General features: G+C 39.6%; 3 protein-coding genes, 3 long non-coding RNA genes and 2 pseudogenes across 36 annotated transcripts; 4 read left to right on the forward strand and 4 right to left on the reverse strand.

Annotated features, from left to right (window-relative positions):
- Positions 1 to 902: 902 nt before the first annotated feature.
- AKAP7 (A-kinase anchoring protein 7) lies at positions 903 to 141,304 on the reverse strand. Of its 5 annotated transcripts, XR_007470722.1 has the most exons (10): positions 141,049 to 141,304; positions 134,216 to 134,347; positions 125,833 to 125,972; positions 117,768 to 117,904; positions 105,500 to 105,660; positions 79,864 to 79,976; positions 61,725 to 61,872; positions 39,911 to 39,979; positions 2,624 to 3,135; positions 2,119 to 2,255 (listed from the first exon to the last, which is right to left on the reverse strand). XR_007470722.1 is itself a non-coding variant. In XM_049695678.1 (9 exons), exons 1-9 carry the CDS (start codon positions 141,302 to 141,304, stop codon positions 2,939 to 2,941), a joined length of 1,353 nt encoding a protein of 450 aa, XP_049551635.1. In that variant the 3' UTR covers positions 2,113 to 2,938. The 5 variants fall into 5 exon arrangements, 4 of the variants coding, with proteins under 4 accessions (XP_033263092.1, XP_049551635.1, XP_004263875.2 ...); XM_049695678.1 differs by having other exon boundaries at positions 2,113 to 3,135; XM_033407201.2 differs by lacking the exons at positions 2,624 to 3,135; positions 39,911 to 39,979 and having other exon boundaries at positions 903 to 2,255.
- On the forward strand, positions 100,994 to 102,549 carry LOC101288449 (ubiquitin-like domain-containing CTD phosphatase 1; annotated as a pseudogene).
- Positions 141,305 to 141,377: 73 nt separating the features above from the next.
- Positions 141,378 to 154,757, forward strand: LOC125960738 (uncharacterized). The gene is made up of 3 exons (XR_007470724.1): positions 141,378 to 141,514; positions 143,915 to 144,064; positions 153,299 to 154,757. It is a non-coding gene; the product is annotated as an uncharacterized LOC125960738 (long non-coding RNA).
- A 5,616-nt stretch (positions 154,758 to 160,373) lies between these two features.
- On the forward strand, positions 160,374 to 172,451 carry LOC117196929 (40S ribosomal protein S27-like; annotated as a pseudogene).
- A 15,035-nt stretch (positions 172,452 to 187,486) lies between these two features.
- EPB41L2 (erythrocyte membrane protein band 4.1 like 2) lies at positions 187,487 to 453,491 on the forward strand. Of its 27 annotated transcripts, XM_033407235.2 has the most exons (27): positions 187,487 to 187,588; positions 194,586 to 194,675; positions 246,697 to 246,820; positions 268,737 to 268,839; positions 288,290 to 288,750; positions 289,452 to 289,664; positions 321,884 to 321,988; positions 333,324 to 333,366; positions 337,325 to 337,400; positions 341,055 to 341,273; positions 342,846 to 342,933; positions 347,439 to 347,591; positions 348,087 to 348,184; positions 352,539 to 352,711; positions 356,689 to 356,861; positions 361,080 to 361,115; positions 361,367 to 361,429; positions 363,358 to 363,504; positions 364,850 to 364,951; positions 368,502 to 368,669; positions 370,891 to 370,944; positions 371,152 to 371,715; positions 373,638 to 373,760; positions 375,554 to 375,652; positions 377,357 to 377,437; positions 383,967 to 384,072; positions 398,361 to 399,617. In XM_033407235.2, exons 5-26 carry the CDS (start codon positions 288,304 to 288,306, stop codon positions 384,069 to 384,071), a joined length of 3,330 nt encoding a protein of 1,109 aa, XP_033263126.1. In that variant the 5' UTR covers positions 187,487 to 187,588; positions 194,586 to 194,675; positions 246,697 to 246,820; positions 268,737 to 268,839; positions 288,290 to 288,303; the 3' UTR covers position 384,072; positions 398,361 to 399,617. The 27 variants fall into 27 exon arrangements, 26 of the variants coding, with proteins under 26 accessions (XP_033263126.1, XP_033263186.1, XP_033263112.1 ...); XM_033407295.2 differs by lacking the exons at positions 268,737 to 268,839; positions 398,361 to 399,617 and adding an exon at positions 452,588 to 453,491; XM_033407221.2 differs by lacking the exon at positions 268,737 to 268,839.
- On the reverse strand, positions 193,477 to 337,619 carry LOC125960740 (uncharacterized). The gene is made up of 2 exons (XR_007470726.1): positions 337,563 to 337,619; positions 193,477 to 193,637 (listed from the first exon to the last, which is right to left on the reverse strand). It is a non-coding gene; the product is annotated as an uncharacterized LOC125960740 (long non-coding RNA).
- On the reverse strand, positions 403,309 to 413,383 carry SMLR1 (small leucine rich protein 1). The gene is made up of 3 exons (XM_049695268.1): positions 413,329 to 413,383; positions 410,284 to 410,535; positions 403,309 to 405,540 (listed from the first exon to the last, which is right to left on the reverse strand). The coding sequence occupies exons 1-3, from the start codon at positions 413,381 to 413,383 to the stop codon at positions 405,455 to 405,457; spliced, it is 393 nt and encodes a 130-aa protein (XP_049551225.1). The 3' UTR covers positions 403,309 to 405,454.
- Positions 421,343 to 459,973, reverse strand: LOC125960739 (uncharacterized). The gene is made up of 3 exons (XR_007470725.1): positions 459,933 to 459,973; positions 459,496 to 459,591; positions 421,343 to 421,352 (listed from the first exon to the last, which is right to left on the reverse strand). It is a non-coding gene; the product is annotated as an uncharacterized LOC125960739 (long non-coding RNA).
- Between the last annotated feature and the right edge of the window lie 116,743 nt (positions 459,974 to 576,716).

A 576,716-nucleotide genomic window follows, 5' to 3' on the forward strand; every position in this document is an offset into this window, starting at 1 on the left:
AAGTTTAAATTTAGCCCTACCTTTTATTAGCTTTATAAATACCCATTTAACCATTTAGAGCCCCAGTTTCCTAGTTTCCTAATCTGTAAAAGAGAACCAGTAACTTCCTAACAAGTTCACAGAAGGGAAGAAATGTAATAATGTGCCAAAATCAGCTCGCTCACAGCCAGGTACTTCACAAATGGGAGGTATGATTCTTAAATAAAAGAACAGGAGGGCATGTAACCTCAGATTGCTAAAAGGATACTTTTTTAAGCCTTTCAAATTGTTGGGAAGGGTTGGAGTAGCTCCTTGAGGATAAAGAGGTTTATAGGTGTATGTTAAGAAGTGCTATTTTTCCTGAAATACTATTAACTTAGGTTCTGGGAGGAGCCCTGGGTTGCAGTTCAGGTCCTGTGCCCTAGCAGCAGAATGGCCTTGGATACGGCACTTGATCTCCTTATGACTGTTTCCTCACTTAAAAGACAAGGCAAGCCCCCAAATATCTTTGCTTCCCACTTCGAGGGTTGACTTAAGGAAGCCATCTACAAACAGTAAAGCCCTCCGCCCCCAGGAGGGACTCCTGGTAAGCAGCTCCCAGGTCTTTGCATCTGGATGGACCCTCTCTCTTCATCTCTGCTACTGATATCACTTCAGTGACCCACTGTTAGCAGTTTATGAGATGCTACTGAGATTTTCTTTGCCTTCAATGTTCTGTTAATTCTCTGTGAAGCTGACTGATTTGAAGAGCTTTAAAAGTCTCAGGTTAAAGGTGCTCTCCCAGCTGTGCTATCTTAGCATGAAGGACAAAAACGTAAAAGTTAAGAAACACTAAGCTATCAGAGCGCCTGTTTCTGACTTCACTATATTCACAAAGATCCAACAGCTTCTAAGAGTGAGGAAAAAAAAAATGAAGAAAGGCAACAAGGGAAAACAATACATTTATTAACGGGCATGAAAATGCATAAACTCACTTATAAATAAATGTAGTATAATTTACCCAGTGAAAAAATAGCTAAAATCCATGAGTAAACTGGATTTTATCTTTAAAATGATTACATATTTGATCTCTAATAATTCCCCCTCCATCATAATCTCTTAGTAGCAGCAATTTTACACTGACTACAGAAAAAGCTGTTACTAGTGATTATCGTATGGGAGGGAAACTTTTCAAGAATTTTCTTTAAAAATGAACCAGTGCAAACAAATTCAGATTATGAGGGATACAGTAAGACCGGGGGCTTATCTTCAGAAAAGTAGAAAATAAAAATCCCAAACATTCGTTAAGAAATGAAAAAGCAGGGCTTCCCTGGTGGCGCAGTGGTTGAGAGTCCGCCTGCTGATGTAGGGGACATGGGTTCGTGCCCCGGTCTGGGAAGATCCCACATGCCACGGAGCAGCTAGGCTCGTGAGCCATGGCCGCTGAGCCTGCGCATCTGGAGCCTGTGCTCCGCAATGGGAGAGGCCACAACAGTGAGAGGCCCGCGTACCGCAAAAAAAAAAAAAAAAAAAAGCAAATTACATTTTGATCACTGAAAAGTAATACATACGGACATTATAAAACATTCTTAACCAGTGACTGCAATAATTACATTTATAAATGTTCATTCAAGTACTAGTGATCAATAAACATTCAAAGTCTCATTAAAAGTAACAATAGGCATAGATACATGTGAACAATGCTTCTTTTGATTTAACAACAAAAATCATGTCAACAGGAGACAACTTACCCTTAAAATACTGTTTTTTCTTTTTGTCTGTAAATGATTTTCCACAGTCTGTATATTTTATTTGTGAGGACCCAACGAACATCTCACAATGGCTAATTAAGAAGTCCTTTCTATAAAATGAACCTCGGTATCATAGAGATAAACATTCTAAAACACAAGTCTAGCTTAAAAATAACAGTGCAGAATCAGTTTTCTTTGGTAAGAAACTGTTAACTCCTTACCAATGTTGGTTTGCTATTGTGCAGACTCTATCAGAACACTTCTGTGGTATTTACCAAAGAGCTATTTAATGAGCTGAAAAGATTTCATAAACTCTGGTACCATGATAGCAACGTAGAGCTTACGTCAAAATTGCGCTGAAATCAACATCATTTCCTTCATTACTGTTGTTAATGAATCTTCCTTCAAAAAGCTCCCTCCTAATTTTGGCCTGAGTCTCAGGCTTTAATAAAAGTTCCTTTATCTGTTTCACTTTGGACTGCAGACCCATCCTCTCTCGACGCAAAGCTTCATTAATTAAGTCCCGGATTCCAATAGGTTTCTGGCCTATGGAAAAAAAATTATATGATACATTTTACATACAAATGCCAATGAAAAACATTAAACATGGTACACTGACTTATCAAAAGAGAGTTAAAAAGAAACCTTTAAAATGCTGCCCACATTTTATAGAAAAGGTTGCATTTCACCAAAAATATATCATTTACGTGAAACAAACTTACTGTAAATAAAGATCACTGCATAGCGACAGCACACATAGGACAAACATGGAACATTATGGACTAGCTACATGGATAATAATTTCAACAGTGATCATTTTAATCATAGCACTTGCTAGCTCTGTGTGTGTTCTGGCCTCAGATAAAGTAGTCAGATGCCCTGCTAAGCAATATAAATGGTGGTATTCCGTTTACGGCAAGGCCCCTTCCATGGCCTTTGAGTCCACGAGGCATCACGCAAAATACTCTCTCCCAGAGCCTCGGCTGAGGGCACGTAAAACCTGGGCCATTCTTCCTTCATGAATTAATTTCCTCTGATAGTCCCAGCACTCCATTTCTCTTCTGCTGTGTTTCAGGAATGCAAACACATCGATCATGAAAGTATTAGGCAATCTCCACAGATTGGACAAGAGACACTTAAATAGCACAATGCAAATTAGTCCATTGACCCGGCAGAGGGGAGCAGGGATGCTTCTCACGGAGCGGCGGGGGCCTGCCTGCCTTCGGGTCTCATTTCCTGTTGTTGTCACTGTCAGTGCCATTCCTATCAGCCTCTTCAGTTTTCACAGAGCTCCCATCCCCTGGCTTGTTTTTGTTCTGTGTTTCTTCCAGATACTGCTGGACAGCCTTGAGCACCGCATTCTCCACCAGCCTCTTACTGAGCCTTACCAGTTCAGCATCATCGGGCTCACCTCCATTCTTATCACCTACATTCCACAATAGAGAAGACAGGTCACTGAGATCATATTGCCACAGAAACTCAGCATGCAGGGGCCGGCTAGTTCAGTTAGTTACAAAGAGCAAGTGTCCTTCAGTCTGGTAAACTGGATCTATAAATCCAAGAATACTGGTTTGGCTTTTCATTTGGTATTTGCAGAAGCAGGAGACTGCCTGTTCCTGAAGACTTCAGGTTGAAAAGCAGTTCATTAGCCCCAATCTTAAAATATTCTACCTAGCAATGCTGGAAGTTCCCCATTTCTACATGAGATTTTTGTTTTTCTCTCGTCCAAAAGTGATTACTACTACTAAAGTCCACATACCCACCACCTGGAGCCTCAGACATGTGAAATCACCAACAAGATGTATTTGCTTCTACTTCACCACTACCAAACGTCAGGTAATTGAGATTTCCTAATCAACTAGCCACATAGATCAGCAATTTTATAACCCTTGGCCTGGATCGTTGTTAAAGTCTCAGCCCTCCCATGAAGACAAAAGCAATTACTACTGCTAGGAAATGGTTAAAATAAGCTTCTAAAACTAATATTCCTTTTAATTTCAGAGCTATCACTGCAATTTAAGAAATAGGAAACTCTTCGAGGAAGAGTTAGGATTATGACAGTAAATTCCTAGATATTAGTATTTTATGGCCATTTTGCTTCCCTGCTAGTGATGATCAAGGTTAAATTATCCTTTCATTTTTCTGTAAAAGGGGTGGTTGCCATCTGTTCATATGCTGCACATTTCCCACTCATTCTCTTTCTTGTCTCCCTTAACTGAGGGAAAAAAACTAAGGGGCTCATCTCTCATGCCCAGTCAGTCCTTCATCTCCTTCCACTGAGCTACGGATCCAGGAAGGCAGATGACTGGAAGCAAAGACATCTGGGCACCTAAATATATTAAGTAAATGCTAACAGATCTCAAGGGAGTGATAGCATTACAGTAATAGTAGGGGATTTTAATACTCTACTTTCAACAATGGATAGATCATCCAGACAGAAGATCAATAAGAAAACATTGGATTTGAACTATATTTGAGGCCAAATGGACCTAAGAGACATATAAAGAACATTCCATCCAACAGCACCAGAATACACATTCTTCTCAAGCACGTATGGAACATTTTCCAGGATAGATTATATATTAGGTCACAAAACAAGTCTTAGCAAATTTTTAAAAATTGAAATCATACCAAGTATCTTTTTCTGACCACAATGGTATGAAACCAGACATCAATAACAAGAGGAAAACCGGAAAATTCACAAACATATAGAAATTAAACAAACACTCATGAACAACCAATGAGTCAAAGATGAAATCAAAAGGGAAATTAAAAACATATATCTTGAAACAAACAAAAATGGGAACACAACATACCAAAGCTTATGATCCAGCAAAAGTAGTGCTAAAAGGGAAGTTTATAGCAATAAATGCCTGCACTAAGAGAAAAGGATGAGCTCAAGTAAACAACCCGGACTTGGGACTTCCCTGGTGGCCCAGTGGTAAAGAATCTGCCTTTCAATGCAGGGGACGTGGGTTAGATCCCTGGTCAGGGAACTAAGATCCCACATGCCACGGGGCAACTAGCCCACGCGCCACACTGCTGAGCTTGCGTGCCTCAACTAGAGAGCCTGTGTGCTGCACACTACAGAGCCCAAGCATTCTGGAACACACACGCCACAACTACAGAGCCCACGCACCCTGGAGCCTGTGTGCCACAACTAGAGAAGAGAAAACCTGCACACCACAACTAAAGAGAAGGCCACAGGCCACAGCGAAGAGCCCACGTGCCACAACGAAAGATCCTGCATGCCTCAACAAAGATCCCGCGTGCCACAACTAAGACCCAACACAGCCAAAAATAAATTAATAATAAATAACTCTTAAAAAAAAACCTAATTTGACATCTCAAGAAACTAAAATATAAGAACTAAGCCCAAAGTTAGCAGACGGAAGGACATAAAAATCAGAGCAGAAATAAATGAAATAGAAAAACAGTAGAAAAGATCAATGAAAATAAGGGTTGTGTTTTTGAAAAGATAAAACAAAAACAACAGACGTTTAGCTAGACTTCCAAGATAAAGAGAGAACTCAAACAAAATTATAAAGAAAGAGGAGACATTACAACTGATACCACAGAAATAAATATCATAAGAGACTACTGTGAACAATTACAGGTCATTAATCAGACAACCCAGAAGAAATGGATAAATTCCTAGAAACGTACAACCTTCACGTATGAATCATGAAGAAACAGACAATCTGAACAGACCAATGACAAATTTAAGATTAAATCAGTAATCAAAAACCTCCAACAAATAAAAGCTCAGGACAGTATGGCTTTATGGGTGAATTTGACCAACTGCTGATGTGCAATAAATCTTACTGTGCTGAGACTGCACACAACATCTCCTCCAAGAACCGCAAAGCCACTGTGGAGAGAGCAGTCCAGCTGGCCATCAGAGTCACCAAGCCCAACGCCAGGCTGCGCAGCGAAGAAAATGAATAGACAGCTCGTGTGCACGTTTTGTGTTAATAAAACCGTAAAATGGCAAAAAATAATAATAATAAATGAAGAATTAATGCCAATTCTTCTCAAGCTCTGCCAAAAAAAAAAAGAAAAACAAAACACCAAAACAACAACAAAAACAAAAACATGGTAACACTCCCACACTCATTTTATGAGGTCAGAATTACCCTGATATCAAAGCCAGGTAAGGATACTATAAGAAAAAAAAAAAACAAAAAAACAAAAAAAAACCCAGGCCAATACCCTCATAAATTTAGATGCAAAAACCTCAACAGAATACTAGCAAACCAAATTCAACAGCACATTAAAAGGATCATACACCACAATCAAGGGATATTTATCCCTGGGATATAAAAATGGTTCAACATATGCAAATAAATCAATGTGATACACCATATTAACAAAATAAAGGATAAAAATCATATGATCATTTCAATATATGTAGAAAAGACATTTGACACAATTCAGCATCCCTTCGTAATAAAAACTCTCAACAAATTGGGTATGGAAGGAACATATCTCAACATAATAAAGGCCGTATATGACACACCCACAGCTAACACACTCAAAGGTGAAAGGCTGAAAGCTTTCCCTCTAAAATCAGAAACAAGGCAAGGGTACCCACCCTCACCACTCTTATTCCACATAGTAATGGAAGCCCTGGCAAGAGCAATCAGGCAAGAATAAGAAAAAAAAGGCACCCAAATCAGAAAGGAAGAAGTACAATTGTCTCTGTTTGCTGATAACATGATCTTGTGTACAGAAAATCCTAAAGACTCCACCCAAAAAAACTGTTAAGACCTAATAAATGAATTCAGTAAAGTTTCAAGATACAAAATCAACATACAAAACTCAGTTGCATTTCTATACAGTAACAATGAACCATCTGAAAAAGAAATTTTAAAAATAATTCCATTTAAAATAGTATCAGAAACAATAAAATACTTAGGAATAAATTTAACCAAGGAAGTGAAATATCTATATACTGAAAACTATAAGATTCTGATGAAAGAAACTGAAGACACAAATAAATGGAAAAACACCCCATGTTCATGGACTGGAAGAGTTAGTATCATTAAAATGTCCATACTATTGAAAGCCATCTGTAGATTCAGTGCAATCCCTATCAAAATTACAATGGCATTTATTCACAGAAATAGACAAAAAACCCTAAAATTCATGTGGAACCACAAAAGACCCGCAAAAGCCAAAGCAATGATGAGAAAGAACAAAGCTGGAAGCATCACACTTCCTGATTTCAAAACAATATGGTACTGGTATAAAAAAAGACATATAACAGGCCATGGAGCAGAATCACGAGCACAGAAATAAACTCACACGTGTATGGTCAACTAATATTTGGCAGTGGAGCCAAGAATACATAATGGGGAAAGGACAGTCTTTTCAATAAGTAGTGCTGGGAAAACTGCATATCCACATTCAAAAGGATGAAATTTGACCCTTATCTTACACCACTCACAAACGTTACCTTGAAATGAATTAAGGACTTAAAGCCTGAAACTATAACATTCCTAGAAGAAAACACAGGAGAGGAGAAAAGTTCCTTGACTTTGGTCTTGGCAATGCCTTTTTTGGATATGACACCAAAACAACAAGCAAAAGAAGTAAAAATCAACAAGTGGGGGCTTCCCTGGTGGCGCAGTGGTTGAGAGTCCGCCTGCCAATGCAGGGGACACGGGTTCGTGCCCCAGTCTGGGAAGATCCCACATGCCGTGGAGTGGCTGGACCCGTGAGCCATGGCCGCTGAGCCTGCGCGTCCGGAGCCTGTGCTCCGCAATGGGAGAGGCCACAACAGTGAGAGGTCCGCGTACCGCAAAAAAAAAAAAAAAAAAAAAAAAATCAACAAGTGGGACTACATCAAACTAAAAAGCTTCTGCACAGCAAAAGAAGCAATCGACGAAATGAAAAGGCAACCTACAGAATAGGAAAAAATATTTGCAAATCACATATCCGATAAAGGGTTCATATTCAAAATATATAAGGAACTCATACAACTCAATAGCAAAAACACAAAAAATCCTATTTAAAAATGGGCAGAGAACTTGAATAAACATTTTCCAAAGAAGACATGCAAATGGCCAACAAGTACATGGAAAGGTGTTCAAATCACTCATCATCAGCGAATGCAAATCAAAACCACAATGCAAATCAAAACCACACATTCACACGTTAGAATGGCTATTATGGAAAAAAAACAAGAAATAACAAATGCTGGTGAGGATGCAGAGAAAAGGGAACCCTTGTGCACTATTGGTAGGAATGTAAATTGGTGCAGTCACTATGGAAAACAGTATGACGATTCCTCAAAAAAATTAAAAATACAATTACCATGCGATCCAGCAATCCCACTTCCGGGCATATATCTGAAGAAGATGAAACCACTATCTCAAAGAGATATCTGTGCTCCCATGTTCACTACAACATATTTCACAATAGCCAAGACATGGAAACAACCTAAGTGTCCATCAATGGTTGAATGGATAAAGAAAATGTGGTGTATATATATACAATGAAATATTATTCAGCCATTAAAAAGAAAGAAATCCTGCCATTTGTGACATGGATAAACCTTGAGGGCATTATGCTAAGTGAAATAAGTCAGAAAAAGACAGGTACTGTATGATGTCACTTACGTGTGGAAGCTAAAAACACAACTTACAGAAAAAGGAGAATGGAGGTTGCTAGGAACTGAGGGGGATAGGCTTGGAAAATATGTTGGTCAAAGGGAACACACGTTCAGATATAAGGTGAATAAGTTCTGGGGCTCTAATGTACAGCATGGTGACTAGTTAACAATACTGGATCCTATACTTGAAAGTTGCTATGAGAGTGAAGCTTTAAAGTTCTCAGCATAGCAACAAAATTATAATTATGTGAAGTGAAGGGTATGTTAACTAATCTTAATGTAGCAAACAGTTCACAATATATAAATGTATCAAATCATCACCACTGTACACCTTAAGTTTATATAATGTTATATGTCAATTATATCTCAATAAAGCTGACAAAAAAGAAGTAATTAGAACGCTCACACATTAAACCTCAGCTCAGTTTTGGAATATCACCCATGACCTCCAGAAGCCAAAAGCCCAATGCCACACTTACGACCTCAGGTCTGGGACAGGCAGACACAAAGGGTGTGAACTGGAAGATGGACATTATTTTCTAACGTCCCATGTAACAGGGATTGGAATACAAAAGCATATACGCCAAGGGTGAGAACTGGCTCCTAACCCTCCTTCTGAGTCCCACCACTGCTCCTTAACACATGTCCGAGGCCAATTATGCTTATAACCATCATTCCTAGCAACATCCAAGCAGAAGAGGGATGGTTTAAAGGCCCATCTGGACACGCTACAGTGGGAGGCCTTAGCAACTGCTCTCCCCTCAAAAGTGACAGTATGGTACTCCAGACCCATGATCAAAAGTCCTGGATAGTAAGCTTCAACTCAGTGATCTCTATACAGAATTTACTAAACTAAATATGTTAAGATATTGTTAAAAGAAAGATAAAGAAATTCATTACTAATACCACACTTGGGAGCAAGTTAAAACTATTTTTATTAGTAAGAATGAATGCGTATATTGCCTAGTATTTAAAGAATTCTATTAATCTTACAACACAGTGTTTATACTGTATAGATGTACCTCCAGATGTGTTACCTGGAACTATTTTTTAGTGGCTCTTCAAACTTAAGAGGGAAAATCAAACTTCACATGAAGAAATACTTCTCAAGTACCCTTCAATACACTGGAAACGACTCTCTACATCTGCCACCCTATTTGTGCTCTGCATCTAGGCCAGAGATTGCATTCTTGCAACTCTTCCTGACCCCAGTCAGCTTTAAGATAACATCACTCGTCACATTACTGATACATCACCAGTAAGGTAATAGGGTTGGATTTGAGTCTAAACATCACTCAGTCTCCAAGAAACATCTCAGGTCAGAAAGTGTGTGCTTCAGTGATTTCTCTCAGTACACAATAAAGTGTCCCATTACTTCAAACATTAAGAAATTTAAAACACAAAAATCCTCCCACAAAAAGTTAACTTTCCCTTCTGACTTCCATATGTTTATGCTTTTACTATTAACCAAGACAACCAAGCTCAAAACAAGATTATTACCATCTTTAACTCTATCCAGCCTATGGGTCAAATATTAACTAGCTACAATAACAAACCAATTAACCAATCAACAAAAAATAAATTTATAAATGAATCTTCCAGATCTGTCCTGTATTCTTGCCCCACCTATGATTTCCACAAAGGCATCCTCAGACTATCAACGTTGGCCCAGGGAAAAGCCTATTAGAAGGCTCGTCACAGAGGCCTGCTAGAACGCAGCAATTCAAGAAATGTATATCTTCGTTCCAGTGAGATTTTTTTGTGTTCCCACTTTCAGTAGACTTAATTCAGCTTACTTGAAAGAGGCATTTTAAGATTAAAGTATTTTTCTTTTGACCACTACTTGAATAAAGGCATCTGTCTCCCACAGTGACCTCTAAGATAAACAACTGCATTCATTTTACCTGAAGCCTAGTTAACAATGGCAGTTCAATGTGTCACCGCAAGGTACATGATTTATCGTTCGATATTCCAACAAAAGTACACACAAAAAATATTCCCAGTGGGCGGAATATAAAACGAAATGATACAAATGAACTCACTTACAAAACAGAAATAGACACTTAGAGAAGGAACTTGGGGTTACCAGGGAGGAAGGGTTGGGGGAAGGGATAGTTAGGGAGTTTGGGATTGACAAGTACACACTGCTATATTTAAGATGCATAACCAGCAAGGACCTACTGTACAGCACAGGGAACTCTGCTCAATGTTATGTGGCAGCCTAGATGGGAGGGGAGTTTGGGGGAGAATGGATACATGTATATGTATGGCTGAGTTGCTTTGCTGTGCGCTTGAAACTATCACAACATTGATAATCGGCTATACCCCAGTACAAAATAAAAAGTTAAAAAAAATAAAATAAAATGTCTGCATTTTTTATGTTAAAAAATATTCCCAGTGTATGCAGCACCCTCTCGACAAAAATATTCTTTCTTGCTCTACCAAGGTTACTTACTATCATACCTATTTGAAATGACAGATTAATCTTTCTCTTTGACACTGTTTTTTTAGAAATCCCCCCCCCCAGAAAATTTTTAATCAATTTCTTAGGAGAATACTAAAAATATAAAAGAAAGGGAATGAGAAATGCTATCAAGTCCACCAAACATAGTAGTGTCCCTAAAAGAACAGACTTAAGAAACTTTTCAACAAATTTGAAGGAAGCAATTCCACTCTCTGTAAGAGTTGTAACATAATTAATCCACGGTATGTACCCAAGATTCAGCTTTTATTTATATTACCTGAGATCGCTGATACCAAGCCAGCACATAGATAAAATTTATATCTGTGATTATAAAAAAGAAAATAAGTGACCTTCTTTGTGGTAGCAAGAATATGTGCTACCTACTGTGATAATTTAAGGTCAATATTAATGTGGGTCAGCTGTTTTTATGTGTGAGCTGACCCAATAATTGCTTAACTGATATCACATGAAGGGCTCCAGAAACCATTACCACCCTCCACCCAATGCCAATATCTAGGTGCCTATTTGTCCTGACAAGAATAAATCATATTAATAGTTTTTAAAAGAGAACCAAAAAAATCTTCATAACAATGCCATGTAAGCTCTGAGAGAAAGAGTGCAAACACATTAAAAGTTCTCATTTGTCCCAATCAAAATCCCAGCAAATTATTTTGTGAATATCAACAAACTGATTCTGAAGCTTACAGGGAAAGGCAAAAATAAACATTATAACCAACACAATATTGCAGGAGAACAACAAAGGCAGAGGACTCACACTACCCAACTTCAAGACTAACTATAAAGCTACAGTAATCAAGACAGTGTGGTATTGGCAAAAGAACAGACAAAAACATCAGTGAAAGAGAACAGAGAGCCCAGAAATAGACCCAGACAAGTGTAATCAATGTGATCTTTGAAAAATGAGCAGAAGCAATACAATGGAGCAAAGACAATCTCTTCAACAAATGGTGCTGGAACAACTGGACATCCACATGCAAAAAAATAAATCTAGACACAGACCTGAAACTCTTCACAAAAATTAACTCACAATGGATCACAGATCTAAATGTAAAAAGCAAAATTATAAAACCTCTAGAAGAAAACACAAGAGAAAAGCTAGATGACCTTGGGGGTGGCAGTGACTTTTTAGATACAACACCAAAGGCATGATCCATGAAAGAAATAATTGATAATTTGAACTTCACTAAAATTAAAACCTTCTCCTCTGTGAAAGACAATGCCAAGAGAATAAGAAGACAAGCCAGAGTCTCAGAGAAAACATTTGCAAAAGACACATCTGATAAAGGACTGTTATCCAAAATGTACAAAGAACTCTAAAAGCTCAACAGCAAGAAGACAGGCAATCTGGTTAAAAATGGGCCAAACAGGTACATGAACACATGCTCAACATCACTAATCACCAGGGAACTACAAATCAACACCACAATAAGATATCACCTCACACCTGACAGAATGGCTATTATCAAAAAAAACAAGAGATAACAAGTGTTGGAAAGGAAGTGGATAAAAGGGAATCCTTGGGGCTTCCCTGGTGGAGCAGTGGTTGAGAGTCCACCTGCCGATGCAGGGGACACGGGTTCGTGCCCCGGTCCGGGAGGATCCCGCGTGCCGTGGAGCGGCTGGGCCCGTGAGCCATGGCCACTGGGCCTGCGCGTCCGGGGCCTGTGCTCCATGGTGGGAGAGGCCACAATGGTGAGAGGCCCGCGGACCGCAAAAAAAAAAAAAAAAAAAAAAAGGGAATCCTTGTTGTTGGGAATGTGCATAGGTGCAGCCACTATGGAAAACAGTATGGAGCTTCTGCAAAAAATTAAAAACTGAACTACTGATCCAACAATTCCACTTCTGGGTATTTATCCAAAAGAAAAAAACCCACTAACTCAAAGAGATTATATGCTCCCCCATATTCAAAGCAGCATTATTTACAATAGCCAAGATAAGGAAACAACCCAAGTGTCCATCAATGGATGAATGAAGAAAGAAACTGTGGTACATACATACAGTGGAATATTATTCAGCAGTAAAAAAAGAATGAAATCTTGCCACTTGTGACAACACGGATGGACCTAGAGGGCATTATGCTAAGTAAAATAAGTCAGACAGATAAAGACAAATACTGTACAATATTACTTATATGTGGAATTTTAAAAAAACAAAACCCATAGATACAGAAAACAGATTAGCAGTTGCCAGAGGCGGGGGGCTGGGCATAGGTGAAATGGGTTAAGGGAGTCAAAAGGCATAAGCTTCCAGCTATAAATAAGTCATGGGCATGTAATGTACTGCCTGGCAATTATAGTTAACAACACTATACTGCACATTTGAAAGTTGCTGAGACAGTAAATCATAAAAGTTCTCATCATGAGAAAAACGATCCTGTAACCATGTGTGGTGATGTACATTAACTAGACTTATTGTGGCGATCATTTTGCAATATATACAAATATCAAATCATTATGCTGCCTAACTGAAACTAATATAATGTTATATGTCAATTATACCTCAATTTATAGAAATGGGCTGAGGACCTTCATAAACACCTCATCAAAGACATACAGATGGCAAATAAGCATATGAAGAAAGGCTCCATATCATATGCCATCAGGAAAATGTAAATTAAAACAATATATCAGGGCTTCCCTGGTGGCGCAGTGGTTGAGAGTCCGCCTGCCGATGCAGGGGACACGGGTTCGTGCCCCGGTCCGGGAAGATCCCACATGCCGCGGAGCGGCTGGGCCCGTGAGCCATGGCCGCTGAGCCTGCGCGTCCGGAGCCTGTGCTCCGCAACGGGAGAGGCCACAAAAGTGAGAGGCCCGAGTACGGCCAAAAAAAAAAAAAAAAACCCAATATATCATTATACAACTATTAGAATGGCAAAAACTGGAGCACTGACAACACCAAATGTTGGTGAGAATGTGGAGCAACAGGAACTCCCATTCACTGCTGATGGGAAGACGAAACAGTATGGCCACTTTGGAAGACAGTTTGGCAGTCTTACAAAGCTAAACATATTCTTACCATATGATCCAGCAATCATGTTCCTTGGTATTTACCCCAAAGAGCTGAAAACTTATGTCCACACAGAAACCTGCAGAGGGATGTTATAGCACTCTTATTCATAATTGCCAAAACTTGGAAACAACCCAGACGTCCTTCATTAGGTGAAGAGATAAACTGTGGTACATCCAGATTATGGAATATTATTCAGGGCTAAAATAAAATGAGTTATCAAGCCATGAAAAGACATGAAAGTGCCTTAGATGCATATTACTAAATGAAAGAAGACAATCTGAAATGGCTACCTACTGTATGATTCTAACTATGTCACATTCTAGAAAAGGCAAAACTATGGAGACAATAAAAACATCAGTGGTTGTCAGGGGTTGGGAGAGGGGAGAAAGGGATGAATAGGTAGAGCACAGAGTGCTTTTAGGGCAGTGAAAATACTCTGTATGATACCACAGGGATGGGTATGTGTCACTACACATTTGTCCAAACCCACAGAATGTACAGCACCAAGAGTGAACTGTAATGTAAACTACGGACTTTGGGTGATTACAGTGTGTCCACATAGGTTCATCAATTGTTAACAAATGTACTGCTCTGGTGAGGGAGGCTGATAATGGGGATGTTATGCATGTGTAAGGGTAGAGGGTACATGGGAGATCTCTGTACCTTCCTCTCAATTTTGCTGTGTGAACCTGAAACAGATCTAAAAATAATAAAGTCTTAATTAGAAAAAAAATATTCTCACTTGCTGACATCCCAAGTATCAAAAAACTTGAGTTGGTATCTGAACCAAGGCTTCTTAAGCACCTTCCCATCACCTGCACAATCTTGCCCTTCTCATTCCTGCAGCATAATGTATCCTCCTTAGAAGCAAAATTCTTTTTAGCTGAGCTTACCTTTTCTTTCACCTACATAGACTAAAAGAAACACTAAATATAGATCTATAGGCTATTCAGAAAGTTGAGGTGGCACGCTCAGCTTCCTTGCACACCACCTACAACTCACTGGAGATGAGGGACAGGTCAAGAATTGCCCCCAAGTACACATTTAAACTGACACCGTCCTCGGACACTTGTCTGCCAACACTGCGGATAACAGAGTTGCTGTGAAGAAAGCTCCCCTCTTCTTGTCAAATACCAGAACTCTCCCCCACCCCCAACACAAACACACCAGAAAATGTTAGAATTAAAACAACAAAACCATACTTTAAATATTTTCTAGAATATAAAGTCCAAAGAGGAAAGAATCCTGCCTTTGTAAGTTTTATTCTTGATTTACTAGCACAGCATAGATTTTTTTAAAATGATGATGCTTTATGCACAAAAGGACAACCCCCAGGGGTTCTGGAGAGCACTATACTCCAACACTCCACCCTCACTATTTTTAAATCGGAGGGGTAGGAGTTGATTGCAATTAGACTGAATATCAATAGTAGCCTTGAGGGAAACCAAAGAAGAGATAAGGTCCAAAAGGCAGTGACCTGCAACCTCAGTGGGCAGAGGCATGATGTGGGTGGCCCCAGGCAAAGCTGTCATGATGACTAAGGGTTCTGAGCCCCTTGAGTCTTTTGCTAACACAGCTGGTACCTCCAGAGTCTTCCCTTTCCTCCACTGTTCCCCGAGTCACCGCCTGAAGCCAGACCCCTCACACATCCCTGTAGGAACCTCCAAATCACATGGCTGAGGATGATTTCTATGACTTGTACCCTCAAGATTGCCCTTCATATGGTCATATCAGAGGTGGGACACAACATATGGCCTGGATGTTTGTAGGCCAAAAACAGTCTACCAGAGAACTCTTTCCAGACATACACAATAGCCTTTTAGAGAGACTTCTCCATTTCGCTCTGTAACATCAGTTTTCTGAGTTCACACTATGATCCACATTGTTCTTTACACAATTTCTGCTGTCATGCTGTCATTTCTCATTAGAAACCTTGATGATGTGATAGAACTATCAGTGGTGATGTGGCAGAACTCCTAATATGTGTGCAAGGAGGGGAAAATATGATATACATATGACTTTGAAATACAATTCTGCCATTTTCTATCTGCACAGGCTTGTTCACAATCTCTCCAAATTTAAATTTCCCATCAATGGGCCAGGAACTTGATGATCAAATTGCTGAAAACCAATAACAAAAGAAAATCATAAAAGCAGCCAAAGGAAAAAGGATGCATTAGAGGAACAAAGACAAGAATGACAGCAGACTTATGCATGAGAAACAATGCAAGCCAAAATACACTAGTACAACATCTTTACTAAAAGAAAAAGAAAAGGCAACTTAGAATTCTTCATCTGGACACATTACATTTTAAGTGAGGATGACTGAGGGCTTCCCTGGTGGTTCAGTGGTTGAGAGTCCACCTGCCGACGCAGGGGACGCGGGTTCGTGCCCCGGTCCGGGAGGATCCCACATGCCGCGGAGCGGCTGGGCCTGTGAGCCGTGGCCGCTAAGCCTGCGCGTCCGGAGCCTGTGCTCCGCAACAGGAGAGGCCGCAACAGTGACAGGCCCGCGTACCGCAAAAAAAAAAAAAAAAAGTGAGGATGACAGAAATATTTTTTTCAGACATACAAATGCTGAATTAATCCATCATCAGCCAAAGAGCACCAGAAGATATGTTAAAGGAAAAAGTTAAGGCAGCAGGAAAATGAGACTAGATGGAAATTTGGATCTATTCAAAGATGAGAAGAGAACTAAAAACTGTACACATATAGATGAAAATAAAAGACTTTCCCTCATTCTTAATCTCCTTAAAAGACAAATAACTGTTTTAAATGGGGTTTATAAAATTCGTAGAAATAAAGTATATGGTAGCAACAGCACAAAGACTAAGGGAAAATGGAAATAATTGTCATAAGCTTCTTATGTTAAATGTGAAGTGACATAATATTATTTGAAGGCACACAATTGTAAGTTAAGGATGTATATTTTGAAAAACTAGAGCAAGCACTAAAGTAAAAATAAAAAAGAGGCATAACTAAATAAACTAATAATGAACCTAAGATGAAATCCTAAAACTTCTTAATATAAAATAGTGCAATAAAAGAGGAGAAAAGGGAAAAAAGAGCAGATGAGACAACTAGAAAACAACAAGCAAACTGGGTGATTTAAACTCACCCATATTGGGAGACTGGTTCAAGATGGCAGAGTAGAAGGACGTACGCTAACTCCCTCTTGCAAGAGCACCAGAACCACAGCTAACTGCTGAACAATCAGACAGGAAGACACTGGAACTCACCAAAAAAGATACCCCACATCCAAAGACAAAGGAGAAGCCACAATGAGATGGTAGGAGGGGCGCAATCACAGTAAAATCAAATCCCATAACCTCTGGGTGGGTGACTCACAAACTAGAGAACACTTATACCACAGAAGTCCACCCACTGGAGTGAAGGTTCTGAGTCCCACATCAGGCTTCCCAACCTGGGGGTCCAGCAACGGGAGGAGGAATTCCCAGAGAATCAGACTTTGAAGCCTAGTGGGATTTGACTGCAGGACTTTGACAGAACTGGGGAAACAGAGACTCCACTCTTGGAGGGCACGCACAAAGTAGTGTGCGCATCAGGACCCAGGGGGAAGGAGCAGTAACCCTATTGGAGATTGAACCAGACCTACCTGCTAGTATTGGAGGGTCTCCTGCAGAGGCAGGGGGCGGCTGTGGTTCACTGTGGGGACAAAGACACTGGCAGCAGAAGTTCTGGGAAGTACTCCTTGCTGTGAGCCCTCCCGTAGTCCACCATTAGCCCCACCAAGGACCCTGTGGGCTCCAGTGCTGGGTCACCTTAGGCCAAAAAACCAACAGGGAGGGAACTCAGCCCCACCCATCAGCAGGCAAGCAGATTAAAATTTTACTGAGCTCTGCCCACCAGAGCAACACCCAGCTATACCCACCACCAGTCCCTCCCATCAGGAAGCTTGCACAAGCCTCTTAGACAGCCTCATCCACCAGACGGCAGACAGCAGAAGCAAGAAGAACTACAATCCTGCAGCCTGTGGAACGAAAACCACATTCACAGAAAGATAGACAAAATGAAAAGGCAGAGGACTATGTACCAGATGAAGGAACAAGATAAAACCCCCAGAAAACAACTAAATGAAGTGGAGACAGGCAACCTTCCAGAAAAAAGAATTCAGAATAATGATAGTGAAGATGATCCAGGACCTTGGAAAAAGAATGGAGGCAAAGATCAAGAAGATGCAAAAAATGGGCTTCCCTGGTGGCGCAGTGGTTGAGAGTCCGCCTGCTGATGCAGGGGACGTGGGTTCACGCCCCGGTCCGGGAAGATCCCACATGCCGCGGAGCAGCTGTGCCCGTGAGCCATGGCCGCTGAGCCTGCGTGTCCGGAGCCTGTGCTCCGCAACGGGAGAGGCCACAAAAAAAAAAAAGAAAAAAAAAGAAGATGCAAAAAATGTTTAACAAAGACATAGAAGAATTAAAGAACAAACACCTAGAAGAATTAAAGAACAAACAAACAGAGATGAACAATACAATAACTGAAATGAAAAATACACTAGAAGGAACAGCAGAATAACTGAGGCAGAAAAACGTATTAGCAGAATAACTGAGGCAGAAGAATGGATAAGTCACCTGGAAAACAGAATGGTAGAATTCACTGCCACAGAACAGAATAAACAAAAAAGAATGAAAAGTAATGAAGACAGCCTAAGAGACCTCTGGGACAACATTAAACACACTAACATTCACATTATAGGGGTCCCAGAAGGAGAAGAGAAAGAGAAAGGACTCAAGAAAATATTTGAAGAGATGATAGTTGAAAACTTCCCTAACATAGGAAAGGAAACAGCCAGCCAAGTCCAGGAAGCACGGAGTCCCATACAGGATAAACCCAAGGAGAAACATGCCAAGACACACAGTAATCAAATTGGCAAAAATTAAAGAAAAGAAAAATTATTAAAAGGAAAAACGACAAATAACATACAAGGGAACTCCCATAAGGTCAACAGCTGATTTCTCAGCAGAAACTATACAAGCCAGAAGGGAGTGGCACAATATATTTAAAGTGATGAAAGGAAAGAACCTACAACCAAGATTACTCTACCCTGCAAGGATCTCATTCAGATTCAGTGGAGAAATCAAAAGCTTTACAGACAAGCAAAAGCTAAGAGAATTCAGCACCACCAAACCAGCTCTACAATAAATGCTAAAGGTACTTCTCTAAGTGGGAAACACAAGAGAAGAAAAGGACCTACAAAAACAAACCCAAAACAATTAAGAAAATGGTAATAGGAGCATACATATCGACAATTACCTTAAATGTCAATGGATTAAATGCTCCAACCAAAAGACACAGGCTTGCTGAATGGATACAAAAAAAAGACCCATATATATGCTGTCCACAAGAGACCCACTTCACACCTAGGCACACATACAGACTGAAAGTGAGGGGACGGAAAAAGATATTCCATTCAAATGGAAATCAAAAGAAAGCTGGAGTGGCAATACTCAGATCAGATAAAACAGACTTTAAAATAAAGAACATTACAAGAGACAAGGAAGGACACTATATAATAATAAAGGGATCAATCTAAGAAGAAGATATAACAATTATAAATATATACGCAGCCAACATAGGAGCACCTCAATACACAAGGCAAATGCTAACAGCCATAAAAGGGGAAATCGACAGTAACACAATAATATTGGGGGACTTTTAACATCTCACATACACCAATGGACAGATCATCCAGACAGAAAATTACTAAGGAAACACAAGCTTTAAATGACACAACAGACCACACAGATTAAATTGATATTTATAGGACATTCCATCCAAAAACAGCACATTACACTTTCTTCTCAAATGCACATGGAACATTCTCCAGGATAGATCACATCTTAGGTCACAAATCAAGCTTCGGTAAATTTAAGAAAACTGAAATCATATCAAGCATCTTTTCCAATCACAGGGCTATGAGATTAGAAATAAATTACAGGGAAAAAATGTAAAAAACACAAACATATGGAGGCTAAACCATAAGTTACTAAATAACCAAGAAATTACTGAAGAAATCAAAGAGGAAATCAAAAAATACCTAGAAGGGCTTCCCTGGTGGCGCAGTGGTTAAGAGTCCGCCTGCCGATGCAGGGGACACGGGTTTGTGCCCTGGTCCAGGAAGATCCCGCATGCCGCGGAGCGGCTGGGCCCATGAGCCATGGCTGCTAAGCCTGCGCGTCCAGAGCCTGTGCTCCGCAACGGGACAGGCCACAACAGTGAGAGGCCCACATACCGCAAGAAAAAAAAAAAACCTAGAAACAAATGACAATGAAAACACAATGATCCAAAACCTGTGGGATGCAGCAAAAGCAGTTCTAAGAGGGAAGTTTACAGCAATACAATCCTACCTCAAGAAACAAGAAAAATCTCAAATAAACAACCTAACCTTACACCTAAAGGAACCAGAGAAAGAAGAAAAAGCAAAAAAGTTAGTAGAAGGAAAGAAATCATAAATATCAGAGCAGAAATAAATGAAATAGAAACAAAGAAAACAATAGCAAAGAGCAATAAAACTAAAAGCTGGTTCTTTGAGAAGGTCAACAAAATTGAGAAACCTTTAGCCAGACTCATCAAGAAAAAGAGGGAGAGGACTCAAATCAATAAAATTTTTTAAAAAAAGGAGAAGTTACAACAGACACCACAGAAATACAAAGCATCCTAAGAGACTACTACAAGTAACTCTATCCAATCAAATGGACAACCTGGAAGAAATGGACAAATTCTTAAAAAGATATAACCTTCCAAGACTGAACCAGGAAGAAACAGAAAATATGAATAGACCAATTACAAGTAATGAAATTGAAACTGTGACTAAAAATGTTCCAACAAACAAAAGTCCAGGACTTGATGGTTTCACAGGTGAATTCTATCACACATTTAGAGAAGAACTAACACCCATCCTTCTCAAACTCTTCCAAAAAACTGCGGAGGAAGGAACACTCCCAAACTCATTCTATGAGGCCACTATCACCATGATAGCAAAACCAGACAAAGACACTACAAAACACGAAAATTACAGACCAATATCAGTGATGAACACAGATGCAAAAATCCTCAACAAAATACTAGCAAACAGAATCCAACAACACATTAAAAGGATCATACGCTATGATCAAGTGGGATTTATCCCAGGGCTGTAAGGATTCTTCAACATATGCAAATCAATCAATGTGATACACATTAACAAACTGAAGAATAAAAACTGAATGATCATCTCAATAGATGCAGAAAACGCTTCTGACAAAATTCGACACCCATTTATGATAAAAATTCTCCAGAAAGTGGACATAGAGGGAACCTACATCAACATCCTAAAGGCCATATATGACAAACCCACAGCAAACATCATTCGCAATGGTGAAAAACTGAAAGCATTTCCTCTAAGATCAGGAACAAGACAAGGATGTCCACTCTCGCCACTACTATTCAACATAGTTTTGAAAGTCCTAGCCATGGCAATCAGAGAAGAAAATGAAATAAAAGGAATACAAATTGGAAAAGAAGTAAAACTGTCACTGTTCGCAGATGACATGATACTATACATAGAGAATCCTAAAGATGCTACCAGAAAACTACTAGAGCTAATCAGTGAATTTGGTAACGTTTCAGGGTACAAAATTAATGCACAGAAATCTCTTGCATTCCTATACACTAACAACGAAAGATCAGAAAGAGAAATTAAGGCAACAATCCCATTCACCACTGCAACAAAATGAATAAAATAACTAGGAATAAACCTACCTAAGGAGGTAAAAGACCTGTACTCAAAAAACTATAAGACACTGATGAAAGAAATTAAAGATAATACAAACAGATGGAGAGATATACCAGGTCCTTGGATTAGAAGAATCGATATTGTGAAAATGACTATACTACCCAAAGCAATCTACAGATTCAGTGCAATCCCCATCAAATTACCAATGGCACTCTTTACAGAACTAGAAGAAAAAATCTTAAAATTTGTATGGAGACACAAAAGACCCCGAATAGCCAAAGCAGTCTTGAGGGAAAAAAATGGAGCTGGAGGAATCAGACTCCCTGACTTCACACTATACTACAAAGCTACAGTAATCAAGACAATATGGTACTGGCACAAAAACAGAAATACAGATCAATGGAACAGGATAGAAAGCCCAGAGATAAACGCACACACCTATGGTCAACTAATCTATGACAAAGGAGGCAAGGATATACAATAGAGAAAAGACAGCCTCTTCAATAAGTGGTGCTAGCAAAACTGGACAGCTACATGTAAAAGAATGAAATTAGGACACTCCCTAACACCATACACGAAAATAATCTCAAAATGGATTAGAGGCCTAAATGTAAGACCGGACACTATAAAACTCCTAGAGGAAAACATAGGACACTCTGACATAAATCACAGCACAATTTTTTTTCACCCACCTCCTAGAGTAATGGAAATAAAAACAAAAATAAACAAATCAGACCTAATGAAACTTAAAAGCTTTTACACAGCAAATAAAACCATAAACAAGATGGAAAGACAGCCCTCAGAATGGGAGAAAATATTTGCAAATGAATCAACAGACAAAGGATTAATCTCCAAAATATATAAACAGCTCATGCAGCTCAATATTAAAAAAACAAACAACCCAATTAAAAAATGGGCATCAGACCTAAATAGACCTTTCTCCAAAGAAGACATACAGATGGCCAAGCGGCACATGGAAAGCTGCTCAACATCACTAATTATTAGAGAAATGTAAATCAAAACTACAATGAGGTATCACCTCACACCGATTAGAATGGGCATCAGCAGAAAATCTACAAACAGCAAATGCTGGAAAGAGTGTGGTGGAAAGGGAACCCTCTTGCACTGTTGGTGGGAATGTAAATTGATACAGTCCTATAGAGAACAGTATAGAGGTTCCTTAAAAAACTAAAAATAGAATTACCATATGATCCAGCAATCCCACTACTGGGTATATACCCAGAGAAAACCATAATTCAAAAAGATACATGCACCCCCATGTTCACTGCAGCACTATTTACAATAGCCATGTCATGGAAGCAACCTAAATGTCCATCAACAGAGGAATGGATAAAGAAGATGTGGTACATATGTACAATGGAGTATTACTCAGCTATAGAAAGGAACAAAATTGGGTCATTTGTAGAGACGTGGACAGACCTAGAGACTGTCATACAGAGTGAAGCAAGTCAGAAAGAGAAAAACAAATATCGTATGCTAATGCACATATGTGGAATCTAGAAAAATGGTACAGATGAACCACTTTGCAAGGCAGAAATAGACACAGATTTAGAGAACAAACGTATGGACACCAAAGGTGGAAACTAGGGGGGTGAGGGGGGTGTTGATGGTGGTGGGATGAATTGGGAAATTAGGATTGACATATATACACTAATATGTATAAAATAGATAACTAATAAGAACCTGTTGTTTAAAAAATAAATAAAAAGAAAAAAATAAACTCACCCATATTTATCATCATATAAAACATAAGATGCTCTAAATACTCCAATAAAAAGTCAGAGATTGTTAATTTGGATAAAAAACATGAATCAACAGTGATGTCAACAAAAAAATCCTTCAAATATAAAGACTTAGAAAGGTTAAAGGTAAAAGGATGGAAGAGGATGTATCATGCTAACACTAATCAAAAGAAAACTAGAGAATCAATACCAGACAAAGCAGGTTTCAGGAAAAAAAAAATATTACCTGCCATAAAGAGGGATATTTTACAATTATAAGTGAGTCAGTTCATCAAGAGGCAGGATATAAAAATCCTAAATGTGCATGCACGTAATAATAAGAGCTTCAAAGTATCTGAAGCAAAAACCAATAAAACTGAAAGTATAAAAGATAATCCACAATTACAGTTTGAGGTTGCAAGGCCACTTTTATAGTTGACAGAACAAGGAGAGAAAAATTCAATAAGAACATGTAAGATGTCAACACTAGTAACCAAAACCACCTAACTGATAATTATGGAACGCTCCACCCAACAACAGAAACACACACATTCTTTTTAGTGTACAGAAAACCTTTACAAAAAGAGATCATATTCTGAGCCATAAAACAAGTCTCGGTAAATTTTAAATTATTACATTCATCCAGAGCATTGACTGAAGCACAACGGAGTCAAATAAGAAATCAATAACAGAAAGATATCTTTCAAAGTTAATCATTTTAACAGCATAACATGTGAAACAGTTAGGTACAATTCAACAAAATGTATGCAACACCTAAACACTAATAACTGCAAAATTTCCTAAAAGAAATTAAATAAGACCTGAATAGAGATAATAAGCTACACTCATTGATCGAGAGACTCAATATTGTTCAGACGTCAATTCTCCATCAATTGCTCTATAAATGCAAAACTACAGAGTTTTGCAATCCAAACCTCACCAGGCCTTTTCATAGAAATTGTCAAGTTAATTCTAAAAGGCATATGAACATGTGAAGGAATTAAGACAGCTGAAACAATTTTTTAAAAAAGAACAAAGTTGGAAAACTTATACTACCTGATTTTTAAGACTCACATAAAGCCACAGAAATAGAGACAGTGTGGTATACGTATAAAGACAGACATATAGATCAATGAAACAAAACAAAATCCAGAAACAGACTTACAAACATATGGCCAACTGATTTTCAACAAAGGTACCAAGACAATTCAACAGAGAGAATAATCTTTTCAAGAAATGGTGCTTAGGACAATGGTATATATAAAAAAGAACCTCAACCCTTATCTCATACCATATATAAAAATGAACTCAAAGTGGATCACAGACCTGTTATAAGAACTAAAATTATAAAGTCTTTAAGAAGAAAATATAGAACTTCTCAGTAACCTTGGATTAGGCAAAGATTCTTAAATAGGACATGAAAAGCACAATATATTCCCTAAAAAGGATAAATTGGACTTCATCAAAATGTAAAACTTTTGCTCTTCTTAAGATACTGTTAAGGCAAAAAAAGCAAACTACAGTCTGGGAGAAAATATTTGCAAAAATATATACATAATACATATAAAGAAAGTGTATCCAGAATTCAAAAATAACTCCAACAATAAAGACAAAATAAAATAAAATTAAAAACAGCCAAAAAGAATTGAAGCATTACTTCACAAATGATATACAGATGGCCAATAGACATGTGAAAAGATACTCAATATTATTAGCCATCAGGGAAATGCAAATTAAAGTCACAATGAGATACTACTACTCATCCACTAAAATTAAAATTTAAAAGATAAACAGTATCAAGTGCCGGTGAGGATGTGAAGCAAGTGGAACTCCCGTTGCTGGTGGGAATGCAAAAATGGCATAGCTGGTTTGTAAAAAGTTTGGACACCTCTACTAAAAGTTTTTCTTATGAAAGTTGGCTATATTCTTACCATGCAACCCTGCAATCTCATTCCTAGCTAGAATTGAAAACAAGTGAAATGAAAGCGTATGCTCACACGAAAACCTACACATGAATGTTTGTAGCTGCTTTATTCATAAATGCCCCAAACTAGAAACAACTGAAATACCTTCAATTGGTGAATGGCTCAATAAGCTGTGGTAAACCCACCCAATGGAATCGTACTCAGCAATACAGAGGAATGAATACTGATACGTGCAACAACACAGATGAATCTAAGGTGTGTTATGTTAAGTCAGAGCAGCCAGAGTCCAAAGGCTGCACACCGCATGATCTCATCTTTCTGACATTCCGGGAAAGGCAAAACCATCAGCACTGAAACAGACCAGCGGTTACCAGGGGCTGAGGATGAGAACAGGAGTTATAAAGGGGCATGAGAGCATATGAAGGATGATGGAACTGTTCCCAATTTTGACTGTGGTGGTGGTTATACGACTCTATGTGTTGACTGAAACTCACAGAACTGTACACACACAAAAAGAGTGAATTTTCCGTTATGTAAATTATACCTCAATTATAAAAATACTAATGAGAACAATTTCTTCCCCGTGATGAGGAGCTATGGAGAGGTTTATTCAACATGTGGACTCGCTGAATGGACTGGCACCCTATCACTCTTTGCAATTAGCATGGTAGCTAGTAATAAGGATGACTTTCTCAGCTCCTCTCTCTGTTCTAAGATACACATCTCAACTGTGATATCTGCAATCTCTCCCAGCTGCAGGCCTCAGATTCTCAGGTGCTTTCCTTCTGAATCATATTTTTTCTCTTGTGCTCAACATCAAAATTTGAAAATAATTTCCAGTGAAAGAGACTGGGGTAGTTTCTGAGCATGAATAAAGCCAAATCATTTTAATTTTCCTCCTCAGCGTATCAGACACGTATCACTTGCTCCAATCTGCTCAAAGACTGCAAACTAAATTGGTACCCAGTACTTGACTGACAAGTGATTACCGTCACTCTGTTGTTGAAATCTATTTCCAAGGGGCACTGTACTCACTGTGGTTTGTTTTGTTCACTTGTTTTGCCTTGTATTGTTTGTAGTTGTCTATCTGCTGTTCTATATCATAAATTGCTCTCTATTCAATGGAAACCGTGGTTGTTTCCTCCCTAAATTTTGATTCCTGTATTTGTTCAGGTAGGAATATAAGGAGTTCTCAATATCCCTGACTGTTTGCTCAGGACCACTATATGTCATTTTATGCAAAGATGATTGAGGAGTGCAATTTGAGCAGTGATAAAAGAAGCAGATGTTCCAAACACAAGTCCTGGTGCAAAGAAGTATCAACAGAAGTACAGCTATCACTGGAAAATTATTCTTACGACAAAGAAGAAATAAATAAGTTTCAAACATGTCAAAAGCATAGATTTTCAAATAATCATGCTCTTGTCTGGCAGAAAAACAAGGAGGCTAGGAAATGAGCCTTAAAATGAGCCTTGAATCTTAAAATTATTATGGTCATGTAATTTATTATCTTCTATTTAAGAGAGTTTTACATAAAACTTAAAAGTACGACTAACTAGAATTAATTTTCACTTGTTTGACGAACACACCTTCTCATGATAATATATACTTTTGTTTCTAGGCTGACGTTCCAGGTTGGGAGCTGATTCAAGCAGAAATAAAGGTCACTTTCCTGTTTTGAAGGCAATGTTCACCAACGTAGATCAGCAGCATAAATGCTGCCATTAATCTAACTGGTGAAATAAATCATAATTGTAGATATCACTTTACCTCTTTTATAAGCAATAAAGACACACCCTGATCAGAAGGTTCCAAAGGCTGAGAAAAACCCCACGGTATCAGGTCACTACATAGCAATAGCAGGAATGCATCCCTCCATCTGTTTAGGTAACACTTCATACTTTCCAAAGTGCTTTCAGAAACATTCTCTCATTTGGTCCTCAAAGAAATCTTACGAGGTAAAATAAGTATTATTCTTCCATATTACAAGTAAGAACAATGAGATACAAAAGGCTACATAAATTGCCTAACAATACCACACAAAAGTCATGGGAATCCATAGCTCCCACTCGAAATCAGGAAGATGAATTCATCCAGGGCACCCACACCCCGGCAGATACTCCACAGCTCCCTGGTGCACCCTCATCCTGGGGAAATGAAGGTATACATGTGAGAAACACCACATCATCTAATGATTGGTTGACTGGAAAAGAGAAAGATTCAGAAGCTTTCACTAGCAGATTGAAATTTTTATTTTTATTTTTTTGAAAATTTTAGACTAAATAATGGATGTTGATGAATGTAGTACAATCCCTTCCTTCCTTCCGTCTTCCTTCTCCCTTGCTCTCCTCCTTCCTTCCTTCCTTCCATCTTTCCATCCACACAGTCCCTGAGCACCCTCTATTTGTGATAAGCATTGTTGCTGTGAATACAGAAATGGGCCCTGCCTTCAGGGAACCTGCAACTGAGTAGAGGTACAAGTGTGTGTTCATAAATAAGGGCTCATGAATGCTCTGAAGGACAGATGTACAATACAGAGTGGATCCATAAAGAAAAGAGGGATCAGTTCTACTGAGGAGAAAATATCAAAAGAAAGTTTCATGCTGGAGGTGATGCTTGAGCTGGATCTTGTGAAATGAGTGTTTCTCAGGCATGACAGGGAAGGAAGACCAGGCTGGCCTGTCTGGGAAACTGCAGAACTCGGCCTAGTATAAGGTGACTGAGGAGGTGGCAAGGAGGGAGAATGATGAGGCTGGGAATGTACACAGGAGAGACCACGAAGGCTCCTGTAGGACACGCTGTGGAGTTTGTACATGTCTTGTTTCTAGAGCATCTAGTATCATCAAATGACACTTCTAGATTCTGAGATATACACAAATTACTAAGGCTTGTCTTCAAGGAATTGCTTATTTCGACTCATGAGGTATAATGTTAAAGAAAATTGGATTTTCACAACCCTGCTAATGCTTCCAAGTCCTCAAACTTAGTGACAGGGACGAAATCTAAGCATAACTACAATGTGATCAAGAACATCACAAATACTTGAAATATCACACACCGGCTGAAAGAAATCCCATTTTTTTCAAGTATTCAAAATGTAGCTCACTTTAACGCAGCTAGCTGCCCAATCCAAAGGCAAACGCTTTTGGGATGAGCGTGCAGAGTACGTTTTATGTTATAAAATTTACCATCTGGTTATTCAACTGGCGAACACATAAAGTAGGTTAAACTGCCTCTCTTCATTTCCCTTCATGGCTTCCAAGACCTAAATTTTAAAGTCTGGCCATGAAAATCCAGGTGCACAGGACGATGTGGCCAATGTATTTGGCTTGTGAGTACTGAGAAAACTGTGGACCCCGTCAAGTGGGTATCACACCAGCAACGATGGTGGGTCAAATAAAGAGTGTTCTGTGCTAAAGAAAACTTGAAGATGAGATGATTAAGAGTTAAAATAAAATCAGGAGAAACCTGATCATTTACAGTCATCCTTGGCTATTCTGCCGGGCATATAATAAAAACGCATAAAGAAACCGAGCACGCGTTCAAGCACTGAGTTCCGAGCACTGGAACTGTTTCCCCAACTGTAAAATGCGGCAAGTCATCTGCTCTGCTGTCCCCACAGAACTTTTGAGAGGCTCTGAGGGGGATGGTGTGAGTCCGCAGAGAGGGGAGAGGCGCTGCTCCACCACCCTGGCCACTACAGTCCTCATAAACACCCCGTCGCCTGAGCCCCCACGGCCCTTTGCCTGTGCTGCCCACTGTGTTCAGTACACACGGTCTCGTTACATTAAAAAAAAAAATGAAGCTTGGTGAACTCCTAAATTTATTGCTTTCGCCTCAGGAAGAATGACTGAGAAAAGTAATTGTTTAGGATATCCTTTCCTTTTCTCGACCTAAGACTATCAATTTACTAGAGGCTTCCACAAAGCATTCAGACAAAACTCAAATGATGTTTTAAGTTCTCTTTGGTGGTATCCCCTGTTCATTCAAGTTCTCTGAATATGTGAATTCCTCCTAGAGGAGATTGAACGAGCATTTGAACTTGTTGAGTAATTAACTGCTGGTGGTCTGTAAGTGTAAATTCATTTCTTCCAGCAGTGGGTGTTTGCTTCTTAAGCTCTTGATGTCTAAATAGGGAAGAATTGCTCCCAGTCAAAGGAATTTCAAGAATCGGGTAGAAACACACACATGTGGTACGGGGTGGACAAACGACAATCACTACTGCACTGGGCTTCCTCTCCAGGTCCCCTGAAGGCAAGATTGATGTCCCTGGGGAAAGCAGGGCACCAAAAAGATGGTTAGAAGGAGATGGGAGATGATCTCCACGGTGTCCACTGTTCCTCTCTGAGGATGAAACCAGAGCTGCCCCCATCACCGCTGCTTAGAGACTCTTCCCAGGAGCTTAGAGGCTGAAGAGCCACGTTCCTTCATCACCAACTTCTTCTAAGACCCAGTTAAGTCCTGCATATCAAGTCCCAAGACTCTGCAATACTTATGTTTCCATGACACGTAGCACATAACTTTAGTTGTAACAGTTGTATTTATGGATCCTTTTAATAATAATAAACCTACGATTAACTACCTATTATGTGCCTTTTTTCTTTACACATTTAAATCAAAAGCTTATTATTATTATTGCTATTTTACCTACGAGAAAACCAACAGTTAGAAAAGCCATGAGACTTGCCCACGTCTACACAACTGAAGAATGGCCAAGTTGAGACTCAAAACACACTTCTGCCATTATACCACCATGCTTCTTTACGTCTAGCAACTGGAAATTATTTTTATGTTCTATGATATTTTTAGCTCTAAAATGAGACTTCCAACCAGAAAATATTTATAATGCTTCCTGTTTAGTTATAGAGTCAGAATACCTGGACTAGAATCCTAGCTCCCCCATTCACTAGCTCTGTGAAATCTGCTTAACCATTTCTAAGGGTCACTTTTTTTATTTGTAAACCAGGGATAACAGTAGTGCTATACTAAAGGGCTGTTGTGAAAATTAAGTAAGATAATAACACAAAGCACTTAGCCCAGTGCTCCCCTTACAGTAAATATTCAACAAAATTAGCTACTATTACTACTGTTTTGATTTAAATGAAAGGGATACTATGACCCTCTTTTAATTTATAAGGCTACAAGGCTATTTGTTTATGAGGTCCCTGCTATAGGGCTCTGTAAGCAAACATGATATGGGCAACCTATTCACGTTATACAATTGGAATAACTGCAAACAAGAAATGTATGCATTGTTCTATATAGTTTACATTTACATTCTTCTGCAACTAAATGATGTTCCTTCTTAGGTAAAGAGAAGAGCTACTGCTAATTAATCTTGTAAAAGGCCTCCAAGCAGACATATGAACAGACAGTACTCAAAACAGTGAGATACAGATGGTTTTAGGTTTCTAGATGCACCAAACTGAAAGGTGAAGCATTGAAAATAGTGATTTTTCTGTACTTGAAAATCACAATAGATAAAAACAATCATATCAAGTTTAGTATATATGCAACCTCCCAGGAACATATCAACTTTAGAACGTGTGTTATGCACATGTGGTAAATGTCACAATCCTTCGTAGCCTCAGGTTTGCTCTTGTCTTCCTAGTAGAGCCATTACATACTTTCAGTCACAGTGCTTCTTTCCATCCATTCATCCATTCATTGTCAAATACTCACAAGACTTGAGATAATTAATGGCAAGAAAAAAAAATACAGTAAAAGGTACACTACAAATGAAAAGTAAAAATCAGGATGAAGAAAAAACATAAATTACAGTAACAAGTAAAGAACAGAGGGAAATATGGATCACAGAAATGCAGGTCATGAGAGCCATGAAATGGAGTTGAGCTTCCTGATACTCGGAGTGAAAAGGGAAACATGGTGGTTCCTCTTGTCAAGAGTAGAAAGAGCAGGGACTTCCCTGGTGGTCCACTGGGTGAGACTCCACGCTCCCAAAGCAGGGGGCCTGGGTTCGTTCCCTGCTCGGGAACTAGATCCTACATGCTGCAACTAAAGATCCCACATGCCGCAACTAAGACCCAGTGCAGCCTAAATAAATAAATAATTAAAAAAAAAAAAAAGTAGGAAGAGCAAATCATGGTTCCTTTAGGATCAGAGTGACTGCTCCACTGCTGACACTCCCACAGGGCTCCAGGCCACATCCACTTCCCCAAACCCCTTCCTCACGTACCCTCCAGCCTTTCTGGTAAAAACAACCATTTCACTTCTCCCCTTCAGGTAACTGCCCATCTCATATTCTATATGGCTCCAGGGGGGCTGCTGATCTGCCAGAGCTACACTGGTTCACATGATACAGGTATAATTTTTTTTAAAGTGCCTCTTCCTCAAGATACTTCATTTCTATCTCTTGGAAATTTTTCATAATATACTTCTGTTAGTATACAAAAGTACTTTATGCCATAATATATAAATTACAATGTCTCTGATATGTACAGTGCCCTCCAGGGTTGTGTAGTTTACAACCTGTACCTTCCCTCAGATTTTACATATGCGAATTAGAAGAGAAGAACTCATTCTACTTGAACGTTGAACAGTAAAAATACTCCCCAGAGCTGCTGGAAGTCATAGCCCCACCACTGAGTAAAACCTGAGAAGGTGAGGACACAGAGGATGCCGGAAGCCACAGCCACCACCAGCAAGCAAAGCCTCAAGTGTGTTAAACTGATCTGGGTGAGGGGTTTCCCTAGAAACATCAACAATTAATTTGAATTACTGTAGCATGTAATTTAAAAAAAGTTCCTCCAAAACTTAATGAATTCCCTGTGTTAAATTCTCTCTGTTAAAATAACTGGTATCACTCTGACTTTCTTGACTGGATCCTAACTGACACAAACTATTTCTGTATTTTTCCCCTCACAATGCTGCATTTACAGAGGACTAACATATAAATGACAAAGGCAAAGGGTACAAAGTTAAGAGCAGCTATGAGGCTAATTTTTTAAAAAATATTGCTAAAAATTGCATACTTCATGAACTTGCTTCCCTACAAAACAATTTGTTGGGCTTCCCTGGTGGCGCAGTGGTTGAGAATCTGCCTGCTAATGCAGGGGACACGGGTTCGAGCCCTGGTCTGGGAAGATCCCACATGCCGTGGAGCAACTAGGCCCATGAGCCACAACTACTGAGCCTGCGAGTCTGGAGCCTGTGCTCCGCAACAAGAGACCGCGATAGTGAGAGGCCCGCGCACCGCGATGAAGAGTGGCCCCCGCTTGCAACAACTAGAGAAAGAAAGCCCTCACACAGAAAGGAAGACCCAAGACAGCCAAAAAAATAAATAAACAAACAAATGTGGGATTAAAAAAAAAAAAAAGATTTAAAAAAATAAATAATTTGTTTACTATCTTTTAATTTAATATTCAAATTTCATATAGTTTTACATATACTTTTTAGGTTTTATAAAATCTAAAAATCTGTATACCTAACTTTACATTGAAGATTAAGTAAAGGATAGTGTCTATTATACAGTAGTGGGTATACAATAGCATCACAATGAATTTTTATCTTAAATTTACTATACCCATATTATGGAAATTAATTTAAAATAGATGTAAATTTGGACAAAATGTTTTCATAAAAATTTCATTCACAAAGACAATCATACAACAGGCCATATACCTTAGCTTGTTATCTCGAGGACTTATTGATACCAACTGCCTGCTGTTACTACAGAGTTCAGTAATCAACATTTTATGTGCTGCTTAGGTGATACAACAGTGTACCTAGACCCGAACCCAAAGTTGTATGTTACATTTCTATTTTAAGCAACGTTTGTTGATCCTAAAGGTACTCACTTAAAATAGGCATTAACAGTCATTATAAAATATGAAATAATAATGAGGCATACATTTTTTTCATTAAAATTTTGCTTTTCCACTTAAAGAAAGAGTTTGATGGCTTACAACAGTTGAAAACGCTACCTTAAAATATCTTCTTTCAGGCAGTGTATTAAGAAGTATTAAGGTAAAATCTGACTGTGATAACTTCTTTCTCTTTTAGGGCTCCATTTCAGTATTTTCGTTATTTAAAACGAGAGTTATGCAAACATAATTAGAATACTACTGGATAAATATATCTTTACCATTTGGCTCCTAAAATCACCAAAAGAAATGTGTTAAAATGAACACTCACTGTCCTAATTCTGCCACCCGGGAGCCATAGAGAATAATTTCTTTCCCTTCCACATTAAAGAATCCTACAAATATTTTAAGACAATTAATTTATCATCCTAGCTAAGCAACTGCAGTCCTTCAGCCGCCTTCTTACGATGTGGTTTCCAGCCTCTTCACCATCCTGGCCTCCCTCCTCAGGACATACTCCTGATTGCCAGAATTCTAAATAAGGTCTGACTGCTATAGATCTAGATAGAAAGTTTTAGATTAACAGATCAACTGCTTGCCAGTTTATTAGTTATCATAAACATCAATCAAAACTCAAAAAGCTGAGTTTCACAGCTAACTTTAGCTGGATATTTTAAATGCTTAGAAAGTGTGAATTTTATTTTTGCTCTAACGGTCAGATGTGAGGTATCAAACTGAAACTTGGTGTAATTCACATGGCAAATGCCAACACCAACTATCTAACCACAAAGTTGGGGGGGATGGGGGAGCAGAGACATGTTTAAAAAAAAAAAGTGAATCACCCTTTCCCATCAGATTCTTACCAACTGGGTGAGTTCTCGCCATGTACTCCAAGCAACCTGTTTTTACATCACTTTCTCCCGGCACTATAATTTTTCTGTATATATATCTGAGGTTTACAAATGACCTTGACTAAAGACCTAAGTTTCTGGGGGGGGGGTGTGTGTAAAAACAGAAAATTATAAGCCTCAAATATCTTTGACTCAGCCTTTAGTAAAATTAACATCACTTATATCCTAGTTAGCATAGACTATACTTACTCTTTATATTTTCGTTATATAGTTAAAACTATACTCATTCTTTATATTTTCATCATATAGTTCAGTTTTTGCCTACGACTATTTGTTAAGGGCAAAGAACGTTACTATACAACAGAAAGGTTGGTGTTAATAGTTCTAAGTTCCGTTAACTTGTACCTTTGACATTATAAATGTTTGTTAAGGGAAACTTTATTTGCTAAAATGTTTGTTGTAGAAACTGTGGTTGCCTGCGTCAAGCTGTAACTGCTGCCTGTGATAGGAGCTTGAGGTAACTTCCACTCTGAGTGGTAATTAACTCACTTTCACTGGACTTGGCTGACTCAGCTCTAACTTTCCTGGAATGAAGGGGTGTGGCTCTGCTTGTTAGGCTGAGAGCATCAAGATCTTTCATCCCGGCTTTCTCCTTTCAGAGCATGATAAATACTGGGACCCAAAACATCTCTTTTTAAAAAGTCATGTAAATTAAAAAGAAATCCTCCAACAATAGGGACCATGTATCATCACTGTATCTTCCTAACACTTGGCCCAGGGCTTTCCAAATGCGACATGCTCAACAATATTTATAAGTTGAAGTGAAGTGAATTACTCTTCATAACAGCTCTCACTTAAGGCTAAATTTCATTGCCTAAAATGAAACATGAAAGTTGAGAAGAAATCAAAGACTTTTTACCTCTTCACTAGGTTTAGAAATATTGGCTCCAGAATGGATGTACCCTTAGACACACTGAGTGTCTTCTAGAATATATCCGAAGCCTTTTGGTTGCAGGTGACAAAAATTTAACCCAAGCAAGTTAAACAAAGAAAAGGAGGATTTATTGCTTCATAATATAAGGTCTCAGTCAAAGCTGAACTCAGAGGCTCAAACAATATCAACAGGACTATCTCTTTCTCTCTCCTTCTCTGGCCTCCTTCTGTGCTTCATTCTCAGGAAGACTCCCCCTCACTCCCTACCACTAGCAATCTTACGCTTACATCCTTTCCACTCACAACCCGAAAGGAAGACAGATCCTCCATCAAATCTTAGGGAAGGCTATGGTTAACTCCACATGGACCACATGTCTCTCCCAGGGCAGGGAAGCATGGCATCATGATGGACAGAACCCCAAGGAGAAGAGGAGGGAAGCTACAAAGATAAATGTTGTAAGGCTGCTAAACAATTCAAGGTCTGAAATTCTAAGTCCCTTTTTTCCCCTCCTGGGCATGATGGAAATAAAACCATAGTTTGCCAGGTTGCCTTCTAAGGTGACTTTGGTTGTACAGTACATTCTTATTCATTACAGAGATATTTACTGGGTCTATTATTAGCCAGTCACTGTGTCAGGCATTTTATAGACATTTGCTTATGATAAGTAGACATTTAAAATGAGGGTACAGAGGCTTTGAGAAGTTACTTAGAATAATAAACACTAGAGTCAAGGATGCAAACCGAGTCCATTTGCCTCCAAAATCCTCTGCTTTCAGCACTGAGAGTTCAGGGGCTCTTTTGAGTTTCTTTACTGTGGGCATCAGAAGTTGGTGGATGAAAGCTCAAAGATCTACATATTAGGCAGGGTCAACTTAGTTAAACAGAAGGCAACTATCTATAGGAAGTGACTTATCAGATGCCCTGAAAGAGTTTACTAGTTGCCTGAAACTCCTTCATTAGAGGTTACTTTGTGCTAAGTCAATATGGAAGCTTAATTTATTAGTTTACTACAAATACTTCCCAAGATCACTTGGAATAATTCAGTCTTGTTAAATGCATATGTCCCAGGAAGGGGTAACATGCGAGGCTTTCTTCTGTTTACTGAGACCTTTATGTACATCAGATTCCCCACCTTTTTTCACATGGCCCCCAAGAAAGAAGATACAGGGACAGGTAGCATCACATTGTTTGACAGGGCATCTAGGCAGAGCTCACAACAGCCAAGGACTGCACTAGGGGCTGGGAAAAATTCTACAACCTTTGTACTCCCAATGAAAATTACTCAGCATTTGATCATAGAAACAGCAACAAAAAATTCAGTTACCATATAGCCTATGAATGAACAAGGGGAACCAGGCATAGTAACTATTAGCATTTGCTCTAATGTTCCAATACTTAATTTTGGAAACATAAACCTCTTGGGTATACATTACTTAATAAAGGAAAAATCTAATTTTTAGTGACTAGGGTTAAATGTTTGATATTGCACATTACTGTTGCTACCACAATGTTACCCACAGAAACCTTAGGCACAATGTCGTCTCAGGTTACACGGAGCACCACTGGCTTTGCTGTGCTTCACTGCTTCAGAAAGGAGGTAGCAGATAATGGGCTGCCTGGCGTCCCAGCCTCCTACCAGCTCTTGACCCCACAGCACCCCTGGAGGACCGTAACTGAGAAGTCCCTCAAACTACTAGTTTTCAGCCACTTCCCCTCTTAAATGGGACAGATGGGAAGCATTTTTTTCTAACAGTTTCACTTTATAAGCAGTTTTCCAAATGGCCCTGGCAGAGTACCTAGCACACAGTAAGCATTCAATAAATTAAAAAGAAGAGAATGAGGATGAGGTGGAGAGAAAGACCAGGAGGAAGAAGAACTGCATCTATAATATTTATTTCCTAGACTCTTAGCTCTAAGGGACAATGAAGAAACTTTCAAGATCATGGTAGTTCAACCCCCACTTCTTAAATATGAGGAACTGAGGCCCAGAGATATTAGCAACTTGCCCAGTGTCAGACTGGATGTTAGGAGCAGAGCTGGGCTTATCACCCAAGTCTCCTTTCTCCTAGTCCTGTACTCTTTCTATAGTAAAAGCTGCATGCCAAGGGGTGGGCCATCTGTATTCAACAGGCAGCAAGAGACTGGAGTCATGCTGTTTCCCCTGCAGAAACACATTTCTAAGGAAGGAAAATGAATGTTGTTGTCCACTGATGTGGGGTTCCCTATCACACATGTCCTGGGGCCCATGCTGCAGTGTCTAAGGGAGAACCTGCTGGGATCTGATGCTATGAAGAGAGGTATACGACCTGGGTCCTGCTTGAAATCTATGAGATGAAACAGAGCACATGTATGAAACATAACACTAAAGTCAGTGTATCTAAGTGCAAGTGAGAAGAGCACAGTATATGGCTGTAGGATTTATAGGAAGCCTTCTGGAAAACTGGAAAATCTAAATGCTTCTCTGAGTATAACTGAACAATAACCACCAGTTCAAAAAATGAAAGCATTCATCAGGCATGAAGTTAACAAACTGCTTACCTCAATTTATATATTAATGTTATATCATCAAATTCCAAATCATCAGAAACAAACCACCTTGAGATTTGACTCATATTTTTAAAATACTACAAACGGTCCATTTAACTCATCCCACACAAAAAGACTATAATGAACCTCCTAGAGTAATGAAAATAAAAACAAAAATAAACAAATAGGATCTAAATAAACTTAAAAGTTTTGCACAGCAAACCATAAACAAAACAAAAAGACAACCTTCAGAATGGGAGAAAATATTTGCAAATGAAGCAACCGATAAGGGATTAATCTCCAAAATATACAAAGAGCTCATGCAGCTCAGTATCAAAAACACAAATAACCCAATCAAAAATGGGTGCAAAATCTAAACAAGACATTTCTCCAAAGAAGACATACAGATGGCCAAGAAGCACATGAAAAGATGCTCAACATCACTAATTATTAGAGAAATTCAAATCAAAACTACAATGAGGTATCACCTCACACCAGTTAGAATGGGCATCATCAGAAAATCTACAAACAACAAATGCTGGAGAGGGTGTGGAGAAAAGGGAACCCTCTTGCACTGTTGGTGGGAAAGTAAATTGGTACAGCTACTATGGAGAACAGTATGGAGGTTCCTTAAAAAACTAAAAGTAGAACTACCATATGACCCAGTAATCCCACTACTGGGCATATACCCAGAGAAAACCATAACTCAAAAAGATACATGCACCCCAATGTTCACTGCAGCACTACTTACAATAGCTAAGACATGGAAGCAACCTACATGTCCATCAACAGAGGAATGGATAAAGAAGATGTGGTACATATATATAATGGAATATTACTCGGCCATAAAAAAGAACGACATAATGCCATTTGCAGCTACACAGATAGACCTAGAGATTGTCATACTGAGTGAAATAAGTCAGACTGACAAATATCATATGATATCACTTCTATGTGGAATCTTTAAAGAAAAGGATACAACTGAACTTATTTACAAAACAGAAGTAGAGTCATGGATGTAGAAAACAAACTTATGGTTACAGGAGGGGTAGGGGGGATAAATCGGGAGATTGAGATTGTCATATACGCACCACTATATATAAAATAGATAATGAATAAGAATCTGCTGAATAGCACAGGGAACTCTACTTAATACTCTGTAATGGCTTACATGGAAAAAAGTCAAAAAAAAGAAAAAAGAGTGGGTATATGTATATGCATAACTGATTCACTTTGCTGTACATCTGAAACTAACACAACATTTTAAATCAACTATACTCCAATAAAAAATTTTTTAAATAAAAAAAAAAAGACTATATTGAAACATATTTCATATATAAAAGTAAAATGTCTGTGTATTGTTTAAACACATACTTATAAAATTAAGATATGTTTCTTGTTAAAATACATACTAATACTCTTTCATTTTCAGCATCACAGAAGATCAGGGCTAGAAAGTAACTGAGTTGTCAGTGCATCCATTCCTTAGCTGTCCCATTCTCCCCTATGACACATCCCTTTGACAAACTACCATGGGAGGAGGCTTGGTTCATCTCTGGACATTCACCTGTTTCATTCTACATAAAACAAATGTACTTCAAAATGGGAAAATCTGGGGCTTCCCTGGTGGCGCAGTGGTTGGGGGTCCACCTGCCGATGCAGGGGACACGGGTTCGTGCCCCGGTCCGGGAAGATCCCACATGCCGCGGAGCGGCTGGGCCCGTGAGCCATGGCCGCTGAGCCTGCGCGTCCGGAGCCTGTGCTCCGCAACGGGAGAGGCCATAACAGTGAGAGGCCCGCATACCACAAAAAAAAAAAAAAAAAAAAAAGAAAATTTGCACTAGGAAAGGAGCAAGTAAAATGTCTTCTAAATTAGTTATAGGGATATCTCTTTAGTGATTAAGTTTCCTTTTCAGGTTTATTTAGTGAGTCTGATAAACTGCAGGGGCCAGTAAGCCTGTGCAACAACATTCTTACTCATGAACATTCCCTTCAGGAAGCTCACTATGAGACATGCGGTAATTCAAAGGACACGAGCGCTATAGAAGAATTCAGCAAAAACTATATTGGAGACTATCTACAACATTTGTTAATCCTACAATATCTACGGGAATATTTCAGGTTAAATATGGTCCTGTGTAGCAATAGAAAGTACTTAATCTACCAAGAAATATGCATTTATTGTCAGTCTATTCTACCTTTTGTGGCCAAAAAGTATACAGTTTGAGAAAATGTTCAACTGCTGGGATTTAAACAAAAAGGGTCTAGCTGCTTTGTGCTGCATTAACTGAGAAATAAACCATGACGAGTTCTACTGTATTTGACTATTCACCCCATTACCAAGATTTCTGGCTGTGCATACAGTTAACTTCCCACACAAACATAGCCCTTACACAACTAGTTGATTTTTTAAAAATCACTTTGTTTGCTCTTAATAGATTAAAATGGTAGCACTAATAAATCAGTGAAACGAGAATACTTTCTATCTACCACCACCACCAAGGACAAAAGCAGGATAAAACAACAGCAGGAGGGGAGAGGGACCACTTGACTCTTACCACTTGGCCAGCTGGGTACCTCCTTTCTGTATCTCTGCAGGGCTACAGAGGATGGGCTTCCCAACTCACCTGTGTTTTGAGAATGACAACCATAAATTTCAACTTTCACCAAAAACTTGTTTAATTCTCCACTTGAGCTGCTCTCAGAAGATACATTCTACGGCCATCACCCTTTACAGCAGAATCAGAAGGGTGTGGGCATAAGCACTTTTGCGCTCTGCGGCTAGGAGGTCCTCACTGAGCATGTGGCCCAGAGCAGGCTAACAAGGCTACGAGGTGGGGTCACGAAGATGCATAAGACCCAGAAGGTTACTGTACAATCCACTAGCAAGATCGGGCCCTCCCAAATGTCTACTATGGGTTCTTTTACATGCAATCAACACAGCTTATGAACTGGATATTTACAGTCAGTGCTAATTTACATGTTTCTTGAAGCATGCTGGCTAAGGAATTCTCTGCCTTTTTTTCCAAGTTCCCTTTGTAAGTACTGGTAGGCATGTATTACCAGCAGCACAGCAGTGCCTGGCGGAGAACCTTCTCTTTAGACCATCCTGTAGCAGAGAAATTAAACACAGCACCAGAAAACAGCTGATGTGGTATGTGAACAGAGCGTGGAGCAGATTAGGAGAAAAACAGTGAAGTAACGACAAAATCAAAGACATGAAAGAATAATGAGGAGAGAACGGGGAAGATGTGGGGCCAGTAGGGGTGAAGAAGAGGAAACGGGGCACAAATGCATTGATTCTAACCATAATTTGCACTTGCAGATTTGAACTTTGCTTCAGACACAGTGTCTTATCTTCATTTTCTTTTTAAAATTTTGTAACTTGAGAAGGTAAACCCCCAAGAGCACTTCCTGTCGATCAATACTGAGAAGGGCTGTATGTAAAACAGAAGACTTTGCACTCCAAGGATCCCAGATGAGAAAGACAGAAAAGAGCAAATTCCTCATTGAGGTGAAACTTGATTTCTTCAGTTACAGACAGGGGACAAAGAGAAAGAGAACACAAGGAAAGCAGGAACTCCAAGAAAACCTGGAGCAGTGGAATAGGAAGTGGAAAAAGGTAAGGAAAGAATCCACTCTCCCTACATCTGTCCAGACCAAGGTTTTTCAGATCGAGATCTTCCTCAAGGAATCAATCAACCAAAACCCTCAGAAACTACAAATGGATCATTCTGACAAATATCTGAAAAGTTTCACGCTGCCAAATGAATACCAATGCTCATTGTTAGAAAATGAACAATTCTGTTGTGAAGTCACCTCAGGTTTTAAGCACAGGACCATCGCCTACTGTACAGTATCATTTTCACAAGTAAAATTTAGAGCACAGCTATGGGCTCTTGTTAATAAGCAAACGCTCCAAAGCCTCCCAACATTTATTCCACAGCATTCTCAGAAGATTTCTTGTAAAAAAAAAAAAAAACCTGGCTTATTTTCCCAAGTGAATATGTATAAGATATGTATTAATTATTTTTAAACCTGTCCCTGGCTAGTTTCCTGAGGAATGAGCAGCAGGAAATACAAGCCAGATGTGTATCTTTGAGTATCTGAATCAGATATCAAGAGATTCTGTTGACCTATTTAAATTTATTTAAATAAAGCACTGATGTGACATAAATGTGGCTGCAAATTTTCATTAGTATGTCTGTAAACATTTTACTGAAAAAGAAGTAAAAATTCAGTATTTGGGGGCAACTGCCCTTAAGGCAAATTCTATTCAGCAAACTAACTGCAATGCCAGTACTGTTTTTAACAAAGTTGAAATGTAAGTGCACACACATAAGCCAGTGAGTAAGAAATTTCAGTGCAACGTCATCAATTTAAGTTCTGTTTTCAGCCATAAGCAGATGTGGAACCTGCCTGATATTAGTTTAAAAATATTCAGTGAAGTTTTTGCAGAAATTAAAGTGGCATCACTTGTTTGGAGGGATCTTACAGTTACACCCGAATTCCCTCCATGGAGAACAAAGCAGAGGACACATGAAAATATCTGCAAATGTATATATATGTCATTTTCGAGCCAGCTTTACTTCTCTATATGTTATTATTGAGCATTGCTCTGAAAACATCCCAATTTCAGATAAGAAAAATGAAGTCTGGCATGTACAATTTATCAAATTGTATGCAGTGATATAAAGAAACTCAAAACTAAATTCTGACTCTAGATAGTGTGATAAAAACGAGCTGTAAAATACCAACAGAAGAAAATGAAAAATGACTTCGGTATTCTGTATCTTTAACATAGCTCTATTCATTGAGTTGCTGTACTTCGACAGTTAATTATTAACTACACATCTACCAATCCTTTCAGTAAATGCACAAGAAAAATCACAGCTCATTAGTCTGCTATGTTTCCCATAAGAAAAAAACAAAACTATCCCTAGAAGACAGCCACATAAAATAGCCAGCCACTTAGGATGTGGCACAGAACAAATCACACTTACTGATTTTTTCCTCATCTCTTGAGAAAGGAAAGCAGCAGAGCTGGCCCATGGCACTAGCGCGCTCTCTCTCCTTCCTGGTGTTCTCCCAGGGCTCCCCAAAGAGCGACTGCGGTTTATCCCACGGTCCGCGGAGCAGCACAGGAGCACGACGAGTGGCTGCACAGGATACCCGGCCAGCCGGCAGGCAGGCAGGCAGGGAGGCAGGCAGAGGAGGGGGCACTCGCCGCCGGGAGCAAAAAGGCTCCGCCTCCCCGGGCTCCAGACCCACGCAACTGCTCTGGGACTGGCTCTCGGGGAAAGAGGTGGCCCTCCGCTCGCCTAATTCTCGCAAAACTGGGAGCTCTCTCGCCCTGAGGTGAGTGCCACGTGCGCTGCGTGGCTCTGCGGATGTGTCTTTAAGAAAGGTAATCGAGAACAAACCACAACCGGTCCTTTCTCCTGCAGACAAATGCGGTAATTGCACAGGGAAATTCAAAGGGGGAAAAAACCCCAGATTTTCTGTCTGCATTTAAAGAGGAAGAGCTTTCTTTCATCCCCAGGAGATTTTTCTTTCTTTGTTTTAGGAATAGGGAACCTGACTTTGCAGAACACAGAAAACACAACTTGAATGAAGTACCACGAACTTCAAGCTGCAATAAGGGTAGAAATGCGGGGGCGGTGGGGGGGTGGGGTGGGGTGTAGGGGGGTAAAAGAACATCAGTTGTCATCTGCACTTTACATCTTATCTTTTAAAGTTAAATACCTGCTTTCTGAAACACTGCTTTCTTCCTCTATTAAAGCATTAAACCAATACTATGAATTTTAAAATTAGAGCATCAAGTATGTCAGTAGCCCAGAAAATGCCCCATATCTAGAAGCATCGCTGAGAAAAAGATCAGCGATAATAGCATCTTTCTTAATGAAAACACAAGGTGGTTAGGCAGATTCAGGGACAACAAAGCAACTGATTTCCAGACATGATGATATATTTTGAACTTCATAAGATTTCATGAAATCGTTCCAAATCTGTTATCTTATCTAGGGAAGAGCCTTATTTTATGACACCATGAGAAGGAAAGACTGCTCATAGCGTCAGGGTTACCACCCAAATTCTTAACTTTACTCCTCGGCTTCCCAGCTAAGCACTCACACCCATTCACCAGGCACTGAAAGGAGAGGGCAGTGGATGATAATGAAAACTGCCCGCAATTCTGGGGGCAGTGTGTCTACCTCCCTATTCATCTGAACAAAAAGAGTGTGCAGCCTGGAAGAATAAAACCTGTCAATTTTTAAAATCCTAAGCATTACTTTTTGTGTTAAAGAAAGAAATATTTGCAGTGAACACTCTTCATTGAGGAAAATGAGCAACTCCTGGCAACCCCCGATCCCGGCATTGGTGTAGTGATAGAACCTTTAGAAATAAAAAGCCAGAGGTTTGAATCTCAGATATAACCCTAGCCCTAACCCTAATACCTGACAGCAGGTAATAACAGTTCTGAAACACTGACCTCTTTGTCTGAGTTTTGATTTCTTCATCTGTAAATCTGGTAAGTTCAATATAAAGTGTTTTTTTGGTTTGTTTTTTTGCGGTAGGTGGGCCTCTCACTGTTGTGGCCTCTCCCGTTGCGGAGCACAGGCTCCAGACGCGCAGGCTCAGCGGCCATGGCTCACGGGCCCAGCCGCTCCGCGGCATGTGGGATCCTCCTGGACCGGGGCACGAACCCGTGTCCCCTGCATCGGCAGGCGGACTTTCAACCACTGCGCCACCAGGGAAGCCCCAATATAAAGTTTTAATTTGTTGTTGCAAAGTAGGTAGTGTTTGGGAGGAGGGAAAGGAGAAGAGAACAGACTGTGGAAGCAGTGTATCTACATGCACCTCAGTCTTTCCAGCACCAGCTAGCAATCTCACCTCCTCCTCTACAAATTTCTGGCCCCCCCTAGCTGCCATCTTGAGTTACTGCTTATCCATGGAAACTCCAAACAAGAAGACCCCTCACTCCAGTGCAGCATCCAGGGGATAACATTCTGTGATGAACCCTACCAACTTCACTTTATTAATTAGACCCTGTTGGCACTACTACTGAAAACATACAATTAAGAATGAAAGATATAAATTGTATCATTAGCTAAGTAACAGTGTGTATCTCAGGATATCCTGCGATCCAAGGTGGGGTGGGCAGGTGGCGTGGCTATGTTAGAGGCTTTTTTTTTTCATAAGCGTTAAAAGTGAATTAACCATGATAAAAGATTAGAAAACAACTGAGAAATTGAAGACAGGAGTTTTAAAACTGCTTTTAATTGTGCAAATAATTAGCACACCGTTTAACCTCAAAGAGGGGATGGAGTCTGAGTTCAAGGTCACTAAGGTTTTTCTCAGTTCTGAAAGGCTGTAATTTCACCCTGTAGGTTTATGACTACTCCTAGCTCAGGATTTCCAAGAATGGTTTTCACACTGCATAGTTTTGGATTTTTTTCAATAAAGATGATTCCTTCAACATACAATTAAATGTGATTTTCCTTCTACAGATTTCATAAGTTTTCATATACACAAATTTTCAACTCAAAAATAACTAAGAAATTCATGTGTCTGTATGTTTTCATTTAGGAAACAAGCTATATATATGGAATTCTGGTGAAAAAAATAGATCCGTTTCCCTGCCATTCCATGCGCCCTCCCCCCGCAAATCTGAGTAGCTATCATTCAGAAGGACCTAGAAAGTAGCCATCTTTTACCCAATTATTTAGAAATACAACAGTATGTCAGTATGTAACTAACTTGAATAGTTTAGATGTAAGCCCCTCCTCACCCATCCCTATCTCACAAAACAATCAAGTGGTAAGTTAAAATTAAAAATAATCGCTAACATTTCCTGGACACCTACTATATACCAGGCACTTGCTAAGGGCTTTACATTTAATCATTCATTTAATCCCTACCACGGCTCTGAGGCAGGTACAATTACTATCCCCACTGCACAGGCGAAAAACTTAACCTCAGGAAAGTAACTTGGCCAAAATCTCTCAGAGAACTGGAACAATAATGGGATTTGAATTCAATCTGTCTGGCTGCATAAGCCCTGAGCATCTCATTGCTGAGTTCCTTATTATTAAACACAATTTGTGTGTGGTATCAGGTATATACTTTATGAAACCTCTTCCAATTTCAGAATAATGTTCAGAAAAATAGTTATGTAATCAAGCTCTATGGTAATATGTTGTAAATGCCTTGGTTTCTCATGTTTTGTCACCAGATCCTTTTATTAATGGTGCTAGAGTATTTAAAATCCTATTTTAAAACAAAGACCTAAAGACAGGTCCTTTATTGGAGCCGGAGCCTGGCCCTGCTGCCTGCTATGCCTTGGGGAAATGACTCAAGGGAGAACACGGGCACCAGAACAACCCTGGGAAGCATTCACCTTCCACGAAAAGGAGCAACTTGGACCATTCACAAGTAATCCTAGAAAATATTAGTAGGGTTTTATTAGGGGGTTAACAGACTCCTTTCAGTAATATATAGAGATCTACCATAACTAGAAGATTAGAAAAAGAAGTAAGGTTAACATCAATGAGAAAAAATATCTGATATCATGTTCATAAATTTAAAACCATAACCTTTTCATGTTTTCTTTTCTCACAGGCCTTGCTACAAAAAAATCATGGTTAAAACAGTTGCCCATATCTGCTATAGCTGTTTGAATTTTTATCAGAATGGTTGAAATGGCAGGAATAAAACTAAAAAGTATGAGGGGGCAGCAGCTGCCTCTTCTTCATGTACTCTGAAATATCAGCTCTGATTACTATCTCCAATGGGAAAATATAATTCTTAACTATGACCAAAGACTCTATTCTCTTTGTCACTGTTTGGCTTTATTTTCTATCTATAACTGAAAACATGTATATTTGGATTTCTGGCCAACCTTGCTATAAAAGTCTGACTCTAAGGGAAAAAATCTCACTGTAATATTCTGACTCTGTAAAACTGTACAGATTACCAATTCTTCTGAGATCTCCCATTCATTAAGAAAGGAAATCTGAGTTTGACAACTTACAGAAGCAAATGAGAAAGAAAAGAAAAAGTAAATGTTCCTGTATTCAAAAGAGTGGAGAGAAAGAGGACATCAAATCATGAAGTGTAAAAAGAGGAGGAAAACGCTTTATCCCTCCAAATTCTGGAACCAAGCCTTAGGAGACATGCCTTTAAGCACAGAAGGCACACTTCAGGAAGATTTCCTTATAAAGCAGGTAGCACTCTTAACAGAAACTGTTACACCAAGAAATGTCACAGTTTCAGTGAAAAGTTACATAACTTCAAGAAATGCTTGGCGCTTCCCTGGTGGCTCAGTGGTTAAGAATCCGCCTGCCAATGCAGGGGACACAGGTTCAAGCCCTGGTCTGGGAAGATCCCACATGCCGCGGAGCAACTAAGCCCGTGAGCCACAACTACTGAGCCTGTACTCTAGAGCCCGCAAGCCACAACTACTGAGCCCACGTGCCACAACTACTGAAGCCAGCATGCCTAGAGCCTGTGCTCCGCAACAAGAGAAGCCACCGCAATGAGAAGCCCGCACACCACAATGAAGAGTAGCCCCTGCTCGCCGCAACTAGAGAAAAGCCCACACGTAGCAACGAAGACCCAACGCAGCCAAAAATAAATAAATAAATAAAATAAATTAAAAAAAAAAAATGCTTGACAATTTATGGAAACACAACTCATGAAAACTGGGATGTTCTGGAATATATCCCAATTTTTTTATGTTGACATCAGAGTACCAAAAACCAAGCAGTTACTCTGGGCTTGAAGAAGTTTAGATGGACTTAATATTGTATTCTGTTTCTCTATGTTCCTGTAAAACTAAATTTTAATTCTCAATAATCAATCCACAGTAAGCATATACCTACCACATAGATGCTACTCCATTCTGACTCATGCTACATCTACGTAGCCATTTTGTACCCAAAGGGCAAGGTTCTGAAACTACATCATTAAATATTGATATTTGAAAGCTGTTCTTATGAGTGTCTGTCTGCAAAGGAAAGAGACTGAAAAATTATAACTGAAAAACTTTAAGGATAATCTGTAAATCTCACCAGTAAAGTCCTTTTTAATTACCAGCTAAAAGAATCTTGACCAACCAGAAATTTGGGAGCCAAGGTTTTTTAACATTATTCCTACTTTAGTCATATTTTCAACAAAGACTTTTTAACTTCTCTCTGCAGTGCTTTAGCCGTTTTTCTCAAAAACTGAAAGTTATAGTTATCTGTATTTGAAACTGCCATATGCTGTACAATTTCAGTATGTAATTGGAAAGACAATGTGTTTTTTCCTATATATGAAACACAAGGAGAAAAACATAATATACCATGTGCACTTAGGAAAGGAGAGGAAACAAGCAGATAACCAGAGGTACAAAGGAAGTCCTTCCTTACCAATCCATAATGACCTTCCCAATCTCCACTGACACATGCCAGCTTAGTGCCAAGCTTCAAATGCCTCCACCCTGCTTATTATTCAGTCAGTTCTTTTCTATGTATGTGGCCAAACCTTAAACAATGTATGTAATTGAAGCCCTCTCCTTAATGGTGAGAAATCAATTAGGGCAGAGAATCTATTTCCCTGCTCAGAGAACAGACAGCAGCAGGGCTGGGAGAAGGGCTGAGAAGTTACAGTGTGTACCTGGACACCTTGAATTTGTATTATACCATTTTATCAATTCAATTTGATTCCAGGTGCTATTTATTACACACTGAGTATGTGCTAATGTGATAAGCACGTCGGCTCTTGGGGTGAAGTTAACTCTTGAGTCGAGGGGTGCTGCCAGAGGAGGTGAGAGAGAAAGTCTGGGTCAAAGGAAGGTGGGGGGCCCACATTTGCAGGCACGCGTGAAAGGAGCAGAAGGAAGCCCAGCATTTGCATTGTGGTAAATCCCATTTGACAGTTTTAGGAAGGCAGTGTAGTACCGGAGGACAAAGGCCGGTGACAGTCATCTACCCTGGACAGATACTGTTCAGGCCTGCTTTTTTACGGTCTGTCCTTCTTTGCAGGCATTAACAATGAATTCACAAAAACTGACATGAGTTACCTACTCATGGACAAGTGAAATGTTTGCATGTTAAAACCTACTTAAAAAAAGAGAGAAAGAAAAGCAGAGAATACACTTAATCTGCTGGCCAGTATTCGTATTATCCGCTATGGCTGCTTTCTTATTCAAGTGTCTTTAATCCTTTAATGCCCTGAACCTTTCAGAGAGAAAGAAACATCCTTCATAGGAAGAAAACATGTATTTCAAAAAGCCAAAAAGGACCCAATAAGTAGATTCTATTTGTAGTTTAACAATGTAAACAACACAAAATTTGGTTCTACAGTTCCCAACTTATTGGGGGGTTTTCACAGGTCCTAATTCTTTATGTAGAATATCCTCAATACGTGTAGTTCTGAAAGTGGTTCACTGTTTGTCTTGGGCAAGACAACAGTCACATTTCCTGCTATGTAAAGCATTTGAAGACTTCAAATAAAAGGTGCTTTAATAACTCAGTATATAATTATTGAAGTTTTTTTCCTCTAATAACATTTAAAGTGATACAGAAGAATGAAAGTGAATCCCCAAGATAATGAAAAGAAAATTCTCTTATACTAGATGAAATGCAGTTAAATCAAGATTGGTTTCAGCAGGTCTCAGGATCTGTCTATGATCCACCATGGTCTAGGCTGACACTCTTCTGATACACTATGTCAGTATTCATTCTGTTTACGGATTCATCTAACAAGTTTTAGTAACTACCAGAACTGTGCTTAAAAACCCAAAACACTGAGTCTCTTTTCTGTTAATACATTTTGCAATTTACATTCAAAATGTGTATCTGTTAGGATGCATTCAGCTGCAAGTAACAAAAAACTCCTGATTCAAGAGGTTACGAATTTTTCAAAATGTCATTACCTCCTATGACATTTGGGTTGGTTATTTCTGTGGCTTAAGATCATCAAGATTCACCTACTAGTCTCCCATACTCAGCACACGGGCTTGAAGTCACCTAGTGTCCCCGTCGTTAAGATGCTGCTAAGTCCAGGGATCGCATGTATACTCAACAATTTCCAGCTAAAAAATGACGTTCTCTTCCCAATAAATTATGCATCATCAAGAAAACTGTTCTCTGAGGTCCCAAGCAGACTTCCCCTCACTTATCAGAACTGGGTCACGTGCCACTTCCTAAACTAATCACTGGCAAGAAGAATGGAACCAATCAGGGCAAAAGTGGAGCCCACGTGCCCTAAAGCCCACCGCCTCACAGGGAAGGGACAGCTCTGCCAATCAGCAATCAGGGCGGGAAAAGAATGGACTCAGAAGAGGCAAAACTCAGACGAGTTTTATATTTAACTTTTAATAAAAATGTGGTATCTACTGTTTGGTCAATTCAACTTAGAAAAGTTCTTGAAAAGGTCTATAAATAATTTTGTATAGCAAAAAACGATAAAAGCCCTAAAAAGTGAATTGATAAAGGGTGGCACAGTAATTTTTATTTTTATTTTTTTTGAGGTACGCGGGCCTCTCACTGTTGTGGCCTCTCCCGTTGCAGAGCACAGGCTCCAGACGTGCACGCTCAGCGGCCATGGCTCACGGGCCCAGCCGCTCCATGGCATGTGGCATCTTCCCGGACCGGGGCACGAACCCATGTCCCCTGCATCGGCAGGTGGACTCTCAACCACTGCACCACGAGGGAAGCCCAGATTTTTTAAAAAATCTATCATATATAGATAAATGTATGCCACACTTATCAACTAAATTCTTGCTAAAAATGCATAGTTGGAGCAAAACTGTGAACTCCCTTTCTCTAAACCATATTAGGCCAAGATTGACTTCTTAAGTAAAAGCTTCTGCTTTGATCAGAGCTGTTAGCAATGAAAATATATTTAGCAGCTATGGTTCCCTGGTAGGAAAAATAAAACATGATAATCAAATGTAGTTTCCTGTACTCACAGCCAGAACCAAAACAGAATATTCCCCTGAATACCCTAGTCAATAGAAGATCAAATAGAGCCACAATTCATGAATAGGCAAAATGTTGTTCTTCCTGTTAGCTACAGTTAGTGCTTTAGGTATTTTATACAAAACATAGGTAACGCTTTATTGTGTTTTTCCCATAGCTCCCCAAAAAAGTCAGTTTTCCATCTTCACCACTGTATTTTTATACATAAATTATATATAAATATGTGTATGCAATATAAAATATTACATAAATACATAAAAGGCACTTGATAGATATATTATATTTGTGTATATGTGCATTTTTATTTTTGAAATGCACCAATTAATCCATGCCGATTTAAGGACAGCATTAGGAATGAGGCAAATTTATAAAAATCTGACTGGGTGTTCTGATGTTAGGAAAGTAAGAATACTGTTGCAATAAGTATTCTAGTATAACTAGTAGTGCCATTAATCTTAATAACTAACACTTTTATAACTTTATATGTCAGGCACTGTGTTAAGTACTTTTAAAACATTAAGAAGCATTAATTAGTTTGGTGAAAAAACACGTTCAGAGGCAATTAGGCAATGTGATGGGCCAGTTAGCCATAACTTTTGGCAACTTAGGTAGGCTCTCCTAAGACTAATTCCCTATATCTTAATGGCTTCTTTTGACTGCAGAATCTGCCCTCCATTTCATTCATTTATTTTTCTTTTTATTTGGAATTCAATATTTTCTTTCACATTTTCTAAAATACACTTAAAATCAGAGGCTGTACACATAAATCATAAAATAACACAAATTATCATTGCATCATTCTAGCAGTGATGCTTAATTTGTCACATAGTTAAATTTACCACATAGCACTACCCCTTTAATAGGTAAGGTTCTCAAGGCATCTAATATAAATCATAAGGTTTGAAACCAGGCCAATGGATGGCTGGATTTTCAAAATAGCCTGAGCCACAGGTGTCACTCTGTGTTAGCATCAGATTAATAGCTGATATACCAGTTAAAATACAGTGAGCCATCATTACGGTTAATTTGCTCAGTTACTTACCCTGCAACTTTCTCTAACTCAAGCAGATGGAAAGAAACAAGCTGAGAGTTCCAACTATCAGTTGCTTTTCAATTTTATTAGGGGCATAAATAATGAAACTTCACTTTCTTTTTAGAAGACAGGTTTCATCAAGGAAACATTGTAAGAAGAGGACAATTAGATTACAAAAAGGAACAAGACTGGCATTTGAAATATAATATTTTACCACGTCAAAGGTTCCACTTTTCAAGAACACTATGCTTTCTAGGTAGGATGATGTAAGTCCCATTTAAAGCAGGATACTCTTGGTTTTCTTCTTTTAACCCAGCGTAGTACACTTACAAGTATCCATCTGGGTAATAAATTCCATGGCCATTCAATTTGTGTGTCATAGAGTAAATAATTAAATACCTTGCACTCAGCTCTTATTAAATTACTTGATAATTAAGTTTTCAAGTAAAAAAAAAAAATGTACAGTTCCCTTAGGTGATAAATTGTCTTTTCACTTTTCCCTCTTCTAACATGCTTGAGGTAGATTCATCTTACTCAGTCTAACTAGAGATGAAATTTTCTTAATCATCTCCCTGTCAGCCTGTGCAAAAGAAAACAAGACAAAATGTTTTGGTCCTGCCTACCACAAAAGAGGCATTCCTATATTATAGAATATAAATTTCACATAATAATGATTTTTTTAATGCATCGTTTCATATAGCTATGCTATTGTCAGTCTTGGGTATTTTTCTACTTGTCACATTCTTACCACAGAATGCTTAAATGGAAACTTAAAAGGGATAAACAAAAACATTAAGGAGAGAGGAATCAACCTAGTTTATATTTTATAGAGAGATAACTGAGTAGCCATCAAAATTAATTTGTTCAAAGAAAGAGTAGGAAATATTGATCAAAATTAAGTTTGGAATGTTGTCTGAGGATTAAATTTTTTCATAGTTTTCTTGGACACATGAACTAAATCGGGAGTTCTTAAATGTTTTGGCCTCAGGACCCCTTAACACTCTTAAAACTTATCTACAATCTCTCCCTACCAAGAGCTTTTGTTTATTTGGATTATGTTGTCAATATTTACTACATTAGAAATTAAAACAGAATTTTTAAAATTTTATTTATTCATTCCTTTCAAAATATCAATAATAAATCCACTATATAATAATGTTTTGTGAAAATACCTATATTTTTTTAATTAAAAATTTTTCTAGTGAAATGAATGGCATTATTTTTCATTCTCATAATTTTCTTTAATGTCTGGCTTAATCAGACAGTTTTATCCTCATATCTGATTCTGCATTCAATCTGTTGCAATATGTTGTTTCATTTGAAGTATAAGAAAAATCCAGCCTCACATAGAAGTATATTTAGAAGAAGGAAGAGAATAATAGCCTTTTCAGATAACTGCAGATATTCTTCTTTGATATTACATCAAAACTTGACAAGTTGTAGTTTCTTAAAGTTTAGTTGCAATGTGGAATCTTAAAAGCATAACAATGAACTTTTCATACTCTTTACAGTCAAATCTTGTGGTCTATATTGACCTTTTAATGGGCCTTTTATCCATGCATGTCTTTGTAACAACACACATCAGTCATTTTAAAAATATTGATTCACTGAGTTATGCAGATTCTCCATATTTTGACATCTATCATTATATAACATCAAAAAATTCATTAACATCACACCACCTCATTAGGTAAGTCTTTATGGATTACCAAGGGGAGCAAGTAAATGTTTGGGGGTGAAGGAAATTTTCAGTATCTTGATGATGATAACGGTTTCACAAGTGCATACATATGTTAAAAACTCATCAAGTTATACACTTCAAACAGGTACAAGTCTCGTGGATAAGTTATACCTCAATAAAGTAAAGACAGATAGTGTGATAGATAAACTGGAAAAATGGAGTTCCTTATTCTACTCTGTGTTCTCTACTTTTGTGTATAAAATTTTCCATTAAAAAAAAGTGGGGGGGCTTCCCTGGTGGCGCAGTGGATAAGAATCCACCTGCCAATGCAGGGGACACGGGTTTGAGCCCTGGTCCAGGAAGATCCCACATGCTGCGGAGCAACTAAGCCCATGTGCCACAACTACTGAGACAGCGTTCTAGAACCCACGAGCCACAACTACTGAGCCCACGTGCCACAACTACTGAGGCCCACGTGCCTAGAGCCCATGCTCCACAACAAAAGAAGCCGCCGCAATGAGAAGCCCATGCGCCACAACGAAGAGTAACCCCGCTCGCCGCAACTAGAGAAAGCCCATGCACAGCAACAAAGACCCAACACAGCCAAAAATAAATAAATAAAATAAATTTTTTTTAAAAGTGGGAGAAAGTCTTTAAATTTAAGAATCTGTCAACTCAAGGTAATAGATTACAGTTTTCTAAAATTCTTATTATTGCCTGAAAGCTTGAATTTTATCATTAGCAGTAAATCATGTCAGTTGTCCTTGATGTGACAGGTTTATTTATTTTCAAGATGTCTGCCGAACACCCAAGTGTGAAAATGAAAAATGTCCATGGGTCAATTTTCAAGAAAAAATGGTGTTCCATGAAGGAAAGTGGCTATTTTAGCTCGCAACTTAAACAACCACACAGTGCTCTTCCCTGAGTTAATCTCCCACTTCAATATGCAGAGGTGCTTTATGAACACCTCCCATTTTTGTCACACAAATATTAAAAAGACACATTCTCAAAGATTGAGATTAAATACAATTAATAATTCTTACTACTCAGCAAGACCATTCTTAGGTGAAATTGGCTTTTTTTTTTTTTTGCAACTGCCTTGATTCACACTGGTAACCCACAGTTTTACCCACCACTGCTTTTGCATCATCAGTGCAAATGATAATCCAGAGGAAAAAGCAAATAATATCTTAGTATTATTATAAAAATAGTTTTGCCCTCACAGATAAAGTATCTCAGGGACTGCCAGGGATACATGGACCAAACTTTGAGAAATAGTGATTAAAGCCATAAGAGTTTAAAGCCCAACAAAAGTGTAGCCTTAGACTATTAAATCATTCATAAGATAAGCACAATGAAGCACATTTTTACTGGTCATACAGAGTGAAGTAAGGCAGAAAGAGAAAAACAAATACCGTATGCTAACGCATATATATGGAATCTTAAAAAAAATGGTTCTGATGAACCTAGTGGCAGGACAGGAATAAAGATGCAGACGTAGAGAATGGACTTGAGGACACAGGGTCCGGGAAGGGGAAACTGGGACGAAGTGACAGAGTAGCATTGACCTATATACACTACCAAATATAAAAGAGATAGCTAGTGGGAAACAGATGCATAGCACAGGGAGATCAGCTCGGTGCTTTGTGACCACCTAGAGGGGTGGGATAGGGAGGGTGGGAAGAGATGCAAGAGGGAGGAGATATGGGGATATATGTATGGCTGATTCACTTTGTTATACAGCAGATACTAACACAACATTGTAAAGCAATTATACTCCAATAAAGATGTAAAACAAAAAAAAAGTAAATGATTCATGTCAGCAAAAACAGACGTTTAAGCACATATCTAATGCCAACACCCCTACCTACTAAGTAAACCTTTAAGTGATGTATGACATTTTAGCAACATAAACATTTTCAAATTAAACATTTTAGAAATGTATTACTTATCACTGATATGACAAAGGCTCAGATTTATGGATTCTAGAAAGCTGAAAGATATTTGTCCTAGCTACGCCTTTCACCCAAGGAAAAAAAACTGTTGACTTCCTTTTCCCTGCACCCCTTCCTACCCTATCAACCAATGGGTCAATTACACTGACATCATTATCTTCCATAAAGAAGACCCCCACGCTTACATACCAAACTGGGCAAGATTCAGAGCTTTTGGAGCTCTGCCCTGACCCCTAATGGTAAAGAAGCATGGAAGGTTAGAACACCACAGTCAAATCTCAGGGTCTCCTTAGAAGTAACCCCAAAAAGTACTTTCCTTTTGGCTGAACCACTACCTACACAGGACCACCGGGAATCGCTGGATGGACCATGACAAGGCTTTTAAGACTGACAGGACTGGTCTAAGCTGTCCAGGTCTAAGAGTGATTCTAAAAAAGCAGGGACACCTGGATAGAATAAAGTCATTGACTCAACTCACTTGGAATTCTCCATAGTCATTTCAGCCCATAAAGTCTGAGTCTGGTGTATTGTTGGTCTGACCTATCTGACATTGGCTACAAGACTGCTGACTACAGCTCTGATGACGCTAACTTACTGCCTATGACCCCTGTCCTCTTCTATCACCATATCTGCATAGGCCTGTTTGTTTCTATTTCAGCTGATGGTCAGCCCACCCCTAACCCTCTCACTGCCTCTGTTCTACAGTTAGAACTAATTGAAGGTCTTATCTTTAGGATCCAATCCTAAGTCATTCTTGAGTATTAAACTTCACCCTCTTTTTATCTCACATCTATCTACTCAGTTTCCTTTATCACTTACTCACTGACTTAGTATATTCAACTGTGCCCATCTCCTTTCCCACCTCCCTCACCAACTCCTCAAACACACAAACCTCCCCTCTGTAGCTTCCTCAGCTAACTAGACTGTAGACTCAGTCACGGTGCCTCCTATCTCTAATATTACTATTATTCCTATCACTTAATATTATCACTAATATTACCCCAACCCTGCCTCCCAATCTATTGCTTCTCTCCCCCCTGTAAACTGTACCTATTGTTCCTGGACAGTGTCCTTTCTCTTCTATCCACCTCATCCTATTTATCCAAGCTCTGCCGCGCCCCATCCCCACTTTCCTAGAAGCTAAAGCTTCTTCCACTGTGTCCTATCAAAGCCCATTATTGTCAGGGATGAAGCCCTATTTCTCTACTCCTCCTCCCTCTCCATTTCTCAGATATAGTCTTAGCTCCCCAGTGACGCTATATCACTTTTTTTTTTTATCTTTATTGGAGTATAATTGCTTTACAATGGTGTGCCAGTTTCTGCTTCACAACAAAGTGAATCAGTTATACATAAACATATGTTCCCATATCTCTTCCCTCTTGCATCTCCCTCCCCCCCCCCAACGCTATATCACTCTTAAGGGCTATGTCTTATACTTCTCTGTATCTCATTATACCTGAGAGAAGTGCACACACTGTACACTTTCAATAACATTCATTAAATTAATGGTGAATAATTATTATTAAACCAAAAAACAGCTGGGGTTCTCAGAAAATCATGTTTCTACCTCTGCTTGCAGAAGCTATAAAGAAGTACATTGGCCAGCAAAAAATATATATATATATAAATATATATATATATATATATATATATATATCTCTTCTCGACCTTTCCAAATTCCCCACTGCCTCCTCTAAGAGGTGTCTGACAGCTGAAAGTAAACTAGTCTTTGCAAGCACTAAACTGCTCATCAATCTTACAAAGGGTGTCATTTAGTCAATTACCTTCCCTAAGGAAATATAAATGGAACAGAGCTGCAAGAGAAAAATTAATTCACCCAACTCCAGTAAGTAGCTCACAGACAACAGCTTTCACCACTCTAGGATATCTGAACTATAGTTCATTCCTGGATTCACCAGGAAGAACTGGTTTTTCACTTTTTTCTTTTTTGAATTTTAGCTGATTAATGCAGTTAGGTTTGAAGGAGTTATATCTCAATATTAGGTAAGCATAATATCAACCACATTTCTTATTATGAGAGAATTAGAATGTAGTACCCTTCTCTTGCATCTGAACATGTGACTGTTGCCTCCATATCCTACCAAACTCCCCTAACACTCCATATAAAGATGCATGATGGCAGAAGCTGGAGAGGAAAATGCTCAGCATGGAAATGAAAAGTAGACCCAGGGAACAGCAGCAGCTGCCGGGGGATCCAAACTCAGATGTCTTCAGGAACCAATCAAGTAGTGCAAGTGAGTTAGGCAAACTGTAGAAGAACAAGAGTCAGGGGTTGATGAAAGGCAGCTACTTTCAAGGTGTGCCTACTACCCCACCCAGGAAATCACTGCATGCAAGAATGTAGAGCACGTGTGGCCACATTTCTGGATTATTCAAAGGCATCAGAAACCCAGATTTTTTACATAAAATCACCCCCAGATTGGCAAGTAATTAAAATTGTAAAAACAAATTTAAAAACTCTGTATTAGTTGAGTACAACATGAAAGGCTGCTAATTTGTGATCTTTGGAACACAAAGTAAGGTTGGTGGGGTGTAAAAAAAACATTCTAAAAAAATTTCCTAAAACTAAATCTCTATTTCACAACCACTTTTAGTAACTGGATTTCTATGTTAATCCTCTATGTCTGACTACTTAATTAATGATCCCAACAGATAGATGAAAAGCTCAAATGCAAAAATAATAACAAAGAAATCAGAAGAAAATATAAACGAAAATGTATCAAATCTTTGGTTTGGAGATGACGCTATCATGATAATTAAAGAAATCACAGAATTTTTTTATCTATAGTTTTACAAAAATTAAAAACATTTAATATGAAAAATATCTTGTGACCAAAACTAAATGCAAAATAAAACCTGGAAAAATATTTGAAGTCAATATGGCAAAAGGCAAATTATCTTTACTCTTAAGAAAACCTCGCAAGTTGGTAAGAGACACAAGAAGAATGCACTCCAACTCCTTATGGACAAAGATGGTTGCTGTTGCCAGTTCCTAACCTCATACAAAGTAGTGTACCCTGTGGGACTAGAACTGAGACATCTGCAAAACCACACATGGGGTTATGAGGGGGAAACATGCACAATTAAATGAGCTCTCAAAAAAAACTTTAAAAGCACCAGAGGAAATCAAGTGCCACAAAAGACCCAACAAATAGTAGAATTCACACCCAAGGAATCAGATTTTCAAAACATGAATTTTCAAAATTAATTATATTAACATCATCAAAGAAATAAATGAAGGAATAGCATCTATAAAGCAAAGATCAGAACAGGAAAGGATGAAAAAGAATCAACTGGAGATCTTGGAAATGAAGCACAGTCATTAGTTTTTTTGTTTTTTTTGCGGTACATGGGCCTCTCACGGTTGTGGCCTCTCCCGTTGCGGAGCACAGGCTCCGGACGCGCAGGCTCAGCGGCCATGGCTCACGGGCCCAGCCGCTCCCCGGCACGTGGGATCTTCCCGGACCGGGGAACGAACCCGTGTCCCCTGCATCGGCAGGCGGACTCTCAACCACTGCGCCACCAGGGAAGCCCCCGTTTTCTTTTTAATGTCCTAAATGATATAATTGAGACAGCTGAAAAGAAAATCAGTGATTTGGAATCCAGTGCTCTCCAAGAATGCACCATTAACAAATTAAGAGATAGGAAATATGTAAATCTAATAAATTCTCTCCTCAGAAAAATCCACATATGTACCTACATACAAAGTTTTATAAACAATTTCAGAAGGTTCCCAGAGTCCCTGAAGCCTAACTTCCACTCTAGAATTCTGAATACAAAATATCTTAAGATCTGAAATCTGTCTCACTCTTTAATGCAAACAACACAATACTGATTCAAAGTTCAGGAAACAGACATTAAATTTGAGTTAGTATCAAATTCAAGAGAAGCCATACCAATGGAAGCCAGTTAAATCTGAACAAGAGGGCAGAAGATCTAAATAGACATTTCTCCAAAGAAGGCATACAGATAGCTAAAAAGCACGTGGAAAGATGCTCAACATCACTAATTATTAGAGAAATGCAAATCAAAACTATAATGAGGTATCACCTCACACCGGTCAGAATGGCCATCGTCAAAAAATCTACAAACAGTAAATTCTGGAGAGGGTGTGAAGAAAGGGAGTGCTCATGCACTGTTGGTGGGAATGTAAACTGGTACAGCCACTTTGGAGAACAGTACGGAGGTTTCTCAAAAAACTAAAAATAGAGCTACCATATGATCCAGCAATCCCACTCCTAGACATATATCTGGAGAAAACCATAATTCGAAAGGATACATGCACCCCAATGTTCATTGCAGCACTATTTACAATAGCCAGGACATGGAAGCAACCTAAATGTCTATCAACAGAGGAATGGATAAAGAAGATGTGGTACATATATACAATGGAATATTACTCAGCCATAAAAAAGGACAAAATAATGTCACTTGCAGCTACATGGATAGACCTAGAGTTTGTCATACTTAGTGAGGTAAGTCAGACAGAGAAAGACAAATATCATATGATATCATTTATATGTGGAATCTAAAAAAAGGGTACAAATGAACTTATCTACAAACAGAAATAGAGTTACAGATATAGAAAACAAACTTATGGTTACCAGGGGGTAAGGGAGGGGAGGGATAAATTGGGAGATTGGGATTGACATATACACATTACTATATATAAAACAGATAACTAATAAGAACCTGCTTTATAGCACAGGGAACTCTACTCAGTACTCTGTAATGGCCTATATGGGAAAAGAATCTAAAAAAGAGTGGATATATGTAATGTATAACTGATTCACTTTGCTGTACAACTGAAACTAGCACAACATTGAAAATCAACTATACTCCAATAAAATTTTTTTTAAAAAAAGATAATACAAAAAAAAAAATCTGAACAAGAAATGAAACTCACAAAGATAGAGTCCTGCCCAGTATATTCTCTGTTGCAAAACTCAGGTAAGATCAAGAAAATCAGTCATTATCCATTGCAAATACAAGACTCTAGTGTGTATTAAAATTGGCTAATTATTAAATAATAATTATCATTTTAGATGCAGATATTGCTTTAATGTTCATAAAGGCAGGAGAATATAGAGTATGTGTAACAGGCAAAAACCATTTTTTAAATAATGTTAAATGATTGATATGGGGATATAAGATGGGTGAAGTTTGAAAGAAACTAAATTGCTCTGAAGTAGAAAAGCGTGAGAGAGAAAGAAGCCTGAGAGAAAAATCTAGAGAAATTGTCATAATAAGGGGAATTTTAGAAACCAAGCTGGTAAAGAGCAATAAAAGAAAACTCAGTGAATGGAACACAGTAATCTGGGATGACCTGAACAGAGCCGTGCAATGGCAATATAGGAGATCCATGCTGTGAGCTATATAATGCAGCCCCACAATACCTTCAGTAAAATCTACATTCTGTTCTTTTTTTAGAAAATGGGAGTGGGAAAGGCAATGAAGCACTGAGTTCTCCTTCAAGGTTGGTTTAAAGTAATTACAGAGAAGATATGGAAAGCCAGCCAAAATCTATATTATGCAAGAAGCATTTAAATTTGCCTTTTACAATGAACCTAAACAGCAATGTTTGGTCTTCATCAAAACTTTGATGGAAGGCAGCTCTCTTACAGAGATTCTGAAAACACAAAAATCTTCCTTAAAGCACACTTGAAATGTTCCAGAACATAAAATTCAAATGACATATTATCTTCTGTTTAAGATAGCTGCTAAGATCTTTGGAAGGTAAAATAATGACTTCTCTGAAGATCTCTAGTGAGAATTTAAAAACAAAATTGTGTCTCTTGAACATTTTTAACATACTTTAAACTTCAGTATAAAGATTCTTTCAGGATGTATATTTCCATAGGTTTTCTTCAAGCTGACGTGGAGAGAAATTACCTTGGTTGAAGACCTTGAAATATTTAGATATTGGTATTTATCTTCTCTGAGTATTTTCATGTTACTTCAAAAGTATACAAATCAGGTTGTCTTGAAGTTCACAATTTTGTAAGAAGACTGCCCAGTTTGAAATTGTATATTTTAATCACAACAGATCAGGCTCCTTTAAAAGACATTCACATTGCAAACAATGAGAAATACCCCTGTTCTGGTTTTTCAGATTCTTCATTTGGTGTACACACTTTGCACTCGGAAACATAATTGTGTATGAACCTGTCTCATCACATGCCATCTCCCTGATATGATGACAGAGCATTTATGTATGAATCTTTGTGTCCCCTTAAAACACGTTTTTCTTAGGGAAGAAATTAAAGGACAAGTTTTCAATCTTTGCAGGCCACCTATGCTTTCCCTTCCCAGAGTGAAACTTTCTGACCTGGCACATTCTCTTCCTAATTAGAAGCAGTGAACACAAAAATGCCTGGTATAGAATGCTGTGGTCACGTAGGCCTTCACTGGAGAAAATGCTTTCTTCATATTCACGAAATAAAATTAAACTGAAATGAATTATGAATCAACATTTGAAGACTTCATGATGATTGTGTTTAAAGCACAAAAGTATAAAAACCATAGGTACTAAAATCTTGATTAATAAACATGAATACTAAATATGTTCCACAAAATGTTTAATGTATTACTGTCAAAACGTAATATTTAGGAAAATACGTCGTTGAGAAAAACATACAACATAAACATTTGCCAAAACAAAATTATGCTAAAGAAATCAAAATCAAAGATAATGAGTAATTTTTAAATGGCACTCACCAATCACAACTGAAGACTCACAATGATAATAACCATTACTTTGCTTTTTCTTCAGCATGGAGCAAAGATCTATGCGATGTACCATTTCTTCTCCAAATCTGTGACTGATAAATTTTTCATAGAATTTGGGGTCTATTTTTTTCACTCCCTTGAAATAACAAAACAAAATCACATCAATCAATCATTTCACCTAAGCAACCAGTTCACATCTATACCACTTTCTTAGAACCTGATATTACATTTTGACTGCCTACTGGCATCTTAAAATGGATACCACAAAATTGTTGTAAAGTTGTTTTTAAAGTCCCTCTGCCTAGAATGAGTTGTATTTTTTTTAAAAAAATCATTAAAGAGCGTTGAGTTTCAAATTCAAATCTTCATATACTTTAAGCTTCAGAAATAATAAAGTATATCAAGTTGAAATTTGATATACCATGGGAAGAGTAATCATCTCCAACAACAATGGAGCAATGGGTGAATTTTTTAAAGTGATATGGATCTTAACACTTTACAGTGTGTAAAATGTTTTAATAAATGGATGCAATTTTTAAACTTATGTAAAAAATCATCTGAAAGACAAAGGTTATTTGAATTAGAGTAGAGCGGTCAATGGATCTTCCAAGTTCTTCTTTACCTGCCCCTCCTGATTCTCAGTGTACTTTCACAGCAGGAATAGGGCTGGTTGTTGAAAAATTACAGTGGGATGCCCTTGGTAACTTGGTAGTTCCTCCAAATATGGGAAAGAATGTCTTCCCCTCCCCTTACTATACATGGTCTTATACCCATCTCACAGTCCAAAAACACAGTCCATAAGATGAAGATACAGTACTTTACAGGGCAAGTTTACCAGCTGACCGTGCGCAAACTTTTTCTTTAAATTTATATATATTTTTACATTGCCCTGGAAATACCTGTTATTTGTTAAAACTTAGAAAATATAAAGAATCTAGAAAAAAAGAAAAGAAAAATCACTCTGTTATTTATATAAAATACATTAACCCTGTGGTGCATATCCTTCAAGTATCCTTTTTATGCATATGTATTATTATCAAATTATATTTATATAAATCTTACTCAAGTGCAATTAGAATATACTCTCCCTTTTTACTCACAAGTTACAAAAAAATTTTAAACAGAGATATAAAAACAAAAATACTAAATCACCCCAAATTACTACTACTAAAATTTTACTATGTATTTTATTTTTCCTATGCACAACATGAGTTATACCATGAGTACTAACTGACACCAGTGCTTTTTTTCCAGTTAATATGTCCTATCAATAAATAATATATTGATGTGCAAAATATTTTTACATCTCCATAGTACTCCATTGTATGGAGATATAATTTATTCATTCCATTCTTTATTGTTGAACATTTAGGTTGGTCTTAACTTTTAATATTATATTTAACATGTTTTGTTGATACATGTTTTTGTTCTATGTCTGAACTGAGCTCCCCATCTTTCCTAACCCCTTCACTCACAGACTTTCTTTCCCACCTCAGTTCGAGTTGATCAGACTGGAAGCCTTGGGGTCATCCTTGATTCTCCTCTTTCCCTCAACGCTACCTCCAATCAAATCCTGTTGGCTCTACCTTCAAAACACACCCAACTCTCACCACTCTCCTGCTACCTTTGTCTGAGCCACCTCTGCTTTTGTCTTTCACCTGGATTATCCCAACAGCCTCCTGTTTTCCCACCGTTGCCTCTTCTAAAGCCAGAGTGATTTTATAAAAACATACATCCAGATCAGGTCATCCTCTAGTCAAAATTCTCCAAAAGGTCTCCATTTCTCTCAAAGGAGGAGTCAAATTACCAGACCGGTCTGCAGGCTCCTGTTCTGCTCTCCCCCTACTTCCTGGGCCTCATGCCCACCACTCTCCCCTTTGACCCCCTCCAGCCTCCCCGACCTCCTTGCTCTTCCGTGAACATGCCAGGCATATGCACCTCACAGCCCCTGTGCTGCCTGTTCCCTCTTCCTGGAATGCTCTTCCCCCAGATATCCTCCTCATTGCCCATCCCCATCTCCTTTAATTCCTTGCTCAAATATTACTTTCTTAATAGGGCCTCACTTAACCATGCCATTTAATTTGTACTCCCCCCACCCAGGAGGTACTCCCAAATCCTCTCTATCCTTCTCCCTTTATACATACTTATGTATATTTTTAATAGCACTTACCATCTTCTAACATACTCTGTAATTTATGTTTATTTTCATTGTCTGTCATTAGCTGTCTCTCTCCATTAGAATGTGAGCTCCACACAAGGATTTTCATCTGACTGTTATTCTCTGAAATATCCCCAGTGCCTAGAACAGTGCTTGACACGGAGCAGTGCTTGATAAATAATTGTCACAATGCAAAGGAGGATAAAGTTTCAAGAAGAGGATAGTTGACAATATCAAATGCTGTTCATTCAAAGTTCAACAAGAATGAAACTGAATGGATTTCTTTTGATTTGGTGAGTTGAATGCCTTGAGAGACAGCAGAGCCTAATACTGAGGGCCAGTCAGTGCATGAGTTCAAGTCCTGGCTCAGCCGCTTTTCAGCCATGTGACCTCAGTTTCCTCATCTGTAAAATGAGATTAACAATACTACCTACCTGTAAGTGTCACATGCACTAAACAAGTAAATTTATAGAAGTGAAATATGGTAAATGCTGTAATATATTGATATATATAATTACCATTAGTGAAAATAATAGGTAAGATTTCAGGGGGAAAAGGTTCCGAGTAAATGGAAACTGACCATTCTTATTTCTCTTTCAAATGCTTTTTCATTCGTGTGTGTTTATTGAGTGGGGGTGGGGTGAAGGAAGGGTGTCATTCCCTTTGACCAGACAGATCAGTGATAAGTCAGCAGAAAAATCAGGACCTTCAGTTTTCAAGATACCATTGCCAGCACTGTCTAGCCACTATAATCTCCATTTCAGTTCTGTAAGATGTCATTGTTTAAAAAATAAGAAATAAGGGAAACATAAGAGCTACTCTAATCTGTTAGGCTAATTAATTTAATTTTAGCAAAAAGTAAGCACCAACTATTTTGCAAGAATTCTCCATAGATGACTTCCGACATGAATCTTAAGGAGTTATTTTTTACCAAAGAGTGAAATGGAATTAATTCTTTAACCCATAATTTATAGAGAGAGCTGTGGTTCAAAGAGGCATGAGGCCTTAGAAGGCACTGAAGTTATATGCCCTGATCAGAAAACATCTTCAATAATAAAGATCTAGAAGATCTTGAAGATTCTATGAGAATCTGCTTTGTCTGATATATAATATTAGCATGATCTTTGTTCTCTGGGGAATTTTTTGTTTGACAATATATTTTGCAGGATTTTTTTAGGCTCTTGTGTCCCATGGCAATATATCTCTTTTCTAGTAAAATCTATGAATTAGTCTCACCATCCAGCTGCAGCAGGTGGTGTTCTTCCTTCATAATAAAGAAATGACTATCATTCAAAGAAAATAACAAGTACATCAAAATTGCCTGTCTTTAGAGTAAGACTAGGCAGCCTCCTATTTTCTGAATGGATCCACTGGGTTGCCAAACTAGTCCCAGAGACATCACCCTGGCAAGGTTATATTTTAAAGCTTACAAGGCTGGTTTTCAAGTTTTGGACCACAAATTTCTCTTTGCTTCCCTTTTTCACAGCCCAGACACTTTCCAAGGTACCCTGTCATTTAAAGAAAGATGGAGGTATAATATGTTAGGAAAGCTCAAAGAAAAACCACAGAAAAATGGTTAAAGCCAGGAAAATTTGACCTGTAAAGGCTGAGAGTTGGGATTATTTCCAACAATATGTAGGGTATCTTCAACAAAACCACGCTAAGGGTGTTGCATTTCTGGAATTCTGAATATGCCTTGTGATTGTCTAGTACTATGTTTGAAAATTACGTTTGCCTTGGACCTAACAGAAACAGGGTATATTTTTTAAGGCTTCACATTGATAATTGTACCCAATATAACTGACATATCAATTATGCATCATAACACTGAAGGAGAAAATAGGAAGTTAAAGACAGAACAGCACACTTTGAAACAATAAATTAGTGGCAAGAAACATCAAACAGAAAAACTTTTCAAGACTATCCTAATTAATCCTCAGAAATGACTGAAGTTTTACTTCCCTTTGGCCTAGTTTCAAGTATTGTTTAGGGAGAATTATCAGTGCTGTTCAAAGCCACTTGGTAACTTCTGATACAATGGACCATGAAACCCTGAGGAACTTCATTCTTGATTGTAACTTGGCATGCAAAGAGCCAATACAGGAAAAATGCCATCGAGAGTGTGATGTGTAGTTTTAGAATCGTCTCATGGCTGCATCTGGTAATGGAAATTATTTACTCGGGAAGCACTCACCATATCATTTATATTTAGTTAAATGATGTGTATAATTTAATAGGCACCAAAGAGGGCTCAATCTTATATTACTATGCATCCAACTCTATTTTCAATATAGGAAGGAAACAGAGCCACAAAATATGAAAAATCACATTAATGTGTGAAAATCATTCAGTTAAGGTTCTGAAAGATGAAATACTTATTATTCATCTTTAGTTTCTACAACAAAGTTATTGAGATCAGAAAAACAATGGAATGAGAGTTTTGTTAAGAAGGTTAACTTTTTTTGTAATAGAAGATAATTTCATATTGTTACTTATCTTTTTTTTTTTTTTTGCGGTACGCGGGCCTCTCACTGTTGTGGCCTCTCCCGTTGCGGAGCACAGGCTCTGGACGCGCAGGCTCAGCGGCCATGGCTCACGGGCCCAGCCGCTCCGCGGCATGTGGGATCTTCCTGGACCGGGGCACGAACCCGTGTCCCCTGCATCGGCAGGCGGACTCTCAACCACTGCGCCACCAGGGAAGCCCACTTGTTATCTTATTATAATAATCGCAACTTCCATGATGAAAAAATAAATAGCCTGCATATCAATCAAAAAAATTGTGTCCTTCTGAGGTTAAGCTTGATATTCCTGGAGCTCTGTTGTTTTCCAATAGTTTATTCCTGTCACCCAACAGCTATGAAAGAAAAGTATGTTTCCTGTGATAATGGCATGAAACCAAAATTCAGGATGCAAACTAAGAGCCAAAGCAAATTGGCCTGTCATTTGGGGCATCAGCTGATTAAAGAGGAATATGGTAATCTTTTACACTCATTTTCATAAGTGGAAAACAGGTACATATCTTTAGTGATACGATATTGGTTAAAAGACTAAAATTATTTTTAATGATGACTAGTCATCCTAGTGAAAAGTTACATACTGGTGATTCAAAGTTATAAAAAGATTATATATTGACAAGGGGTTTCCCTGAAGCAAATCTTACTTTACGATTCTTAATGACTCCATCTCTCAGCAAAACTACATTTTTCACTCTTACTTGTACTCTTTTATTGCCATCTTGCTCCTGATACAGACACTTGATGATCTCCTTGTTGGCTGCAGTCCTCCCTCAGCCCCTCTCAGTGGGGAAAATGGAGACACTTCCCATTCAGGCTCAGTTCCACCCAAGCCTGTTCTTGACAGGGATGGAAAGAGACTAAGAGTCTTTACCACACAGCTAATGTTCTCTAGAACAGCATGGTGGTTTGAGAGCCAATGCCCAGCACCCCCGAGTGAGAACTGCCTTGAAGCCTTCCCATCTCCTCCTGCAGCTCTCGGCCAGCCTGTGGGCCTGGGCTCTGCCTCAACCCTCTGTCCAGCAATGCCCATTTCCTACCTGCCTGGGGCCCCGACACCCTCCCTCGTGCCTGTCAGTAACTTCAGAGATGAAAAAGTAACAAGTGACGGAAAACAGAAAAAACAGTTGTACTTTGCTCATTGTTTTGTACCAATCTGAAAAAAATGATGCTTCCTACCATCAGTTTAACAATAATAGAAAATACTTACATAGTATTTACTATGTTCAAGCACTGCTCTAAGAACTTATTAACTTGTTTAATAATTGCAATAACCCTGTAAGATTAGTACCATTATTATCCCCAGACAAGGAAACAGTCACAGAGAAATCAGGTCACTTACCGAAGGACACACAGCTAGTAAGAAGTAGAGCTTGGATTCAGATTCAGGATAAGTGGAGAACACAGATAAATTGAAAACAACAGAATGATAATATTCAAGCTCTTTCATTATTTAAAATACTAAAATTCTAAGAATATTCATCATTCTTAAGATATAATCATATATACTATCATATTTCTAAAACCAATGTGAAAATTACTTTGAGAATCTCGAGCATCTAAAAGACCTGCATTTAATATGTGCATTAGTATTAATAAAGTGATAATTATATGTCCATAGTAAATGAATTTCGTAAAGGGAGATAAGAATTCATAGATGCTACTTCCACATAGTAAAAATTACCCAAATAATCCAGCCTATAAAAAGAACTCTTCTTATACTGCAAATATGCAAATAATCAACTAAAATACTGGCAGAGATTACCTGCGTTTTTTAAACCAACTCTTTGAGTATCCAGTATTTCTCAATTCTTCATTTTACCTTACGCTGGAGCATCTATGCATCTCATTTTATGAGGCTTTTCAAAAGCCTCATAAGGCTTTTGAAAGAGGTCATCCTCTTAATCCCTCTATTTATATACTTGCTTTTAGCACTACTGTTTTGTTTAATCTGGAGGCTTCAGAGAAAGAAAAAGTAGGAACTTTTTACCCTAGCGCTATATCGAACATTTGCAATATTGCACCTTTCAGCAAATAATAAGTAGAAACAAAGCTGCTAGAGCTAAATGTTTAACCTATTGTTGACACCCCCTTCTCCCTGTCCTAACACTGAGAAGAGTCGGATGCTTCTTGGGGTTATCAAGTGACAAGCAAAGCTGTCACAGAGGGCAGGTGACAAGACAACTCCTGGCAGCAGAAGCCACTTCACAAAAAGCACCAAGAGAATATACTGTATTGTTTCCTGGGCCTGGAGTTCCCTTCCATGAGGTGCTGGCCTCAAATAGAACAGAGGAAGAAACATGAATTTGGTCCACAAACATGTAGCTCATTTATACTGACTAACGACACGTTAACTGGGAAAGAACAGGTTGACGGCAACCAGGAAGTTCTCAAGGCCGCAGATTCAGTGCAACAAGCACAGGGATGTCTCAATACCTTTATTTACAACACAGACTGTTCCCATATAAGCTCATTCTTTGTCTACTTAGCAAACCGCAATTCCTCCTCAAGCTTTCTCCAAGTATAGCGTAAGAAATCAGATGCTGTTTGGACATATAACTGTTTATATTTGTGTGTGGCTTTTCTCATTCCAGTGAAACAAAGAGCCTCATAACTCAGGCATCCAAGGATGCTTCCTTGATAGCCCAATCTCAGCTGGACCCTCAGCTCCCCTTGATCAAACTCCAGCTGAGTTCCTGGCTCGACGCAGCCTGTGGTCACTCAGGTGTAAACAAACTACAACCTGCTCCTCCCACCACCTCTGTTTTCTTAATATTTTGCTTTTTGGAGCAAATAAGGACATGTTCTCCTGAATTCACCCACTTAACCATTTATTTCTATCAACTAAAGATAAAACATGAAATATCCCCCACCTCCCCAAATCTCTCCCCAGATACGAGCTATACACATAACTTAATCTGTTTCCCTCCTTCCTTGCAACAGCTTTGCCTTCTAATCAACAGTTCTCTCCACATTAAGTAATGCCAGCAAGCTACTGATGCAAAAAACTCTCAGGATCTCAACAACGGAAGAGGACAGTGAAGCGTTCTGCAGAAGCACATTCAGAAATCAGTTCATAGAAAAATCCTAACGAACAATTTTAACTTGGCCTATAACATTGGCCTATATACCTCAACATATATTGTGGTTGAATCCGTTCTGCTTTTATAGCCTAGAGGTCAGAAGCATGGAACCATTCCTGTAAACTGGTTGGATTATCCACAGACAGAATTTCAGACCAAACTATAGCCTCAGATTCAACCTAAATGAGAACTGAGTACCTAGACAGTGTAGCAGGGACTGTACATTGACAAAATATTTTAAATGCATCCATAGACATCACTAAGCACAGCACTTAATGTTAAGCAAGAAACACCTAGAGCGTTTTTGTAGCTCATTCGGCTCCTATGCATCTAGTACTTTCTTCTTTTCCCACTTTCTTATGAATTAATCAATTTCCTTGACTCCCCTCCCATCAACATTCTTCCTTCCTCCCTCCCTTCATTCTCAGAGGACACCTTACTTCCCCTAACTCATCCTCTTTCAATTGCCTGGGCATATTCCCTGCACACCACTTAGGACAAAGCTCCTTCCTAACAGAAAGGCAACCCAACAAGAACTAAGCTAAGGAATGGGAAAGAAATAATGACACCAAGGTTCACGCTGAGTGTGCTATAGGGTAGGAAATGGGGCAAGAAAGCAAGGTGCTCACCAATACAAGCCTTTTCACTTACTTGGTTGGAAACATTCCCTGGATATCATATTAGATAAAAGGAGAGTTAGGGGGAAAAACCCCACAATAATTGGATATAGAACAGTCATTAAACATGTATCCTGGGAATCACGTGTAGCCCTTAAACCAATTTCAAAATGAATATTTCTCTCCAGGTAGAGCAAGAAATGTATTCATAGATTTTCTTTTTCAACGTGACACAGATTGCTATGTAAAATAATTTTATATATAATATTCAATAGGAATCTTTCTTTCGACCACATTTCAAACAATCTAACATTCAATTGTGAAATCACCCTTTGGTGTACTCTTGAAATACAAAATTAAAAGGATTACATAGTTTCTCTACTGGACTCATAGCATAATATATGAGTATTCAATTACATACTGTTTCCCAAAAAGTATAGTGAAAAAAAACATAACACACCAGCCAGTAATTTTTAGAGATTTTAAAAATTAAGAATCTCTTCAAAATTTCAGAAGCACTTCCAGACTAATAAAATAAGCAGCGGGTTTAGTAGGGAAAAAATAAATAAAAATAGAAGAGTTAACAAGAAGCAAGGAATCTTAGGATGATCGTATTCCAAAGATCATATACACTGGCATACTCCATTTGCTCTTCTGCTCTACCCAGTACATTCCTCACCCAGGAAAGCTAGACCAGCCAAACCTGACACCATCCCCTGCACGTCTACCTCATCCCTACTTTGTACAATTTAGGCACATGCCAGTAGGGATACATGTGATAGAAAGTTACAATCTGTTGGGAGGTATGTTTGACATGATTTCCCTATCCATTCAGCTAATTCCCAGGTGGTTACTGCCCCCACTTGATTCCTTTGAATTAAGTTCTAGAAATATTTGCACTGGAAGTTCAAGAGCACTAAGTCCTCTGTTTACCGTTCTCTGATTATCAGGATAGGCCAGGGAGGGTGAGGAGCAAGATGGAACCCAAAGGGACCAAGTCATGAAAAACAGAATGGGTACGAATAGGAAGAGGACACTGCTAAAGGTGCAGGGCCACTAGAGGAAGTCACAGAACATTCTCCCAGGTAATGGCTGATTAAGATCCCACAGTAGTGGGCTTCCCTGGTGGCGTAGTGGTTGGGAATCCACCTGCCAATGCAGGGGACACGGGTTCGAGCCCTGGTCCGGGAAGATCCCGCACGCCACGGAGCGACTAGGCCCGTGCACCACAACTACTGAGCCTGTGCTCTGGAGCCTGCGTGCCACAACTGCTGAGCCCGTGAGCCACAACTGCTGAGCCCATGTGCCACAACTACTGAGGCCCGCACGCCTGGAGCCTGTGCTCCGCAATGGGAGAGGCCACTACAATGAGAAGCCCGCACACCACAATGAAGAGTAGCCCCCTGCTCACCGCAACTAGAGAGGGCCCGCACGCAGCAACGAAGACCCAACTCGGTCAAAAATAAATAAATCAATTAATTAGAAAAGAAAAAAAAAGATCCCACAGTAGTGCTGAAGACAAATGTGAAATCACTCTGAAAGAAATGTTCTGGTCTAAATAATGTTATGCAACAAATTGTTGTAGTCAAAGTCAGCTGTGGGGAAGGCCGTAGCCAAGGAAGGAAGAAAAGTACTTTCACACTCTGGCCATCAGCTTGAGGGCAGTGTAAAGACACAGTTGTACTTAGAAGGCCTTAAAGATGGGTTTCCAAAATGGTGTCACAATGTTTACTAACAATTAAAAATGTTGCTATCAGGTAGGTTATAGAGAAAGAACACTTACTGCAGGAACCAAGCTGGAGTTCCTCTAGTCAAGGGTGGCTAATCCCTCAGGCAATATGAGCTAGATTTGTTAGGTCTTAACTACAGTTAATGTGAAGTTTTGCCCTGGCAAAGAGACCAATAACATTTTTTTCTTTAATTTACAGGAATAATCAATTAGAAGAATTGAGCAATTTAGTATATTCTATTTTTAAGGTACCTCTCCTCGGGAGAATAAGATTCGAATGAATGGTCAAAATAAATCAGCTCATACTTAGGAATGGAAATATAATTCCAATGTAAACTAGTTATAGTTTTGGATTGCAACCTTACCTTCCCCTCAAATCTAAATGGGGCTCGCAAGAAAAATACAGCTTTACCTTCTTTTATTTTGCAGTTAATTATAGTTAACAAGAGGTGACTGGCCAGTGAGCTTGGGCACTCTTTGCAGTGGTACAGAAAATCTCATTGCCATTCAAATAATTTTAGCTGGTTTGCTTCTATGTGACTATTCACGTGGGTTGGAAATTAGCTGTCACCTATTAAACAAGCTAATTTTACAGCAACACCATTTTGGAATAAAGTTTACATTTTCTTGATCATATGTTCCCTTTTGCCTTTATCCATAATCAACCCACTACGGGGCTTGCCAGTTTCGTACAAGATCATTATGCTCCATTCTGTCCTTGACTAGAAAAATGAAATCTAGAGAGATCTCAAAATGTCTAAAAATGACTTGAGAAAAAAATTTTGCCATCACTAACGGTAATGGTTGAGACAGAGAGAACATTTATATTTGAATACAGTTAAGGCAAACCCATGCAATTCTAATTACCCTGAATACTTCATCATTGCATCTTTTAATGCAAGCTCTAAAACTGTTTCTTAAATTACACTTAAATCAGAATTTTGCCTGTGGATACAAGTGCTAGAAATAAGTAAAAATGCCCAAAGAATCTGTATGTTTGAAGCAAAAGTAACATTTAAGCCTGAGTTATCACAATCAGCATTTCCTAAACCACGTGCTGCCGAACACCAGTGCTACAACACGATGGATGAAAAAAGGCCACGCTGATCAACTACATCTGGAAAACGATGCTGAAGTAGAATGTGTAACTGTTCAAAATATTCACTGCCCTTCTGGTGGGTCCTTTTCTGCACACGGGTTACACCTCCTGCTCTGCTGAACTCAGAAGGGACCACATGACCTGCTTTGGCCAATAAGATGTGAACAGGAATGACGTGTGTCACTTAGCAGAAGCTTTCAGTTTGTGAATCACCAACTCTTTTCCTTCTGCCAAAGACCAGCAAAGTCCTAAACGGAAGCTGCTTGGCCGAAACCCTGAATAAAGACAACAAAGACCAGAGCCACAGATGACCCGTGTCCAGAGGCAAAAACTAAACCTTTGTTGCTGTAAGCTCTTAAGATTCACACAAACATTCACATTTCAGAGATCCTAAGAAGTCCTGAAATAAAGACCCAGATTAACTTTATTTAACCCATCACTGCTAGCACGCATTTGATCACAGAATCGTTACCTCACATAAAATCCTGAGAAATGTTCTGAGAGAACATTTTCAGGAAATGTCAATGAAGATACTTACTTCAAATCTCCATTCTATTTTGCACAGACTTACTATTAGGTTGACTGTGTCATTTCTTCTAGGGTTTTCAAATTTTTCAAAATCTCTAACAGAATAAGGGTCAATCGGGAGCCATTTTGGTATTCTGACATTAATCAATTCCCAGAATTCTTCCTTAAAACTAATTTCACTTTCTGCTTATTATTTTCTATATTTTTCACTATTCAAAGACGTATAAATTACTGAAAGGTTACAAATGAACATTTAGTCTACCTTTGTAGATATCATTCCAATTTTTAAACAATTATAAGCATACTTATTTAGTTTTTTTCAATATATGGAAACAGAACAGCATGAAGTTGAAAAATGCATTCAAAACAAAACTGAAGGGCTTCCCTGGTGCCGCAGTGGTTGAGAGTCCGCCTGCTGTTGCAGGGGACGCGGGTTCGTGCCCCGGTCCGGGAGGATCCCACATGCCGCGGAGCGGCTGGGCCCGTGAGCCATGGCCGCTGAACCTGCGCGTCCGGAGCCTGTGCTCCGCAACGGGAGAGGCCACAACAGTGAGAGGACCGTGTATCGCAAAAAAAAAAAAAAAAAAAGTCAGTTGCTATAGATAGTGCTCGGACACACAACAGATGACACAGTTGACTAATAGCACCTAGAATCTCGGAAGAAATTACAACTCCATCTCACAGCAGATTTCACTGAATTTTTAGTTTAAAAAAAACACATTAAAACAAAATGTGTGATTTTTAACTAAGAAAAATCCAAAGAGAATTCCATACTATGGCCTTAAATCTAAGTGCACCTGATAGTATGAAAAGAGACTCAAAAACAACTAAAAATGGTGATTAAGTCATTTGGCATTGGGAGATTCGGGAATAGGTTACTGAAACAATCTGCTTTATCTTGTACCAAGCGTATTTCTAAGGCCAGCTTTTGTCTGGAATAATAAAGGTTCGCTGATACTAAGGGCACCTAGAGTGCCTTCTTTCAGGGAAGGAGAGAAGACAGTGGCAGTGCAGTCTGGCAGGGCCTCTTCTGCTGCAGCGATGGGCTATTCTTCACAATAAGGGTCCCTGTGAAAGTGACCTGCTCAGCCTCTCTAATACCCGCCCTGAAGACACTCCCTTCCCTTTCTGAAGGTGGTACCTGCCAAGGCTCAACCCCTCTGGTCCCCTTTTGACGTTTTCCGTGCCTCCTTACAGTGGAGCGCTCACCCACTGGGAGTGAAAATCTGTGGGTGATTTCTGAGCTCTCTCACCAACAGGCCTGCTCCTCCCTGCACAGCTTTCCCCACCCGGAAGCAGCTTCTCGCGCAAGTCCTGCTGGTCCCAGCTGCTTGCTGGCCACACCTGCACGTGATGTGGCATTTATAGATTTCTCTATCTCCCAGTTTCACTAAAAATGTAGTCTGTCATATGTTCCCAATTGTCTTTACTGTTCTGTAGGTTTTCCAGGAGGAGAGGTAGCAAGATTGCCACCATACTCCTACCACTACTTAAAGACCTTTCCCCTGTTTGTCATTTTCCTTCCATGCATACAAGAAAGCTAATCTACAATCTAAAAAAAATTCTCGGGGACACAGGTTCGTGCCCCGGTCCGGGAGGATCCCGCATGCCGTGGAGCGGCTGGGCCCGTGAGCCATAGCCGCTGGGCCTGCCGTCCGGAGCCTGTGCTCCGTGGCGGGAGAGGCCACAGCAGTGAGAGGCCCACGTACCGAAAAAAAAAAAAAAAAAAAATTCTCCACGTCAAGCCAAATTAGCCTATTTGGTCATAATGCTTACCTCATAAGACATGTCAGAAGAGCCCAGGAGTCAAGTCATTAAGACCAAGCTCCTCCTTTCACTATGAGTACAGAAGTCAAGAAAGGTAATGAGATTTTGTCCAGGGCTAACCAACAGAGATAAAACAGGAAAACTCAAGCTCCTTCCAATGTATTACAGAGACTCCTATGAGAAGGAATAGTCAGTACTCCTGAGTTTTCAAATGGTTTATAAAGGCCCATTATCATGCAGACCCAGGAACAGGCGTGGCAGCCAAATTACACCAGGCCAGTTATCAAAATCCCGAGAAAACATGCGACCTGATAAATAAACGAGTAAATAATAATTGGTTGTACGTAAGGAAAGATGACAGCAGAGAGTCCTAGCTGGGGAAGGACGTAGAAGAAAGTTGGAATTTGGCCAATTTTTAAATACAGTCTTGGTCCTGTATATCCAATCACCAAATAACTCAGGGACTGGGTTTTCCTTTTAGTTGTACCGTCAGAACAGAATTTTCAAGCACACACTCTTCTTTTCCACTACCCATTTCCACTCCCACTGATGCCTGCCATATATCTTCACCCCTAATTCTCCTAACCTCATCATCATTTGGTCCAATAACCACCACCCTGCCCTTGCTATGTGCATATCGAATTCTGCACTCAAAACAAACTAGTCTAAGTGACAAGGGGAGCGGACAATTTCAAAGATCATTTCTTTCATTCTAAAGTTCTCTCACTGACTCTGTGAAAGCTTCTATACGGAAGTGCCGATTAATAACCTACAGCTTTGATTTTAAGTGCTACATTAGTAATTTGAAAGAGTCATAACTCAGGAAAGATATCTAAGAAACCCAGAAAAGAATTCATGCTTAAAAACAACTGATCTATCCATGAAAAGACTGCATTTATTTCTTGAGGAATCTGGATCTGCATTAAGATGCATGTTTGATTTGAAACTGGTCTTCTTCCGCCACCAAGTGTTAGCACACACTTCTAACCAACCAGTTTCTGCAATGTTCAAATCACAGAAATACGTCACTCAATGTGAAAAATAAATCCAAAAGAATGCACTGTAAAAAAAGCACTGACCTAAACAAGTAGTAGTCTAACCATGTGAAACAAATATACTCTAAAGAAATTACACAAATAAATAAATTTTAGCTACTCTTTCAGAGACAAAGCAATTTAATAAGATTTTCTGAGGCTTCATTCATTTGATTTGAAAAACTACAACTTTGAAAACACAGTGATAATCAAAATAGCTTTACGATACACAAAACTACTTTCAAGGGAATTCCCTGGTGGTCCAGTGGTTAGGACTCCATGCTTTCACAGCCGAGGGCGTGGGTTGAATCCCTGGTCAAGGAACTAAGATCCCGTAAGCCACATGGCACAGCCAAAAAAATAAATAAAATACTTTTAATACTCTCTTAGGTGATATATTCCACTAGAATTCTATGAAACTAAGAAGATGTAAAATTAACACATTGACTAAATGCCTCCTGGTGTTAGAAAAATATATAATTATCCAAAAAAGTCTTATGTTTCCCAGAATCTGTTAGAGAACTTAGTTCTCTAGCTTGGGAACCAGAATACCATGCTGTAGCAGAGGAAGTTCGAGAAATTTGAAGGAGAGTTTCTATATATGTTGGTAGTGTACAGGAAAAGGTCAGGAGGATATACTAGTAGCGGTACCTAAGAGAGAGAAATTATATTGGAAGCAAGGGAGTGGGAGATTGGTGATGAGGGAAAAAAATGTATCTTTCAATCTGTAGGTTTGTATGTATCAGTATTTGGATTTTTTACAGTGAGAATATATTCATCTAGCACTTCTGTAATTAAAATAACTTTTAAAATAACAAGTACCTGAAATGAGACAAACTTCCTAATATGAGTGAAAAAAAGTATTCCACACCCTTCTCTCTCTCTCCCCCCTCTTTTATTTCATTATCAATCTTAAGTAAACTGAATGCTGGTAATACATTCCACTACTGACTTTACCAATGGTCTGTCTCACCCTTGTAAATGAGTGGACCCAGAATGAAAACCTAGAAGAGAATTAGTGCTGAGAGAGGAAAACAGACAGCTGGAAATGTAAAAAACAAGTTAGGAAACGAAGAGTCACATATTTTAAAATAATCTACATTCCAAACCACAAAGCATAATAAAAATCTACCGATGTGTATGCCACCTTTTCATATTGGTTTTAACTTCTGCAGTGGACCCACTGATTTGCTGCATAAAGAAAATACTAGCTCTGCATAGCATAGGGAGATCAGCTCGATGCTTTGTGACGACCTAGAGGGGTGGGATAGGGAGGGTGGGAGGGAGGCTAAAGACGGAGGGGATATGGGGATATATGTATACATATAGCTGATTCACTTTGTTGTACATCAGAAACTAACACAACATTGTAAAGCAATTATACTCCAAAAAAGATGAAAAACAAAAAAAGAGAAAATACTGGCTATTTTAAGCCTGTATATCTCAAAGTATACTACTCTTCAGACCATCTGGATCAAAAGCCCTGTCACACTTACTGAATGAAAGCCAAGGTGTTAGGTCCAATTCCAGATCTGAACTTAGAGAATGGAAATCTGCAGCTTCAACAAGTACACCAGGTGACTCATGAATCCCAAAGTTTAAGACATATTTTCTTAAGCATTCAGAAACACTAACCATCGTAATAGTAAATAGGAACAGACAGATTCCACAAATTAAAGGCAAATATTCTTATTTGGCTTTCTGAAAGACAGTAAGATCTTAGTTTATTTTCCAAAGATTAACATTCTAATCAAAACAAAACACAACCTGATTTAGATTTTATACAGTCTTCAAGCAGGGGCTGTTTCTATTTTGATCATCACTCTATGCCCAGCACCCAATGTCTGACACACAGTAGGCACTTGATAAATAGTTGTTGAATTAGTAGGATTCGGACCAAGGAGCTCCCCACATAGAGAAATGAAACTGGATGGACAGGACTTGGCAAGTGGGAGGGAAGAAGATGAGACTGAGAATGAGGTAAGAGGGATTCTGGACGGGGCTCTGCAACTGAGGACGATGTGATCTCATTTCAGTCACTTAACTTCTAAGTCTCAGATCCCTTTTCTACAATGTAAAGGAGCAGATTCTGTGAAATCAACTGCCAAGAAATCATTTAAAATGCACGCAGTCTGAAACACAAATTCTAGAGTTAATTTAAACATCCCTTTGATAAATGTCCTTGGGTGCTCTCATTTCAAAGTTAATATTATAAAGACAGAAACATTTTGAAATGTGGGTATTACCTTCACCACTGATTTGTCATTCTGTGATTAAGTTTGATACCACTGGGAAGAGGACAATCCATTTGAAAGCAAAACAAGAAAGATAATGAGTAAAAAAAGTAAACTGAAAAAAAAAAGTAAACTGTCAGTCTACAGGTTTTGTCAGTTGTTATCATTCCTAATTCCCAAATCTATGATTTATACAAATGATTTTACCTAAATATTCTGGAATATAGTTATTATTTAATTTGGGCATAGCTATTAAAAAAAAACATGCAAGATATTAGGGGGGGGATTTTTTACAGTAGTCTGTAGAAAACTCATAACCACAGGATGGTCAACCACCCAAACACATGTTTTTACAGGACCAAAAAGATTTTCTGAGCACAGAGACATTAAATACAAACTGTTGAATTCAGAAAAAAGGTCTACTTACTAATAAACATGACCTTCATTTATAGAGCTGCAAATCAGTCTTAACTGCAGCAAAGAGTCATGGAGAGCAGGAACGAATACTAATCTGCAAGCCCATCTCCAAAACTCTGGTACATCAGAGCAGGTCAGCAGATGTCTTAATTTGCATGAGAACCTCCCTAGGCTGAAATGGGAAAAAAAAAAGGAAGGGTGCCCTTAGGATTCCAAGCGAACTGCTCGTGACTCCAGAGAAAAGTCCAAAGTCACTCCAACCTCTGAGAGAGGAGGCAGTGGCCTAGGAAGGCAGAAAGTCACCCTGAGATAGGGGAAGTCAAAAGACATGTCCCCTGGCTGTGGCACTGCTGACCGTTCTCAGGGAGAAGTACTTGTAAGTACTGAGCTGGGGAGTGGGGAGCCCTTCTGTTACCCTCTTACCCAGTTCCTGGAACACTTGTTCCACACCCTCAGTGGAGACAACTGCTGAAAGAGCAAGGTGGCTTTTTGGAAACCTTGAAAGAGCTATGTAAAAGGGGGGCGGGGCGGAGCTTGTCCCACCTTGAAGAACCCAGCCTCAGGAAGCAGCCCCAGTGTATACAGGCCAGTGGAGAAAGCTCTGAGCGCAGCAGGCTGCAAACAACCAGAAGCAAAGAACGCAGCGAAATACAACTCTGGCACCGCCCCCAAGGCTTTTCAAGGGATGAAGCAGATGTGGCAACAGATGAAGCAACGGTAAGTGATAGAGTGTGAGGCTAATAGGCATGGTGGCAAAGGAGGGGACAGCTGCCACGGCCTCCATGGAGGCTCTTGAGACAACTCAGCATCCTTGGGAATTGGAACCAGACTGACTTGGAATTCCAGGAGCAATAGTGGCAGGGGTGCCGAAAAGCACTACAAATGCCCCTCATGCTCAGGGCTGGTGTGGCTAACAAAACAGGGCTTATAGGGAAAATGTCCACTGACCTTCTTCCGGAGCCATGGTGCTTTGGACAATTTCATGAAGGTCAAATGAGGCTTAAAAGTTCTGCTTTCTCCTGCCAAGATACCTTTTTCTTGAAATGTCCTTTTTGCAGCATCTGAAGAAAATAAAAAGAAGCACAAAAATGTTACCATATGATAACCATATGAGACAAGAATCTAAAAAAGTGGATATATGTATATGTATAACTGAATCACTTTGCTGTACACCTGAAACTAACACAACATTGTAAATCAACTATTCTCCAATAAAGTTAAAATTCAAAAAAAATGCTACTATAACACATGGCAGTCTTTAATCATAAAAATGGCATTTCAAAAGATAACAAATTAGCTTATAAGGAAGATTATAAACCGGTTTGAGACTTTTTTTAAGAGAGGAAAAAACACAACATGTATGATAACAAACACATCATGACAGTTAAATCCGCAGGGATGTCAAACTTTCGGTAAAGCACACAAAAGCCACAATTTGACAAGGAAACATTTAATGAATAAATAGCTCTTGGCTGGTATGATGCAGATTTCACACAATATCCCAGTGGTGTCCATATGTGTAAAAAAGGACTAGCTTATCTGTAAACCCTCATATCTAAAACTTCTGCTTCTAACCAAGATAGAATAACAGGAATCGGATTTACCCTCCCATCTAAAACAACCCAAAAAAAGGACAAAGTATATGAAACAATGGTTTGCAAGACACTGTACACCAGGCAATGAAGGTCGGTGATCCCTCAGAGATGAGAAACAGACAAGGTAAGCCCTACAATTGTCCAGCTTATGTCCCTGGTTGTCTAGGTCTCTGCTCAAGGAAGAGAAACCCAGATGGAGCCCAGTCATCACACTAGGTTCAGAAAAAAGAGCAGAGGGTAGAAAAGACCAAGGCATCTGGAGCTCATGGGACAGAGTGCCAGAGAAATGAGTCCTGCAGAGAGAAAACTGCAGAGATCCGCAAAGGGTCCCCCTAGTGGATTCAGCTAAGCCACTGACCAGCATGTGTGTGTGAGCAAACTACCAGAGGCTGGAAAACACACTCCAAAGGATTAGCGAGAACATGCCCAGCTGTCACCCAGGGTTAGGAATTCTTTTCCCATCAGCCAGACTGGAAAACCTCAAGATTCATGGGACACTGGGCAGAGTAATCTAAGGGTCTTGCCTCAGTGGAGAGGAAAAATTAGCTCTGGCCTGGTACTGCTCTAGTCCCACCTAACAAATCTTAGAAGCAAGACGCCAAAGGAAAAACCTATTTCCAAGTAATTTAATTATGTCCCAGAACCAAGTCCAAGAATAATTAGAGTAAAACAAATTATCCAACACCCAACAAGGTAAAATTTATAATGCCTGATATCTAATCAGAAATGACCAGGGGGCTTCCCTGGTGGCTCAGTGGTTGAGAGTCCGCCTGTCGATGCAGGGGACGCGGGTTCGTGCCCCGGTCCGGGAGGATCCCACATGCCTTGGAGCGGCTGGGCCCGTGAGCCATGGCCGCTGAGCCTGCGCGTCCGGAGCCTGTGCTCCGCAACGGGAGAGGCCACAACAGTGAGAGGCCCGCGTACCGCAAAAAAAAAAGACCAGGCATATAAACAGGAAAATATGAGCCACAATGAGAAGATAACTTAATTCATCAAAAGTGACCCAGAACTAACACAGATGTTAGAATTAGCAGGTAAGGGCTTCAAAGTAGTTATTATAACTGTATTCTCTCTGTTCAGAAAGTTAAGTTCAGACATGCAAACTATAAAAAAAAGACCCAAATTAAATTTATAGAGATTAAAACTGCAAGGTCTGAGAAAAATAAACTGGATGGAATTAAGAACAGATTAGACACTACAGAACAAAAAATTAGTGAACTTGAAGACGTAACAATAAAAACCACCCAAAATAAAACAGAGAAGAAAAATAAGAAAAAAAGAAAAAGGAACAGAACATCAGTAAGCTGTGAGGCAACTTAGGTTGCCAAATATATGTATAAGTGGAGTCCCTGAAAAAGAGGCAAGAGAGAAAGAGATAAGAGAAGATACTTGAAGAACTAATGGCTGTTAGGGAATGAGAGCTACACCACAACCACAATGGAAAATAATCTGGGCAGTTAACTATTGAAATTTAAGCTACACAAGCATTTTGAACCAGTAATTCCAATATTAAGAAAATACACAAAAATAAATAAAAGTACCAATACATAAGATTCTATATAGAAGATACTTAGCATTGTTTGAATTATCACAAACTGGAAATAACCTTCATCAATAAAGAAATGGTTGTTAAATTACCATAGGCCCATACTAAAAACTATCATAATGAAAAGAATGAATTAGAGCTACATATATTGACCTGAAAAGACATCCATGATATCTATTAAGCAAAAACAGGCAAGTTGCATGGTTACTATATCCATAACATAATTTCATGGTTTAAAAGAGAGAGAAAGAAAGAAAATAAATGCTAAATATTTATGTTTTTATTAGCATAGAAAAATAGTATAGAATACCTTAGAATGGAGGTAGAGATTGAATAGAGGCAGAAGAGAACAGTAATATTTTCTTTATACATATTTGTACTGTTTGAATGATTACAATGAGCATGTATTACTTTTGAATAAAAGGTTTAAAAATAAGAAGCACAATAACAACCTGACAATATGTTAGCAATATAACATTGCTACGAGTGCACAAGCATCATAGCAGAATGCACAAATAGGAGAGAGTCCTTTGCCACACATGTGAAGAATCCATCCCTTTCAAAGACCTTTGGTAAACAACTTTTCATTTGGTCTTTTTCCCTTAAAATCAGGGCTAATACATAAGTCAGTTTTAAAGATAAGAAAACTGAAACATAAGATGTTCAAGGTCACACTCCTTGTTAGCAGTTAAGAAGGAACTGTGATCCACGTGCCCTAACTTCTACCCTTGTCATCTTCAAGCTGGCTGAAACCCCAGCTTGAACCCTGGGAGTAAGGAAGGGCACAGAAGCTGCCTCAACAACTCAATGAGGAAGAGGAAGGCAGGGGATTCTGCCGCCTTCCACCATGCCCACACACATTGGTTTCAGTCCGAGAAGTTTCCCTGTTTTACACACTGAGCTTCTGAGTACCATTTCATTTTTTTAAAGGATTCCAATCCTTACCAAAAAGAAAGTTTGAAAAGCAATGATCAAAAAACTTATATAGGGTCACTTCAGTGGCAATAATCCCACCAATAATGTCCAAAAAAAAACCAAAATAGAAACTGGTAAAATATAGGACACAGAATACATCTTTGAATCTCAAATAAGACTATATTCAATCTATTTTTTAAATTTATTTATTTATTTATTTGGCTGTGCTGGGTCTTAGTTGTGGCATTAAGGATCTTTAGTTGCAGCATGTGGGATCGAACCCAGGCCCCCTGCATTGGGAGCGCAGAGTTCTAACAGCTGGACCACCAGGGAAGTCCCCACATTCAATCTAAATGTTCAGTGACGAATCATTAGAGAAATACAAGTCAAAACCACCATGAGGTATCACCTCACACTGGTCAGAATGGCCATAATCAAAAAATCTACAAACAATAAACGCTGGAGAGAGTGTGGAGAAAAGGGAACCCTCCTGCACTGTTGGTGGGAATGTAAATTGATACAGCCACTATGGAGAACGGTATGGAGGTTCCTTAATAAACTAAAAATAGAATTACCATATGACCCAGCAATCCCACTACTGGGGATATACCCTGAGAAAACCATAATTCAAAAAGAGACATGTACCACAATGGTCACTATTTACAGCAGCACTATTTACAATTGCCAGGACATGGAAGCAACCTAAATGTCCATCAAAAGATGAATAGATAAAGAAGAGGTGGCACATATATACAATGGAATATTATTCAGCCATAAAAAGGAATGAAACTGAGTTATTTGTAATGAGGTGGATGGACCTAGAGTCTGTCATACAGAGTGAAGTAAGTCAGAAAGAGAAAAACAAATACCGTATGCTAACGCACATATATAGAATCTAAAAAAACGGCACTGATGAACCTAGTGGCAGGGCAGGAATAAAGACGCAGACGTGGAGAAGGGACTTGAGAACACAAACGGGGAACGGTAAGCTGGGACAAAGTGAGAGAGTGACATGGACATATGTACACTACCAAATGTAAAACAGATAGCTAGTGGGAAGCTGCTGCATAGCACAAGGAGATCAGCTCGGTGTTTTGTGACCACCTGGAGGGGTGGAATAGGGAGGGTGGGAGGGAGGCTCAAGAGGGAGGCGATGTGGGGATATATATATAAATGTATACTTATAGCTGATTCACTTTGTTGTACAACAGAAACTAACACAACACTGTGAAGCAATTATACTCCAATAAAGATATAAAAATAAATAAATAAATAAATATTCAGTGAGAAACTGTCCCTTTTAAGTTCAGCTAATTCTCGTTAAGTATGTCCTAATTTTTCTAACAATTAAAACCATGAGCTTAGTGAAAGATTACCTAATGTTTCAAGGAAATGTGTCCTTAAAAATAAAAGATACACCAGGTACTGTTCTGGGTGCCGGGGACACAATAGACAAAATAAATCCCCAGCCCTCAGGGAGCATCCAACTATACTGGGTGCCACAAACAAATACACAATACGGGGTATCAACAAGTGACACAAAGAAAAATAAAGCAGTAGGGGCATACAAAGTGATGTGGAAGAAAAGGGGTTGTTATTTCAGAGAAGGTGGTCTGGGAATCCTGTTCCGAAGATGAGACATTTGAGAAGCCACCTGGATGAGGTCTAGAAGAGAATCACGTGTGGATCTGGAGCGAGGGTGCTCATGGCAGAAGGAACAGCTTCCATGGTGAAAAGTGGTTAGCAGGTCCAAAAGCAGTAAAAAGGGTAGGATAACCGGAACAGGATGAGCGGGGGATCGGGGAAGAGGTAGGAAAGGGGTTTAGAGAAGTGGGCAGGGGCCCTTACGAGGCACTGCAAAAGCTTTGGATTGTATTCTAAGGTTGGTGGGAAATTCTGAGGGTTTTAAGCAAGGGAAATTTATGTATGATAGTAACTTTCTTTACTCATCTATATTTCAACTGAAATATACATGTCTTCCTGGTGAAAGCAATTGAGTCTCAGGAGATTGAAAGTGTTCTTCTCTTTCCCTGGAAATGTATTACTTGAAGGAAAAACAGCTAAATGGAGTGTCACAGTGCTTAAGATGGGGGAGGGGGGCACTGGGGTCTTGGGTCACCATCTGGCATCTCCTGAGACATGTACCAGACTTGGCTTTTGAAGTTGTATCCTCCCTTGTTCCCCTATACAATGACTCTCTGTAATTTCTGTGCCCTCGCAGGTACACAAGATTTCATTCTATTGCTCACAAACTCATAAACTCAATGGAGCTGAGGCCCCTTACCACCCTTCCACTACTCCTTTTTTTTTTTTTTTTAATTTATTATTTATTGGCTGTGTTTGGTCTTCCTTGCTGCGTGCGGGCTCTCTCTAGTTGCGGCGAGCGGGGGCTACTCTTCATTGTGGTGTGTGGGCTTCTCATTGCGGTGGCTTCTCTTGTTGCAGAGCACAGGCTCTAGGCGTGCAGGCTCCAGTAGTTGCGGCACACGGGCTCAGTAGTTGTGGCTCACGGGCTCTAGCGCGCAGGCTCAGTAGTTGTGGCACACAGGTTTAGTTGCTCTGCAGCATGTGGGATCTTCCCAGACCAGGGCTTGGACCCCTGTCCTCTGCATTAGCAGGCAGGTTCTTAACCACTGCGCCACCAGGGAAGCCCCCTTCCACTACTCTTGAGCACACAGAAAAAGCAGAGCTCCTTAGGGCAAAGGTGGAACTGGTGAGAATACTGTACAGCCATCCATCACACAAGACCATCCTCTCTTCACTTCCACTGCCACTCTGGCTTTGCTACCTCTACGGACACGTCTCAGAAACAGAGCACAGGTCACTTCTGCTCTCAGACTTAGGGTGTTTCTGTTGCTTCATTCAGGGGATGACGGAGGGGCAAGAATTCACACTCTAGGGCTTCCCTGGTGGCGCAGTGGTTGAGACTCCGCCTACCGATGCAGGGGACACAGGTTCGTGCCCCGGTCCGGGAAGATCCCACATGCCGCGGAGCGGCTGGGCCCGTGAGCCATGGCCACTGAGCCTGCACATCTGGAGCCTGTGCTCCACAACGGGAGAGGCCACATCAGTGAAAGGCCTGCGTACCGTCAAAAAAAAAAAAAAAAAGAATTCACACTCTAGCTTAGCTCTGACTGTCTCCTTCACCCAAACTAGGGAATCTTCCCTAGCATCAGGGCAGGAAAAACACCATTATCCTTTGTTGTTGAAACCCCAAAGCGCTTTCTCTATTTTTTCTGCTGTATTCTCTCTCTTCTGAGCACGAGGTGCCACTGCTTGGATGGGGGGCTAGGCATTAAAGAAGGAATACAAGAAACACACAGATAAAAACTTGGTATCTCAAAATATTATCCCACCACATTTTCAAAAATCTCCCTTTGTTATTTTAATTCTGTAATATCTACCAAGTGCTAGTATGTGCTAAATGTGATGTTTTGATCGGTTTGTAAATTTGGGGCATGTCCTAAAACCATTCACTGTGAGTCACTGCCACCATGATTTTTCCTCTCTCTTCTATGGTAATAAAAAAGGTTAAGCAATAGACCATTAAAATACCAAAAAAACACTAGTTCTTAGTTGTAAGCAACAGATGACCACTTTGGTTGAGTTAAGCAGGAAAGGAATTTATATAACAACACTGAGAGGACTAGAGTTGCAGCCTGGAAGGCTAGGAAGCCAAGATGCCCAACATTGGATCCAACAGTGGATAACAGGTCTGGGGATGCCACCACCTCTCCCAGCCGGCACTACTGAAGCCATGCACACACACAAAGGGCAAGAACTGTCACCTGCTTTAGACACTGATGACACAACCTATCCCCACAATGGATTCTGCACAGTCCTTTTATGCTCAGGTTGCTAGCTTCTGACTCAAAGTCTGGGCCAAAGCAAGATCACGTAACACCAAAAAGAGAAGTCTGTGAAAGCACATATCTGACATGAGAGATAGTGCGGAAGAGTTTACATACTAGGCAACCTAAACAAAAAGACAACAATCCAGCATATGCGTGTTTAAAGAAGACTGTACTCGTGCCAATTACGGTCATGCCTCCGAGATTCGGAGGGTTCAGCTCCAGACCACCACAATAAAGCAGAATATCACAATAAAGCAAGGCACACAAATTTGGGGGGGACATAAAAAAGTCATATTTACACTGTACTGTAGTCTATTCAATGTGCAATAATAGCATTACACCTAAAAAACCATGTACTTTATTGCTAAAAAATTCTAACCATCATCTGAGCCTTCAGTGAATACTGATTTTTTTGGCTGGTGGAGGGTCTTGCCTCAATGTCAACGGCGGCTGACTGATCAGGGTGGTGGCTGCTGAGGGCTGGGAAGGCTGCGGCGGTTCCTTAAAATAAGACACCAGTGAAGTCTGCCGCATTGATGAACTCTTCCTTTCACTTGAACACTTAGAGGCCATTGTAGGGTTACTAACTGGCCTAATTTCAGTATTATTGTGTCTCAAGGAATAGAGAGGCCCAAAGAGTGGGCGAGAAATGGGGAAACGGACAGTCAGTGGAGCAGTCGGAAGACACACATTTATTAAGTTGGCCGTCTTATATGCGCACGGTTCATGGCACCCCGAAGATCACTGACCACAGATCACCATAACAAATATAATAATCACAGAAAAGTTTGAAATATTGCAAGAATTACCAAAATGTGACATAGAGACACTAAGTGAGCAAATGTTAGAAAAATGTCACTGATAGACTTGCTCTATATAGGGTTACCTTCAATTTGTTAAAAAAAAAAAAAAAGCAATTATCTGTCAAACACAATAAAGCAAAGAGCAATAAAATGAAGTCTGCCTGTACTGTTACAATTAACTTATCACCTTTTAGTTCACATAATCACAAACAGGTATATCTTTTCTCAACTACCCTATCATAACCCAGCTTTAAACTTCTTTATTTCGGCATATTCTCAACTGTTTTAAACACACCTAATATCAAAACATTAAGCTGAATATTATAAAACTGTCATTTTTATTGCTCAAAAACAGTCAAATATTGGCAACGTCTGATGGTTTAACATATACCATAATGGACTAACTTACTAAATCCCTAAAATTTGACTAAAGAGATTAGGGCTTATCTTCTAAGTGTTCAAGTATTTGAAGAATTATCACATAGAAGAGCTTCGGATGGCAATTTAGCAACGTGTTCACACCAACCCTCAAAACAGAAATGGCTAGAAAGTGTCAAAGGTAAAATTCATTTGTTAAGTTATTTACTGAGCAGTTCTCCTATGTGCCAGGTACAATATGTCCTGAAGACAGCAAACAGTCCCTGCTTTTATAGAGTTTATAGTCTCATGGGACAGATTTTACCCCAAGAAGGAGAAAGACAAAGTTTAGAATTATCAGAAAATACCAGAGATATAAGGAAAGGAGCTTTGTTAACAGAAATCAAAATAGTAGGTATTTGTAATGTTCACTACTATCTACATTTTTTACATATTATTTTATTTGCTATATCAATATTGTTATAAATTGATTCTAAAGAAACAACATTTTCTGATTTACTGGCTTCAGTTACATCAAATTTTGATCCAAGAGTTCTCATTATTCACTGGGCCTGAACTCTTTGATGATGGATATCTATCCACAATACCGGTTTAAATAATTTGTCACAAAGCACATTTCATTTTTATTACTGTGTTTTTCCAGCAGAGTATATTCTCTAGCTACATAGAAATATGGGGAACAAATGTCACCTTCATTTGGGAAAGTTATTACTTAGGACTGACTCTATATTCCTAATATAATCTATAAGTATAATCTATTGCTTAGCCAGAATACTGGGTAATGGTTATAGAAATATTCTTGAGATCAGAAAAATTCTTGCTAGTGTAAAAACCACATGTCATTTTTCATCTATGTTAACTCATGTTCTGGAAGAGAAACTTATGAATATTTTAATAAATTGTTCAATTCCTCCTAGTACCAAAGACATTCTTTCAAGCGCTAAATAGAAAAGCACATAGCAAATACATCAGATATCCTTCAAAAGTCATCTACGAATGCTCCCTAAATAATATAATTCACCTCATATTTAAAGAAGCAAATTGTCTGAAGAACAATTTCTTAATGTATATTTTAAACACAAGAAGACTTGGCTGTATAAAAGAACATCAAAATGAATAATAAAGAGACAATACTTTTATAATCCTAAATAATACAATTTTATCTATTTTTAACTTTTTATTTTTTGTATTTATTCAATTCCCTCCCATACCTGAAGACAAGCAGTGTAACTGGAGCATACTGAGGGAGAAGAGAGAAGCAGGGTAAGACAGGAGACCTCAGCAGGAGACCAGAACACAAGGATACCGCGGGCCATAGCAAGGAGTCTGGAAAGTTGTGATAGACAGCTATACTCAGCTATACTCAGAGTCATTCTGGCAGATGAAGAGTCAAAGATTTCACTATGCTTACAAACTGCTGGAGCGGAGTATAGGAGGCTACTGTCAAAGAAGTCAAGGGATTTCAAGAAAAGGAACAGTTGTAATGGTAGTAGTCGGTGGGGGGGTAATTATTATTATTATTATTATTAATGATAATAGCTATCATCTATTTAACACTGTACATGTGCCAAACACTATCCCAAAGCACTTCATGTATATTATCTCATTTTGTTTTGAGAATAGTTTCTATTATGTTTGTTTTACAAATAAGGAAATTAAGTAAGGAATTAGATAGATTGCTTAAAGTCACTCAGCTGGTCACAGGCTGTGTTGTGGGTCAGGGAGCAGGCCGGCAATCAGCTCTGACTGACCCCACAGCTCACTGTGAGCCAGGATGGTTGGATGGCTGTGCTCACAGTGCTGCAGCAAGAGAGCGAACAAAGCCCTCAATGCCCAAGAGGAAACATTCAGACAACAGCAGAAAGGAGAGGTAGAGGGTAACAAAACCTGACACCATGAACCACCAATAAAAAAACGCTTTTGTGTGAGAGCAAAACAGGGCCAAAGCAAGAAAGAACTAAGAGAAAGTGGGTGACATTTCTGGGTCCCATGGTGTGAGGCATTTGGTACAGCGAGGAAGCTATGATCTCGGACTGGAGCCGGGCTTCAGCTTAGGCTGGAGGGTAGAGGGGGTGCTCCCGGACACTGGTTAGGAGTCCCGTTGTTCATTTACAGTGTAACAGACCAGCATAGTGATTATGAACACAGGATCTGGTGGGAGTGGCAAGATGGGTGAAGGAGGTCAAAAGATGCAAACAGCCACTTATTAAAAAAATAAGTCCTGGGGATGTAATGTACACCACGCTGCCCATACTTAATAATACTGTCTTGCATATCTGAAGGCTGTTAAAAGAGTAAATCTTAAACATTCTCATCACAAGAAAAAAAATTTTATAACTATGTGTGCTGACGGATGTTAACTAGATTTATCGTGGTGATCATTTTGCAGTATATACAAATATCAAATCATTATGTTGAACACCAGAAACAAATATAATGTTATAACTCAATTATAGCTCAATTAAAAAAAAATCTAACAAGAGGGGAAGAGTAAAATAAATTATAATGCAACAGAATATTATACAACCAGTAAAAGTAATGCTTTCGGAGACTGTTTCATGACAATGATAATGGTAGCTAACATTTCTTAACTGGGCATTTATTCTGTACCAAATATTCTTCTTTATGTAGACTGTATATCACACATACGTTATAATAAATAATACTGTTAAAAAAAGAACACAGGTTTGTCACTTCACGCCTCGCGATAGTGCAGTGCTTATGTTCAAGTGACCCTGATATTACTTAATAATGGCCTCAAAGTGCGAGAGGAGTGACACTGGCAATTCAGATTCGCCAAAGAGAAGGCGTAAAGTGCTTCCCTGAAGTGAAAAGATGAAATTTCTCTGCCAAGTAAAGTAAGAAAATCATGTGTTGAGGTTGCTGAGATCTGCGTAGATCCATGTGTCTTCTCTTCAACATCCCTGGTGGAAAGTCCAGGTTATTTGTAAGAAGACAGTAGAGAAGGAGGGAGAAGCAGAGTGCAGATCAAAAGGCTTCCAAAAGAAAGGAGCTGCAAGGAATATTCTTTACAACCTCAGCATGTTCTAGCTTTTCTGGGTGGCTGACAGAGTCTTGGTACTCCAGCAGAGGGTTAGGCCTGAGTCTCCGAGGTGGGAGAGAAGAGTTCAGGACACTGGTCCACCAGAGACCTCCTGGCCCCATGTAATATCAAACAGCGAAAGCTCTCCCAGAGATCTCCATCTCAATGCTAAGACCCAGCTCCACTCAACGACCAGCAAGCTACAGTGCTGGACATTCTATGCCAAACAACTAGCAAGACAGGAACACAACCCCACCCATTAGCAAAGAGGCTGCCTAAAATCATAATAAGTTCACAGACACCCCAAAACACAACACCGGACATGGTCCTGCCCTCCAGAAAGACAAGATCCAGCCTCATCCACCAGAACACAGGCACCAGTCCCCTCCAACAGGAAGCCTACACAACCCACTGAAACAAACTTACCCACTGGGGACAGACACCAAAAACAAAGGGAACTACGAACCTGCAACCTGCAGAAAGGAGACACCAAACACAGTAAGCTAAGCAAAATGAGAAGACAGAGAAATACACAGCAGATGAAGGAGCAAGGTAAATCTCACCAGACCAAACAAATGAAGAGGAAATAGTCTACCTGAAAAAGAATTCAGAGTAATGATAGCAAAGATGATCCAAAATCTTAAAAATAGAATGGAGGAAATACATGAAACGTTTAACAAGGACCTAGAAGAAGAGCAAACAAACAATGATGAACAACACAATAAATGAAATTTAAAACTCTCTAGAAGGAATCAATAGCAGAATAACTGAGGCAGAAGAATGGATAAGTGACCTGGAGGATAAAATACTGGAAATAACCACTGCACAGCAGAATAAAGAAAAAAAAAATGAAAAGAATTGACGACAGTTTCAGAGACCTCAGGGACAACATTAAACGCACCAACATTCGAATAATAGGGGTCCCAGAAGAAGAGAAAGAAAAGGGACTTAGAAAATATTTAAAGAGACTGTAGTTGAAAACTTCCCTAATATGGGAAAGAAAATAGTCAATCAAGTCCAGGAAGCACAGAGAGTCCCATACAGGATAAATTCAAGGAGAAACATGCCAAGACACATATTAATCAACTATCAAAAATTAAATACAAAGAAAAAATATTAAAAGCAGCAAAGGAAAAGCAACAAATGACGTACAAGGGAATCCCCATAAGGTTAATAGCTGATCTTTCAGCAGAAACTCTGCAAGCCAGAAGGGACTGGCAGGACAAATTTAAAGTGATGAAAGGGAAAAACCTACAACCAAGGTTACTCTGCTCAGCAAGGATCTCATTCAGATTCGATGGAGAAATTAAAACCTTTACAGATAAGCAAAAGCTAAGAGAATTCAGCACCACCAAATCAACTTTACAACAACTCCTAAAGGAACTTCTCTAGGCAGGAAACACAAGAGAAGGAAAAGACCTACAATAACAAACCCAAAACAATTAAGAAAATGGTAATAGGAACACACATATCAATAACTACCTTAAATGTAAATGGATTAAATGCTCCAACCAAAAGACATAGACTGGTTGAATGGATACTAAAACAAGACCCGTATATATGCTGTCTACAGGAGGCCGACGTCAAACCTAGGGCCACATACAGACTGAAAGTGAGGGTATGGAAAAAGATATTCCATGCCAATGGAAATCAAAAGAAAGCTGAAGTGACAAAACAGACTTTAAAATAAACACTATCACAACAGACAAAAAGGACACTACATAATGATCAAGGGATCAATCCAAGAAAAAGATATAACAATTATAAATATTTATGCACCCAAAATAGGAGCACCTCAATACTTAAGGCAACTGCTAACAGCCATAAAGGGGGAAATGGACAGTAACACAGTCATAGTAGGGGACTTTAAGACCCCACTTTCACCAATGGACAGATCATCCAAAATGAAAATAAATAAGGAAACACAAGCTTTAAATGACATATTAAACAAGATGGACTTAACTGATATTTATAGGACATTCCATCCAAAAGCAACAGAATATACTTTCTTCTCAAGTGCTCATGGAACCTTCTCCAGGACAGATAATATCTTGGGTGACAAATCAAGCCTTGGTTAATTTAAGAAAACTGAAATCATATCAAGTACCTTTTCTGACCACGAGGCTATGAGACTAGACATCAATTACAGGAAAAAATCTGTAAAAAATACAAACACATGGAGGCTAAAAACTACAGTACTAAACAACCAACAGATCACTGAAGAAATCAAAGAGGAATTCAAAAAATACCTAGAAACAAATGACAATGAAAACACGACGACCCAAAACCTATGGGATACAGCAAAAGCAGTTCTAAGAAGGAACTGTACAGCAATATAATCCTACCTCAAGAAACAAGTAACATCTCAAATAAACAACCTAACCTTACATCTAAAGCAATTAGAGAAAGAAGAACAAAAAAACCCCAAAGTTAGCAGAAGGAAAGAAATCATACAGATCAGGTCAGAAATAAATGAAAAAGAAATGAAGGAGGGACTTCCCTGGTGGTGCAGTGGTTAAGAATCCACATGCCAATGCAGGGGACATGGGTTCGAGCCCTGGTCCAGGAAGATCCCACATGCCGCAGAGCAACTAAGCCCATGCGCCATAATTACTGAGCCTGTGAGCAACAACTACTGAGCCCAGGAGCCACAACTACTGGAGCCCACGTGCCTAGAGCCGATGCTCCACAACAAGAGAAGCCATTGCCATGAGAAGCCCATGCACCGCAACAAGGAGTGGATCCCACTCACCACAACTAGAGAAATCCTGCACACAGCAACGAAGACCCCATGCAGCCAAAAATAAATAAGTTAAATTAAAAACAGAAATGAAGTAAACAATAGCAAAGATCAATAAAACTAAAAGCTGGCTCTTTGAGAAGATAAACAAAATTGATAAACCTTTAGCCAGACTCATCAAGAAAAAAGGGAGAAGACTCAAATCAACAGAATTAGAAATGAAAAAAGAGAAGTAACAACTGACACTGCAGAAATACAAAGGATCATGAGAGATTACAACAAGCAACTCTATGCCAATAAAATGGACAACCTGGAAGAAATGGACAAATTCTTAGTAAAGCACAACCTCCCAAGACTGAACCAGGAAGAAATAGAAAATATAAACAGGCCAATCACAAGCACTGAAGTTGAAACTGTGATTAAAAATCTTCCAACAAACAAAAGCCCAGGACCCAGGCTTCACAGGTGAATTCTACCAAACATTTAGAGAAGAGCTAACACCTATCCTTCTCAAACTCTTCCAAAACACAGCAAAGGGAGGAACACTCCCAAACTCACTCTACAAGGCCACCATCACCCTGATACCAAAAATGGACAAAGATGCCTCAGAAAAAGAAAACTACAGACCAATATCACTGATGAACATAGATGCAAAAATCCTCAACAAAATACTAGCAAACAGAATCCACAGCTCATTAAAAGGATCATACACCATGAGCAAGTGGGGTTTATCCCAGGAATGCAAGGATTCTTCAGTATATGCAAATCAATAAATGTGATAAACCATATTAACAAATTGAAGGAGAAAAACCATATGATAAACTCAATAGATGCAGAAAAAGCTTTCAACAAAATTCAACACCTATTTATGATAAAAACTTTCCAGAAAGTAGGCATAGAGGGAACTTACCTCAACATAATAAAGGCCATATATGACAAACCCACAGCCAACATCGTTCTCAATGGTGAAAAACTGAAACCACTTCCACTAAGATCAGGAACAAGCCAAGGCTGCCCACTCTCACCACTATTATTCAACATAGTTTTGGAAGTTTTAGCCACAGCAATCAGAGAAGAAAAAGAAATAAAAGGAATCCAAATTGGAAAAGAAGTAAAACTGTCACTGTTTGCAGATGACATGATACTATACATAGAGAATCCCAAAGATACTACCAGAAAACTACTAGAGCTAATCAATGAATTTGGTAAAGTAGTGGGATATAAAATTAATGCACAGAAATCTCTTGCATACACTAATGATGAAAAATCTGAAAGAGAAATTAAGGAAACACTCCCATTTACCTCTGCAATAAAAAGAATAAAATACCTAGGAATAAACCTACCTAAGGAGACAAAAGACCTGTATTCAGAAAACTGTAAGACACTGATGAAAGAAATTAAAGATGATACAAACAGATGGAGAGATATACCATGTTCTTGGACTGGAAGAATCAACACTGTGAAAATGAATATACTACCCAAAGCAATCTACAGATTCAATGCAATTCCTATCAAACTACCAATGGCATTTTTTACAGAAAGAGAAAAAAACATTTCACAACTTGTATGGAAACACAAAGGACCACAAATAGCCAAAGCAATCTTGAGAAAGAAAAACGGAGCTGGAGGAATCAGGCTCCCTGACTTCAGACTATACTACGAAGCTACAGTAATCAAGACAGTATGGTACTGGCACAAAAACAGAAATATAGATCAATGCAACAGGATAGAAAGCCCAGAGATAAACCCACACACATATGGTCACCTTATCTTTGATAAAGGAGGCAAGAATATACAATGGAGAAAAGACAGCCTCTTCAATAAGTGGTGCTCGGAAAACTGGACAGCTACATATAAAAGAATGAAATTAGAACACTCCCTAACACCATACACAAAAATAAACTCAAAATGGATTAGAGACCTAAATGTAAGGCCAGACACTATAAAACTCTTTTCTGTTGTTGTTTTTTGTTCTTGTTTTTTTGCGGTACGCAGGCCTCTCACTGTCGTGGCCTCTCCCATTGTGGAGCACAGGCTCTGGATGCACAGGCTCAGCGGCCATGGCTCATGGGCCCACCTGCTCCGCGACATGTGGTATCTTCCCGGACCGGGGCATGAACCCGCGTCCCCTGCATCGGCAGGCAGACTCTCAACCACTGCACCACCAGGGAAGCCCACTATAAAACTCGTAATGGAAAACATAGGCAGAACACTCTATGACATAAATCACAGCAAGATCCTTTTAGACCCACCTCCTAGAGAAATGGAAATAAAAACAAAAATAAACAAATGGGACCTAATGAAACTTCAAAGCTTTTGCACAGCACAGGAAACCATAAACAAGATAAAAAGACAACCCTCAGAATGGGAAAAAATATTTGCAAGTGAAGCAGCTGACAAAGGATTAATCTCCAAAATATACAGGCAGCTCATGCAGCTCAATATCAAAAAAACAAAGAACCCAATCCAAAAATGGGCAGAAGATCTAAATAGACATTTCTCCAAAGAAGATTTACAGATTGCCAACAAACACATGAAAGGATGCTCAACGTCACTAATCATTAGAGAAATGCAAATCAAAACTACAATGAGGAATTTCCTGGTGGCGCAGTGGTTAAGAATCCGCCTGCCAATGCAGAGGTCATGGGTTCAAGCCCTGGTCCAGGAAGATCCCACATGCCGTGGAGCAACTAAGCCTGTGAGCCACAGTTACTGAGCCTGCGCTCTAGAACCCGTGAGCCACAGCTACTGAGCCCGCATGCCACAACTACCGAAGCCCGCGCGCCACGCCTGGAGCCCGTGTTCCACAATAAGAGAAGCTGCCACAATGAGAAGCCCGCACACCGCAGCGAAGAGTAGCCCCCGCTCACTGCAACTAGAAAAAGCCCGTGTGCAGCAATAAAGACCCAATGCAGCCAAAAATTAATTAATTAATTAAAAAAACAAAACTACAATGAGGTATCACCTCACACCGGTCAGAATGGCCATCATCAAAAAATTTACAACCAATAAATGCTGGAGAGGGTATGGAGAAAAGGGAACCCTGTTGCGCTGTTAGTGGGAATGTAAATTGATACAGCTACTATGGAGAACAGTATGGAGGTTGCTCAAGAAACTAAAAATAGAACTACCATAAGACCCAGCAATCCCACTACTGGGCATATACCCTGAGAAAACCATAATTCAAAGAGTCTTTTACCACAATGTTCATTGCAGCTCTATTTACAATAGCCAGGACATGGAAGCAACCTAAGTTTCCACTGACAGATGAATGAATAAAGAAGATGTGGCACACATATACAATGGAATATTGCTCAGCCATAAGGAGGAACGAAACTGAGTTATTTGTAGTGAGGTGGATGGACCTCAAGTCTCTCATACAGAGTGAATTAAGTCAGAAAGGGAAAAACAAATACTGTATGCTAACACATATATATGGAATCTAAAAAAAAAAAAAAAAAAGGTTCTGAAGAACTTAGGGGCAGGACAGGAAAAAAGACACAGACATAGAGAATGGACCTGAGGACACGGGAAAGGGAGAAGGGTAAGCTGGGATGAAGTGACAGAGTGGCATGGACATATATACACTACCAAATGTAAAACAGATAGCTAGTGGGAAGCAGCCTCACAGCACAGGGAGATCAGCTCGGTGCTTTGTGACCACCTAGAGGGGTGGGATAGGGAGGGTGGGAGGGAGATGCAAGAGGGTGGAGATATGGGGATATATGTATATGTATAGCTGATTCACTTTTTTATACAGCAAAAACTAGCACACCATTTTAAAGCAATTATACTCCAACAAAGATGTTAAAAAAAAAAAAAAGGAACACAGAATATGGAGCCAGACTGCCTGGATTTGCATCCTGGCTCTACCACTTACTAACAAATTATTTAGCCTCTTTTGCCTCAGATTCCCAACTGTAAAACGGTGGTGATGACAATCATCCCTGTCTCACACAGTTGTTAAGATTGAAAGGGTTAACATTTGTAAGATGATCAGAATAATATCCAGCATAAAGTAAATCCATTTAAGTGTTTGATTGAAAATCAAGTAAAATAAAAGATATAGGGAATATGCCACCCCAAAATGTGCCGCTTGGGCATAAGACATATTTTGAGCTAGAGACAAAGAGAATCAATAGATGCAAAAAGAAACTTTCCCAGAGCTTCCCTTGTCTGACCAAAAGCAGACACTTGTGAAAAATGAGGACTGCCAAAAGTCCCCTCTCCTGGGGAATTTGTATGGCCAAGGTGGACCTATACACACAAACCTTACTCCATTAGAGGCCCCCCCCCACCCAGTCTGCCCGCCCTGAAAGCTTAAAACCCTTTTCCTTTGTCTTGTCACTTCTCTACAAATTTATTATTCTTCTGTTAAGATGCTACATGAGCCCACATTCTAGCCACCCCCGTGAGTTACTCTTCATTGAGGTTTCACCCATGTGATGTGTACTGGACACATTACTAAACTCTTTGCTTTCCCCTTGTTAATCTGTTGTCAGTCTAAGTCTACAGGGTCCCTGGGGGAGAATCTAGGAGGGTAGAAGGAAAAACAATTTGTCCCTATACGGGACAATGGAAAGGGTAAAAAGAGAGGTGAGAGGGGAGAAGTAGTATGAGGATTTGTGCCTGAGGGCCTGCACAGAGGCAGGGCGTGCAGCAAGAGGCTCAGAGGGCCCTCTAGGGAGCGGGGCTGTGATTCACATTCTGGCTGGGGAGAAAAGTTTGTCTTTGCTTAGTTCTAAATGATGTGTGGCTAAGGTGTGCTGATGTCTCTGAAGACAGCTTAGTCCAGCCAGTAAGGGGAAGGGTCAGCAGGCTGCTGGGATGCCCATCTGCCTGTGGTGGTTAGAAGTGCAAGAGCAGAACAGCTTAGAAAAAGGCCCGAAGATACCAGCAACTGAACAGAATCCCCACAAGGAGCAGAAACACAGGGCATATACTCTCCATCTTTTGGGGAACATGACGGTCATAATAAGAGAAAGAGTAATGTTCAAATGAACACCCTGAAAACCTTTCATTTTTCCTTTTATGAGATAAATGCACTTGGAATCTTTTATCATGCTAAACAAGCACATTTTTCTCATTTAAAAAAAAAGATGTGCCAGGACTATTATAATCCCAGCAGGCTAAATTTTTAGCAATCTCTCAATCTAATACACTTCTTAACAAAATTACATTTCACACAAAAAAATGAATGAAATCACATTCATTTCTATGCAAAAAGCTTCCAGTGCAATTTCATCACTGTAAAATGTGGAGAAATGACATGTAAATGCCTAATTTTCAATACCTTCTTAGCTCTATGAGCTGTTGTGTACTGCTTGGCAAGCAGAAGGTGCTTTTTATTCTGGAAAAACAGGATCACTCAAGGTCAAGGTAGTAAGCTGAGACACAGTCTTGGCTGCTGTATACCAGCTCCCTCAAGCGGCTACCACCATAAACCTACATGTACACAGTGCACAAAAATGGGCGTGGTCTCTTTTTGTTTCTATTTTCATTACACTAGGAGGTGGATCGAAAAAGATCTTGCTGTGATTTATGTCAGAGAGTGTTCTTCCTATGTTTTCCTCTAAGAGTTTCATAGTGTCCAGTCTTACATTTAGGTCTCTAATCCGTTTTGAGTTTATTTTTGTGTATGGTGTTAGGGAGTGTTCTAATTTCATTCTTTTATATGTAGCTGTCCAGTTTTCCCAGCAGCACTTATTGAAGAGACTGTCTTTTCTCCATTGTATATTCTTGCCTCCTTTATCAAAGATAAGGTGACCATATGTGTGTGGGTTTATCTCTGGGCTTTCAATCCTGTTCCATTGATCTATATTTCTGTTTTTGTGCCAGTACCATACTGTCTTGATTACTGTAGCTCTGTAGCATAGTCTGAAGTCAGGGAGCCTGATTCCTCCAGCTCCTTTTTTCCTTCTCAAGATTGCTTTGGCTATTCGTGGTCTTTTGTGTTTCCGTACAATAGCCAGGAAACGGAAGCAACCTAAATGTCCACTGACAGAGGAATGAATAAAGAAGATGTGGGGGCTTCCCTGGTGGCACAGTGGTTGAGAGTCCACCTGCTGATGCAGGGGACACGGATTCGTGCTCCAGTCCAGGAAGATACCACATGCCACGAAGCGGCTGGGCCCATGAGCCACGGCCGCTAAGCCTGCACGTCCGGAGCCTGTGCTCCGCAACGGGAGAGGCCACAACAGTGAGAGGCCCACGTACCGCAAGAAAAAAAAGAAGATGTGGTACATTTATACAATGGAATATTATTCAGTCATAAAAAAGGATGAAATAATTCCATTTACAGCAACATGCATGGACCTAGAGATTGTCATACTGAGTGAAGTCAGACAGAGACACAAATACCATATGATATCACCTATATGTGGAATCTAAAAAAATGGTACAAATGAACTTACTTACAAAACAGAAATGGAGTCACAGATTTAGAAAACAAACTTATTGTTACCAAGTGGGAAAGAGGTGGGGAGGGATAAATTGGGAGATTGGGATTGACATATACACACTACTATATATAAAATAGATAACTAATCTTTACAAAGGCTGCAAATGAACTTATCTACAAAACAGAAATAGAGTTACAGATGTAGAAAATAAACTTACAGTTACGGGGTGGGGGAAGGATAAACTGGAAGACTAGGATTGACACATACACACTACTATGTATAAAACAGATAACTAATACCTACTGTATAGCACAGACTCTACTCAATACTCTGTAATGGCCTATATGGGAAACGAACCTAAAAAAGAGTGGATATATGTATATGTATATCAGATTCATTTTGCTGTACACCTAAAACTAACACAACATTGTAAATCAACTATATCCCAATAAAAATTATTAAAGAAAAAAAAGATGGGCGTGGTCTCTTCAGCCCACAGGCATCTACCAAAAATAACAGTTACTAACTCATCAATTCAGACTTTATTAGTTCAAAATGCATAATAATTTTCTTCAATATTACACATTAATTCTAAATTACTCTTTACCCTGTAAATTTTCAATAATGAGTTCAAATATTACTATCTAAAATTCAGTCCTTTTTTCGTAACAACTGTGAAATATTTTAAGAATTTGTTTAACTTGAAAATTGAAAAACTCTATGAAAATTAGGTAAATCAGACTATTCATGAACTATAATTTTCAACTATTTTTCAAGTTAGTTTCACTTCATAACATATACTTAAACTTAACTTCTTTATCAACACTTTAATAATTAAAGTTATGTTCTTTAAAAATTTTTCCTGGGCTGCTGCCGGTTCCGCCGCGCTCCAGGTATCTTTTTCTGAATGCAAGCTGCCTCATCGTATGTTTCAAGGATGGCTCTTCCTATCATTGTAAAATGGGGCAGACAGGAATATTCAGTGACCGCACTTTCAGAAGATGATACTGTGCTAGATCTCTATTTCTCAAGACCCTTACGGGAGTGTTACCAAAACGTCAGAAGTTACCTGGACTCAAAGTTAAAGGCAAACCTGCAGAAAATTATGTTAAGCTTGGAGCTCTCAAACTGAAACCAAATACTAAAATCATGATGATGGGAACTCATGAGGAGAGCTTGGAAGATGCCTTAGGTCCACCTCTTGACAATGATGATGTTGTTAACGACTCTGATATTGAAGATGAAGTAGCTGAAGCAGAAAATAGGGAGGAAAACCTACTGAAAATTTCCCACAGAGTAAAAGAGTACAAAGTGGAAATTTTGAATCCTCCCAGGAAAGGGAAAAAACCTTTGGTACTAGGTGTTGATTATATATTATTTGACCATAGTCTCTTGTGCAGATACTGGGATAGAATTAATGTGGCCATATCTTCATGAATTCCTAACATCTGCATATGAGGATTATGACATTGTTATCTGATCTGAAGTGGATTGAAGCTAAAATGAAAGAGCTGGGAGTGAGTACAAATGCAAATTACAAGATTATCTTCATGTTGGACAGTGCTGCTATGATAACAGTGCATACTCCAAGGAGAGGATTAATAGATGTAAAGCCTCTTGGTGTTATATGGGGAAAGTTTTCAGAGTTTTACAGCAAAAAAACCCATCATGTTTGATGACATAGGAAGAAATTTTCTAATGAACCCACAGAATGGACTAAAGCTAAGACCTTTTATGAAAGCACACTTAAATCGAGATAAAGACAAAGAACTTTTAAAATTAACCCAGTACCTCAAGGAAATAGCAAAGTTAGATGACTTTTTGGACCTAAATCACAAATATTGGGAAAGGTATCTCTCAAAGAAGCAAGGACAGTAGTTACAAGCTATACTGGTAGTTACTGAAGATGCTTGAGATCCATGAATTTCTTTTCGCTTTTATGCTAAAGATCATTATGATAGTGCTGGACATTGCAGTAAATACCAGACTGCTTATACTTGGTCTTCCAGTTTTTTGTAAATTTAATTTTATATTTTTTGAAGATCATAGCGATATGCAAAAAAAAAAAAAAAAAAACCTTTTTCCCCCTGTATGAATATACTGTAACTCCTGAAAAACATTTCCTCCAGCATAGAGTACTGAGTTTTCTTCCACACACACACACACACAAAAAGTGGACATAAACGTATACTTAACAATGTCATTTTGTGACTTTGGAAACAAGTATGTCTTGTGTTTTTGTCTCACTGTGTTTTTATCTAAGCCCAAACCCAATCTGAAAATACTATTTTTAAAACCAAAATAAGAAAAGTTTTTAGTAAGAAACCTAGTTTGGTATGCTTAAAACCACTGAGAGTTTTTCTTATTCCTTCCCACTAGCTATTCCTTTGTCATAAACACAATTTCTCTTATTACTTCACTACTTAACATCTCTAAATTCTGAGCAGTTTGGTGTGTATGTGTGTCAGTGTTCTTTAAACAAAACTGGAAAATGTCTGCTCTGATAGGTATGTCATAGTGTGACAAACAGAAAACATGAGAATGAGGAATGAAACTAAGGAACAAGAGTGTGTTTCTTTGTGCTAGCCAAGTAGAAGCACTCCTGCCTAAAACCACTGTCCTAAAAGCAGTTAAAGGCAGTACATTTTGAAATGGGACGTATCACTGGTTCGGCCCTAAAAAGCATGAACAAAAAGTTTTTGTCCTGTTCCAGCTCTGTCTTCTCTAAGTGCAAACACTGTGTTGCAGTGAAAATATCTAGCCATAAGATTAAAAAGAAAAATTTATTTGCAATGCTTATACCTGTAGATATGTAATATGACCACTGTTTTGTGTTGACAGTATTGCTTTATACAGTTTTCTATCTGAAAGGAATATGATTCTTTCAAATAAATACGGTATGTATTGTTCTTACGGGGGACTATTTCAGTGATGTAAACAATAAATTCCTTTTCTTAAAAAAAAAAATTTCCTTCTTTCGATTAAGTCAACTAGCTCTGCCTCCTTTATGTTGAACAAATAAGAGTTTAATATTCTTGTATAAGCATACACATATACATAGTTTATAACAATGATCTAAGAAATGTATTACCCTGGTCAATGGAATATATTCTTCTGGAAGTTGTAATGTATTTGAAAAAGTTTATAAAATATGACACAAAAACAAATGACATTATTTTACTGATCCTGTTGGACTAAAGCAATACTAATCCTGAGGCATTCTTTTAAAAATAAATCTAATGAAGTAAAATATTAACAAAAATTCCATGTATTGAACATCTGGACCATCTGAACTCTACACAAATTGAGGCTCAACTAAACTTCACTGAAATTTTCCATATACATACTCAAATATTTAGATTTCTTATAAAATTGCATAAAAACTATAATCCAGGGAATTCCCTGGCGGTCCAGTGGTTAGGACTCCGTGCTTCCACTGCAGGGGGCACGGGTTCGATCCCTGGTGGGGAACTAAGACCCCGCATGCTGCAGGACGCAGCTAAAAAAAATTAAAAAATAAAAAACATAATCCAAAACAACAATATACACACAAAATTAAAAGCAAGTGATTATATGAGTAGACAGAGTGCCATTCTATTTTCCGTTTCTTGTAATGTTTTGTTTAAACATTTAGAAAAGTATATGTATTTTTAAGAAACAGTCTCTGGCATCTAGAAAGTAATTACAGGGGCAGTGGCCTTTTCTAAAATGACAAACCAACACCCTTGAGCTCAGAGTCACGCTAAAGCTGGTGAGATTTCACATTCCTCACCACACAATGGCTCTTTCATCAATACTGGAAACTGCCTTTGTGAGAATATTGCTAAGAATGGATGGAATTCTCAATGTTGCAAGCACCCATTGAATTATTTAAAAGAACAATGAATGAATGACTAATTAGAAATGTTTCTTGAGCTCAGACATATTTATATTACAAAAGGAAAGACCTGAATCTAGCATTCTCTCCAGAGCAGTTCAGGATGAACAGATTAAGTCTGTTAACTGAAGGCATGGGTTCCCAAATGCTTTGCCATCAAAACTGTTGGAGTTGCCTTCTCCTTGGCCAACTAATGATTTTAAATCCTACCTGACTCATGACTATTGTTTAATTGCTTGCTTGTTTGTTGTTTATACACACTTTGCTCCACAAAAGAAAAACTTAACCAACAATGAAATGAAATCTGATCCTCATGCCTCCCTCACCCCTAAAGAGGTGCACTTTTGAATGGGCAACTAAAAACTGCATAAAGACAATATATTAAGTTTTTTAAAAAGTATGTCTCAAAAGATCTCATACAATATGATATCCTTTTTATAAGATTAAAACCAATTAAAACTACATATACTTGGGAAGAATACAAGGAAATAAACCCTGACCTCAGGATGATGGTTAGCTTAAATGAAGGAAGGCCAAAGGATAGATTAATGAAAAGGACAACATGGTTAGTTTACTACCAAGGTCCTAGCTTTTGTTTTGGGTGGTGGATTCCCAGATGATTATGATATTATTTTAAGACAGATAAACAGATAGATAAAAATAAACCCAGCATGGAGCAATGATGAGAGTGTGTTATGAATCAAGGATTATTGAATCTGAAAGGAGATGACATGAAATGACCTGGCACAATAGGAGAGGAAATGAAAATAAAAATTGTTTCATTAACAATTGTTTTACTGACACCCAAATTATGATCTCTGGATCATCTTTAAAAAGCACTCAACCAGGTTTTATAATTTCCTGCTTCTATTTCCCTGACATTTTCAATTGTGCTGCACAAAGCAATGTGTTCTCCAATGGATGCGAGACCTTCTACCACCACCAATGGACTTTCTGCTCATAGAGCAGTACCTAAACAGGAAGGTAAAAAGGTAGCATGGAGAAAAATGCTGCTGATTCATCTACTGATTCTCCGGAATGGAGCTGACAATGCCCACAAGCCTCCAAATAGGCAACTGGTGATTCTTATTAATTCACTCAATACTTACTAAATGCCAACTACACGTCAAATGTCATGATAAGCGTTGGATCCTTCACACTTATGATTAGGACAGTCCTAACAAATACCTGATCCAGTCCATCATCTTCCAGAATCAACATATTCCTCAGGTCAAAGAATCAAGATAACTTTTCCCACCCTTTATTTGGCTACTTCCCTATACAAACAAATGCTGAAGCAGCTCACTTATAAAGTGAGGTTACACTGGCTCCCCAAAATTATAAGATGTCAAATCTCTATTATAAGAATTGGGAGAAAAAAATTGCTTCTTCAACAGATGAGATTTCATGTAAGTATATCACTTTGTTTTACCTGCTATCTCCAAAAGTGGGTTTATGTGATCTCCTTCTGCCAGCTTCACAAATCCAACCTGATTTCCAAAAGTGTCAACCCCTTCAAAGGGCAAAGTCAAAGTTTTTCCTTGGAGGATTTCTTCCACAAATGGTTTTAATTCCAAAAGAGCATCAATACCACTGGTAAGAAATAAAATATTTTTCAGTAACATATTAAGTAATAAAATATACAAAACCAAATGAGAAACAGTTTTAGAAAGATAACTTTTTATACTTGTACTAATTACTTTAATGCTCAAAATACCTTCAAAATCTAATCAATATGATCAAAATAAAACTAATATTAATTTTTAACAAAATCTGTAGAAGTGAATTAATCTTTACCTAATTATAATTTATTTTATATTAAAGACACAAAAGAAGATATAGTTCACCAAAAGGTTTTTAACCAAGGAAATACTGCATGGACAACTAAAAAAGAATATTACTGACCGTATATTGCAGAAAAACCTAATACCTCCAAAACATTATATTAGATTATGTGAAAGTTCTAGATTCTTGTTAAAAGTACTAATACTTATATAGTATTTACTATTTGTGAGGCACTCTACTAAAATTTAAAATACGTTATCTCTTTAAAATATAATAGTCTCCACAATAAGATAATTTATTATACTTGGGTTCAACCAAAGTGCAATTTATATTCACCAACTACAGCTACATAAGTTTGCTGTATCTGTTTAGCCTCTATGGGCTAAATAGCCTCTAAGGGCTATTCTGTGTTTCAAATGCATTATTTTTCTTTCTAAAAATAAATGCTTACTATATTAGTGAATTAGACATTATAAAGTTTGGAATATTTTGAAAATTAAGATCAATTATTTCCATAGTAAGAGGAGTTTGGTATAGGTACTTTATTATGAGAAAAAAAATAAAATCTCACTAGAGGGCAGCAATTACTCAAAAAAGAAATAAGGACATCATTACATTATGGAGAGGGGTTTAAAACACCCTTCTGGTGAACCACCATTAATTTAAATTATCTTGATCAGCAATTTGTTCGCCAGTAGTAATTATGTCAAATGTGTGAAAAGAAATTTAGGAATTTTTCTAGATCGTTCATATTTCTAAATTAGTATTCGTATAAAAGTTTTAACTGATTTTCATCCATAGCTCCCATGCTGAGTATTGTTTCTCTGTCAAAACAGTACATAATACTTCAAAATAGCTTTAGAAATGTCAGCATTTCTCGTTGTACCTCCAAATCCACATCCAAAATCCAATCTTGCCTACCTGTATTTATGTTCATCCAAAAAGACACACTTCTGCTATAATACTGTCCTTCACCACACACTGACTTAAAGCATGTGAAAACAGATCAGCCACTTCCGGCTCATCTACCGTAAATGAGGGGAATTCAATACACTCATTTTAAATGTAACTCTACATGAAAGTAGGCCACCCTAAAGGTCAGGATTTTTCAGAGACAGTGAATTCTATACCCCATTTTTCTTTGAAGAAATATAGACGATCTAAATTCAGTCCAGTTCTTCAGTTCTTCAGTATCATAAATCCATAAATTTGTCCTAATGAGATTTCATTGGTCACAGAGTGAAAGGAGTCATAGTGCCTATTGATAAATAGCACTAACTTTCAAATTCTTTTAAATAGAGTATCTTTTCAAGAACGGTTTATGGAAAGACTTCTTTATGGTAAAATGAATAGAGTACAGGAACGTAGGAAACAATTCTGAAACTAGAGTTCAGGCCCAAAGGTTGTACTTAAAACTAAAATAGGGCAGCGTCTTTGCAAATCAGCATCTGGGCTAACATATTTCTATTCTTTCTTCTGCACTGTGAGGACACAAAGGGCGATACCTACCTGAAGAAATTCATTATTAAAAAAAGTTTCTGCACACTCCATATCCAATCCATTGATCAATACTTTATTAAACACCTAAAATATGATACTAGACTTCGAAAAGTAAGAATACAGAACAAGAAACCAACAATATGTGTCTCTAGCATATTATACTGTACAGGATGAAAGGTAAAATTTAAAAATTAGGGACTTAGAAAATCCTTCATATAAACAATGTCTTACCAGGAAATCCAATCAGTTTCACTCTCACTATACAGCTACCCAAAATGAAGCCACACCTTGAATCTCATCATCACCTAAAAGTCAATACTTCTGCCACAAACACCCCTGGTTCCCCAAACCAGAAGCAAATCTTCTCTCCTTTGCAATTCCATTAATACTTTACACCAACTGAAACATACCACTTTTTACATTTATCTATTATAGCTACTTGGGTCCGTATGACCTAGTCAACTACCTGGTATAATCCATGAGTACAAGATCCATTCATGGTTCATCTTTATTTTCGCCAAAGCACTTAGCTCAGTACCTAACACATGGTTGGAAATTAATGTCGGTCGAACTGTAAAATACTATCTTGTCTATACAGCAAACTTCAACTATTACTTAGATCTTTCATTACAACTTAGTCAAGAATAATTGCTAAATTGCAAATATCTGGTCATCATTTTCCAGTAGAGCTGTGACTCCCAGTAGAGCTGTGACTCCCAGTATCATATAGTAGCATAAGAATGTCCCTTTAATCCTTCAAACACAAAGTAGACTTGCTAAATATTTAATTTTTTACACAAAACTGAAATTTGCAAACAGACATTGTAAAACATGGGGCTGAATGACTCAGACTGTCACTATGCTCTGTACTGTAACTCTTTAACAAGCGATGCCACAATTAAGGGCAACACAATGCTTCCTAGTTCAGGACTGTCCCATGTACTGCAGGTGATTTAGTAACACTGAGACCTGCCCATAAATGCCCACGGCACTCCTCAGTAATTGTGACAACCAAAAATACCCCCCAAAATATTTCTAAAAGTCTCCTAGAGGAACCTTCAAGATGGCAGAGGAGTAAGACGTGGAGATCACCTTCCTCCCCACAAATACACCAGAAATACATCTACATGTGGAACAACTCCTACAGAACACCTACTGAACTCTGGCAGAAGACCTCAGACCTCCCAAAAGGCAAGAAAATCCCCACGTACCTGGGTAGGGCAAAAGAAAAAACAGAGACAAAAGAATAGGGACAGGACCTGCACCTCTGGGAGGGAGCCGTGAAGGAGGAAAAGTTTCCACACACTAGGAAGCCCCTTCGCGGGCGGAGACTGCGGGTGGCAGAGGGGGGAAGCTTCAGAGCCACAGAGGAGAGCGCAGCAACAGGGGTGTGGAGGGCAAAGCGGAGAGATTCCTGCACAGAGGATTGGTGCCGACCAGCACTCACCAGCCTGAGAGGCTTGTCTGCTCACCTGCCGGGGCGGGCGGGGGCTGGGAGCTGAGGCTCGGGCTTCGGAGGTCGGATCCCAGGGAGAGGACTGGGGTTGGCTGCGTGAACACAGCCTGAAGGGGGCTAGTGCGCCACAGCTACCCGGGAGGGAGTCTGGGAAAGTCTGGAGCTGCCAAAGAGGCAAGAGAACATTGTTTCGGGCTGCGTGAGGAGAGGGGATTCCTTCCCCATCTGCCCACAGAAGGCAGAGCACCACCTAAACGAGGTCCAGAGACAAGCACAAGCCGGACACCAGAGACGGGCATGAAACGTTAATGCTGCTGCTGCAGCCACCAAAAATCCTGTGTGCAAGCACAGGTCACTCTCCACTCCCCACTGGGAGCCTGTGCGGCCCGCCACTGCCAGGGTCCCGTAGACCAGGGACAACTTCCCCGGGAGAACAAATGGTGTGCCTCAGGCTGTTGCAACGTCACGATGGCCTCTACTGCCACAGGCTCGCCCCGCATTCCAATTATAAATACTGTACCCCTCCCTCCCCCTGGCCTGAATGAGCTAGAGCCCCAGTCAGCCACTGCTTTAACCCCATGCTGTATGGGTGGGAACAGATACCTGAGGGCTACCTACATGCAGAGGCAGGTCCAAATCCAAAGCTGAACCCCAGAAGCTGTGCGAACAAAGAAGAGAAAGGGAAAGCTCTCCCAGCAGCCTCAGGAGCAGTGGATTAAATCTCCACAAACAATTTGATGTATCCTGTATCTGTGGAATACCTGAGTAGACAATGAATCATCCCAAAACTGAGGAGTTGGATGTTGGGAGCAACTGTAGACATGGCGTTGTCTGTCTGCGACAGTTTTATTTCTAATTTTTATGTTTATCTTAGTTTAGTGTTTAGCGCTTGTTATCATTGGTGGATTTCTTTACTGGATTGGTTGCTCTCTTTTTCTTTTTACTATTATTATTATTTTTTTTAATAATCTTTCTTTCTTTCCTCCCTTCCTCCCTTCCTTCCTTCCTCCCTCCCTCCCTCTATCTCTCTCTCTCTCTTTCATTCTCACTTTTCTTCTGAGCCATGTGGCTGACAGGGTCTTGGTACTCCGGGCTGGTGTCAGGCCCGAGCCTCCGAGGTGGAAGAGCCGAGTTCAGGACATTGGTCCACCAGAGACCTCCCGGCTCCATGTAATATCACTCAGCGAGAGCTCTCCCAGAGATCTCCATCTCAACACTAAGACCCAGCTCCACCCAACAGCCAGCAAACTCCAGTGCCGGACACCCCAGGCCAAACAACCAGCAAGACAGGAACCCAACCCCACCCATTAGCAGAGAGGCTGCCTACAATCATACTAACTTTACAGATACCCCCAAACACACCACCAGATGTGGCCACGCCCACCAGAAAGACAATATCCAGCCCCACCCACTATAACACAGGCACCAGTCCCCTCCAACAGGAAGCCTACACAAGCCACTAAACAAGCCTCACCCACTGGGGGCAGACACCAAAAACAACAGGAACTACGAACCTGCAGCCTGCGAAAAGGAGACCCCAAACACAGTAAGTTAAGCAAAATGGGAAGACAGAGAAATATGCAGCAGGTGAAGGAGCAAGGTAAAAACCCACCAGACCAAACAAATGAAGAGGAAATAGGCAGTCTACCTGAAAAAGAATTCAGAATAACGATAGTAAAGATGATACAAAATCTTGGAAATAGAATGGAGAAAATACAGGAAACGTTTAACAAGGATCTAGAAAACTAAAGAGCAAACAAACAATGATGAACAACACAATAAATGAAATTAAAAGTTCTCTAAAAGGAATCAATAGCAGAATAACTGAAGCAGAAGAACAGATAAGTGACCTGGAAGATAAAATAGTGGAAATAGCTACTGCAGAGCAGAATAAAGAAAACTGAATGAAAAGAATTGAGGACAATCTCAGACACCTCGGGGACAATATTAAATGCACCAACATTTGAATTATAGGGGTCTCGAAAAAGAGAAAAAGAAAGGGTCTGAGAAAATATATGAAGAGATTACAGTTGCAAACTTCCCTAACATGGGAAAGGAAATAGTCAATCAAGTCCAGGAAGCACAGAGAGTCCCATACAGGATAAATCCAAGAAGAAACATGCCAAGACACATAATAATCAAACTATCAAAAATTAAATACAAAGAAAAAATATTAAGGGCTTCCCTGGTGGCACAGTGGTTGAGAGTCTGCCTGCTGATGCAAGGGACACGGGTTCGTGCCCCGGTCTGGGAAGATCCCACATGCCACGGAGTGGCTGGGCCCGTGAGCCATGGCTGCTGAGCCTGCGCGTCCGGAGCCTGTGCTCCACAACAAGAGAGGCCACAACAGTGAGAGGCCCACGTACAGCAAAAAAAAAAAAAAAAAATTAAAAGCGGCAAGGGAAAAGCAACAAATAACATACAAGGGAATCCCCATAAGTTTAACAGCTGATCTTTCAGCAGAAACACTGCAAGCCAGAAGGGAGTGGCAGGACATATTTAAAGTGATGAAAGGGAAAAACCTACAACCAAGATTACTCTACTCAGCAAGGATCTCATTGAGATTCAATGGAGAAATCAAAAGCTTTACAGACAAGCAAAAGCTAAGAGAATTCAGCACCACCAAACCAGCTTTACAACAAATGGTAAAGGAACTTCTCTAGGCACGAAACACAAGAGAAGGAAAGACCTACAAAAACAAACCCAAAACAATTAGAAAATGGTAATAGGAACATACATATTGATAACTACCTTAAATGTAAATGGATTAAATGTTCCAACCAAAAGACACAGATTGGCTGAATGGATACAAAAACAAGACCTGTATATATGCTGTCCCCAAGAGACCCACTTCAGACCTAGGGACACATACAGAGTGAAAATGAGGGGATGGAAAAAGATATTCCATGCCAATGGAAATCAAAAGAAAGCTGGAGTAGCAATTCGCATATCAGACAAAACAGACTTTAAAATAAACACTATTACAAGAGACAGAGAAGGACACTACATAATGATCAAGGAATCAATCCAAGAAGAAGATACAACAACTGTAAATATTTATGCACCCAACATAGGAGCACCTAAATACATAAGGCAAATGCTAATACCCATAAAAGGGGAAATTGACAGTAACACAATAAAAGTAGGGGACTTTAACACCCCACCTTCACCAACAGACAGATCATCCAAAATGAAAAATAAATTAGGAAACAAAAGCTTTAAATGGCACATTAAACAAGATGGACTTAAATGATATTTATAGGACATTCCATCCCAAAACAACAGAATACACTTTATTCTTAAGTGCTCATGGAACCTTCTCCAGCATAGATCGTATCTTGGGTCACAAATCAAGCCTTGGTAAATTTAAGAAAACTGAAATCTTATCAAGTATCTTTTCCGACCACGAGGCTATGAGACTAGGTATCAATTACAGGAAAAAGTCTATAAAAAATACAAACACATGGAGGCTAAACAATACACTACTAAATAACCAAGAGATCACAGAAGAAATCAAAAAATTCCTATAAACAAATGACAGTGAAAACACAATGATCCAAAACCTATGGGATGCAGCAAAAGCAGTTCTAAGAGGGAAGTTTATAGCAATACAATCCTACCTCAAGAACAAGAAAAATCTCAAATAAACAACCTAACCTTACACCTAAAACAATTACAGAAAGAAGAACAACAACAAAAAAAGAAACCCAAAGTTAGCAGAAGGAAAGAAATCACAAAAATCAGATCAGATATAAATGAAAAAGAAATGAAGGAAACAATAGCAAAGATAAATAAAACTAAATGCTGGTTCTTTGAGAGGATAAACAAAATTGATAAACCATCAGCCAGACTCATCAAGGAAAAAGGGAGAAGACTCAAATCACAGAATAGGAAATGAAAAAGGAGAAGTAACAACTGACACTGCAAAACTACAAAGGATCATGAGAGATTACTACAAGCAACTATATGCCAATAAAATGGAGCTGGAGGAATTAGGCTCCGTGACTTCAGACCATACTACAAAGCTACACTAATCAAGATAGTATGGTACTGGCACAGAAACAGAATTATAGATCAATGGAACAGGACAGAAAGCCCAGAGATAAACCCATGCACATATGGTCACCTTATCTTTGATAAAGGAGGCAAGAATATACAATGGAGAAAAGACAGCCTCTTCAATAAGTGGTGCTGGGAAAACTGGACAGCTACAGGTCAAAGAATGAAATTAGAACACTTCCTAACACAATACACAAAAATAAACTCAAAATGGATTAAAGACATAAATGTAAGGCCAGACACTACCAAACTCTTAAAGGAAAACATAGGCAGAACACTCTATGACATACATCACAGCAAGATCCCTTCTGACCCACCTCCTAGAGAAATGGAAATAAAAACAAAAATAAACAAATGGGACCTAATGAAACAAAAGCTTTTGTGCAGCAAAGGAAACCATAAACAAGATGAAAAGACAACCCTCAGAATGGGAGAAAATATTTGCAAACAAAGCAACTGACAAAGGATTAATCTCCAAAATATGCAAGCAGTTCATGCAGCTCAATATCAAAAAATCAAACAACCCAATCCAAAAATGGGCAGAAGACCTAAACAGACATTTCTCCAAAGAAGATATACAGATTGCCAACAAACACACGAAAGGATGTTCAACATCATTAATCATTAGAGAAATGCAAATCAAAAACCACAATGAGGTATCACCTCACACCGGTCAGAATGGCCATCATCAAAAAATCTACTAACAATAAATGCTGGAGAGGGTGTGGAGAAAAGGGAACCCTCTTGCACTGTTGGTGGGAATGTAAATTGATACAGCCACTATAGAGAACAGTATGGGGGTTCCTTTAAAAACTAAAAATAGAACTACCATATAACCCAGCAATCCCACTACTGAGCATATACCCTGAGAAAACCATAATTCAAAAAGAAGCGTGCACCACAATGTTCACTGCAGCACTATTTACAATAGCCAGGACATGGAAGCAATCTACGTGCCCATCAACAGATGAATGGATAAAGAACATGTGGCACACATAGGCAATGGAATATTGCTCAGCCATAAAAAAGAAATGAAATTGAGTTATTTGTAGTGAGGTGGATGGACCTAGAGACTGTCATACAGAGTGAAGTCAGAAAGAGCAAAACAATTACCGTATACTAACATATATATGTGGAACCTAAAAAAAAAATGGTTCTGATGAACCTAGGGGCAGGACAGGAATAAAGACACAGACATACAGAATGAACTTGAGGACACGGGGAAGGGGAAGGGTAAGCTGGGACAAAGTGAGAGAGTAGCATGGACATATATACACTACCAAATGTAAAATAGATAACCAGTCGGAAGCAGCTGCATCGCACAGGGAGATCAGCTCAGTGCTTTGTGACCACCTAGAGGGGTGGGATAGGGAGGGTGGGAGGGAGGTGCATGAGGGAGGGGATATGGGGATATATGTATACATATAGCTGATTCACTTTGTTATACAGCAGAAACACACACAACATTGTAAAGCAATTATACTCCAAAAAAGACGTTAAAAAAAAAAGTCTCCTAGAGAAGGGAGTCCCACCTCCACTGAGAAATGTAAACATTATAATACATTGAGAACATACCCACCCCCTCACCCCAACCCGACTGCACACCACTTAACAGTATTTCTAGTCAGTTACGTGTCCATCAGTAGAGGCTACTGAGACACAGGAGGCCGTCTGTACTTCCAGCAGACTAATCTCTCCCGCCCTTCATGCACTTGTGCTCGTCTTCTCCCTCCTGTCCCCGTCCCACTCCTCTCCCTCTACCTCTGCATCTTTCACAATCACACTCTATGGAATAATAATAGAAAACTGATTAGTTCTGGCTTGTCTACTGACCCGCATTCGCTTAATTCCTAGGACTGCCAGTTTCCTCCAATGTATAAAAAAGGTGACATTTCTGTGCTGCCCGACTCAGAACACTTAAGGAAATAAAACAAAATAACATTTGTTTGGGGAATCGTGGCTGAGGAGCAGAGACTGCAATATATATACATGTCATAGCCAAGACCCATTTCCGATAAGAGAGACAAACCCTAAACTTACCAATCAATGGGAACAGTCTTCTCTGGTTTAAAAAGGTCTCTTTGGGGTACAATTATTCAGTTAATTCAAACGTCCTTTCAGGATTGTTTTTCCCTTCCCTCTCCCCTTCCCCTTTCCAGGGAATCCAGCATACTCTTATAAGAGGACTGAAAAAGCTCTTTGATCTGCTTGCTGTTTGGGTCCTAAGAGATTCCTATTTCAGGGCGACTGGTCTGGTCATATCCCTGGGTGCCCTACACTCGTGTCCGTGAAAGCCCACCTGTCCTTTCTGGGCATTGCACTGGCATGTGCTGCTGGAGCACAAGATCCCTGCTGGGGTCTCTGATCAAGAAACATGGATAGGGCTTCCCTGGTGCTGCAGTGGTTGAGAGTCCACCTGCCGATGCAGGGGACACAGGCTCGTGCCCCGGTCCGGGAGGATCCCACATGCCGCAGAGCGGCTGGGCCCGTGAGCCATGGCCGCTGAGCCTGCGCGTCCGGAGCCTGTGCTCCGCAACGGGAGAGGCCACAGCAGTGAGAGTCCCACGTACTGTCCAAAAAAAAAAAAAAGAAAGAAACACGGATGTTCAGCAGTGTCACTGTCCCCCATCCTGTGCCTTCTGATCCACCAATTCTCTCTGACCTTCCAAGTCTACCCACCAGGGCACAAAGAAATTTCTGGATCCATCTATATACCTTGATAGGCAATGGGGAATTGAAGGAACCACCTCAGGTGCAGGTGTTAGAAATCTCCCTCGACTCGGCAGCACATTCTTTCAGCATTACTCAACAGGAACTTCTCTAAGGAGCTGAGCTTTTCCGAGCTACACCCTGAGAACCCCAAACCAAGGTGAGTGTCTCTATCACTCCCAGTTCTCTGCTCCAACACTGGCTGGAACAGTCAACCCCAAAAGGGGAGCCAGGATGTGTCTGGCTTCGTGCCTCTTCCTCTGATTTGCTCACTCCGCTCGGCACCAGAAGGCCTCTAGATTCCCTTCCCATCCTGGACGACAACCCTCCTCCCAGCTGGCTGTGGTTTCACTGACCACATGCAGTTCTTCTGAATTAATCACTGGTTCAGCATCTCTTACTTGCCATCCGTGAGACCAGCTCAGTATTTGCTCCTGCTCCTGCCCATTTGTGTTGGTTAATTTTGTTCGTCAAGTGAGGCCATGATACCTAGTGTTTGGTCAAATGCCAGTCTAGATGTTGTTGTGAAGGAGTTCTTTTAGATGTGATGAACATTTAAATCAGTAGACCCTGAGTAAAGCAGATCATCTCCCAGAATGTGGATGGGCTTCATCCAGTCAGTTGCAGGCCTTACGAGAAAAGACTGAGGCCCCCCAAGGAAGAAGGAATTCTTCCTCCAGGCCGCCTTTGGGCTCGAGCCTATACTGTCAACCCTCGCCTGGGTCTGCCGCTTGCCAGGCTGCCTTGCAGAGTGTGGACTTTAGCCCCCACGGTCATGTGAGCTAATTCCTTAAAAGAAATCTCTCTATATATAGCTACAGCTGTAGATACAGATATATCCATATATCTGGATATCCAAATGGATATCCATCCTATTGGTTCTGTTTCTCTGGGGAACCCTGACTAGTCCACCATTCTAACACACAGGGGACCACTCATTTTCTCTCAGGCTTTCATCTTGTGTCACATCTTCTCTGGCTTTTCTTTTAAGAGCATCAGAGTATTTCTTTTTTCTTCTGATTGGCAAAGTGAACAGTGAAAATGAGTTAAGTAAAATCTTCTGGTCCTCTCTGTCACTGCAGCGTGCTCAAGACCTGCTCTTGGGTAGATCATGTTGAGAGAGATCAGAAGACTGATCCTTAAAGACATGCAGTTCTAACTATTTAAAAAGACATCACTACCCGAATCATAATTTGACTGTATATTTTGAGTTACTAATTTATTGTTTTCTCCCTTCTATTTTTCCTTTTCGTCGCCCCCTTCCCAATCCAAGCCTTGCTCTTCATTCCCTCAGGAGACTATGTCAGGGGAGAAAACAGAAGTAACCTGTAATTCTGGTTTTGACTTTCCAAAGAGCTTATGCTTAAGCTTAATCCAGAGGGCTAAACAGGGCAAGGGGTGCTCATACCGACAGACAGAGTATCCCAGAGAATTTGAGGAAGAGCAAGGTTTCTCCACTCCAGGCTGGAAAGCAGCAATCAATGACTAATACTCAACTTTTATGGTACAGCTCTGGGTTTGGAGGTTCAGGGTGTACAGGTACTCTAAGAATGAAGGAAGTAAAACTGAAATTGTCCGTTACTCTAGGAAATGACAGCTCTAATAGCTAATAATATTAAGTGCCTGCTATGTGCCAGGCCCTATACTAAGAGTTCTTACATGTATTAGTACTATCATTTTCTCCATTTATTTAAAAAGTAAATGATTTGCCCAAAATCGGGCAGCTGTTAAGACATGGTTGGGCCACGGTTCCAGAACCGTTACCTGGAATCCTAACCTAAATGGTCAGACTCCAGAGTGCTTGCATAGTTAACACAGATAAAATAACTGCATAACCAATGCGTCTGATAACAGTAACAGTTTAAAAGTAGATTAAGGGGAATTCCCTGGTGGCCCAGTGGTTAGGGCTCTGCTCTTCCACGCAGGGGGCACAGGTTCGATCCCCGTCAGGGAGCTAGGATCTTGTACACCACGCAGCAGCACAGCCCCCCAAGAAAGTGTAGATCGGGAAGGATATTTATATGGCTAATTCCGTACATTGGCTTATTAACTGGGACAAATTATAAAAGAATACTTCTAAAAAAAAAAGAATCCTTCTTTAGAATTTCAATGCCTCTTTTGGTTCTGCTATGACTACTCACATTACAGTAATAACTTGGAAAACAATATTCCAGAAAGATGTATTACTCACATGTTTATTTCATCTTCATTTAATAACTGCATCACTAGCAGGGTAATATGAAAGGAACCATCTCTGTTCATTGCTTTGGCCAGTCGCTGATCTTGTTGCATTATTGCATTTTGCAGGATCTTAATTTCTTTTGTAATCTAATCACACACAGACAAAACAGAGATTAGGTAAGCAAAATTTCCTTATGGTAACACTGAAATCGAGAAGAAAAATAAGCAACATATGAAATGAGAATGATGTCAAGATCCTTCAGCCAAACAATGCTTAATTGTCTAACTATTCTCAAATATCCTGGAGAAATGACTTGGAAAGTTTAATAGGACGTTTAAGTTAAAAAAAAAAAAATCACACAATGCTTGTCCATTTAAAAAGCATCAAGCCCAACACCCTTCTTTTACAGACTGCGCCACTGGTTGCGTGGAAAAATTCTTAATGGCCATGTATCTTTTCAGAAATGTATCCTTGGAATATATAGTATGACTCACTATAATTATGATCTTTCCTAAAAATAAAAGTTTTATTCTTGCCACAGAAAGGTCAAACTGGCAGACAACATTCCATTTCTGTTGGCAGTAATATTTATTTGTCCCCAAGTGAATGTGTCTGAGAACCCATTCTTCATGGCCTTTAAGATTTTTTAGGACAGCAATAATTTCAACAGGAATGACAACTGTCATTTCCCCAGACATGTGAGGAGGGGCATCACCATGGAGAGAGAGCTGCAAACAAGTCTAAATGCGTATGTTAGAAAAACTGTACAGTCCGCACCTAAGCAAAATCCCTGGTCCCTCATCAGCCTTCCCCTCTCAACCTAATGAGAACAAAGAAGAGGAATGGTGGCTTTTCCCTCCTCCATTTCCAGTTGGAGACAACTCTAGTCAACTTCTAAATGTGAGTGCACTGGAAAATAGTTTGAATATGGACTAGCAAACCAAGCAATCCCCAGAGAAAAGGGCCCACGTAGAAGCCCAGAGGCAGCAGAATTAGAGAGAAAAGGAAGAGAGAGGGGGCTGGCAACAGAAGCAGAGCCCTAAAGAGACAGCAGAGATAAGAAACAACTGAGTCATGAGCACAGCAGGCTGTTCTGATACTAAAGAAGCTGTTTCATCCTGAACAATGTTCCCATTATCTGCAGAATGCAATTGGGCAAATCATGAGATACTATCCTGGGATCTGACTTCTCATGTATCTTTACAATAAATCCACATCACCCAAAATAACCTCAGCGTTTCTCTATTCCTTGCAACCTGGAGGACAGTAAAATGAGAAACAGTGTTTTCCTGGTAGGAAGTTATGCAGTAACACCTAACACAAGACTTCCCAAGGGAAGATGTCACTTCCACAACACCCAACAAAAGAATACTGACAGCCTGATAATTAAAATGCTCCTAAAGCAATAGTACACAAAGATCTTACAGAGTCAGCGTTTCCTCTACCTCTATATTGATAAAACTAAATTGTAAACTCCCCGAGGGCAACATCTATTTCTTCCACCCCTCCATCTCGCCACAGTGCCTGATAATAAAAATAAACACAACACTGAGACCACAACAGTAACTACCCTTTCTTGTGTGGTCACTAGGCTCTAGGCACTAGAGTGAGCATTTTACATATATTAGTTCACGGAAGCCTCCCGCCGATCCTGTGAGGTAAGATGTTGGTACTGTCTCCATTAAAATAAATTGAAACACAGAAGATTAAAAAAATCTTTTCAAGATCATATACCCAAAATAGCAAAGGAATTTGAGAAAAGGATAAATTACAATACATGAGAAAAGATGAGGGAAGTACCTGGAGGAAAAGATCCAGGAGTGAGGAGAAGCGGCCAGAGAGCCGTGCAGGAAGAGGTACAGGTAATGTGTTTTCAAGAGGAGACAAGGAGAGGGGCAGACATGTGGGTAGTGACTCAAGACATGAAACATCAAGGGAAAAAAGGGCATTTAAAGGAGATTCTGAGGAAGTTTACTGGATCCTGTGTAATAGAGCACACAGGCCCTCTCATAAAAGCCTTTAGTATAAGTCTACACCACTCTGCGAGGATTTTACACATGAATTTTTGAGAGATTTTTCCAGGTGCAATGAAGTGCTGAGATCAGCTTTCAGGAATGATGAAGCAGCTCAAGACGGTCCAGGTTCACGTCGGAAGGGCCTAGCCAGTGCCGAGTAAATCACGCGAGATCAAGAATATCAGACCTCAAAACAGTATAACTACATCTTCAAATCTTAGCTGGTACAAATGGTAATTCTGGCTTAACTGATCGTGAAAAAGTGGTTTAGGATGATAACTTTTTAATACAGAGTGATGCAAATTAAAGGTACTGGACTTGTATCAGAAATCCTGGATTTTTACCCCAGGTCTGCCGCGGGTGGAACCCCATAGAGGTCACCTAGTCTCAGTGAGTCTTGGTTTCTTCAATTGTAAAGCACTGCCAAACTTACAGGGATGTGTTAAAGGTCACGCAGACAAGCTACAGGAAAGCACTTTGCAAGCTCTGCACCATTTGCCTAATATAAGGTCTGCAACACCGCCACTATTATTAAAATCAGTGGTTCTCTACCCCAGGGGACATTTGTCAATGCCTGAAGACATTTTCATTGTCACACCTGGGGTTTGCCACTTGCACTTAGTGGTAGAGTATCTGCATTTTCATAAAAACTGAGTCTTCATTCTAAGCTCAAATACTAATTATATGTAAATTCAGGACAATGCTCAAAAATTTCCATCCATTTGTATATTCCGCATTTTAGTGCAATGTCCTACTATTTAGTGAAAAAGTTTTAGACCATTCATATCTTTGAATTATCCAGTAGCTTGTAAAACTGCAAATTAAAATTTGTAAAACACTTTGAAGACTATTGCTCTGAAGTCATACAGTACTTATAATGCAAAATTAACCTTAATCTATGAAAATTCTAAAGATAATCTAATCAAGTAATGTATTTCTAACTATGCTTTGATGCTCCAGCTCAATTTACATATTCCTTGATATCATCTTTAAAAAAAATTTTAATGCATTTTATTACTAATTATATTCTTAAAAGATAAAAAGAAAAAACGAAACTACTTCAGAGTCTTCTCTGTATGCCATTTTAAAAGGTACCAGTGTCGGGCTTCCCTGGTGGCACAGTGGTTAAGAATCTGCCTGCCACTGCAGAGGACGTGGGTTCAAGCCCTGGTCCGTGACGATCCCACATGCCGTGGAACAACTAAGCCCATCTGCCACAACTACTGAGCCCGACTGCCACAACTACTGAAGCCCGCGCGCCTAGAGCCCATGCTCTGCAACAAGAGAAGCCACCCAATGAGAAGCCCGTACACCACAATGAAGAGTAGCCCTCGCTCACCGCAACTAGAGAAAAGCCCCTGCACAGCAACAAAGACCCAACGCAGTCAAAAATAAATATAATTTTTTTTTAAAGTACCAATGTCATTAAAGGCCAAAGGAAACTAATTTTTACAGTCCCTGTTTAAAATTCTACAAAGCCTTTAAAGCGTATCTGTCATCATAATCCCCAGCCACTGGCAGTATTGCACAATGCACATTTTTTATACCTAATATTGTAGAGCCATATTTAACTAGAATATTAAAAGAAACTTTAAAAAATAAAAGCTTATTAAAATCTTAAATATTTCATTCATTGAGTAGTTTCTTTGTATTTAGAGAATAAAAACAGACACGAATCTGCTAAACCTCACCACTAAGCCATGTTTCACATGCCTAAAAATGACACAAGAAGAAATTTCATTTTTCTATCTTTTAAGCTTTCTAGTTGATTCAAACCATACATGAGCTCAAAGAAAAAGCCTTCAAGTTAGTTCGTGAGGGAGAGCAGTTATAGTCTAGCACACAGAAGGAGAATGTCCTTGACCTCATCTTTTGACATTATTTTTGGATTTTTTCTAAGCTGTTAACATAAATTATTCCTAAATTTGCTGCCTCATTAAGATTTAACAGAATTATCCCAACAATTTGCTACCTAACTTTTCTTCAAAACTGAATATAGTCGTTTTTCTTGATTGTTTACACAAAGGAAAAAACTTGAAAATTTAATGATACAGCAATAAGTAAAACTTTTAAAAACATCCTAAAATAGGAGAATTTTCTGTATTTTAACATACATGATGATATCAAGTATTTTCACAACTACATTTCCCAGAAAGGAACAGAATGCACAAATCATTTTCATCTTTTCGTAAGACCAATAATTTTCACATTACAAAATGATGAAATACAGAATTAAATGTAGTAAATGCCTTTTAAAACCCCTAAAGAGCATCATATTTTTCCATTAGTATAAAACAATTATCTTACCAAAAAAATTAATACACTCCTAATTTCAATCAGCTTCTGATTGTTCCCTTGCATTTTTCCGTGTTGACTTACCTTAAATTATTACCTCTCGTAAGAAAGCATACAAAACCAACATATGGGCAAATCCACCCAGAACTAATAATTAAGCAATTCTAGCCAGTTAAGAAATATTTAGGATTTATTATAATGCCATTAAATTTCTCATCTTTTTATTTTTAAACTAATGTGTAATTGCAGGTAGTGGAGAAACATACTTTCACATGCATGCAATTAGGATATTTTTATGCAGTCATTCTAATTCATTTTCCAATTCTATTTTTTAAAAATATGAAAATCATGATTTTCCAAAACTAAAGCATTCCAAATGTCTAATAACGTGTTTAAAAATCAAAGACCCTTATAAGTCTGAATACTTTTTTCTTTAAAACTAGGTGCCAACAAGTAGAGGCCAAAAGTAGAGCAGCTCATTGTCAATGTGCTGGCTTCCAAAAGCTTGTTTGCAGGTCACTTAATTGGAACTTGGAATACAGTCTCCCATTGAAATAATGTTATAAATGCTGCTCCTTTTCCCAGGCCTTCCCACAAAAGCCCATAAGTAGTTTCAACAGAAAATTAACATTCGATACTTTCAAACAAACAAACAAAAAAGGTGCTCATACGAAAGATATGAAAAGTATCTCCTGGGCTTCCCTGGTGGCGCAGTGGTTGAGAGTCCACCTGCCGATGCAGGAGACACGGGTTTGTGCCCCGGTCGGCGAAGATCCCACATGCAGCGGAGCGGCTGGGCCCGTGAGCCATGGCTGCTGAGCCTGCGCGTCCGAAGCCTGTGCTCCGCAACGGGAGAGGCCACAGCAGTGAGAGGCCCGCATACCGCAAAAAAAAAAAAAGTATCTCCTAATCTTGTCCTATTCCTAGCCCTCCTCCCCATATTTGCATTAAGCTTTCTGTTACCCACAAATAAGTCTCTTGAGAGGGAAATATTAAATTCTTTGGTTTCCAGGTTACTTGAAGCTTGTGTGCCCCACTATTACAAGTCACCCTACCCCCTGGAAAACAAAGTGCCATTGAACCTATATTATAAAACCAGCATTTGTAACACTGTACTTATTATTTATAAACGTTCTGGTTGGAATTTGGTATGCCAGAAACACACCTTCCACCCCGAAATGACAATATTTTGTGTGTGTGCACCTACTCTTGCCAAACTCCGTTCTAGGTACTGGGAACGACCTGAAAAACTTTGTGAGGAAGATTAACAAGTGTCAAATTTCAAGGATGACAAATGACAAAAGGAAAGCCATGAAAGTGTTGTGTTTTGTTGGGGTTTTTTTGGTTTTTTTTGCGGGGGGAAGGGGTTGCCCTAGTCAGGGTGGTCACGGGTGGGAGAGGTTTGAGCTGAGATTTTGGCATTAACAAAATCAAAAGGAGAGGAAAGTAAACTCCCAGCCAGAGAAGGCTTTCCAGAGGGCAGAGGGAAACTGGCAAGTTCAAGCAAGGCCAGAGGGGCTCAAGCAGAAGGAACGAGGGCTGAGGTGGAAAAGGCCAAGCCATGTAGAACCTTCTAGAATATGGTAAAGCCTCTGTCTTCATCCTAACAACAATGGGAAAATACTGAAGTGATAAGCATGTAGGGGATGTGTCCAGATTTGGATTTAGAAAATAATCATTATCACCTCCATTTAACAACTGAAGACACCGAAACTACAGCAATTAAGTAACCTGACCTACATCCACAGTGCAGTTTGTAATCCAGCTGGTATCCGAACAAGGTCTGTCAGGTTCCAAAGCCTGTACTCTCCTCACTTTCTACAGAACCTCCAAGAAGTTGAGAAGCAGAAACAAAGGTTACAGGGTGAAACAAAGCAGCTTGCGGGGTGAGAACTAAGGGTTGCAAACAGTTCTCTCATCCCCTCCTCTCATCTTTGCAGCCTGAATCCTGAAATAAGTAGCAGAAGAAAAGAATCTCTCCACCCTCTTTCCCCTTGGTCCCCTTCCCTGCCAGCCCTATCCCAGCACATCACCCCACCAGTCTTCAATGGAGGAGGCGGGAAGCCGGCACAGGGCTGGAAGCGGCTGGGGCAGGCTCAGAGGGGTTGCAGAGCTGCTGCTCTGACCAGCAGGGCCAAGAACAGAGGCAGGCAGGGAGCAAGAGGAAAGGAAGGACCTCAGCAAAGCAACTTAGAGAAGGGCTCACCCAACTTCTACACTCACAGACGCTGGAGTGAAACAATCTCTAAGCAAGAAATCAAAAGAAGGAACCTGGCGTCTCTTCCAATCAGAAATCATGTGCCCTTGGGGACATCACATGGCCTGTTTCACAGGCAGTTTCCTTAGGACCTGGCCTCCGTCTGACTGCTTGCTTAAATAGCACCACCTGTGGCTTCCTGCTCTCTTCTCATTCCCATAGGTACACGTGATCCTAAATCTCAGAGAAAACCTGTCCAAATAACTCACAAGTATTTTAATACATAATTTCTGATTGCATTAAACTTTGCATCAGCTAAACACTTTTAAGGGCTATTTTACTGTTAACCCGCCACTACGTACCAGTAAAACCAAAGTCTGATTCTTTACTGTATCAAATTCTAAAATCCTGTATTGCTAGGTAATACCATTTCTCTTTTTATGTGTTTCTCTCCCCAACTAAACTGTATCTCACAGACTAGATACTTCCTAGAGTGTCCTAAAAGAATTTATTTTTTTCTTTGATATTTATTTCTTTGATTTCAATTTCATTTGCTTTGATCTTTAAAAATTCACTAGCATTGTGTAGAAACATTTTAGTTAAATAAAGGGAAAAGCAACCTGAAAACATGCCCAGTTAAGAGATCAGAGCCCACAATCAAACAGAAATTCAGATCTAGCTCTTAAGATATATGAAATTGGGCCAAGATATAAAAACAGTCAGTCATCCGAATAAGGTGTTCTTTCCTAAGGCATTTTTAATTCCTAACTCACTGCTCTAGAGGTCTTAGATACTGCAGTTTTCTCTCTCAGTCACATGTAAGGGTTTCTTAGTGTGGGCCAGTTGGCTGGTCCCATTTCCTATTACCGATGCCACATTAATTTTTCAGACTTTTAATAGATTTCTACCGAGTTTATCATGCACTATTAAGTTGGTACAACAATGAGTAATTTTTAAAGAAACTACGTTGCAATAATCATTACCATGAACTGGACTAAGCAGCAGGAAATCCCAGTTTACTTTTCCCACAGAGATTTCAGAATCTTTTTTTACCAGCTCTCTGCTTCTGAAAGATTCCTCCACTATGATGAACAAACACTTAGAAAGGAGCTTGACATGCTACCTGGAAACACTTTTTCAAGTGGCTTTTGCAAAATTATTGTTTAAATATGATTGTTTAAATAGTATTTGTTTGTTTTTGTTTGCGGTACGCAGGCCTCTCACTGTTGTGGCCTCTCCCATTGCGGAGCACAGGCTCCGGACGCGCAGGCTCAGCGGCCATGGCTCACGGGCCCAGCTGCTCCATGGCATCTTCCCGGACCGGGGCACGAACCCGTGTCCCCTGCATCGGCAGGTGGACTCTCAACCACTGCGCCTCCAGGGAAGCCCTAAATAGTGTTTTTTAAAATTACTGTTTATACATATTCTATATTCCCTGTGTGGCCCAGCTAAAAATGCCACCAAAGACTCTTAAAAGCTGAGAGCAAATGGGCTTATGAGCATTTAGTGTACCTTAAATATAATTTAGAATAAACTTAGTAAAAATAATTTTTTAAAAAAATAGCACCTCTTTGTTGGTGATCGGAATGGATAGGAAATAGTTGGGTTGACCATCTTTTTGCTTTTTTTTCCTCTTCTTTATTTTATCTTTATTGTTCCATTCCTTTTCTTTACTTCTCTCCAAATTTATCTGAGGTACATCAGTGACTAGAGAAAAAAAGTCAAACAACATGTCTAATGCATTTAAACAAAGATAATATAATCAGAAAAAAAACAAGCACTATACAAGTAGCAATCATTCTTAACTGTCATTTTCAAATCTAAAATAGGAATTGGCAAACTCTTCTGCCAAAGACCTCATAATAAATATTTTAGGCTTTGCAGATCGTATGGTCTTAGTCAAAACTACCCAAGTCTGCTATAGACAAAACACAGATGAATGGGTACAACTGTTTTCTAATAAAAATTTATTTACAAAGCAGATAGATGTGGCCCATGGGCCATGGGTTCACTGACCTCTGATCTAAAGCATAACTAACCACCATTCTCTTCCCCTTGCCACAATTTTCATGATGCTAGGAAAAATCACTTTTTCATCCATCCTGTATATGTATATTTGTAACTTTTACAACAAAAGCACTTGCAGCAGTGCCATTCAAAGTTTGGTTCATGGCCAGTGTCACACTACAAACCATTTGTTCCAGAAACTGAGAGAATGCTTTATAAACTTTCAGAGCAATTAGGCAAAGTAATTTTGTCTGTCAAAGTCTGGCTTCTATTTTATAGATCTTTTTCTTTAACACCTTTTTGCTAATAATTCATGTTTTATTATATTTTACAAAAGTATCAGCCAGCAACAAGTAAGAAATTAAAGAAAAAAAATGGTCCTTGACCATAGATAACTTGAGAAACACTTAGCATGCTTTTTAAGGTCATCTTCAAAAGACATTTCCAACACCCAACAACTCTTATTATGAAGCTATACCCCCAGAAGTAATTTCCAAATCAGCGTGAAATGCCATTGTCTCTTTTACAAATTCTATGAGGGGCTTCCCTACTCGTGCAAAACTACCATTAATTTTTTTTTCAGGTGTGCCTTCTTGAACAGTAGCTTACTGTTCAAAATACAGTACATCAGAGAGACTTTGAAAAATTCAAATATAATTGTATATTCTGAGGTATGATTTTGGAAAGAGGGAGATGAGGGAGGAAGCACCTTGCCTTACATTCAGTCCTATGAAGTTGGTTTCATCTTTGGGATCAACTCTAACAGACCATAGTGACCAAGAGCACAAGGCCCATGTGCATCTAACTAAACTCCTTATTTTACATACGATGAAAGAGAAGAGAAGAGAAGAAAACCTTTTTAAAGCAGCTCAATGTCACAGAGTCAAGCCTGGTGTCTAGACCTTTTAAAGGTCTCCTTCTAGTGTACTTTCTACTGGAGCAAACTGCTTCCCTCTCGCAGTTCTAGATGAGTAGTTACTACTGCACACAAAACCAAAGAGCGGAAGGAAATGTCCTTATTCTGTTGTTCTTTGAAATATTAATAGTAAACAATTTTTAAATGAATGCTGCAAATAATACTTTAATGCTAACTTCTAAGAAAAATAGTAGAAAACGTTTAAAATTTAAAAATTAAGAGTCTGTGGGAATAGACATGCTTTCTTTCTAGGATTAACATATCTGTGAGCCCTAGAAAAAGACTTAAGACAGGGGTAAATTAAGAGCAAGGTGATCTGGGTAATAAGTCTGACTGTATCATAATGAGTTAAGGCAAAATTACCCAGTCTGTTTGTGCAACCATTTCTCTACTACATTTCTCAACAATATGCATAATGATTAACATGGTTAAAATGATATATCTTCACAGAGAACACATATTTGAAATATAAATTATTAGCTTCTTTTGTACCTGTGAGCTTGTCAGAACTTTTAAAAAGTTCGTAGCATTCTCTGTATTACGAGCATTATCTGAATTGCTTCATAAGATGCCACTGGGTTTTATTTCCCATGCAGCTTTTTTCATATGGAAAATCAAATCAATACACTGAGCTGCTTGTAATTTCAGATATATAAGAAATAGTCCTACCATTGATTGTAGTAACATGAATTAAATGTACTAATTTTAAACAAAAGCCACAAAATATGCTAATGAAGTACCACATATTTTAAATCCACTTCTAAAATACATTCCTAGCCCACCTCCATCTGCTGTTAGTAAACTGGCACTCTGGAAAAGGAAACCATTTTTAACATAATCTGGGCTGGAATCCTGGCTCCACACACTAGCTGTGTGACCTTAGATAAGTCACATAAGTTCTCCTGACCTAAGTTTCCTCCTCTCTAACGTGAGGATAATAATAATAGCTACCTCATAGGAACATTTAAACATTGACTTAGGGACTTTCCCTGGTGGTCCAGTGGTTAAGACTCTGTGCTTCCACTGCAGGGGTATCTGACAGTTATCAGCCTATGCCTTTGCATAAAAGTAATCTACAAAAGGAAAAGGGGGAGTGGAAATGGCTGCTGGGAAGACAACCAGCAATGCAGCAGAGGCAGCACTAGATAGTGAAAGGGCACTGACCCAAAGACTAGTCTTCCAACAAGCATCTTTCCATCAATTTACTTCATTTCTTTATCTGAGAACTTAAAAATCTGGCCAATCCATGGAGAAATAGCTAATTCTAGGTTTGGGGGATAAAATGTACAAGAGAAGGCTAGAAATTCAAAGACTCCTGGGATCATGTCAGAAGGTCTCCAGAGCCAGTTTGAAAGTTCCCCCACAGGCCAAAGATGGGACAATTTGAACATCAAATGACCATAACAGTAAACTTCTACACAACTTGATTTCTTCAATGATAAACGTGCACATGTGCATGCACACACACACACACACACACACACACACACAAATGAAAACAAAAGGAGGAGGAGATCTAGAGATCTCCTAGAAAAGAGACTGAAGAGATGTATCAAATATAATGCATAGGCTTTGGTTCCTAAATCAAACCAACTTTTTAAAAATTACAATACAGGGACTTCCCTGGTGGTGCAGTGGTTAAGAATCCGCCTGCCAATGCAGGGGACATGGGTTCAAGCCCTGGTCTGGGAAGATCCCACATGCCGTGGAGCAACTATGCCTGTGCGCCACAACTACTAAGCCTGCATGCCACAACTACTGAGCCTGCACACCTAGAGCCTGTGCTCCGCAACAAGAGAAGCCACCGCAGTGAGGAGCCCGAACACCAAAACGAAGAGTAGCCCCCACTCGCTGCAACTAGACCGCGCGCAGCAACGAAGACCCAACGCAGTCAAAGATAAATAAATAAATAATTACAATACAATCAGAGAAATGTGAATATGACAAGGTATTTGATGACATTAGGAATTACCATTATTTTTCTCATGTAGTAAGGATATTTCAAGTACGCTTACTATTATATGCTTAATAAGATTCCTCATCTTTTAAGGATATGCATTATTTACAGAAAAAATGAGCTCTCTGCGATTTACCTCAAAATAATCCAGTGAAGAAGAGGTAATGAATACATGAGGCTCATTTATACTATTCTACTTTTGAATATGCTTAAAAGTTTCTATAATCAAATTTAAAAAAAAAAAAAACCCAGGGGCATGGGAGGAACAAAAGCTGCATAATCTAGTAACTAGGGGTCTCTTCTGGTTCTAGTTTTCTGTGATTTGGAATAAAGGTACCAACTGTTACTACCTGTACTAATTAGGACATTTTATGGTGAAATTAAACAAAGAATGGTGTCCAAACTAATAATCCAGCTGATTTTATAACCTTTAGTTTATCTCAAAATTAACATAGTAGAAATAGAATCCTAAGTCTATAGTCTAGTTTTTCTTTTTTCAAACTGCAAGTATCAATCCACTAGTGGGTTATGAAATCACCTTAGAAGACAAAAAAAAAAAAAAAGCACTTTTTAATAACTAGAATGGAATGGATTGGAATGAAAGGAAAGCAAAGCAAAAGGACAGAATGGTAAACAGTACACTGCTTACGATACATGTATTACTTAATGAAATTTCAGTTTTTTACATATATATGTATATTGGGTGGCAATGTAAAATCTATTTCTTACTTTGAACATAAGACACACTTTTGCTGTATTTTACTCAATATAACAGTACTAAGAAGAGGAATAGACTTAATAAAACAGTATTTAAAAGACCACTGGAGTGTTCAGTATTTTGTTTTACACATTACCTGTTTAAAACTAAAGTGTCCTCCTGTCTGTAGCTACTCATTTTTGCCATTTCAAATGTTTCATAAGTCCATTTTGCAGATATCCAGAGAAGGAAAATCATAATCTCTGAAGGTAATAGTTATAATGTGAAATAGGTCTAATAATTCTGGTATTGTGAGAATGACACAGAGTAAAGCCCCCAACTCAGAATGCAACCTCCTGGTAAAAATAAAGAAGTACAGGGTTTTTCTAAATTCCCTTAGCTTTCTCTTATCAATAACTATTAAACTTCCCTCTGAACTGGATTATCTACATTTTTCTTTTGTTAGGCATCACAGACAGGGTAAAGTTTAAAATTATCTGATGTGAGTTGGGCAAAAAAGGGGGAAAGAATTCTGTGAGTATTTACTGTTATAGTACAGTTTAATATACCATTATAAGTAGTTTGTCTTTCTATTTCTGTGAGTCCTGATGATTTATGGTCAACTTGCTAGACACTTGTTTGCATAGCTTCTTTGCCTTTCATTTGCAGGTTTATTTGTATGGTTTATTTGCAAGTTTATTTGTATGGCCAGAGTATAAAATCCCTCTTTTCCTTACTGAACTTCATTTTATTTCTAGCTTTTAAATCATAGTCTAAGTTCTAAAATACAATTTACTGTTATACTTTTTATTTAGTGCGTATGAAAATACAATGAGCAAAGTATTCAAGTAATATCAAGTTTACAATAAAAACATTAAAGATCAATGACCATAGAAGCAAAATGTAGAAAGCTTTTGGCAATATGCCCTGGATCTTTCACTGGATTATTGAGTAACTTTATTGTTTAGCCAAAAAAAAAAAAAAAAGTATCAGTTGTAGTAGAGCCTGTAAACGCATCCCATAAATTTATTACATTTGTTAATTTTCATAATGATTTCAGTAGCCATTTTAATGTGCTCTAATGAATCTGGTCTTGTTGACAAAGGCTGTAACTCTCTCATCCATGAGTTGGCTTTTTTTTACCTAAAGCACCACATATGTCATTTTATGTAAATTAACTAATTTTCCTAAAGTTTGTTTAATTCCCTCGAAAAACTACAAGGGAATGAATTATGGGAGAAATTAATGTAATGAGGTAGTCCATCTGTTATTGTTGGTGGATTGTTTTCATACTTGCTGTTAGCCAAAAGGCTGAGAATGAATTCGATTTTGCTTTTATATTCTTTTCCTTTTTTCTTGTTACTTAAGCAGTCAAAATCTTTGAAGTAACCATTCTTAAAACTTAAGTGTACAGCTTAGAATATTACCTTCTATATTTCATAGAATTACTCTGAATAATCTTTGGCAAGTTACTAAAACTTTCTAAAAAAATAATTTACCCCTCTCATTCACTGTGAGGATTAAGAAATAATAAATCATTTACTGATGTGCTAGAAGCACTCAATGGTATTATTATAAAATACTGCTCTCAAAGGGCAAGTATTTTAATACTTAATTCAACAAATATATTTGGGCAAAAAATTTTGGTAAGATTAAATTAATAAAAATTTACGGAGGCAAGTTTGTGCCACACACTGCTGTAAGGACAGCATTAACAAACTGAATCTTCCCAACAACCCTATGAGATAACTACCATTATTAAACCAATTTTAGAGATAATGAAAGTAAGCCCAGACACTTGTTCAAAGTACACAATAGGAAAGTGTAGAAGCAAATTTTGTCCCTTGACAGTCTGACTCCACAGCCCTCACTTTTAACCACCTAACTTTAACACTATTAGTGATATCTTAGTAGATAGTATCAAAAAAAAAACTGAGTTTCTCTAGTTCTCTGTTTACTGAATTGATGAAGCTTACATCTTTAAAAGCAAGTTTCTAACCACAACTAAAAGCTTTAATCATATTTTTTCATGAAAAGTATCAAGAGCATTCAGGGACTTCCCTGGTGACACAGTGGTTAAGAACCGCCTGCCAATGCAGGGGACACGGGTTCGAGCCCTGGTCCGGGAGGATCTCACATGCTGCAGAGCAACTAAGCCTGTGCGCCACAACCACTGAGCCTGCACTCTAGAGCCCACGAGCCACAACTACTGAGCCCGAGTGCCACAACTACTGAAGCCCGTGCGCCTAGAGCCCGCGCTCCACAACAAGAGAAGCCACCACAATGAGAAGCCCGCGCACCACAACCACAAGTAGCCCCCGTTCGCCACAACTAGAGAAAGCCTGCGTGCAGCAACGAAGACCCAATGCAGCCAAAAATGAATAAATAAAAATAAATTTACAAAAAAAAAAAAAAGCATCAAGAGCACTTATAAAATTTGAAGATTAGAAAAAGGAAAAAAGAAATTGCTCAGACACCTCCCATCTTAACACAACCACTGTGAATTTTGGTGACAAATCACCTAAAGTATTTACACAATTGTAAACAAACAGCACATATATTTTCCCCCTACTTTTTCACTTTGCATTTTATATAGGAAATGTTCACTATTACACAGTCTTCAGAAATATTTTTATAATATATAATTCCATACTATGTAGTCTAAAGGCACTAGTATAGCTTATTCAACCACACTCTAAAGGACACTTGGGTTTTCCCCAATATTTTTACTATTTAAAAACACTGTGACACACATATTTATAAATAAAACTTCTTCCCACAAGACTATGTCCTTATAGTAGGAATTCCATGAGTGACTCTACCCCATGTATGAACATTGCTCAAGATCCCAACAAACTCCATTCTAAAAGGGCTATAACAGTACATTGTCAGAAGCCATGTAGATATAACATTAAAATCAGAGTATTATTTTTAAGAGATATTGCCAATCTGATAAGTTACAATTGTATTTTGACGTGCATCCTTTGATACTTACGAAGTTGAATAATTTTCCATACATTTGTTTACTGAGTTTTATCTTTTACACCCTTTGCCAGATACCAATTATTTTTTATTATTTGGGACAAATACTTGCCTTAAGTCCTTTCACAATAAAATTTGAAATATGCATTACAGGCTTCCCCAATAAATTACAGAAAGGTACAGGATATAATTTACCCTTTTTTAAAAATTGACTCAGGACAATCACTTACTATACCAAGTACGGAGTTTCAATCTTTATTTGATACACATTTTTCTGTTACAAAATTTTTTTCCAGGTAAAGGGAGGTTTCAATTGATACTTTAAAATACTTAAGATTCAAAGTATTTTTTAATATACTACTTAATAGTATTAGCTAATGAATAAGGAATAAAATGATAATTTCCCATATCTCTAAAATCTTCAATAATTATAAGGTTAGACCTAGAATTCTGTGAGCTAAAATAAGGATTACAGTAATTTCAGTGAGGAGAACTGAATGCCACATTTAGGAAAGACATGCGACAAAAAAAAAAAAAAAATCACTGAACTACTCCGTTTTGAACCTTGATTTAAGTGTGGCTTCATAGTTAAGGGCTGTGATTATCTTAAGAGAGTAGAGTCAATTAAACTAAAGCTCTCCACAAATTTTTACACTCTGGGAAGCATTCTAAGTTATTCCTATCAGCAGTAGAATGAAAGACTCTCCATTGCACGCTCCCACTCAACCTTCAGAGGCAGGATTCACAGCAATCTCAAACCTCTGGATGGTTTACTGGGTTTCTAACCAATTGACCAACGACCCTTCCGCTTGTAAAGAGAACAGACTCATCCAGGTCCAGGTCAGCAACTCACTAATGCTGGATTCTCTCCCAGAAAACACTCAACCTACAGGGCCAAAGGTGTGGTTCAGGTTGTACTGCTTCCTCAACATTTCTGAAAGATTTTCTTTTTACATACATTTGTATATTTTATTTCATATATATATTTATTTATTTTACTTACCTTTACTTATATTTTTATGTATTTATTTATATTCCAATACATATCATTTTGGCCAGTAAACATCTGTTAGATGAATGGGTACTGCTGAATTAGCAGTAGGTCCAGAATAACTGAGGTGGTTATAAACCATGGAATGTTGTGGCCCATTGTTTTCTGAAGTAGCTTATAAACTCCAGAATGATCTGGCCCCAAATTCTGTGAGAATGCCTTAATATTATCTGTGATAGTTTTATCAATAGACTACCAACTGACAATTATTAATTAACAACCCAAACTCAAAAACATGACAAGTACTTAAGGTGAAGTAATTATTAAGAAAAAAATATATGTATCACTAAATTTACTATTCATTGCTTCTAAACACATATTTATTTAATAAAGTACTTACTTCCACAATCATCTATAATATCGATAGTAGCAAATGGCAAATCTACCAGAGAATCCACTGTGTTGGCTTCAGATTCTTCTGACATTTCCCTTTTTCTTGACACATTTTCACACTCATTGGAATTTATTCCTCCTTTAACATCACAAAAAGAAAAGTATATTATTTTATTTATTTTAACTCATATCCTAAGCTACAATAACTCAACTAACTGAACTCAATATAAATTAACATCTGTTAAGAAATGCTAAAACTGGTATTCAAATATATTGTACAGCTATTTATATAAATATTTATACCATATTCTCCATTTTTATAAATGCATTTTTATGTTAAACAGCTTTAATAATTTTCTGAAGCACAGTACTCAACTCAGGGTTAAATGAAGTTGAGTTAATCAGCAAGCCTCAAGATCCTTTATAGCTGCATTTTCTTAATTCTAAAACTACAGTTTTTCACATACCTTTTGAAAACAAGCCAACAAGGTTTTAGCAGTCTTTTTCATGTGTATTTTTTAACAATATCACTTATCTGTTCTCATCTGTACAAGCTATGACTTTTACTTTTTTCTTCATAAAGACTTAAATTTTTTTCTCTCCATTATTATATTAACATTGGAAATTCAAACGTTAAAAACACATAGCTCTAAATACGTTTTTCTAGAAATTCAATGGTTAAAAAGCAAAAAGATCTTACAGTTTCCCGACAGCTCTCCCATGGATACATATTAATATTAGAGCCACATTTCACATCTGGTCCTTGTTTTGTTTTGTTTTTATGGGTGGAACAATCATATTCGTTGGGAGGAGGTTAAGGGAAAGAGGGTGTCTGTTCAAACTGATAGTCAATTGCTAAGTTTATCAGTAGGTGGTCTCCCCAGTACTATTATTCTCCATGCTTTTATTGACAGACACAAATGTTGTTTGAACTAGAACTGAACAAAATCCTGGGATACTTATATAATTTCTACTCTATATATTGAGTAAAGATTAATTTACCACTAACAATATTAAAGAAGTCATTTATTTCATTCTGCTGTAATCCTCTATTTTCATATATCAGGCCTTAAAAAAACACACTCCATTAAGAATATGGCTTCAATATACAAGATAATAAATATCCTGATAGGTCATAGCTAACATAAACAAAAAAAAACTAAATTTTTATTGCAATTTGGGTAATCTCTAATATTAGTTACACACACACACCCCTATTTTCTAGATAAAAGCAAAAAATGACAATAAAACCTTTTTGTTGTTGCTTTTTGTATATCAGCTAATCATGTTCAATACCAAAATCAAAAAAATTAATAGTACATTCTTAATAATGCTATTTATTTATATTACAGTTCAAACCTTATTGAGTATGAGTGCCTGGCACGCAGGTGTTCAACAAATGTTAGTTTACTTTAAATCTAATCAAACTCACAACTATTTGAAACGTGAGAACAAGTAAATGTTTCCTTTCTATGTTTACACTTGCATTGAAAAATACAAATGCAGCTTATATTTAAACAACAGTTTTAATAGATCAACACATATCTTTATATTTTGGGGCACATGCAGCTATGCAGAAAATATCATCACTGACCATGTTGCTTACACTTAAAAGCTAGCAACAAAGAGTATTTGTGCAGTTACAAGTGCACAAAGCTGAATGAAAATCTGGACAAAATGAAATAAACCCAACTTTCGTTTTTCTATTTTACTCTTAATCTAAGAACTTAGTAATAAATTCTAAGGATCTAATGTACAGCATGGTGACTAGAGTTAATAAATACTGTACTGTATACTTGAAATTTGCTAAGAGAGATCTTAAGCATTTTCACCAAAAAAAAAAAAAGTGAAGTGTGGATGCGTTAATTAACTTGATTGTGGCAATCATCTCACAATGTGTACTTCTATCAAATCATCACACTGTACACTTTAAATATATACAGTCTTATTTGCCAATTGTACCTCAATAAAGCTGAGGAGGGGAGAAATTAGTGATATTAAATTGGCCCATTTAACAGTGACATCTCAATACTAGCTCCAAAGTGCCACTTGGAAATATACTGGATTCTTGGCAATATGTGGAATGGGGAAGGAAGGCTGAATTCTATGCTCATGTTTTGAAGGCAAGATGAAGAATTAAATAACATGATGAATTAAATTTAGTCATTTTTAAATGAAAAATGTTGTTGAAACAATTAAATGTTCACCTTATCTTAACCAATTAATCAACAACAATTAGAGAACAAGTGCTATGTGGATCACTCTGGCTATACCAAAAGGACAATCGAGCAGTGACAACGGTGATAATAGTGGTGTTTGGGTAACATGCAAGGCAAGCTGGCTACTATAAAAGAAAGGGTTTGGGACTAGAAATCAGGAGACAGGGACTTCCCTGGTGGCCTACTGGTTAAGACTCTGTGCTCCCAATGCAGGGGGCCCAGGTTCAATCCCTGGTCAGGGAGCTAGGTCCCATATGCCACAACTAAAGATCCCGCATACCTCAACTAAAGATCCCGCATGCGGCAACGAAGATCTCCCGTGCCGCAAGTAAGACCCAGCACAGCCAAATAAATAAGTAAATATTTTTTTAAAAAATCAGGAGACAGATATTCTAGTATTGGACCTGCCACTCACTTGTGATCCTGGGCAAGTCGTGTGAATTCTCTAGGCCCTAGTAGTTATCTCATCTATTAGATGACAAGGTTGTCCTAGTTGAAAAATTCTAAAGCTTGGTTGCACGTTAGAATCACCTGAAGAGCTTTTTTAAATGATCAACATCTGGGTCTCACCCCAGGCCACCTAAATCAGAATCTCTGGAAATGAGGCCAGCCTCTTGTACTTGTATAAAGCCTCGCAGGGTGACTCTAACGTGCAATGAAGTTTGAAAACCACTGCTCCCCTTTCACTTATTCCATACCTTGATTCTGTGCCAGACTAAGAAATTATGTTAACAGTTGAGAACAATCAACTTAAAAGTAAAAACTCTGATTAATCGTCTATTGGCAGGGAAATCTTTCCTGATGACCAGCTCAGGGCTGAGTGAGGTAATCCAATCTCCTTCCACATACAATCACAGCATGAATACATCATGTTATAGATGTCCACTTACATGTCTTCTCCATTAGACTCTAAGCTAAAGTGACCAGATAATTTACAGCCCAAACCAGGGCTCCTTTGAAAAGTGAAACGGGGAACTTTTCCAATTACACCCCTATCTGTCTGTATGGTCGCCCTACTCTAAGTTCCTTAAGTGCTACGTCTTATCCTCCTTTGATTCCTCAATGCCTAGCACAGTGTCCAACTCACAGGAGGTGCTCAATACACTTGTACTGAACAACAAAGGTAAGTACCCATTTGGGAGTGGTTAATAAATTACTCAAGCTCCATGGCCACACAGCTATCTCAGTGCTCCTAAAAATAATTCCTGGTGTTTAATGGCATCCTTAGCACATCACAGATTCATTTTCACAGAATAAATGATATTCTATTTGACATAAAAATAAAAATTGAAGTATAACATGACTTGCTCAACATCATTCCCCATCTTGTTAAATAAAGTACATGTAAACTCTTGAAGCTTGGGATTAACATACACAGACTACTATATATAAAATAGATAACCAACAAGGACCTACTGTATAGCACAAGGAACTCTACTCAATATTCTGTAATAACCTATAAGGGTGAAGAATCTGAAAAAGAATGAAGATATGTATATGTATAACTGAATCATTTTGCTGCACACCTGAAACTAACACAACACTGTAAATCAACTATATGCCAATAAAATCTTTTTTAAAAGATTTTTAATTTTTAAAATAAATAAACTCTTGAGTACAATGGTATGTCAAAATCAACAAGCATCTAGAACTTGAAATACAAATTTTGTTCTATTAAATTACAGAATAGTTGAAAACCTTTTTGTAGATATGAATTATTAACTCAGAAAAAAGAATACCACTTTCAAGTAACTCTTGAAAGAACTGCTGGCCATTCTATAGAACAATGTTTCTCAGCAGGACTCATATCTGGAAGACTTCCTCCAGTTCTCTAAGCTCTAGTGTTTGGGCAAAGGCTGGCAGACCTGAATTCAACACAGCCATCATAACTACACTTTCTTTTACAGAAGTGCAAATATGTTGCTTTGGGAAAACTGCCTTAAAATAACCAACCTTTAAATAAAGCATTTAAACTATAAATTCACCATTTTAAGTACTTAAAATCTGGTCTAACTATAGTTAAAATAAAATTCTATCTTTTGTACAAATCCAAATAAAAGTACTGCTAAGTGCATTAATACTATAAAGACAGGTGAAACTGGTTAACTACTACTAGTAGTAACAACAACAGCTAACATTTGAGCTCGTTCCTATGCCAGGCACAGCTGGAAGCACTTTACAGACAGTAACTCATTTAACCATGCTATCAGGCAGTACTCTTATTATACTCATTTTCACCCTAGCCGATTAAGTAACCTGCCTCAGGTTACAGCTAGTAGGTCTTGGGGCTAGAATTTGAATTCAGTTACTCAATGGCCAAAACCCACCCTTTCCAGCAACATGCCCTGCTGGAAAGTTCACATACGTAGTTTATAGCACTGTAAACTGAGGCAATCCTTTCAGAAAGCAATCAGGAGCCATAGAATTTTCTTCTTACCCCAACAGATACCAGATAGATATCTGGGAGTCTATCATACTTGTTAAAATAGATTCACCTCAGCTCTGTTTAAACAAAAAAGAAAAAGTTTAACAACTTAAATGCCTAATAATAGGGAAATGGTTAAACAAAGGATACTCACTATAATGACAACTAAGAATAATGGCTAGGAAGACTACAACAGCTGAAAAAAGTTCGTAACAAATACAGGATTCCCTGCTATCTGAAAGCAGAGCCTTCCTACAAAAAATTTGCTAAGCCAAAATGACGTCAAGTGAAGAAGCAATTATCTTTGGTTGAAAAATCCTGTTAGGATTTCTTTTGATTAGTGAAAACAGGTGCTAATGCAGGTCTTTCATAAATGTAAAAGCAAAGTGACATAACGTGAACTTCTGAAAAGCAGGGGATACCTGTACTGACCTTTTGAAAAGCAGATATAAGACTACTTATGCACTTGCGCTATGTTTACAATTATATATGAAAAGGCTGACAGAGCTGCACTCAATATATTTCTGCTATTCAAGTGTTTTAAACAGAATTAATATTACTTTTATAAGGAAACAATGCACACATTTAAAATATATTATAAAACCATACATGAAGTATACACTAATATTCAAATATATGTGCACTTCAGCAAATGCCTTCATCAAAGACCAATAGAAGAGAAAAAGGATAGTCTGCCCTTTGTCACACAAAATGTAGTTTCCTATTTGGATAACCAAGTACAACTTTACTGAGAAAGATTCTCTTTTATTCACTCTACTAGGTATATAGTAGGTATATTCCCCAAGAACTAGTAGAAAGAGTCAATCCCATCATCCATGTCAGTCCTGGCCTGGCTACTAAAAATAGAAACATCTTACAGCTGGAGAAATGTTGAGAGCTGTCAACAAGTCACCTGACCTCCATGCTTTGGTTTCCACATCGTTAAAACAGAAACTAAAGTATAACCCAAATTACTAGAGAGTAATGGATTAAAGTTAATAATATCTGAAAAGGAATGTAAGAAGACAGTAAACTCCACAAACATCTTAAAGTACGCCGTCAGCATCCTCAGTTGCAAGGCCAGACACTAAAGGAGCTGGGGTGTGAATCCTTTCTCTTTGACGCTGACAATCCCCTACAGGTCCCCCTTTATAAATGCATCTCAAAAACTCCCGCCCTTGGAGATTCCCTGGTGGCGCAGTGGTTGAGAGTCCCCCTGCCAATGCAGGAGACGCGGGTTCGTGCCCCGGTCCGGGAGGGTCCCGCGTGCCTCGGAGCGGCTGGGCCCGTGAGCCATGCCCGCTGGGCCTGCGCGTCCGGGACCTGTGCTCCGCAGCTAGAAAGGCTCCAGCGGTGAGAGGCCCGCGTACGGCAAAAAAAAAAAAAAAAAAACTCCCGCCCTCAGCATACACCTACAAGGTCTTCATCATTTCATTCCCTCAACAACTGTAAACATATTCACACTAGTTAACGGCTACTGCATAACATTTTAAGATTTTCATGCTTTTCATATCTTTTTATGCGTTTATATTACAAAAATCTCACAGAAGAGCACCTTTTCTCTAATTGGCTTGTTGGTCCCTTTCACTAAAAGTCCAACCCGTAACTCGCTCTACCCACAAAGTTCAGTCCACAGCAAATGCCGACCTGAACTGGAAATCAATTCTGAGCCCTACTTTAGATCTAGCGCCAGTTTAAAGAGGTCATTTCTACACCTAGAATAAAATCCTAGAAGGAAACCCCAAGTGTAGTGGTTCAGGTCTTTGATTGTTTGTGATAAAGTATAAAAACTGAGCTTTTTCTAAGTTTGCCGACCACACAATAACACCGTCGGAGGGTGTGTGAAGGCATGAACTTTCTAAAAGGTCATAAGACCTTCGGGAAAGCAAAGTGAAACTTAGCGTGGGTTCACACCCCCGGCCTCCGGTCGCACCAGCAGTGCGTGCACTAACGAAAACGCTTGCTTACAAGCAGCACTGATCACACCCCGGTTGCACTGGGCTCCCAGCGGCTACAGAGTCCCGCGCTGAGCGGGGAGAGGAGGCCCCGAGCTGGGCAGGCGTGGGGTCGCACTCCAAGCGCTGGGGGCGCAGGGGGGCGGCGAGGCCGGGCCCTCCCTGAGGCCGAGCGCCGAGCGGGGCCCACGCCCCCGGGCTCCGGTCACCCCACCCGGCCCGCTCGGCTACCCGGGCTCACCGGCTCCGGCGCGCTCCATAGCGCTGGCGTTGGCTGGCGGCAGGTCTCTGCAGGCGGCTGCGGCCTGGCGCTGCAACCTGGGGCCAGCCGGGAGGTGGGTGCGGAGGCGGAAGCCGGGGCGGGGCCGGGGGTCAGCGGGCGAGGCGCGGAGGCGGGGCGGGGAGCGGGGGGCGGTGGGGGCTCGGGCCGCGGCGACCAGGCCTGCGGAGGCGCCGAGCCCCCAGAGCCGCAGTCCCCGCAGAAGCTGCATGCCCATGCCGGGAGCCCGGAACGAGCGGAAGGGGCCGACCCGCAGCGGCTGCGGTACCGGATTCCGGCGAGCGACGCGGGCCCGGCGCGGGGAGGGCCGGGGGCTCTTCTCTGCGCTGCGACGCTCCGCCCCCGCTCCCGGCCGGGGCCCCGTGCAGCCTTTGGCGGCGCTCAGCAATCTCCAGTGGCGCGGCCTTTACCATCCAAGTTTGGAGGGGTGAGATTGGGCCTGGGCTGAAAGCGTTCCCCGATCCTGGGTTTCTTGAGGATCCATGTGTTTAGTTTTAAAAAGGGCTTTCAAAACACAGAGTTGTGATTAAAAAATATTTGGGAAGAGCGAGATGTATAGGAACGAGACCTTGTCCATCTGTATAATTAGATAATTTACTTTGCTTTAAAGGAAAAAAAACCCCAGATTGTGGCGATATCTCAAAGTTTTAACAATGGTTTCACGCCTAGAAATTAAATGGAAAGCAGCTACTGGTGTTTGTAGGGTAAAGCACTAATATGAGTAAAAACAATTTAGTTAATTAATAAAATTAATTAATAAAAATAAACTTTTGAGTTTGGGTCAGAATTGTACTGTAGTTTTCTTTTAAGTGCAAAGAAACCATGCAGTAAGAAAATGAGGTACATCGCTCAACAAATCAATGTACCCTATTTTGCAAATGATAACACTTATCTTTTTTTATTTATTTTTTTGTTTTTGGCTGTGTTGGGTCTTCGTTGCTGCGCGGGCTTTCTCTAGTTGCGGTGAGCGGGGGCTACACTTCATTGCAGTGCGCGGGCTTCTCACTGCGGTGGCTTCTCTTGTGGAGCACGGGCTCTAGGCGCGCGGGCTTCAGTAGTTGTGGCACGTGGGCTTCAGTAGTTGTGGCTTGCGGGCTCTAGAGCACAGGCTCAGTAGTTGTGGCGCGGCAACCACAGGCTTAGTTGCTCCGCGGCATGTGGGATCTTCCCGGTGCAGGGATTGAACTCGTGTCCCCTGCGTTGGCAGGCGGATTCTTAACCACTGCGCCACCAGGAAGTCCCAGATAACACTTATCTTGAATACATCCTAGAATGGAAATGGAAGCAAGGAACTCACTCAGCCACAATAGTTGACATCAAAACTATACACAAGAAGTCATAAAGCTTGTTACCCTAAAATAATTCTAGCACGTTGGGTATCTGGTTTGCACACCCATAGCAATTATGGGCTGATTGGAGAGGGACAACAGATTCCTCTAAAATCTACTCTGTCCTGAGGGTGTGCAGGTGAATCAGACAAGTCTTTTCCTTAAGGAGCCGGTCACCTAATAGCAGAGAAAGAAACATGAGTAAATTGCAATAGGTAATACACTAAAAGAAAAAAAAGAATCCACAGTCAACATTGAAGGGGATCAAAATATGCCACTTTAGCATTAAGATAATTTTTGGAGGCAACTGAGAAACGGCAGATACTGAAGAACTCTCTGCCCTCCCCTTTCTGCCTAATAGCGGGGCATCAGTTTTACTTTGTGAAGGTGACGTAAATTTCCACTTGTAAAGGCAGTGTAGGTACAGGTTCCTAACCACTGGACCGCTAGGGAATTCCCGTGAAGGCACAGACTCTTTTAAAAGTGTTTGTTTTCCCAAGTGCATAGAGCTTGTTCAATGAACAGTTGTTGAATGAATGAATAAAAGTTTTATAACCATCAGACCTGTACTGGTATTTGTTAAAAAAAGAAAGCAACACACCCAAATAAATTTCAAAAAAAGAAACAATGTCATGGGTAATCTTAATGTCCTAAAGCTTCACCAGCTTGAGGCTAAAAATCGGTTGATATTAACACTAATACCTAAATCTGGATAGCTAAATTGACCTATTTGCTCCAGCCAGAACTCCAGCCCCTAGTGTAATCCCTCCAAAATACATCTAGGGTTCTATACTGTGCCTGACATCACTAATGAATCTTCCAGGCTGCCACCATGGCCCAGTCCTTGTCTCACTGGTCCAGTTTCCTTTCCAGAAAGTCCTCTGTCCACACCAGACATCAGCTGATTGGTGGTTCACTTGGTCATGATGGATCTTCTCAGTCCTCAGGGTGACAACCTCTTGCAAATGAATAGACCAATTTCTCCACCACATGTTACACTGCTTAGTGGACAGGGCACAGTGACTGATGCCAGGAAAATTATTTGGACCTCTGAGAGATATAGAATTCATGGAGATAGCATGTTCCTTTTGTTAAAAATGAAACAACAGGCCCAAAATGGAGTCGCTTATGCTAAGCCCCACGTCACCAGAGACTTACAGTTTCTATTCTCCCAGAAATGGAATCTAAAACCAGTCAATTAGGAATCGTCTGATCAGCACTAGTTAGGTAATCTGCCTGATAGACCCCTGCCATCCCCCAAAGGGAAGTAACCTTGCAGTAACGGACCCAATCTTTTGCCTAGTATAATTTCCTTGTTCCCACTCCCTTCTGCCTATAAAAATCTTTCATTTGGTACCTCTCCTTGGAACTCCTTTCTGTCTGCTAGATTGGATGTTGCCAGTTTTGAATTGAGTTTTTGCTCAAAAAATTCTTGAAATTTGTAATATGCCTCTGTTTATCTTTAAACAATTCACACATACAGCCCTTTTTCTCCCCAGATGACAGTGTACACTGCCAAGATAACTGGATTGGAAGGGTTCCAGTTCAAGCTAGCACACTTTTCCTATTCCTCCACCCACCTCTGACCTCCGACCTCCAGGGCCTGCTGCTGAATTGGCATATTTGTTCTGCCAGGCTCCTTCTGTGTGGTAAGATCTCTCTTTAGTTCCCTAATTCTCTTTTGTGGTGTGGTCCTGTCCCCATAACCAAAATAGTTGTTGTTTTCATTCTGGTCCTAGGAGTTTCTTCAGTCCTCCCCATCAACTACAGCTGTAAATGTTCATCAAGTAGTGAAATGGAGCAGGACCCTGTGGGGCCCTCCTGGTACAAATCCTTTCCGTGTCCCCCGTTTCCTGTTTGTAGGAAATAGGCTTCATTCAGCCTCCTTGACCCTCCCTGAGTTCCAAAGGCAGATTCAAACAGTTGCTAATCAGGGAAGAGAGGGAATTCAGAAAAAAGGGAGGAACAGTCAAGAAACCATCGTGCAGCCTTGGGGCAGGGTCCTGGTTCCTCTCAAGGAATCTACATAACAGTATCTTTGAGTTCTTCTGCAGAAGATTCCCCCGGTGGAGGGTGGTAACTTCAGACTGAGGGAAAGATTCCTGGAGCACTGCCCTGTTACCTCACCACCGACCAATCAGAAGAAAGTCACACACCCTGTAGCCCTCACCCCAAATTTTGCCTATAAAAACTTCTGCAAAACAAACCATCAGGGGCTTCACGGTTTTTTGAGCACGAGCCACCATTCTCCTTGCTTGACCCTGCTCCGAACGCTGACATTGACCCTGCAATAAACCTTTCTCTTCTTCGAACTCTGACACTGACCCTGCAATAAACCTTTCTCTGCTCCAAACTCTGACATTGACCCTGCAATAAACCTTTCTCTGCTCCAAACTCTGACATTTTGGTTTGTTTGGCCCCACTGTACATCAGGCACAGGAATTTGCATTCAGTAACAGGACATGGTCAAATACCAGTAGAAAGTCAACTGAGACCTTTGGTGACCCAAGGTGACTCAGGATGACATTTCATTTTGTTGGAAGAGGGACATGTGTTTAACAGTAAAATGTGCATGCTTTTCAATTAATGTTTGAGTATAGTATTTGTTTAAGAAATCATTTTTATTACATTAAAAAATAATAATAAAGGGGCAAAGGGAGGCCATGTTTATTACATTAAAAAAAAAAGAAATCACTACACCTATTTCATAATAGATTTATTTCAGTAGCCAGACACAGTTAAAGAGCCTGATAATATTAAATATCAGGGTGAACATTTTAAATTATTTTAAATATTTCTGACTTCAAATTTCAAATTTATGTACATAAATTGTACTGTTTTATACAATTTTTAAATTCAGAAAAACTCATGGAATAACATTAAAATGATCTATAATACATCAACCAGAAGTCTCTCTCTCTAGATATACATATGCATACACACACCATTATAGTATATTTTTATAAAAATAGAATCATCTTGCATATGGCTTTTAGCCTGCTTTTTTCCTTGCAACATATTGTGACAAATTTCTCATGTCATTAAAAATTATTTTTTCAATGACTGCATATTAAATCTTTACATAAATGTATCACAGTGTATTTGATCAATTGCCTATTGATTATCGTTGTTCAGTCTCATTTAAATACATCTCAGTTTTTTCATTATTAAAAATATCTCTATGATAAAACTGTATTCTATAAATCTTTGTATATATTTTTTATCATTTCCTTAAAACAAATTCCCAGAAAGAAGCTTGATAGGTTAAAGATTATGAATCATTGTAAGGCTTTTGAAATATATGGCCAAATTATCTACCAATTTACATGCTTGTAAGTAGTTTATGAAATTCTAAGTTCTTTGCTCATTTTTCATTTGAAAGATAAAAATGCTTGTTATTTTACCTTGAATTTCTTTAACTGTTAATGAATCTGAATATTGCTGAACGTGTTTAAGAGCCATTTGCATGTCTCTATAAAAAACTTTTGCTTATTTTTCTTCTAGGTTGTTTATCTGTTTCTATTGCTTCATAAAATCTGTCTATTTATTAACGATTCTTTTATTTTTGCTGCACCGCACGGCTTGCATCATCTTAATTCCCCAACCAGGGATCAAGCCCAGGCCCTAGCAGTGAAAGTGCTGAGTCCTAACTGCTGGACCACCAGGGAATTCCCTATTTATCAATATTAATGATTTTAAAACCTTTGTCTTATATATTGAAAACATTTTCCCTAATTTGTTATTTGCATTTTAAGTTGTGTGCAGTAGTTTTTGGCATGCAGAATTTGAAAATTTGTATATAGTCTTATGTATTAAGTTTCCTTAATGATTATATTTCTTTGCTGTAACAGTTAAAAATATTTTCCTTTCACAGGACTATTTATAGAGCCTTCTACATCCTTATTAAAATTCCTTTACTTGGAATGTATCTTTTTATCCCCCCTTCTTTTTCTTAATTTCTTAAGCAAAAAAAGAGAGCTAAAATGAGGGAAAATGCAAAAGTGGGATCCCTTTAGCTATGTATTTATCTGAAGATCTCAGCCCCAGTTGGCCTATCCTTAGCTCCAAAAAGTGTCCTCACCCCCTTCCTTTTCTCTCCCTGGAGTTTTCTGTGGCCAGCCCTGACATCTAAATTTCCACAGTAGGCATGCACAAAAAACATGGCCTTCCTTTCCTGCCCCAGGACCCTTGCCACATATATTACAGCTGCCACACATATTACAGGTAGAGTGACCAATTGTCCCAGTTTGCCCAGGGCTGTTCATTTTTAGCACTGCAGGTCCCATGTCCCGGGAAACCTCTCAGTCTCTGGTGAAACAGATACAATTCTGATCCTCATACAGATGGAGAGAAATTAGATCATGTGTCCAAAGATTTCTCTGGGCTTAGAGAACCAGGAAAGGCTTGAAAGAAGAGGTAGTATTTGAGACCAGCTCTGAAAATGAGTGGATTAAGAGAGCTGGAGTGAGAACGGGTGGGGTGGGGCACACACTGAAGACTTGGGAGGCGAGACGGTACAAGTAGATGCAAAGGAGAGCCGTTCTCCCAGTTTGACTGGTTCAGGCGGCAGAGGACTGGGAGATAAGGCCAGAAAGTTAGTTTAGGACCAGCTTATAGGAGGTCTTAAATGCCAGACTAAGCAATTGGGACTCTATTACATAAGAATTAGGATTTGTTAAAGAACTTCCCTTGGGACATCGTTGAGGTCTGTGCAGGATTTATTGGAGAGGGCTGAGTCAAAACCACACATCTAGTCAGTTCACTGTGGGACTCCAGTAATCGACATGGGAGTGTCAAAAACCCAAGCTAAGGTGGTGTGCTAGAAATAAAATCAAAAGTGATAGATTTAAGAGATTGCAAGACAATAGTTGGTGAAACTTTGCAATCAACAATGTGGAGAAAGAGAAAATTGGTTGGCTGGCACAAAGAGGTAGAAGTGGGGTGAAACCAGTGCTCCCAGAGCAACCAGGAATGAAAAGGATGAAGAGTGAGAGGATGGAGAGAGGGGTGGGTGCATGAGCAAGATGGCAGAAAATGTGTGCTGGATGATGGACCCTGTCCTCCATCTCTCAGAGGTCTTCAGTAAAGTCAATAATTCAATCCACTGATCTTAAGTGTGAGTGAGTTTCTTGTAGAAACCAAAGAGAAAGCTGAGGAACAGAGGGCACACAAGAATTCCTGGGCTTGGAGGCTGGAAGGGTCCTATGGTTGTAAGCACCTAATTTGAACTTGAACTTTCACATGCCATCAGAGTTTGAGGCAGTTTCACGGGATCTTGAGGGGCAGGAGTGACATTCAGCTGGGTTCCATTTAAATCCCCACGGAAAGACAGAGATACAATAAAGTAGGAAAATTGATTGAGGAATATTGGGAGTATAAAGTCAGAGCCAGATGAAGCATTGATCTTAGATAGGAGAGATGGGTGGGAAGTAAGCTGGGCTAGATGGATCTTGGTAAGTATTCTGATTGGATGGGGCTGTGGTTAAGGGAGCGGCTTTCTAAAGGTGTCAGTTTCCCTAATGAAAATAGGTGAAGACATTTGCTGGAAGGAGAAGGCGGTACTGCAGGGAGAATCTTGCGATTTGGAAGTTTTATAGATGTACAAATCGTCCTTGAAACTGTGGGTTTGGATGAGGTCACCCAGGGAGAGTGTATGGAGTTAAGGGACTGTGGATGGAACACTTTCACCATCTTTGTGATAACAATCGAAATTAAAAAAAACAAAAAACATTTCATCAGCTGCCTGGATTATTACATGCTTACCACATGTCTTTCTTTCTGGCTAAGAATAAGACAGAATCGCTGTAAGAACATATTCATCAAGAACATGATTCTTCTTCAGTCAAGTGAAAAGGGAACATTTACATATTGTAACGAACATGCTAGTTTGTATCATTACTCAGAGATAATGATGTTCTTAAATCATCATTTGGTTTAGTTTTTATAAAAACAGATCATGTCGGTTTTTCTGCCCTAAAGTAGTTAGTGCACCTGACCACATTTTGGACACGTGCCAAATTGGGAGATTAGCTGTAACAGCTCTAATTCTGCTTCCTGAATTTGATTAGTGCTGGGGATTAGTTTCTCATTTGATAGTCTATAGGATTTCTTACCTTGAAACTCTATGTTTTCTTGGCTATTTTTTATATCATACACATCATGTAAACCTTCATTATACTTTGCAGTAGAGCATTCTGCATTAATGATTTGCTGTTGTTACTCTCTAGTCAGATCTCCTGAATACTAAAAGGAAAGTGTTAAGAGGTATGTTAAATTCCAATTTCTGGGGTCATCAAGGCTGTATATTATTATTTGTTGGTTTCATCTTCCTCTTCACATGCTAGAAAGTATTAATGCAGTTTATGTTTAAATTTGTTATTTTTCACTTCAGTTATTTTCAGGGAGATATTAACATGGATTATATTAATAGGATATTAATATCTGGCTTAGTAGATTTCACATCTTTCTAAATTTAGTCATCTCATGGCTTACTTGGCATAAGTGTTCCTCGTTTTTTACCTGTGTAATTGATATTTAAATCATTACACAAGACTTCACTGGCAAGACTAATCTTATTTGCATGCCAATCAGAGTATAATTGACAATTATATTACGAGATTTTCTTTGAATAATGTAAGAAGTAGATGATATAAGAAATAGAAAAAAAAATAGAGTTTAAAAGTCCCAGAAGGAAATAGAATCAGAGTTCGAGGAAACTTGAGTCTATTCTCCCTTGTACAGTAAAGGATTTTCTTACTGATAGCCACCTATTTGAATACATTCACTACCTAACAGCTTTTGGCCTAGGTAGTATGTGGTTTCAATTCAAAGAATATCTTTCATTGTCTATTGACACATATCTATATAATGAAAGAAAGCCAAAATAATTATAATCAACAAAACTGGAAAAATCCCCTCTCTATAATGTATCAGCTGCCCAAGATCTGACTCTTTCAACCTTTATCACTTTGTAGTAACATAGTACAGTTTATAGACATAATTTGTACATGTAGACAAATAATGTATAATAGTTTACACCACTTTTATTTAATATTTTTCTAATAGCTATTTCAAATGCATATTTTTATATATAGCATAATTTGCACTATATCATAATGTTTTACTGTATTATACCATCATCTGTTTAACCAGTCACTAAAGCTTAGTCATTTTGACAATGTTGGCTTTCCAGTAGAAGGCACTTACAAATATCCTTGGATTTTTTTTCCTTTCTTTTGTATTATTTTCTTGACGCATATATCAAAAGTAAATTTACCAAGTTAAGAGAAACTTATTTGCTTTTTTGACTTTTGTTTAGTAGTATATCAGATTGCTCTACAGGTTAAAAAAACCAAAAAGCTAGTGTAAAAGACATCTGCTCCCCAAAAGCCCTCACTACATTGGGCTTATTATTTATTTGGTACTTCCTAATTCTTTACAGTTGCACTTCTTAAATCATCAGCAATGCTAAAATTTTCCAAAGGTCAAATATTTATCAAGTACCTAATATTTGCCAAAAATTCACTGGATCTTATAAATAGGCATCATTGTCCATAGGCAGCATAGGAGTGGTTAAGAGCATAGACTCTGAAAGCCAGATTGCTGTCTGTGATGAGCTTTGGAAGCAAGCCTCCCATACAATCAGGGTTGCCTACCCAATAAAGTATGAGTTCTTCAGCTCTGCATTCAAGGCCTGCCATGGCTCATCTCTACACACTTCTTTATTGGGGTAGGGAGGTTGTTATTATTGTTTAACACCTTTCAAATACATCAAGCAAACTAATAAATTAGCTATTTCCTAAGCATCCGTGAACAACTATATTCTAGTGTATGATGTAAACTTCATCTAAAATATCTTCTTCATTACCTGTAGAAAAAATTTCAGTTCTTCCTTAAATCTCCATCTCATATGTCTCCTTCATCTGATCTTTCCAGCCAAATGGGAATATTCTCTACTCTAAAAATCCCCTGAGCTTTATTTTCTTTGGCAGTAGAAAATTTCTTTTGCATTCTACCTTTCATGATAGGTAATCCTCTTATTGGATAGTTAGCACCTTAAGGGAGCCTAGCACTTTGCTTAATACTTAAGACAGACTTGATTTTCTTTTTTTTCTGAAACAAATCAAAATTGATTGATCTGCACTTACACTCCAAAGCCTTATCTCATCCATGCTATAAAAGTGAAGTGGAAAATCTAGGCAATTTCCAGGTGATTTTAAACAATATATATTTTTAAATTTTTATTAATTAATTATTTATTGGCTGCATCAAGTCTTAGTTGCAGTGTGCAGGCCACCCTTTATTTGTGGCATGTCAGCTTCTCTCTAGTTATGGCATGTGGGCTCCAGAGCGCATGGGCTCATTAGTTGCGGTGCATGGACTCTCTAGCTATGGTGTGCGGGCTCAGTAGTTGCGGTGTGCAGGCTTAGCTGCCCCACGGCATGTGGGATCTTAGTTCCCCGACCAGGGTTGGAACTGGCGTCTCCTGCATTATAAGATGGATTCTCAACCACTGGGCCACCAGGGAAGTCCCTAAACAATATTTTTGAGTTGATGATGCAGCAATTTCCTCACCAAAACCTTTGAGTGGCTACACTTTTTTTCAATTTTTGCCTCGTTTCCACTATAGAGATTTGACTTCCATAATTCCCATGGTTGAATCTCAAAGTAATTGACCCCAAGACCTTGAGCTAATCTTGACAGAAGCAAGAAATTTGCCAGCAGTTTTGTTTACCAATATGGAAGGACTTAGAGCTTCAGACTCCTCAATTATGTGCTATTATTATTGCCTAATAATCTCTCTTCTCTCCAACAATTTTTAAAAACCATCTTTTTGTCTTTGGAGCACTGTAGTTTTACTTTTCTGGATCTAGACATGAATTTATTTTCCTTACCTGCTGGGAAACATGGGGCTTCCTGAATCTGAGAATTGGTATCTCTCAACAATTCAGGAAAATATACAACCATTGTTTCTTGTATCATTGCCTCATCCTCATAATCTCTTTCCTTCTTCTAGAATTCTAATTAAATTGTGTTAGAAATCCTCTTTGTCTTCAATTCGTTTTAACCTCTCTGTATTATTCTCCATCTCTTAGTCTTTCTGAGCTTCATTTTGGATAAGTTCTTCAAATGTTTTCTCCAGTTCACTAATCCTTCCTACAACTTTGTCTAATAGGTTATTTACCCAACCACTGAGTTTTGAATTTCAGGCATTATATTTTTCATTCATTCATAGGCCTCTATTTGTTTCTTTTTCAGGTCTCCTTGTATTTTTTTTTAAATCTGTTGCTCATGTTTCCAGGTCTCTCCTTTTAAGTTTTTAAACATGTTAATCACATTATTTTGTATTCTAAATGTGATAATTCGAATTTCTGAAGTCTTTGTGGATTTGACTATACTTCCTGGATTTTCTTCCTGATTCATACTTATACTTCCTTTTTCTTCTTATATATTTTGTGAGTTTTTATTGTGAGTTTATGTTGGATTTTAATCTGAGGAAATTCTTAGAAACCTGGTTTGAAGTTACATTCCTCCAAAAAGATACAGGTTTGTTTCTATGTCACCAGGGGGCACTATTAACCAGGAACAGTTTAAATTTGCTCTTTGATGTTTCATACCACATAGGTAGGGTTGCCAAATAAAATACAGGACACCTAGTTAAATTTAGATTTCAGATAAACAACAAACACTTTTTAGTGCAATATTTGGAACATATACTAAAAAATTGTTCTTTATCTGAAATTTACTGGGCATCCTCTATTTTTATTTGCTAAATCTGGCAACCATACACATAAGTAGCTTGAAATTGGCTTCAAACTCATGTAAGGGCTTGCTTAAGTTTATGAATTCTCAGGGAATTTTTTTTTCCATTCTCCCAGGGCAAAGGTTGAGACAGGTTAATTTTCAGTGTCTTCTTCTTTAAGGTGGATTTATTTCTTGCTCATTCTTATAATGATAGCATTGTTCATTAGAATCTCAGATCTATGCAGTGATCTCCCATAGATCCATCTGCTATCCTCTGCACTCCATGTAATTATCAAAATGTAAATACAGGGTCCCTTAGGTTGACCCTTAGTGTGAAAATCAGCTTTACAGATCACTTACCTTTTAGGAGTATTTTCTTTTTCTTCTTTTTTTTTTTTTTTTTTTTTTTTGTTTCTATAGATTCATTACTGTCTTGCCAGCTCCATGAAACATTAAAAAATATTTATAGGTAGTTTATCCAGTATTTCTAGTTGTTTTTGGCAGCAAGGGATTAAGGAGATGATGTTGTGAGGGGGAGTCATCCAGAGTATCTCAAGTGATATTCTATCAGAACCATATGTCCTTCAGTCCTTTTTACTTGCTGGCTCTGATATCTGGTATCCTTGGTATCTCCTCCAATTTTTCATATTCCTTGCCAGTCAGTAGGTGTAATCCAGAATAGTTAGTATCATTTGACTTTGCTTTCATACTCTGCAAAGGCTGGTGATCTGTCCAGTGACAAACTGGCTCTGAGCTCCATGTAATGACTTGGGCTCACTGCCACATCTATTTGCTACCAGTCAGTGCTTTTTCTCTGAGGTTAGAACCTACTTCCCTGTGCCCTAATCTCTTGAGGAATTTTATAAAATATAGGTCGATCTAATGCTGCCACCACCACCACCCCAACTTGTTTTCCCAGTTAGTCCAAAGGAATCCTATTCTTTTTGGTGTTTCTGGAACCACACCTAAGACTTCTCATGGGATTAGCCTTAGATTATTTTTCTAGTTGCCGTTAGGAAGATCTGTTTTCAGAGCAGGGTTAGATTCCCCTGGGCACCCCTGCCTTCATGGGTGAATGACCAGCAGCATCTTTCTCCTATTAGTCTCGACATCAGAGTTTTAATTTGTCTTTTTTCTAGGACCACTCAGCAAGGTATATTCCTAGTACCAATGGTGTGCTGGAGCTGACTCATACCAAATTACAATTGCAATAGCCAATTGTTGAACTTCAGGAATTTTGAAAGCTGGTGATAATGCCCAGCTACTATTAAAAATTAAATTATATCTTTGACATAAATCACAGCAAGATCCTTTTTCACCCACCTCCTAGAGAAATGGAAATAAAAACGAAAATAAACAAATGGGACCTAATGAAACTTAAAAGCTTTTGCACAGCAAAGGAAACCATAAACAAGACGAAAAGACAACTCTCAGAATGGGAGAAAATATTTGCAAATGAAGCAACTGACAAAGGATTAATCTCCAAAATTTACAAGCAGCTCATGCAGCTCAATATCAAAAAAACAAACAACCCAGTCCAAAAATGGGCAGAAGACCTAAATAGACATTTCTCCAAAGAGGATATACAGATTGCCAACAAACACATGAAAGAATGCTCAACATCATTAATCATTAGAGAAATGCAAATCAAAACTACAATGATACAATGAGGTATCACCTCACACCAGTCAGAATGGCCATCATCAAAAAATCTACAAACAATAAATGCTGGAGAGGTTGTGGAGAAAAGGGAACCCTCTTGCACTGTTGGTGGGAATGTAAATTGATACAGCCACTATGGAGAACAGTATGGAGGTTCCTTAAAAAACTAAAAGTAGAACTACCATATGACCCAGCAATCCCACTACTGGGCATATACCCTGAGAAAACCATAATTCAAAAAGAGTCATGTACCAAAATGTTCATTGCAGGGCTTCCCTGGTGGCACAGTGGTTGAGAGTTCACCTGCCAACGCAGGGGATACAGGTTCGTGCCCTGGTCCAGGAGGATCCCACATGCCGCGGAGCGGCTGGGCCCGTGAACCATGGCCGCTGAGCCTGCGCGTCCGGAGCCTGTGCTCCACAACGGGAGAGGCCACAACAGTGAGAGGCCCGCGTACCACCAAAAAAAAAAAAAAAAAAAATGTTCATTGCAGCTCTATTTACAATAGCCAGGACATGGAAGCAACCTAAGTGTCCATCAACAGATGAATGGATAAAGAAGATGTGGCACATATCTGCAATGGAATATTACTCAGCCATGAAAAGGAACAAAACTGAGTTATTTGTAGTGAGGTGGATGGACCTAGAGACTGTCATTCAGAGTGAAGTCAGAAAGAGAAGAACAAATACCAAATGCTAACACAGATATATGGAATCTAAAGAAAAAAAAAAAGAAAGTGGTCATGAAGAACCTAGGGGCAAGACTGGACTAAAGATGCAGACCTACTAGAGAATGGACTTGAGGACATGGGGAGGGGGAAGGGTAAGCTGGGACAAAGTGAGAGAGTGGCATGGACATATATACACTACCAAACGTAAAATAGATAGCTAGTGGGAAGCAGCCGCATAGCACAGGGAGATCAGTTCGGTGCTTTGTGACCACATAGAGGGGTGGGATAGGGAGGGTGGGAGGGAGGGAGGTGCAAGAGGGAAGACATATGGGGACATATGTATATGTATAACTGATTCACTTTGTTATAAAGCAGAAACTAACACACCATTGTAAAGCAATTATACTCCAATAAAGATGTTAAAATAAATAGATAAGTAAAAGAAAAAAATTAAATTATAGTTAGATAAATTTTAAAAGATGGTAAGTATAAAACTCTTAGAAAAAAAATATAAGGATCAATCTTTGTGCCTTAGGCAATGATTTCTTAAATATGACACGAAAAGTAAAAATGACAAAAGAAAGAAAGATAAATCAGACTGCATCAAAATTTAAAAGTTTAATGCTTCAAAGGACACTTCTAAGAAAGTGAAAATGCAACCCATACAATGGGACAAAATATTTGCAAATCATAAATCTGGTTAGGGACTTGTATCCAGAATATGTTTTTTAAAATTCTTGTAACTCGATAATAATAAAAACAAAAAACCAATTAAAAGATAAATGATTTGAATAGACATTTCACCAAAATAGATATACAAATGGCCAATAAGCACATGAAAAGGTCTTCAACATCATTAATCATTGAGGAAATGCAAATCAAAACCCCAATGAGGTACTTACCCACTAGGGTGTCTATAATCAAAATACAAACAATAACAGATACTGGTGAGCATGTGGAGAAATTAGGAATGTTCAGAACAGGCATATCCATAGAAACAGAAAGTAGATTTGTGGCTGCCTATAGCTGGGAGGCGGGAAGGGTTGATGACTGCTAATGGTAATAGGGTTTCTTTTTGGAATGTTGAAAATATTCTAAAATTAGATTGTGGTGATGGCTGCACAACTCTAAAAATATACTAAAAATCATTGAATTTTATCCTTTAAATGGATGAATTGTATGGTATATGAGTTATATCTCAGTAAGATTTTATTTGAAAAAAAGATAATAAATATTTAAAACACACCATTTTCTAATTATTTTACATTACCTATGCTCTTGAGGTTATTTACTAAGCGATGGTACCCAAGTGCCCCTAGAACATAGGATCAAATTGTACATGATGTTAAACCAGCAAGGACTGTTTATCTCAACTAAGATCTTGTTTATTTCTTTATATCAGACAGCCAGATGGCAGTGAGTGATAATACTCTGTACTAATCCCTTGGGAAGACTCATTAGCTTGAGCTTTAGACGCAAACAATAATGATCTGTACCGTTAGGAGAAATATAACAATGCCAGAAAGGGCTTCATGACAAATAAAATGATTGGAATGTGGTTATATATACAAAAGATCTCGTCAGTCATCCTGCTGCACTCCATCAACAAATATTTGTTGAGAATTATAGAAAATGCAAAAATGAATTAGATCCTGTTTCTGTACACAGTCAAGGCTCAGTCAAGAAAATAGAAAGCAATTTAAATATTTAAAGCTAAAGGCATTTAATACCAAGAAATAGGTACTTATAAACTTTTGAAAGGATTTAAGGGGTGAAAGTCAGAGGAGATACCACCAGCTTTCAGATTCACTAAAACTGAATCTGAAACTTCTTGCTTACATACGGAAGTCAGGAAGATGAAAGGGACCGAAATCAATAATCCTCGTTGCCCTGCCGCCCTGGGGTGACAGGCTGGACAGGAAATATGGAAGTTGCTGCAAAAAGTCCCATCTTAAATTCACACGTCCATGGCCACTGCCACGAAAGAGAATGGCTTCTATCTCTCTTGAATCTAAACAGTATTTGTAAACCTTCTGGCAAGGAACTACTTGGAAAATGTAGTTCTCATTCATCCAGTCCCTGCAATGAATGAAAGGGAGAGAATCAAAGGGATTGGAAATGGTGCTAAGTACCAACAAATAAGATATGACTCATTACCCTAAGGGTAGTCAGATAATGTTCTGAGACTAAATGTAGTATGCATTAGAGATTGTTTCTTTGTGGCTGCAGATGCAAATTGCAGAAATCTAATCTTTCCCTTGGGTAACTGGACACGCCTGGAACCACTGGACTCCTAGGCACTTTACCAAGTTAGCACGCCCTGATTTCTTAGGAGTTTATCTCCCACCCTCTGGCAGAGGTCTTAAGAAACGTAAAGGTACCTGTGAATTCTTCTCACTTGTTCCAATCATCATTACATCACTAATATACAGTGGACCAGTGTGAAGTCCTGTGGTGTGACAAGACTATCAAATTCCCTGTGGACTAGATTATGACAGAGAGCTGGAGATCTGATATAGCCTTGGGACAGGACTCTTGTGTACTGCTGGGTAAAAGTAAGCTGTTTCCGGTCTTCACTTATTAGCAAAGAATAAGAGTCAGAGAAAACTAGAGCTTGTAGGCTGACCATTTTTTGTTTTGTAAACAAAGTTGAATGGGATCCTAGCCGGTTCCCATTCATTTATGCATCATCTATGACTGCTTTCACCTTACGACACCAAACTGAAAAATTGGGACAGAGACCTTACTGATCAGCCAAAATATCACCCTCAAATAAAGATAAATGGCAATAAAACAAAGTTTTAAGTTTACTTCTAAAAGTAAATACTAAAACGTATTTATAAGCGTTAAAGCCAGATACTTTTTCCTGAGACTTGAAATAATAACTATTTAAGTGGACTTTTCCCCCTCAGTCTTCACATTATAGTATAAAATAGCCAGAGCTGTGCTGCTTTCAATCTCTGATAAAAAAATAATAATAAAATTAAAAACTGTTTACAAAAATCTGTGTATTCTTTACATGATTGGACAAAGTTATTTCCCATATTTGATTGACAATTTGTTGTTACTTCTAATGATGCACATTTAAAAATTTTGTTTGTTTGTTTGTTTGCCTGTTCTGAAACAACTCCAATGCAAATTTCAGCACAAGTCAGGACCCTCATTTGCAATTCGCTGGGCGTCACTGCTGAAATGCCTTATTGACCTGAATGAAGAGAGGCTGGTCTACAGTATAGACCCAGAGTTCTCTGTTTGTTGAGTAAACACACTCACTTCAAAATCTAGATGTGGGTGGAGAAAAGACAATGGCAAATGTTGGCTCTCTGATCTTTTAATTAGTAGTGCCATTTGTAGACGTTTTTCTTATATTTTTGAATTCTCATTTCCCTATCATAATTTATAATTATATAATGTTTCATAGGGTTAGAGTCTTCAATATCTGTATCATCCCAGAAAGTGTTTTCTTCTCACATTTCATAGTTAAGCAAACTGAGGCTCAGAGTCAGTAAATCACCCAGCTTCACAGAGAAAAAGACCGAAGAGAACAAATATTCACCAAACACCCACTATATTATAGGAACCATCTTAAGCCGGAACACATCTTGATTTTTAGACTCCAAGTCCATTATTCTTACCAGACAATTTATTAATTCCAATCATTATGAGCATTGGGGATGGTTACATAGCGGTGGTGATAACTTTTAAACACAAAAAAATATACCAAGCACTGCACCCAAACTGAGAATAAGATGACTAGGAAGATGGGAGACACAACTATAAAACTTTATGGCAAAATAATATGTTTATATTGCTACATGAAGAATAAAACTGAAGAAAAGGAAGTACTTTATAACAGTTTATTTGTGACGTTCTGAAATACCTAACCACAGGAAGTTGTAAAGTGTCTATGGATTATTATTATGATTATTACAGATCAAACATCTTTTGGAAATGATTCAAATACAGTCCTGCTTATATTCAGAAGCTGTATGAAATGTTTCCCTCCTCCATTCTGTAAGCAGATGGCTTAGGAGGTCCCCAGAGAAAGAAAACCAGGAATGGCTTTCTTGACATAAGAGAAGCCATCTTTGCCCTAAGTCATTTTGTGATCTAAGCCTGGCTACAGTGCTTTCCCTTGAATAGGTCTCAGTAATCAGTGATCTTAAGGGAAGTAAGGGCATTCAAACGCAAAGGAAAAGCAGTTAAGAAACAGTTCAGCAATAAAAGAGTCCTAGTTCCTCTTCAAGGCATATGCATAACAATTTGATACAGTCTTAGACTTCTGCAGGAACTAAAGTCCCCACCCAGGTGGGGGATGGAATGAAGATGTTGACCTTCCAGACTTCAGTCTACTAAGGCTTGGACTCTGTTGACCTTTGCCCCAATTCTATGCTGCATTCTCCTCTGCTCAGGCCTCTTCATGAATATGCATACACCCTTAGCTTAAAGCTTCCTCAGTTTTCCTGTTTGGGGAGACGCTGCTTTAAGAAAGATCCCAGGTGTTTTCCTTGATTGCTGCAAGTGATAAATCCTTCCTTCTCCCACTCTTTGGCGTGGTTGTATCTTCTGGCTCGACACCAACAAAGAGACTGTTTTCGGGTACCAGTTCTATTATTCTATGATACTGTCTCTAGTAACAGGGTGTTTGTTTCCCCGACTTTAACATCCTACAAATCTGTTGGGAAAGAGTTGTAATCTCGGATATGGATGTGCTTCTTGAATTATCCATCATCAGGCTGTGTGCAAATATGCAGAAGGAATAAGTATGCCTTTCTTTAGCTTCCTGCTGAGGCTGCATGCTTCCAAATTCATCGGAGTTACTAATTTACTAATTTGTCTGATGAACCTTTATTATACACACCCTATGTGCTAGATTTGTGAAGACTATTAAACAACTTATTAAATCCTTTCCTACATAATAGATTTTGAGTGGCCTAGTCAAAACCAATGCTAGTGGCCCATAACCTTCATTAGAAAGGTTAGATAATATACAAAAGAAACTAAACAGGCATCCTTTTGCCATCTAGGACAGGGGTCAGCAGACTTCTGGAAACCGCTGGACTAAATATTTTAGGCTCTGCAGGGCCTTTATGGTTTTTGTTGCAACTACTTAACTCTCCATGACAGTGCAAAAGCGGCCATGGGTAGTACATAAGTGAATGAATGTGGCTGTGTTCCAATAAACTTTTATTTATGGACATTGAAACTTGAATTTCAGATAATTTTCATGTGCCACAAAATACTATTCTTTTTATTTGTTAAAAACCATTTGAAATGTAAAAACCCTTCTTAGCTTGCACACCATGCAAAACAGGCTATGGACCATAAATTGTCAATCCCTGATCAATGAAATGACTATCTATGAAAGAAAATACAGTTGTAGATGAACATGAAGGATGCGGGTAATATAATATTAAAATAAGTATAAAACTCAATGTTAAATATTTAAAATATTTTCATACCAAGAGTTAGAAAGATGAGACAGTATTATGTGGGTTCCATATCCCGATGGAGTAGACCTACCTCTCCTTAGATGAGTAATTTCAGCAATCCGTAGGGGAAGGATCTGAATGCCTGCATACAAAAAAATGAAAAATAAAGACATGATCCCTTCAGATTCATCATAGTTCTTAGCCTTATGTTGTCTGGAAGTTGAATTTCTTCCCATACAACTCTCTATACTTGGATTCTATTTTTTGTTGTGGTTGTTGTTGTTTTTTAAATAACTGACCTGTGTATTAATCAGGGCTTTCTGGAGAAACAGAACCAACGGAAATATATATATATATATATATATACACACACACATGTATATAATATGTGTATATATGAGTTTTTAATAAGAAATTGGTACATGCAATTATGGAGGCTGAGACGTCCCATGCCCTGAAGTCAGCAAACTGGAGACCCAGGAGAGCCAGTGGTATAGTTCCAGTCCGAGTCTGAAAACCTAAGATCCAGAAGTGCCAGTGGTGGAAGTCCCAGTCCTAGAGCAGAAAAAGACCAATGTTCCAGCTCAAGCAGTAAGGCAGGGAAAGCATATCCTTTCTTCCTTCACCTTTTCATTCTATTCAGGCCCTTAATAGGACTGAATGTTAGCTACCTACTTAGGGGAGGTGTGATATTGTGATTTATAATAAGAAATATAGTTTCCTGTGGTGATGACCTCCCCCACAAGAACATGCCTCTTGCAAACGACCTCCTTCATTCCTCTCCAGAAGAGGAGAAGAGGAAGCACAAGAAGAAGCACCTGGTACAGAGCCCCAGTTCCTACTTCATGGGTATGGAATGACCAGGACGCTATAAAATCACCACCATCTTCAGCCATGCGCAAATGGTGGTTGTGTGTGTTGCCTGTTCCACTGTCCTCTGCCAGCCTACAGGGAAAAAAGTAAGGTCTACGGAAGAATGCTCCTGTAGACAGAAGCAGCCCTGAAAGCACCCTGAACTAAGGTGAGTGGGAAACCATTCCAATGAACACATTTTGGATTTAAAAATTGTGTGTGTGTGTGTGTGTGTGTGTGTGTGTGTGTGTGTGTGGAAGAGGGGGGCAGCTTTGTCCCCATTTCTGGCGCAGAGCTCCCAAAACCCTTGGAATTTCCTGAGTGATAAGAGAAAAGGAAGGATCTTTTGTTTAATATTTGATCTATTGTCCTCAGTTCCTGAAGTTGCTTCAGAGCCATGAAGGTGAAATGGGTGTCCTGTTATTCATAACCACAACTGAATTTATGTTAATGATGTGACTTTTGGAAATCCACTAAAGATGGTGGGGAAGGTAAGGCTGGTAGCCAGGGGAGTCAACCATGTGATTAGAGGTTTGGAACTTTCAGTCCCACCCCCTGGTCTCCTGGGAGAGGAGAGAGGCTGGAGATTTGACTTTAGTCACCAATGGCCAATGATTTAATTAATCATGTCTATGTAATGAAGCCTCTATAAAAACCCCCAAAGAAGAGGGTTCAGAGAGCTTCCTGGTTGGTGAACACCAGGCTGGAGATGCAGGGAGAGTGGTGTGCCTGGAGAGGGCAGAGAAGCTCAGCCCCATTTCCCTCATTTCCCTTGCCTTCTGTATCTCTTCATCTGGCTGTTGGTTCACATCCTTTAATATCCTTTGTAACAAGTTGGTAATCTAGTAAGTAAAATGTCTCTCTGAGTTCTGTGAGCTGCTCTAACAAATTAATCAAACCTGAGGAAGAGGTTGTGGGAACCTCCAATCTGTGGTCAATTGGTCAGCAGCATAGGTGATAATCTGGGTTTGTGATTGGCATCCAGAGGGGGAGGGGCAGCTTGCAAGACTGAACCCTTAACCACTGGGATCGGATGCTATCTCTGAGTAGACAGTGTCAGAATCGAGTTGAATTTAGGACATCAAGGTGGTGTAGGAGCTCCTGGATGATAGCTACCTACTTAGGTAGGTAGCTATCATTCCACTGCCACGTCGGAATTGGTACCCTTTCCGGAGGGGAATCTGCTCCAGGAACACACTCACAGAGACACCCAGAAATAATGCTTAACTATAGATCTTGGCACCCCATGGCCCAGGCAAGTTGACACAAACTTAACCATTACACCTGTATTTCCAAAATTATGGAAATACACTTGTAGATAGTATGATAGAAGGTAGATAAATGGTGTATGGTAAGAAAATCTATCAGCTCTCTTACTAAAATCAGACACTAGTCATCCAAGCTTTGGAATGGAGGGAGGACCTTCAAGTGAAGGCTGTGACTGGAGTTTGGAGTGGGCACTGGAATCCCCAGGCCTGAATAGAGTCTCCAGAAATTCCCTGCACTGAACATCCCTTGTTCCCTGCCTCAAGTGATTTTGCACATTTTTTACTCCACTGCTGTAGCAAACAGCTTCATGCAGTTAGCACCTGCAGTTAGCACCTTGCCTCAGTTGCTCTTATTTTTAAAACGTTTATTTATTTATTTGGCTGCGTTGGGTCTTCGTTGCGGCATGCGGGATCTTCGTTGCGGCATGTGGGATCTTAGTTGTGGTGTGCAGGCTCTTCGCGGGCTTCTTTCTAGTTGTGGCATGCAGGTTTTCTCTTCTCTAGTTGTGGCACTCAGGGTCCAGGGCAAGTGGGCTCTGTAATTTGCGACATGTGGGCTCTCTAGTTGAGGCACACGAGCTCAGTAGTTGTGGCGTGTGGGCTTAGTTGCCCCGCGGCACGTGGGATCTTAATTCCCCCCCTCCCCCCGACCAGGGATCGAACCCGTGTCCCCTGCATTGGAAGACTGTTTCTTTACCACTGGACCACCAGGGAAGTCCCCTCAGTTACTTTAACTCCCATTTTTACCTTGGGGCTTCCCTGATAGCATAGGGTGAAATGTCTACAAAGACCTATCTGGCATTCAAGGAAATGCAGACTGGAAGTGTGAGAGTTTTATGCTTCGGGGGACAGCCCTTGGCTGGTGTGGGACAGGAGCCAGTAGGTCCTAGGCTCCTCTTCCTTCCCTTAATGGACAATTCTGAGGCTCTTTGAAAGGTCCTGGCAAGATAGCATCTTTTATTGGCTTTCTCTTCTTTTTTACTCAGGCTCTGCTTTGAAGGGTGAGTAGGATACCCACAGGGTCTGCTTGGGTTATCATAACAAAATACCATCGATTAGGCGGTTTAAACAACAGAAATTAATTTTGTCATAGTTCTAGAAGCTGGAAGTCCCAGATCAAAGTCTGGGAGGGTTGGTTCCTACTGAGAACTCTCTTCCTGGCTTGTAGATAGTCGTCTTCTTGCTATGTCCTCACGTGGCCTTTCCTCGGTGTGTGTGCAGAGAGGGAGCGTAAGCTCTCTGGTGCCTCTTTTGTACGGGCACTAATCCCATTGGCCCAGGCCTGACTCTGTTGACCTCATTTAAACCTAGTTACCTCCCAAAGACCCCATCTCCAAAAACCATCACGTTAGGGGTTGGAGATTCAATATACGAATTTGGGAAGGACACAAACATTCAGTCCATAACACAGGATAAGACATTCACCTTTCCCTTGGGGAATCACTGTCTTATTTTTACTGGCACAGTTATCCTGGCTCCAGAGGCCACCACTCATTCCTTTTTTAAAAAATTAGTTAGTTAATTAATTAATTTTTGGCTGTGTTGGGTCTTCCCTTCTGCGCACAGGCTTTCTCTAGTTGCGTGGAGCCAGGGCTACTCTTCATTGTGGTGCGTGGGCTTCTCACTGTGGTGGCTTCTCTTGTTGCGGAACACAGGCTCTAGGAGCGTGGGCTTCAGTGGTTGTGGCACGTGGGCTCAGTAGTTGTGGCTCACGGGCTCTAGAGCACAGGCTCGGTAGTTGTGGTGCACAGGCTTAGTTGCTCCGCAGCATGTGAGATCTTCCCGGACCAGGGGTTGAACCTGTGTTCCAGGCACTGGCAGGCAGATTCTTAACCACTGCTCCACCAAGGAAATCCACCATTCGTTCTTTTTTTTTTTTTTTTTGCGGTACGCGGGCCTCTCACTGTTGTAGCCTCTCCCATTGCGGAGCACAGGCTCCGGACGCTCAGGCTCAGCAGCCATGGCTCACGGGCCCAGTCACTCCGCGGCATGTGGGATCTTCCCGGACCGGGGCACGAACCCGTGTCCCCTGCATCGGCAGGCGGACTCTCAACCACTGCGCCACCAGGGAAGCCCCACCACTCGTTCTTTAATGCTCTGATCCAAGCCTTATTTGGTAGCCATAATTAGTGAAATGAATTAATTTCTCGTAGGAGCTGAGTGATATTATTGTGATTAATTATAGAGAACATGGGCTATAAAATAAGGTTTCCTCTTAGTTCTCTGAGGGCTCCAGTGGGAGCCTAGCTTAGACTTGCCGCTCTGATGACTGATATCAGATTACCCTAGATTAGGTGTTCTCAGCCCTGTCTGCACAATAGAATGATGGGGGAGAAGGGTGAAAAATACCAATGCCTTAGCTCATCTCCAGCTTCTAATTTGGTTGCTCTGGTTCAAGGATTGAAGCTTCAGTATTTTTAAATTGTAATGTGCAGCCTCAGAGGTGCAGGCTACAGTCCAACCATCCTACACTGGCCTATACAAAATTGTCCACTACCTGCTGTGAATTTTAAGGTTTAATGTGGGGCTATATTTAACAAGAGGCCAAGCAACACTTAATTTAAAAAGCTCTTTGAGGGACTTCCCTGGTGGTCCACTGGGTAAGACTCCGAGCTCCCAATGCAGGGGGCCTGGGTTCAATCCCTGGTCGGAGAACTAGATCCCACATACATGCCATAACTGAATCCGCATGCCTCAGCTAAACATGCCACAGCGAAGATCCTGACTGCTGCAGCTAAGACCTGGCACAGCCAAAATAAATAAATAAATATTTTTAAAAAACTCTTTGAATCTCTAGAGAAAATAAACACTATCATATTTAAAAACAAAACAATGTACACCAATGTGCATAGCAGCATTTTTCACAACAGTCAAAGGGTGGAAACAACCCAAAGGTCCATCAACAGATGAATGGATAAACAAACTGTGGTTTATACACACAATGGAATATTATTGAGCCTTAAAAAAGAATGGAATTCTGTTACGTGCTACAACATGAATGAACCTTGAAAACATTATGCTAAGTGAAATAAGCCAGATACAAAAGGACAAATATTGTATAATTCCACTTATATGAGATTCCTAGAATAGGCAAATTCATAGAGACAAAATAGATTAGAAGTTGCTAGGAATTGGTGGTCATGGGGGATGGCTAGTTGGTATTTAATGAGTACAGTTTCTGTTAGGGATGATGGAAAAGTTCTGGAAATGGATTGTGGTGATGGTTGCACAACATAGTAAATATACTTAATGCCACTGATTTGGTCACTTAAAAATGATTTAAATGGTAAATTTTATATTTTGTATATTTATCACGATACAAGAAGACAAAATGAAACCTCCTCTTTGTACGTGTGGTGCTTCTGAATGAAAATTGAAGCTGCTCCTTAGTTATGAGGGCTACCGTACCACTAATAGTAAGAAGATGAATTGGCAACAGTGAAAGAGAAATCACATTTAACAGGGGTTCTTAGAATGTTATCAACAGCCTGAAGTCACTAGAAAGTGATATCTTTGCATGACATTTTTCAATTTTTTAAATATCAGTATGTATGTTCAAGCCGTTTAAAAAACTAATGTTTTCTCTGTTTAGAATTTATTTTTCTGAAAAATTTGAAATCAAAATTAATGTTTGAAAATAAAAGTAATGACAATCTCATCAACTTAATCTGGTATCGTAACTATACATTTTTAGATACAACAGTAGGAAGTATCTTTAAGTATCAGCCTTAAAGGCTATCAACCAATGATTAGCATAATGTTGGAGCAGGTGCTACGAAGGATGAAGATTATCATGCTTTTGGAATTTCTGACTCATGCTATATAGCCTGCCATAAAGAGCAGTATATAAAAGGATTTGTTCAGACCAAGGAAAATCGCATATATAGTTCTTTTAGTGACATTAAGAAGTGCTTGGGGCTTCCCTGGTGGCGCAGTGGTTGAGAGTCCGCCTGCCGATGCAGGGGACACGGGTTCGTGCCCCGGTCCGGGAGGATCCCACATGCCGCAGAGCGGCTGGGCCCGTGAACCATGGCCGCTGAGTCTGTGCGTCCGGAGCCTGTGCTCCGCAACGGGAGAGGCCACAAGAGTGAGAGGCCCGCGTACCACAAAAAAAAAAAAAAAAAAGTGCTTGTAGTAAGATAATTCTAGAGCAAATGTCCTTCCTGTACATTAACTGTCACCAACTCCCTTTTTCTTCCGTGACAATTTATGCAAATTTTACTCCTTTCAAATTCGGATAACGCCTCTTTTTCTTTGCTTGTTATTAACTTGATTAATCTCTTTCTCACACCTCCATCTCTCTCTCTCTCTTACTTCTCTGCCTCTCTCCCACATGAAATCTTTTCTCATGGTAACATATTCCCAGAAATTATAGTGAATGTAATGAGAAAAAAAATAACTCATGATTTCAACATTTTCTTTTGCAAACAACTCTTCGGTTACAGATCAGCAGTACGCGGCTATGAAACGCAGGTAAACAGGGCACTGGAAAGACCTTCTTCAAGCTGTTTACCAAACTCCTCCTGCAGTTGAGAGTTTAGAGTTGAATGAGTGAATTAGGAGAAGAAACAGAAATAGTCTAAAACATTCAGGTTTATAAGACTTTTATAGAATGTCTTGGAGTCCTGCCTTCCTGTGATGAAATTCCCTTCCGCATCTCTCTCCCACATCAAGGTAACTTGTCTCAGAGCTAAGAGGCTTTTGTGAGTGACATTCTGTCTTTATTCCCAAAGGAATTTCCTTACTCCAAAATGCTTGGTTGGTCTAAATCAGGGGTCTCCCCTTCCTCAATTTACTACCCTTCCTTAGCTAGTGGCTCCACTGTTCGTGCGTATAAAGGGGAGGGTTTGCACCCTGTGTTTCCTCCTCTCTTCTAACTTGACTAAGGACTTTTAGAAGCTTCCCTTTCCTTCCCTGCTTCCTTTGGACCTTGGAGAATCTTCACCCCAGTAGCTGGGGCTACATTTGGCGGGGGGTGGGGAGGTATTTTCCTCTTGGTCAGAGTTGAACATCAGAATGAGTTTTCACTTGGTAGCCATGTCATCCAAGGAGCTGTATCCTATTGGTATAAGTATAGATACATGGTTGAGCCACATTGTAGCCACATGACCCAATCATTCATTTGTTGGTTCAACGTGTATTTATATGTTTATTTACCGAGTGGCTGCTATATGCCAGGCACTGTCTTACAGGCTAGGTATAAACTAGATAAGAATCGTTGCTCTTGTGGAACTCATATTCTGGTAGAATCAGGTAAAAAATAAACAAGTAAAACATATAGGGTGTTAGATGGTGATAAAAGCCAAGAGAAAATAATAACAAAGCAGAGTAGAGAGAGAGAGAGAGAGATTGCACAGTGTTACATAAAGCAGCGAGAGAAGATGTCTCTGAGGAGGTAGCATCTGAATAAAGATCTGAATGAAGAGAAAAAGCAAGTCATGCCTATATCTGAGGGAAGAACATTCCAGGCAGAGAGTTCAACAAATGCAAAGTATCTGTGTGAGGTAGTTGTGAAGATGTGTTCCAGGATGAGTGGAAGGACCAGTGAGGCTGGAGTGGAATAAGAAAATGGGAGGGCATCAGGGGATGGGGACAGAGAAGTTGGCCAAGTCCTATGAGTCCTTGGAGAACATGGTGAGGGCTTTGGTTCTTCTCTGAGTAACATGGAAAACTATCGGGAGGGAGGGGGTTTGGGCAGATAGTTGACATGAGCTGACTTTTATTTGAAAAGGCTGATCCTGGGTACAATGTTGAGAAAAGTCTGAAGGGGGCAAGAGCAGAAATATCGAAACCAGTTAGGAGGTTACTGCAATGATCCAAGTGAAAGATGATGGAGTTTAGACCAAGACAAGAGCAGTGGTGATGAAAGGAAATCTAGTGGAAATATTGTGAAGATAATGTCGATAAGCCAATGCTTATGGATCCAATAAGGGGTGAGCAAAAAAGGGACGAGTTGTGATGATTCAGTCTGATTGAAGTGTTCTGTGACAGGGGTCTGCAACCCCTGGGCCAAGGACCAGTACCAGTCTGTGGCCTGTTAGGAGGTGAGCAGCGGGGGAGCGAGGGAAGCTTCATCTGCCGCTCCCCACCGCTCGCATTACTGCCTGAACCTCCCCTCCGCCACATCCATGGAAAAACTGTCTTCCACAAAACCAGTCCCTGGTGCCAAAAAGGTTGAGGACCGTTGTTCTAGGAGATACTGACATCTCAGTTTGCTCCTCTCCAATTGAAATAGATACTCTCAATAATGCCCATATTTACAGATGAAGAAATGAAGTTTAGAGAGGTTAGGTAATTTGCTTAAAGTCACACAGTGTGTAAGGGAAAGAACCAAGGCTTAAACTCAGATCCATCTGATCAGAACCTATAATTCTAATCATCACTATTTAGTAACACACTTTTTAGGTAAACATAAGAACAATATTTTAATTTAACAGCTATCTACCCTAAAAATTTTTGTTAAGTAGGAGGTGTCATTGTAAAGGTATATGCAAGAGAAAGAAACCTATACACACTGAGTTATAAAATCTGTTCCTTCTATGTTTCGTATCATCATTCGTCAAACAAATATATAATAAAGTTTGACCAGCTGATAGGCATAGCTTCCAAGAGTAGGAACACTCCTTGCAGAAAATGGACCTGGCCGGGAGCTGACTGTTAAGTAGGAGAGTGTCTTCCTTTTAGCTTAATTTGTCCAGCCTGATCAATGGTCTTTTTTAAAAAAATATTTATTTATTTATTTGGTTGTAGTGGGTCTTAGTTGCAGCAGGTAGGCTCCTTAGTTGCGGCTTGCCGACTCCTTAGTTGCGGCATGTGAACTCTTCAGTTGCAGCATGCTTGTGGGATCTAGTTCCCTGACCAGGGATCGAACCCGAGCCCCCTGCACTGGGAGCGCGGAGTCTTATCCACTATGCCACAAGCCAAGTCCCTGATCGATGGTCTTTAAGGAGCTGTCCCCAATCTGGGGAGCTTCCACTGTATTCTGAGGGTTTGAATCATGAGTCACCAGGCTTGATCCACCCCGCACCCTGTTCTTTGATGTATTTTTGACCTCTTTTCAAGACAGTCTCCACGTACAGCTCAGCCTAAGCTGATCCAGTTTGCCCTGTGTTTTGGTACGTCCCGGCCTCAGGCCTTACTCTGATTCTCAGCTATTGTTTTCGTCTCTTTTCTATAGTTCAGGGAATCAGCAAACAGTTTCTCAGGTAACACTGCTCTTGATTTATTTATATGCCTTGTGTAGTCCCCTGTTTGGTTCTTTTTTTGGGGGGGTGGGCATGCTGCGTGGCTTGTGGGATCTTAGTTCCCCGACCAGCGATTGAACCCAGGCCCTCGGCAGTGAGAGCTCAGAGTCCTAACCACTGGACTGCCAGGGAATTCCCTTTGTTTTTGATTTTAAGTAGCCCCCCACCCAGATCTGTCCTGACCCTCTACATCTGTTTGCAAGTCAGTGGTTTAAAACTCAACATGCATTTTCTATTAACACTGTACAGATTATTTGTCCCTCAGGCACATCTATAAAATCAGGTGGCAGCATTTTTGAGCAAAAAAAACATGACCTTTAGAGGCAGGCAGACCTGATTAGTATGAGGATAAAAATGAGCAAATATTATAAAATGTAATGTATTGTATGGCTCAGAATAGGGCTCAATAGATTCGAGTTTTCTTCTTTTATTTGTGACTCACTGCCAGACAAAATACATACTCACAGCTTTCCCCCTGCACTCCTGTCCCTGAAATAAACACGTAATCCTCCCGAGGAGTTCTAGTGTTTTAAACTGTTGATAACAGTGGAAAAGCATGAAGTATGTGGAAGTTTTAAAAAACTTTTATGCAACATCCCCTTAGGCCCTAAAGTGGAAAGCCAGTGTTACATCCTAGCAACAGTGGTGAAAGAGGAGGAAGCAAGATGGAAGAGACAGGAAAAAAAGGCAGGAAACATTTACTGAGCATGAACTCAGTGTGGGGGGCTGTGCTAGGCTCTTCCAGGCGTTACGTTACTTAATCATCTTGCATTTTAAAAAGAATGAAATAATGCCCTTTGCAGCAATATGGATGGACCTAGAGATTATCATACTAAGTGAAGTAAGCCAGAGAAAGACAAGCATCGTAAGATATCACTTATATGTGGAATCTAAAAAAAAAAAAAAGATACAAATGAACGTATATACAAAACAGAAACAGATTCACAGACATAGAAAACAAACTTATGGTTACCAAAGTGTAAAGGAGGGGAGAGGGATAAATTAGGAGTTTGGGATTCACATATACACAGTACTGTATGTAAAATAGATAAATAACAAGGACCTATTGTATAGCCCAGGGAACTCTACTCAGTATTTTGTAGTAACCTATAAGGGAAAAGAATCTGAAAAAGAATATATGTATACAGATATATATGTATAACTGAACACTTTGCTGTACACCTTAAACTAACACAACATTGTAAATCAATTACACTTCAATTAAAAAAAGATGTCTGTTCTATATAGAGAAAAACACCAGGGCTCCTGAGTTGACGAATCTTGCCTAAATTCATGCAACTAACATGTGGTGGAGCTGGAACTTAAAGCTAACTCTGTCTGAATTCTAAGTCCATAATATTTCAATATGTTTAATACACATCAAAATGTATATAAATAGTATGTTAACATTATTATTAAAATCAGCATTTATACACCTATGATAAGATAAGCACTGTCATTGCTCTCCCAAAGGGTAATTTTATATTTCAATCACAATATTTTTAAATGTCTAGGCCTAATTAATATGAGAAATTTGGGTCAAATGGTAATGGTAATTTAGTTTTGTTTTTGATAGACTTACTTTATAAGGAATTTGCAGTAAAAATACCTTCCTAAATGTAGCTGTGGCATAACTTCCTCAGTTCTTTAATAGCTTCCAGATGTTTAGATAACTTTGTTTAGAAACTTTGTAAATTATCAAAGTTCTTCGCTGATTAAATAAGACTTATAATAAAGCAAGCCTTCTCTGCCCTGTTAGACCTCATGATGTTGAAAAGCTTTTTGAAATCGTAACTTCAAAGTTGTTTACGTGGTTATAGTCTCATAATAAATACAGGATTATAGACATTTCTGTAAGATTATAAAGGAAATGAAATAGAAATAATGACAAAATGACTTCCCATGTTCATATCTCTTTCTTTAAATGTTTACCAATTGGCCAGCAAACTTGATATGTTGAAAAGTCTTATTGACATCAAAGGATACTTTCTGTGGTACAAAGGGTCAAGTACAGTGCCTGTCAACCCACAGACTACTCTGTAACAGAGTTAAACAGTTTACTTGAGATAATGTCAAAGCAAATGACAATTTGTACAGTGGGGATTAAAAAGTCTAGATTTGTAGGTTGGAGACGTGAATACTAAAGAGTTAGTAAAAGGTGAAGAGTCATTTGGGAAAAAGGGTGGAGAAACATTAATAAGATGCTCAACTACTATGGTTACACCCCAAATCTCAAGGAGTCTGAAAGTTACAGAAAGGGATCTGATTTTAAAAACAAAAACAAAAAAACAAAAAAAAAAACAAAAAAAAAACAAAAAAAAACAAAAACAAAAAAAGGCTTGTGACTGACAGTGAGAGAGAAATTTTTTAAAATTTGATTTATTTGTTTTAAAGATAGACAATATTTTGGGACTTCCCTGGTGGCCCAGTGGTCAAGAATCTGCCTGCCAGTGCAGGGGACACGGGTTCGAGCCCTGGTCTGGGAAGATCCCACATGCTGCAGAGCAACTAAGCCCATGTGCCACAACTACTGAGCCCATGTGCCACAACTACTGAAGCCTGCACACCTAGATCCCGTGCTCCGCAACAAGAGAAGCCACTGCAATGAGAAGCCCGTGCACCGCAACGAAGAGTAGCCCCCGCTCGATGCGACTAGAGAAAGCCTGTGCACAGCAAGGAAGACCCAACACAGCCAAAAATAAATAAATAAAGATAGCTAATATATTTTTTCCTGTTACAGTGTGGTTTTTTTTTTTAACATCTTTGTGGAGTATAATTGCTTTACAATGGTGTGTTAGTTTCTGCTGTATAACAAAGTGAATCAGCTGTACGTATACACATATCCCCCATATCTCCTCCCTCTTGAGTCTCCCTCCCACACTCCCTATCCCATCCCTCTAGGTGGACACAAAGCACCGAGCTGATCTCCCTGTGCTATGCAGCTGCTTCCCACTAGCTATCTATTTTACATTTGGTAGTGTATGTATGTCCATGCCACTCTCTCACTTCATCCCAGCTTACTCTTCTCCTTCCCTGTGTCCTTAAGTCCATTCTCTACATCTGCATCTTTATTCCTGTCCTGCCCCTAGGTTCTTCAGAACCTTTTTTTTTTTTTAGAATCCATATATATGTGTTAGCATAAGGTATTTGTTTTTCTCTTTCTGACTTATTCACTCTGTATGACAGTCTCTAGGTCCATCCACCTCACTACAAATAACTCAATTTTGTTTCTTTTTTATGGCTGAGTAATATACCATTGTATATATGTGCCACATCTTCTTTATCCATTCATCTGTGGATGGACACTTAGGTTGCTTCCATGTCCTGGCTATTGTAAATAGAGCTGCAATGAACATTGTGGTACATGCCTCTTTTTGAATTATGGTTTTCTCAGGGTATATGCCCAGTAGTGGGATTGCTGGGTCATATGGTAGTTCTATTTTTAGTGTTTTAAGGAACCTCCATACTGTTCTCCATAGTGGCTGTATCAATTTACATTCCCACCAACAGTGCAAGAGGGTTCCCTTTTCTCCACACCCTCTCCAGCATTTATTGTTTGTAGATTTTTTGATGATGGCCATTCTGACTGGTGTGAGATGATACCTCATTGTAGTTTTGACTTGCATTTCTCTAATGATTAGTGCTGTTGAGCATCCTTTCATATGTTTGTTGGCAATCTGTATAAGACAGATAATATTTTTTTGTTTGTTTTTTTTGTTTGTTTTTGTTTTTTGATTTTTTTTTGCGGTACGCGGGCCTCTCACTGTTGTGGCCTCTCCCGTTGCGGAGCACAGGCTCCGGACGTGCAGGCTCAGCGGCCATGGCTCACGGGCCCAGCCGCTCCGTGGCATGTGGGATCCTCCCGGACCGGGGCACGAACCCGTGTCCCCTGCATCGGCAGGCGGACTCCCAACCACTGCGCCACCAGGGAAGCCCAAGACAGATAATATTTTAAGGCTACAGAAAATAACAACAAGAAGGAAGACTTGAAATTTAAATGTGATGACACAGCAGAGATGTCACATGTAGCCATTGTCATTTCGTGTGAGGTGAACTTTCACTATTATCACGCTTCTGGATGGAGCTCTGTCACACAGCTTGCTTTCTCTCTACTGATCATCACCATCCTTTCCATCTGTATTGGTGTGAGTACGAAAACCACAGTTTTTTTACAGAAGGATTTACAAGATAGCTCTAAACTCCTTATAGTAAACTGGCTTTTAGAGTGTAGCTTAAAGAACTTTAAAGGAGGCACATACTGTAAATATTATTGTAGTGGAAAGGTCCACCTGCTTAGAATTAACCCCATTCAGTCCCAAACAATTGGTGAAATACTTATTTAGAAGTGGCTTTCAGTTGCTTTTATTACATTGTTTTCTGGGTCTTCTTTCACATCCTTTCCCCTGGGAATTCTCTTTACTAAAATTGTTCTGTGATCCAACAAAGGGACCATGCTGCCAAACTGGAAAAAAATAAACCGTTTACTTTCTTTGCCTATTATTTTTTGTCTCGATTTGTCTTCTAATCCTTTTTTGTTTTTAGTGTTTCTTTTTTTTTTTTTTTTTTGATGGATAACAAGGAGATAACAAGGCTTCCCTTGCCTAGATAAGTTCTCCCACAAGCTATGTGTCCTATATTCTGTGATTTAAAAAAAACTACTTCTCGCTTTGGAACCTATATGTGATGAGGGATGTATTTCTTCAGATGAGCACATGTACACAAACATAATTATGGTATTGTCCTAGTTTCCTAACAAGATCAATCATATCTAATTCACATTGTTATGTTGTTCGAAAAAATGAATACATACCTTGGGAATCAAGGTCATATAGATAGAAATACATTTCTACCATGTATTTATCTTAAAGTCAGTAATTGATATTCCTGAATACAAAGCAAAACTGCTGTTAAGAATTAAATGTTAAGTATATTTATTTAAATAAGAGACCTAAAATTATAATTTTGAGGGACAAAAGCGTATTTAATTTTGACAATCATGCTACTTTATTTTTATTTATTTATTTATTATTATTATTTTTGGCTGCATTGGGTCTTTGTTGCTGTGCGCAGGCTTTCTCTAGTTGCAGCGAGCAGGGGCTACTCCTCATTGCAGTAGCTTCTCTTGTTGTGGAGCATGGGCTCTAGGCATGTGGGCTTCAGTAGTTGTGGCGCACGGGCTTAGTTGCTCCACGGCATGTGGGATCTTCCTGGACCAGGGATCAAACCTGTGTCCCCTGCATTGGCAGGCGGATTCTTAACCACTGTGCCACCAGGGAAGTCCCCATGTTTCTTTAAAAATTTTTTTCAGAAATAAAAATAAAAGCTGGTAATTACTTAGCAGTAACAGGTTGGTGTTAAGGAGACAAATCAATCCTATTAAACCAAATGTTAAGGGTAGTATCTATGCTATTTTAAAACTGGTTTTAATATATTAAAAATTTTTTTTTGGCGTAGTATAGTCGATTTATAATGTTGTGTTAGTTTTGGGTGTACAACAAAGTGAATCAGTTATACATACACATATATCCACTTTTTTTTTTTTAGATTCTTTTCCCATATAGGTCATTACAGAATATTGAGTAGAGTTCCCTATGCTATATAGCAGGTTCTTATTAGTTATCTATGTTATATATATGGTAGTGTGTATATGTCAGTCCAATCTCCCAATTTATCCCTCCCCCCCATCCCCTGGTTTTAATATTTTTAAGACAATTTGAAATACATTCACAGAGTGAGGAGTTGTTTAATTCTTTCTGCTGTGGAGGCCTACGATAAAAGCAGAGAGACACCACCACTTAGAGACCATATAGATATACATATTTTTCTCAGAATTTTTTAAAATTAAACTTTTCGGGACTTCCCTGGCTGTCCAGTGTTTAAGACTCCACTCTTCCGGTGCAGTGGGCACGGGTTGAATCCCTGGTCAGGGAACTAAGATCCTGAATGCCGCACGGTGCAGCCAAAAAAATAAAAAAATAAACTTTTAAAATTGAAGTGTAACATTCATACAGAAAAGTGGACCACTCATAAGTTTATTGTTCAATGAATTTTTGCAAGGTTAACACACCTGTGTAACCACTATCTGGATCAGGAAATAAGTCTTTGCCAGTGTACCCCAGAACCCCATCTCTGTCGTTACTCCACCAGCAAAATTAAATCATCCTTAATTTCTATCTCCATAGACTTATTGCTTGTTTTTGAACAGTACATAAATAGAATTGCACTGTATATATTCTTTTGTGTGTGGCTTTTTTCATTCAGCATTATACTTTTGAGGTACATCCATGTTTGCTTGTATTTGCTGTAATTCATTTGTTTTTTTTTGTTTTTTTTGTTGTTTTTTTTGCTGTACGCGGGCCTCTCACCGTTGTGGCCTCTCCCGTTGCGGAGCACAGGCTCCGGACATGGCTCACGGACCCAGCCGCTCCGCGGCATGTGGGATCCTCCCGGACCGGGGCACGAACCCATGGCCCCTGCATTGGCAGGCGGACTCTCAACCACTGCACCACCAGGGAAGCCCCCATTTGTTTTAATTGTTGTATAATAACTGATTATATGAATATACCATAATTGTATTGTTTGTGGATATTCTGTTATTTGGGCTGTTACAAGACAACGCTGCTATGCACAGCTGCATACATATCTTGGTATATTTATGTCCATATTTCTTTAGAATATATTTCTTGGAGTAAAATTTTGAAGGCATAATATATGCATATGTCCAGTTTTACTATATACTGCCAAATAGTCTTCCAAAATGGTTTTACCAATTTGTACTCTCACCATCCTTAACTTTCGGTATTATCACTTTTTTAATTTTAGCCACTCTGATGGGTACATAGTGGCATAACACTGTGATTTATTTATTTTTATTTTCAAAAAATTTTTATTTTATTTATTTATTTTATTTTTGGCTGTGTTGGGTCTTCGTTGCTGTGCACGGCCTTTCTCTAGTTGCGGCGAGCGGGGGCTACTCTTCGTTGTGGTGCGCGGGCTTCTCATTGCAGTGGCTTCTCTTGTTGCAGAGCACAGGCTCTGGGTGAGCAGACTTCAGTAGTTGTGGCACGTGGGCTCAGTAGCTGTGGCTTGCGGGCTCTAGAGCTCAAGCTCAGTAGTTGTGGTGCACGGGCTTAGTTGCTCCGCGGCATATGGGACCTTCCTGGGCCAGGGCTCAAACCCGTGTCCCCTGCATTGGCAGGCGGATTCTTAACCACTGCGCCAACAGGGAAGCCCAATGCTGTGATTTAAATTTGCGTTCCCCATGTGACTAATAATGTTGAGCACCTTTTCATATATTTGTTGACTGTTTGAGTACCCTGCTTTTATGAAGTTCCCATGCCTTTTGTCCATTTTCACTGAGTTTTCTGGCTTATTTTATTGATTTGTAGGTGTTCTTTTTATATTCTAGATGAGGATACTTTGTGAGATATATGAATTCTAATACTCCCACTTTGCAGCTTGCCTTTCACTCTCATCATGTTGTCTTCTGATGAGCAAACGTTCTTAATTTCTTTTTTTTTTTGGCCACGCAGCACGCAGGTGGGATCTCAGTTCCTCAACCAGGGATCAAACCTGTGCCCACTGCAGGGGGAGCATGGAGTCTTAACCACTGGACCACCAGGGAAGTCCCCCCAAATTCTTAATATTAGTGAAGTGTAGTTGATCAATCTGCTTCTTTATGGTTAGTGTTGTGTGTGTGCATGTGCGTGTGGGTGTGTGTGCTAATCGTGAGACATTGTTTCCTATTCCAATATGATGAAGACATTATTTTATATTATCTCGTAGATAGAAGATTTATTGTTTTTACCATTTACACATGTCTGCAATCCTGCTACAACTGGTTTTTATGTATGGAGGGTAGTTTGGGTCAAGATTCATTTCTTTTCCTATGTGGTTATTTGAAGGACTCGATATCATTTATTTAATTTAATTAATTAATTTATTTAATAAATGTATTGATTTATTTTTGGCTGCGTTGGGTCTTTGTTGCTGCGTGCGGGCTTTCTCTAGTTGTGGCGAGCGGGGGCTACTCTTCGATGCGGTGCCTGGGCTTCTCATTGCAGGGGCTTCTCTTTGTTGTGGAGCATGGGCTCTAGGCACACAAGCTTCAGTAGTTGTGGCACGTGGGCTCAGTAGTTGTGGCTCGTGGGCTCTAGAGCGCAGGCTCAATAGTTGTGGCACACGGGCTTAGTTGCTCCACGGCATGCGGGATCTTCCTGGACCAGGGCTCGAACCCGTGTCCCCTGCATTGGCAGGAGGATTCTTAACCACTGCGCCACCAGGGAAGTCCCTGTTAAGCCAATTTTGCATTTGGTTTAACATTTGAAAATCAATTAATGTAATTCACATCATAATCAGATAAAGGAAAGAAATTATTTATGATCATATTAACAGATTCAGAAACAAAATCATTTGATTAGATTCAGTACCTGTTCATGATTTTAAAAAAGAAAAAGTAAAGTCTTGGCAGTTTAAGATTAGAAAGTATTTTTAATTAGATAAAGGATATTTACCAAAAAAGCTCATACATGTACTCATAGACATATGTACAAGAATATTAGTTTTACTGTAGGTATTGCTTATAGAAGCAACAAATTTTAAGTACATACATGTCCATTGGTAAGGGACAAGTTACATACATCATAACCTAAAAATCTAGCTGTCACAATGACACAGATTAATAGGTTTCTTTTACTCTGTCTTATTTGCGTGCATATTATAGATGACTCTTTCCCTTGGGGAAGTTTTATTTTTTTCACTAGGTTTTGTCTCCTGCCCTTGCCCCCCAGGGTTAACTTCTGGACAACCTTGTTAGTTTTCTTTGTGGCATAAGGTTTAGAGACTACTCTTATCTTTGAAAGTCTATCCTTGTCTGTTAGCCTTTTCCAAGACATACCAAAACACTTTTTTTTAATATTAAAGCTATAACTGAAATCAACTGGGCAAGCTGTTTTCTGAGGTCAGAGTTTCTGGAGATCTGAACAGATATCAGTGCGGGAGCAAAGGAAGCTGCTTGACCAGGTTGATAAGATTTATCAAGGCTTGTGGTTAATTTAGCTGATAGGTGTCCACTCAGGCTATTCTCACATCGTAAATTTTAGTTCTCTGAAAAACCTCCATGTGTCTGGAATTCTCCCCATGTGTTCCTACTCCAGTCAGTGGAATGCCCAGTTTAACTTGGCAAGACAGCTTTGATTGATATCACTGAGCTCAGATGAATAGTAAGATCTTACTTATCTCAAAGTCTCATGTCCATCCACCTTTGGAGGATTTTACTTAGTCATACTTTTTTAGTTCATCTCAATTTTTCTTACGGGAGCAGACATTTTAGAATATTAAATACTTGGCATGTGTAACCCATTAGGGTGAATATTATTCTCTTACAAAGGGCACAGGAGGCTCTCATATGAAAAGTGCATTGTTTTTTGTAATAATTTCATTAAGCCACTACTTATTTAGGTGTCATTGATCAATGGATTAAACAGTTATAAGCCAAGTGCTACTCTTTTTTGGAAGGTGGCTTGCCTGTCTACTTAGCACATGGTACATCACAATGAAAATATTTGCTCAATTTACTGAGTTTAAATTTAAGTGAATTGAATTATCATGCTTTGAGGTTTTTGCTTAGCTAAGACTTTCCGGGAAAGTTATATTTAAAATAATAAATGGCTAAAACACTTAAAAATCTAACACTCTTATGAAAACCTTCAGTGAATCCTAACCCAAGCTCCTCTTTAAAGCCTTAATGCCTTTGCTCATGTGTTTTCTCTTAAAAGCTACCCATCCACTCTAATTTCCGTGATACCCTTAATCAGAATTTATCATTCTTTTCTTTACATTACTAGTATCTTCAATTAGGACTTGAACTGTTCTGCCTGTTTTTGAGATTTACTTCAAGATCTTCCCTATTGTACTAGTCTCCTTGAGTTTTGGTATTATACAATGACTTGGAGCATGTTACTTCTTGTTTTCTGGAAGAATTAGTCTAGCATTGCTATAATTTCAAAATAGGCTAATTGCTATTATTAAGAAAAAAAACTCACCTCAAAATCTCAGTGGTGCAACATAATAAAAGTTTATTCCTCACTTATTTCTTGCTCATTATCCAGTATGGGTTTTGCATGGGGATAAGGAGGGACTCTGCTCCATACATTCAGGGACCTAGGCTCTTTACATTCTAGAGGATCTATCATCTCCTAAGGCCTTGAACTTCTCCTCTGGGTCCTCTGCGTCTAGCAAATAAAGGAAGAGAGATAAACAGTGTGAAGGGTCATGCGGGAGATTTTTTAATAGGAACTATGCCTGAAGACAGTTTACATCAACTCTACCCACCTTCCATTGGCCAGAATCCACTCACATGGCCACACTTAACTGCAAAGGAGGCTCGGAGATGTGGACAGTTTTGTGCCCCAGAGGAAAAGAAAATATGCCTTGTCACATAGCCTTATCTCTGCCATCATCTATTCTTCTGTCAGCAAATACCTGTTTTATCCTTCTTTCCACACAAAGAACATGCACCTTCCCTCTACAAGGGAAACAACGCAAAGTCTCGTCCTGTCATGGAACCCAGCACAATGTACAGGATCTCTGGGAAATGTGCAGTCTTCTCCATCAGTATCAAATGTGGCTCCTTGTAATCTAGCAAACTATTAACTAAAAAGCCATGGTACCGGGCTTCCCTGGTGGTGCAGTGGTTGAGAGTCCGCCTGCCAATGCAGGGGACACGGGTTCGTGCCCCGGTCTGGGAGGATACCACATGCCGCAGAGCGGCTGGGCCCGTGAGCCATGGCCACTGAGCCTGCGCGTCCGGAGCCTGTGCTCCGCAACGGGAGAAGCCACAGCGGTGAGAGACCCGCGTAGCGCAAAACAAACAAACAAACAAAACAAAACAAACAACAACAACAAAAGCCATGGTATCTGTAGCCCTTACACCCAGTACTGTAGCAGCAGAGCAAAGACAATTTGTAATCTCTTGTTCCTTGAATATTTGGTAGCTTTTATCTATAAACCACTTCACTCTAGTGCTTCCTTTTTGTGAGTTTTATTTATTATTATTTTATTATAAATTTTTTTCTTTTTTGGAGTTTTAAAACTTCTGATTCAATTTCAGTGGTGCCCATGGAAATTTCCTTTTCTTTTTCTTTTTGAGTTGGGTTTAGCAACTCACAATTTTTCTAAGAATTTTTCCATTTCCCCTGAACTTTTAAAATTTGTCTTAAAGTTAATAGTATTTTTCTGTTATCTTTTAAATTCCTTTATCTGCTTTCCTTTTCTTATTGTTATAATTGTTCACTTGTGTCATCTCACTTTTTTTCTAGATTGGTCTTGCCAGAGGTGACTTATTTTATAAATATTTTCATAGAACCAAATTTTGACTGTAATGATTCTTTCTTCTGAATATTTCTTAGATCATTAATTTCCAATTTTATATGTATTACTTTCATATGGAATATTTTCTTTTTTAAAAAATTAATTCTGTAAGTTGGATGTTTATTAATTTTCAGCCTTCCTCTTTTTCAGTACATATATTTAAGGCCATGAATTCTTTCTGAGCACCATTTTAGCTGAATTCCATGCTTGTTCTCATGATTTTGTAATTATTTTAAGCATTCATAATTTTTATTATGTTTACTCCTTTCCCCATGAGTTATTAAGAAGTACCTTCCCCCAAATATATGGAGTTTTAAAAGTTAATTACTATTCTTTTCTTACCTAATTGCTGTGAATTATGACATATGGTACATGATATCAGTTGTATGAAACTTGAGACTTGAGTTTGAATTTGAAATCTGAGATTCATTTTATGGCCTGATATGTAATTTTCATAAGTGGTCTTTGTATGCTTGAGAAGAATGCATATTCTGCAGTTGTTGAAATTTCTGCAAATTTCTACATATATTCATTATGTCAAGATTGTTCATTGTATTTTCAAAACCATATAATCTTACTGAGTTCTGTCTGCTTGGTCTGTCAAATATTGATAAAGCTGTCATACTCTCCCTTTATGATAGTAGTTCATTAACTTTTACCGGGAATTCCATTTATATTTTCTTTATATATTTTGAAGCTATGTTATAAGATGCATGTTACAAACTATGTTAGAAGCTATGTTACAAGTTTAACATTTTTATACCTTCCTGGTGAATTAAATTATTTTTCCATAATATTGATCCATCTTATCTGTAGTAGTGCTTTTCACCTTAAAATCTATTTTATCTATTATTAATAGAGCAACATTAGCTTTCTTTTAGTAAGTATTTGCCTGGTTTACCTCTTTCAATCCTACTATAATCTTTCTCTGTCCTTAGATTTTAGGTGTTCAGATTATAGTTGGATTTTTGAAACGGTAGTCAGTTTCAGATTGAATTTAAATGGTATAAAATGGAACTCAATGGTGTTTGTATATTGATATCAAAAAATTCTTTTACCCTTGTAGTGCATGTATACTCTAAAGTGGTAGAGACTAAGTGTAGTCTGTGTCAAGTAGTGAGGACACTTTGAGGGCAGAGATAGGAACCAATATTCCCTTTACTGGGAATTTACCAGTTTGAAACTATACTCTCCAGGAGGATATTCCTCTGGAAGTGGGGTCATAGGACACACTAGCATATACATAACCTTAAAATCCTGATCCTTCTAAGTGTTTTCCAATAAGTAGAACACAGATGTGTAGCTCGGGGGGAACCACACAAAACCGAACTGAAGGTTTGCTAATACCAACCTCCTACCTCACATCTGTTTTGCATAAACTAAGGACCACTCCCTAAGATGGTCAGTTTTCCAAACGGAGGAATTTGGTTAGAAACTGCAACATTCCAGCTCCAATCCCACTGTCTTTACTATTTCCAGTGGCTATTTTATAAACTAGCCAATCAGGTCTGGGCTATGTAACTATCACCAGCAAAACCCTTCTAATCCAGGGGACTGCTCTTCTAATTTTTCTTCTGGTGCTTTTATTCAACAGTCTCTTCTGCTGCTGCTGTTGTAGCTGTTGATGGGTTTCACCAGTACTTGCTGAGGCCACTGAGAAATTATGCTCCACACGTGGTGCCCCTCACTGCGTGCCCAAAGAATTGAGCTCTCGCTGCCATGAACCATGAACTTCAGAAGCGTGCTGCAGTATTGGGGGGGCAGTTTTGCCTGTCCAGTGAAGTCCAGTGATGCTGCTTCAAGGTCATTTTGCCTCCCTAATCCCCACATCTAATTAAGTGTGCACTGGAAGTGCAGTGTTTCCTTTCACCTGACCAAGCCCTCCCTCCACTCACCGTTTGCGAAAGAGCTTAGTGACTTCGGGTCTGCTGCCCCCAGTCCTGTGAGGGGAGGTCACATGGCAATCCATTTTCATCAAAGCTTGGTGTTCTGTCTCAGTCATTTCCCATCCTAGGACATCGGCCTGCTCCCGGCAAAATGAGGATCCAGGCCTCTAAGCCTCTTTCCACGGCCTCCTCTTTCCCTTAGACTCTAGGTTTATGTCTGTGAATGGGCCTGGAGCCTTCTCTTTGGACTTCTCTAAGCCCTTCTGTCCTGAAGATCAGGCACACACGAAGGCTCTATACTCTTTCTTTATTTATCACTGAGAATCAAAGTAAAATATAAACTTTCATAAACTTGTTCTGTGTTACTGTCCGAATGTAACTGGTATAAAATGAGACTCAATGATGTTTGTATATTGACAGCAAAAAACACTGTTTTGGGCTTTGCTGGTGGCGCAGTGGTTAAGAATCTGCCTGCCAATGCAGGGGACACGGGTTCGAGCCCTGGTCTGGGAAGATCCCACATGCCGGGGAGCAACTAAGCCCATGCATCACAACTACTGAGCCCACGAGCTGCAACTACTGATGCCCGTGTGCCTAGAGCCCGTGCTCCGCAACAAGAAAAGCCACCGCAATGAGGAGCCCTCACATGGCAACGAAGAGTAGCCCCCGCTCGCCGCAACTAGAGAGAGCCCGCGCGCAGCAACGAAGACCCGAGGCAGCCGAAAATAAACAAACAAACGAATAAATAAATAAAATTATAAAAACAACAACAACAAAACATTGTTTTATTCTCCAAGTTCATATAACCTCTAACTAAAGAGGCAGAGACTAAGTGTAGTCTGTGTCAGGTGGTGAGGACAATTTGAGGGCAGAGATAAGAACCAGAATTCCTGACCCCCTTTACCAGATTTGTTGTCTACCAGACTGTGAACTCCACCATAGCAGGGATGATGTATTATTCATTTCTGAATGTTCAGAGCGTGGCATGAGTCCTGGTACATGATGACACTCAGATTGTTAAACTGAAATAATACATCTTTGTTTCACCCTTTCCAAATGTAACTTTTGGGGGGGGTTTTTACTGGGCCTGTTCTATATCTGCTTTCAGTGCTAGGGACCAATTGACCATGAGATCCCATAGCAAGCAACTGGAAGACTCACAGACGGAGAGAACAGACGTGTGGTTGCCAAGGGGGAGGGGGAGAGGGAGAGGGATGGACTGGGAGTTTGGGGTGAGTAGATGCAAACTATTACATTTAGAATGGATAAACTACAAGGTCCTACTGTAGAGCACAGGGAACTATATCCAATCTCCTGGCATAAACCATAATGGAAAATAATATTAAAAAAAGAATGTATATATGTGTATAACTGAGTCACCTTGCTGTACAGCAGACATTAGCACAACATTGTAAGTCAGCTATACTCCGATTAAAGAGAAAAAGGGGATTCTGTTCCAGTTTCAGCATATCCAGGCCTCTTTCTGTGTCACTGAGCCAGAGGAAGCAAGGGCGTGTGGGGCACAGCTCCAACTACGATTGAAGGACTACTTCAGTTCGGCAGGCTTGAGATGCTCACGTGCAGCATTAGCAATAGTTGGGAGTGGCCTTTCAAAAGGAGATTATCATCACTCAGTGTGACTCAGATGGAAAAGGGGCCTTGTGATACTTTCGAGGAAAAACCAGTGGAAGATTTTACTGTAGATGGAAAGGAGAAGGGTTGCTTGAGGGCAGACTCAAATACTAGACTAGAAAAACCCAGCTTCCATGGTAAATTGTTTACCAAGATGGCTGCCAACAATTCTTTCTATCACTGCACACACATTCCACTCCTCCTATCAAGAGGTGAAGTCTATGATCCTTCTCCTTGAATTGGGGCTGGTTCTCTGACTTGCTTTGACCAACAGAATGGGGCATATGTGATGCTGTAGGACTTGTGGGCCTAGGCCTGAAAGGCCTTGCAGCTTTTGTTTATACCTTCTCAGAGGCCAGAGGCCATGTAAAGAAGACTGGGTTATCCAGCTAAGACGCCGCATGGAAAGAGAGAGGCCCTGGAAGATGAGAGTCCATGTAGAGGAGAAATCAGGCTCCCCAGGTGACAGGCAGCACATGGGAGTCAGCCCATCTTGGATCCTTAATTCACGGTTGAGCCTCCCAAGCTGACACCACATGGAGCAGAGACGAGCCATCCTGCTGAGCCCTGCTTGAATGCCTGCCCCACAGAATCGGAAGCAATAAAATTGTTGTCGTTAAATTTTGGAGTTATGCAGCCACAGGTAACTGAAACTGCTCCAGTGAGTGGCCAGGTGATGGAGTGACTCCTCTTGGTATTTGCATGGTGTCTTTGTTGCTTCTGACAGTGGAACTGGGATGCGTGCATTCACAGGGAAGATTGAGATTGCCTCCATCAGACAGCATGCGAGGGCATTGCCAGGTCTTCTTGCCTGTTCTCAGGCAAGAACCTGTGAGCAGGTTCTCAATCTAGAGCCACCCAGATACTTCCACCTGGTTGGCCTTGGCACCCAGAAGTCACAAAGATAAAAGAATGAATCACTGGTATAGTGAGATAAAGATTCCTTAGGAGCATGCCTGTGTGAGTGAGTTGGTAAGTAACACCACTAGGTAAGTTGGTAACACCACTAGGAAGTCCTGGGTGAATTTACAATCCAAATTGCCAGGCTGGCTTTGCTTGCAGATGGTGCCCAGGATTAAGGCTGTGATGCTAACCTTGGATGTGGTGAATCTCAGGTCTGGTATCTATTCCTGTCTTGTTCTCAGTGTCAGTCTTGCCTGTGAGTCCAGTCTGTCTAATGGGAAGACCCAGACTTGCTCTTATCAGTTTTTATCCCTAGGGATTAATGTTCTGGCCTTGTCCAGGCAGCCCGTGTTCCAGCCTGCCTACGTCTCTGGATGTCACCTGTTCAGGACTTTGTCCTGCTGTCTGTCCAGTCCCCTCTTCTTGCCCTGTTAAGACTTGCTTGCCTGGACTACCACCTGTTGTTTACTGACATCTGTATGGTACCATGTTCCATCTGTTTTCTTCACTTCCTTATAGGTCCTAGTATTTGATTTTCCTACCTTCAGTTCCTGGTAGGTCTTCACTGAATCTGCTCCATTCCATTGAAATGTTGGGGCCAAGTAAGACTGTGTCCAACACAGAGTATAATTCTTCCATATGATAGCCTTTAGATATTTGATAACAACATTTCCATCACTTTTAATCATCTATCTCTTTAGGCTAAGTCTTGCTGGCTCCCACATTATCAAGGTCACCCATCTACGAGTATAATTTAGCTTGTCGATACCTCCTAAAAGGTGGTGTACAGAAGTGATTTGCAGACTTCAACAGAGAATATAGTAGGGATATAATTTCCTATGATAAGGACATTAGGTTTTATAAATTATGCCTACATTTATGTTATTATATTGCATTAACATTTTAAAGGGGTTTCATCACAGGTAGATCAAGGTTCTGTAGGCCCTAAACCTTATATAACTTTAGGGATTCTTTAAAAAAAGTAATAAAATCATGCATATAGTTTCAAGGCCTGTGTAGTTTCAAGGCCTGTGTAGTTTCAAGGACTAATTTCATTGTAAATCTGCCTTTAACTTTGTAATAGTATTGTCTTGTAATATTCCCAGGTCTTCTTTACCAGAACTGCTTTCTAGTCAGACTTCCCCTCTACAGTAGTTAACACACCTCTATAGTTAACATACCTCTATAGTAGTTAACACACCTTATTAAGTTTTACTTGACTGCTTAGCATTGGGGGCATTAAGTAAGTTAACTCATGTGTGGGACTGGCAACAATGCCTGGCACTATAAAGGACATAGTAAATGTTAGCTTTTATTATTTTTATTATTCCCTGGCAGGACCTTAGCGAGTAACTTATCTTCCTCTAACTTTTCTCTTTGATGTAATGAAGATAATACTTGCCCTGCCTTTTTCATAAAGTTCCTGTGAGGATCAAATGATAAAATACGTTAATGTGCTTTGTTAACTGAAAATATCATACGCACGGAAGGCATTGTAACTGAGGTTTGATTTGACATTGTGAATTTTAGAAAAGGCTCTGTTTAGGAAAGAAAAGAAGACTTTGGCCGAGGTGCAGTCTCTAAAGACCTCCGTCGAGGTGCGAGGGGGCAAAGGACAGGAGGTACATGTGTGCCAGATGCTAGAGGCAATGACTTGGACAGCCTGTTTGACATGCCAAGGTTCAGAAAAGAAGAAATAAGTAGAATCTGAAAGAAGGCAATCTAATTATACAAAAGAACGGGGAGGTATCTTTTGTGTGTGTATGTGTCTTTCCACAATCGGCCTGAACCTAGGTTTCCAGCCTTCAGCCACATCCTGCGCTGCAATCCTCCCAGGCCCCCGCCTGGAGATCCTACCCACACTTTGGGTTCAGCATAAAAGCCCCTCCTCCAGTGGGCTTCCCCAATCCCTTCTGTCCCTCCCACAGGAAGAATAAACGGTTCCCTGCCACTGCCCTCTCTGTGAAAGCACTTCTTCCACTCTAGACTGAGGAGAATCTAGTTTTCCTTATTTCTGTATCAACAGGGCCTAGCCTGGGGTAAAGGTTTAGTCAATGGATTCACTTTGAAGAAATAACTTTTGAAAGTTGATAAAAGGGCATTTAAGATCGGGATTCGCGGGTAACAAAGGCTTGCACACAGGCATCAGCACTCATTATCCAGGGCAGCTCCGAGGGCGAGACGAGTCCTTCCAGCGCAGGGTACCCGGCCCGGGCGCGCGGCGAATCCCGAGGGAAGGGTCGCCCAGGCTGGCGCGGGGGCGTGGCCTGGGCACAGGGGGCGTGCCGCAGCCCGCGGGGGTTTCCGCACCCGGTGCGCGTCCGGCGGGGGCGCGGGCGGGGCTTCCGCCGCGAGGGGGCGGGGCTGGCGCGCGGAGTCCTCTGACGGCCTCAGCCAGGGAATTTCAATTTGAAACCTACGGGAGGGAGGGGGCGGGTGTTGCGGCCGGCGGCTGGCGCTGAAGCTGGACGGGTCCCTGCGGCGAGCGAGCTCCTGAGTGCGGCGTCCGGGTAAGGAGGTGTGCGGAGCTGCGGAATGGCGGGCCCGGGGTGGGGTATCCCGGGCAGAGCGTCTGGTCCCTGCGGAGCTGCAGGGGCGTCTCGGATTTTTCCTGAGACTGCAGCTGGGAAGCTGATCCTGGGCAGGAAGCGGTGGCGGGACGGTTCCACCAGGAGGGGGAGGGCTGCCGGCTTTGGGGTTTTCTGCGACTCCCTGTCTTCTCTCCTACTCGTTCCCGCCCCGGGGACCGGGTCCTGTTGTTGCTCCAGGCCGGATCCCTGCTTCCCCGCTCCACTGCGGTCCCCCACTTCTCCCTTCTCGGGAGCCAGGGCCGCGTCTCGTCGGCGCCGGGAGAGGTGGGGGCCTGGTGAGGACTGCACCGGCCCCGCGGGGGTGCGGTGGGCTCAGGGTCACGCGTCCCGGGCCCCGCGGAGCGGCTGCAGGAGGGATCCGGCTCCATCCTGGGCGCGGGCCGCGGCGCGCGAGCCTGTCCCAGTTCGGAGCGGCCGTCTTCCTTCGACTCTTGGAGATGAGCGCGGGGGCTTGAGGTACGCGGCGGCGGCGTCGCCTTTCTGGCGGATGATTTTGGGAGAGGAAACGCAGGCGAGGACGCCGTGCGTCCCTCGGCCGGCCGCGCGCGTGGGCGCTGCGTGGAGCCGGGCGAGGGTCGCGTCAGCCCCAAGCACGGTGCGCGTCCCCCGCCGCCGCTCGCTCTGTCCCGCAGGACGGGTGCGACCTGGCCGATTCGGAGAGAAGCGCACTTTTTGCTCTCTGATCCGTGCAGTCCCGGCACTCAGGCCATCTCACCACCCATGGCTTCTTTTTCTCCTCTAGATTTGAGGGCAGAGAGTTGGGAGGGTTGTTAGTTGAGCTGCAGGGGAAGGACCAGGAGAACAGAACAGAAAAAGCAGGGTTGGAATCGGAGTCTAAATCCCCAGCCCCAGACGCTGCCTGCGGCAGCCGGGATGTCTGCTGGAAGCCGTCGGTCATCATGCTTCCCGAGATCGCTCATCTCCCTTGAGGTCAGGGTTTTTTGGTGAAGTGAGAAGAGCTCTCGCCTAGAGTCTATTATTTTTTTTGGGGGGGTGTCTCTGTGGAGCCCTCCCTATTGACCTAGGACGCTTTAAATTGCATTCCTTATTACCACCACCGCTGCCTGTTTTTAAGAGCCCTGTTGGGGTGCGAGGGAAGGTAGAACCTAGAGGACCTGTGGATATATTTTCTCTTTTCTGAATCACATCTTTTCCTCAGTTTTTTGAACTTCTTGCATCTGAAATGGCACGTGTATGCTAGATGTCTTGTTCTTGTTACTGTTATTTAACCTTTTTTAAAAAAATGAATCTTAACAGTTTTTCCTTTATTCTTCCATTTTATTCAGTGACCTTTTAATTTTTTCCATTGTTTTTTTCTTCTCGCCGGAATCTATTATTTCTGTATCCTCTATTTATAGTACTGTATTGAGAATTAGAATTTTGGCCCCTGTCCTATCACATTTCCCACTGGATTTAGGACTAGAGGGAAACTGAGTCAATTTCTTGGCCACAGGAGCTGGGATTTAGAATTCCCGGTCTTTGAACAGGTTTTACTGGGAAACGAATAGCACTTAATCCTATTCGGTTTCTGTTTGGAGGACTCTTTGCTGTGAGAAATCACTGGATTGCTGTTGCAGCCACTGATGGGGCTGCATTGCAATGCAATCTTGAATTGTGATAAGGGCCAACTCAATACATCCATCAGGCTGACACAACTTTTAAAGAGTTAGGCTGTGTCACCTGTCAGAGTTCCAGGGATCAATCCTAAAATTCAATTTGAGAATCACCATCAAACCTCAGATATCTACTTTATAGAGGTTATTGGAGAACTGTACAAGTGGTAATGGCTTGGAACAATGGCGTGGATTTAGGGCTAATTTAATCTTATCCTGTCTTCCTCACTTCTTGGGCAGAATTCCCACTGAAGTCAGTAGTGGTCTTGTGTGCAGAAGGACTGCTGAGAACAAGAGGCTGCTCATTTAGATTAACGGGAGGGGACAGTTTCTTTCCTTTTGAAACATCCCTCTTTAAGAAAGACCTAGTCATAACAGTGCTTTAATCTTTTATCTCTAGTCAAAGTAGTTAGACCTTCCAGAGAAAATATGTGGATGAGTTGAGCCCCCAACTTCAGATTCTTGATACCTAAATTGAATGGGGATTGCCTAAAACGGTTAAAAGTGATAAAAAAATATCATTTAACGAATTTCAGTAAAATTATTACTAACTTCAGTAAAAAATCTAAATTGTTGTAGAATATTCTCAGCTGGGTCCGTATATTAAACTGGGTAAATATACAGCTGGTTATGTATATTAAAATCTGAAACTTAATTCCAAGTAGAAAGAAGCAGATTTGCAGATTTAGGGGACAAATCTGCAGATTTTGGGGACAAATCCCCAAAATAACTATGGACATATAAAACAAGAGAGTTCAGATAGCCCTTGCTGTATCTGGAGAGGTAGCTTTTAGTACAGTTTGTGTATGTGTAGGCTTTAGTGACCGTTTGGGCTCATCATTAGATTTGGAGGTTTCTGAGTTAGTTTTGTGCTGATCTGAGTTGGTGAGCTTGTTAGGTCCTTTGCTTCTTAACTAACCGTCTTGTGGTTTACCCTTTCCAAATTACCAGTTTGAAAGGATTGAGTTTAGAAAACCTATCCAGTCACCAGATCTTAAAAATAGATTTTTAAAAATCTGAACTGTGTGCACGTGGACTTCCCAACCACTTGCTTTCAACTAAAAATACTTGCAAAGATGACAAAGCAGTCTTCAACCAGAATATTTATTGGTAAAATTACTCTGTAATTTAGTAATATTGTATAGTTATGTTTAAGGTCGGGTTTTGCCCTGAATCACCACTCTCATATAACTGACTAGAGAACTACAAAGGTTCTATCTTTGCCACTTTATTTAGGAATGTGGGGTTTATATTTTATACAGCAGAAAGCTAAATATTTTTGAAGATTTGCTTTTGTTTCTGTTTCCACAGGGAAGTATGGGCCTTTTTCTTTGTTTTTTGAACTGAAGTAGCCTGTTTAAAAGCTGTGTGTAGACATTTTGGAAAAGTATGAATTGCTAGTATTTTTATAAGGCAATAAAATAGTTTATAGGGATAAATACTGATGAGAATCAAATTTTGCATTTCTAAAAGTCTGTATTGTTTACTTGGGGAAAACAAAGGAAATATGGGGGAAATACCTCCCTACCCCACCTTTATTTAGAAATATATCCAGCGGCCTTGTTTGTCTTTTTCGGATTCAGAATTACTGTACCTAACCACTGGGTACCCTTACACGTTTAAAAGCCTCAAGTAAATGTTTGTGCTGGCTTCAGTAGTCAGCAAATACTAGCCAAACACTAATTTACTGCCCTTTTATAGAATCTTGGAATCTCAGGGCTGGACCTTTAGGAGTCAGCAAATCCACTCTCAGCCCTTTCGCCCTCCCCCCAACACACAAACATTTCCAGCCTCTTTGGAAGGTCTGAGTTAATAGAAGATTTGTATATGATTCCCCCACAGATTCCAGACAGAGCATTCTTTGGGAATGCCATTTTTTGGCACAAACCAGCAACCTAATAGTCATAAGATTTCTATCATTACTCTGGCTGAGCAGTGCCCCAAACTAAAATCTAAAATGGAGTTAATGCCTGCTATCATTAACTGGAGGGGAATGGCCTCCAAGTGTAAATACTGCAGTTATTTAGATGTTACAGGTAAGCCAAAAAGAAAGAAAGAAATCATTAAAAAAAAATAAATTTATTTATTTTATTTTTGGCTGCGTTGGGTCTTTGTTGCTGCGCACGAGCTTCCTCTAGTTGCGGCAAGCAGGGGCTACTCTTCATTGCGGTGCGCGGGCTTCTCATTGCAGTGGCTTCTCTCGTTGTGGAGCACGGGCTCTAGGCGCGCGGGCTTCAGTAGTTGTGGCACGTGGGCTCAGTAGTTGTGGCGCATGGGCTTAGATGCTCCATGGCATGTGGGATCTTCCTGGACCAGAGCTCAAACCCGTGTCCCCTGCATTGGCAGGTAGATTCTTAACTACTGCACCACCAGGGAAGTCCCAGAAATCATTTTTAATATCAGATAGAAATAACTGAGATAGTGATAACTAATGTTTTTTTTTAGTTTTTTCTATAAAGTACGTGACTTTTGTATGAGGGAGGGAATACATATGTAGAGTTATGTGAAGTACCTATACCATTATGTGTACTTAATAAATTTGATGAATCAATTTGTTGAAACTTTGTATGATGTAGTGGAGGCGCTTTTAATTAGGATTCATTGAAAATTGGAGTTAACTTTGTAGAACCTGGTACTGTTTCATGTAGAAATGTCATGTAGGTTATACTTCATATAGGTGATTTGCTTTTCTTACTCTTGGCTATTGTTTCCCCTTGTTTTGTGGTTGTCTTGATATATGTGGGTTTATTAGATGCATGTTTTTCATGTCTAGAAGGGTAGATCATCTATATTTCCCTAAATATCTCGTTTTGGGGATAACATTTATTTTAATGAGAATTTTAGTGGTTTTCTCATTTTTTAAAGTGATGGCGCTTTCCCTTTAGTATAGGGTAGACCTCAGGTGGCTTATGGGTGCATTCATACTGCTTCTGCTTTTTTTCAAAGATTGCATTTGGACTAATTTCCTATTCTTAGTTACTTTTAAAGTAGAAATATATTTTCATATCACACATACTTCTTTGCATTTTTTTTTTTTTTACTTTAGTGTATTAGAACCGTAAAGGTCTAAATTCATTATAGATTGCCTCACAAATAATCTTTATGGTAATATGGAATTTATTTGAGGAATAAGAATTATCTTTTCATTTGCTCTGAGAACTATCATAAGTAAGGTTTGCTTTAGGTAGCCAAGCTGACACTTCACATATGTGACTAAATTGAACGTCATGGGGATGGTTTCAGTTCTCTCCAGGTTAAGAACCAGAGGGCATGGAAAGAGTTCTAAAGTGATTTTGTCACTTGTTCATCTGTAGGACCTTGTTGTCTGGGTCAGGTAGGAAGTTCATTGTCTTTAAATCATTCATGCTTTTACCAGGAAGCCAGTTTCCTCTTGCTTTTCTCTTTTTATGGCCTATTTATCTACCTCCATGAAAGAATTTTCAAATACTTAAAAGACTTATGTTACCCTCTAATTGCCTTTTTCCAAGAAAATCGTGATTTTAAAAACTTTTCACATAAGTCTGGTTGCCGAGTCTCTAATCATTTTTTCCAAGCCCTGAATTCAGGTTTCCAGACCTGCTGATGAGATTTGCAGCTGGACCTACCACCATGATAACAGCAGTGCTGAATTTAATCATATTTTTGAGTTTCCTATATTCTATCAATATATGTACACATCCCAGTATCCTGAAGATACTAAATGAATATGTAGTTTAAACTTTGCCATAATTCTTAGGTCTTTTCTTTTTTCTAAATAGTCTACTCGTTTTTCACCCTTGATTCATCCACCTAGGGTACCAGAAGGGAGGGTGAAAATCATTTAGTTTAGATTTTTGACCTTGAGGTGGGAAGTGTGGGGTTAGTGGGAAAGGTGTTGCCCAGGGTGGCCTCAGGGGCTCATGAACTGACTGAGACTGTTAAGTAAAGTGGGCTGTGTGTGTGTGTGTGTGAGAGAGAGAGAGAGAGAGAGAGAGAGAGATTTGGGGGAGCAATTTTGAAAAACAGAAAACGTTGAAAACTGCTGATGTAATTCTATTCTTAGTTTTTGAGATTAGAGGATCGAAGTCTTACGAGACTTTCTGTTTTTTATTTTTTTCATGTTACCCCATTGCACTTTCATGCCCCCACTGTTGTGCTTATCTCCTTTCAATTCTTTTGGTTGTCCGATTTTAGCCAGTTGTCAAGGTTAAACTGAATTCTTTTTTTTTTTTTTTTTTTTGCGGTACGCGGGCCTCTCACTGCTGTGGCCTCTCCCGTTGTGGAGCACAGGCTCCGGACGCGCAGGCTCAGCGGCCATGGCTCACGGGCCCAGCCGCTCCGCGGCATGTGGGATCCTCCCGGACCGGGGCACGAACCTGTGTCCCCTGCATCGGCAGGTGGACTCTCAACCACTGCGCCACCAGGGAAGCCCTAAACTGAATTCTGATATAATATTGGCTTCGTATTTTCTTACCTTGAACTTAATGTGTCTTTATTTCCTCACAAATTTCTTGGATGGAAATACTAATTAGAAGGGAATCAGTAACAGGTCCACATTGTGGTGCTGGTTAGAATGCTACTTATGCCAGTGGAACCTTGGGTAAATTATTTCTCAAGGCCTCAGTTTCCTTATCTTCACTATGGGGGTGAACAATCATAACCTACCTCAGAAATTTAGATGAGGATTAAATGAGCTAGTGCTTATAAAATGCTTCACGCAGTGCCTGGCTTCTGTGAAAATTGTTAGGTTAAGAAAAGACTTAGTGGGTTGCTTGTGAAAATGTGGTAAGCAGTTTTTTTTTTGCAGTGGTCAGGAATAATTATCTGTGGAAGTAGAGTCTTTGATATGAAACTGTAATTTACTATGGTGATCACAAGTTAAAACCACTTTTTAACAATTTCAGTATGGTATCTCTAGAATTTTTTTAACTATCCACTGCTTTTGGCAGTACTCAAAAAAGCATATAGATGGCAAAACTGTCTGGATCTAATTTCAGCATCACAGAGAGGTGGTAGTCTTTTTTGTTATGTTGCCTGAGGTAGCTGATTCGGAGTGTAAAACTTGTATGCATATGCTATATTATAACTTCCTCTCTCTACAGCTTCAGTGAACTTGCTGCAAGAAGGCTGTTAGTGGAATTTTTATTGATAGTGTTTAAGTCTCTGCATGTGACATTAAAATGTGACCTTTTCACATCCAGCACATCTTTTCGTACCTGAAATAGATCTGCGGACGTATTTTTCCCCTAACAGAGTGTTTTAATTTTAAATTAGTTGACAACATTAAGAAATCAGGAGGTTTCACAGAAATATGTTTCCTTTAGGTTTCTCTGGGAAAATTGGAGGACCTTGGCCACACTGGGCCCACGCTCCTTTGTTGCAGCGCTGAGGAGTTCCTGCCCCATCTCACACAGGTCATCTTCCTACTTTGCCGAAGTCCCACCCATTGCCTTTTGGCTTAGTGCTGGACCTTCCCATTCATTCGTATTAGATATATGGCTCCTCTAGACTATCCAGTTTGCATCTCTTTTACTAAATACCAATTTGGAAGATGCAAAAAGGACTCAATCTATATGACCTTCAATAAGGTGTTCCTGGCAGTGGGGCTTTTCTACCTCTAGGGCCAGCAGTCATTTCCCACCTCTCCCTTTGTGAAGGCTGACCTCTGGGTCACTGTCAGTCATGGTTTCTGGAGCCCAGCATGCAGTAGGCCCTCGGTCACACTTGGAAAGAATGCTCTTTCTAGTTTCCTCCCAGACTTTGTGACTCCTTCTCAAAGCAGATTGCCTGGTTCTCTGAAGCCTAGTGTTACACTACTGCAGCCCATAGCTGTACCTTATTTGTATGTTATTTGGATTTTTTAGAGGACTTTTTTTTCATTTCATCATTTAATATTTTAGTATGTATCTCTAGAAGGTAACTCTTTTGTAAACATGATTGGAATACCACCATCACACTAAAAATTCCTTAATATCATCAAATATTCAGCTGTTGATATTCAAATCTCCAATTATCTCAAGTATCAATTTTTGAAAAAGTTTGTTTGAATCCAGATCCAGTTAAGATTTGCATGTTATAATTGGTTGGTGTATCTTTTGACTTTTTATTTAATATTGGAGTATAGTTGGTTAACAATGTTGTGTTAGTTTCAGGTGTACAGCAAAGTGATTCAGTTATACATATATATGTAACTATTCTTTTTCTTTCTTTTTTTTTTTTTTTTGCGGTACGCGGGCCTCTCACTGCTGTGGCCTCTCCCGTTGCGGAGCAGAGGCTCCGGACGCGCAGGCTCAGCGGCCATGGTTCACGGGCCCAGCCGCTCTGCGGCATGTGGGATCTTCCCGGACCGGGGCACGAACCCGCGTCCCCTGCATCGGCAGGCGGACTCTCAACCACTGCGCCACCAGGGAAGCCCCATGTAACTGTTCTTTTTCAAATTCTTTTGCCGTTTAGGTTGTTTGGTTGGTGTTTCTTTAAAGACTGATATGCTCTAATTTCCCCTTCATCTCTTATCTTTCCTTGCAGTAGTTTGTATGTTGAAGAAACTTGATTAGTTGTTCTGTTTGGTTTCTCACAGTCTGAATTTTGCTGATTTCAATCCTCTAGTGTAGTTAACCTGTTCTTCTGTCCTCTGTATTAGTAGTTGGAGCTAGAAAATTGGTCTAATTCAATTTATTTTCTTTCTGTTTTTCTTTTCTTTCTTTTTTTTTCTTTTGTAATGTTCCTCCATGGTTTAGGCTTCTATATGACTCTTCTTGCTTGCTTTCCATCCATGAAGCCAGGCTTCATCCTGGCTTCAGGTGCTGTACCGTTAGCTTCTTTGTCTTCTTTTTAACCTGTGCTGGACAGGTGGATTTTACGCTAGTGGCTCAGCTTTGTTCTAGGTTCCATTGTATATAATCTGATAAGGCCAGAAGCATTGTTAATAAACAGGTGAAAAAGGAAGAAAAATAACTTTTGGAGCACAGATGATAAGTCAGCTACTGTAGTTGGTGCTTTATGTATTATATGTTAATATCCGCAATCCTTCTTACAGCAACACCTTGAAGTAGCCGGTATGCTCATTTTACAGATGAAAAACTGAGACTTAAAATCAGAATAATTTGCTCAAGGGCACCCAGCTTGTGTGCTGCTAAAACTTCTGTTTCTTCTGCAGGGGAGGGTGAATTATTGCTTTTAATTGTTTGATGCTGTGACTCTGTAGAACTTGAAGATTTTAGGAATTTGTTGGCATCTACAGTATCTAACTTAACAAAAGATAAGCTTGCTTTCCTAACTGGTTTCTGCCTCCTAGTTTCTTTTGTAAAGGTGTGATTGTGAAGCAGAGTACTACTGTTAGTTGTGTGATTCTTGAATCAAGCTGGAGTGGCGAGTGCCCTTCATCTTGTTTTTCACATTAGTGTAGTGTTTCCAGGCTGATGTTTCAATGTAAGAAAAATGTCCCAGGGTATAAAACACGTCAAAATAAAATGTGTGACTTCTTCCTTTTCAGTTTTTATCTTTCAAGCAGTTTTATACTTTTTGCTACTTCATTTACAGTGCAGATAGTATTCCCCAGGGTGCTAGTATATGATTTAGAAAGTCAGGTAATAGTGTAGGGATTATAAGGAAAAGCAGCAGACCCCTGCCTTTCATGTCCCTTCATGACAGATTTCTCCTCCTCAGAGGCAACCGCTTTCAGTTCTTTTGGTTTTATTATCCATGTGTTTTGTTTAAAACCACAATATTCTTGCTTTTTTGCTTTTTCTATTCTAGACAATAATAGCTGTTGACTTTCTACCTTGGTTGGGGTTAGCCTCCTTTACAGACTCCCTCTTCCTGTGCACAGATGCACACTCTTCTCTCCTTCCACAGCACATATAGGCAACAGCTGAGCTGTGTATAGTTCTTTGATTGCATATACTTTCTTTTACAACTTTTTGTTTTATCCTGAAGTTAATTGCCTATTTTTTTACTCATTTGTATAGTTTTCTTAGTACCTACCCTTAATTTAGCTCTAAACTTTGTTGAAAACTATATGGGAAACCATTTTCTTTTTTTTATTAATGACATCCTTCCTGGACTGGTTATTCCTAGAACTGCTGTGCAGCTGTATTCTGGAAATTGCCCTTTTCCTCTCTTCCTGGGCTCCCGGGTGCCTGGGCTTCGTGTCTCTTTCTTATCTCTTACTTTACATGAGTGCATCCTCCAGTAGTTTCCCAAGAAAGTGCAAATGGAAGGCGAATTTCTTGAGACCTTGCATGTCTGAAAGCACCTTTTCCCACTCTTAAAATGCCTCTTTGTACTCTCAGTTTGATTGCATTTATAGTTTGGCTGGGTATAGAATTCTAAGTTAATGGTTACTGTCCTACCGAATTTTGAAGGTGTTGCTCCATTGTATTTTCACATCCCACTGTTCTGTTGAGAAGACTGACTCGATTCCCATTTCTGATTCTGTGTATGTAGCTAGTTTGTTTTCTTCAGAGGTTTTCAGGATTTTATCTTTGAACTTGTTGTTTTGAATATCATGATGGTGTGCCATGGTATGGGAGTCTTTCATTCATTGTGCTGAGCACTCAGTGGGCCCTTTTAGCTTGGAAACTCTTGTCTTTCAGAAATATTCCACTATGATAATGACTCCCTCTATGTTCTCTGTTCTTTCTGGAACTTCTGTTAATTTGGATGTTGAATTTCCTGCCATGACTTAAGGTTTGTTACTTTTTTCTCTCTGATGTCATCCCTTTGTCCTTTTGTTCCCTCTTTTCGGGAAATTTCTTCAATTGGTTTTCTTCTAATCTCTCTACTGAACTTTTTTGCTTTCCTATTTTTGAAGCTACTCCTAGGCTAATGAATTTTCTTTTTGATAATGTCCTTTTCTTGTTTCATGTATATAGTTTCTCCTGTCCTGCCCATCTTGATGTACCCCTGCGCTTGTTTTCTCTCTGTCTGGAATGCTCTTCCCTCAGATACCTACATAGCTTACTCCCTTAACTCCTTCAGATCTTTGCTTCCTAGATCATTTATTTGAAAGTACAACCCTGCTCCCACCCCTACCCCCGGGTGCCCTAAATCCCTTCCTTGTCTCTTCTTACTTCTGCACTGTGTATTGCTGAAATCTGATATCCTTATATTTTACTTTTTGTTTATTGACTCTCCCTTCGCTGGAATGTAAGCTGCATGAAGGCAAATCTTTTTGTGTATTTTGTTCAGTATTTCCAGTACCTAGAACAGTGCCTGGTGCAGAGTAGGCATTTGGTAAATATTTGTTGACTGAGTGACCGGACCTCCCTGTTTTCTGTATAGAACCTCACCTTTGCCCTCTGAGCACAGAGCCTTTCTTTTTCAAGTGTTATAGAGTGGACTTCCTGTCTTCTGGCTGCCAAGTTTTGTTGAGGGTGTGCGTGTGGTTTAAACGTGTCCTTATTTCCAACAGGTCCCTGTCTTCAACTTGCTCTCCCATCTCAACCCTCAGAGGTTTCTGGAACTTCCAATTCCTAAGGCTCTCAAGCCTTCTCCAACTATCACATCGTTTTTGGTAGGTCCCCACCAAGATAGCAATGCAAGTTTAGGCTTCCTCTGCTCTGCTAAGTCAGTTACTTTATACATCTGTTCTCCATCTTCTAAAATTCTGTTGATATATCTCATCTGCTGGCCTGTCCCCTCCCCTTTTTTTTTTTTTTTTGGTGAGTTAGTACCTTTTTTTCTTTAATTTTCTTTCTGTCATTTTAGTGTGGTTTTGGGAGTGAGCAGAGATTAACTCATGTTCAACCCACTGGATTTAGGGTTTTAAACTGATAAAAATAAATTTCCAAGATTATTGTGGTACTCACATTTGGTAAAAACTGCAGCCATAATAAAATTGTCCTTTTTCTCATGCCAAGTGCTGAGTCAAACTTCAGCAGTATATATAGAGAGACAGAAAAGTCAGGCGGTTGAGTTAACATCTAGGGTGGATGGGAGTGGTTGACTGATATGTGACTGAATAAGAAAGTGCTTCTTAGGAAGAGCTCAGAAAATGTATTATATTTTTTTCTTGTGATAGTTCAAGGATTAGTTCAGTATACACACTTACAAATTTTATATACTTGAACTAGATTTAAAAATACACAATAAAAACAAATTTGGTGAATGTGTATCAGAAATGGCAACCTTATTTTAGAGTTTACTGAGTATCTTAGTTTGTCTGTCTTTAGACTGACTTACGATTGGCATACATAAATTTGAATATTCTTTGACTATTTGAATATCTTTTGGTTATTAGAGGAACCTTTGAACTCATGTGGATTCTGCTAATACTTTAAGGGTGAAAAATTTCATTACTAGAGCATAAATAGAGAGTGGGATTTACACTAATGTAAAGATACACACATTAGCAATTTTTGTGTATGAGTTTCGGGGAAAGTGAAACAAAAACGGAGGGTCTGAATAAGGCAGTGGCTGTGAGGTCTGAGAAGCTCTAGGAAGATCCCAGGGCTCCTGAGGGCATGTGGTTAGTGTCAGTTAAGTTACCGAGTGGGCTTTAGGGATTTATTAATTCAAATACTCTATTCATTAATGTAGAAGATGTTATAGACAAATAGATCAGTACAATAGTATCTCCCCAAAATGTGGTGGTATGTTAAAATGATTTGAGGTGGTGCACAGATGAATCTTTTTCTTTTAATGGTTAAATACGTGTGCATCAGAAAAATATCCAAGTACTTCAAAACTATGATTACATTGATATTACTTAGTATAAGGCTAAAGTAGGTAAGTTTTTTTTTTTTTTTTTTTTTTTTGCCGTACGCGGGCCTCTCACTGTTGTGGCCTCTCCCGTTGTGGAGCACAGGCTCCGGGCGCGCAGGCTCAGCGGCCATGGCTCACGGGCCCAGCCACTCCGCGGCATGTGGGATCCTCCCGGACCGGGGCACGAGCCCGTGTCCCCTGCATCGGCAGGCGGACTCTCAACCACTGCGCCACCAGGGAAGACCGAAGTAGGTATTTTAAAGTGACTTGATTTAAGGGTAAGTATTACATAAATAATAATACAGTAGCTGTTTGGATTTGGCAAAATTATAAAGTATGTCTGATTACTAAATTCTGAGAAACTTTGGGCAGGTTTAAAATAAGATTTCTCCTAATAGATAACAACAGAAAACTGTATATGCTGACTGTGGCATAGACTTCTAAGTTTTCTTTTTTTAGAAATTAACACTGTTTTTATTTTTCAAGTTTATTTTTTGGTATTCTTTTCAAAATAAGTCCTCAGAACATCTTATCATTCGATTCTTAAACCAATTTTGTACCAGAGTTCTGACAGGTAAGCAAAGTGAGTTAGGAAGGGGTTAAACTTACTCAAAGCCATTGAGCAATTTAGTAATGGAGCTTCAGGCACGGCCAGGGTCTCCCTGTGTCCAGAGTTGTTCCCTTTACTGTGTCCTCTTTTGATGTTAATGGACTTGCCAATTGAAGTTTTCTTGGAGAACTTAGGAAGCCTGCCAAGTTCTATAGCTGGGAGGGCTGTCCTGTAGCTTTTATATATTTGTATCTTGAACCCTGAAGGTAGACAGAGCTAGGTCTTCCAAAAATAGTTCAATAAATGTGTCAACATTTTCAAATACTATTGAAAAAACAAGGAAGTGGAAAAGTCCTATGGGATTATTGGAAAACGGTGCCAAATGCTTTCACAAGTATTTGAAAAGCAAATGTGGCACTGTGGTCATATGCTAGACAATGGTGCATACTTAGCCTTCATTTTGGAGCCCATTTTTATATGATAATCTTTTACTTTTCCCGAGTACTCTCTGTTTAATTGCAGACTCTGGGAGAAAAGCTGCTAAATGAACATTTTTCTTGAAAAGTTTTCTTTAATTCACTTCTCTTACGGAGAAAAAGGCACACTTCTGTTTTCTTAATAAAATGAATACAAATTGTATATGGGAAAGATTAGAGTGACAAGTAATGAGTGGGGTCTGTCCACTGACAAAGGAATCAAGAGTTTATCCACGAGCTTGTAACAAGAACTGTTTTTGGATCTTGGCCATTAAAATCAACATCAATAAAGACTGCGTCTTAATTTCATTAATGCTAAGATTGTCTGTTTTAAATTATGCACATAAGGGAACGTGAATACATTCTTCTTTCCGAGATCTCTCACCACCCCAAACAGAAAAATAAAGGTGCAGGGAAGATATTCTTCACTCGTGCAGTTCTTCAGTGAAGGGCTGTCGCTGTGGGCAGCATGTGTAGTGCATATGTGGCTCCAACTTTTCTCCTAATTGAGGCCAGTTCACTTTCATCCTCAGTGCTACCAGCTTAAATGGAAAGACTCGAGGGTGGAATCTAGAGCATTCTATAGATCTGTGATCTGTGTGTTACTTGCTCTGTGCAGCACACATGTAGCAATGAAGGATAATATGGCTCTTTTTTTTTTTTCTCTCCTCCCCATTATGGCTCTTTTTTAAAGGACCTTTTTTGTTGTTCTTGTTAGGTTTTTTAAGCCATGTTTTTACTGTATCTGATTATCTACTGAAGTGTTTTTTTGTAGAAAGACTGTACCATTGTCAGCTATAGAAAAGTATTTTTCTTTTTTAAACTTTTTATTATGGAAACAATTAAAAATATTCAGAAGTAGAGAGAATAGTAGTGTAATGGACCTCGTGTAGCCTCACTCAGCTTTGCCAATTACTAGGACACGGCCAATCTTATTGATACACCCCACCCCCATGATTTTGAAGCAAATTCCAGATAATTTCATTTCATATAATTTCATTTGTAAGTAGGTAAGATTCTCCCCCTGCATTGGCATGTGATCACCAAAATAAAGTCCATGTTCATTACTGATTTTGTAGAATTACAGAAATTAGTTCATTTATGGCATATTCAGTTGTGTTTTTGGGATAAATATCTGAATATTGTTTTGATCAGTGAGAGCAATTTCATCTAAGTTTTAATCCGTGAAAGCAGTTTCATCTAAATGCAGCACTGTGGACATAAAGGAAATGCTTTAGCCAGTTCTCAAAGACCCAATTTCTAAACCAAATCTGAACTGACTTTCAAATTCTAGTATATTCTCAAGGTAATGTTGATGTTCTATAAATTGTTTTTCCATGGCTCCTGCTTATGTTAATACTAGATTTTAATGTTCTTTTTTTTATTTTTACATTTTATTTATTTATTTACTTGCAATATAGCTGAATTACAATGTTGTGTTTTAGGTGTACAGCAAAGTGATCCAGTGATTTTAATGTTTTTAGATTTTTCTTTTTTCTTTCCGTCTCTCACTTCTCTCCTTCTCTGTCTCTTTCATTCTTTTGCTTAGCATAGTTTAGTGGCAATATGTTGGAACCAGACCAAGTGAAACATTTTTTTTTAGCTGACTGAAATTTAATGGAACTATGCAGTTATGAAATCACAGCAACCTGCCATGTGTATAGTTCTGTGTGGCTGTACAGAGGGGAAAGTATATGCTTTAAACATTCGTCATTGAACTTCCCTGGTGGCGCAGTGGTTAAAAGAATCCACCTGCCAATGAAGGGGACACGGGTTTGAGCCCTGGTCTGGTTAGATCCCACATGCCGCGGAGCAACTAAGCCCATGAGCCACAACTACTGAAGCCCACGCGCCTAGAGCCCGTGCTCCGCAACAAGAGAAGCCACTGCAATGAGAAGCCCGCACACTGCAACGAAGAGTAGCCCCAGCTCACCGCAACTAAAGAAAGCCTGCATGCAGCAATGAAGACCCAACACAGCCAAAAATAAATAAATAAAATAGTTAAAAAAAAAAAACTTAAAAAATAATTCGCCATATACTATTGAGAAATCATACTAGAACGTTGGCATAATAGACAAAGCTGACACTTAATAGTTGAAATGCTTTTCCTGATTAACAGGCATGCTTTTTATGTTAGAGATAGTTTACTTTATATTTTAATTTGATTTTTTAATAAAAACGTAGTTTAATGTATTTTTTGTAAAGACATCACATATTGAATTAGAAAATATTGATAACAATAGAAAACATTTCCTGAATACTTAATATGTGTCAGACACTATTCTATAGGCACTTTTACATATATTTTCATTTAATCCTCACAGTAACCCTGGGTAGTAGGTACTGTTATTCTAGGTTTGCCTCATAAGAAAACTGAGGCACCACAAGATTAAGTAAATTGCTCAATGTCACTCAAGTAGTTAATGGCAAAGCAAGGATTTGAACCCAGGCCATTTGAGCCTATAGGCATAACTACTTTCCTATATTATACCTGAGAATATGTAAATTCCTCTTCGTACCCTGTTTGTACTTGCATTTCCCTCCCCAGAGGAACCATTTTGAACCAGAGCCAATGCTACACTATTGTATGAGGGTATAATTTGATCACTGGGTGGGTATTTTTCATTGAGAAACTTGAAAGCTGTGTTAATGAGATTCTACTCATGTTCCTTTACTGGCTTTAGTTGTGAAGGAGAAGAGGGGAAAAGTGGAAGCAAGTGGAAAGTAAAGCGGTAACCGCTGAAGTGTCTTCCTCCCGCCCACCCTCCAAGGAACATTGAGCCCATCTGTATTGTTGACAGGTCACAAAGGAGCTTCTGAAGCCAGTACTTTAGAGTACCACTGAATCTTCAGTTGAGTACCTTGAAGTACCAGGTATATTGTTGGAACATTGGTCATCGTTGGGCTGTCCTAAAATGTGTAGACTTTAGTGGGAGTTTGTCCTGGGTCTACAGTGAGTGGAATTTTAACAAACCAGATACCTGATACTCTCCTCCACTTTTTTTTTCTCAAAGGAGTGGAGGGTAGAAAGAAAATTGTTTTAGCCCCAAGTTTCAGTCCCAGTTCACCAATTACTAAGCGTGACATTGAGCGAGTGATGTTGCCTCTTGTGTCTGTTTTTCTCTTAAGTGGTTCAGTTGCCCTGACATAAGTCCAAATCCATTTAAGATGTCGTCTGTGGCTCATTCATTTGTCTCTGTTTGTGGAGAAGGTAATTGCCTTTCCTTATAGGAAAAACATAGACAAAGAACTTTGGCAAAACATTTGATAACGTTTTCATGGTGTCTTTATGGCAGCATTGGGAAAAAACTGTGTAGTGGAGGGAATCTGTGGTGGTATTTGTTACTGAAATTTTAACCTTTCTCATCTTCTATCCAAAATATTTTTGCCAGCAATTTTTATGATGACAGACAAGGACTGCTGATCAGATTTACAGATTTCATGGACGTTTGTAGGGAAACCGAATAAGGCTTGTACAGATTGTCTTGTTAGCTACAAAATGGGTTGAAATAAGATGAAAGTTGGTGGAAATAAAAGTAAAGTCTATTTAATTGTAAGGTCTTTGAAAGAGTTCTGAAACAGGGTAGTCTTGGCCCTTCTTTTCAATGTGAAGTTTTATTAAAAAGTAGTAGATGCCTTTTTATTCCTTTTATTGACTTCTGGTCTCACAACTCCAGTGGAATTGTTCTTTTCCAGGTAATAGATGTCTCTATTGTCAAGTCTATTGAACACATTTTCCCCTATATTATTATTATTTATTATTATTATTATTAATTTTTGCGGTACGCGGGCCTCTCACCGCCATGGCCTCTCCCGTTCCGGAGCACAGGCTCTGGACGCGCAGGCTCAGTGACCATGGCTCACGGCCCAGCCGCTCCGCGGCATGTGGGATCCTCCTGGACCGGGGCACGAACCCGTGTCCCCTGCATCGGCAGGCGGACTCTAAACCACTGCGCCACCAGGGAAGCCCGAGAAGAACTTTTTAACGGTTGGAGCAGGCAGAGAATGGAATGGGCTACCACGGGACGGAGTGACTTTTCCATGGTTTGAAAGACCCAGGGCAGAGGCTGATAGTCACCTCTTGGAAGGTGGGAGAAAGATTCATTGGGTGGGGGATGGGACTTTGTGACCACCAAGGTGTCTTACGAGCCTAAGATTTTATGATTCTCATTTTGATAAAATTTTTAATTTTATTAGCTAACTTTATTCCATATTTTTAAACAAAAGAGCTTCATTTGGGAAGTTTTAAATATATACAAAAGTAAACTGAATAGTATAATGACACCCCTACCCCTCATGCATTCTTATCACCCAGCTTTAACAGTTACCAACTCATGGCCAGCCTCGTTTGATCTATATTTCTGTTCTCTTTGCACATATTTCTGTATGTATCTCTAAAAAATAAGACTTCTGAAAAAAACCCACAATACCATTATTGCACCTAAGAGATTAACAGCAAATCTTTAATATCAAATATTCACTGTTCAAATTTCCATTTGTTTTTGTTTTCTTTCGTAGTTTTTTGCTAGAATTAGGATCCAAATTAGGATCCACATATTGCGATTAGTGATTCTTTTTTTTTCTTTTTAGTGATTCTTTTTAATCTATAGGTTTTGTCTCTTTTATATTTCCTTGTAATCTAGTTTTTTGAAGAAACTGGATTGTTTGTCCTCTGTCATTCACACAATTTTTCATTTTTCCGATTCTATCCCTGTGGTTTACTTTAACTTGTTCCTCTGTCCCATAAATTGGCAGTTACATACATAGGCTTTTATCAGCTTCAGGTTCAAATTTAAAAATTTTTTTTGGCATGAATATGTTATCGGTTCTGTTCTTTCTTAAGACCACTCATGGAGTACAGCAAAGCTAATTGTAAAGACGATTGGATTGCTTACTTAGTTCTTCATTTTCTGAAGTCATCCTAAGCCAAATTCCCCATAAAAACAGATGGAACCACTTAGAAGTTTGGGAAGATAATAATCCTCTGCAAACACCACATCCAGATACAAATTACAAGAGTTTCTTGTCTAGCTTCATTTCCAAAAAAGAAAGGGAGAAAGCAGATGCCTTAGTAATTTCCTCAGACCACAAACCAGGTTTTCAGTTAAAGTGAGACATTTTACAGTAAAGTCAGTCTTGATTTTTCTAGCACAATATGGAAACATTGCAGTTTTGCTAGTTAAATTTCCCACCCAGTAAGCAAGTATTGTCAGTGACTACACCCCGATGCCCTTCTTCCTTGGCAGTTGGAAGTAAAAGAGTAAAAATGGGAAGATGGCAAGTCAGAAAGGAGTATATGTGGGGAATCAAGTAATTGTGTTCTGTGGTGATCCTTTTGAAGGATATTTGTAATCTTCTTCGTACTTTTTATTACGGAAAATTTCAAATGTACAAATAAATAGAGAAGATAGTCTAGTGAATATCCATATCCCCACCACATAGTTTTTTCTAGTTTTTTCCCTCTCATGTGTAGTATATTTTCTAAAATTGGGTATGGGGTCACACCGCTGTTCACCAGAATCTTATCATTTGTTTCATTTGTGAGGCTTGTGGCATAGCCCTTACATCTTTTTTTCTTTGTTTTGTCAGTGTTGGTAAATCTTTTGCTAGGTTTTATTTTATTTTATTTTCATCCATGTTTATTATATTAGGTGGTAGGTGAAGAAGATTCTATTATTCAGTGAAGATGATTCTATTATTCAGTGAAGATAGGCTGTGATTAGGCTTCATTCTCTGCCTTCTGTTTTAAAAACTTTATATAATGGAAGCATACGTAAATGAAGAGAGATGGAGAGAGTAGAATAATGAATTCCCATGTGCCCATCTTCTAGGTAATTATCAACATATGGTCAACTTTGTCTCATTTATGTACCCACAAATCCCTCTGTTCCCACCCTGTTTCATGCTGGATTGTTTTAAAGCAGGTCCCAGACATTATATCACTTCATCATAAATACTTTTTTGTATGTCTGGTAAGCATTCAAAAAACAAAATAAACACAATTCCATTGTTACATCTAAAAATTTAATATTTCCTTAATATCAAATATTCAGTGACTGTTCATATTTTTCCATTTGTTTCATAAATGTTTGTATAGTTGGTTTGTTTAAGTTAGGACCCAAATAGGTTGTACATTACATTTGGTTGATATGTCTCTTATTAGATATCTTAATATGTAGTTTCTTTCTCCTCTTTTTCAGTTTACTTGTTGAAGAAACTGTTGTTTCTTTAGAATTTCCCACCTTCTGGAGTTTGTTGATTGCATTTCTGTGATAGTGTTTAATATGTTTCTCTTGTCTGAATTTCCTTTTAATTGGTAGGTAGATCTGAGTCTTAATAAGATTCAAAGTTGGTTTTTGGTGGTGGTCGTAGTGGTTTGGAGAATCCTTCATAGTTGTTGGTGTTTATTTCTTATTGCACAGCTTCAAGAGACGCAATGTATGGTTAGCTTCTAACCATATTTTTTTCTCTGAATTACTTAAATTATGGAACTCATGACATTTTGCCCCAATTTCTTCATTATATATTTGTAAAAAACATGAATATTTTCGTATTAACCAGAACACTACCATTATATATAACAGTCAATTGCCAGTAGTTCTCTAATATTATCTGGTATTGAGTTTATATGAAAATCTCTCCAGTCATCCCCATGACTTCCTTTATAGCTCATTTATCAAACCAGGACCCTATGAAGGAGCACATATATGGATATGTCACTTAAGTCTCTTGTGACCTAAAATAGTCCTCCTCTTTTCTCTTTTCACTGTCTTCTTATGACAGTGACCTGTTGGAGAGATGCAAGATGGCTGCCTAAAGTCTGGTAGAATCTTTATTTTTCTGGGTTTGTCTGGTTGTTTCCATGTGGTGGTATTTAACTCAGTGTTCTATCCTCTTAATTTTTTGCAAAGTAGAATTTAAATCTAAAAGCATGATTAGATTCAGAATAAACATTTTTGGTAAGAGTGCTTAGTAGCCAAGTTGTATACTTCTTATTGTATCAGATCAGGATCCACATAATATAGCTATCCCACTATTAGTGAAACTAAGATTGATTAAGATGATGACTGAACTCCTCATTTAAAGTTATAGTTTCCCTTTTGAGATGGGCAAGTAATCTTGGGGGAGTGAGACTTGAGCACCATACAGATATTTAGTTCTTTATCAGTCTTTCACCTAATAATGTTCGTATCTATTGATGCTCCTTATCTGAATCAGTTATCTCATTGGGAGTGGCAAAACGGTGATAAAATGGGATTTAAAAAAAATTACGGTAAAGTACATAGCAAAAATATACTATCTTAATCATTTTTAAGTGTATATAGTTAAGTAGTATTAATACGTTGACATTGTTGCACAACTAATCTCCAGAGCCTTTTTCATCTCACAAAACTGGAACTCTGTACCCTAAGAGTTTTATCATTCCTTCAACTTCATAAGCTTGCAACTTTCTGTGCAAAATAGCTTTTTCTCGTCAATGTGGGCTATTTGATTACCATGAAATAGTTTTTAATTTCAAGTACAGGATTAAACAATTAAACCATTGAACAATTACAAACTTAATTTTTCCCTTTACCAAATTTCAGAATAAGCCATTAATATATAATAGTTGTCTCAAGTTTGTTTGATTGGCTTGCAGATTTTTATATATTAAGTGCATTTCAATCAAGTACAGTCATTCTTTTTGATGTTCAAATTGTCCCAACTTTGGCCAGGGGCAGACCCTTCAAGTTGGCTTTTAAGTCCTTTTGACATGACCCTATCAGGTTTTGAAAGTAAGGACTATGTTTGTTTAAAGGCAGTAAAATTTTCTTTGGAGAATAGGGTCAAATCTCTCTCAGCCATAGCACAAAAAGCATCCATATTGTAGAAGAGTGCCAAAGAGCAGAGTAAAATCTGATACTAATTTGTCAAGGAGAAACAGGGTGAAGTTAGATGACCTCTTAAGGCCTCTTCTCATTTTATATTTTGTTATCTTTTACCATATATAAAATTGTTTTATTATTTTGTTATTATTGGAACGAAATATTTCAAGAGTTTGAATGTTGTCAGATTTTGCCTTAAACAACGTCTTTATTACTTTCTTCTTATTCTGATAGTCAGCTTCCTGGGCCAGGACTGGATTAAAGGACTGTAAATTGGGAAATGTGAGGGTTTCAGCATGTTTTCACAGTTATAGAGTCCATCCTCAGAGGAAATAAGAAGGGGTTTGCATCCTAACCTTTGCCTTTTATCCCAATAAAATGTGGCTAAACATTCCACATAAAGAAGGTCAACCTTTAATGCTCGATCAATAAGCTGCTGCCTCGTTTCCTGCAGACAGCTTTATTTCCTCTGATTTGAGTAAACAGATGAGGTTTCATCAGGAGTTTAACTGTATAACTGAATTTGTGCAGACCTGTTTTGTAGTGGGGTAACATCACAATGCTTACGTTTCCAAACCTCTGGAAGTTACCATGTGACATTTAAAAAAACGTGTTGGTTTTGAAATTTGACTTTTCCCAGTGTAGCCTAATGTGGATAATGGTCATCCCATAAGCAATAGTTCTTTTCCATTTAGTAGGTTTTCCTTTCCAGAATAAGTGTGGCTCAGTTTTACCCTTATGCCCCCAAGAGTCACTATGATGACTTTTTGGTTACAAATTAGATATGAATGGTCAGTTTTTTTTGAATGCTTTGAATAGTTACTGAATGTTGGGCAGAAGTACAAACAATACAGCTACATACCATACTAATAAAAACAAAATGTTTTGCCTTGAAAAATGATTTCTTCTCCAAGAATAGAATTATTATGGAATTCTGTATTTATTCATCAATGAGTTAAGTTTTTGAGTAAATAAAAGACTATACTGTATTTTAGTTATAGAAGTATTTCTTTTCAGTGTTAGACGTGGTTGGTTTGTAATGATCATTTTTATATGTATGAAAAGATCATTAACTTTTTTTTTTTTTTTTTGTGGTACGCGGGCCTCTCACTGTTGTGGCCTCTCCCGTTGTGGAGCACAGGCTCCGGACGTGCAGGCTCAGCGGCCATGGCTCACGGGCCCAGCCGCTCCGCGGCATGTGGGATCTTCCCGGACCGGGGCATGAACCCGTGTCCCCTGCATCGACAGGCAGACTCTAAACCACTGCGCCACCAGGGAAGCCCCATTAACTTTTTTAATGAAAGCCAACCCTTTAAAAATGTGTCAAGTTTCTTTAACTGCAGATACTGTGAATATTGTTATATCTAGTAAATAAAGCTCGTTCTGTGAATTTTCCAGATGGGGACAGCAACTGGAAGAATTTGATTCATTTCTTCCCATTCGTAATATTAATGAATTGTGAATTAGTGCAATTGAAGTCTGTACTGGATTGTCTATTTAAGACCATAGAGACTTCGTGTCTCTTGCATGAGAAATACCAGTGTATGTATTTAGAGAGGTAGTTATTTTCTCCATCATTGTAGCAGGATTTGAGATACAGGGAATATATATGATAAAATTGCTTAAGTAAAAACAAATTGAAGTCAGGTAAATTTAGAAATAAAAAGAAAATAGCAAAAGATCTGCCCTCCACACACCTTCTATTCCTGAGCATATTTAAGCTGTAGCTATAGCCTAACATACATTTTTATTGATGTTTTGTGTCTATATTTGTATATGTTTTTACATAAGTATTTTTATTTATTTATTTATTATAAAATAAATTTATTTATTTATTTTTGGCTGCGTTGGGTCTTTGTTGCTGCACGTGGGTTTCCTCTAGTTGCGGCAAGCGGGGGCTACTCTTCGTTGTGGTGTGCAGGCTTCTCATTGCAGTGGCTTCTCTTGTTGCGGAGCACAGGCTCTAGATGTGTGGGCTTCAGTAGTTGTGGTGCGTGGGCTCAGTAGTTGTGGCACACGGGCTTAGTTGCTCCATGGCATGTGGGATCTTCCTAGACCAGGGCTCGAACCCATGTCTCCTGCATTGGCAGGTGGATTCTTAACCACTGCGCCACCAGGGAAGTCCCTAGAAGAAGTATTTTTAAAGAATATAATGACTGATAAACTCATTACTCTTCTCTGAAATGTCTGCTGGAAATTATTGAAGATTCTTTTCCATGAATACGATTCTTAAATGTTTTGGCACTTCAGAGTATAAAGATGAATAACATTTTTGAAAAAAGGAAATCGTGATAATTAATAGTTGAGCCTGATTTTTTTTTCAGTTTTAAAAAATGACAGGCATTTATATTCTTAAGAGCCAGTTCTTTTAAACCCTGGTCCCTGTGAAAGTGAGTCATTTCATCCAAGGTACAGCTTGTATGTCAGATTTTCTGTGAAGTCTTTTCTAATTTCCACAAGTACAGTTAATAATATCTGTATTTTCTGTGTCTCCCAAGAAATCTAGTGGAAGTTACCAGGTTGGATTTCAAAATCCTAAACAGGCCAGTTTTTTCCACTATATAAATTTTTCCAGGGCAGCAACCCTGTATTACTTGTGTATTCCCAGTGACCAACATAGAGGAAAGCATTATATAGATGTTTGTGGATTGAATGAAGACCAGTAAGTGAGGTTAAAGTTTTTTTTTTTTTTTAACATCTTTATTGGGGTATAATTGCTTTACAATGGTGTGTTAGTTTCTGCTTTATAACAAAGTGAATCAGTTATACATATACATATGTTCCCATATGTCTTCCCTCTTGCGTCTCCCTCCCTCCCACCCTCCCTATCCCACCCCTCCAGGCTGTCACAAAGCACCGAGCCAATATCCCTGTGCCATGCGGCTGCTTCCCACTAGCTATCTACCTTACTACGTTTGTTAGTGTGTATATGTCCATGACTCTCTCTCGCCCTGTCACAGCTCACCCTTCCCCCTCCCCATATCCTCAAGTCCGTTCTCCAGTAGGTCTGCGTCTTTATTCCTGTCTTACCCCTAGGTTCTTCATGACATTCTTTTTCTTAAATTCCATATATATGTGTTAGCATACGGTATTTGTCTTTTTCTTTCTGACTTACTTCACTCTGTATGACAGACTCTAGGTCTATCCACCTCAGAGCTTAAAGTTTTAATAAAGTTTAGACTATTAAATATTTTGCTTGTTTTGGAATAAGTGAATATACTTATTGATTTCGATAATCTTTTTATGGTTCAGAAACCTCTGAAGTGACAATAGTAATGTGAATTGACTTATAGTTAGAATTTGAAACAGATTCTTTTATGGAGAAGATGCAGATGATCAGCTGATAACAACTGCTTTTCTACCCAACACTGACTCACCCATCCTTTCCTCTTTCCTGCCCCTCAGTGGAAAAGCTAGCCTCCTTTCATCCTGTGGATAAGTAAGCTCCTACCCTTCACGCCCTAGAATCCTGTCCTCATCACTTTGGGCTGACTCAGAGATGTCCTTCTATTAATTAACTGCTCAACTGTTCTGTGTCTTTTTTCCCTTCTTCTAGGCAATGGTTCTCAACCTTGGTTACACATTAATGTCATCTAGGGACCTTTAGAAAAAAAACCCTGGGCTCCAATAGAGATCGATTGTATTCGAATCTTAGAATCATAGAATTGTAGAGTTGGAAGAAATGAAAGTTTTGTTTTGTTTTGTTTTACTTTATTTTAATTAATTAATCCAGTACTTCTAATTAAAGACTTGAGGAAGAACTCAGGGATTTGTAAATCTTCTCCATGGCTGCCATTTTCCATCTCTCCACCCCAGAATCATTGGATTCCATCTACTCAGTCTTCTAAATGATTTTCACCCCCTTAATCTGCATTTCCCAGGTTATTCTGTCTTCTTTGCTGTTATTTTATCATGTCCTTTTCCTGTTCTTAAGATGCTGTTCTTATGCCACTCTCCTGCTCAGTCACCTCTAGTAGCTCCCTTTTGCTGTAAGGAAAGTTGAAATAAGTTTATTCACCCCACTGCCCTCCTTTGGTTCCTATGCTCTAGCCAGAGGATTCTTCCCTGTCTTTTGTACAGTCATATGTCTTTCTGAGTTTTCTTAAGAAAATTCCATAAACTGTGCCTAGACTTAACTTTCTTTCACTTTGCCCATTGGTTCCTACACCAAATCATAGAATGTTAGCTCAAGAATATTTTAGCAGGGGGCTTCCCTGGTGGCACAGTGGTTGAGAGTCCACCTGCCGATGCAGGGGACACAGGTTCGTGCCCCGGTCTGGGAAGATTGCACATGCCGCAGAGCGGCTGGGCCTGTGAGCCATGGCCGCTGAGCCTGCACGTCCGGAGCCTGTGCTCCGCAACGGGAGAGGCCACAACAGTGAGAGGCCCACGTACTGCAAAAAAAAAAAAGAATATTTTAGCAGTCATTTAATTCAGACTTTTTAGTTTATAGATGAAGAAACTGAGACTCTGAAATGTTAAATTACCCCTATTGCCCAGGCCACACAACAAATCAGCCTCAGACCCAGGTTATCACTCAGGTCTCTTTGTTCACTTTTCACACAACCTTTTTCTTTTAAGATGCAACTCATTCTAGCATTTCTCTCAGACTTTCTCTGATTACCTCAGAGAGTCTATTCTGGCCTCCAATCTTCGGTGCTATTTATTGTCTCGTGCCAGCATTTGTGCTTCTGTCTTCATAATAATTAACAATGACGTTACTGACCTTTGAGGGCTTATTTACTAGTGCTTACTAGTTGAAGAACTGCGAACACTAGTCAGCTAGTTAACTCATTGCTTATTTCATTTTTACCTCACAACCACATGACAGGGTAGGTATTGTTATCCACATTATAGAAATAAAGAAGCTGAAGTATAAAGAGGTAAAGTCTGAAAAGATCAATGCTTAGGTTTGAACTCAGGTCGGTCTTATCCCAAAGGAAAGCTCATCTGTGCTGTTTGTAGTCTTTTACTGGGAAACATCTTTTATTTTCCACTGGACTATAAATCTCTTGATAACAAGGAACAGGTCTTTGTATGTCTTTACAAATGTCTTTGTATTTCCTGTAACATCTATCATAGAAGAGTTCAGTAAATACTTGTTGATTTCAGTTGGAAGGATCATAACTCGGTGACCACACTTTGAGGATCAAGGTATTAGTGTGCAGTGGGGAAGGAAGCAGGTGACCTGTGAAGCTTTTCTCAAATTTAGGCATTAGATCTAGGAAGGGGATGTAGGTATGGGGTTGACTGAAGTTTCCATGGAATGATGAGGGCAGGAGAGTTCTATAACTTTCCGTGTTTAGTGGTTGTAATGAGATATTATACCTTTATCTACCTGTGAGAGTTTGCAAAAGCATCTTAGTGGCACATTGTCTTTTCTGGCTTTGTTTGTTGTATTGGGTGTTGCCTTCTTGAAGGAGTCCTGAATTTCTCTCTCAACCAGAGTATTAGCAAATACCTTTCCATATATGATTGGTCTTTTTAACCAAGAGAGGTCTTGGACACTTTTCTCAAATAAATTCTTGAATTTTGTCTTTTGAACTGAGTGCTTCTGAGCTTGTGGATCCTGAAGCTGCGCAGGTACATTTTGATTATGGATGTGGGTTATGTGAATGATTGTCCTTTTGTAGTCAGGCAGTTAGGTGTGAAGAATCTTTTGTTCCTTCTTCCTGTTAGCAAAGTGACACCCTTAAGCTTTTAGGCATATTGGTTTCCCATTTTTCTAGGGTTTGAGGTTATTAGTCTTCTTTGTTCTTTTGAAATAACGTCCCACAGAATAATGCGCCAGCTTAATTTTGTAGCGATCAGGAGTATGGGAACGAGCCCCTTCCAGTTAAGGGAGGTAGATTTAAGGGTTGTAGGGTGATCTTTGAAGTATAATTCCCAGGACATTTGAATAACCTTTTGTAAAATGAATGTTTATGCATATCTTGAGAGGGAGAATAAGTAAAATAAATGGTCAAGCTAAACTGCGTGTAGAAAGAGCACTAGTTTAGGAGACTGGAGACCTGAGTTGTTCTAGTCTTTGTCATTAACAAGTTGTATGGTTTTAGAAAAGTAACTCTGAGCTTCATTTTCTTCACTTCTCATTTTTTTTTTTTTTTTGCGGTACGCGGGCCTCTCACTGTTGTGGCCTCTCCCGTTGTGGAGCACAGGCTCCGGACGCGCAGGCTCAGTGGCCATGGCTCATGGGCCCAGCCGCTCTGCGGCATGTGGGATCTTCCTGGACCAGGGCATGAACCCGTGTTCCCTGCATCGGCAGGCGGACTCTCAACCACTGCGCCACCAGGGAAGCCCCTTCACTTCTCATTTTTAATGAGTTGGATTATATTACCAGCCCTCCCCCCACCCCATGTTGGTTGGTCTCGGATATCAAATTCACAGTTTCTGGTAGATATGAAACCATAAGTAATATTCTTATTTATTTGGGAAAACACAACTGTAGTATCAATTTGCAACAGTATTAATCTTGTATTCAGAAGCCGGAATGCTGGCTTTATGGTTCCCCATATTCAATAGGGGATGTTTTAATGGTCATAAGTCCTTTCTGTGCTTATGTCTTCAAGTAATGGTTGCTGACTATAAATTTAGCCCCTGAGTTTAATTTTTATTGTGATAAAATACACATAAAAATACATAAAAATGTACATAAATTTACCATTTTGACCACTTTTTAGTGTACAATTCAGTAGCATTGAGTGTATTTACAGTGTTGTGCAACATCACTACTATTTCCAGAACTCTCTGATCTTCCCAAACATAGCCTCCATATCCATTAAACAGTAACTCCTCCTCTCTTTTTCCCAGCAGCCCCAGGAAACTTTTATTCTACTTTGTCTCTGAATTTGCCTATTCTGGGTATCTCATATATGTGGAATCATATAATATTTGTCCTTTTGTGTCTGGCTTATTTCACTTAGCATAATGTTTTCAGAATTCATCCATGTCATAGCATGTGACAGAATTTCATTTCTTTTTAAGGCTGAATAATGTTCCATTCTATAAATTATGCCATATTTTGCTTATCCATTTATTCATGGACATTAGTGTTGTTTCTACCTTTTGGCTATTGTGAATAATAGTGCTTTGAATATTGGTATACAGATATTTGAGTCCCTGCTTTCAGTTGTTTTGGGTATATACTTCAGACTGGAATTGCTGGGTCATGTGGTAATTCTTAAATTTTTGAGGAACTGTCAAAATGTTTTCCACAGCGGCTATACTGTTTTACATGCCCACCAGCAGTTCTCAAAGGGTCCAGTTTCTCTACATCCTTGCCTGCACTTGTTTTTTCCATTAAAGAATTTATAATAGCCATTCTAATGGGTATAAATAAAGTGGTATCTCAATATAGTTTTAACTTGCATTTCCCTAATGATTTAATGATGTCAAGCATCTTTTCATGTACTTACTGGCACATGAATTTCTTCTTTGGAGAAATGTCTTTTCAATACCTATGCCTGTTTTTGAATTGTTTTGTTGTTGTTAGCCTTTGATTTTTAAATGTAGTATGAGTAAGGAAGGTACCATTATGAGGTAAGTATACTTACCTCAATGTTGGTATATATGTTAGGTTGTTACCTTACTGTTATTATTTTGGCTGGGCTAGTAGATAAGACGTCCTCTTTCATACAGTTTCTCACCAATACAAATTCTCTGTACCTTGGGATATTAAGTGATATTAAGTAAATGGAACTTGGATTTTAAAGTTCAGGACCTGAGTCCTTGCCTTGGGCCAGTTAATCTGGCAAGAGGACATGTAATGTGCTGAGTTGAGGGTTGCCCTGCCTCACTACTGGTTCTTGGCGATTAAAGTATGAATCTGAATGTACTTTGTAAAGTGGATGCTGCCGTCGATGATTTTTTACTTTTGGCCCATTGAGTTATTGTAACCTGTGTAAGCCACTTTTTGAATTGTGAGACAAAAAAGGAAGGTAGATAAGCAACTTTCTTTAGAGGATCCAAAATTATTTCCTTTATTCCTCTGACATTCTCAGGAGCTGAAAGGAGATGAATGTTAGCGTATTTTATGGGTAAAAGAAATTGAGGGAAGGATAAAGCGCTTGTACTGTTCCACAGCTTTCTAAACTTCTTGTGCTAACTCTCTTTAAGCAAGACTTCACTGTGCTGTCTCAAGGCTGTACCTTCTCTGTGGTTCCTAATATCATGTATAGGAAACTATTTGATACATAAATTTGGTCAAGGGTTTATCTGGTCAGCATTTCTTTGAGTGGTTGTCTTTTCAGATGTGTTTTTAGGGACATCTTTCTCAGAATCAAAGCCGTTTTGAGATTTGCTGTATAGTTTAAACAGATGCCTGTTTCCTCTTCTCCTTTACACATTATTCCCTCGGAGTCAACGACTTTGTCATTTGTGGTTACACCCTCATTTTCCTCAAGAAATCATTTCATGGCATTTAAAGAGGGAAATGTGTCTTCTACTAACGTGAATATTAAAATAGAAATTTTTTTCTATTTCTCTTTGGTATCTTTTATTAAATGCTCCCTTTAGAATTGGAGGAAGGTTGAGGTAGACGATGTATTGTTAGAACTTCATAGTCACAATTCTGGAAAACACATCCATAATTTCCATGGTTCATTTTAGAGTGAATGTAATTAATAACTCATGGGTTGGATTATTTACTTATTCTTTTGGTTATAAATATTTATAATTCTACTGAATTTTTAGTATGTTTATAAATTATTTTCTTTTTTTGTTGTAATTCATATCATGGAAGAATCGAATGAAGAAATCTGGAAGTTTTGAACTGTAATATTGGCCAAGAGTTGGATTTAATTTGTAGCTAGTAAAATTTCCAGTGAATTAAATCAGATGATTCTAATGCTTCGAGTTTAGCGTTGTTTTCTTTCAACCTCCTTATTAGCACAACCTGTTGAATTTGCTGCCTGTATTTTGGAGCCATTTTGGTTACCTAGTCAGCCCTTTCTATGGCATTATTTTATTTTATTTTATTTTCGTTCATTGTTATTAGTTAAGTGGCTTACTTGGTTATGCCTTCTTTGTTTAATCTTTGTACATTCTCTCATTCTTACTTGTTTGCTTACTTTTCTACCCATTAGTTTAAGTGGGCATTTAGATAAATCTGCTCTTTAAGTACTTAAACCAACAATTCAATCATTTTGCCTTTTTTTTGGAGGCGTCTAGAAGGTATTTAGCACTGTGCTACATTTCAGTATTCTCTATCACTCTTTATAAACTTTTGAATCAGTTAGAGCCTTTGGTGCCTCTAGGCGAAGGATGTCATTTAATTTATTAGCAGCTGTTGCTATATACATGTAATTAGATTTGACTGCAAGTGCATTTTTACAAGATGAGTCTGGTGGAGGCATTATATAAATGGTTCAGATTAAGGAAATTATTGACCACTGAGGTAAGTGCTTGAGAAACTGCCTATTTAGAAATGACTACTGCGGATCTAAAATATGCAGGGAAGGCTGCATATTTTACTCTGACCTTATTACCATACAAAGGAAAGCTTATGTAAAAATAACTTGTCACTAACATTCTGCTTTCTGAAGATATAACAGCCTGTTATGCAACTAAGTGCTGACGATTTAGTCAAGGGAGAAATAGTTTCAGTAGAAGCCTGCTGGTGTATTGGTTTGGCCAGAAAGTTTGTTCGGGGTTTCCCCGTGTTACTGATAGTTGCGGCAATTTATGGAGCATCTGTTCCAACAGTTGGTTTTAAATACTTCACAAACGGGTAGGAGAGGCAGGGGTGAGAGCAGGAGGTTCAGGCAGCAGGGAGGGGGGCTGAGAGCTGCCGTTGCGTGAATGGCTGTGCTGCCTGGCAGTTAGGGAAGGGGTCCAGCCGTGCCATCAGTCAGCACCGGAATCTGCCTCTGCCTCTTGCTGGCTTTGCTCTGGAGCTTGTCACTTCTGTGAGCCTCTGGTTTCTCATAGGGTTGCTGAAAGCACATAGCATAGGTCCCAGAATGGAGCAGCTAATAATTGAGTCCATACTCTTCTTAGTGGACCCCTGACCTTTTGTTAAGGTAGTTGAAGAACTGGAAACAGGGGTTCTGAATAGTTGTGTAACTAGCTGTGTTGTTATAGTTGTGTGAGTGTGTGTGCGTGACTGTGAGTCTACATGTGTTTGTGGATGGCTGCAATCCACGTGTTAAGCTCATTGGGTTGAGGATGCTGTGTGGGAAAAACAAAACAAAGCAAAAATCCTCCCCTGAGGATTTCAGTGTTGGATAAAGGGCTCAGAACAGTCAAATCTTGGTTCAGACTTTGAGGTAGTATGGCCACCAACAGCTGTGGATGATTAAAGGTCAACTTTCAGCAGTTTGGTAGCAGTTAAATGTCACTGGAATGTTTATGCACTTGCTTTGTAATTTGACAGGCATCTCAGAGTTTCCAAAGTAAATGTATAAAATCTAAGTCATTCTTTGGCATATGAATCATAGTCAGGATTCCATGGAGGGACATATCCTTTTAATTTTTGGAATTAACTTTGCAATTTAAAAATAGAACTGTGAATAGATGTAATCCTTTCTGCATGTTTTAAAAAAATATTTGCATAGAATGAAATTATAGAATGTAAATTTAACTTTTGAAAGAACAGTGATGAATGTACTTATTTACCCAGGTGATTCTTTAGAATTTTGACTGGTAGAACTTACTAAAAATGCTTTCACAAATGCTCAAGTGAGGAATGGAGTGAGGTGATATTTTCAGGTTTTGGTAAACACTAAACTTTTAAGCTTTTTCAGTCCTAAACGATAGCACTCAGCATTCACTTGATGCTTTTCCCAAGTGTAGCCCTCTAAAGGGGAAAGTAAGTCATCAGGAGATAAAGTCTTGTATTTCCTTCCCAGAATTTTGGAAAGGAGAGCTTCTAGGGAGGAAAATTCCCATGTAAATATGGAATGTTTTAGATTTTCTTTTTCCCTTTAGTATTCTCTCTTGAGTGTTATCACTGAGTTATACTGACTGGAAGACTGGAAGGTTGAAACGTTTGCTCTATGATAAAAGCAACTGATCATCAAAACTCGCAGGGAGAATTGCTCTACCTTACAAGTAGATCCCTTTCTACTTTGCAGCCCTCTGCATTTGAGTTGAGCAGTCATTATGGTGTCCCCTCAGTAATTTGGGCGTTCACAAATGAGGACTTTTATCAGATGTATGGAGAAGTGGGGACGTGAGGAATAAGGACCTGACAAGTTCAGATTATTTCAGAGTGAGAAACATTGCGTTCAATAATTATTATTTATAACATTTGAGTCATCTGATTACTCAAGCATGATTGGAGAGCAATAATGAAAAGAAAAATATATATGTAAGTATGTATTTATCTGTAGTAGGTAATGTACCCTGAAGGCCTTTCCATGAAATTGGTATAATTTAGTATGTGACTTAGTTAATTTGGTGTATGAGTTAGAGATGGCATGATCTTTTCTTTTTTTCCGATTACGGAGACATTGAAAATTCAGTTGTCCGAGGGCTGCTTTGGTAAGGGACGTGTACTTTAGACAATACAGTGTTTTAATGTTCAATGTACTGGATCAGATTTAATGGTTCCATAATCATTTACAGTTAACATTTTCCCTTTTAAAATCATAAACCAGTTAAGAGTCAACTTCTTGTGTAGTCTAGTATGTCCTGAGTATCAGACAGTGGGACATTTTTACTTCATTGCTTTATTCCCTAGAGAGCAAAATCGTCACACTGAGGGATGACCCAATCCATTCGTGACAAATAGCATATGACTAGGTAGTCTCAGAAGGGGAAAATGAGTTCTGTACACAGAACAGAAAAGTGCTTTGTGCCCATGCCACTTATACTTTAGGCTTATACTTTTCTAAGGGGCCTAATAATTGCTTTGTCTTCTCTTTTAAAACAGGTATTAATTCTGGGAAGGTGTCAATAATTCTGATGTTGCTCTAGAGTGACTGGTTATGTGAATTGGTTATTTAATATCATCTCTGTTCATAGTAGTAATGAAGGACAAATCTACTTCGTGAATAAGAGCTTTTAAACTCAAACACCTAATTTATAACAACATGTTGGAATGCTGGCTTTCTGTTTATTGTTAGCAGTTTTTTGTCCGATCTTTTGAAATGATCTTGGCAGCCAACAAATAAATATACAACATGGTGGATGTTTGTATTTAACTTAGGCACTTATGACATAAATTATGATTTAGAAGTTTTACTTTGCCTTTCTAGGAAATATTTCAAATCCTGACAGTTTTGAATAAACTGTTTAAAATTGAGCAGAAAGTTGAATTTACCTTGAAATATTTTGAGACTCTTAGAAACATACTTTTTAGGTAATTCTTCTTTAAATTTTAAGGAACTCAGGTTCATGGTCATCATTAAATCTCTAATTCCTAGTTTAGGAACTCAGTACATTTTTGTTGAATGAATGTTTTTTTTGTTGGGGGGCTTAATAAGTTGAAGTTTTCCCAGTTTGGGGACTATCTAAAGGCAATGCTGATTTTAAATGCACATTTACCCAGGAAATTGCATGTACAACAGTTTTTGTAAACTGTTATTATGAGAAATCATCACGGTTGCATTACATGTTTTCCTGATGTGGTGGAGAAATGGTTGGTCACTCACTATAGGGCATGGAAACTTAATAAGGATTAATGGTCCCCAGAGATTATACTTCATTTATTTAAAAAATATGAACAATCTGCTGTCCTTTAGAAGTGTTATCTTGAGATAAACATTGGAACAAGAACTTACGGCACACCACAGTATTTCATTTTTGCTGATGTAATAATGTCCGTAAAATCTTTCCAGAGTGATGCCAGTTCTACTGCTGTAACGCTTGGCTTGTGGAGCCACTATTAATCATTGGCTGCATTCACCATTGGCCTGTATCTTTTTGGCAAACATTTGCATCTCTGCAAGTTTGTGAGGTAATGGGTAATAATTGTTTGACTTCTAGTCAACAGCAGCCCACCGAGACGCAGTCTGCCGTGTTCCAGAGGGAGCTATGATGGTTATAGCCTGGCCCTGTGGAAAGGAAGCTGATTTGCCTTATTGTCAACTTTTGTTGTATTACAATACGTACTTGAATGTGAGTGATACACACTTAGATAGGAGTCTGAATTGTAGCCCTTACTGTTAAGACCAAGTGTATTTTAGATTTAAAGAATTCAATTACATCTAATGGTTCTGGCTTGCAGAGGGAAGAAAAAAATGTCAAACCCAACTCTGATATAGACAAGAAATTTAACTTTTTAAAATTTGGTTATTATCAAGTATTTTAATTCATTAGGAAAACATGTATTTTTCCTATGTATTTCGTCCCATACATGCTTGGAATAATGGATATAAAAGCGGTAAGAATTCTTGTACTTGAGCTTATGTAATGAGCATCAAAAATGAGCTAATTAGATAAAATAAGACAGTGATTTAAAGACCAGATTATGTGTTATTGAGGTACCTAAAGGAATTGATAGTACAGGAAGAGGTTTGGGAAGAGTTTATAAATCAGATTAGAAAATGGGGGAGCAGAAGAATGGAGGTGAAAGGGGTACAATCTGTGCCGAGACTGGGATGAACGCAGAGGGTCTGGGCTATGGCCAGAGGACGGGGAGAGGCCTTCCATGCAACCAGAGGAGACAATAGGGATCTGCTGTAGCTGCTAAGTTGTGGCCAGCTGAAAATGACATTTAAAAAAGACGAATAAGACTTGGCAGGGGTGTGCAGGGTGGTTGGTGTGAAAGACCTGCACTGGTGTTGAACGCCAGGAGAGACAGGTTTATTGATGCCTGGTGGCTTCCCTCATGGCATGACGTTTATGTTGTTCAGTGTTCAGTTCACTTTAGCTCAGAGTTTGAGCCTTTACCTTAGAGAGACAAATTTGATCTCGTCCGTCAGTATCTTGTTAATAATGGGGCTTGGGAAACAGGAATCAGGCCCTTCCTCCTCTTGCCAAGCAAGAAAAGCAAGAACCCAAAACCCAACACCTACAAACAAACAGTGAAATTTTATAAGAGATAGAAGGTTCTCGATTATTAGAATGCCAGTTTATTATATGGGCAAGAGGAATAAATTCGCATCGTCCTGTCTAGTACGAGTTCTGCTTGTTGCTCACGTGGCACACTGCCAGGTAGGGAGTGGTGAGTGTGGAATCAGAACTGGAAGGTTGGTTATAATGATAAGAGAGGGCTTATGGGGCTTCCCTGGTGGCGCAGTGGTTGAGGGTCCGCCTGCCGATGCAGGGGGCGCGGGTTCGTGCCCCGGTCTGGGAGGATCCCGCGTGCCGCGGAGCGGCTGGGCCCGTGAGCCGTGGCCGCTGGGCCTGCGCGTCCGGGGCCTGTGCTTCGCGGCGGGAGAGGCCACAGCAGTGAGAGGCCCGCGTAATGCAAAAAAAAAAAAAAAAAAAAAAAAGAGAGAGGGCTTATGAGTAATTCATTAATATTTTCTGTATCTGTTACATGCCTGTTGCAGGGCTAGGTGCTGTGTCTTGTTCATATACCATCAACAAAATGGATCCCGTTCCCTGCCCTCATCCATCCTCACAATAAAGCTGTTCTTGCTAGAAGGGACTAAGTATGTGGGTCTGTCTGACCACATACTCTCTTTGAATTTCTTTTCTCTGTCTTCTCATTGCTGGCCACTCTTAAGGTTGACAAACTTTTCTTAAGTCATTTAAATACCTTCAGTCATAGTGCTGTAAATCTTAGTGACCTGGGGGTTGTTTGGTATCTTTTAGGTGATTTTGCACAGCTTTTGCTTTGATTCATTTTCTGATTTTTCTGTGCTATTAAGGGATAATCTTTTTTTTTCTTTTTTGCGGTACGCGGGCCTCTCACTGTTGTGGCCTCTCCCATTGTGGAGCACAGGCTCCGGACGTGCAGGCTCAGCGGCCATGGCTCACGGGCCCAGCCGCTCCGCGGCATGTGGGATCCTCCCGGACTGGGGCACGAACCCATGTCCCCTGCATCGGCAGGCGGACTCTCAACCACTGCGCCACCAGGGAAGCCCAAGGGCCACCAGGGAAGCCCGGGATAATCTTATATTTCGGTTTCCTTTGGCCCCCATAAACTGCATACAATATGAAACAGGACAGGACTGCTGGCAGGGAAGTCAACCAGGAAGTCAGCTCGGGGTCAACTTCTACCCACATGATATTCTGGCTCTGAGCTGCCTTTCTGCTTGTACAGTATTTCCATACTTTAGGGGGCTTGGAGGAGTGGGGGTTTGCTGTGGGAATGAAGACAAAGGGATGAGTCTACCAACCTTTGCAAACAACAGGTGACAGGTGCTAGTGATGACAAACTTGAGTGAAGGAGAAGATGGAGTTAGAAGCAACTCGGAAGTGAAAGCCTAAGAGGAAGTTGATTTTGTGGGAAAATGATTAATTTCTAAAAAAATTTATTTATTTGTTTATTTTTGGCCGTGTTGGGTCTTTGTTGCTGCGCGCGGGCTTTCTTTAGTAGTGGTGTGCGGTGGCTTCTTTTGTGGAGCATGGGCTCTAGGCACGTGGGCTTCAGTAGTTGTGGCATGTGGGCTCAGTAGCTGTGGCTCATGGGTTCTAGAGCGCAGACTTAGTAGTTGTGGCGCACGGGCTTAGTTGTTCCACGGCATGTGGGATCTTCTGGGACCAGGGCTCGAACTCTTGTCCCCTGTATTGGCAGGTGGATTCTTAACCACTGCACCACCAGGGAAGCCTGATGATTGATTTTTGACAAAGCCACCATAGATCATCCAAGTGGAGATGAATATGGGCCAGTAGTTTGATATTGTGACTTTGGTGATTAAGGCCAGAAATGTACATTTGGGCCGTCTCCATTAGAAATAATGGCTGTCTGATCTTGGACACATCTGTTTAAAAGCTCCTTAAGTTCCTTAGGATGTTGGCTTGAATGATTAATAATAAAATAGCTAACTGTGGTGTAATGCTGATTACTATGTGCAGTGTCTTATTTAATCTTCAAAACAAGTAGGAATTGGATATACTTATCCCTCTTATATGGGAGGGGAAACAGGCATAAAGAGGCAACCACGATCACATTTTTACCAAGGGTAGATTTGGGACTTGTAGGTGTGTTTGACTACTGAGCTTACACTCTTAACCACTACACTGTATTGCCTCTCAATTAGATAATGTATATGAAAGCAATCAAAAAAGCAAATGGCTTTAAAAACAAAACAAAACAAACTTGAAATAAGCAGAGTAGAATGAGGCCTCTGGAGAAGGAAATGAGCTGTACTGAGTTTTGGAAGATGCTCAGAGAATGAGGAATATAGAGGAAGTGGACCAAGAAACCGGGGAATTCAGAGAAGGATGACTGAATACAAGTAGAAGCATATTAAGGAGGAGGTTATTTGTTGTTAAACGTTATCTGAGGATGTAAGTAGAGGATAGGAATTGAAAATCCTGTAGGCTGACCTTTTCTCATTCTCTGGTATCACCTGAAATATCACTTCCTCAGAGAGCTCCTGTGATTAGTTGGGATGAGATAGTATAAGATCCATGAGTGTCCAGTGCTAATTATAATTTCTAGTGCATTGCAGGCTCTTGACATCTGTTAAGTAAAGGAATTGCGGCAGTAGATGTTTGCGATATAAACTGTAATAAGACATCAGAGACCTCTCAGTCTAGTCTGGGAACTTGATTGTTAGAGCATAAATAAGTTGTCATGTGCTCGTAGTTGACATGAATGCTTTGGCTAGTGGTCCTGCTTATTCGCCATCTGTCACATGTGATTCTAGGACAGAAATGGGAACCTCTTGAGCCGGGGAGACTTAATAGTGCCTTAGCCTCTTCCTCGGCCTGGATATAAGACCCTTTTTGGTGAGCACCCCTTCTTCCTGGCAGCTCTGCTCCCTCATTTCCCAAAAATCTCAACCGTAAGCCCTATGGTATAGTGATACCAAAATACAAATTACTCATTCTCCTCACGGACATGCCATGTTGTTCCATGACTTGGGCTTTTGTATCTGTTACTCCCTCTGCCTGTGTTCCCTTGTCATCACCTGTTAAACTTCTACTGACCTTCAAAGTTCAGTTAAAAGGGTGCTCATCCTAGTGAAGTTTTCTTGCACTGCCCTCGCCCCCCGCAGCAGATGGCTTCTCCTTCCTCTGTGATCCTGCCCGTTGTATACCTTTCATATTGCTTTATAATTATGCCTTTATGTCTGTCTCCATCAGTGACGGGGAGTGCTTGGAGAACATGGGTTGTGTCGTACCTTCTACCTTTCTTAGAGTTTAGCCCGGTGCCTGAGTCACAGGGAGTGTTCAATAAATAGATCCTGAATGAGTGAAATAATAATGGCCGCCTGCCACTTATAAGCTGGAAGATTTCTCTAATATTTTGTTTTTAAAAAGGTTCATTTATTTGATATGAAAAGAAAGTTAAATAATCCTGTGGACATAGAGTTCTTTTCAAGAAAGGGAAGTTTGCATTTGATTCACTGAAATCTTTGGCTCCCTGAGGATTAGATGGAATTTTGGAGGGAAGATGAAGGACAGCAGGAAAAGAAATACATAGGAAAGCTGTTTACATCCTTCAGATGATTTTTAGGTCATCGTGGGTGTATTAACTTTTAGGGTAGATGAAATAATAAAATCTTTTAAGCGTTTGATTTACTACTTAGTAATTACATATATATTAAAATAGCAGTATATCATTCATCAATATGGAAAGATTGCTTTTGCCATTCTTTCATTTCATGAAACTTTTCGTGGAAAAGTTTTCATCTAACATAGTTTTCCAGGACGTAACATCTTCATTTCCTTCTAAATTGCTTGAGATTAAGCACTTTTTTACTCATTTATTCTACAAACACATATTGGTGCCAAGCAGTGTTGTAAGTGATGGAAATAGAATGATTTACAAAACAGACACAAATTCCTGTTTTCATGGAAATCATGCTCTAGAGTTGAATCTGGTATGATGATATCACAAGAATTTTATTCAGAGACATATTTGATTACTTAATATATGTAATATCCACAGTGTCTTATAGAATTTGATTTTTAAAAGATTTTTAAAAGGCTTACATATGATGACTTTTTATAATTGGAAGGAAATACCCCCTAGGAACAATGGATTAATGGTGATTACACTATTCTTATAATGGTTCTGACTCAGATTGCTTGCCGTGTACCAGGTTCTGTAATATAAATAGAATGTTTTAAGTCATTTAAAGTCTCAATTTATGAGATAGGTGCTATCAATATTCATTTTGCAGGGCTTCCCTGTGGCACAGTGGTTGAGAATCCGCCTGCCAATGCAGGGGACACGGGTTCGATCCCTGGTCCGGGAAGATCCCACATGCCGCGGAGCAGCTAAGCCCTTGCGCCACAACTACTGAGCCTGTGCTCTAAAGCCCGTGAGCCACAACTACTGAGCCTACGTGCCGCAACTACTGAAGCCTGCGTGCCTAGACCCCACGCTCCACAATGAGAGAAGCCACCGCAATGAGAAGCCCGTGCACCGCAACAAAGAATAGCCCCCGCTCACTGCAACTAGAGAAAGCCCGCACACAGCAACAAAGACCCAACACAGCCAAAAATAAATAAATAAAATAAATTTATTAAAAAAAAAAGTTAAAAAAAATTCATTTTGCAGATGAGGAAACTGAGGAGAGTCAATCATTTGTATAGCAGCTGATTGGTTGAGCCAGGTTTTGAACTCAAGCATGTTAGTAATTTATTATTTAAAATAAAGCAATTAAGAGATTGTTCCCTTTGATGAGAGACTTTATGAAGGTTTGACTATAGAGCTGATAGACAGTTATCCATGGGAGCTGGTATTGAGCATGTGGTGTATAGTGTAGTAATTAGGATCGCTACTGGAACTAGAATGCTTGGGTTTGTCACCTAGCCAGCTGTGTGCTTTAGTTTCATCATCTATGAAAGGGGAACAAGAATGGAACTGACTTCATAGGGTCTTAGTAAGGATTAGATCAGTTAATATATGCAAAAACTCTCAGCAGAATGCCTGGTACATGGGAAGTGTTAGGGAAGTATTAGCTGATGCTCTTATTATTACCATTTTTAAAGGGGATTCCCTCTTTCCTTAGGGTTCGTTGGTTGGTTGGTTTGTTATTTTTTTAGAAAAAAAAGTTGCTATGTATTTGGGTGTATATCTTCCATATTTCCTGATTTTTTTGTTTGTTTGTTTTGTTTTGTATTAGTTTGGTGATTTTCACCAGGGTTTTGCTCAGGAGCGTATTGGAATGCAGTTCTTTGAGCCTATGTAGGATTTTTAGTGTTTTTCATTTACTCTTGCTTGCTATAGCTTCTAACAGATAGTTTGAACCACCAGCATATAACATAGGAAGTCCTCCAGTCTTGAGATGATGCTTGCTGAAATGTTATTCCTCCAGGTGAGCTTCACTAATGACATGGTATTCTTCTGGGTGAGCTTCACTAAACCACGTTAAGTGGGTGAGAGAGGGTGGGGTCAAGGTGAGCTCAAGAATTGTTTCAAGAGTGTGAGCAGCACAGTGAGAGCGGAAGGGCGAGGGGCTCATGGGAAATCCTATCAGTAAACTGAACAACTTTGATTATAATCATCAGCGATGGGCTAGTTGATGCCATATAGAGAGTGAGCCTAAATTGTTGATTGGCATCTCTCACCAAATATGGAGAGAGATGCATGGAAAATCAATTCACTGGTCTTTTTGTTGTCATTTCATTCAACTGTGGATAAATCCAGTGTTTGTAACATCTTGGAATACGTGTAAGCAATAGAGGAAGAGGAAACCACTTTGGGTCAAGAAGAATATAAAAACTAGAATTATAAATTACTTAGAACATAGTAACAAGGAAAACACTACATAGCAAAACCTAGGCCACAAAAGCTGAAACCAGACTTCCATAGCTTTAAATTACTGTCATATTAAATGAAAAAAAAAAACTGAAGTGAACTGAGCATTACATTTAAGACAATAGAAAGAGAACCAAGAATAAGTCCTGATAAATAAGGAAGAGGGAATTAATGACAAGAACAAAAGTTAGAAGAGGAAAAAAAATGAAGTTGGTACCTAAGAGCTAATTCTGTGAGTGGGGGAGAGATGGGAAGTTGCCCAATAAAGGATAAACATTTAGCTATTATAGCTGGAAAAAAATGAGAAAAAAATTTTACACCCTTAGACCTAATAGAAGATATTTTGAAGATATACTTCTGGTAATAATTTAAAAAATAACCAACAAAATAGAAATAATCCTAGAAAAATATAAATTTTTCCTCCAGAAGATATAGAAAATCTTGAAAATAATAATCATAGAAAAGATTGAAAAATATAAATTGCTGGGCCTAACTATAGCGAAGTGTTTTCATATTACCATGGAACAGAAAACTCCCTGTTCTAGAACTATATCAAAGCATTGTTCTTAAAATATTAAGACCAACATAACTCTGATAACAAATACTGACCAGAATAATGGGGAAAAAAAAAGAAAGAAAACTAGGCTAATGTCACTCATAAATATAAGTAAGGACCCAGTAAAAAAAAGGAAAAAAGTCTGTTATAACCAAGTAGAATTCAAAAATGTAAGAATAATATGCCATTTCATATTCCTTTAATAGATTTTATCATATTGCTAACTGAAAGGGAAACATATAATTGTTTTGCTAGATAAGGCATTTTATGAAATGCCAACATTCTTGAAAATACTAACTAAATTTGGAATGCAGTATAATTTTCTAATATGCTAAATAATATTTTTCAAATAATATTTAACTTTATACTTAACAATATAATAATATTCTTAAGTTGAAAGTAAAAAATTACTTTTATTTATGTGGTTCTTGAAACTTGTCAATACAAGAAAGAAATGAGCATAAGTTAGGAAAGGAAGAATCATTATTTTTCATGGTTTATATAATATTTGTGTGCAAAACTCAGTTGAATCATGGATTGCCAAACTTAAAAATGCTATGTAAAGAAGATCTTATTTCTAGTTCTAATAATGCAGAGTATCTATGAACAAATCTAACAAGATGTGTAAAACCTTTATGGATAAATTATGGAACATTGAAGGATGTAAAACAATGGCTGCTGAGTAAATGGAGAGCTGTTCATTGTCCATAGATGGGAATGCTTGTTATTATACGCATACCAGTTTTCCCTGAATACATCAATAATTTCAGTGAAAGTCCACTCAAAATCCACGCAGGGTTTTTATGGAACAGTTGATCTTAAAATTCATGTGGGGCTTCCCTGGTGGCGCAGTGGTTGAGAGTCCACCTGCCAATGCAGGGGACACGGGTTTGTGCCCCGGTCTGGGAAGATCCCACATGCCGCGGAGAGGCTGGGCCTGTGAGCCATGGCCGCTGAGCCTGCGCGTCCGGAGCCTGTGCTCCGCAACGGAAGAGGCCACAACAGTGAGAGGCCCGCGTACCGCAAAAAAAAAAAAAACAACCAAAAAAACCCCCCAAAAATTCATGTGGAAATGAGCAAGTGTTCAAAAATGGTCAAAGTAATTTTGAAGAACAAGTTGGGAAGACTTGCCCTACCACACATATCAAAGCTATTAAAACTGTTGGGGTGGGACTTCCCTGGTGGCGCAGTGGTTGAGAATCTGCCTGCCAGTGCAGGGGACATGGGTTCCAGCCCTGGTCCGAGAGGATCCCACATGCCGCGGAGCAGCTGGGCCCGTGCGCCACAGCTACTGAGCCTGCACTCTAGAGCCCGCAGGCCACAACTACTGAGCCCGCGTGCCACAGCTGCTGGGGCCCGCACGCCTAGAGCCTGTGCTCCACAATGATTGAGGCCACTGCAATGAGAGGCCCGCACACCAAAACGAAGAGTGGCCCCTGCTTGCTGCAACTGGAAAAAGCCCATGCGCAGCAACCAAGACCCAACACAGCCAAAAGTAAATAAATAAATTTATAAAAAAACAAAACAAACCAAAAAACTGTTGGGCAAGCATAATTAGACCAGTGAACCTGCTATAAGCTAGAAACTTCATATAAACTAATAGAAGGAAATTTGTTATATTATAGAGGTGGTCTAAATCAGTATGGAAAGGTGAAAGCAACAGGGCTGGTATGTCCACTTATTTGCTTATACAGGAAAAAGATGAAATTTAATTCCTTACTTCATATCCCCAAATTCATTATAGATAGGCTTAAAGGCAGAAAGCCAATCTTTAAAATTCTTAGAAGAAAATGTAAGCATTGTTTGGGAGTAGGAAGCAGAAAGCCCAAATGATAAAGGAAAAGATTGAGGAATTTTACTCTATTAAAATAAACTTCCATACATGAAAATATACTGCAGTGGAACGACAGGGCTACGAATATGTTTGTAAAGCATGTTTGAAAGACATTACTAGTAGCCTACCTTGCTTTTTCATCTTTCTTTACTAACTCTACTAATTTTATGCCCATTTAAAAATGGATGTCTTGGGCTTCCCTGGTGGTGCAGTGGTTAAGAGTCCGCCTGCCGATCCAGGGGACGCGGGTTCATGCCCCGATCTGGGGGGATCCCACATGCCGCGGAGCGCCTGGGCCCGTGAGCCATGGCCGCTGAGCCTGCGGGTCCGGAGCCTGTGCTCTGCAACGGGAGGGGCCGCGGCAGTGGGAGGCCCGCGTACCGCAAAAAAAATAAAATAAAGTAAAAAATAAAAATGGCTGTCTTCTTTGAGGTCCTTCAAAAGTCATCAGCTGTGAGCAATGAGATGTAAGCTAAGAATTTCTGAGAAAGCTTTGCTTCCTGAATATGGGGTCTGGTTTTTCTCTTTCCTTTTTTCCCCTCCTGCCTGGAATATGGATATAATGTCTAGAGCTGCAGCAGCTGTCTTGCAATGAAGAAGCTGAAGGTACTGGTTAAAGATGGCAGAACAGGAGGATAAAAGGACAGTTCCGGGCTTCCCTGGTGGCGCAGTGGTTGAGAGTCCGTCTGCTGTTGCAGGAGACATGGGTTCGTGCCCCGGTCCGGGAGGGTCCCGCGTGCCGCAGCGCAGCTGGGCCCGTGAGCCATGGCCGCTGAGCCTGCGTGTCCGGAGCCTGTGCTCTGCAACGGGAGAGGCCGCAGCAGTGAGAGGCCCGCGTACCAAAAAAAAAAAAAGGCCAGTTCCTTGGTGGCGTTCTTGGCTAGGCATGTCAGCCATGAATCACTTACTCCCATACTTGTAGTAATATGAGAAAAATGGTCTGTTCTAGCCTGTATCCTATAAGGATTAAAAGCTAGCTTATGTGAACAATTCCTATAAATTAATAAGAAAGACAACCTAATAGAAAAATTGAGGATGACTGGAGGCAATTCACAGAACTGGAAACCAAATGGCCAGTAAGCACTAATAGCTAGGAAATCCAAGTTAAAACAGAGACTTAACCATAACCATAAGTCTAAAAATATCAAGCGGTGGGGAACATGTAGAGAAATTGTTATCATTCACTGTTCGTGAGAATATAAATTGGGACAACCATCCTGGGAGAACATTTTGGCAATATCAAGTAAAATTGACCATATCACACTAGCCCGCATTCCACTAGGTAGGAACCCTAGAGATTCCTGTACCTTTGCACGGAGACATCGAAGAAGGGGTCATTGACATGTTGTGACTTAAATATATGAACTACATGAAGTTACATAGATGAGCACAGATAAATCTGAAAAACAGTCTTGAACTAAAAATGCAGGCTATGAATGTGATAATATTTATGTTAAGTATGAAAGCAGTATTGAAGCTATGTCAGAAAATGTCACCACCTGGCTACTGAGAGATGCAAACCTGGGCAGATTTTTTTTACTCATCAGTAAAGGTTCAAGCCAAAAATAGATTTTTAAAATCCAACCAGTGTTAGTTCATTGCCTCTTTTATTCCTGACAGGGTCTTCTTTACTGTGGATATGATAAACAGAGCTGCTCCTTGACCAATAATAAGCTAAGCTTTTAAAGCACTTTGCAAAACATTTTCATGTATATTTTCACTTAATTATTCTAATTGCTTTCTGAGATAATAGGCAGGATTTTAATTCTTATTCAAATTAAGTGGCATTAGTTGGACTTAACCTGAGTTTTAGTTTAGTTCTTTTTATCATAGTTTTATATTTTTCCAATACACAATTTAATGTCTAGGTGTACTTAATTTATGCAGCATAAGGAGTGATATTTTAAATATAGCTATAGTGACTGTCTAATTGGAGTGATCTAGTGTTGAGTCTTTTTTTTGGTTTGTTTTTTTAAGTGAATAATGACTTACTAATTTATTGCCTTTTGGGGGCAGGGGTGAATACAGTTCTCAAACCTTAAATCTTAGTTCTTAAACATTAAACCTTAGTTCTTAAACCTTAGTATGCACAAGAACCATCCAGTAAATTTACAGAAAACAGATTCTCTGACACCTCCCCCGCCTCCAGACTCAGAGTTCTGCCCTTTCTCTTTCTCTGCATTACTAGATTAGTTTCTTAAGGGCTGTGAGCTTTTCTCATTCATTTTGGTATTCTCCACAGTGCATAAACAGCCTGGTGGTGTATGTGTGTGTTTCCTTACTGAGTGCTTACTAAATGTTTGCCGGATGCATTCAGGAAGAACTTCCCAGAAGTGAATACCTGGACAAAGTTAGTACTGTATTAATATTATGGATGGAGAAGACTAGAAAGACTTTTAATGCTCAAATGTTAGGTGTGTGCTGAAATTGGTTTTCAGTTAACCTGTTAAGCGTTATTTTCAAACACTCTTTTCCTAGGCAAGATCATTTAAAACCATGAGTATAAAATGCCAGGGAAGGGTTTTACTGGAAAAGGTGTAACAAAATAAGAGTAAATGGAGAAAAAGCATGTTATTTTGCACAAGTATAGCGAGCCAGCTTGAAGGTCTTCTTCTGTAACACAAGCTACTGCGAATTGTTCAGCCCATTGGCAGCAACACAGAAAACTGCCCTTTTCACCCTTTCCAGCACACAAATGTGGACAATTCATGGCTGAACCTATCTTCAAGAGACTGCTGGCTTTATTGAAACCAAATGTGTATAGAGTTTTTTATTTAGACACATGAAGGGTCTTCAGTGCTGTTGCCATATAGAAAGTAAACCACACAGAGATACTTAAGAAAACAAAAACACACAAAACACCCTCAACTTACTATGTGTAAAGACAGATGCAGGGCTTCCCTGGTGGCGCAGTGGTTGAGAGTCCGCCTGCCGATGCAGGGGACGCGGGTTCGTGCCCCGGTCCGGGAGGATCCCGCGTGCCGCGGAGCGGCTGGGCCCGTAAGCCATGGCCGCTGAGCCTGCGCGTCCGGAGCCTGTGCTCCGCAACGGGAGAGGCCAAAACAGTGAGAGGCCCGCGTACTGTTAAAAAAAAAAAAACAGATGCAGACATCACCTATTTGGTAGTAAATACATCTCTGTCTTGTGCAGTCTTTACCCCTCTCAGTGTTAGCTGTGCTTTTTAATGTAGTAACTGCACAACAAATACTAATTGAATATAGGTGAAAGCAGGATGAGAACTGACAGAAATTAGTGACCGATTCTACATTTTTCATCTCTTTTGCTGTTTAAAAGAGCCCAATTTTATTTTAGGATGAGTTTTCTAGTGGTGTGAGAAATTTAAAAATGTAACAGTAGTAAAGAGATTCTTTAATTGCCCGTTTAGCTCAAATCTGAATTAAACAGTTCGCAGGCTGAACTTTTCTGACATGGGCCAGAAAACCCATGTGTTTGAATAGTGAACTTGAGTGCTTTGACTTCTTATGCCAGGCCTCTGGATAACCTTGGGGCAGCTGTTCTTCTGTTGTTGTTTACTTATTCGAAAGTAAGTCTTGTGAAGATGTAGGCAGTTAACTCAAGGAATGATTCTTTTTTCTTTCTTTGGTGATTGTCTTACAGCCTGTTTTATGCTTGTGTTGACTACCTCAGACCCCCCCCAGGGTAAAGAAATCTCTAAGAAGGAGGCCATTTCTTCCTACTCCTTCAATAGACACTGTCTCAGAAACGTTAACAATTAGATGTACTTTGAATATGCTGTTAAGCTGATAAACAGTAGTGCAAAAATCTCTTTGGTATTCTGTTTTGTGGAAGGAGATGAAAGATGGTCTGGCTTATTACTGGTTAAGGCAAGTAGGGAATGAAAGCATGTTCTCAATTAGTGCTTGTTTTACACCTGCAATTTATCTATTTAAATTGGAAAGATAACCTACAGGGTGTGCCTCCTGTACTTACTAGCTTCAGGCAAGCCAGGTCTCTTTACCTACTAGACATGTAAGATGTTGCCTTTGAATTTTCAATTTGGATTCCTTGGTTTGCCTTCTAGTTTTCTTCCCAGTATAGTCTGTAGGATTTATTTGCTGGAAAAATTTAGTGTACCTTTGAAAAGGACTTCTGAACTTGAACATATTTTAAATTACTGTTAATATTGGACTCTGAAAAATATGGTTGTCTTTGATTAAATGAAAGCAATGGGTGTGTGTAATTGAATCGAGTTTCCTTTGCTTATCATTTTTGTCTGTGTGGTTTCTGGACAGTTTCTGACATTGTACCCTTTTGGAGAAGTTACCTTTGCATCATGATTGGAACTTGTTTGAGGTTGTAAGTCATTCTGGGGAGACAGGAAATGTTCCCTGGAAAATACTGGTCTGATTTTCTTTTTCAGTTTGTGAATTATGAGCTGGGTTCACCAGATTGCATTTTGGCATTTGACTCTCCCAGGGCAGAGTAGCGTCCAGCTTTATTTTGTGAGTAACTGCAGATGCCTTTTTGCCATTTGGGTCAGTTTGTTTATTTTGGATTTGTTTATTTATAAATGATCTGTGAAATTTTAAGCCAAATGGGATACAAAGGAATTCCTGGTTTTCAAAGGTTCTTCTTTTATTTTGCATTCAAAAGGCAATTTTGCCTTTATTTTTAGAAGTTAAATATGTTACAGCTGTTGAGTAATTTACCACCTCCTGCCCTCACCTCCGCTGAAATAATTGAAGAAGAAAAATATAGATTGATTTTGTATGCCTGAATATTAAGCTGAGACAAACTTCATCTTTGTGGCTTTATGTGATCCTTAAGACTGTAGAAAAATCCTAGATTCAAAGAGAAGATATGAGGTTTTTTTTTAATCAAAAGGCAGATGTACCTACTTTGACTACTTATTTGAAACATGACAAGTTGAGAATAGTGAGAAGCCAAGGCCAATTAAGCTCAGGAAATGGCTTCACATGTTGCCTATTGCATCCCGGACGATTTGGATAAAACAGAAACAGCTGTGATGCCAAATGCCCTGTAAATTTCAAATGCTGCGTAAAGTGTGGGGTTAGCAGTTCATGAGCTGACTTAATACAGAGCTTTGCCCACAGGTCTTCTGGTGACTTTCAGCTTTCTTCACAAAAGTGCAAGATATTTGGGGCCATTTCATATGGCTAAATGAAAAACGGTGTGTATTTGGCTCCGTTTAAAGCAAGTAGCCTTGAGAGATGGGCCTGCCTAGAAATTGACTACATTTTTGTGGGAGAACGGGTGAAAAGGGCAGTTTCCTGTGTTGCTGCCAAAAGGTCTGAACAATTTGTAGTAGCTTGTGGCTGGAAAACAACTTCTGTGAGGCAAAAACAGCAACTGCAAACTGGTTCTGGGTATGTGTGAGAAAATGCTCTTCTTTCCTACTTGATTGTTGGGCTTTATAGAAATTTTATATAGTGAATTTTAAAACTCAACTGCTTAAAGTGGTGTTTTGGTTGACTTGGATAAAAACCTGGGGAAATATATTTGGAGGTAGCCCAAGTGGTGCATAGTGTAGTACTTTAAAAAGGGCAGCATTTATACTTTGCTTTTACTGTAGCCATGGGCTTGGAGGGTAATCTGTTTTTCTCCTGCCTTAAAAAGTGCAGGTAGGGCTTCCCTGGTGGCGCAGTGGTTGGGAGTCCGCCTGCCGATGCAGGGGGCGCGGGTTCGTGCCCCGGTCCGGGAGGATCCCGTGTGCCGCGGAGCGGCTGGGCCCGTGGGCCATGGCCGCTGGGCCTGTGCGTCCGGAGCCTGTGCTCCGCGGCGGGAGAGGCCGCGGCAGTGAGAGGCCCACGAACCGCAAAAAAAAAAAAAAAAAAAATGCAGGTAAATCTTGGCATCTAAGGCGTGTGTTGTTTTTACAGGAATGGATTTTTAAAGTTAACTTATTAGGCGTGTGTTTTCTTAGTTCACTTGGGCGGCGTGTTCCATTTTGTATTAGAAGTATGTTTATGAAACATATGTGAAACTACTGGCAATTACCACTTGACGGTACTGACAGTGTGCCGGGCACCATGCTCATGTCCTTATATTGGCCACGTCGTTTACTTCTCTGGAGAGGGAAAAAGCTTAGGGTAAGTGTCAGGTAACTAGAAAATGGTTGAAAGGGGCCAGGATTTGGAGTCTGGTCTGTGCGTTACTAATTGTATCAGAATAGTTACTATTTCAGATGATCACTTTGTAGAATTAAAATCTCTTAAAGATTTTTTTTTTGGTAGAATGGGCTTGGATATGTGGAATAAAGATAGACTTGTTTTGATTTAGTTTTGATGTTTTCACTAAGCTCTTTTTCAGTTGCAGCTTTCACCAGACCTGAGCATCTGTATACTTATTGTTGCCTAAATGCTCCAGACTTTACTTTTTTGGCCTTAATTTTGACCTCCCTCTTCTGTTGGGGATCTCTATTAGCTTTTCGTTAAACTGCAATAGCTGATTAAGGCATCACCCTTTTAATATTTTGCCCTGTTCATGAACATCAGTGTCTTCTTTATTTAGTAAATAATCTAGCACAGTGATTCTCATCTGGGATGGGGATGGGTAGGTGATTTTTGTTCTGTAGGGAACATTTGGCAATGTCTGGAGACATTTTTTTTTTTTTTTGAGGTACATGGGCCTCACTGCTGTGGCCTCTCCCATTGCGGAGCACAGGCTCCGGATGCGCAGGCCCAGCGGCCATGGCTCGTGGGCCCAGCCGCTCTGCGGCATGTGGGATCCTCCCGGACTGGGCCCGAACCCACGTCCCCTGCATCGGCAGGCGGACTCCCAACCACTGTGCTACCAGGGTAGCCCTGGAGACATTTTTGATTGCCATGACTTGAGGATGCACTACTAGCATCTCTGTGTAGAGGCCAGGAATGCTGCTAAACATCCTATGATGCACAGGACAGCTTTTCAGACAACGAAGAATTATCTGGCCAAAATGTCAAGAGTGCAGAGGTTGAAATACCCTGACCTAGGTAACATAGGGCACAGACCAAATCTTATTAGAAACTGTTTCTGTGAGATTTATTTTTTTAAATTTATTTAATTAATTTATTTATTTTTGGCTGTGTTGGGTCTTCTTTGCTGTGCATGGGCTTCTTATTGCGGTAGCTTCTCTTGTTGCAGAGCACGAGTTTCAGTAGTTGTGGCTCGCGGGGTCTAGAGTGCAGGCTCAGTAGCTGTGGCGCCTGGGCTTAGTTGCTCCGCGGCATGTGGGATCTTCCCGGACCAGGGCTCGAACCGCGTTCCCTGCCTTGGCAGGTGGCTTCTTAACCACTGTGCACCCAGGGAAGTCCTGTGAGATTTTTTTTTAAATAAAAAAACAACTCTGTTAATTTGGCCAGTTTTTATTCTCTTTTCTAGAGTTGGCGGAAGAGGCTATCCATCTGTCTGCTCACCTAGCCCTAAGCCAAATGACACAAGTTGACCTTGCGCTGGATTCTGTCTTCTAGGTGCTCCTTATCTTCATCCCCTATGCTGACCTAGACGAGGTCACACCGTCAACTAATATCTGCCATTATCTTAGCCAGGATTAGTTGACTACCTATTAAGAATGGTACATGAAATACCTTAGCTTGGGGTGGGAGAAAAGCAAAAGAATGGAAGGAATACCCACCAAAGTTTTGACTGGGTTGAAGATCGTAGTGTGCCTCTCACCGTTATATTGAGTTCAGAGGTTACAATTGTGAGTGATCTTCATAGGCCCACACATACCTACAGTGCCAACTGTTGACTAGCTTTTGTAAACTGAAAACAAATAGAATGGATGAATGGAATTTTCAGATAATCTGAAAAAGAAGAAATCACTAGGTCCAATAGCTATCGCATAGCTGTCATATTGGTAGGGAAATTGACTGACTTTTGCATTTTGTCTTGTGAATTCTTGGGCCTAACCTTTGTGATTTTGATTAAATGTAACAAGTTGCAAGGAGCAACCTGTACCGTATCTTGATGTCTTTGCAAGTACTTGGGATGCTGTACCTCCTTTCTTTGCATCTTCATCCTTCAGAGATGGATTTTACCATCATTCTCTGCTCGTCTGCTTTTTTGCAGGTTGCTTTAAGCAGGTATTTCTCAGAGTGAATTGTAATCATTGGCTTCCTCTCCTGCGGCCCTTACTAGGTTATGTGTCCCAGCACAGTGCTCGGTATATAGTGGCCATTCCCTACCCATGGAGTGGATGAATGGAGGAGGAGGGGGAGGGAGGAGGAAGAAACACCTTAGGAATCTTAAAACTCAGTAACAGAAGACAGTTGGTAGAGCTTTGGAAACTCGGGCTGGGAAAGGAGCCTAAGTAAGTGAAGGGTGGGAATTGTTATGTTAACATGACCTTATTGGTGTTGCTTGTGCTGTGCACATTGTTTGTTTTTTTTTTTTTAAACGTTAGCAGTCTGGGTGACTGAGGCGGGAAGGCTAGCCCGTGGCCTCGGCCATATCTGCAGGTCTAAGTGGTGTTCATGTCTTTGACCTGAAGTTCCTCTAAGCTAAATTACCCTCTTGCTCTGAAGGGCATATAGCCTTTGCATGTTCTCAAATCTGCCTATTTTCTGGCATATGTGATTTCAGTCTAGATTTCTCAACTGAGTAGTCAGGTCGTGTACGGCCCCCCTCCAGCAAGAACTGAAATAGGTAGGTAGGTAGATAGATAGATAGATAGATAGATAGATATTGGCTGCGTTGGGTCTTCATTGCTGTGTGCGGGCTTTCTCTAGTTGCGGTGAGCAAGGGCTACTCTTCGTTACAGTGCACGGGCTTCTTATTGCAGTGGCTTCTCTTGGCGTGGATCACGGGCTCTAGGTGCGTGGGTTTCAGTAGTTACGGCACACGGGTTCAGTAGTTGTGGCTCGTGGGCTCTAGAGTGCAGGCTCAGTAGTTGTGGCGCACGGGCTTAGTTGCTCCGCGGCACGTGGGATCTTCCCGGAGCACGGATCGAACCTGTGTCCCCTGCATTGGCAGGCAGATTCTTATCCACTGTGCCACCAAGGAAGTTGCAGGAACTGAGTTTTAAAGTGATAGAAATAACCCTTGAAACCCTGCAGTGATTTCCCTGTGGCAGCTCTCTTACAGCACATTGAGTTCTGGTCTTGACCTTTTATTGCTTCCTTGGGCAAATTTGCTTCCTTAGCTTTCGCTTCTCCTGGCCCTTGAATTTCAAGAGACACAGCTTTATTTTACTCTGGGGTTTATTATGTGCCTGAGTGCCACTGTTAGTGGCCTGGGTTAGAATAAACAGCAACTCTGTAATGCACCTGTTTTGTCTTTCTGTTGAATTACATAAAAACATTTATTAGACATTTTGATTCAAAATAGAGATAATTATGGGAAAAGCTGTTTCTTTCAGCAAAAGGCCCACTAGCCAGGCACCAGTGCTTATCACTGTGGCCACGCCGTTGGACTTGTCCCTTGCAAATTGAACATGCCTGATTGCACAGGTGTTTGCATGGCTGAACAAATTATATTTGGACAATGAACTGTTATGCCTGACAGTGATTAGAGAGGCAGGGCAGAGTTGTACATGGACTGCTTTGGTAAGAGAATTGAGGAGAGAATATTACCAAACATTTTTGTAAGATAAGAGAAAACCAAGACTTATTCTTTTCTTCTCTAATGGTTAAATGCCCTTAAACTTGTTAAAATTGGAAGTCAGCCTTGTACTGGGCAGATTTTTTAAGAAAAAGAATGGCTAGTAACTTTTTTATTTCTTATAACATTGACTTTGTTGAACAGTCTCTGGTTTTTCTTATTGGAGGACAGCTGTAGTAAGATTGTGGCTGAGATCATAGGAAGATCCAATATCCAGTGTCATATATTTTTTGTCTGTCATGTTTTTGGCTTTATGTGTAAGTGTGAAATCTATGTCCAGGTGAGTGGCGGTGTGGGTTGACTAGGAAACTGTCGTAGAATATATCTGGAGATCTCTAAGAGTCCTGTTAAAGTTCGTGGCCGTGAATTTGAATGGAGAAAAGTTATCATCATCACATGTTTTTTGTTTGGCGGCATGGGTGCAAGGCTGAAGTAGGGCCAGAGTTAGGTGGAGCCACAGAGCACACAGATGTGCTGGAGGACAGCAGGGCTGGGAGCTGAGGGTCTAGTGGTGGCCCGTGGAATCCAAGCTGCGGAAGGAGGGTAGTGAAGACAGGGCAGCGGGAAGGTGGTGGAGGCACAGGCTGCTCAGGGCCAAAGTAGTTGGGGGTGGTGGTTCAAGAAGCAGGGCGGAAGGGGATCAGAGGTTGGGACGAACGAAAATGAGATAATGGTAGAATCATATATAGGTCTGGGGCAGGATTTTCCAAGAAATCATTTTAGAAGGTCATGGCTGGCATTTAGAAAATGAATAAACAACATGAGAGTTGGGGCCTTATCTAGCCTACACAGAATTTTACCTGAAGTGAAAAAAGAAGGCTTCCCCTTTGGGAGAAGTTTTCCATCAGCAGTTATCGTACCTTGGATCCACCTCCCTGGCTGGAGCGGAGCTCTGCCACTGCAGGAATCTTCCCCTTGGGAGAAGAAAGAAAGGGGAGTGGAAGGAAAGAGGTGCCCCCTTTTCCGCTGAGGCAGCCCGCTGGCAGGGAGAAGGCTCACTGCGGAGAGGGGCTGGGGCTGGATTTGGCACAGACTGCCTAGGCTTAGGCCTGGTCAGAGCGACCATTTGAAAACTGTTTCCATTAAAACTGGGTGTGTTTTACTGTGTATTTGTGAACTGGGTTGGGATGTGAATGTTTTACTCTGGGTCACAAAAAAATTGAAAGCTAGTGTTTGGGAAGCGTGGGAATGGGTAACTGAGGGTGCGGAGGGCAGGATCATGGGGTTCACTTTTAAAGTAGGAACCAACGTGTACGCGTGTGCGCACACCCATGCGCACGCGCACACACACACACACACACACACACACACACACACACACCCCCCCTCTGCTCTTCTGCTCTGTGCCTTAGAGAAAGGAGTAGGTAGGAGTATGGGTAATAAAAACGATTTCGATTTGGAATGCATTCCAGGTTTGGGATTCAGCCCCCCTCTCCCCTAGTAGAGGCTACACGTGGTCGGGTGGTAGAGAAGAGTATGACCCAGGTATCGGTTGACCTTCTGGCTCAGCACTGGGTCTGTGGAGCTTCCCTGTCAGACTGAGGGAAATAGATTGGAAAAAAGTCGGCGTGTGGGTCATCGCCAAGATCCTGTAATTCTGGAAAAGCTGCGGGGTGAGGAGAGGGGGCTTTTGATGTGCTCTGGGTCATAGGGAGAGAGCTTTCTGCAACTTAGAGTTACGGTGACCACATAACACGTAATCAGCCGTAGAAAATTGAAAATTAATTTTTAGAGGGTTGTGAGGGGACAAAACTCAGTAAAAGATCAAGCAGACAGTTGTGGGAATCGTGAGATATAAGTTCCGGCTTCTTTCTCCTTCTGCTGTCTTGATGATTTTTAAAAAAACATTAGCATTAGCATCCCAGTGTGATCTTGGCTTTGCCTTTAGAAACGTGAAGCAGACAAACACATCTGGATGTTCCTGGTCCATCTCCCATTGCTGTGAGTAGTAAAATCTTGACAGTAAATTGTAAGGCCTTGTGTGGCTTTCTAGACTGAACTCTGGGAGGTGGAGAGTTTCGTTTCCCTTCGTATTGGACCATGTTGGTCAGGCGTTGGCAGTGGGAAGCAGGTGGCCACAGTTCCGTGGCTCTTAAAAAAGGGATCAGGGCACTGTGGAGTGGGGAGTTAGGTGGTTTGGGCAGAGGCCCAGTTTCCCGCGGATCTTTATTCCCAGTTTCCAAGAGTTGCCATGCCAACCCCTGGTCAGGTACCCGATCTCTGGTGGGCCCCTGGCTGGAGCAGTGGTGGGGTCAGGATTCTTCATCGGGCTGTCTAGTATGAATGAAGGAGGGCAGAAAGGGTCATCCCTCACTCATTCTTCTGGGGAGCAAATGTGTTTTAGTTGAAACTCCTTATGTGTGTTTTCCTTAGAAGTGTTAAAATTTGCAGTTAAGTTTTCAAGTACTGTCAGGTGTGTTATAGATTAATTGGACCTTCTTAAGCAGGCTTGGGGAGTTAATATTCCCTTTAATGACTGTTTCTGCGGGGGAAAAATAATAATAGCTAACATTTACTTAGAGTTTACTTTATGTCAGAAACCGTCATTCTATATTATCTTATCTGTACAGATAGCCAGGAATTAGATTTTTCTTAGCTTCATTTTACAGAATAAGGATTGAGGCTCTCATCTCCAGCTTCACTTTTGTCATCCTCATCTCATTCCCCCAGTGTGCTCACTCTGTCCCCAACCAAGTCCTCACTTCATCTTGGGTTGGCGTGCATGTATGGTTTTTTTTTCCCTCCAAGGCAGTGACTCAAAATCTGGCCGATCATGAGTCAGGGATTGCCTATAGACAGGCGTGCAGAATTAGTCCTTCTCAGGCCTGCTGGATGTTAAAGAACGGTTTAGAGCTGCTCAAGTTTGACCTTCAAGGATGGTGCTGATTGTATCTGCTGTGCTCTACGAAATGTTTAAAGCTAAAAAGTTGTAAATGCTGGATTCCTAAGCGGGGTACAGTCAAGTGTGACTGTGAGGCTTCTTGGGCCAGGAAAGACTGTGTTTTATGTTAAATAGCATTGGGTGGCCTAAGCTGCATTCCAGAGACAGTTCAGAGCCATGGCTGGTAATGACATCACCTCCACAGGTGCCAAATCATTCTTTTTTTTTTTTTTTCCAATATAGGCTGCCCATGCCTTTTTTTTTCTTTTCTTTTTTTTTTTTTAAGGACGTTTAAGTACTGCTGTGAGGTTTTGTTGCAAAATAAGTATGAAATCCAATTCTGGGTGTGTGTGTGGAAGTAGGGAGATGAAAATACAGTGCTTTGGGAAAACCACGCACTTCAGAAATTCCAGTTTTAGGTTACTCGCGTTCAGTCACTCCCAAGAGATTTTTATGGGGAAGGGTAGGGACAGAGGAGGGGATTCAGACTAGATGAGAAAAGTAGTTGTGGAAAAACAAAGTTGAGGGGCTTTCCCCCTCTACTTCCCCCCTAATCCAAGACGGAGCTGTCATGTTTCCAAGAGAACTCTGATTTCCAGTGTATTTCGTAGAGGCTGAAGAGCTCTGATTCCAAATGTCAAGCTTGGATTCAAGGGATTGAATCTTTTTCATGATAAATGTATGTGTTTGTTGAATAGAACTTGGAATACAGAGAAACAAATAATAAAAGCCAGCCTCATTCCTATTTTCAGACATAATCACTTAATATTATATTGTTTTTATTATTTATAACCGTACGTTCAGTGGTTTAAATACTTCAGTAAATGCACATTTGTATACATTTCACAAAGTAGGGCTCATACTATATGTTTGGTTGTGCCATGCCAAGTAGTTTCTTTAGAATGTAGAACTTTAGAACTATGAGGTACTTTAAGAGGTAATGAATCCTCCCTGTCTTTATTTTATAGATGAGAAAATTTAGTAAAATGAAGTTAAATGACTTGCTCTTAATTCCCATGACTTTCAGAGCTGGAATCAGAACTGGTTCCACCTAGCCCAGTATACTTTTAACTATCCCATTCTGCCTATTTTACTGGTGAAAATTTGTGAAGTATTATCCTCTAGGATAAATTAGGAAGCATTGCCCCAGAGAATTTATTTAATCCATCTCATATAACTTTGAGTCTGAAAAAAAGTGAAACATTGAGACTACACAAACACACCTGTGTACTTAAATTAATTTGCCCCAAGTGATTTGGAGAAGTTTAGAAACCATTATGAGATGGCTGGATTGCCGCTCCTTTAGGATTATTTGATGTGAACCTGAAAGGAGTGAAGCTGAAAGATGTATGTTTTACACTAAGCATAAGTGTCTCTGAAGTGTTTCTTTTCTGCCATGTTAAAACAATAAATGTCTTCAAACTTTTTAGTGGTTTTGCCAAACTGTTAGTTATCATCTCCTATGCCAGATTTCTTCTACTCTGGAATTATATTTGCCTTATTTTGCTGAATTCCTGTAGTTCTTAGCTGTATAATTCCTTTGGCAATTTCTCACACAAGTCTTAACGGCATTTCTTCAACTGTTATCTTGAAATGTGAGCACATTATGAATGTTAACTTTCCACGGGGTTGTGTGAATGAGCAGTCTGGACTCTCAGCTCCTCAAGGACAAGGATGTTGTCTTGTTACTTTCCTTCTTTCCTTCTACCTCTCTCCCCTCTGCTTTGTCTCATCTCCATAGTACTAGCAGAGCACCTTGTAGGCTCACCCTATTATTACTAAAACTTGGTAAAAGAGTTCTGAACGCAGTTAAGGCAAATTAGGGAACATGGCCTCCTCTCTCCTCTCTGTGAGTTGATAGTCCTGCGGGTAATGCGGATTTCAGGAATATCTCTGCAGAAAAAGCAAGTCTAGCATGATTTGCACATTGCTTTGGTCAGTGGGTATTTAGATGTCCTTTTTAAGGCAGTTGTTATGGATTCAGACAATATACTGGCACACACAGCCTCAGACTCACCGTCACCTCTGTTTGACCTTAGTTAATCTAGAAGAAACCATATAAAACAGCTGACGGGAGGGCTCCTGGAGGGCTGTCTGAAAAGTAGGTGATGGAGAATCCTGTTTTTGTTTTTCTTGGAAAAATTTCTCTACAAGAAGTCTTCAGCGTATTAAATTCTGCATCTTGAAGACTTACGATTTTGTACCTTTCTTGACTTTTTGTATTGAGAGAATTGAAGGTGGGACGAGGGGAATGAAGAAACTTAGTGTTGAAAATCTCAGGAGTAGGGAGTGGGGAAGAAAGGAAATAATTGCTGGGATATATTTGTAGTTGGGGGAAGAAGGAAAGGGAGTAAGAATGGAAAGAGATCGAGAAATAAGGATGAATAGCCAAATATTAGGGTGGGGACAAAATCTGAATGTCATTTGGCAAAGTTGATTATACTTTTGGTTTTTTTCCAGAGGTTTTTCAAATGATTGGGGTGGGTGGGGAAATTCCACTAGAGATGACAGCTTAAGTGTTGGAGGAATATAATGGAAATAGTCTGAGTGACTAAAGTAGGAAGAAACAGAATTAAGAAAAGTCTGTTTCTTTCTTTTTTTTCTGGCAGTGCTCTGCGTTTCTTATGATGCTGTGCTTAATTTATTCCAAAAAGTTTGTTCAGTGTAGTGTGAAGAATCTCCTTTTTGATCAACTCCTTTTTTTCCTGTCTCTAAGCTGCTTGCCTTAGAATAGGTGTGGAGGCCTCCCCATCACCCAACTTGCTCACTGTGGAGAAGTGTTAGGACGTAGAACGTGGGATGCAAAAGGAGACCAATTCTAGGAGCTGGCAGCACCCGCGTCACTCAGGGACCAAGTACACTTGTATGATGTGTGTGCGCACACAAGTGTGTTCTTTTCCCTTAAAGAAGTCTCGTGTTGCTAGAGTGTGATCTTATTTGTCTTGCGAAGTCTTTTTAAATTCATTATATTTAAGTAATAATGGCTCTGCATACTTTCCAGCTGTTTGGAGTTATTTTCCACCTGTTTCTGTTTGGTTCAGTGAAAAGAGGAAAATAATTTGGGAATTAATTTTACAATTGGAAAAGGAACACTACCTCCTAAAGATATTTATGTTTACCAGTGGGTTCTAATATCAGTCGTATTATTTCCTGACCTGGGGCTTGGCCGCTTCTGACATAAGCGTTAGGAACTGAATTGTGTCAGCACTGCTACTTAAGGCGTTTATCTTAATCCAGGCGTCCTTGGATCGTGCCAGCGAGCAGGTGGGAGCAAGGTGGTAGCAGTGATCGCGGAGCTGGGCTTCACGTGTGAGTTCCGAGGAGTTCGGGTGGTTACCCAGTGAATCCATTCCTGGTAAATGTGAGTCGGTGTTTTTCTTTAGATGCTCTGTTTTGACCACATGAGAGGCAGTGGTATTTAAGTTATTTACAGTGTCATTCTCCTAAGACGGAATGAATATCCCTGAATTCTATCTCACAAGGCCCTGTTATGCAGCAAAGTTAGGTAAAGGATGACTACCAGTGAGGTACCAGCCGCAGAGCTGGTTGAGACACGGTCCAGATTTTGGTATTTGGGTTGGTTGGCTTTTCTGGAAGATAAACTTATATTGTGTTTATATAGGTATATCCTAAAAGTTCTTTGTGACTGTTACACAATATATTTAAGTGTTCCAGAAGAATAAAACAGTGTGTTTCTTGTCTTACGGCTTCGGTCTGATAGGCACGGCTGCTGCTTTCTTGCGCGGGTACCTCTTCACTTTTTCCTTGTTCCTGCTTTCCGCCCTCATTTTCTGTGCCACCTTGAGCGGGGAAAGGAAGATCTTGCACACTTCCATCTGATAAATGCTTTGCATGAAGGAGAGATTATGACAATGCTTGTAGTTTAAAAAAAAAAAAAAGGTAGCCACTAGTCTACATTTTTTTTTTTTTTTTTTTTTACTGTTTTTAAGCCTGAGGTGCATTGGGAAAGGAAAAACCAAGAGGAAAGCATGTTTTGGGAAAATGAGCTGCATTTGAGAAAATGCTGAGGGGCAAATTCACTCAGAAACGTGAGCTCATCACCTGGTTGATGTAATAAGTTCATGCAAATGAGAAATACCTGGCCAGGAGGTTAGGTTGCTGCCTTTTCTTACAATATTCTTTAAAAAAAAAAAAAAAATCCCTCAGTCACTTAGCTCAGTTTAGAATTTCTTAGATTCTTTGGTGTTTGTTATACAAAGGATTGGCTACATTATTTTTTCAGGCACCTCCCAGACCTAAACTTACATGATTCAGGAGGACTGTATATCCCAAAACATATTATCATAGGACTTATTTCAGAGCCATTTCTATTTTCTTCTTGCTTCTCTTAGAATTCAGTACCTTTTTGAAGATAACAACCTTTTAGGTCAGTCTTAACCCCTGAGAACCAATCATGCAGGTGAAGATAGTAAGTCCTACACTCCTCACATTTTCCTCGTATGAATCTTAAAAGATGGCATGAGATTTCTCATTATAAATGTGCCAAAATAGTGTTTATTCCATCAGAGTGTCGTTTAGTTTAATATTAGGCTTACTTTATTCAATCATTAAGGTGATTATCTTGGATAAGAGAAAAATAAGATGATGATGCCTGGAATTGTTTGGAAAAATAGGTGCCCTCGGTTTCTGTTTTTAGAGGTGTTTTCTTATGCCCTCATTTTTTTCTACCCAAATGGACTAAGCATAACTTTGTACAAAGTGGTGTGTGTTTTGCTCTGGGGGATACAGAGATGATGAGTAAGACAGACTTGTTAAGTATGGTGGGTAAGATGTAGGCATAGGGCCAGTACTGTAGAAAAGTGCTGAGCTCTGGAAGCGGGGAAGGGAGTGCTGTGGGCATCTGGAGGAGGGAAGGATGGCAGGGAAGTCTTTGGCAAGGCCATAGCCTGGTAACTGGATTTTGCCCGATGGTGGTGGTGATGGGCATGCTTCTCAGTTTGCTCACTTCTCAGAAGAGTCTGGAGGAGTGAGCCTGGAGTCTCTTGGCTTTTCCCTCCTCAACAGTAGAAATCATCATGGATAGTATCAGGGCCTGCATGTCAGGTGGAAGACTTTGGGTTTTTTTCCTGCAGTTACTGAGGTTTTCCAAACAGGTGAATTATGTGATCAGAACTGGAGTTTAGGAAGATGAGGTGGGTAGCCCTGTTCAAAGTAGGGCTAACAAATTTATGAGAAACTATTAGTTATGAGAAAAAATTTACCTGTTGGTAGTTTATTTATTGGTTTTACTTACTTTAATCAGAGTCTACTGTTTGTAATTATAACTGCGTTTTTTTCCTACAATACAAAACTCATCAAACTTTTTTAGGGCATTCTCCACTGAAGGTAACTAAGTACATACACTTTAGGTAAACGTGAGGAACCTTCTCCACCAAATATATTTAGATATTTATTTTGTAATTAATCCTGGCTCTTGGCATTCTCTTGCTGATTTATTTTTCTGAAGGCATTTCTTAAGCCCTTCTCATAACAGTGTTTTGAAGACATTGCTTGATGGAGTGGGTGTATCCCGATTTCCTCTCTACCTCCAATTTATTAAGCATTTAGTTCCATTTCAGTATGCTACTTTAGGACATTTCTTGTCCCATTTTTGACAGTAGTTTGTCTTTAATCCTTGTGAACATTATTTGATGTTGTTAGTCTTGAAATTCAAAGTAAGGTGTCTTGGAAAGAAAGTCAGAATTTCATAGCTAATAAGTGAAAGAGTTGGAATCAAAACTTACATCTGCCCATTACTGAATCATTTTATACTGAGTCATTTTACATCTACAAGTCTCAGTTTCCTTATCTGTAAAATGGAGGCATTGACAGTACATTTTTAATACAATGTCTTTGGGAAGTTAAGCGAAATGGTAAGTGTGCTGGCATACCTTATTTATAAGCCATCTTTTAAACAAAATGAATTATAGATGCACAGTGTTTATGAATCTAACATCGTTAATTCAACTGATATGTAATTTTATATTTCTAATTTTAAAGTTATTTTTCTTTTCAGATTTACAATTTGAAATTACCCAACTTTTAAAACTTTAAGCTATAATGAGTGAAACTTGTATTCTCAATAGTTTCTTTTAATTCTTCTCCACAGACTGTCATTCTACACGTTCAGCTCTGTTTTGTGTTAATTTTTACTGCCTTCCCCCCCTGAAATAAAATAGTCCTGTAATGTCCTAGTGGAAACATTGTTCTCTTTGTTTGGGCTAAAGAAGTGCCTTTGTCATTCCTTTGAGACATTCTGCAGATGCCATTTTGCAGTTCTGAAAAATATGTCGCTGTCCTCCTTGCTGCTGTGTTAAATTGTGTGTGTGTATGGCTTGGTATTTTAATGAAGTTGCAGTGAAAACTTGACAGTGATACTTGTCATATGATGATAAAATAAAGAAAGGTTCTTTCCTGATTCAATGTAGATACGTGTTCCCTGTCTATAGTGCTGTGTGGTCTGAAAGTAGACCCCTCCTGCACTCAGATGTTTGATGCTTTTTGACTAACTTCATAGGAAACTGTTAAAACAACTTCTTCTGACATGTACTGCTTTTTAAAGATCTCTTAATATATATGTTCTGAATAGCATTTTAAGTGGCAAGTACACAGTCTAATTTGCTAAGTGGCTTTAATCCTTGTAGTAAGAAGTGGGGCAAAAATCTTTTGGGAAATTACCCTGATAAAATCCAGGAAATTCCTTTCATTCTTTTAAATCCAGTTAAAATCTAACTTTAAAAAAAGGCCTCTGATGTAACAGTGTCTGAAAGCATGTGCTTCTTAGAGTAATTTCTTGTAGACAGTGCCAAGCTCAAGGAAGAATGGCATGAATGTACCTCTGTGTTTTAGGTAAATCTATACCACATGGCACATGACCAGTTTATTATAACTTTGCTGGGACTTAGTCATCCTGTTTTGTACTGCTTTAAAAGTGCTAAAGCAGGAGTATAGAAATAAAGGGAGAAAGCTTCATATTTTTTATTTTAATGGACTTAATCTATTAAGATATTTCTTAATTATAATAATATATGTTCAGTGGCGAAAACTTGGTGATATAGAAAAATACAAATAAAGCAAAATTTCCCATTGCCCACATTCAGAAACAACCATTGTTACCATTTTGGTTGAGCCTTTCCAGTGTTTTATCTGTGAACACACGGGTTAAAATCAGAGCATTATCCTTTTTTTTTAAATGATTCTTTAAAAAATTTTAAATTTTATTTATTTATTTTTGGCTGCGTTGGGTCTTTGTTGCTGCACGCGGGCTTTCTCTAGTTGTGGTGAGCGGGGGCTACTCTTCGTTGCAGTGCGCAGGCTTCTCATTGTGGTAACTTCTCTTGTTGTGGAACACAGTTGCAGACCACAGGCTCTAGACGCATGGGCTTCAGTAGTTGTGGCTTGTGGGCTCTAGAGCGCAGGCTCAGTAGTTGTGGCACACGGGCTTAGTTGCTCCGTGGCATGTGGGATCTTCCCCGACCAGGGCTCGAACCCACGTCCCCTGCATTGGCAGGCAGATTTTTTAATCACTGTGCCACCAGGGAAGCCCCAGCATTATCTTTTTAAACCTGCTTATTTTTCCTTGGCAAAAATACAGTGAATGTATCTAAACTTTTTTTTAAAATTGTGAAGTATAGTTGATGTACAGTATTGTTAATTGCAAGTGTACAGCAAAGTAATTCGGTTATACATATGTATATATCTATATTCTTTTAAAAATTCTTTTCCATTATAGTTTATTACAGGATATAGAATATTGTTTTCTGCACTATACAGTAAATCCTTGTTGTTTTTCTATTTTATATATGATAGTGTGCATCTGTTAATCCCATACTCCCAGTTATTCCTCCCTGCCTTCCCCATTGGTAACTGTAAGTTTGTTTTCTGTGTCTGTAAATTCTTTTTTTTTAATATAAATTTATTTATTGCTGCGTTGGGTCTTCATTGTTGCATGTGGGCTTTCTCTAGTTGCGGTGAACAGGGGTTACTCTTCGTTGAGTTGCGCAGGCTTCTCATTGCGGTGGCTTCTCTTGTCATGGAACACAGGTTCTAGGTGCGCGGGCTCAGTAGTTGTGGCTCGCCGGTTATAGAGCATAGGCTTAGTAGTTGTGGCGCAGGGGCTTAGTTGCTCTGCAGCATATGGAATCTTCCCGGACCAGGGATCGAACCCCTGTCCCCTGCATTGGCAGGTGGATTCTTTTTTTTTTTTTTTAACATCTTTATTGGAGTATAATTGCTCTACAATGGTGTGTTAGTTTCTGCTTTATAACAAAGTGAATCAGCCATACATATACATATATCCCTATATCTCCTCCCTCTTGTGTTTCCCTCCCACCCTCCCTATCCCATCCCTCTAGGTGGTCAGAAAGCACCGAGCTGATCTCCCTATACTATGCGGCTGCTTCCCGCTAGCTATCTATTTTATGTTTGGTAGTGTATATATGTCCATGCCACTCTTTCACTTTGTTCCAGCTTACCCTTCCCCCTCCCCGTGTCTTCAAGTCCATTCTCTACGTTGGCAGGCGGATTCTTAACCATTGCACCACCAGGGAAGTCCTGTAAATCCTTAAGACAGTAGTACTTAATTTTGGAAATGTTACTCCATAGGGCATTCATGCATTAGATGGACTCACTTGAAAGTTCTCAGTTAGTAGAAAGTCCGTGCATTTATTGCCTAAAGATACACGAGTCAGAAAAGGATAGGCTAATCATTTTGGATGTTTTCCAGGATCATAAAAGCATAATAAGTCTATATTAGAACTGTTAAGAAGCCTTTGAAACAAGTAAAGATCTGATCACATAAGCCCTGGCTTGTCCTGGACAGCTGGCTCACTGATTTCCAACAAGAGCTGATTCTGCTGTGGCCCGACTCCTGTCGTCTGGGGCAGAGGTACACAGGGATTACAGTGTGTGTATATGTCTAGCCATCAGCTGGGCTTGTTTTGGACAGTGATACCAAGCCCTGTGTCATCCCATTCCATCTGTTTCTTTTAAAAATAAATATACAATTGGTACAGGACAGATCCTGTTATAATAAACTCCATGGCAGAAATAAACTTTCTTTACATGGGTATTCCTATATAATTAAAGGTTCAGGTGGGAGGAAACCTTCCCCCTGTGATTGGTGGATACTCAGACCAGTCCTTCTCCAGAAGACAAGAAGAACCTCGAGCCTGGTTCTTATTACTCTAGGATCCAATGGGAAGAATATTACTTTTGATATTAAGATGATAAGAGAGCAGAAACAAATTTCCTTATCTTGTTATAACTGTGCCGTTTTGTTTGTTCATTCAACATTTATTGAATTAGATGTTCTGATATATATAGTTAACATGGAAATTACAGGGGATAATGGGAAGAGATAAAAAGGGATTAAGGAGGAGGATATGAGATACCTGAATTATGGCTGAACCCAAATGGCTTGAATAGAACTAGCCAAATTCTTTATAGAGCGTGGCTGACTATGGTGGGAGGGAAAGATCAGGGAGATGGTGACGAAGGGGGAAGTTAGGTATGGCAGCTAAGTTGATTATTTAGGAGTGCTACATTTTACCCTTTTTGACTAATATATATGTATGTACACACACATTTCTATACATTTAAGTATAATGTATATTTGTGTGTATATCACCTTACATAGGTCAGCTGCAGGTACAGTCCTTCCCTCCCGAAGCACAGACCATACAAAGTCCTGTTGACCTACTTCATCTAGCTGCAATGACTTGTCTCATAGAACACGGTGTACTGGTGATGTTTATTCCTCTAGCTTCATTTCCATCCAGATCATTTGTCAGTGATCAGCTGCATTGTTCAGATTTCCCCCCTGGACAGTGCTCGCCCTGCCCTGTCGCATAGCCATAAATATTGCTCTGGGCATAGCTCATCCTTGAAGTGTGATTCCTGATCAGATCTTACTGCCCCTTGTTCTGTCCCCTGGGAAGAGTGCCTTCATCAGTCACATAGACCTCAGGGCCGTCTTGGGGGAGGGGCTGCATTACTCTTAGCCCATTTGAGTTTGACTTGGCCATTCTTGGCATCCTGCTTTCTCTGCCAGTGGGTATGGCTGGAGAGGTAGCCACTCTCTGCTGGGCTGGTTTGCCATGTACCAGACTTCTCTTTCAGAGCCTTGTGATTTGTGAGAGAGTGTGTGTACCATAAATTCACAAATAACTTGATCCCCATCCACACCCCCAAAGTTTTATTCTGAGTGTTCTGTGGTTTAAAAATCAGCAACAGAGCTATTGTTAGGTTTGGTCACAAACTGCCTGTTTTTAACCTTATACCTGGAAGCTTGGGTTGGATTTTTTTTTTTTTCTTTTTTTCTTCAAGTGTAGACAGGGGAAGTGGACAGTCTAGACAGAGGAGAGTCAGCATTAATGAGGACACGGAAGCATTTCGTGTTGAGGAGGCTGGTATAGCTGGAGTTCAGGGTGTGTGTGAGAGGGCATGGGAAGCAGAAGACGAGCTGCAGATCTGGATTGGAGCCAGTCGGTGCTGAACCCAGGAAGTTATACTGAGGAGTTTGGTCTCCGTACTCCCTGCAGAGCCACTGGAAGCCTTTCAGAAATTTTCATTGCTATTATTTTTTTGAAGTAAGAGGCATAATTACAAATATCTGTGTTTTAGAAACATTACACACCAGGTTTTCTGAAGAATTACCAGATTTCCCTGGGTATTTGTGCTGGTGATTTTTACCCTCAGTTAAAGGTGTCTGCCCGAGGAAGCCTCCTTTCATATTTCTTTTATTTATGGCTTCTAGGTGACACTTCCAACTCCAGTAGGCACTTGTGTATTTCTGTTCAGTAAAATCTGGTGCTATGATTTGGGTGGTATTTATTGAACAAGTGACTAGGATCAAACATTTATTTAACTTAATTTTAATAGTAAATCTCATTGTTACTAGTTCAGTACATTGTTTTTACTACACAATAATAATCTGAAACTTGGCAATACTGATTTAAGGAGGTGTCTTTGGTATTTGTTGCTCTTTATTATGAGGCAAATTTGTGCCCAGTCTTACTGTGCACCAGGCTGGGCGTTCAAAGATGAGGAAGAAGACTGCGTTGCCGATAAGTTCACAGTAAGGCAAACTGATACCAGGAATTCAAAAATGGTCATTTCAGCAGTAGAAATACCTATAGAGAAAAGGACAACAAAGTGAGCCTGGATGAAGAGAGAGGAAAGGATCAGGAGTGACGCCTGTACTGAGTTTATTTTCTGCTTTTACTGGGATTTTTGTTTGTACTACTTAATGAATATGATTCATCCATCCATCCATTCATTCATTCATTCAAGTGTTCCTTTGGCTACCTTACTGTATGCCAAGTATTGTATTGGGCTCTGAGGGATATGGTTGTAAGATTGCAGTCTTTGCCCCTAGGAATCTGACTGTTCACATGGAGAGGCAGCCAGTCAGTAGCAGAGAGAAGCATTCTGGGGACTGGGAATTGCCCCGCAAAACTGGATAAATAAAATTTTCGTAATCATTTTGCTTAATAATTAATAAAATCATACCACGTATCAAGTATGTGAGAGGGAGAATCCATTTGTAAATTACCTTCTTAATAGTTGTTCAAGAAATATTTGTTGAATGAATGAATGTATCTTTTTTTTTTTTTTTCGGTACGCGGGCCTCTCACCGCTGTGGCCTCTCCCGTTGCGGAGCACAGGCTCTGGATGCACAGGCTCAGCGGCCATGGCTCACGGGCCCAGCCGCTCCGCAGCATGTGGGATCTTCCCGGACCGGGGCACAAACCCATGTGCCCTGCATCGGCAGGCAGGCTCTCAAACACTGTGCCACCAGGGGAGCCCAAATGAATGTATCTTGTGTAAGAATAGGTTTTTACAAATTGGTATTAATACAAAAGAACATTTGCATCATTTGCTACTGGCTATCCCTTCAGGGAAGGGATACTTTTTTTTTTTTCCCCAGTTGAAATTTCCAGGAAGTATAACTGTCTTCGGGTTTCTTTCCAAGCATTTTTCTGAAGCCAATGGGTGGGTGTATGTTTAGATCCAAGAGAAACAAATTATAACCATGATGTGAACTTTTCACAGTCGTAGAATAAAAGCTTGAAAAAATATTTTTTATGCTTCTCTCTTGCAAATGCTAAATATCCTTTTCTAAAGAGGAGTAAAACAAAGATAACAAGTTAAGCATATTAGGTCTTCATATTGTTCCCACCTCCCCTAGTAATTAGCACAACCCCTCAAAATGTTCATTGATAATTTTTGGCCATAATTTCAAATCTTAAAATTTGGTAGAAAGAAGTACATACGTGGTGAAGTTCAAATAACATTGGACATTGCTGTTTTAAAGAATATAGGCATTTTGGGAGTCAAAGAACAAAAATATTACTATAGCATTAGATTTATGAAGACAAGCAAAATAAAATGTGGGTACCCAATAACAAGAGCTTTCTATTATACAAAAGATAAATAAGACACGTCAAAAGTCTCTTAGCTTAAATTTATTAAATATGAATGTAATTGGGAAGAGGTGAAGGCTTTGTAAACTTTAAAGCCCCTGTAAATGCGTATTTGGTGTAACAGATTAAATTGCTGTCTCCTACCCCCCATATGACTACCAGCATGGTTTGTGTAGGTGTGGAAGAAGACAGCCATGGAAGTGCCCGTTCTACTAGGTTAGCTAATAGAAAGGGAAAGTGGAAATAAGGTAGGAAAGGAGTACCACAGCCTTAAAATGGACATATTTTAGGTTCAAAGCTGCTGGTGTTTCCACGTCATGGACTTTGAGCCAAGATTATCCAGTTTAGTAACAAAAATTTACATGTATAATTAGGTTTTAAGCACCTTCAGGACGTTTACTTATACCCTAACATAGTATATGGACCACAGTTATTTATAGTGTTATGAATTCTTTTTCTAGACTTTTTTCCCCCTTAATCTTGTAGTAAACAGAGCACCTCATTTCTGCTGTCTAGGGCCATCTCTTTGATTTGCCATCACAATTCATTCTGTACAAATCGCACTTTGCTTCTTCACGCCATTTCTCTTGTTCCCAGTCCTTGTACTTAAAGTAGATTTTTTTGTACACAGCGTAGAACTGGGTCTTACTTTTACCCACTCTGACAATCTGTCTTTTAATTGGTGCATTTAGGCCGTTTACATTTCATCTAATTGCTGGTGGTGTTGTCCAGTACCATGTTGCTCTTTGTTTTCTGTTTGTCCCATCTGTTCTTTTTCTCTTCCTGCTTTCCTCTGGATTGAGTATTTTTCTTCGAGTCCATTTTATCTTCACTATTGACTTATTCCTTTATACCTCTTTGTTTGTTAACTAATTTAAATTAACTCATTAATTTGTCTCCAAACCCTCTGTTCCTCCTTTGTTAACTATTTCAGTGAATGACATTGCTGCCTAATTAATTGCTCTTTCTTTATCTCTTTCTTGACTCCCGTGTTGCCAAATTCTTATTCTACCAATTGAATATTTCTTGAATTTATCCATTCCTTCCACCAACACCTTCTCTATTCAGATACTATAACGTGCACAAAGCTAAGCTCTCTCATGGTCCAGTTTTTTTTTTTTTTAAAATAAATTTATTTATTTATTTTTGGCTGTGTTGGGTCTTTGTTGCTGTGCGCAGGCTTTCTCTAGTTGTGGAGAGCGGGGGCTACTCTTTTTTTTTTTTTGCGGTACGCAGGCCTCTCACTGTTGTGGCCTCTCCCGTTGCAGATCACAGGCTCCGGACGTGCAGGCTCAGCGGCCATGGCTCACGGGCCCAGCCGCTCCGCGGCATATGGGATCTTCCTGGACTGGGGCACGAACCCGTGTCCCCTGCATCGGCAGGCGGACTCTCAACCACTGCACCACCAGGGAAGCCTGGGGGCTACTCTTCATTGCAGTGTACGGGCTTCTCATTGCGGTGTCTTCTCCTGTTGCACAGCATAGGCTTTAGGCACGCGGGCTTCAGTAGTTGTGGCACACGGGCTCAGTAGTTGTGGCTTGCAGGCTCTAGAGTGCAGGCTCAGTAGTTGTGTTGCACGGCTTAGTTGCTCTGCAGCACTCCTGCACCAGGGCTCGAACCCGTGTTCCCTGCATTGGCAGGTGGATTCTTAACCACTGCGCCACCAGGGAAGCCCTCATGGTCCAGTTTTAACTTTGGTAGCCAAAGAAACACAGGTCTCAACATTGACAAAGAATTGACAAACCACTTACGTTTTTACTCTGGTCTCTTGAAAAACCAAAAGGTGGTTCCATTATAACAGCAAAACTTAAAAATTCTTTTCATCACTTTATGAATTTTTCTGATTCTTCCTCATCACAGTTTAAAAACAGCCCTCATACTCCCTCCCTTCAGCCAGTCTCCCCCCAAACAATAAACACCAACTCTCAGTTACAGTTTGAGTCTCTCCTGTGTTCTTTGTAGATCTATTCTTTTCTCTAGTAATTGAGCCCATCCCACAGTATATCAGTCAAGTTGCTTTCAGAATTGAAATTACAATGGCAGAATTCTCTTTGGGGGAGAGGGAGCAGAGACTGTGGCTACCCATTTGTTAATATTTTATTTTTTAAACATTAATACAGCTATTATTTCTTGTCTGGACAAATATGTAATGTTCTGTCTGGTCTTCGTGGGTTTTTTTTTTCCCCTCTAGTTTAAGAAAATTTTTGTTCTTCATGTTGTAGTCAGAATAGTAGTTTTAAAGTCGTTTTAGTTTTCTGCTTAAAATCCTTTCATGGTACCACTTTGCTTTTCAGAACAGGCTCAAACTTTGTGACGTAGCTTTTACCTTATGAGGTTCTTGCTGTTCTAGACTTTAACTTACTAATTGGGTTTCCCTGCTCATATGTCAGGACTTATGTGCATGTTGCCAGCAATATTCTACTCTCAAGTCTTCATTTAGATATAGCTTCCTCTGGGTATCTTTCCTTCTATGGTTCTTCCTTCCACTGGGCCCTCTCCTCCCTGTTTAGATATACCTCACCCCTCTCCGACTGACTTTGCTTTGCCTTTCTCCCTCATCAGGTTATAAGCTCCACAAAGGCAGTTATCACGTCTGTGTTCACAATTGTTTGACAATCAATGGGCTCTTAATTATTTGCTGAATGAATGAATAATTCCTGAATAATCTGATACGGGGTTTCCTATCTTTTCTTTCTTAGCACTTATCTTGCCCTGTTGAGCGTTTGTAGCCAGTGTTCCTTAGGTAGATTAACCTAATATACTGAGACTTCCTTCTGAATATTTCCTCATAGAACACATGTAGGTGACGCTGTATCTGCTTGAGTAGGTAGATTCCATCTGCCAGCCATGTTTGGTTGTTATAGTACCTTTAACTCCATTCTTGTTATGCAGACTTTTATTTAGTTCTAGCCCTTTTGGATGCTCTGCCAGTCAAAAAGTATTTTTTTTTTTTTTAAGGAAATCCTAGCTCTTAAGATGCTTTTTTCTCTATTACTGTATTACCCAAACTTTCAAGAATAGTCACTTGTTTGGAACTAAGGTAAAAGATTAATAATAGTAACAAATGCTAGAAGTAGGGTTATTCTCTCCCAAATCATCATCTCTTTCTTTGATTTTTGGAATCCTCTCCAGGAACTTAGATGTCACATCATCACTTCAAACTCAGTGTCCCTAAAAGTTCCAAAATCTTGAACCTTCCAGTCTTTTGAGCTGGAAAGCTTGGCATTATTTTTCAGTTGTGCATCTTCTTTATCTACTGTCTATTTAGACATCAATGCCTATGGATTTTTTTCTCTGAAACTTTTAAAGTATCAGTCCTTTATTCATCATTGCTACTGCTGCTTCCACACAAGTCTGTTTTTCTCTTAGCTTTATTGAGGTATAATTGACAAAATTGTAATATATTGAAAGTGTACAACATGATGATTTGATGTATGTATACATTGAAATGATTCCTAAAATCAAAGTAACACATCCATCACTTCACAGTTACGTTTTTTTGGCGAGAGAATACTTAAGACCCACTTTCACTGTCTTAGCAAATTTCATGTATACAGTACACTGTTATTAACTGTAGTCACCATGGTGTACACTAGCTTCTCAGAACTTATTCTAAGTGAAAGTTTGTACCCTGTGACCAACTTCTCCCTGTTTCCCTCACCTTCATGAACCTTTTTATGTAGCCTTCCATTTAGACTGTCCCTGCTTCTACTATCTCTCCTTTCCAATTCAGGGCCCCCAAATTTATCTTCAAGCAACATTTAGTGGTTATCCTGCTTGGCCGCAGCCAAACATTCGGGGGATTGGAACCCGTGTACACTGCAAGTGGGAATGTCAGATAGTGCAGCCATTTTGGAAGCCAGTCTGGTAGTTCCTCAAAAACCTTAACACAGAGCTATCATTTAACCTTGCTATTCTACTCCTAGGTATATGCCCAAGAGAAGTGAAATCATATGTCCACACAAAAAGTTGTACCATGGGGGCTTCCCTGGTGGCGCAGTGGTTGAGAGTCCGCCTGCTGATGCAGGGAACACGGGTTCGTGCCCCGGTCCGGGAAGATCCCGTGTGCTGCGGAGTGGCTGGGCCCGTGAGCCATGGCCGCTGAGCCAGCGCGTCTGGGAGCCTGTGCTCCGCAACGGGAGAGGCCACGGCAGTGAGAGGCCCGCGTACCGCAAAAAAAAAAAAAAAAAAAAAGTTGTACCATGAATGTTCACAACAGCATTATTCATAATAATCCAAAATCAGAAACAATACAAGTGCCCATCAATTAATGAATGAATAAACAAAAATGTGCTATAGCCATAAAATGTAATATTATTTGGGCATACAAAGGAATGAAGTACTGATACATACCACAACTTGGATGAACCTTGAAAATAGTATGCTAAGAGAAAGAAGCCAGATACCAAAGGCTGTATATGATATGATTCCATTTATGTGAAATGTCTAGAATAGTGAAGTCTATAGAGACAGAAAATAGATAGTGGTTGCCTGGGGCTGAGAGTACAAGGTTTCTTTATTTCTAAAGAGTACAAGGTTTCTTTCTTTGCTTTTCTTTTTTTAAAAAAAGTGATTAAATTGATATAACAAATTCACCATTTTAAAGTATACAGTGCAGTGGTTTTTATTATATTCAAAATGTTGTGCAACCATCACTACTATCTCAGAATATTTTCATCCCCCCAAAAGAGACCTTGTATCCCTTAAAGCAATCACACCTCATTCCCCCCTCCTCTTCTGAAACTGCTGTACCATTTTAGATTCCCGCTAGCAGCAGTTAATGAGGGTTCTGATTTCTTCAGATCCTCACCAACACTTGTTATTTTCTTTCTTTTGTTTTTTTCAATAGCCATTTTAGTGGATTTGAGGAGATAATCTCATGTGGTCTTAGTTACTTTTTCTTTTTTTAAAAAAAATTTATTTTATTGAAGTATAGTTGATTTACAATGTATTTATTTCTGCTATACAGCAGACTGATTCAGTTATATATACTTTTTCATATTCTTTTCCATTATGGTTTATTATAAGATCGAATATAGTTCCTTGTGTTATACAGTAGGACCTTGTTCTTAGTTCCATTTTCTAATGACTGATGATGTTAAACGTCTTTTCCTACAGTGATTGGCCATTTGTATATGTTCTTTGGAGAAATGTCCTTTGGAGTAATGTTTATTCAAGTCCATTGCCCATTTTTTAGTTGGGTTGTTTGTCATTTTGTTGTTGAGGTGTAAGAGTGCTTTATATATTCTGCATACTAGATACCCTAGTTGAACAGATGGTTTACATTTATTTTCTCCCATTCTGTGGATTGTCTTTTCATTTTCTTGATAGTGTCCTCTGACTCACAAATGTTTTTAATTTTGATGAAGTCCAATTCATCTGTTTTTTTCTTTTGTTGCTTTTTAGGCATCATGTTTAAGAATGTGTTGCCAAATTCAAAGTCATGAAGATGTACACCTCTTTTTCTTTAAAGAGTTTTATAATTTTAGCTCCTACATTTTAAGTCTTCGGTTCATTTTGAGTTAAATTTTGTATATGGTGTGGGGTAGGGGTTCAGAGTCATTCTTTTACATTTGGATATCCAGTTGTCCTAGTACCATTTGTTGGAAAGACTGTTCTTTCCCCACTGAATGGGCTTGGCATCCTTGTCAAAATCAGTTGGCTATAGATATGTGGGTTTATTTCTGGACTCTCAATTCTGTTCAATGACTGGTATCTAGCCTTATGCCCGTACCATACTGTTTTGATTACTCTAGCTTTGTAGTAAGTTTTGAAATCAGGAAGTGTGAATCCTCTCACTTTGTTCTTCTGTTTCAGGATTAGTTTGGCTATCTGGACTCTTGCAATTCCATATGAATTTTTGGATTAGCCTGTTCATTTCTGTAAAAAAAAGGGCAGTTGGAATTTTGATAGGGATTACATTGAATCTGTCAGTCAATTTGGGGATTATTACCAACTTAACAATATTAAATCTTTGAATCCATAAACATGGATTTATTTACGTCTTTGATTTCTTTTCGTTTTCAGTGTACAAGTTTTATGCTTCCTTGGCTAAATTTACCCCTATGTGTTTTATTCTTTTTGATGCTAAGTGGAGTTATTATTTTTGGATTTTATTGCTTATGTATAGAAATGTGACTTGAGTTTTTGCATATTGATCTTATATCCTGAAACTTTTCTGAACTACTCTGTTAGCTTTTTAAAATAGATTCTTTAGGATTTTTTATTTATACAGTCATGTCATCTGCAAATAGAGATAGTTTATGGCTCCCTTTCCTATTTGGATGCTTTTTATTTTTCTTGCCTATTTGCCCTGGCTTGAACTTTTTTTTTTTTTGGAACCTGGCTTGAACTTTAAAGTACAAAATTGTATAGAATGATGAAAGGTGATGAGAGGGGACATCTTGTCTTGTTCCTGATCTTAGGGGGAAAGCTTTCAGTCTTCACCATTTACTATTATGTTAGCTGTGGGGTTTTTTAAGATAACCTTTGTCATGTTGAGGAAGTTTCCTTCAATTTTTATTATTTCTATTTGTTTTTACTTTAATTTTTTTAGTTTGAGTGTTTTTTTTATCATGAAAGGATGTTGGATTTTGTCAAATACTTTTTCTCTCTATTGAGATGATCATGTCTTTCTTTCTTCCTTCTATTAATATGATTTACTACATTGATTGAATTTCACATGTTGAATCACCCTTGTATTCCTAGAGTAAATTCCACTTGCTCATGGTGTGAGATCCTTTTAATATCTTGCTGGATTTGGTTTGCTAATATTTTGTTGAGGACTTTTGCCTCTATATTCATTAGGAATATTGGTTTATAGTTTCCTTTTTTGTGTGTGACATCTTTGTTTGGCTTTGGTATCAGGCCTCATAGAATGAGTTGGGATGTTTGGGGTTTCTTTTTGGGTTGATGAAATGTTCTAAAATTGTTCGTTGTAATGTTTGCACAACTGAGTATCCTAAAAAACATTGAATTGTAAGCTTAAAGTGGGTAACTTGTATGGTATTTCAATAAAACTATTACCATCCCCCCCCCCCAAAAAAAAACACCACCAAAACAAAACTTTAGGTGAGGTGACCTATCTTTTTTAGCCTAGAGTCCTTATACTGGTCTTCAAAGCCCTCAACAATCTTCCCAGCTATCATATTTCAGCATTACCTCTGACTTATCTTTGTATGTGACTGATCCAGTGATAGTAGTCAACCCACTGCCCTGCTCACTGCCTCCCCAGACCTCCAGAATATCTTGTGCATCTTGCTGCTTCACTTGCCCAAGTACTGTTCTCGCCTATTTTGAATGTCCCTGTCCCTCTTTCCCATCGAGGACAATCTATCCTTTCTTGCAAAGTTCTGTTCAAATTTTTTCTATTTACCATTCTAGCCTGCAGTTATCTTAGTCCCAAATCCCTACATTAGATGGTCATGTTATCTCACTTAAAAAGTTGTTATGCGTGATCTGGAATGTGTAAGTTTCCTTAGAAGAATGGGACGGAATATTTGAAATCAGAACTGCTTTGGGAAATCTGATATATGTGTTTGTAGTGCCCACAGGCATATACTTTATGTATTTACAATTAACTCACAAGTTTATAGGGATGGCTTTTCATTTGCACTTCTCTGGTCTTCCCAAATAGTTCTCAGAGCTTTGAAGAAAGGCATGATATGGTATGCCTAGCCATTAACATTATGTGCCAGGTAAGTATCTGTTGAGTTATATGTATGTGTTTGGAAGAAAGATCCAGAATTTTCACTTGTGCTTTACAGTTTTCCTTATGTAGTTCTAAAAAATATTTTTTAAGAGAGTGTATTGTATTAGAGTAGAAACAGTTGAGTAAAGTCCTGTGTGAAGCCCACGTGCAAATGTGAGGCATAGGTAGTGAGGCTGTTCATGTAAAGGCTGCATTTTGGTATTTAGTGAAGTATAGCTGGGAATTTGCATGAGCATTGTGTTGTAATGTAAAGAATGTATAATGTGTTGGAGTTGTACCTAATTGATTTAAGATAAAATAGAATTGGCTTCAAACCTGAGGCATCTGTCTCCTACATAGTAATTGGAGGTTAAGCCAGTATCCAGGTTCAGGTTTGTCTACCTCCAGGATTGACAATCCAGGTTCAGGTTTGTCTAACTCCAGGACTGACGATTAACTACTGTAGTATTTTGCATTCCATGCTTATTAAGGGAAGTTATTTCATTTCTCTGAGCCTCACTTTATTGACGTATAAAATGAACTTGATAATAATTACTGTGCAGAGATGTTTTGAGGCATAAATAAGGGTGTTTGTAAATAACTCAGCAGAGAGCTTGCTCACAAAATAGGCAGGCCTGTTAATCCCAGTAAAATATTTTGTTTACTTCAAAACAATTCCAACAAAAGAGATTTTGAAAGCATATCTGAAACTTACACAGAGAAACTTGCTTATCTCTTGGCTTTAGCATATTGACTTCTTTGCTTTACATTTTGGCACAGTTTTCAGTGTTCTATTTCTCTAGAATTTAGATAATTTTCCAAGTAAGTCATTTGTTAGTAATTTCTTCCACTCTCATCTCTGTTGTTGTTCCTAATGAGTTATTGTCAGAAAAGTAATAAAATTATACCTTCTGTCATTAACCTCCCTTCTGAAGAATTTGAGAATATCTCACAGTTGTGGTTAACTGCAACTGTTACATACTTAAGCCTTAGGTTTTGAAGTTTCTGGAATGAAGTTTAGGAAGGCTGATTTTTTTTTTTTTTTTTCCTTAATTTTTTTTGGTTGGAAGCCAGTAAGAATGAACTAGAGAAGTGGTTAGTGGTTTTCATCTTGGGTGCAGACATATTTGTATAAGAGTATTTTGTTGATGTTGCTATAGAAACGTAGTCAAAACTCCAGCTTGGAAAGCATCACAAATAAAGTATTGATTTGGTTACTTGAATTGTTTTTCTTATGTTGGGGTTATACCTAATTGATTTCAAAAGGTCTTTGACTTTTTTATTCTTAGCTGTCACAAATATCCAGATATCAAAAGTTCAAGTCAGTATTGAGAATATTAACACTAATCATCTAAATTTTTTTGGTCACTGCTACTCCTTAGAGATTTGGGGAAAAAATTCTGTTAAGGCAAATCCAGATTTCCTGTTTGTGATGGTGATGGGTTGTAATTTAAAAAATGTGTATATCCTTGTATTATAGGATAGTTTTGGTTCAGTTGGAGATTTTTCTTAATGGAAACCATATATAGATACTTTTTTCAACCTTTATTTATATTTTCTTTTATAAATTTATTATGAAGTTGTACTTGCATGTTGTCTATTTTAGCTTTTTAATAAAGCTACAATTTTGGATCAGGAGAAAGTGATTCTACTATGCAGTTTGTAGGGGAAAATAGCTCCGCTTCTGGCTTTCATAGACTCTCTTGCTCAAAGGAAGGACTGCTATTGAGTCAGTTATAACTGCAGTGGAAGATGTCTTGCAGCTGTGCCTTTTTGGTTTTGTTCCAGAGATAGTATTTGTGTGTACTGTCAGAATGTCTTAAAGACCCACCCTGGAAAGGATTCAACTCTATAAAAGGAGTTTTGTTTTATAAGCTTTCACATATTCTTATGGGGTTCTGGTGGTGACCGTGGTCTTTATTGTCTTGTCTTTTAAACTGACATCTTATTGAGACATAGGCTTCACAGTTTGAGAATAGGAATTACAGTTATAGTTATTGTATCTTGTAAAATAGATTTAGCCAAGCCCTTGGCACATGCTATAATTAAAGCAAAACAAAATACCCCTCTCCAAACCTTGTGATTTCAGTGACTTCTTTTTTAGCTTCTTTTTCTGCCTCTATACAGAAGATATGAAGATAGCACTCATTTTATTATATTCTTGGTAATTTAATAGATGTTGATTTACAAATCAGTTTATATATTAGAAGATAGCAGATTATGTGGGGCACGCCAAGGTTTGAAATGTTTACAATGCCAATAACTTGTCTTGTTGAAAATTGTTCAGTTTAACCCATCTTGAATCGTATGTTGACATGAATGCTAAGAGAATTATTAATGAATGTATTTTAGGAGATTGACTATATTTTCTCTTGTCTTGTTTTATTTTCCCCCTCTTTTAAATGCTCCAAAGTTATCAAAGTTATTTGGGAAGGAGAATAGGACTCCAGGTGCACTGCTGTCTTTCTAGCTTTCTTAAACCTCTTCCTCTTCCAGCCCATGTATATTTCCAGTTACCTTCTCTTTGGTCTCCAGGCTAGAGGTGTCCCTCCTGCTGTCCAAGACTAAACTCTTCTCTCGAGGTTTTGATCGTTTTTCTTTCTCTTCTAAACTACCTGATGTTCATTTTCCTTTTTCTCCTTTGTATCTTAAACCTCTCCCTACTTTGTCTTTCTTACCAAAAGCCTGCACCAAACAAAACAACCAGAACATCTCTGGTACATATATATCTTCCCGCAACCTGAACAACTTCTTCTTCTTTTTTTTTTTTAAAATTATCTACACAGTAGTCTATTTTTAAAAATAATTCTTTATTTATTTTTGGCTGTGTTGGGTCTTCATTTCTGTGCGAGGGCTTTCTCTAGTTGCAGCAAGCGGGAGCCGCTCTTCATCGCGGTGCGCGGGCCTCTCACTATCGTGGCCTCTCTTGTTGTGGAGCACAGGCTCCAGACGCGCAGGCTCAGTAGTTGTGGCTCACGGGCCTAGTTGCTCCACGGCATGTGGGATCTTCCCAGACCAGGGCTCGAACCCGTGTCCCCTGCATCGGCAGGCAGACTCTCAACCACTGCGCCACCAGGGAAACCCTGCAGTGCTTTTATCTTTCATGATTCCGTGCCCTTCACTTAGTGTTCCAATGGTGAGGGGTGTGCTTCTACCGGCTTACAATCGGCCCAGTAAGCTCCCCCTTCTCCTTCAAGGTCAGCTCAAATGTCACCTCGGGATGCTTCCCTTGTCAAGTCAGTTGTACTGTTGAAATGTTTATGCCTATATTTTAGCTCTTATTCTCTTTGGGATATAGTTATTTATTTAAATACTCTTCTCTTGCGCTGCTGGAGCCAAGTTTTACACAGGTGTGTATTGTCAGCAGCTATCAGTAGGCAAAGAGCAGTTCCTCATTGGATGAACAGATCTTAGCAAAACCTAAAAGTACAGAATTCAAGATCTCATAGGCACAGGTAATGGTGAATACTCTAGCTTAATGTTGTCTATTGTTTATGTTGTAAATATAAATGTTGTATCTTGGTTTATTGTTTTGGATGGGCAGGGGCTGTGGCTTGAGAATGTATTAGCACTTGTGCTTAGGGTTTTCTTTCATAATCCAAGTTCGGAGGGGTAAGTTTTAAAGATGAAGCTACGGAAAGAAAGGAGTGGAGCTACGGTTTCAAATTATGGAGCTAATAAAGGTGTGGAGGGTTGGAAGTACACTGGATTCTCAGACAAGTGCCCAAACCATGTAGATGGCAGATATCAGGCTGAAGGTTGGCTATGATGCAGGTGAAGTGAGGAGGAGACCCCTAGATGGGGTTGTACCTCCCTAGGGCATGACGTGTAGCTGTGCACTGCATGTTGCATACACCTTAACATTTCCCCGGCTTGTCTCAAGTGTTCAACTTTCTACAACATGTTTTTGAAAAGAACTTGTGTTGACAGGTTTGATGTTTATGTGGTTCTAGTAGGGAGTCTTGGAAATCGTAGTGGCCATTTTAAAGGGAAAGAAAGAAAAAGAAGGGAAATGATGGAGGGTAGATTAGGGTGGGGGAACAGTTTTCCTTCTACAAGTTGAGTAAAAAACCTAAATAAATGGTCGAAGATTACTATAGGTTAATATTTGACTTGTAAGAATAAATGTAATGATATATTCAACCATTTTGAGGAGAAAGCCTAGATGAATGTTTTTGATGATTGAAATTCTGTGTTTAATAGTAATTTGCATTCATTTAGCATTTTGCACTTTACCGGTAGCTGTTGTGGTGGCTATCCTGTGATGCTCACAAGAATCCCATTATATAGGCAGGTTATCTCCTGGTACCTTCATTCTACAGACTTCGTTAGCTAAGTGACAACATGGAGATGTGTCCAGACTGTTGGAGCATGAATTTAACGTTGCTGCAGATTGGGAAGAGTAAATAATTTCTCGGCAATGACCTCTTTATTTCGGAAACATAATTTTGGGGGGAGTGGGAAGGTGTAGGATTTTTCTTGGGTCTAGAGGGTGGGGCAGAGTTGGGGAGCTTTTGGGGTCTGCTGGATGTCTAGCATCAGGGCTCTCTGTTTCTTCTGGGCCTTGGACAGCCATAAAGGGTCTCTATTGCTGGTTGTCTCCTCAACAGTGTCTCGTCCCTTTCCTTCACATCTGGGCAGGGCAGTCTGCAATAGGGAAAGGCAATGGAATTATTAGGCAGAATCTGACATCTAGTCTGGGTTCTGCTCCTGACTTACTGTGTAACCTGGACAAGTAACCTAACTTCTGGGTTTCAGGTTCCCCGTGTATGAAAGGCAAGAACTAGAGGTACATAAATGCTGAGATCTCTTTTGGTTCTATATTTCTTTATTCTATAAGAACCCCATTTTGCTCAGTCATATGTAGGGTGTTGCACAGGTGCTAGTATGATCTTTGTTTCTGCTTTGCATGTGACGGGCTTTGTGATAAGTACTTTTATTTTTTAATCTGTAAGGCAAGGAGGGTCATTACCACGTTATTAGCCGTAGCATTTGTTCATCTTAAATGTGAGACGAATGAGCCTAAACATTGTAATCCCGTAATGCCTTCTTTGTCCTCCCCAAGGGAATTGTCCACTTTGCTGTGTCTTTCCTATACCTCTGTTATAGCCCTTATCACATGTGGTATAATTATTTGTTTATATATCTGTCTTCCCTGCTAGACTGTGAATTCCCTGAGGGCTGGTGTGGGGAAGAACTTTCCAGTCCTAAGGGCTTAGACCAGTGTCTGGAGTGAAGGAGGAACTCAGCAAATGTTTCTTAGACGTAAGTGGAATGAAAATAATACATTTTAAAGTAAATGCTGGATTACTGTACTGGTCTGAATGTGTAATTCTAATAGTGATGCTTTTGAGTTTTGAAGTTAAAAAAAAAAGGGGGGTGGATTAGTTATTGCTTTGTCCTAACACTTTTTAGATGGTTTCAAAACATTAACTTTTTGTTTAGAGATTCCCAACCGCCATCCCTTTATTCTTTTTCTTCCCTCCTGTACCTGTTCCTGCTCTCCAAACCCCCTGTAAAAATCTGGGGTCATACAGAACTTTTCTTTCCCAGAGTCTCATAAATCTGTAATACTTTCTAATGTTACATTTTACAAAATGTGGTAGGAAAGAGACTTTGTGAATGGCTTATGTGCAGTTGTGCAAATTATTCTGGGTTTAGAGCCTGAGAGAAGTTAAACCGCGCTGGTGTGTGGTCAAAAGATAACTTCGGCATAGCCGTGGAAGTAGTGTAGTGGTTGTTTTGTTTTTTTGTTTTTTGTTTGGTTTGTTTTTTTCTCTTTTGTTGACACCAGATAGCAATGATCCTACGAAACGTGGACTGTTAGAAAATTCCGTAGACCAGCTGAAGTTCATCCAGATTGAGAGAGTCGTAAAACTTTTCTCCATGTTTATTCAGGAAGGATAGTCTTGCATGATGATTGGTATATAGGAAGGTTGGATTCTCTGTAAAATCAGTAGAGTCAAAAACGGAGGGGTGGTTTTTTATTTTTTGCAGTACTTTTTAGGTTATTTTAAGGTTATGCCAGAAAGTTGTGTTTGCTTTTTTTCTGGTTTGACAGATGATGATTGCTTCTCAAATGGAGGCTGGATGAATAAAGGTGGGAGACTGAAAGGAACCATCTTCCTCATTGTCTTTCTGTGACACTGAGAACTTTATTTTCTGCACAGAGTTTGTGTCCCTTATGGTTTTGGAGCTTTGAGTGACCATCAGGTTATTCCATCCTCCACATCTTATTCAGTTCCATTCCTTTTCCTCCAAGGCAGGAAGTAGGACATATATATTTATTTATTTACTTACTTATTTACTTATTTATTTGGCTGCGCTGGGTCTTAGTTGTGGCATGTGGGATCTTCATTGCCGTGTGAGGGCTCTTTTAGTTGCCGCATGCTGGATCTAGTTCCCTGACCAGGGATCGAACCCAGGCCCCCTACCTTGGGAGCGCAGAGTCTTAACCACTGGACCACCAGGGAAGTCCCAGGACACTTTTAAAAAGTCAAGAAATTATGATACTGGGTTTGATTCTGTTTACACATCAAACTCACATATACAAGTATAGGAAACCCCTCCTCCCCCCCTGCTCCCAGCCAACTCCCTTGAATACTTAAAATATAATATTCTGAGGATAAACGTCTAATTTCCCTTTTTAATGGAGCAACAAAACAGTGTCAAAACGAGGCTATTTAGGATCTTTCTAAGACAGGTGTAATGGATACACGTTCATATGAACAATTTTTTTATATTTAGACATTTGTGGATGTTTCAGCATAAGTATTTTATGTACTTTAACGTGTTTAAAATCTTATTGGAAATAATTTAAATGACACTGGACCTCGTTTGTATTCAGTAACTTCTCTGCCAGTAACCCACTGAGTAACCTTATTTGTAAGTTATTTCACTTCTTTGAGTTTAATTTACTCATTTGGAAAGCAAGGGTGTTGAAATTGAGGTAATGCAGCATTGGTGGAAAAGTGCATTGGCTTTGGAAGGTAACTATGCTCCCCACTATACCACCAGCGCCACTAGTAGGCTTTGAGGCAGACCAAATTGGTGTAAATTCTGGCTCTACCACTTACTGGGTGTATGAGTTTGGAAACTCATTTAAATTCTCTGGGTTCTCTTTTATCCACTGTATTAATGGTTTGTTCTTTTTCCAAAACATAGTGCCACAGAACTCACCTTCTGTCTTAATACTCTTAACCTTTGTTCGAACAATGAGATTCTGATGTCTTATGGGCAGGATTGAAGCCAGCAGAAGACCTTGAGCAGTAGCATTGGGTTCTATAATTAAGAAAGTAGCTGCCTTAGTCAGCTTGGGCTTCCATAACAAAAGGCCATATACTCTCTTGCTTAAACAGCAAGTCTGTTTCTCATGCTTCTGGCGGCTGGAGGTCCAAGATCAAAGTACCAGCTTGGTCAGTTTCTGGTGAGGACCCCCTTCTTGGCTTGTAGGTGGTTGCCTGATCTGTGTGTCCTCACATGACGAGATGAGAGAGAGCGAGAGAGAGCGAGAGAGAACGAGCAAGCTGTCTGGTGTCCCTTCTTAGGCGACTAATTCCATCACGATGACCCTACCCTTATGGCCTCATCTAAATCTAATTATCTCTCAAAGGTCCCATCTCCAGCTACTATCACTTTGAGGGTTAGTGCTTCAATACATGAATTTTGGGGGGATGCAGTTCAGTCGATGGAAGTAGGGGAGTTAGGAAGGCAGGAGGCACAGAGGTGATGAGAGATGCCTGGGACAGATTGTAGAGACCTACCGATGTCAGCTTCACTGGATCCAGTGCTCATGTCAGTAGTTCTGAGACTTCTGCATTCTGTGGAGCAATACATTTTAGAAAAAGGTTTGGAGCCGGTATTTTTCCAAGTAAGCATATTGAAGTAAATCTGCCATTCTACTGCGGTTTTTATTGAAAAAATACAGCATTTAAACAATGTAGGAGGAATACAGTCTGAATAAAAGATGCTTTGAATTGAATAAAATTGGCTCTACTAAAAAACTCACCAAATTGCCCTTTTGTGAACCAGTGAAAACTTTGTGGTGGGTGGATAGTGAAGTTTACTTCCATTATATAGAATGTCTTTTTTTTAAAATTTAAGTTTTATGTTTGTTCATTTTGACAGAGGTTAATCTCTTCAGAGCTGCTACTGAAACATATTTTCATTAAGTTCCTGTAAAGCAAACCTTACCTTTTCTCTAGGAGCGATATCTTGTTTATTTAAGTATCTAATGTGTTTTGTTGGTAATAAAAAACATCTTTCTTTTTTTTTTTTTAAGACTATGGTAGGTTAATGTGAACATATAATACTCATTGACTTAAGAATTGCTTGTTAGGGGAGCAGTGTGGTACAGTCGCAGGGTCAAGTTATACAAATGCATACGTGGATCCAGCCATAAAGGGTCTGACTATCTTGGTCCTGATTTGTTAATGTAAATACCTATTCTGGGGGAAAAAACAAGCAGAATTTAAATTGCGGAAATGTAAAGGGGGGGGTGTGTTGGTATTGTAGAATAAAGGAAGATAGGTTGTTTTTCAGATCTCTCTGACCTGAATCTTAAAATATTTTCCTTTAGTGACTTTAAGTTTTTGCTTCCATATGTAGTTGTATTATGACAAATGGATGTAGGATTACCTTTTGTATCCATCATTGCTCAGTTTAGGATGACAGTATAATAATAAAACAGGGCTTTATCAACTTTGTAACTATATGATGATACCTATAAATCTAGATTAAAATGAGCCTCCATTTAAATACTGTGTGAGTGAATAAGCAAATTCTTTTACAAATGAATCAAAATCCAGTTTTCAATATTTAAAAATGAAATATCTATATATTTGAGTGGTTTTTCAATACCAAAATGTATATATCAGTTTATAAATAAAGCTGATTAGACTATATGTGGTACACATGTATCAGTACTTTTGGTGTCTATTTATGGGTGGATTAAAATGACACGAAATAAAAACAAAGTTGAGGGGTGCAAACCCAAAGCAATGTAAACACGATACAAAAAAATGAGGAAAGAATTCCTAGCAGTAGTAGAATAGTAAGCAATTATAATCATAGGATTACAATTGTACCATTAAAACTATTCTTTATGTAAAATGTTCTTCCTTTAGTGGGTAGAACCGGCAGCAGGAGGATGACTGTTTCTTTGACCCATGTGGATTTTCTAGCTGAGGAATGAAGTAACTTGGAACCTAGCTGGGCTTTTCTACTGAGCATGCCCTTTTCCAGCAGGGTCTGGCCTGGGTGGGGCCGGTCTTGCTCATTAAGCTGTTGGAAGCTGGATTTCCATCAGCTTTCGAGTCTTCTAATGACAGGGAACAGCAGACAACGGGCTCGATGTACTTTTTTAAAAGCTGAGTATGTATTTGAAGGGGGAGATTTTTAGGAAATTTCTGTTGTAGCAGTTAGATTTGGTGATACATGCTTGTTTGTTTTTGCTTTTGAAGAAAGTTTGCCTTTGGGACTATCAGTATCTAGGAGACTGAAAATTTGGATAATACTAATGTACAGAGTAGATGGAATCTGATTATGTGTACTATCTGGCAAGGGAATATATTCAGTTATATTTGAACCAAGCACTGTGAAACGTACGTATGTACTTTTAGACCATTTATTTGCAAAATTCAAATGTTGAATTTTGTTAGGTTATCTTTAACATAATTGCTTTTTTAGGTTTGACCTATGAGAATAATGAAGCCAGCTGGTTTTATATATTTGCCCTGCTGTTTCACAATTGATTTGTTCAGTGGTACAGTACACTATACGAAAGTTAATTATTCCTAAAGCACAGTGAGGACTATATGTAAGGTTAATAGTGTACAGTTATTTTTTTTAACATGTTAAAGGATGATAGATATTAATTTAATTAGCACGAAGATGAAGCATTTTATAAATTAACTCATTTGATTAAAAAAATGTATTGTGGCTAGCAGAGATTTGAATTTGTTTTTAGAATCTGCAGATGAGTGGCCATTAAGAACTATCAAGAATTGTATATTGTTTTAATGCTGTCACAGCCTAAGTAAATATTAATTGAATAATAGGTATCAACATCTTTTACTGAATATTTAATCTGTTGTCACATTGAAGAAATGTGAAAACTCACCGTGTTGCCCAGATTCAAGCATCCAGACTTAGAAAAAATCGTCTTCATGCTTTTTCTTGATATGCTTTACCAGTCTAACAACCTTCCTTCAAAAAGAACCTTGCTTTGATGCTACTTTCTAACAAAGTGAAAAGCAGTACTACTGTGATGGCCAGATGACCTCTGTAAGTTCCTTCTTTATTGTTGACACTGCAGGGAATGTTTTTATAAGACTGAGGTAATTACCTAGTTTTTTTTTGGGGGGGTGCATGTATCCTTGTGAAGTTTAAGTTTTCTATTTTTAGGTTCAACAAAGAATTGTCTTTTCAAATTATTGGCAACTCGGGTGAGGGAATAGATGACTGTGGAGTTGATGCTGATGATCTGGACAGCCATTCATAGGACCCGCACCTCCCCTGTGGACCATCTCCTTTGGAGTGTTCCATTGCACGTTGTATGGTATATTGATGACCTATAGTTTAACGTCATAGCTGGATCACAAAGTTGGAAAGGGAAATTTTAAACTTTGACATTTTGTTGGCTTGAAATTTTTGGTGGATTCCAAGGGTTGAATGCCTGGCATATTCTCCAGCAGACTCCTCCACCACATCACGTTTACAGATGTTGAATTTTGAGAATCTTACCTCCAAAGAAACAAATATATTTAGCCAAAGTAAAAACTTGTCCTGGCTAGCCCCACCTAAAAAGTAGTTATTTGAAGCTTTTGCTGAGTAGTTTTGAACTAAACCAATGCTCACAGTAGAACTGCTTGGGGGAAAAAAGTTTTTAAGCATTCCAAATGGCATGTCTGTAATTCCATTGTAGTTACAGCTTTTCCCGCCTGGTGAAAGTTGCTTTTATCATACCAGGCTTGTAGGGTCCACATGCTAACAGTCTACGGCACCTTCTGCTGACCAACTGGAAGACTGGCGTCAACACTGGGATCTGCTTACCTAAGCGAGAAAAATCGTTCAGTTTATAGTCTCATATTTTAAAAATACATGCTATGCGTTGACATAACTCTTTGGCAGTGCTGTAAATACTGTAAAATGGCAGAAGAGCTAATGACCAAAACTTAAAAAGTGAATTCTATATTTGACAAGGTTTAGATATTTACGCCTGTCAACTGCAGCATTCCAAAGCTTATGGAGAAGAGGATTTGAAAGCGCGAGATCAGTGTAGGCTCCAGCCTGGTGGCCTTGTCATAGAGTGGGGAGTTGATTGAGTCTGACAGGCTTTTGTCTTATGACCTATTAAAGTGCAGCGTCTGCAGCCTGTGCATTTATCCTGTGCAGTTAACCTTGGTGGATTTGTCGTTAGCTTATTTGGGAAAAGCCTGCCGAACCGCTGTCATTTTTTTAGCTAAAGAATTTAGAGTTCCATTCATAGAAAAATAGTATTAGACTGGTTGTAGATTACCACTTAATACTAAGTGAGTTTACCGATGGGGCTGAGTAGGAATCCCATGCAGAAGGTAGTTGTGGGATGAGCTCAGACAAAGTATACTCCCTGGTATCTGTAACCACCAGGATGGAATTTTGGTGGTGTTTTTGCTCTGTTTTGAGCCTGGTTATGACATTATCAGAAGAAACTGCACATAAGTGTATTTTTCTTCTCTCTAGAATGTTCTATTTAATGATGGTGGTCCAAAGAAATGCTCACTGAACACTAGAAACATCACAAAAGACATCGAGAAGCCACCGGATGCATAACAACAGTGCACTGGGAACATGCAGTTACTCATCTGCACAGAAGATTCCCCCCTTCATGGGCGCAGAGGAGCAGATGGTGGCCAGGGGAGGGGTGTAGACAGGAAACATGACATCCTTGCGCTGGTCAAGCCAATTTTATTCCTGCCTTTCCCTATAAGTGAGGAAACTGCTGACCAAGATTGGAGATGTTTGTGTGTGACCAGCTTAGGAATTTAGTAAGAATCTTCCCATTCTGTTTTACTTTCCTTTGAAAACATTTCCTCAACTTGCAGAGATACCTGTTTCCAAGTTCCCTGTTCCAACTCCTCCAGCAGAGAATTTAGGAATAATCTTTTTGGCCTACCTGCATAGGCACCAGTATTGTTCGCAAAAGACAGCTTTTTGTTTTAACTCCACGCTGAGGAGAAGGATAAAAAGCTAGCAAGGTTTCCTAAGGAGCTATTAGGAAAAACTATAAGTTGTATTTTTAATAGATACTTGATATACTTCTTAAAAGGTGTCTGGCTGCTCTAAAAGCTTAGGTTTTGAGCTTGTCCCACTTTGGAGAGCAGTCTGTACAGGGTAAGAGGTGGGTTTGTGAAGTATGCTGAATCGGAGGTTAGCAGAAATCGGTTTCTTTGAGGATATAGAGATAATCTTAAACATCATATGCCAGGAAATGAGTTTCATTTTAGGTTATCTTAATGCTGCTGCTAAGCTGGAATAGACTGGAAGGCTTTTGCACCCAGACTGTTCTGAGGCCAGAACTATGTGACAGGGCAAGGTGACACCGTCACTTGTGGCAGTGTGGCATTCGGGTTGTCTCCAAGGAAGCCGACCACTTGTGCTGGGTTCACTTAATGCGTAAGATATTTTAATGCGTAAGTATTGCCTTCCTACTAAAGTGTTTATGGGCTTCAGTTTGTGCAGACTTCTGCTCAGTGAAAACTTTGTCTCCATATCTGCTCCTTTGTACCTCATCTACCCAGGGTCAACCGCCATTCCCCATAATCCCTGCTATTTTCTGTATGCATGTACAGGCAAACATGTGCATGTGGGCTCACGTATTTACACCTCCCACACACTTTGCTTTCAGCCCACAAGGTGTAGCATATCATATGTGCCATCTGAACCTTGCTTTCTATGCTTAACATGGTAACTTGGAGATACTTCTGTAACAGGAGTGGAAACCTTCCTCTTTTTAATTCTTTATAGCTGCACAGTATTCTGTCGTATGAATTTAGCATAATGTCACCTATTGATGGACATTGATCTTTTGCTGTTACAGGCAGTGTTAGAGTGAATCATCTGTACATAATTTTACTCTTCTACTGGTAGCTCTCTGAGAATGCCTCTGTTGCCATAGTCTTGATCAATGATTACATAACCGAGCTTTTGGATTTTTCCATTCTGAATTTTTAGCTTGTATTTATTTTACTATGGGTGTGGTAAGCATCTTCTCATGGGTTCATGTGTCCCTTGTATTTCTTTTCTTCCTGTTAACTCTGTACTCATCCAGTAGCCACTTTTTTCCCTATTGCGGGGGGTTGGTCAGCCTAGCCGACTTAATTTGTTTTGGAGTTTTTGATGTTGAGGGAATTTATAATCAGTACTATTTTATTTGGCTTTTTATTCAAATTACTTAAGTTTTGCTAGAGAGCAAACATGTTTCTAGCAAATACAATTGAGAGTGAGAATTAAGTGCTCCTTAAAAATTATGATGCCTGTTTGTATTTTATGAGTGTTTAACCAAGCTTTCCCATGTGTGACTTCCTGAAGAGATGACAGTGGTAGTTTTAAAGAAAACCATGTCAGCTTTTCAAAACTAATTTCGAAATCTGAATTACCAAAATTTCTGAGTTAGTGACGAGTGGTTTAAATGTATGTTAATGCTAATATTGGTACCTCTGTCCCCCACTAGGCTGGGAGTGGGCTTCTTTCATTTGTATTGCTGATATCTGGTACATAGGCTATGAAAGTCCTCAGACAACATTTGTTTTGAAAGAAGGGGCTTAGATAGTGATATAACCCACATCCTGAAAGTGGATAAAACTTATCAGGGGCTCAATTAGAACATGTTGCTTAGGATTGTAAACTACCAGATGGTAGTAATAGCTTATTGATTTTTGTTTTTCAGCAAGTAATGAACTGTAAGGCATTATGCTAGGTGCTGGTTGTAGAACAGTGAGGTTGTTTGGGATTGGTGGCAGGATTGCCTAAAGTCTCTGGGGCTGGCTGGCCTGGGTCTGGGTCCTGCCGCTTCCATTTATCGGTTGTGTAGCTCTGCTCATGTTATTTATCCTCCTTTTACCTTCTTCATCTGCAACGTGGGAGTAATTTTAGTTCCTACCTCAGAGGGCTGTGAATTAAAGGAATTGCGACACGCAGAGTCTCTGGAATACTGCTCAACCGATAGCTCATATTATCATTATTTATTGTTATTTCTGTCCTTACTGTTGATTCTGTCACTACCATTAGTGAAGAAACAGATACAGTCCCTTCTTTTATAGAATCCCTATATGATGACAGTGGCCGGCCATTTATTATGAATTTATTATGTGCCGGGCACTTTATTGTATAGCATCTCATTTAATCCTTAGGGTCACCGGGCAGGTATGTATTAATATCCCTGTTTCGCTTATGAGGAAGATGAGACTCAGTGACGCTAAATAACTTGTCCGTGGTTACGTGGCTAGTATGAAACAGAGCTGGAATTCTAATCCTGGTCTGTTTAGTTCCCAGACTTCATCTCCAAATCATCATGTTATTTTATCCAAAGATTAGTTCGTTTCGCACACAAAGAATGTAGCTCCAGCTCTGGCCTTTACAAAAATCAGGGCCCCATCTGAGAGAAGGAATTTGAGCAAATGCAGTTCATCAGTAATTCTGACCATACAACTCAACGTGCATAGTTGATTAATGAAGAGCCAGCAGTGTTCTGGATGTCTCTGTCACTTGGTGAGGGTACGCTGTCAGAGTGCCCAATATGACAAGGTTTATATGCATTTTGGTTATGAGAATGATGTGCAGTATTGTGACCCTTGACGATTTATGCACAGCCTCTGGTATACTGAGCTCCAGGGAAGGGCAGCTCTTCCTAGGATGACCTAGTTGCTTGTGGAGGAGACTGCCTGGCACAGATTTCTTTCTTGACTTGATGAGAACAGCAGGGGCTTGCTATTAACAAATAATATTGTTAGCAATTATCTTGGGTGTTATTTGACTTGGACATTGTAGAGAATAATGCCTTGGTTTTCTTTTTTTTAAAATTTTTATTTATTTTTGGCTGTGTTGGGTCTTCGTTGCTGCGCGTGGGCTTTCTCTAGCTGTGGTGAGCGGGGGCTACTCTTCATTGCGGTGCGAGGGTTCTCGGGTGTGCGGGCTTCAGTAGTTGTGGCACACTGGCTCAGTAGTTGTGGCTTGTGGGCTCTAGAGCACAGGTTCAGTAGTTGTGGCGCATGGGCTTAGTTGCTCTGCGGCATGTGGGATCTTCCCAGACCAGGGCTTGAACCCACGTCCTCCTGAATTGGCAGGCAGATTCTTAACCACTGTGCCACCAGTGAAGCCCTGCCTTGGTTTTCATATACCCTCCTCTCCAATATATGAAGGAGGGGAGCTTTACACTTTGAACTCTAAGATAGTTTAATTTGTTTCATTTTTATTTAGAGTTGTTAGGATGAAGAATTAATGGTTTATCTCACTAACATTAACTCAAATACTAGGTTTTTAAAAATTGAGCATCTGAAAAAAGTGGAACATTTCGACAACCATAGCTCTTAGGCGTGAGGGCCATAAAACGCAGTGGGGAGTAATAATTAACTGAGATGGTTCTGCATGTGCTCCCAGTTTCTTAGGGCTTATTTTCTAATGCTTACTCAGGTTACACAGAGGCTAATAGTGGCTGCAAGTAACCACACCCCCGGCTTAATCGTTTAAACCGTAGGGGAGTATGTTATCTCACATAACAGGAAGCTCAAATGCTGGACCTGGCCACGTGTAGCACTCGCAGTGGGCTGGTCCTCTTCTCTGTGACCCTCTCGCCAATGCCCTCTACTATATGTTACTTTGTCTTTAGACCTTCGCGTCTCATGGATTATTCAAGATGGTGACAGCCTTTCTAGGAATCATGTATACAGTCTTCAGAAGAAGAAGAGAGGCCGTCTCATGGCTCTTTTTAGAAGGAGGAATCTTTCCCCAGGAGCCCCCACCAGCAGACCTTTTACATGTCTTTTTGGCAAAGGGAAGGGGAACTACCATGATTGCCCTAGACCAGCAGACCATTACCTTGTGGCCTGACCTGGAGCCAGCCTCCACTGGCACGCAGCGGGAAAAGCGAGAAAAGCTGAACAAAATTTGAGTTCTGTTAAAAAATAGAAAGGTTGGAGGAAAATTCATGCTCCGAATGTAACCCGATCCTGCCTAGACTTGAATTAGTAAAGGGCTACAGTTTCGTATCTTTTGTATATGTGGTTTTAATTTAAACCAGATGTTTGCTTATATCTTTATAGAAATAGTTCTGTCTCTCTTATAGGTCCTTTACCCTTTAAAGAAACCAAACAAGCGATATAATGTGTTATTAAGGTAACTAGGGTGGGCAGCATTGAATTATGTAAAAAGTAACTCTTGTTTATCCTCACCATATAGATAATTTAAACTAACATAACAGTCCCTTTGGAATGTAGTTGTACTTATTTGGATATGGGATATAGTATTTTGTAGACCTTTTGACACTTAAGAAAAATAAACCTACAAGGGAGAGGAATTACTTGCAGTCAGCTCTCAGCCTGCCTGTTTTTGTTATTCCTTCTCCCTCTCCAGATATTTCTTTTTCCTGTTTCCTCCCTTTCCTCCTCCTCCTTTTCCCTCCTTCGCTTTTTTTTTTTTTTTTTTTTTTTGCGGTACGCGGGCCTCTCACTGTTGTGGCCTCTCCCGTAGCGGAGCACAGGCTCCGGACGCGCAGGCTCAGCGGCCATGGCTCACGGGCCCAGCCGCTCCGCGGCATGTGGGATCCTCCCGGACCGGGGCACGAACCCGTGTCCCCTGCATCGGCAGGTGGACTCTCAACCACTGCGCCACCAGGGAAGCCCCCCTCCTTCCCTTTTTAAAAACATGTTGGCTGTTATTTGAGAAGCATCACTCTTATTACTTCCTAAGCAGAGTTAGGTGGTTGCTGAATCATTCCTTTCTTGGGGTTGCTGTTTTGTTTCTCTCACAGTCAGCGCTTTAAGGGAAGGTCGTGGGGCTATTAAAAGCCCTTTTCTTGGGTTACAGTCTGTTTGGGGAGATGAACATAAGCAAGTGATCGTAGGTATCAGAAAGTGGCTCACCATATCCTCTGCCCGGTCACACGACGGATAAAAACAGGATTTGTCAGAGTGGAAAATGACCGAATTGGAACTGTGTACACGTTGCCAGTATTTTTTAAGTTTAATTGTTATTTGTCACACAATTTTGTTCCTGCCTCAAAACTCAAAGGAAAGCCTCTCTCCATACCTGCATTTTCAAGTTTAGAAATGCGTATTTCCCCCTTTTGTAAATCTTCAGTCCCCTAACGAATGGATTGAGCTCTGTTGATAGAAATCAAAGACCTCCTGTTGCTTGTGATCTCAGCAGAGGATGGGAGCCGCTCAGCTGGCAGCAGCACCTACCCTGTTCAGGGATTTTATTCACAGTGAGGTCTCTTAGAGTAGCACTGGTTCTCTCAAGGTTTTAAGGAAACATCTGGACCCAATAATTAGCATGAACTTCTTACTTGAAGTTCTTTGTATGAGTGTGTAGAGTTGTGCATGTATCTTCTTGCTTGGCTTTGCTTGCTGTTGTGCTCTGATTAAGGGCTAGCGCTTTCCAGCAGCATAATGTTACAGGGTAGGTGGTTTAAGCTAGTGGTAGTGACAGCACCTTGGAACTTACCTCCTTTTTTAAGCATCAGAAAAAAGAATAGTTTCTTATAACACAGCTCCGTACCTAAACAGTGCTGATTCTCTACTGATGATGGTTTTCTGCTTGGTTGTGTGTTAAATGATGCATGCTTTTTTCTCACGGAGCTGTTACAATAATGAACACTTTTGTCAATCCGGATGGAGCATGCCAACATGGTAATTGTGTTAAAAACCACATGACTGTCTAATGGGCTGGCTGTTCACAGCAGTGTTCTTTTTGGTTGCTGATAAGTAGAGAGGTCTTTACTTAGTATGTTATATAACGATACTAACGATGAATTTCAGATATTTGTAATTAAAGCTTAGTGGAATGAGCATGAGCATTGCTTGAGTTTGGGAAACTGTAGTTCTTTATGTTTTTGGCTTTGCCCACCTGGCTTTGTGATCTCAGGCAAATCTCTTAGTCTTTCTGAGTCTCAGTTTCCTTGTTGTTAAGATAAAATGAGGGTATTAGGCCAGATGCTCTCACAACACTCATTCAGTAAATATCTTTCTGGTGCCCCTTATGTGCCAGTCTAGATGCTGGGAACATAGCAGTGAAAAAAAGAGAAAGATCCTGAGATCCCAGCCCTCAGGGGGCTTTCATTTTAGTAGAGGGCTTGTGTTCCACTGCAGGAGTTTCCATTTTAGTGGGCAGTGGTATTTAAAGGCTTATCCGCATTGGAAACTCTGAGCGCTACAGGCATGATAATTATGGTAAACTGATGTGCTATAATCATGTTTTCTTGATGGTGGTAATTTGTTCAAGAAACCATTTTGTCAACAAAGAAGATGGTGTTTAGGTTTGATTTAAACACTGTTGATCTCTTGAAACTATTTTAAGAATGTACTTATTTACATAAATTGTATCTACCCTTATTGTTGAATATTTACAATCCAATTAGCCATTGTATTTTATCTTGTAATTTCCCTTTGCATGGACAGCACTGCTCAGCTCTAAAGTTCATACTTAAAAGTCTTGCAAGTACAGTTGTGGTTGAGGAGGACTGCCTTGTGAGACTCAGTGGTGTGGTGTGGTTTACCTGTGCTCTTTGTGTCTGTAGTAGCACCTTGTCTTTTTTTTTTTTAAATTTTATTTATTTATTTTTCGCTGTGTTGGGTCTTCGTTGCTGCGCGCGGGGGCTACTCTTCCTTGCGGTGCGTGGGCTTCTCATTGCGGTGGCTTCTCTTGTTGCGGAGCACGGGCTCTAGGCACGTGGGCTTCAGTAGTTGTGGCACGTGGGCTTCAGTAGTTGTGGCACGTGGGCTTCAGTAGTTGTGGCACGCGAGCTCAGTAGTTGTGGCTCATGGGCTCTAGAGTGCAGGCTCAGTAGTTGTGGCTCACGGGCTTAGTTGCTCCGCGGCATGTGGGATCTTCCCAGACCAGGGCTCGAACCTGTGTCCCCTGCATTGGCAGGCAGATTCTTAACCACTGTGCCACCAGGGAAGCCCTCGTTCTTGGTTTTGATCCATCAGCTCAGTTGTGATTACATGGCCAGGTAATAACCTTTAAATATGATTTTCTTGGTGGTGGGAACTCATTGGTGTATTTCTTATTTGGGGGAGGGGCAGGGCTAATTATAGCAAATCACGGAATAGATTCATGTTGTTCTGTAGTCGTTTTGACAGACTGGCATGAATCTTCTTTGAGGACTAAGCCAAGGGCTCTGGTTGATTCCTTGTTTCATACACAGTGGAGTTGTGACTGCGTTACAAAGTACAGGTGTGCACAGCTGTGTGGTCCTCCATTCAGTGGCCTTGGGCAAATCACTTAACTTCTACTCTTTCATTTATTACCGCAAAGTGGGACTAATACCTACCCTGTAGGATGTTGTGAGGAGCAGAAATCCTAAGCGTGATGTCTGACCCAGTAAGCAGTGAGTGATAGAGCTTAGGATGAAAATGCAGATATTAATGCTTTTAACATAATAGTGGGAACTTTAGTTTTATATTTCATGGCTTCTGAAATGTTTTGACCCAAAATCAGCTTTAGTTGATCAGTCTCCAGATTGTTTCTCACAGCCAAAGTAATTAGAGAGCTGCCAGTTATCTTGGTTAGCTCAGACAAGTGTGAGGCATTTTTGCTTTAATTTTACCAGGGTATTGATTCAGCTCTCAAAATGCAATTAGAGAATATGTGCTGAAAGTCAACTTTGGTCATTTCATGATCAATGTAAATAATATTTTCCACTTAATTGGTACCTGTAAAATGGTACCTTAAAGAAGGAAAAAAGATTTTCTGTGCAATATGGAGCCGGTTCAAGTACTCTTGAGGGTCTTACTGGAAGACATGATTTTGAACTTCAAGTGCATAAGAATAAGATGTAAGATTGGACATGTGTATGTTATAGTTACGTAACTGTTTACTCTTCTGTAGCATTGCCCTCAAGGACATTACTGTCCCCTGATCTCCCTGTCTCACTGTGTATTTCTTCTCACCCTTATGCCTTTTCCCTCTGCCTGGCCCTTAAATGTTGGTGGTTATAAGGGTTCTCTTCAGGGCCCTCTAAGCTCGAACTATACTTTTTTTCTAGGTGGCGTCAATGTCACTTGTGCTTTTAGCTATCACTCATGTGATGACAGCTCCCAAATCTGTATCTCTAGTGCGTATTTGGTCTCCTTTTAAGACCTGTGTGTCAAGTGGCCACAGACTCCTCAGTCGCAGTGAACTAAAGATCAAGTTTAATTGTGTCAACCAGACCTTCTTTTCCTCGGGTTCCCTATTTCTATGATGGTTCTACCATCACCCAGGCTCTCATAACCTGGGACTTTTCCTGGACTCTTTCTTCTCTTTGACTTGCTATTTTCAGTTAGACACCACGTCATGTCCAGTCTTTGTCTTTACCATTTGATTCATTTCTTATCCTATACCTCACTGCTTCCTCCAGAGTACAGACCATTATCTTATCATGCCTGGATTATAGCACCAGCCTCCTGGATGCCTTTCTGTTTCATTCTTTTCTCTCATCCTGTACTTTACAGCAAGGTTGGGCTATCCCAAATGTGAATTGGATTACTTTACTCCTCTACTTAAAGTGCTTATATGACTTCTCATTGCCTTTAAATCAACCTCCAGACCTTCCTTAGCGTGACATGTAAAACCTTTTATGTTCTGGCTCCTGTCTACTTCTCCTACTTCATCATCAGCAATTCACTGTCCTCCTTCCCTCACATCCCCACTCACAAGCCCCCACTTCGCTTGTACAGTGTTTTGTTGTTCAGTACTTGTAGTTTCCTACAGGAGGAATATCCTCGTGTTTCTACACCCTTGCCTATGCCTGGCACGTGCTTCCCATTTTGATTCTCTTGCCTGAATAATGAATACTTATTATTTTAAAGCAACTCAGATGTCAGCTTTTGCAGAAAGGCTTGCCTAATGACTCTCTTCTCCTAATCCACGTTAAGGGTTTGTGCTGTGCTTTTTAAGCAGCATGCTCTTCATTTATCTATACCCCGACTCTGCCAGCTCCTTAAGGTAGTCTTTTATTCATGTGCCTAGGACTTGGCATATTGTAGGGGCCCATTAAATATAGGCTGACTGACGGAATGAATGTTTTTATGCTTGCCTATTACAAGTATGTAACAATTGAAAAGTTATTATTTTTTAATTGAGATATCACCCCTTTAAAGTTTACAGTTCAGTGGTTTTGAGTATATTCACAAGGCTGTTCAACCATCACCGCTGTCAAATTCCAGAATATTTTCATCACCCCCAAAAGAAACCCTGTACCCATTAACAGTTGCTCCCATTCTCGCCTCCTTCCAGCCCTTTGCAACCACTAATCTATTTCTTGTCTCTGTGGATTTGCCTTTTCTGGAAATTTTATACAAATGGCCTTTTGTATCTGGCTTTTCCTTAGCATAATGTTTTCAAGGTTCAGTAGTCTCCCTTTTCAAGACTACTTAATTTTCTGTTGTATGGATGTATCACATTTTGTTTATCCATCCTTTAGTTGGTGGGCATTTTAGATTGTTTACATTTTTTGACTCTTATGAATAATGCTGTTAGAAATGTTCATTTACAAGTTTTGTGGTAAACATAAGTTTTCATTTCTCTTGGGTATATACCTAGGAGTGGAATTGCTGGGTCATACAGTAACTTTATGTTTAATTATTTTATGAACTGCCAAACTGCTTTTCAGAGTGGCTGTACCATTTTACATTCTTGCCAGCAATGTTCCAAAATTTCCAATAACCTCACCAGTACTTGTCACTGTCTGCCTTTGATTATAGCCATACTAGCGGATGTGAAGTGGTATCTCATAGTGGTTTTGATTTACATTTCCCTAATGACTAATAATGTTCAGCATCATTTCAGGTTCTTATTGGTCACTTTTTCTTTGGAGAAATTCTACTCAAATCCTTTGCCCATCAAGAAAATTTCTTTTTTTGGTCTTTATTGTTGAGTTGTAAGAGTTCTTTTTATATTCTGGATATGGGACTCCTCAGATATATGATTTGCAAAAGATGGTGAATAATATTTTAAGAAACAAGTATAGTACTGATACATGCTACAACATGGATGAACCTTGAAAATGTTATGCTAAGAGAAAATGCCACAAGTTGTATGATTCCATTTATTTGAAATGTCAAATAGGCAAATCTATACAGACTGAAAGTAGTTTAGTGATTTCCATGGGCTGCAGGAAGGAGAGGCTGGAGAGTAACTATTAATGGTACAGTGTTTCTTTTGGGGATGATGAAAGTGTTCTAGGATTAAACAGTGGTGATGGTTGCACAACCTTTTGAATATGCTTAGAGTCACTAACTGTACAGTTTAAAAGGGTGAAATTTATGGAATGTGAATTATATGTCAAATCTTTAAAAAGAGAAATCAAGTGTATTTTATTTTTTGAACTTTTCAAGTTTGTACCACTTTTGAAGATAGCTGTGAAATTTCCCATTAGTCAGGGTGCCAGGCCTTTGAGTATTTTTATCCTTGGCAAGAGAGGAGACAGTGTGCTGTGTCTGCTGTCCCTGCCTATTGTTTTTTTTTTTTTGCGGCACGCAGGCCTCTCACTGTTGCGGCCTCTCCCACTGCAGAGCACAGGCTCCGGACGCGCAGGCCCAGCGGCCATGGCTCACGGGCCTAGCCGCTCCGTGGCACGTGGGATCCTCCTGGACCGGGGCACGAACCCGTGTCCCCTGCATCGGCAGGTGGACTCTCAACCACAGCGCCACCAGGGAAGCCCTATTGTTTTTTATTAAAATTTTTTTTTCATTTTTTAATTGAAGTATAGTTGATGTACAATATTATGTAAGTTACAGGTGTACAACATAGTGAGTCACAATTTTTAAAGGTTATATTCCATTAATAATTATTATAAAATACTGGCGATATTCCCTGTGTTGTACAGTATATCCTTGTAGTTTATTTATTTTATGCATAGTAGTTTGTACTTCTTAATCCCTTACCCCTATCCTGCCCCTCCTCCTTTCCTTGTCCCCACTGGTAACCACTAGTTTGTTTGCTGTATCTATGAGTCTCTTACTATTTTGTTACATTCACTGATCTGTTTTGTTTTTTAGATTCCACATACAAGTGACATCACACAGTATTTATCTTTCTCTGTCTGACTTATTTCACTCAATAACCTCCAAATCCATCCATGTTGTTGCACATGACAAAATTTCATTCGTTTTTATGGCTGAGGAGTATTCCACTGTAGATATACACTGCATCTTCTGTATCCATTCTTCTGTTGATGGACACTTAGGTTGCTTCCACATCTTGGCAATTGTAAATAATGCTGCAATGAACATTGGGGTGCATGTATCTTTTCAAATTGGTGTTTTGCTTTTTGGGGATATATGCCCAGGAGTGGAATTGCTGGATCGTATGGTAGTTCTACTTTTAGATTTTTGAGAAACCTCTCTACTGTTTTCCACAGTGGCTGCACCAATTTCCATTCCCACCAGCAGTGTACAAGGGTTCCCTTTTCTCCACATCCTCGTCAGCATTCGTTATTTGTGTTCTTTTTGAAAATAGCCATTCTCACGGGTGTGAGGTGATATCTTATTGTGTTTCTAATTTTATTTCTCCGATTAATGATGTTGAGCATCTTTTCAAGTGCCTGCCTGTTGTTTTTTTATGTCAGTGGTGCTACTGTTCTTCTAAACTCCCTCTTTGCTTGTGTAAAATTTAGACAGCCAGATACTTTGAGATTTAATTTCAATTTTGTTTTCATTAGTTATGATAGGATTGATTATTAGATGCATTTACCCCCCACCCCTATGATGTCTTCATTTGGTTCAGTTTGGGACCCTTAGATACTTTTCTTATAATCACATATACTAGGAAAACTGTCTATGAGGTTGGGTGGGATGGAGGTTTGGAGTTTTGATTATAGTTTTAGTGCCTTTCTTAGAAGACTAATTTTTGCATTAGAATAGTGATGGTGAATTATGGGATTTAATATTGGAACAAAAAAGAAGATATTTTTGTTCCAGATTTAGTTATCTCGCAATTAAGCCCCCAACGCTTAAAATTCATTTTTATAATAACTAACATTTTAAAAAGTTTTGGTTTTAATGTGTGAAATTGCAGTGAAATGTGTCTCAGAATTTTCTAGCATTATCAGTAACATTTTCATATTGTAGAATAAGGAATACCAAGTATAGAGAAAAGTAATTTTCCTTAAAAAATTGAATTTTCCTGAAAAAGTTGACTTTTTGGGGTGAATTATTGTTTATAGCTAGATGAAATCAAACAAAAGGAATCTTTCTAGAGCTTTTGATGTTTTGAAGTTTTCTCTGTACAGAATCGGAGAGTTAATTCTATTGTGGTGCTAGTTTTGGTTCTTTGATTCTGATAGAGAATTATAAACTTGAAGGGAAGCAGTCTCCTTTGTCTCTTGTGCTTCTGAACCTTCTTTTCCTAAATTTGTTTCCTCCCTGTCATCTTTCTGCCATTCCCCTTCCCACCCTTCCTTACCCTGCCCCTTGCCTCCAAACTAAAACTGGGAGAGTTTGTAAAATAACCTTTGGTGATTTTGTTTTGTTTATAGAATAAGCTGTGACCATGACTACTGAAGTGGGCTCCGCATCTGAAGTGAAGAAAGAATCTGACCAGTTAGGAGCAGATGCAACCAAGGAGAAACTGAAAGAAGTAGCAGAAAATCAGCAGAATCAGTCATCTGATCCCGAGGAGGAAAAAGGTTCCCAGTCACCTCCTCCAGCTGAAAGCCAAAGTAGTCCACGCCGCCAGAAGAAAGAGAAAGATCCATCTGAGAGCAGGGGGATTTCTCGATTCATACCCCCGTGGCTTAAGAAACAAAAGTCCTATAACTTAGTAGTGGCCAAAGACGGAGGAGATAAAGAGCCTGCCCAAGCTGCTGGGGAAGAGCAGATTTTAGATAAGGAGGAATCTCTTCCTGAAGAAGAAAGGCAGGCCAAGGGTGATGCTGAAGAAACAGCCCAGAGAAAACAACAGGAGATCAAGGTCGACGTCAAGGAAGAGAAACCTGTGGTGAGCAGTCTGGAGACACAGAGTGTTTGAGAAGTGATTGGAAGTGAAAGCATTGATGGAGTAACCATGTTAACAAAAAGGATTTGTTTTGAGTCATTTTCAGTGATCTTATATTAAGATACTGCTTTGGCTTACTCTATCTGGAATATGGGTCTTAGAGGGTCTACCACAGCCCTCTCCTGTTATTCCTTTTAAAACTTTCAAAATAATAAAGCAAAAAAAAAAAAAAAATCCCCTGTATATGCAGATCAGGGGTTAGACAGGTACTCTCAGAATCCTTCTACCTCTCCTTTTAAGTAGTATGCACTTTTGTATCTGATTTATTTAGGGGTTCAGTGGATAGGAAGAAGTAGATTTGTGTGTGTGTGCCTTTTGGTTGCCTGATGAAGCCTAGGTTTTGCCATGGTATGAAGTTGTAATTAGAAATAGTATTTGACATGGTATTTAAATTGTGGTTGCTGGGACGTAGTTTCTTTTACTCATTTAATGCTGACGTTGCCAAATTGGCAAAATGAGAAAATTGGAGGTGGACTGGGGGAAAGAAAATGTAGGAAAATACCCCTTCTGGCAAAGTTTTTGAAGTCTTTTAGGCTCGCAGTGTTTATAACAATCACAGTTCTTACTTAAGATTTTCCTTTTCTGTGTGTTGCCTTCTGCAAATTGGTCACCTTTAGTATGAACTTAATTTTTTTCCTCCACAGCCTGTTGAAGAAGTAAGTAAAGAGAGAGAAGAGGAGAAGGTAAAGGAAATACAGGAGGACAAATCAGATGAAGCAGCAAAAAGGGAGACAAAGGAAGTTCAGACCAATGAGCTAAAAGCAGAGAAGGCCTCTCAGAAAGCCACCAAGAAGACCAGAACTGTTCAGTGCAAAGTGACCCTCCTAGGTGGCACCGAGTACAGCTGTGACCTGGAGGTGAGACTGGGAGCTGGTAGGAGAACTATCTTGATGTGTGGAATGACAGTAAAAGTATCGTATGCCCTCATTTGTGGCCTGGCACAGTGAATAGATTTTGTGTTCCTATAAGATAGTTTGTCGCAATTCTGCATTAAAAAAAAAGCAAAACAAGAAAACATAGAAGAGGGTCATCCTTTCCATTAGAAATGATAGTTCCTGACCCTTAAGGGTAAGCAGGGCCGATGTTCTGCCAGGCTGCACTGGTCATGTGTATTGGCTGGTGTCTGTTGTGGATAGGCATTAAATAGTTTGAATATTACCCATGGCCATAAGTGTTTCACTTGAGGAGAAACATTGCACTAGGTTGAAATTTCAGAGTAATGAAATTTCAGCAGTTTAATCCCAAGTGTTTTCATCCCGAGACAGATAATGATTTAAAATCTAGCTTATTTAATTTAGTTTCATTTAATTAAAAAACACTCTTGATTTGCAAAGCATATAATTGATTAGCACTGATGCTGACCAAAGCCAATGTAATTTTTTAAAAGCATTTAATGCCTTATTTTATGACAGTCAAAAGAGCCTGTTGCTTTTCATAGCTAAATTACTTTATTTACATGACGTATACTAATAGCTAATGTTTACTGAAGAACTGTGTGAAGAACTTTGAATGAGTTACCTTGTGTAATATTTATAAGACTCTGTATAAGGTAGGTATTATTATGGGCATTCCCATTGTAAAATGAGGGAATGTAAGGCTTTAAAGAGGTTAAATAACTTGCCCAAAGTTTCCCAGCTAGTTAGTGGTTGAACCAGGATTCCAACCCCAGCAGTTTAACTGTGGAGGTCGTGAACCTGACTGCTGAACTACTAAGATGACTGCTTCATGGTCCTTAACGTTTACCTTTGTATCAGTTATGTAGAACTTAATTTTACTCATTTAGTTACAGTTGTTCTGCTATGTTAGTTGTTTTGAGAAAAGGAGTACAAAAGATGATTAAAAATCCTTAAAGCTCTCAGAGAGAGAGAATAATACTGTATATCTCTCAGTAGTAGGGGTAGGGACAATAAGGAAACAGTAGAACCGTGTTCTGAACCTGACTCAGTTACATTGCTTTTGATCACATGTCCCTCATTTTTCCTACCTATCCTAGAAGTTAGGAAGTCTAGATTTTGAGAATCAACTTGTTGATAACTTGTTATGTGACCTTGAGTCACTTACTCAACCTTTGTGGGCCAAACTGAGGCCCAGAAATTGACTTTATCTTTAGAATATAGGATTACTTAGATAATCTTGAAGGCCCCTGTCATCTATCACCAAAGCTCATGGTTGACCAATGTGCTTTATGGTTTAAATCTATTTTTGTTCTCTGTCATTTAAAAAAAAGTCATGATATCTTAAAAAATACAAAAATATAAAAATAATAGGAGAGCTGTATATTTATCATTAAAATTTTAACCAGATGTCACCATTTAGCCGTGTGTTTTAGATATTTTTTAAAATAAAGCATTAAAGATATTGCCAAAGTCTTATTCCCATCTCTCCTCTTTCTCTGCATTTGTCTTTTTATCACGTGTAAATCTACTTTATTGATTTTAACTGCCGTATAGTATTCCTTTGAATGACTAACCCATTTTATCTATTCCCCTGCTGAGGCACAATTTCTTTTATATAGTATAACAGTCAGTGCTTCAGTGAACATTATTATATATGTTTCTTTGTTTACTTGTGCAAGAGTTTCTGCAGGGTAGACACCTAGGAAGGGAATTGCTAGGTCACTAAGATGCTGCTTTACTTATTTAGTTTTCCCAGATGTTGGCAAAGCGGTCTCCAAAGTGGTTGTGACAATTTAAATTCCAACCAGCAACCACTGTTAGGTTTTTCCACATTGTCATCAGCACTTTTTGTTATTAGAATTATTAATTTTGACCTATCATAATGGTGTGAAATATCGTCTCAAAATTTTAATTAGCATTTATTTGATCACTGTCAACTTTTACTAGGTTATACAATAAAGACAACAATAGCAATAACAAACAACCTCCAAATCTGGACTTAAAATAACAATGGTTTATTCCTTGCTCATGTTATATGCCCTTGGTGGGTTGGCTGTGGGCTCTGTCCCATGTCTTCTTGAGTTTTGGACCAAGATTAAAGGTGTATGCTCCACCTGGGAAATGTTGGTCTCACAATAGAGGGGAAAGAGAACATGGCAGAACCACACTGTGGCTCTTGAATCTTCTGCTTGGAAGTAGTAGGTACCACTTTCACTTTCATCTCATTAACCAAGCAAGTCCTGTGGTTAAGGTTGATGACAGTAGGTGGGCAAGTATGATCCTGTCACAGGAAGAGCATGGTAAATAATTGAAACCATGGAAATAATCCTATAATTTACAACTCAGGAGGCTGAGCATCATTTTATAAGTTTTGTTTAGGTTTCTAAGACTGCTCTAGGATTTTTAAAACTAGGCATTCTTTCTCAGATTAAGAATATTCTTTTCTTAGTTTCTAAGACTAGACTAGAAAGTTTCATGAATACGTGGTGAAAGACATGAATAGGTAGTGAATCTTACCTGATGTATTTTCTGCATCAACTGAGAGGATCATATGTTTTTGTAATCTATTAATGTTGTAATTTACATTGTTTTCTAGCATGAAGCCGTCTTTGAATTCCTAATATAAATACTACTTGTTCATGATGATTTGACATTGATTTTGTATTTTTAATTTAGGGTTTTTGCATACATTGCCTTTAATTTTCTTTTATCAAATTATCTTCATCAGATGTTGTTATCTGGGTTATATACTAATCTCATAAAGTTGCTTCCCTTTAGTATTCTCTGGAAAAATTTGCCTAAATTAGGGATTTAACTGGAGATCTGGTAAAACTTGCCTTTAAAACTGTCTTGGAGGGACTTCCCTGGCAGTTCAGTGGTTAAGACTCCATGCTTCCACTGCAAGGGACACGGGTTCGATCCCTGGTCAGGGAACTAAGATCCCGCATGCCCCGCAGCATGGCCAAATTAAAAAGAACAAACAAAAAACTGTCTTGGGAAGAATATTGTTGGGAGGTGTTTTTTTTTCTTTAAATCATGGGTTTGATTTTCCAGTAGGCTGTTTCTGGTTTTCCTTGAATAAGTTTCAGTAATTTGTATTTTTAGTGGAACTGCCCATTTCATCTAACTTGACAAATCTGTTGGTATGAAGTTGTTCGTAGTGTTCTCATCTTGTATCTTTGATTTTGATTCATTTTTAATTTCTTGTGTTATTTGTGCTTTCTTCATCATTCTTGCTATAGAGTTAACCGTTTTAATTTTTCAAAGAAGCAGCTTGGTTTTATTTGTTTCTTTTCTGTTTTGTAACATTTTGTTCTTTATTTTATCCTTGAGTTTATTCTGTTTTTTCCCCCAGTTTCTTGAGTTGAATATTTGGAAAAAAATGTATGCTTTATGCTTTCATGGCTCTAATTTTCCTTTCAGGTACCTCTTGTTGAATGTGTAAGTTTTGAAATACTGTACTTTTAGTTGCCATTCAGTTCTTCATATTTTCTCATCCCATTATGGTTCAACTTAAATTGGTTGGAGAAGCAGAGGAGTCTTTATTTCAATGACTGTATTAATTTACAGGTTGTCTTTTCAGCTAATAAGTGATTAGTTAATATACCATTATAAGAATGAACTTTTGAGGATAATAGATACATTTGAAATAAGCTTGTAGCATATAAGTGTTGTGTAAACTTTTTTTTTCCTGTCAAGTACAAAGCAGAACAAAATTTGAGTAGACTTAAGTGATGTGACCGCACAGCAGATTTTATGCACCTGGAAGCCTAGGCAGTGACTGTATATTTTGACCAGAGGCTGTAGTTCATCAGTGTCACAATAGTTGTTACAATGCAGGCGTTATAAGTGGTATTTCCTCTTTTGATTAATTTCTCTTTTATCCAGTTCTCTTTCCTATCTAGGTTCTTTGAGTTCTTACTATCGTTAGAACGGGTCTGATGCTGATCACACTGCTGTTACTTCCTCACCAGGAGCAGAGCCCAAAGAACAGCCATCACGTGGTTTGAGCACGCTCTCGTTTCCCAGTTCCAGTACTGACCTTAGGCAGATGGGGTGATGTGCTGATGCTGCTTAGCTGTCGTTCTGTAGCTCTGTACCGGAAACGGGTGTCTGAGGGCTACTTGGGGGGAAGTATGTTGTGGGAAACTGTGACTATAAATGAAGTTGCAAGTACTTAAGGAAGTGAAATACAGTGTGGGAAATAAATACTTTTACTTTATTTGGTTGGGGAGATTAGATTTGTTTCCAGCTGTTTACTGTCATTAAAGATGATGATTATGTCTTTCATGGCTTTTTAGAGGCCTATAGTTATTGCTTGCTGTTTTTCTTTCTGTATGTACATGTATCTAATTTTCAATTAGATTTTTAGATTGTAGCATGTCCACTGAAGAGGGCCTAAATGCCTTCACTTAGGGCACCTACAACAGTAGAGGGAAGCATGGCCTGCCTGTACAGGAGGTCTTGAGGAGTTGGAACAGCCTGACTTAATAGGGACCTTGTAGAGTAGGATGAAGTTCTACAAGGCGAGAAATGCCAGGATAAGATGATTAAAACTGATAGATAGAGCAAAAAGGAGCTGGAAGAAATGGACCAGAGGTTGTAAAGTTATTAGTATAAAAGACCTAGCAAGGTCAAGAATGCTATTCGATATTAGAACATGGCTGCAGTAATTTAAGGGGGACTTTTTTTATCCACCGCCTTGGTTACGCTACACACCAGTGGTCTTTATAGATATGGTTTTATCGATGTGATTAGAGCATTGGGAAAGTTAGGCAGATTCCTGTTTTTGTTATCTGTCAGTACCTTTGGACAACAAAAATACCCTTTTTATACCATTTAATGTCAGTGTTACTGTATTAACTGAATAATTTTTTTAAAATCAAGAAACATAATTCTTGGGGATATTTTTGTTTATTTGGTGTCTTAATATCGTCTCTGCTTCACAGATTATTCCCTTAAAATAGATAGATCGATCTTCGATCTCCATATATCCTTTTTTATCCTCCTCCCAGCCCCCTGCCCTTTCCTGGCTCTCTGTTTCTGTTTCTACATTCTTTCTCCCGTGGGCCATCTGAACCTATTCTCAAACCTCAGGAATTAAGTGGAGAAAACTGCCCAGGGAGCCATGGCAACATCGTTTTCAAAAACTGTTATCTTTGAAGTCTGCATTCTTTTGAAGAGAGTATATGTTAATACTAAGTGCATAAAAAATGCTTCACACAAACAGTATTTATGAGCATAAATATTGGATAACGGTGCATTTTTGGAGAATGATTTTAGTTAAGTACAAAAACAATATGGAAATGGCTTGACTTTAATTAATGTTATTTCTGGCTTATGTGACAATAGGCTTATTACTAAGCCATGCATTAATTTTGACGCAAGGCCGAGTCTCTTGTGCATTTGTTCCAAATCTTTGCGTGAAGTATTTTTTCATTAAAGTTAGTAAAAATTACAATTTACATTTGTATACTAGTCTGTCATCTCGATAATAAAGTGAGATCTCAAATATTTTTTGGAAAAAAAAAATCTTTACTTTGAAGATTATTGTTTTCTTTTTCTTTTTTTTTTTTTGCGGTACGCGGGCCTCTCAGTGTTGTGGCCTCTCCCGTTGCAGAGCACAGGCTCTGGACGCGCACGCGCAGCGGCCATGACTCACGGGCCCAGCTGCTCTGTGGCATGTGGGATCTTCCCGGACCGGGGCACGAACCCGTGTCCCCTGCATCGGCAGGCAGACTCTCAACCACTGCGCCACCAGGGAAGCCCAAGATTATTGTTTTTAATGAAGAAAATTTATAATTTCTACTCTCTGATATGTCTATTTTTATCTCATTGAGATATGCAATGGTATGTGGCAAGCCCCTTTGGTACCAGAATTTAATGGTAAAGAATTTTCGGGAGTCTCCTGGATTTTGCATGCTTGTTCCAGGGACTCTGCTATAGGAGGACTCTTGTGATATTGCCACTGAAGTCATTTACATACTCCATGTGTTAAAACAGCAGGGCTCCTTCCTCTAAGGAAAAATACAGTAAGATTTAGTTGATGCCATGGATATAAAGTCAGGAGATTGTGTTTACTTTTCTTTTGACTCTTTGGATGTCTTGGGGAAGTCACTTCCTCTTTTCTTCTATTCTCAGATTGCAAAGTAAGAATGAAAATATTTGCTTCCTCTATTTCTAGGATTGAGCTGGCTTTACTACAGCTGATAAGTCTGTATATATATTTTTAAAGTCTGAAAATAAATGTGAAAGTCCCTGTAAGACTTCAGAAGCATGAGTGAATGTGCATTCTGAGTTAGAGTTGCTCACATTTTCCTCTGGCATCTGAAAGTTTTTCCCACGTGTTGATTTTGTCTGAGAATTGAGGGCATTGTTCCTGCCCACACAGGAATGTCAGTGCCATTTTTTCTCAGTGCTATGAATAAGGCTGTCAGAATGTAGGCGCTCTTCGTCAGTGTTCTGTTGATAAAACTATTTATCAGGCAGTAGAATGTGTCAAGGTCTTCTTGCCTTTCTTGTGCAGAGTACTGGCCTCAGAAATCCAATTTGTTATCATTGCTTTTGAGGGTTTTATTTACTTACTTGATTGTTTATGTCTACTGTCACCCTCCAAGGCTGTTCTTTTAGACTTCTATATAATCGACCCTTACTAGGTTTACGAGTTAAATAGTTTTAACTGTCTACATCTTGTAGGGGATCTGGAAGTTGTGGCCCTCTAAACTCCTGCAAAATAGCGTTAGATTTAAATATGATTTAAATAGAACTGTGAACAATTTAATTGGCATATATTATATGCCATTTAAAATTCCAGTGACATAGGTCCACATGGAATGTCTCTGGTTAACTGTCCATTTATCCCTTAAGCTCAAAAAGGAGTTTAAGGTGATAATTCTATCCAATAACGTAATTTTTATTTAGTAAATGGGAAAAGGTTGCCATGCCATGTGAGTAGTTGAATACTTTGGTCCAGCTTGAAGAACATGAGGGGTTCACAGGAGCAGAGCAGACTCATTAGCTGGGCATTCAGGACGCTGTTGCGTATGACCTCAGGAGGTCTTTTGATCTATTACTATAGGATTTTCTGTGTTTTCCCTTGCCAGCCAAATTGGTCTTCTAAGAAGGCACTGAATTGTCTGGCCTTTCTTCCCTCAAGTTTCTGATCAGATCATCTCTGCCATTTCAGTTTCCCCGTCCACACGATTCCCCCCAGTCTTTTAATGTCCAGCTTAAATCCAGCTGTCCGGATGTTTTTTCTTCCTCTGAACTTGTTTTCACCAGTAGTTGGACAATCATGTGCTGCCTTGTGAGAGTCTCTTGGATTGTTGTGTTGAACAACAGCTAAACTCTTGTATTATTGTTTGATTTTTCTCATGCTTATGTTGTTTCTTCACCTGGATTGTTAGTTCCTTGAGAAAAAGAACTTTCTTCTGTCTCCCCATAGGGCATCAACGCAGGACTTTGCCTTTAGCGCTACTCATAAACAGTTATTGTTGACTTCTCTCTGCTTTCTCATACGTGTATAAAACTTTTATCCATATCTAAGCTAAATGATTGTGTTTGCTCGTTTGTGTTCCCAGTTCTTCTCTCCATCCTTTCCAGTTAGAAAAGATTTGTGTGCGTGTGTGCGTGCGTGTGTGTGTGTGTGTGTGTGTGTGTGTAATCCTCCACCGTCTCATATTACTACTTCTATCCACAGCTGCCCTGCTTTTTAAGTGCTTAGAAACAGTAGGCTAACTTCTTGTAGAAACACTTCATGGGTTTAAATAAATGAAAATGATTTATTAAATTTCTATGAAGGCTGTGAACCGACGAGGCGTGAGAGCGATGCAGACGTGGGTAAGGAGTGGTCTTGGCCCTTCAGGATCTCACAGCATAGAGAGAATGTGGACTCCCAGAAGCCTAAGAGTTCTTTCACACAGATCTGAGCTGCCACAGGTCAGATGGCTGGCTGGCTGGGTGTAGGCTGGGCTTGGAGAGGAGAGTATAATTAACACCTTATTTACTTCCTGCCTCTTTTTGTCAAATGCTCCTCTTGTCTCTTGAGCAAAATAAAGAATGATATGGTTTTAATTTTTCAGCCGTCAAGAATTCAACCACATTCGTTCTCCTTTGTCTTCCCCACTTTTGGTTTCAGAATCTGCGGATTGCCGTTTTTGCCCTTGCATCAGTGGTTTTTGAAAGCATTAAATTGACACTTGAAAGTAACTTCTCACTATGAGTAACCATCCTGAGGTAATTTTGAAGGCAGCGTCTATCTCTGCCTGCCCCTTTCTCACACGTGCTGCCAGGCAAGCTGACTCCTCAGTAATTTGCCGCTTCAGTTTTACTCTCACCTCAGGGTGACAGTAGAAGAGGCACCAGATCTTTGAATTTTTTTTCCTGTTTTGGAATGAAAATGATTAACATTTGAAATAGTGGGGAAAGTCATTTTCAGAATAAAATTTGTACTTTAAAATCTGTTCAGATATGTTTTCTTGCTCTCTAACATAAGTAGGCATTAAAAAAATTTTAACTCCTTTTCAGAGTTCATCAGATGATACGTAATTTTATGTTTCTCTCATTCAACAAGAAACAAAGTATCTTTTGTTAAACCCCTTGCACTGGGAATCCCTCTGTTTTCATTACTGTTTCATTTCCAGTCTCTTTTCCAGTCTTCTCCTGAGCAAATTAAAGATGTTTCTGACAGTTTTTATTTCTCAACTATTAGGAAGTTTTGCCAAATATTCTCCTTGATCCTGTCTCCCTATTCCCCCCAACCAAGGTTCCTGTGGAGATTGTGTGCAGGAACTTGAATGGAGGAACAGAAATTTCAGAATCTTGCCTTTACCTGTGAGCGCTGTTGAATTTATTTCACAGAAGCTCGAGCTGGGGCCATTCTTTCCATCCATCCTTTCCACAGGGGATCAAGACTCTGTGGCCTAGTGGAAACATGTACAGAATTTATCATCCCTATTTACAGCACTTTAATATGCTAACATTTGAATCTTAAAGGGATCAAATGCAATATAATATACTAAAATACAGTCTATAAAAAGCACTGGATTAGTCAGAAAAACAGTTTCTTCATGCAAGGTGGCTGCATGATGAAAGTACTGAAAAACGATCTGTCAGATTCCTATTTTTATATTTGTTACATTCTGCAACAGAGTTTCACATCAACTCTGTTATGATTAGGAATATTATTCTTTTTTTTTGTTTTAATTCTAGAGAGACAGCCTCAAAACTACTAACTGAACTACGTTTCATAACTGTGCTATATTTGCAGAATATGCCATTTTAACCTGTTATGAGTTGTGTAATTTTGTGCATCATCTAGTTATTAACATAGGAAACAATCTGAGTCTTATTATGATCTGTTTGTTACATTCACTGATCTCTTTCTGTATTTCAGCAGCAATTTAAAGTGAATCAAATAGTAATACTCTAATAAGCTTTTCTGCTATAGCACAGAAAGCTTGTCTGAATCAGATGTCAAAATTCATTGTAGGCAAATAGTTCACAGAGAATCTGCTAACCTACAGAGGTTTGCTGCTTACGGCTCTTTACTTAAGTTTTAATGGAAATGGTATTTGGCAGTTTCTTAAAAAGATACTTAGAAAATGTGGTGTGTGCTCATCTGGCTAGAGGTTTGACACCAGCCTCTTTATATAATCTAACAGTTTTTAATCACTGCTGTTTTTTAAGAGGGTATAGTTTTCACAGATTTATTCCAAGTTTTGCTGTTCAAAGTGAATAAGAGAAAAAGCTGGACAAAAAGAATGTGGAGTTTCACTTCTTAATAATTACTTTAGTGACTGGTTACTGACCTTCTTTAGTGATGGTATATAATTTTTAAGAAAAATAGAAAGTTAAAGAAGTCATATTTCCACAGTATTTTATGAATTTGGCCTCAAAATAGTATTCATTTAAATATATATTGTGAGTTTAGAAGTAATTTTTGTCCCCCAATATTGATTTGTTTCCTGTCTGAGAAGATAAAGAGAAAAGTATGAGGTATACTTTTTCCTCTTAAATTGAGTACAGATTTTACTTTCAGAGGTAAACTTTACCTGTGAAACAAGAATATGCATATAGTTGATAAAGTACTGTTTATGGTTTAGATAAACGTGCGGAAGTGCCAAGTTATTATGGGCTGGAGTTGGTAAGCAAATCTTCATTGAGGAGAAAGGAACTCTTAGACTTTGAAGAATGATGTACTTAGGAAAACTCGGCAATACTTAGCCTAGTACATTTCTCGTTTGAAAATGGTTGAATAGTAAAATCCAAGCAGAAATTTGGGGTTATAAGAAAAGGCTTGAATGCCCACTTCCTTATTTTATTTATTTATTTTTGTGGTACGTGGGCCGCTCACTGTTATGGCCTCTCCTGTTGCAGAGCACAGGCTCCGGAAGCGCAGGCTCAGTGGCCATGGCTCACGGGCCCAGCCGCTCCGCGGCATGTGGGATCCTCCCGGACCAGGGCGCGAACCCGCGTCCCCTGCATCGGCAGGTGGACCCTCAACCACTGCGCCACCAGGGAAGCCCCTGCCTACTTCCTTATATGCCAAGGATAACATAATAAAATGTAAACTTTGTTAGGAGCAAACCATGCTGGCCAGTGCTGTCAGTTTCAGCCCAGACTTTGCGTGGCTTGGCTTTAACTAGGAATCCTCTCCTCCTGCAAAGCCAGAATACCATTGGGGTTCAAATGGATCAATCTCTTCACTTCTGCTAAATGTTAAGAAGAGGTGGGCTCCCACCCATAGGAGAGGTTGCAAAGTAAACATAAAATAGAAAAAAAATGCATGGACTCTATTGTTTACCCTTTTCCAGTCTGCTTTCCAAAATTTTTTTGGCACTGATTCCATTCTCTTTCTACTTTTCCATTGTCAAGGGGGGAAAAGAATATGTGCGTATTGTGCTCATGTGTGCACTTAAGCACTTCATTTTAGAATAGCTTCCATAGGGAGCAGAGCTAAATGTGTATTTTCAATCTACCATCTTTAATTAGAAGTCCACTTTCTACTTAGGAAAATCTGGACAGTGAGCCTGTTTTATCACTAGGATAAAGTGAAGTGGGCCCTCTCCCTCAATATAGCCAGGAAGTTTTCTGGATACCTCATTATAAAAAGACTTTTAATTGGTTGTGGTAGCTTTAGTAGCATCTGTTTTGATGTTGTTTTCTTACAGATGCTTTTTGTTAGTTTTCATTTTCTTGATTCACTATTTCCTGCAGGTGTCTAGATAGTCCATTTTGTTTTGCATGTGTGTTTAATTGGGCAGAGCAGAGGTAGGTCATAGGAAAAGAATGGATGGAAATGCTATTCTACTTAACATACGTTATTTTGTTTTTTTGCAATTAATAGGTATAGTTTAGTTCTTATCCACTTGGTTTGGGTCCTAAGCTATGTATTATGTAAAGTTTGTGGCTTTGTTCATCAAACATTTCTGGACCAAGCATTGGTGATACTGTTGGTGGAGGGTGGGTTCTTCAACAAGATCGGACTTGGGAGAATTTCACTGTGCAGGGTCTGGTGCTCAGCATTGGGATGTACGTTAACTCTACTCACAGTGCCCGAGTCAGGCAGAGGAAAAGTGCCCTTGCCGATCAGTTCTATAAATGTAGACATAAGAATTCCAGGAAATGAATTTACAGTGAGAGATAACTGCCAGGAAGAATGAAACATTTAGATTTATTGGTCATTTAATTCTTTCCTTCATAATAAGAAAGTCGTCAAATGGTGCTAAATCTCAGGATATCGTTGTGAGCATGAAATTCAGAGCAAGGGGTATTATATCAACATAGTAACAGGTGTCTTTAGCCTCCTGTAGCTTGATCCAAAGCCACCGTGGAGGGTGAATACATCTGCCATCAGGTCAAGAATAATTGTGCTTTCAGACCAGGTTACCCTTCTTCCTAGTGATACTGCTAACTTCCCACTTCTAGTTCTCCCCATGCCTCCCCCTTCAGGAAGCCTTGTTGGATCTGTACATCTGTACATAAACCCAGCCACCTACCCTTTCTTCCCCTAACATTTTAGACCTTTCTTTCTTGGGTCTCCTGCAGTCAGATTATTTCATCTATCACGTTGATTTTTACTTAGGTTTCCCAGTAAATGTTAAACTAACTTCAAATTCTGCTGGAAAATTTATGATGGACCATAGTATTTACATTTGGGCATGTTACTGACCTAATAGGTGTGGGGATGGGAGTTGAAGTTGGGAAGGGGAATGATTGGCCTGAAACCCATTTACCATGTAAAAGTATTATTTCTGTTGGAAAAGATTCTGAATTTCGAGTAGCTGTCTGTCACACGTCACGCTGCATTTTATGGCGGAAGTAATACAGGAGGGCTTTGAGGCGACCATCTGGATATGTGAATACATATGTACAGAGAAGCATTATAAAGGACATTTCCAGCTTATGAACAGGTTATTTAAATGTATATGTCAGTACGTTATTTGGAGAGTATGTTTTCCCATGGAAATAAGGCACAAATGATTAGACTTTCAAGTCGATTTGTAAAAGTCGGAAGTTTTTGAACTGAGTTCTGGGTGCTAAATCTTGGAGCAGGTAGATAAAGACAGAATTTCTACCCCACTTTTCTAATTCAGGCCAAAATTTAAAATCCCTTTTCTTTTTTTTTCATATTCTTTTCCTATTTCTTGTTGCTTTTTTCCCTGGACTTTCTTGTTCCTAGTTCCATGATGATATTCTGTTACTCTTCTGTAGTATCATAATACAAAAGATATCCGTGCTTCCTGCTTACTTTTTCTCTGTCCAGAATTAAAATTCCTCTAATTTCTCAAACGTAGCCGATCTCTCACCTAAATCATGAAAGGATCCGCAGTCTGAGTGAATGACTCCTGTGCGGATGATCACTTGTATTTGCCTTCTAGGAGGTATTTGCATTTTAACAGAAGCCTGTTCACATTAAAGAATCATAAGTGGTAGAGTTTCACTCAGGAAGCCAAGGGAAGTGAGAAAATGAAAGCAGTTTGTGAGGGCAGTAGAGGGCTGGGTTTTTGGCCTTTGGATCACGTGGACATACTGCTGGTCAGGTGGCCTTTTGGGGAGGCATACCCAAATGCTCCCTAACTTTCTTGCTTCTGAACCTCCATGTTTCTGATGCCTCACACTTTTTCTTCTTTTTTTTTTTGCGGTACTCGGGCCTCTCACTGTTGTGGCCTCTCCCGTTGCGGAGCACAGGGTCCGGACGCGCAGGCTCAGCGGCCATGGCTCACGGGCCCAGCTGCTCCGGGCACGAACCCGTGTCCCCTGCATCGGCAGGCAGACTCTCAACCACTGCGCCACCAGGGAAGCCCACTTGTTCTTATGTAGTTGAAGTAGTTGAATTGTGTGTGTTTTAAGTCAAGCAGAGTCTTGAAGACTCATCTGTTGCTCCCTACTTGCCCATGGTTAACAAAGACCTTGCCACTTTGTCTTTTGTTTTACTTTAGTTTGTTAGTCATCTACCGGGAATGAAAAACTTTTACCTGGGGAAAAAAATGTCAAGCTGAATAGAAAGACTGCTGCCTCAGATCAGTGTTTAAAAATTGAGATATCTCAAAATGAAATGTACTTTTTTCCCTCAGATTACCCAGAAGTTGCTTATCATTGAGTTCAAGAATCAGAGGTATAAGGAAATTACTGTTATTTCTTAAGAACCTTTTCAAGACCTCTTTCTTTGTATCAGATCCTGTTTGCCTCTGTTTTACGATAATAAAGTAATAAAGTAAATATTTAAGTGATTAAGAGTTTTCTGCATTACAACTTGACTTCCACTTTGGTCAGTTGTTAAAAAATACTTGAAACACGCCTGGCCAGTAGAGGTAAGAATAGTTTCATTGGGCCTGATTTGTGATGAGATCTGTAGTCAAACAGGTGTCTTGTGTTTTTCTACCTTGTGATTTCTTTCTCGAAGGTAGTCTCAAATACAGTTGTCATTAAATATTGTCAGATAAATTTTATATTATCGGGCTATATGAAACAGTTTTTTTAATAAAGGGTTTTAAATGAAAAGTTGAGCAATTGATATATCAGTTAGTGCGTTGGGTCCTGGCTTTTGTGTCTGGGTCTTTGAAAGGGATAAAAGATGAGTATGCTCCTTTGGATGGTGCCTGGCCAGACTGAAAACAGAAAGCTGATGGACTTGAGTGTGAGGGCAGATAGTCTTACCATGGGAGAGGGGATCTGTTTGCCGACTTTGGTATCGGCCTTGCCTCGTGGTCAGAATCCTTGGTTAAGCTTTTTAAAAATACAAGAGCACAGAGGCTTTTTTTTTCCTTTTTTAGGGCAGTGAAACTATTCTGTAGGATACTGTAATGGTGGAGACATGTCATCATACATTTGTCCAAACCCATAGAATATACAAGACCAAAAGTGAGCCCTAATGTAGACTATGGACTTGGGGTGATTATGATGTGGCAGTGTAGGTTCATCAGTTGTAACAAATGTACCGCTCTGTGGGGGACGCTGATAATTCGGGAGGCCGTGCATGTCGGGGGGTAGAGGGTATATGGGAAATCTTTGGATCCTTTGCTCAATTTTCCTATGAAGCTAAAACTGCTCTACAAAATAAAGTCTAATACAAAAATTAAAAAAAAATACAGATGCCCAGGTGCTATCTTTGAAGATTCTGATTCAGTGGGTCTGATGCTGGACTTGAGCATCTGTGCAGGCAGACTTAAAAACTACTTTGAGAGGCCATAACATGGTGCCTACCAAGGCACTCCCGGGCAGAGCACCTGCTCCCCAGGTATATGGTGAATTGATCAGTTAGCTCCTCCTTGAAATATGAACATGGCTGGTGGGGAATTTTCCCCCAGCAGTAGGGAAGTGAGTGGAGTAGAGCTCCTACAGTAAGACTGCAGGAAGTCTTATTAAGTGTCTGGCTGACATTGTCTGGTTCTGATTTGCTTTGAGCAATGCCCAGCATATAGTAAGGGCTTGATAAATACTAGGTGCAATTATCATCATCATCATATTTTAAACTCCTGACCATATTTTTTTCTCAGGATCTTACTATTTTTCTTGAACGTTTGATGAGAATGCTAACATCCTTTGCCTTGGATGAATTCTCAATATCTTGCTATTATATTTTATCAATAATTTAGTGACTTGGAAGTTCCACAATATAAACATATACCACTTCAATAATCACGTTCACTTTGTAATTAAAAGAACTTGCTTCGATTCAAAAATCAAACGTTAGTATTTTTATAAGCAGGAGGAAAAACAAGGTTTGAAAACAGTATATTTTGTATTGAAAATTTTGAATAAACCCATCTCTGCTGTCCAAGGACTTAATCCTCTTGTTGGAGAGTCAGAAGAGGAACGTTGGCCATAGCCAGCTGGATTAAGAAAACAACATCAAAGATCAATTTATCTACTTTAAGCTCTAGGAATAGAAATATAGTTGGATTTTGCGTCTGAGAAATCGCAGGCTCTTTGGCAGCTGTTCGCTTAGAGCAAATGAAGATTTAGATGATTTTTTTCCTCAGACGCTACAATACCATTACATTAAACTTTTGTTACCAAGAGAAGGCATTTAAGGGACCACATTTTATGAACAGCTGAGCAACCGACACATATTAGAACTGACAGAGGTGTTTATTATTCCTTGTCGTTTAGTTAAAGCGAAAAAATAAGTATAATTCCTTGTGTAAAATGTGTGTGCGGATATTTACATTTCATCAATAAATAGTCTGCTTAACAGGCTTCACGATCCATCGCTCTGGAGGTTATGTGAGATTTTTCTGAAGCTCCATTCTAGAGCTTGGCTTTCAGATTACCCTGGAGCGAGCATATTGGTGAGAGGAGTAGACTTGGCTTCTGGAATAGCCGTCGGCAGGCCGGTCCTGCAGCTGGAGATAGAAGTCCTCCAAGAGGACACCCTTTGGTTAGCTAGCTGATTCTTGTGTCCTGAAAACAGATGAAAACCTCTGGTTTGTGGAAAATAAAAACTATAACCACCTTAGAAATGAAGGTTGTGGCTGTGGATGAAACAGTAAAAGTTTGATGTTTTATTTATTAAAAATAAAATTAGCATTTGTTTGCCATTTTCCATATACCATAAAGGTGAAACATATTTTTCTATCTTGTTTGCGATCTGAACTTACCTGGCTGCTTATGAGATGAATTGTGTACTCAGTAAAGAATTATGAAACATTTCAAACACCAGCAGACTGGGGTAGAAAAGCATGCCATCTCAGTACTGCATTTAGACTTGGATAGAATGGGAGTCATTGAGCTCATGAAATAGGGTTTTATAATATAGAAGAAAGGCAAGCTCCTCTGTTCTTCAGGAGTTAATTAAGGTATGCATGTGATTTTATTAAAGGTGAGCATGTATGCATCTAGCTACACTAGGGTTTCCTTTAATATTGCAGGACACAGTTACTGGAGGGTATTGTGCAGTGCGTTCTGGTCTAGTGTGTGTTTTGTTTTGTAGCAGCTTTTTCATTTTTATTTCTAGCACCTAAAACTATATTGAGTAGTATTTTATGTCATTCATGTCAACAGCACTGCAGAATTTCCTCAGTGTTGAAGCATAATCCCTTGAATCCTGTGGAATGGAAAGAAAGAGAGTCTGTATTGAACTATGAGAGGATTTTTCTTTTTCTTCCCTCTTCTTTTAGAGGCTGGTCTTGAAGGAATACTATATATAAGAAAGATTTTTTCCTTATCATTCTTTGTAGTGGCTTTTAAGAAACCTATATGCTTATGTAATTTTGATAATGCATGTCTGTCTATCTGTTGATATACATATATACAAATTTTTCCTGATCGTTAATGAAAATTAAGTTTGGAAAATTTTTTTCAACTACTCAAAGAAAAAACAATAGGGGTGTGTGTGTGTATACATGTGTATGTGTGTATATAAACACATATTTATTTATATATACCATATCTATGTGTGTATGCTTATATATTTTTTATATAATACACTTTTTTTTTGAGCAGTCAGAAAAACTTTTTCAAACTTAATAATAATCAGGGAACTTTAAAATCTTCCTTTAGTATAAATGTCTCATTTACTTCTCGAGTTACATTTTGAATACACATATACACAGTCATTGGATGTGGTTTCTTTCTTCCTTTTTGCCAGGATTTGAATGAATTTTGGGACAGAGTTGTGTCATTCAGATTGGTAGGAAAATAATGATCCGATAAATGATGACCTGAGACTTTTTAAGACACTCCTTTCCCTTTCTGTTTGGTTATCTTTGATTTCCTCCACCTCCCATGACAGTGTCTCAGTTGTTGTGTTTGCTCTGTGCATACCTTTCTTTCCTTGGCCTTTTATACTTGCACAGTGTAGTTTAGAGCTAGCGCAAAATACATAGCTCAAGGGCTGTGCTGTATGGATTGCATTGTACGCTTCCCAGCACTGTCTTCTCAGTGCACAATAACGGCAGTGTGGAGGGGCCTACACGGAGACAGTGATGGTGTTTTATAAAACGCCAATGGTGTGTGGTGTTGACTGCAATCCGCCGGGTAAGCAGTTGCACAAATTCCTCCAAGTTGAGAGGCCTCCAGAAATGTCATGTTTTGGCTTCAATAATGAATGCCACAAATAACAGCACAGGCACGGGGAACTTCGCTCAGCGTCTCAGATTCCAGGCTGCCTTTCTTCCGCTCAGTTTGCTATAAATTGCTTTCCTCCCAAAGAAAGTTCCCCCAAAGCTAGCCTTCCAATCCTTGAATAATATATATTAAATCCACCTGAATTATCTTGTTTTGTCTCTCTTTGTTTTCTTGTTGAAAATTTCAGCCTATTGATTTTATACTACTGTTCAATGGTGTAAGTGAGGTTAGGAAGAGGCAGACAGGGGCAAAGTAGATTGTAAAGCTTGTTGGCATTTAATATAGAATGTAAGATTTCTTTTTGAAGTGTACTTGGCAAGTTGATTAACTGTTGTATGGTTTTAATTGTTTAATTAACTGGTCCTACATTATCAGAATAGAGAGGAACACAGTTTGTACTCTCTAAAGATTCTAGTGTAAGATGGGATATAAAGCAAAGGCATGCTTCAGATAGCAAGAAGAAATAACAGCGACTGATGTCTTAGGGCAGGACTGTGTAAAGACTGCAAAATCCCACTGTCCCCTTTTGCATAAAGGTGGTTCATGGTCAGTTCTTAAGAGAAAGGGGCAGATTGGCTTTTCTGCTGACGTCTTCCCTCTGGTTCCCAAGAAGTATTTGGAAATGCTCTAATTACTAAGGACGGGTCTAAGTACAATGTAGAATTGTGAAAATAAAATTCAGGACTCTGGCTGTTCTTCTCCTAGAATCTAGTTGGCAGTGTGTGTTTGGCTTAGTTCCTTGGATATCTGTGGGTTGGTAGTCCATGAGCTAGAGCCAGGGGATTGCATAAGACTGAGAGCCAGAAGACCTGATTTCTAGACTCAACTCTGCCAACTTTTTGGCTGGCATTATAGCACCAAGCTGTTGCATTCAGCATATCTTTTGGCCCACGAGTGAGTGAAGTGACTCAGTGAGGAGCTGCTGTAGGAGACATTGAAATGAGTCAGACATAACTTTTGCTTAAAGAACCCAGTCTTCAAAAGTAATAAGTATCAAAAGGAGTAGAACGACAGGCCCTTTGGTGGGGCTAATGGCGGACTCCGGGAGAGCTCACACAAAGGAGCACTTCCCAGAACTTTTGCTGCCAGTGTCCTTGTCCCCACGGTGAGCCCCAACTGTGCCCCCCCAGCCTCTGCAGGAGTCCTTCAGCTCTAGTAGCTGTGTGGCTGGCAGGGTCTTGGTGCTCCGGCCATGTGTCAGACCTGAGCCTCTGAGGTGGGAGAGCCGAATTCAGGACACTGGTCCACCAGAGACCTCCCAGCCTCACGTAATATCAAATGGTGAGAGCTCTTACAGAGATCTCTGTCTCAACGCTAAGACCCAGCTCCACCCAAAGGCCAGCAAGCTCCAGTGCTGGATGCCCCATGCCAAACAACTAGCAAGACAGGAACACAGCCCCACCCATTAGCAGAGAGGCTGCCTAAAATCATACTAAGTTCACAGACACCCCAAAACATACTACCAGACGTGGTCCTGCCCACCAGAAAGACAAGATCCAGCCCCACCCACCAGAACACAGGCACCAGTCCCCTCCACCAGTAAGCCTACACAAGACACTGAACCAACCTCACCCATTGGAGGCAGACACCAAAAACAACGGGAACTACGAACCTGCAGCCTGTGAATAGGAGACCCCAAACACAGTAAGTTAAACAAAATGAGAAGATAGAGAAATATGCAGCAGTTGAGGGAGCAAGGTAAAAACCCACCAGACCAAACAAATGAAGAGGAAATAGGCAGTCTACTTGAAAAAGAATTCAGAGTAATGATAGTGAAGATGATCCCAAATCTTGGAAATAGAGTGGAGAAAATACAAGAAACGTTTAACAAGGACCTAGAAGAACTAAAGAGCAAAGAAACAATGATGAACGACACAGTAACTGAAATTAAAAATTCTCTAGAAGGAATCAGTGGCAGAATAACTGAGGCAAAGAATGGATAACTGACCTGGAAGATACAATAGTGGAAGTAACTACCACAGAGGAGAAAAATGAAAAAACAATGAAGAGAATTGAGGACAGTCTCAGAGACGTCTGGGACAAAATTAAATGCAGCAACATTCGAATTATAAGGGTCCCAGAATAAGAGAAAAAGAAAAGGTCTGAGAAAATATTTGAAGAGATTATCATTGAAAACTTCCCTAACATGGGAAAAGAAATAGTCAAGTCCAGGAAGCGCAGAGAGTCCCATACAGGATAAGTCCAAGGAGAAACACACCGAGACACGTATTAATCAAACTATCAAAAATTGTAAAATACAAAGAAAAAATATTAAAAACAGAAAAGGAAAAGCAACAAATAACATACAAGGGAATCCTCATAAGGTTAACAGCTGATCTTTCAGCAGAAACTCTGCAAGCCAGGAGGGAGTGGCAGGACATATTTAAAGTGATGAAAGGGAAAAGCCTACAACCAAGATTACTCTACCCAGCAAGGATCTCATTCACATTTGACAGAGAAATTAAAACCTTTACAGACAAGCAAAAGCCAAGAGACTTCAGCACCACCAAACCAGCTTTACAACAAATGCTAAAGGAACTTCTCTAGACAGGAAATACAACAGAAGGAAAAGACCTACAAAAGAATTAAGAAAATGGTAATAGGAACATACATATCGATAATTACCTTAAATGTAAATGGATTAAATGCTCCAACCAAAAGACATAGACTGGATGAATGGATACAAAAACAAGACCCGTATATATGCTGTCTACGAGAGACCCACTTCAGACCTAGGGACACATATAGACTGAAAGTGAGGGGATGGAAAAAGATTTTCCATGCAAATGGAAATCAAAAGAAAGCTGGAGTAGCAATTATCCTATCAGACAAAATAGACTTTAAAGACTATTACAAGAGACAAAGGACACTACATAATGATCAAGGGATCAATCCAAGAAGAAGATGTAACAATTGTAAATATTTATGCACCTAACATAGGAGCACCTCAATACTTAAGGCAAATGCTAACAGCCATAAAAGGGGAAATCAACAGTAACACAACAACACTAGGGGACCTCAACACCGCACTTTCACCAATGGACACATCATCCAAAATGAAAATAAATAAGGAAACCCAAGCTTTAAGAGACACATTAGACAAGATGGATTTAATTGATATTTATAGGACATTCCATCCCAAAACAACAGAATACACGTTCAAGTGCTCATGCAGCATTCTCCAGGATAGATCATATCTTGGGTTACATATCAAGCCTTAGTAAATTTAAGACAATTGAAATCGTATCGAAGTGTCTTTTTTGACCACAATGCTATGAGACTAGATATCAATTACAGGAAAAAATCTGGAAGAAATACAAACACATGGAGGCTAAACAATACACTACTTAATAACCAAGAGATCACTGAAGAAATCAAAAAATACCTTGAAACAAATGACAGTGGAAACATGATGACCCAAACCCTATGGGATGCAGCAAAAGCCATTCTAAGAGGGAAGCTTATAGCAATACAATCCTGCTTCAAGAAAGAAAACAAATCTCAAATAAACAACCTAACCTTACACCTAAAGCAATTAGAGAAAGAAGAATAAAAAAACCCAAAAGTTAGCAGAAGGGAAGAAATCATAAAGATCAGATCAGAAATAAATGTGACAGAAATGAAGGAAACAGTAGCAAAGATCAGTAAAACTAAAAGCTGGTTCTTTGAGAAGATAAACAAAATTGATAAACCATTAGTCAGACTCATCAAGAAAAAAGGGAGAAGACTCAAATCAACAGAATTAGAAATAAAAAAGGAGAAGTAACAACTGACACTGCAGAAATACAAAAGATCATGAGAGACTACTACAAACAACTCTATGCCAATAAAATGGACAACCTGGAAGAAGTGGAGAAGTTCTTAGAAAAGCACAACCTTCCGAGACTGAACCAGGGAGAAATAGAAAATATAAACAGACCAGTCACAAGCACTGAAATTGAAACTGTGATTAAAAATCTTACAACAGGGCTTCCTTGGTGGTGCAGTGATTAAGAATCCGGCTGCTAATGCAGGGGACATGGGGTTGAGCCCTGGTCCAGGATGATCTCACATGACGCGGAGCAGTGAAGCCCATGTGCCACAACTACTGAGCCTGCGTCCTAGAGCCTGCGAGCCACAGCTGCTGAGCTCACATGCCACAAGTACTGAAGCCCGCAGGCCTAGAACCCATGCTCTGCAACAAGGGAAACCACTGAAATGAGAAGCCCGCGCACCGCAATGAAGAGTAGCCCCCACTCACCGCAACTAGAGAAAGGCTGCACACAGCAACAAAGACCGAATGCAGCCAAAAATAAATTAAAATAAATCTTCCAACAAACAAAAGCTCAGGACCAGATGGCTTCACAGGTGAATTCTGTGAAACATTTACAGAAGAGCTAACACATATCCTTCTCAAACTCTTCCAAAATATAGTAGAGGGAGGAACACTCCCAAACTCATTCTGCAAGGCCACTGTCACCCTGATACCAAAACCAAAGATGTCACAAAAAAAGAAAACTATAGGCCAGTATCACTGATGAACATAGATGCAAAAATCCTCAACAAAATACTAGCAAACAGAATCCAACAGCACATTAAAAGGATCATACACCATGATCAAGTGGGGTTTATCCCAGGAATTCAAGGATTCTTCAATATATGCAAATCAGTCAATATGATACACCATATTAACAAATTGAAGGAGAAAAACCATACGATCATCCATCTCAGTAGATGCAGGAAAAGCTTTTGACACAATTCAACACCCGTTTATGATAAAAACCCTCCAGAAGGTATGCATAGAGGGAAATTACGTTAGCATAATAACGGCCATATGTGACAAACCCACAGCCAACATCGCTGTCAATGATGAAAAACTGAAACTCTTTCCACTAAGATCAGGAACAAGGCAAGTTTGCCCACTCTCAAAACTGTTATTCAACATAGTTTTGGAAGTTCCAGCCACATCAATCAGAGACTGAAAAGAAATAAAAGGAATCCAAATTGGAAAAGAAGAAGTACAGCTGTCACTTTGCAGGTGACATGATACTATATACATAGAGAATCCTAAATATGTTACCAGAAAACTACTAGAGCTAAGCAATGAATTTGGTAAAGTAGCAGGATACAAAATTAATGCACCGAAATCTCTTGTATTCCTTATGGTGAAAACTCTGAAAGAGAAATTAAGGAAACACTCCCATTTACCATTGCAACCAAAAGAATAAAATACCTAGGAATAAACCTACCTAAGGAGACAAAAGACCTGTATGCAGAAAACTATAAGACACTGATGAAAGAAATTAAAGATGGTACAAACAGATGGAGAGATATACCATGTTCTTGGATTGGCAGAATCAACATTGTGAAAATGATTCTACTACCCAAAGCAATCTACAGCTTCAGTGCAATCCCTGTGAAACTACCAATGGCATTTTTCACAGAACTAGAACAAAAAATTGTACAATTTGTATGGAAACACAAAAAGACCTCGAATAGCCAAAGCAATCTTGAGAAAGAAAAATGGAGCTGGAGGAATCAGGCTCCCAGACTTCAGACTATACTACAAAGCTACAGTAATCAAGACAGTATAGTACTGACACAAAAACAGAAATATAGATCAATGGAACAGGATAGAGTGCAGAAATAAATCCACACACATATGGTCACCTTATCTTTGATAAAGGAGGCAAGAATATTCAAGGGAGAAAAGACAGCCTCTTCAGTAAGTGGTGCTGGGAGAAGTGGACAGCTACATGTAAAAGAATGAAATCAGAACACTCCCTAACACCATACACAAAAGTAAACTCAAAATGGATTAAAGACCTAAATGTAAGGCCAGACACTATCAAACTCTTAGAGGAAAACATAGGCAGAACACTCTGATGTAAGTTACAGCAAGATCCTTTTTGACCCACCTCCTAGATAAATGGAAGTAAAGGCAAAAATAAACAAATGGGACCTAATGAAACTTAAAAGCTTTTGCACAGCAAAGGAAACCATAAGACGAAAAGACAACCCTCTGAATGGGAGAAAATATTTCCAAATGAAGCAACTGACAAAGGATTTATCTCCAAAATTTACAAGCAGCTCATGCAACTCAGTATCAAAAAAACAACCCAATCCAAAAACGGGAGGAAGACCTAAACAGACATTTCTCCAAAGAAGATATACAGATTGCCAACAAACACATGAAAGGATGCTCAACATCACTAATCATGAAAGAAATGCAAATCAAAACTACAATGAGCTATCTCCTCACACCTGTCAGAATGGTCATCGTTAAAAAATCTACGAACAATAAATGCTGGGGAGGGTGTGGAGAAAAGGGAACCCTCTTGCACTGTTGGTGAGAATGTAAATTGATACAGTCACTATGGAGAACAGTATGGAGGTTCCTTAAAAAACTAAAAATAGAACTACCATACGACCCAGCAGAGAGAAAACCATAATTCAAAAAGAGTCATGTACCACAATGTTCATTGCAGCTCTGTTTACAATAGCCAGGACATGGAAGTAACCTAGGTGTCCATTGACAGATGAATGGATAAGGAAGATATGGCACATCCATACAATCGTATATTACTCGGCCATAAAAAAGAAATGAAATTGAGTTATTTGTAGTGAGGTGGATGGACCTAGAGACTGTCATACAGAGTGAAGTCGATCAGAAAGAGCAATACAAGTCCCGTATGCTAACACATATATATGCAATCTAAAAAAAGAATGGTTCTGAAGTATCTAGGGGCAGGACAGGAATAAAGACACAGACGTAGAGAATGGACATGAGGATATGGGGAGGGCGAAAGTTAAGCTGGGATGAAGTGGGAGAGTGGCATGGACGTATATACACTACCAAATGTAAAATAGGTAACTAGTGGGAAGCAGCCACATAGCACAGGGAGATCAGTTCCGTGCTTTCTGTCCACCTAGAGGGGTGGGATAGGGAGGGTGGGAGGGAGACGCAAGAGGGAAGAGATATGGGGATATATGTATATGTATAGCTGATTGACTTTGTTATACAGCAGAAACTAACACACCATTATAAAACAATTATACTTCCAATTAAGAGGTTAAAAAAAAAAAAAAAGGAGTAGAATTTAAGACTAAGCAGCATAGATGTGAAATAAAGTGCCTGAAGGAGAAAGGTGAATATTGGGAGCTTGGAATAGGCTTCACAGAGAAGGAGAATTTGGAGATTTGTCTAGAGGTCAGGTTTCAACAGTTGGAAATAAAGGTAGGAAAGAAATTTAGAGTATACCTTGGCGAGTTAGTAGACCTTTTTATCTGGGACAGGCAGCTATGACAACTAATGAACTAGCTGCATATACTGGTATTTAGGTGCACATTGTAAAGCAAAATATCTGTGTATTCTGCTTGGTTGACAAGTGTGTGTTTGTAGTCCTTCCATGCATTAGAATTCAAGCTGTTTATAAAAAATCAAAGCAATGATAATAGGAGAAAATTGCCTTCTTGGATAGAAATGTAGAGTACTAATGTTTATGTATATTGCAGATAAGAATTCAGTTCTTTGAAACAGTGGTCCACAACCTGTTTGGCAGCAGGGTTCAGTTTTGTGGAAGACAGTTTTTCCACAAACAGGGTCGGGGATCGGGGGGGTGGATGGTTCAGGTGGTAATGCATGAAATGGGGAGCGGCAGATGAAGCTTTGCTCCCTTGCCTGCTGCTTACCTCCTGCTGTGTGGCCCGGAGTTGGGGATGCCTGCTTTAAGAGAAATTCAGGGAATGAGACTGAAAAATTAGAGCAGTTAAGCTCTCTCTAACCTCAGTTTTCTTATTGTGAAATGAGATTGGATGAATAACTGTGAAAGCTCTTTATAATGATATTTAAAATCAATTATTATTTTAGAACAGCTCAGAAAGGTCCTGTGCTTTCAGCTGCCTTTTAGTGCATTCATGTAATGTGCCAGACATTTTAAAGTACTTTAAATATACTTCATGTAATTCTCTGATCATCATCATAAGGTGAATATTTTTATTTTAAAGAGAGGAAACTGAGACAAAATGAAGTTAAGTAACTTGCCTGAGGCTACAGAGCTGTTAAGAGGTGGGGCTGGCGTTCAAATCTATGTTACTACCATTCTGCTGTGGTACCTTTCTAGGAAACTGTTGAGACTTGAAGATTCTCGTGAAAGGTGGTACATACCAGAATCTGGGAGAGGAGAAGGAACAATTTCACATGCATGCCCCGACACATTTTTTTTTTGCCACACTGCACAGCATGTGGGATCTTAGTTCATACCCCCTGCAGTGGAAGCGTGGAGTCCTAACCACTGCCACCAGGGGGGATTACCGCCCCGCCACCAGGGGGGATTACCGCCCCCCCCCCCAGCAACACACACATATTTTTATGTACTTGCATTATGATTTGTGTCTTGGTTCCTCTTTCCCAAATGATGAGAATTTTTATTTATGGAGTGAGTTGTGAACAGCATGAAGGCAGAAAAGAAGTTGTGAGCCACTGGGTCTTATTGCTGTCAGAGCACACTCAGGCAAGTTTGATTACAGATTAATACTTATAAAATGTAATAACTTGGTCCATTTAATGTATATCATTTAATATGCCTCCTGAGTATTTGATGTTTTTTTGGTTTTTTTTTTTTTGCGGTACAAGGGCCTCTCACTGTTGTGGCCTCTCCCGTTGCGGAGCACAGGCTCCAGACGTGCAGGCTCAGCGGCCATGGCTCACGGGCCCAGCCGCTCCGCGGCATGTGGGATCTTCCCGGACCGGGGCAGGAACCTGTGTCCCCTGCATCGGCAGGCGGACTCTCAACCACTGCGCCACCAGGGAAGCCCTGATGTGTTTTCTTTATGAGATAAGGAGAAATGTACTATTTTGTTAGCCTTTCTGAATTAGCTTACAAGGCAGATCAGTTTTAGGTTTTTAAAGAATAACTTCTCTGGGTTTTCTGTTACAATTTTCTTTCTCTACTCCTTGTTATTCCCTATCTCATGTTTCTTTCCTTCTTGTCTTGATGGCTTTATAATGTCTATTATTTTAAAATAATGCATGCCAAAATCTTTTGAATGTTAATGTGTGTAAATAGTTAATGGAGTAAAGTGATTGTAGGTTAATGGATTTTATTTTATCTGGCTAGAAATCCATTGGGTTTTCTTAATTTGAGACTTTCAGCATTTATCAGCCATTACTCTTTTAACATTGCCTCTCCCTTATTCTGTTGTCTTCGTGTAGAATTCTGGGGAGGTATATATGGACCCCTTCTTCTATCTTACATGTCTGTGAATTTCTTTCATAGTGTTTGTCTGTCTGTGCTGTATTCTGGATAACTTTTTCAGATCTACCAGTTCACCAGTTTTCTCTTTAACTGTATCAAGCCCTGTCCATTTGGATTATAATTTAATTAGTATAGCTTTATTTCCAGATGTTCTAATTGGTTCTTTTCAGAATCTGCTTTTAGATAGTTGCTTTTTCCTTGATATTTTAAAATATTCATTTATTTCTTTCAGTATATAAAGACATACTAATTTTGTGTTCTGTAGTTGATAATTCCATTGTCTACAGTCTCTGAATATCTGATTCTGATATCGTGTCTAATGTTCAATAATAGTAACTGGTTTTCTTATGTGTTTTTGATTTTTTTTGATTATACTTGTTCAGATTTTATCTATGGGAATCATTTGCTTTAGCCAGACATTTGGGTACTCCAATCCTAGACCAGTTTAAACTGAATTCTCTCTTGTGTCATTTTGGAATAAAAAAGATAATGTTATTAACAGTAGTCTCCAAATCTGCTTGAGGGCCATGTCATGGTAATTTTTCTCTCTCTCGTTTCTTGAGGTAGTGTCTGTAGATCAGTAATTCTGCTGTGGAATAAATTAATAAGTGTTGTATTAAAGAAAGATAGTAGTTTATTTAGCCAAATAATTTTGGTAAACATCAGGTTGAATGATGATAAACAAGTTGTTTTTTTTTCCCACCATAGAGCTTCTCAGGGTATCTTATATGCAAATAGGAGTTTTGATGCTCAGTAGATGTGTACATTAGGCAGAATTTTCCTTGTCCCACTCTGTTCCCTTTTTTGGGGATTTGGGTGTATATGTGAAGCATCTCATGGGACCAATGGGAACAATAGAGCATACTTTGGCAAATATAAATCTGCCCCCTGATACCCTTGGCTTCTGCATACTGCCTTCTCACTGGCTCTACCTCTGTGTTTACACACTCTGTGGCTGTGTGTGTGTGTGTGTGTGTGTGTATGTATCTATCTTGTATTTAAACACCCTGAAGGAAGATGTGGTTGTATCTGGTAATCTTTATCCCCAGAGTAAGACATTGTCATTGGGTAGAGCTCTTATATCTCATAGGTCACTGGTGAATGTTCTTTGGACAAGTTGGACCAGGTACCTAGTTCAGTCTAGAGGGGTAGATTCATAGGACTTTTTTTTTGGGGGGGGGTAGGTTTCCTTTTTATTTTCTGTGTCTACCCTTCTAATGTAAACTTCCTGAGACCATACGTGTCTTATTTATGGTTCTTTCCTCAATGTCTTAACATAGGAACTGATATATATTAGATACAGAATTAGTATATGTGGAGCTTTTTAGCCTGGCAAGCCCTTGTGGTCATCTGAGAGTTCATCGTTCTGTAACCTTCAGTATCTTTTCAATAGAAACTGGTTCTGTCAGACTTTATAAACATCCAAAGTGAAAAGTAGGTTCTTTTGAATATGCTATTACTTTATCTTAAAAGATCATTTCCTTGTTTAAGATTCATTTCAGATGCCGCAGTCTTGGTGAAGCTATGATATTTCTTCTTCTTTTTTTTTTTTTGGATAACTTTTTATTTAAAAATAAATTTAGGCTTATAGAGAAGTTGCGTACACCCAAAGCTATGACATTCCTCAGATGCTGTTACTGTTCCATGCTTGGTGTTCCTCCATGCACTTTGTACGTGCATCTTTCAGTACACGCCTCATAGTGTTGTTGCTTTTTTGTCTTCCCAGCCAGTCTCTGAGTTCATTGAGGGTGGAGACGCTGAATGGAAGCTTAAGTAATACATGTGTGTAGTTAAGATCTTATCAAGCATTTAAAATATCTATTTCCTGGAGAAGGGGAGGAGAGAATCATAGAGGGGCAGTCTGAGCATCTAGAAGATACTTTGGTGTTTGTTAGATGTGGGCTAATGAAAGACAGTTGGGAAGAGAATTCAGCTGTGATTGAGTGAGGCACTTGGTGTGGCACTTTTTTTTTTTTTTTGCGGTGTTTGGACCTCTAACTGTTGTGGCCTCTCCCATTGCGGAGCACAGGCTCTGGACGCGCAGGCTGAGCGGCCATGGCTCACGGGTCCAGCCGCTCCACGGCATGTGGGATCTTCCCGGACTGGGGCACGAACCCGTGTCCCCTGCATCGGCAGGTGGACTCTCAACCACTGCTCCACCAGGGAAGCCCTTGGTGTGGCACTTTGACATACACTCTCTTACTGGGTTAATTTGACCCTCACAGTGAGCTGTGAGAGAGCTGCAATCTCATCTTACGGTTAAGGAGACTAAGTGGTTCGCCCATGGTCACACTCGTCCAGTAATAGTAAACAGCTTACACAACGTCGAATGAGGGAGGGACTGAGTCTGACTGCAGCCCCATGCGGACGCGTCCTCCCTCTGCTGCCTAGCGGTACCAGCACCAGATTGCGATGGTGAGCTTTGCGGATGTTTTCATCTTTTAGGGGAATGCTGTCCATGAGAGCATGTTTCTGTTTTTGAAATGGAAACCAGTGAGAAAGTATGATTTATTAATAAAAATCGACTGTAAGCCAATGTCAGAATGTGTTTTGCTCTTTGAACTGAGGTATGTATGTATAGACGTAAGTTGTTTTGACTCTCCTTTTTACCCTAATTTCAAACAGCATTACAACCAAACAAAATAGCATGAATCTCCTTCGACGCTGTCATGTTTCTCCATGATTTCTACGGCGAATCAGTTTCAGTAGTTAGCTTATTTGAAAGTAGTTGTCGTTTAGTCAGAGGTTTCCTAGAAGTAATAAGTTTGTTTGGAAACTATATCTGATTAAAGGCCAACTTCTTATATAAGCGTCCATCGAGTTCTTAGTGTCTTTCTAAATAAGAAGATAATCTCTGCTTTATAGTAGATAGAATATCTTCTGTGACTCATTTCTACCTCATTATAAATGCATAGTGTGTGATGAACAAATAGATAGATGTGGCAAGAGCTGTAATAGTTTTCTCCCTTTGTTATCTTAGACAAGGACACTTCCTAATTACAAAGTAGGCACTGAAATTATAAGTATGGTCAGTCACTATGAGGCTGAGTAGGTAAATGTCACCTCATTTGAAATAAGTATGTCCCACAGAGTACACTGTAATATTGTATTTTTAGTAGATTCAACAAGCACCTATTATGCTGGGTATTCTACTCACTGGAGATTGAGGAGTGAACAATGTTGTTGAAATTAATGTCAGAGAAAGTGAAGTCTATCGTAGATTATTGATTACCTTTGAAATATTCTTTGCTGTTGTTTGCAACCAAATCTCCTCACATCTACTCCAGGCTCTTATGAAGAAGAGATAATGGATTTTACTGCACATTTAAGAAAGTAACAACCATGATATGAGTCACCTTCTCCTCATAAAGTTAATTTAAAATACCTCCAAACTCATTCTTAATTATTTAGATTAATCATTGCATGCAGACCAAGTAGTGAAATTCAGAACCTTTCATTTTAAAAGTTCAATACAAAATTTCAGGTAAGTGAAGTTAGTCATTTTTCCCGTTATAAAGCTCTCCAGCTTATAATAATAAGAGCCAGTATTGGTTAAACCCTTACTGTGTGCCACACTCTGTTCTAAGCTCTCATTATGTATTATAACTCATTGAGTACTTACCACATCCTGTGTGGTATATTCTGTTATCCCCATTTCACAGATGTACAAATTAAGGCAAATAGAAGTTAAGTGTCTTGCCCCGGTCACATAGATTATAAATAATGGAAAGGTATTTAAAACATTGGTATTTGGAATCCGGAGCCCAGTACTCTTATTTACTACAGTATTATTTGCATGTACTTAAATATGTGGACACATAAACACATATCTGTTTTACATGTACTGAGTCATGAATCTGTAGTGGTGTGGATAGCACATTTCTTGAAATGTTGAAATAATGTAATCTGTGTGGCATTCTCCCTTTTCCCTCTACTATTTAATGTAATTCTACCTTTTAATAAAAAAAAGTTACTATATAAAATGTTTGATAATAAAAGTTGCAGATTCTCCCTCACAGGTCCTTCAGGCATGGATTTCTTACCTGTGGTTTAACAAGAGGAGGAAGAAAAGATTAGAGGAGAGAAACACACTCTTGAATTGAGTTTCTGTGAAGACTTTATCTTTTGAAACCCCTTATCAGAGTTGTCCTGATTTGAAAATGAAATGTCTTTTATATCTTGTTCCATTTTTAAAGATGTTTGTGTGGGAAACATTCATTTTCACACACTGGATGAACTAACTAGTAGACATTTTGATAGTGTGAGGGCATTCGTCTTGAAGATGAACAAGTCTGCTGGCTTGTTCCTTTCTCACTCTCAGTCCAGGGGTTGCTTATATCCACGCAGGGCAGGGAGGCGTGTGTCTAACCTGACGTTGCAGTTGGGGGTTCCCAGGGCCACGCATCTCAGTTGGAGTCACCACTTTATGTTTTGCCATTGATTAAATAATGAGCTTTTCTTCTATGGCTGTCACAGGCTTTTGTATCTCTGTTGATAGCAGCTGCTTCAATTAAAAAAAAAATAAAACACAACAAAGCAAGGCAAAAATAGGTTAAATCCTTAGAGACAGCTGATTTATTGTCTCAGTCACTTTCCCTTATATTTTTAAGATTTGTTCTAAAGAGTGAATCATTCTTGAGAAAGAGTGTAGCTTGTATTGAAAAACATAATTTCTACTCTACAAATACCTTGGAACAAAAATCAAACCTAGGGGCTTCCCTGGTGGCGCAGTGGTTGAGAGTCCGCCTGCCGATGCAGGGGACACGGGTTCGTGCCCCGGTCCGGGAGGATCCCACATGCCGCAGAGCGGCTGGGCCCGTGAGCCATGGCCGCTGAGCCTGCGCGTCCGGAGCCTGCGCTCCGCAACGGGAGAGGCCACAACAGTGAGAGGCCCGCGTACCGCAAAAAAAAAAAAATCAAACCTAAGTGCTGATGGGATGAATCGTGTTAGGATACATTGAGGAATGGAGCTAAATGATTTTCCTGGGGAGAGTATACCTTGTAGACGTGACATGAGCCATCTTGAGGAACTGAGGGAGGCAGCTTGGACATATTTTTGAACTATTTGAAAACGAATAAGTGAACTCTTAGCATTTTACTTTTTTTAGTTTTTGAAATATTGACATGGAGTAACAGTAAAGCATAGAGGCTGATCGTGCTTCCGTTTTGGAATTTATGCTTTATGTGTGTGTTGGGGGAGTCTAAAGTGAAAAAGTTATGAATCACTTCGGTATTGTTATAGAAGAGGATTGGAATATAAATATTTCATATTAATTTATGCTAAATAATGTTATCTGATATGATGCCCTTGGTTTACAGTACTCACAGACTCATTAGTGCTTGAAAAGTAAAGATATTGTTCTTTTTCCTCAGAAACGTGCTAAGGGACAAGTGTTATTTGACAGAGTGTGTGAACATCTCAATCTCTTGGAGAAGGACTACTTTGGACTTGTGTTTCAGGAGAACCCTGAGCAGAAAGTAAGTGGAGTTATTTCAAGTTTGTTTATATCATCTTAGAAAAATACTGTGGGTAACCTGTGTAAAATTTAGCTTTCAAATAACATACTTTATGTTTTTACTATGACATATCTTATGTTCATGGGAGAAATTTGGAAAGATTGAAAACTTGTGTTTTCATGTATAACTTTTTGCTATTGTGTGTTTGTATGCTTTTCTACTTATATCGTAAGCAGACAGAATGGAATATCTTATACTACGTTAATTGTTAGAAACTGAAAGAACCGGTTTTAAAATTTTTATGTTGAATTTTTAGCTCTTGAATTCCCCTGTATGCTAGGAATTAAGCTTGTCTGAAAAGCAGGGAAGGAGGCATATTGGAAGAAATGTCACGGGAAACCCATTTGTACTTGTCTGGAGAGAGTGTTTGCCTTGCTGAACAGATTAGTGGTTGTGTGGGGTGAAGGTGTTCCTTGCCCTGTGGTGTGGGTTATTGGGGGCCAAAAGAAAGGCAGGGCCCCGCCTGACTCAGGTGGTAGAGTTGACCAGCCAGGACCCTGTGGAGATCTGCCTGGCACCGGGAGCGTGTTGAGATTGTTTCTGCTCCAGGAATTTCCCAAGTTACTACTAAGCAGGATCATCAGAGTGCTCTAATGCTTGATGCTAATTCCAGGGACCTTCAGGGCTTCTCCGTTTCATAAACATATTAAAGAGAGAAATATTTACCAGTTCTGGCAATTAACCAGACTTTAACCTCTCGCCTTGTGTCTTAGTCAGTTTGGGCTTTTGTAATAAAGTACCATAGACTGAGTGGCTTATAAACAGCACACATGTGTTTCTCATAGCTGGGGAGCCTAGGACGGTCAAAATCAAGGTGCCAGCCAATTCAGTGTCTGGTGAGGGCCCCCTTCCCGGCTCGTGGACAGGGCCTTCTCATGGTGTCCTCACATGGTGGAAGGAGGGTTGCACCCTAAAGTGAAGCCCTTTTAAGTCTGTTAGATGGTGGCTGTGGGCAGACGCACTGTGATCGTTCTGTCTGAGGATGCACAGGGCACTTGGTCACAGTGCACTTTCCAGCGCCTAACATTCACATCACAGTCAGTTGGTAGATGGATATAGGCTGTAAATTTTATTTGCCCGCATGCCATCATTATTTGTATTTATACATCCTGGTAATGAAATGTAGGGTACTAAGAGTGATAATTATATATAAATTAAATTTTCTCAACTTACTTAGTTTGAAACCTTTGATACCTAATTGGTGGTTTAATTCTACAATTAAACTAAAGACCATTAAATTGCATGCGGGCCTGCTGAATAGTGTGTGAGCGTTCTCATCAGAGCTCTGTTTAGAGCACTTTTCTTAGAAGTAATAACATAGTAGACATTCGACTAAATAAACTGGGTGCTCTTTTTAGACTTTAAATTACAAGGTAGTCTTGATAATGTTTGCAACCATGTGCCCTTCTGTTGGCCCTCAGAGCTGCAAAAGAGAAAGTGATGGAAATTTGGCTGTCATTACCCACTTTTTCTGCGATTACATTTTGGTACATTCACAGGAGCATTTAATCTTTTTAAAAAAGGAAGACCATCTAATATGTTGTAGAATATGTAGAATAACATGTTCTGTTAGTAGAAATAGGATATGCTATATTAAGACATACGGTATTTCTGGAACAGTAGATTTGCATGAGAAAGCGGTGCTTAGATAGAAGGATTCACTATTTTTTATTTTGCTGACTCTTATATGTCTAATACGTATCTTTCACCTGAATCTCAGACTCATATACTTCACTGCCTACTGGACACTACACTCAGTTGTCTTAAAGCAAACGCCTCATCTTCCTCTTAAACTTCATTTGTTCCCTGAAGAGTGAGGAGAGGTTCCTTCTACTTTTTATACAAGTTCTGTCTTTTCTACCTGCTAACATCCCTCTTCTGGTTCTGTTTGTGCACAGTTCTTGCTTTGGTTTAGGCTCCTGTCATCTCTTGCTTTGAGTATTTTATTAGACTCCTAACTGGTCTAACTGTCCAGTCTCAGGCCTCTGTGATCATTCTTCACCTTGCTGCTAGATTGAACTCTAGAGAAGGCATATCCCATCTTGGCACTCATTGGCTTTAAACCATTTAATGGATACAGTCTAACCCTCTTAGTGTGAATTACAGTCCTGGTCATGTGACTTGTGTCTACTTCTTTACCTCCATTTCTCAGTAACCTCTCACATACAGTCCGTATTGAACACACTCCAAATTTCTCTCCTAAGGGGAGCTTTGCCAGTCCGTACTATACCTGCTTGAACATACTATCCCTTACATTTGGAATATCCTTCTCATTTTTTTGGTATCTGAATGTCTACTCTTCCTTGAGATCCAACTTAGGTATCCTACTCTGTGAGATTTTCCTTGACTGTTTTCCATCACCATCCCTCCTGCCCCCAACTCAAGGATTGAGTTTACAGTTCAGTCATGTAGACATTTAGCACAAACCTTATTTGTTTATCAGTCTTTCTCTCCATTGCTCTAGGAACTTCTTGAGGGTAGAGGCCTTACCTTTTATCTGTGTAACATCTGTATATCTAGACATTATCAAATATTTTTAAAATACCACCTGTGTGCCATCTCACACCCATTAAGATGGCCACTATAAAAGAACAAAACAAAAACCCCAGAAAATAACAAATGTTGCCGAGGATGTGAAAAAATTGGAATCCCTATGCACTGGTGATGGGAAGTAGTATGGTGCAGCTATTAGGAAAACAGTATAGAGGTTACTCAAAAAATTATAAATAGAATTACCAAATGATCTAGCAATCTTACTTCTGGGTATATATCCAAAAGAATTGAAAGCAGGATCTTGAAGAGACATTTGCACACCTGTGTTCATTGCAGTATTACAATAGCCAAGAGATAGAAGCAACCCAAATGTTTCTTGATGGATGAATTGGATAAACGAAATGTGGCATATACAAGGTGTGGTGAATGGAATGTTATTGAGCCTTAAAGAAGGAAATCTTGGGCTTCCCTGGTGGTGCAGTGGTTGAGAGTCTGCCTGCTGATGCAGGGGACACGGGTTCGTGCCCCGGTCCGGGAAGATCCCACATGCCGCGGAGCGGCTGGGCCCGTGAGCCATGGCCGCTGAGCCTGCGTGTCCAGAGCCTGTGCTCCGCAACGGAAGAGGCCACAACAGTGAGAGGCCCGCAAAAGAAGGAAATCTTGTTCATCCTATAACATGGATGAACCTAGAGGATATTATATTGAGTGAAGTTAGTCACAAAAAGACAAGTACTGTATGAGTCCTTTATCTGAGGTATCCTTAGTCAAACCCATGGAAACAAAGTAAAATTGTGGTTGCCTGGGAGTGGGGGGAGGAGAAAATGGGAAGTTGTTGTTCAATAGGTATAGTTTGTTTTGCAAGATGAAGAAGTTCTAGAATCTGTTGCATAACAATGTGATATAGTTAGCGCTACTGAACTGTACACAAACAATTGGTTAAGAGGGTAAATTTTTATGTTACGTGTTTTTTACCACAATTAAAAAAAATACTACCTGTGTGCAAACCAGTGTACTTCTGCAACTCTAGCAGTAAATAATTAAGACACAGACCCTGCCTTCATGGATGTCCCCACTTAGTCCTAGTTGAGAAGACGGAGTAAAAAAACCTGAATTACACAGTTACTAAACTTTGATTACTGTTCTACAGGAAAGATTCAGGTTATTAACGGGGAAGACTTCTTAGGAGAGAAATGATGCTTAAAGAGAGATCTGAAGCGTGAGTGGGCTTTGGGCGAAGGGACATGGGAAGCACACACACAGGGCCCTGGGCAGGAATAGCTGACCGCTTGCTAAATGGAAAGACATCTGTTGTGGTTAATGGGGGGAGACTGGGTGTTGATAAGGGGTCAGATTATGCAGGGCTATCTAGGCTATATGTCTATATTTCAAGGCTTGGGAGATCTCCTTTATCCTAAGGAAAATGATTAGTCACTGATAGGCTGACACAGTGATGTAAGACAACCAGTCTTGCCTTTAAAAAGGTCTGAGAGAGGGAATATGAGCAGGTCTGCTCACCCAAAGCACAAAAGTAGCCTCAGTTGAGGTTGTGGTAGTGAAAGTAGACGAGCCCATGATTTAGGAGAGATGTGGATTGCTGTTGACCGTCCGGCTGAGACTGGAGATCATAGAACTGTGATGGCAGCAGAATACATTGTTGTGTGCTTCTCTAATTGCTCTCTGCACCCTGGGCATAACAGTGGAGAAGTGGGGTATTAAAGGGGAGTTGGTTATGTTCACGGGGGTTATGGTTAAGAGGGCAAAAGATTGAGAAAACTGGAGATCCTGATGCACAAGTTATCAAGCTGATTATTCATAGGATCACAGGAACATAACTGAAGCTGAAATGGGCTGATAGGCTGGGTGAAAATGGCTGGGACCAAGGGATGAAAGTCCAAAGAAGTCGACAGGCAGGTACAGTGAGAATAACTGGCTAGAAGACTTAGAAGAGGAAATGATTGCATCTGAGAATGGAACAGTGACATCTAATGAGGTGGAGAACTCTGTGTGGTGACATGACTGAGTGTTCAGCTATGAAAAGGGATGGCTGAGGTCAAGGAGAGGCTAAGGTCATTAGGGCAGAGACTATTAAGATAAGGTTAAGTTTGGAGGGGTTCTCCATAAGGTTCTCATTGACAAAAAAGCTAATACTAAACAGGGAACTCATAATTCCTTATTTTACTCTGTAGTTTCTCTTACAAAATTCGAGATGAAAATGCTCAGAAAATTAGGCACACACTTTGTTATCTAGGCTTTAACTATAGAACAGTGGGAGAATAAACAGCAGGGTGTCCTTTCTGAAATACTCACTTTTCAGGAAATCAGTGCTCACGTGTGATTGGCAATATATTTAATCATTCATATATAATCTGATTTGCCTTTGTAACTTTTGTGTTGTATATATTTTGTTTTATTCCTTCTTGCTTATGTAGACAAAATCCAGTCCTCAAGATGTCTGGGCTAAAGAACTCTTATTTTTCAAATATAGATTTGTATCGTGTCCTTTTTTTTCCATAGAAAATTACTACTATTGCACCAACTCAGCTCATGCAATTTCAATAGGATACTATAGGAAATAGGAATTTAAACTGCTTTTTAAAATGCTGAATATTATCTGTATTTATGGATGTTTTCAGTCACTGATCATTTCAAGATATTATAATGTAAAACCATGGTTATTTGTATGAAAATTTTCCATGGAAAGGAATATCTCATCTTATTTTAGTGTAGTGCTGTGTCTCTCATGGTTGGAAGCCTTCCACTTTACTCTTGAGTATGAACATCTATCATTATTAGTGTTAGAACTTTTTAATGTCTGTAGAGAACTCATGTAAACTTTACTGTGGAAAATTTTGTTAGAAATATGTGAAATCAAGCAACCTGTTTTTCTTTTATACACAGAATTCCCAGTCCATGTAGTTCTTGTATTCATGTCTAAATGGAACCATCATTAAGGATTTTGGACTATCTTTAAAGGGAAAATATTGTCTTGAATTTTTGATGTTAACAGAGTTTGGCATCTGGCCCAGGGATTTTAATGTCATTTTGCTTCAAGTCATATTGAAAGGGGAGCTTGTTTGAAGTGTAGTTGATATCCACAGCTAACTTTATGAAAATTGGTTAACGCATTTCTCTGATGGCCAGACCATTTCCTCCCCCAGAAACTAGAATTAAAAACTCTTGTATTAAACTGTTTGTCACATATAAACTATTCTTTAATAAAATTCTATATCCAATCCAGTTACACCTTATAATACCGCAGACAGGTGTTGGAATCATGTTCTCCCAGATGCATAGTGAACGTTTCAATGTAACAGAAGGCCTGTAAGGTTTCTGCTAACACCAACGTGATGGCAGTGTTCTTAGACTTAATTTAGACAGAGGTATAATAAAGGGCATCTGCTTCAGTGCTATAAATTTTTTTTTTTTTTTGCGGTACACTGGCCTCTCACTGTTGTGGCCTCTCCCGTTGCGGAGCACAGGCTCTGGATGCGCAGGCTCAGCGGCCATGGCTCACAGGCCCAGCCGCTCCGCGGCACGTGGGATCCTCCCGGACCGGGGCACAAACCCACGTCCCCTGCATCGGCAGGCGGACTCTCAACCACTGCGCCACAAGGGAAGCCCCAGTGCTATAAATTCTTAAAGGAAAATGCAGATTTTAGACAAAATTATTCTTTACTTTTAACATTTGGTAATAGGGTGTGTGTTGGATTAAGTTTATTTTCTCTCACCTGGCAAAATTGACAAGCACCAATTTTGAAGGCATGGCTAGGCATTTTAAAAACTTCTTACTCTGGGGTCTTAGCATCTACCCTGAAGGAGAATTAGGTGAGATAGATATTTTGGGGAGGGAGGGAATTAAAAGATAGATTTTGTGACTGTATCTTGAGTTGTTTTCTAAATCCAGTGTGGTCAGTGGCCCAAGACAGGCAGCTGGCTGCATGTTCAGACTGCTGATGAGGTGCTGCTTGTGGATGGGCCTGAGCGCTCATGTCTGCCAGGTGAAAGTGTTTAGCACTTCTGTGGAGTAAAGACTGTGGGTCCTGACATTATTTGATACAGCTGTTCAGTGTGATGGGGAGGAAGCAGTCACCTGCTCGGGCTTTCTGCAGGAGGCCGTCAACAATTAGAATATTTAACCAGTGAAGACTGGAGGTCTTCCTGACAAGCCAGTTGAAGGACTTGAAAAACGTCTCTCTACATTTGACTTCCATTAAAGACAGGAATTTCTGCACACACAAAAAATCTCTGGTTCTACTACTCAAATGGTGGCCGGGCCCAGCAGCGTTGTCACCACTCAGAAGCTTGTTAACAGTGAGGAATTCCAGGTCCTCACGGGTGGCAGGAGTGTTCTGGTACTCATAGCCTCTTACGTGGGAGTGAGGCTCTTTGCAGTCAGCCTGGACATTTGGACCATAGTCTCTGAGGTTTTTTCTAACACCAACATCCTATGAATATAAATACAGTGATTCATAATCAAACTGTTATATTTTTCTAGATGTTTCTGTTGTTGGAAGATAATTGAGAATCACCTTTATTTAACACTTTCTGAGAACCAGTATTGAAAATATTATAGGGAAATGCCAGAAGACTTGGTGTTAACCAGGACTGTTCCGCTCTCAGGTTTTCAGTGGGTAAGAGAGCAGAATTAAGGAGCTTCTCTAATTAACTGAGAGAAAGGCTTAAGTGTGAAAAAAAAAATGTATAGCTATTTGCTGCTTAGTTAAAAATTTTTTCTCTAACCTTCCAAGGCAGGTTTTTGGTTTTAACTTTTTCTTTGTGCCTAGATTCCTTTGACAGTCTAGTGAATTCTGTGGGCTGCTTCTCAGAACAGTGTTTGAAATGTATGATTATTAAAAAACAGGACTATAAAGGAAGCCAATAAATAACATTCTCAACATATTAATTTAAAAAATTGGGATAAATTCATCATCAATAGCTAATCCCTACTGTGATTTCAAAAATACCGATTAGTATAAATGATATTTTAAGATCTGCAGCTACTCTCATGTGCTGTGGAAATAGTTTTGATTCCTGTGAGTGACAAAGCTAAAGGCACTGCTGATACTAGCCAGGTTTTTTTTGTTTTTCCCCCTACATTCATAATTAATAGTAATGCTAAATTTCAGCTAAAGGTTAATGAAGATAAAGAGGTGACATTTTTTCCCCCCAACTGATTCACAGACTCTTGATTTCATGTTCTAAGGTGATTTAATAACACTGACATTCCAGGACCACATTTTAATTTTAATTTACTTTTGTTGGAAGCCTGTGATAGGATTCTTTAAGGAGAAGGGGTCTGATTTTTAATCTCATCTGGCCCATGACTACCGTGAGCGTAGTTTTTGAATCCAGAGTCTGATTTATTAACTTTTTGTGGGTAGAAGTAGTCACATAAATATTAACTTCCTTAATGTATATAATGTATCTCCTTTGGAAATAAAAAATTATGTGAAGAAGGGATATATACTGAAAGGTGATAGAACAATTTAATTTTATGATTACCTAAAAACATCTACCATTAAAGGCACTAGATAAAGTCCATTGCATGTGTACTTACTCCTCAGGAAGCGTTTGAATGAATGTTTGAAGAGAACAACCCCATGGGGTAGATGATATGATCTTCATCTTGAGGGTGAGGAAACCGAGGCTTAAAGAAGACAAGGAATGAGCCCAAGGTCACAGAGTCGGTGGAAAGCCAGAATTTGACTCCATGTAGTTCTGATTCCAAAGTCTATGTATGTGGCAGCCAAATCTTTAAAAAATGGGAATGGTGCGCTCTAAGCTGTCATGGTGTGTGTGAGTGTGTGCACTTACGTCATTCCCTGATGGCTTTTTCCACCTTTTTGTGTCTGCTTGATCCACCCAGCACTCCTCAAGTGTCAGAACCAAGAAATTCATTTTTATTACTTATCTGTTAAAAAGTTTTATGTCTACTATTTACTTATAATTGATAATGCGGATAATAGACTGATATTTCTTTTAAAAGTCATGTTAAGGCATTTTTGGTTTTTTTACTTAGGAATTTATGACCCTAGGCAATAAAATTGTATCCCACTCATGATCTGAGTGCTCATTGGAGCTAATTATTCAAATAAAAATAAACCTAAGACAAATACTATAACCTGGGGTCTTTTAAATTGATCATAGCATGGGAAGGGAGGAGACAAGCAGTGGGCCACCAGCCAACAGGTATTAATTTAGTACTTACACTGGTTGCCTAGAACTGCCAAGTCCTGTGAAGGACGCAGGGAATAATGGTCTATCCTGGCCTTGCAAAGACCTCCTTACTCCTGGGTGGGAATGGAGTTCACAGTGTGGAAGTGGGTGTGGTTAGCAGATGGGTACCAAAGGGCAAACCAGGTCGGTGGATGCAACAAATCCTCTCTGCTGCCGCTGTTTGATCATATCAGGTAAACTCTGCCCGCTCAGTTTTTGGATGGGCTCTGAAATAAAGAGAATAAGCCGCTTTGGTCTTGATATTGTGCCTGGCAATGTCGTGGAAAGTGGCCCGAGAATGACAGCAAGTCTGAATGTGGTTGGCTGGTGCACAGAAACTTATTACTCATACTCCTGGGTCTGCAGAGCCAGATTGACTCTCTGCATGCTGTGCAGAAACTGTCAGGTGACTTGTATGAGGCTTTGGTGCTTCATGTGAGAATGGACAGTGCCGGGTGGCTGGGACACAGGGTTACTTCTTGGGGTTACAGAAGATGCTGCTGCTTCCACCCTCTTACTCGGAGAACAGAGAGGTCTTTTTTATTTTTTATTTTTTTTTGCTGTTCTGTGAGAGACCTCGATACCAATTGTCACACAGTGAAACTGGGGATTTGGAAGGGGTGTGTCTAGGCCTTTAATAAGACCAGTAGTTTCTCCTCCCCTCTCTTCTTTCTTCTGTGCTTATGTTCTGAGGGATATTTTTCCTTTTCAGTTTGGCATGAGTTGTGTCTGATTCAGTTTTTCTTACTGTGGTTGTTACATCCTTGGACGAAATACCAAAACGCTTTTGACTCTCCGTCCCTCTCCCCCAGCCACTCCCCTGTCTGGGCCAGAGGCTGAATGATGTGTTTTTCTCATTCTTGTGCCTCATGATAGCCCGCCATTTGGGAGCCAGCTGTTGCATGGACAGCTGCTGCAGGGCCGGGAGGCTGAATGCCAGGCTCTCTTCTCGGGGGAGAATTAGAGCTGCTCCTTGACACAGCCCTGGAGGTACCGTGAGAGGGTCCCATTGGCCCTTCACATCAGTGGGCCATGCAGCTGGGCCACCAGTGCTATGAAACTTAGACCAAGCTCTGGTAACTCTTTGTTGAGAGGGTTGAATATAACCAGTGTTAGAACAGAGCCATGCACACCTTGGATCCTTGCTGCCCTCAGTATAAGCCCTGAATGGTATAGTAAGACCCGTGGGGGTCTGTGTAGCTTTGCTTTCAAAGCATCCTGTTGTTACTGTTTCTTAATAGTGTGTAAGTTAATGTTCTGTTGTACCCATTCAACATATTGTTAAGATAGTAGGTTATAATTTTCTATGTAGCAGTGAACATTTTAATTGTTTGCTTTATGTATCTGAATAAAATTCTGTTTAAACACAGATGTTATAATACATGATTTGGGATGCTTTTAGAATGAGTGAAACTTATTCTGAAGCCAGTTATTTGAGTCAGTTTAATATATCTCAAAAATGTAATTGTTCTATTGGTGAAGATAAAGTGAACTTTAATAATGACTTGAGGATAAGGTAGAGGTATAAAAAAAACCCATATATATAGCATATACATAAAACAAACACACATATGCAAATTTTTTTTATTGGATACATCTTTTGCCTGTAGCTTTAAAAAACAAATATTTAATGTCCTTAGAGGGTTTGAACCTAGTAGTTCAAATTTTTTTTTTTTTTTTTTTTGTGGTACGCGGGCCTCTCACTGTTGTGGCCTCTCCCATTGTGGAGCACAGGCTCCGGACGCGCAGGCTCAGCAGCCATGGCTCACGGGCCCAGCCGCTCCGCGACATGTGGGATCTTCCCGGACCGGGGCACGAACCCGTGTCCCCTGCGTCAGCAGGCAGACTCTCAACCACTGCGCCACCAGGGGAAGCCCTAGTAGTTCAAATTTGATCTTTTTTGCTTTAAGATATTGTAGTGGTTTCCTAGAATCTTTTTTAACTTTCTCAAAGGGTGGAAATAAAGGAAAAGTGAAAGGGAGTTCCTTATGATTGACTTTCAACTTGGAATGAAGTTTTAAAAGGATGTTTAGATCTTCCAGGAAGGAAAATACTGGCTGCAATCTGACAGTACTTCTCCATGGCGTTGTACAGTTGCAGGCAGAAACAGAGTTTAAGGAGGAATTGGCTTTAGGAGTTGAGATAATTGTGTTTGATTGGGGTATGTGTACTTTTAACCAATAGTTTCCAATTCACATTTTATCCATGAATAAGAGCCAATGATTGTCCTTGACTGAGCTCTCATTTCAGTGTCCACAGGGGCTCTTTGCTGGCAGTACTACTATAGAATAAAGACTAGACGTAGATGTATTATGTCTCGTCATTTGGGTAGATGTTTGATTTCACATCCAGGAAAATGAGGCCCAAGAGACCCACCTTAAAGTGTTTTAATATTTTATTTATAACACACACAAACACGCATTCAAAAACAAATCAGTACTGAGCCCAGTGGAATGCTAGTAGCTCTTTGCGTAGGACTTTGTTAAAATGTTTACACTTAAATAAGTATGTGAACTGTAAACTGTTCCATTTTGGACTCTGGACTACTTCTTATGGGTTAATTAACCTTTTTTTTCACCCCCTGCAGAACTGGCTAGATCCCGCAAAAGAAATGAAGAGACAGCTGCGAAGTGAGTATTAAATCATCATACTTTGAAGTTATCAAGTTAATCTTTACATCTGTGTTTTTCTATCTTTACTAAAATTCACCGGAATGTAAACTAGAATAAGATAGTGATAGAACCATCAGCTCTGTTTTGCATTCATATCATATAGGAAGTTGAGACTCAACAATATTTCTGTAGAATCATGACTGTTTATTTTGGTCATGGCTTAGGGACTCCTGGTCAAGAGGTTGTAGACAACTCTTCTTAAATAGTCCCTCACAGTGTCTACCACTGTGAAGCAACACCTGATCTTTGTCTCTGGGGGAAAGTATGAGAAGCTGCTTTTCTGTAACTTTCCCTTTTTATATGAAATGTACCCAAGAGAGCCCTATTACTCTTGCTTTGTCTACTTGATTTTGGCTGTGTGTCCAGTTAGTTTAATTAGTAAGCATGCCTCTGGCTCCAGAGGCATATGGACGCACTGCTGCTGGATGTCCTGGAGTGAGGGTTTGAGGAGTGAAGGGATTGCAAAATGATCCTTGGAGTCCTCTGAGGTGTTTGCCTTCTCTCCTTTGGCCACTTTTTGTGCTCTGAGTCTGGGTTTGTTCTTAGTTCTGTTTGTCCCTTTCTTCCATTTCCCCATTTGTTCTTACTGTTGTCTCCCTAAGTGACTTATGTGTCCCACTCTATCTAACCAGCTTCAGTTCCCTCCTGTGGCTGGTTTTGTGATATCTGCATCACGAATCATTATCACCTCAGAACAACCTCTGATAGGGGATCTGGCTACTTAAATTACTGCAGGGTCTGTGAATGACTTAAGCAGAAAAGGGAGGGAGCCACAAACAGCTGGACTGTTCAGACAAGAGAACAAAATTCTCACCAGCCCTTTGGACGGTGGGCCCCAGAGCTGGCCAGGGAGAAGCTGTCCAGGGAGCAGGATGCTCTCTGCGCTGTTGGTTTCATTTCCCTACTTATTTATTATTCCCAGCTTATTTATTCCCAACGTTAAAACACTGGAACACATCTATGCTTTTCCCTTCGGTTCCTTTCTGTCTACCTTCCGTCTCATTTTTAATTCTCCACATTTTCTTTATTTCTCTTTCTTTCTCTCTCAGATTATTAATAATTTTGGGAGTTTTCCTATCATTTCTTTCCTTCTCTACTCTCCTTTTTTTTTTTTCTTTTTTACTGAGTGTATACCTTATTTTTCCCTATTTCCTCTCCTTGTAGACTCATCTTTCTTTTCATTTTTAAAATATCTTTGATTAGAGTGACCTTCCTGATTTGCCCAGGACTGTGAGGATGTGGGACTTTCAGTGCTAACTGGGGTGGTTGGTCACCCTATCTTTTAACTGTTATCCCTGGCTTTCCATCCTTCCCTCCCTCCCTCACCCCTCTGCCCTGCATTTATTATCTTGGTGTTTCATCCATTCATGTTTGCTTCATAATAGAAAAGGGGGAAAGTAGTGAAAAGGAGTAATTAGAGATACATTATGCTTATATTATGGAAGAAACTGTACCAGAAAGCTTCGGAACTTTTTCTAGTCCCTTCTGCGGTTGTTAAAGCTCTGCGAAGCGCATGAATTCAAAAAGGTACGGATGCTTGGTTCTTTCTGTTTCTCTGAAACCCTACTTGCCAAGTGACCCAAACCATGGACGGAACAGGATAACCTGTGAAGCATGATTGATGTTCCATTGAATTTGTTTCCTATAGTTTTGCTTTGGCTTTTGTTGCATTATGTTTGTGTGCTTCTCACTTCAGAGTCATGGAGCTATCCTAACTTTTGGAAGGCAAGACTCTTTCTTGCTGATTATGAATCACAGTCTTACGTTTTGATTATTTGTGAAGTTTTCTTTTTAGAGTTATTTCAGGACTTTTGCCCTTGTGGTTTGGCAAGAGGAATAACAGCAACACAGGATTTGGCATTTTCAAACTATTGGAACTAGTTCCCTAAATGGAATCCTGTACCGTCCTGATCATGAAAGTAGGCTGAGGAAACGAAGTTTTAGCTGTTGCATTTTACCTCTGCCTTTCTGCTTGTGTTACAATGGATGAAAGAACTGTTTGTTCTGTCTTAGCCCAACCTCTGCAGTGATTTATTGTCATTCAGTTAACAGAGGTAAACATTAATCTTTTTTGAGTTACGTTTGACAACTGACAGCCTATCAGTTTCTGTGTAAAAGTTGCCTAAAAATCTTTATTTTCTCAAATGTACACAAATAAGACTATATAGATATATAAGGCTATATATCTTAGGCTTGCCTGTATTAATATATAAACAATCCATAGCTAGATAGACTGTTTATATAGCTAGGTAAAAATGATAATACATAACTAAATAAAAAGTTTAGCATTATCAGTACAACTTTATCAACTTTAGAATTGGAAATAGAACCTGAAATATGTGTTCTATTAGAAACTTATCCCTGTTGTCGTATCCAGGTAAGCACGTGCTGGTGTTAATACCTAGGAAGCAAATAAATAAAGATCCTTTAAGAAGTGATATGATAATCCTGTGATGACTTTGCTTAATTATGGGTTAGTAATTACCTTGAAGAAGTACATATGCATCACAGCCACCCTGGTGCTACTGGCCAAGAAATGGCATGTCTCTTAATACTCGGGAAAGTTCTGTATCTTTTTCATGGTGTTTTAAATGTATAGCGGGAACTTAAATCTGTTTATTAAATTTGGTGGGTTTGTGTTATTAGTAGAAGAATGATGTATTGAGCCCAAATCCAGCAAGAGTTCTGTGTATTCACAGTAGCTATTCAATAACTCTTCATTGACTTCTGAGTAGGAGAAAAGTTAGCGTGTCTACGGTGAGAAAAGAACAAAATGATCCATTGAGCAAGAGAATGGGATTCAAGAAATTTTTCTTCAACTCCCTAAATGAAAGCAACTGTGATGAGGCCTTCAAATATGTGTGAAATGAAATAACACACACACACACACACACAGTTTTTATGTTTTTATTTGGAAATACCATGAACTTTGAGTATAACTCTGAATTCAGACTATTGGAATTATTTTGATCCCTTTACGAAAATAATACCTGCCCTGTGGGATCTTCCCGGACCGGGGCACGAACCACTGTTCCCTGCATCGGCAGGCGGACTTTCAATCACTGTGCCACCAGGGAAGCCCATCATTTCTTGAATAGTTATAGTGATCATTTGATCATTACTCCTCTTCCCCCAACAATATAGAAATCCTAAATTGCTTTTTTTAAAAAAATATATATTTTATTTATTTATTTTATTTTTGGCTGTGTTGGGTCTTTGTTGCTGAGTGCGGGCTTTTCTCTAGTTGCAGCGGGCAGAGGCTACTCTTCATTGCGGTGCACGGGCTTCTCATTGTAGTGGCTTCTCTTGTTGCGGAGCATGGGTTCTAAGCACGCGGGCTTCAGTAGTTGTGGCGCATGGGCTCAGTAGTTGTGGCGCATGGGCTCTAGAGCGCAGGCTCAGTAGTTGTGGCACACGGGCTTAGTTGCTCCGCGGCTTGTGGGATCTTCCTGGACCAGGGCTCAAACCCGTGTCCCCTGCATTGGCAGGCAGACTCTTAATCACTGCACCACCAGGGAAGCCCTCTTTTTTGGTTGTTTTTAAAGTGTGGAGAATATTTGGCATCTAGAGATCCTATGGTTAAAAAATCTTATCTCAGAACTATTACATGAAGTTTATATTAAAATGTTTGCATACTAGATCACCATATAAAACATTTGTTGACATACCAGTAAATGTTTATAAAAAAGTGAACCTATTATTCTTTGATGATGGGTTATTTATGGAATTGATTTTTACTTTATTTTTCACTTCATTTTTGTTTTGTAAATGATATTTTCTTTAAATTAAAAAAATTCTCTAAATTGATTTATAGCAGGACTGATCTATACTATTTGAACATTGACCTTTAAGTTTTATCAGTATAAATGGTGATTGTGTTGGTTGCATAAATAATCATGATCTTTAATAATTACAGATCTTCCTTGGCTCTTCAGCTTTAATGTGAAGTTTTATCCTCCTGATCCTTCTCAGTTGACTGAAGATATCACCAGGTACTTTACATTTATACTAAAAATGATTTTTTTTTTTTTTTTGCGGTACGCGGGCCTCTCCTGTTGCGGAGCACAGGCTCCGGACGCACAGGCTCAGTGGCCATGGCTCACGGGCCCAGCTGCTCCACGGCATGTGGGATCTTCCCAGACCGGGGCACGAACCCGTGTCCCCTGCATCGGCAGGCGGACTCCCAACTACTGCGCCACCAGGGAAGCCCCTAAAAATGATTCTTTACTTACAGCTCTCATTTATTTCAGTGTCCTGGGGGGGAATGATGGTAATTTTAGGATTAAAACCAAAACATTTTTTCTTAAGCTGAGTTTTAGAAGTTTCCTTGGAAGTGGATATTCCAAAATAGTTTGAAATGTTTCTGGTTTCAGAAATTTTATTCACTTTTCTTGAACTTCCCATTTATATTGAAGTAATGGAATATTTTTTAAAAATTGCGGCAGGGACTTCCCTGGTGGTTCAGTGGTTAAGACTCCGTGCTCCCAATGCAGGGGGCCCGGGTTCTGTCCCAGGTCAGGGAACTAGATCCCGCATGCCGCAACTAAGACCTGGCGCAGCCAAATAAATAAATAAATAATTTAAAAAAATGCAGCAACTTTGTTTCCTATGTTATACTTTCAAAAATCACTGGTATTTAATATTTCAGATTTTCATACTAAGATAGTTTTTATCGTGTAACCCATATGTGCCTGTGTACTAATCTCAGCTTACAAACGTTACATAAAGGTAGAAAAATGAAAAACTTTTTAAAAGTTAATTTTTGGAAGTCTCTTGAACTGTAATTTTTACACACACACACACCTGCTCCCCAGGATAAAAAATTAATAAGGTAGGCTTTCTTATGTAAGAGTCAGTAGCTGTTTCATTTCCATCTCCTCTGAGATTATCTGGACAATACCGACACATGCTTAAATTGCAAATAAAAGTTTCAGTTTAGGAGCAAGAGAGCATTTACTGATTTTGAGAGTGACTAATGGGATGGGAACAAGGAACATTTAGAGTCCACGAGTACCTTGATATCTTAGCCCTATTTAAACTGGGTATCAGCGATTGGAATTCTTAGCTCTGGTAAGAGTAGGTCTATAGAGTGATTTGTATATATTTTTAAAAGATTATTTACCTGGCCAAGGAAAACTGCATTCTGTATATATACTTTTGGAAAATTACAGGGTGTTAGCTAAAGACTCTGTTTTTGATTCCGGTGGTTCCTGTGTCCTTGACGTTTTCTGCTAGGCCAGTTTTGTCATCAGATGTGAAGTTGGGTAGATATTTAAGCAAGTGCGTGATATCCATGTGAACTAGGAATAATGGAGATTTTTTCCCAAGATTGGATAAATGACAGGCCTTACCCCCCCGCCCCCGCCCTTTACTGGTTATTGCTGAATAAGGATTTACTGATACTAATTAAGTTTTGATTGAATTAGCTTCAGCTAGTAAATAATAAATAGCAGCTTTTGTAACTACGCAGTGAGCTGCTTAGAGCATGAAACTTGACAGGTTGCCGTGCGTAGGATACGCACGTAGGCCTCACTGCGGGAGGGCCTTTGAACAGTGCACATAACTGGGGCTTTGTGACCCAGCGCCCTCTTTGTACATACATTCCTCCTTGCAGTGATTCGTTTGGGGATGATAATCCTTTGGTGATTGCAACTTTATAGCATCGGTAAAGTGCTTTGGTTTTCTTTTTAGAGGGACTTTGAACAGTCTCCCTGCGCGTTTGGGGAAGAATGAAATAGTAGTCTAGTGAGCTAACTAAAAACCTGAGACCAGCCTGTAGCTTTGCAGCCTAAATATTACGATTGAAATCTTCACTATGACTTGAGTGAACATCTAGAAGGTGGGATAGGCTTTTGAGGAGGGCAAGAACACAGTTCAGAATTATGTCTGAAGAATCATCTGTCCTGCCGTATGAAGGAGATGGACTTGGGAAATTCAGGAGGCTGTTGTGGCTTTTTGAAGTTTTTGGGCCGTAGCCACAGGCTTTAAAACAGAAGAAAGGATCAATGTGAAAAGTAGATATACTAATATGAGGAGGAGCAAGAAGATTTTAGTAATAGATGGAATCTTTGTGTTTAGGTCTTAACAGTGCTGTAAAATGTGGAGAACTAGTGATATTCTTGATTAGACCTAGAGAATTTGAGGATAACGTGGAATCGTAGTTTAAAATTTAGTTTGCTAAAATAAAGCAGTGATGCTCATGTTGTTCTAGGGGTCAAGGAAACACATAATTCTCCTTGGAAAGAGAGCTACTGCAGTGCTTAAAAATACTCAGACTGTAGTGGTAGTGAGATGAGTTTCATTCTTAGAAAATTCTGGCGCACTCGTCATGTGGCAAGTACTTTGCTAATAACTGTGGGCTTATGATGATGATAAACAGAATCCCTGCCCTGCCTGACAGGAGATTTGGGTGGTAATACAGGTGTAACTGGGGGATGGCTGATGCCATGTTCTGGGACATGCTCTCTGATGCAACAGCAAGAGCCCTGGACCGCAGGCAGCGTGCCCCTTTGAACATGGTGGAGGTAGAGGCAAAAGGAGGGCAGAGCCATGACAACCACGCCAGGCAAAAGCATCCACAGGAAGAAGCCACCAGCTAACAGGAATGGCAGTCTCTTCAAGAAGGGGGGAGGGCGCTGCCATTCTCTTGGGAGGAGTCAGTGGTAACCTTAGCAAGTGGTTCAATTCACGACTAGAAATTAGGTTTTCAAATGTTAACAAAAGGAGTTGATGGGGGACCCCCCCAACCCTCATAAAATATGAGTAACGTGTCTTTGCACGTTATTTAATAAAAGCCAGAATCTTTTATAACTGTGTAATAATCCACTTGGAACACTGAATGATTGTTATTATAACTAATAATAACACTATTATGATTATGGCTACTAGTTATCAATTGCCAGGTACCATGCAATGTCTTTTATTTATGTTATCTAATTTTTTATCCTCATCTTTAAAGGGAAATAGAGTTGTTCCCATTTTACAGGTGGGAAGTTAGACTTAGGCAAGTAAATTAGCTTACTCAAGGTCACATGGTCAGCTCTGCCAGGCTCTGAAGCCCATGATTTTTCTACTGTAAACTGAATTAGCTGCCTCTATAGATGGGGTAAATGGGCAAGTAAGGGCTTCCAAGTAGAGACTGACTTAGGATTGTTGTTAAAGGGTCTCAGGAAAAGAAATTAGTATGAAAAGCATAGAGAGGATAAAGGGTGGGTGACCTTAGCTTTTCATGTAAATCCTGAATGAAGAACTGTAGCTATTTCTTAAATTTTATTAGTCTTTATAACTTTTGAAGAGCATGCTAATCTTGATTACAGTTTTAAAGCCAAGGAGACTAAGTGATGAGAATTTCACCTGCAGTCACAAAACTCTTTTTTTGTAATAGTAAAAATACACTGTTGCCTGAATAGCAATTCAGAATTTCCACTCTATTACTTTGCCCTCTAGATGCATTTTTTATAAATAAGTCACAAGTTTAGGAGTCCATGGAGGAAGGTGGGCTTCTTATTACAAAACACTTCTTCTGTTCTGCATTTGAAGATTGCCTATATTATATATTTGTTTCAGAGAAACATCAGAATCATATTTATGAGCGCTACAATCTTAACTAACTGTTCTCCCACCCTTTTGTCCCCTGTTCCTCACAGATACTTCTTGTGCCTTCAGCTCCGGGAGGACATTGCCTCAGGCCGCCTGCCCTGCTCTTTTGTGACACATGCCCTCCTGGGATCGTACACACTGCAGGCTGAACTTGGGGACTATGACCCAGAAGAGCATGGCAGTCATGACCTCAGTGACTTCCAGTTTGCCCCTACACAGACGAAGGAACTGGAAGAGAAAGTGGCAGAGCTGCATAAGACCCACAGGTCTGTAGACTTGCTTACTGGAGAGAGTGACCGTGGTGGGTTTAAATGGCTTCCCGCATAGCATTTGCTGGACATTTGAGCATAGTTGATGGAATTATTCAGTTTGCCCTTGTGGAGCTTCACCTAGTGCTAGTCAAGATAACTTGGAGTCATTGAGACAGCCTTCCACTGTCTTTATGACTGTAATATGAGGAACTGTGCTCATGAGACTAAAAGTTTTCATTTATTAAAAAAAGTTACTGGGCTTCCCTGGTGGCGCAGTGGTTGAGAGTCTGTCTGCCGATGCAGGGGACACGGGTTCGTGCCCCGGTCCGGGAAGATCCCACATGCCGCGGAGCGGCTGGGCCCGTGAGCCATGGCCGCTGAGCCTGTGCGTCCGGAGCCTGTGCTCCTCAACGGGAGAGGCCGCAACAGTGAGAGGCCGGCGTACCACAAAAAAAAAAATTAAAAAAATAAAAAAATTTACTTTTCCCTATGATATCTCCTGTGCCCTACTTCCAGTCCTCTCCCTTCATACACACACGTGCACACACATACACATAACACACATCCGAAACAAACATACTCACGTACTTGTTTGGCATTGATTATACATTTCTTCTGCCTTTTAATTATTTTTATTACCATATTTGATAAGAAAGCCAGGGAGATAATGAGGCATCAGGATTTGAGTCAGAAATGTGAGTGGTAATGGGCGTTAAGGGTAGTAAATCTACAGGTGGTTTCTCTATCCACAGAAGATAACTTTTGGTTTAACAGGGTTATTAATTACTTAAATACCATGTTACACTTTGAGAACTTTTATATCTGTGAAAACAAATGGTTCTCTTAAGCATGAGTTTTTAAAACTCCCAGCTACGAAATTCTAACTTGTCCCATATGGCAGAATTGAAGTTTTCAAAAATTTTGACTGAAATGATTTGAAAGGAACTTTCAGAGATTAGATGTTTTTAAACAGACTGCCTTCACTGACTTTTCTTTAAAAAAAAAAAAATGCAGTATTTGACTTTAAATATTTTCTTATTAACTTCATTCCAGGTCTGTTCAGTAGATGCCGTGGGGAATATGAAAATTACCGGGGCCCTGGTTCCTAGGAGCTTAAAATTTGTTTAGTTGGGACATGTCAGGTGTAACATCAAGCACAAGTACTTCTCATCTTTAGTGTCGTCAGTAGTAATGAAATAAGGTTAAGGAGAGAATTTGTCTATTTCAGAAAGATGAAATGACTTTCTATTTTTTTATTCTTTTATTTTTAAAATGAATTTATGTTGTACCCACTATTGCTGGGGCTTTTTCCGTAGTGGAAAAAAGTGAAAGCAACTTTCTAAGATAAAAAGGGTAAGTGTGGAGGGACACATCCTTGCAGTGAGTAGGTTCATATCGGAGGATCTTAAGAGAAAAATGCTGGAGGTTGAGAGTTGAGCCTTCTTCCCTGATTCCTCCTTGTCTGCACATTTAGCTGGGCTACTTCCTCCACCCCAAACTCTCCAAGCTCATGCACCCCTTTCTCTAGTTTGGTTACATTTGCTTTGCATCCACCAGTAAGATAATATTGTTTCTTTTGATTCTTAGGGGTTTATCTCCAGCACAAGCTGATTCTCAGTTCTTAGAAAATGCCAAGAGGCTTTCCATGTATGGAGTCGACCTGCATCATGCCAAGGTACTGTGCGTGGAACGGAAAGGGGGCCTCTTTCCGGTCTGTTGGCTGAAGTTTTGAGAGGACTCCAGTTGTAGACTAGCCTAGTTCACTTTCAGAAAAGGATCCTCACCCTCACCCAAGGGACTGTATTTCTTTGGGGTTTCTAATTGGGGGAGTTTATGGTTGTGGGGAGGGATCATTGATTCTCCCTCTTATTCTTTCTTCTTTTCCTGGTCTTTTAAGTTGATACCCTTTCACATATACTTACGGTAAGACTCACCTTATCAGCCTTCTTTACCCCTCGTCCTACCTTTATTCTGTCCCAGCTTTTGCTCTTGCAAGTGCTGCCTCTGTCCCAGCCCCGTCTCCCACCTGTGTCCTGGGAGAGGAGAGCAGCTCTTAGCCACCATGAAAGGGCAAGGCAGCATGGATATGACCACTTTCCGAAAAACTGCCGGTGAAGGAGCCCTAGAGTTGGGCTTTTCCCTACAGGTCTGTTGTACTTCTTGTAAGATACACTGTGCTGGCCCAGGCTCCAGGCAATTAGACCTTCTGTCCCATGTGAGCAGTGGGAAAAGAATGGAATCATGGAGGTAGCTGATAGGAGAGGCAGGGTTTGGTGAGGAAGATGCCAGTAACAAACATCACCTACTTCATGATCCTAGTTTGGATGATCAGGTAGTGGGGAGAGTCGGGGCGGGAGCAGTAGGTGGGGAGTACCAGAGACGAGATGAAAGATGCACGTGGTTTTGAAAAATATGTCCAGAGTCGGCTCAACATGCAGAGGGAACCTGTTGTTGCCTGCGTTTAAAGGACCCGTCAGTCCCTTGGTGAGAAATCCCTAGGAAGGCCTATCACCCAAAGGTATCTTCCTTCCCTTGGCCTCAGATTACTAATTCTTGCTTTTGTGTTAATAGTACTTCACATTTGCAAAGCACCCCTTTTGCCTCTGTGCCTTCCTTTATTCTTTAAATATTTTTCCTTATTACAAAAGTAATACATCTTCATCCTAGAAAATAGAGGTGAACAGAAAAATATGAAAAGACTGAAATGTCTTTATGCAGAAACAAGCACTGTTAGTATTTTCTTGTTTTATTTAAAAAAAAAATCTCTGAGCAGTTGAACTCACATTTTAAAAATGAGATTATACCATGAGTATTATTTCATAAATTTTTTTTTAAACTTGCTCTGATAAACACTTCTCCATGTTAGTAAATAGTCTTTGGCAGCAACATTTTTTAACTGCTACGTGCTGTATACACTTAATTTTTAAAAGTACTTTCACTTACACTATCTCATTTAAGGGTCGGATGTTTTTGTTTTTGCAAAAACTACATGAAACAGAATGCATATGGCTTGTTACACTATCTGGCTTGTTGCCTCAAGCCACATAGTGTAAAGTAGTCCCATCTGTGTGATGTCTGCTGATAAATCCTACTAGGAGGTAAAACAGATCTTCTCCACACTTGAGTGTCTTGTAGCTCATTTCTCTGTATGATGGGGACAGGCTGGGTCAGCAGGCAAACAGAAATAAGGGAGGAAGGACAGAGCAGAATTGGTATCAGAAAGACGCCCAGAGCCCACCTCTCCTCTAAACCCTGTTATTCTTGCCACACGTGAATCTTACATCTGCTGCTTTTGTTGATCATTAGTGAGAAAGCAGTCCTTAGATGACAGTCCTGGAAGGTTTCGGGATTCTTGTTTTTGAAGTTGTATGTTAGAAAAGTAAAAAAGTTGCTGGTTTTGTTATAAGTGTAATTTCAGTTCTTGCTGTGTGGTTAGGAGTAGATCACTTAAAAAAAATCAGAATAACGCGCATTCATTCAACTTATCATCTGGTGGACTTAGATAATATCTGATGCACAAGATATTTGCAGCTCATGGGAAAAAAATCTGTAGCAATGTAAGAGAACTTTTCATGTATTTAAAAGTTTTGTGCCTGTATACGTTTTTCATTACCTTGAGATCATATTTCAAAATTATTTTTTAATTAATATTTTATCGTCAGAAGAGTCCTTAATGGCACACTTATGTTAGGACAAGGTGAGGGTGTTGACTAAAAGGGCTCTTGACAAAGATAGAAGGAAACCACAAGAATAGAATGATGCCCATGAGCTGGTAACAGCAGCTCTCCTAACCCCTCTGGGTGGGGGGGCGGGGGGTGAGGCAAAGAGTAGTTGCCAGAACCCAGGGGGGGCGATCTGTATGGAGAGGGCTGTCTTGAGAGGAGCTGCGATGGTCCAGGAGATAGCCACCGTGATGTGACCACACAAGGAAGGAGTCTGGGTATTAAAAACCCTGACCTCCTTGCCCTCCTCCCTGTCTCTGATCTTCTTCAAGAACTTTCCATTGGCTGAAGTCAGTGGGAGCGGGATCCTGTTGATGTCCATATGGGGTAGCTTCCTAAGGCAGTGAGCAAGGTGGAGAAGATGCCCCCCCCACCTTTTTTTTTTTTTTTTTTTTGCGGTACGCGGGCCTCTCACTGCTGTGGCCTCTCCTGTTGCGGAGCACAGGCTCCGGACGCACAGGCTCAGCGGCCATGGCTCACGGGCCCAGCCGCTCCGCGGCATGTGGGATCCTCCCGGACCGGGGCACAAACCCGTGTCCCCTGCATCAGCAGACGGACTCTCAACCACTGCGCCACCAGGGAAGCCCAAGATGCTCCTTTTTTATTAGTTTATTTTTCTGACTTTGTTGCTGAATGGCAGAAGTCAAATATGGAGAACTAAGGCATGTTTTTTTCCCTTTAACTTCTTTCCCTTAATCTGTAATTTCTATTCACACAAATACTGATAATTGTAAAACAATATGTGGAACAATCGAACCTCAGCTGATTTACTTGGATCCAGATTGTGTTTATTTTTCAGTCAGATAAAATAGGTTCAATGTCCTGTTGAAAGATTGCCTCACACTAGAGATAGCTTTGTTTAATGTTTCAAATGAGGGTTGCCTCCTTATTTGTGCTGAGAACATGCTGTCTTGGGTAATCTTCCGGCCTGCTCCCTGTGTCCCTGGCCAGTGATATTTTGGGCAAACACGTCATTTGTGTCTGGTGCCAAATTGCTTAGGCACCTGTGCCTGGTTCACTCTGGCTTTTTACTCTGTTCCTAGAGAGAACTGTGGCTGTCAGGATATGGGTGAATAAAGCACCTTTGTAGATGAGATGCTCAGATGGTCTAATGTAATTTTTTTTTTTTTTTTGCGGTACGCGGGCCTCTCACTGCTGTAGCCTCTCCCGTTGCGGAGCACAGGCTCCGGACGCGCAGGCCCAGCGGCCATGGCTCACGGGCCCAGCCACTCCGCAGCATGTGGGATCCTCCCGGACCGGGGCACGAACCCGTGTCCCCTGCATCGGCAGGCGGACTCTCAACCACTGCGCCACCAGGGAAGCCCCGGTCTAATGTAATTTTATTTGTATATGAGTTGTTCACATATCACAGCAGTGAATGCCATTGGCATCAGTTACCTAGTACTGTATTTCTATTTTTAAAAAACTGAAATAAATTGCGTTAAATGGTTCTCAGTAACAAGGCAGTTGAAATGTTTTAGTTTTATTGACTCGAACCTAGAGTGTGTGGGGTTTGTTTCAGCATATTTTGTGAGAATTTGTTCCATGTTGTTAATGATTTCTAAAAATGTGAATATCCCTGAATAATTATCTTCAATTTTCCATATCTTGAATGAGATCTAGTTCTTCTCTTAAAGATATTTGAATATTGTACATATTAGATCTTCAACCACTACTTGAAATGTGAGGAGGCAGATTTTTACTTTTGTCTGTAAATGTATTTGATTTTTAAAAAAAATCTTTCAGGCTGGCGATTATTCTAGATTGTCATCTTTTCCAAATTAAAACGCCGAGGAAAGAAAACAATAAGTTCAAGAATAGTCTGTAGTCTATTTGAAATATGCCAGCCAAAGGAATGTTGCAATGAGAACGGGATGTCAGCAGTTAGTGTTATTGAAAAACTGCTTGGAAGAATTCAAAGATTTCAACACCGTCAGCCTAGAAGAGAAATTTTCTATGAGGAGTTGGTGTTCTCCAGCATATAGATGTTACTTAACAGCTGTTAGCTAGCATAATCCTCTGAGATAAATTTGCCTACAGTAAAATGGCTGACTGCACCTTAGGGTAAGCCGACAGACTGTCCCCAGGGGCTGGAATAGCCTCTAGGAAACATGTTTTATCTCCTGTATCTTCAGGATGTCTAAATTGAGGTCTATTTCCTTTCCTCCCTTTTAGCTCTTACAGCCGAGCTCGAGGACATATTAGTTAGGCCTTTTGAAGAATGTTGTGTCCTGTAGTCATGTTGCCATATCTCAAATCTGACCCCTCAAGAGGAATATCTAGGTTTAAGATGTGTTGTATGTCCTACTGTTTCTATTAACTTGTGTACGATCACTGCAGTTGAAATACAGACCTGTTAAATTGGCGTTCCTGATCATGGTTTGAGGGGCATCATTGACTTCCCTACCTATATAACTTTCACAGCTCTAACCATGGTCAAATGGCTTATGGTTGGCAGGACTCAGAAGGCGTGGACATCAAGCTGGGCGTGTGTGCTAATGGGCTTCTCATCTACAAAGACAGACTGAGAATCAATCGTTTTGCTTGGCCGAAAATCCTGAAAATCTCCTATAAGCGCAGTAACTTCTACATAAAAGTTAGGCCAGCAGAGGTAAGCAGAGTCATGTAGCCCTTGGCATATCTAATCGGGCTTTGTCAGTGTTCTCCTTTATGGCCACGAACTACCAGAATTCTTTTCCATTGAATGTTAAGAAAATGAACTATTATTTATTCCTCCATGGTAAAAAAAAAAAAAGAGGGTTTTTGATGATAAACTTGCATATATGTATTCCTGTTGATAAAACAAAACAAAACAAGCAACAGCCACAATTTCACAGAAAAGGAAAAGTAGTCAGTGCCTGCCACATCTGGGGGGGCTCATTTTTCTTTTATCTTTGCATCAGCTAAGTGGTCAAGATCGATAGGAAGGTGGTAAAATGAATTAGTGGACATTGAGGGATAGCTGATTTATGTCAGTAGTTGATATTTGCCCTTTTTCAAGAAGAACAATTACTTCTTAGTGAAATATCTGAATAATCCATGTTTTTCAGTAGCTTCTAATCAGCTCTTAGGAGATATGCTAATTTGTTTTATGGATTTATTCTAGCTGGAACAGTTTGAGAGCACCATTGGCTTTAAACTGCCAAACCATCGGGCAGCGAAAAGGTTATGGAAAGTGTGCGTGGAACATCATACTTTCTACAGGTAATTCTGAGAAAACAGCTTGGGATTCATGAAAACAGATCTTGGTACCCTCTAGATCCTAGGAGGGGGCAGTGGATAGCGTGGCAGACGCAGCTACAACTGCTTCATGGTTCTTTGCTCTCCCTCTTCGTGTATCTGTTTCTGTCACCATGCCGTGCTAGTCCTGGCTCAGAACTGCTCTGCCTCTGCAGTGGTCCCTCACTCTAGTTGCCCTTCACCAGCATACCCTCCCACCCCGGCTGCCGCTCTTTCACTGTCACTCACCTTAGGCTTCACTTAGTTGCTGTTATCAGCTCCCTCCTGTCTTAACTTCTTTCCCAGCCAGGCCAGCCCTGAGCCCTGTGCTCTGTCCCTTTGCTACTGTGTTAGGAGTGTTCTCCCTGCTAAGTCGCTGTCCCTTTTTGCACATCAGCCTCCACTCTCCTGGTCCTGGATGAGTCCTGTGTCCCGACCTCACCATTTCTATACCTGTGCTACCACGTGTTGCTTTCAATAGCATAACTATCCAGACAGACACAGTCACACAGCGCTTTGGGTTGGTGCAGTTGCAGAGAGATCATTTCCCACGTCAGCTGGATCCTAGTGCCACCATCACAAATATTCCTGGTCTTCTTGAGCCCCAGGGCACCCTGGCCCCTCTGCTCAGATGCCCGTCATTGGAAGGTGTGCTGATGGTAGATGCTGTGGGTCGTGAGCATTCTTGGTTTCATGCATCTTCTCCTTTTCTCTTTTTGTCTATAATTTAGCATCGTTTCCCTCTCCCTTCGTTCATTCTTTTCTTCCTCTCCTGTTTCAAGAAAGAGCATATATAGAACTTTTATTCCTCTACCTTGATCCCTTGTTTCATGCCTCACGGTAGGATTGTGCTTTGTAAATCATGTGCCCCCAGTGGGTGGCTTCGATGAGTTCTTTGGCCAATAAACATGTCCATGTCCTGCTCCCTGAAAAACCAAAAAACCCCAGAAGATCTCCTTAGACCTTTTAGCCTCCTATAGCTTTTGTCCTGTCTCCTTTCATACTTTTATTCAGGGGCATACTTACTAACATTGCTTTTCTTAGCAAAGTGTGGTTTGCTGATCTTCCTTTTCTCTGTTTCCTCAGTTTCCTATTACTGCAGTCTAGATAGCTGTGATGTCTAGACCCTTCATCTTTAAAGTTTTTGCTTTGCACTCTTAAGGTCTAATGCTGCCCCTCCACATACTAGATGTGTGATTGTAGGTAAGTTACTCAACCTTTGTGAGTCTCTCCCTTTCATCATTTGTGTGATGGTGGTAATGATAATAGTGCCTATATTACACGGTTGTTTTGAAAACTAAATGATATAGCTCACGTGAAACAAACTTAGAACCATTTCTGGTATGAAATAATGTTTATCATTATCATCATTATTCTTAGTTTTGTAGCATAGTGTGCTATTTATTTTCAAAACTGCTCTAATATACTCATTTCAGAGGAGTCATATTACCATTGACTTAAATCACCAAAAAGATTCTTTTAGAGAGAACTCATAAATGTTTGTGGTCAACACTTTCTTGTTTTGGTACTAGTTTCTGTTTAATTGTAGCTTAATTGCTTAAGGATTTCTTTGTGATCAGAAAATTAATCTGTAATCTAATACTTTGTGTATGTGGTCACCAGTGCCAGTTGGGCAAGAAAGCACTTTATCTCAGTTTGACATAAACAGAATAAAAATCCTCTGGTTAATGATTTTCCCTCTTTTGCATTATGACTTAAATCTGCCTTTAAAATATTTTCCTTGCACTTCTTGGATTTATATTTTTTTTAAACTGGAAGTAAGAGAAAATCCTCATATGGAGCTGCTCATTCTGGGAAGATGTGGCCTTTGGTTGAGATATAGTCAACTGAAGTGTACCTGCAGAAGGGTAGCAGATAACCCAGTCTCACTCTCCTGTTTGCCTCTAGTCTTTTTTTTTTTTCTTTTAAATAATTTTATTTTGTTGTGGCAAGATCACTTAACAAATTTTAAATGTATAATATATTATTATTGACTGTAGGTACAGTGTTGTATAGCAGCTTTCTAGAGCTTATTTATCTTATTTAATTGAAATTTTTTGCCTGGTGATTAACAGCTCCCCGTCGTACCCTCCCTCCAGGCCCTGGTAACCACCATTCCAGTCTTTGACTCTGCGAATTTTGACTCCTTTGGATGCATCATATAGGTAGAATTATGTAGTACTTGGCTTGCTGTGTCTGGCTTGTCTCACTTAGCGTAATGTTCTCAAGGTCCCTCCTTGAGATGGGCCATTCCATCTTACGGATGTTACATTCCAGAATGTAACAGGTCCATTCTGTTACATACTGCAGAGTAGCCTTCTTTTTTAAAGGCTGAATAGTATTCCATTGTATGTATATCCTGTATTTCCTTTATCCATTCATTTGTAGATGGATGGTGAGGTTGTTTCCATATCTTAGGTATTGTGACTCGTGGCATAATGAACATGGGAATGCTAATATCTCTTTGAGATCCTGATTTCAGATCTTTTGGAAAAATACCCAGATGTGGGACTGATGGCTCATGCGGTGGTTCTATTTTTAATTTTTTGAGGAGCCTCCTTACTGTCTCTCATAGCTTCTGTACCATTTTGTATTCCCACCAATAGTATGCAGGGGTCTCAGTTTCTCCACATTCTCGCCAGCACTTGTTGTCTTTTGTTTAGTTTTTAAAATTTTGTGGAGGAGGGGGTATTTCCTTTTGGGTCATGATGCATGTTTCTCCTTTGAGATATTTTTTAGAAATGTCTCTTTTTGTCCACTTGTTGATCTCCCAGTACCTACAGGGCATGCTTCATGAATGCATGATAAAATAAATGTGATTTAGGCAACTTGTTTTTCAAGGAGAATGAGCATTTCTTAATTACTGCACTGATAAGCTTGCCAATGACCCTTTTTTCTATACATCATTGCTTTCTTACACGGCATTCTTAGACCATAGCTAGCTGGATTGCAAGGTAGGGAAACCCACCATATTCAGTCCATCAGGAGACAGTGCATGGTAAATGACCACATTTCTCACCCTGCCCCTGGCGCTCATTATGAGTGTGCCGAGACATTTAATCTTTCAGCGTCCCAGGTTCATTCACTGTTAGAGAAAGAGATTACAGAGCACAGACGAGAGTTAATTTCTGGTCTAAATGTCTAGTATTCCGGCTTTCTAATTTAAGAATATAGAGCTTTTTCCAAAGTACAGTTTGAGGCACTGACGTCTTCAGATTATGCTTTCTCTGCAACATCATCTCTGTCTCCTTTGAAAATCTATTGGCAGAAAATGGAAGTTTTCAAGGAACACTTCTGCTAGCCTCTATGACAAGACTAAAGCCAAGAGCGTATTAGTTCGTTTTACATCAGTCTCATTCTAACACGTTGTTTTCCTGGGTTGATACGATGGAGAATCCTGAACTGATGGGGGAGCACCTCTTGTATTACCATGTAGCTTTACCTTGACTTGAATCTCTTTTCATTGCTCGTTAAGCAGAAGGTTTCTAAAAGTTGAGCAGAAATGCTAGTAATACTCGGAACGGTAAAGAACTCTTTAAGAAACCACTCTTTGGATAATGATAGGAAAAATTTTGGTGGAGTTCTCCATATTCTGGAATTGTCAACTGCAGTCTTCTTATTTAATACATTCTCTAAGAGCTCTGGGATTATCTTTTTTGTTAAGATGTTTTGCCAGCTCTTCCTCAGGCAGTGAAGGCAAGATAAGTTCAGTTGTATACCAGACAAGATTGGCTCACTTACTGAAACCGTGCTTTCACATAAGTCTGGAAGTACTTGCCATCAGGAGTTGTACTTCATTCATTACGGACCTGGGGTTTAAGCAGGAGAATTGTGCTGGCAAGAAAGGGTGTTCGTCATCCCTACAGATCCACTGTGCGGTGTTCTTCATGGGACAGCATCACTTGATGGGACAGATTCCTGAGTTAGACGTTCTTTCCCAGAGAAATAGACATAAATATTAAGAATTACTAATGGCAATGGATTGCTACTTGGCACTTCTGGCTTGGAGCAAGAATTCAGACATATGTGTTTATATAAATGATTTAAGTTAATACAAATAAATAACCTTTGATATACACTGAAAACAGCTGCGTTTTTGCTCTGGTTGAGGAAAACATTATTCATGAATATGTGAATGAGGATTTATTCATCTTATCATTATCATAAAGCTCTGTATATAGGAGGGTTTATAAATAATGTTGATTTTTATTAGGAAGTTTAGGCAGCATTTTTTGGACCAAATAATCATACTTAATGAAATGAGATATTAAAATATATAGTTTCAAAGTTAAAAAAAAAAATCCATAAAGTCTGATTTTGTTCCCTTTTTCCACCACAGGCTTGTGTCTCCAGAGCAGCCACCAAAGGCCAGGTTCCTGACCTTGGGGTCCAAATTCCGCTACAGCGGCCGTACCCAAGCGCAGACCCGCCAGGCCAGCACCCTCATTGATAGGCCGGCACCGCACTTTGAACGCACTTCTAGTAAGCAGGTCTCCAGGAGCCTAGATGGAGGTAAACACACTTATTAGGATTCTGGATTCCATTAATCTTTCTCTAATCCAGTGGGATCAGAAAATGTTGATCTACTTATTAATAAGATCCCCAGAAATACCCTAGAGGGAGAACCATTCTTTTTTCCTGAGTAAATAAAATACTATTACTTACACTCATAAGAAAATAATTTTATAGTGTTTTGAAGTTGTCATTCTGAACGTAAATTTTCTTGGCACTGTAAATACACACAAATATCAGTTGAGTTCTTGTCGATGAGATGTTGGACAGATGTTTTTACTGGTCTGACTTAATTGTGATATATGTTATGTGACTTAATTTCTTGAACTTGTTAAGTAATGGCAAACATGTAATTCCAAGGGGTTTTGGTGTGATAGCATATATAGAACTTTTATTCAAAGGAACGTAAAACATCCATTGCATCATCACATTTTTGAATTTAAAAACCCTTACTAAAGCTTAACAGACATTCTAGCATACCGGAAACCATTCACAGCTTCCAAGGATTAGTTTAAATACAGTGCTTAACAAAAAGGAAATATAGTGTGTTCATCTGTTCTTACATCCAAGGGGAGACATGTATAACTTTTTTCTATTAGAATTCTCATTTAGCTACATATATGTAGTTTTTAAATAAATTACACATGGAAATAAATTGATGTTGCTTCCCTTCATTTTATATATATATCTTATTACCTGTCTAATTTTGGGTTAATAGCAGATTTCCTATAAAAGAGCTGAGGTTAATTTTATATTAGAATGCTTTAAAATTTTTTTTTCTTTCTACCTAATAGCAAGTAATTGGTATGGATACCTTTCTACCAGAAGTAGTTCTCCAACATTTTTTGGCTGATGAATCTCAAAACATATACACAAAAGTAGTAATGCTAAATTGGAAATTTTCTATTTTACTACTGTTTATCAGCAAAAACCTGGTTTTGATTGTTATTACTGATATCTTTCTGAAATACGAACTTGAACAACTTATGTTTCAGATAATCAGCTGAACTGAACAGATTGGATATGCTAATAGATAAAAATCTTCTCTCAGTAGTGAAGAATTGACACTCCTTGGCCTTGATCTATTTTTCCTGGAATAAACTTAGAAAACAGATCCAGCCAGACACACAGATACTTCCCAAGTTTTGTTGGTGGGCATTTTGGTACATATAGTTATTGAATCTTGCTTCTGGAGAATCTTTCATATAGTTTTATGAGACCACAGAAAAAAATGTGCAACAGAATCATAAATTGTGGTTCAAATAAATGTCCACGTTCCCAAATGCAGTGATTTAAATTTAGTGAATTAGTACTGCGTGATAGTTGTCAGAGTATCTTTTAGCTCATCAACAACTGAGTACTTTTTCCAAGTAAATCCAAAAAATGTGCCCGGTTATGTAAATATTTCACAAGTCTTGCCCCTTGTCACAGAGAATTTATACAAGTGCTGAATAAATGTGATCAGTGTCATTTAATGCCTGAGAGAAATCATTCCTCTTTCTGGAACACTGTCCTTTTTAGCCTTTGTTTTAAACTATGAGGTTTTTATAACTCTCATGTTGAGAATTTTAGGGCTTAAAAAGAGCAGTAAACTACTGCTTTTTCTTTGAGGTATATAAACTGTGCTCAAGGAAGCCCACCATCTTGTATGCACAGTTAGCGCAGAGGGTTATAGTGGGTCCATATCTGAAAACAATGATTTTCACAAGTAAAAGCAACAAACATGGCACAGTAATCCATTATTTTTCCTTTTGTGTTTTGGACACTGTAATTCATCAGATGGGCCAGCCATTCAAAAGGATTATTGTGTTGTTGTGAGAAATAGGAGGCTTTTCATGCCAATACATGACCAGACAGGGAACTATTTGGATAGGGCTTATGTTCTTTTTTTCCCCCAGAGCAAAGCTAGGCTGTAACCTGGTACTGAGCTCTATTTTCCCCACCACACCATCCATATACCTTTTGTTGTTGTTGTTGATATGTGTTATGTTTTCTTTCTCCTGTTTTTAAACAGGCTATTTAAATACATAAATATTCTTCACTTTAAGATTTGACAAGTTAAGTCTTTTAGTGATTATGTAGAAGGTAAAAATCAGTGTGATATCTAAAGAGCAAATGTCAAAATAAAAATTAATCTAGGATAGCTATTTTAGAACAGTGAGATTCCAAGATTGCTATTCAAGCCAGAAAGGAGGCAAATCAGTCATTGAGAGCATTAACACCCCAGATGCATGTGAGAGCAGGGGAACTGATGATTTCCTGAAAGTGGAAAGTATAATCGGGCATTACAGATTGGGTCATCAGGGAAGGAAGGCATATCTGAGGAAGAACCATTTCAGTTGAGACTTGAAGGATGAGAAGGTTTAAGACCTGACAAAAATTATTAGCTGCAATCTGAAATCATTAAGTGTTTAACAAAAGTATGCAGGGTCAATATTTTGCCAACTTCCTTATGTAACTTTAAATTGGATATTCATTAAAATTTTGATATCATTACATTTGAAGCCATTTCTAGGTCAGAGTTTCTCATTTTGCAGTAAATCTCTGAGTATGCATGATGGGCGCTTAGAAACCATAATCATAGGTTAAAGAGTTACTCACATACTTTCCAAGGAAAAATTGTTAAAATCTTTTTAAAAGTTAAAACCCTAGAAAATAATTATATTTAATGTATGATGTGAATTCATTTTAATGTTTGATATGATTTGCTGTGGGCTTTCCAAAGTATGAGTGTTAAGAGCCGTGAAAGCCTTAAAAGGGACCCGGGTGGTAAAATAGAGATGGAAGCAAGCGGCCACATTTAGAAATACATCCAAGGGCTCTATTGGACTTGCTGGTTGTTGAGGGGTAAAGGAAGAGACTTCAGGGTATCTGACTTGAGTAACTGGGTGCAAGCATGAGAGTGTATTTGGCAAAAAGTCAAGACTGAGAAGAAGGAAGTTTTGGACCGGGCAGGTGAGGGGTGTGGATTAAGAGGCTTCTAGTAACACATGGATTAGAGGTCTAGGTGTTGCCCAAGTTCAGTATGGTGGGTCACACACAGTCTCTGCCCTCCAAGAGCTTGCAGCCTAAAGTTAAACAGTGGGCTTCCCTAGGGGCATGGGGCCGGAGCAAGCCACACTGTGTCAGGAAAGCGCGTTTTATGCTGGTGAAATGACCTCAATGGTTTCTTCTTTGGGGAAGAAACTACAGATGGACAGAGGCTTTTGCCGGTTGCTACTCACTTTGCCTTGTTGAGATTTGAAGCCGTCTTGGATTGATCTGCCCTATGACAGAAATGTCAACACGATACATGTTCCTGCACATCTGTAGGATAGACGAAGGGAACACATAAGGCCAGATGTGCTAAGGCAGAGGGTTTCTATGTATTAGACTTACTGTAGGTCAAGTTGAGGCATTCAGGAGGGAGGTTAGAAAAAATGAAAAATATTAGCATAAACATAGAAGTTGATTCTCTAAAATCTACTCTTACTGTCTTGTTGCAGTTTCGACTGGTGTTCTAATTCAAGGTTCCTTTATGGAGGAATTCTTAAAACTTATTGAAGCAAATCATTTTAATAACTGGGTAATTATTTGTTGCAATAGGTAGATTCAGAAATAAGTTCAGGCAAGATTAAAGAGACTCCAGAGAATTAAAATACTGCTCACCTTGTAATTCTGATACAGTACCCTGACTCTGGTGTTTCCTCTGGTCTTAGAGCTCCTTCTACTGGCCAATTCTATGATTAATGTCTCATCCTTCAAAAATCTGTGACTTGAGAGCTCGGTCTAATTTATTGGGTTACAATTCAGAATACTTATAGAGTTTATTAAAAGTTTAAACATGAGTTTATTTGATACATTATTTTCATGATCAAACAGTGTTCCCATTTCTGTTAATTGTCTATAAGGTGCCTGTTTATCTGGGAAGGCAGGGCGTTCATCAAATTTTATCGCTTAAGTGTCCTAAAGCAATCTGTATGATCATTCTCAACTAGCTCTGATTGGTGGTGTGGACCGAAGTCTTACGAAGGATTTTCCTGGCCCTGCTGGGGAGGTTTCAGCACGTGGCCCTGGAGCTGTGAGCCCTGCTGTGGTACAAGATGGTGATGGCAGCAGGGACATTAGAAGCCCAGCTAAAACCCCACACGTGCAACTCACTGAAGGAAAGGTATGGTTAATTAGTTGAATACGTGGCTTTAAATGTGTATTTAGAGAAGAGGCTGTCTAGTGCATTTGTTGTTTCAGAACTCACTTATCTTAAAATCAGCCATTGTATGTTCTGTGTTGATAAAATTTCCCACTTTTCAAATATGTGTATGCTCTTGCCGGTTTGGACTGAGTCTCTAACCTTCTTCTGGTTGGTGTTCAAAGCAAAATATTTCAGCGTAAATTACCTTAATACAAGCAAGTAATTTATTGGTCTCTTGTCCATCCTTATAATTATCCTATTTAATTAAGCCCCCAATTATAAAAGCTGTGATGATTTGAAATTCATATTTGGTTTCTTTCAAGTAAATTTTAATGTGTAGCCTATGTCTTGATTATTTTATTGTAGTATTGACTTGAATTTTTTAAAAGAAGAAAGGTGGTCTTTATGAAAAATATGATTTTTCATTAATAATCTACCACTGATGAAGAAGAAAGTTTTAAGTAATTGTTTTTTGAATACTGAGTGAGAAGATGGTGTGTTGCTTTCAGTCTTCTTTGGTGTGTATACCATAGTGAACAGAGAAGTAATCTATATTGTGTTTTCAAACTTGCCGGGGTTATTTTATATTACCTTGGGCAAGTATAGTCACTTAGAAGTTGATTTGAAGTGGCTTTGAGTTCTTCAGATCTCTTTTCCATGTCTGCACAAAGCAACTTCTGAATGGGTAACATTGGAAGTAAACATGAAAAAGAAATGAAATCATCCTGTGGATTTATAATGTTTTCAAAATTTTAACTTTGAAAAATTTAAAGATGTGCAACATGAATTTATAAAGAACTTGCTAGATGAGGTAACTGCCAGTGTCTCAGGATTTCCTGCACTGACAGCCCCCAACCCCAGCAGAGAGGAGGGCTCGGGCACCCTGGGGGCCCTGTCTTATGCTACAAGGACAGATGCTTCTGGTAGCACGTGCCATTAGATCCTCTTCATTCCTTTGTTAAAAAATTTGTGAATATTATATTCCACAAAGGATTTGATTAAAAATTAGTTTAGAATAACAGGAATCACAGCAAACAAGGTATCTATCAGTAACTGAAAAGTTGTCAGGATAGGTTATGATTATGCTACCGAGACACCCAGGAGTGGCTACTTACATCAGAAATAGGAGAGCTGAGAATCTCAGAAAGTCTGTGTTCCATTCTGCCTAGATAATGTGATACAAAAGAAAAGTTCTTTTAAATTCCAAGGGAAATTCTGCCTGCTTTTGGTAAACGACTGGCCTTTTCACTAATGCGTTCAGGGTTTGTCAGCGACCAGGTTCAAAATTAATAATGCTATTTGAGTTGCATAGGATCCGTTTGCAACCAGTTGAAAATTAATAATTAAATCAGCCTATTACCTATAAGTTGTATGTGATAAAAGTAGTCCAGTTTTCCTGTCTTATAAATGGATCATTTAATTCAGTTTCTAATGACACTGTGTTAATACAGTCCTTCTGAGTAAACGTTTTCACTAACAACCCACTTCTTCTCTCCTCTTTCTCTCTCTTGCTTTCGGTTCTCCTTTGAATGTATCCGCTGTGTAATTTCACATTCAACCATGGGTTTGCTTTGAGAATAGCTTATTTCCACGTGCCCACCTTCACCACTCATCCGCTGTGCTTCATCTCTTTCCCCACACGTATTGCCAGCCCCTGAAATGGACTTGCTTTCAGACATTTGGGAGGGAGACCCCTTTGGGGAGGCCGATCAGATCACACTAGACAGCTTAGAGCTCCCTTCCCCGGGCGAAACGTCAGAGCGGGGGGCTTGTGATTCTGGCTTGGATCCTCTTGAAGCCCCTCCTGAGACTGACTGTCCTCCCGCCCACGAGAAGCCTCTAAAAGAGGCTGAGCACAAGGGTTCAGAGTTTGGGCGCTTCTTCAGTTTCTGCAGACGCTTTCCACCTCGCTTCCCCTCACTGCTCGATGATGGCCTCCCCAAGGCCTGGGTCTCCTTCCTCCCCACCGACATCCAGCACTGTGTTCCCATCACCTCCCCTTTGTTCCTTCCCTCCCTCATCCTCATTTTTGGACTCCTTCTCTCTGCGTCTCAGTCAGTGCCTTTTTCTCTCACCTTTTCCCTTCCTCTGGCTCTATCCCTCTACTATCTGGAGGCAAAAGCTGCTTCCTTGACTGTTTCTTACGACTGTGACTTGAATGACAAAACGGAGGAAGAGGAAGCAGTTGCTGGCTCGCCTACATGAGCTTTAAATCTGTGCGGTCAACCACACTCCACTTCATCTTATACCCTTCGTAATGTAGAGTGTAAACATGTGCATAAATTCCATCACTGGTTAACCTCAAGATAGTATGATCTCTACACTTTCACACACATCCTTTTAGTACATGAGAAATAAGTGTAATTAAAGACTTCCCCTCCACTGATATTAATTGACTAGGTCCACACATTCTAAGTTAAGAGCAAAGTTGTAGGATTATTTTATAAATACCTGAACCATACTAGGCCATAAAAACAAGGAGAGGGGGACCTATGTTGCCCTTAATAATCTGTTTTGGGTCTGTCCATTTTGCAGATAAATGTTAATGCTGTTCCTTTAGGATGGAAACTTTATTTTGATATAGAACTTAGGATGCACTGGACATAACTGTAATCGATATGTATTAGTAGAATTCCTTAGTGTTATTATTTCTCTGTTAGAAAGCCAAGGTTGTTCTTGCATTTTTGAGGATGCATCTGTGACCTTTACTCCTGACATGCATAGGTCTAATCTCAGAAACTCCTTGTCTCCCTATTATTGTAGCATTTGGAGCCCAGATGAAGTTCAGATAGTTTGTTTTCTTTTTTTAACTCAAAATCATATATTATATAAGAGTCACCGTCATGTATTCTGTAAGGAAGATACTATTCTGTTATCTTTTCTTCAACAAATATGTATGAAAAATGAACCATAGTATTTTGAAAATTTAGACTCTGTAGCACTAAGGTTGGACTGGACCTCTTAGTGTTCTTTAAAGTTAGGTGTCTGGTTTGATCCGAGGATTTTTGCCCCAATATAGGGCTACCTCTGCAGTACTAAGCAGTGCTTACATGTGTAGTACTTTTTGATTTGTTTTGCTAAATGTGGTCTGGGGACTTAGTGTCCCATATCCTGTGGTTACTATTAATACGTAAAATAAGTCACAAAATTTAGAGCAAATCTAAAGGAAAATGTGAAGATAATTAGGCATAGTGGGAGAATCCATGATTCCTGAAGGTTACCTGAAGAATGCCAGAACGACATTTTCGAGAATTAAGTGCTGACCAAGGAATTGGAAGATGATTCTTAGCAAATTGTTGAGTGGGTGTGTCTAATTTTTCCCTGCTGATCAAAAGATACTCTGAGTTCCCTGCTTACCTCTCAAAAATGCTTGAATAGTTTAAGAAAAACAAAAGCACTTTTGAACTCTCGGATTTGACACTGTCTATTACAGTAAAGGAGAAAAAGAATATGTATAATCCTGCTATAAATGAACATGTAAAGGTTAAACTCTTTTCCTTTGGTATCCGAACCAATATTTTTCTTTTATGCTATTCCCTTCCATGAGTCAGTAGTCATCAGTATTTATGTTAGTTTTAAATGTACAGGTTAATTCTTTGGGTCATTAGATAACTGTCCAACTATGAAAAAGTATTCTTGCTTAAAGAATTTTATGAAAGAAAAGTGGCTATAAAATATAAGAGTGTTTTTAACTACCCACCATTTTATATGAAAGTAGCAAATTAAACCAGTTTCCCCCCAAGGAAAAAAATCTGTGTTAAAAAACTAAATAATAGGGTGAACATTTGTCCCTGATAGAAAGTGAAAGCCAGAATTTACATCATGACACTTTGCCCTCACCACTAGTTGATTTAGATGTTTCAAGTTAGAACAGATTGAATTATGCCATCTTTACACTCTCATGTTTTCATTCCTGAGTCAAAACATATTAAAAAGCAGCGCATAATCTAGGGACTGAGAAAGAGTGAAGCTTCCATTCTCCATTCCACCTTTGCAAAAGACCATTTCCATCATTTGTGCAACACTGTAGGTGAAGAAAGACCAAAGTGGCTTAATAGTCTGCATCTTCTGAGGGCCAGACAGTAAAGGTTGGTAATGCTGGTTCCCCATTTAAGTTCAATACAGCTTCTTTGCACTGATGGTAGCATTTCCACTAATACTCCCCTTCTCTCCGGCTGCTTGCTGGGTGACTTCCAGGCGAAGACGGAAGAGGAGGAAACACAGCTGGAGGAGGTGGATATTTTCCCCCCAAAGTTACATACCTGGTAGCTGCTGCCTGCCATTATCATTTGTGCGGGGGGTGGAGCACTTTTAGGGTTTATTTGTGAGTTTTGCTCGCTGTGGCTTTAGGTTCTTAAGATTTTTATTCTTCTTTTATTTTAATGTCTTAGACTATCCAACTCTGAGTCATTTCTGGTGCTTGCTGATTGATACACTTATGTTTATTTGCCTTTTTCCCCCCTGTGTGTGATTTAATTTCACAGAAAAATTCCTTGAGAGTAGAAGGGGATAATATTTATGTCAGACATAGCAATTTAATGTTGGAGGTTTGTATAATTTAAGAAAACAACTCTGTCCTAATGGCTGCCAGGCTGCTGTGAACGGGGGGTCACGCACAGGCTGGCTGGCACCTTTCAAGCACAGTGCACGAAATGCATGGGGGAAGTTCACCTTGGGAGTGCATGTTACCAGTCCAGCTTTGTTCTTCTAAAGTGGCTTAGGTAGGAATATATCTACTATAAGTTCTCAAAGTGACAACTGGGAAAAAAAAAAAAATTCTGTGTAATCAAATGAATAAACTTTTTATTCATTAATCTTGAAGTTCTGCAAGTAAACCTATTTTCTCCTAATGGGTTATCTCCAGGGTTTAGAGTCTGAAGTAACACGATCCCATCCTTAATGTACGTTCACCAGAACAAATATTCATCGATCTGGCATTAAGTCATTTGGCCCTGTGTCCACAATTTTTTTTTTTTTGGTGGTGCGAGAGAGTGCCAAAATCCATGCAATTAGGAATGTGGTCCACTTAAAATCTTCCATTTGAGAATATGGTAATTAATGGGTTTGTTTTGATTAAAAAGAAAGAATAAATGAAAGAAAGTAAGAAAGAAAAGAGGAGGAAAAAAAAACCTAGCCACCCAATTAGGAATGTAAAATGTATCGTATTCCCCGTGTCACAGGAGAACGGTTTTTTGTTTCTTTTTCCCCCTTCTTTTTGGGTAGTACATGGCAGTGTATTCAGTGGAGAACTGCAATCCTCAGTAATTTGACTAATCTGTTCGGTTGCTTTCAGCAGCTTTGATAACTGTTGGAAATGTATTTTTGCATAACTTACTAAAATGCTCTGAAGTGTAATACATAACATTGCTTTGAACAAGTGCAAGAAATGTGCCTGATCTCAAGCCACAGTCATTTTTCCATGCCATGCAAAGATTTTTAGATTTTCATGAGATTTTGCAAATGGCGATAGCAGCTCATAGATGAGCTACTATGCTTGTGCATGCATATGGAATATCTCATTTAATCAGATGCATGACCTGTTTCTCTGGGAGTAGTGGGATTGAAAGCTATAATCCACAGGTGGCCCCATGATTTTTGAAATATAAGAAAACATTTAAAATTCAGTTAAAACTGTTTTCTGAATACTGCCTTTTATTTCCACAAATATCATTTCTCAGGGCCAATCTAAAAAACCCCACAAGTGACATTTGTCAGGGCCTATTTCAGTGAAAATTGACCTGGTAGTTTTCCTCGCATCTTTTTATAAGGACTGTTTGGTATGTGGGTGGCTTTTGTGCTTGGCAAGTACGTGAAACCAATATGACGTTCATTTATTTTAGAGAAAGGCCAAACAGAAGCAGCCTCTGGAAGCTGTTCCGTTTATTCCATAAGGATTAAAAACCATTGCTGAATTTCCTGAAAAAAGCCAACCGTTGGTCCCCCTACCCCCTTTTTTTGGGATGATCCTGAACTGGATTCCTGTCAGGCCAAATGGGCTCTGAGTCCACCTTTCTCTATTTTCACTTGCTTCATTATATTACAGAGTGCAACTCTAGTAGTAACCCTAATCAGAAAGGTAAATTTGCAGGAACAAAGTCATGGGCTGCATTTCAAATCCAACTATTAGAAAGAAGGGTTATTGGCCATGTTGAGTATTAGTTCCATAGCCTCCTTCTACTGATTTCTTAAACAATTCTAAACAGAGAAGAAGTCAGAACCCTTTAAGACAGGAATCATAAAAAAAATGCACATTGGTTTTATTTTCAAATTTGGACAAACTCATATTCCTAGGTGATGATATGGCTTTTGAGACTTGGCATTTTTCTTGCTTTACTATGTTTTTTTAATCATAAGTTTACTTTGTCTTATTTTTTGGTTTCATTTTTTATTTTTATCCTATTGGGTTTTTTTTTTTTTTTTTTTTGTGTTTTTTCCTTTTGGATTTTTTCCCCTTTATTACGTTACATATTGCTAGGACCTGGATAAGGCCCAGGAAGAAATACTGAAACACCAGGCTAGCATTAGTGAACTCAAGCGCAATTTTATGGAATCCACACCCGAACCACGCCCTAATGAATGGGAAAAACGACGTATCACACCTCTGTCCCTACAGACACAAGGGGTATGTCACTAGCTATTTGTTGGCTGTATGTCTCAATCCAGCTGTTCAGTAAAACTTAGGTTGCTAATCTATTATGTTGATTCTCAAGACGTTACAAAATGTTCCCTTTTTTTAAAAAAATGTAACTGCTAATAATTTTTAAAATACTAAATATTTATTAATAATGTGTAATACTTATTGACGTAGTTCTTGGGTAAATTGTATGGGTTTCGAAATACCTTTAGAATAGTTTCACTATTTTACTCAAGTAAATTGGTAGTGGTGAATTATTACATAGGGCGACCTAGAAACTGATGTATATTGTATTTAGTAAGTTAATTATTGACTTCTGAAATAAGAGAGTTTGTTTAATAATTAAAGAATTAGTGATTAAGGGGATGTAGGAATGTAGACCATATTTAGAATGGTTTAAGGTAATTACTGTGAAGATAAAGAGCTAAATTTAGCTTTAAAGACTGATGAGCCCTGTTGAAAACTTGTAAAATGTTAATTATACAACTTAATACTGAAACTTCTTAGTAATGAAATGTAGATTAGTACTTTAAGAACATTTTCATCCATAACATCTCTCCAAACTCATTCTTTTTCTTTCCATGGTTTATTTCTCTCCGCCACCACTATAAGCATTGCCTTTAGAATATGTTCTCCAAATATTTCTTCATTCTCATCTATATCTGTTCTTTTTGATGCTCCAACATCTCTCCTGTTGTCAACCAAGAACTTCATGGGCTCGTTTATTTTACCTGAGGGAGATAGTGATCATACTCTATTTAATACGCAGTTTTAAAAAGTGTGTTCAGGTGTTACCCTACAATTTCCTCTTTCCTCTTTTCCTTTCACCCCTCTCTTCTTAAATTCATTATCTAGTCTGACTTGAATGTTACCAAATTGTAGGCGTTTGATTTATATATTCTTAGGCTATTTTTATTCACCTTTTCTTAAAAAGCAAAGCTGTTGGTTACTTTAAATTTCTAAGTTTGTGACAGTGAAAGGAAAACAGCTCTTTAAAGCAGATGAGCAAAAGTGATTGCTAAAAACTGAAAAAGCTTTTGACAATATTAAGATTTAAAACACCATAGCAGGGTCTTCTGAAGTTGTATACAACTTTAATTCTTATTTTCAGCTTTTCTGAAGATATTAATGTCCATATTTCAGAATCAACTCTAGAGCGTTGTGTTTTCTGGGGAAACAGTGTCTGATGACGTGCTGGGATTGTGTCCTCTCTTTATGTGCCGCTTCATCTGGTTTGTTCCGCTGACCCACACAGTCGTTTTATGTCTGTGTTGCTATAGATGTAATTGTACTTGTCTTATTTGTTGATCATGTCTACTGTTTAAAACAATAGAGCAAAGGAGACCATCTTTTCAAGGATATTTTATCCATGACGGAGAAGCATCAGGTGGCGGCCGCATGGACAGTTGAAGAGAAAGCCCAGGAGGCAGACAAGGTGTTCACCTTGCATCCTTGGATCTACTCTTGCTTTTTCCCCTCTTCCTTTATTTCTGTCCACAGCCATAAGATACTCCTTTTTCCTTGTGTATCAACCTAAATTTTTTAAAATAAACTTTTGAGTGCTTAAAAAGTAAAATAGAAACATAGGATCATTAGGTGAGAAGCACCATATTGCAAAAGTACTTTATTTGAAAATCCACAATTTGAAATGCAGACATCTCAACCGATGTAGGTGATAAATGGCCCCTTATTTTGATGGATGTGGCTGGCAGTTGGGAAACCATGATTTCACACGAAAATGCACTGTTTGTACAACGCACACCGTGGTGGTGTTAGAGTAAAGAATTACGTGTGATTTAGGTTACCGTTCTAATTGCATTTGGAAACCTTTTGAATTTTTATTTTTTAAGATTTTCAACGGGCTAAAAGATTTTGGTGTATGCAGGCAGCCCCTCGGATCTCTCTGTGCTCCTGCGTATATGAAATATCTGGCATCACTAGGGAAGTTAGCTTTCCGTTGCTTTTACATTGTTATTCTATTTCTAGTGATTTTGCTTAGCCAGCTGGTCAGCTTATTGTTTGTTGGGACTAGAATGCTTAGAGTCTAGTGGAGGAGATAGCAGACGTGCAAATTAGTAACTAGAAAATTTGGAGCGCTAAGTAGTATTAAGGAGATGAAATACTTGTCGAGTTAGAAGGTGATTGGGAAGGCTTGGGAAGAGATAGCATTTGAGTTGAGGCCTTAGTGATGAGAAGGAGGTGGACGTGTGAAGTTTTTTCCATGTGTAAGGAAGAGCAGATGCAGCCCCAAGACAGGAATTGATTTAAAGGACTGAAAGACCAAATGACAAGGTCTGAGAAAAGTCAAAGAGGTCAGACTCCAGATCTTGGCAGGATCTTCAAGAACGTATTAACAATTTGGAGTTAATTATAGGAGTGATGGGAAACTATTGGAGAGCTTTAAGCTGAGTAGTGCTATAATCCCACGTGTATGACAGAGACCCCTCTGGTGCTGGTTGAGGAATGGATTATAGGGGATGGGAACGAGAGCACAGATTGGAATAAGGAGGAAGTGTTTCCCTTCCACCAAGTCTGATTTTGTTAGTTGGTAGAGAGTATTACTCATCAGAACATACAGTGGGATGGTGGGGGAGGCAGATTAAGTGGAAGATGAAGCCTTGTACTAAGAGAATCTGAGATCTGGTTGAGATGAAATATTTCTGGAACACTGCAAATGAGAAACATAACGTCATAAAGCTAAACCAAGTGACATCTTTATATACTTTAAAGGTTAGCTTGAAATCCAAAGCCAATCAGACTTTGCGTGTAAAATGATGACTTTAATATCATATGCTTTGAAATATTACATAGTTTTGAAAATCTGTCCTCCTAGAAGCGAGTCAGATGACATCATTTGATCAATTTAAAGTGATGTCCTTGCAGTAGGAAACTTTGGGATTTTGGTGACAGTGTTTAAAATGATCATTTTTTCTGGATGTCATCGTTTAGGGGAGTGTACAATATAAACCATGTACAATGAAAACCATCCATTCGTTATTGTAGAAGTTAACGTTAAAATGATGTTATGTGAAATTTAAATCTGGAATTTATCCACTGCTAAGCTCCTAAACAGTTTATCTACGCTTGAAGTTACTGCTTTTTTCTTATTCTTTTCCTCTCCAGCACATGCAGGAAAATACGTACGTACGTACTTAACACACATATGGACTGTTGTAACTGCAGTCATCCATTCACCCAACAAACATTTTTTGACCACTTACACTGTATCCGCCCTGCGCCAAATAACACATCATTGCTATTAGTTGAAAGTTAAGTCTGCTGGAGTGTTTTGACTTTTAACAGAATGTCTTTTAAATTTCTGTCTTTGTTACATCTTCATTTTGCTACTTGATTTTTCAGGGTGTCCTGATTATCTTTAAATTGCAGTCCTTAAAAAAATGTAAAATAAAAAATTATGCATAAGAGTATAATTTGACCAAGTTTTCCAAATGTCTGTAATGTGTTTTATAGATTAAAAAAAACAGTAATAGTTTCTTGTTTAGAAATCAATACATGAAACTTTCAAAATGGTTTCAGTACATTATGAATAATTTTGAGAGTAGAGCAGAAAATTGGAAACCAAATCATTTAGTCTTTAATAGGCAAATAACTATTGTATATCCTCTTATGTATTGTGAGAATTATGACACACTTGAACTTGTATAAAATATGAGTTTATATTTTATATAGAAGCTCCTGAGTCTAGTAGAGATTACATACGCTGGACTTTTAAGGTAATTTTGGAGATATTTTATTGAATAATTAGATGCATGGCACTTATTTCAACTCTCCAGTGATCTCTGACCGGCTAGGACACCATCTCCACCCACCCGACCCTAGGGATGATGTAATTATTGGAGATTGTAATTAAGGTGAAATTGTCCAGAAGCTGGTTTTCTCTCCTGAGTACTGTGCTTACGCACCTCGCCTTCCTCATCTGGTCGTACCTTCCCTTCACCCCAGTTAGTGCACTGTCCCAAGGGGCATCCCAGAATGCCATTCATTTATTCATTCATTTATCTATCTTTAAGATCTCTGAGCAGTGGGTTTTATTAGGAAGTAATTCTGGCACACATCTGACGTGAGGGGGAGCTTCATGGTGACTCTTAACCATTGGCATTCTAGGTACCTGGGATAGTCCCCAGCTTACCTGTTGTGCCCTCAGGCAGATTAAGGACTGTCATTTAAGGGCCAGAAATATGAAGATTAAATTCGCCTTAATAGCCTTTCAGGGATAGATGATTTTCACATTGCTCAGAGTTTCCCCCTCTGAGTTTGTCTTCCTGTTTTAGAGTTTTTTTTTTCTTTACCTGTTTCTTGTTGAAAAAAAAAAAAGATACTGTTTCTTCATTCCATGGCATATTTAGCATGTCTGAGGGAATTTCAGTGGGTTACCGTCAAAGTGCTTTCCATACAGACAGAGTGGTATGGGGCAGGGGAGAGGTCGTAGGAGCTGAAATGGTTAGTGAAGGCCATACACAAAACGTGGAATATTAAGTGGACCTCAGAGAGATGACAAGATTGGTAAGGCCCAGAGTGCCTGGGGAAGGGCACTGGAGGCAAGGGGTTAGGGACACCGAAGCTCTAACACAGAAATAAGTGTAGCAAGTGCAGGGGCCACCGAAGAGGCTGTTCTATGCAGAAAGGCCTGCGCCGAGAAGCTCCCTTGAGAATATACAGAGCAGCGTTTGACGGATGAGTGGGTTGGTCATGCTCAGCTTGTGATAAAGTTTCAGTGAGACACTAAAGAGTTTTAGCTTGTTTCTGTAGGTTAGAGCTATCAACGATTCTCAAGCAGGGTGGAAAGCTGTCATTCAGGCCAGTGGCCACAGACGCCTGCTGCAGAATCTTTCAGAATCCTTGCCTTTCTTTCAATTTATGCTGCTCTGTGATTCTTTCTTGCGTAACCTTTCCTTTCAATAGGTCACTGCTGTCTGTTCTGACTTATTGTTAACTCTTTGCTCTTCCTTTTCTGACCTCTCTAGAGCCTAGAAGAGGAGATAACATCAATTTTGTTTAGTGAAAAGGGCTTTTCTGATAGCGTGAAAGCCTCCTTCACCTCAGCCACCACTTGGACAGCAGAGGGCACTGTTGTGAACTCCAGTGCGCCTTCTGAAAAGCTTTCTTCCTCGCCCTTCTCACAGTTGCCTGAGGTGCATTTTACTTTGTTTCCCCTGTTTTTAAAAGCCACGTATAAGAGTGATTTTTATTTTTTGAGTATTAAGGAAGCCCTTCCTCCAGTTCTTTCACTGGTGCAATTAACTCTTCCTTGGAGAAACATTCAAGAAATAATGACAGAATTTGGACTCGAGGAAAAGATACTGATTGGATGTTTCTCTTGCTTCCTTTCCCTCCACCCCAATCTGCCTAACTTCAGAGAATCATTTAAACCACTAAGGCCCAGAGTCTGAGTTGTTATGTGGAGGGAAACCTTCAACCAAGTAGAAGCTAATTATTTTTTGCAGAAAAGTTTTCAAAGCCTAAATGTCTTTTAAACATCTTCTGATGGTTTATTATTTTAAAAATCCTGCTTATATGGAAAAATTTGAAGTGCTTGCCATACTCAGTGAAATAATTATTTTCATTTTTTTGGAATGACCCCTAAGGGATTCCCTGAACTTGGGCAGAACCCATCTGGCCATTTGAGGTTAAGTAATAAAAATAATGATAATGAAATGTCTCCTTTAGAAATGTTCTGATCACTGGCTATCTTTATTTATAAAGAAGTTTATAAGTAGGCACAGTTAAATGTTACCCATTTACCAAAATAGATTCAGAGATTTTCAGTTTAACATCTGAAACCTCTGGGTTTTCAGTAAACTTGGAAGGATGGCTCTCTTGGTCTGTCAGTAACGTGATTTACATGGTATTAATTTTGAGCAATGAAAACATGCCCTTACCATGCCTTTAAGAATAACAGGGCAGATCATGGGGCTTCCCTGGTGGCACAATGGTTGAGAGTCCGCCTGCCGATGCAGGAGACACAGGTTCGTGCCCCGGTCCGGGAAGATCTCACATGTCGCGGAGCAGCTGGGCCCGTGAGCCATGGCCGCTAAGCCTGCGCGTCTGGAGCCTGTGCTCCGCAGTGGGAGAGGCCACAGCAGTGAGAGGCCCGCATACCACAAAAAAAAAAAAAAAAAAAAGAATAACAGGGCAGATCAAACACAGTGTGTGAGTATATGTTGATAGGTGCCCTTTCAGGACCTTTTGCTCGTGGTTGTCCATGTTGCTGGAGCACATAAACATGAGGTCGTGTTATCCGTTATAGGAAACAGCTCCAGCCCAGTTAGTGTCTTGGCAACTTCACAGCAAGGCCTGTTTCTGCCCAGAGGGTTCAGGGGTGCAGTGCTCTTCATTCAGCATCGAGATACTTTCTTGAATAAGTAGGGCTACTATCTCTAGCTGAATTTTTAAAGTTAGAGCACAAGGCATTAGTGCTACCCGAATGTCAAAAAGTTGGCTAGGCTTTATGTAAAGTAGCCTTTTAAAAAAAAATAAGGAAAATTTTAATCTTTAAAAACAGACTCCTTTGTGAGAAAGTTTCTACCCTGATTATCAATACTATAGCATAGGAAGTTATTTACTAATGTATTTCGTCTTCAGGCATTTATTGAACATTTAGGTCCTGTACTTAACCGGAGTAAATCTAGTCCCCCCAAAGTAGGTGCCTGCAGAGGCTAGCAATGTGCATCTCAAATGATAAACTGGGTCCATTTCAGTTTTCAAATGGAGGAGCTAAATTCTAAGAGAACACACTTGGAGCCATAACTGACATCCATCCTAATGTTATAATATCCCTTTTGCTAATCTGTCGCACAGTTTGGGATGTTAATAACCATTTCTGAAATGACAACATTTTTATGTTAATAACTGTCTGAGACAATTATAATTTTGCCAATTAAAGCTGATTTTTAAACAAGCCAGCAAAAAACAAAGGCATCCTCGTATTAATACTATATTCATTTAGGAATTAGGGGTTCAGGCCAGGATTTTTTTTTTTTTTTTTTTGGTCTGATTAAAATCAAACTGTCGAATAGATTTTAAAAGTCTTAACATTTAAACTTTAAAATAATGAGTAAGCTCTGGTATAATTCCATTTTTTCCCCCTACCTTTTCAACAAGAAGGAGCTTATAGATATAAGTATAATAAAACCATTTCGTCTCTTTGGGACGATGCTAGCAGTTTTTGTGTTTTTGTTTCCTTCCCTAAGCTTCTTGCATTTGTCTGGATTGTCCTTCATGTGACCTCGGGCAAAGGTTTTTGTAGCTGTTGATTCTTGCTGTTCTGTCTTTGCGGTGTCGGATGTTTGTTTTGGTGGGTGTCGAGGTAAACCTTTATTGATTCTGTGTCCTCGGTTGCTTTTTGTTCCGCAGAAATGCGCTCCTGAGTCGGAAGGGCCTTGCGCCGGAGCCAGTGATGCTGTTAAGGTTCTCCCCTTTTCCATGTTAACACCATTGCCCGACGTGTCCAATCCCGCTCACGTTTTCACCCGCTTCCCTTTCAGTCCACCATCATCATCATCATCTTTGCTTTCCTCCATGACATGAACCTGCCATCGGTTAATTTTGCTTGCCGTCGTTTTGATTTATTCATCTATTTTTGTTTCCCCCTCATCCATTTTTGTTTCTGTGCAGAGTTCACTTGAGACTCTGAATATAGTGGAGGAGAAGAAGCAGGCAGAGGTTGGGAAAGACGAAAGAGTAACCCCGGCAGAGATGAACGGTAAAGAGCCGTCCCCTGGGCATGGTCCTGGGGAGATGCGGAAGGTGGAGCCGGGGACGCAGAAAGACCCCACCCCCCTGTCTTCTGAGAGCAGCAGCGAGAGCGAGGAGGAGGCGGAGGACGTGGGGGAGTACCGGCCCCACCGCCGAGCGCCTGAGGGCGCCATCAGGGAGGAGCAGGGAGAGTATGAAGAAGAGGTGGACGAGGCACCCGGCCCAGCAGCCAAGGTAGTAGAGAGGCAGGACCCAGTGCCAGCAGCCAGCGCGGTCACGCAAGCAGGTGCCAGTGTCGGCACAGTAGAAACAGTGACCCAGGAAAAGGGAGCGGGCCCCCAGATCCCTGCCGAGAAGAGTGTAAACGAAGGCGCTGTTAAGCAAGACGTGAGCGAAGAAGCGGAGGACAAGCAACAGAAAGTTAACGGAGACGTGGCTCCCGTTGACATTGATGTTTTGCCACAGATTATCTGTTGTTCAGAGGTAAATGGGAGACCCAAGCGGGAGCCCAACACTAGAGCTGTTTCTCAGGCGGAGCCACACCTGCCTCTCTTCTTCTCCTGTCCTCCCAGGTCTCCTTCAGCTTTTCCGACAGGATTCTGATTTTGATCTCTCACGGGAGGAAGGGGGAAGGCCCTGCTCTGTCGATTTTCTGCCCTCTCGGGTCACGGTTTCTGGCGTCTTTACCACAACTGGATCACCCGATAAACTTTCCAACAGCAGCCGTGTCATTTTTTCCCTTCTCATTTCACGTTGAAAATTTTCTTTGCATGTTTTTGGATGTTTTTGATGGTTTATCTTCAGTTGCACTGTCTCCTCATACTCAATGCCTTTTTGTGCATTAGAAAATTGTGTATGTATTGTTGAAAAACGGGCAGTGTGTGTGTGTTGCTGGTGTCACGACTGGATTTGACTTTCTGGCTCACTCTCTCTCCAGTTTAAGATTTTCAGAATGGCAGCAGGCTCCGATTACCACGATGCTCTGAATTCAGCATCTGGCCTGATGAAAACATTATTTCTTGAATACCCCTGGCATTTCAGGTTTTAGATGCCAGGGATTGTACGGTCTGGTCAGGAGACGTAGCTTTCCTTCTGGGCGGCGAGAAGCTAACAGGATACCCTTCTCTTCTCGTTCTGTCCTCTCATCAATTCTGGATTATTTGCAAGTTTGATCATGTGTTTTGTGAGTTGTCTCCATTGGGTATGGGTCTTTTCCTTTTTCTCTTCAAGAAAGAGAACTTTCCATACTCCTCTTAGCTTAAGTCTTGGTCACTAGGTGCAGTGTCTCTGATTTGGGCGTCAAAGTTGTGCTGAGGGAGGATTTACTTCCATGTGAGTGTTCCTTGATTAAAATTCAGTGCCGACAGTAGAGGGATTATCCATATTTGCTCTCTTTCATGGGGTAGAAAATCTTGAAGTGACTTTGTCTTGAAATAATTAACTGGATTTATGTTACTTTTAAACTTCCGATTTCACTTCAGAGAAGACATTTTGAAAGTCTTCGAATGCCTTAAACTATTATTTTCTGCATTTAATATACAGGTTATTCCTCTTTAAATAATTACACTTGGGAATTTTCTCTCAAGGAAAGCACTGTAGTGCTTTGGTAGTAGTATAGTCTGATGGTGTATTAAAGATACACGCTCAGCAGACTGCAGTGTTAACAGGCATTGTTAACAGGCAATGTTAACAGGCAATGTTAACAGGCAGTGTTAACAGGCATCTCCTTGAATGTTTTAAATGGTTCAGAGCATTAATGCAACAATGGTGGAGTGACTCTACAGGTATATAACGTTTTAACTTATGTAATACAGAAGAAACACTGCAAGATTTAGACAGGTATAACTGAAAACCATCCTGCTTGAAGGTATTCTTTCTGAAAATGGGGTCTCCTTGTCAGTAGGGCAGAAAAGGCTTTTTGGGAAAAGAGCAAATCTTAGCCTACTGACCAAGTGTGCCAATTAAAGGCACACACGCAAACCTTACAGCCTTCACACAAACTATATGCTTCTTTAAACTGTAATAAAAATTGAGGCAGGTCACTTCTCATCGCTCATTCTGTTTTGTTTTGTTTTCAATTTTATCATTACTTGCTTAAAGCTAAAGTTTCCATATCACTGTACGCCAGGCTTGACACGTAAGTAATTTGGGACCATCATAATCTGAAGCCCGCCACGATTTAGGGAGCCATTATGCTAGCTTATTCTTCATAGATATCTATACACATATATATGATATTTGAAGGAAAGTGTTTTTCTTTTGTTTTAGATGATTTCCTTTTACTCTTTTCTTTTGTTCATGAGTGTGTGTTTGGATATATTTCTTACAGTTATTTTTGAAGCCTCCATTAAGCACTTTTATTTTATTACCTCTAGAATTTATGTTTCCCTTCCTTTTCACTTCAGCCACCAGTGGTAAAAACAGAGATGGTAACAATTTCAGATGCCTCACAAAGGACAGAAATCTCCACCAAGGAAGTCCCTATTGTCCAAACGGAGACCAAAACCATCACATATGAGTCTCCACAGGTACAAAGTCTCTAGACTTGGACTGTTTGAGTTCTTTTTTACTTAGTCTTTCTGTTTTCGTTCTGTCTTCTCCTAGTTTATGTTTCTGACTTTGACGTAGCTTTTTATATCTCCATTTTATAACTACTTCAGCAACGTAACTTGCTACAATAAAATTGGTGACCCATTGATTATGGGGGGAAGCATGCATGTGATTTTTTAGGACAGGCAGTACCAATGTTGTTGTCTTATTATTCTTATGAGCCATCTCTGGCTTGATGTATCCAGGAGTGTTTATGTACACTTGGGAAACAGATCATCTTACAAAGTTCGTTGGATCTGATTTAATTTATGGATTCGTAGGATTTAATTTAGGCTTTTATCCCCTCCTCCAACTCCACGAAGACAGAGCCATTCAACTCACTCTTGTTTACAGGTACACACATAATGCACACACACCTGTGCTTCTCCTCATGTGGGATTATTTTCTGAAAAACATGTGTCGCCATTCTTATGTAAATGTGATACTGTGCGTCTAAATAATGATCAGATTCGTGTGTTTGATTTTAGGTATTCACACATTGATTCTGTAAAGATTTGAAATATGATATTTAACCTTAAGGGTAACAAAAAAGGGGAAAGTAGTCATCATTTCGAAATGGAACCGTTTAGAAACTGGGACAACTCTTTTCTCAACTGAGAAATTTAGTGTTCTAGTAGGATTGTACCGTGGTGGAGGATGGCAGATTACTGTCCTCTCGAAATATTTTTTAAAGGTGTAATGCGTTTATGTGTGAAACATTCCTTAAAATCATTTTAGATATGCTCTCCGTAAATGTGCGTAGATCCCACATAAGCACAAATAGGTTTCTTATGAACAGGTGTGGTAGGAGAGCGTGTACTCACGTGTTTCTGTTGTGGTAAGTGCCCTTGTAAAGAAGTAGAGATGCGTGACCCAAGTTCGAGAGATCTCCTCCTAACTTACAGTAAGAAAGACTCTGCACTTTCCAGTTATTTCCTGTCAGTGTCAGGAAACTGGAGATAAATGTGTTTGATGATCTTAGCATAAACTCCTAGCCTATTAATGTGCTTCATTATTTCCCTTGGTAAACTCTAGAACTTTCTAGTATCAAAGTAAAGAAGTTAAACCCTATATAGACATAGTATAAGGTTTATATATAAGCTATATATATACACACTTATATAGAGAGTGCGTGCACATGTGCGCACACGTGTGCATACGTATTGAAATACATGTAGCCGTGTATACGCACAAACTATTACAGGAACCATGTCATTAAAAAAAAATCTAGAGATAAGCAATTAACCAAATCGCTTAAGCTTAGTCTATCCTGGTCAGGTTCTGTTGCTTAGTAATCTGAGAAAACGTTTATTTTCACCCACCTGCACTTAAAAAAACAACAAACTCAGCACTTCTGGTCACTGTGGAAACTTCTCTGCTTGGTTCTCTGCTTTCTTCTTCTAGCTTCTGTAAATGGCCCTCAGCCAGATTTTCTCACGACTCCCCTGTAGATCTCAGTCCCACCTTCTACGTCCATTCTTTGTTTTTTCTCTCTCCGCCCAGGGTTGGCTTCTCCATGTGCATTTAGCCCTTGACTTGACTCTGTTTATAAATGCCAGCCAATCTCTGATCCGTAAATCACCACTACAGACATGCAGAGGAGGATAGGCAGCTAGCGTCTTCTGCCGCCTCCTTAGGTCTTAAAAGCTGCATGTTCGATGGGGAGGGGTCTTCTCTGACAACGTAACAGAAGTTAAGCTTTGCTTTGTGTTTTCCCCCCAACTCTTCAAAGATTGATGGCGGGGCTGGTGGTGACTCGGGCACGTTACTGACTGCACAGACCGTCACATCCGAGTCCGTGTCGACGACGACAACCACACACATCACCAAGGTAAAGCAATCCAGGGGAATGTACGCTGCCAACAAAATCTTTTCTGAATGGTTTCTTTGTTCCTATTCACACTTCCGATTATTACGCACAGTGCCAGTGGAATAAAAATGCCTAGATTTAAAGTGTGCAAGAAACTGGGCTCCACTGACATTTGTATTTAAACCAAATCCAAATTGCAAATTTGTAAAGTACAAGGGGGTAAAAATATGTTCTAAATAGCTATACTTAAGGCAGCTGTAGGAGCAGAGGGAACCTAATAAAATTGGAAGCCTAGCTTTGGTAAGTACAAGTCAGCTCTCCTGACTGAAGCAAGGAAGTGAAGACTGCCATTGAAAATTTTCACCGAGTTGTTCAAATCATATACATTTCCCCCATTGATTTAAGATACTAGTGTGTCGATTTGGAGCATTTCTCCAGATCACTCTCTAAATGTTTAACACCTGATGACCAGCGATCCTCAAAGTGTGGTCTCTGCACTGTCAGCGGCAGTCTCACCCAGGGACTTGTTAGCAGTGTGAATACTGTGACCCCACTCTGGATCTTCTGAAACCCCAGGAGTGTTTAGGAAGCCCTCCACGTGATTCCAGTGCGTGACATGGTCATCACCTTTCTAACCCAGCATTATTTTCCAGTCGTTCCTTTTTGCTTCTGCTTCTCACGTTTGGTTAGTGCTTGAAGGTCTCAAATGTATCCCTTGTGCCCTCCTCACGCCACATTTCAACAACAAAAAAAATTTTGTGAATTAAAAAATGTCCCATAAGTGCAAGATGGTATTGGTGTTCATTTTAAAGCATATCAAGTTATTAAGACCTAATGATCTTAGCGATCAGCCTTGTTTCTTACGGTGAAGTGCGATACCTGTGACCGTGTGTAAATTTATCAGTGTTGTAGAGGTTGAGTGTGCACTTTCTCAGGACTGGGTGGTATTTGCTCATTGTTTAGAGTGTCACAGGCATATGATCTCTCAGCCTCTATCATGCCCCAGGCTTCTGTCACCTCGCTCCAAGCCAGTAACTCTGTGGGCAGTTCACCCAGGAGCTCCTACCCCCGGGTCTCCTCACAGCCTTTGTTCAGCCACATTCCATGTCCATGTCACAGCCACGTGCAGAATCAAATCAAACACTGGATGAAAATCTTTATATCGCCCTCACACATTACCTCTATCTTAAACCAAGTCCAAGTCTTCTTTTTTTTTTCTTTATTATTGCACTAAACCAAATGAAGAAAATCACTATGATGCCAGTCAATTTCCCAAACCTAAACTAGATGCCTAAATTATTAGCATTCCTTATAAACTCTACATAAAACAAACAACTACTTCTCCTTTGCTCGCTTCTTTTCAAAAATTGGCCAATTGGAAGTGAAGAAACTCAGGAAACTGTAACGGAATGTTCCAGTGGAGTTGTTTGGATTAAATGGCATCTGTTGCATCTTAATCTCACCTGAATCTTGATAAGATAGTTTTTAAGGTTGCTTTCAGTTTAGGAGTGCTTACAGATGATGCTACACTTTGAACGATCGGATTCTCTATGGAGCTTAAAAATAAAGAAATTTCTAGAACATCAATCTTCCCTACCCAGTGTGAATTGCTTAAGGATGATCGGAAGGTCTGGGTGTGCGCCATCTCTGTTTTCTCTGATTATGTGTAAACATGTTTTAGTGATTGCTAATCCTCCCTCCCTTCTGTTTCTTTATGACCTTTAGACTGTAAAAGGTGGAATATCTGAAACAAGAATTGAAAAGCGCATCGTGATCACGGGAGATGCAGATATTGATCACGACCAGGTAAAGACTTGAGCTTCTGGTTCTGAAACTGGCCGCGTTTATTTTCTAAGTTTCTGTCATCGTGTCATGTCCCTGTATCAAATCGCTTCTCTCAGTACCTCCTTCCTAGGTGAATGCACCTCCTAAGCTTGGCATAAAGACCCTTCACAGTCTAGACACAGCCTGTCCTTTCAGCCTTCCTAGCACTGAGTTAGCACAAAATGTGGGTTGTTTTTCATTTCACACTAGCTGTACATGCACCTTTGGCTCACGATAATCAAGAGGATTTTTGGCAACCGTCAGGCATTCACGTGGGCCTGGTTTAAAGGCAAGTCGTCAGTTACTGACGAATAAATGGCAGTTAAACGACACTGGCTTCCAAAAAAATAAGGAAAGCCACTAAGTTTGACTTATGCCTGCTTTCAGGAACTTATCAAGTATTTTTTTATAGCATTAGAAAAGTTGGGCTATTCACTTCTAGATGTTTTCTCCTAGTTATTACTATTATTGAAGGATAAGAAAAGGTAGTATAAGGTCTCTTACAAAGTGAAAATTTATATGTATTCAGAAAAGATTTTTTAAAGAATTGTACTTCCATTCTACTGTTAAGCTGAACAGGTGACGAATGGAACCGCTGGAGACTTGGAGAGTAGCTTTAATTTTAGACTGCAGTCCCAAGTGATGATGAGAATTTTTTGTTTTGTTATTTTCTGAGTGATTTTAACTCAGCTCTAAAGGAGACCAAGCTCTTTTCCTTTTACAATAATTTGAAGAAATGGAAATGTTCAGTTGACCAAATGTTCAGTTGTCCTCAGCTGGGGAGTAGGAACAAATGATAGTCACCCAGCTTTGAACACAGAAATTTTAGAGAACAAAATTTCTCGTTTAAGAAAGGCTTGCTGTAAGAAAGGCCAAACAGGAATAGATTTTCTTCTATGCCTAAAAAGAAAATTACTGTTTTTTAAAACTCCTGTATATATAATTTTACTTACATATTTCATAATTTTTTTTTTTTTTTTTTTTTTTTTTTGCGGTACGCGGGCCCCTCACTGTTGTGGCCTCTCCCGTTGCGGAGCACAGGCTCCGGATGCGCAGGCTCAGCGGCCATGGCTCACGGGCCCAGCCGCTCCGCGGCATGTGGGATCTTCCCGAACCGGAGCACGAACCCGTGTCCCCTGCATCGGCAGGCGGACTCTCAACCACTGTGCCACCAGGGAAGCCCTCATAATGTATTTTTAAAAATTCCTTGACAGTTATTATAGGTTAAAAGGTTGCCCTGACTCTGAATTTTGACTTAGTAATAGAGCTTCCTAGTAGATGACTATACATGTGTCTGTTCACCACTAGAAAATGAATTACCTGTGTGGAAACCAAGCGTCTGGTTTCCCATACAGAGGATTTATTCTACTTCTCTTCACTGGGACAGTTTTGAGTTGCTCTGACCTTAAGTTGGAGCAAACCGTATTCTTACTCTTTTTTCCTCTGGGACTCTCGCTCAGCATTTATTGAATTTCTACAGTGTGCTGGGTAGGAACCCACATTCTTTGGCCTGATAGAAGGTGAAAATCGGGGTCCTCTTCCAGCCTTTGTTTCGTCTGCCCTCTGTCTCCACCAAACAAGGCCCTTTTAGGGTTTCAAATGCCACTTTTTCCCTTGAGGGGTTACTTGCAGGTTTTATTTTATGTGTATTCTTCCGTCCCGTTTTTCCTGAAAACTCAAATCTAGATAGTAATGCTTCTGAACGGCAGATATTAAAAACACAGTCTGAAACGTAAGTTCCAAAATAACAAAATTCCTAACTCTCCCATTAGAAGAAAATCATGACGCTGCAGCTTTAGCTGTTGCTGTGAGGACGCACACCTTCAGCCCATTTTAAAACTGAAGTGGGGCGAGGGGCCGGGGGGAGGGATAAATTGGGAGTTTGGGATTAACAAGTGCACACACCACTATGTATAAAATAGATAAACAACAAGGACCTACTGTATAGCACAGGGAACTATAGTCAATATCTTGTAATAACCTATAAGGGTAAAGAATCTGAAAAAGAATATGTATATGTATAACTGAATCACTTTGCTGTACACCTGAAACTAACACAACATTGTAAATCAACTACGATTGAAAAAAAAACAAAAAAACCCAAAACTGAGGTCAGATATCCAAATGAAGAGAACAGATATTTACCTTTTTCATGTTTATTTATAAGATGTCATAAACGTTTTTGAGTAAATGTAATTGTGGCTTCTGGTATGCTTGTCACCAGGAGCTCATGATGAGTTCGCTTTCCCCTTAAAGCCTGTAAATGAGATGGTGGAGCTATTTAAAAGTAAAGGAGGGAAATTAGTTCCCTGCCACAAACTGATGTTGATCATGCAGTGACTTTAATGTCATTGACACCTTTTCAGTTCCTTGCCTACATTAAAAGAATTTTAATAGTGGAAGGAAACCCTTCATCTGAGCAGGATAGGAAAAGAAGGAATCTCTTTTGTGCTGGCAAATGAAAGAGGCTTTGCAGCTTCTACACCCGGTGCTAGTTGTGGCTCTCAGCTCCGTACCCGGGAGGCATAAACAACACGGAAAAGTGTATTTCTTTCTAATAAAATAACTTCTCAATTTGGCCGTGCAATGTGATAGTTTTCTCACAGTCTTTACTGTTCCCGCAGTGAATTAACATTTTACGGTATTTAATTACGTGTACCGATATTATGGAAGGAAAGGAACTAAGGGCAAACTGACTTCAAATATGTTTGAAGATGATAATAGCAGTTTTCCATTTTCCCTACTTTTCTGCTAATTAAAGCATGTTTCACGCCTGCTACCTTCCCTTGGGTATCATGTATGTTTCCTCTTTGACAGGTGCAGGGTTTAATGTAGGCAGGTCTTTGTAATGAACATAAATTCAAAGTAGCTGAGACGTTGTTCTGTAGCCACGTTGGCTCCCACCAGAGCTGTCCTTTCTCAAATTGGATTCCAGAAACCAGCAGGGACTAGACCGTGTTGATTGTTCCAATCTCCCTCTTGCCTCTGAACGCAGACTTAGAGCCTCCCTGATGTACTTGGTCGCCTTCCCCACTCACACTGCAGTTAGTACACGGCAGCACTTGCTGTCCTGCTCTGAGACGAGGTCCCCACTCTGCTCCTGCCCACTGGGCTGCCTGCTCTCCCCACGTGGCAAGCAGTTGTGCTGATGCTTAAGTGGAAGCCTGGTCCCCTGTCTGATCCTCTCTTGTCCCAACACAGGTAGGTTGCCAGAGTTTGTTCCCCAGTGGAAATTTAAGCACCCTCAAGTGTCTTCCAAGCTTCTGAGTGAAAAGTCTTTGGCGTAAAAATAATTTTGGGGGGTAGTTTTATCTTTCTTTGTGGAATGCGGCTCAGGGTTTTGCTCAGTAACCTTCCAGCTGACGGAAATGATATTGCAAACAAGAAATGCAGTTGTCCCCAAAGGCAGGTGACAACGCAGCAGGAAAATTGTGCTGCTTTTTTCAAATGTATGTTTTCCTTATGAGATACAGCAATCTCTCTCCTAGTAGGATTTCTTTTTTGTTTTCAAGTTCTTTCCTAGATTTTGAGTGTTGTTCCGTGCAGTTTTCTTTTACTTTTCCCCCCGAGACCTCTTTAAACATCTTTCCCTCTGAAAAACAGGATCTTTCCACTTTGCCATAATCCTTGTGTACAGTTTACTTTCTGATCAAACTCAGAGAAATCTTGTCTGCTTTCTCACAGCCTCATCCAGGGAAACGCCCATGAATCAGTGGAGGGGCAGCCCTCTCCTGCCCTGTAGCCCCCTGGCAGGATGGTCCTGAGGAAGACCCATTAACCTTTTTGCCTTCACTGTTTCCACCTGTAAAATAGGGAGCTGTATTTTATTATCTAAAAGATTAGTCTCTCTCTTTTCTTTAGCTTTACTGATTGATTGTCGTCATTGTTGCTTGTGGTTTTAATTGTTCTATGTCCTAGAAGCTAATAGATATTTTTCCTGCAACATTCCTCAAGCAATTACTGAGAGCCTAAGAGGGCAAAGATGAGCAGAGCCTGGTCTTGCACTGTGAGTTTTTTTTTTTTTTAATTTTATTTTTTTTAACATCTTTATTGGAGTATAATTGCTTTACAGTGGTGTGTTAGTTTCTGCTTTATAACAAAGTGAATCAGCTATACATATATCCCCATATCTTTTCCCTCTTGCGTCTCCCTCCCACCCATCCTATTCCACCCCTCTAGGTGGTTACAAAGCACCGAGCTGATCTCCCTGTGCTGTGCGGCTGCTTCCCACTAGCTATCGATTTTACATTTGGTAATGTATATATGTCCATGCCACTCTCTCACTTTGTCCCAGCTTACCCTTCCCCTCCCTGTGTCCTCAAGTCCATTCTCTAGTAGGTCTGCATCTTTATTCCCGTCCTGCCCCTAGGTTCTTCATGACCATTTTTTTTCTTTTTTTTTTTTAGATTCCACATATATATATATATATATGTGTTAGCATAGGGTATTTGTTTTTCTCTTTCTGACTTGCTTCACTCTGGATGACAGACTCTAGGTCCATCCACCTCACTACAAATAACTCAATTTCGTTTCTTTTCATGGCTGAGTAATATTCCATTGTATATATGTGCCACATCTTCTTTATCCATTCATCTATGGATGGACACTTAGGTTGCTTCCATGTCCTGGCTGTTGTAAATAGAGCTGCAATGAACATTGTGGTACATGAGTCTTTTTGAATTATGGTTTTCTCAGGGTATATGCCCAGTAGTGGAATTGCTGGTTGTGTGGTAGTTCTATTTTTAGTGTTTTAAGGAAATTCCATACTGTTCTCCATAGTGGCTGTATCAATTTATATTCCCATCAACAGTGCAAGAGGGTTCCCTTTTCTCCACACCCTCTCCAGCACTTATTGTTTGTAGATTTTTTGATGATGGCCATTCTGACTGGTGTGAGGTGATACCTCATTGTATCGTTGTAGTTTTGATTTGTATTTCTCTAATGATTAATGATGTTGAGCATTCTTTCATGTGTTTGTTAGCAATCTGTATATCTCCTTTGGAGAAATGTCTGTTTAGGTCTTCTGCCCATTTTTGGACTGGGTTTTTGTTTTGTTGATACTGAGCTGCATGAGCTGCTTGTAAATTTTGGAGATAAATCCTTTGTCAGTTGCTTCGTCTGCAAATATTTTCTCCCATTCTGAGGGTTTTCTTTTCATCTTGTTTATGGTTTCCTTTGCTGTGCAAAAGCTTTTAAGTTTCATTAGGTCCCATTTGTTTATTTTTGTTTTTATTTCCATTACTCTAGGAGGTGGGTCAAAAAAGGATCTTGCTGTGACTTATGTCATAGAGTGTTTTACCTATGTTTTCCTCGAAGAGTTTGGTAGTGTCTGGCCTTACATTTAGGTCTTTAATCCATTTTGAGTTTATTTTTGTGTATGGTGTTAGGGAGTGTTCTAAGTTCATTCTGTTAGATGTAGCTGTCCAGTTTTCCCAGCACCACTTATTGAAGAGGCTGTCTTTTCTCCATTGTATATTCTTGCCTCCTTTACCAAAAATCAGGTGACCGTATGTGCGTGGGTTTATCTGGGCTTTCTATCCTGTTCCATTGATCTATATTTCTGTTTTTGTGCCAGTACCATACTGTCTTGATTACTGTAGCTTTGTAGTATAGTCTGAAGTCTGGGAGCCTGATTCCTCCAGCTCCGTTTTTCTTTCTCAAGATTGCTTTGGCTATTCGGGGTCTTTTGTGTTTCCATACAAATTGTGAAAAAATTTTTTCTAGTTCTGTGAAAAATGCCAATGGTTGTTTGATAGGGATTGCATTGAATCTGTAGATTGCTTTGGGTAGTGTAGTCATTTTCCCAATGTTGATTCTTCCAATCTGAGAACATGGTATATCTCTCCATCTGTTTGTATCATCTTTAATTTCTTTCATGAGTGTCTTATAGTTTTCTGCATACAGGTCTTTTGTCTCCTTAGGTAGGTTTATTCCTAGGTATTTTATTCTTTTGGTTGCAATGGTAAATGGGAGTGTTTCCTTAATTTCACTTTCAGATTTTTCATCATTAGTGTATAGGAATGCCAGAGATTTCTTGCACCATGAGTTTTGAGGCAACTGGGTAATTTCAGGTATCACTCGAGTGTGGAGGGCATACACCACCCTGGAGGCTTCACATCATTCTTTCAGTCCATACATCGAACCTTAACATTATCTTTATAATCTTAGCATAAGTCTCAGGTTGCAGATGAGAGTCCTAAGGTCAGAGAAGATCTGTTTTCTCCGCGTCTCACAGTGCGTGCCAGGCTGAGTGGGATTCAGAGCCAGCGTGTTTCTCCTACGTGTATCATTATTTGGCAGTGGACTGGAGAAATGGGAAACCTGGGGAAATGAGATGCATTCTCTAAAATGAAAAAGGAGCCCATTTCAAATCTCTTGCTTCCTCAAATACAGCAGTGAAACTGTCTTGGCAGGAGGAGGGATGGATCCCAGGTGATGGCTATGCTCGTGTACAGCCATCCCGAGAAAGAGCCTCTTCCTCTACTCACAGTGCTCTCTCCTGACCCCACAGGCGCTGGCCCAGGCCATCAGGGAAGCCAGGGAGCAGCACCCCGACATGTCGGTCACGAGGGTTGTGGTGCACAAAGAAACCGAGCTGGACGAGGGGGAAGAGTAAGGTAAGAGCCTCGTCATCGGGGCCTTTCTCATGACTGTTCTGTATTCCTGAACCTGCCGAGCGATGTGAAAGGCACGTCTGCATCATGGTGCCTGTCTCCTACAGTTCATCTGATCTTTCAGACTTTTTCATCTCCAAGTACATCTGCTCGGGTGACCTGTATATAGTTAACTATAAACTCTGTGGACCCACGGGCATCGTGTGGTGTTAATAACTGCCATGTATTGAGAGCCGCTAATAATCAACATTTATATGTTACTTTACTATTTGTAAAGCGCATTAATATAAGTTATCTCAATGTTCACAAAGAGCCTGTTAGGAAGGTGCTATTGCTTTCGTTTAGATGAGGGATTTTTGTCGTAGGGGCCCAAAGGGGAGATGAGTTAATCTTTTAAATGGAGACATTAAGAACTCTGTATCAGAGAAGGAACCATAAAGGAAAAGATTGCTTTGACTGTATAAAGAGGTAAAAATTTGAGCCAAACCAACAAAAACAAAAGTAAAAGGTAAGTGATAAAGTTCAACGTACCTGGCAGAGACAGGATTAATATCCTGAATATATTATATTAAGAAGCTCTTATGTGTCATCAGAAAATGTAAACACTTAAGTAGAGGATTAAGCAAGTAAACCATGTAGAAACGAAGTGAATAATGAGCAAAAAGTATTCAGCCTCATATTGTTTACATCAATACAAATGAAAAATTCACTGCTGAATCTGGCAAAGTTTACGTTTTTAGCCAGGGTTGGGAAGGTGGGGGGGGGGCGGGGAATATACTTATGCTGCTGTATCAATTAGTAATATTTCCTGGAGGGCAACTTGGCAAAAACCCACGTCAGACATGCTTACCGTTTAAACCACTGTGAGAAATTTATCTTAAATAATCAGAGACGGATACAAAGATTTACCTACAAGAGTATCACATGTTTATATATACTAGCAAGAAATTTGAAACAATCTAAATGGCCAGCGGTAGGGAGTGGTTATACATTATGCTGCTTCCATGTGATGGCGAAGTACAGATAGCCTTTAAAAGTTGCGTTAAAGGGTTCTTAAAAACTGAGTAAGTGTTCCTGATCATGTACGTATTAGGGTTTTAAAAAGCAGGTTTTATCACACAGCACATATACTTAATATTGCATTTTTGTTTTTAAAATGATCCGTACATTGGTCAGTTGATAGATAGATCCCCACTGGAGGGGCTGGTCACATAACCCGTCTTCCTCCTTGTGGCAAGGCTAAGTGCTCTCCCGTCGTAGGGCGTGAGGGGTCCTACCAGTGCACAGCCTCCCCTCTGACTTACTAACGTTTGCCAATCTGACAGATATGAGATGGCGTACAACTTAAGACATACGACCTGTAACTTAGTGCCATATAACTTTCTTGGTCATACAGATTCTTGATAGATTCTGGATACTAATCCTTTGTCAGTTTTATGTGTTGCAGATATCTTTGTGGTTTGTCTTTTATTATCAATATAGGGCAATATATTAATATATTGAATGTAGTATTTAATATGTTAATATAGTTGAGTTATCAAGCTTTTCTTTATGGCTTATGCTTTTTCCATATCCTGAGGTGTTAAAGATATTTTCAATCCGGAAATTTTAATGTTGCCTTTCATGGATCAATCCTTAATCTATCAGAAATTTTTTCTGTGTGATTAGAAACAGTGATTTGTTTGTTTCCCGTATAAGCAGCCAGCGTTCCAGCCCTGTTTATTGAAGAGCCCGTCCTTGCCCCGTCTAGTCTGCGGGTCAGACATCAAGTTTCTTACATGCGTGGGTGTGTCTCTGAGCACATTCGTTTCTATCAGTCTGTGTGTCTGTCCCTGCCCCAGTGCCATATAGGTTTAAAATGAGAATTGGTATCTAGGAGCACAACACTCCCCAGTTCTTTCTCTTCAAGAATGTCTTGGCTGTTCTGGGCTCCTTCTGTTACATATAAATTTCAGAATCAGAGTGTTAGGTTCTAAGATATCCTGTGGTATTTTGATTGGAATTGCATCTACTCTGTAGCTCAGTATACTGAGAATTACGTCTTTATGATATTGTCTTCTTTTCCACAAATATTAACATCTTTCCATTTATATAGATCTTCTTTAATGTCTTTCAATAAAATTGTATAATTTTTTTCCCCAGAAGCTGTTGCTGGCATAGGGAGATACAACTAACTTTTCAATACTGCTCTTATATCTAGCAACCTTACTCTTTATGTTTTAGATGATGTTTTCAACACAGGGTGTATAAAGGGCCTGCGAGCAGAAATCATTTAAAGTTTTAGCACAAGCACAGCATCTGTTTTACCTGAATTAATGTGCTATGTTACATGCAAGTCTGAGAACATTCTTAGCTAGGAGTCAGAAGATCAAGTACTGTGTTTTAATCTTGCCAGATCTCAAACTATGGGACGTTGGGTAAGTCAGTGGGGCTGGTACAATCTACCTTTTCTGCTTATATATAATATGACAATGAATGGGAAAATTGAGTGTTGTACAAATGTAAAAATAATGCGTATTTCTCCTCTAAATTCTATGAATCAGTTACTTAATCAGGAATATGAGACAAAAATTAGTGACCACTAGCATTACCAGCACTTCACCTTCATTTGTGGTATTTTAATAAGCTTTAAAATAAATTTGTTATGTCATTGATTCTTAACACCTTATATTCATTTGTTCAGTGGACACACACACACACACACACACACAGCCTTTGAAGTTTGCCTGTCTCGGAGGCCATCTTTTATAAGCAGCCTTGTTAAACAAATTTAGGAGGTTAAAGTGTAAATTCACGTGTAAGATGAGCAAACTGGATAAATTTGGAAAGATTCATTTATTCATTGAAAAATATTTAGCAAGTGCCAAAGCATGCTAGGCCAGCTTAGGCAGTGAGGATTAGGATGGTCACATTGGTAGACAGCACAGTCCCGGTCCCCTTTCTCAGGAAGGATCCACTCCAGGAGGGGAGGTGTCAGTATTAACAAATAGAATGTAATTGCATATCTGATAAATGCTCCGAAGGAAATAATGTGAGATGAGAGAACCAGATGGGGGGCTTGAACTGTTATCAATTTAACCTGTTACTTGAGAAATAGAATTTGAGTTGCAATCTGAAGGACAGATGGGAGCTACCTCAGTGTCTTCTCACAGTCATTTTAGCATCTCCGCTCCTGACTGGCCGCACTTGTTCTTGAAAAATTTCCTTTGCTGATGCCCGTCAGGGCTGGGAAGAATGTGTTTCCACTGTTTCAGCTACCCTCTGGCTGCCCTGCCAGAATCCCACAGAGGCAGCAGTGGCTCAAGGCAAAGAGCAGGACCAGGACGGTGTCCCAACGTCAGAAAAGAAGAAGAAAGAACTATTTGTGATGTATCGGTCCCATCTCCCTTTTCGGGCGTGAAAAGCTCTCCTCCTGGTCTGACCTGACCTCTTCCTTTGGAGTAGCTCTGACCTCTTGATCAAGCATTGAGCGTGGCAGGCAGGGAAACAGAAAGACGGTCAAAGAACAATGTGCCGAGGACTGAAGTCCCGGTCTGCTTCCCCATGCTGGGCGGTTGCCAGCGGTGAGGCAGAGGGGCTGCGTGCAGCTCCACGAACAAGAAAACGCTTAGAGGAGCACTTGCCTTGATCTCTGTATCGTTTTTATTTCCTCTTAAGGGCTACTCCCTCCTGCTATTTTATTCTGAATGCATATTTATGAGCCCTTGAGTGGACACAAAATGTTACTGACCTCGTCACCACTAGAATGGTGTCCCCGCTGGTCCTGATGAAAAGGTAGAAGAGCCCAGGCTTGGGGGTGTGGTCTGCGCGGCCCGAGAAGGAAGGAGCCCCAGCAGGGGGAATGTGCGACCCTGCTTCAGCTGGTGCCGTAAGCTCTGTGAACGCAGACTTCAGACGAGCCTCTCAGACTCCTGGAGTAATCATTGACGTTGCATGAAAAAGTGAAGGACGCCTCCTTTTCATCGGAAAGCAGTGAGCGGCCCAAGGATCACATGATGCAAGAGCAGCCTCTCACCCATTCACTCATTTTATTCCTTTTTGTCGTTACTGTTCATTATACAGGTATTATGGAAGTCTCATTAGGTATCATCTACTGTTTTACCACTGAGATTTCAAATCAAGGTCTGTACTCACAGACAATAAAGCAGTGGTAGCAGCATGGAGTCTCCAGTTTCATCAGAGGTTCTGGACTGAGTTTCGTGGGAACAAAAAGGCGAGATCTCTGAATCAGGATGGGGCATCAGAGATGGCTTCTCATGGGAGCTTCACGGCGAGTTGGAGTGAGCCCAGGGAAGGAAGGCGTGGAAAGGGGGCGATTCAGGCAGGATCTGGTATTGTGCACCAGACACTCCAGGAACAGGGCAAATCAGGTGCAGCTGCCTCGCAGGGCACTTGTAGCAGAGTCACGGGAGATGAGGGCGCAGAGGGGCAGAGGCCCGATCACAAAGAGTCTTAGAAGCCAAGCAGGAGGCTGAAATTTATCCTGGAAAGCTGTAGGGGTGCTCCTTTGTATTTGAGAGATGGTGAGGAGATAAAGGCTTGTGACTTTTTGACCGTTTGCATGAGGATACGGAAGTTAGTGAGTTGGGAGGACAGAGGAGTGGGGAAAAATGCCAGATAACGCCCAGGTTTCTGGCTTGGACAAACGGGTCAATGGTGATACCTGTAATTTCAGTCGTGGAACACATGGATTTCATTTTTCACATGTCATGTGCAATGTGGCCAGTCCTTTCAGTTTAGCTGTCTTAAAGCAAAGATGCGTTTTTTGTTCTCTGGTACTATAGGAGAGACCAACTGTCATGGGAATTATAGTGGAAGCTTGGAAGTGAATGTATAAGGCTCTGTCTTACACACACACACACACACACACACACACACAGACACACACACACACACACACACACACACACACACACACACACACGACATGGTTAATTGGAAACTTACCAGATAGTCTGAGTGTTAAGAGGAAGTGTAACAGCAGATTTGCTGGGTTCAAATCTACTTCTTAGTTGTGTGATGTGTGCCGTTTATTTCATTTCTCTATGCCTCATGAACTGGAGGTGATAATAGAATCTACAGAGGGTTTGTTACTAAGGCACGTTGTAAGAACTTTTTATAACATAGAAGGCCAGCCATGAATCCTTTTTGCTCTAAAAAGTCAAATAAAAACTTCTACCCCAGAGATGTTGAGCTTGAGACGCACGTGAAATGTCTTCATGAAGAGGTCCAGGAAGTAGCCAAGAGCTTTGAGAGAGAGAGCGAGAGGAAGAAAGAGAGAGACAGACAGACAGGCAGAGAGAACGGCAGGCTTCAGAGCAGGAGGTAGACACACCTGAATGTGTCATCCACTGATGAAGCCTACCCAGGGCCAGGTCAGAGAGTCGGGGCCTGGGGAACAGAGGAGCTACTGGAGGAGTGAGAAGGGCAAGAAGATAGAAAACAGGGAGATAAGGCGGCCACGAAAGCTCCAAGAGAAGCTAGCTCCAAGGAGAGCATAATCAACTTCAATATGGCAAAGAAATCAGGTGCCTGTGTCCTCCGGAATTGTCGGTACAGAATCGACCTGGGAGCTTTGTCACAGCTCCTTCAGTCAAGTAGTGGAGATGGAGCCTGTAACAGGTTGAGGAAATAGGGTTTACACAGAGTGCTTTCGAGAAGCAGGAACACTCAGTAATTGGCCTTTTGCTTTTCCATCCGCCTTGCCTGCCTTCATCTGAGAAGACAGAGCATTGGTCTGACAGAGCCACTGGAGCTAGTGCAGTGATTACTAAAAACCTGGTACATCCATCATTCCTTGGAGACTGTTAGGTGGACCCTGAGTTCCAGTCCCCAACCCACAGTAAATAACTCTCAGTTAGTTGTGTTGCTGTCTGTGCTAGCCTGCATCTATGAACACCAGTTTCTAAACAAGATAATATTGTGTTCCAACCAACATTTCAACCAACCAGCATTTCAAAGTCAGGGTGATGTTCACGGTTTCAAAATGAACTCGCAAAAACAACAGGAAATGAGCATCAGCTGTCTAACTCCCTTGACAGGAGAGAAGAACAGCGTTGGCTGATCTGAGCTCTAGCCGATCACGAGCTCCTCATTTACATGCGAGCGTCTCCCTGTCCTTGAAAGAAAAGTACCAGCCTATTGGCATCCAGATGCCGATTTTCAATTCAGGGATGTTTCAGGCATGTCGGTTTCAGTTGTGTTGCATTTTTATTTTATAAGTTTGCCTAGTTGTACTACTCTTGTACCAGAAATTAGCATTTTATTACAGCTTAGTTTTCAATATAAGTTAATCAAACATAAAATGAAGACTTCTACATAGAAATGAAAAGCTGTTTTGGATTTAGTGAGTTTTAGGCACTGCCAGTTTCCACTCTGGAATGCTGGGGCATGCTCTGTTTAACATTTATAAATCTGGCAGGTGCTATCAGTGAGTCACAGTATATTTGAACTACCCAACAGAAGAGGCGCTGGATGCCCCTGCCATTGTCCATTCATTAGCACCTGGGAGTCACTGATTCCCCGGAGTTTGCTCTTGGACAGAATCATTATTGACTGTTGTTTTTACAAATGAAACTATATGTATTTTTTCTGGCAACAAAAAAGCAGAGGCGGTCATAATTTTTTGAAAAGGAAAGATGGTAGAAAATATAAGTGACCCGTAATTGCTCTGCTCCTAGAGATAGATAATCCCTTTCACAGTGTATATACTTGTGAGCACATACTCAGATGCACTCACATGTGTTCTCACGCCTCTGTTTATATGGGCTGATCCTGTTGATTCTGTCACATATCCGGCTTTTTTCTCCGCTTCACAGTACCTTGTAGATAAGTTTGCCCATCATTATCTCATTTTCCAACAGCCATCGAATAGATGCAGGATGGTTTACTTGACCCCTATTAATGGGCATTTAGGCTGTTCCTCAGTTTTCACAAGTAAATTCACAGCTGCAAAGATTACACTTGTGTGTACATTTGGGGGGCATTAACTTCATTGTTTCTCTAGGATAGATATTTTTAAAAATTAGAGTTGGTGTGCTAAAGGTTTCTTTTTGACATATTGCCCACCTGCCCTCCTTAGAGGTTCTACAAAGTTAGACGCCCACTAGCAGTTTAAGAATATCCCCGTTTCCCCACATCCTTGCCAACACTAAAGATTGTACGACATTTGAAAAGTCTTTGCCAACCTGGTGAGGAAAGAGCATTTGTCCCCTCCCCCCCTTTTTTTAAATTGTGAGGAAAGAGCATTTTTTAATTGTTACTATTGTTCATTGCTAAGGAGGTCACAGTACACATATTCACACATATAAATATATGTGCACACAAACACAATTTGCATTTCTTTGAATTGCCAGTTTGTATCCTTTGTCCACTTATCTATTCAGGTGTTTATCATCTTTTATCTTTTACAGAGTTAAGGTTATTAATCTCTTAGTCACAAATGCTGGATGTTTTCTCCAGTTTTTCATTATTTTGGGGAATTTAAAGTGGCACCAAAAAGAGGGGGAGAGAGCAAGACAAAATTGACAAACAGGACACAGGCAGGCCATATCCAGAGTTTTGGTTTGTTTTTCAGCCCAAACAGTATGTCACGGAATTTGAGTTAATTATTAATGCTTAAAATGGGAAGATATCTAGCGATTCAAGAAACATCAGAAGCTCTAACACCGAGCCTCCTTTCTCTCAAGGCTGCAATGGCTCAGTAGGTGTGGCCACTTTAGGGGAAAGAGGGGCTCTCCAAGTCCCCAGTGTCTCTTCCTTCCCGTCTCTTCATGTTGAGGTCCCGGTACCCCGTCTCCCTACTTAACATGTTACCCAGCCAGTCTCTGAGGAGTGTGGAGGTGGTGGTTATGACTTTACTGTACCCTAGTGCAGGGTGTATTTAAGAGTATGGGAATTAAAAGAATATTTAATTTAAAACTGCATATAGACCATCTTCTTCTCTCCCCGCTCCGTCCGCCTTTTTATGAGGAAATAGCATCCTAGAGATTTGCCATAGGTCCCTTTTCTATAAGAACCATCAAATACCATCCATGTGTAGAGCTGAGTATAGTTTCATTTGTTTCAAGAACTTGTCTAATGTTAGATATCTCAGATACTAGCTTTTAAATAGTAATTTTAAATTTTAATGTAAACTTGTGGGTAGGTTAGGACAGAATTTTGCTGGGGGAACGAATTAATAAGTCTGTGTGTATGTGTGTGTGTTTTTAAGATACTCCTGTGCTCATGAGGGTTATAGTCCCAGGACATGTTGGCCCTATGTTTCTTTAACTCTCATGCATCAAAATGGTTAGTATTAGAGCAAGTGAGAATCTAGTCTTGTTCTGTTCAGCATGGTAGCCAGTACTCACGTGTGGCTCTTGAGCATTTGAAATGTATTCCAAATTGAGCATTGAAATGCTATTCCAAATTGAGATGTCCTGTAAGCACAAAATAATGTACTGGATGCTGAAGAGGTCAGAAAACATTGTTACTAATAAGTGACGGAGTTGGGTCTGGAGATGAGTTGTTTTGATTCCCACTAACCTTCCTATTTAATGAAAATACGAAACGAACACTAAGTGAGTTCTATTCATACATAGTTCAAAGACGTTTTTCTAAAAGATAAGGGTTTTGTTACTGTTTTTTTAAAGCACAACTTTTATTTGATACTACAGAGAAATTTTTCTCATCTCTACTCATGAACCTAAGATTGACAAAAGCTTAGCTAGAATAAAGTATACCGAGTGTGCCTTACTGTAGTCCATTTGTTATTTAAAAGAAGCTTTAAGATTTTATCGAATGCTTTCATATCAAGTTCTCACAAGATTTGAACTCAGCAGGGTGAATGAGAAGACCTTCCTCTAGCTTTACAGCCAAATACTAACTACTATTAGAAATCTTTCTCAAAGCTTCAGATGTGGGAGATTCGGGAAAACCAGTTTTTTAAAGAACTAACAGTCCTCCTGGGATATCACAGAAGTAGTTATTCAACAAAAGAGAACAGAAAAATGAACCTGAAATTTTTTCCACTTAAATCAGCAGATGAAACTAATGGTGAGGACAGGCAGTAGTGCTTTGTTCCTAGAATACAATTCTGTTTATTTTTCCCCTCCCAAGCCCTTGCTTTTCAGCCTGGCCTTGCCTTGCAGATTAGTCGCTATTACTTCATTCATGGATTCATTAATGTATATTGGGAACATACTGCGTTCAAGGGACTATGGTAGTTGTGAGAAAGGTAAATGCATAGGAACAAGTGTACAAATAACATATAGGGTAAAAAATAGTGTTTAAAGAGAAGCCTAGGACTTCCCTGGTTGCACAGTGGTTAAGAATCCTCCTGCCAATGCAGGAGACACAGGTTTGATCCCTGGTCCGGGAAGATCCCACATGTCATGGAGCAACTAAGCTCGTGCGCCACAGCTACTGAGCCTGCGCTCTAGAGCCCGCGCGCCTAGAGCCCGTGCTCTGCAACAAGAGAAGCCACCGCAGTGAGAAGCCCGTGCACCACAACGAAGAGTAACACCCTCTCGCAACTAGAGAAAGCCCACGTACAGCAATGAAGACCCAACACAGCGATAGATAGATAGATAGATAGATAGATAGATAGATAGATAGATAGATAGATAGAAGCCTAGCTAAAGGGCTATGAAAGTCAACAGGAGAAACTGTTCCTGGTTGGCAGATCAGGGAAGACTTCCCCGAAAAGGAGCAGAAAGCTCCTGTGTGCAGAGCGCGGGGAGGATTTGAACATACAGGGAGGGGCAGAGAGGAGAGGGCACATAGGAAAACCACGGGCTGGACGTCAGGAGAAGCAAACCCTACGTTGTGTCTGTGTGTTGAATTCCAGCAGGGGCTGGAGAGATTTGTCAAAGGTGAATTGCAAAGGGAATTACACTCCGTGTTAGCACCTTAGTTTAGGCTTTGCTCTGTAGGTCATCTGCGTAAGGGAAGAGCATTTTCAGCACCATCCTTCAGTAAGATTAATTTATCAGTGGTGTGCAGGATTGATGGAAAGGATGCTTGATTGGATGAAGTACCCTGTAAAGAAACCATTATACTGGTTCGTGCAATTATTAATGGGGAAACTGAACTGGCCATCTCTGTCTTTAAGAGTAGAGTTGAATTGGGTTTGGAAGTAAAACCAGGAATGAAATATCATATGTGAAAATCCATAATAATAGTATCAGCTCACATTTAATGAGTGCCTACTCTGTGCTGAGCTTTGTTGGAGAACTTTGCCATTTATTTCAGTTAGTTCTCACAGTCATTTAGGATGCAGATGACAACACGGACGCCTGGAGAGGTTAAGTCCCTCCCCCAGTCACACAGTCCGTGAGTAGCAGAGCCAGAGTTGACCGTCCGTCAGTCTGAATCCACACTGCGTATTGCTTTGCTGAGGGATTCATGATGGGAATCTTTCAAGTAACAAACTCCCACTGATGTAGTTGAAACACACTTCATTTTAGAAAAATTTATTTTGGACAGAATGTCTTTGAGATTGCAGCTACGATATGTAGCTAAATGAACAATAAAACCATTATTTTATAAAATAATCATGTTTAAAAATGAGGCAAAATTGATGATGCTTTCATTTGACAGGATATTCCGAAATTGCGGTGTGTGTAGTAATTCTTTAGGTGGAGTGACTGGAATGTGCATAAAGGCTCTAACACAAAGATGACTGTTAGCTTTAAAGAAAACCCATTTAATTGGCCTGCCGAGATCACTGACAGCTCACCCTTTCCTCAGAGGTAAGGGAGCATGGCTGTCTTAAAAATGGAAAGAGCTTTGAAGATTACAGGGTGGGAGGAAAAGGAGATGCTCTTCCTAAAACGCCCTCTGGAGGGGAAATAACTGCAGCTAAGAGAGGCAGAGACAAGCCTTTTTTTTTTTTTTTTAAGAAACATCTTTATTGGAGTATAATTGCTTTCCAATGGTGTGTTAGTTTCTGCTGTATAACAAAGTGAATCAGCTATACGTATACATATATCCCCATATCTCCTCCCTCTTGCGTCTCCCTCCCACCCTCCCTATCCCACCCCTCTACCTCTAGGTGGTCACAAAGCCCCAAGCTGATCTCCCTGTGCTATGCGGCTGCTTCCCACTAGCTATTTTACGTTTGGTAGTGTATATATGTCCATGCCTCTCTCTCACTTCGTCCCAGCTTCCCCCCCACCCCATGTCCTCAAGTCCATTCTGTACATCTGCGTCTTCATTCCTGTCCTGCCCCTAGGTTCTTCAGAACTGAGACAAGCCTTTTTTGTTTCGTTTTGTTTTGTTTTAGAACAAATGGAATTTCAGGGAAAACATCTCAAAATTGACTCTTCTGGAAGCAAAAATACTTAATTGACTTGTGGTGCTAGCAAACTTTGAACGGAATTTTTGTCTTTGAAGTGAAATTGTGTTGGCATGTATGTTAACAAGCACAATATATCTGGCACTCAGAGGGGACAGAGATCAGGGGGCCAAGCTTGTCCTGAAAGACCTAAATCTGAGACATGAGCCTCAAAAGGGCCCACATGAGAGCCTCCTAAGAAAAGAGCAACCCCCAAAAGAGCATTAATATATCCAGGCAAACCAAGGGATACAAAACCATTTTGCTGAATTATTTGTAGAAGAGATTTTGAGTGCCATTTGACCGAAAGGAAAAAACACTAGATTTCATTTTTCCTTCTGTATTCAGAAGCCACACAAATATCTGTGAGAGCAGGAAACGCCAGTAGGTTAGGGAGCAGATTCCATAGAAGCACTTCTCAAGCTTAATGGTCTCAGGAACACTTAAAACTTACTGAAGAGCCCAAAGAGTTTTATGTTTATGTGAATTTTATTAATTGAAATTTGATCTATTTCTATTATAAATCAAATAGTTTTCAAGATATTTATTCAGTTAAAAATAATCACCTAGTGAAAGAAGCCTGTCTGAAAAGGTATCATGTACTGTATGATTCTAACTCTATGCCATCCTGGAAAAGGCAAAATGACTAAGACAGTAAAAAGATCTGTGGTTGCCACTGGCCCCACTAGAAGAGTCTCTAAACATTGGGAAGCTGTCAAGCTCAAGGTGGCCAAAATACAGTTTCCAAGAGTTATAATTTTCACACGAAAGCTTGAATTTTATCGTTGGCAACAAGTTCTGTCAATTGTTTGCCTTGAAGTGAGAGGCTCATCTCATTTTCAAGAAAATGCCTGCCAGATATCCAAATTGAGCAGCGTAGTTTGTCAGTAATCCTCTCAAGTAAAGAAGTGTTCTAATGAAAACAGCAGCTTCAACTCACAATTCAAACATTCATACAAATTCACTTTCCTCCTAGACATCTCCTGTACTTCTCTGTATGCGGCAGGAATGTGTTACGCGTACTTTCCATTTCATCACACAGAATACTAAAAAGATGTACTCCAGGGTAGAGATGTAAGAAAATTAATATTTTTTTCTGTTTCATCCAGGACATCCTTAAGTGAAACTGGCTTGCTTTCTTGCTTGCTTTTTATTTCACTGTGAGTGTGTGGTGGTAAAGAATGCAGTGACTTCGGGTACAGTTTAGTGTCACTGCCTTGACCTGTGTGTGCTAAGATGCCAACAGGTTTACTCACCATTGTTTCTGCATCATCAGGGAAAATGTCCACACCTGACAAGGGCAGATAGTGTCTTAGGATGATTATGAAATAGCTTTGACTTTATAACCCCCTGCAAGAGTCATGGTGACCCCCAAGGTCTACAGACCACAATTTGAGAACTGGTGGGTCTAAATTATAGTGGTAATACAAACATTGTAAGAATTGACTATTTCCTGGTCTAACCACATAGACATTTATCATACTTGCATTTTTGGCTCTAGGATTTTATATTCTTACAATGAAGATTCTGTTTTAAAATTAAATATGCAAATTGAGAGCCAAGGAAGAATAAAATGAAAGTTTAGAAATAACTGAAATTCATAAACTATCATATTTAAAGCCGAATTTCACACCGGAGTACATGGACCTCATATTTATTTAGGAAATAGTTGCGTTGTGCCTTACATAAATAATTTACTCACGTTTTCAAAATCTCAGGCTGTATTACTGCCCTGTGGTAATTGAATCTTCATTAATCTGAAAGGGTATGTTTTCTTCATTATTTTAATTATTTCGGATAAAAGCCACAGCTTTGCATTTTTATTGAGACTCCCCTCTGGATGAGTGCTTTACCACTTGTCATGAGGATGATTTTTTTTTAAGTGCACATTTGCTGTTCGCCAAATCAGTTTCTGGAGTAGAGCACGCTCCAGATTGAGACCATGTGAGCCCCTGTCTCTGGAAACTCCGAGGTTGTGCTTTTCAGATGACTTCATAGAACTGTGCTTGAGCTTGACTGATTCCCCACGGCTCACCAGGCACACTGAGAAAGATAAATTGAAGACTGCACTGGACACTCTGTAAAGACTTAAGGCAAAGTAGGCAACCAGCATGTATCCTTGAAAAATTTAGACGTAGAATTAGACCTGTGATTAGATGAAACAGCTACATTGACCTGTTCTCACATTGGCCAAAAGAGGGGGACACAAGCTAAGGAACGTGACTTTAGTAGTTAGAAATGTTCAGTGACATTGTATAGTCTGGGGGTGGGAAACTGAAGCAAGGAATTAGTGGTTTGGGTTTTTTTTTGTTTGTTTGTTTACTTGACCAAAATTCTGATAACATAAAGTATAACTCATACTTAACAGCTATAACCATATCCAAACTCGAGGTGAATGATGACACTGTCGAAAGTAGGTTGAATTAATTACAATAATAATAATTAATATCTGTCAATTTGCATTGACGAAGAATCCAGAAATCTGCGTCCCCACCCCATTCATTCCTGTCCTCCACGCCGTACATCTGTATACTCATCTTACCTATCAGGCGCTTTCTCACTTCCTTGCATCTTTCCTCATTCTTTTCTACCAACCTGAGGCAGCTTTTATTCATTTCAGTGAAGTCAAAATTACTTTTTCTTCTTCTTTGAATCTAACTTTAAAACCTACATTGCTTTCTCTTTTTTTTAGATTTTTATTATATGAATTACCTCTGTGTTATAGTTAACTTTTTGGTCAGATTCTTATTTGCCACTTGTTTCTCGTGTGCTAGTCAATCCTTCAGGTATTTTAAGGCCCTGAAGGGTGGATCAGGCTCTCATGCTTGTCTTCTGGTAAAATACTGTTTACTGTAGAACCAGGCAGATGGGAACTGTTGATTACTTGATTTGGAATTTGGTGAATCTTACTTACATTTTTTTCCCAAGCCTGTCTTTGGAATATTTAAGCCTTGTCTCTTTTTTTTCCTCCTAGAAATTCATTTTATAGACAACATTCAACTTTGTGAACCTGAAAAATTTTGACCATTCCAAGTCTTAATGCCACACCACTGCTCCAGCGAATTTATACTACGACTGGTAACAATGGCCAGAAGCCTGAAGAATTAAAATGCCAACACCAAACCTTACCTTAACAGCTCTGGTCTATACCGTTCCCCCGCATTTTAATATATTATTTTGTTTTATAACCACTTCTAAATACTCTTGGTTATTTCTTTTCTTTGTTTGTTTTTTTTTTTTAGTTAGAGAGTTTCGTTTTTTGTTTCCTGTTTACTTTGGGTACAACTACCTGCTTTCTGTGACTCATTTTGATCAAATGATAGTGAACAAAGCCAGCCCCAGCTGGTAAGGTGCTGTTCACTGGAACAGGTGCTGTTGTGCGGAAAGGAGACTCTGTGACTAATTTCGATAGTGGCTTTCCTTCTTCCGGATGCTTCCCATTGAGTTCGTACAAGTCAATATTTACAGAGTTCTCAGTTTGCAGTAAATATACTTGTATGAGAAAATATTAATGCAGATTAAAGGCGTTTCTTACATCGTGAAAATTTTCTAATGTTTGAGAATTTCATTGGGCCTACTTTTTGATATTGAACCCTTTTGACTTTCCAGTACCGTGACTTTTTACTTGTAGCAGAAAGTCCGGGAATCTCCAAACTGGAGAATTATGATGAAGTTCACTGACCACGCACTGTGTTTAGAGGCCCTGTCGCACCACAGTGCCGATGCTTCTCAGACACGGGCTCTTCGGCAGCATTCCAGAAATAGGAGGGGAGAGAAAGCAGTACCTTCCCTCCTACTAAAATATTCAGGCAGCTTAAAAACCTTAGTGCTTTCTTTCTTAACATGTCCAAATTTCAGTACTTTCCATTATTTGAACACTCGTGTAGAACACTTTGTATTAAACCTCCTTGTCTCCATGTAAAACTGACCTTTTGTTATCGAGCAGGTGTATCTCTTTCAGATAGCGTGATGATCCACACAGGTGTGAGGTTGCCAGGGTGAGGAGTTAGGGCCGTGGTGGTTTTTTGACGGTTGTAAGAAGGCTACACCATTTAAAGCTGACACCAGAGACCTGATAGGGACTCATTAACTGTATTGAAAGTCTTTCCTTTGCTTTGGCCCTATGTATAGTTATGACGCCAGATTAGATGCCTAGCAGCTTCCAGTTGTATTAAAGGATATTTTGCTTTCTGTAATACTGTTATAAAATAAAGTTTGTTTATTCTCTAAACTTGTCACTTCTCTTTTATGAAGGTTTAAAAAGATAAGCTCAAGTCATACTGTCAGTCAGAAGTTCTAGTATTTTGTGGGATGTAGCATTTTTAAAATCTGTAATTCAGATCTTTTATAATTCACGCTGCCGCCAGCATCACCGATTTCAAGTGGCTAAACCGATGTCAAATGTTTGTGAATCTACTGTTTAGAACGCCAGTTCCTTCTGCCTGGTTGCGTAATCCACCCCAGCTTGTACACGTTCTCCAAGGCATATTTTTGCTTGTTTTCTTTGTGTATTTTTTGTTTTGTTTCAGGAAATATCTTAGCTGCACCATCTGAAACCTGGTCCTCTGCTTCAGTTTTGCTTAACAGTCCAGTGGGTCTTAGTGCCTCAGGCAGAACGGGCTCTGCTGAGGGCTGCGTCCGTGTCTCATCAGGACGGTTCATTGTGAAGCTTTTGCCCAGACACATCAGACGAAGTGCTGGATTTTCTTTCAAACGTTAAAAGCATTATATAGCAAATGACCAACAGGGTGTGGTATATTCCATCTAAAACGTTCTGTAGAATGTCTTTCCCTCGTTGTTTAAAGTGAGCATGTTAATATAATATGCATGACTCTCTCCTTTGGGATCGGTTCCCACTGAATTATCTCTCACCTTGTGCAAGATCTTTCTCGTTTTCTCTAGAATTATTACAAAAACAACTCCTCTCTGGGGAAGCATATCTCAGCAGGCCAAGCCTTAGAAATATTATGGAACCAAATGTGACTCTGTAAATATAATTTTCATCAGAAAGTGTGTATGTATAACATTTGTATTTAAAGCAGAGGTTGATCTGTCAGGCTTTTTTGAGAACCATATCCTCCCACATGGAAGGAAGTGATAGGAGGTAAGTATGTCTATAGCAGCTCCAGTGGAAGAGGAAATGCATTGTTCAGGCAGGGCTCGGTTTTATCAGCTGAGATGGCAAGGACAGAGTTTGGGGTCCCAGAGACATCTGAAGTATCTGTGGGGACTTGGTACCTGTAGAGCAGCTGAAAACAGTGTTGATCACGCCACCCGTGACTATGGCAGCAAGACTGTCTTAGTATTTTGTATTTCCTGCAAAATAATTCTCATGATGTTATCATCTCATTCTGTGAACTGAGCGTTCAAAACCCCAAGTGATAGAATAAGAAAATAGGTCAACAGGGTTCACTGCCGTGAGACGTCCAGGCGCTAATTGTTTATCTTAAGTCAAAAGCAATATAATTTGGGGGTGATAAGCAATAATTCCTTTTAGTTGTATAGGGTTTTTATGAGTATTTCACATAAACCTTCCAGCAGTCCTGTGTGGAACACAGGAAACAGAGTAGTGCCTTTTCCACAGGCCACAGCAGGATAAAAAATGATGTGGTTAAAAAAAAATTGTATAGCGTCGGTGAATTTTTGGCATTTCACTGTTGTGAGGAGCTTCCGTTTTCCTTTATGATGCACATAGCATTCCTCACTGCATAGACCACAGTTCATGGAGTGAGCATCCCCAGGACTCTAGCAGTGAAGCAAACTGTAGCATAACGACTGCCCAGCATGGACTTCATTACGTTTTCCCCTTACTTATGGATAAAATTATATAGTGTCTGAGAACATCATAAATTGAGAATTAAAAATAATAGGATAAGGAGGAGTGAGTCGTGGTTTAGGTGAAACAAGATTGGCCATGAGTTGATGATTGCTGAAGCCAGGCAGCGGTAAATGGGGGTTCGTGATATCATTCCGTTAGAATATTCCATGGTAAAAGACTAAAAAATGCCATAAAGCCCGTTAATTTTGTAAAAAGGTCCTGTCTCCGTGTACTGTGAGGTAGTACATTGCTCTTCCGGTTATGGTGCTCTCGTCAGTTTCCAGCAGAGTCTTAACGCACTTGCACTAGAGAATAGGACCGGGGTCTACGAGGGCTCACATGGATCCTTGCATGCGCGTGCACCTGTTCACGTATTTGCCGGAATTAGGCCACGATGCGGAGCTGGCCCCGGAAGAGAACACGTTCGGCTGGCAAATCTGAGGTGTCAAACTCCTGACCCTTGGCCACAGGGTCAAAAACACTGACCCTCTGTATAGTCATGATACCCAGTTAGGTTTATAGTAACTTCAAGTTGTATAAAGTATTTTGCTTCAAAAACACTGGCTTCAGTAACTTCGTGACCACCTAGAGGGGTGGGAGGGAGACGCCAGAGGGAAGAGATAGGGGGATATATGTATATGTATAGCTGATTCACTTTGTTATAAAGCAGAAAGTAACACACCATTGTAAAGCAATTACACTCCAATAAAGATGTCAAAAAAACAAAGAACAAACTGGCTTCAGACTCCTACAGATGGGTGTTTGCCCTACTCTGAGTAACTGAACCATGTGACTTCAGTGAAGGTACTTAAACATCTATAAAGGGAAGGTAGTAATACATCCCAGTGTAGGGGTATTCTCATGGTTAGATGAAGTAAAAATGTATAAAGTGCCTGGTGGAGCTCCTGGCACAATAATGCCCTCCAGAAAAGTGATCGCTGTGAGTACTAAAAGCACCACTGTGCATGAGTTAACCCACCAAAGGCAAATTATGGGAGATACTGCCAGTCTGATCTGTGTTCTTGTGAGAACCTTGCAGAATAGAACTCTACCCTTAGGAACTAGGTTACTTGGGAAGCCTGTGGGGAAGGTTTTGGCTTTGAAGTTGTGTGGACCCAACTTCCTCGTGAGCCCTGCAGTGTCAGGAACCCCTTATGGTCTACTCATTCTGTGCTGTATGGCAACTAAGGTGGCTAGTGTAAGACAGCACAATCCTTTCCTAAGACTGGCTGCAGGCTTCCTAACCACAGATTCCTTGATGGACTTCAGGGGGCTAGGCTTTCCCACAGTATATACAAAATCATGGGTATATGCATTTTTCCTACAGAAAAAATGATGATTCCTATCTTTAATTAAATTCTCAAAAGGTTTCTTTATTACCTAAATAAAGGTTAGGACTCTCTGCTCTTAAGAATCTGGGTTTTGGAATATGGATTTGAAAATTTTTTTAATGGAAAGAATTTCAATCTGGTGTTAATTATAAATAAAATTTCTTGAATACATATTTCCTGTTTATGTTCTGCCAGGGTGGATGCCTTTGCATAAATTCTGATAAACGCAGAGGCTTCTGATTAGCACACTAATTATAAAGTCGGAAAGCAAGACTCGAGCATTTGCTTGGAAAATTCTAACTTTTTATAAACAAGTCAGAAAATCGATTTCTAAAATGTTTTTAACCATTATGAGCTCTTATTCTGAGATACAGTTCTGCCAAAGAACTTAAGATTTCAAGGAAAAGCTGTTGTTGGATGTGTGAACTTGCTTATCTGTTCTCAATTTTCCAGTTGCTACTAAATTATATCTAGAAAATACTGGTGGCTGTTACCTGGTCAGATTACTTGGAAGTTTTTTTTTTTTTTAAGGGGTGTAAATAATACTGCAGAGAACATGATGTGTGCCCTTCCTTGCTCCGTTTTGTTTTATCAACGTGTATAAGCTCAGAATGTGAAGAAGCAGTCATGGACTTGTAGTGTCCCAATGCCACATTTCCAAATTACCAACACAGTTAAGGAGAGAGAGAGATGTTATTAACAATTTTAGGTTAGCTCTGTAAAAAAAAATTTTTTTCATTGAATAAATGGCAATATAACAACTTACAACACCCATTAAAGTATTTTATTGAAGGTCTCATGTTGGGGAAACAGAATTGGGAGTTCGTTCAGATACTAGAACATTAGAAATAAGGTTAGGAACTGTTGAGGTGAAACCACTTAGGAACATTTTTGGCCCCTGATGAAAGGCTTTGGAGCACAGGAGGAAACAGAGTATGGGATAAGTAAGGAGACCACCAGCCTGGTCTAGGTGGCAGCAGCGATGACAAGGAAGCAGGCAGTCCAAACCAGAAGGAACTCTTCCCCTGTACTCCAAGCAGGTGGAGAGCAAAGATATGACCGGGCAGCTGGTTGGCTGCGCTCTGTGAGGGACTAGTCAAATCCAGTACAGTGCCTTCAAGCAAGTGGTAGAAAAACCCTTGGACTTGGTCTCTCTGTAGGAAAACGAACGTTTCTGTTCCTCTCTACATGTAAAGAACATTCATGACTCTACTCGTGATTTCAGTGGACATTCTTTGTACTCATCTCATTCAGCAGCAACAAAGGAGTCAGGTCTTGCTTTATACAACTTGTTTATGTTGAGAACGTGTATGTTTCGAGCTCCTCTGTTACCATAGTAGCTGAGATGCATTTTCCCTGGTAAGGCAGAGGTGGTGGAATGCATCCACCAGAGTCATCAGTCAGGCTTATGTTGTGCCCGTTTCCAGAAGAAGGTGGAGCAAACCCTGGTGGCTGAGCCACAGATTGGGCTGGCAGCTGGCAGTATGATGCATCCTTTCCACACCTTCTGTCCAAGAAAGCATTTTACGTAAGCTGATTTCCACCAGAGGCTAAAAAGAGATCCCTCTCAGAATTGAAAGGATATTGTCATTCCTTCCATATGGCATGCACATTTATTCTAAATTACCTCAGTCTGGAAGCCCCAGGAGACATTTTCGTCGTAATCAAATGCAGTAAAATACAGAAATGAGTGTCTCCAGTAGAACAGTGAGTTTTATGTTATGTAAGAAGTGCAAATGGAGACTAATAATTCACTGGATGCATATGAAGAATTTGAGACTGGGGTAGGGGGAGAGAAACAAAATATCTGGCACTAGTGGCACATTCTTGCTTTGGGTCGGCCAGTCTTTTGCATGTTTGTATGTCACTGCAGAAATTGGTGCATTTCTTACAGGTGAACAAATTCATTATGTTTTATAAAGTTAATCAGTCTAATAGCCTGTTGGATTCCTATGCAAACATAAGAATACAATGAGACTTACACTTAGGACATGTTAAGTGTCTTTTGTTAATGTTAGCTAGGAAAACTGAAGAGCCCGGGAGTAATCACAATCTATTTGAACTACTCCTTTGAATTAAATGTTTCTTTTCAGTTATCTAGGTTGGCTATTGGGGTTCCCACTGAAAGAAGAATTGCGCTAGTGAAATGTTGACTTCTTTCCATATTTAGGAGTAGGTCTCCGATGTTTTGGTTTTAGAGGCAAAGTCTTGAGTCATTCTCCACATGAGTCCCATGAACTTTGTGTTCTTTCCTTTTCCCACCAAATTGCCAATACTTCCAAGTCATGTCATGCTGAAAACTACTTTCATGGTGATCCATAACGAGTATTGAGAGACTCTGCTTGTTTTATGGGTTCTCACAATGATGATGCGATTTGTGAAAGCAATTGGGAAAAGGGGAGAAGCAAACCAAGGGCCAGAAATGATGCCTTAAAAGGTGTCATTTCAGTGTTGCCGAACCTCAAGGGAGGAAGTGGGAACTCTCACAGCAGGAATCCACAGGTGCTCATCTTCTGCTATTTATTTGATTTCTACCAGAGTATCTTCACCTCCAAAGTCAGAATAATGCGGGCTTCCATGGCATTATAGAATAATGATGCTTAAGAATTTTAGTTTGAAAACAGTGCCCTTCAGAGTAGACATAGTCCTATAAAAGTTAAAAAGTTACAATGTGCCTAGTCCATAGAGCACATCCAACAAAATCTTACATTCTTGGGACTCGCCAAAGAACTGCTATTTAAGTCGAGTCTCAGAGCTGTCCTCTTGAACCACTTTTCAGAACAAGCATCTTAGTATTCTTTTTGTCTTGCTGTGGTTCTAGTTTATTAACTATTTACTAAGCCATTGACCTTCGCTCTCTGACCAGTAGAAATTGACTGTGCTTTAGCCATTGATCAGCCATTGATCAGTCCCCAACAGTCACGTCCATTTCTCTCTCTGGTACCAGGAAGAGCTAGCCTTACGATTGTGTTGGTGGTCAGGAGTCTGTGACAGTTCTTCATTAACTGAAAGGAAAAATAGCAGTTAATACTGTGGAGGCAGCTGAGTGCCACTGGTCATTTACAACTCCTCAGGCATTATTGGCCAGCATTTCTACCCTGGTGGCCCCAGCAAGTTACAGAAGTCATCGTCATCAGAGCAAGTCCTACTGCAGCATCTCTCCTTTCCTCCTCAACCACTCCCAAAAGAAATATAAATGCTGATTTCTAAGGAGTGGTCCTGGTTAGAGAGGGCAACCTACTACTGTAATAAAAGGTGTTACATGCTAAGTATATTTTATATTCAGTAGATTGTGTTGATTAAATGTATTAAGGCTCCCACATTCAATAAGCATTTATTAAACATGTCTATTACCCAAGACCCGGGGATATGCAAATGAGTAAGACAGGGACTCTGTCCTGTTCCTCCCTGCCAAAAATGTGTTTGGGTGTTTGTAAGTCTTTAGACGAGTCAAATCAGTCTCCTTTTTACCTTTTGGCATCTTTGACTGAAAACTGAGTGTCAACTTTTCGCCTCTTACATACTCCTTATCCCCTTAAAATACAGCTTCAGTTAAAGCTATTGAAATATTAAACCTTATCAATGATGTCCTAATTACTAAATCTGGTGGCATTTTCCAACCTGCAGTTTTCTCCGCTGTAGCATTTGACACGAGCCCCCTTTCCGTGACACCCACCCCCAATCACACTCCTCCCTTTGGCTTTTATTGTGTATCATCTTTCTGTGTATTCTTATCTGCTCCTGTAGCTTCACCTGTTACCTCTCTGGCAATAGCAAATTTGAACTTTAGCCCTGAAATCCTGACAATTATCCTTTGAGATCTTCCTGGTACATCCAAAAAAAAAAAAAAAAAAAATTCTCTTCCTCACCACCACCAACATGCATAACTGAAACTATTTTTTATTCTTAAAAGTTTATTTTCAGAATTATAATTAATCAAATTATCCAAGCCGGAGACAAGGAGTTCATAATCTCATAGGAGATAATGTATTTTATAGAATTGAACCTGAAAATGTTCTTTTTGGTCCCCACGTCAAGTCCCAGCAATTCATTCTTTGCCAGGCACTTTATATGCCATGTACTCTAGGACATGAGCACTCTCTCTGAACTATTCTTTTCTGATTCCACACTGCTTGTCATCTCAATTGAGAGAGGGTATATATGCATTGCATGGTAACAGGTCTTAGGTTACATGAGGCTCAAGACTTAACAGCTAATGTTTCTTGATCACTTATGTGCCAGACACCGTGAAAAGCCTTTTCTCATTTAATTCTTGCAATGAAATTATGTTGTGGTCACCATTATTATTCTTACTTTACAGGTGAGCAAACAGAGGCATAGAGAAATCAAAATGAGGCAATTTGCCCAAGATCATAGAAACTGAGGGAGTCAGGATTCAATCCCAGGCAGTCTGACTCCAGAGCCCACACGCTCAGCCACTCAGTTTCACTGCCTTTCCACGTAGGTTATTGCTCATTCAAAGGTATTGCTTGAGATAGCTCATGCCTTAGATTATAGACTCACTGAAATATGAGTAACTTCTTCTCTCTTATTCTTAATTACTGAAGGCTAACTGCACAACAAGTGCTTTGAATGAGGAGCCAGGATACAAATTCTAGAGTGAAAATGGGTGACCTGAATAATGACGTTGAAAGAAGAGAACTAGAAAATGGAAAACTAGGAGAGAAAGCAAGAGAAAACCCATCATTCCTCAATGAGTTATATCTACCAAGTGAACCAAATGTCTGTGCTAGGCGCAATGAAGAGAGCTAGAGAAATAATTTATCCTTCTCCTGAAAGAGCTTGCAATTTGTCCATCATTTCATTTTAATGGGTCTGTTAAGGACAGTGCAGAGACTAGACAGGTGAGATTAGCCAGGTGGCCATGAAAACATCTGAGTTTGTAACTGTAGAATATTCTGCAGGCCATGAAGTTTTCCTTCTTGGGCCACAGGTGAAGAAATGTAATCTTCTTGACTCAGAGCTAAGTCTTTATGCAGAGGAATCACCATCATCAGTAATTAGCCCTGTTACAGAAAGAGATTGATCGAGTCCCTTCAAAACTTTTATCAAATTCTTGCCTTGTTCAATTCTCACACTGTTGGCTCTCATGTTGGTGATGTTTTATTTGCCTGGGCCAAGAGGATTCCTCCATTCAGCAGATACCTACTGAACACCTACTCTGTGTTCAATACTCCAGGGGTAGTGTTTTGGCTGAGAGAGCTAGCTCTGGAGCCAGACAGCCAGGGCTCAAATCCTGTCTCTACCATTTTCTCGGTGAGTGACCTTGGGTAATTGACTTAATTTTAAGTAAATTTTATATAATTAATTTTATTTCTAAATAAAGATCAATAATTTTATCTTTAAGTTTAATAATAGCTACTAGATATATTTTAATAATAGTTATTATAATGACACAAACACTGCCTTCTTAGAATTTATAAGTCAGCAGGGGTCATAATGACCAACGGTTGTTCAGAACAGGCACTGTTAGGAACCTTACGTGTATTGTCTCACTTAATCTCCGCACCAACCCTACAGCTGTGTCCTGCTATTATTTCTATCTCACAAGTGAAGAAACTGAAGCTTCAGGAGATTAGGTAGTGTGGCCATTGTTACAGACCTGGAATTCAAACCTCCATCTGGTTTGACTCTGTCATCTGAGATCTTAACAATTTCACTCTGCTAACCCTTAACTTACTCTTGACTTTTAGAAATGCTTATCTGTTTCCTTTTGGATTGCTGACAATCAAAACATATGTATAAAGTTTGGTGAGAGATGCCTAGCCGCGCTGTACCTTTTCCATACTTCAGTTAACTGTTTTAGAATGTCAGTTGCTGAAGGCCAGAACCTGATCACTTACCTGACCTTATTTTATTTTATTTTACATCTGGCTTCATACAAAAACTTTCAGGCATTCAAGAGACACAATTTCTTTTCCATAGTGACTGTTTTTGGCAATGTTGGTTATCTTAGCAAGCAATTTGTTCATGATCAGGGTGATAGTATTTTGAGCGGCACCGAAAGTAGCAGTTTAGGAATCTCAGGACTTGGGGAGATAAGATAATCAAAACTTCCACCCGAGGAGAGGTGACATATCCCTGGCAGTGGTTGATGAAGGGTTTGGTGATGGAAAGTTCAACACTCAGACCTCCTCCTTAAGAGCTACTCCTCAAGGCAACTGACACAGACTGAAGAGTGCAGGATGTTAAAGAATTTTCTTTCTTCCTTTGCGAGAAGATTGATGTTCTCTACATACTAATTAAATTTACATGCACCATTACCTCCCAAGCCTTGAAGTATGGGGATTAATGATGAATGATTATGATACCGTCACATGCTTTCCATCACATCTTAAAATGCCTCTCTTGTCTGATGAACTAGGGTTATGAGGTAGGCAACATGACTTTCTGTTTCAGGACGCAGGAATCGGGGGTTCTGTGAACACACTAGTTTATCTGTCAACGTCCCTTTCTTTACAGGGACAAAATAGGAATGATTACACTTGCCATAACCCTGGTTGCAAGATTAATGACATGACATTTGACCATCTGTTTACAGTTTTTAAGTGAGAGCTGCTAGATAGAGATTCAAACTGGTGTTATCTTATTTGGGGCCAAGTGTTCTCATTTGCCCTCAAACTGGAGAGAAGATATTATTACTTGCCCTTAGGAAAGCAGCTACAGAAAGAACTATAATTTTAAAAACCACATGTTCTCAGGGGTTTTTTAATAAGAAAGGAAAATTTGGAATTAAAGGGATCACATCCACATAAAAATGAAAACATGTCTAGTCAATCTGCTAACACTGGAAAATGTAATCAGGAAAAAGGATACACAGATCCTATTGGGAGAGGAGGGAAATATAAGCAAAGGATGGTTTGAGGAGGGGTTTTCAAATTTGTTTTTAGTACTTTAATGACATCATCCAACTTAAGAAATATTACTGGTTTTTGATATTGCTAAAATAGCTATTAACCTCTCATATTAATCTAACATTTGCTGGGTACCTTATTAACACATAGTCTATCAAATCACAGTGCAGTTTCATTCATTTCAATTACAGCGGAATAAACAGGCTCAATTCAGGACCCAGCTTCTCATGTCCCAGTTGCTTTAAACTTCCTGAGGGTTTGGTTTTGGTTTGGTTTGGTTTGGCTTTGGGTTTTTTTTTTTTTTTTTTTTTTAACCTTAAGACCCCAGTTTCATGGTAAATTTACATCAAGCTGTCAAATATCTATTAAGGCTTGACATTTGCCAAACACTGTGATAGCACAATGTTGGCACATTTCCTTAGTAGAAGTTCAGCGGATGAGGATTGTGTGCACACACACAGGAACACACGGGCACGTGCGCACACACAGACACACACACACCTGTCAGGTTGAGATGGCAGACCAAGAAACACGTTGTAATGTTTGTGAATCTATCGGCCTGAGAGACACAGACAAGCAATCACATGTCCCAATTGCTGATTCACAGTTCGCCTGTCTGCGAGGGGCCGCAGTTAAGGGTGCCCACGGCGGGCCTTCAGAGCCTAGCACGTCATCCACATTGCTGGAAAGATCAAATTTTGCCACGTTCACCACGGAAGATATCTTAAGAAGGGTGCGTATCGAGAAGCCCCTACATATCAAAAAGGTGTGTGGCTCCAGGCCTCCCAGAAAAATGGACGGTACATGGACTTGTTCCAAACGTGTGCCATGGGAAAGGACTCTAACCCCTGCCGTGTGTGGCTTCTCACTTACCCTCCATCAGCTTGATCCTGAAGTAGGCAATGAGAAGGAACAGCAGCAAAATCACGGGCAGGAAGATGCCAGAGAACAGGAGCCAGCCTGGGAGCTCTCTCAGGAACTCCGACAGTACGGGGCTCATTGCCATATCACACAGACCACCGATCCCCCCCAACCTCGGGCTGGTGGGGTTCGCACTCAGATGAGGGCAGCTTCGCTGAGTCCACACTTGTTTTCTTCTGGGGCTCTGGCCTTTGCTCAGCGCATCTCAGTGGAACTTTTTGTGGACTTTGCTCTATTTAAACAGCCCCATGAATTCTGAGAGGATTGCTGGCAGGTTACTCTGTAACTCAGCTACAAAGTGTCGAGGAATTGAAAGGTGATTCTCCCAGGCCATTCCAGAGATGAGTATTTATCTGGCAAGGTTGGGAATGACACCAGGAGACCTAAATTTCTTTGTATTCAGTTTATCTGATATGAAAAGTACCTGACTTTAAGCAAACCTCCTTGTTGTATATATTCTACCAATATATGTGCCCAGACGTAGGAAGAATTTTTCCTACATTTTATAAACTTCAGAGAAAATATTAATTAGTAGCTATGTTAATGTACCTGTGTCGAGAAAAAGTGAATTTTCCTTCATACATAGTTTATACAACTAATAGCAAGGAAGGAGAAACAATTTTCTTTCCATATATAAAATCTCTTCCTAATATGTCCTACTCCGAATGCTTTTCTGAGAGGTATACTCGTTTATTCAGTTATTCAACAAAAATTTAATTCTACTACAACCCAACCTCTTGACTAGATGCTGGATGTACAAGAAAAAGTCATGGTACCTTCCCTCTGAGAGTGGAGGCAGACAGAGAGAGAGAGAATGGCCATAAGACATAATGGTGGAATGGATGGTAATACGGGCCCTGTTCCTTCTTGCCCCAGTGCATCAGTTTGTGCTTGCTGCTTTAGTAGCTGGTACTCTCAGCTGTTTCCTGCTCACACAGTCCTGTGGCCCACCCTTAGCAGTAGAAGGTGCCCCCTGAATGATAGTGATGTGGCTGGTGTGGTAACCACCAAGTTTCTGGGAAAAGATTAAAAGGACAATAGACTATGTTGATGCTGGTTTATAAACTGAGTTGAGTTGCCATCCACTGTTTTAGTGAAAACATTTTGAAGATACTGGTCTACTAAACTAAAACCAACTAAAAAATCCTTTCTATCATTAAAAGGCCTCCTGGAGGATTTGGAAAACTTGGGGAGGGAGATTGGCAGCCACCTCCTTGGGCTGATTTCTCTTCTCATGTTGTCACCCTGTTCCCCATGGCCGCTTGGGTGAGTGGCTGCCCTATGAAGGGCGTGCTGCTGTCAATGCCTCCTGCGTCTTTCCATCAAGGGTTCTGCATGGCCATGCAGAGTCTTAGTCCCAGCTGTAAAGTCAGCACCCTAATCTATAAAACAATAGGAATGGGGAGGGTCTCTGGGATGCCCAGCTGGCTTCCTAAGCAGTAAACAGCAAATAGATTTATGTCCGATCTGCCCCTACGTATTTCATATTTTATGCTGTTGTAAAGAGAGTTGCTTTTAAAATTTCAATTCCTGATTGTTTGTTGCTGGTATTAAAGGTTTTCTTAATTTATTAAATATATCACATCACTGGGAACTTTTAGAAGATTACATATTAGGATTTGTTAAACACCCTTTAGAGCTTAAGAGCTTTTATCAATAAAGACTCTTTTCCAAATTCACACTGGTTGCTTGGGTTAACTAGGCCTAGCAGGTAGAAGGATAGAGATGTTTGAAACACTGGTAATCAGTCTATTTGATTGACCAGAATTTGGGGTGGGGTTCCATAGAGTGTGCAATACGTTACCATAATGACAGCAGATTCTTTACCTAGCTTTTTACCATGTGGTGGGTGTAATCATTAATGTCACTGGAAAATGTACATCTGTGAAAATAGAGGGACATGTTCCATTTGGGGTTAAATTCCCCTGTTGACTTCCTTAGTAGTGAATGAGCCCACTGTTGATTTACATGACAGTTTATGGCACAAGTGATTGCAGATGTTGATGTGAGTCCCTAGGGAACTACTCTTATACCACCTATTATGCTCTTAGTGACAGCTGGACAAAAGCCTTTTTTAGATAACTGTGACCTATTGAAGGTGATACCAAACCCACCAGGCCTCTGATTTGGATTCTGTATTCATCTGAATAAGCCATAAAGGATGACTCATTCCAGTGACATGGCGCAGAGCAGTGAGGGTTCTGAAGTCCGTCAGTGGAAGGTGCCAAAGTGCTGTTGACTGATATCTGGAGGATCAAATCATGTGCAGCTGCAAAACCAACACAAAAGAATACATACAAGTGAAACTAGCAAACTTTAAATGAAGTGCTCTGATTTAATTATATGGGTGATGCTTTGCTGATGAAGCACTGCTCACTGTAAGTGTAGTAAGGACTGCTCCAGTGTGGGCCTTTTGGGTAGGAAAGTCTATATTCTCTGACCCTTGTTACCTGCCCTTCTGAACTTGGCTCATTAGCCCATGTCAATTAAAGTAGTATCACTTGGCACCAGTACTACAGTCAGCACAAAAATAAGGGCTCTGAAATCGTGTGGCAGTGGTAGGTTATAAGGTACTCTTTTTTTTTTTTTTTTTGCGGTACATGGGCCTCTCACTGCTGTGGCCTCTCCCGCTGCGGAGCACAGGCTCCGGACGCGCAGGCTCAGCGGCCATGGCTCACAGGCCCAGCCGCTCTGCGGCATGTGGGATCCTCCCGGACCGGGGCACGAACCCGTGTCCCCTGCATCAGCAGGCGGACTTTCAACCACTGCGTCACCAGGGAAGCCCTATAAGGTACTATTTCAATAAAAAGAGACATGGAAGTGACAATGAAGAATTTAAATTCTTTGTGAACTTTGAGAAAAGGTCTACAGGCCTTCATTTATTCATATTTCAAGTAACAAATACTTATTGAGGGTTTAACATGTGCCCTGGAGGCACTGATTTGGGGCTGTGAACATAATCATGGATGACAAAGTCCCTGTCTTTATGGAACTTACATTCCAGTGGGGTGTAGTAGTATACACCCCAGGGAGTAGTATAAACACTTCCCATATTCTATCTCATTATGGTCTTATAACAATGCCTTTGAAGTAAGTACCAATTCTATAAAGCCCACGGAGCTTTCATAACTCATCAGTGATCACACCACTAGAAAGTGACACAGTTGGAATTTGAACCCAGACCCCAAACACTTATCCATTATATTCTACTGCCTCTCAACCTCCTAGAGATATAGTGTCAAGTCATGATAAGTGCTCTGCAGGGAAAAAAAAAAAAAAAAAAGGGCAAGGAGAGAAGAGACTAACAGGAAGTGTTACTTTTAGGTGGGTGGTCAGGGAAGGAGTACTAGCCTGATAGAACTGCTGTAACAAAATACTACAGACTGGGTAGCTTAAACAACTGAAATTAATTTTCTCACAGTTCTGAAGACTGGACATCCAAAACTGAGGTGCTAGCAGGGCTGGTTTCTGTTTAGACTTTTTCTCTCTTTGGCTTGTAGATGGCTGGTTTTCTTCTTGCTGTTACCTCACATGGCCTCTTCTCTGTGCTTGGGCACCCCTGGTTCTCTTCCTTTCCTTACAAGGGTACCGATTGTATTGGATTAGGGTCCGACCCTTATGACCACATTTAACCTTAATTACCTCCCTAAAAGGCCCTATCTTCAAATATACTCATATTGGGGGTTAGGGCTTCAACATATGAATTTTGGTGGAGTAATCAATTCAGTCCATTACAGAAGATTTCTCTGAAAAGCAGACTTTTGAGCAGAGTCTTGAATGAGAAGAAAGATGGAGCCATGAGCATATTTAGAAGAATGGAGTTTTAGGCAGAGAGAACAGCAAGTACAAAATTCCTGAGATAGGAAAATTTTTGGTGTGATAGGAGATGCAGAAGTAGGCCTACTGTGGCTGGAGCACATTGAGAAAGGGAAAAATTGGTAGAAAATACACTTTTGAGAAACTCTGATCTAGAAACATGACAACACTGACAGTTGCTCAAGAAAATGTGCCCACAGGGTGGTCTGTGAAACTAATTCTACTGCATTTTATTAGGCATTGCTTGGAAAATGGTTAAATAAATGTAGAGAATACTGGGGTAAGATGATTTCTTTACTGCAAGGTTTCTTAGAGCCTATAATTTGGTAGGGCGCATTGTGAATCCCCAAGAGGAATACAGCATGAGTCTTTCCCAAACTTACTGGACCATTGAGTCCTTGTTGCCAGGAGAATCTCAGGAGATCACGGTCTGCAGAACATGCTTTTGGGTATCGGCCCTTAGGTAATAAGATTTGTCTTGGTGCTCTGAGTATCAACCCTAACCCTAAGTATCAAAGTATAGGATTGGTATTCTTAGGTAGGGAATGGTGGATAGGAATCAAGTTATTCTGAGAAATTACGGGGCTTTTTTACTTCAGTTTTTGTGAGTTGTACTAGCACAGACTGGCCCCAACAATTCAAGAAGCATGAACATTGTCTGATTCATTAAATTCTTCAAGTCTCAGCCCATCTCACTTTACAAAGTTATTTTGTTTATAGGAAAATGATCTTGTCTCATTCATGAAACTCTTTGCAAGTTTATTTTGTTCATGGGAAAATGGTCATTGGAACATGCCCACCTGACAGTTTCTTTGTAATCCTGTCTTATTTGGGGTGGTGATACAAATTAGCTGTTTCTCTTCATTAGCAATGGGCTGTGACAGGAGAGGGTAGCTCTCTGGGAGTAGTATAAGGATGAATGTTTGCACCCCAGGGTCTCCAGGGAGGGGAGGGCACTTTGACAAACCAAAAATTGCTTGTTACTTGAACATGTTTAGAACATCAGAGATGGAAATTCTGTTCAATTCAGCTTTTCTCTCCATTCACCCATTATGCTTTTGTCAATCAACATGACCAAATAAGATATAAAATAACCTCTTATTTTGTATCTCTCATATAAATAAGAGATAAGAACAGAGACTGATATATGCTAATTTGAGTTAATGAAGTTTAAATTTCAGCACCCCTCATTTGCCTGGACCCTTCCAAGACGCAGGGAGGGATACCGAAAATATATACACGTGGTGTTAGTTTTTGTAGAGTTTGCAAACAAAAGATATATTAGCTGCAATAGATATCTCTCCACTCCAGATTCCCATCTTTCACACTCTTTATGGCAGGAAGTGTTGGATCAGCCATGGAAATTTTGGGGACAGCTCTAGGGGGAAGATGAGTTGGGGACACATTTAATTTGGGTTGGTGGAAAGTTTATGTGTTTTGCAGTTATTTCTGTATATAGTTAAGTTGTAGTTAGCTGTCTTGGTGTAGCAATGACTTTCAGGGGTACTCCTACAACCCCCTGTGCTATAATTCTTTGCATTGTGACCCGAATTTTCAGGGGCAAAAGGTTGTATCACAATTTGAACATGTCCTATGCACTTAACTTCAGAAGTATGTGGGAAGTGGGAGAGAAATAGGATTTGAGATGTATGGGGCCAGAAGCTGCTGTGGAAAATTCTTCCAAATCTCATGCATGTAGAATTATAAATGGAAGATTTGATTTTTATTCCTGCTCAGTCAAGATGAAAGTTCTCTCCTGCAGTGTATACAGTTATAAACACAATATGCATTTTGGTGTTAATGGAGTAGAATAGAATTTGTCAGAACTCCTGTGTCTGAGGATAAAAACCATCAGCAATAATACTACAAACAGTAAGTGCATCGTTGTGTAATGTTGCACATTTTAAAGATCCCAAAGCACTGGGTTACGTTTTAGGGTGTATGATAGATCTTGTCTTGACAAAGTGTGGCAGTTCTGGACAGGAGAGAGTACTGAATTGGGACCTGAGGAAACCCGTGTTCCAATAACAAAACTACATGTATTTCTGAAAGTTCCGAGTGTGTAATATAAGGGAAATTTGATTATATGGTTATATAGCACAACATAATATAATGGCAATTAAAAGCACATTTAATTCCTCTTGGAATTCCTTAATTTCAGATTATTTTTTGTGTGTTTCAAAATGATGGATTATACCAAAATTCAAATATGATGAGAGGGAAAGATCCCAGTGGAGGCCAAAATAAAAAACTGAAGGATTGACAGAAACTCCAGAATGTAAAAAAATTTGCTTGTCAGCTTTTTAAAATTTGTAATTTACTTCTTTTCTCAGTCTACGTAAATATTCACTTTCATCCAGTTTTTTGTGTTTTCAATTTTGTATTTTTTTCTCTGAAATAGGGACCTTCAAAATGTATAAGCTTCAGATCTGTATTACCTGGGTCTGCTGCTGGGTAAGAAGAGAAACGTTCCAGAAGAATAAAGCCTGAGACAAGTACTGGAGAACATTGCTCTAATTTCTCTAGTTTATGCTTCTTGCCATAATTTCAGGAGGCTGACAGCTTCTCATTGGTCTCTCTGGCTATTTGGAGGCTCTTAAAGGCAGTTCTAATTTAGGGGGAGATGGTGAAAGTGATTCTGCAGACTCTATGTCAGAGACGAGCTTTACCCAAGCAAGAATTCAATTTAACCCAGATATCATCAATTGATTTTATGGGGTTTTTTTTTTGTAAATTAAGACTCAGCCTTTCCTGCAATATAACATTATGCTTAAATATACATCCCGGAGAAGATAATCCAGTGTAATGCCATTACACAGGTTTATAGCTGACCTTTGAAATCTAAATCTAAATTTTCTTTGAGAAAAACCCCACAATTTTGTTTCTATTTCCCTTTAAAAAAAAATCCTTGTGACTTCTGCAATATCCAAACAGTAAATCCAGTGTTCATTTAAGTCTGAGAGTTTGCAGATGACTGACAAATCTATCGTTTTGCACAAGCCCTGCTTTCTGTCGGAGAGCTGCAGTTTAGAGATTCACTGCTACAACATAGGCGAAATTCTTTCCTTAGCAGAGTCGGTATAATGCACAAGTTTGTATTAATCACTAAGGGTAACCTAGAAGGCCATTACTAGAACTTTTGGCCAAGGTGGTAACAGGAAAATAACAGCTGTTTGTATAAAGAAACTAGGAGCTCATTTGCACAGCTATTGGAGGCAATAGGGAGATTAATGCATGTTGTCAGTTATACAGGTTTAATTTGACTTGCGCTAAAATAGCATCAATACACATCACCCCTTTGCCATTCATTCCTTCTGAATGCTGATTAATTTACTCTCATTTCACCCTGACTGCTGCCAGGCAGTAATGAGTTGTAGCCATCTGGCAGTCCTATTTTATCTTGCCCATTGCCCCTAAAAAAAGCAGTGATGGGAACAGTCTTTTCCTGGGCGTCCATCCAGCTGCTCAGAGTTCCCAGCCCTCTTCTTGGGGAATGCAGGGCAGATACCCATCCAGACAGTGAATTCTTGAACTGGCACATGGTTTTTGTGTTGAAGCTGGTGAGCCAAAGCCCCCTAATTTCAGAATTGGGAGGGATGTATAAGAGAGCCTGTATGTCAGAGTTAACAGTTAAGCCATGTAGAAAGAGATTTGTACAGTACAGCTACTGCTATAAAGTGGTATTTTATAGATGCATAATAATACAATGTACACAGAGATAAGGCTCTTTACAGACATATAAAGCAATACTGTTAATAATGTCTTAACTCCTGAAAGAACAGGAAACCATCTGGTCTCAGTAATTGCTTCCAAATATAATTTTTTTCTTTTCATGATGTCTTCAGAAAAATCAGACATATTACCTCATTATGGGTAAAAGAATAATAAATAAGATTGACATAAATTTGATTCTATTTCAAGGACACTGTTTTAAAAAAATCCACTTTATTGAGGTATAGTTCACACACATTAAATTCTGCCCATTTAAGTCTATATTTCAATGTGTTTTGACACATTCACAAACTCATGGAATCATCACCACAATCAAGATATAGAATATTTCTGTCGGTCCCCCAAATTGTTCTTGTGGCCCTTCCTGGTCAGTCTTCACTACCCCAACACCAGGCAACCTCTGATCATCTGTCAGTGTAGATTAAATTGACCGTTTCTACAGTTTCATAGAACTGGAGTCTTACAGTATGTATGCTTTTGTGTCTGACTTTTTTGCTTAGTATCATTCATCCACACTGTTGCATTTTTCAGTAATTGATTCCTCTTTATTGGTGAGTAGTATTTGAGTCCATATCTGTTCTGTATCACTATGGATATGCCATAATTTGTTTATCCATTCACCTGTAGATGGACATTTGATTTCCAATTTTTAGCTATTATGAATAAATTTGTGTACTTGTCTTTGTGTGGACCTATCTTTTCATTTCTCTTGAGTAAGTACAGATTTGAATAAGAACAGAATTTCTGGGTCTTATGGTAAATGTATGTTTAACCTTATAAGAAACTATCACACTATCCAAACTATCAAACTATCCAAAATGATTATGCCATTTCACAATCTCACTAGCAATGAAGGAGGAGGATTCTAATTTTTCCTCATTCTCACCAACACTAGGTATTGACATCTTAAAACATTTTTTATCTGTGCTAATGAGTAGGGAGTCCTATTTCATTATGCATTTAATTTGAATTTCCCTGTGTTTTAAAATATAGGTTTTATTATTATTCAGGTATAACAAGGTCAATAGATCAGGAAATGATTGCTATAAGGGTCAGCAAGGACCTAAAATACTAAAACATAAAAAATATAGAATAAAAAGGCATGATTAATACCCCTAATGACTAACGATGTTGAGCATTTTTTATGTGTGTATTGGCCATTCATATAGCTTCTTTTGTAAATTGTTCAAATTTTTGGCCTATATTTTTATTGTGTTGGCTTCTTAATGAGTTATAACTACATTCTTTATAAATTATGCACAAAAGTCCCTTGTCAGATATTTGTATTGTGAATATTTTCTCCCATTTTGTAGTATGTCTTTTAATTTTCTTAGTAATGTCTTTCAAGGGGCTTAAGTTTCAAATTTTGATGAAGTCCCACTTAATTTGTTATTTCACACTTTTTTGCGTTTTATAGAAGAGATCTTTGCCTACACTAAAATCATAATAATTTTCTCCTATGGTTTTTTGTTTGTTTGTTTTGTTTTATTGGTTTTTTTGGCTGTGCCACATAGCTTGCAGGATCTTAGTTCCCTGACCAGGGATCGAATCCTGTGTTTTTTCTAGAAGTTTAGTAGTTCTAAACATTGCATTTAAGTCTGTGATCCATTGTGAATTAAATTTTTATACTGCCTGAGGTAAGGGTCAAGGTTCATTTTTTTCCCCAAGCAACAGTTGTTGAAGAGACTTTCCTTTCTCCGTTGAATTAAATTGGCGTTTTAATTTTTACTTAAAATCAATTGACTATATATTTGGGGGTCTATTTCTAATTCTCTGTTCTATTCCATTGATCTGTAGGTCTATTCTTCTGCCAACACCACATTCTCTTGATGACTTACTGTAGCTTTAAAGTAAGTCTTGAATCAGGAAGTGTAAGTCACCCAATTTTGAATCATTTGACTATTCTAAGTCCTTTTCTTTTCCAAAACATTTTAGAAACACATTTACAAAAAAAAAAAAAAAAACTGGCTGAGATTTTGATTGGAATTGTGTTGAATCTACAGATCAATTTGGATAGAATGACAATCTTTGTAGTATTGAGCCTTCCAGTTCATAAATATGGTCTATATTTCCATTTATTTAACCTTTTGAATGTTCTTTCAGTAATCTTTTGCGGTTTTCAGAGTACAGGTTTGCATATATTTTATTTAATTTATTCCTAAGTATGTCATGTTTTGGATGCTATTATAAATGGAGTTTAAAAAATTCCACTTCCAATTGTTTGATGCTAGTATATAGAAATACAGTTAATTTTTTAATATTGACCCTCTATCTTAAAACCTTTCTAAACTTGCTTGTAAGGTTTAAGAGGTTTTTTGTTGTTGTTTGTTTTTTGGTAAATTCCTCAGGGGTTTTTATGTGTCATGTGTACGTAAAGAGAGTTTTACCTCTTTTTTAAAAAATTGTTTTTTAATTTGCATGCTTATTTCTTTTTCTTGCCTAATTGCCCTGGCTAAGGCCTGTAGTACAATACTGAATAAGTAATAAATGTTCTTTCCTTGGAAGTTATTCTGCTTAGTTTCTCACGCTTTCAGTCTTGCATGCATACATTTGTGTTGGACAAATGACTCAAGAGGATTCCTAGGCAGATTTTTGAAACTGTTTCTCTGCTTAGCTCTTTCCTCTTGGGGACTCTACTCTGCAAATTCCAGCTGCCTTGTCCTCCCCAATTCCCAGTCTCTTAATCTTAAACTCTTAGGCTCTGTTTGGGTTCACCCTCCCTGTCCTGCAATCTAGAGACTGTCTTTCAGCAGAAAACCTGGGTAATGGTAGGACTCACCTTATTTTTTACCCTACTTGTAAGGATCACAGTCCTCTACTGTCCAGTGTTTGAAAATAGCTTTTTCTGTGTTTTATCAAGTTTCCTAGTTTACAACAGGAGGGTAATTCTGCATCCTGTTACTCCTTCATGGCCAGAAACAGAAGTAGACACTATTTAATTTCTAATTATCTACCAGTTTATTATTATTATTAATTTATTTTTATTTCAAAAGTTGATGTGTGACTTAGCCAGTTTTGTTCTGGTAAGAGAAGGAAAATTTCGTCCAGTGGTTCTCAACCTGTCTCCCATTAGCCTTATTTGAGAGCTTCTAAAACATTCCCATGTTCAGGCTGCTCCTTTGGTGATTCTGACTTAAATGGCATGGATTGTTTTTAAAGCTCTCAGGTGATTATAAGGTGTCACAAAAAATTGAGAACTACCAGTTTACTCTCAAAACTCTACAGAACTTACCAATGATGTGTTCCTTGGTAACCTGGTGTGACCAAAATGGCTTACAGGTGTCCTGAGTCACAGACCTATTCATCCCTGGGGACAGCCAGTCTTAGAGCCCTTGCCCCAGCAGGAATCAGCATCCTCAGTTTACTCCAATGTGCCACACAAATGCCATCATTTCCTGAGTGTGTTGTGACTGTAGAACATTGGAGCTTTAGAAGTAAACCCTCCTTCAGTCTCTCTCATCTTCAGGTACCAGCTCAAACGTCACAAAACCTTTCTCTGACCCCTCAAGGACCATCCTTTTTCCTTCCCACCCATTCCCTTCACAACACATGTGTACTTCTATGACAGCAATATTAGGGTTTTAAAATCTGTTTTTGTTTAAGATTTTAGTCCCTGGAGGGTAGAGGATGGTTTCTTTTAATATCTTCTTGTCCTTCCTATTACCAAGTAGAGTGTTTTGCATTTAATATTTATCCTTTTTGGTAGGCCATTTTGGAGTTTAATGTTTGGAAATGTTCTGTGGGCAAAAATATTTTCTGTCTTATTAAAAATATATCCTGTCGGGCTTCCCTGGTGGCGCGGTGGTTGGGAGTCCGCCTGCCGATGCAGGGGACACGGGTTCGTGCCCCGGTCCGGGAAGATCCCACATGCCGCGGAGCGGCTGGGCCCGTGAGCCATGGCCGCTGAGCCTGCGCGTCCGGAGCCTGTGCTCCGCAACAGGAGAGGCCACGGCAGTGAGAGGCCCGCGTACCGCAAAAAAAAAAAAAAAAAAAAAAAATATCCTGTCAATGTATGTTTTCAGATTTGCTGTAAGTCAGTTGGGTGGGAGAGGAATACAAAGCCTGTACTTGGTGTTACATTATTTATAGTGGCCCTTGAACTCGGTTCACGTCTCTAATCTTTTTTCACAATTAATTTTGTCCTTTAGGGAGAAGAATTGGTGTTGCCTTTCTACCTTTAGGTATTCATACTTCAGAAATAAAATGGATTTTATGAATTTTGCTCTTTATACCATTTTAGCTTTTTAGGTCCAAATATTTTTATTAGGTGAGATTATTCTTTTTTAATTAGTCAATAAATAAATTGGATGGAAAATGAATTTGCATAGGGATAATTTGGAAGAAAATGTGAATGTTCATTGATATTCTTGTTGGCATAATCTATTTGTCCACCTAGCTTGGTATGTTTACTCAATTCTTTTTTTACATTAATATTGACATGTCCAGGATCACTCTGTTCAATATGGTATCTTTGCATAAATTAGGGAAATTCTCCCCATCTGAGCATTGCTTGGCAAACAGAGCAAAGCCTGCATCGTAACCCACTCACCTGGGTCAGGAATCCTTGTACAGGGCACTATTTGTACAACCTGCCATGGTAGCTCTCTGATGACCTCTTTACTTTTAGGGCAGCTTGTTTCTGTATAATTTGACATATTTCCAGGAGATAAACGTAGACTTAATATCCTCCAATGAGTATAAGACGCATGAGTACTAATTGTGAAATTAACGTTGGAGGGAGAAATTAAGGAGGTCTTCACTAGAGTCATTTAAATCTCAGTTGCATGGTTTCTCCTGTGGAAAAAAGCCCAAAGGAGATCAAAGGTAGAAAATTAGGTAAATATTTACCACATGCTAAGGCAGGTGTGAGGGGACCTGTGGGAGCCGGACACTGAAAATCTCTGGCTGATGTCTTCCATTAATGGCATGTTTTGGTTGGCTAAGACACAAAGGAAACAGCACATTTGCCAAGTGGATGAACATGCACTCACTTAGCTTCTGGCCACGAAGAAAAAGGGTGAGGCTGTCAGCTGTCAGCTGTCAGGGAGGAAGAGCCAAGGACAATGCCAGAAAATGCCAGAGTAATAGTAGGAAAGGACCACACATGGAGTCCCTTTGTGAGCTAATGACTCTGAGGTCTTTAATTTCTCGCCAACCATGAAATGTAATTTTGATGGGATAAGCACTACACTTACCCACTGACCACAAACTTGATGCCTTGCGGCCACTTCCCAGATTGCGCGCAGGGAAGGGAATGGAACAATAACACTTATTGAATAGCCCTGTTTGCTCTCCAGAACATCTGATGCCTTCACATACATTGTCTCATTTAAAACAATCCTTAAATTGTTCCATTTGACCTAAAGAGGAAGATGTTGTCATTGGCAGAAGGGACGAGTTGGATGTTTCTGTTATAGGTTTTGCTGGATGGAAGTAATGAATTTCACTTAGGCTTGACTATATTTTTCTAGTTGCAAATCACAGTGAATGATGGTCTTAAATAAATGACCTCATTCATTAGTACGTGTTTTCCTTTCTGTTTTCACCTACTGGTCCTGGTTCTGTTTTCTTTCCCCCTGCTGATTTTCTTGATCCTGCTTTACCCCTTCTCTCTTTATTTCTGGTTAACATCATGTATCGGTAACCTGCTGTGTCTCCAAGCCCTCAGACCTCATTTGTTATACAGGGCTCTCCTCCCATCAGGGCTCCATCAGAGGCTCTCTGGGGTTTTTATTTAATGGGCTTCAATCAAGATCATTAAGAGAGATCTATTCTGCAATTATTTTTGCATGTTTTTCCTTTTGTTTCTTAAAGTAGAAATAGCTTCACAGAAAAACAGGATGTCTCATCCTCTCTCCTGGTTTATTATTCTTGTTAAAACTGAGTCTGGGGGCTTCCCTGGTGGCGCAGTGGTTGAGAGTCTGCCTGCCGATGCAGGGGACACGGTTCATACCCCGGTCCGGGAGGATCCCACATGCCGCGGAGCGGCTGGGCCCGTGAGCCATGGCCGCTGAGCCTGCATGTCCGGAGCCTGTGCTCCACAACGGGAGAGGTCACGACGGTGAGAGGCCCGTGTACCGCAAAAAGAAAAAAAAAAACTGAGTCTGGGCTAATGGATATTCATATGGGGGATTAAGTGAACAATGTAAGAGAAGAATATTATGTTTTCTATTGTGATTGATTTAACCTGTATTGAAGAAATAGAATAGATATAAGGTACCACTCAGTGCATACACGTGATGGAGGGCCAGGCCCATAGGCCTATAGAAGTCATATCTCAAGGAGAGCTCATTGGATCTGGGGACTTGGCAGGTGCTATCTTCCAATGGCTGACTATGTAGACTTTATAAACAAATATTCCCAGTGCAAAGTCATCACTTTAAACGTTTTGATTTTGAAAACCCTGGGCAGTTCAACATTAGGAGACTATTTAAAATATTCATCTCTGGTTTTTTGTCAAGGACAATCTGCCTTCACTTTTTTGCTTCTTTACATTTAGATCTTCATGTATCCAAGCTCCAAAAGTGAGACCTCTCTTCTTGAGGAGCAAACAATTTAAATATAAAATATTATAAAGGTACTGAACAAACTGCAGTGGGGAGGGTGATATTAATCATGCCTTTTTATTTTCTGTATTTTTTTTTTTTTTTTGCGGTACGCGGGCCTCTGTGGCCTCTCCCGTTGCAGAGCACAGGCTCCGGACGTGCAGGCTCAGCGGCCATGGCGCACAGGCCCAGCCGCTCCGCGGCATGTGGGATCTTCCCGGACCGGGGCACGAACCCATGTCCCCTGCATCGGCAGGCGGACTCTCAACCACTGCACCACCAGGGAAGCCCTATTTTCTGTAATTTTAGTGCTTTGACATCTTGGAGCCTTGCTGATGCTGGAAAGGCTGCTCTTCCCAGAGATAGCCAATTCCTAGAAATAGTAAACAACTTCACTACCAGAGAGCATGCCTTTCATATGTAAACTCACCAATCCAGAGATCACACAACTCTCCTCTACTGGGTGTTCAGACTCAGGGCTAATATTCCTCTGCCCTAAGCACTCCAGGGCCGGGTACTAGACAGCTAGAAATATCCCCTATACGCCAGAGCCTGCTGAAGTTATTCAAGGTAACCAACACTAAGCCTTCTTACCTTGCCCTGGCTTGCCTTTCTGGCAGAAAGGACAATAAAGGCTCTTGTTCACATTTTTCCCTCATTCTTCTGCTTTACAGCTGACCCTCGTGCTTCCCTGTGTGGCCCTGTGTGGCATGGCTTGCCTCCTTCACTTGGTAACTGTGAATAACAAGCTATCTTTTCTTTTCTTTCTTTTTTTTTTTTTAGGGCCTTCATTTATCCTTTTTTAACATCTTTATTGGAGTATAATTGCTTTACAATGGTGTGTTAGTTTCTGCTTTATAACAAGGGGAATCAGTTATACATATACATATGTCCCCATATCTCTTCCCTCTTGCGTCTCCCTCCCTCCCACCCTCCCTATCCCACCCCTCTAGGTGGTCACAGAGCACCGAGCTGATCTCCCTGTGCTATGTGGCTGCTTCCCACTAGATATCTGTTTTAAATTTGGTGGTGTATATATGTCCATGCCACTCTCTCACTTTCTCCCAGCTTAACTTTCCCCCTCCCCATATCCTCAAGTCCATTCTTTAGTAGGTCTGTGTCTTTATTCCCATCTTGCCCCTAGGTTCTTCATGACTTTTTTTTTTTTTTGATTCCATATATATGTGTTAGCATACGGTATTTGTTTTTCTCTTTCTGACTTACTTCATTCTGTATGACAGACTCTAGGTTCATCCACCTCACTACAAATAACACAATTTCGTTTCTTTTTATGGCTGAGTAATATTCCATTGTATATATGTGCCACATCTTCTTTATCCATTCATCTGTCGGTGGACACTTAGGTTGCTTCCATGTCCTGGCTATTGTAAATAGAGCTGCAATGAACATTTTGGTACATGACTATTTTTGAATTATGGTTTTCTCAGGGTATATGCCCAATAGAGGGATTGCTGGGTCATATGGCAGTTCTATTTTTAGTTTTTTAAGGAACCTCCATACGGTTCTCCATAGTGGCTGTATCAATTTACATTCCCACCAACAATGCAAGAGGGTTCCCTTTTGTCCGCACCCTCTCCAGCATTTATTGTTTGTAGATTTTTTGATGATGGCCATTCTGACCGATGTGAGATGATATCTCATTGTAGTTTTGATTTGCATTTCTCTAATGATTAGTGATGTTGAGCATTCTTTCATGTGTTTGTTGGCAATCTGTATATCTTCTTTGGAGAAATGTCTATTTAGGTCTTCTGCCCAGTTTTGGATTGGGTTGTTTGTTTTTTTGATATTGAGCTGCATGAGCTGCTTGTATATTTTGGAGAATAATCTTTTGTCACTTGCTTCATTTGCAAATATTTTCTCCCATTCTGAGGGTTGTCTTTTCGTCTTGTTTATGGTTTCCTTTGCTGTGCAAAAGCTTTTAAGTTTCATTAGATCTCATTTGTTTATTTTTGTTTTTATTTCCATTTCTCTAGGAGGTGGGTCAAAAAGGATCTTGCTGTGATTTATGTCATAGAGTGTTCTGCCTGTTTTCTTCTAAGAGTTTGGTAGTGTCTGGCCTTACATTTAGGTCTTTGATCCATTTTGAGTTTATTTTTGTCTATGGTGTTAGGGAGTGTTCTAATTTCATTCTTTCACATGTAGCTGTCCAGTTTTCCCAGCACCACTTATTGAAGAGGCTGTCTTTTCTCCTTTACTTTAATTTGTGTCATCAGTGTCATAATTTTCTGCATACAGGTCTTTTCTCTCCTTAGGTAGGTTTATTCCTAGATATTTTATTCTTTTTGTTGCAATGGTAAACGGACAGACAGAACCCTATGACAAATGGTAAAAGCAAAGCTATACAGACAAAATCACACACAGAAGCATACACATACACACTCACAAAAAGAGAAAAAGGGAAAAAAATATATATTTCCTTGCTCCCAAAGTCCACCTCCTCAATTTGGTATGATTCGTTGTCTATTCAGGCATTCCACCGATGCAGGGTACATCAAGTTGATTGTGGAGATTAAATCCGTTGCTCCTGAGGCTGCTGGGAGAGGTTTTCTCTTCTTTCTCTTCTTTGGTCTCACGGCTCCCGGGGTTCAGCTTTGGATTTGGCCCCGCCTCTGCGTGTAGGTCGCCTGAGGGCGTCTGTTCTTCGCTCAGACAGGACGGGGTTAAAGGAGCAGCTGATTCGGGGGCTCAGGCTCACTCAGGCCGGGGGGAGGGAGGGGTACGGAGTGCGGGGCGGGCCTGCAGCGGCAGAGGCCAGCGTGACGTTGCACCAGCCTGAGGCACACCGTGCGTTCTCCCGGGGAAGTTGTCGCTGGATCACGGGACCCTGGCAGTGGTGGGCTGCACAGGCTCCCGGGAGGGGAGGTGTGGATAGTGACCTGTGCTCGCACACAGGCTTCTTGGTGGCTGTAGCAGCAGCCTTAGCGTCTTATGCCCGTCTCTGGTGTCCGCACTGATATCCATGGCTTGCGCCCGTCTCTGGAGCTCGTTTAGGTGGTGCTCTGAATCCCCTCTCCTCGAGCACCAAGAGACAATGGTATCTTGCCTCTTAGGCAGGTCCAGACTTTTTCCCTGACTCCCTCCCGCCTAGCTGTGGTGCACTAACCCCTTCAGGCTGTGTTCACGCCGCCAACCCCAGTCCTTTCCCTGGGATCTAAGCTCCGAAGCCCGAGCCTCACCCGCCCAGCTCCGCGGGTGAGCAGACAAGCCTCTCGGGCTGGTGAGTGCCGGTTGGCACCGATCCTCTGTGCGGGAATCTCTCCGCTTTGCCCCCCGCACCCCTGTTGCTGTGCTCTCCTCCGCAGCTCCGAAGCTCCCCCCTCCGCCTCCCGCAGTCTCTGCCAGCGAAGGGGCTTCCTAGTGTGTGGAAACCTTTTCTCATTCACAGCTTCCTCCCACTGGTGCAGGTGCCGTCCCTATTCTTTTGTCTCTGTTTTTTCTTTTTTCTTTTGCCCTACCCAGGTACATGGGGGGTTTCTTGCCTTTTGGGATGTCTGAGGTCTTCTGCCAGCGTTCAGTAGGTGTTCTGTCGATGTTGTTCCACGTGTAGGTGTATTTCTGATGTATTTGTGGGGAGGAAGGTGATCTCCTCGTCTTACTCTTCCGCCATCTTAAAGCTCCTCTCTCAAGCTATCTTTTCAAGACCAGTCATCTCCTGGTCTGTTTGGCCTTACCTGAATAATACTAAAACCTGCATTTTAAAACAAGGGGCTACGCTGCCCTGTAAGCTTGGAGAAAGCGTCCCCAATGAAATCTAGGGTTTGAAAGGACCTTGAGTGTCACGTGACTGTGATGTTACCATGGAGATGTCGGGGGTGAGGGAAGGAGGGGATCCAGGAAGTGGGAACAGCCCATATGAAAGTAAAAGTGTGGTGTGTTCAGGGAAGGATGGATACATGGGGTGGCTTAAGGACGGGACAAGGGGAGAGGTGGCAGATAAAAATGGAAATATTGGTAGCATTAGATTGCCAAGGGCCTGTTAAGAAGCCAGATTTTATCCTATCTGTTTGAGGCGGTAGCAGATGTTTCAATCATGGTAGCAGCATGAGTAGGTATATGTGACAGAAAGATAACCCTGGCACTGCATGGAGGATGACTGAGCAGAGAACAGACTGGAGCCGGGGAGGCTAGTTCAAGGCTGTCTCAGAAGTTCAGTTATAAATGTGAAAACCTGAATCAAGGAAAGGTTAAGGTCAGACAGGGCATTGGGAAGATAATCAGGAATAGTATTTAAATCTCCGTACTCTTCCGTATGTTATCTGCTGCCACATTAGACTTCCTGGCTTCACAAAAGCCTTCCCTGAAAAAAGTGGGTGAGTAAAAGTATATCTAAGGTGACTACACATTACTTGAGTGCCTTCTGGGTTTTCCTTTACTTGTTTGCAGCTGAGTTTGGAAATTTGTGACAACCGTTTACACGAGTTAAGTGAGTTAGAAAGGTTGATGTATTAGAATCCAGGAGAAAGAAGTGTTTTACATCCTGATTATCTTAATGCTTATGTAAGACACTATATTCTTCCTTTTCCCCCTTCTATTTCTCCTTCTCTCTTTTTCTCCTCCCTCTACCCCCTGAAAGTATTTATTATATTCCCGTATTGCCTTAGCTGCATATATTTGATGGGTTCAATGATGCCTTCTTGAAAGCCGAAAGCATTTCACAGCCAACAGGAAAGGGTTCTGAGTTTCTGCATGACAGGTATTTAGAACTGTCTGCTTTTATAAGTGTAGCATCAGCGCCAAGACTAGAAAAAGAAAGTTCCATGAATAATGATCATGGTTTGCCAATAGGAGGGGAGTGTAAACAGCAGAATAATTTAATTCTTCTCACTGTCAGCTTGTCTTATTCAAAAGTTTCCCAGCTGAAGAAGGGCTTAGTGGGTTCTTCGTTATAGAGCAGGTAAAAGACGCCCTGGATTATTCACACCAGTGCTGAAAGTTGATTTTATTTCTCCGACTTGCTGAATTCCAAACTAATGAGACTTGACTGTTATACAACTGTAACTGTTGTCAAGTAGCTTTACAATTACCAGAGCTAGATTCTTTTATGAAAAAACAGCTGGTAGACTTTTCTTTAATATTTGACACCTTTTCTTTCTCTGCTCACTTTTCCTTAAACTTCCCCCAATTACGTTCTCTTTCTTCATCAATAGTATACCAAATAAGTAGCAAGGATTTTTCCCCATAAGAAGATTATTTTTAAGAAGATTTTTTTTAAAGTGAGACATTATAACGTACATATATGGAATCTAAAAAAACAGTACTGATGAACCTAGTGGCAGGGCAGGAAAAAAGACAGACCTAGAGAATGGACTTGAGGACACAGCAGGGGAAGGGGAAGCTGGGACGAAGTGAGAGAGCAGCATGGACATATATACACTACCAAATGTAAAAAAGATAGCTAGTGGGAAGCTGCAGCATAGCACAGGGAGATCAGCTCAGTGCTTTGTGACCACCTAGAGGGGTGGGATAGGGAGCGTGGGAGGGAGGCTCAAGAGGGAAGGGATATGGGGGTATATGTATACATATAGCTGATTCACTTTGTTGTACAGCTGAAACTAACACACCATTGTAAAGCAATTATATTCCAATAAAGATATAAATAAATAAATTAAAAGTGAGGCATTAAATATTGACATTACAAATGTGATAGTATGAATGTTTTCCTTCTGAAAGATTAATAAGGATTAGTCACTTTCTGTTTCAGATACAATTAAGTGACTATACCACAAGCCCCTCATAGTATTTTATGGTGTCTTTGGACATCGTGTTTTAAGTGCAAAAATTCACAACTCGTGGAATGGTGACTGACAGCAGTGTAGATATTTGGGATGCCCTAAGCAAACATTTCTTTGAGGCATTTTAATCTTCTGTTAATTGTGGAATCATTAGCTCTCTAGCTCACTTTCCAGTTTCTCTCCTGTCTCATCCCAGCTTCTTCTTGATAGCCATTGTGTGTTTTCTCTTTGCAGACCGTGGATGTGTGGATGCTTTTCCTTTGTCATGTTGTGTAGATTGCTGACCTTCAACAGAGCCGAGGTTTGACTAAACAAAGAATTCTTTACAGTGCCATAAAATCCTTGAAGTCCAGGCTGTGTTTCGAGATTCTTTTGGGTACACATACCCTGTCTGGTACACAGTCCACATAATGTGTAGGGAAGATAGGCATCATTGTTGGTAATCGTGGTAGATTAGGGGACACTGCAGTGAGCCTATGGTCCTCTGTGACTTGGGTTGTTGGCCTCTTAAGACTTATAAGGCTGCTCCAAGGTAATTATATATTTGACAAAAAGCACTTTAAAGCTTAGTTTCTTAGACTATCTGGAGGTTTATTTACATGCAGGAAATTAATTTATTTTTTTAAATTTGTGTATGTAATGCAAACTAAATACAGGCTGTGGACCAAGGGGACAGTGCTTTGCACAATGCCTGACACACAATCAGTCCTAAAGAAATACTTGTTGAATGGAAATGGACTTGAAACAGTATATATGAGAATGGGATAGTATCCATCTTTTAAGTCAGTCAGTGCCATCTCCATTGGTTGAAGTTGCCATGAATCTTTATCTGTTGAACAATATTAACTCTTTGGAGGAAACTCACTTATAGTAAGGCGTAAATTCAATTTACTGATGAGAGAGCTGTAACTGTCTAGATGCTATTAGGAAACAGCCTACCTTAAGTGTTCCCAATGAAAAATCATCTGTAAACATAGGCATGTTAGCATTTTCTGAAAGCAACTTGAAAGAAGAAAGGGGCCTCACAATAACAAATATAAATAAAAAGTAGATGGTTAACATAGAAGCTAGGCCCAGGGTCACAAAGCTCTTGACGAGAGCTTTCAAGATCACCTAGTGAAACAGAGCAGGATGCTATGGTCCTCCCCACACGTCCTCTGTCTGCCTTTTGTCTATGGAAGAACTTCAGCCAAAGAATAATTTTAATCAGAGAAGTGAGAAAATGCAGAAGCAGAGGAAAACAGTCCAACAAGACTAAATAATAATAGTTTAATCATCAAGCATAGTCAAGGACCCTTCGTTCCTCTTCAAGGGCTATAGATAATATTGTGAGCCATGTCCTCTGAGCTGTCTTGTAGATACTGAAATCCCCACCAGGCAGAAGAAGTTAACTACATCATGACCAGACTGTAGCCATGACATAAGCTGCCACAATTCCGAGAGCTGACCTCAAAGAAATGGGAACAAACTGACCCTGGAACTGAAAATTAGCTGTACCTAAAACAATCTCTCTCGATGACACTGGTCAGACCACCACATGACCAATTTCAAGATGACTGTCAGAGCTGACTGTGCTGTTTCTACATGTAGCCCCCCTCCTCTGCCTATAAAAACTCTTGTCCCCTGATAGTGGCAGGCGGGGGGAGTCGGCCTTTGGACAGGAGCCCACCCTCCCGCCCTGGTTGCTGGCGTCCGAAATAAAGCAAACTTTCCTTTCCACCAAGATTGCCTCTTTGTTGGCTTTTGGGCTTTTGAGTGGCGAGCAGCTAGCCTCCACTTTCAGTTACACTAGTTCAACCCCTTCGTGATAAAGATGAGGATACTGAGAGCCATGGTGCTCACTGCTTTCCTGGTGTTTCTTAGAAGGAGGTAATTCAGTCGTTTTTAATTTGTATCTTTCTTGCTCTTTCGTCACTTCATTTACCCCATAAATATATTTTGAATGCCTTCTCTATGCCAATCAATGTCTAATATATTAAAGAAATAAAGAAGATGGATAATTTTTTCTATATACCAAGAAATCTGGAGAAAGGGGAATTGGAGAGAAAGAATTTAATTATTATAATTATATACTGCTTTAAAGTTTTCTGAGTAATTTTGCATAGTATATTCTATCTAACCATGACAAACAACTTTCAGTTATAGGCACAAAATTTTCAATATTTCTTTAGACTTGACTCGGGGAGAGTCTTCTCTCCTGGTCAGCAAACATCCTTCTATGTGAGAATGATTCATGAACTATTATTGATCTGGCTCTCCGAATAGCCTTTGAAACCATGCAAGACCAGTGGAATGTAATACATATTTCTTTTCTGGTAACAGCCAGACTTGTAAAAATTAGGGCAACGTGAACTAGTCCTCCCTGAATCAGTTGACCGTTGATTCAGGGATTTATCTCTAATAATGGTCTTTCAGTCTCCAAGGCAGTTATCACAATCAAAGTCACCCAGATAGGTGAGCAATGGCTGACCACACCTATAAGCAAGGCCATCTTTACCCCTTGGGTACTTTAAATATTTGGCTTACTCACTTCCCCAAATGGATTCTCTGACTGGCCATGGAATCTCAGGGTTAAAGATATTAGGGGATCAGGGAATGAGTCAGAATATGCAACTCATTGCCCACAAGAAATGATCAGATGATGTGATTATAACCTACTTGGGGATGTTCCGGGGTAGTGAGTATAGCCAATGGTGAATGCTATCTGAGGATTAACTCCCCAGTTGCTTGGGCATGAAAGCTTGACCAGGAGCAGGATATAAAGACACAATGTGTTGGCTAATCTCCGCAATTTCTGTAACTATGATTTGAAGAAGCTTGTGATTTAGTAGAAGGAAACAAGAAATTTTAATGCATGGAGTACTTCTGCTTAAAGGAGGATCACTTCTCATAGCCAGTGGTTTGAGGAGAAGGTGCCTGAGAAGACTTTCTGAAGGGTCAGATCTGAACTTAGTCCTGAAAGATGTGTGAGAGTTGGCCAGGTGATGCATGAGTGGGAGGGGTTCTAAGCAAAGGAAACAATATGAGCAAAGTTTAGAGGCAGAAAACAGGAAGGTGGTTCCAGAGAGCTACAATTTGGTGTTAATAAAGTAAGAACAGCAAAGCAGCCCGGGGATGAGGCTGAGGCAACTCTGTATCACGTTGAAGAACCCATAGCAATAGATCTGTCTAAGGACAGCCTGGATAGCGACGGTTGAAATAGAAGAGGAGATCATTTCTGCCTGGGGAGACCATGATCTCCTATTCACAGTGGCTGTCGACTCTTCAGCTAGAAATATGCCGCTTTGGTATAAAGGTTATTTTGAGCTGAAAACAATTGAGAAACAGCAGATTTCAAAAAACTCTCCTCTTTCCTCTCATTTGCCTAAAAGCAGGACATAAATTTCCATTTGTAAAGGTGTCTCACCCTCTCATACCAGGAAGAGGACACCTCTTAGGTTCTTAGTCAAGGGAGACAACTCTAGACTCTTAATCAGCCCAGAGAAGAACAAGAGGAATCTACATAACAAACCTTACTAAAATAACCCTTATCTTCCATTAGTTCCTCCCATACACTTATTTTTCCACAGTTTCTGGCCCCTAAAAGCTGAACCCCTTTTCTCTGTCTTGTCACTTCTCTACAAATGCACTGTTCTTTGTTAAGATGCTATATAAGCCCCAAGTTATAACCACCCCTTTGAGTTACTTGTCAGTTTCTTCTGAGTGTATGTGTGCCGCACGTATTAACTGTTTTTCTCTTATTAATCTGTCTTTTGTCAGTTTAATTTCTAGGGCCCCAGCCAGAGAACCTAGTAAGGTAGAGGAAGAGTTTTTTTCCTCCCCTACAGAGGCAATGTCTTCTGAATAGCTCTTCTTATTTTGTTTTAGTCAAACTTTGCACTTAAGCGACTTCTGAAAGAATGAAGTCAAAGCAGCTCATTTCAAAATCTGCACTGAAAGTCAAAGCATCCTTTTACCTAACCCAAGACTAATAACTAAGGGAATCTCGGGGAAGGACCATTGAGTAGATCTGCCCAGACTCTGCACTGCATAATTCCAGAAGGAGCTTTGCTGTTGGCTACAGTATGAATGATACCTCCTGGAGTTCCATGGTACAATTACCCCTGTTTGGAACTGAATTGACTTTAACATGAGGAGAAACAAATTAAGCAGAGTTTCTAGCACTTTGACTTCTTCAAAGCTTCAAAATTCACCTCTTAAAAACACCAGCCAGTTGACAGAGACATGGAACTCTTTTATATACTGTTTAATGAACTCAGTTTCCTCAGTAAAACGATGGTATTGTCTAAGATAATCTCCAGGACGTTTTGCTTAGAAGAGTCTATATTTATGGGGATTGATGTGTTTTTTATTGTTCGCAGTTATAGGAGTTGTAGTTCAGATAAAAGCAAAGCACAACGTCCCCTTCTCCACTGCCCTGCCCCCGACAAGGTTAAGAATTTATAAGGAATTTCTCTAAAAATACAAAGGGTAATTTTTAAAAATACTTAGATACAATTGATATATAACATTATGTTTATTTCAGGTGTATAACATAATGATTCAATATTTGTATATACTGTGAAATAACCACCACAGTAGATCTAACTAACATCCATCACTACACAGTCACACCTTCTTCTTTTTGCGATCAGAACTTTTAAGATTTACTTTGTTAGCAACTTTCAAACATATAATACAGTGTTTTTAACTACAGTCACCATGCTGAACATTATATCCCCAGGACTTATTTATTTATAACCGGAAGCCAAACACGGTATCTGAAGACATTTGAGCCTGTTTTGGAAATGTAGTGTAGGCTATGTAGCTGATACCTAGGGCACGATACCTGGGTTGCTTGTTCTAGGTGTAAGGGGCTACTCGCCTGAGATCCACTTCTGCAAGTCCTGTTCCTACCCCGGAGTTTTCCTGGCTTGCAATTATGTCATTGTAGAGACTCTGGATCTTTGTTTTATTTGAAGAAGAAAACTGCATCACGGTTTCTGGTTCAAGGTGGTCCTCTACGTGGAGAATAGAACTTGTTGTGCAGGATTCCTCTTTTCCTTGTGGCTCATCTAATAGCGCTCCTCTGGGCGAGTAGGGCAGTCCTGTTTCTCTCAGAACTTTCATCTGAAGAACAACATCAAAGCCTGGTTGTCTCCTGGGTCACTTTGTTTTCTTGTTGGGCCATGCTTTTGAATGGTTTTCCAAACGAGGAGAAATTCTCCTCTTTTCTTCGTATTTCAGCGTACACTTTTCTCATTGTCCTGTTGAAAGTGAAAAACGTTCCCTTGGCCCAGTTCTATCATACTGTTGACAGGATGAAAAACACTCTGGCGCGTGACTTGGTGCTTAGATGTCCCGGACCCGCATGTCAACTGGAAGACCGTTCATCTTTGCTCCCACACCTTCCCAGAGTGACGGTGGGCTAGGTGACATTTGAAAATTAGCTCCCTTTGATTTATGAATGGGCTTTATTCTTTCACCTGTAATAAATGTACTCATGCCATTTTCCTGTCAGAGTCCTGGCAAGCCCTTCTATTCATCGGGGTGCAATTTTCCTAGTTGCGTGTGGGTAGCACCGGGGGGAGGAGAAGAATATATGTGGCTGTTACTGGAAGGAATTACAAACTTCCTGTCGACAACAGCAAATATCTCTGATAGTCAAGTTAGGAGTCACATTAAAGTTGAGCCGTGAGGTCACTGAGACTATACGAAGATAAGGAAAGAGCACTTCTCATGGTGGCGCTCCGTTCATCATGAGAGAAGTAAGTGTCACAATAGCTTACAGGGTCCTAAAGGATCTGGTCCCAGGTTACATCTCTGATCTCGCCTCCCACTACTCTCTTCTCATTTCCTCCACTTCGGCCACACGGGCTTCCTGGTTGTTCCTTGGACAAGCCTGGTACGCTCTGCCGCAGGGCCTTTGCACTGGCTGTTTCTCCTGCTGGAATTCTTTTTGCTCACATGTCTGTTGGGCTAACTTCATCCTTTCCTTCAAATCTTTGCTCAATGTCCCCTTCTCAATGACACTCTTCCTGCTCTCCTATATACATGGCAAGCCTGTCTGCTACCTCTCACTCCCAACATTACTTACCCTGCTCTACTTTTTCCTTTCCCCGTGGCACCTACCTATTGTACAACACTACATAATCCATGTACTGGGTCTGTTATTGCCTGTCTCCCCTGGTAGGTGGATCCATATGAGAGCAGGGATCTTGGCTTGTTTTGTTCATTGATATATCCCAGATGACTAAAACAGTGCCTGGGATGTAGTTGCCCTCAGGAAATATTTGCTGAATTAAGGAAACATACAAGCCAGGGAGGTCTTTACTGTCCGCCCTTCTGTATGACCCCCACCCCCTGCCTTATCCTATACTTGTCTCATTTTTATTTTTTATTTATTTTTTAAAATCATTTCTTTTTTTCTTTTTCTTTTTGGCTGCACCATGGGTATCCCACAAGGGCTTGCAGGATCTTAGTTCCCCGGCCAGGGATTGAACCCAGGCCCTGGCAGTGAAAGCTCAGAATCTTAACCACTGGACTGCCAGGGAATTCCCACTTGTCTTATTTTTAAACATTCTTTTTTTTAAAATTGAAGTATGTATCCTATGATAAACCATAATGGAAAAGAATATATATATGAAAAAAAGAATGTATATTTAAACATCCTTTTTTACTTGAAATTACTTATTCAGTGTCAGTATTTCCCCATAGACTGCAGACCCCCCTAGCACAAGATCACATCTCTATTACTGTATTTTCTGTATCCCCAACATTTTCATAATACCATGAAAACAATGGGTACTCAACTAATTGTTATATGAAGAAATATAATGTGGATGATGTTTAATTGGGATGACATTTGTTATCTATTTCCTGAATAAGTGATTTATTTCATCATTTTATTTTAGCCTTAAGTTACATGATACGGCCACCACTCAGAGTAACCTGTACTGTCCATTCCAGGTCATTAGATAAGTGTTAATGATGCCCTAGACCAGGTATCTGGAAAAACTAACACCTCGCTTATGCCTTAAAATGACCAGAAGAAAATACTCTACAAATCCCATGGAAAAATTACTTAACAAGTTAATTAATTTGGACTTCATAAATTTTCTTTCCAAATATTATTTCCCAGGAAGTACTAGAAGAGATTCAGGCATTCTTCCTCGCTCCTTAAAGTAGCCCTTGGTGACATCTTTCACTTTGTCCTGCTTTGTTCTCTTTATGCATTTACCTTTCACTGTATTGCACTTCCTTGTTAGTTTATTTTGTCTTTTCGCTGTAATGATAAGTACCATGAGAGGATGCATTCGTTGTCTAGGACTGCTGAAACACATGATAACAGACCTGGTGGTTTAAAACAGCAGAAATGTGTTCTCACAGAGTTCTGAGGCCAGAGGGCTGAGCCCCAGGTGTCAGCAGTGCTGAGTTCCCCCTGAGGGCTCTGGTGGAGAGTGCCTGCTTGCCTCTCCCAGCTTCTGGTGACTGCTGGCAATCCTGGCATTGCGTGGCTCCTAGGCACATCACCTCAATCTCTGCCTCCGTGTTCACATGGCCTGCTCCCCTGTGCTTCTCTGTGTCTGTGTCTCTGTTTCCCCTTCCCTTCTAGAGACTTATCATGGGATTTAGGACCCATCCTAATCCAGGATGATCTTATCTCAAAAGCCTTCACTTAATTACCTTTGCAAAGGTTCCTTTCCCTAATAAGATTGAATTTATAGGTTCCAGATGGACATATCTTTCGGAGGGCCACTATTTACCCCACTGCAGGGGCTTAACTATATTAATCAGTGCTGTATCTCTAGTATATAGGATGATTCCTTGAAGATATAGTGGGTGCTCAATAAATATTTGTGGAATGATATAAAGGAAAAAAGGCCATAAAATACAGTGATCCCTGGACTTCCTGGCAAATACCAAATACGGTGGCAGTGTGGCTGTTAGAATCCTATAGGATGAGACAGAGGATCCTTCGGAGGGTGTCAAAGGGCAAAGTACTTTAGAACAAAGCCAGTTCAGTCTTTGAAATTTAAACCCCTCAACTCACCTCTCTCTCCCTGATGCTTTGGTTCTCAAGGAGGAGAACCACCAAGGAAGTCAAAAGATGATCAGGTGCTAATGGTAGACTGTTACTGGGAGAGTTAATAATTGCATGCAGAGAGAGAAGGAGAAAATGCATCCAGAAAGCACTGGATTCTGCGTTGCCCTCTCGATAGTAGCACTATCTGTGCTCAGCTTTGCGTCAGGCACAGTTAGGTCATCAGAACATGGGATGTGGTTTCCATACCATGTGTGGCCTCCCCTCAAAAAAGACCAGCGTATGTAAAAGAACCTCAAAACTATTAGTCCGTACATAGGCTGTGTTCTATGGCAGACCCAAGTGCAGGAGAATTTAGAGAAAAGATTATAATAAGGGCAGAAACTGTCAGAAAACATAGGTTTTTAGCTGGTCCCGAAAGGGTGGTTAAGATATAGCTACGTGAGACTTTCCCGAGGAGGAAGATGTTGAGGAAAGACATGAAGACAGGGATGTATAGGGCACATTAAAGAGGTGCACAGCTTGGCTGGGGCTCTGGGAGGAAACAGGTCAATTTGGAGAGGATAGGGAGTTAGAGTGCATCATGGGAAATCAGGTGAGACATGTGAGGTGAGGAGAAAGGACAGCAGATTCATTTTTAAAAATCCACTTTCTTTCTAGTTGAAGATTATCAGAACTCATTTTTTTTTTTTTTTTGGTCTCAGCTTATTCCTTCATCTCTTAATATATGCTCTCTTACAGTGGGCGGCTGAGAAAAAAAGAAATGTCTCCAGTTGTCCTAAGCAGATGAATCGTACTTTTTTGTGTTTTGTTATTTTAAAGCCAGGACCATTGAATAATCTTCATTTGTTAACTTTTCAGCATTTTGCCCTCTAAATAGCATCATACGGCACATTCTGCTTTTATCTTATGAATTTTTCCATTTCTCTTGTGATTTTTTTTCCTCCCTGAAATGTCCATTTTATTCAGTGCTGTCATGTAGCAATTCTTGTTTCTTGTCATCTTAGACTTAGTTCCTTAAAAGTATTTGGCCATCACCAGAGTTCTAGTTCTGGAAAATTGTATGAGGCTTTAATGTTCCTTAAAATGGATTTCACTATAGTTTGTTGCCTACTCAGTAACATCAGATTTGAAATGAATGAAAACAATTGTACTCCCAGATCTTAAGACATTATTGGTATTAGTTTAATGGTAATTCTCTTCATAAAGCACCTTGGAAACTAAGTTTTCAACTATCTATTAATTATTTAAGCGCTGGAGCTGAAGAACACTTCAAAGGAACTCTGAACAAGTGCCAAATCTTTAGATTTCTTACTTCAGCCTCCTTAAACTTTCAAAAGAATCCGACATGCAAATTCTCTAAGAATTATTCAAATAAGAGTAAAAGTTCAAGAACCAATTAAGAAATTAATTGGAGATGATTGTATCTGGAATTTAGACTAAGGTTTGTGTTAAAAGGAAGTGCACAATGGTAAGCCAAAGCAAAATATAAGAAAATACAAAATGTAGCTCTTATCTGATAAAAAGAAAAACAAACCAGAAAATCTCTTCAATCAGAAGAAATGGATTTTTGATCTGGCACTAATTTATTGCCTAAGTCAAGGAACAGTGAACACTTTGGATGATATATTAAGAATTTCTTGAAAGATGCAGAAATATTCTTTGGCCATTTAGTGTGTCACTGATCAGTAAAAATTAAGGATGTGATATTAAATTCTACATTGAATGTTTTTATATTGAAAGTGAAGGGGACTAACATTTAATGAAAGTTGTAGCAGACAGAACCTATCAAATGCCAATTCTTCCTTTTTTGTAAAAGAACCCAGGGCAGTGTGCCCAGCTGAAAAACTAGGTTTTCCAGTCTACTTTGCAGTTAGGTATCGCTGTGTGACTAATTTCTGGTCGGAGATGTAAGTGACAGTTACTTCTGGACAGGCTCCCAGAAGGGAGGGTTGAATTATTCCCCTCCACTGTGCCCAGCAGCCATCTTGACTATGTGATGACTTAAGAGATTGAAAATAGGAGGTGTCTGGGCTCCTAAAGACTTCTGGATCTGTCATACCAGCCTTGGACTTCCTACCCCTGGGCTTCTTTTCTGTAGGAGAATAAACCCTTGCGTGTTTAATCCACAGGAGTTGGATCTCTTTTGCCAGCAGCCAAATTAAACTAACTTATACACATGCCCGTGTAGTGTCAGTTGCTTTTTAAATGGTATCTATCTCTAAGTTGTCTCAACTGCCCTTTGAGTCATATATTACTGATTTAGAGCATTTGAGGACCTGGCTAAGGTCATAAGAATATTTAGGAGAGTTCGGATTTGAGCTTAACTCAGGTCTGTATGCATTCAAGTGCTAAAGTTTCCAATACACTTGTGATCTGACCTGAAGGCTTGCTCCAGGGGCTGAGCTTAGAAGATCTGGTATCTCTCTCCAGATTTCCATTTTGGATCTCCATCGTCATAGCATTTCTTTGCGGTGCTAAGAGGAAACCTGGGAAGAGCTTTGTCCGGTATAATCAGAGCTTGAAGGTAGACTCCACATCCTTTGGGATCCATGTATTGGGAACATGAGAATCAAAAGAAAAACTCTCAAAAGGAAGAGGAAATTGAGGACAACACTTCATGCATCAGCATCCTTTCTTGAGCTCTACAATAACCCTGAAGATTCTATAGTATATTTTGCTAAGTGAGGTGTTATTGCTTCTATATGCCCTTTCTCCTCACTTCCAAGAAAGTTGTATTGCCTGGAAGACTGATCTGTAAAAAAGCATGTAGGATAAGAGGGATGGTGATTAAAAAGATGACTTAGAGAATGGCTTTCTAAAGCCATGACTCTACTAAAAGGATAATGGTCACTTACCCCTTCTTCCCACACCACGCTTGTTTCCCAGTGGTTTCCTAGGGCAAGTCCTCAGCAGTGCTTATTGCAAGACCTCTAGCTGGCCTCCCTCTGCTGGTCTCTGGCCCACTCCAGGCAGTTGTATGCACCTGCAATGGAGTCCCCTTTTCCAACATAAATGGGAATCTGTTGTTCCCCTTCCTTACATATTTCTGATAAATCCCATTACCTTCAGGGTGGCGGCCAAACTCTTTGACCTGTCATTGTGTCCCTTAATTCTCCAGTTTCATCTCCTATAGCCTCATCTCCACACGCTAATGCTCACCTCCCCGTAGGTCACACTGAGCTTCCCATTCTGCAACATTCTCTTTTACACATGGCCAACTTCAGGCTAACCAGTTCTGACAATATACAATTAGAACCAGGCTATTTTTGAATTTAACTTACATTGCTCATTTATAATGCCTGAGTCCCACTTCCCAAAGGTCTTACATTTGCTATAAAGGTGCCAGTGTTACCTTTATTTTTCTCTTTGCTCCTATTCTCTCAAGTGATTTTAACAGCGGGCTGTGGCTTCTCAGAGTGTGAGCTTATTTCTCTTGACATTAGGTAATATTTGCAATTTAAGGGTGTCACTGACCAACCTTGAGGCACTGCCTCCTATTCATTTTCCCCCAGCTGAGTTGGCAGTATTGCTTTTCTGTTATTCTCTAAAGAATTTGTTTTCTCAGTTTATAGACAGCATACATTTTCTTCTTCATTCAGCATCTCAGCTTCATTATTTATTACCCCCTTGCAAAAAAAAAAATTGTTCATGAACTCTTTAATCCTAGTAATGAAGCAACTAAAGACTGTTCTAAATTTAGCCTATCTGTTGGACTGAGAGGAGGCGTCATTTTGAGGTCATTCGAGTGCCCTATTGTCACCACCTGCCCTCTAATTGAGCAGAGTCTAGTCTTCTTTTTGGATGTGGTAGCTCTCTGGGGTTATTTAAAATGTTTATTGAAGGAGAATGCGCCCAGAGCACTCATCTCTTCTCACTGCTTCTCTAATGCTCCTCTATACAGATAATTCCTAAATCTGTCTTTCTGACATTGATAGCAAGTTCAGATGCCTATCTCAGAGTTTATTGGGCATTTCCACCAAGATATCCTACTGGGATGTAAAATTTAATATCTAAAAATAAACTCTCAACATCCCATAAAACAAACAACCTATCCTCCAGAGGGATGTAGATCTATTAATGGTGCCATCTTGGTCAAAATCGTCAAGGTAATTTCATCAGTCTCCTTCCTGCTCAAAAATTACTTACGGGAAATTAAACTCATAAACTTGATGTTCAAAGCATTCTACAGATCGACCCTGATGTCCTTCCAGCTTCCTGCTTCACTATTTCCCCCCACCAATCCTTCACTGTGGTCAGGCATGTATTCACTGCTACAGAGAATATTTTTTCACTGTATTTGTTTAAGCAATACTCCTGCAGGAATGTCCTCCTTTCTCTAGTCGTAGAGTTGCAATGAGGTCACTGAAAGCTTGGCGCCTTTGGTCCACAGAATTGTCCTGACTCCCTGAACTATTCCTTTAGACTTTGAGTATGTACCACTCCTTTGGTACGTATTAAATATATTATAGAAGATTCGATATGACTTGTAAAAGTTAGCACAGCACAAAATTAATGATGAAAACTAAAACTGTTTATAAAGAGCAGGAAGAGGTGTTAACAGATAATCTGAGGTGAAATGTTTGCTCTACTGGGTCACAAACGTGGCTGACTTTCCAAGCAGCTGAGCCAAACCACGAGGTGCATTGGGTCACATCATCCTCGTTTTATGGTTTAATTTTTAGAAAAGGGAAGCATATGAGAAAGCTCCGCAGAAAGCAACATTTTTCTGGAACGAAAACTCACAATTGATTTACAGTGTACGTCTTTTTTCATAGGTAAATCTAGTTCACAGTGAAAAGGGGACAAAGGTACTTCTTGCATGAAATCTTCCAGTATCAACCCTTTATAAAGAATACAGTGTGAAATGAAGAGCTGAGATAGTGTGATTCTGGACCTGTACTTTCTATTGATCTAACAATACCAAGATAGAGCTTGGTAAATCTAAAAGAAATAGGTGGTGTGCTTGTCCATTCGATTCTGTCCTATTGGATGTAAGAGCTTTTGGATGACAGTCAATTTCTCTGACAAGTGCTTATTCTACATGCAGTTTATATTACTGATAAAAGTGAGAACCACATGCTTAGAGACCAGATGCACAGAAGGCAAAGTTGTCATTCTGTTGTGAAAATTGAAAAACCAGAGTTGTGTTCCACCCAGACCGTCCAGCCTACTTCTTCTCAGATGACCAGAAATGGAGCCAATTTCCTCCTTTCAAAATACCCCCCAGCACTAAAAATCATGAGATTGTACCTATAAAACCATTACTACAATGTTACCTATAAGTGAGTCTAAGAAAAAAGACTGGAAATGGAGATTGAAAAAATTAAAATTTTTATTGAATTAAATTTTATTAAAAAGATAGAATTATGGGGTCAATAATTTCTGGTTTTAAAATTTGCTTGCTGGTTAATACTTAACAACAAATAAAAATACGAAAAGAGCATTCTATCTTCTCCAGCTAATTTAGTTGTGTGAGACCCAGAGTCAGCTTTAACGTCTTCAGCAAAAATGCTTCCAACAAAAATGCTTGACACTCATTTCTCTTCTCCAGTGGAAAGACTGACCCAAGGGAAACAGGGAGTGACCAAGTTTGTCCTCTTTCCCTCTAGTCCTCTAAACAACACCCTTTCCTGAGTTAAGGCCCTAATATTCTTGCAGGATCTGATGCTGGTTCCCTGGAGGATCCTTCCGCTCTCATCTCTTCTCTCTATCCCAGGGCTGAAGGGGGCTTATACAGTGTTTCTGGCTTCTTCTGATGTTACTTAATCATCAATAACAATATTTAATTCCCTAACACCATTATCTGGTGTCGTAGAATTAATTTCTATGCTTTCTTTGTTATTTCTACCTCCGGAGATGTTACTATGTTGGACAGGACATGACAGGACAGAAAAAACCGAAGCGAAATAGTGTGTCTTATAATTGTTTGTAAACCTGGTGAATATCCATTACTGAGAAACTGACATAAAGTGATTCTGGGACTATGCTTTCTGGTGACCTGACAATTCTAAGATAGGTCTAGGAGAACACAAAAGGTTGGGCAGTTAATGATTTTGCTCATAGGACCCCTAGTCTTAGTTTCTTGTAGGTCTTAGCTCCACATTATTGGGAGGGGATCTCGTAGACCTCACAGTTCTCTCCCCATCTCTGGCCATTCTGACTCTCTCTGTCACTGAACTAGGCCAGTCATTCCCTTGTCCTATGGTTTCCTGTGCCTGGAATACTCTACTCCGGGTACCCATGTGTCTGGTTTTCTTTCACCTTCCAAGTGTCAGTTATAATGGCACCTCAGAGACACTTTCTATAGGCATCTAATATAAAGTACCTTTTACTTTTGTACGCCCTATCCAATTATCCCATTTTATTTTTGCCATATATAAGAACATGCATTTATTGCTTGCTTCCTGACTGTCTATCTCCAAAACCGGATTAGAATAGGCTATTTTCTGTCTTGTTCACTGCTGATTTCTAGCTCTTATAACACTCCCTGGCAGATGGAATGTGCTTAATAAATATTTGTTGAATGATTGAGTTCTCTGTGAATATAAGAGGCTCACCTAAATGTAGGCAGCTCTCTGATCAGGGGAAGTCTTGGACTGGGCAGACAATGTAAGAGTTGCATTTTCATCTTATTGGCGAAGATTCACAAACATTATAATGCTAGTACTGTAGACAAGGAGATAGAGAATAAAGTTGTAACTGGAGTGGAGTGCAGGGGATCCTGAACAGTGCCTTGTGAGCACATGAAAGATGCAGAACAGTAGAAAGATAATTTTATTTAGAATGTAAAATAACTTACAGAATACAAGCTAGAATACCAACCAGTCTGGACCAATGGAGATCTTTTGAAAATTTCTAAAAAAAAAAAAAAAAAAGATGAATAAAAAAGGGAATGTAAACACCTCTATGCACTGGTGGGGATGAATCTCCAAATCACATTGTAAAATGGAAAAGTAGGAAAATTTTCTCTTAATCTTGCCCAGACTTGTTTTCTTTTTTTTTCTTTTTAACATATTTATTGGAGTGTAATTGCTTTACAATGGTGTGTTTGTTTCTTCTGTATAAAAAACTGAATCAGCTATACATATACATATATCCCCATATCCCCTCCCTCTTGTGCCTCCCTCCCTGCCTCCATATCCCACCCCTCTAGGTGGACACAAACCACCGAGCTGATCTCCCCGTGCTATGCGACTGCTTCCCACTAGCTATCTATTTTACATTTGGTAGTGTATATATGTCCATGCTTCTCTCTCACTTCGTCTCAGCTTACCCTTCCCCTGCCCCGTGTTCTCAAGTCCATTCTCTACGTCTGTGTCTTTATTTCTGTCCTGCCCCTAAGTTCTTCAGAAACTTTTTTTTTTTAGATTCCATATATATGTCTTAGCATATGATATTTGTTTTTCTCTTTCTGACTTACTTCACTCTGTATGACAGTCTCTAGGTCCATCCACCTCACTACAAATAACTCAATTTTGTTTCTTTCTATGGCTGAGTAATATTCCATTGTATATATGTGCCACATCTTCTTTATCCCTTCATCTGTCGATGGACACTTAGGTTGCTTCCATGTCCTGGCTATTGTAAATAGAGCTGCAATGAACATTTTGGTACATGACTCTTTTTGAATTATGGTTTTCTCAGGGTATATGCCCAGTAGTGGAATTGCTGGTCGTATGGTAGTTCTATTTTTAGTTTTTTAAGGAACCTCCATACTGTTCTCCATAGTGGCTGTATCAATTTATATTCCCACCAGCAGTGCAAAGAGTTCTCTTTTCTCCACACCCTCTCCAGCATTTATTGTTTGTAGATTTTTTGATGATGGCCATTCTGACCGGTGTGAGATGATATCTCATTGTAGTTTTGATTTGCATTTCTCTAATGATTAGTGATGTTGAGCATCCTTTCATGTGTTTGTTGGCAATCTGTATATCTTCTTTGGAGAAATGTCTATTTAGGTCTTCTGCCCAGTTTTGGATTGGGTTGTTTGTTTATTTGATATTGAGCTGCTTGTATATTTTGGAGATTAATTCTTTGTCAGTTGCTTCATTTGCAAATATTTTCTCCCATTCTCAGGGTTGTCTTTTGGTCTTGTTTATGGCTTCCTTTGCTGTGGAAAAGCTTTTAAGTTTCATTAGGTCCCATTTGCTTATTTTTGTTTTTATTTCCATTCCTCTAGGAGGTGGGTCAAAAAGGATCTTGCTGTGATTTATGTCATAGAGTGTTCTGCCTATGTTTTCCTCTAAGAGTTTTATAGTGTCTGGCCTTACATTTAGGTCTTTAATCCATTTTGAGTTTATTTTGGGGTATGGTGTTACGGAGTGTTCTAATTTCATAGTTTTACATGTAGCTGTCCAGTTTTCCCAGCACCACTTATTGAAGAGGCTGTCTTTTCTCCACTGTATATTCCTTCCTCCTTTATCAAAGATAAGGTGACCATATGTGTGTGGGTTTATCTCTGGGTTTCTATCCTGTTCCATTGATCTATCTTTCTGTTTTTGTGCCAGTACCATACTGTCTTGATTACTGTAGCTTTGTAGTATAGACTCACCTCCATTTTTGAAAGATGTTTTTGCTAGGTATAGAATGTTTGACAGTTTTTTTTTCTTTTTCAGTTTTTTAAAGATGTGGTTCCATTGTCTTCTGAATTCTATTCTTTTTGATAAAAGCCCTAATTGTTGTTCTTGTTCCCTTTATGGGATGAGTCTTTTTAAACTCTGGTTGCTTTAAAGGTTTTTCTTTCATCTTTTGTTTTTAGAACTTTCCTTTGAGGTTACCAGGTGTGGTTTTATTTGTTTTTAATCCTGCTTGGGTTTCACTGAGCTTCCTGGATCTGTGGGTTGAGAACAACTTTAGAAAAATTTTGGTCCTTATTTCTTTAACTCTATTTTCTGCCCAGTGCTTTCTCTTCTTTCCTTCCGGGACTGCAATGACATGTGTCTTAGGCTGCTTTATGCTATTCCACAGATAATTCATGTTCTGTTTATTTTTTTAAAATATGTTCTTTTTCTGCACTTCTGTTTGGATGACTTCTATTGAGCTGCATTCAAATTCATCAATTATTTTCTCTCTTATGGCCAATCTTCTTTTAGAGCGATCCACTGAATTTTTTATTTCAGATATTATATTTTTTAGTTCTAATATTTTCATTTGGTTCTTTTCTTTCTCAAATTTTCTACAGATTCTATATAGCTTCTAAAATTCTGTGTCTTCTCATCTCTCCTACTAATCTTTTCCTGTAGAGTCCTTAAATATTTTTAGTGATTTCAAAGTCTCTTTCTTCTAATTCCAACATCTGGACCATCTCCTGGCCTGTTTTTATTAACTAACTTTTTTTCTTGACTATGAGTCACATTTTTCTATTTTTCCCACATGTAGTGAGATTGAATTGCATACATACTTGCTACAGTAATAATAAATTATAGACAGTGGGGAATTCTGTTATCTTCCTCTGAAGAGTGTGTAATTTTGTTCTAACAGGTAGTTGTACTGCAGGAAGGTCACCTTGAGCCTGGGAAATCTTGGTTCTAGTCTTTCTCAGAGTAGGTTTGTTTTAGTTTTGTCATTATTCCTAAGGCAAATCTCTCAGCCTGGGGATAAGGTCTTTATTTTTCTTTCAGGGTCTTTTTAATAGCTTAGTTGGAGCACAGTTTACATACCGTAACATTCACCCATTGTGAGTATATAATTCAATGATTTTTGGTAAATTTATAGAGTTGTGCAACTATAATCACAATACAGTGTTTTTAAATTGTAAAATACAGATAAAATAAAATTTTAACTATTTTTAAATGTATAGTTCATTGGCATTAAGTAATTCACACTGTTGGGCAACCATTACTGCAGCCATCTCCAGAACTCCTTTGTATTTTGCTAAACTGAAACTCTATGCCTGTTAAACAATAACTACCCATTCCCTGTTCTTTATAGCCACGAAAACCACCATTCTACTTTCTGTCTCTGTGAATTTGACTGCACTAGGTACCTATATAAGTTGAATCATATAGTATTTGTCCTTTTGTGACTGGCTTGTTTCACTTAATATACTAATGCCTTCAAGTTTCATCTATGTTGTAGCATGTGTCAGACTTTCCTTTTTTTTGAGGCTAAATAATATTGCATTGTGTATATATACCCCATTTTGTTTATCCCCAGCTCAGTTTTAGAACATTTCCATCACTCCAAAAACTCCCTTATGCCTGCTTGCAGTTAATCCCCACTCTCTCCCCCAGCCCTAGGCAACCACTGATCTGCTTTCTGTGTTTATAAACTTACTTTCTCTAACCATTCATATAAATAGAATCATAAAATATGTGGCTTTTGCATCTAGGTTCTTTCATTTTAGAAATTGAGAAGAAATCTTTGTCCCTAGGGCATGGCCATTCTGGAGTTTTAATTGACGCCAAAGACATTTACCAAATCCTTCTAATTTGATGGGTCTTGAACTTCAAACTCTGTATCCCCTGTGGTGAGTGGCCACTGAAATCTATGCACAGGCCTTTCAGCTTTCCAGCTATCACTTCCCTCCTGAGCCCTTAGAATCTTACCCTGCACAAGTATAGTTCAAAGGTTAACAGAGGACTTGGGGGTAGTTAATGCACAGATTTGGGGGCTCCCACTATTGTGACTCCCTTCTGAGATTTCTTACAATTTCTAGCTACTATGGTAGTCCACAAATACTCAGGCTAGCAATATTAAGGCTCTCTACTGGAGTTTATCTTCCATGCCCAGGATCAGAGTGTGCCCACCAGAAAGAAAAGAATAACGTGGGTCTCACTCACTTTAGTTGCCTCTTTTAAGCGTTGAATGCCTTCCCAATTCTGCCTCCTTTGGGTCACTCTCCAGTGACTTTAAATGTTTGCTCTTTACATTTTGTCTAGAATATGTAATATATGTGTGTGTGTGTGTGTGTGTGTGTGTGTGTGTGTGTGTGTGTGTGTGTATATATATATATATATATATATATATATATATAATGTAGTTGGTAGGACGGTTAGTCTGAAAGAAGATACTACCATTACCAGAGTCAGAAGACTTCATGATAACATTATATGAGTGTGAAAGATAAGCATTAAGAAAGAGGTTCAGAATCAATAATTAAGATACCATCACTTCAGAATTTGTGATAATTCAGACAGAACTTTAGCTGTAATTTCTTTAAGGAAATGAATATTATCAATAGGATCATAAGAATAGTTCTTCCACTACCTAAGGAGAAAATCCTATATCTTTCTGTTCATTTTAATTTTGTACTTTGTTTTAAAAACATCAAATTCTTCATAATATATACTTCTAAACATGGTGATAGTTGCTGGATAAATAGTGAGAACAGTTAACATTGCTTGAGCACTTATTATGTGCCAGGTACTATAATAAAAGCTTTATAGTATGAGCTCTTTTAATATTAACAAAAGAGAAAGTGGATCAAATTAGTAGCAGCTTCAGGAATTTGAACCCAGGGACCTACCTGTAGAGCCTGCTCATTTCACTATGAGGAATACCTCACTGGGATGAGCACTTGAGGACTAAGGATGCCATGTGAAAGGGGAAGTTGTGCACTCTGTCTGCGAATTAGTCCAAACCTGCAACGGGCTGGTCATATCCACCCTTGATGCTTCTGGAGAAGCAAGGCCTCTTCTGAGGAGGATCTGGGTGAATGTGGTGTCACAGATTCCACTCATCCCTAAGCTGGAGGGGAAAGTTCACTTTTTTTCCTGCAATGAGTTGTACAGTTTGTCAAAACATCAGCCAGGACTGGGTGACCTTAAATCCTATGAGGAAACTAATGGCTCAGTTTCTATGGAGCTCATTTATGGGCAGACTAACGGGTCCACTGGTGTTCTCTGTATGTGGGGAGAGGATGCTGGAGCTCTCACTAAGCCTCAAAACTTAGATGTTCCAGGTTTCTGCTGCCTCCTCTTTGGCCTCCCAGGATGGACAAATTTTCACATGTGTCATCCAGTTCATGCTTCGCCACCCGAGTGGCAGCTGCAGGCAGCTTTTCTAATTATCTCCTGCTGAAGACAGCCAACTGACCGCGGACGGTTGTCAGTTAGGCAGGACTTGGTCCCCTAATGGGAAGGCACAGCTAACTGCTGCCCTGATTATCAAGTTGAAGCGTTTTTATTATACCCTAAACAGCCATCTAATTTCATTGTGACAGAAGAGGGAAGAAAATGAATAGAATATCTTGATGGGGCAAAATAATTCCAACATACCGACCCATGAATTTGTTCACAAAATAAGCAAACATTTCCTTACTGGAAACAGATATACCAATATATTAACAGAGGTTACTTCTTGGTGGTTAGTCTATAGATGGTTTTTATTTTCTTATTTGTGTTTTCCTGTACTTTCTGTATTCTAAAAAATAATATATATTACTTTTGGACTCAGATTTTTAAAAAAGGAGAGATAGGGTAGCCTGGCCTTTAGGGTCCTACTTTCAACATGGAACTGAGGCTCAGAGCCCTGCTTCAGAAAGCCATAAACCATCCCTAAAGCCTAAGACCTTAAAAAAATTCAAACAGACCCAGAATTGTAACTTTCCTCTGAAAACTGTCCAACTGCTCAGGTTCTTATAAATATATAAATATAAACAAAATATTTATTTAAAATATTTTAATTAATTAATTTAAAATATTTATATACAAATAAATATATAAATATAAATAAAAAACGAACAGGATATATGATTTTCCGTTTAAATCCAACATGTGGTAGACATCTGATAAACATCTGACAAATACATGCAAGAAAGAATGAGTGAAGGCATGAATAATATATTCGGCCAGGAGTTTTTCAATTGCAAGTTTCTGAAAACTGAATATAAATAGGGCAATATTGATTATTGTACCTGGAAGGTTGAGGGTTAAACTGGACTCAGGTATATTTTCCCTTTGCTTAGCTGCCCATGTATTGGCTTCAGAGTCTCTCTGGCTCCTTTACAGGTATGTCACATGAATGTGACCCTAGACAGCTTTGTAGTTACATCCTTAGAGCTTTTAATTCAAAGTAAAAGAAGAACTTGGCTTCAGCTCCCATTTGGGAATTCCAGGTAAGCCTTCAACTGGATCACTATGAATCATAGCCCACCCTTGTAGCCAGCATGAGTGGGCATTGTGACTGACAGCCCCTCCAAACCCTGCAGAGCTGGGGAGAATCCTTCAGAGGAAGGGAGTGGGAGGTGCAGATGCCAGGAGAAGTAAGAAGGGAGGCAAACAGAGCAGAAAAATTCCACATATCATCTAGAGAGAAGCATTATTAATCATGAAAATGACAACATTGATAATAACTGAGATTTGTTATGCAGGTACAGTCTGAGCCCTTTACACACATTATCTCAGAGCTGTTCCACAACCCTACAGGTACTAAGGATCAGAGCCATTAAGTGACTAAGCCAGGGGCAGAGAAAATGATGGACAATGAAGAGGTTAGCACTTAATTGGGTCTAATAGAAAGGGGGCAAATGCACTGAGATGCTTTAAACTTAGACATGCCCGCTGATAACATGCTTGACCTATTTTTTTTTTCAAAAAAAGGGAAGAAGGCCAACCGTGAACAAAATTTAGGGCTATATTGCTGACATACATTTTAATTTACAAATTTATGCCTTCATTGGACTCTGACAACCAGACATTTAACTTTTCATGTTACTTGATTCATTTCAAGTTAAGGTGATTCATTAATCATGTAACTGAGCGACTTAGTTTTTATGGCTTTTAAAAATATAAGTAAACTCATTTTTATTCAAGCAAATCCAGAAATTAAAAAAAGTCACTTAACCAGGTATGTGTTTTCATTTGGGATTCGGGAAACATTGACAATGTATGACTTAACATTAAAAAAAAATGTTTGTATAAGGCCAGTCATGGGAAGGTTGTGTACTCAGTGGTTCAGAGGATGGGGTCTGGGCCAGATCTGGTTTGGAGTCCAGGCTCTTGATGCTGCCTTTTTAGCTGTGTGCAACTGAACAGCGTGTTCAGTGCCTTGCTCTCCTCATGTGTGGAATGGAGATAAGAATAGATCCTCTCTTAGAAGGTTGCTACGTGGATTACAATGCATCCATTCAATCTATCAAAGGGGTTAGAGCAATGCCAGCTTAATAAATGGTAGCCCTTAATTTTATTAGAGCTCTCTTTACATTTGTGTAGGGGCTTTTTTTTCTATTTCTGCATAAGACTTGTTTTGTTTCTGTTTTTGTTTTTATCACAGATCTACATCAAAGAGGAAATAGCGTTGCTGTCCCCATTAGAGAGGCTGTGTTCAATCCCTCGATCTGCAGCCGCTGGGGGATATTGGGGAAATCATTTCACGGGTCTGGGTTGCTGAAGCATTAAGTGTCTATACCAATAACAACTAATTGACTCTTTTGTATTACACAGTGTTGAACTCTCCAATTGAGACTGATGTTCAGAGAGAAGATGAAAAGATGCCTGATGGCAAGGACTTTGCAAGTCTCAGGAGTTAGAGAAAAGAGGGCTGAGTCTTCAGACCAGGGCATTTACAGCATCAAAGAAACGAGGTGGCAATTGGGTAACTGCTGTTAAATCAAAGACCCCAAATACCAAAGTAAAATAAAATAAAGTAAAAGGCATTCTTCAAAACCTACAACAAATTTCAAAGCTGGCAGATTGAAGTTAAACTTTGCATATTTCAAGTTGATCACATGAGAATACTGATGTCTAAATAATGAAAATGTATTATTTAATTGCATTTGTCTTTGCTTTTCAGTTACTTATTAAGAAGCTAAAGGTCGATACTTTCTTAGCTTTGTCTTCCTAGGTTAGATGAAAGTCCACTGAGATAAGAGACTCAGAAGAAGAAATGAACAAAAGTAATGCACCAATCCATATTTATTCCCGTATGCAGGTCATCGATTTTGAATAATGTACAGCGTGTGCACAGTTTACTACATCAAGAGGTGCCTGGAAATCAGAGAGAGTGATGATCAAGTTGAAAACAGTCTCATCAGAGAGCTAATATCTTGTTCCAACATATATTTAGGTACTGAGCTAATTCGTCTTCTGATCTTAGGTTTAATGGGTTGATTTTCTTGTGATCCAAACTCTTAAAGGTAGAAATACGATCATTCTAAATTTATTGCCTACCTTTATCATCCTATGAACTTGTGCTTTATTGATTTTTAAGAAAAGAATCAGGTACTGACCATCCATGGACAAAAAGCCAGGAAAAAGATGAATTTGCATTTTGAAAAAGAAAAATACCTAAATCGTCTTTTGCTTTGAAAGTTTTCCCCTTGAGATGAATAAACATGCTTTATAAATATTTTTCTTTTACATCTTTATTGCAGTATAATTGCTTTACAGTGGTGTGTTAGTTTCTGCTTTATAACAAAGTGAATCAGTTAGACATATACATATGTTCCCATATCTCTTCCCTCTTGCGTCTCCCTCCCTCCCACCCTCCCTACCCCTCCAGGCAGTCACAAAGCACCGAGCTGATCTCCCTGTGCTATGTGGCTGCTTCCCACTAGCTATCTACCTTACGTTTCGTAGTGTATATATGTCCATGCCTCTCTCTCTCTTTGTCACAACTTACCCTTCCCTCTCCCCATATCCTCAAGTCAATTCTCTAGTAGGTCTGTGTCTTTATTCCTGTCTTACGTCTAGGTTCTTCATGACATTTTTTTCCTTAAATTCCATATATATGTGTTAGCATACGGTATTTGTCTTTCTCTTTCTGACTTCACTCTGTATGACAGACTCTAGGTCTATCCACCTCATTACAAATAGCTCAATTTCGTTTCTTTTTATGGCTGAGTAATATTCCATTGTATATATGTGCCACATCTTCTTTATCCTTTCACCCAATGATGGACACGTAGGTTGTTTCCATCTCTGGGCTATTGTAAATAGAGCTGCAATGAACATTGTGGTACATGACTCTTTTTGAATTATGGTTTTCTCAGGGTATATGCCCAGTAGTGGGATTGCTGGGTCATATGGTAGATCTATTTGTAGTTTATTAAGGAACCTCCATACTGTTCTCCATAGTGGCTGTACCAATTCACATTCCCACCAGCAGTGCAAGAGTGTTTCCTTTTCTCCACACCCTCTCCAGCATTTATTGTTTCTAGATTTTTTGATGATGGCCATTCTGACTGGTGTGAGATGATATCTCATTGTAGTTTTGATTTGCATTTCTTTAATGATTAATGATTTTGAGCATTCTTTCATGTGTTTGTTGGCAGTCTGTATATCTTCTTTGGAGAAATGTCTATTTAGGTCTTCTGCCCATTTTTGGATTGGGTTGTTTGTTTTTTTGTTATTGAGCTGCATGAGCTGATTATAAATTTTGGAGATTAATCCTTTGTCAGTTGCTTCATTTGCAAATATTTTCTCCTATTCTGAGGGTTGTTTTCTGGTCTTGTTTACGGTTCCCTTTGCTGTGCAAAAGCTTTGGAGTTTCATTAGGTCTCATTTGTTTATTTTTGGTTTTATTTCCATTTCTCTAGGAGGTGGGTCAAAAAGGATCTTGCTGTGATTTATGTCACAGAGTGTTCTGCCTATGTTTTCCTCTAAGAGTTTGATAGTTTCTGGCCTTACATTTAGGTCTTTAATCCATTTTGAGCTTCTTTTTGGGTATGGTCTTAGGTAGTGATCTAATCTCATACTTTTACATGTACCTGTCCAGTTTTCCCAGCACCACTTATTGAAGAGGCTGTCCTTTCTCCACTGTACATTCCTGCCTCCTTTATCAAAGATAAGGTGACCATATGTGCATGGGTTTATCTCTGGGCTTTCTATCCTGTTCCATTGATCTATCTTTCTGTTTTTGTGCCAGTACCATACTGTCTTGATTACTGTAGCTTTGTAGTATAGTCTGAAGTCAGGGAGCCTGATTCCTCCAGCTCCATTTTTTGTTCTCAAGATTGCTTTGGCTATTCAGGCTCTTTTGTGTTTCCATACAAATTGTGAAATTTTTTTTTCTAGTTCTGTGAAAAATGCCAGTGGTAGTTTGATAGGGATTGCATTGAATCTGTAGATTGCTTTGGGTAGGAGAGTCATTTTCACAGTGTTGATTCTTCCAATCCAAGAACATGGTATATCTCTCCATCTATTTGTATCATCTTTAATTTCTTTCATCAGTGTCTTATAGTTTTCTGCATACAGGTCTTCTGTCTCCTTAGGTAGGTTTATTCCTAGATATTTTATTCTTTTTGTTGCATTGGTAAATGGGCGTGTTTTCTTAATTTCACTTTCAGATTTTTCATCATTAGTGTATAGGAATGCAAGAGATTTCTGTGCATTAATTTTGTATCCTGCTACTTTACCAAATTCATTGATTAGCTCTAGTAGTTTTCTGGTAGCATCTTTACGATTCTCTATGTATAGTATCATGTCATCTGCAAACAGTGACAGCTTTACTTCTTCATTTCTGATTTGGATTCCTTTTATTTCCCTTTCTTCTCTGATTGCTGTAGCTAAAACTTCCAAAACGATGTTGAATAAGAGTGGTAAGAGTGGGCAACCTTGTCTTGTTCCTGATCTTAGTGGAAATGCTTTCAGTTTTTCATCATTGAGGACGATGTTGGCTGTGGGTTTGTCATATATGGCCTTTATTATGTTGAGGAAAGTTCCCTCTATGCCTACTTTCTGCAGGGTTTTTATCATAAATGGGTGTTGAATTTTGTTGAAAGCTTTCTCTGTATCTATTGAGATGATCATATGGTTTTTCTCCTTCAGTTTGTTAATATGGTGTATCACGTTGATTGATTTGTGTATATTGAAGAATCCTTGCATTCCTGGAATAAACCCCACTTGATCATGGTGTATGATCCTTTTAATGTGCTGTTGGATTCTGTTTGCTAGTATTTTGTTTACGATTTTTGCATCTTTGTTCCTCAGTGATATTGGCCTGGAGTTTTATTTTGTCGTGACATCCTTGTCTGGTTTTGGTATGAAGGTGATGGTGGCCTCGTAGAATGAGTTTGGGAGTGTTCCTCCCTCTGCTATATTTTGGAAGAGTTTGAGAAGGATAGGTGTTAGCTCTTCTCTAAATGTTTGATAGAATTTGCCTGTGAAGCCAGCTGGTCCTGGGCTTTTGTTTGTTGGAAGATTTTAAATCACAGTTTCAATTTCAGTGCTTGTGATTGGTCTGTTCATATTTTCTCTTTCTTCCTGATTCAGTCTTGGCAGGTTGTGCCTTTCTAAGAATTTGTCCATTTCTTCCAATGTTGTCCATTTTATTGGCATAGAGTTGCTTGTAGTAATCTCTTGTGATCTTTTGTATTTCTGCAGTGTCAGTTGTTACTTCTCCTTTTTCATTTCTAATTCTATTGATTTGAGTCTTCTCCCTTTTTTTCTTGATGAGTCTGGCTAATGGTTTATCAATTTTGTTTATCTTCTCAAAGAGCCAGCTTTTAGTTTTATTGATCTTTGCTATTGTTTCCTTCATTTCTTTTTCATTTATTTCTGATCTGATCTTTATGATTTCTTTCCTTCTGCTAACTTTTGAGTTTTTTTGTTCTTCTTTCTCTAATTGCTTTAGGTGTAAGGTTAGGTTGTTTATTTGAGATTTTTGTTCTTTCTTAATATAGGATTGTATTGCTATAAACTTCCCTCTTAGAACTGCTTTTGCTGCATCCCATAGGTGTTGGGTCGTCGTGTCTCCATTGTCATTTGTTTCTAGGTATTTTTTGATTTCCTCTTTGATTTCTTCAGTGATCACTTCCTTATTAAGTAGTGTATTGTTTAGCCTCCATGTGTTCGTATTTTTTACAGATCTTTTCCTGTAATTGATATCTAGTCTCATAGCGTTGTGGTAAGAAAAGATACTTGATATGATTTCAATTTTCTTAAACTTGCCAAGGCTTGATTTGTGACCCAAGATATGATCTATCCTCGAGAATGTTCCGTGAGCACTTGAGAAAAATGTGTATTCTGTTGTTTTTGGATGGAATGTCCTATAAATATCAATTAAATCCATCGTGTTTAATGTATCATTTAAAGCTTGTGTTTCCTTGTTTATTTTCATTTCGGATGATCTGTCCATTGGTGAAAGTGGGGTGTTAAAGTCCCCTACCATGAATGTGTTACTGTCAATTTCCCCTTTTATGGCTGTTAGTATTTGCCTTATGTATTGAGGTGCTCCTATGTTGGGTGCATAAATATTTACAATTGTTATATCTTCTTCTTGGCTCGATCCCTTGATCATTATGTAGTGTCCTTCTTTATCTCTTCTAATAGTCTTTATTTTAAAGTCTATTTTGTCTGATATGAGAATTGCTACTCCAGCTTTCTTTTGGTTTCCATTTGCATGGAATATCTTTTTCCATCTCCTTACTTTCAGTCTGTATGTGTCTCTAGGTCTGAAGTGGCTCTCTTGTAGACAGCATATATATGGGTCTTGTTTTTGTATCCATTCAGCCAGTCTGTGTCTTTTGGTGGGAGCATTTAGTCCATTTACATTTAAGGTAATTATCGATATGTATGTTCCTATTCTCATTTTCTTAATTGTTTTGGGTTCGTTATTGTAGGTCTTTTCCTTCTCTTGTGTTTCTTGCCTAGAGAAGTTCCTTTAGCATTTGTTGTAAAGCTGGTTTGGTGGTGCTGAACTCTCTCAGCTTTTGCTTGTCTGTAAAGGTTTTAATTTCTCCATCAAATCTGAATGAGATCCTTGCTGGGTAGAGTAATCTTGGTTGCAGGTTTTTCTCCTTCATCACTTTAAATATGTCCTGCCACTCCCTTCTGGCTTGAAGTTTCTGCTGAAAGATCAGCTGTTAACCTTATGGGGATTCCCTTGTGTGTTATTCGTTGTTTTTCTCCTTGCTGCTTTTAATATGTTTTCTTTGTATTTAATGTTTGACAGTTTGATTAATATGTGTCTTGGTGTATTTCTCCTTGGATTTATCCTGTATGGGACTTTCTGTGCTTCCTGGACTTGATTAACTATTTCCTTTCCCATATTAGGGAAGTTTTCAACTATAATCTCTTCAAATATTTTCTCAAATATTTTCTTTCTTTTTCTCTTCTTCTTCTGGAACCCCTATAATTCGAATGTTGGTGCGTTTAATGTTGTCCCAGAGGTCTCTGAGACTGTCCTCGGTTCTCTTCATTCTTTATTCTGCTCTGCAGTAGTTATTTCCACTATTTTATCTTCCAGGTCACTTATCCGTTCTTCTGCCTCATTTATTCTGCTATTGATCCCATCTAGAATATTTTTAATTTCACTTATTGTGTTGTTCATCATTGCTTGTTTCATCTTTAGTTCTTCTAGGTCCTTGTTAAATGTTTCTTGCATTTTTTCTATTCTATTTCCAAGATTTTGGATTATCTTTACTATCAATATTCTGAATTCTTTTTCAGGTAGACTGCCTATTTCCTCTTCATTTGTTAGGTCTGGTGGGTTTTTATCTTGCTCCTTCATCTTCTGTGTGTTTTTCTGTCTTCTCATTTTGCTTATCTTACTGTGTTTGGGGTCTCCTTTTTGCAGGCTGCAGGTTCGTAGTTCCCGTTGTTTTTGGTGTCTGTCCCCAGTGGCTAAGGTTGGTTCAGTGGGTTGTGTAGGCTTCCTGGTGGAGGGGACTAGTGCCTGTGTTCTGGTGGATGAGGCTGGATCTTGTCTTTCTGGTGGGCAGGTCCACGTCTGGTGGTGTATTTTGGGGTGTCTGTGGACTTATTATGATTTTAGGCAGCCTCTCTGCTAATGGGCGGGGTTATGTTCCTGTCTTGCTAGTTGTTTGGCATAGGGTGTCCAGCACTGTAGCTTCCTGGTCGTTGAGTGAAGCTGGGTGCTGGTGTTGAGATGGAGATCTCTCGGTGATTTTCGCCGTTTGATATTATGTGGAGGTGGGAGATCTCTTGTGGACCAGTGTCCTGAACTTGGCTCACCCACCTCAGAGGCACAGCACTGACTCCTGGCTGCAGCACTAAGAGCCTTTCATCCACACGGCTCAGAATAAAAGGGAGAAAAAGTAGAAACAAAGAATTAGTAGAAGTAGAAGGAAAGAAAGAAAGAAAGATAGAAAGAGAAAGAAAGAAAGGAGGGAGGGAGGGAGGAAGGAAGGAAGGAAGGAGGGAAGGAAGGCAAAAAAGAAAGAAAGAAGATAAAGTAAAATAAAATAAAGGTAAAATATAATAAAGTTATTAAAATAAAAATTATTAAGAAAAAAAATTAAAAAAAACAAAAAAACGGACGGATAGAACCCTAGGACAAATGGTGGAAGCAAAGCTATACAGACAAAATCTCACACAGAAGCATACACATACACACTCACAAAAAGAGGAAAAGGGGAAAAAAAATCATAAATCTTGCTCTCAAAGCCCACCTCCTAAATTTGGGATGATTCTTTGTCTATTCATGTATTCCACAGATGCAGGGTACATCAAGTTGATTGTGGAGCTTTAATCCGCTGCTTCTGAGGCTGCTGGGAGAGATTTCCCTTTCTCTTCTTTGTTTTCACAGCTCCCAGGGGCTCAGCTTTGGATTTGGCCCTGCCTCTGCGTGTAGGTCGCAGGAGGGCGTCTGTTCTTCACTCAGACAGGACGGGGTTAAAGGAGTAGCTGCTTCAGGGACTGTGGTTCACTCAGGCCGGCGGGGAGGGAGGGGCATGGAGTGCGGGGCGGGCCTGCGGCAGAGGCCGTCGTGACGTTGCACCAGCGTGAGGCACGCCGTGCGTTCTCCCGGGGAAGTTGTTCCTGGATCCCGGGACCCTGGCAGTGGCGGGCTGCACAGGCTCCCCGGAAGGGGGATGTGGATATTGACCTGTGCTCGCACACAGGCTTCTTGGTGGCGGCAGCAGCAGCCTTGGCGTCTCATGCCCGCCTCTGGGGTCCGCGCTTTTAGCCGCGGCTCGCGCCCGTCTCTGGAGCTCCTTTAAGCAGAACTCTTAATCCCCTCTCCTCGCGCACCAGGAAACAAAGAGGGAAGAAAAAGTCTCTTGCCTCTTCGGCAGCTCCAGACTTTTCTCCGGACTCCCTCCCGGCTAGCTGTGGTGCACTAACCCCTTCCGGCTGTGTTCACGCCGCCAACCCCAGTCCTCTCCCTGCGCTCCCACCGAAACCGGAGCCTCAGCTCCCAGCCCCGCCCGCCCCGGCGGGTGAGCAGACAAGCCTCTCGGGCTGGTGAGTGCCGGTCGGCCCTTAACCTCTGTGCGGGAATCTCCCCGGTTTGCCCTCCGACCCCCTGTTGCTGTGCTCTCCTCCGCGGCTTCGAAGCTCCCTCCTCCGCCACCCGCAGTCTCCGCCCGCGAAGAGGCTTCCTAGTGTGTGGACACTTTTCCTCCTTCACAGCTCCCTCCCACTGGTGCAGGTACCGTCCCTATTCTTTTGTCTTGTTTTTTCTTTTGCCCTACCCAGGTACGTGGGGGAGTTTCTTGCCTTTTGGGAGGTCTGAGGTCTTCTGCCAGCGTTCAGTAGGTGTTCTGTAGGAGTTGTTCCACGTGTGGATGTATTTCTGGTGTATCTGTGGGGAGGAAAGTGATCTCCGCGTTTTACTCTTCCGCCATCTTCCCCTTCACCTCTGCTCTATAAATGTTAACCCAAGGCCCTTTTGACATTTGGCCTGTGTGAAGAAGATTCTAAGTCAAAACCTGGAAGCTTTAAGTCTCTTCTATGAATGAAAAGTTTTCACTGTTCTCAAAGCATCCACAAATTGCATTTGAATCTTTTCGTATTTTTTTTCTTTAACTTGGCCTGGGCCTCACCTCTGCCCCACTCCTGAGATACAGAGTTCATTTAGCATTCCAAATGTTCATGGCATTGAAGTGGGGGGCTTGGATGGAGGTAAACATGAGGAAAGGGAAAATTTCTGTGTTTGTGGGGTTTAAGTTCTAAAATTGGAAAAGTGTAGTTTTTTTTTTAAGAAACTACACTAAAGATATTAGTCAAAAGAATTTTGGAAGATTTTTGGGAGGGGTCCGTATAACTTAGCATTTATCTTATAGTTCTATGAAAATATTCCAATGATAAAATTTTAGATTTAAAAAGTTATAAATATCAGTGTTGGACCATGTTTGAATTTTTATAAGCTTGTAACTGATTTTTTTTCCTGTACCATTTCTTCCAAACATTAAAAATCATGACTTAGGCTTCTGATGGGTTAAAAATATATTATGAGTAATGTTCAACCCTTAATTCCACCACATGCTCTTGCATGAGTAATGCTACCTCACCCCAAATCGAAGCATGGGACATTTGCAATTCCCTCAAAGGATTGTAAATGAGCCCCTTGTCAAGCTGCCAAAGTAAATTAACAAGATTTAAATTTTGCCATAATATCTATCGGAAATTCAAATGACTAGTAATTAAAGCAGTGCTTGCTCTCTTGTGACATATGCAGCGTCTCAAAACAGTCCTGATATGTCACCTCTCCGCTTCTGCCTGTTTTATTATAGCTAGTTGGGCACCAGGTGGTTTCTCTGTAGAGGGTCTTGCAGTCTATTAAATTCTAAGTGTGAAACAGAAATAAAACACAATAAATATTTTATGGTATGGGTGATTACATGTTCCTCAGAGCCATTCTGTACCCTTGAGTTTTATAAGGATAGCCTTTTCTATAATAAAATAGTTTATCATTATAGAAAAAAAATTTTAAATACACAAGAGGGAAAAACTACCCATAATCCATCACCCAGAGATAATAGCTTTTAATATTATTTTTGTGTATTCGGGCCCAGATATTTTGTTTATATTCAGAAATAATCGGGATCATATGACATATAAATTGTATACATTGGTTTTAAAACATCTCTTTCTGATTATGAAGGCAATGTAGTAACATTAGTGAACATTTGGAAAATAAAAAGAAGAAGATAAAAATAATCTCAAATCCCACCCAGGGATAACAACTATCAATAGTTTACTTCTAATTATAATATTTTTTCTTTGCATATTTGTGTATATTTAAAAGTGCACACTAATAATGAATAATGGATTGTTATGTAAATCATGGATGAGGCTCATGTTAATAAAGATACAGGTAACACTGAAAGAAAGAAAAATACACAATAAATAGTAATTTTTTATGGCATAATGAGCAGAGGAATATCACAGAACTTTGGTGGAAGATGCTGTGCAGTGGGGGTAGTGACAGATAATATGTTTATTTATCTTTCATAGAAAAACTTAATGAGTTAGGTCATCAAAAATGAATTAAAATATTGAAAATAAGTTTTCAGTTTACTTGGCAATGAAAATAGTTCCCACTTATTTCCAGGAAATTCTGATTATGTGTTGAGGGGAGAGGAGACAGAGTTTGGAGAGAAGAAACTTCCCATTATGGGTTTCTCCCAGTCGGTGTCATAACTGCAGGAAATCATTTAGCCACTGTTAGCATTGCTGGACCCCAACTTTGTCAAGTAGTCTTTCAAATGATCTTTAAATATGGCAATCAAAGGATTCCAGCTGAACTCTGGGGTGAAGAATGGGGCTCAAGAAACACATTTTCTAGAATTATGGGAAGAAGCCCAACAACCCAGAAGCAAAGGAGAAATACTTGAGAAAGTCTAACTGTATAAAGATTTGTCCCCAGGCTATTGAATACTTCTAAGAACACATATCCAATTGCATTTCCAAGTTTGGAATTCTAACTAAATAAGTTAAGTCTCAAGAGACCTTTATAAAGCTGGGCCATTATAAAGTTTTTACATTTTTGATTCATCTTGGTTGGAGTATTCTATTAAGTTGTTTGGTTTTTTTCCCCCCAGAACCTCTGTGTAGGCTTTCTGGGCATTTTCATACCTGAGACTGACTTTCTGGACATTCTTTGTTTATATTCTTTTCCTCTTAAATTCCATAGACATTGCTCCATTGTCTTTTGCCAATTGGTCGTGCTGGGGAGACATTTTAAGTCGTCTTTTTTTGTATATTTGTAAATAATGGGTAATTTCTGCTTGATCTTTTGTAGATTTTTTTCCCTTTATTTTTCAGTCTTGGTCCATTAACTCTCATTTGGATTTTGGTATTGAAACTAAAGAACTGGCTTGCCTTTAAATCCCAAAGCATTCATCAGGGATTTATATACCACGAGACTATATGTGCAACAAGAATATTATGCAGTGGGCACGTAAGGCACATGTGCCCTCATGTCCAGATATGCTCACCAACCCTCAGCTTAATATGCTGTGTTTCTAATATAAGCATTGCTTATGCCAGTGGCCTCTGGCTGGGGTGGTTTTTCTGAGTCATAGTGAGACTGAAGTTTAAGATGAATCATGTTTCTAGAAAAGGATGACCTCCCTGGACTCGTCTTTTTGACTGCAATATTTCACTTACTGATTGATAGAATTTACGTCAAGATGGAGAAGGGGATTTTGCAGTGAATCCCTGATGAACTATAGAAGGAGGAACATTTGGCTTGGAATCCATCACAGTCCAAAATGAATACTTGAACATTACAAGTAAAGCAACAGCTGAATGTGTGTGGTAAAGACTGAGGATCACAAACATTTTGGTCTAATTACATGGCAGTAATTGAAAGTTTTACTCAGGATGTAATACTGTCGTTGAATTGATTGAGCTTGTATCTCAGTAAACACCTGTAACCTTCACATTCAGGTATTTTATCAGTTTCAAAAGAAATTCCTTCATTGTGCCTTTGCATGACCTAATCACCTCCCAAAGGCCCCACCTCCTAAAACCTTGGGGATTAGGATTTCAACACAGGAATTTGGGGGAGAACACATACATGCAGACCCTAGACATTCTATTGTAATTTTGTTTCCTTGTAGTTCTTTATTATCCCAGTTATCTCCTTTTTCATTTACTTCTAATTTTGTTTTAATATCAACTGGTTCCTATGACTTTTGGTTCTTTTTAAAATATATAATAGAGGCAGAATACTTTTGCAGTCTACCGAGGGTATCAAACAATTTGGAAACTGTTCGGTTCATGAAGTACGTGTTTTTAAAAGTTTAGTCTCATTCTGAATCTTGAGGATGAACCCTTCATGCAGGCTTTTAAATTAACCTTTGGAACAAGAGAGAACTCTAGATTCAGTGTCCATCTGCAAGTGAGTGGATTCCCCTAGGTGTGACTCACAGTCTCCTTGGATGCTGGCAGAACTCCCCCCTCAGATCCATAGCTGGGGGCCAAGTCCACGTGTGCATGTTCCAACCCAGTTTCCAGGTTTGGGCATATTCATCTAGTTCCAGGGTGCTGAGATGGGAATGTTTTCTCTGGAATTTTTTTCCTTTCAATTTGGTACTCTGAGCAAATAAAACAGAAGAAAATGTGCATATACTAGTAGCAAACTTTCTGCTTCCGTCTGAAGTACAGCATTCGTGGGAATCCCTCCCAGGTATCAACCTGTGTCCCCCTACTTTATATCTAATTGAATGGAGAAATGGCAGCTTCTGAATGGATAGAGAAGTAAGGGTGGCGGGCAGCCCACCCACTCGTCAGCCTCCTTCTGATGAGACTACTGCCTGGGGGTGTTGCTTATTTCAGAACTAATGGCTTAATACAAGTCCTGAACCTCTTTTCCTATCCATTCAGATGTCTGTTCTAGTAGTCCTTCTAATACAAAAAGACTGAGTATTTACAACATTAAAAATAGATAAATGCCATAAATGAAATCCAATTTATAGTTGTTTTTTTGGCTACAGAGTCTCTGGGTGATTTTATTATTCCTGTGCTGTATCTTTTGGGTGAAAATGTAGTGAAAAGGAAATTAGTAATAATTACTCAAAGATTTGAAACAAGATTCATTACTAATATATTCCTGTTGCATTTCTAGATGTTATGAAATGGCATAAATTTTCATTTGCTAAGGCCCTGCCTTGATGCTAAAGGTCACAGTGGAAAATACTTTAACATCATGGAAATTACAGTTTGTAAAGGATGTGAAGCAAGGAAAATCTTACACATACTGCACAGGGATTAAAACACTGCTGGTAATTCTTATTGTGTCCTTGACTCAGTATTTGACTCCAATATTTCAGGGGTGCCTAGAAGCTAAAGACAAAGACAACACATTAAGTGTATATTGTTTCTGATTCTGTTGATCCTAATATTAAGTGTGATGTGGTTTTAGTTGTAATGATTGCGACAGTAACTATAATAGTTAACAATCAAACATAGTGTTTATTCAAGCCAGTTTTCAGTTCTCCTCCAGTTTTCAGTTCTCCTCCTTTCAGTTCTCCTCCAGTTTTCAGTTCTCCTCCAGTTTTCAGTTCTCCTCCCTTGTTTTCAGAGACAAAGAGTGGCAGGCATTGGAGGAGAAGGTTTCTTGGTCATTTTTCAACATCACTAGTCTTGCCTCCTTGGCCCTTTCTGGTCTGGAGGTTCCCTCAGCTTTCTCTGCCACCAGCCCTATGGGGATCTTTTGGTGATGATGTGGGGATCTTTTATATGTACGATGGCATAGGTGACCCATGTGCCATCTTCCAGGTGAACCACAGCCACACCTCTCTCTGACATCTCATGGCCTATGACGTAGCTCGGAGAGCCTGGTGCAGTGCCAACGTTTCTTAGCCCTCCCTAGAACCTTCCTTTTCTTTTTTTCCCTCCTGTGTTCTCCCCCCAAATATTTTGTTTGTACCCGCAGATATCACTCCTTTTGAAAGTGTCTAAGAGGACTTCCCTGGTGGTCCAGTGCTCCGTGCTTCCACGGCAGGGGGCGCGTGTTCCATCCCTGGTCGGGAAAACTAAGATCCTGCAAGCTGCATGGCCAAAAAAAAAGAAAATAATGTCTAAGAATATTTGATATTCTAAGGGATTATGCTTTTGCTTTGCCTAAGCAGATTGGTAGGCCAGTTCTGCTTTCCCCAAGCCACGTAAGTCCCTAGAGGAAACGAGCGGTCAACCAGCTACCTGTTGAATGGCAGAAAGAGAAAAGGAAAGATACAAGAGAACAACAAAACCACAATAGATTTGTTACCTAGCCACAATAGATTTGGTAAAAGTATCAGAAGGGTAATACTAGTTGACACTTTACATAACTCTGATGTGGTTTTAAAAATATCTCCACAAATTCTTTCTTTTTTTTAAAGCATTGACTAATTTAATCCTCATATCCACGGTGGCATTGGTACTTTTGTTTTTAACTAATTTATTTATTTTTGCTGTGTTGGGTCTTCGTTTCTGTGCGAGGGCTTTCTCTAGTTGTGGCAAGCGGGGGCCACTCTTCATCGCGGTGCGCTGGCCTCTCACTATCGCGGCCTCTCTTGCTGCGGAGCACAGGCTCCAGACGCGCAAGCTCAGTAGTGTGGCTCACGGGCCTAGTTGCCCCACAGCATGTGGGATCCTCCCAGACCAGGGCTCGAACCCGAGCCCTGCATTAGCAGGCAGATTCTCAACCACTGCACCACCAGGGAAGCCCCCACAAATTCTTTGATCCTCCTATTTTCGAGAAGTAGAACTTAATTTCCCTCCTTTTGAATACTTTCTCTCTCGTCTTTGGATCACTTGCTCCGGGGCGAGCCTGCTTCCGTGCTGTGAGCTGTCCTGGGGAGGAGCCCATGGGAGAGGAACTGAGGGATGCCAACAGCCCATGAGGAACTGCGGTCTGTCAGAAATGATGGGAATGATCTTAGAAGCAGGTCCTTCAGCCCATTTGAGCCATGAGATGACTGCAGCCCTGTTCCTCTGCAATCTCATGGGAGATCACTCAATATATAGAAGAAGTTGGAACCATAAGTGACCCTTTAAGTACTGTGCCATTTGAATGGATGAAATTAATAGTAGAAAATGAGTTATTTCCATCTCATTTGTATCAAAGAAGCCATTTCCATGGCAACATACTGAAAAATCACAGTATGACAATAAGTTGAAATGGAAGGCAAGACCAGCATGGATGATTTTACCACTCTGTACACCTGGTTGAAATGAGATGCCAGCATTACTCTGCCCAGAACCAACAGCAGTGTGTGTGGAGCAGGGAGCCTCACCCACTAAAACTGCATCTGTCTGTAGTGTGCCTTGTTATAATCTTGGTCTAGAGTTACTGAACTTGCTTTTCTCTCTCCTCTGATGTTTACACTCTGAAACATAATTGCTGTAACTTTGAAACAATTTAAACAGTGCTTCGTTAGAAAAGTTACCCTTAAAAGTGTGATTTACAGAGGAGCACACTGGTCAGCAGCCACAGTTATCTCTGTTGTCACAGTAACTTGCAGTTTGAACTTAACCCAGTGCGTTGAAGTAATGGAGTACTAGAGAAATGTTGGCAGTATTGGAGTGCAGAAACACACAGATGCTACCATTGACATACAGTGACCTTGACATGAAACTTGTAATAAGCATTTTAAATCACAAAAAGCATTTGGTTTTGAAAATGCAGCACCATAAGTTGAACCAAAAATTACTGAGAATTTCTGTGTGGTCTTTTGTATCATAAGAAAAGCTTGGCTTCTGCTTTTTCTAGGAGAAGTTAGGTGTGGGCGAGAAATTCCAAAGGTTGTGTGTGATGCCTACACTGATGATTTTTCTCTCTGCATCAGGAATATCCTAAGAAATAAATTTGGAATCATAGTTCCATTAAAGATCATGAAAAGAATAGAAATGAGATCATGACTTTGACAAATTCCTATTCTCTAAATTTCATCACAACCTATGCCACGTGCCTATGTGGTTATATACACACATAACCTTGAAACCTTAACAGAGTGCGTCTAGATGATTTTACGTGTATTCTGCAGTTCAGATTGTGTTAGTGAAGGTGCCTTGTAGAAGTTCCCTCTAAAGCTGTATTCCCAGAGACCTTAAAATTACCACTCAACAGTAAAAGTATTACCTTTGTGACAATCTTACTACCCTTTTCATATGGGATATGGAGTATGAATGGGGTGAGCCAAAATCAGGCTTTGAAAGTTTAATACTGTCTTGCTTACATGTCGTAATTTGAAGGAGATCAGAATACACCACCCCCAAAACAAATCACTTTGGCATAAGGATTATTTTGAGCTAAAGACATCTGAGATTCAACAGATGCAGAAAAAATCCTTCCCGGAACTTCCCTTATCTGACTAAAAGCAGAAACTCCTGAGAAATAAAAACAGCTATAAATCCCCTCTCCCGGGGAAGTTTTATGGCCATGAAGAAGAGGGAAAGTTGGCACCAAGATGGACCTGCACAAACAACCTTTGCTGATGGTGTTACCGAACCAGGTTCACATTGCCTGACGCACAGCAAGCCAAAATGCTAAGTTGCCGAGGTTTCCAGCAAAGAGAAGTTTTATTCACAAGGCAGCCAAGGGCGGAGATGGGAGAGCAAGTCTCAGATCCACCTCCCTGAAGGCAAGGGGCTCAGGGTATTTATGGGTGGTCTGAGGAGTCAGGAGCACATGGGGAGCGTGAGGAAAGGTGATTGGAAAAAGGGGTAATTGTCGTTCTGCGCAGGTGTAACTAAGCTGCAGGCCTCTGCACATTCAAAAACGGAGGTGCTGGGCTTCCCTGGTGGCGCAGTGGTTGAGAGTCCGCCTGCCGATGCAGGGGACACGGGTTCGTGACCCGGTCCGGGAAGATCCCACATGCCGCGGAGAGGCTAGGCCCGTGAGCCATGGCCACTGAGCCTGCGCGTCCAGAGCCTGTGCTCCGCAACGGGAGAGGCCACAACAGTGAGAGGCCCGCGTATCGCAAAAAAAAAAACAAACAAAAAAAACGGAGGTGCTTAGTGTGATCTGAGGGTGAAGTTTTCAGCCCTCTGACGTCAAAAGATCACCAAGCAGACACTTTCGCATGCCCAGTTGGAGAGTCTGGGGTCCTCTCTAGTCTTAAATAGCTCAGCTCGGACTAGGTACAGCTGACTCCAAGTTCCTGGAAAATAACTCAGGCATTTTACTGTTTAGGCTACATGCCTCTTGGAGGACATGCAAGTCTTTTGTAGCAACAGTTAAAACGACCTTGATTAATGAAGCCAGGTGAAATGGATTTGACTAATGATTACCCAGGGTTTCAAAAGCCCCATCTTCTATTAACTTTCCCTGTATATTTATTTTTCCGCAGTAAAGCCCCTAGAAACCTAAAGTCCCCTTTCCTTTGTGTTGTCACATCTCCACAGTGTATTGCTCTTTGTTAAAAATGGTATGTAAGCTCTCAGACCTATCTGCTGCTTTGGGTTTTCACTTCTTTTCTAGGAAGACCCCTATGTCATGTAAAAATTAACATCAAATAAAATTCATATGCCTTTTCTTCTGTTAATCTGTCTTATATCAGTCTAATTTGCAGGGCCCCAGACAATAAAGCTAAGAGTGTGGAGGAAAAAAGTTTTTTTCCTCCCCTACATAATTGAAAGCCACACCTCAAGATATCCTCTCTGGGGCATCCAATATGGTGACTAGGATAAAGATAAGTCACTTTTGAGTTCAAAAGTCTGGGGATTGGAGTACAGGGAGGAGAGATTTTTCTGAGTGAGACAGGGAAATGGAAAACCAGAGATAAAGGGAGAGAGACTGGGAAAAACAGAGGCCCAGTCTGCTTCCCCATCCACTCCGCACACTATTGTGTGTTGGGCTTAACTCTAGGGGAACGTGGAAGAGTCAGGTTCTGAGAGGTGTTAGTTAGGAAAAGATCTATCTTGGTTTTCCTCTTTTAGGCCTTTCAGTTTCTGAGATAACAGGAAGAAATGTGTCCTTGTGAAGAGAGAAGCCGTGGGTGTGTGGTCTCTCCCAAGGGCAGACCTAGAAGGAGGTCACAGTCACAGCTGGTATCTCTTAGGTTCTTAGGCAACCCCCTCCCCACTTGCTTTTCAAGAAGGACCTTAGGACAATCTTCCCATTTATTTAGAATTCAAATATAATCTGTCCTTCAAATCCAATCATGTATAAAACTAATGTTTCCCAATTGGCCTCTTCAGTGTGATCTCTTCATTAACATCATCAGCAGCAAGAAGAGTAGCAGCAATGCTGCCCTCTGCTACTGTCATTTAATGAATGTTGATTAAGTGTCAAGTACTGCCCTGGGCGTTTTAGAGACATTCATCTGACATAATTGTCTCAGTGATCCCTGGAATAGGCACTATTACCCTTATTGGTTGGATAAGATATCCAGGCCTGATGAAACGAAACAAGCATCAACACAGCTTCTCTGTTTTCTGAATTTATCTTAAAAATTGGATCTCTTACCACAATTCTAGAATTCAAAGCCCCTGGAGGGCTTATTCAGTTTTGAACTGTATTGATGAAATAAAAATTCATATTCTAAGGCAGGTCAAGGAAAATTTAAACATAAAAAAGTTTTCTCTGACCTTGGCTTCCTCTCTGCCCTCTACCCTGCACTGTGTATCTACTTTATGCATCAAACAGACCTCGCCACTGGCAGAAATACCTGCACAACCATAAAAAGCAACATTCTCCCAGCACCAACCAGACAACTCCTTAGGCAATAACCTTCCTCCTTAATCTTATAAGGGGCCATGATGACCCATGACTCACTCATTACTCGCTTTGCACGCATAGATCTGGATTGCGTAAACTCAATAATACGTCATTTAAGGTACAGCCCTCTGTCTCAAAACCTTATATAACTGTGCTTTGACCTCTGATGAGTGGAACAGTTCTGAGAGTGTTCTGAGAGGCTGTTCCCAGGTTATAATCCTCAATTTGACTCAAAAAAATTTTTCCATTTCTTTCTTAGATTGACTGATAAATTTTTCCATCACCAGCATTTAGTGTTGAATGGCTTCATGGCAGTGAGAGCAGTATTTTGTTCATAGATACTCAGCTGTCTGCTGATTGATTGATTGTTCTAGTTTTACGTGGACATAGGTTAACTAGCCTTATTATTTCTGTAGTTGATATGCCATCTATCTCAAGCAGAATTTCTTCTTGAGCTATTTTGTACTGTTAGAGGGCTTTGAAAGGGAGGGGCGGAAGGATCTTTAAAAATATTTTAAAAAGTTTATTCCTGGCAGTTGTAGATTTTAAAAACCTTAGTCTATTCTCCATTTTTATTTGTTTATTTGTTGGCTGCGTTGGGTCTTCGTTGCCGCTCATGGGCTTTCTCTAGTTGCGGCGAGCGGGGGCTACTTTTCCTTGCGGTGCACGGACTTCTCATTGAGGTGGCTTCTCTTGTTGCGGAGCATGGGCTCTAGGCGCACAGGCTTCAGTAGGGGCACGTGGGCTCCGTAGTTGCGGCTCGTGGGCTCTAGAGCGCAGGTTCAGTAGCTGTGGCGCCCGGGCTTAGTTGCTCCGCGGAATGTCGGGATCTTGCTGGACCAGGGCTCGAACCCGTGTCCCCTGCATTGGCAGGCAGATTCTTAACCACTGCACTACCAGGGAAGTCCCTATTGTCCGTTTTGATAGCAAAATCTTAAGATTATATTGTAATTTATAGATTTTTAATCCACCTTTACCAAAGCACACTGTTAAGAGAGAATACACTTTGGAAGGAAGACCCGCTGCAGAGCAGATGCTTGGACTTTCCTGAATTTTACAGTAAGTGGTTTCAGTTTTTTAGATGGTGAATTAAGAGTTCCGGTTCTGGAGTTCAGAATGTTTGCATTTATCAAGATGTTGCAAAGGGAAAAGGAGCTAGAAACCTCATAACTTGGCCTTGATGATTTGGGGGTTTTGTTGCCATCACATGGGCTCCTCCATTACTCTTAAGCCTATTGAAGTGTCAGAAATTACTCCAGCCACCCAGTAGCTACTACTCTTGAATTTGACTGTCTGTCACTCAGGTGATGCCACCTGATCAAAAGTTCAGAGTCAAAATCCACAATCAGAATATTTATCATATTTTAGGAAAGCATTTCTTCTCTAACGTTAAAATAACTTAACATGTGAACTTTTTACTTTGACTAAAGAGATTTTTTTAAAAGTCGTTTTCTATTTAAACGTAGAAGAAGGTCATTATAAAAAGGCACAAAAACGTCAATACCTTATTTTGCTTAATATGATACGAAAATTCTGTTTTCAGCTAAATGAACAGCTAATTGCTACTTTAATAGAATCTGGCAGCTCGTGAGTAAATGACGATACATGTGAATGTGATCTAAAATGGTATTGTCTAAAATATATTTGGCATCATCACAATTGCACTTTCTTAGCCTCTATGTTCAAGTTTTTCAGGTACATCAGTTGACGGATGGTAGCAAGTGCTAATACAAACATTTAAACATCTACATAACTTGTTCTTAAACAGCAAACCTTTTTTCTATTTTGTTCTTTAAAAAGCGCTTCTTTTATGATAGTTTCTACCTTTGAAATGTTATTACTGCTGCTCTATAGATTATTCTCTAAAAGAGGAGATACCACATTCTCAATTGGGCTTAAATCAATACCATGTTGAAATAAAAAATAGTGATGGATAATCAGTACATCATGAGACTGAGAAAATGTGAAAGGAGTTTAGTGTTGTAATCAAATATAACTTACGCTAAAATGCATCCTGTTCATAGTCATGACTGAGCTGCAAGTAACTTCCACCTCAGTGGAAATTACTATAACTGCCCATCTTTGATAGCACCAGCCCAGGTGTATGTGAAGGCTGCTGAATAAAAAGAAAAGGAACCTGGGGAGATGCTGAACTTGCTCTGGGACCATGATCAAGAGCCCCAGGTGCTATGGTTTGTATGCATTTTTATTAGAAGTGGTGTTTCTTCCCCCAGCTGTTGGTAGCTGGCCCAGGGCAGAACGTAGTACACCATAAGGCAGAGTGGTACCCGTCCCTCTATAATAAAGTTGTTTCCTTCCACTGAGAGGCAAAAGCATTGCACCTGGGGTATGGTAGGCTGCACAGTGGGAGTCACAAGGGACTATTCTAAGTAGTTAGCCAGTTACACCTAACTAGTTCCTCCAGTAGAGAACCAGTTCATCACTGATGGATTTTATACACAATGTACTGTGCTGGGTCCTGCTGAGGGCACAAAGATGAGAATGATCCAGTTCCTGTAGAACAAAGAATTCCTCTAAATCAGCTATCTAGGCCACCTTACTCCCATCACTGACTCCAGGGCTGTTCCTCAGTTAAAGTAGCGGAGTGCCTAGTGGCTTAAAGGGAATTTTATGAAACTCTAATCCCTCTGTTGGGGAAGGAAATTGATTTATGAACACTTTTCCTCCATTCTCCCTGGATCTTTATAGGTACAATGAGAGCAGCCCAAAGGGTAAGATTTAGGTAAATTTCTCTTTTTCACCATCAGCTCCTCCCTCCTTTTCCCGTCACCTGCACACACACCACAGTTCAATATTTTACCAACTGAAAATCATTTGGGTTGGCAGCACTTTTGGAAATTGGGTAGCTCCATGTATCTCCTTAGGTAGCTTGTAAATATCATTTACACTCATCTTGCTGTGTCATTTAACCATTCAGTATCTGACATAAATGCAAGAAATGCAAGTTGAATGCTATCTCAGTCATGAGATAGCTCAAGACATGCAAGCTGCATGAATGAATGAAAATGTGGGTTCATATAATTAAATTGTTTTCCTTCCACCATCTCTCTGAGATTCAGGGAATGTGATTTGGAGTTTTCAATGGTGGGGAGTATAGAAAGAGCGGCAATTTGATACAATTGGCAGGAGAGCCAGAGGGCAGCCAGAGGCAGCATAACTTGCACTGGGCTCCAAGAGATGCAGAGGGCTTTGCTCTGGAAGGACAAAAGGAGTGGAGAAGAGGGAAGAAAGGGGCTGGGAAGAATTTGCCCAGAGGCAGCCTAGCCTCATCCAGGCCAAATGTACTTTCTGTGCATCCCCTCAAAGCCAGAGCATCGGGTTTTCCTTCAGAATACTGGAGAGGTGAGATCAGAGCAGGAGGGAATGGAGGCTGCTTTATTGAAGAAGCATCATAGACGCAGAGGCAGGGGCCGCTTGTGCCAGAAGTGGTAGGTGTGTCATGAGCGCTCTTGAACCCTCTTGCTTGATAACGTGCCCAACTCATCGGCAATTTCAGTCTTAAGGAGTGTTCAAACAAAATGCACTGTCTGCGGACTCTTACCAGCTTGGCTGACTTACAGAAGAAAGAAAAGGGGTTCTTCATTACTAAGCATGCAGACACCTTAAATCCAAGGGCTAATCTCCATAGTTGGCCATGGAAAAGATCTCAGGGGAGGAGATTTTTGTAGCTAGGTCTTGGTAGGAGAAAAGTTTGAAACGCCCTCTTTTGTTAAACATGGAAAATGAAGTCTCGCCTGCATTTAGGAATGCAGCAAATTTTGTTACTTAAAAATCTTGAAAATGAAAAGCCACAGTGGATTGATTTCTAGAATGAGGATGAAAATAACAATGTCCTCAATTTACTTTGTTCCTTTACTGTTTTCTAACCGGGGAAGTCATTTAACCCCATGCATCTCAGTTTTTTCATAAAAGAATACTTATAATTCTATATACTAAGCCTACATGACTGATTAATAACACAGCCAAGATTAGAAATTAAGTTTCTCTCTTTCTAACTCCAGTCTCTTTCCCTGACCTAGAGTTCAAGGCCACAGGAAGGAGGGAGACAATAATAGCATAACTATTAAAAAGGGCAATAGAGAAAGGGGTATTACTGAATCATCGTAGTACGTGTAAGGATGGAAGAAAATTACAGTCGCAAAGTCTGCTATTAAAATCAGAATTTCTAACATTTAATATTATACTAAATAATGAGTGTGAAATTACGTGAGGAACTTCGGCGAGGGCAGGTGATGGTCAATGGGTGGCTTTAATGGCAGGCCATGGTTCACAGGCTCAAAACTAAGGCTTCAGAAGACTACTGAGGAATCAGAGACATGAAACCTAAAGTTTTTATTATATCTTAAAATAGAAGGAATTCCTTATGTCCATTTTAAGGATGGATGAATTAAGGTACGAATGCTAAAAGCACTCATTAGAACCAAAAAGTAAGTGGTTAAGAAAGATAAACCTCAGTTATCACTAGTTAATCTGCCTTCTATCTTCTGAGAGGCATAATTATGTTTGTGATAAAATTCTAAAGGTTAAAATAGCATACAGAATATGCAGCTGCTTTTCGAATTGCTGGTTTAATGCAGTGGACTTTTCCCTGGGAAATGACTATGATTTTCTGCTAAAGGTCTTTATCTCTTTGTTAACCTGCATATTAGAGAATCTGTGAAGTTAACAATACTACCCTATGAAAGTTATAGACATAAATGCAATATAAAAACATAAAGGTCCTTTATTCCTTCTCTCATTGATGAGTTCAGTGATCGGTATTGAGTACAGGGCTGACTACATAATTTGCGGGGCCCAGTGCAGAATGGAAACGTGGGAGCCAGGGTTGGAGCGGTCCAGCAGGGAGTCACCTGCACTGAGATGACATTTAAAGAGGTCGGTCCGTAGTGAGATCAGCCTGGAAGAGGGTGTGGCTGGAGACGAGAAGCCGACAGAGTCCCCAGCCATGCCAGCAACTGGAGTTTGAGCCTAGGGAAGAAGAGGAACTGGCAAAGGATGCCTGCGAGGAGAAGCTAGTGAAGTAGGAGAAAATCTGCAGCTTGAGGAATCTCTGAAGCCAAAAGAATAAGGTGCTTTAGAGGATGGTGCTGTCCCAAGTACGGATTCCTACTAAGAAACTTGGTCAGGTGATCATGGACACGTGACCCTGGATTTGGGGACACTGAGACTCTCAGTGACCTTGACCAGAGTGGTTTCAGTGGAGTAAAGGGAGTGAAGCCTGACTGGAGTGGATTGAAGAGTGAAAGAGAGCAGGGAAATGGGATGGAACCGAGGGGTTCCTCAAGGGAGCTGTTCTAAGATGGGAGGAACCAGAGCTGACAAAACTGTTACGGAGCGAAGAGTCTGTGGGCTTCGGTTGGAAGACTCTCCAGAAGTTTCCATGGGTATGAGGAGTGGGATGATGGGGACTCTTCTTCTGAGCTGGAAATTACAGGGGCACAGGTGACCCTGCCCCAAATACATCTCTCATTACTATGTTTTCAATATGTAAATCCACTCACAGGACTCCCTTCCTTAAACTCTTTAATGATTTTCTGTTATCCTCAACATAAATTCCAACCTCTTGAGTTCATCTCGTCATTTTCCTTGTCTGTCTCCATATACTTCAGGGACACTCCACCACTCTTGGGTTCTCTTTTGTTGCCAGTCTACTAATGATGTCTCCTCTACTCTTGGGCTGATGCTTATTCATCTTCCAGATCTCAATTTAAATGTCACTTTTTCTGGGAAGTCTTTTCTAACCCCTAGACTTGTTATAGTCTTTACATTTTATTTTATCTACTTGTTTACTTAGTTACTTTTTTCACTAGACTCTAAGCCCAAGGGAGGTAAATATTCTGTTTGCCTTGTTTTAAGGAGAATTTCCAATGCCTCCTACAGAGTGCTTTGCACATAAAAGGTGTCCCACCCCCAATTTTTCTTAAGTGTTCATGAGTCAGTCTGAATGCATAAAAGGGGATGCAGTAGGGAAGGGGTCAGGCAGCCTTTTGTTTTGGGGGGTGTCTAGCCTGGTGGTCTAAGCAAAGATTCTGGAGGCAGATTTCCTGCTTTTAAATTCTGGTTCTACCACTTATTAGTTCTGTGACCTTGGGTAACGTACTAAACCATTCTGTGCCCATCCTCTTTTATATAAAATGGGGATAGTAATAGCACCTATCTTATAAAGTTGTGAGAATTAAATGAGTTTAAATGTGCAGAGTACTTTGAACCACATACAATCATTATTATTGTACTTATATTCCCTATTAAGATAATCATTCATAGTTTTTGTCTTAGAGAAAGTAATAGATACATTTAAAAAAACCACAAACAACCCTCAGAAAATCTCTTTGATTTGCATAGAGTTATCTGGATAAAGAACATCTCACTAGAAAAAAAATTGGCAAAGCTTATCTACAAGGGAAGATTAACAATAAGAAATTATTAAGAGTGTGATTTCATCATTGATGAAATTACTATGGATTTTGAGTATAAAAACCATACTTACATATTGTGTTCAGAAAATTAGCTGAGAAGGATTTTAAGAATCAATCACCTTTCATATTTGTTCACCCAGATCACTCCACAGCCACCAGAGCAATGTCAGTTTCTCTCTTATCACATATTGAACTCACGGGACTGAGGGAAAATGGGGAAGAAAACACTCCAAGCAGCTATGGGGGAAGTAGACATCTGGTCAAAATTTATTGTTAGCTGAAAAAAGTCAAATCTTAGCACCTTTAATATAAAAATATACTGACTGTTTCCTGAGTTTTCTTCTAGGATTTAAGGGATCCCTGGTTTTTAATTTCATCTTCTTATCTCTCTAAAATCTTCAAATATTTCATAGTATCAGAATCTTTGAAGCCCTTTGTAGTCAGGTATTGTTGTAATTTACATGCTTGTGAGTTGACTGGGCTTGGTTGATCTTGGCTGGGTCTGTTCATGTGTCTGTGGGTTGGCTGATGCTGGGCTTGGTTAGAGCATCTCACCTGGGGAAGCTCTATTTCACGTGTCCTTTATCCTCTACTGGGAATATAGGTTAGCCCAGGCATTCCTTTCATGGTGGTGGCAGAAGCTCAAGAGAGCTAGTAGAAACATGTAAGACCTTTGCATACTTTACTTATTGACAAGTCACATGGCTGAACTTGGGATCAAGGGGTTTCCAAACACACATTTTTGCAGAATTGCGGTCTCATGGCAAAGGGCATAGCTATATGGAATAATGAAGAACTAGGGCCATTAATGCAATCTACCACATTATATTTTGGAGGATGTAGAAGTGAAATATAGCTGAATTTAGTTATTATTAAACATCTTTTCTTTAAGAGACTTTCCACTTTCATTGTTATCTGTAAAGAATTGTCCTTTAAAGAAGGTAATTTCATTAAAAATTAACTGTGCTTGCTCTTGGTTGCCAAATAAATACTTCATTAGTCCAATAGTTCATTTAGTATTTGCTCCCCCCATAGCTTATCTGAAATCTGACCCAAAGATTTGCAGAATAAATGTGTACCATGTATCTTGTTTGACTATTTTAGGTCTGTAGATAACATTTGATTGCGAGCCCAACTTTGCACCAATATTAACATCTCAGACCTATAATATCCTGTGTTGCTCACTTCCTACTTCTTCCAGTGTCATAAAAGCTTTTCTTTCTAGTAAAGAGAGGAAGAAAAATAAATAATTTAGAAGTCATACCTGTCACCTCAAGTGGAGATTAGGTTGCCCTTCACAGTTCAAGTAGTGAATTGCATGAAATAACTGATTTGTTATGAGCAGTTTATTGCTTTTCACTATCTCAAGGATTTAATTAATTCAGCAACCAAATAAAATACAGGCAGGCATTGGGTTTCTACTTGAAAACTAGCAGCTCGACACAAAGATGAATAGTTTCCTTATACTTTACAGGAAAAAAATTAAAACTAAGTACTGATATATCTTTGTAAAGAATTTCTTAAATCAAAATTTCAAAGCAGTTTGCAAGTATCTGGTACTACACTCAGGAAAGATCATTTAATGTGTGACATACCAGTTTTATCTGGGTACAGCTTCAGAGAGTACAATCTATGGCTTTTATGAGTGTCTTTGGTGATGGTTGATAAGGAATTTCAAGTTTAAGGTGAGTATACACGAATGGATGTGCCAGGTGAGTGTAGGACAGGGGTGAGGCATCATCAGACAGTTCAAGAGAAATGGTGAAGTGGGTGGTGGTATTTGCCCTGGGGCCCCTTATATGAACCGTTTTTTCTGCCATTTCCCATTTCCAACACCATCAATTCCTTCTTCTGTTTAAGCATCTGGTACCCTCACAATTGCTCCCACAAACCTCTCTTAAAACCAGTGCTATGCTGATAATGTTTAACAGCCAGCTATCTTTATTTTTTAAAATTTATTTGTTTTATTTATTTATTTTTGGCTGCATTGGGCCTTCATTGCTGTGTGCGGGTTTTCTCTAGTTGCAGCAAGCAGGGGCTACTCTTCATTGCGGTGCGCGGGCTTCTAATGTGTTGACTTCTCTTGTTGCGGAGCACAGGCTCTAGGTGCGTGGGCTTCAGTAGTTGTGGCTCGCGGGCTCTAGAGCGCAGGCTCAGTAGTTGTGGCACATGGGTTTAGTTGCTCCGCAGCATGTGGGATCTTCCCAGACCAGGGCTCGAACCCGTGTCCCCTGCATTGGCAGGTGGATTCTTAACCACTGCGCCACCAGGGAAGCCCCAGCCAGCTCTCTTTAAAAAAAAAGCCCTGGTTTGTAGCATTGGCCATTTTCTGTGGTGTAAATATTTCCATAGTGGTTTATTTGAAGCTACCAACATGCCAACAGAGCACATTGAATGCAGAGTTGGAAACAGAGTCACACCATTGACTGTGAGCCAGCTTCAACACACCACTGTTGAAACCCAGGCCCTGAAAGTGAAGGATATACTGGCTACGTAAAGAGTTAGATGTTGAGATGTGAAAAGAGACCCCAGACTCGTGTTATGTGGTATTTGGGGGCTGGGGTACAGGGTGGGTTGTAATCTAAGATCTCCAGTAACCAAAAGTCCAGGCACACATTTACCATTTCCCCTCTCACCTTTGGTCTAATTGCCAAGATATAGACACAATTGCAGTTTCTATTCATGAAGATCTGGGAATTAAAAGTAATTTTACTCTGTATCATTAGAACTGCCACATTCTGACCCTCTCCCCTGAAGAGATTCAATGACATGTGAATGATGGCTTTCCATTTATCATGCCCTCATTGAAATCAAGTCCAAGGTGGAGCAGTCATCATCACACACCATCACACCATCGCTCTGCCAAGCAATGAGAGCCATAAGCTTCAGAAAAGCATTGCGAGTCTGGAGAATGGTGACAGACCTGGTAGAGCGCATGTGCTTAGGTGAAGGTGACAGGTGGATGGCTGTCCCAATTCATATTTGGGCAGCTGCAAGATGGCTTTTTAAAATTATTTATTTATTTATTTTTGCGGTACGCGGGCCTCTCACTGTTGTGGCCTCTCCCGTTGCGGAGCACAGTCTCCGGACGCGGAGGCTCAGCGGCCGTGGCTCACGGGCCCAGCCGCTCCGCGGCATGTGGGATCATCCTGGACCAGGGCACGAACCCATGTCCCCTGCATCGGGAGGCGGACTCTCAACCACTGCGTCACCTGGGAAGCCCGGCTTTTTTAAAAAAAATAAAAGCAAAACAAAGCTGAAAATAGTATATGAATCTGTAGCAATGGCAAATTGGGTAATGAAATTTATGTAAATTTCTAGTTTCCATGGGTTGGAGAAAATGCCTCTTTTCATTTTGCTCCTTTTCTCTGTGTCCAGGTCTTTGTGTTTTCTGACAACCTACTGCCTATGAAGTGGGCTACTAACCTGCTCCTGTAACAAGTTGAGGGCAAGGGTTAGTGTGGTATGGACTGGGTTTTTTTTGGGGGGTTTTTTGGATACTGATTTATCCTTAAGACACCAGAAGTTTGATGCATGACTATTTCTGTCTTATAAAAATGATGACAGAATAACTGATTCACTTTGCTATACAGCAGAAACTAACACAACTTTGTAAAACACCTATACTCCAATAAAAACTAATTAAAAAAATGAGGACAACATAATTCACCAAGCACTTATCCTGTGCTAGGCATTGTGCTACATTCTTTGAATGCAGTATCTTATTTCATTAATCTTATTAGGAGGTGACAAGGGGAGAAGAAATATACATCCTTCAAAAGGGTATCTAATATATTTGGGGACAGAATTTTTCTTTTGGTAAAAGTAATTGGTGATATTGAGTGGGACATACAGAGTCCTGAGATGCAATGAAGACAATCTCCATCAATCCTTTACTTTCAAAGACTCATGTACTGCATTTATTTTCCCGTTGTTTCCTTCATGCTTGTTATCTCATTTTCCACTGATGATGAGAAGAGGTGTGCTCTGAACGGTCTCCTATAGCAAGCCCCTGAGATGTAACTGAACTACAGGGTCAGGATTAGTTGTCTAAAAGGTTTATGGGATAGGGGCCTGACAAGTTTGTTCTGATTCAAAAGGAACCAACAAAACAAGACTGGGGGCTCACTCATATATTCGGTGGTGTATTAGGCATGGTGTTGAATCTGCAGTAAAGGGACATGCATTCCTGACATCCCAGAGAGAAACGGAATGAAAGTTCCTTAGAAATACTGTCACACCTGGTGATATTGTGCTGTTGAAAAGTAGAAGTTAGGGCACCAACCTGGGAAACCCAGTCTCCAAGTATAAATTCTTTTAGAGAAGATGGTACCAGAATCTAAGACTGCAGATGGTTTTGGAAAACAGCGTGTTCTCAGATTGAGGATTTCCAGAGTAGACTGATATTTTGTCATTTAGCTATTACTGTGTAACAAGCTACTCCCAAACTCCACAGATTAGAACAATGAACATTTCTTTACTCTTGAGTATGGTCAGCTTGGCCTTAGCTTGGCTGGACTCTATCATGTGTCTTTGAAGAACTAGGAGGTCACTTGGGAGCTGGCTGGTCTAGGATGTCTTCACTGACATGCCTGCTGGTCAGCTATAGCTGAGGGTGGGGTGCGGTGGAGAGCATGAAGTCACTGGTCTCATTCTCCAGCAGGGTGAACTGGGCTTGTTTTCATGGAAGGGCAGGTTTCCAAGAAACAGTGGAAGCAGATGGACCTCTTGAGGTCTGGGTACAATGTTACTTCTGCTTGTTTTTCTTTTTTTTTTGGCCAAAGCAAATCACAAGACAGCTCAGATTCAAGCAGTGGAGAAACAGACCCAACCTCTTGATGGGAGGAGTTGTGGAATCACTGTGTAAAAGTATGATCCAGAGAGGCCATTCACTGGGCCATCAATGCAGTCAGCCTTTCATGGAAGTACAATTCATAATTCCCCAGGAGTACAAGACCAGCTCCAAATTAGAATCATGGTTAAAATTCATCTTTGCTCTTCTGCCATTTCCCACATCTGATCCCTCTCTTTGTCCTTCAACAAGGTGACTAGTTTATACATTGTTCAGGAAAGCCTAGCTCTCTAAGATCTGTTAAAATCATCACTAGGTAAAGTTTTGCTTTTTCCAGGTATATTTATATTTGAATGGAGTGTTTCGAAAATCCATAGTGATGGAATTTTCAGACAGTCTATTTGGTGGTGAGATAAATTCAGAAGGTAGCAAATACACCCTACAGTTTTCAAATCACCTTAATTACTTGTAAGAGTAACCTTGTTAGGAGTCAAATTGAATTTAATTAGTTAATTTATACATTAATCCATTCCATTTTTCATTCTGTTACTTACTCCTCTGAGATGCTGGAGCTCTTACCAGGTGCCATCGTGTATTAGTTACGTCTCTTTGGTTTCTTGTGTAGATAAAAGAAACACAAACCAATAACTTGAGTTTAGAAGAGCACATTTCATCAGAATGTCCCCCAGAAGCCAAAGGCCCAAATATGGTCAGGTCTCAAGAAGGACTGAAACAGGGACCAGGGACTCTGACATGAGACTTGCATTCTTTATCTCTCACCAGGATTTCTCTCTTCGGATCAGCCTCATCTGTCTCACTGCAGAGCTGCTGTGTGTGAAGCTGAGTCCGAGAGCTGGAAATACAGCAGTTAACCAAGCAGAGCTCGTCTCTGCTCTCTTGGGGGCTACACACTCATGAGGGAGGTCAGAGGAACAAAACCAAGAAACAGTACATAAATAATATAATGTCAGGTAGAAATAAGGGCTACAAAGAAAAATAAGAAGGGATCTAGAGTCACGAGAAAAATTCTAGATAGGATACTGGGGAATGTGTCCATGAGGTGATGACTTTGGGGCAGAAACTTGACTGAGATAGAAGAGTAAGAACATTTATTTCTTGTTATCCCCCTAACTTCCAGGGAAGGAGCGTTGTTGGCCCAGCTTAGATATGTGCCCAGCACTGAGAGGAGCCTGGGGGTAAGGTGGGGGAGCTGAATCTTGTGGTGCCAACATAGCTGCCCAGCATCTAAAACCATACAGATTGTTCTAGTTTCCAGAGAAAGAAGATACATGTTTCTTAGAGCTGCTGTAACAAATTGCCACAAACCTGGTGGCATAACTCACAGCTCTGGAGACCAGAAGTCCAAAATCAAAGTGTTGGCAGGGTCACACTCCCTCTGAAGGCTCTAGGGAAGAATCCTTTCTTTCCTCCTCCAGCTTCTGCTGGCTCCTGGTGTTCCTTGGCTTGTGGCCTCATCACTCCACAATCTGCCTCTGTCTTCACAGGCCCTCTTCCCTGTGTGCCTCTCTGTCATTTTCTGTCTCTTATATGGACACGTCATTGAATTTAGGGCCCATCCTACCCTAGTAATATCTCAAGGCTTACACCCAATTTCCAGGTAAGTTCGCATTCTGAGGTTCAGAGGTACCTGAATTTTGGGGGGGCACCATTCAACCCAATAGAGGAGGGGAGAATGGTGGTTGGTCCTGGGGCTTGGAGAATGTCTGAGAATGTGTCCACTACCTGTACACTATGCTGGGTAATGAGGATACAGTTGCTGGTCCTAAGGAGCTCACTGTCTAGAAGTGAAGACAAGTTAATCTATGCTGGCAGAGAAGTGAGAGAACTGATAGAAGACTACACAATGCTACGGGACCCTGGTCGGAAGCGTAATGCAACTCTGCCTGGGGGTGTCAGTGAAGGCCACCCAGGGATGGGGTGTTGAATTGTCTTTTGTGAAGAGCAGAGGTGCATCCAGTGGATGCTGGGATTAGGACATGAGACAATCTTTAAGGAAAGAAAGAGGGCCCGGTACTACTAAGTTACTATCCCTCTTTCCTTTTTTTTTTTTTAATTTAAATTTAAATCTATTTATTTTTTAACATCTTTATTGGAGTATAATTGCTTTACAATGTTGCATTAGTTTCTGCTGTATAACAAAGTGAATCAGCTATACATATACATATATGTCCATATCTACTCCCTCTTGCGTCTCCCTCCCACCCTCCCTATCCCAACCCTCTAGGTGGTCACAAAGCACCGAGCTGATTTCCCTGTGCTATGTGGCTGCTTCCCACTAGCTATCTGTTTTACATTTCGTAGTGTATATACGTCCATGCCACTCTCTCACTTTGGCCCAGCTTACCCTTCGCCCTCCCCGTGTCCTCACGTCCATTCGGTATGTCCGTGTCTTTTTTCCTGTCCTGCCCCTAGGTTCTTCAGAACCTTTTTTTTCTTTAGATTCCATATATATGTGTTAGCATACGGTATTTGTTTTTCTCTTTCTGACATACTTCACTCTGTTTGACAGACTCTAAGTCCTTCCACCTCACTACAAATAACTCAATTTTCTTTCTTTTCATGGCTGAGTAATATTCCATTGTATATATGTGCCACATCTTCTTTATCCATTCATCTGTCGATGGACACTTAGGTTGCTTCCATGTCCTGGCTATTGTAAATAGAACTGCAATGAATATTGTGGTACAAGACTCTTTTCGAATTATGGTTTTCCCAGGGTGTATGCCCCATAGTGGGATTGCTGGGTCGTATGATAGTTCTATTTTTAGTTTTTTAAGGAACCTCCATACTGTTCTCCATAGTGACTGTATCAACTTACATTCCCACCAACAGTGCAAGAGGGTTCCCTTTTCTCCACACCCTCTCCAGCATTTATTGTTTGTAGATTTTTTGATGATGGCCATTCTGACCTGTGTGAGGCGATACCTCATTGTAGTTTTGATTTGCATTTCTTTAATGATTAGTGATGTTGAGCATCCTTTCATGTGTTTGTTGGCAATCTGTATATCTTCTTTGGAGAAATGTCTGTTTAGGTCTTCTGCCCATTTTCGGATTGCGTTGTTTGTTTTTTTGATATTGAGCTGCATGAGCTGCTTGTAAATTTTGGAGGTTAATCCTTTGTCAGTTGCTTCATTTGCAAATATTATCTCCCATTCTCAGGGTTGTCTTTTCATCTTGTTTATGGATTTCTTTGCTATGCAAAAGCTTTTAAGTTTCATTAAGTCCCATTTGTTTATTTTTGTTTTTATTTCCATTTTTCTAGGAGGTGGGTCAAAAAGAATCTTGCTTTTATTTATGTCATAGAGTGTTCTGCCTATGTTTTCCTTGAAGAGTTTTACATTGTCTGGCCTTACATTTAGGTCTTTAATCCATTTTGAGTTTATTTTTGTGTGTGGTGTTAGGGCATGTTCTAATTTCATTCTTTTACATGTAGCTGTCCAGTTTTCCCAGCACCACTTATTGAAGAGGCTGTCTTATCTCCATTGTATATTCTTGCCTCCTTTTTCAAAAATCAGGTGACCATAGGTGCGTGGGTTTATCTCTGGGCTTTCTATCCTGTTCCATTGATCTATATTTCTGTTTTTGTGCCAGTACCATACTCTCTTGATTACTGTAGCTTTGTAGTATAGTCTGAAGTCTGGGAGCCTGATTCCTCCAGCTCCGTTTTTCGTTCTCAAGATTGCTTTGGCTATTCGGGGTCTTTTGTGTTTCCATACAAATTGTGAAATATTTTGTTCTAGTTCTGTGAAGAATGCCATTGGTAGTTTGATAGGGGTTGCATTGAATCTGTAGATGGCTTTGGGTAGTATAGTCATTTTCACAATGTTGATTCTTCCAATCCAAGAACATGGTATATCTCTCCATCTGTTTGTATCATCTTTAATTTCTTTCATCAGTGTCTTATAGTTTTCTGCATACAGGTCTTTTGTCTCCCTAGGTAAGTTTATTCCTAGGTATTTTATTCTTTTTGTTGTAATGGTAAATGGGAGTGTTTCCTTAATTTCTCTTTCAGATTTTTCATCATTAGTGTATAGGAATGCAAGGGATTTCTGTGCATCAATTTTGTATCCTGCTACTTTACCAAATTCATTGATTGGCTCTAGTAGTTTTCTGGTAGCATCTTTAGGATTCTCTATGTATAACATCATGTCATCTGCAAACAGTGACAGTTTTACTTCTTCTTTTCCAATTTGGATTCCTTTTATTTCTTTTTCTTCTCTGATTGCTGTGGGTAAAACTTCCAAAACTATGTTGAATAATAGTGGTGAGAGTGGACATCCTTGTCTTGTTCTGGATCTTAGTGGAAATGGTTTCAGTTTTTCAGCATTGAGAACGATGTTGGCTGTGGGTTTGTCATCTATGGCCTTTATTATGTTGTGGTAAGCTCCGTCTATGCCTACTTTCTGGAGGGTTTTTATCATAAATCAGTGTTGAATTTTGTCAAAAGCTTTTTCTTCATCTATTGAGATGATCATATGGTTTTTCTCCTTCAATTTGTTAATATGGTGTATCACATTGTTTGATTTGCGTATACTGAAGAATCCTTGCATTCCTGGGATAAACCCCACTTGATCATGGTGTATGATCCTTTTAATGTGCTGTTGGATTCTGTTTGCTAGTATTTTTTGAGGATTTTTGCATCTATGTTCATCAGCGATATTGGCCTGTAGTTTTCCTTTTTTGTGACATCTTTGTCTGGTTTTGGTATCAGGGTGATGATGGCCTCATAGAATGAGTTTGGGAGTGTTCCTCCCTCTGCTATATGTTGGAAGAGTTTGAGAAAGATAGGTGTTAGCTCTTCTCTAAATGTTTGATAGAATTCGCCTGTGAAGCCATCATAGTCCTGGGCTTTTGTTTGTTGGAAGATTTTTACTATCCCTCTTTTCAGAGGGGGAGAAAAGCCTAGAAACTTGAGTACATATTTTAGAATCAGCATAGATTTGAAGCCCTGAATATGGTCAGGTGGATTTCTGGCAAAGGCATGCGACTCTCTCTGGAGACTCATGGCTGTTTTCATGATGTTCCCACTCAGCCTGGTCCCCCTTCCTCTGTCCCCATCAGCCCACTTCATTTAGTGCAGCTGCCGTTACACAGCAAGGGCTTTCACTGAAGACAAGAAATCTTACTAATAAGAAATGTATTAATATTCTTAAGTGTCGTGCTGAGAGGCTTTTAACACTGTGGCTGCAGTCATGTCTTAGATATACTGGAATCATATCTCCTAACATAGGGAGAGAAAAGGCTTTTGCTTTCTGCTAGATGTTTCATACAAAGGGTAATTAGGTTCAAGAAATGCCAAGCCAGATGCTTTCTGTAATTTTGGAGAGCTCAATCCCTTTGCCCACACATGCAAAGGGGTGAGATTTTAAGAGACATTGGAGACCCGCTCTGCATCTGAAGCCCTGAGCTGCTTGCTTACTATACTTCGTGTTCCTTGGTTCCATTTGCGAGTAGAAGGAATAACCTACATAATATTAATATGAGTATCTGTAGACACAAGACTTCTATTTAGCCATTGCTAGGCATCCAGACTTCTAGCCTCTTCTTGGAATAGGTTTTCCTTCATTCTTTCCTTGGCTTTGTCAACCATGATATTTTTGTGATGTTATTTGAGATATACAATGAGTCAGTGGGACTCCACTACAAAATCAGAATATCAAAGAGGGAATTTGTTCCAAGAAAGTCTGTGAGATTGGCTGTCTGATCTGAGAGAAAAAAGGAACAATTAGAATAAGTACATTTAAGAGAATTCATGTAATTACAAAGTACTTTTAATATGGAATTTAAACACAAATTTTCTTGATATGCTAGATGTAAACAAGGCCAATGAAGAGATAGTGTTGATTACGAGATAACTCATTCCTTTTTTTTGGTCTTTATTGTATTTAGTGTTGTTCTATTCATATTCAAAGGCAAGATAACACATTATATCTTTGTTGTTCCAAATAAAATAGGTCTTTATACTAAACACTGAGGGTTTGGAGAGAGAGATTGCTGGGACTGGAAGTTTTCCAGGAACAAAGCTCTGGATCAGTCCTCAGTGTCTGCCACCGTGCCTCAGGGAGGGGCCAGTCATGCAGAAGCCAGAAATTAGCACAGGTAGGGAGAAACCATCCTGTGGGTTTTCAAAGGATTAGGAATGCTTTAGCATCCCTGGTCTGAAATTAACATTTTAGTGATAACACCTCTTGAGGGATAGCTCTTTAAGCAGTTACTAGTGATTTATCCTGTCATGTGATGAAAGGATCATGGAACAGTTTGCAGAATCATGCAAAGTGGAGTACCTGATGTTGCTGAGGGTCTGAGGAAACTTTGGAAAACACACGGAAGGACCCTTTTGCAGCTGGGGTGGTATTTAGAGTGAGGACTTTGGGATGGCAGACCAGAGCTTACATCCTGGCTCTGTGACTTTCTGACTTGTGTCCTTCTGTAAGTCATTTATCCTCTCTAACTCTGTCTCCCCTGATGTCAAGGGGAGATACACCACCACCTTGTTTCAGCCTCACTGTGACCACTGAATGCAGTCTCAGAGCGCTGGCATGGAGTGGGCGCTGAATAAATGGATATTCTCCTCTGTTTCCCAGTTTCCTCTAGAGCCAGATTTTTTCACTCCACGTTCTTGCCACTAAGCCAGTTTTGCACCTTGCCATCATCTAATGGTTTTCAGTGTGAGAGAGACATCCCGTCCCCTCCATTACTTCTGTGCCACCCAACCAGCCACCCTTGTTCTGAGTCTGGCTCCCTCCTGGGTTCGGGTCCTACACCTCCAAGGGCATGCTGGCGTTTCCACTTGGATGCTCTGCCATCTCATCAAATTCCTCATGTGTTTAATCTCTGATTGAATTTACCACTTCATCCTCAGAGCTGATTTTCCTTTCTAGTTTTTGTGTCATTCTTCCAGCCATCCTAATGGGAACTAGGAATGATCTTTGATGTCTCCTTGGAGTCTTTTATAGTAGGCTCCAAATGCCACTGATTCCCCGCCCTGCCCCCTTACCCTCAATGCTCTTTGTACCTGCTATTTCGTTTTTCTTCTTTTCATCATTTACTCATTGACTATATTGATGGAGCACCTTTTATGTGCCATTGCAACAAGTCTAATTAAATGCTTATCATCTCATTTTTACACTCTTGTAATGACCTCGTAACTGATTTCAGAAGTCGGACTCTGGAGCCAGATTCCCTGTATTCAGATCCTGACTCTGCAAATTTCTATCTATAGGACTTGGAGGCAGTTTCTTAACCTCTCTTAGCCACAGATTTCTCATTTATAAGGTGGCAATCATGACAGTGCCTATCTCATAGAGTTGATAGGAGGAGTAAGTGAGTTAGTATATGTGAAGCACTTAGAGTGGTACCTGGCTCATAATAAATATGACATAAATGATGAATATTAACCGGGTTCCCTCTCTCTCTGCTTCCCCTCTCTGTAGTTCTTCCTTCATCTGATATTTTTTTGAATTTGCTTTTAATAAAGCTTTCATCAGGTCAGTTTTCAGTTTAGGGAGTCCTCAATCCCTACAGAATAAAATCATTTCCTTTGCTTGACTTTCAAGAGCCTGTATATTTTTGGCCCCAGCCTCACCTCCTGCTATTCACAAGCTCTCTCCTCCACCATTGTGAACTTGTGTTCACCGTGGGAGAAGCTCTTCCTGTTTGCATGGTCCTTTCTAGCATTAACTGGTTTTTCATGTGTCAGGATACTGGCTAGCATCTCCTTTACCATCCTCTTCTTGCTCTCCATGCCTTATCTAGAATGCCTCTTCCCTCCCATCCCCATTTTCTTTTTAGCATCTTTATTGGAGTATAATTGCTTTACAATGTTGTGTTAGTTTCTGTTGTAGAGAAACGTGAATCAGCTATATGTATACCTATATCCCCATATCTCCTCCCTCTTGCATCTCCTTCCCACCCTCCCTACCCCACCCCTCTAGATGGTCACAAAACACTGAGCTGATCTCCCTGTGCTATTCAGCTGCTTCCCACTAGCTATCTGTTTTATATTTGGTAGTGTATATATGTCCATGCCAATCTCTCACTTCGTCCCAGCTTAACCTTCTCTCTCCCCATGTCCTCAGGTCCATTCCCTATGTCTGCATCTTTATTCCTGTCCTGCCCCTAGGTTCTTCAGAACCATTTTTTTTTAAGATTCCATATATATGTGTTAGCATATGGTATTTGTTTTTCTCTTTCTGACTTACTTCACTCTGTATGACAGACTCGAGGTCCATCCACCTCACTGCAAATAACTCAATTTCGTTTCTTTTCATGGCTGAGTAATATACCATTGTATATATGTGCCACATCTTCTTTATCCGTTCATCTGTCGATAGACAGTTACCACCCCAAATCTGTGTATCTTTACAGTCTCACTTTTTTCTGGAGATTCTTCTCAGGACACTCAGGTCCTCAGTGGTACACGGGAATTCTTAAGAGCATTCATTAGTCCCCTCTCCTTACTGTAGTACAGTGTACCCATTTCTATGCTTTGCCGTCTTCCTTACCAGATTTTGGTTCCACATCATTTAGGGTAAGAATTGACAAGCTTTTTCTGGAAAGGGCCAGATAGAAATGTTTTTAGGCTTGTGGGCCATACTGTCTCTGACACTCCTGTCAACTACTCAGCTTTGCCTTTGGGACACGAAAGCAGCCATAGATGATAGACAAACAAGTGAGTGGCTGCCTTCCAATACAACTTTACTTACAAACACACGTGGCAGGCTGGATTTGACCTCTGGCTGTAGTTGCCAACCCCTGATCTAGGGAAGTGTCTGTCATATACTGAGATGTTAAATAAAATGCTATTGATGGAGTGATTTTGAATGTGAGAAGATTTTGGTTGGGTTTTAATGGCTCTATGACCATCTCCACATGTGGGCAGGGGAGATTCACCCACTATTTGGGGACCTACAGTAGCTGCACTTGGAAAAACCACAAAATTCTTGCTGTGTAACCATCCCTGCTCTTCACAGAAATCCTATCTAAACCCCTGATAGTGGAGAAAGATGGGAAGTGGCGGAAGGATGGCTGCCAGGAGGAAAGTCTGATCACCATGGAAACAGCTTTCTGCATTCCTGCATTGTTCTTTGAACACCAGGTGCTTCACAAACAGCCAAGAAGCATCTGAACTTATTTTGAAGAGATAACGGCTTCGACAATATGCAGAAAAATGCATTTGCCTTGGTCACTGGCCCATGTGTGCCCGAATGATTTTTCTGAGTACCTGACCACCCTTGTTTGCTGAACAGCCTTGGAAAACTTTTTTTAAAAAAACTGATTAAACACAGAAAACAACAGTGATTGAAGTTTTAGATATTCTTTCTTTCCTTTTAGACTGTAGACTGATGTTAGACAAGTGTGGCTAATCAGATTTACCATTTCTTTATATTTTATTACTTCAACAAATGGGACAGGAAAACTCTCCTAATATTCAAAGCTCCTCAAGATTTCATGAAACTATTTAAAAGATTTATTATTTTCTTCTCCTTAGAGTTTTTTGCTCAATTTTAAATAGTGACCATTTCAATTGTCACTTTCAATGGAAATTTACTCTTTTAAAAATCCACCTCCCCCCTTTTTGCCATGTAATTAATTACAGATCAGGCTCTTTGAGGTATGGCATGTAATAATTACTTTCTATAATTAATTTAAGTCTCAAAGTCTAAGCTCTTTATTTCCCTTTGAGGAGAGATACCTGAGGAGTAAAGAAATCAGAGGCGAAAGCAGGTACTGGGAAATAGTGCCCAGATTAATAAAAGTCCTATCAGAGTACAAGGATGGTGAATTTTGGCTTGAGATAATGGAATTAAGTTCCAATTAAAGACACTGGTGAGTTGAGTAGGGCTGAGTGCTCAGAGAAATGCTGCCAAAATGTGTGGCCTCTGTGTGACAGCCTAGCCCCCAGGAACTGTGAATGTGACCTTATTTGGAAATAGAGTCATTGCAGTTATAATCAAGTAAATATGAGGTCATACTGGATTAGGGTGAGCCCTGATCCAAAGACAAAGATGTCCCTATAATAAGATGGAAATATGGACACAGACACCTGGAGAGGAGAAGGCCATGTGAAGATGGAGACAGAGGTTGGAGTGATGCATCTACAAACCTTGGATTGCCAAGGAATGCCAAGGATTCTGGCAGTGGCAAGGAGAAATCTTCCTCTAGAGCCTTCAGAGGGAGCATGGCCCTGCTGACAACTTGATTTTGGACTTCTGGTCTTTAGAACTGTGAAACATTAAATTTCTGTTGTTTTAAGCCACCCAATTTGTGGTACTTCGTTATAGCATCCCTAGGAAACTAATACAACTTGTATTATTATTTAAATAACATATTTTATTAAAAAAATGATTCTTTTTTAACATATACACATTCATTTAAAGAGTCAGCTTTACAGCACTCCTGTGTGTGGAGAAGCAATACCTTTTTCACATATAAAGTTACTACAGAACAAATATGAAATTATGGCCCTAAAACTTGTTTGTCAATGAACTAACCAAGGGCTTGCTTCACTGTCCTCTGGATAACAACTCTGGTTTAACAGCTGGGTGCCCTTTGCCCTGATTTACCCCTCCCTTTTCCAGCCTTTGAGGCAGAGAAGTTCCAGCTGAAATCTTTAACTTTCTACGTGATTGGTGCATCAGAACACTTTCGGTTGAAACTAACAGGAACCCCAATTTGAACTGTCTTAGACAATAAGGAAATTTATTATCTCAAGTAACAGGAAGTCCAGAGACAATATAGGCCTCAGGTACAGTATGATCATGGCTCTGGATCAACTTCTCTGCTCTTTTCTCCACTCTGCCTTTCTCCATGTGTTTATAAGTGGGCTTCTCTCAAGGTTACAAGATATAGTTCCTAAGTGAAGGAATATGGTGGACTGAAGGACAGGTATGTGGGTGGGTAGGAGGGAGAAAGAACCTCTCCCACACCTTGGGTTATGCAGACTTTCCCTTCAGTTAACTGGGTCTACTTAGGACATGTGTACATCTCTGAACCAATAACAACTCTTGCTGGGGGAATGCTATGCTCTGGGTTCATGAACCATCCATTGGCAAGCTTGATATGGGTTGGCTAAGACTGGTTCAAACATGCTTTGGCTGGACTAAAAATCTGGACTAAATTAGACCTCTCTTAGGAAATGTCATGGAGGGATTAGGTGCCGAGCAGGCAAATGACAATGACCTTCACACTCCTCAGGCTGCAACACCTAACAACACCCTTCTTCACATGACTGCACCCCCATCCCTCCGCATACCAGTAGAGGATGGTAAAGGAGATGCTAGCCACATTTAGGGGTCTACTGCCTCCAGAACCCCACTGCCTATCACCAATTTCTGTACCAGTCTTAGTAGCAGTCAACAGAAATGGACTCTGTTTATTTTAAGCAGAATAGCAATTTATTGAAAGGATACTGGGTACCTCACAAAACTGTTGAGAAGACTGGAGCACTAGGTTTGGAAAACAGTCATGATCAAGGAGGCTGCACATCAGAGCCACAGCAAATTCTTATCACAGCCTCACGCTGGCAAGGACCAGCCACTGCTACTGGACTTTGGTCACCACAGCTTGTAGCGGCACCACTGCTGCACCTGGAAAGTAGATGCTGATGCTTCTTCCATGCTCCTCAGCTAGATTTCCTGTTCCTGTTTCATTACATCACTATCTCCAGATGCATCTGGTTGGCTAAGTGTATTGGGCTTCGCTTCCAGGAATGCTGTGAAAGCAGCTTTCTAGTGTTTTCAGCTTCTGCAGAAAGAGACAGGATCTGCCTTACCTGGGACTTCTAAGGTGAAGAATTCTCTATACAGAGAAAGGAGATGAGGATGCTGGGTCATTAAAGAGACATGACTTCATTTCAGCTGAGTATATACCTGTTAGTTGCATTTACTCTGAATTCACAATTAAGTTTTAATTTACAGCATTTTTCAAGTTCAGTGGGTGTCTCAGTAATATCAAATACCATTTATAAAATGACCATAAAATGTTTCAAGTGCTATTTGTAGCTAATCTCTAATTTCACAGCTCTCAAAGTAGATATTACGATCCTAATATTAATGATGATGATCATGCTAACTACAAAACTTATAGTAATTAGGATTCATGCATGTTACAGGACAGGCCCCATGCTAAGTGCTTCATCTGTAGAGCCTCATTCAATCTCCCCCTTTTATTATTCCAGTTTTATTCATGAGGAAACTGAGGCCTGAGAGCTTGTGTAACTAGTTCACGGTCAGCCGGGTAGAGAGAGTTGGAGACAAAGACTGGAATCAGTCTAGATGACTCCATTGCTGGCACTTGCCCCTGTAGCACACTCCAAGACTAGAAAAAATAAGGGTTGCAGCAAAGTTGAGTTTTGGTCTTGGATTTGGCCCAAATTTGTAATTCAACTTTGCTTTGGCTTTGACCTTTGGAAGGCCAAGTAGCTAAATGCTCCTTTCACTGTCATTTGTAGCATCCTTGAACTCTTGATCAGCAAATCGTCATCACATAGGTTTCACTGTATCTAAGCAATATATCAACATCAGTAGTGTGAACAAATCTTGTCATTTGGGTTCATTGTCAATATCTGAATATTCACATTCACACAAAGTAAGCATTCCCAATGTAACCTGAAGTGAAAATTTCCTCATCAGCCACATGTTTAAATTATATCAGTTGATTGAAATATTTATTATTACAAGACTAAAATGCTTTAAGTTAATGGTGATTGCTGGAGTTGTTAGCTTTATGTACCAAAAACAGTTATTAAAGACTTTAAAATGGTTAAATAAATAAGAAACTAGATTGATAGTTAATGTGAATTAGCTAGATTCTTTAGCTAGATAGCTTTACAGAGATTATCATTTAATTTTTGAAACAAAAACCATCTATAAACTTTTCAATAATAACACAAGATTAAATAAAGAAATTAGATTATATTATAATTCTACTCTTCAATGGCTTATTTGGTATGCTGCAATTCTTATTTTAAAAGTATAATCTTTAAATAATTTATGGAATCTTTAGTCATTTAATTCTTTTGAGGCCTTGAGTCTTTTTGTTTTGGAAGTTCAGCTGTTTTATTTTTAAGGATAATTTTCTAGATGTAATAAATTTATCTCGACTTTTGTTGTTTTGTTTTTGTTTTTTTATAATTTTATGGAGTATAGTTAATTTACAATGTTGTGTTAGTTTCAGGTGTACAGCAAAGTGATTCAGTTATACATATACATACATTAATTCTTTTTCAGATTATTTTCTTATATAGGTTATCACAGAATATTTAGTAGAGTTCCCTGTACTATATAGTAGGTCCTTGTTGGTTATCTATCTCATATATAGTAGTGTATGTATCTTAACCCCAAACTCCTGATTTATCCTTCTCCCTGCCCACGTTTTCCCCCTGGTAATCATAAGTTTGTTTTCAATATCTGTAAGTCTGTTTCTGTTTTGTAAATAAATTCATTTGTATCATTTTTAAAAATTAGATTCTACATGTGAGTGATATCATGATATTTATCTTTGTCTTTCTGATACTTCACTTAGTATGATAATCTCTAGGTCCATCCATGGTGCTGAAAATGGCATTATTCCATTCCTTTTTATGGCTGTGTAATATTCCATTGTATATACGTACCACTTCTTTATCCACTCCTCCGTCAGTGGAGGTTTAGGTTGCTTCCATGTCTTGGCTACTGTAAATAGTGCTGCAATGAACGTTGGAGATGCATGTATCTTTTCCAACGATGGTTTTCTCCAGGTATATGCCCAGGAGTGGGATTACAGGACCATATGGTAGTTCTAGTTTTGATTTCTTAAGGAAGCTCCGTACTGTTCTCCATAGTGGCTGTATCAATTTACATTCCCACCAACAGTATAGGAGGGTTCCATTTTCTCCACACCCTCTCCAGCATTTATTGTTTGTAGACTTTTTGATGATGGCCATTCTGACAGGTGTGGTAGTACCTCATTGTAGTTTTGATTTGCATTTCTCTACTAATTAGTGATGTTGAGTATCTTTTCATGTGCTTTTTGGCCATCTGTATGTCTTCTTTGGAGAAATGTCTGTTTAGGTTTTCTGCCCATTTTTTTGATTGGGTTGTTTGTTTTTTTGATATAGAGCTGCATGAGTTGTTTGTATATCTCTCCAGTTTTGAAAAGCATTTACTGTCATTCACTCATTCATTCATTCATTCCATCCATCTGCAGATATTGGTACCTTTTTTTGTGCTGAGATTTGCCCTTATTTTTCTCATTTTGTCTGGAACAGTGAAAACTTTGGCTCTGCGCAGAGAGTGGTAATGACACCTCAGAACTTACTACCATTAAGGTTCCCACTCTCGGATGCCTTGCCTTGTGCTCACCACATTTTTTTGTAGGGGTGCCTCTGATGGACTGAGATTACCAGAAGTTTAACTCATCTCCTACCTAAAAATAAATCAGCCCTCAGCCCTTAAAAGAACTTTCGGGATTTCTTCTTGTGATCTTGGCATTTCACTGCTGAAAGAGATTAGGTATTTTTCAAACTTGGAGGCCTAATCCAGGTCATTTATAGGCATTTTTTTTAAATTGGCTTAAAGGGTTTATTCAGCAGTTCCAGAGGATATTTCCATTTTTCCATACAGGCTGCAAAGATATATTTAACCACACAGAATGTTCAGAAAATGTATATTATACTCAACAATCAAGTCTTTTTGATCTTTTAGTGGACATCTTTCTTCCATGGTAGCGTTTCATTTTACTATGTTGAAAAATCCATGGCTTTAAAATTTACTATAGTATGTAATTATTTCAGTTTTTAATTCTATAGAGCTGTTATTCATAGTTATTTGGGGTTTCTTTGTTCTTTTTTAACATCTTTATTGGAGCATAACTGCTTTACAATGGTGTGTTAGTTTCTGCTGTATAACAAAGTGAATCAGCTATATGTATACATATATCCCCATATCCCCTCCTTCTTGCATCTCCCTCCCACCCTCCCTACCCCACCCCTCTAGGTGGTCACAAAGCACCGAGCTGATCTCCCTGTGCTATGCGGCTGCTTCCCACTAGCTATCGGTTCTACATTTGGTAGTGTATATATGTTAATTCTACTCTCTCACTTCGTCCCAGCTTACCCTTCCCCCTCCCTGTGTCCTCAAATCCATTCTGTATGTCTATGTCTTTATTCCTGTCCTGCCCCTAGTTTCTTCAGAACTATTTAAATTTCTTTTAGGTTCCATGTATCTGTGTTAGCACACGGTATTTGTTTTTCTCTTTCTGACTTATTTCACTCTGTATGACCGTCTCTGGGTCCATCCACCTCACTACAAATAGTTCAGTTTTGTTTCTTTTTATGGCTGAGTAATATTCCATTGTATACATGTGCCACATCTTCTTTATCCATTCGTCTGTTGATGGACACTTAGGTTGCTTCCATGTCCTGGCTATTGTAAATAGTGCTGCAATGAACATTCTGGTACAAGTCTATTTTTGAATTATGGTTTTCTGAGGGTATATGCCCAGTAGTGGGATTGCTGGGTCATATGTTAGTTCTATTTGTAGTTTTTTAAGGAACCTCCATACTGTTCTCCATAATGGCTGTATCAATTTACATTCCCACCAAGAGTGCAAGAGGATTCCCTTTTCTCCACATCCTCTCCAGCATTTATTGTTTGTAGAGTTTTTGATGATGGCCATTCTGACTGGTGTGAGGTGATACCTCATTGTAGTTTTCTTTTTTTTAAGTATTTATTTATTTAGTCTCACCGGGTCTTAGGTGTGGCCTGTGGGATCCAGTTCCCTGACCAGGGATTGAACCTGGGCCCCCTGCATTGGCAGCCTGGAGTCTTAACCACTGGATCACCAGGGAAGTCCCTTCATTGTAGTTTTGATTTGCATTTCTCTAATGATTAGTGATGTTGAGCATCCTTTCATGTGTTTATTGGCCATCTGTATATCTTCTTTGGAGAAATGTCTATTTAGGTCTTCTGCCCAGTTTTGGATTGGGTTGTTTGTTTTTTTGATATTGAGCTGCATGAGCTGCTTGTAAATTTTGGAGATTAATCCTTTGTCAGTTGCTTCATTTGCAAATATTTTCTCCCATTCAGACGGTTGTCTTTTTGTCTTGTTTATGGTTTCCTTTGCTATGAAAAGCTTTTAAGTTTTATTTGGTCCCATTTGTTTATTTTTATTTCCATTTCTCTAGGAGGTGGGTCAAAAAGGATCTTGCTGTGATTTATGTCATAGAGTGTTCTGCCTATGTTTTCCTCTAAGAGTTTGATAGTGTCTGGCCTTACATTTAGGTCTTTAGTCCATTTTGAGTTTATTTTTGTGTATGGTGTTAAGGAGTGTTCTAATTTCATTCTTTTACATGTACCTGTCCCGTTTTCCCAGCATCGCTTATTGAAGGGGCTGTCTTTTCTCCATTGTATATTCTTGCCTCTTTATCAAAGATAAGGTGACCATATGTACATGGGTTTATCTCTGGGCTTTCTATCCTGTTCCATTGATCTACATTTCTGTTTTTGTGCCAGTACCATACTCTCTTGATTACTGTAGCTTTGTAGTATAATCTGAAGACTGGGAGCCTGATTCCTCCAGCTCCGTTTTTCTTTCTCAAGATTGCTTTGGCTATTCGGGGTCTTTTGTGTTTCCATACAAATTGTGAAATTTTCTGTTCTAGTTCTGTGAAAAATGCCATTGGTAGTTTGATAGGGATTGCATTGAATCTGTAGATGGCTTTGGGTAGTAGAGTCATTTTCACAATGTTGATTCTTCCAATCCAAGAACATGGTATATCTCTCCATCTATTTGTATCATCTTTAATTTGTGTCATCAGTGCCTTATAGTTTTCTGCATACAGGTCTTTTTCCTCCCTAGGTAGGTTTATTCCTAGGTATTTTATTCTTTTTGTTGCAGTGGTAAATGGGAGTGTTTCCTTAATTTCTCTTTCAGATTTTTCATCATTAGTGTATAGGAATGCAAGAGATTTCTGTGCATTAATTTTGTATCCTCCTACTTTACCAAATTCATTGATTAGCTCTAGTAGTTTTCTGGTAGCCTCTTTAGGATTCTCTATGTATAGTATCATGTCATCTGCAAACAGTGACAGTTTTACTTCTTCTTTTCCGATCTGGATTCCTTTTATTTCTTTTTCTTCTCTGATTGCCATGGCTAAAACTTCCAAAACTATGTTGAATAATAGTGGTGAGAGTGGACAACCTTGTCTTTTTCCTCATATTAGAGGACATGGTTTCAGTTTTCCAGCATTGAGAATGATGTTGGCTGTGGGTTTGTCATATATGAGGCCTTAAGTCTTTTAAGATAAACAGTCCTCTTTGGATGTTTTTCATTTCGAGAGGATGAATTTTACAAAGCAGAATGCCAATACTGTCATCACAGAATTTTACAAGGAGGAATAAACACTCCAAAATCATGTACGGCAACATGTAGGATGACTCATCCTCAATCCAGACAGAATAAAGAACTTAAAGAGCGTAAAGAAAAGGACAAAGTATTAGCAAAGACTGAGCCCCTCAAGCATATAATATGCTCATGAATCAAACCTTAAAGCACAGACCTTACCAAAAAATGCTTTAAGAAGACAATTTCTTACAATTTTCATTCTACAGAGTCTAGAAACTTAAATAAAAAGTTGGTGAATTGATTGCTCTGGAGTTTAGGCTGCCAATCATTTTTACTAATTGAAACTGAAGGATTTTTTGTTTTGTTTTTTATGTTTTCCAGGTCTATGAATCCAAAGGTAAAAATCCCTTATAAAGAAGATGTTTCTGTATGTATATGTATAACTGATTCACTTTGTTATAAAGCAGAAACCAACACACCATTGTAAAGCAATTTTACTCCAATAAAGATGTAAAAAAAAAAAAAGAATATGTTTCTGAAAATAGTTTTCCTGAATTACATTCTGCTATGCATTAAAAGGTTAAAAATATTATCAGATAGGTTAAAGTGTTAAACAATTAAAGTGACTGTTCACTACAGCATTGCAGCTGTAGCACAGATAGCCAACAAACACAATATGGTAAAATTGTGTTCTTCCCTTTGAAAAATTTGACTCCTAAAAATGTTAGTAATAAAATCAAAATTTGGGGGCTAAAATTTCATATTTATACATTTTTAAGAAGTTCTTCTTTGAGAGCTGTATTTAGCTTTTGTCTTGATTTCCAGCCAAGTACTGTCATAAGCAACTTGACCATTCAGCATTCACGCAAAAACGTGTATTATGTTCTCCTCTATCATAAAAATTGTTCCTGCCTGCCCAGAAGGTCAGGTATGCATTTCTTAAAACTTAGAAATAACAAAGTGCTTTGCAGGCAGCAAAGGAATGGCTGAAACTCACCAACACCAACCCTGGCTTCTCTCCTCTTCTTCACTAGTGGTTTTCTTTCTTTTCAGTGTTCCATGGAGCCACTGGTAACTTTTGCTTCCTTGCTCCACCCAGAGTACTACTTGTTAATTTGATAAGCATTGAAGGGCTGTTGAAGGCTAGCTAAACCAGATCTCACCTTCTACTAAATTGGGGTGACTGGGAAGCATCACTGCACCACTAAACTAGGCCACTTGGTGGCACCAAAAAGTAAGAGCCAGCATTGCAGGGGAGTCTGATGAGGAGGTAACCAGTTCCTTTGCTTTACAAAGAGAGAGCAAAGGATAAACGGTCAGTTTTTGAGGAAACATGGGCTTTGAATGAACCTATTCATTTTCTTCCTTTGTAAAATTAGGGGAGTCAGTGATGGAGGAAGCAGGTATTGGACTAGAGAGAAGATCCCTTCAACCCTTTTAACCTTGACCCTCTATGTTCCTCATGTGCTTGGTTAATTAGACAAAAAATGATGGTAATAGCCAATATTTATTGTGTGCTTATGATGTGCCAGGGCGCTGAACTATGTGGATTAGCTTATGAGTTTATTTTTCTTTATTATTTTACAAATAATAAATTACAAATAAGAATTTTATAAATCCTTACACCATGATTATAATCATTATGGTGATAATTTTACACAGAAGGAACTTGGTCCTGTAGAGGCTGAATGGCTTGTACAAAGCCACACCGCAAGTAAGTGGTGCAGCTGGGATTTAACCCTGCAGCCAGCCTCCAGAACCTAGGGCTTCATTGTAACACCATGTTCTACTTCTGAGCACCTCTTCCCCTCTACGGGAAGTAAGTTTACTTCTATGGTTTTGGCTCTTTGTTAAGGAAAAGGCTCCCCTACATAAAAAACACAATCCATTTAAGAAATAATACTTATTACTACATTGTTATCATTGGGGAAAAAAAGATGAAGCTCACTTACTATACTTGTTACCAAATTTTAAGTTGAAACTGTGTCTTAAAGATTCAGAAGCATGAGCGTTTTGGCCAGGGACTCCCATTGGAGTCCAACAGTGCCAGTGTGCTTGCTTTTTTAGCCCACGATCCCTGGACAGAAATCTCAGGGGATATTCTTTGTTTCTTATGGCTGTTGTATTCTTGCTTTTACTGCCAGACAAGGAAAGGGACCCTTGGTTTGATCTTCCTTCTCCTCTATGAAAGCATGAGTGACTAACCTCCAAGTCAGCAAGCTGGCCGGCAACGGCCGTGAAGTGTTCTTAATGTCCCTTTCTTCACATCGTTCTTATTACAGATCAGCATTTTGCAGCTGACATGTTTTCCTCCTTTCATTCTCTTTGTTGCTATTGTTTTTCTTGCTTTTATCCTAATCTCTACCTATGCCCAGAATCCACTCACTCTCCAATTTCTTAAACTTTTAATTAATTTCTTTGAGCTGGATTTTTCTCCTTCCCTGTGAATCTCTCTGGTGCTTCTGGTTGAATCAACCCTATGGCTGGTCTGAGGTCTGGTTAACTTGACTCTTGGGGCAGCTGGGACCTCTGAGGCTCAGGAGTGATATGGGACCAGGTGGGGATAACCTGTGCAGGCCTAGAGTGGTCGGTACGTGTTCATTTGGTCTGCTCTACATTGGTAATTGGGTTGGTATCGTACAGCTCCAAGAGTGATGGTCTGGTCCAGGTGTGAGGTGTCTGTGTGTTTACAGGCTGGGCCTGTGGTGGGATGGTGGGGGGTAGTTATGCTGCCATGAGATCTGACATGGCCCTCACCCCCTTGGACATCTGCACTGTGGTCAGCTCAGAGTCTCTTGCAGAACATCGCTAGTTCTGCTGTGGGTGCCCACTGTACGCACCAACCATTGGCTGGTCTTTCTTTTAGTTCTTACCCATTGCTGACAGTCATCAGCGTTGTGGTCTTCCAGGATTTCCGTATCTATGGCATGGCTCGAGGACACGCAGTTTTAGAGTAGTCAGGCAGGTTTCTTTGGGATATTTTCTACCTGGGACATCTCAGCGTAGACAGTCAGTTTCTGTGATGCTGGGCTACTATCGTTTCCAGGGGCAGCCAACTCTGAAGTGATGCTGAAGAGGCCTGAAATGTACATTGAGGGAAAAATGAGAGTTAAGTCTGGATTTTAGAGGAGTTTAAATGTCAGATGAAGGTCACTGGTGTTTATTCAGTGTGCAGTGGTTTGAAAATAATGCCTAGTATTTGTTCTGATGAGAAAATTCATGTGTGATCTTTGTAGCATGTGTACAGAGAATAATATGGAAAATTTTGACATTGTCATGGTGACTTGGTCTAGAGTACAGCAAAGTGGAGGTGAGAGGAACTCAGATTCGAGGTGGATTTTGAAGATAGAGTCTTCAGCACTTACTCAAGGCTTTTTCAATGAACATTATGACAGAAACATTTTTTTCCAAATTTACAAAACTATTTCCATATTCTCAGCATTGCAGTCTTTAAACAAAGGGATGATATGACTTGATATGGAAATGAAGAGGGAGCAGGACAGATGAGAATTAGTTAGAAAGCTGTGGAAATCAGCAGAGAGGGGTAATCAGGGCTCAGACTGAACTGGCTGCTATGACTGTAGAGATGAAGGATGAGACACAACACAAAAGAATACAGAAATCTGATGACTGACATGGAGAATAGGGCCAAGGGAATAATTCATGATCTCCATACTGGAGATGACTGTTGACAACACTGCGAGTGATTCCGTGTTACCAGACCAAATGGTTGGGGCAAATAATAACTTTGGAGATAATAAGTGGGACATATTGTTTGTGATAATTATCCTCCGGAAGCAAAAACAAAACAAAAGCTGGCCATAGAAAATTTTCTCTTAAAGAAATGGCCCATTTGCAGCCATTAAAAGCACAGATTACTCAATATTCCTTTCAAGTTTTGTCGTTGCTGTCTGCTCGTTATAGGGGGTGTATTAGTGGAATCGTCGGAAGCCGTCTTGGAGGCTGTCAACCACAAGTGGCTTCCTACCTTCTCAGCTGGTTAACAGTTTGTACAACCAGTAGTGAAGCACAGCAGGGAAACCCTGGGAAGACACCCCAATCGGCTCAGGAAACGCAATGCTATAAAGCTTGGGCTAAAAGACAGAGATGATCTTCCATTCTGAGGAGAAGAGTTTTACGGGTCCATCTCTTTTGTTCCTACTCAAGAATCCCACTGATTTGCCTAATAAGTGCCTACGCTGGAAAACTGATGTAGTGGTGGGTGAATGGCAGGAGAAAATAGAAGGCTGGTGTCTCGGCTGGAAGCGTAAAAGTAAGCTAACATTGACGTGAGGCGGCTCTGCCATTTGGCTTTTTGCTGGGCTGCTCTGATGGAGGGTTCAGAGGTAATGAGGTGATAGTGACTGTAAAACTGGGTTTGGGATTATCTGTGAATTTTTATTATCCACTGGCTCCCTGCTCTCCATTACCAACAATAACAGTGATTTGGCTGTGGAATCAGGAGGTGTGGATGCCACAATGCCTGTTGTAAGCAGCTTCCAGGCTTAGGGTAGGACAATGACTTTTGGATGTGAGGACATAAATTTCCGTTGATCCCTTTCCAGGTTCTCTGCTTTAACTGCAGCTTCTGCCCAGTTTACACAGAAGATCATCGAGTTGGAAGCAGCCGCCTATTGCTGTTCTCAGTGTTTTTACATCCCCGAAAGTCATGCAGGTAAATGATGGAGGGGAGAGCCGTGCACCACACTGCTCAGGCTAGAGAGGGCAGGGCAGGTCAGGAGGCGGGATTTTGGTCCTGGTCTGGTCGTGGGATGGGTAGTGGGGCTAGGGGGATGTGACTGCAAACCTGGCTTCTGATCAAAGGATTTGGATGGAATCTGTTAAGATGTGTTGGTAGTCATGGGTGCTAACTAGATTAGCCCTAACTCCTATTGAATTTAGGTAACTGTTTCATTGCATTGTCAGGAGAATGATTAATAATCATAGTTGTGGTTTGGTGTTTTGTTTGTATTAGAGGGTGTCCTTGTGGCATCCCTAACCCATCACCGTATCCCTGGGTTACCAAAACGTGGGTTCAATTCAGTGGAAGTTAGTTAAATGAGTTGTTTGGTGTCGTTTATTAATTCCTTCATTCGACAAATATTTATTGAAGTCTACTGTGTTTGGGGCTCATTGCTAGGGAGGGACTGACAACTAGTCTGAGCCTCTTACCTCAAAAACCTTTTTGGGGGAGATTTATTGCACACACATGTAACGTGAACAAGCCATGGAGTAGTTCTAATGTTTCACTGTTCAACCGGATATTTGAGAATTAACATTTTTCAGAGCCTTCATCTTCATGCTTCTTAACTTATTCTGTCCTTCTTGCTTATTCTTCTCCATGTTTCTCCTTGGCTGGGCTTTATTTCTCTTCCTCTGATTTATTGAGTCATATCTGAATGCCTCTTTGCTCTGGAAAGTTCTGTTGTAACAAGACATGCAAAGTATATTGATGCTCCACCTTCAGTATTGAGAAGCTACAGGCAGACCAGATTGTTCTAAACTGAAGCATTTTAAATGTAACCGAAGAGCTCACCCTTTATAGAAATCTTCTTGCAACGAATCCTTTGGTAAGTAGAAGGATCCTTTTGTAATGTAGATAACCATCCTTTATTTTATCTGTTGACAAGATCTAAATTTAAGATGGGAGGAAACTGTTATAGTCTTAGAATGAGATTGGAAAACACATCACTTTAAAAAATGACTTGGTTATAGTAAGAATTCTATGTAAACACAATCATGAACTGATTTTTTTTTTTAACATCTTTATTGGGGTATAATTGCTTTACAATGGTGTGTCAGTTTCTGCTTTATGACAAAGTGAATCAGTTATACATATACATATGTTCCCATATTTCTTCCCTCTTGCATCTCCCTCCCTCCCACCCCTCCAGGCCGTCACAAAGCACCCAGCCGATATCCCTGTGCCATGCGGCTGCTTCCCAATGAACTGATTTTAAGGTTAATGACAAGTGTGGCAAATACCCAGTCAACATTGAGATTACATTATGTGTTACTTTAAAGGCCCTGAAAGAATGATTGTTTCTATCTTTTAGAAAAGTAATTCCAGGAAAGATAAAGTATGAATATGAATTTTGTACCTGAAAATGAGGATGAGCCCTAATCTTTTTTTTTTTTTAAACTAGATTACCAGTTTATTATAAAAGGATATAACTCAGGAACAGCCAGATGGAAGAGATGCATAGGGCGAGACGTGGGGAAAGGTTGGGGAGCTTCCATACCCTCTCTGAGCAAACCACTTTCCCTGCATCTGTATGTGTTCACCAACCTGGAAGCTCTCCCAACCTCGTCCCTCTGAGTTTTTTTTTTTAAATTGAGGTATAGTTGATGTACAATATTATATAAGTTTCAGGTGTACAACATAGTGATCCACAATTTTTAAAGGTTATATTCCACTTATAGTTATTACAAATTGTTGTCTGTAACCCCTGAGTTGTACAGTATACTTTTGTAGCTTATTTATTTTGTACATAATAGTTTGTATCTCTTAATTCCCTACCCCCATCTTGCTCCTCCCCTTTTTCCCTCTCCCCACTGGTAACCTGAAGCTAGTTCTCTGTTTCTGTTTTGTTATATTCACTAGTTTTTTTTTTTTTTTTTAGATTCCACATATAAGTGATATATACAGTATTTGTCTTTCTTGGTCTGAGTTATTTCACTTAGGATAATACCCTCCAAGTTGTTGCAAATGGCAAAATTTCATTCTTTTTTATGGCTGAGTATTATTCCATTGTACATATGTACCATATCTTCTTTAGCCATTCATCTGTTGATGGACACTTAGGTTGCTTCCAGATGTGCCCTAATCTTAGTACATATTTCTAGTGGAACAATATCTGTCTTTCTTTTTCGTATTTTTTTATTTTTTACTTGTTGACAGTTTGCTTTATTTATTTATTTATGGCTATGTTGGGTCTTCATTTCTGTGCGAGGGCTTTCTCTAGTTGTGGCAAGCGGGGGCCACTCTTCATCACGGTGTGTGGGCCTCTCACTATCGCAGCCTCTCTTGTTGCGGAGCACAGGCTCCAGACGTGCAGGCTCAGTAATTGTGGCTCACGGGCCCAGTTGCTCCGCGGTATGTGGGATCTTCCCAGACCAGGGCTCGAACCTGTGTCCCCTGCATTGGCAGGCAGATTCTCAACCACTGCGCTACCAGGGAAGCCCAATATCTGTCTTTCTAATAGCAGTGAATGTAATTATTGACACTCAGCAGTGAGCTGCTAGATAAGAGCAATGGGGAGGTGTTAGTGAAGTAATGCATGTAGAGGCTGGGAGTGATTCGGAAGCAGACAGCTACGTTTCTTCTTAGAAATTCAAGTTCCCAAAAAACTGTCATTTTTTTTTTTCAGTTCTTCTTTGAAATTATTCTATGAAGTAAAAATTATCTTTTCTTTGTATGTCTGAGAAGAGCAAGGCCTAAAAAAGTTTCAAAATACTCTAAGTCCTTTGAAACAAGGTACATTAATTATGAATTGAATTGTCTTTCTGTTTCAATTTTTTTTTCTCAGCAAAGAGCCACTATAGTATCTAATAGTTAACTAGTGGTATTCTATCTTTGTGGTCAAATGTATATGGGCTAGGGTAGAGTTTATCTTTGCCCAAAACATTAAAAAAGATTTTCATATTTAATTTCAGGATAGTTAAGGATATATATAGGATTAATAAGTTAAACAATAACAAATCACCTGTTTGTTATTAAACAATGTGCTAATTAGAAATAATTTTAGGATAATTAATAAAGGTTGCATCAGCTCTCTATTTGGCAGAACTAATCATTCTTTCTTTCTGTTGGAGAGAATTTAGAAAAGTTGCCTGATATGCCATCCAGAGAGAATTGTTATTCGTATATATTTGCTTTCAGTCTTTTTTACATTCAGGTGTGTATATAGTTATTGAAATACAGTTAAGATATAATAAGTATAACTCTGCTTTTTCCATTGAATATTATATTGTTAACTATTTTCATATTATTATATGGAAACTTTTTGGGGGGCAGCATGGAATATTTTCCATTATATTACTTATACTATTTTATTTAATAATTCTCCTATTGTCAGACATTAAGATTTGTATACATTTCCATTATAATAAATAATATGATAAACAGTGTACATATATCTATCTAAATATAATCCTAGAAATGGAACTGTTGTATAAAAGCTATGACATGACCTTTCAGAAAAGTTGTTCAGTTTCCACTGTATGAGGATAGGGCAAGAAGGTACACCAGTCTCTGCACTTCAATACAAAGCATGATGTTTTAAAAAGTTGTTGCCCAATTTGATTTTAAAAATGGTATTTTATTGTTGAGGTCGCACTTGTTGAATATTAGTAAGATTTAGCTTTCTTTCATTTTTTTAAAATAAATTTATTTATTTAGTTTATTTTTGACTGCATTGGGTCTTCATTGTTGTGTGAGGGCTTTCTCTAGTTGCCATGAGCAGGGGCTACTCTTCGTTGCGGTGCGTGGGCTTCTCATTGTGGTGGCTTCTCTTGTTGCAGAGCATGGGCTCTAGGTGCATGGGCTTCAGTAGTTGTGGCACGCGAGCTCAGTAGTTGTGGTTCGTGGGCTCTAGAATGCAGGCTCAGTAGCTGTGGCACACGGGCTTAGTCGCTCCACGGCATGTGGGATCTTCCTGGACCAGGGCTCGAACCTGTGCCTCCTGCATTGACAGGCGGATTCTTAACCACTGAGCCACCAGGGAAGCCCTTTCTTTCATTTTTTTGATCATTTATATTTCTTGTTCTGTGAATTTTGGCTGACTCTCTTTTTCATTTTTCTAGTCTATGTACCGTAATGATTTCTAATGCTCTTTCTATATTAAGGATATGGACTATAAAATTTTACTAGTACTCATGTCTAGTTAATCATTTGCTTTTGTTTATAAAAATCTTTTGATGTATGGAAATGTTAATTTTTAATGTAGTCAAATATAAGTGTTCTTTTTCTTTGTGTTTTTTTGTTTTATCTATGAGAAATCCTACATAAAATTATTCAATAACTACATTTTTCTAGGTCTTATAATTTTTTTTTCATTTAACACTTTGATTTAGCCTTTCTCCAGTTGTGTCTTTGGTGACATTGGTTCTGTGGAGTTATAATAGGTGAGAGGCACAAGTTTCCATGGTCAAAAGTTTGGAAACACAAGGTTATACATTATGTTGATTAAAAAAATTTCAGGGCTTCCCAGAACACTTAACATGCTAACGTACATTGTTTCCTTTATAGAGGGCAAGCAGAGAAAGGATATAACTAGACTTGTTTAATCGACAGATCCTTTTTGTTTTCCTGAGCACTTACTAAGATAAGAATTCCTCGGAGCACACTTTGGGAAACATGGCTGTGATCCACATCCATCCGTCCGTATAGCCAAATGTAGTTTAATTATGGGACAAGGTGAGCCTCCCATTTACTTTTCCCCTGAACTCATGAATCATTTGTTTGAGCATCAGAACATCTTTTATTCGATAACCATTGATTTCCTTATTGATTTGTGAATTTGAACAGTTTTCCTTTTTAATCTAAGTTGAGACTGATTGGAAAAGGATAAAAATGAAAATGTAGAGAAGCAGCAGGGTTGCATCCCTACAAACAAAACCTGAAGGCAATTACATTTCCAAGTATTATGTTAATAACACAAACTGTGTTTAATAATCAGAAACAGGGAAACAGCAGACGGGCTTTAATTAAAGCTTCACATCGCTTTTCTAAATAGCCTTTCCATCACATGAACAGCTGCTTCGTGGCACACACAGTAGAAAAACGTTTCCATTTGAAAACTTCCTAGCATAAAATGTAAAATTTCAGCCAATAGCAGTTCTCAAAATTGGGCTTCTCTGAGTGACTTGTAACTCCTGGATGGTGTATTACATTTTGCTTATTTTGGAAGTTCTTGAGTATTTTATTGGTGTCTATTTCTGATCGAATGCCTCACATCCATCAGACTTAAAATACATCATTGTGTGTAAAATGCTAAGATTAAAGAAAAATATTAGTTTAAATATGCAGGTGATGACTTCAGATGGAATAACCTTAAAAGGAAAAAAGGCATTAAATGATGAGGACAAATATTAGGGAGTTAGAGAGTTTACTTGCTATCAGTTATTCTGTGCAGTTAACCTCAGGCTGTAGCAGCCACCTGCTTAAACAGCCTGGCCACCAGGAATCTTTTGTTGAAGCTGCCAGATGTCTAAGCAGGGCAGAGCAGTTGCATAGGTAACACTTTCTAGGAGAATTTTAAGGTATATTTTACTTTTTGATAAATTCTTGAGAAAGCAAGAATGGGTTAAGTGACTCACCCCTTGCTACTTTGCAAACGAAGTCACTTTTTCACTAACGTTCACACGTGGCATCTGATAACTTTTTAGGCTGCAGAACTCAGGGGATTCTTGCTCCATTAGATATGCCAAAGCGATTTATAACCGTGATGTGTCCTCTACAGTTAAATTTGAAGACTAAAACAAAACACCATAAGATTATTTAAATGTAAGGGTCCCAAACTCCTAATTTACCCCTAATTAGGAGGCTGGGATTAACATATACACACTATATATATAAAATAGATAATCAACAAGTACCAACTGTATAGTACAGGCAACTCTATTCAATATTCAGTAATAACCGATATGGAAAAAGAATCTGAAAAAGAATAGATATAGGTATATGTATAACGGAATCACTTTTCTGTACACCTGAAACTAACACAACATTGTAAATCAACTATACTCCAATATAAAATAAAAATAAAAAGACTAAAAAAATAAATTTAAGAATCAAATGCTTTCAAATTCAAATGGAATTTCAGAAGTCATCTAGACCAGAGTAACTTACAGCAGGAAGAAAAATTGTAAAAGTTCTTTTTATCTTCCTTAGGACACTGAGTTGATTCTTCGTCATCAGTCAGGTGTGGGACAATAACAGCCACCAAAATAATTGAAGAGAAGGGTCCTCATTATCACCCCCCTCATTATCACCCCCTTAAAGGAGCATAGCCTTTAAGCTTTGTCTGCCCAGACCAATAGTTTCCCACCTGTTTTGGATGTTCATGGGCAGGTGTTTTGCTGCACACGTAGCTTTTAGGGAAAGGAGCTCAGGTCAGGGGAAGCTGCTGAGCTTTGCTCAGGCGTGAGCTACAGCCACAGGCGTGGAAGGACATTCAGAGGTTGCACCCATGCCCGTAGCGCGTCATCTGGTATGTCGAGATTCTGGACTCTCTGCCCATGCATAGATCAGTTGCATGGTGGTTTTGGGGGTTTTTTTTGTTTGTTTTTAACCTGTAGTCTGTCCAATGTATTCATTTCTATATGTAGTACTTTAAGGGTTTTAATTTACATTCTATCAACTTCCAAAATTTGTTTAAGATTCAGAGTCTCATGTGCTACCAAATGAGCTGGCTGGGCAACAAAAATATATTTGAAATTGCTTCCCTCATACAGAATAGAACCTAGTATAAAATATGCTTTCCCTAGAGCATAAAACCTGGTATTCTGGTCATTTGGTGAAGAATTCCATACAACTATTAGTGATATTTGCATCATTCATTCATTCATTCTTTCATTCATCAAACTGTTATCAGGCATCTACTCTATTTTGGGTGCTTGGTTAGTTGTTGGGAATGCAGAGACGTGTGGGATATTGTTTCTTCATCAAAAAACTCAGAGTCAATTGGGAGGGACAGACTTCCCGAGAGAGAAATGAGTGCTGCAAGATAAGGACTGTCCCAGAAGGACAGGACTGTGGGAGCCCATGTGGGAGCTCAGAGTCCTGAGAACCTGGTGGAGCTGGGAGAGGCTTCCCAGAAAAGGAGACTTTTTTAAAAATTAATTTTTATTGGAGTATAGTTGATTTACAATGTTATTTTATTTCTGCTGTACAGCAAAGTGAATCAGTTATACATATACATATATCCACTCTTTTTTAGATTCTTTTCCCATATAGGTCATTACAGAGTATTGAGTAGAGTTCCTTGTGCTATACAGTAGGTCCTTGTTGATTATCTGTTTTATATATAGTAGTATCTATATGTCACTCTCAATCTCCCAATTTATCCCTCCCCCGCTTCCCCCATGGTAAACATAAGTTTGTTTTCTACACCTGTGACTCTATTTCTGTTTTGTAAATAAGTTCATTTGTATCATTTTTTTAGATTTCACGTACAAGTGATACCATATGATATTTGTCTTTCTCTGTCTGACTTACTTCACTCAGTATGACAATCTCTAGGTCCATCCATGTTGCTGTAAGTGGCATTATTTCATTCTTTTTTAAGGCTGAGTAATATTCCATTGTATATATGTACCACATCTTCTTTTTCCATTCATCTGTCGATAGACATTTAGGTTGCTTCCTAAATGGCTATTGTAAATAATGCTGCTATGAACATAGGGGTGCATGTATATTTTTGAATTATGTTTTTTTCCGGATATATGCCCAGGAGTGGGATTGCGGGGTCATATGGTAGCTCTATTTTTAGTTTTTAAGGAACCTCTAAACTGTTCTCCATAGTGGCTGTATCAATTTACATTCCCACCAACAGTGCAGGAGGGTTCCCGAATAGGAGACTTTTGAGATGGGTCCTGAAAGATAAATAGGAATTAGCCAGGCTAGCTTGGAGAAGATATTTATCCTGGGAAAATGACAAGCAGGATTAGGCATAGACAGTCTTGAAACACCAAAGTTCAGTGTGCTGTGCTGAGTGAGAAGCCCAGAGGTGAGGATAAACAGGGCATCTGGGCCATTTTAGGAAGGGCCTTGACTGTGTGCCAAAATGAGAAGTATCGGGACTTACAGTGTAATGATTAGGACCACAGACTTTAGACCAGCTCTGCAACTCATTAGCTGTGTGTCCTCGGGCAAGTTACTTAACTTCTCTGTATCTCTTTAAAATGGAAATAACAATAGAATTTAAAATTTACCATAAATACTTACGGATATATATCTGTGTGTGTGTGTGTGTGTGTGTGTGTGTGTGTGTGTGTGTGTGTATATATATATGTATGTGTATGTATATATGTGTGTGTGTGTATATATATAGGTGTATATATGTGTGTGAGTGTGTGTATATACATATATAGGTATATGTATGTGTGTGTATATATGTGTGTGTGTATATATATATAGGTATATATAGGAATATATAGGTATATGTATGTGTGTGTATATATATGTGTGTGTGTATATATATGTGTGTGTGTATATACATATATAGGTATATGTATGTGTGTGTATATATATGTGTGTGTATATATATAGGTGTATATATAGGAATATATATATAGGTATATGTATGTGTGTGTATATATGTGTGTGTGTGTGTATATATAGGTATATACAGGAATATATAGGTATATGTATGTATGTGTATATATATGTGAGTGTGTGTGTATATATATGTGTGTGTATATACATATATAGGTATATGTATGTGTGTGTATATATATGTGTGTGTGTGTATATATATATATAGGTATATATAGAAATATATATATAGGTATATGTACGTGTGTGTATGTATGTGTGTGTGAGAGTGTGTGTATACACCCACTTAAGAAATGTACCTTAAATAGATCATCTGAATGTTGTAAATTATTATGTCTGGCACATAGTGAGCACCATGTGAGGGTTCATTATTCTTTCTTGGGGAGCTGGAAGTTTTCCGTATGGTAGCCGCGGGCTCCCTCTGCTCGCCCACGCCTTCCGCGTACAGTTAGGCATGCGCAGTGTCCGCTGCAGCCAGCCTTGCTCCGTCTCACCCCGCTGCCCGTAGGCACAGTTCCCTCCTAGAGCCTGCCTCATCGTCTCCTAACTCCAGGCAACTTTCCAATCGATTCAGGTAGAATAGGGCGTGCTTTGCAACTTCCCCCACCTCCGTGTGCTTTGATCATTTCCCATGGTTACATTTGTTGGTTTGAATCTCCTGACTGGTATGGATAAGCAGCTTCTGGTGATGTAAACACAAATAACATGCACAGACTGAGGGCACAATCCACTTCTTAATTTCCTTGAAAATTCATGAAGTGTTTGAATTGTATTCTGCATCCACCAGAGCCTTTGACCTCTTCTGCTGACGGATAAAGTAAGACTTGGTGCAACACTTCGTCAAAGGCTTCCTGGCTGTTTGCTAAAGGCCGTGTTTCTTAGCAGATGGTGGAAACACCAATTAGGAGTTCTCAGGAGAGCAGTGGGCCTGACAAAGGGTGCAGAGTAAGGGCTGACAAGTAGTCAAGCTGAGGAGACTGTGGGGTGCAGAGGAGAGCTGTCCTGAGGGTCAGGCGACCAGGCTCTAGATCCTGATGTTAACTTGCTCTGAACTCTGAACCCCTAACTAAATTTTCTGGGTCATTTTCTGGCTCTAAACGCCATGATTCTCTGTCGACTTCTCAGATGTGCATCTCATGGGGATTATTATTAGTTTCTTACAGATAATTTGTGCAAGATGGCCACAGGACACAGTCCCTGGGGTTTCCTTCAGAAACCCAGGGGAGGAGGAACAAGGCCATCTGTCCCGTGGCTCTCTCTTTGCAGCCAGGAGGTTTTTCTTAGGAGCTTTTTGGTAAACCTCTCATTTCTCACTAATTGAAAGTCGCATTTCCATTCTGGAGCCAAGGGGAATGGGATTACCCATAGGCGAGCCAGGACCAACCCTGGAGCTGACATGAGGCACGTGCTATGGGCAGAAGGGGTAGATACCTGAGTTTAATCAGTATTCAGTTAAGTAGAGGGGGATTGGATGTCTACGTCTGTAGTTTCATGCACGATATGGTTACCAAGGGGGAAGGGGGTCCTGGGATGAATTGGGAGATTGGGATTGACATATATACACTACCATATATAAAGTAGATAACTAATGAGAAACTACGGTATAGCACAGGGAACTCTACTCAGTGCTCTGTGGTGACCTAGATGGGAAGGGGATCTAAGAAAGAGTGGATATATGTACATGTATAACTGATTCACTTTGCTGTACAGCAGAAACTAACACAACATTGTAAAGCAACTATACTCCAATATCAATTAATTTTGAAAAAAGGAAAAAAAAGGCTGATGGCATAGGGTCAGGGGCATGCCTTAGGGTTTTCCATAAATTATCCCCTTTCACAGAATGGGGTGATAATAAATTTTTTCTGTGTGTCTTAACTTGCTTTTTTTTTTTTGCTGTATTTTTATTTTTTAAATTGAAGCATAGTTGATTTACAATGTTGTGTTAGTTTCAGATGTACAGCAAAGTGATTTTATATATATATATATAAAATATATATGTATTTTTTCAGATTCTTTTCCATTATGTTATTATAAGATATTGAATTTAGTTCCTTGTGCTGTACAGTAGGACCTTGTTGATTATCTATTTTATATATAATAGTGTGTACCTGTTTATTTATCTCTCCCCCCCACCTTTCCCCTTTGGTAATCAGAAATTTGTTTTCGAAGTATGTAAATCTGTTTCTGTTTTGTAAATAAGTTCATTTGTACCGTTTTATTTTTCTTTCTTTTTTTAGATTCCACATATAAGTGACGTCATATGATATTTGGCTTTCTCTGACTTACTTCTGTCTGACACACTTAGTATGATAATTTCTAGGTCCATCCACATTGCTGGATAATAATTTTTTGTTGTAGTTTCGAGTCCAGTTGTGTCACTGGTGAAGACAGCTCGATACAAGTCTTCTTTGAAAGGGAGACTGATCAATGTTTTGCTGAAATCCAAATGTACCACAGCTATAGCAGAGGCTCGACTTCCAAGTGGAGGAATGCAGGGATTAGTCCCTGGCCTCTTCTCTCTAGCTGTCTCAGGCCCTTGGAGATGTCATCCAGACTCATGGCTTCAAATACTGTCTACATGTTGATGAAGCCAAAATTTGTGTTTCCAACACTGACAGTTGAATTCTATTCCAACTGCTTGTTCTACATTTCAACTTGGATTTTAATAAGCAACTCAAAGACAGCATATCCAAAACTGGGCTCTTGATATTTCTCCCTGCTGTGACTTATCCCTCCCCAGTCTCCTCCATCCTGGGAAAGGCAATTCCATCTGTGCAAGTGGCTCTGAGTAAAGACCTTGAAGACATGACGGATTCCTTTCTTTTCCTCACATCCCTACATGCAGTTGATCAGCAAATCTTATTGGTTCTGCCTTAAAAATATATCCAAATTCTACTCATGTTCCATCACCTCCATGGCTACCATCCATGGTCTAAGCCACTATGGCCTGATGATGTCAGTAGATTTCCCAGGGGTCTCCTTGCTTCCTCCTTAACTCTCTTTCAGTCTGTTTTCAACAGAGCAGCCAGAGTGATACTGACTGGATACTGGCTACATATCAGATCATTCCTCTGCTCAAGAGTAAACATTTGAGTCTTTACAAATGGATAATTTATGGAAAACCCCAAGGCATGCCCCTGACCCTATGCCATCAGCCAAGAGTAAACGTTTGAGTCTTTACATTGACCTACAAGACCCCTCCTTACTTTTCTGCCTTCATCTCCCATTATTCTCCCCTGCCCTCATTCAGTTCAGCTCGTACTGCCTCCTCACAGTTCCTCGAACACAGGCTGGCCACACTCTTACCCCAGGACCTTTGCACAGGCTGTTCCATCTACTTGTAATGCTTTCCCCAAGACTTCTCCTTGCCTTCATTTTTAACTTCTTTTACTTCTTTGCTAAAACATCACCTTCCTGGCTACTCTATTTAAAACTGTACCCTTTCCCAAACTTCCTGTTTTTTTATGTTTAATTTTTCTCCTTAGCACTTATTACTTCCTAACATGCTATATGTTTTACTTATTTATCTTGTTTGTTGTGTGTCTCCCTCGATAGATGTAAATTCCATGAAGGTTGAGATTACTGTTTTTGTTTTATTCACTGCCATATGCTGACAACTTTGAATCAAAATAAGCTCTCAGTAAATATCTATTGAATGAATGTTGAATGAATGAACTTATCAGATTGAATTAAATGAAGCCATGATCCTCGGCAGATGAATTGAATCAGGATACCTAAATGGTGGGGGGCAGTGCACTGGAGAATGGACATCTGTAATTTTAAAAGCTACCCATGTGATCTGAGGCACAGGCACTTTGGAACCACTGATCTAAGGTATTCTCTGACCAACAGTATCTGTTTATTTGTCCCCATTAGTCTGGGCGCCTATTTTATGCAGATCCTGAGTATAGATACTGCACGGGCTGTGTGTCTTTTTTATTATATTGGTCATCGTGGGCAAAATCCTGTGATTTAACAAAGGGAGGAAGAATTTTGACCAAAGTAAATTAAAGAAAGCAGGAAACTTGCTTTTGTTTTCACTGATAGCATTTCTTGCCATGTCAATAGGTTACCAACGTGAAGACACTTTCAATTACACAATGAAATTAGCTCTGTAATTACTTTTGCCACATAAATCTACAACTTCTTGGAGCTATTATTTCAATAATACTTTTCAGAACATATTTGTTCATGTGGTTGCTGGAAGAGGCCAAAACATTGATTTATTTTAGCAGGCTTGTACATTCTCTTTGGGCCATGGCTGTTGTGTGGCGCGCACACACGCACGCACGCACGCACGCACAGCCTTCACATCAGGTTTCCTTAACCCTAGAGAAATAGCGATAGTTTCAAGCTACATTACAAAAAGAGAGGAGGGTGTCACGTGTGCTCATCTCCTTCCATTCACTCTGGTTAGATCTGGATCTCTTTTGCTCCAAATTCTTTCTCCTCAGCCCTTACAAAGTTAGACCCATTACCATGTAAAACATTCTGGTAACAAAAGCTCTCCTCCCCGGGGCTGGGTCCACATCTGGCTCCCCACCCATACTTCTTCTCTGAAGATGTTCTTTTCACAACACTTTATTTATTTATTTTATTTTTGCTGTGTTGGGGTCTTTGTTTCTGTGCGAGGGCTTTCTCTAGTTGCGGCAAGCGGAGGCCACTCTTCATCGCGGTGCGCCGGCCTCTCACTATCGCGGCCTCTCTTGCTGCGGAGCACAGGCTCCAGACGCGCAGGCTCAGTAGTTGTGGCTCACGGGCCCAGTTGCTCCACGGCATGTGGGATCCTCCCAGAGCAGGGCTCGAGCCCATGTCCCCTGCATTAGCAGGCAGATTCTCAACCACTGCGCCACCAGGGAAGCCCTTCACAACACTTTAGAGAGGCAGCATCGTAGGATGAAGAGCCCAAGTGCTGAATTTCTCCCTTCTCACCCCTTCCCTTGGCTTGTCTGACACGTATAAGGTCCCAGCATGCCAAAGAGGACAGTAAATTTGCCTCCACTTCTTCCATGAAAACCTACATGGATTCTGGATTCAAGAGAGAAGCCTGCTGCAATCCCAGACCTCATCATCAGCTACAGAGAATGAGAATAAAAGGAAAAGACTCTCTACCCAGAAGTGAAATGCACCCACAGGCTTTACTCTGCAGACCTTATTTCTTTGGCAATTGTTGGGCCAGCTCTTCACCCACACTTGGAAAACAGACAGGGGCACTTTTTTGTTGTTGTCCTGCCAAGAGTATGTGTCTTTTTTAACTTTCTGTTTTATGCTGGAGTACAGATGTGTTAGTTTCAGGTGTACAGCAAAGTGATTCAGTTACACATATACATGTATCTATTCTTTTTCAAATTCTTTTCCCATTTAGGTTATTATAGAATGAGCATAGTTCCCTGTGCTATACAGTAGGTCCTGTTGGTCATCCACTTTAAATATAGCAATGTGTACGTGTCAATCCCAAACTCTCTAAATATCCCTCCCCCCCACCGTTCCAATGAACTTATTTACAAAACAAACTGACTCACAGGCTTAGAGAACGAACTTTTGGTTACCAAGAGTATGCCTTTTTGTAATTTCATAATGTGTTGAGGTGTTAGAAGAGACTCTGAAGTCCCTACTCATTTGACCAGGATGGAGGTGCCAAAATTGTGGCATTTTTCCCTCCCTCCCTCCCTGTTCTATTTGCAATCCTCCTCCCATAGTTTTCTCCCTCCCAGGCATGTGATGGGACAGCTAGCCTGTCCCAACAGTTTAGCCTGTTGTTGGGCAGCCAGTTGGAAACTCCAGCCTCAGTGATTTTCTGCTTATGGGGTCGAAAGGAGGGCATAAGATGGTGTGTCGTGCTGTGGGAATTGTTCTCACACTGGGGCCCTGTCTGTTCCTTTCACACATACAACCTTGGATTTGAGATTGGAGAGAGACAGACAGAGAGAGAGAGAGAGAGAGGCAGAGAGAGAGAGAGTGTGTGTTTGTGTGTGTGTGTGTGTGTGTGTGTGTGTGTGGTGTGTGAGGGAAAAGAGCATAGAAAATCTCATTCCCCATCTCCTAATTCCCACACCCAGGCTATGACTTCAGCACTGCCTTCCTCCACACTGTCTTTCCAGAGAATGACACATCTGAGGTCTCCCCTTAGCATCTACCTAGACTCAAAGTCCAGGCTACATCACCTTCTCAAGGTTTTGCTTTGACAAGTTTTGACGGGACGAGGATACTTGGATTTTTGCTCTTCTCTTGGCTTCTTTGATTGTAGTAACATTGATTTGGATGATTATTTCAGATTTCTCCATTGTCTAACATGTCAGCTGTTCTAACTAATACTTATTCAAAGAAATGGAATGGAGGGATGTGAATCAGAACTGATGAGCTTGGCTATTTGGGAAATTCTAGAGGCTAAGACATTTTCTGATTATTGCTTTGTGTAGAGCATAGAAAAATTAACCTGCTTGTTGAAGTTCTTTTTTATCCTTTTAAACAAGATGGTGGTGACAATGAATCCATTTGTTAACATGAGACTTTGAAATTATAGTGCTTTTTATAGACCCGTGTATCTATATTTTTTCCCAAAGGCAAAGAAACTGAGAGTTGACTGTACATCTATTCAAATGATGCTGTTACATTGCCATTCCAGAAGCATACTTCTGGTGGCGTTCTGTACTTGATAGATGTTCTTATGGTAAATCACTGTAAAATGAGGAAAGGGTTGGGGAAGAGAATCTGGTAAATTGATAAGAGATCTGTGATGTTACTGCATTCTATTCAACTTATGATTCAGAATTTGAACAGCATGTCTGGTTTATCAATCATGATAAAAGGGACAATTTGCCAGACTGTAACATTAGAAACCTTTGCTTTAGGCATTATTTTACGATTTTGACAAGGCTGAGGATTCCAAACTGCTTCATTGGATTATCTTATTTCTATTTGCAGTAGTGCAACCTGTTCCTGCCATTCTGTCAGATGTGTTGAGTGTGAATTGATGGAGTAAATGTTGAATTTACTGTCTAATAAAAGTATCCATTTAAAACATGTTATTGTTTAAGAAAAAGTGCATCTTTTCATAGTTATCAGCTACTAATGGGTGAGCATTACATAAGTTTTTAAAAGCATGACTAAATATTGTGAACATTCACTAAAGTCAGGTGTTTGTAAGAAGTTGACCTGATTTGCATATACATTTATCCACTAGAAGTCAGGTAAAAATAAGTTCTATTTGTAGTATTTTTTTGGTTTTGGTTTTGGTCTTTCTTGGGATGGGATTATCCATTAATACAAAAAAGCTTTACATGGTATACTAACATTTTTCTCTTTCTTGTGGAAATGAAAAAAAAGCCATTAAAGTTGAAAATTTAATTGTGATCATAACAACAACAACCACAATAATGATTTTTGGCTTTGAAATGACTTTTAAACTTAGTATCTTGGGACTTCCCTGGTGGCGCAGTGGTTAAGAATCCACCTGCCAACACAGGGGACACAGTTTCGATCCCTGGTCTGGGAAGATGCCACATGCCGCGGAGCAACTAAGCCTGTGCGCCATAACTACTGAGCCCACATGCCACAACTACTGAAGCCCACGCACCTAGAGCCCGGGCTCCGCAGCAACAGAAGCCACCACAATGAGAAGCCCGTGCACCACAACAAAGAGCAGCCCCTGCTCGCTTCAACTAGAGAAAGCCTGTGCGTGGCATCAAAGACCCAATGCAGCCAAAAGTAAAATTTAAAAATTAAAAATATTTATATAAATAAACAATATCTTATTTAATCCTGTAATAAATGTATGATGTCAATAGGAGAGGTATTGTTATCGTTATTTACAATAAATATAACTAAGCCTATATTATTGTAGATTAAGTAAATACCAAAGTGTTTCAACTGCCCAGAAAAATAGGGATGAATTTCAGTGCTTTTGACTCGAAGCCTTTATGTCCTGCTGATGTTATTGCTATTATTTTACTGTTGAGCTATTTATATCCTAGTGCAGGGTGACCTCAGGAAGTATTTCCCCAAGGTTTTTGATATCTCAAATAATATCAAACTGCTTGAGTAATGGTTCATTGCCAGAGTTCCCCAGACTACCAGGAAGTTCTATTTGGATTTTTCTAACCAGAAGGGAAAATGGCTAGTGTTTCTCTATATCCATGTATCAAGACACCTTCAGTTTCAGGCTGGACTGGTACAGGAAAGTATTTAAGAGCCACACATGAAAATCACTTACACCTTGTGCACTAAGCACAGGAAATTTCAGATAAAATTTCTGTAATTAAGTGGCAGTTTTTACCTTAATAAATGTCAGGATGTTCTACTCATTTGGAGTCTCATAACTATGTATCTTGTGCTAACAAAAGATATAATGCAGACGCAAATGTTTTTTCAGGGTACACTAGAAATTGTTAGCCGTGATTTCAATCTTTAAGGAGAGGAGAGAGAGATTTTTTGCCCTTTCTGTACTATTTAAAAAATATACATGTATTACTTAAAAATTAAGTTTAAAAATGTACAATACTCATGTAAAGGAGTGAAACACGAGAACTGTAAGCTCATCTTCAGAAGACACGAGAGAACACAGTGTGATGAGGGGTCTCTAAGGCAGGACCTCAGCCTATGTCAGTGGGTCAGACTAGTCGGAGAATTATGGTGGAGCTGCAGCCCGGTACCACCACCAGGGAACCAGTGTTCTGAGTGAATGAAGAACTTGATGATAAAGTAAAAATGAAGGAGTGTATATGCTGAAAGTGATGAGGGAAATCAGCACTTCTATATTCAAAAGCATGTATGTCAGGTATTCTGAAAATTAAAATCACAGCTAACACAAATTTCGATGCAATTTCTTTTCAAATATATGTCTCCATCTCCTTTCAGATGTGTATTTTACCTCAGTTTATTCTTTTTTTTTTCAGTACGCGGGCCTCTCACTGTTGTGGCCTCTCCCGTTGCAGAGCACAGGCTCCGGACGTGCAGGCTCAGCGGCCATGGCTCACGGGCCCAGCCGCTCCGCGGCATGTGGGATCTTCCCGGACCGGGGCACGAACCCGCGTCCCCTGCATCGGCAGGTGGACTCTCAACCACTGTGCCACCAGGGAAGCCCCCTCGGTTTATTCTTAATGCCCTAGTTTTCAAAATGTATATTTGAATCACTGTTCAAATGTACACAAATACGTATTTTTATAGATTTGTACAAGGGTCTTCCTCCCTTTTCGGTCCACGAACAATTTCCAAATAGATTTATCTGTGCAGATGGAGTAGAGGGGTGAGGATCGCACCCTGGTTTTGAAACTGCTGTGTTAAGAACTAAAGTGCAGAAGTCTGACTAGCGGGTGCTCCCCTCATGTCTTCATATGAGCTGATCTCTTGGTAATGGCAAAAGTCATGCTTCAAAACATTCCAGATCTGTGGACCTGGTTTCACAACAGTGGTCAGGCTAAGCATTATAACTCCTGGGAACTGAAGTAGCCCTTGAATCTCCAAAGTTTGGGAGGAGAGGCAGTGCTCGCTCCGATATGAGAAAATGCAAAGATGTGATATGGAAATAATCTCTGGGCACTTACTGATGGCTCTTTTGAGTGTAGGATGTGCAGAAACACTATGTATAGTATTAAGGTTAGTTGAGTTCACTCTGAATCAGGCCCTGTGCTAAGTGCTTTACTTGCATTATTTCCTTTCATCCTTACAAGTGATGTGATGAGAGTTTGTCATTATCTTCATTTTATAGATGAGTTAGTTGAGGCTCCCAGAGGAAAAGTAACTTAAGGTCACATGATTAGTAAATAGCCATGCTCCATGCTCTTAGAACACATAAAGACAAAAGCAAAAAACATTTAAATTTTTACCAAGGTTATTCATGCCCTTCTTCTTCCTACATTCTTTCCCTCCCATTGTCATATTCTCCCAAAGCAAACTTTTAATGATTTCTACATCTTTGTTCTTCAGATGTTGAACCTCCACAATTTCTTCTTTCTCTCATATTTTCTATCTTTTTTCTCTACATTCTGGGAATTTAAAAAATTGTTTTCAATCATTATATTCAGTAATATTACTATTGAATTATTAAAATATACTAGTGTAACTTTAAAAGTTAAACTTTGTATTAATAATACAATATAATAATATTAATAATAATATTCTATCTTGCTGCTTCACAACTTTATAGACTCTCTTTACTAGCCTGATGAAGTAAGGGGCCACGTTGGAGAAGCCCTCTTTGCAAAGAACTACGGAGAGACCCAAGCACCTGTGAGCAGCCTCTAGGAACTGAGGGTGTCTCTAGCTGACAGCTAGCAAAAAGCCAGGACCTTCAGTCCTATAACTAAACTGAAATGAATTGTGCCAACAATCTGAGTGAACTTGATAGTAGATCCTTCCCCAGTTTAACCTCCAGATGAGTATATGATCCAATCAACATGTTGATTGCAGCCTTGTCAGATCCTAAACAGAGGGCCCAGTTGTGCTGTGGCCAGATTCTTGACCCACAGAAACCTTTAGGTAATAAATGGGTGTTGTTTTAAGCTGCTAAGTTTGTGGTTGTTGGTTATGCAGCAATAGATAACTAATACAAGAGGGTTTTTTCCTTTTTCATAACATGCTGTTCTTGTTTTGTTATTCTTCTTTCCTTAAGGATATACATTTGAGTATTTTCTTTTAAAGTTTTCTTTTTCCTGGATCACTTCTATTTTGTCCAGTGTCAGACTTTTGTTTAATTTATTCATTTTCTTTCATGCTTTTGGTTCAGTGTCTGTTGACCTTTGGTTGTCCACTTGTTTTAAGTCAGAAGAACTGAATATGTTTGACTTTCCTCTGCTCTTGGTTAAGATTTTCTACCACAAATTCTCTCTTATGAATATGAATTCTGCCTAGACACTGTGGCATAGGACTGGAACTATGGACTATCAGGGTTTTTTAAATTAATTAATTGACTAATTAATTAATTTGGTTGCACTGGGTCTTAGTTGCAGCAGGCATTCTCCTTAGTTGCAGCTCACAGGCTCCTTAGTTGCGGCTTGCTGGCTCCTTAGTTGCAGCTTGCCGGCTCCTTAGTTGTGGCATGTGAACTCTCAGTTGTGGCATGTGTGTGGGATCTAGTTCCCCAGCCAGGGATCGGACCCAGGCCCCTTGCATTGGGACCATGGAGTCTTAACTACTGTGCCACCACGGAAGTCCCTATGGACTAACAGTTTAAAAGTTGTTTTCAACAGTGCATGGGTTCCTAGGTAAGAAGCCAGTTAGACTGCAGACTCTCACATGTGAGAGACTTTAATTCTGGGTCACCAACATCCACCAAGCTAGAAGGCTTAGTCCTTCAGTGTTTTGTTTCAGCCTTTAGGGACAGACACTGACTGGCTTTGTTTGGGCACAGGGGTGAGGGAAGATGATGAAAATGTCACTTTTCACTTTCACCCTCCAGGGGTCAGTTCAGCAGATTCCTTCTTACCTTGACTGCTGCTTCCTCATAATTGCGTTTGGGCTATGGTCCTCTCTGGCTCTTTCATCTACAATAAGCTTTTTTCAAAAATTTTTTTCATGTTTTTTTTTTTATGAACCATTTTAAAAAATTGAAGAATAGTTAATTTACAATGTTGTGTTAGTTTCAGGTATACAGTGAAGTGATTCAGTTATAATTATACATATATATATTCTTTTTCAGATTATTTTCCATTATAGGTTATTACGAGATATTGAATATAGTTCCCTGTGCTATACAGTAGGTCCTTGTTGTTCATCTGTTTTATACACAGTAGTATGTATATGTTAATCCCACATTCCTAATTTATCTCCAAGCTTTTAACCATCTTCCGAAATGTGTTAAATTGTTTTCCATTGTAATAACCCTTCCTGTTGTTTTAGTTCTCCTTTTTGCACAGTTATTTCAGTGAATGTATTCATTCGCTAGGGCTACCATAACAGAATATCACAGACTAGGCGGTTTAAACAACATAAATTAATTTTCTCACAGTTATGGAGGCTGAGAGTCCAAGATCCAAGTGCCAGCAGGGTTGATTTCTGGTGAGGCCTCTCTCCTTGGCTTCCAGACAGCTGCCTTCTCACTGTGTTCTCCCATGGCCTCATCTCTGTGCACACCCACCCCTGGTGTCTCTTCTTCTTCTAAGGACACAAGTCCTATTGAATTTGCGCCTCATGCCTTTGACCTCACTTAACCTTAATTACCTCTGTACAGGCCCTAATTCCAAATGCAATCACATTGGGGGTTAGGGCAACAACTTGTGGATTTTGGGGGGATACAATTCTGTATATAACAGTGGGACATCTAAGGAGTCCACCAACTTAAACCAAGCCCCTAGTTTAAGAGCACTGTGTTGTGTTGCTGGAATGTTTTGAGGTCTGGCACTCTGTGGACAAATGCCAGAATCCTTAATGGCACAGAGCTACTTAAAAAAAAAATAGCAAAAACCACATGAGCAACAACAAAAAAGTAGGTTTGAAGTTCTTCTGTGGCTGTGAGCACACCAGGCAGGGCTGCTTTCTTCTTTCAGCCTTGGGACAATCCAAACAGAGAGAACCAGATCAAACAGAGTGAATGAGAAGGAAGCATTTTAAGTGGAATCATGTGGCCTGCTTGGGAGACCGTGACGGCAGCAGGGCAGCCCCAGGATTCTCTGGGTGTAGGTCGGGTGTAGATCCCAGTAGCCAGCAGCTGGGAAAGGCAGCAGGTGCAGGACAACCTAGGTATTTTCTCTGCACTAGAGGGAGGGATTTGGAGGTGCTGCATTCCAGGGAGCCAGCTGGTGGAGACAAATTGAGGTTCTCTTGTTTCTGAGTGTGACCCCACTGTGGCTCTTGGCCAGTGGCTGGGAAACACCTGTTGGAGCTCTTGGGGCCCATGGACCGGTTCAGTCTTCTGCAAGCTTAAGGACCAGATAGTTATCACCGATAAAAATAACTTATCTTGGCCAACGAAAGACTCCTTTAGCTGGCATCTTTTAGCAAAACTCACTACCCCCTACAGAAGATTCTTCTGTTCAGGTACAGATCCCAGTCATGCCTATAATATGAAATAATGTCTTTTAGCAATCACAAAAATAAACAAAAGCACATTAAGGGGATAAAATGTTTTCAACTATAAAAATAGATGATTGTTTTCACTTATCTCCTAGCAACACTCTCATCTTTTTTTTTTTTTTTTTTTCCATTTCAAGCTCAGGATTTATAGGTAACTTCAAATTATGGTCTGTTTTCTCCTTTATATTGATGTATTTATTCACAACAGGATTTTATCTTTAATTTTATTATGGTTGGGTATTCCTAGTTTTCCAGAATACTTTTCAAGGTGGTCGAGTTTCATTCCTCACAATTCAAAATCACAGATAATTTAGTATTATAAGTATAGAAAGAAACAAAAAAAACATTCAAATTCTTTTAATTAATTGGAACTTCGTTGTATATATTTCTTGAAATATTTGTGTGACCTCTTAGAATTTTCAAATATGTTCATTTTATGGAGTTTGTTAAATAGAAAGGCATTTGGGGGTATTTTATCTTTACAAATTTCTAAATGTTTCTGCTTCTGTCCTTATAACTCATCTGGGACGTTAAGAAAAAACAGAATATACAATTTTCCTATTTTAGGGTGCATTTCCCAACTCTTCAATGATATTTTTAGTTCTTTGGGGAAGGGATTGTACCACATTGACCTTGAAGCTTGATAGCAAATGTTTCTTAGGCACCTACTGTGTCTTAAATTCTGTACTTGGTGCTTAGGATACAATGACACATCAACTGTCATAGTACCCACCAGGTATCCACAGTCCAAACAGAAATGCAACAGACTGAAGAATAATCTCAGGGCTTCCCTGGTGGCGCAGTGGTTGAGAGTCCGCCTGCCGATGCAGGGGACACGGGTTCGTGCCCCGGTCCGGGAGGATCCCACGTGCCGCGGAGCGGCTGGGCCCGTGAGCCATGGCCGCTGAGCCTGTGTGTCCGGAGCCTGTGCTCCGTAACTGGAGAGGCCGCGACAGTGAGAGGCCCGTGTACCGCAAAAAAAAAAAAAAAAAAAAAAGAATAATCTCAGCATAACATAGATCCCAAAATGGATGTATAGGACGGCAGTTCTCAGAATTTTTGGTCTCAGGAATATATTTACACTCTTAAAAATTAATGAGGACTTCACAGAGCTTTGGTTTCTATGAGTTATTTCTATGAATCTATCCATTAGAAATTAAAACGGAAATTTAAAAAAATATGTATTGGTTAATTAATTAAAAAATAATAAACCCATTGTATGTTAACCTTAGAAATATATTTTATGAAAAATAACTGTATTTCCCAAAACAAAAAAATTAGGGGTAAGAGTGGCATTATTTTACATTTTTGGAAAGCACTTTAATATCTGGATTAATAGAGTATAGCTGGATTCCTATATCCATGTCTGCATTCAGTATATTGCTGTAAGTTGTTTTGTTTGAAGTATATGAAGAAAATCTGTCTTCTTGCTGATATGAGATGAGAAAAAGGAGGAGTATTTTAATAGCCTTTTCAGATAATTGTGTATATTCTGTGCTAGTGCATCAAAATTCGACTAGTAGTTTCTTAAAGGTTAGTTGCAACGTGGAATCTGAAAATGTGTCAGTGAACCTTTTGTACTGTTTTGCATTGAACTCCATTGGCCTATTTTGCATTTTGAATTCATCTTTTTTCCATGTACGATTCTGTGACACAGTGCATTGGTTGTTTGGAAAATACCGTTTCGCTGAGCTAAGCAGAATTTTCAAACGTTGATACATTTTGTTATACAATAATTAAAACAAATCATTAATATTATCACTGATCTAACCTAATCACTGATTAGAAATATCTTTAATGATTGGGAAGGTGTCAAATTCACAGTGGTGGATACATGTTTACCAAAATTCTAATTTTCGCTTGAAAGGTTAAATTTATCATTGGCAACAAATGCTGTCAATTGTTTTCCTTGTAGTGACAGTCTTTCTCGGTTCATTTTTGAGAAAATGTCTGCCAAGTATCCAAGTCTGAATAAACATAGTTTGTCAGTTATCCTTTCAAGTAAAAATGGTGCTCCATGAAAAAAGCCAGCTGGTTCAGCTTGCAACTCAGACATCATGCAAGTCTTTAAGACAACTATCAAATTTCAATATGCAGCAGGAGTGCTTTATGTGTACATCCCATTTCGTCACTCAGAATTTAAAAGATTGTACTTGAGAGCTGAGGTTTCATAAAATTAATATTTTCTACTACGAGTACATAGCCATGAAGACTATAGTGACTATTAGGACATTTTGGTGTTGCTGCTTTAATTCATGCTGATTTCTAGCCTTTCTACCCACCACTGCTTTGGATCATGGGTACTAATGTCAACCCAGTGAAAAAAAAGCAATACTGTCAAAACATTAATATGGAAATATTTTTGTCCTTGCAGACCCCATAAAATTTTCTTGGGGACATTGAGAACCATTGCTTTAGGACAGAGGAGAGGCACTTAGCCCTGCCTGGTTGGGGAAGGGTTGGGGGGTTATGGGAGGAGAGGGGTGAGAACCTGGCTCATGGATGAGATGACTCACCAGCAGAATCCGAGGGTGAATAGGAGTTATTCAGTGAAAGAAGGTAGCGGATGGTGTGCAGAGAGCACATTATTTTTATATCACTATATAATAAATTATCACAAAACGAACAGTTTAAAGCAGCACCTATTTATGATGTCACAATGCTGTAGTTCAGAAGTTCAGGCATGGCACGGTGAGGTTCTCCGCTTAGGGGCTCACCAGGCTGAAATCAAGGTGTCACTTTGACTGTGTTCTCATCTGACGCTTGTGGTCTTCTTCCAAGTTCATGTGGTTGTTGGCAGAATATAATAAGTTGTGGTTATAGCAGCGGTCCCCAACCTTTTTGGCACCAGGGACCAGTTTCGTGGAAGACAATTTTTCCACAGTTGGGGGGTGAGGGATGGTTTGGGGATGATTCAAGAACATTCTATTTATTGTGCACTTTATTTCTATTATTATTACATTGTACTATGTAATGAAATAATTATACAACTCACCATAATGCTGACAGGAGGTGGAGCTCAGGGAGTAATATGAACAATGGGGAGCGGCTGTAAATACAGATGAAGCTTCCCTCTCTGGCCCGCTTCTCAGCTCCTGCTGTGCGCCTGGTCCCTAACAGGCCACGGATTGGTACCAGTCTATGACCTGGGGGTTGGGGACCCCTGGGTTATAGGACTAAGATGCCTCTTTTCTTGCTGGCTGTCAGCCAGGGGCTGTTCTCAGCTGTTAGAGGCGGCCTGCAATTTCTGCTATGTGGCCCTCTCCAAAACATGGCAGTTTGTTTCTTTAAAACCATCAGACAAATTCTTTACCTTCCAATCTCCCCCTTCAGAAAGAGCCCAGTCCATTTTCAGGGCTCACCTGTAGGTCAGGCCCACCCAGGATAATCTCCTTGCCCATTAATTCAAAGTCAACTTTTTTCAGACCTTTTTTTTTTTTTAACATCTTTATTGGTGTATAATTGCTTTACAATGGTGTGTGTTTTGCTGTATAACGAAGTGAAGCAGCTATGCATATACATATATCCCCCTATCTCCTCCCTCTTGTGTCTCCCTCCCACCCTCTCTATCCCACCTCTTTAGGTGGTCACAAAGCACCAAGCTGATCTCCCTGTGCTATGCAGCTGCTTCCCACTAGCTATCTATTTTACATTTGGTTGTATATATAAGTCCATACCACTCTCTCACTTTGTCCAAGTCCATTCTCTATGTCTGCATCTTTATTCTTACCCTGCTCCTAGGTTTTTCAGAACGATTTCTTTTTTTGGATTCCATATATATGTGTTAGCATACAGTATTTGTTTTTCTCTTTCTGACTTACTTCACTCTGTATGACAGTCTCTAGGTCCATCCACCTCACTACAAATAACTCAATTTCGTTTCTTTTTATGGCTGAGTAATATTCTATTGTATATATGCGCCACATCTTCTTTATCCATTCATCTGTCGATGGACATTTAGGTTGCTTCCATCTGACCTTCATTTTTTTTCACATAATGAAACTTAATCATGGGAGTTAAATTCATTCTGTTTACAATGCCACTCACATTTAAGGGGTCATAAAGGGTGTATATTCCGGGGGCTGGAATCTTTCAGGAACATCTCAGATTCTGTTTACTGCAGAAGGACACACAGACAGTTCAGGAAGAGATATAAAAATGAAGGAAATCAAAGCCTTCATATTTGAGGGCATATTTTCAGTAGGAGCTAAATGTGGGGTGAGGAGGAAATGGAGAAAGGAGAGAGGAAAATTATCCACTTCACAGTTGTCCTGTGGGCCATTCCCTGGGCTGTCACACTGGATTGCCCTCCCCAAATCCTCCACCTTCTCCACCTGCTGCTTTGTGGCCTCGTAAGGATGGCTCTGAAGGAGAGATGGGCTACCTTTCAAATTTCATGAAGAAACTTTCCAGAACTTTCCCAAAAAGTCTCAGCTGTCACAGTTTACCTAATTTGGAAAAGGGAAAGGTCTTCCTGACCTCAGGCAGCAAACCACGATTCAACACAAAATCAATCCGTTGAAAGGATTCTTCCAGATTTATAACTCAGAGGCAAGGTCTCAGTCTGGAGAGCCATGATTATCTATGTCTGCCTCCTCCCCAGCCTCCCCAGCTCCAGGGATCTTCCCACACAGTCACCAAAAGCATCCTCATCAAGACTTGGCTTTTAATTAACCCACTCGTCTTCTCAGCAGTCTGAGGAGATTCCTGAACGTCCTCTGGTAAACCTAGAATTTCTGAGTGTGGATTGTGAGAGCTCGGACCAGAGGTGCCTTTATTCCCAGCCCATGTCCCTCATTTTTCAGACATTGCTTTGTAGATCACAAAGCACCAGGCGAGACTGAAGAGCTGCACCAGGTGCATGGCTTGGGGCAGAGAAGGTGGAAAGGGAGCCACATCCCTCCCAGGAGCAGCTCGCCAGCTGGGCCCTTTGAGCTGGACAGAAATGAGAGAAACAGTTCTTTCCTCTCCTCTGTGGAGTCACAGGGCCCTTCTGCTTCAAAACACTTCTAATGTCATATTTTAGATTGGCTTTTCCAGAATGAGTCAATTTAGCACAAGTTGTTGGTAGACATTAGGAAGGAATGCAGAGAGTCAGCGAGGAACAACTTGACTGATTGAATAAAAACAAAGCAGGGAATTAAAAATCTTCTTTTTGGAATGTCCTCCCATCTTTGATCATAAATAGTACTAGAGCCACATCCAAATATTCCTCTCTTTTGAGTTGAATTATTTTTCTCTCTAGTTGTTCAATATCTTCTTTCCTCTCTCCCTCCCTCCTTCCCTTTCTCCCTCGTCCTTTCTTCTTCTTTCCTGTCTTCTTTCCAATGTGAACTAATGGTGCTTGGCACTGGGGTTATGGAGATCAATATGACAGAGTGTCTCCCACCAAGAAGGGTAATTTCCAAGGGAGAAGACATGTAAAGAAATGTCATAATTCAGTGTGATGCAAAGGGGCAAATGGTAACTTCTTCCTCGAAGGTGTGGTGGTCAGCAAAGTCTCCATAGAGGATTCAGCTTTTCAGCTGGACGTGAAACAATGAGTATTTTTTCATGGAAGGGTTTTCCAGGAAAGAGAACAGTATGTGCAGAGCACAAAACTTTGGAATAATAATGATCTATTCAACGTTAATTGGTTGTATTCAGTTACCTAGATGGTCATTTAGACGCCACTATATCCTAGATAGAATTTCAGGTCAGTTATAAAATACATGCAGTACCATAAGATAAACCAAAATGAAAAAATAAGTGAGTGAGGAAATCAAGACAAGAGAAAAATAAGAGAGAGAAAAATAAGATGAATTTGGTATACAAAGCACATGGTGTAGGATTCTGTTCACTTGCCAGAGGAAGGTCATAAATTTGTCTCTAAGCCTTTTGGTGCCAACCCAGAAAGAGAGAGATGCAATCAGTTATTACACTCAGTGTCCACGGGATCAGATGGGCCACTTGTTCAGGAGAAGCACAACTATTCCTGGTGTTGAGAACAAAGAGGAATTTCTCCCATGGGTCTGCACAAAGAGGACATTCGGTGATTCTGGGAATGATGTCCTCAGCAGCATCTTTATAGCAGTGCAGGGCTGAGGCTCATAAAACTATTTCTTATAATGCCTTCAATATAAGCTAATGACACATCTCCAGGGTGCCAGTGAATTAAAGTATTCTTACATTGCTCAAGGTTAAACATTCTGTCAGCCTTTTTACTGTTTCTTTCCTCTCTGTCTCTCTCTCCCTCTCTCTCTCTCTAATTAAGCCAAGATAGGGGCTGAGCTATGTGCAATTAAAATTTTTTTCAGGCTACAGTTCTTGCAGTGATGCTATATGGTGTATGTTTTATTACCCACTGATCTGGGTGCTAGTTGGTTTTGTAGTCTTTTCATTGGGTTCTTTAATTTACGCTTATAATGATCTCGTCAATTTACTTATCACTTGTATTACAATTTTTTCCCCTGTTTTCTCCATCAGATGATAAATTCTTGCAGTAGAGGAAGGGGAATCCACAACAGCACATTGTTCTGGTGCTCAGCCTGCAGTGGGTCTGGTGTAGCTGACTGACCGCCTTGGGGTGATATTATCTCACATTCAGCTGTTTACTTTTTCTTCATTTAACAAGGTAATTTCTAATTGTTTTAATCTTTCCTGATCTTGCTGTGCTCGAAAACATTGCCTAGTACATTAATTCTTTGATTCAGAAACTCTTGCAACTTTTATTTTAATATACCCCCAATTCAACACATGTAAGAGGTATCTAAAAATAAAGATAAATATTCCAGATTCCAAGGAGGAGAAAATAATAATAACCTTGGTTATTTTCAAATGTGATGCATTTATTCAAGTATAAATCTAAAAGGCTTTAACTGTAAAGTAAAAGGATCTGTTAATTTTAGTATTTAAGTTGAATTCTGCAACATTAACAGACCATAATAGATTGTAATTTCCTTCTACCTGTACAAATATATCATTTTTTACAAGTCTAGAATGATTTAAAAAAATAAATATTATATGCTAACCTAAATAATACTTTTATCTAAATATGTCAACTCCAAGTTAATCTGTATGTAGGACTATTCATAAGAGAGCCAAACAATATTTTGGAAATGCAATGCATCATAACAAAATAAAACAATAGGAAGCTCTGTCATAAGGTTTCACTGGGTAGCAGTTCTAAGCTATAATCCTAGTTGTTCAAAGGGCTGAAGGGTAGGCTGTTTATAAAATGATTGCAAAATGATACACAGCAAACCTGTTTCTCCATGGGAGTTCAACTGCGGGGAAATGCTCTTCTGTGATGACCTCAGCATTCTACCTAAGGATCTTATAGAAGAGATAAATGAATGGTTCTTAATTTAAGACCTGTTCTAACCTACTTAATGAACTATTATAAAATTCAAATACAAAACCAGATATTCAATACCTTTCAGAAATAAATAATAAGAGACAAAGAAGAAATTTATTAATGATATAATATAACAATAATCAAAAGATTGTGGATTGAGGTATGAAAATAAATGAAGACCAACCAATGGGAAAAACAAAGACTATTTATTAAGAGCTTGCTATAGCACGGGGTCAATGATCATCACTTACATTTTGGCAGAGACTCCAAGGCAGAGGAGTGGGACGCTTTATAGTGGGAAAAAGGGGAGGCTTCAGGAGTGCCCTGACTGGAGGCTGTTGGCCTAGGGAAGCTGTAGGCAAGCTAACTAGAAGTAGAGCATGCGATGTGTTGGTTAAGCATGCATATTTGGCTTTCTCTGGTTGGTCCTAAACTGGAAACCGGGCCAGAAATTAGGGAAGCTGTCAGTAATTAATCAAGTCTGGTCATTTCGGGCCAATTGTTACAGAAGTTATTCTTTAGCTTCCTGGATCGTTATTAAAGAAAGCAATCTGATTTCCTTCAAGTCTGACTTCTAGCAGGCTGCCTTCCTGGACTGATTACTGTAGACAATGGCCTGGTGTCCTGGGAAGGGTGCTGTGGGTTATAGGTCAGAGCTCTATTTTTATATATGCTCTGCCCATTGTCCATTTGTATATTCAGTCTCTCTGAGGACAGAAAAATCTTCAAGTTTACTGCTGGCTCTCTGAACTTCCAGAGATGGCCTCCTAGCTCTGCAGAGAGGATTAAATCCTATAAAAAAATGGCTCACACAATGAAATTAAAACAGAACTGCGCTTCCCTGGTGGCGCAGTGGTTGAGAGTCCGCCTGCCGATGCAGGGGACGCGGGTTCGTGCCCCGGTCTGGGAAGATCCCACGTGCTGCGGAGCGGCTGGGCCCATGAGCCATGGCCGCTGAGCCTGCGCGTCTGGAGCCTGTGCTCCGCAACGGGAGAGGCCACAACAGTGAGAGGCCTGCGTACCGCAAAAAAACAAAAAAAAACAACAAAAAAAAACAACAAAAAAAACCAGAACTGATTTTTATTCATTAATTATATGGAAATTGTCTCTTCCCAGTAGAGAAGCCAGTGTAGGGACTCAACTAAGAACTGGAACCTATTTTGCTCTCAAATGATGGTGGAGATGGTGGAGGAGGGATGGGTGTCAGAATCATTTTAGTTTGTTCTCGCTCCTCTTCTCCATGCAGAAAATCTCAGCTACAGGGTGGTTGTATAGTTTTAAGTGGCTTCTCAAATGATTCTGGAATATGCTCTGGGCTAGTGGTCCCCTCTATCTCCACATCCAAGATGACCCCAACCCTGGGGCAGGGCAGGAACTCACTCTGTCTGGTGATGGGCACCCTTGTCCTCACGTTCTCCTGAAGACGTGTTTTCCCTCTTATTTTATTACATGTTGACAAGATAACATTTAGAAAATTAATAAAGTGCTTCCATGTGCTTCTTCCTAGGGTAGAGGGAGGGGGAAAGATGAGGGAGATTTACATTTTTACAGTAGGAATACAAAGAAGAAAAATACGATAACATTCAGATTCTTAGAATTTGCAGCAAAGCAATAGGCTTGAGAGGCAGGTATGGTAGAGAGAGAAGGAGTCATTCAAGTTCCTCTAGAGCCCCACCTAGCACACCCACAACCAAGCCTGAGATCCCATACTCACAGTGTTCCCTCTACACCCCCATCCCAGCCACCTTAGGGAGAAGCACAGAGCGAAGGGGCACAGTGATGGGACATCTTCATCCAAGGGAGACTAAAACCAACCAAATGAACTGTCTAAATCACTGTCTTTTCAATTCTTTCCATGATTTCGCAGTAGGAAATCGATTTTGCGCTAGGAACCACGACACACAAACACACACAGACACAGAGGCTCACTTGCGTGTGTGCACACACACACAACTAAAATACATTTCATCAAATAATGCTGACTCTGTGTTATTCTGATATTTCCTATTTTATTCTGTTCCTTTTTGTTTTTAACCTATGATGGTGATAACTCACTAAACTAAAAATCGTGACCAACTAATGGGTCGTGCCCCTCAGTTTGAAAACAGTGATTTAAATTTTGTCTTGCTCTAAGTTATAATTCACATTTTATATTTAGCTCATTGTTTTTCCTGCTAGCTATCATGTGGAGAGGAAATATCCAAATAAGTACAGGGGGAAAAAAGAACAAGAAAAGAAAATTGATATTTATAACACATTTCATCTGTAGTATGAGTGAAATTTCATGACCCTAATCTCTCAGGCTTCTTCTTTCCAATAACTCATAGTTTCTCTTCCCTGCCCCCCCCTCCACAGGATTAATTTATTCAATTCATTCATAATATAATATATTAAACTACTCTTATGTCCCCAGGACTGTTCTGGGCCTTGAGGATAAGTGGTGAATAAGTTGGACAAGGAGCCACCCCATAAAGTTTCTATTCTACTAAACTGATATTTGTATCAACCATAAAGGCTTTAGGAGAACAAAGCTTCTATTCGGTGGTATTCTCTTTTCAAACACACTTATGCAAGGTGGCCATTTTAGCTTTTCCTTCAGAATTTTAAAGGAAGCCATATGGCGTAGAAAAAGCCCACTGTCATGGGGTCAGAAGCTAGTCTCAGCCTGGCCAACGAATTCAGTGAGACCTTCCTGGGGAAGAGGAAGGGCACTGTCTCTGTTTACAATGTTACATAAATACATTGAGAAGAGCAAGCTGATGATATAAGAAGAGCTATAAACTTATCCCAAATTTGTCACCTCCTCAGTCTAAAGGTTTGTTTTTAAATGTTTGTTTATGTAAATTTGTAACTTTTAAAACATTGCACATTCATGGTCTACACAAGAATTACAAAGTGCTTGTGTACAACCTATGCCATTGACAATAACCCAGGGAAAAAGTAAGCCATTTGAAAGCAGCAGCAATAGTGTAATAGAAGATGACGGGAAACTGGCTATTCTCATGAAGCACAGTCTTGTAAAAATGTTCAGGAAGCCACTCAGGCTCCATGACCTCAGCTGGACAGGTGGACAGGTGTCTCAGATGTTGCTGTGACATGAGACCCATTTACAAATCGTTGTTGTGACAGCCTTCAACTATTAGCTTGAACTAATAAAGTCAAATTAGAATTTTTATTATCAATTGTTGTTGCATATTGTGGTTACTATTTTATTATTTCCCAACTGATATAGAAGATTTCAGTATTTTTATAGCCGGTACCACCATATGGATTTGTACCAGCTGATAATCAGCGCTAGGATTTCAGTGCTTGAGACCCTGAATTACCTTACTAGATTTACTTCCCTACTTCTTCTCACATACCTGATACTCAGCTAAACCGAGCTATTTGTCCTGCCCTAAACACTTCCCTCTATTTCCCAGTTTACAGTCTCTACTCATGTTTTTTCCTCCACTTGAAATGTCTTTCTCTCATAGCCTTTGCCTGTTGAATTCTCTCCCTTCTGTTATCATCTGGCTCAAATGCTATTTGTCTGTTTCAAACCCCCCAAACCATCCATCCACCCATCTACCTGGTATTTCATGGCATTCACGATGTACTTGGTACTGTCAAAGAGAAAAGAAATACAGCAATGCCACTTGCTTTATGAAGCTTTCTGAAAACCCACCTCAACACAACCTGATGAAGTTTCTCCCTCAGAAGAAGAACCTGTGGAACTTCACCTACTTCTTCTTATATTATGGCTCACTCTGAAGTTAGGTCTGGTCTGTAAACTGTTGCAGGCAGAGAGATTTTGCATTTATTTTTAGTCCCTTGAACTCCCTGGCATATTATCCTGCACCAAGTGATCAGTTAAGAAAAATGTGTTCTAAACTGAATTAAAAAGAAGAAAAGCTATGTAAACATTATTTATTTCAAACCTTCTGCTCTTAAAACACTCTTATAATTTACCATCCATTCTCTCTAGAAAGTTGTCTTTCAGAAAACTTCAAAAGATCATTTATATATATATGTATTTTATGTAATAATATGTGATCTTTATTTGTATATCGTAAGATCAGTTCAAACTCTCATTTATTCTTTCCCTTATATTACTCCTGATCATTTTCTTGTGGTCAAATCACTCTTCATGCTCAAGCTTCTGCTAAAATAGCTTATGTGGCTTTACAGGGCTTATGTGCTGGCTTGTAACATATCTCATGGAACAGGTGAAGTGATCAGACTGTTTAATAAATATATTAAATTTAGACTATCAGTTAACTAAAATAAGCCTTGAAAGTATCCATATGCAGAGAATTTGAAAGCACAATAAGCTGTTCAAGAAAAGATTCTTTTTTAGGGGTGACAAAAATAGGACATAAAATCCAGGATGTATTTTATGAAAATCATTGGGTAAAAGATAGTTGAGGTCACTTAAATATAGATAGTAACACATAAAAAGATTTAGTGAACAAAATAATCAAAAGTTGTGTTTGGCCAGTTAGAATTTTTGAAATACTAATAGAGGGGAAAAAAGGAATAAGCAGAGAAAACACACAGGACCTTTTCTTCAAAGCCATAATAAGCCATGGTAGTACTACGAGTGTAGGATATCCACGAAGCTACCGCTCATCAGAAGATTAAGAAAAATATTACAGTCAAGGCTCTGATTAGGTGAGGAAGGTTTGGAAATGAGAGAGAAGACACTGGGAGATTTAACTCAGAGGATGCCATTGGCTGCAGTAGGAAAAATAGTATCAGAAGAATGACAAACATGGATGTCGGGTTGTATGAAACATAGAAATGAATCGGAGGAAAACAAACTACAACAGAGTGGAAGAGTCATGCAGTGATTCTTGAGATCATGAGAGATGGGAAAGAAATATGATCAAAATCAGCTATATGTGGTGTATAGAACCATGTGAGAGATTTTGAAAGTCTTCTTTTTATGATTTCCCAACTTTAGTAGTTGAGATTAAAATTAAAGTGGTAAGAAAGTGTCTACCTTGTATGAGCATTTCCTATATACAGAATAGTTTTATGATATTCTTCTCTTAGGAAAGATAAGAAAACATAATTATATACTTAGCTTTTATATAACTTAAGAAGTACTTGGAAATGAAAATGTGTTTTCAAGGCAGTAAGAAGCTAGCTGGAGAAATATTTTGATTTGCTCTCTAACACAGATGTCAGCTTGGGTGTCCCGTCTATCAAGACTTACAGAAGATCAGTCAGTTCAAAGCCTCATCCATTCTGTCCCCTGTGTTAGTTGTGATCACCGTCTGGCAGTTACATCCCATTCTGAGCTCAAGCTTCTGCAAGAAGAGCTCGATTTATTTGCAGCTGTGTAACACGTCTCATGGAACAGGAGAAGTGCTTAGACTTTCCACAATATACGAACAAAACAAATCCTTTGCTCCCTCAAAGGCTTTTAGTGGGAAACAGAGGGTATTTGAAGAACCTTTGGCACTTCTTAAAAGACAAACGTATGAAAGATGCATAAACATCAGTGGCTTATAGTTTTTAATAATTCCCAGTGACCATGGTGACTTATGTTGTTGATGATAAAACTGATCGTAGAAAATGTGTTAGTCTGTGATAGAAGGTCTTAGTGATCTATTATTAAATTGTTTCACTGCGTATTTTATGCCTTTGTGGTAGGCAGAATAATGGCCCCTCAAGGATGTCCACTTCCTAATCCTTGGAACCTACGAACATGTTACCTTACATGGGAATGGGATTTTGTAGATGCGATTAAATTAAGTGGAAGATTAAATTAGATTGAGGGGAAGATTATTCTGGATTACCCAGTCTAATCCCTGGGTTTAGTGAGCCCAGTCTAATCCCATATGTCCTTAAAAGTGGAAAACCTTACCTGGCTGTGGTCAGAGGGTATTGTTACTAGGGAAGAATAGTTGGAGAAATGCAGGGATGCTGGCTTTGAAGATGGAGAAATGAGGCTATCTCTGGAAGCTGGAAAGGCAAGGAAATGGATTCTTCCTTAGAGCCTCTAGAAAGGAAAGCAGTCCTGCCAACCCCTGATTTTAGCCTGGAAGACCTGCATCAGACTTCTGACCTACAGAATGCAGAAATATATTTGTATTGTTTTAAGCCTCTAAATTTGTGGTAATTCATTACAGCAGCTATAGAAGACTAATACGGCCTTTTTCTACAGTGATCCAAGTTTCTTTACAAAAAAAAAAATGAGCAGAGATTGAGGATGAACTTCTTTCCCTTCTCACAATGACATATAGAGGAACAAAAGGGAAGTTTCCTGCCCTCTTTCTCTTTGAAGTGAGCCAGTGAGGAGACAGTTTTTGAGGGTCAGTTTGCAAGAGCCTCCAGAGTCATAATATAGACTTTGGACCACAGGTATAGCCTCTTAAGGCTACCCATGTTTCATATTTGTATGTTTGGGTATTAAAATTATGGCAGTTAAAATATTTTAATCATTATTCTTTAGCCACTTTTGATATACACAGGAATCTGAAGATTTACATTTAAGAATTTTCTTGCAAAGCAAATTAATCATCAAACACACATTAGGAGACTATACTCCTCTTGTCCTCCCCTAACTCACCAGAAAATGCCAGAATTGTGGAATAAAAGATGAATATGGGGCACAAGAAGATGTTTATGGATATGTTTTTTAAATAGATTGCTAACCTAGTGTTTCATTTCAAAGTTAACAAATCTTCATACCCCAGTGAGGAAAATATTATAGACAGTTTACAGTAAGTGAGCAGAGGTGCAGAAAAGGTCATAATAAACCTAAGCCTGCTCTTGGTCACCCCTGAACTTTAAAGTTGGGGTGGAAATAAATCTTAGAAGTTGTCCAGTCTAATACCCTGGACACGCAGGGTATTTTATGGACACCCAGGAAGCCTAAGACATTTATTCAAGTTCAAATAGCTATTTGGTGACAGGGCTGATAATGAATTACTCCTGGTTTCTGCACTTTCCTCTTCATCACACCTCTATCTTTTCTCCTGCTTGTAAATCTCCTACATTAAATCTGCCAGGAAGTCCTGTTGATTCTCCCTTGGAATTATCTCTTAGATTTATTTTTTCTTCATTCCCTGCCACATCGTCCTCATTTCATGCCTTAATTGCTACAACTGCCCTCTAACTAGTTTATCTCAGCCCAGTACAACTTATACCCTACCACCAGGCTGATCTGCCCTACACGCCACATTCATCATTTCACACCAGGACATCCAGAGCCTTCCACAGATGATGTTCAAACTCTTTGGCATTCAATCCCCTGTATCGTCTGGTCTTCTTCATCTCTCCAGTTTACCTCCCGACTCCTAACACGAACTCCCTGTGCCAGTCAGTATGGTCTGCTTACACAGGCTCCCTCTCATTTCCACTCTCCTAGACTGTTCATGCCATTTTCATGGCCTGAAGTGTCCTTTTTTCTATTCTACCTGCAAAAATCACGTCAGCTCTTTAAGCCTATCTTAACACCTTCTTTCTTACTTTGACTCTTTCCAATAACTCCAACCACAGAGAATTACTCCCTCCCCTGAGTACTTGTAGTAAATGCTTCCCATGAATTACGTTTTAGCACCTGATGATATCCAATTTAGCTTTTCTTTGTATGTAGACTGTTTCTTGTATATAATGGAAAGATAGATCCATTTCACAGATCTTAGAGTTGATTTGTGAGTCATCAGTGAATCAGCAGTGGTTGATTCCCTGGGATTGGATAATGTCCCTCGGGGAAAGCATACATAGGACTGTGAGAAGACTGAGAGTGGAACCCGGTAAAGGGAGAAAAGAAGACTGGGGGCCAGAGGGAGATTATGAAAGAGAGGTCAGGGGACAGTCAGTGGAAGGAGAATTAGAGAGACAGTGTCAAGGAATGGCATATTTAAGATAAAATGTTTCATGGACTACTAGATAAATTTTGGATTTAGATTCGATTTCTCCAGAGACCAGCTTGTATATAAAAACTCTTATGGTAGAAAAATACAATAAACATGAAAATACAATCTAAGCAATTCTCATTTTAAAAAGACTTGAACATATAGTTTTTATTAAAGTATAGTTGCTATACGATCTTATATAAATTACAGGTGTACAATACAGTGATTCACAATTTTTAAAGGTTATACTCCATTTATAGTTATTATAAAATATTTGCTGTATTCCCATGTTGTAAAATATATCCTTATAGCTTATACCTAATAGTTTGTACCTCATAATGCCCTACTCCTATACTGCCCCTCTCCCCCCTCACTGTAACCACTAGTTTGTTCTCTATATTTGTGAGGCAAATACTGTATGATATCACTTACATGTGGAATCTAAAAAATAAAACAAATTAGTGAATATAACAAAGAAGATAGAGTATTGATGATGTTTCAAATATGTAACTAAAATAAATGGGATAAAAAATTTCTTTGAATCAAAAAGCTGGTTCAAGAACAAAAAAAGAAGAAGAAGAAAAGAGAGAGAGAGAGAAAATAATTTAGGTAACAGCAAAAAATGGAGGATAACAGCTAAGCTGTTTACTATAACTACACAGCAGGTTGTTGGCAAATTACTTCTCCCACCATGGAACAATTTAGTCTGACCAGGCTATTCCATCAGGGAGACAAGTTGCTAATTGCACCTTGGCAGTGACCTTAAAAAAAGTGCTGTGGCATTGAGAACAACCAAATTACTTGTGTTTGATTTTTTATGCCAGCTAATTAGATGAGTCTTTGACTCAGTGATAGTCTAGTTTAATTGAGTAAAGAGACTACCTACAGAAATCAACCAAGTCACCTGCCACTATAGGTATATAAGGAGTCTAAAGGTGTTCTTTGGAAAACCAAATCAAGTGGTACGCAATCACATCCTCACTATCAGGAGAGAAAAATTAAAGCCGTGAATCATTATAGAGCTGAATCTGGATGCCCCAGACGTATTCCACTGTATGTTTAGCTGGTGCAGCATTTATTCTCAATATAGCCAACTGCTTCAGTTGAAGAACATTAGGTGACCACTGAGCTGCCCGTTGAACCCAGGATTTTGCTAGAAACCAAAAGACAAACATTACAACTTCCATATTTGCATACAGAGCTACTTTCTATTTTTTATAGGAAAAACCCAGAAAGGACAACTGGTAGTTCAAAAGTCTCCATGACATGCTCCATGTTATACTCTCCTAGAAGAAAATGAAGCATACATTTATATTCTGAGTTTTCAATATAAAATTCAGGTCAGAGCTCCTCCTTTTGCTGTCTGTGGCAAACGAAGGAAAGCTACTATTAATGCTCGTAGTGGGTAGAATAATGTCCCTCTAAAATATAATGTTTCCTTGGAACCTCAGAATGTGACCTTATTTGGATATAGGATCTTTGCAGATCTAATTAGTTAAGTTAGAATGAGGTAATACTGGATTACAGTGGGTGTTAGATCCAATAACTGGTGTCCCTCTAAGAAGAGAGAAAACACAGAGACATATACAGGGAAGAGGAGAGACTGCATTTTGACTCTTTATTTACCTTTTATGTTTTCTTAGCTTCTGGGGAGTCTATTCACTGAAATGCCATCTCAGCATGGCCCCAGCTCTCCAAACTGCTCCCTGTGTGGGCACAGCTGGCATCTGCTTTGAGCATCGCCATGGGTATTCAACTGCCCAGGGGATGTTTTTTCGATTCTGTGACATTCCCAACCCTTAAAGGTCATATAGCAGTCTCATGCTGTAGAAATAAACCTACTGGAAACTGAGTTACTGCACAATGGGGCCCAAGAGCCACTGAGGATTTTCCTTGGACAAAAGCCCTTTACTTTTTATTGCTTTTGGAAGCTATTCTTGTTAAAGCCTGACCTGTAAACTTACTGCATTAGTATTCTTTCAAGAGTCTTAGATATCTGGTCTCCATATAGGAGCTCTGTGTCTGGAGGTGGGTCTCTGGGTTTGGAGATCATTGGTTTGATAAGGCAAAGGATTGCTGCTCTTTTCTATGCCATGCAGTGTAGTGTGATGGTTCCAGGGACAGCTTGGAGGGCCAAGAGGGCATGTGTTCAAAGCTTGCTTGTTTGCCTTCTGCTCTTTAGCATGTTACTTAATACCTCCCACCTCTGTTTCTCTCCACCTTATAGAGTTATTGTAAATTTTAAATGACTTAAAACACATATGGGGCTTAGAAAAGTGCCTGGCACTTTATAAACACCAAATACATGTGACTTCTTACAATTTTTTAAACATTTTATTAGTCAATTAAATTGAATGTTAATTCCCCCACCCACCGCCCCCCGGGCTGAATTGGGTCTTAGTTGCGGCATGCAGGATCTTTTGTTGTGGCACACAGGCTCTTCTTCATTGTGCTGCACAGGCTTAGTTGCCCTACAGTATGTGGGATCTTAGTTCCCCAATCAGGGATGGAACCCTCGTCCCCTGCATTGGAAGGCGGATTCTTAACCACTGGACCCCCAGGGAAGTCCCGTGACCTCTTATTATTAATCATGTGTATTACATCTTGGATTGAGAGGCTCATTATACTCGGCCACTAACGAATAGACACATTTTAAAGCCAGTGAGTAGTATTCAAGTTTCTTGTGATTTTGTTCCTGTCTACCTATTTTCAGAAAGCTGCTCTAGAGGTAGGGATGGTGATACTATGCTGGGAGAAAAGTGAGAACCAACATCTCACAACTTTTCAGGAAATATTACTATGTATCCAGTCTGATCAAGTAACAATGTATAGTTCCTTTGGTTATTAGAGAAATGACATTGAAAGCACATATAAATTGTTAAATAATTATGATAAATAAAATAAAGTAGTTTCTTGCTTAGCACCTGACAAAATTTGTGCATGAAGAGGTTTATACAGAGAGGTAGTTTGTACTGATGAAACGCAGTAAAAGGCTTTGAAGTATAGAACAAAACAAAACATTGCTCCTGGCTTCTAAAGAGGGAGAAAGTCATGAGGAGGGTCATAGTATTCATTTACTACGTGAGTATTCCCTCCACTGTTCGTTCGTTCACCCACTCGTTCATCCAATGAAATATTTAGTCCCAACTGTGTGTCAAGTGTGGTTCTAAGTCCTCAGAATTCAAAGATGACTGAGACTGTCCCAGATCTCAAGGAGCTCATTCAGAAGCAAAATGAATAGGCAGTGGGAAGAGGGCCCAGCACGTGCCTTAGCCAAAACGTCTTCCACCGTAAGGTCCAAGATCGATTCCCGGTTCAATATAGTGCACTGTGACTATCTGTAGGAAGCTATTTTAATACAAAACAAACACAGAAGAATGTCTGTGTCATGCTTTGTGCCATACAGGTCACGCTTTTGAAGCCTGGAGCATCTATAAGGGTTATAGAGCCAATCAGAAAAGGAAGATCCCCTTCTGTTTGACCTGATTTTCCATCCAGTGGCTTCTCACACCTTTGTGGTTTTTAAATTTAGAGTCCACGTCCTCAGCCGAAACCCCAGTTTAAACTGGCAGAGGAGAGCCAACCAGCAGGTCTTAGCTCCTAAACGGTTACTGAAGTGGAAATAGTGGGAGCTCAAGGTGGTAATGAGAAAGCCAAATGGCCAGCAAAGTAATATCTGTAGCAGAGAAGGTAGGGTAAAGGAGATGATACAACTAGAAGTGGACTGAATTGAATGTCTTGGTCTCTTCCAAGCAAGCAGGTCCTATGTCCCTGAGTTAGATAATTCCAGCTTCTAAGGATTTAAAGATATTGAACAACAAGACCCTTCATCTTGCTACTCATTTCTACCTCATCATGTTAGTTTTCTAGGGATTTTGATGTAAGATTATAGAACAAAGTTGAGTAGCTGGTGTGTTGATCAGGGTCCCAGAAGGAGGCAGACAGCACACCCAAATTAAGATAATTTGAGGGGAATTTAATAACCAGGCTAATTACAAAGGTGTGGCTGGGGTATAGGGAACCAAGGGATAGTGAAGCTACCTGGCGCTGGAACAGTGGGGCTGTTAGGACTTGTAGGTTTGAAGGGATGAGGGAGCAGAGGTGTTATCAGAAACCAGAAGGAGAGAGAGTCATACAGAGTAGGTACCCTTGAAAGGACCTTCTAGCCAAGGATCCAACCAACCCAAAGTGGTCTTATAGGGAAGGACTCAGAGTAATAAATACCTTGGCCTCATTCTCTTCCCTTTCTCCTATTTCCTGCAAGTGCTTCCCATTGCTGAACCCAGGCAGAAGCCAGAAAGTGTGAGAGTCTATTGATATTGTTCATGTTACATACAGTCTCCATGGAGAAGAGCTCAGAGAAGAGAAGGAAGAGTAGATCTGAAGAGGCTGATGAAAGCTACAACAGCTTATATTTGTAAACTTTAGTTACACCGTGTTTTCTATGCACAGTAGCTGGACTAGCAAGTTTAAAACCTATAAATCCATGATCCACAAATGTCAACACCAGAATGGTGTCATAGGCAGAAAAGCACAGTCCATGCAATCAACAATCATTTCAAAACAACTAGTCTTTTACTTGGTTTTCTCGGACACCCTGAAGGGATAAGCAGACCAAGAATATTTCTTAAAAATCTGTGTTTCAGTCATAGTTTCTTCTATGTTTCCTGTGCCTCTCTCCTCAACACCTGCCCTTTCTCCTCCTGAAATCTCCTCCAGCAATTCATTCTACGTTTAACCTTTGTCCACCCCTCTTTCCCCACACTTGCCTCCTGTTCTACTATGAAACCCCCAAATCCTTTGATCTTCTAAGGTAGGGAGGACCCTTGTTAGAGGGTGAAAGAGAGAAAAATCTGCAAGAGTGACACACTGGGTAGGGTTCCAGTGGGCGGGGGAGAGGAAAGCTTCAATATAGTCAAAGATTTTTATCCCATTTTACAAACACAGGAGGTGCCTGGAGAGGCTACGTGGTCAAGCTCTGGTGAATTGTGCCAAAGAATTTTCTGGGCTAAAGGGCCTAAATTCTGTCTTAATATTGAGGATTCCACCTGTCTGATGACTCTGAGATAAGATGATAAATGAGACTGTCTTTTCAAAAGACCCACTGAAATCAATGCCATTTAGGGAAAAGCATGTGATCATTTAAATGATTAACCTTAGGATTTATTCACACATGAGGCTGAAGTTCAGTAATGCCTGAAACAGGAGTCAGCTCTCTCTCCTTCTGGCTCCAGAGATGGAGTCAACAAGCCTCGGAAAGCAAGTGGCTGTCAGAATCCTTATTGTGAACATAGATTCCATGAGGATAAAATCCCAGGGCAAGGCAAAATCAATGATAGTCTGGTCATAATCTCTAATAACTGCCATAATGGATTTCTTTTTTTTTTGAAAATAATTCCAACAGTGATGGGTATACATGCGGGGATGGGTATCTACCCCTCCAGTTCAACTAATGTTTACCAAAAAACCCCCCAAAAATTAGCATACTAGAAAATGTGACTTCAGAAAAACTATCTGCCCCTGTTGAGAGCCTACCATATGGTAGTCACTACGATGCCTTTTCTAGTTCAGATCAGTGGGCTTATGTAGTGTGTATACAAATATTCCCATTCTACACACATAGAGATGTTACACCACTGCCCACACCTGCACACCTAGTAAATGGCAGAATTAAGATTTAGAACCATGTGGTCAGTTTAAGATCTACATTATTTCTGTCTTGTGGGTGTTTTGCTGCTAGAAGCATAATCTGTGTTTGTTAATTAGATCAGTCTCAACATTGGGAGATTAGAAACAAATCAAACTTCTTTAAAACCAGAGTCAGATATTAGAAAAAGTTGTTCCTTTTGCATTCTGTTATGATCATTCATGCTCACATCTTTTTTTTTTTTTTTTACATCTTTATTGGAGTATAATTGCTTTGCAGTGGTGTGTTAGTTTCTGCTTTATAACAAAGTGAATCAGTTATACATATACATATGTTCCCATATCTCTTCCCTCTTACGTCTCCCTCCCTCCCACCCTCCCTATCCCATCCCTCTAGGTGGTCACAAAGCACTGAGCTGATCTCCCTGTGCTATGCGGCTGCTTCCCACTAGCTATCTACCTTACGTTTGGTAGTGTATATATGTCCATGCCACTCTCTCGCTTTGTCACAGCTTACCCTTCCCCCTCCCCATATCCTCAAGTCCATTCTCTAGTAGGTCTGTTCACATCTTTCTTTTTCCTTGTGTTTTCCAGTGAATTCGAGTGTATTGTACTTAAGCAAATGGAGTAGGCTTTGGGATCAGATAAAATGCTTCTGGAACGTACGAGGCCAATAGTGAAATGTCAGACTGTTTCCTCCTATTTAAAAGAGAGATAACTTTTCACATTTTATATAAGGATTAGAAATAATAGATGTACAGTATCTGGCACCATTTGGATAGCTTAAAAATGGTAGCTATTATTCTGGCTTATGAAATAATTCTGGTAAAGAGACTCAAGGCTGCTGTCCGCTTATTTGCCTTGGAGTCCTAAGTTGATGTGTGAGTTTTGCCGAGCAATAATCTTTATGGAAGCTGCAAAGAACAAAGAGCTTTATTTCGGTATCTTAGGAATCGCAATTTGGGAGACACAGATTTGGGTAACACTGAGAGTGTTCTGGGGAAGAGAAAGTGTCAGGGGCTTATAGAGGCAAAAACCACAAGATCGTTAAAGTTGTCTGGCAAGAATTATGATTGACTCTGATGTAAGAAAGAAAACGTTTGTCCTTTACGGGATAGGTTTTCACGAGTTACTTAGGGTAAGGGTCCAATAAGTATCTTGAGTTTCTGGAACATTAGGCAGATGTTCTGGATGCCTGGTCTTAATTCCATCTGGTCAGATTCCATCCAGGCTGAGATGTGCATAAGTCACACTTCCTCAACGGCTTCCCAGCTCTATTTTAGAGAGCTCTCTTAGCAATACCAACTCCATTTTGATTTTCCTTTCACAGCATGGAAGTATACTGACTCCTAAAAGAGGGTGTTAAGTATGCCAACTCCAGATCTGCCTGTGCTCTAGTCCTATACAGATACCTCATCTAATGTCACTGCAAGGCTCAAAGATGATATATATTTTTAGAGTTCTAAAATAAAAATGCTGTTGCATCGAATAGCTTATTAACTTTGCATTTATCTGGACTTGGAGGCTGAGCAGCAAATTAAAAGAAAGATTTTCATTGAAAGACAGTGATCAAAGAAATAGAATGATCTATAGATCTAATGTGTGTTGTCATACTTATCAAATAGGATTAAACCATTAGGGGGCTTTTATTTCAAAGACTGGAGGGCTTCCAGTCTTGTTAATAATATAAAATACAAAACAGATGCCTAATATGAGCTGTAATATGGTGTCTAGCACAAAATTACATGCAGTAGATTTTTATATTACCAAATTGTTATGTAAGTAGTAATATTTCATATATATGCACACAAACACATATATACCAGCACAAAATTGATGTCAGCAGACTCTTCAGAATATTTAGTGATAGAGATTACAATTCCAATATGGTTTACTGGCACAATTTCATGGCCCAGACCCAAGTCAATTCCCAGTCCATCATTTGAGCATTTCTATCTCATCTTCTCTTTCTGCTCAGTATTGCCTTAGCTGAAAATTAAGTGGGTTCCTGTCAATGAATCATAGTTTTCAGTAGAATATAGCATAATTTTGGAAGCATTAATTTAAGCTGACTGATTTAAAGATATTATGTTTTGACTTCTAGAAATAAAAGCATTCCAAAAAAGCCTAGAAGTGCTGAAGAAGAAAAAGTAGGAAAAATTTGAAACTTGAAAAGGCAAAAACCTATAGGCTATTCATTCTCCAAATTAATCACACCAGAACTCAGAGCTAGAAGCCTGAGAGAAAGGAAACGGACCTCCTAAATCCTTCCCTGGATTTGTTTTCAAGATTAAAACTAAATCAAAGATAAATAATACAAGATGGAGTAAATGAACTGAGAAGTTTTAGAAGGTCAAGTAGGCAAAATTCAAAGAAAGATTATTTCAAACATTTTACAATGAATTTTCTCTGTTTATTCCTAGTTCTGCTTCTTTTAGAGTGAACACAGTAAAACATTTGTAGTCTTCTAAGGGCAAATATTACTCAAATCATACCTCTACCTGAGAGAGTGTAAAATGAACATTTTATGTTCTGTACCAGTTTTACCCTGGATTCACGACACAATACTTTGATTCATAATAGCTTCTATTCTCATCTGTCAGCAATGGTGTTGATCATATGGTGCACGGTAAGACAGACACAAGATTTCCAAATGTCATAAGGTATTTTAGAGGCAAGAATTTTACGAAATAAAAAAATCACGTTAGAATCCTGTTGCTCAGCAAGTTGAACCTGGCTGTGCTCAGAGTTTCTGACAACAGGAAACTTCATTCATTGCTCTACAGTGAACACACATGACACTTAGTAGGAGCAGAGCCTATTACCCAAATTACCAGGCAGAGAGATCTCTCTGCAAATGCTCTAGAAGTATATACATAGACATTTGGGGATGGACATGTATGCAAATTCACTTGCTCTTTTAAGCTTAAACTTTCCCATTCCTTGTTCAAAGCTATGAATTTGTAGCATGAATGAGAATGCCCATAGACTAAGAGACAATCATAGATATTTGTGTTATCATAGAGATAAGAGAGAGGAAACTAATACAGGTGGCATTGTAGAGGAGTGCAGAATGAATAGTCTTTTCAATAAATGGTGCTGGGAGAAAATACCAACTTGGGAAAAAGAGAAATTTGACCCTATTTCAAATTGTACACAAAAATCAGTTTTATGTATATAGTAGTAATAGATCTAAATATGAAAAGCAAACAATAAATCTCCTAGAAGATAACATAAGACCAAATTTTCATTACATACGGGTAGGAATAGATTTTTTAAACAGTACACACACAAAAATACTAACCATAAAGGAGATGATTGATTAAACTTTACTACAAAAAATTAAGATCTTTGGCTCCTCAAAGACACTATTAAGTGAGCAAGAAAGCAGCCACAAACTGGGTAAAGATTACTGGCAACACGTATAAGTAACAAAGCACCATTATCCAGAACACTTAATTAGCATATAACATTGTATTAGTTTAAGGTGTACAATGTAATGAGTTGACATGTGTATATATTGTGAAGTGGTTACCACATCCATCACTTTACATAGTTATGAATTGTTTTTTTCTTGTGATGAAGACTTTTGAGATCTACTTTCCCAGCAACTCTCCAATGTATACTACAGTATTGTTAACTATAGTCACCATACTGTACATTACATCCCCAGAACTTATTTATCTTAAAACCGGAAGTTGGTACCTTTTGATCAACTTCAGAACATTTTAAGAACTCCTGCAGATGTGACAATATCAAATGTGGATGAGGACGTGAAGGCAGGGGGGCTCCCATACACTTTTCTGTGGGGGGGTTGTAAATTGGAAAAATTGCAACAGTCACTTTGGAAGACACTTTGGAAGAGCTATGGTTGAAGATACACATGCCCTGGGACCAACAGTTCCACCTCTAGAAATGTGTGGTTATGTATAGCAAAATACATCTACAAGATTATTCCTAGGAATGTTGTTTATAAAGTTCATCAACAGTTAAATGGAAAAATAGATTGTGGTATAATCATAGGACAAAATACTATAAAGCAATGAAACTGAAAACTACAGCTACATGCAGTTACAAGGGAATGTTGAGCAAAAGAATCCAGAAACAAAAGGAGACATAATATATGATTTCACTTACATGAAGCTCAAAAACAGGCCAAACTAAACTATTGTTCAGGGATTTGTGCTTAGGTAGTAAAATCACTCTTTGAAAAGGAAGCAAATAATTAGTTAAGTACAAGTTATGGTTAACCTTTAAGGGGGACGAAAAGAAGGAACAGTGAATAGGAGGGATTATGCATGGGCTTCCAAATGACATGTAATATTCTTCACCAGATTATTCGGGTGCTTCCTTTGTGATAAATCAAAGCCTTTGTTGTGCATTTTTTGGTGTAGGTGTTTTATTTTACAAAAAAAGTTAACCAAAAAAAAAAAGGAAAAAAAAAAGCTCGGCATGTATGGGAGACAGAAATTCTGATTTCTTTTTTTTTTTTAATGGTTTTTATTCTTCAATTTGTTAATATGGTGTATCACATTGGTTTATTTGCGTATATTGAAGAATCCTTGCATCCCTTGGATAAAACTCACTTGATCATGGTTTATGATCCTTTTAATGTGTTGTTGGATTCTGTTTGCTAGTATTTTGTTGAGGATTTTTGCATCTATATTCATCAGTGATATTGGTCTGTAATTTTCTTTTTTTTGTAGTATCTTTGTCTGGTTTTGGTATCAGGGTGATGGTGGCCTCATAGAATGAGTTTGGGAGTGTTCCTTCCTCTGCAATTTTTTGGAAGAGTTTGAGGAGGATGGGTGTTAGCTCTTCTCTAAATGTTTGATAGAATTCACCTGTCAAGCCATCTGGTCATGGACTTTTGTTTGTTGGAAGATTTTTAATCACAGTTTCAATTTCATTGCTTATGATTGGTCTGTTCATATTTTCTATTTCTTCCTGGTTCAGTCTTGGAAGGTTATACGTTTCTAAGAATTTGTCCATTTCTTCCAGGTTGTCCATTTTATTGGCATAGAGTTGCTTGTAGTAGTCTCTTGGGATGCTTTGTATTTCTGCAGTGTCTGTTGTAACTTCTCCTTTTTCATTTCTAATTTTATTGAGTCCTCTCCCTCTTTTTCTTGATGAGTCTGGCTAATGGTTTATCAATTTTGTTTATCTCCTCAAAGAACCAGCTTTTAGTTTTCTTGATCTTTGCTATTGTTTTCATTGTTTCTATTTCATTTATTTCTGCTCTGACCTTTATGATTCTTTCCTTCTATTAACTTTGGGTTTTGTTTGTTCTTCTTTCTCTAGTTCCTTTAGGTGTGAGGTTAGATTGTTTATTTGAGATTTTTCTTGTTTCTTGAGGTAGGATTGTATTGCTATAAACTTCCCTCTTAGAAATACTTTTGCTGCATCCCATAGGTTTTGGATCATCGTATTTTCCTTGTCATTTGTCTCTAGGTGTTTTTTGATTTCCTCTTTGATTTCCTCAGTGATCTCTTGGTTATTTAGTAACATTGTTTAGCCTCCGTGTGTTTGTGTTTTTTATGCTTTTTTCCCTGTGATTGACTTCTAATCTCATAGCGCTGTGGTCAGAAAAGATGCTTGATATGATTTCAGTTTTCTTAAATTTACTGAGGCTTGATTTGTGACCCAAGATGTGATCCATCCTGGAGAATGTTCCATGAGCACTTGAGAAGAAAGTGTAATCTGCTGTTTTTGGATGGAATGTCCTATAAGTATCAATTAAATCTATCTGGTCTCTTATGTCATTTAAAGCTTGTGTTTCCTTATTAATTTTCTGTTTGGATGATCTGTCCATTGGTGTAAGTCAGGTGTTAAAGTCCCCCACTATTATTGTGTTACTGTTAATTTCCTCTTTTATAGCTGTTAGCATTTGCCTTGTGTATTGAGGTGCTCCTATGTTGGGTGCATATCTATTTATAATTGTTATATCTTCTTCTTGGATTGATCCCTTGATCATTATGTAGTGTTCTTCCTCGTCTCTTGTAACATTCTTTATTTTAAAGTCTATTTTATCTGATAGGAGTATTGCTACTTCAGCTTTGTTTTGATTTCCATTTGCATGGAGTATCTTTTTTCATCCTCTCACTTTCATTCTGTATGTGTCCCTAGGTCTGAAGTGGGTCTCTTCTAGGCAGTATATATATGGGTCTTGTTTTTGTAGCCATTCAGAGAGCCTGTGTCTTTTGGTTGGAGCATTTAATCCATTCACATTTAAGGTAATTATCGATATGTATGTTCCTATTACCATTTTCTTAATTGTTTTGGGTTTGTTTTTGTAGGTCCTTTTCTTCTCTTGTGTTTCCCACTTAGAGAAGTTCCTGTAGCATTTGTTGTAGAGCTGGTTTGGTGGTGCTGAATTCTCTTAGCTTTTGCTTGTCTGTAAAGCTTTTGATTTTTCCTTCAAATCTGAATGAGGTCCTTGCCGGGTAGAGTAATCTTGGTTGTAGGTTCTTCCCTTTCATTACTTTAAATATTTCATGGCACTCCTTCTGGTTTATAGACTTTCTGCTGAGAAATCAGCTGTTAACCTTATGGGAGTTCCCTTGTATGTTATTTGTCATTTTTCCCTTGTTGCTTTCGATAATTTTTCTTTGTCTTTAATTTTTGTCAGTTTGATTACTATGTGTCTTGGCGTGTTTCTCCTTGGGTTTATCCTGCTGGGGACTCTCTGAGCTTCCTGGACTTGGGTGGCTATTTCCTTTCCCATGTTAGGGAAGTTTTTGACCATAATCTCTTCAAATATTTTCTCAGGTCCTTTCCCTCTCTATTCTCCTTCTGGGACCCCTATAATGCGAATGTTGTTGCATTTAATGTTGTCCCAGAGGTCTGTTAGGCTGTCTTCATTTCTTTCCATTCTTTTTTCTTTATTTTGTTCTGTGGCAGTGAATTCCACCATTCTGTCTTCCAGGTCAGTTATCTGTTCTTCTGCCTCAGTTCTGCTGTCTCAATTCTGGTATTGATTCCTTCTAGTGTGTTTTTCATTTCATTTATTGTATTGTTCATTTTTGTTCTTTCATTCTTCTAGGTGTTTGTTCTTTAATTCTTCTAGGTGTTTGTTAAACATTTCTTGCATCTTCTCGATCTTTGCCTCCATTCTTTTTCTGAGGTCCTGGATCATCTTCACTATCATTATTCTGAATTCTTTTTCTGGAAGGTTGCCTATCTCCACTTCATTTAGTTGTTTTTCTGGGGCTCTATCTTGTTCCTTCATCTGGTACATAGCCCTCTGCCTTTTCATCTTGCCTATCTTTCTGTGAATGTGATTTTTGTTCCACAGGCTGCATGATTGTAGTTCTTCTTGCTTCTGCTGTCTGCCCTCTGGTGTGATTTCATTTTTAATATGCTTCAATTACTGGGATTAGGTCAGGGAGTATAACTTACTGTTTCTGCTTCAGTGTTTCCATTGATTCCTTTTAATTATCACCATGCAAAGTATGGTTATAGAGAAAAGAAATGTTGGGGGCTTTCTAATAAATTTCACCAATGTATTTCCTGACAGAATAAAATGACAATTTGAAAGTACAACTTGATGCTAAGCAAAAGGCATGTGGTGCTGTGCTCCAAATAAATCACAGTTTTCAGTGGAACCATCAAAATAATATCATCGTTGTGAAAAACTTACCACTTATTTGGTAGAAGTGACTTTGCACAGTTTTTGCTTATATCTTCTCATCTGGTCCACGCAGCGATCATAGACTCACTGTGCAACTGGAGGAAGTGTTAACATTCCTCTTTGCTGTGCCCACACAAGTCACAGAGTTTGCAGGATTGCTAGTCCAGTTAATGGAGGCTATAACATTGAGAAGTACTTATCTCACTAGCAACATTGACATTTATTTCAGAGAGTCCTAATTAGCACTCATGAATTACTTGGACTCTCTTTTCCTGTATATCTCAACTAAAGGTCAAATACTCAAACTAATGCACCTGGGAGAAAGAAAATGTAGCATACGTATAACTTATTCTTTTGATTTCACTGTATTTCCTAAGTTGTTTCTTTTTCCAATTTAAAGGGAGAACTTCCAGCTTTATTTAGGCCATTTGCACATGAGGATTTGCTTAGCCTCTTTCGGTACTATAACAGAAATAACTACAAAAATGTAAAGCCTCTTTTATTTTTTTCCTGATGACATATGCTTTTATTCCCATCACTTTTACTTTGAAGCAATCCATAGCTTTCCAATTTCACATACCTTCCTATGTCCAGAGCATATTATCATATTCTTTTAAAAGAGGTAACTGGAGAAAATTATTAAAGCTAAATTTTCTCTTCATAGAGCTCATTATTACATTTTGGAAAATGTAGTAAATGTCAGCACTCAATGATTGAAACTGCCAAAATAAATTAGTAAGTATCTACAATTAACACAAAGACATTTGAGTCTTCAGTAGTTAAATTGGGTTGTTTCTTATTCTGACCCAAGTAGAACATGTCTGCAGAAAAATTAGAAAGCTCAGAACAAAAACACAAAGGTATTAGCCAGGGATACTACTTTTTTGGTGTAACTTCTTCTAAATTCTTTGCTATGTATGAAAGTGTGTATGTTTACTTGTATGTATACCTTTACTTGTGTGCATAAACCCACATACAGTTATTTTGGTTAAAGGAATAACAATTTATTATTTAACAATAAATGCAATTATTTATTAATTATCTAAATACTGCCTACCCCAATAGCCATTTCAGGTGATCAGCCACAGAGCAGAACACTCAAAGGACTGAAGGGCAAGTTGAAAGGGCAAGGGCCCACTGTATAATTACCCTGAAACTCTCCAATCACACATCAGGCTATATTGGTGAATAACACACCACGGTTTTCTAGGTAAATCTCCAGAATTGAATCATCTCCTTGAAAGAAATTATTTTAATTTGGGGATTTAAAATAGGGAAGCCAGTAAAAGCCCTACTGATACGAGCGGTAAGAAGACATAATGTTAAACACGAACTGAAGGAAGTTTATGTGAGTACAAATGCAAAGCCTGCAGAGCAACTTTCTTAGGTCAGCAAGAGAGCATTGTAAAGCTGCTGTGATTACACAGAGAATCACTGGACCTTGTTTGTATGGCAATGTTACGATACGCCACGTCTGCATAATGTTTGATAGTAACCATTTTGAACATTTGATCCTTGCACCGTCTGTGCCATCTGTAGCAATGAAGATACTTAAGTTAGGGAGTCTCATGGTCAGGGAAATTTTGCTGAGTGGAAGAGAAAAAAAATCTTTCCTCTATTTTAGTAGGTTCTTCTGGCTGGTCTAAGAATTAAATTGACAGTTTAAAAGGAGAGAATAAAATCTAATTACATATATGCAGGGAATCTGAACATGAGAGATTCCAAAGACAGTAAGACAAAATGAGGTCTCTATTGTCATTCTGGACTGGGGTCTGGGACTTCAAAGGGAAGGAAGGTAATTCACAGGAAGATGAATTAAGAGCAAATGTTTGGTAAACAAACGTTTGCTGTGTCATGCAGAGACAATGGGACCCAGAGAGGAATTTTAACAGACTTTGCTAGGTTCTTCCCTGTCTACCACACCTACTTCATATTATACTATAGATATCTCTGGTGATAATTCTCTATCCTGGAATAGGCCCTCTATCTGAATTCTTTTAGACAATTACGTGGGAGGTGAAAAGAAAAACTTCCTTCCTCTTCTGTATCTTTCTCATGCCAAAGAAACACATTTAGGGGTGGCAAAGTTTGCTTCCCTACAGCTGCTACAGGCCCATGGGTCCTTCCTCAGATGCCCAAAATCTCTGGTTGATATATACAGTAAATTCATCCAGCAAATTTACTACTTTAACCATTATTAGGAACACATTATTTGCTAGATGACTTACCACTGATTGTAAGAAACCACAGTAAAGTTTCAATTAGATATTTTTGCTAAATACTGTGTGTGTGTGTGTGTGTGTGTGTGTATATATATATATATATATATATATATAATGTGATATACAGAGAAAAAAGTGTCTCTGAGGACTGAGAGGCAGAAAGGATAAAATGGAGAAAGAACCAAAACATGTAACTTTAGGAGTCAGAAGGTATTTTTGATTGCCTTCACTTGTAATAAAGAAAGACATTCTGATCCTGAGTTTGGTTCACCTCAATCAATTCCAGCAATTTTTTTGTTGTATCCAGTCTACAAAGACAGGACAGCTGTAATCTTTCACATTTCCCCTCATTCAGGAAGGGGGCTACGTGGGGAACTTTTTATGAAAAAAGAATCAATATTTAGAGGGCACCTTCACTTTAGAAAGGTGGGGATGATCCCAAATCAAATGTATCTGCCATGCAATTCTTTTTCTCCTGGGACACATGAAAATGAAAATACATTGCAAATGAAATACATTTCCCTCCCTTGGAATAAATAACCTTTACTTGTAGGAAAACTGTACAAGGTGAAAACAGAATATGTGTAGCTTTATGATATGTTACAGTTTTACAGCTGGTGTGAAAATTTTGATTTGGGATATTTGGTCCAATTCAGCATTAAAATTCAATCATCATTCACATGCAGACAATACAAGCATAAATACATCTGTTGCTTACTTATGGAGTCTAAATTTAAAATGTGAAAACACAGAAGGTTTGATTTATTTTCTGAGGCAAAAAAACCTATTTTTAAAAGTCCTTCCTGAAGGTCATGGCCTGTTCTTGAGCTGATTTAAACTCATGGGAAATGATTTTTTTCCCCTCTGAAACCATCCCCTTCCCATTTTCCCTCACCTTAGGGAATGCTTCTCTCTTCTCTTCCATTAATTTGCATACTCATTCACCAGCTCCTTGTCCCACACTAGCCTTTTCTTGACTGAAAGAGAGGTTGAGTGACAGGTGTGTCTCGGGCTCCCGAGCTTCTGATCCCGTATTATAGGTGGGGCTTGTCAACTTCCTGACACACGCTCTTTGTTCCCTGAACACTTTTCTTTCAAGCTCTTTATTTCTGAAATCATTTTATTTGGGATTTTTCTCTTTTGATATTTTAATTTTTGTATAACTTAGTGATTGTATAATTATGTTAATTTTTACAGAGTTGTAGGTTGGCCATTCTCTCCTATACTTTTAATTACATTTTTAATTATAAAATAATACAAATTTGTGGCTTTTTAAAAAAGTTAAATGGTACCAAAGTATATAAAGTAAAATGTAAAATTTCATGCTTTTATTCCAAAATCTCATTGATCAGAGGTAGCTGTAGTAAATTTTAAATATATCTATGTATAATATATGCATATAATACATATAAATATATATTTTTATATTTGTATTAAAGTAAACACACTCCTTTTATTACTTTTTAAACTAAAATTTGGAAACCTATCTTCTATTAGTGGACAAACACTTATGGGTATGAATAAATGACATATAAACTCCTGGAAGTGGATTTCAGTGTCAAAGTGTGTTGACATTAAAAAGTTTGGAAGATATTGCCAGATGGCTTCCTAAAGCTTATCCTGATATATACTCTATCAAAAGTTTATAAAAGGGATGCTTTTCCATTCCCCAACAAGTAAGGGGGGTACTAACAACCTTTGTAAACATGTGAAAATAGCATATTTTGGTTTTAGTTTGAATTTGATTTATTTTTAGTGACATTAAATATCTTTCCACATTCTTTGACCGTATGTATTTTTTCCTGTAAGATACATTTTTATATCCTTTGTTCATTTCTATTTTCTTTTTGGTCATTTCTAATTGATTTGTAAGAGCTCCTTTTATGCTAGAGAAATTAGGCTTTTGTCCTGATTGTTGCCACTTTTCATTAAACTGTAACCTAAAACTGTGCATGTTGCTATTCTCAGGATCATTTTTTTAAAAATTTCATATGTGTAAATTTTCCTTTATAATTTCTGGGTTTTATATCATACCTAAAAGGCCTTCCCCCACTTTAAAATTATAAACACATTTCGTTGTTGATCTTTGGGTCTCCAATGCTAGCCTCCCTCCTTCCCTCCCTACCCCTTCCCTCCCTTCTTCCTTTCCTCCTTCTCTCACTTCTTTTATTTCCTTCTAACATGTGAATATTTGCCTCATCTAGAATTTATTTTGGCATAAGAAGTAATGCATGTACTCATGCTTTTCATTAAACAACTGACCAGTTGTCCTACACAATTTATTAAATTATCCATCTTTTCTCCATTCCTTTAAAATGACACAATATCAAGATGTTTAAACAAATAATTTGACCTGAACTTTCAAAAATGGGTTTTTGTCTTATTTTGCCCAGGTTGCCATCACAAAATATCATAGATTGGGTGACTTAAACAGCAGAAATGTATTTCTCATGGTTCTTGAGATTGGAAGCACCAGACCAGAGTGCCAGCATGGCAGGCAGGGTGCTGATGAGAGCTCTCTTCCTGGCCTGCTGGCAGCCACCATCTGGCTGTGTCCTCACGTGGCAGAGAAAGAGAGCTTAAGCTCTGGTTTCTTCCTCTTCTTATAAAGACAGTCTCATCATGGGGGCACCATCCTCATGACATCATCTAAACCGAAATACCTCCTTAAGGCCCCATTTCCAAATACCATCACATTGAGGGTTAGGGCTTCAACATGTGAATTTTGGGGAGACAAAAACATTCAGTCCATAACAGTTTTCAAGAAGATTAAATAAAAGATATCAGACTCTGTTCAAGAACAATAAAAGGCCTTATTCTATCCTTCAATTCTATTTAGCACATATTGTATTCCAGTCAGTATGCTTCAAAAATGAATGGGCCATATCTCTCTGACAAACAGCTCATAATCTTTGGGGCAACTGCGGTAAACTGACAATGACAACACAATGAGTTAACAACTTACAGCAGAGCTGTGCATTCATTCACACATCAGCTGGACAGGTGCCTGTGGAGAGGCCCATGTGGAACTTTGTCCCATGAAGACCCACCCCAGGGCAGTGAGCCTTGACTGAGCCTTGGGAAATGTGTAGGGTGACTTTTCCAGGGTACAGGGTGCCCAGCAAAATGACCTGAACAGATTCACAATACTTCTAACTATCAAATAAATGTCGCATGTAAATACTCCAGGAGGTAGGAAAGAATGTGATAAAATCTAGCATTATTGTGAGTTTACAAACTCTTCTGGAGCAAAGATTTTCATTAGATGCGAATTAAAGAAATAAAGCTTGAGGGGCATTTGAGTTTCCTCTTGGGAACTTATTATCACTCCTTTTCAAAGGTTTCCTCATTAAAAAAACTTCTAGGAATAGGCAATGAATAATTAAGGAATAACAAATTTCTGTTCCATAGGATATGATAGGGACCAGTTCTGTCTGAGAAAGAAGTAAGCCATATAAATATTGTATCTGGGTCAACAAACGCCTGTTCAAAACTATTTGTGCTATTTGCTGTTTACTCTGATTACCTTGGATAATAGTCATTAGGCAGCGGGCCGGTTTGCTCCGTTGTACATGGTATGGTGGCTGTAAGTTAAGTTGTTATAGAACATGTCAAGACCTGCTCTCCATTATGGAGACCAACTAAAATGAACGCTGTCAGGCAAGGAAGCTGGGAATCAAGTGAGAGCAGAGCATGTGGGTGAGAGAACTTTGCATTTTCCAGTGCTTTATACAAGTATATCGGTAACATTACTCGTTTACTTTGATTAAACGAATTTATGGCAGATTAAAGGGAAATTTTATATACATATACATACATACATATATACATATACATATATATATAGTTGACCCTTGAACAATATGAGTTTGAACCACACAGGCCCACTTATAGCAAATTGTTTTTCAAAAAATAAGTACTATGTGATCTGTGGTTGGTTGAATCCCTGGATGTGCAACAGAGGATATAGGCCAACTGTAGTTATATGTGAATTTTCAACTGCATGGATGATTGGCGTCCCTAACCCCTGAAATTGTTCAAGGGTCAACTGTATATACCATGTATTCTTTTAAATGAATGTGTGTCTCACCTATCTCTGCAAATGTCTGGTGAAAGTAACCTACTGATGTCCTGGAAACCATCTTCTTCTGCTGTAATATGTGTGAAGCTGATAACCAGGGAAATCCTGGAAGAACACTGTTGGTTTTTTTTTTTTTAACTTTTCATTGAAGAATAAGCTTAAAAAGTGCACCAATCAAGTATATAGGTTGATGCATTTAACAACCTGAATAATTATAATTTTATAATTAGTGCCAGCATAAAAATAAAAGTCACTCCTAAGGTGACAGTTTTAATAGCACGACAGGCTTGAGGGTAAGGTTAGGGTGGGCATATTTGATCATGAGGCATGGGAAGCACAGAAAGGATGAAATTAAGGATTCTGCCATAAGGAGATTCTTCCCATCTTTCCTGCTTCAAGACAGAGATGCTCACAATATTCTTAAAGAAACAGAGAGCCAGAGGAAGTGTTTCAGTGTTCTTAGAAAGACATATTTGCAGAATTGGAAGGTGCCTCATTTTGAGCACTTGTGTGGACACTACTCAGCAGACACCTACAACTGATGAGTATGTCTGATGAAGACCACAATTTGAGCATTCTGAAGCAGACTGGGAACACTTTGCATTTAATATTACATTAAATCACAACTCAGGACATAACTGGTCCAGTATGAATACTGGCTCATATGTGTGGACCGTAGATGCAGACCAGGGATGCAGCAGGAGGAGAAAAGCAAAGAAAGAGATGAGGATCTACTTAATAAAAACATCATCATCCTTGCTTTGTTATCGGTAGTTTGTGTACATATTTTTGTGTGTTGTATTTACTGACACTGGTCATATTATAGTATGAGTTCTATGTTTTTCAAATGGTCATTTTGTGTTGCTTTTTAAAGTCCTCAGTTAAAAACACTACTTCTGGTATTGCTTGTGAGTGGTGTTGAGCCAGATAGCCCTATCCAACAGACAACTGCAGTAAAGAGTGGTTAAAAAAATGTGGATAAATGTCAGTAAAATAAGCACTGTGCAAGTAATTAAAAAGTTTGTTCTTGTTTGGACATGTGGGTTTTTTTTAATATAACAAATTTTCATGCCAGCCTCATTAGACTAAATCTACTTTCATTTTTTTGCCTCAGTACAACAATATGTTCTTTAGTATATCAAACAAAGATATCAGGTATAAGAGCTATGCTGATAGAAGGCATGAAACTTCTGTTATCAGAGAGAACGTTGGGTCAGGCAAACATTAAATGCATGAAGGAAAATGTATTCCTTGTGTATTTAAAATCTCTTGCTCATGTTACCAAACCAAACTTGGGTCTGCTTACCCACCCTACATGCAACAAAGCCAATCTCCTGACACCAGATTGTGGTGGAGGAAAGTAAGGCGTTTATTGCAGGGCCAAGTAAGGAGAGTGGCCAGCTAATGCTCAAGTGACCCAAACTCCCTGATGGACTTGGGGGAAGGATTGTTAAAGACAGTGTGAGGGAGAGGGTGGCAGTGTGTCTGATCAGCTCATGGACATTCTGCTTGGTCCATGGTGAGGGTGGTATTTTGGGAATCTCAATGATCAGTTTTCTGGCTCCAACCAGTCTGGGGTCTATATGCTGGTGGTCAGCATGCAGTTAAATTCTTCCACCTGGTGGGAGTTTTAATGTCTGAAAAACAACTCAAGGATATGGCTCAGGATATTATCTATAGCCCCTGAGGAGGAACTAAAGGTCCTTGACTTTGTTTTATGGCTAAACTACTGTTATTTTGTCTTGCTTGACTCTTTTTCTTTGTTTTTTCATTCTTTCACTTCTCTGATTAAATTTGCTCTTTGGAACTCGAGGAAGACCTAGGAGGCTAAGGCTTTTTACTAACAAGAGGTGGGGGACCCAGAAAGGGTATTGCCTGTCACCAGGAAGGCCCTACAGGGTCCTGTTCAGTTTCATGCATACAAAACAAGAAATACATGTATGATTTAACCAAAACAATATTAAGTTAAAAATGCTATTCCATGATTTTTTTTTAATTCCATGATTTTTAACATATTAAGCTATTCAAAATAAGCTTTTGTTTGGTTATCAGTGTTTGGTTATATTAAGAATTTATTACTATCATTTATGAACATAATTACATGTTGAGATAGAGACTTTTACTATATGTTAGAGTAGAAGCCTTAATTATCTATACTAAGAAGACATGGTTAAATTATATGTTAAAGCAATAATTACAGTACTAAGAGATCTAGTACCCAATGTTCTTTAGAATTTTAATTTGTAATGTTAATTAAAACAACAATATATTTTAAGACATTTCTATAAAAAGTATCCTCTTGAATAACAAGGATTTTTATAGTGAGTTGATTGGGGCCAAAGGAATACATTTAAAATTGCAATATTAAAAAATAGACACTGCACATTTATAAATCAAGTACAATTTACAAAATACCTATTTGATTTATTGAAGTAAAGTCAAATGTTTATAAATTTGTACAGTTGGCTGAGACATTATGGGGAACAAATGCCTATGAGTGACAGACTCAAAACAACACATTTCTGCCTGACACTTCAGCTTCATTTGGGCATTGCTAAACTTGACCCTGGTTTCATTTCCATTTCCCTCTTTGCTCTTCTTTTTCTCCCTTTCTTCCTTCCTTTCTTTCTTTTTCTTTCTTTCTTTTTCTTTCTTTTTCTTTCTTTTTCTTTCTTTCTTTTTTTCTTTCTTTCTTTCTTTCTTTCTTCCTTCCTTCCTTCCTTCCTTCCTTCCTTTCTGTCTTTTCTTTCTTTCTTCCTCTTTCTTTCTTTGAGGGGGAAGGGTCAATTCTTATATATAAGTATTTTCAGCATCCTTTGGTTCCAGGGAAAGATTATTCATACATCTGTCTCTTAGTATCTCAATCTCACAGACCAGGGTGTATGAACAAGATTTTAGTCCACTCACAACTTGAGTGAGAGAGGCTTCAAAACCAAGTCTCCCAAGTCCCAGATTGCAGTAGGTCAACTGAGGGGTTTCTGGCTATTTCAGTTTCTCAGAAAACACAAATAAAAGGAAATTTCTCAGCAGACCACTCTTGTTTAAGATGATAATCAATTCTCCTTGCCTGTAGGTATATATGTGATGAAATCTAGGTTAAGCTCAGTGTGTGATCCAGGGAGCTTCCACATGACGGGAAGATTTCCTTTGATTAAAGTATGTTAAAAAGGTAACAGAAGAATCTTCTTTAAACCATTTTTTAAAAACCATTTTTAAAAGACTCCTTTTATTCAGATTGACTAAGTTTTCACATAGATGATAGTTGAGGGTACAAGCTAGAACAAAATTAGGAATACTACCAAATCTGAGACAATAGTCAAGTAAGGCATTGCAGTTAAACCTTGATCATTATGGGCTATCATCCATCAGAGCTGGATTCATATTTCATGTTCTCCTCAGAGCCTGTCAGCTCGATTGAAATCAATCCCTCCAACATTATTAGTCTTAGAACAGGCTGCTTTCCTTCCGTGCATTTCTACAATCTGCATTATGTTAACACATTATTTTATTCATCTCTGAATCTCCTAGTACCTGAATGCGCAGGAGAGGCAGAGTTGTCAGTGTGAGCCCAGCAAGTCAGGGTTGCTGAAGGCGGTAGTGACCCTGCACGCCCTGGGTGCTGACACACAGGTGGTAGACCAGCCCCACAGGAAGAAACCTGGGAAAGGTTTTCCAGAGGCATTTGACTTTCGTTAAACCCCTTCACAGGAGTCTTGCTAATTTAAAGCAGTGTACATTATATTTTCTCGTGGAAATATTTTCTCAGTAATACTTTTTGACTTTAGTCCAAGTAAGAGTACTTAAAATGTATGCATGTCTGGCCTTGTTAATCAGTTTTGAGACAGTTTATTATACAATTGAACTTGAAGCAAGATCACAGAAGTCATATACGTATTGATCAACTGCAGTTATGTCAGTATAGCTTTTAACTGCTCCTTCCACTCATGATTGCCAGGAAGAAAACTTCATAGATATTCTCAACACCCTCCTCCTGCCTCACAGGAAGCCTTAGTGGAATGTTGAAATTGCAGTGAGCGATGGAGTTACCAAGGAACGTAAGGTCAGTTCTTTTCATTTTTTATCTGCCACATATACCTTTTAATGATTACTCACTACAGAGTGTCCACCAAGTCTGAAAACAGAGTGAATACACAATAAGTAGGTTATTGATATTATATTGCAATACATGATGAGATAATAGATCTGTACTTCCAGACTTTAAGGTCACCCTCTATTATGGTTAATTCTTCATGCATAATAAACATATACTGCTCCAACTGTTCTTAAATTCAACTATAGTTTTTTAAGACATGTATTTCTTTTCTGCCATTACTTTTGCAAATGTCACAGATGTAATAGTGCTTTTTCAAATTAAAGTGAACATTTAAGATGCAATATTAAAATAAGGTTTAAATTTATTTTTCCCAAATACTAAAGTAATGCATGCATATTAACTTAAAAAATATAAGAATGTACAAAGGCAGGGAAAAGTCTCCCATAATGCAGCCCTCAGTAGTAACCATCATTTGTGTTTACGTATATCTTCAGTAGTTTTCTGTGCATACATTTTTACATATTTGAGATTTTACTTTATATAAAATATATAAAGTTTTATATATTTTTAGTGGTAATATGTCAAATATTTTCCCCTTATATTGATAAAGTTCTTTGCAAGTACTTTTTAAGGCTTGCATATGTGTGCATTATGTTATACTTTGTGTTTTACAATCAATTGAAATATTTCTCTATTATTGAATATTTAGGGTGTTTCACATATTCCACTCATATAAATTACAAAGCAATGAAGATATTTCTATGTAAAATTTTCCAGTTGAAAGCATATGCATATTTTTAAGGCTCTTAGTAAGAGAATACTGAAGAATTTTCCAGGAGGATTGTACTAGTTTATAATTATATGGATACTAATGTTAATAATAATATATATATTTTAAAATTTGTTAATTTGTTAAGTAAAAAATAATGTCTTGTTAGTTTAACTTGGTAAGTTGAACACATTTTTCTTAAACGTTTTTGCTACTTATATTTTCTCACCTTTGAATTGTTTGTTCATGTCTTTTTGCATAATGATATTTAGAGAGTCATTTATCAGTTTAAATTAAGAAGGCAACGTTTTGTGATATCTTTTGTAAATATTTACCTAGTTTTCATTTGTTTCTTAATTTTGTCTATGATACCTTTTAGATATGTATATTTTAACTTTTCTATAAAGCCAAATCTATTGATATCTTCCTTTGTGATACCTTCCTATGCTTTCAAGTTTAGAGTTCTTCCAATCCAGAGATCAGATAAATATTCACCTCTCTTTCTAAATTAAATTAAATTAAAAATTTACATATAACTGTTTGACCTCCTATGACTTAATTTGGGATATAGTTTTTACATTAAACTATATAGTAATTAAAGTACACAGCTGATTTACAATATCATATTAGTTTCAGTTGTACCATATAGTAATTCAATGTTTTTGTAGATTATTATCCATTTAAAGTTATTATAAAATATTAGCTAATTCCTATACCTCTGTATCTTATTTATTTTATACATAATGGTTTAAATGGTTGGTCCACTGATTTTACTATATATTTGCCTTTACCGGTGAGATTTTTTCCTTCATATATTTTCCTTATTTCTTTATATGGCCTTTTTGCTTAAAGAAGACTCTTTGACATTTCTTGTAAGGCTGGTTAAGTGGTGAGTTTTTGCTTGTCCGGGAAACACTTGTATCTCTCTTTCAATTCTGGATGATAACCTTGCTGGGTAGAGTATCCTTGGTCGTGGGTTTCTTCCTTTCAGCACTTTAAATATATATCATGACTCTCTCCCTTCTGGCCTGCAAAATTTCTGCTGAAAAAATCAGCTGACGGCTTTACGGAAATTGCTTCCTTAGCCCCATGGTCTAGAGCTGCAGCCTGCTGTGGGCTGGGGGATGCACTTGGGCTGTCCTGGAAGACTGGCCAGAGCACCCGGTACTCTTCAAAATGCTGCCTCCATGCTGGGACTGGGAGCGAGCAGTCTGTGTGCACACCCTTTAGGAGCAGGGTCTCAGTTTTCTGTAGCCCTCTGCTAAGCCGCACTGGTTTTCAAAACCAGCCAAGGGGCTTTCGTCCAGGGCTGGGGTGTCCAATGTGGGGCTTGAGCTCCTCACTCCTTAGGAGGGCTCTCTAAGCTTGTGAGATAGCCCTCCTCCTCCAGGTGGCCCGCCGGGGGTGTGGATCCCGAGTAGATTGCTTCTCTTCCCCTCCTGCCAGTCTTCGTGTGTTTTTTTTCTGTATATCTTTGATTGTAGAAGAGCCATTCTGCTAGTCTTCAGGTTGTTCTCAGAAAGAGTTGTTCTATATGTAGTTGTAGTTTTGGTGTATTTGTGGGAGGAGGTGAGGTCAGGGTCTTCCTACTCTGCCATCTCGAAATGTCTGTAATGCTAAATTTCTGATAGTGCTTGATAATTCTAATCAAACGTTCGAATTAATCTAACCAAACTGATATTTTCTATTTTAAACTTAAAGGATAAAATTATGTCCATACTCACAACGGGTTTTTGGAAGTGCAGTGAGCTTTGAAGAGCAATAATTGCGAGAATATTTATAAGGTGCTCTGCCTGAGTCTTTTTGCTTAGCTTGTTTTGCAGTTATTACACTTGATTTTAGAGTGAAACACTCTACTTATTGTTGGGCAGGCTGAACTAACTCAGAGGTTGGTCAATGGTCATTGTGTTTGCTGACTTGGAATGAAGCTTAATTTTCTGAAGAAGCCACTGTCACTGATATAAAATGGCATTCTAGTGACATTTTCTCCTCAGAACTTAGAGCTGCTGCCTGTCTTCTGAAATTTAATCTGAGACCCAGAGGGCCAGTGCTACAACAGGGGTTACGAATAATGAATCATCCAGGGTGCCAATATCTGTTTCAAGTTCAAAATTGATTCACTGTTATTTAAAAGGGACTTGTAGTACAAATAAATAATTCATGTCTCACTGCTTTAAAGACTAGGAAAAATGTTTTTCTTTTTCTGCCTTGTTTTTCAGTGTATGGTGGTGAAATTCTGAAAATTATTTTGAATTTTGTGGGAAGGACATCAACTAATTTGCATTCCAAGTTATTTTCCCCTGGAAATTGAAATCAGTTTAACAGGAATTTCATAAATCTAGGCACATTTAAATGAGCATCACTAAAGATAACACTTTTATGTGACGACATTTATGACTCTATGACTCAGACCAAGAGGTGTTTCTTTTGTTGGTAAGCCTAAGTCTCCACCTTAGATGCGGCAAGGCCAAGATTACAGAAGGACGACCGTACGGGTGGGACAAGAGTAGGAATCATCCCAGGCAGGTGATAGCAGTGCCATTTTGTGGTGAATTTCTTTCTGCCACATCTTATTTCCCAGGTGGTAATCATAGCCCACTAATGAACAAAAGAAACCCCAGGAATGGAAAGATGCCACGTATTGGGGAAAAAAGTGGAATGTGCATTAATTACCCAGTCACTTTTAAATAGTTAGCTATGAGGTACCATGCAGACAAAATGCTTTTTCTATTTGTTTTCTGGTGGCTATTATCTGAACGTGGCAAGAAAATTAATATATTTTTTATTAATGCTGATGTTGATGTCAACTGTTGATTGACAGTTTCTCTTTTATTTATTTATTTATATATATATATATTATCTGTGAAGAGCTCAAACTGCTGAGGACCCCAAAGAATGAGTTCTTTTTATAACCTTCAGTGCTCCCCTATCACTCACTCCACTTTTTTCCGACTTAATATCTTAAGAATATTCCTAAAAAGTCCAGTTTATGAATAAACAACAAGAAAACTGCTGAAGTGCCTAAATAATTAGTAACTTTGCTATTTACATTCAATTACTTGGAAATATAATTTATTAATACTAGGAAAACTTGCTCTGAATTGTTCTAAGCAAAGAGTTTTAACACTAGCAGCTGCAAACTGATTAAGCTTCAGGACCTAGACTCACCTGAAGATGTGTTGTGCATGCATGTTTTTTCACACTGTATTTTTTCCCTCTTGCTGTTCTGTATATAGTACTGTGCAGAGATGCTAAATCTCTTAAGGACCTTCCAAAGAAGTTTCCATTCTTCTTTCCACAGTCAGGGATCTACTCCCAGCTGAGTTCTAGCTTATTCCACCAGCAGGAAAAAGTTTTTTCTTCTTCTTATTCTAGCTGTTGGCTCATCAGTCTTGTCTCAGCAACTTGCTGGGCATGAAAAATTAATTGGGTGGGGCTTCCCTGGTGGCACAGTGGTTGAGAGTTTGCCTGCCGATGCAGGGGACACGGGTTCGTGCCCTGGTCCGGGAGGATCCCACATGCCGCGGAGCGGCTGGGCCCGTGAGCCACGCCCTCTGGGCCTGCGCGTCCGGAGCCTGTGCTCCGCAATGGGAGAGGCCACAGCAGTGAGAGGCCCGCGTACCGCAAAAAAAAAAAAAAAAAAAAAAAATTAATTGGATGAAAGTACTCTGTTGCTTAAAAACAACAACAACAAACTAGAGAATTCTGATTATGTGCCCCAATATTTTGCTGTCTTGTTAAAAATCTGATAAATTATTAATATTGATTAATATTAAACAAAAACATCTGAAACCATATGTAAATATCTCTGACATAGATATTTCAACAAATGAAAGAAGTTCAAGCTGTACCATCTCAGGAATGGGGAAGTTAAGCATCTTAAAGGAACAGAGTAACTCAATACACTAGCAGAAGTTCAGAAAATGGTACTCAAATTGCTTGCCAGAAAAACTGGCAATAATTCAATAATAGATGGTTTTAATGGGTTTATTTAAAAGTAGTCCTATATTAATATGAAAAATAAAATTATTTAATGCAAACATCTGTAGCATAATAGTTGCTACTACTCTGATCTTGTCCTTTTCCTGGCTCTCTGTGGGATTAAGTGCATGCCTCATGGTTTTTGCACTTAATTCTACATTGTATAATTCTTTATTTCATATGAATGTGACTTGTCTTCCTGAATAGATTGCAGTCTTTCAGAGGGCAGAGAATTGTGTGCTTCCTTTGAATTCCAGCGACCCTAGCACAGTGTTGGGCATGTGGTCTGCATTTAATATTTTGAAAAAATTAAACCTGATCTAGTCATTTTGGTAAAGTGCTTTACATTAGGATTTCTTCTTTTTACAGACATATTCTCTAACGACTCAAATTTTGAAACCAAGTCTTAACCTCACTCCATTTTTTTACCTTGGCATGAATATTAAAGAATTCTGGCTGCTCTGTGTTACTTTGAAGCTGAGTTTATCATATCAAGAACAATTTAGGGCACTTTCTTCTTATAACCTTTCAAAAAAGTATAATAGTCATGATTCAGATTTACTTGGAGCATCTGATACTCAGTGAAGATTTTCTTTTTAGGATGCTTCGTCTTAAAATAAGAAAGCCTCAATAATCATCCGTGATCAAAATATTTTTTAAAATGCAGTGCTATTGCACAGAGCAGAAGTGCTGCCAATGCTAAAACAAATGTTGTTAATATATATAGCATTTAACTCTAGTCTGTTATAGATGGGAGAGTTAAGTTGATTTATCTTTCTCTTGGAAGGCTGTTCCAAGCTGGCAGGTGAGTCTTGAGGAGATTCAGTGATGCAAAGTGCAAAACAAGTGGTGTTTTAGACTTAGCCCCTGCATTATTTAGATGTTTTCCACTATAAAATTCTTTCTGCATTTCTCTTTCTGAATCTCCTGGCAGTAAGACCTTTCTCCTAAAACTGTAAAGTATTCTTTGAAAATGCCCAAACGATTATATCCAGGTGTTGCAGATCCGTGCACAAGGAGAAGGGAATCTCCTTGTCCAGCAGGCACTAGGTCAGTGGAAATTGGTTGCACCCGTCATTTCTCACCTCCCTGCTCTGTTCCAACTCTGTCACACAATTTTTATGACTTACCTCATTGAATCCTTACAATAGCCCTCCTGTGTTACTAGCTTCTTTTTGTAGATGATGTAACTAAGGCCCCAGACTTTTTTCTTTTTTAAGAAATGTAATTTTCTTTTCTTTTTTTTATTAATAGATGTTTATTGGAGTATAATTGCTTCACAATACTGTGTTAGTTTCTGTTGTACAACGAAGTGAATCAGCCATATGCATACACGTGTCCTCATATCCCCTCCTTCTTGAGCCTCCCTACAAATAGCTCATGGAACTCAATATCAATATCAAAAATCAAACAATTCAGTTAAAGAATGGGCAGGAGACCTAAATAGACATTTCACCAAAGAAAACATACAGATGGCCAAGAGTTACATGAAAAGGCCCCAGACTTTTAAAGGCACATGGTTTCAGGGGAGAGGAAAAGAGAGAGAAAACTTTAATCCTAATATGACAGCTATAAACTAATTGCTAAAAAAAAATTAAATTATATTTTGTAGGAATAAAAAATGTCTTTATGAAGAGATTAAAATCAATCAACATAGATTGTATCAAACTTCAAATTTTATAGAAACTTGGTCATTTACAAAATATTTTCTTCACTTTATTGAGGAAAGAGTTTCTGTTTTTTTTGTTTGTTTTTTTTTTGCGGTACGCGGGCCTCTCACTGTTGTGGCCTTTCCCGTTGCGGAGCACAGGCTCCGGATGCACAGGCTTAGCAGCCATGGCTCACAGGCCCAGCCGCTCCGCGGCATGTGGAATCTTCCCGGACCGGGGCACGAACCCGTGTCCCCTGCATTGGCATGCGGACTCTCAACCACTGCACCACCAGGGAAGCCCAGAGTTTCTGTTTTAATGACTACTTTTCCATGTAGATTTGAATAACTGCTTGCAATATGGATTTTAGTCCAGAGGCTGAAATAAAAATAGCCTCTTAATATATGTGGAATGAGTATGGAATCTAAAGAGTAATGCTCCTTTTATCCCACCCCCCTCAATCCCAGTCCTCTCCCCAAAGGTAACATTTTGTGAAATTGCATTTACTTTTTTTTCTCTATGCAATAACATTCATATATGTACACATAGACTGAGACAGGATTTTCACACCTTTGAATCATACTGAATGTATTGTTCCACTAGATTTTTAAATTTAAGAGTACATCTTGAGTACATTTTCATGCCAGATTAAATAGATCTACTTTTCTCTTTACTCATTCTCTTTCTTCCCCTCCCTCTCTTCCTTCCTTCCTCCCTCCCTCCCTCCCTCCCCCGCTTGCTTGCTTCCTTCCTTCCCCCTGTTTACTACAATATGCAGCAAAAGTTTTGTGTAAGGGACTAATCGGATCCAAGAAAGAAAAGGCAGATTAAGGCCAGATAAGAACTTTCGGCTGAAGAGTTTGGACACTATCCTATAGGATGTGGGGAGCACTTTGGAAAAAAAATTATTTGGCAGCCATGCTATAAAAGTAAGGTAGAAGTGTACAGAATGGACTTGTACTGTAAGTGAAAATGTGTTATAATCGCAGGTCCTTTTTTTTTTTAAGATTTTTTTGATGTGCACCATTTTTAAAGTATTGAATTTGTTACACTATTGCTTCTGTTTTTATGTTCTGGTTTTTAGGCCACAAGGCATGTGGGACCTTAGCTCCCCAAGCAGGGATCAAACCCACACCTCCTGCATTGGAGGGCAAAGTCTTAACCACTGGATCACCAGGAAAGTCCCCGCAGGTCCTTTCTTATACAATTAAAACATTCATCTTACAGTTAAAAGTTAACATATTTTAAGTGCTTATATACATAGTAATCCATCACTGATTAATTCCCTAATAATTTTCCCAAGAGTTTTCGTCGTCTCAGTTGAGAAAGGAATGGCATCATCCTATTTGTATTCTGGAAGGGTTTCTCTGGCTGCGTTGTGGAGGAGAGTCTGTAGGAGGAAGACAGAAGTGGAGCAGGGAGATGGGATTGGGGACCAGGGATTATGGTGGCTTGGCCCCAGGGCATTGTGGTGACGTAGTGGCATGACGTGAGAGCTGACCTGTTGGGAGGAAGAGAAGAGTGGCGTCCAGGATGACTCCAAAGACTTGGGGCCGAAAACCCAGGAAAGCTGAGGGATGGAGGTGGGCAAAGAGGCAGTGCAAGAGGAAGGCATGTGAACTTTATTAATAATTGTGGCATTCAGCATTAAGAGTTTAGTCATAGTTATTCATGTTTCTCCACGAAAATAAGACTTTTTGAAAGCTTGATAAAGTTAGTTTTATTGATTATTATTAGCAGTTAGGGGAAAAGCTTTTATAGTAGACCCAAAATTCAGGGCTTAAAAAAGAGGGAGGTTTACTTCTCCCTCAGGCATCACCCTAAAGCCCACATTCCAGGCCGCAGGCAGCTCTCCCACAGGGGATATTGGAACTCCTGTGCCTTTCACGTTGAGGCTCTACTCTACCCTTTCCTAGGAGACAACGGTGCACTGTTAGTTGTCAGGACTGGGTCACAGATATATCTGGACTGCAGCCAGTAGGAAGGAGGACAGGACTTTGGAGATACATGCCCACTCTCTGGCCCAGAAAAGGCCCAGATCATCTCCACCTGCATTCCACTGGTGGGAATTCAGTCACATAGCTACACCCTCTGCAAGGAAGTCTAGGAAATGTAGTTTAGCCATGTGTCTGAATAGGCTTCTTTTTATTGAGAATGACTGTAGAGAACAGATTATGGTGGATACCTCGAAATCTCTGTTTTATAAACACATTATTTTCTTGAGGGCCTATTTTGTGTTGATGTCTGGCCACATTCAGATTTTTGTGCGTGTGTGCGGATAACTGTCAGACATGATATGTGTTATGACGTTAAAATTTTGAGAACTGCTGCTATAAGGTCATCCAGTTGCTTTTTTCCTGACCCTATGCATAAGGCCCCGATAATAACTGATTTAGATTCATGGCTAAAATGACCTATCTGGGAAATTGTGCAGCACAGAGGACAAGGATGTCATCATTTCATAAGATGGGTCCTCATTGTCGACTGACACATCAACCTACGTCACAAGCCAGCCTCCCGTGAATTCTTCCGGTGCGAACTGGTTCACTCCTGGGCGAGCTGATGATGGGGTATCAGGATGGGAAGTGCCGCGGGTCAGGCCCTGGGCGGCCACAGGCGGCATTCTGTGTGCTTGCCAGCTTCCCTCTTGATTCTTTCCCCCTCTTGCCCTCTCAGCTTCTGGTAGCCAATGACTGTAAGCACTGAAGTCATTCTTTTATCTGGGAGACATCCCCCCTCGTTTAAACAACTCTTCACAAGCCATTCAAGTGCAAAGAATTTCACATATGAGGCCCTGCTGTTTTGACCTTGCAGACTAAAGAAATCATCTACGTTGTCATGATTGCACAGTGGGTCTCTACTTAATGTTCCTGATATCATATCTTCCCTTTCTTCTCTTTCTTTTTCCAAAGCCATAACGTTTTAACATGGAAATATAGACCCAGCAAGTAGAACCTTTTCTGAGCTCCATGAGATAGGTGAGAGCATATAAAATTTCAGGCGTTGTGTAACGGGAGACCATCCCCCGTTGAGTGCAGCTGGCAGGTGATGTGTTTTATGATAGCAGGTGGCATCCAATTGCAGTGTTTAAAATACGCAAATGTGTGACTTCTTTTTTAAAGCTTCACTATTGTCTCTGTGTGCTTTTCTCCCTCTCCCACTCTCAAGGACACATAGGTTTACATCTAATTTGCTTCTGCCCTATTACTGTCCCATTATATTTATGCAAATGCTAATCCTTAATTATTGTTCATGCTACTGTTTTCTGAAGTCAAATCATCACTTCTCGGGTGTGTCACAGGGAAGTCCCAGAAGACTGTTTGTTCTTCTCCAAGAAACCTTGTTCGAACACCCATCTTTGATATCTTCTGTTATTAAGTGCGTTACCAGGACGGGCCCTGGCTTCTTCATGCTCATAATCTCAGAGGGACCAAACCTGAATGCCAAAAGATAGAAAGAAAATGCAGATAGCGGTACCCAACCTGAGTCACGTGGCTTAAGTAAGCCATCTGCTAACGTGAGCACAAAGACTTAAGTCACAGTGTGAGGTGGCAAGTCACTCAGGAAGGAGATGTTTTAGAAGCTGAATCCATCCATCAATTTAAAAAGATAAATTTAAATTCTAAACTTCTTAACTTGGTGTACACACTGATGTTGGTCAGTTGCCATCTGTCCTTTCAGCCTTATGGCTGTGGCATGCCCTCTGCCATCCTGTCTCCCATACTCTCTGTCTCTGTGCTTGGCACACGTTGTGGGCACTCAGTAAATATTTGTTGAATGGATGAATTAATTTGTGTTCCTTCCTTTGTACCTTTCCTCAGCCTGGCATGTTTCTCTCCCTGCCCCTCTCCATCTGGTTGACTCTTAACTGTGAAGCCTTTGCTCAGGCTGTGTTCCTGATGACTTTTCTCCTTACCCGGGAGGGGCTGGGAGTCAGTGCCCCTTCTCACTGCTCCTATAATTTTTACCTGGTTTGCATTTATCACATCATTCCATAACTGTTTATTCACATATTTGTTTGCTTCACCAGCTTGTGAGCTCCTCAAGGGCAAAGATGGGATTTGAATGTCATTGGATATCCAGTGCCTAGTCGGATGCCTGGACTTTGTCAGTGAGTGAACTTATCAACCCACAATAAAACGAAACTGTGGAAGAGACCAGAATATTCTTTGTAGTTAGTAAGGTCATTCTCTTTCCAGTATATAAATTTGCTTGGGAAATTTAATGGCCACAAAGATTTCTAAGTGGATATGAATCAAACCCAAGGGAACTGGATAGCTTTTATGGGTATTTTCATTACATTTGGTGAGTCATGCTTCTCTTTCCAAAGTAGAATATTGAACCTGTCAAGCAGAACTAAATACTCACGACCATCAGCACAACTTTCGCCTGAAGAGTGCTAGACACTTACTGGTGGATTCTTAACTTTCCAAAACCCCTTTGCCTAATAAGAATGGACATTTATTATTTGTGACTGCCCCCAAACCTACACTTTGGGAATTTCCCACATTATGAGTTTTGACTGCTAAAGGTTAAAAAGAAAAGCCATGAAAAACACCCTAACCTAGATTCCTTTGCAGCTTGGGACAGGCATGGGAGTTAAGTTCCACTAATCAGACCACATGCATCTAGGCTGGGATTTGGAAGTAAGCAGCGTGAAAAGGCGTTCCTGCACAGGAGACGTGCCTGGTTAGTGTGGTGGGCAAGGCATGTGGTTCATCTGGTACCCAGTCCCAAGTGTTGTCTGTGAATCGTGAGGGGGCTGTGGTGTGCTTGCTCCTGCATCTGGGATGGTATTCATCCAAGATGCTTGGCCCTTTAGCCCACCAGGGATTTCTATGAGTGACTTAATATCATTTAATTATTTCCTGCGTAAACTAGCCAGGATAGATTTTGTTGTTCCACAACCAGCATTCCTATCCAACACTCTCGTAATGTTTCTGTAATTTTAATAGCTATTTAATAGCAAGACAAATGTTGCTTTATAATCATTCCCGTGAAGGCTTCTGCTCATCCTTGAAGTCACGTGGAGAATATTTCATTTATGACCTTACCTGTTTCTCTTAATTTCTGTTGCTTCTCTCATTGACCATTCATTTAAAGAAAAACAACAACAAAAAAAGCAAGATAAAGCAAAGCAAAATAAAACAAAGACCCATTTAATCAGAATAGAATAGTAGAAGGAATGGGATCTACAGACACAAAGAACTAAGTTTAAGTCCTGGCTCTGCTACTTACTTGTCCTGTGACCTTGGACATTTTCTTAACCTTCCCGGGACTTCTTTAGAAGAGGTCGAATCACTATTTATCCTGAAGGGTTGTTGCTGAAGTGAAATGAGACAATGTATACATTTAGTGTTTGCTACACTGACAGCCACTAAATAGGAACTCTTTACAAGAGTACTCTGGACAGTCTTTTTTTTTTTTTTTTTTTTTTTGCGTTATTTGGGCCTCTCACTGCTGTGGCCTCTCCCGTTGCGGAGCACAGGCGGCTCCGGACGCGCAGGCTCAGCGGCCATGACTCATGGGCCCAGCCGCTCCACGGCATGTGGGATCTTCCCGGACCGGCATGTGGGATCTTCCCGGACTGGGGCACGAACCCATGTCCCCTGCATCGGTGGCGCAACCACTGCACCACCAGGGAAGCCCTATCTGGACAGTCTTGATTGACTTTGAAAGACATCCAGGAAGGCCAAACTTGTTTCTCTATTAGGCCAAGTTCCTCTGAATTTATGACTCTTCCCTAGTGAAGCTATTGCCTACTGAGTTAATTTTCAAATTCTTACCATGGAATTCAAAATCTTCTTTTGCCCGGTCCTGTCTTGTCGCTGTAGCCTTATTCCTTACAATCTGTTTGCAGGAGCCTTTGGCATTAATCAGCCCAGTTCACCCTTCCCACCCACCATGTGTGCATTCCCACTGCTCCCCAAACTTTGTTATCCCTGCTCAGGCTGACCCCCTTTCTTGGACTTGTCCCTTCCTTCCTCTCTGCCAAGCCAAGTCCAACCCCTCTGGTGTAGCCTAACTCAAGTCCTTCCCTGAAAAAATACTCCGATTTCCCCCCATATTGATCAATTTTGACATGGACTGGTTATATTGAGCATTTTAACTGTTAAAAAATAATGTATTTATAAGTGATCATTTAGAGGGTCT

This window comes from Orcinus orca, chromosome 12 (genome assembly GCF_937001465.1).
Source record: "Orcinus orca chromosome 12, mOrcOrc1.1, whole genome shotgun sequence".
Taxonomy (NCBI): Eukaryota; Metazoa; Chordata; class Mammalia; order Artiodactyla; family Delphinidae; genus Orcinus; species Orcinus orca.

What these genes read in the sequence shown, in the direction of transcription:
- SMLR1 (XM_049695268.1), bottom strand. Translation starts at nt 413,383, where the DNA reads ATGGGAAGTGTTTATACTACTCCCTGGGGTGTATACTACTACACCCCA. An exon ending in CTACTACACCCCACTGGAAT is followed by an intron (nt 410,536 to 413,328) that starts GTAAGTTCCATA and finishes AGTTCCACTGAG; the next exon opens with ATGCGCTGAGCAAAGGCCAG. An exon ending in CAGGATCAAGCTGATGGAGG is followed by an intron (nt 405,541 to 410,283) that starts GTAAGTGAGAAG and finishes TTTTCCTTTCAG; the next exon opens with TTAATGAAGAACTGTCACAG.
- AKAP7 (XM_049695678.1), bottom strand. Translation starts at nt 141,304, where the DNA reads ATGGGCATGCAGCTTCTGCGGGGACTGCGGCTCTGGGGGCTCGGCGCC. An exon ending in TTCCGATCACCAACAAAGAG is followed by an intron (nt 117,905 to 125,832) that starts GTGCTATTTTTT and finishes GTGTGTGATTAG; the next exon opens with ATTACAAAAGAAATTAAGAT. An exon ending in CACCATGGCTCCGGAAGAAG is followed by an intron (nt 61,873 to 79,863) that starts GTCAGTGGACAT and finishes TGTTATTTCAAG; the next exon opens with GGAGTGAAAAAAATAGACCC.
- EPB41L2 (XM_033407295.2), top strand. Translation starts at nt 288,304, where the DNA reads ATGACTACTGAAGTGGGCTCCGCATCTGAAGTGAAGAAAGAATCTGAC. An exon ending in GAACATCATACTTTCTACAG is followed by an intron (nt 348,185 to 352,538) that starts GTAATTCTGAGA and finishes TTTCCACCACAG; the next exon opens with GCTTGTGTCTCCAGAGCAGC. An exon ending in TCACATATGAGTCTCCACAG is followed by an intron (nt 373,761 to 375,553) that starts GTACAAAGTCTC and finishes AACTCTTCAAAG; the next exon opens with ATTGATGGCGGGGCTGGTGG.